General features: G+C 39.9%; 5 protein-coding genes and 3 long non-coding RNA genes across 11 annotated transcripts; 5 read left to right on the forward strand and 3 right to left on the reverse strand.

The window, feature by feature from the left end:
* The first annotated feature begins 40,712 nt into the window (after positions 1–40,712).
* On the forward strand, positions 40,713–124,801 carry NAA35 (N-alpha-acetyltransferase 35, NatC auxiliary subunit). 3 transcript variants are annotated; one of them, XM_017679248.3, is made up of 23 exons: positions 40,714–40,863; positions 41,730–41,858; positions 52,446–52,479; positions 55,761–55,875; positions 56,527–56,601; positions 58,444–58,611; positions 71,691–71,757; positions 71,835–71,878; positions 73,614–73,664; positions 74,294–74,377; positions 75,238–75,352; positions 102,902–103,080; positions 108,360–108,419; positions 109,937–110,043; positions 113,297–113,363; positions 114,668–114,766; positions 115,372–115,550; positions 118,296–118,432; positions 119,313–119,380; positions 120,231–120,371; positions 120,755–120,877; positions 123,551–123,631; positions 124,410–124,801. In XM_017679248.3, exons 1-23 carry the CDS (start codon positions 40,740–40,742, stop codon positions 124,467–124,469), a joined length of 2,307 nt encoding a protein of 768 aa, XP_017534737.2. In that variant the 5' UTR covers positions 40,714–40,739; the 3' UTR covers positions 124,470–124,801. The 3 variants fall into 3 exon arrangements, 2 of the variants coding, with proteins under 2 accessions (XP_017534737.2, XP_073084834.1); XM_073228733.1 differs by having other exon boundaries at positions 40,747–40,994; XR_012127774.1 differs by lacking the exons at positions 123,551–123,631; positions 124,410–124,801 and having other exon boundaries at positions 40,713–40,863; positions 120,231–120,483.
* Positions 124,802–130,494: 5,693 nt separating this feature from the next.
* On the reverse strand, positions 130,495–218,550 carry GOLM1 (golgi membrane protein 1). 2 transcript variants are annotated; one of them, XR_005062726.2, is made up of 11 exons: positions 218,402–218,550; positions 184,493–184,642; positions 182,700–182,879; positions 155,180–155,234; positions 151,986–152,088; positions 144,263–144,389; positions 140,017–140,176; positions 139,077–139,343; positions 137,627–137,740; positions 132,559–132,675; positions 130,495–132,239 (listed from the first exon to the last, which is right to left on the reverse strand). XR_005062726.2 is itself a non-coding variant. In XM_037023539.2 (10 exons), the coding sequence occupies exons 2-10, from the start codon at positions 184,619–184,621 to the stop codon at positions 132,163–132,165; spliced, it is 1,212 nt and encodes a 403-aa protein (XP_036879434.1). In that variant the 5' UTR covers positions 184,622–184,642; positions 218,402–218,550; the 3' UTR covers positions 130,495–132,162. The 2 variants fall into 2 exon arrangements, 1 of the variants encoding a protein (XP_036879434.1); XM_037023539.2 differs by lacking the exon at positions 132,559–132,675.
* LOC140847717 (uncharacterized) lies at positions 201,354–209,381 on the forward strand. Its single transcript, XM_073228732.1, has 2 exons — positions 201,354–201,746; positions 206,819–209,381. The coding sequence occupies exon 2, from the start codon at positions 206,880–206,882 to the stop codon at positions 207,915–207,917; it is 1,038 nt and encodes a 345-aa protein (XP_073084833.1). The 5' UTR covers positions 201,354–201,746; positions 206,819–206,879; the 3' UTR covers positions 207,918–209,381.
* A 30,028-nt stretch (positions 218,551–248,578) lies between the features above and the next one.
* C2H9orf153 (chromosome 2 C9orf153 homolog) lies at positions 248,579–296,456 on the reverse strand (the record flags this gene model as incomplete). The annotated part of the gene is made up of 4 exons (XM_073219922.1): positions 248,579–251,036; positions 253,702–254,197; positions 281,028–281,104; positions 296,156–296,456. Coding segments are annotated over 4 exons (1,095 nt in total), but the record flags the coding sequence as incomplete, so codon positions are not given.
* A 5,553-nt stretch (positions 296,457–302,009) lies between these two features.
* On the forward strand, positions 302,010–313,759 carry LOC140845066 (uncharacterized). The gene is made up of 4 exons (XR_012123703.1): positions 302,010–302,137; positions 303,905–304,040; positions 307,603–307,804; positions 313,736–313,759. It is a non-coding gene; the product is annotated as an uncharacterized lncRNA (long non-coding RNA).
* A 419-nt stretch (positions 313,760–314,178) lies between these two features.
* LOC140845532 (syncytin-1-like) lies at positions 314,179–324,552 on the forward strand. The gene is made up of 2 exons (XM_073219926.1): positions 314,179–315,616; positions 324,485–324,552. Exons 1-2 carry the CDS (start codon positions 314,179–314,181, stop codon positions 324,550–324,552), a joined length of 1,506 nt encoding a protein of 501 aa, XP_073076027.1.
* A 75,978-nt stretch (positions 324,553–400,530) lies between these two features.
* Positions 400,531–404,733, forward strand: LOC118967763 (uncharacterized). The gene is made up of 3 exons (XR_005054995.2): positions 400,531–400,631; positions 401,227–401,295; positions 402,599–404,733. It is a non-coding gene; the product is annotated as an uncharacterized lncRNA (long non-coding RNA).
* Positions 404,734–510,207: 105,474 nt separating this feature from the next.
* Positions 510,208–511,388, reverse strand: LOC140847719 (uncharacterized). The gene is made up of 3 exons (XR_012127776.1): positions 511,291–511,388; positions 510,655–510,793; positions 510,208–510,335 (listed from the first exon to the last, which is right to left on the reverse strand). It is a non-coding gene; the product is annotated as an uncharacterized lncRNA (long non-coding RNA).
* Between the last annotated feature and the right edge of the window lie 65,328 nt (positions 511,389–576,716).

Genomic DNA, 576,716 nt, shown 5'->3' on the forward strand with positions numbered 1-576,716 from the left:
AGGAATCCCGTATTCTACAGGCCAGAATTCTGTTCTCCACTCTCCGGGGAAAATCTCTGTATTGGCCATTTTCAGTATTTCAAACATGCCCAGGTAGTAACTTTTTCTACGTATTGCCTATGGACTTTAGAATTACTACTAACTCTTGTCCACTTCCTACCACCTCATTTACTTACAATTCACTGATTCCATCTCATCTGGCATGTCCCTTGGTTCCACTTTTGTGCCATAGGATTGGTACTGCCAGAATCCAAGCCAAGGTGCCTCTTCACTGCAAACGTGTTTGTTGAGGGGAGTGTGGGAGGCAGAGGGCTGGAGAATGAAAAACAACCATTTCTTCATTCAAGTAATGTGCCCAAGGACTCCCAGATAATTAGTGTCAGACTCAAAACCAGGGCCCTTGACACTATTTACCCCGACGTTACCCTTCCTCCCAGACTCGGCTGAGTAGCTGAACTATGGGCACATCACAAGAACTGGGTCCAGCTTTGAAACACAGTCAAGGACAGAGTGCTTTGCGTTTTCTTTCTTACTCCCACCAGTTGCAAACTTCAAAACGAGCCTAATTTGAAAATCTTGGCCCTAAAGTTTTCTTCCCATCAGCCACACCCACCCATCCAGCCTTTCAAAGGTAGTATGAGGATAGGGCTGGCGACAAAGGGAGGGTGATAATTTGTCTTTTCTCTCCTTTCCTAGGGTCTTGCAGTTAAGATATCTTTTTGGAGGGCCCTGAACGTGGTCGAGGAGGAAATGGACCCTTGCTCATACAAGCAGCGAAGTAGTATTAAATCTCTGAATAAGATTTCTTCAAAGGAGGCATAGCTGTATTGCTCAGTGAAATGCTGGGGTGCCATGTTAGCCCTACTCTAATATAATTTTCACTAAACTGGCTCACCTCCCACCAAGTCTGTTTTTGAGAGGCTTCTCTCTATGAGCAGCCCTCTCAGCTTTCCCCACAAAGAGTCATGGTAAGAGTGGAGGTCCAGCTGACTCATCCTTCCAAGAGAGTTTTATCATGGTGGTAGCTGCTTCTGTAGATTTCTCCTACAAATAATATACAGATAAGTCATTAATGAAACAATCTCTCTGGGCCCCAAAAAATCTAATAGGAATCCCTCTTTCCATGGATTTTTTAAAAAACACCCTTTATCTAGTCCAATAAATCCTTTGATTCCATCTGGATTTACAGAAGGAAAAAGTGACAGAGATGAGGCTTGGGCAGTCATGCTAATGCCACTGAACATGACAGTTGGTATCTAAGCTTTTGCAATTATATAATCATAATGTGTTTCTTCTGACCTTTGTTCATCTTCCCAGTGAATGGAAATAGTGTGTCTCAGTATTTATATGCCTTCTGCCAAATTGAAAACAGATTCTTTAAACGTCAGATATTGATTTAAGAATCTTCTAAACTCTGTATATTTTTTAGGAGGAGACCTGGCATATGTAAAAATAACTGCATGAGAAATCAGAATGCCTGGTTTAAAATTCCTGCTCTCACTTTGGGGCCTGTTACTTAATCCCTATAAAATGGAGATAATAACACCTAATTCACAAATCTGTAAATCTTAAAAAATGAGTGTATGTAAAGTCTCTGGCCTTCAACAAGTTTAGTTTTTTGGAACTTTTTCAATCCTAAACTCAAATGTATATTTGCTTTGATGAAGCTATTGCCAAAACTGCACTGTCCAAAATTCTAAATTATGAGAAGTATTTCCCCAGGAGTCATCTTTAGGTGATAGCTAGATGAATTAATGAAGAAATTACCTGGCCAATCCCTCATAACCTTTATATTGACTCCACATGCCTTCAACCAACCATCCCATTTCTTTGCTCCCTTTATAGAAAAATTCCTCAAAGTACTGTCTCTACTCATTACCACCTATTCTTTCTTGACATCTTTCATCAGTTTGGGGACATTCTGGGCCATGGTCTACTTAAACGTTCCTTTCCCTGCTTCTCTCTCTCTCCTCCATCTGGACCATGTGTAAGGGATTCTGATATGACAGTATTTCTCTGTACTGAGTTTTCCTGAGCTGTAGACTGGAATGGAAAACACTCTCAAACTTGCAGGGCTTCTGAAAGCAAACTGTTGGGTCCCACACCCCATTCTGATCCAGGAGATCTGGAGGAGCCCAAGAATTTGCATTTCTAACAAGTTTCCAGGTAAAGCCAATGATCCTGGTCCAAGGACCACATTCTGAGAGCCACTGGAGTAAAGACTTCAGGATCTTATAACTCTCACATAAGTTAAATTCTCCAACCTAGCTTATTTCATCTTCTGACTTTATTGTTATATTTTGAAATGATTCAAATCTGGGCAGGAAAGACAGATGCCACCACTTACTGAACCCCTCAAAAGCCCAACAGCTGACATTTATTATTTATCATGTACCATTCATATCCTAAGTGCTTTATACATTTTACCTCATTAAATCCACATCATCCACATCAAAGCCCTAATGTCATCTCACTTTTCAATAGAGAAATTAAGACATCAAAACATTAAGTAATTTGCCTAGGTCACTCAATTCTAGAGATAGGAGAACCAAAGAAGTAAGATTTCAAAAACCAAAACCAAAGAAGTACAATTTCAGAGCTGTGGTTTTAACTACTAGATTAGTTTGCCTCTGTATTGAAATACAAAGGTCATCTGAATTTAGATCTATGTTAAGTAGAGCCACCCATCTTCCAGTGCAATTCTTCAAGACCTGTGTCAGGAGGGTGGCCATCACTGTCAATCACAGAAGCAGTTACAGATAATGTTAGTGACAATCTAAACTCCACTCAAGATACTATAGTGTTGAGCAAACAAATTCAGAACAAATATTGGAAAAGCAATTTGTATTTTTAGATTTCTAAAATGTTAAAGTTCTCATTCTATAAAAATTTATTGAACAATTTTACTTACTAGATAATTGAGGGATTTTAGGGTACTTACTATATAGCATACTTTTCTCTTTCCAGAGTCTGAGTCAATTGAGAAACAGATAGGCAGTGGATTAGTTTGCAAAGGCTGCTGTAATTATAACTAACAGAAAGAAGCAGGGAAACTTGACTTCAATAGAGGCAGACTTACAGATGGGCAGGATGTTAGAATTAGCAGATTAGCAGACAAGGACTTTAAAATAATGCTAGTGTATATGTTAAAGGATTGGGTAGAAAAGATGGACATCATACAGGTAGGGAATTTCATCTCAGAAACTGAAACTATAGAAAAGATGCAATTAGAAATGCTAGGACTAAAAAATACAATACTAGAGTGAAGATTTTCATTAGTTGGGCTTAATAGTAGACTTGACAGGAAGAGGAAAGATCAGTTAATATGAATACAAATAATCTAAACTGAAATGTAATGAGAAAAGTAAGTAGGAAAACTGAACAAAGCCTCTGTGACCTGTGGGCCATAAATCATCTAACATATGTGTACCTAGAGTCCAAGGGGAAGAGAAAAAGAATGGGGCAGAATATACTTAAAGAGATAATGGCCAAGAATTTTCCAAATTAGTTGAGGAAAAAACAAGAGCAATTCACAGATCCAGAATCTTAAACAGAGGGAGGGATAATGGCAAGAATTTTGGCTGACTCCTCGTCAGAAGGAATAGAAGCAAAAGACAATGGAACAGTATCTTCAAAATACCAAAACTAAAAAAAAAAATCTGTGAACCTAAGATTATCAGTGAAAATGTCCCTTAAACCTTAAAGTAGATACCTGTACAAACAAAACGTTAAAGAATTTACCCCCAACCGGTACTATAAGAAAGACTAGAGGAAGTTCTTTAGGTTTGCAGAGAAAAGATACCAAGTGGAAGCTCAAATCTGCAGGAAGGAATGAAGACTATAAATATGTACATAAACATTTAAAAAATCTTTAATACTTAAAAAATACTTATTGCATCACACATTTGTTAATTCCTAGAAAGAATTTTTTTAAGCAAAAATAGTAACACTGTATCAATATATTGTGGGGCTTATAACATACAATCTACTGTAGGGTTTATTATATGTGACAGTACAAGATAAGGAGTGAGAGGAAGGTAAATTGAATTATTCAATTATAAGTTTCTTACATTGTTTATGAAGTAGTTTGATATTATTGAAGGCGAACATATAATCTCTTAAACAATTATGGAAATAACTCAGAGAATTATATAACGAAAGTGTAAATAAAAAGGTATACTAAACAATAACAACAGCGAAACCAGACTTGACTAACCCAAAAGGAGGAAGGAAAAACAAACAAAGGAGCAAACAACACATGGGACAAACAGAAAACAAATAGCAATGGTAGACTTAAATGCAACCACAATAATTCATTAGAAAGCTAAATGATCCAATTAAAACATAAAGATGAATACACTAGATTTTCAAAAATGCACCAAAACTATTAGTAGACTATATTTTCATAGACACACCAACCCCACTCTGAGGTACTTACTTAAGAGAAATGAATGTGCATTTCCACAAACATATACAGTAATATTTGTAGCAAACTTATTCATAACAACCCAAAACTGGGAACAGAGCTGGATGATACATAATGTAGTCACCCATATAAGGGAGAAATCTAACAAGAGATTTTTTTTGGTCTTACAGCTTCATCATAATAGGCAGAGATATAAATACTCTGTCTTAAGCCTGGAAATGACCATTTCTTAGAGAAACTGGATACTATGTCACTACAGTCAATACTGGAACCCTCAGGGGAAATGGATATTAAGAAGTTTGAAAATGTTTGGTGAGAAAAAAATAAATGCACTTCAAATAAGACCTAGGAATTAGGACTGCTATTATTGCAGATGTTTAACTTTGCAAGAAGCAAAGGGTCTCAAACACCTTTTAGAAAGGGAAAAGAATCCATTGGCAGATTATATCCATGGATTTTTTTTTAATTATTGCAACCAACAATGACTCACTAAAATGAGTCAACATCTCAATATACTTGCCTCATATTTTAGAAAAGGAATTTTCCTTCTAATTTAGTGAGTTTGCATTGCTGAAAGAATTCAAACTCAAGAGTAGGAGGATTTTACAAAAAATCAAAGCAAATGATCATATCTTTGGAAAAGATGCCTTTGATCATGGGTGGTGGTGGTGATGGTGGACAATTGCTGTGGTATATCAGAGATCTTCTACTTGGAGTTAGTCGGACCAAATTTCCATTAGAATAATAATAATTAATTGAGGCATTCTGGGGAAAGGACAGAGGACTAATTTTTTAGTCTCCCTAAATCCTCCCCTTAAAACAGGCAGAATAACTTGTATAGCAAAACAAAAACATCTATAACAACAAAACTAGGTGACAAGATATCCAGAATATGGTTGGGTGGATAATTCTGTCCATAGGCAAATCAACTACATGGTATCCATGTCTGTGTAGGATGCAGCAGAGTAAGGCAACCAGGTTTCTGATGGCTCTGAGAACAGAAAAAATCCCCCAAATCACCATCAGGGATGCACTGGAAAGTAAAATGGGATGATCTGAGAAAGTCATCAGAAATTGGGTAGGATTCTTCAAGATTCAAATTGGATAAATATAAAGGGACTGTTTCATAATAAGGTCACCATTGCTGAACAGGCTGGGCCCTTCAATTCTTAAAATTAATAAAATAAAGCTCCTTTCAAAGACAAATACCAGCACTGAAAAGAATCAACTGAGAACAGAATCCAAGTGGAAAGGAGAGGGTGGGGCATGTGATAGGCTGAATAATGTTCCCCAAAGATATTCAGGTCCTGATGCCTGGAAAGGAGTCTGTAAATGTTTCATAAGCCAAAGGAAACTTTGTGGGTGTGAGAGATTATCCTGGTTTATCCAGTGGTCCCTGAATGCAATCTTGAGTGTCTTTATAAGAGGGAACAGAGGGAGATTGGACCATGTGAGAAGAAGTTCTCGTGACGAAAGCAGAGTCAGAGAGGAGATGCTCTGCCTCTGGCTTTGAAGATGAAGGTGTTATGAGTCAAGGAAGGCAAGGAATACAGCTCTAGATGCTAGAAAAGGCAAGGAAACAAATTCTCTGGAGCCCCCACAGAGCACATGACCCTGCTAGCACCATGCTTTCTAGCCCAATAAGACTCATTTTAGACTTCGGGTCTCCAAACTATAAAATAATACATTTCTATTATTTTAAGCCACTGAATTTTTGTTACTTTATTATAGCAGTAATGGGAAACTAGTGCAGGGAAAATGTAAGAAGATCCAAACAAAATTTGGGGAAGGAAGCAGAAAGGGCACATCTCAGAAGTTGAGGTCATGTTTGTGATCACTTCCTGACAAGACTGGAAGAGGAACTCTAGAACTCAGGAGCTAGAAAATCTGCCCTGATTCATCCCTCCCTCTTGTGATTACAGGATATGTTATTTCAGTTAAAAAAATATGAACAATAGACCCATCAATAGATGAGTGGATCAACAAAATGTATTCAGTCAGATACTATTGAGGCATAAGAATGGAGTACTGCTACATGCTACACTATGGATGACCCTAAAAACATTAAGTGAAGGAAGCCAGGCACAGAAAACCACATATTATATGATTCCATGTATCTGAACTATCCATAATAGAGAAATCCATAAAAATAGAAAGCCTACAGAGGATTAAAGATGGTGCCGTGAGAGGTGAGACAGAGGCTTCCTCCTAAAACTGCATATAATATGAAAATATAATTAATACAACTAACACTGAGAGAGCAACAGGAGAGAGGATGGTGCCAGACTGCATATACCTGGAGAAAAGAGCAGACCCCAGGGAACAGAGCAACATACCAAAACTGTGGCCCAGTGGGACCCAAACCCTTCCCCCACCCCAGCTCACCAGCAGGAGGAAGAGAAATGGAGCGGGGGAGGGAGTGGAGGCCTGGGACCACTGAATACCTAACTCCAGAGATCTGCTCTGGGAGCACAAACCTACCTTTCATGGTACTTTCATGATACTCTCATGATTATGGGGTTGGAAAGCTAAGACAGGCAGAATTCCTGGAGAGATTGAGATTCCAGGAACTGTAGAAAGCAGGAATCCAGATCCAACTACTCTGGGACAAAAGCTTAAATGTCTGTGCTCGGCCCACTGGCTCAGGCAGTGGAGACAGGCATAGCAGCCAGGAAGCAGGAAACAGCTCTTTCCTTCCCCCAGGCACCAATACCACTCCCCTGTGACCCCCGACATTGCTTCAGGGACTGAGCAGCTCCAGAGAGTAGAGCTTCTGGACACTAGAGGGTGCCATATACAAATATGAAATGCCAAAGGAACCTGGTACAGAGTAAAATTAATATAACCCCTGAGAAATATGATACGGACGTCATGACTCTTCCTGAAAGGGAGTTCAAAATAAAATCATTAACATGCTAATGGAGGTACGGAAAGATATTCAAGAACTCAGGAATGAATTCCAGTGGGAGATCAAATCATTGAAGAGCACAATGGAGGGTATTAAAAGCAGATTGGATATGGTGGAGGAGACGATAAATGAAATAGAAACCAGAGAAGAGGAATACAAAGAAGCTGAGGGACAGAGAGAAAAAAGGATCTCTAAGAATGAAAGAATATTGAGAGAACTGTGTGACCAATCCAAGTAGAACAAGAAGAAGAGAGAGAGAAAGGGATAGAAAGTGTCTTTGAGGAGGTAATTGCTGAAAACTTCCCCAGTCTGGGGAAGGAGACAGTCTCTCAGGCTATGGAGATCCACATATCTCCCAACACAAAGGAAGGAAGGAAGACAACACCAAGATATACAGTAATTAAAATGGCAAAGATCAAGGACAAGGACAGACCATTAAAAGCAGCCAGAGAGAGAAATAAGATCACATAAAAAGGAAAGCCCATCAGTCTAATATCAGACTTCTCAGCAGAAACCTTACATGCCAGAAGGGAAAGGCATGATGTATTTAATACAATGAAACAGAAGGGCCTGGAACCAAGATTACTTTATCCAGCAAGATTATCATTTAAATTTGAAGGAGGGATTAAAGAATTTCCAGATAAGCAAAAGTTGAGAGAATTTACCTCCCACAAACCATCTCTACAGTCTATTTTGGAGGGACTGCTATAGATGGAAGTGTTCCTAAGGTTTAATAGCAGTCACCAGAGGAAATAAAAACACCGTAAAGAGAGTAGAACAGCTAATTACTAAGCAAATGCAAAATTAAATTAACTACCCCCAAAGTCAGTCAAGAGATAGACAGAGTACAGAATATGATGCCTAATATAAAAAGAATGGAGGAGGAGAAAAAGAAAAGAAACTTTAGATTGTGCCTGTAATAGCATATTAAGTGAGTAAAGTTAGACTCTTAGATAGTAAGGAAGTTAACCTTGAACCTTTGGTAACCAAGAATCTAAAGTCTGCGATGGCAATAAGTACAAACCTATCGATAATCACCCTAAATGTAAATGGACTGAATGCACCAACAGAGTCACTGAATGGATAAAAAAACAAGACCCATCTATATGCTGCCTACAAGAGACTCACTATAAACTGAAAGACATACACAGACTAAAAGTGAAGGGATGAAAAAAGATATTTCGTGCAACTAATAGAGAGAAAAAAGCAGGAGTTGCAGTACTTGTATCAGACAAAATAGACTTCAAAACAAAGAAAGTTACAAGAGACAAAGAAGGACATTACATAATGAAAAAGTGGTCAATCCAACAAGAAGATATAACCATTATAAATATCTGTGCTCCCAACACAGGAGCACTTACATTTGTGAAACAAATACTAACTGAATTAAAAGGGGAAATACAAGGCAATGCATTCATTATAGGAGACTTAATACCCTACTCACTCCGAAGGACAGATCAACCACATGAAAAATAAGTAAGGAGACAGAGGCACTGAACAACACATTAGAACAGATGGACCTAACAGACATCTACAGAACTCTACACCCAAAAGCAGCAGAATACACGTTATTCTCAAGGGCACATGGAACATTTTCAAGAATAGATCATATAGTAGGCCACAAAAATAGCCTCAGTAAATTCAAAAATATTGAAATTGTATGAACCAGTTTCTCAGACTACAAAGGTATAAAACTAAAAATAAGTTACGCAAAGAAAATGAAAAATCCCACAAACACATGGAGGCTTCACAACATGCTCCTAAATAACCAATGGATCAGTGACCAAATAAAAACAGAGATCAAGCAATATATGGAGACAAATGACAACAATAATTCAACACTGCAAAATCTGTGGGACACAGCCAGGGCCATGTTAAGAGGACAGTATATTGCAACACAGGCCTACCTCAGGAAAGAACAATCCCATATAAGCAGCCTAAATTCAGAATTAATGAAACTACAAAAAGAAGAACAAATTAGGCCCAAAGTCAGTAGAAGGAGGGACATAATAAAGATTAGAGCAGAAATAAATAAAACTGAGAAGAATAAAACAATAGAAAGAATCAATGAAGCAAGAACTGGAACTTTGAGAAAATAAACAAAATAGATAAACCCCTAGCCATACTAATCAAGAAAAAAAGAGAGTACATACACATAAACAGAATCAGAAATGAAAAGGAAAAATGACTACAGACACCACAAAAATACAAAGAATTATTAGAAAATACTATGAAAAATTATACGCTAAAAAACTGGATAAGCTAGAAGAAATGGACAACTTTCTAGAAACATACAACCTTCCAAGGCTGACCAAGGAAGTAGCAGAAAATCTGAACAGACCAATTACCAGCAATGAAACTGAACTGGTAATCAAAAACTTACCTAAGAAAAAACTCCTGGACCAGATGGCTTCACTGCTGAATTTTATCAAACATTTAGTGAAGACCTAATACCCATCCTCCTTAAAGTTTTCAAAGAGTAGAAGAAGTGGGAATACTTCCAAACTCATTATATGAAGCCAGCATCACTCTAATATCGAAACCAAGCAAAGACACCACAAAAAAAGAAAATTACAGAACAATATCCCTGATGAACATAGATGCACAAATACTCAACAAAATATTAGCAAACCGAACTCAAAAATACACCAAAAAGATAATCCATCATGATCAAGTAGGATTTATTCCAGGGATGCAAGTATGGTACAACATTCAAAAATCCATCAACATCATCCACCACATCAACAAAAAGAAGGACAAAAACCACAGGATCATCTCCATAGAGATGATCCTGAAAAAGCATTTGACAAAATTCAACATCCATTCATGCTAAAAACTCTCAACAAAATGGGTATAGAGGGCAAGTACCTCAACATAATAAAAGCCATATATGACAAACCCACAGCCAACATTATACCTAACAGTGAGAAGCTGAAAGCTTTTCCTTTAAGATCAGGAACAAGATAAGGATGCCCACTCTCCCCACTTTTACTCAACATAGTACTGGAGGTCCAAGCCACTGTAATCAGACAACACAAAGAAATATAAGGCATCCAGATTGGCAAGGAAGAAGTTAAACTGTCCCTGTTTGCAGATGACATGATACTGTACATAAAAAACCCTAAAGAATCCACTCCAAAACTAATAGATCTAATATCTGAATTCAGCAAAGTTGCAGGATACAAAATTAATAACAGAAATCTGTTGCATTCCTATACACTAACAATGAACTAGCAGAGAGAGAAATCAGGAAAACAATTCCATCAAAAAGAATAAAATACCTAGGAATAAAACTAACCAAGGAGTGGCTTCACTGGAAATGGATGGTAATTATACATTTGCTTTGTTTATGTCACCGTATTCCTATTATGTTAATATGTGAGTGCAAGTTAGTTAGTAGTTTAAAACCTATACATGCTTAAGGTACTCTACAAGAAGATATGTCAAAAAAATAATCAATCCTTCCATGTTTTCTTCCATATGCTACCTCTATAGCTTTTCTTCTTCCTTCCTAATTACAACCCTTAAATAGAATTCGGGCCTCATATCGAATTTACCAAGTATCATAATTCCTCCAGGTGGTAAAGATACCTCGAGACAAGTGCTGGGCATAGAAGCCACAGGGCATAAATCTGCAAAGAAGTAAAAAGCTAACCTTTGCAAACAATATGGCTTCTCTCTCACTTACCAACTTTACATATCCCTGTATGGCCCCGGAAGATGACTGGTTAGCCAGAGATGGGTAAGATTCCTCAAGGGAGGAACAACCTAAGACAGGCACAGTCACAGGGGGACCATCAGGTGAGAAATTGGGGATCAACAGAGGTGAGGCTCAGAACCTCACCCCCCCTGTTTTGAGAGAAATCTTCTGCATCCGTGGATGTTTTGCTGCCCTTGTCTACCTTGGATTAATACTTAGTCCATAGGCACACACCTGATCATCTACATTTGCCCTCTTACAGCACTAAACTATGTTTTCTACCTTTATCTTGCATCTACCTACCACTTCAGCAGTTTATTAAAATAAAAATAATAATAATAATAAAGGGAGAAATGTGGGATCCACATATAAATCAAGTATAAAAATCAAACGAATATTCATATTTGACCTGATTGTTTATAGGTCATAATGCGTGATCAAAACCGAAAGTTTCTGTGATGAATGCCCTTGTACTATTCACCATGTAAGAATTTATTCACTATGTAAGAATTCGTTCACCATGTAAGAACTTGTTCGTTATGCTTCAGAAGATTGGAGACTGATGAGAATTAGGCTTGAGATGGATTAATGATTGTGCATTGAGCATTGACCCCCCTATACAGAATTTTATTGTTGTTAACAACCATTTGATCAATAAATATGAGAGATGCCTTCTCAAAAAAAAAAAAAAACTAACCAAGGAGGTGAAAGACCTATACCCTGAAAACTACAAGACACTCTTAAGAGAAATTAAAGAATATACCAATAAATGGAAAGACATCCCGTGCTCATGGATAGGAAGAATTAATATTGTCAAAATGGCCATCCTGCCTAAAGCAATCTATAGATTCAATGCAATTCCTATCAAAATACCAACAGCATTCTTCAATGAACTAGAGAAAATCATTCTAAAATTCATAAGGACCCACAAAAGACATCAAATAGCCAAAGAAATTCTGAGAAGGAAGAATAAAGCTGGGGGTATTACATTCCCCAACTTCAAGCTGTACTACAAAACCACAGTAATCAAGACAATTTGGTACTGGCACAAGAACAGACCCACAGACCAATGGAACAGACTAGAGAGCCCAGATATAAACCCAACCATATATGGTCAATTAGTATAAGATAAAGGAGCCATGGACATACAATGGAGAAATGACAGCCTCTTCAACAGCTGGTGTTGGCAAAACTGGACAGCTCCATGCAAGAGAATGAAACTGGATTCTTGTTTAACCCCATACACAAAAGTAAACTCGAAATGGATCAAAGACTTGAATGTAAGTCATGAAACCATAAAACTCTTAGAAGACAACGTAGGCAAACATCTCCTGAATATAAACATGAGCAACTTCTTCCTGAATGCATCTCCTCAAGCAAGGGAAACAAAACCAATGAACTCATGGGACTACATCAAACTAAAAGTTTCTGTACAGCAAAGGACATCATCGACAGAACAAAAAGGCATCCTACAGTATGGGAGAATATATTTATAAATGATATATCTGACAAGGGGTTACATCCAAAATATATTAAGAACTTACACACCTCAACACTCAAAAAGCAAATAACCCTATTAAAAAATGGGCAGAGGCTATGAAGAGACAGTTCTCCAAAGAAGAAATTCATATGGCCAACAGACACATGAAAAATGCTCCTCATCACTAATCATCAGGGAAATGCAAATTAAAAGCACAATGAGATATCACCTCACACCAGTAAGGATGGCCAGCATCGAAAAGACTAAGAACAACAATTGCTGGCAAAGATGCGGAGAAAGGGGAACCTTCCTACACTGCTGGTGGCAATGTAAGCTAGTTCAATCATTGTGGAAAGCAGTATGGAGGTTCCTCAAAAAACTAAAAATAGAAATACCATTTGACCCGGGAATACCCACTCCTTGGAATTTACCCAAAGAATACAACTTCTCAGATTCAAAAAGACATATGCACCCCTATGTTTATTGCAGCACTTTTTACAATAACTAAGGTATGGAAGCAACCTAAGTGTCCATCAGTACATGAATGGATAAAGAAGATGTGATACATATACACAATGAAATACTATTCGGCCATGAGAAAGAAACAAATCCTACCATTTGCAACAACATGGATGGAGCTGGAGGACATTATGCTCAGTGAAATAAGCCAAGCGGAGAAAGACAAATGCCAAATAATTTCCCTCATTTGTGGAGTATAACAAAGAAGCAAAACTGAAGGAACAAAATGGCAGCAGACTCAGAGACTCCAAGAAGGGACTAGTGGTTACCAAAGGGGAGGGGTGTGGGAGGGTGCATGGGGAGGGAGGGAGAAGGGGATTGAGGGGTATTATGTTTAGTACACATGGCGTGGGGCATCACAGGAAGAACAGTGTAGCACAGAGAAGGCATATAGTGGATCTGTGGCATCTTGCTGCACTGATGGACAGTGACTGCATTGGGGTATGGATTGGGACTTGATAATATGGGTAAATGTAGTAACCACATTGTTTTTCCATGTGAAACCTTCATAAGAGTGTATATCAATCATACCTTAATAAAAATTTTTTAAAAAATAGAAAGCCAATTTGTGTTTTCTGGGGACTAAGGAGAAGGGGAATGGGAGTAACTGCTTAATGGACACAGAATTTCCTCTTGGGGTAATGAAAATACTTTGGAACAGATAGAGGGGGTGGTTAAACAACATTGGCAATGTACTAAATACCACTGAATTGTTCACTTTAAGATGGTTTATTTTATGTTATGTTAATTTCACGTTCATTAAAACAAAAAAGGATCACTGACAAACTCTGATGAACATACAACTTGGAGAGTATCATTCCAGGGACCCTTTCCTGAGAAACCTTGGAGTAGAGGAGCTTCAGACAAGTAAGGAGAAGAGCAACATGCTGACATAACACACCTGTGATGAGTTTTAAGTATGCAGTATCTGAAGGACTAAAGCACAGCAATTCTTATAAGGGAATTAGTATAATATGTAGTAGCGATGTGCTCTGAAAATACAGAGGCACAACTATAAAAGTGAATGGAGAATGCAGAACCAATATGAAAAGTAAACCCAAGCACTGATTACATTATTGTTTTTTTAAGTCATAGTATAAAAGTTTACTATTTGGAGAAATACATGGGAAGTTGTCAGTGTCTAGTTAGATCTGACGTGGACTCCAGAAATCAGGCCTTCTCTAAGGTTTTTTAGGTGTTCTAGTGCGATCCTAAGAGTTCCAGTTTAAACCAAACTTAAGTGACGTGGAATCAGTAAGTTGCCTGATTCAACACTCCTTCCACTATACTTATCTATCTACTCCCTGTGATTTCTGGTTATCGCAAACAATACTGCAATGAACATCCTTGCACATGTGCCCTTTGTGACTTGTGAGTACATTTCTCTGGGTGCACTCGCTGTGGGGTTTTTCTGTCACAGGTGTACAGTACACAGATCCAATTCACCAAGTACTCTTGGATTACTCTCCAGAATGGTTTCAACTGAATGACTCTCCCAACAAAGTGTAAGGGTTTCATTTTCTTACATTCTCACCAATGTTTGTTGCATCTTATATTCTAAGTTTTTCCAAGCTGACAGGTGTAAAGTAGTATAAACCATATGAAGAAGCTGGACTTGATTCAGGAATGTAAATCAGAAAATACCTTCCTACCCTTCTCTTTGTTTTTTTTTTTCCAGCTCTATTGAGGTATAATTGACAAATAAACATTATATATATTTAAGGCCATCAAAAGAAAATTCAGAGAGCTTTATTTGATGGCACTATTTTATTGAACAAGAAACTGTTGGAGAACAAGGAGATTTCCAAACCAAAGATGGGTAAGGAGTTCAGCTCTTAGTAGTTACAACTCAGTTTATAAAGCATGAACAAGTACATTGCTTTCTATTGATTGATATTTGTTACAAGAAACTTACATTCCTTTTCATTGCATAACCCGTAGCTAGAAAGCTGTAAAGTCACACTCACATGAAGAAAGCTTAAATTTTGCTTAAGGTCAGAGTTAGCATTTCAGGGAAATCAGGACAATTTTACATTTGGAGTGACATGACTATTAGTGTTTGCCTCTGGGTTTTTATTTAAAGGGCTTAGCTTACAACTTGATGTTTTCATATGTATACATTGTGAAATGATCACCACAATGAAGCTAATGAACATATCCATCACATCACAGAGATACTATTTTCTTTTTTTCTTTCCTTCCCTCCCTCCCTCCTTCCTTTCTTTTCTCTTCTTTTTCTTTCTTTCTCTTTTTCATGATGAGAGCACTTAAAATATACCCTCTTCATAAATTGCAAGTATACAATACAGTATTATCAACTATAATCACCATGTACATTAAGTCCTCAAACATATTCATCTGTAACTGTTAGTTTGTACCCTATGACCAACATCTCCCCATTTCCCCCACCCTCCAACCTATTCTACTTTCTGTTTCCATGAATTCAGTTTTTTTAGGTTCCACATGTAAGTGAGAACATACAGTGTTCGTTTTTCTCTGTCTGGCTTACTGCACTCAACATAATGCCTTCAAGGTCCATCCATGTTGTTGTACGATTTCCTCTATATCTATCTTCAATATCCTGATTTCATTTTCTTTGGCCAAATGCCTGAAAGTATTATTGCTGGATTGCATATAGTTCTACTTTTAATTTTTTGAGGAAGTACCATATCATTTTTCTGTAAGAGCTGTACCAATTTACATTTGTGTCAACAGTGTACAAGGATCCCCTCTTCTCTATATCCTTATCAACACTTGTTATCTGTGATATATAGTGTGATGTAATATCTCATTGTGGTTTTGAATTGCATGATTAGTGATGGTGAGCACCTTTACATATACCTGTTGGCCATCTGTCTTTTTGGACAAATGTCTATTTGGGTCCTCTGCCCATTTTTTAATGTGAATTATTTATTTGAATGGTTGGTTTTTGCTTTTGAGTAGCATGAGTTCCTTATATTTTCTTACATACTAACCCCTTATCAGATATATGACTTGCAAATATTTTCTACTACTCTGAGGTTGCTTTTTCACTGTATTTATTGTTTCATTTGCTGTGTAGATGCTTTTTGGTTTGATGCAGTATTACTTGTTTGCTTTTGTTGCCTTTGTTTTTTATGTTATTTCCAAGAAAATCATTACCCAGACCAATGTTAAGTAGCCTTTTCTTTGTTTTCTTCTAGGAGTTTTACAGTTTCAGGTATTACATTTAAGAGTTTAATATATTTTGACTTGATTTTTCTATATGTGTGAGATAAGGGTCCAATTTCATTCTTCTGCCATTGGGTATCCAGTTTTCTCAATACCATTTACTGAAGAGATTATCCTTCCCTTGTTCTCTGTTCTTGACAGGCTTAAAGAAGATCAGCTGACCATAAATGTGAGGTTTTATTTGTGGGCTCTCTATTCTGTTCCATTGGTCTATATGTCTATTTTTATGCCAGTATTCTTTGATTGCTGTAGCTTTGTAATATATTTTTAAATCAGGAAATGTGACACCTCCAGCCTTGTTCTTCTTGATTAAGATTGCTTTGACTATTCAAGGTCTTTTATGGTTCATATGAATTGTAGTATTGCTTTTTCTATTTCTGTAAAGAATGCCATTGGGATTTTCATAGGGATTGCATTGATTTATAGATGGCATTTGGTAGTATGGACATTTTAACAATGTTAATTCTTCCAATCCATGAACATAGAATGTCTTTCCATTTACCTGCATCTTCTCTAATTTCCTTCATTAACGTATTATAATCTTCAGTGCACAAATCTTTCATCTCTTTGGGTCAGTTTATTACTAAGTATTTTATTCTTTTTGCTGCTGTTGTTTTCTTTATTTCCTTTTCAGATAGTTTGTTGTTTGTGTTTAGAAAAACTGCTGGTTTTTGTAGGTTGCTTTTGTATACTTCATTTTACTTAATTCATTTATTAGTTCTAACAGTTTTTGTTGATTATTTAAGGTTTTCTACATATACAATCATGTCATTTAAACAGAAATAATTTTACTTTCTCCTTTCCAATTTGGATGTCTTTTATTTGTTTTTCTTTTCTAATTGTTCTGGCTAGGACTTCCAAAACTATGTTGAAAGTAAGTGGAAAGAGTGGGTCTTTTTGCCTTGTACCAGACCTTAGAGGAAAATATTTTAGTGTTCCTCCTTGGTTATGAGATTATGCTGTGGGCTTTTCATATATGCCCTTTATTGTACCAAGGTAAGTTCCTTCTCTACTTATTTTTTAAGTGATTTTTCACCATGAATGGGTGTTGGATTTTTTCAAATGCTCTTTCTGCATCTATTGAGATAAACATGCAATTGTTATTTTTCATTCTGTTCATCTGGTATATCACATTTATTAATTAGTATATGTTGAACCATCCTTGCATCCCAGGGACAAATCCCACTTGGTTATGGTGTACAATCCTTTTAATGTATTACTGAATTCAGTTTGCTAGTATTTTACTCAGGATTTTTGCATTCTATGTTCCAGATAATGGTCTGTATTCTTGTGGTGTTTTCATCTGGCTTTGTACAGGGAGCTTCTGGCCCTATTAATTTGAAGTGTTCTCTCCTTTGTTTTTTTGAAAGAGATTAAGGAAGATTGGTATTACTTTTATTTGAATGTTTGGTAGAATTCACCCATAGAGCAATTGATCCTGGGATTTTCTTTTTTGGGAGATTTTGGTTGCGGATTCAGTATCTTTATTTACTTTTGATCTGTGCAGGCTTTCTGTTTCTTCTTGATTCTGGTTTGGAAGGTTGTGTGTTTCTAAGGTTTTATCCATTTCAAATTTATCCATTTCAAAGTTATCAAATTTTTTGGCCTATAATTGTTCATAATAGTCCTTTATGATCCTTTTCATTTATTGGGAATCAGTTATAAAGTCTCCTCTTTACCTTCTGGTTCTTTCTATGAGTCCTTTCTCTTTTTTTTCTTAGTCTAGATAAGGGTTTGTTGATTTAGTTCAACTTTTCAAAAAATTGACCCTTACTTTTGTTTATTTTTCTCTATTGTTTTCAATTCTCTTATTTATTTCTGATCTAATCACTATTATTTACTTCCTTCTGCTAACTTTGGACTTAGTTTGTTCTTCTTTTAGTTCCTAACTTAAAGTAGGTTGTTTATCAGAGATCTTTCTTCTTCTTCTTTTTTATTATTTTTTTTACTGTACCCATTTATTGCTATAAACTTTCTTCTAAGTAATGCTTTTCCTGCATCCTACAAGTTTTGGAGGTTGTGTTTTCATTTTCATTTGTGTCTAGATATTTTTTAAATTCCTTTTTTATTTCCTCTTTGGCACACTGGTTGTTCAATAGTATTTTGTTTAGTTTCCATGTACTACTGGTTTCTAGTTTCATTCCACTGTAGTTGGAAAATATGGTTGGTATGATTTTGATCTTCTTAAGTTTCTTAAGGATTATTTTGTTACCTAACATGTGATCTATCTTGCTGAATATTCTGTGTGTACTTGAGAAAAATGTGTGTTCTGCAATTGGACAGAGAGTTTTCTTTATGTCTGGTAGGTCTATTTTATCTAGTGTTTTCCAAGTCAGGTGTTTCTTTATTGAGTTTCTGTCTGGATGTTCCATCCATTATTAAAAGTGCGATGTTGATGTCCCCTACTGTTATTGTATTGTGGTAAATTTTTCCCTTCAGTTCTGTCAATACTTGCATTATATATATTTATGTGCTTTGATGTTGGGTGTGTATTTGTAATTGTTATAGCTTCCTATTGAATTGACCCTTTTATCATTATATAATAGCCTCCTTTGTCTTTAGAGACAGTTTGAACTTACAGTTTATTTTCAGATTTATGCTTTCATATTGCTGCTTAATGTATTTTCTTTTCACATGAAAGATTCCCTTAAGCATTTTTTGTATAGCAGGTCTACGGGTGAGCCTCCTTGAATTTTGTCTGGGAAAGACTTGTTTCTCCTTCATTTTTAAAATATTGTTTTCCCTGGCATAGTATTTTTGGCTGACTGTTTTCTTTCTTTTAGTACTTTGAATTTATCATCCCAGTCTCCTCTGGCCTGCAAGATTTCTGCTGAGAAAACCACTGATAGTCTTCTATAGGAATCCCTTACATGTGACAAGTCATTTTTCTCCTGCTGTTTTCAAAATTCTCTTTTTGCCTTTGACTTTTGACCATTTAATTATAATGTATCTCCATGCAGATATGTATATTCAGTCTATTTGGGGGTTTGGGGGAATTCTTGGATGCAGATATCTGTTTCCTTCCCCAGTTAAGGGAAGTTTTCAATCAATATTTCTTTAAATATACTCTCAGGCCTCTCTCCCCAATCTTCTTCTTCCAGGAATCCCATAATGCCTATTCTGATTTATTTGATAATATATCATAAATCCTTTAGGCTTTCTTTACAGACTGGTAGGCAGTAGGGAAAGATCTTCAGCTGTGGGTGGACACAAGGGTGCCAGCTGCTTGGGTTGTATGGTGGTGAGGGGTCTGGTTCCACATGTGGGGATATATGTTGATGTCCATTTTGGGGATACACTCTGAGTTCCAGTGGGTTCATGGTGCCACTGGAACTGTGGGTGGGTGTGTATGTGGTGGTGATGATGTTGTGGGAGAGGGGTCACACTGGAGCTACTTTTGTGTATCGGGATGGGCTCCTGGAGGTGCCAGCAGCTGAGATCTTCATTGGCTAGGATTGTTTGTGTCCTCAGCATTGAAGACTGGGAATCCAAGGAAGCAGAGAGGGCTACTGGGATCCCTTGCTCTCCTTTTTCCCCTCAGAGGAATTTACAGTGCATGAGATTCCTCTTTATGTTGAGCTGTGCTGGCCTTGGGTGAAGAGTGGTACAAGTAAAATGATTCCTACCTTTTCTGTGTGGCTATCCTTAGTTTTTGTGTTCCACAGCATTGCTACAACTTCTTAATTGTAATCTGGAGCTTTTCATCCATGAGTAGTTGTTGAATTATTTTTGTTTTTTGTGGGGTGGGAGTTGTAGGGGTTGGAACAAGGGGTGGGACATCCTAGTACACCATTTTGCTGACATCACTCTTTCTTGACTATCACTTTCCCTTTAAATTTATCCAGTAGTAAGGTACTTCCCCGGCCTCTACTGGAAAAATGTAGGTATTCCCATGACATTTCTCTTACTTTTAGGATATAAAAAGATAAAATATATAAATAAAAATGTAAAATAGAAAGGTGAAGATCAGCTTTCTGTATTAGCCTGTTTTCTCTTTGAATGAACTCAGACCTGATAAACCAGCTCTTTGTTAAGCTACTGAAAGGATTCATGGCATAAGCCTCTAGGCCATGCAAATCTGTATCTTCTGAGCAGTCTGCTTAGGGGTCCTTTGCCTTGACAAAGTAGAAGTGCAAGCCCATTCCAAATCAGCTTACCTCTCTGTCCTGCTCGAGGGTTTCAGCTCTGGGCAAGTTCACTCTGGATTTGGTGAGACTGAAAATGACAATGGAATATTGTGGGCACAAGGTCTTACACCAAGCTTTATTATCACAGTGACAGGTTTAGTACTAGGATCATCTCTGTATCTGGAAAATCCACAATTCCCCTCAGCCTCAGCCTCAGCCTCTACCTCTGCTCCCAGTGAGAGCACTGGGTGGAGCTCTTTAGATAGCAACACAGCTCATAAAAATTCATTGCCAACACATGTGTGAGCATGTGCCTATGTAGTAGACCAATTACATCATTGCGTGTGTGCAGTGGGCAAGTAGATTAGGGTCAGGTGACCATCCTGGCCATTGGAACTTCCATTTTCCTACAGTACATTCCTCCAGGATTCTTGCCACACAATCTACATGCCTTCAGTTTTCTATGATGGCCCCAGTGTGAGAAAGCTGGAGCATTGTAACCAGATTCCACAACAGCAACAGAGGCTACAACAAGATAAGATAACAAAAATTATGATAATAATAGCCATCCTCCAGCCTGAGGAGATTGATTGCCACCAAGTGGTCATTCCAGCTGTATTCAAACCAGTTCTACTCAGATGAGTTCACGACTCACGCTTTCCACAGGAGACCAGTAGTGGAACTTGCAAGGAGCTCCATGAACACTCAGCAAGCAGACATGTTGGCAGTTTTTGTTAGGGTGTGTTCCCAATGCATCAAGACATAAGAGGAGATTAACCTTAAGGGTGATAAGACATATGTTTTAATGACACTAATAGGCAAATCTTGTCCATCAGGTAGGATGCATGCAAGAGAGTGATCCTATTATAGGACCATGGTAGGAAGGAAGTCCTTTCTGGGTCTAGTGTACCATAGCTTTACCACTCTCCCCATGGGGATTACTTCGGGGTCTGTGTATAGTGCTTATAGTGCTACTGGAGGTGCATGCACTGGCTATAAAGATAAAACAAAACCCCCTGGTAAGATACTCCTACATTCTGGCCATTTAGGATATACTACTATGATCAATGGGGGCCACTCTGCTGTTATTCCAGGAATACACAGGATCCCAGCCTCTAGGCATTTTCCTCAAGGTGCCAGGAGAACCAGCTATTGCTAGTCCATGTGTCAAAAAGTCCAAGGCCATGTCCACTGAACAGAGTCTCCAGGTTTATTGTCATTGGTGCTGGCAGCAAGACTATCCTAGTGGCCAAATCCTGGCTTCAATAATTCCTCTTTACTTTGTACTTACTCTTGTATAGGGGAGGCAGGAATGTGTGTTAGAATGTCCACGGGGCTCATTGCCCCTTTTGGAGCTTCTCATTCAAACACCATAGCACTGACCATAAGCAGACTGACCATCCCATACACTATTGGTGTCTGACTTCAACCCAGATTTCAAAAAACCATTGTACTTCTCTATCAGGCCTGCCCCAGTAGGGTTAATGGTACATAAAACTTCGACCTTATCCCTAATTGCTGCACCCATTCTTGTAGTGCATGTCCAGTAAAACTGGTACCTTGATCACACTCAATTACCTGCAGTTGACCATAGGCCTCAAAGAGACACTCTAGGCCTCTTTTGGTAATTTTCTAGTCCATGCAATGCATAGGAAATGCAACTAGAAGCCCAGTAGCTCTGTCCACACAGGTCATGGCATATTGATACTCAACTGATATGAGCAGAGGCCCAATAGAGTCTATCTGCCACCTGATGAGGGGTATTGGTCCCTTAGCTGTTACCCCAAGTTGCTCTGGGACTCAGTGTAAGTCCCTTTTAGAGCAAGCAATGCACTCCTGCTGGGATCTGCTGACTTCTTCAAAGGGCAAAGGCTGGTCCCATCAATGGGCCACAGCCCACATTGTCTTTTGCACCACAAGCAACAAACATTAATGTAACCATTGGGCTACATCAGAGATGGGCTTTCCTTCTAGCCAACATACCTGGGACAGTTCATTTGCTTCATTGTGTCCTGGGGATGCCAGTGGCAAATGGCCTATCATATGATATACTGTAACTGTTTTAGTCTGACCACAGGATCATAAGTCTTGCCACAACTTTTGCCACCAAACAGGTCGGTGGCCACCCATCCAGTTGACATGGTACCATGCAGGTAGTCATAGGGTCAAGCCCTGATAGACAGCCCACCTGTCAGTGCAGACAACTACAGGGGAGGGGTCCTGGCTGATCACAAGCCACACTGCGTGCTATTCTGCCCATTGACTACCCTTCCCTTCACCATCTTCCATCCATATTGTCTCAGTCTTAGGATGGAAAGCTATGTCCTTCCATTTTGGGGGCTGCCCATGGCTTCAACAGTCTGTGTACCATGCATCTTCAGGTATAGGGACTCTTCCCTCCTGATAAGGACTCTCTGCTACTAATGGTTCTTAAATAAATTCTTCCTGCTTCTCACTAGCATATGTCACAGGCCCCAATAAGCATTGGAGTTCTTCACTCAAAGAGCTACCTGAGAGGGTGCTACACTGCTGTAGTTATGCACTGCACTTGGCCAGTGTAGATGCTTCTGCCACACCACTCCATGGATTTTGGATCCAGTCTTGTACCCACCCCAAGATGGGATAGGTGGTTATTATCTTTACTGGGGCCATTCCAGTGATGGATTCTGTAACCAGCAATGCGTGATACATGGTGGCCAATTGTTTTTCTATCAAGGTATACTGTACCTCTGCCCCCTGTCCAGAGCTGTGACCAGAATCCAATAGGCTGGTAGGTTCATTCAAGCTGCTGCCAGAGACCCAGCCATAACTGTCTTCAGTCATGTGACCATCCACCTCACAGGGCCTTGATGGGTCTATCACACTCAGGGTCTGCACGGCCTTAACTGCCTGTTTTGCTGTAGTAAAGGCAGATGTACATGTCTCATCCCAGTCCCACCTGATGCCCTTTTGTACCAACAAGTATAAGAACTTCAGAATTTGTGCCAAGTGTGAGATAAACACTCTCCAGTAGCCTAGAAGAACCAAAAAATCCTTTAGCAATGCTACATTTGTAGGGATAGGAAAAGCCTGGACTTTTATCTATGACTGCTTCTGGTGTAACTTTAGTCTTGCCTGACCAGATGACCCCCAAGAATTTCACTGACAAACCAGGTCCCTGAAACTTGGTGCTGTTCACAGCCCATTCTTTCTCTTGTAGATGTTGCAGCAGTCTAGGTACTGCCCCTTCTAGATCTGAGAAAGAATCACATGTGAGCATGGCATCATCAATATAATGGTACAGCCACACCATTGGTGGCTTCTCCCATGCTGCTAAGTCCTGGGCTACAAGTCCATGACAGATGGTGAGGCTGTGGAGGTATCCCTGTAGAAGGACAGTGAAAGTCCATTGCTGTCCTTATGATGTGAAGGCAAACTGTTCCTGACTTTCCTGCTCAACGTCAATGGAAAAGAAGGCATTAGCAAGATCCACCACATAACGGTATGTTCCTGGTTCATGGCTGAGGATATCCATCAGGTCTGCAATAGAGGGGATGGTAGCATGCATGGGGGTATGACTTTGTTCAGTTCTCTGTAATCCATGGTCATACACCAGGAGCCATCCAGCTTTTTACTGGTCACACTGGGGAATTGAAAGGACTATGGGTGGGCTTTATAATGCCTACGTTTTCCAGTTCCTGGAGGGTTTCTCCAATTTCTTTATGCCCTCCAGGCAATTTGTATTGTTTGGTATTAGTCACCCAACCAGGCACAGGCAAAGCTATGGGCAGATGCTTAGCACGTCCCCTCAGAACTGCCTTCACCACACGTATTCTCAGTCTGAACTCACCTGCAGTAGTCTGCAACCATAGACTCTGCAGGATATTGACCCCCAAAATATATTCAGGGATAGGGGAGATATAAACATTATACTCCTTTGGGGGTAGACATCCTGTTCCCACAAGGATTTGGGCTTGTTTCACTCTGATAGCCTTATCCCCATATCCATCTATAATAGTAGGGGTCCCGGGAAATAGCTCAGAGTTGCCATAAATCAGTGAACATTCAGCCCCTGTGTCCACCAGAGCCAGGACATGTTGTATGTTCACTGGGGACAATGGATAGATATTTCAACATGTGGCTTCCGGTCCCCCCCGGCCCCTCAGGGCAGGTACCTCAACCTTCCCCTCAGTCAAACTGTGTTCCCCAATCATTTTCTTGTGTGGGTTCAAGTGAGGTTGGCTTACTTTCCAGCAGGAAGTCTTGCAAACACACAGGCCAGATTTGTGGCTCTCTCTCTTGCCTCTGTCTTTCTGTTCTTAATGGCTGGAATGGCTGCTCTGGTTTCACTTGTTGCCACAGCTCCAGTAAGGTTCTAGTTGACTTCCCAACTAATTTCCTTCTGTCTGCTCCTGCCCTTATTAAATTCAACCCACATCTAGTTCCTTATAATCTTCACAGGGCCTTTTAAATACTTTTTCTGAGTAGCAGAGCTTATTTCTTTCTGTGCTCTCATTGCTTCAGCCTCTCCTAAGTCTGCTACTGTATGGGTAACCTCACTTATGGTCTTGAATGTGAGGGGCAAGAATGGCCACTAGAGACCCAAAGAGGGATGTGGAAGCTGTTTGAAGCACAACATTTCTCATCCCTACAGTAAAATGCTCCCTGTCTGCACCATAATTCTCCTGACTATAGATGGCATTTTTTATGCATAGCTCCCTTAACACCTGTTGGAGCTCAGCATACATCTGCCATATAGCAGGGGAGGATGGTAAGTCACCCTGATAGGGCCACACAGCACAAAGTGCAGCCATAGGCCAACTGAGGAGGTAGTGATTTCCTGGAGTCTGATGTGCATTTAGTAATTACTGCTTCAAAGCAGGATGAATTGTCAGGGAAGCCAGCTTTCCCATCTCTGTTCCAGACAGAACAATCCCATCCACCCCTAAGTCCCACAGATGCAAAAGCTGAGCCGATATTGACTCCAAGGGCTTCTGCCTAAGCCGGGAGTCCCAATCCACCAGCTCAGCCTGAGTATAGGGGTGAAGCACAGAGTGCTCCACCACCTGGGGATGGGATTGCACCTCTGCTGGAGGAATCCTCAGTTGCTGGGTTTTTATTTTCTTTACAACCACCAGGCATGCTTTCAGCAGAGGAGGAGTCAGTGCCTCCAGCACCACCTCTTCCTCCTTCCCCAGCTCCTCCATTTCCAGGGCTGATGGCACCTTTCTCTTCACTTCCCCAAGTGCCTCCTCTGCTACATCCTTTACCTTTTCTACCGTGCCTCACAGCAATGCTACCTCAGTCTTCAATAGCTCTCTTACTTTCACCTCAATGCCTTGCAGCTGGTGTTCTTGTGTCACCTCTTCCTGTGCTTCCCTCAGGGGTATGTCCTTTTCCTCCATGGCCTTTGCCTCCTTAAGAGCACCTGGCAGTGCTGCTGTCTCATTCTGTAAGGAATCTTTTACCTCCTTCACAGGACTTAATATTGATGCAGTTTCATGACCAACAAACTTTTTACCTCCTCAAAAATTTACCTGCTGGGCTACTGCTTCCACACCTATGGGCAATGAGCTATTACTGACTGAGTTACTAAAAAGAGCTCTGCCCAGTGCTCTGGGTGGAGGCAGAGATGAAAGAGGATTACAGATCTGGTGACTGTTGGGTGCAGATGTAATTCCAGTGCTCAATCTATAGCTGGGAGAACAAGCTTGGTAATAAACCCTTTCACCCCAGGAATGTTCTATTGTCATTCATCAGTCTCAATGAATCCATGATGAACTTGCCCAGGACTGAAACCCATTGGCAAGAAAGTATTTTATCCAAATACCAATTGGATATCTTTTCTAAATACTTGAGTATCTTATTGTCTTGCCAATGGGTTTCAGCCCCAAGCAAGTTCACTATGGATTCAATGAGACCAAAGAAATGACAGTGGAATGTTCTTGGGGTGAAAGGGTTTATATCCAACTTTATTCCCACAGTGGCTGGTCAATCACTAGAATCCTGTCCACTCACAGTGAGTCTGCATGCTGCAAGCTGGTCTCTGCGTCTGGGCCTCTCTGTCCCTGAAGCCATCTCAGTCTCTGTCCTCCATGCTGCCAGCACTCTAGTTTCATCTCTGCTCTCCTGAAGCCTTGCAGCCATGCCACCGTGTCACCCACAACACTGGGCAGAGCTCTTTATATAGAGTCAATAACAACATATTGCCCACACATGTGTAGTGAGCTAGCCATCCAGGTCCAGGTGAGAATCTTGGCTATAGGAACCTTCACTTTATCCACATTTATCCAAATACCAATCTCAAACACTGAACATTTGTATATTATGGACTATCAAAATGATGGTCATGAAGATTATGCAGCCACATGGGCACTTAAGTTTATACATAGAAAAATGTAGGCTCTGGTATGTTTAGTTCCCCTCATGTGAATGTTTGTGCACATATACACACTCAACAAAGGAAAATGACAGCAAAAATTCTGGCAGAGAGAAAAGATAAGTGGAAACAAACAAAAAAAACCCCAAGATGCTAACAATAATTGTGTTCAGGTGGTATTAGTTTTTCCTGCTTTTTTCTGAATTACCTCTAGTTATTAAATTATTCTGATGTTCTATTTTTTTAAAAACCTATCTTCCTAAGTTGTAATTTCCGTGAGATCAAGGATCATGCTCATCTTGTATACTGAGATTACTTGTATTACCACTTCATAGAAGAATACTGGTACAAAAAGGCATTTAATATTTGTTGAGTCATATAAGTAATCAATAAAAATTTCAGAACTGAAAAATGGAGTTTGAAATGCAGCAATGGAATTGATAGTAAAAGAGGTACTTTTTATTCTTTATACTTCTCCTTTTATGGAATAGAGAGAGGTGAGCATGATGTGAAGATTGAAGAATCAGATGGCTTTTAGAGGTCTATGCTGTAGAGAAAGATTCCACAACATGATTGCAGTCTGCCATTAGGTGAACAAAAAGGATGTGCAGAAATGAAAGTTCTACACAAAAATCCTAAGAAATAGGCTTTTCATATCTTGTACAGTCTACTGTAGTTGGCAGAGAGGATAAGAAAATCAGAGTAGTGTTACAAATACCTTGCAAAGATCCATTAAGTTGTCTTTTTAACTGTAATGTATGTGTGTGTAGAAGGATATGTCTCATAGCTTAGATTCTTGTAGAACCTAGAAGTTATGTTTCTTCAATTCTTAGTATAATTGCAGATATTCCAACATTTGTGTGCTGAAATTATTTTATACTGTTAACTCTAAGTTTCACATACTGGTATATCTGCAATCCTAGTTCTTGGATGTCCCTAAAGAGAAAAAGGCTAGACCAATACTGGGAAAGTTCCTAATTATAGTTTGTAACAGACGGTCTTTTTTTCCCCTACACACTCGCCAGTGTATTTTATCTGGATTATTTTCCAATTACTTTGATAACAATTTTATATGAAAGAATTGCTAGATTTCATTTTATATTCTTCAGTGATTGCATTCCAATTTTGAATTAATTACAGTGTAGCACTGGGGGGTAAAGGTGTTCCTGGCACAGGGCAAGTACCCTATGAAACCAGTGAGACTGAAATAAGTCAAGGGAAAGGGTAGGTTGGGAGAAACCATTTTTTATTGCTCACAGCTTGCTTGAATTCACGGTCTAGGCCTGACCTGTCCCTCTCCTCCAGCCATGGTGACAACTCTGCATCCACAGCATGCTCTCTACTTTGTGCTTGCCCCTTCTGGGAGGAACTCCATTGTTGAGTCCTTGGTGACCGGCAAATGCCAGATCAATTATATACTAGGTACAGAGCTGAGGAGAGAATAGCCATTTTCCTCTCCACCCTTTGCCCCAGATCCACAGGAGGCTCTGCAGTGGTAAATCCCTATTGGTATATAAATGAACTGAGTACTTGTAAAGTACAGAAGCTAAAGCAAGAGTGCCTTAATAGTTTTTATAAGCTCAAGTCACTGGATTGTGAAGAGATGGGAATAGAAAAATAAAGATCCTTTTCCTTAAAGATGTTTAAAAATGGGATAAGCAACCATGAGTCTGAGTGTGACAAAAGCAAAATACTGGAACTTCACTTCTAGTACTAAATATAAAATAGCCTTCTAGACAGTGTGGTCAAGTGGTACTGAATAATCAAAATATCAGAAAATTGGGACAAAGAATTACAGTATGTAATTTTACAATTGACTAAATTATCTGATTCTTGTAACCCTGTAAAGTGATATAAATTCATTGTTTTATGAATGGAGACACTGGAACTTAGCGTGTTTGGGAGACTTGCTCAAGATCCCTTAGCCAGACTTCCTGTTCAATATGGAGGATTGTACAGGGGTATTAAGCTCCACAAAATGGAAGTGAAAAGGCACAAGCTCACAAGTACAAAAAGAATGTGTGAAGGAAAAAACAGTATCTCTGTAGGTATGAAGCAGATGAATGGGGTCACTGACTGGGCAGACCTAAGTAAGTTGGACCATGAGCCAAGAAACCACCCATGTTGTACTGCAGAAGCACCCAGAAGACCCAGGAACTGATGGAACCAGCTACCTGCAGAGGTAGGGGTCAGGGTGAGCCTAAAACTGGTTATGTGTTTCAGAAGCACTAGGACTGACATCTCCTCCCCTATTTCATATGGTTGTGACTGACTCTCCTCAATCCCTGTAGAAGATTAGAAATCAGGGGAAGGGAAGGGACACTGGAACAGAGCAGACGGCATACCTTATGAGAAAAGGAGATTAAGTGAAAGTATTACAATGTATGTTGAGATAATCTTTCCTCCCCACCACCTTCTATCCTTCTTCCTTAACTGCAAATGGTTGTTCAACTAGCAGATTTTGGGAACAAAGTTGCTAAATCACACAGCTCTGGGAAGCCTTTCATACACACAGTTTATATGAAAGACACCACTGGATACATGAAGGTCCTGGATCAGAAATATCTTTTCTGAGAAATCAGATAGCCCAAGTCACAACACCTAAAGACAGTGAGGTCAGAGATTGACCAACTGAATGGCCCAGCTAGGTCTCCTACTCATAAAGGCAACATTTGGTGAGTCCCTACTGTAGCTCAGACCCTTAGATCTACTCTTTGAAATCCTATGCTTCAATATGAACTTTTAGCCAAAAATCACCAGATGAAAAAAGTCTTTATGTGAAACATAGAGACTGAAGTAATTAGTAAAAATTGGAGGAAATTAAGTATGCAGGCAAAAATAGTTTTTTCATATCAGCTAACATTAATGCTAACCCGTATGTGGAAAACAGTATTCTATTATGGTAAATCCTCAGGGAACAAAAAGACTTCTTGGAAATTAATGGAAATAGGAAAAAACCTATAGGAGGAAACTATCATCTTAAATGTGCTCATTACTAAATATAAACAACAAACGTTAAAGGAACTAACTACTCATCTTATGAAATTAGACAAGGATTACCACAAGGGCCTGAGGAGGCATTAACAAGGATAAAATAAGAAACTAATTAGGAAACATACAAAAAGGACAAAAAAGCTGCTTTTTGAAAAACACAAATGGAGAAAGTTATGTTAGATACACTTCTTACAAATCTGATGAGAAAAAAAATTGACAAGTTCTGCAATCACAAAGGAGAAATAACCACAAATAGAAGCAAGATTTGAAAAAATTCTAAGTGGAAAAAAAATTCTTGTATTTGACTGTTCCAAAATAATTTTATTAATGTGAAAGATATTCATAATCCATTTTGAATTTAAAAAATAAAATATAAAACTATGTACACTGAGAACTCTTTTAATAAAATAAAATGGAAAAACAAGTGAACAGTGTTAACAAAGGTCATCTCTCAGCCTGGAATTATTGGTGATTTTTATATTTTGGCTTACTTGCATGGGTCATTTTTTATATTGGTTTTATAAAAGAAATATACCTAATGGTTACTTCAGTTGGGAGAACAATCTTATATTTTCCAATTTACTTTGTACTTTCCAACTACCATGTTTTATTTTGTAGCAACATACTTGTCGCACTGTTTCCAGGTACTCATATTGATGGGATTATAGTAATACATCAAAGATCATTTTCTCAGTGAGAAAAAGCCATTAGGGACAGACATTTGGCTATTAATTTCTATCTTAAAGAAGACATTCTGAAGAATATATATACCAGAGAGAATAATATAATGAATTCTTATATGCATCACCATCTTCCACAATTACAACATATCTTAATCTATTTACCTGCAACCCCACTGGATGAATTTGAAGCACATACCAGGCATCGTATGTTTTCACTTATACATATTTCAGTATGGCTTTCTTAAAACAATTATTGTTTTTAAAAAAGATTACTACAATACCACTATAATACCTAAAAGAAAATTTAATTTCTTAAAATCAAATGTTCAAATTTGCTCAAGTTTCAAATTGTTTATAGTGTATTTCAGTGAGGATCTAAAGTTTATCTAATTCATAAGGTTTTTTTTCAGTATTTTTTGCAACTTCTTTTCTAATTCATTGATTTCATATTTTACCTGCAATTGATTGCTATGTCTGCTATGTTCACATCCTTATTGATAGTGTAAGATAAATTCTAACCAAAATAAGCAGGGGACGAGAGGCAACAAAGGGCCAGGCAGTTTATTTGAGTGCAATCCTGGGCGATGTTCACCCGTCTGGCTAGTCACAGGCTGGGGAAGTCACGCCCAGCAGGGTAGGAGGGGAGTTTTTAAGTGAACAGGAAAGGGAGGGGGAAGTGGGCCATGCTAGTGGTATGTGGGGAAATTTTTATTGGCTCAGGGTTGGGTGACAGCCAGCCAGGGATCCCCTCCTTCCGGATGGAGGGGGTCTGCATCTGGGGTTTGTCGGCACGTCATGGGACTGAAATCCAGGAAGAGCTGTTCATTTCTTCCCCATACGGCACAGAGCTACTTGGTGCTGTCTCTGCTCTGCCTGCATTGTCCTCGCCCTCCTCCCTCCGGTACCTCCAGCCTTACATTCCAGCCTTTTGGTCATAATGGGTGACGACTCGATCTGGCTACTTCCGGCTGACAAGGGGCGTCATGGGGGTTTTAAGGTTGGTTGACAGCTGGAGGAGGCTCAGACGGGAGGGGCGGGTACTTGTGCAGCAACAGTTGATTGACCTTTATGTCTGACATTTTTGCTATGCGCTGTTGAAGGATCCTGATGGGAGAAGGTGAGGCTACCTCACTATGTAGTAGTAGGAGTAGGATGAGGAGCCCACCGCAGTTGGATCCGTAGAGGTCTAACTTGTTCTGTTTGCCAAACATCATCAGGGGGAGGGGCTCTCTTTAGTCGGGAAATATGCTACTACACAGGGTGTCCCAATAGTTTGGCAGCAGTGGGGGTTGTGAGGATTACAGTATGGTCCTGTCCAGTGAGGCTGGAGTGATTGAGGCTGGAGTTCTTTTAGAAGTACCTCGTCCCCTGGCTGAAGGATTGCTGCATCCTCTGGGTTGTTGGATGACGTAGGTTGGGGTAGGAGCTGGTCTGTGTGTTCCCTGAGAAGATGTCTCAACAGTGAAAAGTAAGGAAGGTAGAAGGCCAAAGGAGGAGAGGTAGTGGGCAGGCCTGTGTTCAGTAAGAAGGGCCTGCCATACATTAGCTTAAATGCGCTTAGTTCAGCCGGTCCCTGGGGGGCAGCATACAGCCAAGCGAGAGCCATGGGGAGAAGATCAGGCCACGAGAGCTTTACCTCCAGAGACAGCTTAGTTAGTTGGTCTTTTAGGAGACCATTAACCCTTTTGACCTTACCCGACGATTGGGGGTGATGGGGTATATGGAGGTTCCAGGTGATATTAAGAGCCTCGGCTGTTAGCTGAGTGACCCAGGAGATGAAGGCAGGTCTGTTATAGGATTGGAGTGAAGTGGGGAGCCCGAAACGAGGAATGATGTGTTTTACCAGCACCTGCACCACTACTGATGCAGTCTCTCAGGAGGTGGGGAAGGCCTTGATCCAGCCTGAAAAGGTATCAACCAGAACCAGTAAATACCAGAGCTTTTATGCCTAGGCATATGGGTGATATCGACCTGCCAGTCTTGTCTGGGGAATCGTTCCCTTCATCTGGTGGAGGGCCATCCGGGTCCTCAGAGCACCTTGAGATGAGACGCGATGACAAGTAGTGCAGGTCTGGTGCACCTGATCTATTGCCTTGTGGAGACCATAAGGGAGAGAAACTGGTGCATGGCCTCCGGCCCAATGTGTAGAAACTGATGAATTTCGGATATGATATCCCTGCCTTGGGCTCAGGGGAGGGCAATTCGTTCCCCGAGGTATATCCATCCCTGATCTCCCAACGCCCCCCCCTTGATGTAGAAGCAGTTGCCGTTCATCATGGGGGTATTGGGGCAATAGAGAGGGGGGAAGAAACAGCACAGAGAGTTGGCTAGACCTGGATGTTAACTGTCGGGCCATGGCATCTGCCAATGCATTACCCTTAGTTACTGGATTGTTTCCAGTCTGATGTCCTTTACAATGCACGATGGCCACCTCCTTGGAGTCCTGTAGGACCTGTAGCAGGTGGCCGATAGCCCTGCCATTGATAATCGTGGTTCCCTTAGTGGTAAGGAAGCCCCTGTCCTTCCAAATTGCAACATGAGTGTGTGTAATTAGGAAGGCATATTTAGAATCAGTATAAATTATGGCTCTCTTCCTGTCTGCCAGCTGTAATGCCCGGGTAAGAGCCACTAATTCAGCTTTCTGGGAGGTGGTCTCAGAAGGGAGTAGGTTTGTTTCTATCACCTGCAGCAGAGTCACCACTGCATAGGCCGCTTTTCACACCCCGTCACTCCCCTTCACTGAGCTTCCGCCCACGAAAAAAGTCAAGTCAAGGTCTTCAAGGGGCACGTCTTGTAGGCCCTCTCTAGGTTTTCTAAGAGCCTCTACAATCTCCACATAGGAATGAGTGAGCTGATCTGCCTGATCACTGATGGGAAGCAAGGAGACTAGGTTAAGGGGTGGAGAAACTTGTAGGGTTACCTTTGGATGTTCAATGAACAGAAGATGAAATTCTTGTACTCTTGAAGGACTCAAGGAGGCCAGGGATTTATGACTCAAAAGCTCTTGTAACCAGTGTGGGGAATACACAGTAATGGGCTGTTGGAGAGTTAATTTCAGGGCTTCTTGGGCCAGACTTCCCGCAGCTGCCAGGGCTCAGAGGCAAGGCTGCCACCCCCTGGCGGTGGTATCTAACTGTTTGGAGAGAAAGGCAAAGGGACAGCACCCTGACCCCACTGGCTGTACCAGCACTCCAGTTGCCACCCCTGCCCTCTTTGCTGTATATAGGATAAAGGGCTTAGTTAAGTCAGCAAGCATCAATGGGGGTGTTGAGAGCAATGCATCCCACAACTGAATGAAAGCAGAAGTCACCTCGGTGGGTGAAGTTAGCAGCCCAGTAAGAGTCTCTGTAGCAGCCACATAGAGTGGTCTGGCCAGAAGGGCAAAGTTAGGCACCCAGTGTCTGAAAAACCCCACTAATCCTAGAAAGGATAGTGTCTCGACTCCTGAAGTAGGTGGCAAGAGAGCTTTAATCGCAGCCGCTCGGTCCACCGTTAGGGCTCTAGTGATGGGAGTTAGAACCAGCCTGAGGTATGTAACCTGAGATAGAGACAGCTGTGTTTTGGCAGGGGATACCCTGTATCCCATGTCTGCCAGGAAATTAAGAAGGGATGTGGTGTCTAGAACTGAGGCCTCCTTTGAGGGTCTGCAAAGTAAAAGATCATCTACATATTGGAGGAGAGTACTTTTACCCATTGAGTGTCGCAAGAGGTCTTCCACCAGGGCCTGCCCAAAAAGATGGGGGCCATCTCTAAAACCTTGAGGTAGAACTATCCAGGTTAATTGTCTAGACTGACAGGTGTCAGGGTCTTCCCACATGAAGGCAAATAGCAGCTGCAAGTCTGAGTGGAGAGGTATAGTGAAAAAGGCATCTTTAAGGTCTAGTACAGTAAAATGAGAGGTACCAGAAGGGACCTGAGACAGAAGAGTGTATGGGTTAGGCACTACTGAGTGTAAGGGAATAACAGCCTCGTTAATTATTCGGAGGTCTTGAACGAGGTGATACACTCCAGAGGCTTTTTTACCGGCAAGATGGGAGTATCGCATGGAGAGTTAGTTGGTACCAAAAGCCCCTGCTAGAGCAGACGATTAACAATAGGCTGTAGTCCCCTTCAGTGAGCTTGCAGTATAGGAAATTGAGGCCAAGAAGGGAAGCAGGATGGGTCCTTAAGGCATATTAAAACTGGGGTGTGGTGGGTTGCCGCCACAGGGGTGGAGATGTTCCACACTACTGGATTGACAGTGGTCCAGGAAGTTGGGAGACTCGGGTCTCCATCGTCTAACTCCCCTTCATTGACTAAAGCAATGAGGGAGTCTCTGGCGTCCTGTAAGCGTTCAAAAGGTGGGAGGAAAATAGAGGCTCCTAACTTACAGAGCAAATCCCATCCTAACAGAGGGGGTAGGACAGGAAGGCATGACCAGAAAGTAATGGGTAAATGGGATGCCTTGGAAGGTACAGGCCATCAGGCCTGTCTATAAAGGCCTGGAGAGGGTTCCCATGAGCCCAACTATGGAGACCTTGGCAGGGTATAAAAGCCTTTTAAAGGAGGGGATAGGTAGCCCCCGTGTCCACCAAGAAGGAGATGGGCTTACCCGCTACCCACAGCTTGGCCCTGGGCTCGGCGAGGGTGATTGGGGTGTCTGAGTCCAGGTGTCTTCAACCTTTGAGGATACCCAGCAGGTCTGAAGGGTAGTCTTGCGAGGGCATCCGCCCCCTGTGGGGCTCTGCCGCCAGAGGAGGACTACCCCCTAGTGGACAGTCTACTTTCCAATGACCTCGCTTACCATAGCTGGGGCATGGTTTCGTCAGTTTGTGCAGGTTGGGGCACTTCCGTGCCCAGTGCCCTTCTTTGCTGCACCGAAAGCAAGGGCCCGGAGGATCGAGTTGATCTTCAGGGACACCCACCAATAATCTCTATGAGCCAGTCGCAGAGCAGCTGTTATGGCGCGAGTCTGTTCCACCATTCGGGCAGCTGACTGCCTCTCGCTCTCGTCCTCTCAGGCATGAAAAACCTTAAATGCCATATCTACCAGGTCTCCTAGAGGGGTCTGGGAACCATACTCAGCCTTTTTAAGCTTGTGCCTGATGTTGGGAGCCGACTGAGTTATAAAATGCATGGCCAGGAGAGAGGAACCCAATGCAGAGGCTGGGTCAGTCTTAGTAAAAGCCCCTAGGGTTTCCTTGAGGCGATTGAGGAATTCTGATGGATTTTCATCAGGCCTCTGGGTAATTTCCTTAAGTTTATTGTAATTGATGGCCTTTTGGATGGTTGAGTTCATACCCACCAACAAGTAGTGAACCATGAGATCCCGGCATGCCTCACCCTCGGGAGAATTATAATCCCACAGGGGTTCCTGTAGAGGAACAGCCTCCTGTCCATAAATTCCTGTTCATCTGTGCTATGGGCCTCATTGGCACAGTGCTGCTGCCATGACACGGTCATATTCCTCCGGGGTTAGAGTGGATTGGAGGACTACATGTACACCATGTCAGGTGAGCTTGTAAGCTCAAGTGAGATATTTAAACTGTTTAGCAAACATTACAGGGTTGGAGTAAAAGGACCCCAATTGCTGTTCCACTTGGGACAAGCCTGCTAGGGAAAAGGGAACATGAACCTGCACCACCCCTTCAGCCCCTGCCACCTCCCTCAGAGGAGCCATCACATAAGCCTGAGACCGCTGTGACTTAGAATGGGTTACGGGAGGGCTAGACCATTTGGGTGCCAGCCATGGTGAGTAGGATGGCAGTGAGTTTGAAGGAGGGGACGGAGGAGGCGATGCTGGCAATGGGGGATACAACCTGGGAACTGATGTGGAACTTGAAGGCAGGGGACCAGGATATGGGGGACTTTTATCCACTTTTTCTGAAGTGAAGTCGGCACCTGTGGAGCAAGATGGCGGCACGACTGGAAGAGAAGGGGAACAAGATAGCAGAGAGACCAGAACAGAAGGGGAACAAGATGGCGGAGAGACCAGAAGAGAAGGGTAACAAGATGGCACAGAGACTGGAAGAGAAGGGGAACAAGATGGTGGAGAGACCGGAAGAGAAGGGGAACAAGATGGTGGAGAGAGAGAGAAAGAGGAGGAGGGGTGAGGACATGAACAATGAGGAAGGGAGCTGGCCCTGGCGGTGGGCCTGGAGGAGCGGGAAGGGGGGTAGCTGAGATCTTCCTCCAAGTCCATCAGAGAAGAGCCTCCCAGTAATAGGAATGGTGGAGATCGGCAGTCCTTGGTGGAGGCCTGGGCCAACAGAACTTGGGAAGGAGAACACTTAACCCACAGATCTGGGTGGGCGTGCAAAGTCCAAAAGGCCTGCACATGTGGGATTTCACTCCACTTTCCACTCCAGTGGCAATAATTAGTCAAGTCGGTGAGGAGGCTAAAATCAAAAGTCCCCTCAAGGGGCCAAGACTGGTTGTCCAAGGGATACTGAGGCCAGGCCTGAGAGCAAAGGAAGACCAGCTTCCATTTGCGAACTTTCTGGGACAAATATAGAGCAGCCAGATTAGAAATGAGACACCGCAACGGGGTCTGGGCCTCCGCTTTTGAGGGCTGGTTCCCCATGTCTGTGTCACCCCCTCCTAACTAATCCCACTGAGAGGAGCACCCAGTGTCCCAAGAGCACCAAGTCAGGGGAGACGGCCTGGGAGCCTGGGTGAGGGACGTCTCCCACACTGCAGGGCCAGGGGCAGGCCGGATGCCCGCAGAGGGTGGGCCGGATTGCCAAGGGACTGGATGCCTCAACCTGGACGTAGCTATGATTTCGAATGGACCAGGTGCAATGGAGTTAGGAAGGGAAACAGACCGGGGGAATCTGAGGGACTCCCCAGAAAATAGTCCATGCAGCGGAGAGCAGGCTGAGGTCCCAGGTTGGGGAAGGAGGAGGCAGGGCCGCCGGTAGCTGGTCGGGGTCCCGCGCTCATGCTCGTTTCTGGGTTTCAGCACCAAATATAAGATAAATTCTAACCGAAATAAGCAGGCGACGAGAGGCAACAAAGGGCCAGGCAGTGCAATCCCAGGCGATGTTCGCCGGTCTGGCTAGTCACAGTCTGGGGAAGTCGCACCCAGCATGGCAGGCAGGGAGTTTTTAAGTGAACAGGGAAGGGAGGGGGAAGTGGGCCACGCTAGGGGTATGTGGGGAAATTTCTATTGGCTCAGGGTCAGGTGGTGGTCAGCCAGAGGTCTCCTTCCGGATGGAAGGGGTCTGCATCCAGGGTTTGTCGGCACGTCATGGGACTGGAATCCAGGTAGAGCTGTTCATTCCTTCCCCATATGGCACAGAGCTATTTGGTGCTGTCTCTGCTCTGCCTGCACTGTCCTTGCCCTCCTCCCTCCAGTACCTCCAGCCTTACAGATAGAAGTTTAAGATTTTAATATCTCTGCATTAGACAACTCATTAATGGAAGGTAAGAAATCTACAAATATAAGCTTTTTTTTAGCAAAAAATTCACTTGATAAGTCCCAGGAAATTGCTGAAAGGGCATTTGTTCAAAAAAAGGAATTTTGAAAAGACTTTTTTACAAAGAAAACAATATTTATAACATTATAAACATTACATTATGTATGTGTGTTGATATTAAAGGGATAATTGGGTGTTAACATCTCTGTCTGATTTAGTGAACTATCTCCTGGTTTTGATCCTGCTTTAGTCTTTATTCCCAGAGTCCTTCACTTCGACTAGTAGCTCTGCTTTTATCAAACCCATGTTGCATTGCTTCCTGGTGTCAGTACAATGGAAGGGCATCAAGCTAAATTTCCTCTCAACACAAGTGCTTAGGATTTTAAGAGTCATGGTTCATAGTCATAGGGATTAGTTTCCGGCTACTCTGTATCTATAGGTATGTATAGGTAGACCAACTATTTGTCAGTCAGTTCCTTTGCATCCATTTATTATGTAGTCTAATTTTTAAATGTCCATCGTTTTTCAACACTGTGAAGCATATAGGATGTTATCATAAGTCAAATCTCTCTTTCTCAGGGAAAATGGTTTCTAAAGAAGAGAGGTATTTAGAACTTGTGAAAATAAACTTGAGTTTCAAATAAATTATAATTTTAGTGAAGAAATTAAGAAAATCCCATTTCACTTGGCTTTCTGGTTCTAGTGATTCTTTTAAGATCTGAAGCACTTATTTCCAAAAATTCTAAAGTGTTGTGTTTTGGTTTTTTTCTGTATCAGTTTTAGTCACAATCTATAATACTGACTAATGCAGATGCAATCAATTCTTCCTTTTCTAGGTTTTTTATGATCTCTGCAAAAGATCATCAAATGGCTTTGGAGAAACGCTATAAATGGTAGTTCTTTTCTACATTCTTACCCTCAGTGTATTTAGTGAGTACCTATTATATGCCAACCACTGCCCTAAATGCTTGGGATACAGCTTTGATCAAAATAGGCAAAGCTTCTGTCCTTGGAAAACCTTATTATGTAAGAGCCATAAAGACATATTTTTCATTTTAAAAAAGATCAACTTTATAAATGTTTGATTCACAAATGCTCACATTGTGTTTATCTCAATGAATTATTCCAAATGTATTAACCCATATAACCACCACAGTAATACAGAACATCTCATCACTTCAAAACACCTAGCACTATTGTAGTTAATCCTGTCTTGACACCCCCCAGGCAGTCACTGCTCTTTTTGTCGCTATAGATTAGATTTGTGTTTTTAAAAAGTTTGATATAAATGGAATCATACTTTTTTGCTCATATTCTGATTTCCTTTCCTCAACGTATTTTTTGAGATTAATGTTTTTATATGTTAAGTAGTTCATCTCTGTTTATAATTACTATTCATCAGTGCATGGATATGCCGCATGTTTATCCATTCACCAACTGATGAATATTTGGGTTGTTTCCAGGTAATTGTTAAAAATAAAGTATTAAAATTTAAGTTATTTTGTATAGACACAAATTTTCATTCCCAAGTAAATACCTAGGAGTGGGATTGTTGGATCACATAATTAACTGTACGATAACAGTAAAAGACAAACTGTTTATCAAAGTGTACCATTTTGCATTCCCATCAGCAACATGCAAAGTCCAGTTACTCTGCTTCCTTTTCGACATTTGGTATCATCTTTTAAATTTTGGCCATTTTAATGGGTATGTGTCTTCCCAGTGGGTTTCAGCCAAGTTCACTATGGATTCAGTGAGACCCAGGAACGACACTGGAACGTTCTTGGGATAAAAAGGGTTTAAGCTCTTCCGGTGATAGGTGGAGTACTACAATTACATCTGCATCAAACAGTCTGAGGTCTGTAATCCTCCTTCCTCTCTACCTCTGCCCAGAGCACTGGGAAGAGCTCTTTATGTAGTGATTAAGTGTGGGTAAAATTGCAGGATTTCCAGAATCTCTTGCCTAGCTTTAGTGCATCTCATATCAACAGGCCTTCCTAAGCGGTGGAGATAAGTAGTTGGTCTCCATATGAATGGGTAATTACCTAGGCGACTGAGTGCTTAATCTGAACCTGAGAGGTTGTGCATGGGAGTGGGGGGGAGGGATTTGCTAGCTTCTGCTGGAGCAGGAGAAGGCCCCAGGACCTGTTCGTAAGCAATAGACGGGTCTTAAACTTCATTTCTCCCTTTGACTGAATTCGGTTTCATATAGGTATTTTGCCCCAGTATTTTCTCTCCCCAGAGTTACACTCAGTCAGGTACAGCTTATTATTGCCTTGCCTACCGGTGTGGAAGCAGTAGCCCAGCAGTAGGCCAGTTACATTATTGAATAGTTTAGGTCCAGGTGAGGATCCTGGAACTTCCATTCTCCCCACAGCATGGAATGGTGAAATTACATTTCTTACCCTTTCCTGTCCACTTATGAAACCCTACTTTAAAACTGATCAAAATGAATTTTAAGAAAAATCTAAAATATGGGCCAAAAAGAAAGTGGCTGGCTTGACTCTGAAGATATATTGTTTCTATTTTTCCTCAAGAAATCCCCAGGCTCTGTAGGAAACAAAATCAGTCAGGCAGCACTAGCTCCATGGAGCTCCGAACTCCACTGTTCCAGCCGCTACAGGTTCTGTGCGACTTCCACCGCTTCCTTCCGCCTGCCCTTCACCTTTCTAAGAACTTCCCAGAGAGCCCCGCGGGGCGAGGGGGTCTTTGAGACTCGGCTCCGCCCCCTTCCGGACCCGCCCCCTACCTCGGCCTAGGCCTGAGGCTGGAGAAAGGAGATAGCTTCCGGTCTCGCGATTTTCTCTAATCTCGCGATAAGACAAGACCGCCTCTGTCGGCCACAGTGGCAGCTGCGAGTGAGGGGGTGTGGCCGGGGAGCGCGAAGTCCCCAGGAGTGAGGGAGAGGAGGCGGGGTCGCGCGCACTCGGCGTACGCATGCGCGCACACGGCCGGCCCGACTGGGCTGAGAGGGGAGGGGGCGGCGGCAGAGCAGCCGCGGCGTCGTTATTTCCGCGGTCCGGGCGGTGCGTAGCGGCCCGGGTGGCCAAGGGAGAAGTAGGTAGGGACCGCCTGTGCTTACCATTCAAACTCCTTCCCTCCCGTGTCCTAGCGCTGTAGCCCCTTGCGCGTGCGGCGGACTCTGGGGACGCCAGGTCACCCTACGGCCCCAGCCCTCCCGCAGTGCTTCAGGTAGGAGCTGCGTGCTCCCCGTGCGCGCGGAGGCCCTGGCCTTCCCCGGTGTTACCGGGGCGACGACCAGGCAGCGGGCTTATCTGCCCTCCCGCGCGACGACAGCCCTGTCCTTGCTTCCGCGTCCCGTGGGGCCGGGGCTGGGCCGGGCTGACCAAGGTGGGGTGTGCACGGGGCGGGTCCCCGCCTCAGGTGCGTCCCCGCTCTGGGCCGGAGGTGCCAACCGACTGGGCGCTCCCCACGCCGTGCCCCTCGGTCAGACTGTTCCGGGGTCCTGCCCGGCCGGGAGAGAGATTGGCCTGGCTTGCTCCAGGCAGGTGTGAGACCACCTTGCCTTGAGTAGTTGCCGCTTGGGACCCTGGGCTGCGAGGGGGTACCCTGAAGAGCCTTGGTCATTTGTGGCTACTGTTGAAAATTGGAAGCTCTAGAGTTGGTTTTGTTTGGGCCAGTGGTGGGATGGTTGTCGATTTTTCTTCTTAAGTAGTGGGGGAAAGCAAACTCTTTATGAGCCCTGGTACGTGCTGGACTATTAGTAAATGAGCAGCAGTAGTGTTGATGAATGTGAGATTTAGTTGCATTAAGGCATTTTTTTCAGTACCATTCTCAAACCCAGATGAGGTTTGCTTAAACAGTTTAGTGAAACTTTCATCTAGTACTTAAACAAACGCATATGGTTTGCAGTACTCACGCCCGGAAAACTACAATCTCTCTTTTACATCAGTGTTAATTTTATAGGCATAATGGTTATGAAAGCTTCCATAGAGGAGGAGGATTCAGGATGGGAGCTCAGTATACCAGAAAAGATGGAAAAAAGCAATACAAGCTGGGTGGACATAACTCAAGATTTTGAAGAAGCTTGTCGAGGTGAGTGAACTTTTGGGTTAGTTCAAAGTCTGGGGAAGGGTGAAGTAAAATCTGGATTGTGATTTCTCAAGTAGCTCAGTAAATGAAATCAACAGGTAAATGTGGTTTATCAAGTTTTTTAAACTACACTTATTCTCTACTCTAATTTTAACTAATTGAAAGCCAATAAGTATTTGTTATTGCATTAAATACAGATACTGCATTAAATACAGATTCAGTTTTTCCAACTTTGATAGTTTAAAGTGCACATAGCAATAATTTCAAGCTGTGGAAACATAGTTTCTGTTGATTTAAAGATGGTAGTATTATTGTATATCTGAGTTTGGAAAATGGTCAGATCACATCACTCCCTGATAAGAGAGAGCCTCCAGTGGATTAACTCTTCCATGGAAAATAAAATCCAGACTTTTTCCTCATGGGCTTTATGTTCTGGTGCCTGCCTACCACTCAGACTTCATTTTTGTACCACTGCCCCACTAGGTTCATTATGTTAGTCACAAGGTCCTTTTTATCTCATTCAACACATCAAAATGGTTCTCCCTTGGGCCTTTGCATATTTTCTTTTCTCCAGAATTGCATTTCCCCCTTGGGTCTTCATGGAGCTGGCTCCTTCCTGACCACTTAAATGTTCCTCCCCAGTGAGGACTTCTCAAAACAATCAGCCTAAGCAGATTCGACCCCCTCTTCTCTTCTATCCAGCTCCACCTCAGTTGAGTTACCCTGTTTTATTTTCATCATAGCACTTACCTACTGTCAAAAACCATCATTTTCAGTTATTTCTTGTTTATTGTTGGCCCCATCCTCTAGAATATAAGCTTTATGAGTACAGAGATCTTGTCGGTAACTAGCACACAGACCATTGCCTGACACATAGAAAGTTCAATCAATGTTTGGATATAAATGGAAAAATGAGCATTTAAAGGGAGAAATGAAGTTAAGTGAAGGAACAGAGTGATTGATAGCTTACACTTAGAGAGGATGGATGGGATCAAGAACATGGTAGAGAAATTGACTTTGGGGAAAAGAGTAGAGATATACTGACACAGGAGGAACTGAGGTTAGGGCGGTGAAGATACACATATATTTCTAAGTAGCTGGAGAGGAATGGTGGAGAGAGTAATACCTTGAGGGTTTCTGTTTTCTTAGCAAGAAGGTTATGCTTTGACAGTTAGATGGAGTGTGTTTGGAATAGTGCTCTGAAGGAGAGGAGTAAGGACTTGGAGCAGCTGCAAGTGGAAAGGGAGCCAGTTGAGTATAAGCAAAATGATAAATCATGTGCTTACCCTTTGACCGCTTTGAAATGCATGTCCAGCTAAAGTATGCCTAAGTGAGATAGTGGAAAGAACATTAGACTGGGAGTTGGGTGACTGCCCGTATATGTGTATCTAAGGGAGAGAAAGAGCATGAGTTTCTGTGCCCAGATATCTTAGATTATTAAGGGGATCATACCTATTATTTGCACTGATTTTAAGTCATCTATATTAGAGGGCTGTTATTGTGAACCTAGAAGGGGAAGGTTTTAGGAAGTATATATGGATTGAGTTGGGCCTTAGAAGGAGTGTTTGAGTTTCTCTAAGGGAATGTGAAGGAATTACTCTAGATCGAGATGAACCATTAGAGCCAGAGTTCAGTGAGAGTTGTATGTTTGAGGAATAATTCTGTTTCTTTGTTAAAGGAGCCTTGAGTAGGAGATGTGGTTTTAATCTCTCCTTTAGTGTGGATTCAGAGGGGGTTGGCATGTCATTTTGTTGCCAACATCAAGCCATCCTGTGAACTCTTCCATAATTAGCTCTTATACTGTCTCAAGTGGCACAAATGTGAGGTGTACTTCTTGAATAAAAATTTGACGTAGAATTAATCATGCTTTACATATAGTTTAAGGACTAACAGCTGTTGACAGCTCTTGAGCCTATGGTATTAATAATTTGTTCTCCCTTTTTGAAATAATCAGATTCATAGTCTCAGTTATAGACATCTTTTCTAACAGCTTTCTTTTTTTTAGCTGTTAAAAATTTATTTTGAGTTACATAGAAGTAAACTATACAAATTTAATATACAGCTTGATGTATTTTGACATGTGTATACAGTGTTGTAACCAATGCCCAGATCAGGATATCAAGCACTCACTCATTACTTTTCCCCCTTCACCTATTCCATCCATTCCCCCAACCACCTTCAGCACCTTTCTGAAGACTAAATTTACAACAGATATCATTACATCCTCTTCTTTAGCTGATACAGTGGTTTCTCCTCATTAGTAACAGTGTGATGGCATGTCCTAGACTTTGGTGATGTTTTTTTTTTTTTGGTACCATAAAACACTACATACTGATTACAACTCATTTTAAAATTGAGTTGTCTTTTTATTGAGTTTTAAGAGATATGTATGTTCTAGATACACATCTTTTATCAGATAAATGATTTGCAAAAATTTCCCATTCTCTGGTTGTCTTTTCACTTTTAAAGGATGGTTTGAAGCACAAAAGTTTTTGATTTTGAAAAAGTCCACATAATTTTTTCTTTTTTTACTTGTGCTTTTGGTTTGAAGTATATAGCATACAGAAAAGTACACACATCATAAATGTACAACTTGACAAATTTTTTCAAACTGAGCACTGTGACCAGCGCTGAGATCAAGAAATAAAACATTGCTAGCACCTCAGAAGTCTTACTTATGACCCTCGCCAATCATTTTTGCCCTCTAAGAGTAACCATTGTCCTGATTTTTAACACCATGATTGGTTTTGCCTGTTTTTTTTAATAAAGGTATCATTGATAGACACTCTTACGAAAGTTTCACATGAGAAACAATATAGTTACTACATTCACCCATATTATCAAGTCCCCCCCCCACATACCCCATTGAAGTCACTGTCCATCTGTGGTAAGATGCCACAGAGTCACTACTTGTCTTCTCTGCTACACTGTCTTCCCCATGACCTCCCCCACACCATGTGTACTTGATTAGTGTTTTTAAGGCACATTTCTACTTAATTATTTTAGTGGTTCTTCAAAGTACTCTAGATCAGATTCTAACTTTTTATCACCATTTTCTACTAGGCAGATGGCACACATAACTGTCATTGATGCTCTTTTCTTTCTTTTTCAAATAATGTGAATATATGGTGTCATCAGTTATTTTGCCTTATGCATAACACATCATCTCAATAACACCTCTGAGCTTTACTTCTCTAGGAAACTACCTAATTCAAGCCATCTCATTTTGCTACCTATAGAAAGTCTTTGACCTTCATTATTCATTTCATTGTCTTACATGGGTGCTTTCTGAATTACAACTTAGAACTTTAAAACATAAATGATGATAAAATACACACTGCTCCTTCTTCTGCCTACCAGATTCTATTGCATATGCCCTCTGGATAGCCAACAACCTCTCTTAGGATGACACTGTCATCAGGTATAACCCAGAGGTAATCCGAGGTCGGCTATCATTATTTTCTTTTTAAATTAATCTAGGAGTATATGGGCCCATTTTGTCACCCCATTTTCTTCTCTCCCTAAGGGCTCAGCTCATTCTTCTATAGTCTTTCCCACAAGTACCATGGTATAAGGTCCCTTCCCTATCCAGTTTTTTGGCTCTTTCCCAGTTCTTTTGGAACACTACTTTTATTGCTTTCTCTTCCTTCATTCAAGAGCTAAAATGCTTAAGTTTTTTGTTTTTCTCTCTTTCTGTACTAGCTTCTCTCACCCAGAATACTTGTAGATGCTCAATATGTATTTGTTTTAAGAATGACTGAATATTGTAAGGTAATGTTTCTTCAAACCATAGAATATCTGGGTCTTGGACTTCAGAAGTTTGAGGACTACTGCATTACATTAAATGCTGTCATCTCGGGTAGTTGCCTGGAATCATAATAATGAATACAAGCTTGGGCACTGAAATTGTAGCAATACTTGATCATAATGTCATTATCCAGTTTGCATGGAATATGTTTCTGTAATCTTTTGATCAAACTTTTTTATCAAACCGATAATGTAGCATTTAACAATTATCTTAGAAAAAGTATAGACACATGGTAAAACTTTCATGGACTCCTTCTAAACCCCATCCCCAATTTAAGAATCATTGTTCTAGGAATTTGCTGTTTGTTAGCACTTTATTCCAAGAGCGAAAAGATAGATATACAGAAATATCCTGGTGAAAGATCTTGGCAACCTGTAAAATATTTTTTTTAATGACTTTGGTTTTGGAAATAAAAATTATTTTCCTTGTTCCATACTAATCAAGAATATCTTCAGTGATAAGGTGAGGGGTTGCATTGGTAGTGGTAGATCACTGGTTCTCTACAAGTGGTGATTTTGCCCTTAAAGGACATTTGCCAATGTTTTGAAACATTTTTGGTTGTCACATTGGGGAAGGGAAGGGGTTTTGCTACCGGCATCTGGTGAGTACGCAGCAAGAATGCTGCTAACAATGTGATACATAGGGTAGCCTCCCCCACCCAAAATTATTCTGCCCAAAATGTCAGTAGTGCTGCTTAATTCACTGTAGATCACTTTCAAGAATGTTCAGCTATCATTTAACTTCTCTGACTCAGGATTCTTTAGGATAGGGACATAGAGACACTGGATGTCTTAACACCTCTTAAGAACTAGTGTTAATGTACAGCTATATTAAGTGGAGGAAAGGGGATGGAACCTCTGATGTACTTTCAGGACTTTTCTGTGTTGTTGAATGCACCATATCAGGTTTTCTCCTTAGTCATGTTTTGTGTATCTTGCTTTATGTTAGGAGTTATGGTCAATAGCAAAGGTGTCCTCAGAAGTCACCACTTTCCCCCTTTTAGCTGGTTACTCCAGGAGTCAAGACTCTAGTTAGCATGCTTTTATTACTATGTCTTGATTCTTCTTACTCCGAATTTAAGTGTTTATCTGTGGACTTCCACCCATATAGTTATAGTTGCACTATAGATATACAAATATCCATACCTGAGCCAAAGAGTAAAACTATTGATACTTTTCTCTTCCTGCACTGTTCTTTTGTTATACACACAAAAAATTACCCAAAATGTATGTACTTATATTGATTATCATAGTCCTTAGATTTTTTTTTTAGCAGTTATCTAAATCTCCTTAAAATATTCAGACTTACCAGACATCCTATTGTTTTCATCTCCCTAAATAAATTTCTTCTCAGCCTCTTGCTTCAGTCTGTACTAATGATCTTTTATACATAGTGTGATCCTGAGATCTTCCTTCATCATCAGCCTGGGGTTTCTTACTTGTCCCCCTTATATTCCCCCTTAAATTGTTTTGATTGGCTATCTTTATTATCTTCCTCAGTAATGCATGGGAGATACAATCTTCGGAGGCTCTAGATGTCTGAAAATGTCTTTATTCTGCCCTCCCACTTTACTGATAATATTGGGTGCCTTTGAGAATTTTGAGGGCATTTATCCATTGATTGTTTTTTTTTGCTCTGATGTTGCTATTAGAAAGTCTGATGACTTTCTCATACCTGAGCTTTCCTAAGTAACCTTTTAGGATCTGTTACCTGACTCCATGTCCAGAGTTTTTGTAGTAGTTTGCCTTGATGATTCCGTGGCCCTTTCATTTTCTCCCATCCTTCAGCTCTGGGAAACTTTCTTGAGTTACTCTGTTTTCTCTTTATTTTTTTTCTGTATTCTCCTCATGGAGTGTCTGTTTTTGGATATTGAACTTCTTAGTTTGATCCTCTGCTTTTTTCTTATTCTTTCTTGCCTATGTTCATGTTTTTGTGTTTTTGTCTTTTTCCTCAGTGCTGTAGACTGAATGTTTGTGTTCCCCCAAATCATATATGGAAACTTAATGCCTACTGTGATTGTATTGAGAGGTGGGGCCTTTGGGTGGTGCTTGGGTCTTGAGAGTGGAGCCCACATGAATGGCATTAGTGCCCTTATTAAAGAGACCCCACAGAGCTCCCTAGTTCCTTTTGCTATTTGAGGTTACAGCAAAAAAGATGGCTGTTTAGGAAGTGGGCGCTCACCAGACACAGAATCTGCCAGTGCCTTCATCTTGGACTTTACAGCCTTCAGAACTGTGAGAAATAAGTTTGTTGTGTATAGGCCACCCAGTTTATGGCATTTTTTGTTAGAGAAGCACAAGTGGATGGAGATGCTCAACTTTGTCTTCCAAACCTAGTAAATTTTATTTTCTGCTGTAATGTTTTTAATTTCTAAGATTAATTTTCTCTGTATGTTCCTCTTTTTTTTTTGAAGCTAAGTGTCCTGTTTTTGTTTTGGGATTGCACTATTTTATCACTTTAAGGATAATAACAGTTCTTTTGAATTCTTATTTCCCAACATAGTATATCTTTTTTCCAGGGTGCCCTTTTTAATTTGTTTCCTTTGGTTTCTATTTTTCATATGTAAAAGAATCCTTTGTTGCCTGTCTAAGTAAGGGTGGGGGACCAAAAAGCCAATTGGAAACTCTGAATTTTTTAGTGGAACTTGCTGACTGAATGTCAGGTGATACAACTTGGCTTTTGTGTTGGAAAACCTTTTATGTCAATTATTTAGCTCTTTCTTCTTGGAAAGACTATATTCTGTAGAGAAAATTTGTCTAATTTCCTGCTTTGAGGTTGAAACTCTGACTTTACTGCCTGTGATTTTTAACAGTAAAGTGGGGTAAGAGGTCTGGGGTTTTCACGTATCTACTTAATGCCCTCTCTTCACAGTGCTGTACCCTGGCCTTCAGATAACTTTATGTCCTTGGAGACTTTTTGGTCTACTCTGTTCAAAGAAAGTCTTCAGTGTTATTCAGAATGTGGTGGGGGGGGGGGCGCAGTTAATTCTGCTTTGTAAATTAGAGCAAGGCCCTGGGGCTGCCTCCATATTTTGGTCTCCTTTTATTCTTACTTTTAGAGGCAAATGGTAAATCAAGTTGGTTTTTGGCTTTTTCCACTGCTGGATTAGAACTGTTTTCTTAAGTTTGCTAAGAAACTACTTATTTTTCTGTTTCCAAGTTTCTCCAATTTTGTTCTATTTTTTTCTGCACCTGTTTTTCTTCTTTGATGTATACCTTTCTTTAAAAAAAATTCCTCTGTTGTATTAACAAGATCTCATGAGGGAATTAAATTAAAGGTAGTTTGTTGCATGTGTTCAGTTGGTCATCTTTACCCGGGGTTAAACTTTAATTGATTTGTTTAAATATCACTACTACAATGATATTGGATTTCTGTTATATCATTTATTCTATAGGGCATTCATAGGGACCCTAACTGGGAACATAACCATCATTTTTAATGTTATGTGTAAAAATATATTCAAAGATCTATAACAGCAGTTTACCCGTGATCTCATTATAAGATGGTAAATATATTTGCATTGTCCCATAATTGCATGTTTTCCTCTGTCCTGTTACTTTTCTTCAGGTGAACAATTATGTATATACTATGTGCTCAGCACTGCTGTTTCCCAAACTCCAGCTGTAAGTTTTGATTCATCATTCATTTATAAGGCAAAAGGAAGGAGATCCTCAAGATGTCATGAAATTCTATAACCCACAAAATTAAAGTTAACTTTTCTGTCACAACACATCTAATCATAGCCTTATATGAGAGTGAGGATAAAATTAAAAAGCAGTTTATTGTCAAGATTGTCAAAAAAATTTTCAAATCATCAACTTTTCCTCATATTTTTTCCCCTCTTTTCTGAATGGTTTCAGCTATATTCTCTTATACCTACTTAAGTCTTTAACTTAAAAGTAAAAGTTTACTTTTTTTATCATTATGCTAACTTAGCTTAGTGGTTTGGTGTGTTTCCTGATCCCTGGGATCCCAGGACCATTTCACAGGATATGCAAGGTCAAAACTATTTTCATGGTAATACTAAGACATTGACTTGCCTTTTTGACTCCCATTCTCTTATTAGTATACAGTGGAATTTTCCAGAAACTATGATGTATGATGATGTCATTTCTGACTGCTAATGATAAATGTAAAACATTACCATTCACACTAATTTTTTGAGAACTACTGTGCAGTTGGATAAGACCCAGATTATGTCTATAGTGCTATTACAGATCATGACTCCGTCCAGTTATTGATCATGCAGTGAGAGTGCTTGTACTCTGCTTAATGAGTGAATTTTAAAATTTGCTGCCTATAGTTTACTAATGAGCATCTGATTACTAGAGTTCTGAAGGATTTATGAGAGTCATCTAGTTTCACTCTTCATTTTACAGATGAAGAAACCAAGACCTATAGGGATTGACTTGCATCTAGGTCTATGGAATGTTTTATTTTTAAACTTGGTGAAGTTATTTGGTACCCAGATCTACCTTAAGCATATGATAAATTATTACAGCATTTCTCAAATTTTTGAGCTTAAGACACCATTATACTCTTAAAAATTACTGTTTTTGTGTATTACATATATACATTGATGTTTACAATATTAAAATTTAAACTCAGAAATATGAAAGGTACTTAAGAACAATTATAAACCCAGCATGTGTTAACAGAACAATTTTAAATGAAGAATAAATATATTTTTCAAAACAAAATAACAGAGTTGTACACTTCTGAAAATCTCTTTAATTAAAGTCAGCATACTAGAGGGCACCTGAATTCCAACTGTAATTCTGTATTCAATCTGTTGCCACATGTCATTTTAGCTGAAGTATTTGAAGTAAATATAGCCTCACCAATATGTAATTGGAAACTGAGGAACCTTTATAGATAATTGTGGATATTCTTCTTTGATACTATACCAAAACTTGACAAGTGGTAGTTTCTTAAAGATTAGGTGCAGTGTGGAATCTGAAATCATATCAGTGGATTTTCCGCACTCTATTATGTTAACTCCACTGCTCTGTCTTGAACTTGAATGGATCTTCTTTCCATTCAAAATATTTGAAGAAGATTGAATATTCAAAATATTTGCAGAAAATCCATTTGCAGAACATTGCTTCAGTGAGTTAAGCAGATCTTCCAAGAGTTGACATACTTCATTATATGACATTAAAAAGCACATTTGTTAATACCACCACCAATATCATCAGAAAAGTCTTTTGTAAGTATTGGGAAACTGTCAAGTTCACAGTGGTGATATGTGTTCCAAAATTTTAATTTTTGCGTGAATGGTCAACTTTATTGGCAACAAGCAAACATTGTCAATTTTTTATAAAGTGACAAACTAATTTTAAAGAGAAAGCTGTATTTTCGGGTCTGAATAACTAGTTTGTCAGTTCTTTCAAGTAAAAATTGTGTGCCATGATAATTGTGCAAGTGCTTTTCCTTGAAACAGCTTCTTTGGTATGCAGTAGAAACATTTATGTACACTTCCCATTTTGTTAAGTAGAATATTGAAGGACATGGTCTCAAAGATTGAGATTAAATGAGGTTGATCAGAGCTGGCACTTGGATGAAGTGAGTGAGGCACCAGGGTGCCCAGTTTAAGAAGGGAATGCCTGAAATTGAATGCCTCCTTACATTTTGCTCTGGAGTTGACTCTTTAGCTATACCCTGGTCATGGCCCTGAGATGAATAATTTTTACTGCTTCATCAAGGACAAGTGAAATTTTTTTAGAAATTGTCTTTTTTAACCACAAGTGCATGGAGGTAAAAAATTCACTCTTTAGCTTTAGGGCTACTGTATTGATTTGTGTTAAAGTTACAGCAGTTTTGGCCACCATTACATTTGCATCATCAGTGCAAATAACACAATGAAAAATACAAAGAGCATTTGAATAATATTCCAAACCTAATTATAACATCACAGACTCTTGGATTCCCAGGCCATCTTTAAGTACAGCTGTGTGTTCTGTTATGTTTCCTGCTGTGTTTTGCTATATGCTTTTCATTGATTTATTTGTTTTGGTACATGGGACTGCTAAATATGAATGTTAATTTGTAATTGCCTGGCAAGATGGGAAAAGTTCTGAAAAATACTTCTTTATACCTTTCACAGGATTTGCCCATCAATATGTAAGCAACTTAAAATGTTAACAGCAACAGTTCTTGCCTTACTTGTGCATTGAAATTGCCTGGATTGCTTTAAAACCACTAGGGCTCACCGCTAGAATTTAATTAGTTTGGGGTGCTGCTTGGACACAGATTTTTCAAAAGCTCCCCAGTTGATGATAATATGCACCCAGTGTTGAACACTGCTGCTTTATAGAGGATGAACACTGTTCTGATTAGTTGTTTACTCAAGTGTTTTCTATATTATTCAAAGTTACAATTAAAAAATAGTGTTGACACTGTTTTGGGACAGAAAGAGATTCAATAATGATACCGACTGGTTTAAAAACTTGAGAAGTAGCAATCAGTTCTATGAAAAAGTTTACTTAGGGAGAAATTTACTAGTGTTTTTTTTTAATGAGGTTGGTAATTCTGATTGGATTATTATGGCCTGTGGTGGGTCTCTTAATTCTCACAAGTTCAAATATAGTAAGTGTTTTATTCACTGTGTAAGGGCATTATATTAGTAATTGAGTAAAAATAATACAACCGTTTCTTAGAAAATGAAATTTAGAGTAATGCAAGCACATTTTTCAGATGCTAATATTTTGTTTCATTTTCTTCTTAGCATAATATATAAATATAAATACATTCAAAGCATTTTTCTCTTTTGTTTCTTTTAGAATTAAAGTTGGGAGAACTACTTCATGATAAGCTGTAAGTATTTGTGGCCTTTGAAATAGTACAGTGTAATATTTCCATCTATTTTTTCTTATATACAGTGGTATTCCCTGAGGCCTGAGTAATTTTACATTTCAAAGCTGTAAAAATAAAACTAATTATAAATCTATTCTTAACCGTGGTGAGCTATTTGGGGCAGCTGACCCTAGTTGTGGTATGAGATGGTTATTCCTAGTGAAACTGACTTATGTGTCCTTCCTTGTGGGTAGATGTACAGGATATGAAATTTCTTGAAGAAAAGGTATTAGTTTTATGTTATATGTGATAGGCTGACCTGAGATAGTTGACTCAATATCCGGAGGAAAGGAGATTGAGAATCCTGGGAACAGTAAAATAAAGAGAAATGCTTGCTTATATTTATACTCACTACTATGTAGATAGCCTCAGTCCTCATACTAGTACAGAAATGCTCAATTTTCAAGGTTAGGTATATGAAATTTTATATTATTAAGTAGACAAGAGTGGACATTTGGGAAGGAGGGGTAGACCCTGTAATTTAGTTCTCCTCAAACTTTAGTGTGCATCAGAGTTACCAGAAGGGCTTTTTAAAACACACATTGCTAGACCCTAGCCCCCCAGAGTTCCTTATTTAGTAGACCTGGTGTGGGAATGCAGAAGTGACAGTTCTAAGTTCTCAGGTGAACTTGATGCTGCTGATCAAGGGACCACACTTTGAGAACCCCTCTAGGTCATCATGTGGATGCTGCAGGCAGTTACAGGAAGGATGTAATGAAACCAAACAACAAGCTAATGTAAGAAGGAATGTAGCTCCTGGTTGTGGAGTAAATTTAGAGGGGACAGCTGAGGGACACAGCCTTCTTCATTTCCCCAAGGTTTTAGGCTCAGCCCAGGGAACATGATTGCCAGCAGCCTGCCCTGGTCATCTTTTAAAGTTGTGTCCTTCTAGACCTTATCTGTTAGCTGTTTCTTCTTTCTGCCTAGTATGTGCAGTCTTCTAACCTATGTAATTTTATTTATTATCTATTTCCTCCCACTAGAATGTAAGTTCCATGAGGCAAGCAACTTTGTTTGTATTCTGGGTCCCTAGAACATTGTCTAGCACATAATAGGTGCTCAGTAAGTGCTGAATGAATGAAGTAGCTAACTTAATGCTACTATAGTTTCTATAGCAGTTTTACTAATTAGGTAGATAACCTCACTGGTTTAGGATTTTAATTGTGCCATTAAAAACTTTCTTAGTTCACATGTAAGAAACAGATAATTTGTTTTTAACAAATTCAAACCTCAGAGGTAAAGCAAAAACTTCCCACAACACTATTACCCCCCACACAGGCCCTTCTCTTTGCCCAGACATAATCAGATTGTTGTTTGTCATTCTGGACCTTTTAAAAAAAATATTTACATACATGAATAAAATCTATAAAAGTAGTTAAATTATAAATGGGGATATACAGTATATATTATTTTGAAAATTCCTTGCCCATTCAGTATATTTTAGAGATCCTTCCAGGTTAGTATATAATAGCTCTACTGAGTACATTTTAACTGTTGGTATGCATTTTATAAAATGGCTGTACCATAATTTATTCTGTGGTATCACATTGATGAACATTTTAATTGCAAAATATTTTGGTAACATGGGAAAATGGAAGACACTTTGTGTATACACATGTGCAAATAAGTTTCAGTATAGGAGCCTAGAATTCAAATGACTGTATTTTAATGGATTCAGCCAAATTTCTCTCAAAGCCTATCTATCAATTTACATTCCCACCAACAGTACAAGTATATTTTTAAAAGTTTTCTTATGGCCAAAAATCCTCTTGTTTAGTTTTGTGTTATCTGACTACATTTGAATTTGAGGAACTTTTCCCTTTTTTACTAGTAGTTTGTATATTCTGTGAATTCTTTGTACATTTCTTTGCCTATTTTTTTTTGTATTATTTACTGCTTCTTATTTATTTGTATGAGTTATATATTCTGGATATTCACTTTTTGGAAATTATATTAAAAATATTTTATATATTTTATATATATAAATAATATATAAAAAAATATGAGTTTTAACTGACTATAGTTTATTATCATTACATATAAATTTAAGATATTTACACAGCTGGATTTATCAACTTTTGCCTTTATAGCAGTTTTGAAGAGTTTTTAGTTTGTTTTAGGTTTAGAACTTACATCTGCTTGGGGTTTATTTTTTAAAACTGTGTGAATCAAAAGTTTCACTTTTTCCACATGATTAGCCACTGTCTAAACGGTATTTATTGACTAATGTACTGTTTTCCCAAATAATTTAAAATTCTACCTTTATCATACATAATTCCTACAGAAATAAGGGTTTGGACTGTTTTCTTTTGATTTCTTTACTCTAGATTGCTTTTAATAATAGCTTTGTAGTCCCTTTGATATTTGGTGAATCCCTATTTATTGAAAAAATTCTCTTCTGTTTTTGCATATCTTCTGTTTTGGCTTTGAGAGCTCTGAAAAATACCATTTGGCTTTTGATCAGCATTACATCAAATTTGTAGATGAGAGTTGTTTTCAATAATACCGTATGCTTATATCATCAGAGTATTTTGAATTGAAACATTCAAATATGTAGTCAGTAACTTGATAGTCTGTCAAACTTTTCCTTTAGGCTTTCTTCCTCTCTGATTTCTTGATGTATATCTCAGTTAATGATATACTTACTAACCAGTCCACAGTGCATCACAACTGTCTGCTTTTATGGCTAATGAACCACAAATACCAGACACAAATACCAAGGTTTCTGAGTTATTTTTCATATATTTCATATTTCATTATTTTCATAATTGCCAAAACATTGGGCATTATAGACTATAATGTGTCACATTACAGGACTTTCAAGACATAAAAGGAAAAAATTCTGAAAGTTACATTTGATAATGCTTATTCCAAACATGTCTTCCTAAATATTAGAGAAAATTATTTAAAGAAGGCAAAATGAAATCCATTATAAACCAGTTCATTTTTTTTCTAAAAATGTCTAACTTGTAACCTTTTTGAAGGAGGCAGGGAAAAACATCTTTTGCTTTAATATTTTCCCCACAGTGCATGTAAAATAATCTTTAGTAACAAGTACAAGGAAGAATTTTTATGTTAATGTGAGATAATTTAATTGAAATAGAAGAAGTTAGCAAGTTGGGAAGACTGAATACATCGAAAACTAGTTATTTGAAGGACTATAATAATTTTTTACCACTTGGGAATCTGGGTAAGCTTACTGGTTCAAAAACAATTTGTGGGGTCAATTTTTTTATTTCCAGATTTGGTCTTTTTGAAGCCATGTCTGCCATTGAAATGATGGATCCCAAGATGGATGCTGGCATGATTGGAAACCAAGTTAATCGAAAAGTTCTTAATTTTGAACAAGCTATCAAGGTAGTCACTATTGTGCTCTTTTATGTTTTCTTTTATTGTTTGTTATTTCATATGTTAAGACATTCTGGTTAGTAATAAAAATCACATGGTAAACTTATAACTTAAGGTGTAATTTTCTTAAGAGCATCTCAGGTATATAAATAAAAGTTATAACCTTTAGTTCTTCATGGGAATTGTTTAAGGTCTTCATTAAAAGCTTGCTCTAAACTTGTGTGTGTTTATTAATTTTTTAAAACAGTTGAGTATATATTCAAATTAAGGGTAATTGGTTTAGTGATTACATTTTATATATTAACAGACAAATTGATTTAGAAATTCATAGTTGCTACAGTTTAAAAATGTTTTGTTTTTGTTTAAGTAGTTTAAATTCAGTAAAATTATTCATATTTATTAATGCTTTAATTTAAATTGTGCTTTCAAAATACTTGTTGCTTTAACTTTCCTTGTTTCAAATTAGAGGCACTTTGATTTTTCTTATTATATATTATTTTTAAGAATACTGAGTTAATTTGCATTTTAGTTTTATCAGATAAGTTTCCTAGAATTGTTCTTCGTAAATATTTAGTTTTTGAAAGCCAAAATGCTACTATACACAGTAACCATAAATTTTAAAAAGTCTTCTGTATAAGTCATATTTTCTCTCCTTTTTAGGATGGCACCATTAAAATTAAAGACCTCACCTTGCCTGAATTGATAGGAATAATGGATACATGTTTTTGTTGTTTGGTAAGAGTTAAAATAATACAATTAGTTTATTTTAAAACTATGGCTTTCCTAAGTACATACATTTAAAAGTATATACACCAATCTTGAGTATGAAATGTATGTGTTGCTTGGCATAGTAAGATACACATAAGATTAGCAGGCCAAATTATACAATAGGATACAGAATTTTATCTTCCTATGTGGGTGATCTTAGGTTCTCATTTTCTAGGTGAAGGACTATTATCTTTTGTGAAGATAATAATATAGCCATTACCAAAAGTACCTTTTTTTCTCAAGGTACCCAGGGAAACAAATTTATAATTGGAAGTTTCCATAAATAAGCATGTAATTGACACAAAGAGAATTTTAGATTGTTTGGGAGAGATTTTTTTTTTTTCCTAATGGTAGTAAACTGGCTATCTTTGTGAAGAATATCTTTTAGTGATTTATATGTGCTGAATAGGTTGTCTTCCCTGGACAGTGTCATTTAATTATGAGAAAATTCTCATTTGTGCTGCCTCTTTTTTCCTATGCTGTCCTGTCCTTTCCTGTCCGGCCCTTCCCTTCCCATCCCCTCTCCTTCCTATCCCTTTCCTTTCCTTCCTACTCTCTGACCATCTCTTTCTTTTTAAACTTATGTTAAGTCATTTTCCTTAGATATATGTAAAGTTTATTCATTCATCTAAAAAATATTCAGTGATTGCCTATAGTGTGTGAAGTACCTATTAGGTGTTTTATGTATATATTTTTCACTTAAGTCTTACATCAGCTTTGTAAGATATCTGGTATCATCTCATTTGCCTAGGATTACATTGCTAGGAAGGGGCATAACCAGAATTCTAATCCTGATTCTTCTTCTTCCAAAGTTGTCTCTTTCCCACTAAGATGTCTTTATTACCCTGTAGCAGTTTATAGTCCTAGTGGAAAAAAATAAACAGAGGCAAAAGGTATGGTTTTTGCCAAAGCTGAGGAACCATTGTATGAGACTCTTGAGACTGAACCTGTGAGTTTGACCTTTAGTAGGCAGATGGTTTTTAGGCTGAAAAGTTTCCTTTTGCACACTGGTAATACAAAATACACACTTTAATTATCATTTTCATGTGCATGTCTCATTTTGTAATGTAGTTGCCTGTGTCCTATTGGGCCAGTGTAAAATATAACTATAAACTTGAACAAATTATTTATACTCTCTGACTTTCTTTATAGGAAAAGAATATCACTTTCCTCAAAGTGTTAGGAAAAACAAGAGAAGATATATGAAACTACCTGGCATAGTACTTGGACATAGTAGTTACTAATTTTTGGCTGTCATTGTTATTCTCAGCTTTTAGCACATGGTACCTGGCCCTTTAGCCATTCAGTAAAATAGTGTTGTATGATTATTTTTGTGCGTTAGAAAGATCACTGTTTGGGCATATAGAATTAGGGATGGGAGGCAGGAAAAACCATTGCATAGCTCCTTGCAGTAATCTGGGTGAGATACCATGCTGACTGTTAATAGTAGTGAGTGTGAAGAGTTAAATGAGTGGTTAGAGACCTCATTAGTTCTAAACTTGTGAGTTTCCTTAGTTTATGGATTTTTTTTTTGGCTGCACTATGGACTTGATTGCTTTTGGATGCTATGTAGGGAGGCATTCTGATTTTATTAGTTTCCAGATACATTGCAAACTGAAATATAGAATGCCTCCCATAGATAGTTAATCATATTATGTTACATGATTCTTGAAAGACTTGAGTCATTGAAAGTGAATTCTAACTCTTGTCTTTTCGGACTTTCCCTTTATCATCTTATAAATCTTGGATCAGTTTAGACTTTGCAGACACTTGTGTGTCATCTTAAACTCATACATTCTTTTGTTATAGATTACATGGTTAGAAGGCCATTCCTTGGCACAGACAGTGTTTACATGCCTTTACATTCATAATCCAGACTTCATAGAAGATCCTGCCATGAAAGCTTTTGCTCTCGGAATCTTGAAAGTTTGTGACATTGCAAGGGAAAAAGTAAATAAAGCTGCTGTGTTTGAGGAGGTAAGATTTTGCAATCTAAGAATTCCTGAGGCTCATTGACTGCCTTACTCACTATGATGTATTTAAATGATTGTATAATACATAATCTTGTCAACATGTATAGGAGAAGTCAGGTTTTCACTGTAAGGCTCAATATATTTTTATGGGTTTGTAAATTTGTACTTTTTCAAAGAACAATTTGTTAATACCTGTCATAATTTAAAATGTGCATGAGTTATCTTAGCAGTTTCACTTTTAGAAGTTTATCCTACAGATAGGTTTGTGCTTGTACACAAAGACCTATCTATGAACAAGGATATTAACTGTGGTATTATTTGTAGCAAATAAAATCTGGAAACTACCTTAATGTCTATCAATAGGAGACTCATTAAATGAAGGTATATTCATACAGTTGAGTTTTGTGCATGCTTTACAAAAAAGAACATAGGTGTACGTGTACAAATAATATTAGATCTCCAAAATAAAGTAAGACAAGTCAGGTATAGAAATGCATGTGTCGCTTGCTACCATTTCTGTTTTCTTTTTTTAAAAAAGGGAGATAGATAGTTAAATCTTCATACACAAGATAACTGGGGTATTGAATGTCAGGGTATATATCTGTTTGTACTATTGGAATGTTTATTATGTGCCTGTATTAGCTTTTATCTAGATAAACTGAAATAAATTTTTTTATAATAGAAATCATTATAATTGAAATCTGTGGAAGAAGGACTTACTAACAAATGAGAGAAAAATCCTAAAGGAAAGGATGAATAGGAAAAGCTGATAGAAAAAATTTTTAGAAAAATATAGATAACAAAGGTAATCAGTTTTTTGTAGCTCATTCAAATAAAGCATAACACTAAAGCCTAAGTACTGCACAGTAAAATAAACTGCTTTTTCATGGAGAAGGTTATAAATGGCCATAATATTAAAAAATTTAGCTTCAGTATAATCCAAGAAGTAAAATTAAAATAGTAATTGGTTCACTTTTCTTCTACCGAATTTTTAAAATTAGGATACTCAGTATTGGTAAGGATTAATAAGTTGGTACTTTGGTTTTTATCAGTAAGAGTGTGCATTAGCATAGCTGTTTTGGGAAACAGTATAGCAATACATATATCTGTGTATATATTTATACAACCACATATATACAGATACAGATATAGATACCTGCATATATCAAGAGTCCAGTATCACATTAGTTGGTTCGCTTCTAGAAGTCAGCCTTAAAAAAAAATGATTAAAAATGTGAACACTTAATGCCCAAATACATTAATCAGAGTTCTTAGTAGAGAAAGTTGGTATCAACCAAAATGCCATCATTAGGGTTGGTTGAAATAAATTATGAATAATTTATTACATATGAATATGTAGTGACAACAATGTTTCATATAAGGGGAAAAGGCCTAGTTTAAAAGGTTAAAAAAGCAGCATGCCGTGTAATCAGTTACATAAAAATAAATAAAACTGGAAAGATATATGAATAAAACTTAGCTTCTCTGCTAGAAAGATTGTATTTTTCCTGTTTCCCTAAACTTGCAGATCATCCTCATAAATTTATTTCAGTTTTATTGAAAAAAAAAATTGATTGCCTAGTGAAAGCCCTTAAGAGACCTGGTAGTGAATTGATACAAGTGACCTATAGTAAACAAATCATTTCTTTCTTTGAAATGGATGCTTCTGAAGTTTCTAAGTGCTGGTATATTTTCTCAGGTAGGTTTCTGGTATGTCTTTACTCCTGAATTGGAGACATTTTCAGCTTAATGTCTTGCTTACATGTGCAAAATAGGAACCACAATTCCCCCATAAAACCACTTTTCCTCTCATGTTCCTATTTTGCAAAATGACTTCTATTGTTATCTTTGATTACTTTGTTTTTAAATGCTCCCTACATACAGTTTCTTTGTTGTTTATCTTTCAAATGTCTTGAGTTTAGGCACTGTTTTTCTTCTCTCATTGTTACTTTTTTAGTTCACATCTGTGTCAGCTTTAGACTTAACACTCTTATGAGAGTTTCTGAATTCTGCTTTCTGTCCTAGTCTTTCCCTCCATCCATTTTCCACTTGACCACTTGTTATCTTTTCAGAAGAGGAAGTCTGGTCATGTTCAGTTTGTTATTTGAAAATTTTCCGTGGGATGTGTGTTTTAATAAGTACCAATACTTACATGTAGTATACAAAAGCACCTGTAAGATATGAAATGAGAAATTGTTTTCTGCTCTTTCCTAATCCATTCCATAATAATATTAAATTTATTTAGTTTTTCATACTGTTTCTTTCCATATTTCTGGACAATGTGCTTATGTCCTAATTTCTGGATTTAACAATTTCTGTCTGTGGTATATCAGCAAAGTTTTAGCATGTTTGGTATTCATGCAGTCCCATCCCCCTCCCCAAATATTAATTCAGTTGGTTAAATTTTTATTCATTCTTGACATTATTGTCAATTTCTTACACAAATTTTTGTTTTTCTTGGAAGTATTAATGCCTCTTTTTTTTTTTGGTTTGCTGTTTTCTGTGTACTCCTCTTTAATTCTTCCCCTCCCGTTATTATGAAACACATCAGTAATCTATCAGTTATTCTCCTCTTGAACATCTTTGTTCTCTAATAATAATTGGAGCTTCAGGCTGGATCATCTGCCTTCAAAGACCACCACAACTGTTATCCCAGCTTTATCTTCACCATTCTCCTGGAAATTCCATTTTTCTATTTTTTGTTAGATGCTTAGTTACCTGGATCTCACACCTTTATCTTTCTTAGTTTATTACTTTGTGTGGTGCAGCATCTCTAGTTTCATGGAGAAATAGGGAAACTTTTTGAGATCTCGCATATCTGAAAATATCTTCCCTATTCTCACAATTGATTGATAGTTTGAGTGTAATATATTTCTAGGTTGGAAAATAATACTCCTCTGAATTTTGTATGTATTGCTCCACTGCTGACTTATTCCAGTGTTGTCATCCTGACACCTTATATGTGACCCATGTTTTCTCTTTAGAAGCTTTTAGAATTTCTCTTTTTAATGACCATACCTGAGACTTGGTCACTGAAACCACTTAATGATCTCAGTGTGAAGCATTCGATTTTCAGACCACCTTCTCTGTTTCTGTATTACTTGTATTCTGACCTCCACAGTTCACTTCTACTTGAACTTGAGTTCATTCATCATGTCACCTTTTAACTGTTACCATCCTCTTGATCCTCTTTTCTAAATGTAAATACAATCTTCTTGCAATACAGTCACTCCTTTCCTTGTACTTTCAGCTTCCTTTCCTCTCTTGCCTTATTGTACCTCTATTCTGGTTAAATCCAACCCTTTGCCTACTCTGCTATTAAACCTGCACATGTCAGTGTGACTGGAAAAAGATACATTCACACTGACCGTTCCTACCTCCAAATAATCACTACTAACTTCAAGTGGGCCCTGAGTGCTCCCTAGTAATCATTACACTTCCCTAGTTCGTGCACTCCCACTCTGCTTAGACTTACAAACTTTTCTATCCTCACTTGAAGCAAACCTACTTTCCTGTTGCACTAAATAAGTAGAAATAACCTCCCACCTACCTGGGTATGTAGGTGTCCTGTGTTCTGCAGACCTTCAGCACGTAGATGGGCCTTCTTTCCTCCTGTCTAAGGCTGATCCCTTCTGCTGTGCATTGGTTCCCATACCCTGTCTTATATTCAAAGATACTGCTCTAGAGATTCTTCCCACTCTATCCCCTGCATAATGAATTTGCCCCTCTGTTGGATCATTCCCATCAGCATGCAAACATGCCTTATCTTCTTCTACCTTAAAAAGACCACTTGGCATAACATTGTCCTTCAGCTACTGCCCCACATTCTCAATTCTTCTTTTCAGCTGGACTCCTTAAGAGGAATCCATACCCACTGTATCTGGATCTCTCCACTTTTCCCTGATGAAATCTACTGTCAGACTTTGAACCCATGTTTTACAAAACTTCTTCATCATGGCCATCAAAGACCTCAGTGTTGCTACACCCAGTGGTTAATGTTTGGTCTTAAGCTTGATCTGTCAGATTTTGACACAGTCAGTCACTCCATCCTTGAAACAGTATTTTCTTGGCTTTTCAGGTGCCCTTCTTCCCTATCTCACTGTTTGGTTTTACTTTTCATCTCATTATCTAACTCATCACTATCTAATAGAAATCTAATACAAGCCATATATATATAACTTAAAATGTTTTAGCAGCCATGGGTGAAATTAATTTTAATAATTTTATTTAGCACAATTTAAAATGATATTTCAATATATAATTAGTTTAAAAATATTAATGAGATATTTTGCATTTCTTTTTTGTACTAAGTATTCTAAACTAGTGTGTATTTTACACTTATAGCATATCTCAGTTTGAAACAGTCACATGTCAAGTGCTCTGTAGTTACATAGCTGAGTGGGAACTACAATGGACAACACAGCTGTAAACATTCGTGTGGCTCAGGCTTAGTCTTTACACCTCTTCTCTCTATATACTCACTCTCTTTGTGATATGATGCAGTTTCATTGTCTCTGGTAAGGAATTTTGTCTCTGGTAATGAAGCCCAAATTCATATTCTCAACCTAGACTTGTTCTCTAAATTTCATACTCATATATGTTACTGCTTTTTCTACATTTTCCCCTTGAAGAATGTAACATTTCCAAAATAGAGCTGTTGCTTTTTCCCTTGCCTCCAGCATAATCCTTCTGTAGTCTTCTCAGTCCCAGCAAATGGGACTCCAGTCTACTAGTTGTGTAGAACGAAAACCCTGGAGTTATCCATGATTTTTCTTTTTCTCTCATACGCCACATCTAACCATCAGGAAGTCCTACAAACCAAATTTTGGTAAACTGCAACCTACAGGCCAACCCTGTTTTTTATGGTTCTTGAGCTAAGAATACTTTTTGCATTTTAAGTGGTTAATTTAAATAGTTATATATAAGTATCTACATAATATTCTCCATTTTGCCACTTGGCTTGAAAACATGAAATAGTATTATTTGGCCCTATAAAAAATTTTGCCTGTCCTTGATGTACATTGTCTATTTGTGTAATTAGCATGTGCCAGGCATTGTGGCAGGTGCTGGGTATCACACACCTTTGGTGACATACTTTGCTGTGCAGGGTGAGGGTGGAAGGGAGGTAAGAGCTCCTGATTTAGATATCTAGCTTTTTACACCCCCACCCTCAGCTCTCAAAGGTAGCTGATGCCTCTAATTCCTGAATGTTTTCTTCATCCTTGTGTTTCATTGGCATCAGTTTAGCTTTTTTCACTCACATAAGTCAGTTATCTTTGTCCATTTATTCTACATCTTTCAAAATTTGCCTTATTTATCTTGTCCATTGTCTTCCATTTTCTTTGTCCTTAGAATTTCAGACTTTTAATTCTGTTAGTCTGATCTCAAGAGGTGTAGTAGAAATGCTGTATTTAACCAGAAGTCCATCCTACTGCCTACATGATAAAATTTGGAACCCTTGAGCTGGCCCAATTTTATTACTCACATTTTTTTGTTTTTATTGGGTTACATTTGACATACAATATTGTATAAGTTTAGTGTATACAACATTGATTTGATTAATTTATATTGCATTATGATTGCCAAAGAAGCATTAGCTATCACCTCTTTTGCATCACATAGCTATCATTTCTTTTAGTGTTTGGAACAATTAAAATCTAGTCACAGCAAATTTAATGTTTATAATACAGTTATGTTGTCTGTAATCACTGTATATGTATTAGATCTCCGGGATTTTATTTATCAGTTAGTTGCAAGTATGTATCCCACTAACATCTCTCCATTCCCCACTCCTCAAGCCCCTAGTAACCACCATTTTACTCTCTGCTTTTATGATTTTGGTTTTTTAGGATTCCACATAAAAGTGATATCATACAGTATTTGTCTTTTTCTGTGTGACTTAATCTCATTTAGCATGTCCACAAGGTCATCTGTGTTGTTGCAAATAACAGAATTTCCTATTTTCTCCATGGTTAAATAGTATTCCATCGTATAAATATGCCACATCCTCTTTATCCATTCATCCATTGACACTTAGGTTGCTTCCCTATCTTGGCTACTGTGAATAATGCTGTGTTGTTGCAAATAGCAGAATTTCCTGTTTTTTCCATGGTTAAATAGTATTCCATCATATAAATATGCCACATCCTCTTTATCCATTCATCCATTGACACTTAGGTTGCTTCCCTATGTTGGCTACTGTGAATAATGCTGTGTTGTTGCAAATAGCAGAATTTCCTGTTTTTTCCATGGTTAAATAGTATTCCATCATATAAATATGCCACATCTTCTTTATCCATTCATCCATTGACACTTAGGTTGCTTCCCTGTCTTAGTTACTGTGAATAATGCTGCAGTAAACATGGGAGTATGTATGTGTCTTTTGTACTTCCTTACATTTCCTTTGGATAAATGCCCCGGAAATGGGATTGCTGGATCATATGGTAGTTCTATTTTTAACTCTTCTCTGTACTATTCTCCATATTGGCTGAACCAGTTTACAATCCCACCAACAGTGAGTTCTCTACCTTTTTAGTCTCTACTTTAACCTGAATCACACTGCTGACTTGCCTAGATGGACATCAGTTTTCTTCTCTGCCCTTCCTTAGCATTCTCTGCATGGAACAGCCCTCCTTGGCTCTGTTGGGCCTGGTATAATTTTTAATAGTATCCCCTTTTACTCTCAATGGTATATCAGTTTGAGTAATAATGGTATGGTCCACCTCTTCTATGTTTTTCCTTGAACTTGGATGTGATGTTTGGATGTATTGCTTTATTTTAAACATTAAGTGACAAACATGAAAATCTAAAGGTAATTTAAGAGCTTAGAATGGTGAAGCTGAAAGAAAGATTATTTCTAATATTCTAATGTTAATGCTATTCAGCATGATGTAAGCCTGAATCATGTAAGTGACCTTAGTTGTATTTTTCTCTTACTTGCAACCAAACATATTTCAAATTCAGTAGAAACAAATGAAACTGTGAAAGTTCTGTTTTGCCTGGTGCAAGAGTAAAACACTTATCCATTTGATGTGTATCTTTACAAGTATTTCTATCATATATATATATATATATATATATATGTTATTTTATATCATATGTATACACACACACATGTGTATTTTATTTTACCATTATGGAATTATGTTCTGTTTGCAACTTGGTTTTTTTCCACAGACAATAGAAAATAGATTTCTGTACATATCAACACATGTTTGTAGAGCTCTGTCTCATTATTCTTATTGGCTGCATAACATCATGTTAAGAACACAGGTTTTGAATAATTATTTCTGGGAAGAATCATCAGAGGATGCTAAAACTAGTAGACAAAAGTATAATGAGACATATAATTTGTACCTAGCCTCAGAGTATCTCCCCACAAGATAGATATTAATTACAGAGGGACAAGCCAGCATGATATGCCTGCAGGTACAGTGCTCTAAGAAGGACACAGTATTGCTTCTGTGGCATACCTATCAAATAGGACCTAAGTTGAATTTACTTGGAAAAACATAAGACAAACGCATATTGAGAGACATACACAAAATAACTTTGTCTGGTATTATTCTAAAATGTCAGAGCATGAAAGACAAGGACAGAGGAAATGCTCTAGATTAAAGAGACATGAATTTCCTGATTTGATAATTTGTTTGTTTTTAGGAAATCACACTGAACTATTTAGAGGTAAAGGGGCATCACAGTCTTACAACCTAGTCTCAGATGTTTCAGGAAAAACAGAGAATTATAAGGCAAATATGGTAAAATGTTACCATTTGGGGAATGTAGGTGAAGGGAATGTGGGATTTCTCTTCACTATGTTTGTAATCTGAAATTTTTTCAAAATTAAAGTTTAAGAAGTACAGCCCCTGGGGAGGTTTAGTTTATGTTCTGCAGTCACATACTAGCTTTGGAGTTTTGGGGAATATAACATTGCTATGCTTCAGTTTCATCATTTATAAAGTATAGTTTATGATAGTACCCATCTCAGACCATTACTGTGAGGTTTGATGAAGTTAATACAAGTAAAATGTTTAGAATAGTGCCTGGCACATACTAAGCAGTTAATAACATTAGCTATTAGTAGTACTAGTATTCCATGGTATCTACAATAAATTATAAGCCATTTGCTAATGGACATTTAAATATTTTCAAGTCTTAACCTGAATAATCTTCATGTTTTACCCTAATTTGTACCTTTACTATGTTACTCAGTACTGGTCTGTAGTAGGTACTCAGATTGTGATTAAATGAATCATATCATTCAGAGGCCCCTAAAATTTTTTGCAAAGTAGTTTATCTGTGAAATGAATTTTTAAAGCAATAATAAATTGCAACTAATATATTGAAATTAAGTTTTAGAGGGGTTGAAGATTTTTTTTTTACTTTATTAGAATGTTACATTATTAGTACAACCAAGGTTACCTCTTCAGTGTAATCACATTCAATACTGGTATTTGGTATTATATTACAGTTGTAAATATTTTTCTATATTTAAAATATTTCTAAATATTCTGTATTTTTTTGCAGGGCTGCATTGTCTTAAATGCTATGTTTTTTAGAACCTTGAATATCTCTGATAACTTTCTGCAGTTGTATCTCATATATATTGGCAGTATAGAGAAGACATTAAGTACAGTAGAGAACATGGGCTTTAGCGGTCTAGAGGTCTTCCCTCACTGGATAATAGGCTCTATAAAGGCAGTGATTGTATTTCACATTTTACCCCTAGTTAACTAGCCCATACCAGCCACTGTAGAGTGCTTGGAAAATAGTTTAGGAATGAGTGAATAAATGAAGAAAAAAATTTCCCTACTAATCTAGTCCCCTCCAAAACCTTGATTTCAAGCATACTACCCTTTGATCACTACCACTTACTTTTTGCTTACTTATTGCTCTGTTCCCCTACTCCTACTGCCTTTAGCTCCAGAGACCTCTGACTCAACAGATGCTGCTGCTTTAGTTTTCTCTGTTACTTTCTCTGTGTTCTCATTTCCATGGTCCAGTGCAAAAATCATTCTTTTTCAAACACCCTTAACTCCCTTGCCCCTCTCATCTCATCATGATGTGTCACTTATCTGGCAAAACCCCATCCATCTGCCCACTTGCTCCTTGCACCCAGATGGCAGAAGGCTGTGGAGAAAAGCCACATCTTCATGTCTCTTTTCACTTTAATTTAGGACTGCAAATCTCAGATGGGGACATTGAGACAAGAGACAGCCCTCTCTGGGCAGTACTAACACTTCTGTGGTGGACTTGCTTTTCCAGTCTCTAAGGTGACTCTTCCGCCTTTTCTATTTCTCAAACTTCCAGTGCCAGCCCTCCTCACTATCAGCTTGCTTGGTCCCTTAATGAAATGCTAGATGTAATTAGAAGTACCCCATCTTCTCACTCTCACAAGTGCTAACCTTTGCTGATACCCACATATGCTTCCTTCTCTCTTGTTAAAATGAAAGTAGCCCTGTGACATTCTAAGCTTAGCCCCACCACCTGTGTTCTAGATCTTAGCTTCTCTTGCCTACTGCAATTATTAAGCCTTTCTTTGTATTGCATTATTATTGTCTCCTTCACAACTAGATTATTACTACTGGCATATAAACATGCTTTAATAATGCTCAATTTGAAACAAAACACAGTTCCCTTGATCCCATGGCTCCATATATCTACACTCATTTATCCACTACCCTATACAGAAAACTCCAGTGAGCTATTGTTATTTGCTTGTGTTGTTTTCTCTTTCAGTCCCTTCTCACCACTTCAGTTGGACATTCTTCTCTACCACTGCACAGAAACTGGTCTTAACAAGGTCCTTAATGATACCCATCTTGCTAAATCCATGTTCCCACCTACCCTCTCCAGTCTGTCAACATCATTTGACCCAGTTGACCACTCTTTGAAATACTTTCTTCTTGTCTTCCTGATTCATCAGTCTCTTGGATTTCTTTCTTCCTTACTGGTTAGTCCATTTCCTTGGCTTGCTGCTCCAGTGTGGAAGTACTCCTGGGCTCCTTCTTGATACCTTCTCCTTTGGCTGATTTCCAAAAAGTTTTGTAGCTTTTAATACCAACTATACACTGATGAAACCAAATCTTATTATCTCCAGTCCTGTTTCTTGACTTCCAGATTCAAGTAAGTACCTTCCTGAAATTTTCACTTGGATGACCAAAGAAATCACCAACTTAACAAAACCAAAATTCTACTCCATTTGTTCATTTACCAGTTGTTTGTAGACAAAACCTAAAAATGATCCTGATTCTACAAGGATTGACCTCCTACCCCATATTCACATCATCAGCATATTATGTTGGCTTTACCTTTTAAAGATATGCTGATTTCTACAACTTCTTATTACTTCCATTTATAATCTCAATCCAAATCACCATCAGCTCCTGCTTGGAATATTAGACAGTGTCCAGTACCTGGTCTCCTTGGTTTCACTTTGATTTTTGTCCTCCTCAAGTCCACAAAGTTTCAAGAGTGATTTTTTTAATGACAGCATTTAATTCCTCTGTTTCAGTCCTCCAGTGACTTAGATTAAGTTCTTGTTACTGAGGTCAGTACTTACTACAGAAATCTGTGCTGTTCTCCCAGATACTTTTCCTGAGACTCCTCTTGGCAAACAGTTCATAGATAGCGCTTACAGGTGTGTTTTTGTTTTGTTTTCACAGTGTTGGCCTACTTAGTTTTTATAAATTTGTAATATTTCAAAACCGGAGGATTTTTACATTATATTAGGTTTTTGTTCTGAAAAATTAGGAGATCTTAACACACTGGCCTTGCATTCACTTGTGGCCACAGTAGGTTGAGTAGTGAGTGATTTCCTTTAGATGAAGTGTATGTTCTCCAGTTTGCCACAGTCTCCACTATTTAGGATATCTTGTAGCCAGCTTGATGGACTTAGAAAGGTTGCTAACCAAATGACCCCTGTAAGTGGTGAATAAAACAAAGCCCTACTCTCACTGATGATGCATTCCTTGGGACAAACAGTCAGTGCATAAGTCAACAAATACTTAATATGTCAGATGGTGATAAGTTCTATGAAGAAAAGTAAAGCAGGGAAAGGGCATATAAAGTGGTGGAGGGTGCTGTTTGGGGTGAATGCACAGGGGAAACCTCTGTATGAGGAACTGGCATTGGAATAGGGGGTGGAATATTGTAAGGGAAGGAGCTTTGTAAGTATTACAAACAAAATCATTTTGGGGAGGTGGTTAGCAAGTACAAAGACCTGAGAAGAGAATGTGTTTGGTGTGTTTGAAGGACAAGGCCTCTGTGACTACAGTGCAGAGAGCACAGAGGAGTGGTAGGGAGGAGATGAGGCTGGAGAGGGAAACCAGGGCCACATACTGGTGGACCTTAGAGGCCATGTGGATTCTCATGTGAGGAAGGAAACAGTTGGAAAGTTTTGAGTAGGAAGTGATATAAAATGACTTAGTTTAAAACAATCCTTTGGCTTCTGGTGTCAAATAAATTGTAGCAGGGACAAGTGTGGATGGTGGGGTGCCTGTCTGAAGGTGGGAGTAGAAGTGAGGGGTGGTGGTGAATTGAACTAGACACAGCTGTGAAAGGAATGAGCCATGGTTAGATTAGAAATTGAAGCTAGAGTTTACTGGGTTTTCTGAGATATTTACTGTGGGATGTGGGAAGACCAAGGGATTCAAGTGCAGGTTTTCAGCCTGAGTAGCTTGATAGGTGGAGGTGTCATTTAGCTTCATGGTAATCAGTAGGTGAGTTCCTTTTTAGACATGTAAAATTTGAGAATCCTATTTGATGTCCAGGTAGTGATGAACTTTACCTGGAGGATAAGCTCACAGCTCTGCAACGCAACTTGAGATTTTTTAAAGACCAAATCCTGTGAGTCCTGTAATACCACTAACAGTTCTTTGAGACCAAGGACATTGCTTTTTCTCTTTCTTCTTTCTGTTTGTAAGATATAGTACCTGTTAAAAGTTGCATGCTCACTGATGTTTTTGTTAAGAATGCAGAAATTTTGCTATAGTTCTGACTACTGCTGTAAATGCCTGTTACTCCATTACATTAAGCTTCCATATACATTTTAAGAGAATTGTAACATAGCAGAAACACTCCTTTAATAGAGATTTTGATGTTTTAATTGAATCAGCCTGATGATATTAAATTTATAGTCTTAAACATCAGTTCAGCAAATTACAGTTGACCCTTGACCATTGTGGAGGTTAGGGGCACCAACCCTCCATGCAGTTGAAAATCTATGTATAACTTGACTCCCCAAAAACTTTACTAATAGACTACTGTTGATCAGAACCTTACTAATAACATAAATAATCTATTCACATATTTTATATGTTATATATGTATTACATACAATAGTCTTACGATAAAAAGTAAGCTAGCAAAATGAAAATTTTTTTCAAATTATTGCAAATCTTCAAAAAGTTTTCCAGTATATTTATTGAAAAAAATCTGCATGCAGGTGGACCTGTGCAGTTCAAACCTGTGTTGTTCAAGAGTCAGCTGTATTTGAATAGTTAATATGTCAGCAGAGTTTTAAATGATTTTGGGGATGAGAATCCATGTATGAATCATTTTTTCTTTACAATGGGGCTGACGTGGGAATGTGGTTTTGCTGTTATTGAATAATTTTATTTGAGAATGTTTAACCTTGGCAGCCTAACTTTGTACTACTTTGTAGTGTGTAAATAGATATTTCATAATTTTTGAAGAGTTTTATTTGAATCTGGTAACTTTATAAAACAGTAGTTATTATGTATTAACTGATTACCTGTGAATGTAGGAATATTTTATAAGTGGGAATTATTACTTTGTGATGTAATCATAAGCATTTGCCTTATTTTGCAGATTGAATGTACTAAGTGCAAGTATATTTAAATTGCCTAAGGACAAGCAATTGAAATTAAGGATAGAGACAGCATTAGAATATGGTGTTTTAAGGGCACACCTATAGAGAAAGCTTGAATATAGGATAGCAATATTTAGACAAGTAGGATGACATTTCATTACTGCTTTATTAGCAAATGGTGATTTTGTAAGAGAAATAAAATGAAAGGTTTTGCTACTATTCAAGGTCCTAATTATTCCTTTTCTGTATAGGAAGATTTTCAATCAATGACTTACGGATTTAAAATGGCTAATAGTGTAACAGATCTTCGAGTTACAGGTAAAACCCTTTATAAGATAATTCAAGTTTTATGTTTGGATTTGTTTCCTTTGTAAACACATTCCCTCTCTTTCTAGGCATGCTAAAAGATGTGGAGGATGATATGCAAAGAAGAGTAAAGGTATATATATTTTTTCTTGTTTCTTTGATAGAGGATTTTTGTATCTTAAACATCAAGTTAACTTTTCACTAATTACAAATGGGTAGTTAGGTAGGGCCATGAACTTCTTTATTTTTGCTCTGCTTTTATTTTGTAATGGATTTGAAGACTGTGGAGGACTTTCTTTTGAATTAATGTCACTGAATATTTAACACTTTCAATTTTTTAGTTTTTTGTCAGTGTTTTAGAAATACAATATACTATTTGAAGAATAGCATAGTATTCTAGACTTTTAAGTTCCTCAAAAGTAAAGACTAGCTTCTTCACCTTTGCATCTTTAATACCTAGTACAGTATCCACAGCAGTAGAAGAGCTCAGTAAATGGTGAGATCCCCAGTCTGGTTAAAGACTTCTATGAATGACATCCTTCAGCCAGATGACCCTGATGGTTTGGTTTTCAGATTAAAGAAGGAAAAAAGTTGTATTTGGTATAACACAGCATGGTTGTCAAAGCAATTTTATATTATTGTTTTTTTTGATATTTATAATGATTCAGTGAATTAGATAATAAAATGCAAACAGTGCCCTACTTTTAGATGAGGAAAATATAGCTCAAAGGAGTTAGGTAACCTGAGTCTGTCTTAAGGGCATGCCGTGAACAGGTGGAAGCTCAGGGCTAGAACCCAGATCTTCTTGTAGTACTGCCCTGGAATTGTCAAAACAGTTAATTATGTGTTACTCATTTAACAAGATGTTTTGTATTTTAGTGTAGAAAAATCAGTATTTACCATGTAATTTTTATGACATAATTTTGTAAGGCTATTATTTTTTATTTTTTATTTTTTTCTTCTGGACTTGGAACATTTTTTTTTTTTTGGTCTCAGTCTACAATTACATGAGAAACATTATGTTTACTAGGCTCCCCCCTTCACCAAGTCCCCCCCAACAAACCCCATTACAGTCACTGTCCATCAGCATAGTAAGATACTGTTGAGTCACTGCTTGTCTTCTCTGTGTTGCACAGCCCTCCCCGTGCCTCCCCCCACATTATACATGCTAATCGTAATGCCCCCTTTCTTTTTCCCCCCTTACCACTCCCTTCCCACCCATCCTCCCCAGTCCCTTTCCCTTTGATAACTGTTAGTTCATTCTATGGTTCTGTGATTCTGCTGCTGTTTTGTTACTTCAAAGTTTTTTCTTTGTTCTTATACTCCACATATGAGTGAAATCATTTGGTACTTGTCTTTATCTGCCTGGCTCATTACACTGAGCATAATACCCTCTAGCTCCATTGATGTTGTTGCAAATGGTAGGATTTGTTTTCTTCTTATGGCTGAATAATATTCCATTGTGTATATGTACCACATCTTCTTTATCCATTCGTCTACTGACGGACCCTTAAGGCTATTATTTTTTAACAGGTTAGTTTTGACAGCATCAAGATTTCAATTAATAAATCCTTTTAAAGGAAAGAAATACTGTGTGCCATGTGTTTTTGCTTATGTTATTTCATTGTTTTGCTTTTTAATACTTTATTCTTTTATGTAATCTTTATAGTTTATATCAAAATGAACTTTATGTAGTATTAATAGGAAAATAAATACTAGATACAGCTTTTTTTTTCCAAATATTTTTCTTAAGAATAGATTCTTACATATATATTCAATAAACTTATTTAGTGCTTGCCTTGTACATTTCTAAACTAATGCTTTTAGAAGTTTGTGCTTGTTTTAATTCACCTTTTTTAAAATTGTAGAGTACTCGAAGTCGACAAGGAGAAGAAAGAGATCCAGAAGTTGAACTAGAAGTAATTGAACTTATTTTCTGGTAGATAATATCAGGAAGTCTACCTCTTAATGTTGTAGTTTTATGAACTGCGTTATAATTTGTGGAAGCTCTTTTTAAGGTATTTCTTTAAAAATTGGACACTGCAAGGGATTTTATTTCCCTTGTATTTATTTTGATGGAATGATAATACAGCTATTTCAAATACATAATTTCAAAGCTCCTCAGTATTCCTGTGAGGTAGGAAGACAGAATGACTTTTTATAGATGATACATCAAAACTTTGCAAGAACTTGCCTAGTATCAAAGTTGCTGAAGTTTTGTTGAGATCCTAAAGTTTGTGACTGCTTAGAGCGCCTGTTTGCAGTCCTTTTTAAAACGCTAATTAAGTCAGTTTTTTAGTGTAATGTTTGATTTAAGGGAAAACCAGTCCTGTTGATATAGAAGCTTTATATTTCTTTTTCAGTAGAATAGGCTTTATGTTTTTTTTCTGCAGCTCATTTTCAGACATTTAAAAGACTGTAAGTAAAGTTGTTTGTAACGTAGTAAGTTACTAACATTGAGATTTAGGACTTAAAATACTGTATTTTAAAGTGAAATTCCTTTGACAGATTTTACATCTTTTAACTTCTAGTCTTTCTTAATTTTTAGCACCAACAATGTTTAGCAGTATTCAGCAGAGTGAAATTTACTCGAGTGTTACTGACAGTGCTAATAGCCTTTACTAAGAAAGAGGTAAGGGCATTTACCAATCTATTTTAGTGTTTTGGCAGATGGGGGTGGAGTGGGGTGGAATGCAATGCTTTATTGAAGTAGTTCAGACTTTCCATTTAAATGCCCTGTTTGCACATACACAACACTCAGTATTTGGTGTATTTATATCAGAGTAACTCTGTTGATTTTAAATAGTTAGTGAATTTTACATTCCGCTCCATAACAAAGCTATGTCTGTAATTGATAGAAAAATAATATCATATATTTCTTTTTAGTGGATAAAGTAGAAGCTGATATTGCTTGTGAGTAATTCTATTTTGTGAGTTGAAAAGGAGAAAGTAAAAATGAGAATTATAGGCAGAGATCTTCTTTCAGTTAAAATAGTTAACTGTTGGATTTGTGTAGAACCTAAAGTAAGCCCTAGATGGTGAACACTTTTCCTTTTGTGTATTTACATGAACTCAAGTCAATTACAAAGTAATTTGTGAGTAGATAGTAAGTGCTGAGTAGAGACACAACCTTTCCCATTGATCTGATTTCCATAATTGTAATTTTTTCACTTTTTTTTCACCTTGGTGAGTGACATAGTAGAAATGCTGAAAGTTTTTAGTTGACTGCAGCTCTGGTTTTTTTTTTTAAATATAAGATTAACAGAAGAAACAAATGTCTTATAATGACGCCTACAACATACAGATATGGGTAAAAAAATAAATTTCTATCCTAACAGGATCCGGGTATCCTGTATTAAATGAATAGTTTGTGAAAACTGTTGTCATTACAGCAAGCATTAAATTTCATTATTGTTTATAGGATTTTCCTATTTAATGTATATCTTTCAGTGAAAGAATATGTAAGAATGTTTTTGGTGATTTATTTGCTAGACCAGTGCTGTTGCAGAAGCTCAAAAATTGATGGTTCAAGCAGCAGATCTTCTTTCTGCCATTCATAATTCATTACATCATGGCATCCAGGCCCAGAATGATACTACAAAAGGAGGTAATTGTTTGTTTTGTTACTGTTCTTTGTTTACTTTCCCATCCAAAATATTTAGTGTTTGGTTTGTTCTAAAATTGCATTTAAGTCAGTCTACCTGGACCTTGGAATATTTTACTCTATAGCCGTCGAGTGTTTATGCCCCCTACTTTTAACATTTATTCTGGATCAAAACACTGCTATGGAACTTCACCATGTCCTGTATCTTACTGTTTGGGCTCTGAATATTTATGCTATCTGTTTATCATGCTGCCATGTTGTCAACAGTACATTTCTTTTTGTAATCAAAACACCCTTTACTGCTTTGAGAGTCATCACCCCCATTACACAGTCTTCCCTGACTCTGCTAGGCAGGCCTCTGTATTCCCTTTGCAGCCTCACTGGACAGGTACACATAATCTGAATTAATGTTTTTTTAGTATATCAGATCATAGTTGTTTATCTTTCCATGAGATACAGAGTACTTTTAGGCCAGGAACTTTCTTATTTGTTTATATCTGCAGTGCTTGGCACATTTTTAACAGATTTTTTTAGTGAAATTGGCCTTAAAATGAAAGAAATATTGTACCTTTGTTTTAAAATTGCAACTAAGTTAACATTTTAGATAATGTGTAACAGTTTTGATTATTCTTAAAATTCATTAAAATGGGATGAGGTTCATATTCTTTAAATTAGTTTTTCCCGGTTGTTGGTCCCATTATCAGGAAGGCCAGCTTTTACTGTTTCATACTGCTTCCTTTTTCCAACTCATCCTCCCATTTTCAGGACAACAGTTTTGGTGTTCCCTTCCCATGAATTTTTTTTCTTATTCAAAGGTTAGGTAGTAGAGCAGTCCAAAAGATAATTTGGTTTAGGAAATCAGTATTACCATGATCATGATGTTTTTAATAATTATACTTTATTAATTCATTAACATTTTCTCATTTTCCCTAGTAGGGAGAATATGTATTTGAGATGAAAGGGTAGCATTCTGTAACAATGGGACATTTTAAAAAAAGAGTTTGTTGGGCATTAATGAGCTATGTTTATTGAGAGCATAACGTATGTACTTTGAAATCTCTTGTAAGAATGCTTTTATAAAAACCTCTGTATAATGCATTACTTCAAAGTAGTTTTTGTTTTTGGGTTATATATCAACAAAGTGTTAATGATGCAAACCAGTAATCTTCCAGATGACTAGATTCTGATGCTCCTTTTTGCTATATCTGACAACTGTGGGGCTGTCCTAGTCTATAACTCCAAAGGTGGTAATTGTCACAGGATCATGCCCATGTGGTTTGTGGCTTCCCTATATTTCAGACCATTTTCCCCGAATTTTTTCTTCTGCCTATATTATATTCTCCACTATTTCTGTGCTCATTAGTAAGCTTCGGGAAGATGGAGTGTATAAAGTTGGCTTGAATCAACTTTTTAAAGAATATAATCTTCTGATTAAGCAGGTGAAATTTTAAATTTCATGAATACTCTGCTTAGTTCTTCATTTAATACCTTTAAGCTGGCCCAGTCTAATTTCAAAATTACCCCTTAAGCATAAAGCTGAACAATTCTATAATAGAAAAATGAATGCCATTTCAATAATGTCTGTTCTAAAAATGATGATAAGTCAATAATACAGATTAGTTTTGGTCTCAGATTACTCATTCTGCTTTCTTAATATTATTATAACTCCAGCTAGTGACAAAAATGGCACATAAACCTTTAAACTGCTGAGCATTCATTTTAGCTTCCCACTGAAAAGGTATATAACCAGTAGGACTTGGAAATCGTGGTGTAGAGAGAGAAAGGAGGAAGAATCTAATTTGATCAGAAAGATTACTTGCTGTGGGTCTTCTTGACAATTGTCTTGAAGATGCAGAAAGAAGAAGAGGTTTGGGAATAGGAGGTGATTAAGGAGGGCAGCTCAGATACCTGAATGGGATTTTTGATGTGACATGGAGCAGTCTACCAGTAAAGTAAATATTTGGCTCTGGAAAATGGATGGAAAAGCAAGTTTTGAAGTTAGTTTCATATTAAGCACTATTTGAAATTGAAGGCGTGGCTGTCACTCCATCACTTGAAGCTTGCCAGGTTCAGGACCTTGGGTTAGATCTTTATTGAAGAAACAAGGGAAGAAGAGGATCTAGTGAAGTGATTGTTGCTCTTTGTCTTTACTTACCTGTCTTACTGCTCTTGAATTCTATACATCTTTTTATATCTATGGAATTCTAACCCATCCTTCAGAAGGATAATTATATCATGTCCTCCATTGATACTTTCCTGGTTCCACTTGTCAGAATTTCTCTTTCCCATGTTCTTCCCTAGTTAACTATAGATAGATTTGATTTACTCTTTAGAATGCAAATGGAAATGAAAAATTTATTTAATATTGTGTTGCCTAAAATTGGTGTATACCTTTTTTTTGCTATCATTAATCTACAATTACATGAAGAACACTATATTTACCAGGCCCCCTCCTCACAAAGTCCCCCCCCACACACCCCACTACAGTCACTGTCCATCAGCATAGCAAGATGCTGTATAATCACCACCTGTCTTCTCTGTGTTGTACAGCCCTCCCTGTACCCCCCCACAACACTATACTTGCTAATTGTAATGCCCCCTTTCTTTTTCCCCGCCCTTATCCCTCCCTTCCCACCCATCATCCCCAGTCCCTTTCCCTTTGGTAACTGTTAGTCCATTCTTGGGTTCTGTGATTCTGCTGCTGTTTTGTTCCTTCAGTTTTTCTTTGTTCTTATACTCCACATATGAGTGAAATCATTTGGTACTTGTCTTTCGCCGCCTGACTTATTTCACTGAGCATAATACCCTCTAGCTCCATCCATGTTGTTGCAAATGGTAGGATTTGTTTTCTTCTTATGGCTGGATAATATTCCATTGTATATATGTTCCATATCTTCTTTATCCATTCATCTACTGATGGACACTTAGGTTGCTTCCATTTCTTGGCTATTGTAAATAGTGCTGCGATAAACATAAGGGTGCATCTGTCTTTTTCAAACTGGGCTGCTGCATTCTTAGGGTAAATTCCTAGAAGTGGAATTCCTGGGTCAAATGGTATTTCAATTTTGAGCATTTTGAGGAACCTCCATATTGCTTTCCACAATGTTTGAGTGGTGGGTACTTTTGAGAAGTATTTTCAACTCTGACACTCAGTTTCAAGAGGACTTGTTTTCCTTTCATAATATATCCAAAGATGTCTGATTTAAATTCACAGATTGAACACATGCATTTACCTTCTGAAACCCCAATGAAACAATGAAGAAACATTCTTCTTTTAAATAGACATAATTGATAAATAAGAGTAAAGACAGGGAGAGAAGACAATAGCAACAAAATATTAGAAGCTGGAAAACAGAAAGACGTTGACCTAGCTGTCCCCAAATAATTTAATTCTTAGTCACTGATAGCGAAGGTCAAGAGACAACCCAATTTGTACTACGAATCTTATGAAGAGCCTATCTTTAGTATAGCAGATATCTCTAAAAATGACGAATGAGAATTAATGCTGATAACATGAGAACTGTTTGAAGCACAGATTTCCTCCTCATTTTCTCCTGGGTGATGTTACTGAGCCTCAGAAGGATAAAAGTTTATTCTCTGGAATAAGAAACAGTTTCTGGGCTGAAGGGACACCAAGCACAGTTGAATGGTGCACATTATGGGGGATTTATATGAAAATTAAGTAGTGATTATTGTGACTTATTTCCTTCCCTAAGCTCTAGCCTTCCTCCATCCTGCTTTTTAAAACAGTGCAGCCTGGCTCTTGTACTCCACTTAAGGATTTGGGCAATTCTTTTCAAGGAAAATTGATAAGCCCAAATAGTGGGGAAAAAAACCAAGAAATTCTAAATATATTGATATCAGTAGTTCCCTGATAAAATGGCTTGGTGGAAAAGCTTAACTGGTATTCATAGAACTGTTAATGGGGTTTTTATCCCCAGCTTTTGTTTTACATGTATACTGATTTTGTCATTTTCTTTAAAGGTATTTTGTTTCTTCATTTTGTACTTTTTTCATGCTGGAGATGGAAAATAAAAATAGGTGCTATTAAAAGGAAGAAAATACGTTCTTTGAGATTCAAAATATAAGAGTAGAAATGGTAGCAATAAGTAGGAAGGAAATGTGGAACACAAAGTTAAGGAGATTTTTAAAAATAGAGTAAAAAAATGAAAAGATGGAAAATGAAAACATAGTATTATAAGGTGAATCCAAAAGATCAAAAAAGGTATATAAATAGTAAATAAATGAGATAAATAAAGAAAAAACTAATAAAAGTTCCAGAAAAAGAAATCAGAAAATAGAAGCAAAAAAAAAATTTGAGTAAATTTTTCCTGGAATCAAATGATACAAATACCCAGATTTAAAGAGCCAATAAAGAGCATCCCAGCACTACCAAGATGAAAATAGACTTCTGTCAAGCCATATTATCATGAAATTTCAGAAGAGGGGGGAAAAATAGAAGACCTTTAGAAATTTGAAAGAGACAAAAACAAATTATATAAACAGAATCAAGACAGAGTGTCATGAGACTTAAATCAGTGGATTAAAGAACAAAGTTGAAGGAGTTAAGAACAAAGTTGAAGGAGTTATACTGATTTCAAAACTTACTACAAAGCTACTGTCTAATCAAGGCAGTGTGGTCCTGGCATACAGATAGACATATATTATTGGAATAGAGCTGAGAATCCAAAAATGAACACTCACATTTATGGTCATTTGATATTTGACAGGAGCCAAGATAATTCAGAGGGGAAAGAAAAGTCTTTTTAACAAATGACAAATTAAAAGAAAAAGATATAATTTACTACCCACTAGATGGCTATAATCAAAAAGACATAATAAATGTTAGTGAAGACACAAACTTGAAACTTCATACAATGCCGCTGGGAATGTAAAATAATGCAACTGCTTTGGAAAACAATCTTGTAGTGTCTAATATATTAAATGTAGAGTAATAATACACACCAATTCCAACCCTAGATATATGGAACCCTAGGTATATATTCCAACCCAAGAGAAATGGAAACATATGTTCACACAAAAAGTTATACATTATTGCTCATAGCATTATTCATGTCAGCCAAGAGGTGGAAACAACCCAAATGTCCATCAGCAGATGAATGATAAGTAACGTTGTGTATCCGTGCAGTGTATTTCACACAAAAGTTAAAATTTAACACAACAGTTGAAAGAAATGAAGTACTGATACTTGCTACAACATGGATGGACCTTAAAAACATTATGCTCAGTAGACAAAGCCAGTCACAAAAGCCCATGTGTGATTGTCATTTGTATAAAATGTGTGGAATTGGCAAATCCATAGAGACAGATTGGTTGCCTGCTTAGGACTGAGGAAGGATGAGAAGAAGGACAGTGACTGCGAATGGATACAGAGTTTATTCTTGGTATGAAGAAAATGTTCTATATTTGATTGTGGTGGTGGTTTCTACAACTCTGTGACTGTACTTAAAAAACAAATTGTATACTTTTAATGGATGAGTTATAATTTAATTATATCTCAGTAGAATTGCAATTAAAAGAAAATCAGTGGAGCAATGTTTTCATAATTTGGGGGATAGTGGATGGTTTCTAATCTTGAATCCTAGTCTCAAACTGTTATTTAATTGTAAGGAAAGATACTCCAATTATTTAAAGTCTCAAAAAATTAATATCCCAAAAGGTTTTCATGAAACTACTGTTATATGTGTTCCACTAGAACAAGGGAGTAAATCCAAAAAGCAAAGCATGGAGTTTAGGGAATATGAAAATCTATCATAAGAAAATTATGGAAATCCTCAGGGTGATGGTACAGTGAGATCACCACATACTAGCTGAGCACTGTACATGCAGGACAAGTCAAGATTAAAGGATGTCATAGGTTTTAGGGGAGTGTCTCAAAGTTGATACAGGACTTGTCACCAGTAACTCTATGATAGGTGTAGTATTGTATAGGAAGGAATTTAGAGAATTGCCAAAAGATTCGGTGTTGAATTATTAAATATATAGAAACAAAGCAAAAAGTGCGACAATGATTAACTTCAGAATAAATATAAAAATTAAAGAATTCCTATGTTTGTAGAAGTTATCCAAATGTGAGTATTACTTACCCATAGTGGTACAAATGCTGAATATTAATCATAACCAAAATTATGAACTATGTTGGAGATGAAAGGACAGAAGTGTATATGTGCACATAATTTATATATGCTTATGGTGCTACTTGATATTTTCTCAGTTTTACACATAACTGTAACTTCTTCCTTTTGAAGATGAAGGAGTGAGTCAGAGATAATGTATAAAACTGAAAAAATCTGAAGTAGCACTATAAGCTTGATATTTGGCAATGTGGAGGTAAATACCAAAAGAAACAGCTGAGAAAAAGGAAGAGAATTCCTCTGGGAAGAGAGAAATAATGGAACTGGGGGAGAAGATGGGCAGAGAATTGTAAATTTTAATAAAAACCTTGTTCTGCTGTTTGATTCTTAAGTGGCATGCATTTATGACTGAGTGAAAGAAAGTTAATTAAAAATTAGTGCTAATTAAAAATAGATTAAATTGTAATTTAGAATATAATAATGTATCATCTGGTAATATGGCACCTTTAACCTCCTAAATGCTGAATTTGGTGCTGAAGCAGAAACTGTGCTGCCTCAACCCAGTTGACTTCATTTGCCAGCTTGGTATTGTACAAAAGGGGAGAGCTGACTTCATTTTGAAATTAGAACCCATTGGAGAGGCCTTTGTCATGATGTGCTAGTGCCAGGAACTTACTGTGTTTACTCTTTTTTGTTTTTTTAATTGAAATGTAATTGACATATAACACTGTATTAGTTCCAGTTGTATAACATAATGATTCAGTATTTGTATTGCTATTTTAATTTAATAATCCATACACATGTGGTATATGTGTGTAATCCAGAGGATTTCTGGTTTTTAGATAGTTCAGTATAAAAATGTCTCTCCTGCTCCTTTATACAACCAACTGAAAACTATAAGGAATATGAGAAACAGAATCCTCCCACTTCTTCAAAAATAGGAAACTCTTATAACCCAAATCAGGATAGGGCTGCCAAACATACTAACAGTACAACCGAGATAAAGGAGCACACCGAGAATGGATTTCAAGATTTTCTTGATGTAAAAAATATGAGTAAACCAGAAAAGCACATTTCTCCAAAGTAGTTGACATAACCTGAAGGACAGGTTATTTAATTCCTTAACAATTAAATAACAACCAGGGTGTCTTTTGGAATAACAACTAACAGTGGGGTACAAGCTGGCGATTAGAACCTATTTGATTAATATTCCTGGAGATGCAAAGGAGGTGGGGCTTTACAAGAAACTATGCAAATGTGCTATCTTTTTTACTCTTTTAAGATAGAGGACATGCTTTAGATATTAGCAGGCTAGTAGTCTAGCAACTGGTGATCTTTGTCAGTAAAGGAGGTACGGAGGTAACTTCTTTGGTGTGCTCACACGTGCACATCATAGTGGGGCCTAACTGCAAGTCAGTGAGGCTTCCTGTTAGTCTAAAGTACTGTACTAACACCTCACCCAAACAACTGGCTCATTGATATAAAAATTAAAAAAGAAACTATGGTATTCATACACAAAAATTTCAGGAAATTAATGAGCAAAAATAAGGAAAAAGCCAGGTGAATGAAGAGAAAAATCCTGAAAGTAGAGACCTCACTGAAAATAGCAAAAAGTGTGCTAATAAGCATTGCCGAAAAGCTATAAAGGACAACAGATCAGCACTGAGGAAAAACTAAACAAAATGGAAGGGAACAAAAATATTCGAAGTATTAGGAAAATCATAGCCAAAGAAAATTCCATATAGTTGACCCTCGAGCAGTAAATGGGTTAGGGATGCTGAACCCCCATGTAGTCTTAAATCCACAAATAACTTCAAAACATAATTACTTATAGCCTACTGTTGATTGGAAGCCTTATACCAATAGCAGTCAGTTAACACATATTTTGTTATACACTGTATTCTTAGAATAAAGTAAGCTAGAGAAAAGAAAGTATTTTTGCAAATAGTCTCAAATGTCCTAATAATTTTCCAGTATATTGAAAAAAAATCTCTGTATTAAGTGAAACTGTGCAGTTCAAACCCATTTTGTTCTAGGGTCAACTGTGTACTCATAATTGGTGTCCCTTTAGAGGATAGACAAATAATGGAGCAAGAAAAAAAGTTAAAACTTTTATAGAAAGAAGAAAATATAATTAAATCTACAAGTTTAATTGAAAGGCTATAATATGTCCTAGGGAATATAATTTAAAAATTACTAATTGTTAGATATATCCTGATAAATTACTTTAGATATAAAGCCACAGTTATATGTACAGCCTGATTTCAGAGTTCTTCACATCAACATCAACATTCAATACATAAAGTGAGGAACAATATCTCAAAGTTTTTGGGTAAAAAACTGTGGTCCCAAAATTTTATGTCTATCCCAACTACCCATTAAGTGACACACACAGACAAATATTTTTAAACTTGCAAGAACTCTAGAAATATTTTTCTTCTTTTTCCTGAGGTAAAAAGATTGGAATCAAGAATAAAATTCAGCTTGCTTTGACATAAATGAAAAGCTATGGCAGAAAGGATAGACAGTGAGCATTAAATCTATTTCATTGTAGAACTATGGTGAAAACAGCTGTAGAAGTTAATTTTACTAAATGTAAGTCATGAACCTTGACAAGATAAAAGTAATTGTTTAACAAAAGTCAAAGGGATAACGGGGGAAGAAGGCTAGTTTTGTTTTCTTTCATATTGCAAGAGTCCAAACAGTAGTTAATATTGATAAATCTATTATGGTGTATAAATATATTTGAACAAATGTATCTGGTGATGAGGGAGATAACAATTCAAATTTGGTGGGAAAAGGAGGTGAAAATCATTGATTTTTTATGGGCAAGGAGATTAATAGATACCTATCTGAAGATATAGAACCTTAGAGGTATTTAATAAGCTTATAGTTGTAAAATTAACTACAAAAACTTCTTAATTATCAGGAAGTATACTAAAGTAAACCCTAGTGAATGATAGCAGTCAAAAGCATTACAGAGAGAAGTGTGTATTTTCTGAGAGAAGTGGGGACAAAAGTAAGATCTGGTTCTTGCTCTTCATTCCTTCTTTTCTTAAAAAAATTCAGTCCTAAAGCCATGAAGTGGGCCTGATCCAAGTGAGCATCTGTACTAGACTATATGTTAGAACCTGAACCAGGATTAGGATGCTGTCTGTGTAGGTGATGGGGTGGCTTGGTGCAGTGTGTTGCAATCATGTGGTAGGGAGGATGTCATAGGAGGACATTCCTTAGGTCCATTAAGCCTATGTGGGGTAAGGACATGTCTTTACATAGTAGTGGAGTGAGGAAGACATCTGCAAAGAGATGGTCCTGGGACAAGATTTTGAATGTAAGTGGCTTGAGGAGGGCATCGTCATGAAGGTAGTCTGGCTAGATTCACTACTTCCCTAGTAAGGTGAGAGGGTGTTTGCACAGGACAGCTGAGCCTGTGGTGCCTGTGCCTAAGCAGGATCAGGAGGGTGACCACATGGGAGCACATGTTTCGAGAGCCTTGAGTAGGGTGAGGAGGGAATGTCTGTAGGAGTGCAGTCTAGTGCAGGCTTTTAGAGCCTAGAAGCAGGCATGTGATAGCCTGTGCAGGTTGAGGAGGGCATATGTGAGTATGGCCTGGCATGGGGTATTAAAACCTGATGCAGGTTCATAAAGACAGCTGTGTGCAGCACTGTTGGAGACTTTGCAGGGGAAAATGGCATCTCTGTATGGAGGTGGCCTGGTATGGGGTTTCAGAATCAAAGAATGTTGAAGAAGATGTGCCTGTGGAAACTTTCCCAAGTGTAGGATATCAGATCGTAAGTGGGGCAAAGAGGGCATCTGTACAAGAGCACAGTCCAACATAGACCGTCAGAGCCTAAGAAGCAAGAGGAGGGTATCTGAGTGGAAAGGAGGTTCCATGAGGGGAGTTGCAACCTAAGCAGGTTGAGGAAGAGTGTCTGTACAGAAAGGTGGCCGGGCATGGAGTGTAGGAGCCCAAACGGAGTAGGGATTGTGGTGGCTTGGTTTAACTAAGGTGAGAACACATCTGTGTAGGTGAGGTGGATGTCAGTGATAGGAGATTGTAATGGGCTGAATAATAGCCCCAAATATATCAAGATTCTAATTCTCAGGACCTTACATGTGATTAAGTAAGAATCTTTTAATGAGATAATCTTGGATTATTTAGTTGAGCCCTAAATACCATCTTAGGTATCCTTCCTAAAAGAGAGGCAGAGGGAGATTGGACATACACAAGTGGAGAAGGTGATGTGAAGACAGAGGTAGAGATTGGTACAATGCTGCTATTGGCCAAGGAATTCCAACAGCCACAGAAGCTGGAAGAGGTAAGGAACAGACTTTCCCTTAGAGCCTTTTGATGAATGTCACCCTACCAACGTCTGTGTTTCTGCCCATGAAAACAGTGTTGAACTTATGGCCTTCAGAACTGTGAGAGAATAAATGTCTGTTGTCTTAAAACACCCAATTTGTGATAATTTGTTACAGCATCCTTAGAAACTAATACAAATATAATTACATATATAAACATATTGAGAATTATGCTGTGCCATATTTCTCAGAGTTGGGGAGTTGAGTTATGCTCATGTTTAGAAAGGGAGAAAACTAGATTGAAGTTCATGGTGTTGGATTGAAATTAAAGATATGGGTATAAATTCATAGTTTCTAGTATGTATAGATTGATATAGAAATAAGACGTAAGTATGTATATCAATATGTGTGTGAACATACATACCTATATATGTATGTCCATATACATACACATTTTCTAGCTTTTTTATCATGTAGAGAAATTGGGAGCAGTAATAACCTAATAGTAGTGAGCATACCTAACATTCAAGTCCGGCTTCCTAAGACTGTTGTCCACTAAAAACAAATGGGAGTAGGAGTCAACCAAGATGGTGACATAGGAGGCTCCTGAGCTCCCTTCCTTCCATGCACACACTAAATGTAGAGCTACACATGGAGCACTTCTTTCTAAAAGAGACCCAGGAACTAACTGAGCAACTCCTATACATGAAAGAAATGAGAAAGTACTTACATCAAAATGAGTAGGAAAGACTGAGATGCTTTCGCCATAAGCTTCACCCCCAACATGGCACCATACAATAGGGAGGGAACCCCCAACTCTCAGCTACTGAGGGATAGAGGATTAGCACCCCAGGTTTTAAGACTCCCTCTGGAAGGACAGCCTCTCAAAACACAAAACACAAAACACCTAGTTCAGAAAGCCAGTAGAGCTTGTGTCCATGAGACCCACAGGATTAGCCAACAAAGAAATACTTAATGGGTGTGCCAGCACTCACTGTGGCTTTTTGCACATGGGTCAACGCAGAGGAAGTAGGCAAAATCACCCATTTCCCAGTCTTTCCCTGAAAGAGGTTTGTTTGGATACTTCAAAAGCTGCTGCCTGAGGGCCAAGCTTCTAATTTCACAGGCACTAGGAACTGGTTGTGATTTTCTTTAGGGAAGCCAGAAGATACCTTGCCCACCTCCCCCAGCCCACTCCAAGTCACTATAGTATCTCCTTGGAAGCAACTTGTACACATTTACTCCCCAGCTTTTATGGCTGCCACCTGAGAGATGAGAACACAGATCATCTGGCTTGCTAGAGGGGCTTCCATTCATGAGTTCTGAAGGACTGTAGCAAACAAGTGATTCTTAACTGGCTATATCCCCCAAAGTTTCACCACAGAGGGAATAGGAAAATTGCCTTTCTCTCAATCTTTCCCTGAAGTAGTTTATCTGTACACTTTAAAAGCTGCTGCCTGAGTGCCAGGCTTCTAATTTAGCAAGTCATCTAGGGCCTGGCTGAGGTCTTCTAGAGACTGGAGAAACCAGCAGGCACCTTCTTCTAGCCCACTCCAATAATTAAACTCAGTTATCAGTATCTCCCAGGAAGGAACTTATACACATGGTACCTGAGTTTTTGCAGCTGCCAACTGAAGGACAAGCTCCTGGATCACCTGACTCTTCTAGCCAAAGGGGCTTGTATTCATGAGTCCTACAGGACTGTATTAAACAAATTTGTGCAGGAGCTGGCACCCAGGCTTAGCACTGAGGGATTAGGCAAAAATCCTATTTCCCAGTTTTTCTCTGGAAGGAGCTTTAATTACGTACCTTCCATCTGATGCCTGAAGGTCCAGCTTCTGATCAGCCTGTAGCAAAGTGCTGACTGTGACTCTCTGGGACACTGGTGGTTCTTGGCACACCTTCAACTACTGGGAACCATTAGGAATGAAGAAAGAGGCTTGGAGAATCATTAAAGTGAGAAAAAATTAGGAACTTGAGTGGGTTGACTGACAAGATTCATTTATATGAGATGAGACCTCTCTGTGAAGACCAGGAGACTGGCATTTTATCTAATGTGCAGAAAGCAAACAGAGTCAAGGAAAATAAAGAAACAGGAATATGTTCTAAATGAAATAAATACCTAGAAATAGATCTTAATGGAACAGAAATAAGTGATTTTCCTAATAGGAAGTTCAAAATAACATGAATATGAACAAAGTGAGAATTTCAACAAGGATGTAGAAAATATAAAAAGTATCAATTAGAAATTCACAGAGCTGAAAAATACAGTAACTGAATTGGAAAAATCAATAGAGGAGTTCAACAGCAGACTAGATCAAGTGGAAGAAAGGATCAGCAAACTCAAAAAGGGCAGTAGAATTCATCCAAATAAAGCAAGAAGAAGAAATTAAAGATGACTTATGGGATTTATGAGATACCATCATAAAAGACTATATATGCATTATTATAGGGGTCCCAGAAGGAAAAGAAGAGAAAGTGGCAGAAAGCTTATTCAAGGAAATGGTGACTGAAAATGTCCCTAATCTGGGGAAAGAAATAGGCATCTAGATTCAGGATGCCTCTAAATTATGAAACAAGAAGAATCCTAAGAGGCCCACAGCAATACACAATATAATTGTCAAAAGTTCAAAGGCAAGTGGAATCTCAAAGCAGCAAAAGACAAGCAACTTTTTATGTAAAAGGGAACTCCCAATAAAACTATCAGTAGATTTTTCAGCAGGAACCTTGCAGAAGAGCCGGGAAAAGGATCATTTTTAAAAGTGCTGAAAGAAAAACCTGCTAATCAAGAATATTCTACCCAGCAAAGTTACTCATAATGGAAGGAGGGATAATAAGTTTTCCAGATAAACAAAAGCTGAAGGAGTTAATCACCACTAGACCCACATCACAAGAAATGTTAAAGGGAGTTCTTCAAGCTGAAATGGAAGGAAGCTAATTAGTAACAGGAAAACATACAGAAGTATAACACTCACTGATAAAGGTAAATACACTGTCAAATTCATAATATGGTAGTAAATAAGTCACTTTATAACCCTAGTATGGTGATTAAAAGACAAAAGTTTTAATAGTAATTATAACTACAATAATGGATACACAGCATGAAAAGATGCAAATTGTGACATCAAAAACAAAATGTTGGGTAGGGGTGGCTTTTGTATTTATAATAGCTTAAAATAGACCTATAAATATAAAGTGTTTTGTATAAGCCTCATAGTAACTACAAAGCAAAAACCTACAGTAAATTACAAAATGTAAAGGGAAGGGAATTTAAAGCATGCCACTATAGAAAATCACCAAAGAAAACAAGAGACCAAGAGGAGATAAAAGGAAAACAGGGAATTACAAAATAACCAGAAAACAACAAAATGACAATGGTTAAATCTGTACCTAACAATAATTACAATAAATGTAAATGGACTAAGTTCTCCAATCAAAAGACAGATTGTAGTTAAAAGTTTGGCAAGTTTAGTTTATCATTCCAAAAAAACCAGCTCCTAGCTTTCATTGATTTTTTTTTTCCTTTCTTTTTTTGGTCTCTGTTTCATTTATTTCCACTCTGATCTTTATTATTTCCTTCTTTCTTCTGACTTTGAGCTTAATTTCTTCTTTTTCTAGTTTCTTGAGGTGTAAAGTTTGACATCTCTCTAATTTCTTAATATATGCATCACTGTAAACTTCCAGCTCAGTAATGCTTTTGCAGCATCCCATAGGTTTTGATATGTTGTATTTTCATTACCATCTTTTTGGAGCTATTTTTTATTCTCTTACCCATTGGTTGAGAAATGTGTTCTGTAGTTTTGTGTTTCTAAATATTCCAGCTTTTCTCTTTTGTTGATTTCTAGTTTTTACCATTGTGGTTGGAAAGGATAGTTGATATGTCTTCAGTCTTTTTAAATTTGCCAAGATTTGTTTTGTGTCTTATGTGATCTATCATGGAGAATGTTCCGTGTGTGCTTGAGAAGAATGTGGATTCTTCTTCTATTAAGTGCAATGTTCTATATATGTTTTATTAGGTCCATTTGATCTAAAGTATAGTTCAAGTACACTGTTTCGTTATTGATTTTTCTGTCTGGATTATCCAACCTTTGTTGAAAGTGAGTTTTGAAGTCTTCTGCTATTATTGTGTTGCTGTCTATTTCCCTGTGTGGATTTGTTACTATATTTGCTTTATATATTTTAGGTGCCCCTATGTTGGGTGCATAAATATTTACAATTATTATATCCTCCTGATGAATTGATTCCTTTATATAAATCATTATATAACAACCTTCTTTGTTTCCTGTTACAGTCTTTGGCTTAAAGTCTGTTTGTCTGATATAAATATAGCTACCCTTCTTTCTTTTGGTTTCCTTTTGTGTACTTTTTCCGTTAATTTTTCCAGCATAATTTACAATAGGTAATGTATGGAAACAACCTGTATCTACAGATGAGTGATAAAGAAAATACGGTATATATCTACAGTGGAATATTATTCAGCCCCAGAGGAAAGTGGGGGGGGAATTAGTTATGTGAGGTGATGGATGTATTAATTAATTTGGTGGGGGAAACTTTTCAGAATGTATATACATATAACAAATCATGTTGTACATTTGAAATATCTTACAATTTTATCATAAATTATACCTTAGTAAAGCTGGAAACAAGATACAAAAATGAAAGGAACTAGCATATCTTGGAGACCTGGGTGATTCCAGGACTAGGATAGGGAAAAATGAGCCTGGAACTTACTATGGAAGAAGTGAGTAAATGTTCAAAGGTTGATGGGGACATGCCGGTTGGACACAGTAGCAGCTTGAAGTGGAATTCACACATGCAAAGTTTGGGACAACTTGAGCATTGAAGTAAATATTTCTAATAGATTTTTATGTATGGAATAAAAGAAGGAGCTGTGTTTCCATAGTAATACAGGTAAATAAGTTAATAAATGGACAGTTTGATGATAATGAGCATATTTAGGTATCCTCTTCTCCTCCTCCAAATATAAATTAACCACAAAGGTAAAAGGAGTAACTCTACTGAAGAAACCTGTCAGACACTAACTTGATCAAGTGATCAAAGTTAACATTACCAGTAATGAATCAAATCACCATTTCTTTAATAGAGTGCAGTAAAGGAATTATGTCACTTCTATTACAGTTGGAAGATTTATAATCTGAATCTAATCACAAGGACACAAACCCATGTTTGGTTTGGGCATTACCCAAAACTACTGGTGTGCTAGATTGCACAGTTGTCAAGGTCATGGAAGCCCAGAGAAGACTAAAGCTTCTAGCTGCAGTTCTCTCTACCTGCAGCTTCCTTAAAGTGAGACTGTCCTTGGTCTGAGCCAGCAGCCACTGCCCCCCTCACTCCAGACTGAAGACTTGTGTGTCTGCTCCTGAATTTATGGAAGGCCACTTTTCAACTTAACAGAAATTTTCTTAAGTTTAGAAGAATTGGAATTACTTTCTAGCTATTGTCTTTTGGCTTAAATTTTGTCTTTGAATTTGAATATTTGCTCCTACAAAAAAGGAGCAGGAGTGCCAGGCTCCTGGTCTTACCAGCTTCAGAGACTAAAATTGAAGGACACTAAAAGTCAATGAAATTAGTACAATTTGTGATTCTGACGTAGATGTGAAGAAAGAACATTATTGGAACAGTTTGCAAAACTTGAATGAGGTCTGAGGATTAGATAATAGTGGTTGGTCATTGTTATTTTTTCAATTTTGATTGTATTGTGAATATATGAGAACATGTCTTTATAGGTATAATACTTATCAATGTAAGGGTAATTCAGTATTGACTGTACTTGAAACTTCACTGTAAGTTTGATACTGCTTCAAAAGATGAAAAGTTCACCTTAAAAAAACAACACGAAAAAGGAGATGAGTGTGCAGAGTATGTTAATGTCTTTTCTTAAGAAAGGAATATATGTAAATGGATAAATAATGGTATATCCATACAATGAAATACTTTTCAATAATAGAAAAGAATGAAGTACTGATGCACTCAACATAATGGATAAATCTTGGAAACATGCAGAAAGAAGCCAGATATAAAAGAGCGCATGTTTGTATGATTCTTTAAGTAGGAAAGACTAGAGAGAAAGCAGTCTATGGTTTCTGAGCATGGGAGTGATTGGTTGGGAAAGAGCACAGGGAACCTTTTGTGGAGATGGAAATGTTGTATTGTGTTGATTGTGGTGGCAGCTACATGGCTGTATATATTTTTCAAAACAACTGTAAGCTTAATATTTGTATTGTGTTATATTTAAATTATACCTCAATAAAATTGAAAAAAAAATAGGGTATGTGTAAAAACCCATACACAGAAGAAACATGGTTGTGGTTAGTTCTTTAGAGATGACCTGGGAGTCACAAGATGAACTGGGCAGAGACTTGAATTTCGTTGTGTGCCAGTTTGTTTCATTTGAAACTTTTTTATTATTTATGTGTATACCTATTAAAAAATATACACCAAAAACTTCACAATATGTAAATGTGCACGTAGTAGTATACCAGAAGTTACTCTGACCAATGATTATGATAGAATATTCATTGAGGCCAGGCCTTTGAGTTTAACAATTTTGGTTTAATACCTTTTGTAAGTTTTTGTTTATTGTGGTGAAATAAAGATAACATAAACTTTGCCATTTTAACCATTTTTCAGTGGCGTCAAGTAAGTTCACATCATCATGCAGCTAACACTGCTACCTTCTCCAGAACTTTTCATCTTCCCAAACTGAAAGTCCATACCAATTTAACAATAATTCTGCATTTCTCCACATCCCCAGTCTCTGGCAACTACTGTTCAGTTTTCTGTTTCTAAGAATTGGACTATTCTACGTACCTCATGTAAGTGGGCTCTACAATATCTGTTCATTTATGTTTGCCTTATTTCATATAGCATAATGTTGCATATTTTATAAAAATATATTAGTAGTCAATAAGTGCAGAATCACAACAGATCCTCAACAGCTTCTGCATTGTTTTCCGTAATTCTTTCCAACATCAGAGCATCCAAAACTAATTATTTCAGTAAATCTGACTATAAATTACCTTTGCAACTTAGGAGAGGTGTATTGTCTAAAAATGATAGAATGTTTCTATGTCTCTTTTTTTTTATTTTTTTTATTTTGGTATCATTAATCTACAGTTACATGAAGGACATTATGTTTACTAGGCTCCCCCCTTCACCAAGTCCCCCCCACATCCCCGTTCACAGTCACTGTCCATCAAAATAGTAAGATACTGTAAAATTACTACTTGTCACCAAGTTCACAGTCACTGTCCTTCAACATAGTAAGATGCTGTAAAATCACTACTTGTCTTCTCTGTGTTGTACAGCCCTCCCTGTGCCCCCCTCAACACTATACATGCTAATTGTAATGCCCCCTTTCTTTTCTTCCCGCCCTTATCCCTCACTTCCCACCCGCCCTCCCCAGTCCCTTTCCCTTTGGTAACTGTAGTCCATTCTTGGGTTCTGTGCTTCTGCTGCTGTTTTGTTCCTTCAGTTTTCTTTTGTTCTTATACTCCACATATGAATGAAATCATTTGGTACTTGTCTTTCTCTGCCTGGCTTATTTCACTGAGCATAATACCCTCTAGCTCCATCCATGTTGTTGCAAATGGTAGGATTTGGTTTTTTCTTATGGCTGAGTAATATTCCATTGTGTATATGTACCACATCTTCTTTATCCATTCATCTACTGATGGACATTTAGGTTGCTTCCATATCTTGGCTATTGTAAATAGTGCAGTGATAAACATACGGGTGCATCTGTCTTTTTCAAACTGGAGTGCTGCATTCTTAGGGTAAATTCCTAGAAGTGGAATTCGTGGGTCAAATGGTATTTCTTTTTGAGTATTTTGAGGAACCTCCATACTGCTTTCCACAATGGTTGAACTAATTTACATTCTCACCAGCAGTGTAGGAGGGTTCCCCTTTCTCCACAACCTCACCAACATTTGTTGTTGTTTGTGTTTTGGATGATAGCCATCCTTACTGGTGTGAGATGATATTGTGGTTTTAATTTGCATTTCTGTGATGACAAGTGATATGGAGCATCTTTTCATATGTCTGTTGGCCATCTGAATTTCTTCTTTAGAGAACTGTCTGTTCAGCTCCTCTGCCCATTTTTTAATTGGATTATTTGCTTTTTGTTTGTTGAGGTGTGTGAGCTCTTTATATATTTTGGATGTCAACCCTTTATCGGATCTGTCATTTTCGAATGTATTCTCCTATACTGTAGGATACCTTTTTGTTCTATTGATGGTGTCCTTTGCTGTACAGAAGCTTTTCAGCTTGATATAGTCCCATTTGTTCATTTTTGCTTTTGTTTCCCTTGCCTGGGGAGATATGTTCAAGAAGAGGTCACTCATGTTTATGTCTAAGAGATTTTTGCCTATGTTTTTTTCTAAGAGTTTTATGGTTTCATGACTTACATTCAAGTCTTTGATCCATTTCGAATTTACTTTTGTGTATGGGGTTAGACAGTGATCCAGTTTCATTCTCTTACATGTAGCTGTCCAGTTTTGCCAGCACCATCTGTTGAAGAGACTGTCATTTCCCTATTGTATGTCCATGGCCACTTTATCGAATATTAGTTGACCATATATGTTTGGGTTAATGTTGGGAGTCTCTATTCTGTTCCATTGGTCTGTGGCCCTGTGCTTGTGCCAGTACCAAACTGTCTTGATTACTGTGGCTTTGTAGTAGAGCTTGAAGTTGTGGAGTGAGACCCCCTCCCCCCCCACTTTATTCTTCCTTCTCAGGATTGCTTTAGCTATTCGGGGTCTTTGGTGTTTCCATATGAATTTTTGAACTATTCGTTCCAGTTCATTGAAGAAAGCTGTTGGTAATTTGATAGGGATTGCATTGAATCTGTATATTGCTTTGGGCAGGATGGCCATTTTGATGATATTAATTCTTCCTAGCCAAGAGCATGGGATGAGTTTCCATTTGTTAGTGACCTCTTTAATTTCTCTTAAGAGTGTCTTAGAGTTTTCAGGGTATAGGTCTTTCACTTCCTTGGTTAGGTTTATTCCTAGGTATTTTATTCTTTTTGATGCTATTGTGAATGGAATTGTCTTACTGATTTCTCTTTCTATTAGTTTGTTAGTGTATAGGAAAGCCACAGATTTCTGTGTGTTGATTTTGTATCCTGTAACTTTGCTGAATTCCGATATCAGTTCTAGTAGTTTTGTAGTGGAGTCTTTAGGGTTTTTTATGTACAATATTATGTCATCTGCAAATAGTGACAGTTTCACGTCTTCTTTACCAATCTGGATTCCTTGTATTTCTTTGTTTTGTCTAATTGCCTTGGCTAGGACCTCCAGTACTATGTTGAATAACAGTGGGGAGAGTGGGCATCCCTGTCTTGTTCCTAATCTCAGAGGAAAAGCTTTCAGCTTCTCTCTTTTCAGTATGGTGTTGGCTGTGGGTTTATCGTATATGGCCTTTATTATGTTGAGGTACTTGCCCTCTATACCCATTTTGCTGAGAGTTTTTATCATGAATGGATGTTGAATTTTGTCAAATGCTTTTTCAGCATCTATGGAGATGATCATGTGGTTTTTGTCTCTCTTTTTGTTGATGTGGTGGATGATGTTGATGGATTTTCGAATGTTCTACCATCCTTGCATCCCTGGGATCATTCTCACTTGGTCATGGTGTATGATACTTTTGATATATTTTTGAATTCAGTTTGCTAATATTTTATTGAGTATTTTTGCATCTACGTTCATCAGGGATATTGGTCTGTAATTTTCTTTTTTGGTGGGGTCTTTCCCTGGTTTTGATATTAGGGTGATGTTGGCTTCATAGAATGAGTTTGGGAGTATTCCCTCCTCTTCTATTTTTTGGAAAACTTTAAGGAGAATAGGTATTGTATCTTCTCTGTATGTCTGATAAAATTCCGAAGTAAATCCATCTGGCCCAGGGGTTTTTTTCTTGGGTAGCTTTTGGATTACCTCCATGTGTTTGTGAGCCTTTTTGCTTTCTTTGTACCGTTTATTTATAGTTTTATGCATTTGTGGTCTGAAAAGTTGGTTGGTAGGATTTCAGTCTTTTGGAATTTACTGAGGCTCTTTTTGTGGCTTAGTATGTGGTCTATTCTGGAGAATGTTCCATGTGCACTTGAGAAGAATGTGTATCCTGTTGCTTTTGGATGTAGAGTTCTGTAGATGTCTATTAGGTCCATCTGTTCTAGTGTGTTGTTCAGTGCCTCTGTGTCCTTACTTATTTTCTATCTGGTGGATCTGTCCTTTGGAGTGAGTGGTGTGTTGAAGTCTCCCGAAATGAATGCATTGCAGTCTATTTCCTCCTTTAATTCTGTTAGTATTTGTTTCAGGTATGTTGGTGCTCCTGTATTGGGTGCATATATATTTATAATGGTTATATCCTCTTGTTGGACTGAGCCCTTTGTCATTATGTAATGTCCTTCTTTATCTTTTGTTACTTTCTTTATTTTGAAGTCTATTTTATCTGATACCAGTATTGCAACACCTGCTTTTTTCTCTCTGTTGTTTGCACGAAATATCTTTTTCCATTCCTTGAGTTTAAGTCTGTGCATGTCTTTGGGTTTGAGGTGAGTCTCTTGTAAGCAGCATATGGATGGGTCTTGCTTTTTTATCCATTCTATTACTGTGTCTTTTGATTGGTGCATTCAGTCCATTTACATTTAGGGTGATTATTGAAAGGTATGTACTTATTGCCATTGCAGGCTTTAAGTTTGTGGTTACCAAAGGTTCAAGATTAGCTTCTTTACTGTCTTACTGTCTAACCTAACTCGCTTATTGAGCTATTATAAACATGGTCTGATGATTCTTTATTTCTCTCCCTTCTTACTCCTCCTCCTCCATTCTTCATATGTTGGGTGTTTTGTTCTGTGCTCTTTTTAGGAGTGCTCCCATCTAGAGCAGTCCCTGTAATATGCCCTGTAGAGGTGGTTTGTGGGAGGCAAATTCCCTCAACTTTTGCTTGTCTGGGAATTGTTAAATCCCTCCTTCATATTTAAATGATATTCGTGCCTCATACAGTAGTCTTGGGTCGAGGCCCTTCTGTTTCATTGCATTAAGTATATCATGCCATTCTCTTCTGGCCTATAGGGTTTCTGTTGAGAAGTCTGATAGCCTGATGGGTTTTCCTTTGTAGGTAACCTTTTTTTTCTCTCTGGCTGCCTTTAATACTTTGTCCTTGTCTTTGATCTTTGCCATTTTAATTATTATGTGTCTTGGTGTTGCCCTCCTTGGATCCCTTGTCATGGGAGTTCTGTGTACCTCTGTGGTCTGAGAGGCCATTTCCTCCCCTGGTTTGGGGAAGTTTTCAGCAATTATTTCTTCAAAGACACTTTCTACCCCTTTTTCTCTCTCTTCTTCTTCTGGTACCCCTATAATGTGGATATTGTTACATTTCAATTGGTCACTCAGTTCTCTTAAAATTCTTTCATTCCTGGAGATCCTTTTATCTCTCTCTGCTTCAGCTTCTCTGCGTTCCTGTTCTCTGTTTTCTAGTCCATTAATGGTCTCTTGCATCTCGTCCATTCTGTTTTGAAGTCCTTCCAGAGCTTGTTTTATTTCTGTATTCTACCTCCTTAGTTCTTGCATATTTCTCTGCAAGTCCATCAGCATGGTTATGACTTTTGTTTTGAATTCTTTTTCAGGAAGACTGGTTAAATCTGTCTCCCCAGGTTCCTTCTCAGGGGAAGATGTAGCAGATGTCGAAGCTATCTGGGTTAGTCTTGTCTGGATCAAATTGTTTTGCCTTTTCATGTTAATAGGTGCAATGGTAAGCTATTTACTTTCTGTCAGCTGGGAGGGCCAAGGGTTTCCACTAGCTCCTGGCCTCTTTTTACTGGGACAACTGCGACCCCTCGTGGCTTGTGTTGGGCAATTGCATGTAGTCTGGGTCTCCGTATCTTGCCCAGCCGGTATGGAGGAAGCTCCCTTGCGGTGGTTGTGGCCAGCCTCAGGCTTCTGCTCTGCTATGGCGGGGCCCCCGGGGGGTAATGGGGGGGGGCTGTTTGGCTGTTTACCTACATGAGGGGTCACAGAGCTGTTGCCCAGGGGGTTAGTGCGCCTGGGGTTCCCTGGAATTTCCAGCTGCTGGACTTTGACCCGATTAGCCTCCGTCTAGCTGTGTCGTCCCTGTCCCTTTAAGACTTTCAAAAAGCACTCGCTTTTCTTTGTCACAGGGGCGCCAGCTTCGGGACCCGCTCAAAGGTCTTGCTGTCCTGTTTCCCTAGTTTTCCAGCACCCCACGCATGCACTGTGTCTGCGCTCTGGTGCGGATGGCTAGGGCTGGGTGTTTTAGCAGTCCTGGGCTCCCTCTCCCTCCCGCTCCAACTCCTCTCCTCCGCTGGGAGCTGGGGTGAGGGGCGCTTGGGTCCCGTCGAGCCGGGGCTTGTATCTTACCCCTTTCACCAGGCGCTGGGTTCTCACAGGTCTGGATGTAGTCTGGCTGTTGTCCTGTGTCTTCTGGTCTCTTAGGATTAGTTGTATTTGTTGTATTTTCAAAAATATATATGTTTTTGGGAGGGGATTCCCACTCTCCTACTCACGCCGCCATCTTGGCTCCGCCTCTCTGTTTCTATGTCTCTTGACTAATTTCCAGATCTTTAATTTTGGCATCTAATTAATAGAATAACTTAGTTTGAGGAGTTAAGTCAAAGTACATTGTTACTATGAATCTTTTATCTAAGGATCTTGTGCTGTTTGTAATACTTTTCTGCTATTAATGAAGACTGGTTATCTAACAAGAATTTTTAGTAACTAAAACACTCTAAACCAGTGTGGTACAATGTTCTGAAAATAGTAATTAAACTATTATTTTATTTTTAAAAGAGTGCTAGCATACTGGTTTAGAGTATGCTAGTGTGAGGAGAAAATCTCACTTGAAATTCTTGTACTGAGAAACATTGTATTTAGGAAGTATTTTAACTGGAAAACCAAGATAATTTTTGAACACCCACAGAGTTGTAAAATGATGAGAGTCAAGAAGTTTTCTTGTCTGATCTGTGTCCAGTTCAATTCAAGAAAATTTTATTGAGCAGAGAACATGCTGCATAGAAAGTGGTATGAATTATCTTGTTTCCTGAGCTCATTTAGTAAGAGCTGTTCATGTTATTTTTATATAAGACAGTCTGAGATAAATTGTACAGTAGGGATTTATGATATATAATGGGAAAATATTAAAACAGTTTATTCTGGGAGGAGTTTGGGTGGTAACGCTTTTAGCATTTCTTAGGTTATGTTATCATCAAACCAAATGCAAACTCATGCGTGGATTTTAGCCCCTCTCCTGCTCAACTCTATTCTGTACCTTGAATAACTACTTCAGTTTCTTAAAATAGCTCAGTTCTTACACTCTTTTCTATTTAGGCAAGTTTTCATGTCTTGCATAGGGTGGTTACAGAGTCCTTATGCATGAGATTCAACAGCAGCTGAAACTTCAAAATAGTTCCTGGGAACCACTTTACCCACTAACCATTAACAAGGTCCAGAAAAATGTAGAGGGGAAATTTAAATGTATGTGGAGAATGGAGAAAAAGCATGCAGATAACTTATAATTTTGTGCATAAGGACTTGGTTCCCACTCAATTTATATGCATCTGTTTTTACTGAGTCTGGAGAAACTGAGTCGGAAAATTGCAGCTCCCTGTGGAAAAAAGAAAAGGAGCCATATTCTCTGTCCTCTCGGCCTTTAATATGTTTTGAATACTTTGTTCTAACCTTTTGTCCTTTGAATGATTTATCATATAGGTCTTTCTTAGCCTTCACTTCTAGGAAGTCATCTTGTTTAATTTTTCCATGGATTAGATGCTTCTGTTACATCCTGGGCTTATCCATGCTGAATTAAAGTTGCTTATATTTGTTTAGACCAGAGTTTCTCACCTGGAGCCTCCCAGGGACATTTGGCAATGTCTGGGTTCATTTTTGCTTTAATAATTATGGGGATGCTACCAGCATTAGTGGGAAGAAGTCAGGGATGCTGCTAAACACCCTGTAGTCTACAGGACAGCTGAATTCATTTCAGAAGTTAATACTGTTTTATATTGCATTTTTTAGTTTGTGTAAAAATAAATGTTCTACCAAGTATCTTGTATTTGATACCTGTTTCCCCATTAGTGTTTACTACTCCTCATGGTGATACTGATTTTCATGAGTGGCTATTATCTATTTATCTTCTGTGTGTGGTTTGAAGCCTTAAAATAGGTATTTTAATTAATATACCTATATTATTAACATACTGATATTCCTGGGTAATCATTTTAGATGCATATTAGAATACTTTGAGGGAAAATAAAAGTCTAACATACAGTTTAAGTGTCTGGATTCTGTGCATTTATCATTGAAGCCCAAAGCTTGAAGTACAAAATTTTTTTTCTATAGGGTTAGCAGGAATTTGTAAAGCACCTTCCAGGAACCAACCAGATTTCTTTTCCTTATATAAAAGAGGCTTCCTACAGCCTGGTCATCACTACTTTTACCCTGGTTCTAAGTGAAGTGTTACAAATCAGAAATTCAAACTATTTTATTTTAGTGGTAGCAGTCCTTTTGTTTTGAGCATGCATATCTGTCATTCAGAAAACATGTATGCAATGCCTGTTATGAGCCAGGTATTTTGGTGCTTGGGACACAGACAGTTCCTGCTTTCAGAAGAACTCAGGGACAGGGAGAAGTGATCTAATCCCACCTAGACAGTGTGGGGGAGGACCAGGGAAGAGAGGGAATTCAAGCTATTGCAAGTCTCCCAGGCTAAGAAGGGGTAGATTTGACAGGTAGAATAGTTTAAGTAAAGAGGCATAATAAAACATATTTGTAAGCCACCATGCTTGCTTATAATTTATGGTGTGTAGGGAATAGGGAATATTAAAAGATGATTTTCACAAAAAAAACCATGACTCATGCAGATTAAAAAAATGAATGTGTTAAGGATTTTGTTAAACTTACTCAATGACATAGCCAGACACGAAAAGTTTTAAAACACACATTTATATGGAGCAATGGAATGCTGAAATAAATTATAAGTGGAGGCAAAACCTTTCTGTAGAGTGGGAAGTCCGTTGAATTCTCTACCAGACAAGATGGAATTTGCAAATGTCCATCAATTACCTACAACTGATGGATATTAATTAGCTCCCACAGAATCAATCTAACAATGCATAGTGGTCCATTGAAGTACAAATTTTTTTTTCTATAGTGTTAGAAACCTGTAAAGCACCTTCCAGTAATCAACCACAGACTTTTTACTGTATATAAAAGAGACTCAACTAAATTTTTGGATTAGGAGAGTGAAACTGTTGCCAACTCAGTATGACTTTGCTCCTTGATGAGTTGAAGGCAAAAACCTTCACCAGAAGTAATCACAGAAAGTAAATTTTTTTTGCAGCAAATAAGGAGACTATGGAGGATCACTTCCAAAGCTGTGGCTCCATAAAGGGAAGATTTTGTCATCATATGTAGAGGTGGTTGTAAGTTCACACATGGGCAGTTTGAAAACATCTCTACATACATCGCTGTGCCTAGATTTGTGTTGCAGCTCCCCCTTTAGTGCAGATTTTACTATGATAATGAGGCAACTCTTGGACACTTCCTGGTGTAGGTGTCACTTCTGTGGCTTGGTCCAGATTGGTTCAGAACAGTAAGCAATTGCATCTCTTCCTGGAATTTAACTGGAAAACAACTTTGGAGGTGGTTTGGAAACCTTAGGATCTTAAAATAGAAATGGGTCAAAACAGACTTTTGAGCTGCTCAGGGCATTACCAGTAACAGAATCAGGTTGTAATTTAGTTAAGACAGTTGAGATGGCAGTGTATTTTAATTCGCAGTGTAGGATTAATTCGTGAGGGGACAGGCAATGCAGGGAAGCTAGTTTGACTGTTTCACTGGCAGTAAGTGTGAAGTGGGAGATTAGATAATCAATAGACACAAAGTGGAATACCTAGACATGGACTGATGAAATAAAGCATATGAGGTAAGAGGTAAGGACAGTGGGTCATTTTACTGAGAAAGTCAATGTAAGAGGAGAAGCAATGTTTGGGGCAAGATAAAGGGTAGCTCTTGGACATGTGCCTTTTGAGATACTGTGGGATGCCAAGATGGAAATGTCCATTCTGTAGTTAGAAATCATAGGTTTGGAACTCAGGAGAAAGATTGTAGGCTAATTATTTTAGTCTTGAAATCATTGGTTAAATTAAAATTTATATAAAAATAACTTCAGACAGAGAAGACTTAAGTATGGAAAGGAGGAAGAAGGCCAGGTTCTCTGGGGAACATCTTTATTTGCATGATCCTCAGCTACAATTATGATGTATGTCTCAGTAGCATTATTAAAATTTGGTTAGGTATTTGTTTGCTTTTAATTCTTAATGATGCCTGTTTAATTTTATCTTTCATTGACATCTAAAACTATTTTTCTTTATTCTTAATTTGTATTCCCCCAGAAGACCTTTTGAGTGCCAAATTCTTAATCATTTTTTCTTTCAGAGATATACATCCTCCTTTTAGATTTCAAGTTGAGAATGGCTTAATGTGGAGCTTTGAGCTAGTGTGAAGAGTGAGATCACCAGCAGAGAATGGGAAAGAGGGACTCACCCTTAGGGCTCTTGTAATATGTTATTTTTTTACAGCATTGTGATCTTCTGCAATTACATCTGAATACCAAATGCATCCCAGACTCATGGGGGTCGGGTGTGGGTAGGGACTGTTCCCCACTGTTTTGCATTATTAGGGAGCTAAGTTTGAGTTGATTCTATTGCTCAGTAATGGAAGGAAGACAAGCCTACATTTGTGTTCCCATGTTACCATTTTATGTTTCTTCACAATCTCATGGTTAGTGTGGGATTGCCTTTTTTTTTTTTTTTTTGAGGGATTATATTGACCCTGTTTTATCCTATTCTTGGCTTGGAGGCCACTTTGAGGTACAAACCCCTCCTTCACTACTACCACCCCATGTAAGTGGGAAGCACAATCTTAGGTTATTAACTCTGCTTATCTCATTTTAAAAAATGCATATATATAGGTATATTCATTATAAATTATAAAATCCATTTAGAGAGCACTGTGATTTGGATTTGGAGATGTTTTTCAAAATGACCTCTTTTGATACTTAGCAGTATTTGAGGTTTACAATTCAGAGAAATATTGAAAATATTTCTTCTTTTTCTTTTTAGATCATCCAGTTATGATGGGTTTTGAGCCCCTTGTTAACCAGAGGCTACTTCCACCCACCTTCCCTCGATATGCAAAAATAATTAAAAGGGAAGAAATGGTCAACTATTTTACAAGGTTAATAGAAAGAATAAAAACTGTCTGTGAGGTGGTCAATTTAACAAATTTACATTGCATCCTGGTAAGTAAAAATCTCTGTTCTGGAATATAACTTTGAGTTTAACACAGAATAGTTTATTACTTTTTAGAGACTCACTGTCTGAAGGGTAAATAAGCTTACCTATTTTCTGTGATAGCTAGAGGATTAAGTGGTGTGTGGGGGTTAGTGTGTATGCTTTTTTCCCCCTATTTAATCCTCATAAGGATTTCATACTATCTATTTGAAACATTAGAAACTAAAGTTTAGGTAACTCACTCAAGTTTTAAGAATAGGGTTTTGAACCCTGGATTGTCTTCAAAACCTTTTATATAAATGTATATGTATGTGTATCTGTGTGTTATACACAGATATACACCCAATATGTTTTTCATACAAATATTGGATCATAGCATTTGGTAGCCTGCTTTCTTTAAATTACTGATCTCTGTATCATGAGCAATGAATTTTCATCTTTCTGTATTCGAACGGCTTCATGGTATCCCATTATAAGCATGTATCACAGTTTTTTTCAGTCCATTCATATTTAATTACAGGTAAGTCATTTCCTGTGTTTTACTGCTTCAAGCAATACTAAGATAAACATCTTTGTAGGTGAATCTTTATAGCGTGCTTTCTTCCCCCTTAAGATAAATTCCTAAACAATGAAGTTGCTGGATAAAAAAGTATGTACACTTCTAAGCTAGCATATTTTGACTAATCTTTTTTATGAGTTAAAACATAGAAAAGCAACACTTATATGAAGTTAGTAGGAAGGTATAAAATATGCAGAATAATACTGTTGGACCTAAGTATGCTAATTTAATTTTCATGACTGCATAAATAAGCATTTGACTGTTGTACCTGCTTGCCGAGTATGTTATTCCTAGCCCCATGTCATTTTTCTCTCTGAAGTCTTCCTTGTTGGTTCCAGGTTGCTTCTGTACCTGGGTTCCTTGAGGTGACAGGTTACCTAGTTTATATTCCCAGAATTGAGCAGCAGCCTGTGAGACACAGAGTTGTGCTTTTGTTTGTGCCCTTTCCTGTAATAACTTTATTTTTCCTTCCACTAATTCGTCATTAAAACCATCATAAGTGTTCATTCCTTAATGAAACTTCTACTGATTATGCTGTTACTTCCTTTTGTGTTTGCTTTCTTTTTAGTCGTTTTTCTCTACTCTGTCATAAGAATAATAGGATCTTAAAGGTCAGAAAGATCACAGACATACCCAGTTCATTGTACAGCTAAACGAACTAAAGTTTGAAACCAAATTAGATGATTGGTTAGTGGCATATCTAGAATTAGAATGAAAATTTTCTTACTGTGCTGAATCTACTTTTTCTGATTCTTAGTAGTTACATAGGTATATATTTGTGTTTACCAGATTAATTGGAGGATTTTAGAAAGGATATCAATGTGGTTTACAATAAGAATGTAAATGCAACAGTTGGAATTTGATATTTTGGCAGAAGATTATGGATTGCCTAGTTGGGCAGTGGAAGCATGTGACACACCATAATAGAGAGGACCTGGGGAGCCAGGCCTGGACTGCTGGCCCTGGATATGAAGAAGTCTTAATAAGAGGAGAGTCTAGACCTCTGGGGTTCTTGGGACAGAGGAGAGTCGAGGTAGTGGGGAGTGTGGCAGAGGCACACTGTTGAGGAAAGGATTAAAATTAGGAAGGGTAAAGACCAAACAGTCTTGTGGATCTGTGGAAGAAATCTATTATTAGGATAGAGTGCCAGCTTATAAAGAGTGCTGGTATAGCAAAAAGATAAAGGTAAGTATCCCAGTGGAAAATTGGGGAAAGACATGCGCACATACGCCTGAAAGAAGTAAACATGAAAAATTTGCCTTACTTCACTAATAATTGAAGAAATGTAGTTTATAACAGCGAGACTGAAAAGCATAGTAATATTTAATGTGATAAAGGGGCATTGTAACTGTCATGTACTCCTGCGGCTCTCTCTCAAGAAAGACTTAAAAATGTGTATGCTCTGACCTAGGAAGTCCCCTTCTAGAAATTTAGCATAGATAATAATCTGAGATATGTGCAGAGTTGCACAGAAAAGTTATTTGGTCATCACCACTTTTAATTTTGAAAAACTAGAGACAGTTTAAATGCCTGCTGGTAATACTGCCCATTCAATAATACGTGTAGAGTATATGTCGTACTGCTTCTGCTTGTCGTCGTGTGCCAGCGTCAGCACAGTGCTAATCACAAAGAAAGCGTTTGGCAGTGCTGGCTGGCTGGATGAATGTATATGAGCCCACTTGTACAGCTCATCTGTACTCCATTTCTTATTGCTAGTACACATCCCTAACAGGATAGATACATTCAATAAAGTCCATTTTTCACCTTATCTAAACTAGGTATCTTGCCGATTATTCAATGGCTGTCAGAAGTGTCATCTTTTGGATTTCTAATTTATGAATTTCCTTCACTAGTTTCTATAACCTCCCCCTTGCCGTTATGTTTTTTTTCCTAGCATGCAAAATATAAGAATTTTTGAATGCATAAATATGCAAAGCATAAACTATCATCCAGCATTCCATCTATCTAGAAATAGTCATAATTAATATTTTGGTATTTGTTATTTCAATCTTTTTAAAACTAAATTTGCCTCTCTCTCTGACAATCATTTCTGTGTGTGACAGTATATATATAAATGGATATTTTGAAATACTATCTTGACATTCATACATTTCCCTATGTCAGTATTTTTCTATAACATACAAGAGCATATCATCCATGTTGTCATGGAGCTTATGGTACAGTGTGAAACAGAAATCAGTATCTATTTAATAATTTTATAATTATAAAAATGATTATAGAATTGCAAACCAGGGTAAGCCATATGAAGAAAAGGAGCTAGAACACGTAGCAAGTGTGTTAACAATTTGCAAAGGTGTGGATGCATTGTAGAGACAAGATTGGAAGGTACCAGAGTAAACACAGGGAGATAAATTAGGAAACCATTACTACAGTCCAAGAGTTGGTAATTTGAGCTAGAAGGATGATAGGGAGATGATGTGAGGTTGTCAGAGTTAGAGCTATGTATGAACTAAGGATGATAGAATATTGGTGATGCATTAGATATAGGGCATTAGAGAGTTCTTGGGGAGGTCTCTGGATTTCTGACTTGGAAATCTAGATCACCATGTTGCTGTTCATTGAAATAGGAGAACTTGAGAGTTAGGTGAAGCTGATGTTTAGATGCTCTTGAAAAATTTAAGTAGAAATATTGAATAGGTATTGACTATGTGGATAGAGTTTAGAGGTCTGTGTTAGTTAATTTTGTAAGTGTAAGTACTAATTGAAACATGAGTATGGGTAAAATTATGAGGGAAAAATTATATAGATTGGGAAAAGAAGACAGTCTAGAACTAAAGTTTGAATCTACAGAAAGAGAAAGAAGCTCATGAAAATCAATTAAAAAGTTTTTCAAGAAGGAAGTCCTGTCAAATGCTGCAGAGAGCTCAAATGAAAGAAATGAATAAGGTGCAAAACAAATATCCACTGAATTTAGTGACAGAGGACAGTGGTGACAAGAGCAATGAGCCAGGTTAGCATGTATTGGAAGATAAGCGGAACTTTAATAAGTAGAGACCCTTTCAGAAAGTTGGGCTGAGAAGGAAGCAGCTGAGAGATGCAGGATCGTGTGACAGTCTTTTTTTCTTTTGAAAGGTGGGAGGAACTTGACTGTTTAAATGTAAATGGAAAGGATCTGGTAGAGAGAAGAGACTAAGATGGGTAATGGATAGGGAGTCATGTTCCTCAGAAGACTGGAAGGAATGGAGTCCTCCCTGAAAGTGGAGGGCTTCACTGTGAATGTGGCCAGAGCAAGGATCTGGGTGCAGATGTGGGTGCAGTTAAAGGTTTAGAGGCTCATGTTGAGGGATTTCCTTTTGGATAGGTGACATAATTTTCTTTTGAATGTTGACTGGGAAGACATCTCTCTGGTGGAGAATATGTGCTTTGAGGAGTAAGCTTGGTATAAAAGTTAATTATGAAAAAAGAGAGTGAACTGACTGGAGAAACTTGATAGATTTTGGCAGAGCATCCATTTAAATTGAGGATCATTGGGGTAACAAATATATTTTTACCCCAAGAAATATAGGAGAAAGAAAAGGAGACAAGGGCTTTCCATACTTAAGATTTGGGATGAAGAAGAGCAATAAAGGAGCTACCATCAGTGGAAAAAGATGGTAAACTGCAAAACCCAAGTTTTGTCTCCTTTAAAAGAGGAGGGAATTTAAAAGATTGCTGCTTGGCTGTTCAAATGATACAGAAAAGTCAAGGGTCCTGGGATAATAACCTGAAGATAAAACAATTCAAGGAGAAAAAGAAAACCTTTTTTTAAAATAGGGAGACTTGAGTGAGCCCTTGAAAAACATCTTCCCCCTCCTTTTCCCTCTCTACCAGCCCCTACTGCTTCCTTCTACTCCCACTCTCCTTCCTCTACCCTCCCCTCTCCCACTTTTCCCCTGTCTCATTTTAGGGATAAAATAACCAAGAACTTTCCAAGTCCAATAATAATAATTGCCTTTCTTGGATGGACTTGGGTGGCAGATAGGTTCATCTTTAATACCAGCTCCGAGTCATTGAGGGGATCCTTAGGCTTCAGTGGCAGACTCAGTGCGAAAAAGTGCCACCTGTAATTGTCTAGGGGTGCTCTGCATAGAGTCATCTGGGCAGCAACTCTGTTTCCAAGGGAGGAGTTGTAGGTTCCCTGTCTTTTGTTCTCTCATTGCCAGCCTTCAGCAATACTATAGCTGTCCTCAAGCCCAGATACCTGTCCTAACCCAAATCCAAATATTAAAATACATACATTTTTACTTAACTATGAAATTTGGAAAATGCAGAAACATATAAAGATGATAAATTACTCTATCCTGCAATTACGGAAGTTAACATTTCAGTTAACTGTTTTTAAACCTTGTGTAAAGCCATGTATAGTTTCCCCAGAGTCCGGAAGAGTCAGTAATAGGAATCCAGTTGGCCTGGTCACTTGATATTATTTCTGTCAAAGAGAAGTAAACTTCTGCCATTAGTAGTAAATTATTTTGATATTATTTTCATGGTGTACAAATTTATATTGGTATCACAGAATACTGTTATTGGTCAGTTCATTAAAAAGGTTCTAAAATTATCCATTGTCCCATTAATATAATTAGAAATTCCAGTAGAAGTGATCTTAACTATTTGTTCTATTTTAATTCTGGTAATATATCATTGCCAGGTCTAGTACAAATTATGCTTTGTATGCAAAGTTTTCGGCTTTTATTTAATCTATTAATGAGATTACTTTTTCTCTATTAGGATTTTTTCTGTGAATTTAGTGAACAATCACCTTGTGTTCTGTCAAGATCTCTATTACAAGTAAGTTATACTTAACATCAAAATACTTCTTTAAACATTAAATTATATGTGTGTTGATATTGTTTTATTGATGGGAAAAGAGTAGATGCTTTTGAAGGATATTCCACACTTAATGCTAAATTGTTTTGATGGAAGTATTGACTTAGAGTCTTAGACATTTATCAAAATCATATCCTGGGCCATGAAACAAATAATTTAAAAACAATTGAAATTGTACAAAGTATGCTGTCTTTTTCAGAATTAAACTGGTAGTCAGTAACAGAAAGATACCTGGAAAAGTCTGGAAATATTTGGAAATGAACACCCTTCTAAAAAACCCATGGGTCAAAAAGGAAGTTTCAAGGGAAATCAGAAAATATTTTGAACTGAATGAAAATTAAAATGTAACATACTAGAATCTGGGGGATACAATTGAAGCAGTGCTTAGAGGGAAATGTTATGTTAGTATGAGAAAAAGAAGAAAGGTCTGAAATGAATAAGCTTCTACTTAAAAAAACAAAGAAAAAGAAAAAAAGGAGCAAATTAAACTCAATGCAAGCGGAAGGAAGGAAATAACAAGGTAAAAGAATACCTGGAGGGTATTATGCTAAATGAAATAAGCCAGGTGGGAAAAGACCAATACCATATGATTTCATTTATTTGTGTAATCTAAAAATAAAACAAAATGAACAAAATAGCAGTAGATTCAGACATTGAGAAGTGACTGGTGGTTACCATGGGGGAGGGTTTGGGGTGGATGGGTAAGGAAGGTGAGGGAGATAAAGAGGCACAGAAATTCTCAATCGTAATATGTTGGTCACAGTGATGGTAGTACAGCATGGATAATATAGCCAGTGGTTCTGTAACATCCTTGTTTATGGACAGTAACTGCACTAGTGGGGGATGAAGATTTAAAATCATGAGTAACTGTTGAACCACTGTGTTGTATACTTGAAACTAATGTAATATTGTTTATCAACTATACTTCAATAAAAAGATGATAATGTCAGAAAAATGCACTGAGATCATTAAAGGGAGGAAATGAAATGCAAATTGTTACTGATTTATTATTTTAAATGTAATAATTGTTACTTTAAATATATTTTTCCATTTTCTGAAAGTTTGTGTTCCAAAACATTCATTAGAGATAAAGGTTATCAACTAGTTTACTATTTATAGCCATTTAATATTTCATAATTATTTAATATTTCATATATTTTATGAAGCCCTTCCTTACATATTAGCTTATTTAACATATTCACACTAGTCATTTTGACTTAGTATTACTACTCTTGACTTTTTTTTCTGTACATTTTTTAATTCTCCTGCATTAGAATACATCTTAAATAGAGATTAATAAGTAGTACCTGTTGTGGGGCTGGGGGGTTGTACAAATTTTCTACCAGTTTTTTATATTTTAAACTCTTCTCTGTTCTGTGGTGTTTATACAAAGTACACTCAAGTCACAGTAATGACAAATATATGTACAATATGTCAAGATTGAGACAGCATTACTAATACCTAACATTTGTTTCAAGACCACTTTCCTGGTAGATAACAAAAAGGTCTTTGGAACCCACCTCATGCAAGACATGGTGAAAGATGCACTTCGGTCTTTTGTTAGCCCTCCGGTGCTCTCCCCAAAGTAAGTGTCATAAGCCGTTTTGTGGCATGTGTGTTTTTCTTAAAAGCCCAAATTCTCTGTGCTCCTTTTTAGCCAATGCATAAAACTGATTGGAATGAAGTCTTCATATAAAAAAACACAAAAAACTCAATCATGTTAAAATTAATTGACTTCTGCCACATATTGTTTAGATTTAAACTGAGATTTTTAGGAGGTTAACCTTAGTTCCAGTAGGAGAAGAAAAACTAATAAGGAGTTATCAGAAATTCAGCATGTTGTATTGACTCTTACTGTGTACAAATGCACTATGGGAGGTAAGCATGTTGGGAAATTATTATAAAAAATAAGGTCTCTTCTCAATGATCCAAATCAAGTAGAAATCAAAAATACAGATAATTGATCCTTAAATTATGTTTGGGTAGAGTCACTGCCCTGAAAACATGCTGTCGTTAAGAGGTTGGAAAGGATTTCATGTGGAAAGAGTTCATTGTTTGACTTGGCATTTTGGAAAATAAAGAGAGTCTTTCTGATGGGAAGGGAAGGAAGGAGTTGTTATTTCTCAGCAAAGAAACAAGAATGTATGAAGACACTATGTATGATATTAAATATTTTAAGAAGAGGTGGTGGTTCAGCATTCAACATGTTGAATATATCATGCCACATCTCACTTAAAACTCTGGTATCTTCCTCTTTTAGGTTGGGTTTCCAAGAAGCAGACCCTGAGACATACAATTCTTCATTATGTTTAGTTTTCTATTTCCCTGTTACCACCCCCCTTCCACCCCTCCTGAAACCTCCATTAGAATATAAGCTCCACAGGCCAGGGCAGGTAGTTTTGGCTATTTGTTCACTGGTGTGTCATAGGTGCTAGAACAGTGTCTGGCATGAAGTAAGCACACAGTAAATCTTTGCTGAATGAATGAACAGAGACTAATGGGTGCTTGATAGTTAAGGTACTTTGGGATGAAACTCAAGAAGAGTCTTGAATGCTTTGGTAAAGTTTGGTCTTTATTTATAGTCAGCCAGGAGAACTCAAGTTTTTAGGAGGGAAAAGAATTAGCATAGTACAGTACGTATTTTTTAATAGGAAAAATCTGGTAGTGATAGGGGAGGCAAAGTGTTCAGTTTTTAACTAGGCTAATTCAGTAGTACAGGGTAGGGGTCATGAAGGATTAAATTCTAGGAATATAAAGGCAAGGACAGATTGAAGAAACACTGCAGAGGAAAAGTTAGTAGACACGACAACTGATCCAATAGCAGCAGAAGGAAAGGTGTCACATTTTCATGTTTTTGTGCTTTTTGTTGTGCTTTTGTAGTTTTAAATGGCCTGCAAGTGTAATGATTTTCTGTTCAGCATTTCTTAGCACAAGAAGGTTGGTGTGCCTTTCAGAGAGAATATGTGTGTTAGGTAAGCTTTGCACAGGCATGAGTTTGATGCTAATTAATCAACAATAACATTATATAAGGTATCTTTAAGCAGAAATACATATTATAAAACAAAGTTATGTGTTGATTAGTTGTTGAAAATGTTGTGACCAGAAGCTGGTAGGGACCTAATCCTGAATTTTATCTAGCAGCAGCGTTTCTGTAATTCAGTTTCCAACTTTATAGAACATACTTACCACAATACCAAGAATTGACTGAGTATATAGCAAGTTTCTTTGCATGGTAGTCCGTAGATGTTGTTCCAGCGATTTCAAAATCCCAGTGTTACAGATAAGAAATCTGATCGTGATCTGATTCTTTTTTTCCTTTGTAAGTGATACAACACTTCCTTCTGAGAGATTGTAGAGTTCACCTTTACAGGCATACCTCAGGGATACTGTGGGTTTGGTTCCATACCGCCACAATGATGTAAATATTGCAGTAAAGTGAGTCAAATGAATTTTTGTTTCCCAGTGCATATAAAATTTACACCATACTGTAGTTTACTAAGTGTGCAGTAGCATTATGTCTGAAAAAACAATGCACATAATTTAATTAAAACATACTGCTAAAAATGGGACTATCGAGTTTTAAATGAGTTGCCATCACTGATCACCATAATAAGTGTGAATAATGAAAAGTTTGAAATATTTTGAGAATTACCAAAATGAAACACAGAAACATGAAGTGAGCAGATGCTGTTGGAAAAATGTCACCGATAGACTTTCTTACCACAGAGTTGCCACAAACCCTCAATTTGTAAAAAATGCAGTATCTGTGAAGTGCAGCCAAGTGAAGCATAATGAAATGAGGTATGCCTATATATTAGGAGTTCATGAGTTTTAACAGAATGTTCATGTGTGCTTTTACTAGTCTTATCAAGAACTCAGTCACTAAAGCCTCAAGGCTGCCAACTAGATCTTTTTTTCCTTATTATTATTGGAATCATTGCCTCACCTTCAATCATTGCCTCTTTTTGGAGCTCATCACGTACTGAGTCTTCTAGATATCTTCTCCATATTCCTTATAACAATTATCTTTGTTATTTGTCCTCTGTTTTGAGAAAGTTCTTTTTTTGCTCTTCAAGGCTACTGGTGAGCATCCTACTTCTACTTAATTTTTTAATTTGAAAATCATAGTTTTCAGATCCAGAGAAGTCTTTTTTCTAAGTACGTTAGTCTCCTAAAGTAATTTTCTCACTTTGGAGTTAGAGATGATGCAGAACTTCCAGCACTTCTGAGTGTCTGCCACCACCTCTTCCAGGTGTTCTGCCTCTCCTCCTGGCTGTTGTCCCTTCCATGGCCATTGCTCTAGGTACCTCTGAGGCTCTGGTCAGAGCGTTCAGTTATGGCAGACACTTAGGCAAAGCAAGTTTTCCATTGCTTTCAGTGCACCAGCAGGAAGTCTTTGCTTCTAATGTGACGATTTTGGCCAGTGGTTGGAAATGTGAATACATCTTGAAAAACTTAGGCTTCTGTAGTATTTTCTTTTTAATTAGTGTAATGAATATAGTACATGAGGGTATCTGTTGACATTGTAGTAGGGTCATGAAAAATTGGAACTTTGGCATTTTCCTTCTCTCCTTGTTAATTTGATCTTACTGACTCCAACTCTAATTGTCCAAATAGAGAACTAAAGGAATTGGAAATACTGTACATTTATTGTGTGAATAGCACAGTAATAATGAAATATTTATTAATCTAATGCTAGGAGTCTTCCACTTAGTAAGGTATTTGGCTCCTTTTCCTCTTTTTTTTCTTCCCTGTCTGTTGGCAGCACTGACAGTAATCATTGTTTCTTTTTGTAGGCCAAATATTTTGCTTTTAATGACATGCCTATTATCTTACAGGTGCTGCCTATACAATAATCACCAGGCTAAGGACTGTATTGACTCCTTTGTTACTCACTGTGTTCGGGTAAGAAGTACAATTTGGATCATAATTTTTCTTATGGATCCCTTGAAAGTCATGAGGTGTAATTCCTTCAGTAGCATTCATTTGTGCAATTTTTTTCATCTAACGTTTCTGCTTCATTTCACTGAATAAGTAGGAAATTTCTGTCTCCTTTTACACTTGATGGATAACTTCATAGCCTATAGTTTTCCTGGCAGTTGTAGATACTGAGGCACCTATTAATGCCCTCTTATTACAACCCTCGAGGACCACAGAAACAGGATAATTATGACCCCATCTGAGAAAACAGTAGTATTCACATTTTTTTGCAGATGGTCTCAAAAACTTCATTTGCTTTGACCTTAAAAACAAGGAATATTTGTGACATCCCATGCACTTATCTTTGTACTACCTAATGAGCAGGAGTGTAGTAAAATCAAAATTATTTAGATGAGATCACAAGCTTTTTTCAAATTTCAAGTAGTTAGGAAAAAATACAAACCTTGTAGTAGATTAATTATAAATCATTCCTATTTAATTATGTAAACATCTAAGGAACTCAACCAGACCACTCTTTTGGGCCTAATTCCAACTACTAAATATAGGAAGGCAGCATGGCGTGTGGAATGGAGAATCAGTAAAAGGCCAGATTTCATTTCTATCACTAAGATTCACGGACAAATCAGTTTACTTTTCTATAAGCTTTCCAATCTTTAAAAAGTGAGATATTGGTACCACCTCTGTACTTCTTATAAGGCTAGGTATTGGTCAAATGAGATTATCTAAAAAAGCATATAAATTTAAAACAATATTATTCTTTAAAAAATCTTAGAATTCATACTTCTTAAAGTAGAGCATCCTACCATTCATGTCTGTTGTCTAATTAGTGAAGTGTTTTAGTATTTTACATGATACAGATAGAAATGGAATAGAAGAACCTTTTAAGTCAGGGCTTACAGGTACTAGCCATTAATCAAGCCTGTACTTAGTAGGCATTCTGCTTCATTTAAAGCAGCACAAAAATATCAGCCTGGAACATGGGCTTTTGGCTGAAAATAAACAGAAAAAAACTGTCTTCTTGAAATTGTGGGAAGATACCTAAAGATTGAAGGTAGATATTTTTGCCATATGAAAACCAGCTTCATAAATAGCTACTTTCTTCTAGCTACTGATAAATTCTGGTGTTGAGAATCCTTGAAAAGAATCAGCTATGTAAAAAATGAACATAGTCATTTTTTCCCCCTTAAACTAGATTTTGAAAACTTAGAATATTCTTTAGTATCAGGGAATTTCATATTGACAGGTAACAAATTGTCTGTGTATTTCAGCCATTCTGTAGTCTTATTCAGATCCACGGACATAATAGGGCTCGACAGAGAGATAAGCTCGGTCATATTCTTGAGGAATTTGCTACCTTGCAGGATGAGGTAAGACCCAAAAAGTTGCCCTCCTTTCTAAAATTAAGCAGTTAATATACTTTGACCAGATTTTTAAAAATTCTTTAGGATAATATCTTGATTTTAATTTTTCAATATGGTGAATTTACTTTTCACTTAGAATGTAGCAGTTTCATATACCAAAGAGTTTATAAAAAGAGAAACATAATCCAAACTGAGAAACATCTAAAATTACTTCTTTGATAATCAAGGAAAATTATAAAATATGTGTGGAACTGTAATTTTATAGAAAGTTTACATTATAATAAAAATGTATTAATTTTAAAGTAAATTTGTAAGCAGCAGCAATATTAGTTGATATTAGTTGATAATATGACTAAAGACTCAGCATCATATATTTCTATTCTGTCTTATAAAGTGGGTGTGTTTATAGCTTAAGGAGTTTTTAGGTAAATGTTATCCATTGTGAAATGAGAAGTTTAAATGTAAAACTTACACAAAAATGCATTTGAAAGTATGAGCTTTTTTGGTGGTGAAATTTACATTTTCCGCTCATATATTCTGTTTGTTTGTTTTTTTTAATTCTCTCATTCTCTTAAAAAGAAAGTCAATGTTATGACATTTTATTCTGATAGGCAGAGAAAGTTGATGCAGCCCTTCACACTATGCTGTTGAAACAGGAACCCCAAAGGCAACATTTGGCCTGTTTAGGTACCTGGGTTCTTTACCATAATCTTCGAATTATGATACAGTATCTTCTAAGTGGCTTTGAATTGGAACTCTACAGCATGCACGAATACTACTACATATATTGGTAAGAGAACAGTTGAAGTTAAAATTGGTGGTGGGTAGGGTAGATAAGATCTGAGAGAGCATCTGTAAAGCAATAAAATTTCAGGACACTTTTTCACTTAATGTATTTTAACTTTAGTTGTGGACAATTGAAAAGTACCTATTGAAAATTAGAGCTAGATCATCTTGAGCTAGAACATCTGTAACTGCATCTGTAACACCTTAGAGATTTATTTTTTCCAGCCATTAAAAACTTACTTAGAAATTAATAAGTGGCTGCAAACTAAATGGATTAATTAAAGAGCTTTTATCTGTTTCTAGGGAGAAAAATTAACACATATTTTGCCCCTACTTTAATGATACTAGGTACTTAGCTGTGGAATGTACCTAACTGAAATAAAGTTCAAAATTTGAACCAGATCTTCCTTCTGAGAAGAAATCATGGCTGAGATTACCACTGGGAGCGTAACTTGCTAATTTGTCCTAGGAGCTTTGAAGGAGGTGCTAAGAGATGATCCTCAGCAGAGGTTTTTCACTTTTTACTTGGAGATGAGATAAGAAAGCTAGTACGGGGATACTTGAGAATATTTTAGGCATGGAAAAGCTATCATAAAAAGTAAATAAAGGAAATTGAGAGCTAATAATTCAGATACCTTGGATCTTTTTCTTAGTCCGGTGGTAATTTTCAAAAAATTAAGTGGCAAATTATGGTGATAATTTTGAAATAATTACCTATTGTTACTCATCACAAGCAACTAAGTTTAATTAGGTCTTACTATATGAAGTTCATCTTTTTAAGTCATACTTAAATTATTTAACTTAGTAATAAGATACTCTATATTCCTTAGAGTCACTGCTGTGAAGGAAGGAAAGTCAGTCCCTTCCCAGCTGTAGATGTAGTTTGTGTCCTCATGCCTGCTAGGGCTCTTATGAATAAGTCTTGACTATGAAGCTTGAACATCGACTATGATAATATGAGAAGAATGTTATTTGGTATACTCTCCAACATTTATATAGAAAACAAGTAACTTTTACCAACAGGTGTTGATATAGCTACTTGGGATACATTTTGTTACTAACTCCTAGTAGAGGCTCCTATTCAAACCAACTTCCTATAAGGGAACATGCTCAAGTTCTTTTGTTTGTGGTTTGAGACAGATGATTGGAAGCTTTTGTCCTCTTGGTTTGTCAAAATACAATTTTTGTATGTTTTTTCGCACAAACAATGGGCTCTAAATTCAGTAAGTGAATGATATTCATGTAAACAATCCATTAGAAATTTATCTGCACACTTGAGCAGATTCCCTTCTTGTTAACAAAAGAAATTTGAGTTGTGCCTATAGCACAAAACAGTGATTTTTGAACTTTATAGCATGTGTCATTATCACTCAGAAAGCACAGTATTGTACAACCTGTTGGCCTTGGTCCCTGGAGTGCCTGGTTTACTAGGTGTGCAATAAGACCTAATTGTGTGCATTTCTAATTTGTTCCCTGGTAAACTGCTGCTGTCCAGAGATCACAATTTGAGAACCACTGGTATAGAATATCAGTACTCTAACTCTCCTTAGAAATAATTGTGCATTCATTTTTATAAAACACTTACTAAAAGTTCATTGGGATACCTGATATTAGAGAGGAAAGGCCTGAATCATGTCACCTGTATCCTCTTCACTCAACTGTCCTTGGGTTGGATAGTCAGAATTAGAAGGCAGCATTAGTTCCCTATAGAAATCCTCAAATTGAGTTAAAATATAAACCCTCAGGGTGTGATGGGGGAAAAATCATTTGCCTATAAGAGGATACTATAATAAATGCTTTTCTTGAATTCATTGCCAGGAATTGGTTTCTTACCTTATGAAATTATACTTTTTTAAGTAAAATAAAAATACATTTCCTTGGGTTTGTGTTAGCTGCCAGGAAGCAGAGTGCTCAGTTTAGCTTTAAAATACAGTACCAAATTCATTTCAGGGGTATCTTTTAACTGGTTTTGTTTTGCTTTAAGATGTTCTTTTTTGTGTTTTAATATTGTAACCTGAACCTGCCTTACAACATTTTGGGAATAGACATTGTACACTCAACCCTGATCATAATAAAATTTCTTACAAATCTTTTATTTTAGCTTATGGTTAGTAGTATTCCTTTATTTTTTATGGATTACATTATAAAGTAAATATATTCATATCCTAGATCTGAGTTGCTTTTCTGGCTTAGAAGAATCTAATATTGGTTAGTTTGAACTTGTGAAAAATTAGTGTCAGGTGGAATCATCTGTTTCACATTTCACTTGTTGAATAAACTCAGGTAATTTATAAGCCTGAATGTTCATTTTTTAGAATGGTTTTATATGAGGCATGCAATTTTTAATTTTTTTCTTATATTTGCTTTTCTAATTAACAGAAAAATAAACTATTTACTAAATACGTTCAGGTGAAATGTGTTTAATAATAAAACCAATTTAATGGGCATTCATTTGATTTTTATATATATATATAATCATCAAGAAATCTTGCAAAATTATAAAACACATTGTGATAGGAAATGTGTCAACATTGCAAGGCAACAAGTATGGCTATAAGAAAGGGAAAGTTTGTCATTTATAATGCTCTTTTCTTGTAAGATCTATCATTATCTAATTGGATAATCTGTGTTTTTTCTAAAGACTTTTAGAGGAGTATTAAAAATATCTCTTTATTAATACCAATACATGTCTTGATAAAGCTATCTCATTTAGACATCTACTATTAACTAACATTTTGTATTATTTAAGGTATCTCTCTGAATTCCTTTATGCATGGTTGATGTCCACATTGAGTCGTGCTGATGGCTCTCAAATGGCAGAGGAAAGGATAATGGAAGAGCAGCAGAAAGGCCGTAGCAGTAAAAAAACAAAGAAAAAGAAGAAAGGTATTGTCAATTATTTTCAAGTTTAAGAAATAAGTAACATTGGAGTGCCCTTTTTAATTTCTACAAATAAACAGAGAGCTACCAGTGCCTTGGCATGGGTGAATTACCCTTACATTTTATTTCTCACCCATCTGCTCATCAGAAAGGCTGAGGTAGAAACCGAGTCACAGTATTAGTGATACAAGCCTCTTTGGTTCCTTCCCTTGCTTTTCTTTTACTTCCTTGCTAGTCCACATGTCGGAGGCCCTAAGGGCAGGAAGTAGCCACATGAGCATGCAAGCAGGATAGGTTAAGGAGCAAGGCGGCAGGAGACCTTGGTCTTCTGGCCAGAGGCTGACAGCCCAAGAGGGAAGTAGATGTGAAGTTGCTCTGTCACAGTCCCCAAAGAAAGATGATCAAAGCACCTTGGTGGCCTCCCAGTGACCACAGGGAAAAGGGATGTCACAAAGGAACTGCCTAGTTATTGATCACTTGTGGAAGGATACAGCTATTTCTATAATCATTACAAAATATTTCCAAAGCATAAAATAATAAAAATTTAATATAAAAAATACAGAGTATTTTCTTAGGATTTCCATAGTTGGATGTTATTCATTGACTGTGTTTATGGGTTTTCTTTTTAAGCAGTTAAATGTTATGGTGAATTCAGAAGCTAAATTTACTTCGTGCTAGAATTTTAGGCTATTAACCAGGGAACATGGTTATTGTTTAGCTTTTTGATTATATTTTTTGTTGATTTGGGCCATAAAAAATAGCCTGTAGGAACATACGTTTGAAATTTTATTTAGTAAACAAGGTTGTAGATTTTTTAAATTAGATTTTCTCTTGAAATAACAGAAGGAGTGGGAAAGAGTATGGGTGATTTTTTTTCTAATTACAGTTCGCCCATTGAGTCGAGAGATCACAATGAGCCAGGCATACCAGAATATGTGTGCTGGAATGTTTAAAGTAAGTCGTTGAAAATGAAGTTCTTTTTGCTTTTTAACTGCATTGTTATTACATAGTTTAATTAAAAGGGTTCCTTCGCTGTGATTCTTTCCAGGTTCTAAGTTCACGTGTTCTTAATAATCATCTGCTTGAAAATTGCCTTTTTTTCCAAGCCTAGTTTTCATCAGTTTGTTGAACAAATATTTGTACCCTTGCCGTGTGTCAGATGCCTTTCAGGATACCAAGTCTAATCAGGAGTGATCTTTGTCTCAAGTGCCTAGTTAATGACAGGCCAGGTGACATATGTGACACAGGTAATAAGAAAAGGAAGACTGTACTTCTGATTCATCAGGGAAGATTTCCTTGGAAAGATGGAGTTTGGATTTTTTAGGAGTGTATTAGGAGGGGGCGAGCTCCACAGTGAATGACTTAAGCAAGAGCCGGCATTTTCAGAAGATAGTGAGTTCTAACTCTTAAGTTGCACTTGGCAATTAAAGAAATGATTTGAGGTAACATATTAAAGTATATGTAAAATAGAAGTTGGACTTATGTTTGAAGACCAGCACCTATGCTTTTCTTATAAAAATTATGTTACTTGTTTCTTCAGCTTTTCCTTGAAGGTTTCAAAGCTACTGTAAAAGCAGAGGCATGAAAAAACAGTAATATGCTAAACACTGGAACTTGAAATTTTTTGTCTAAAAGATGGTACATGACATAAAAATGGATACTAATGCCTTTTTCTGATTCTGATTCTTAAAGTTGTTTTAGCTATGTGTAAATAGCTGTTTTCTTGTTTTCTATTCAGTGTTAATAAGGATGTCCACTTTTTCATGCTGACAATCTTTTTTTCCTCATTCTCTTTTCTCTTGAGACCATGGTAGCGTTTGACATGGACGGCAAAGTGCGAAAGCCCAAGTTTGAGCTGGATAGTGAGCAGGTGCGGTACGAGCACAGGTTTGCTCCGTTCAGCAGTGTGATGACGCCGCCGCCGGTGCACTACCTGCAGTTCAAGGTGACCCACCCACGGGCACGCGCTCGGCCCTAGACCTGCTCGGAGACGGGCTCGTGGGACCCAGTCCTGTCGAAATAGCCCAACGAAACGAATGCTGTACCAGTGGGGCAAGGTGATAAAATAGCAGTTTTAAGTAGTGTGAAAGTCATTGGGTTTTTTGGATGCACTGATCACATATGCAGTTATTTTAAGTATGAGAATAATATGAGGTAGTTAGTATATGGAGACGGAATTGAATATCACATAGGAAAAAAAGAACATATGCTGAATGCTTGCTTCAGTGTGTATGAAATGGATAGTCAGTGTAGAATTCTTTAATTAAAAATGACTTTCAGAGTTTTACAGTAAGCATGCTTTGAGTAATAGTATTTCCCCCTTTTTAGGAAATGTCCGACCTCAGTAAATACAGTCCTCCTCCTCAGTCTCCAGAGCTATACGTGGCAGCGAGCAAGCACTTCCAGCAGGCTAAGGTGATCTTGGAGAACATCCCGAACCCAGACCCCGAGGTGAGACAGCCGCAGTGATTCCAGGGGAAAACCCTGGGAGGAAGTATCGTCCTGCTGTGTAACCATTCACTTAGAAAAGTGAGCTTTCTGGTACTAATAAATGAAGCCTGTCATGCTTTTGCCAAGAATTTCCAGTGGTTTTGCTAACCTAACCTTGTCAGACTTAAACTTACCTGATTTACAAGGTGATGTAAATATCTTTGTGTAAATTTAGAAGTCAGTGCAAAGAGAAATTAAGACTTAGAAAGAGTAGAAAATAAAGTCCAGACTGAGCCACACTTCAGTAATGTTAACATCTAAAATATTTTATTTTAATCTATAATTTACAGTGTTAAAATATATAAATCTTAAATCTGAAAGATGATCTGGTCAGTTTCCACAGGAAATAAAAATGGCCTTATTCTACTTGATCATTTGAAATAAAGGCTATTTACTGTGTTTTAAAACTTTATTTTGAGATATTCTCCTGAGCTTAGAACTTGCAAAATATTAAGTTTCAGGCTTTTGTGATTTTCATAATCTGCTATATACCTAATTATGTTGAAATGCATCTGTTCTATAAATGAGTTACCCATGTAACACACAGACCATCTGGGGGAGTTTGTCGTGGTACAACCTCTACAGAAGGGGAGTTGAGCAATGTCTGCCAAGAAGCAAATGCATAGGCATAGCAGTTCCCCTGCTTGTGATTTATCTTACTCCTGTGCACATGTGGGAAGTGAAGGGAGCAAGTGATGAACACACACACTAGAGTAGTTACGCAGCAGAATTTCTAATGGCAAAGAAATGAAGGGATTTTGGTGTCTATGAAGATACTGTTAAAGTGTGATACATGCTTCAGTGGAATGCTGTGCAGCCTTGAAAAGGACAGGGAAGACCTTTAGAGACTGTATTGGAATGTTCTTCAGAAGATAACAAGCTTACAAAGCAAGGCACTGAGCACTGTGTATAGTATGCTGCCATTTCAGTCTATAAATGTCTGTGGGAGTATTATCTGAGCAGACCATATCTCTGGAAACATAAAAACTGTCTGCTTCTTGGGAGAGGAGCTGAGTATGTTGGGGAAGAGAGATACAGGAGAGAGCTTTATTTTTCATCATATATAACTATATAATAAGAGGAAATATAAAAATTAGAGGAAGGTACCTATAATGGATGGTGTATCTCTTTTAGTGGATCTAATTCATTTATTCAACAGACAGTTGTTGAGTGCCTCCTATGTCCCCACCCCTGTTGTAGGTTCCAGTGGTGCAAAAGCCAGACTGGAATCCCTGCCCTCCTGGGGGTAGAGGAGGGTGGTGGGTTGTAGACAGTGAATAAATGATTAAGTAAAATGTATAGTGGAAGGTTATAAATACTAGAAAAAAATCAAGCTGTGAGTAGGGATAGTGACTGCCCTAGGAGGTAGGGAAAAGGAGGAGATTTAGGCATTTTTAAATTAAGGTAGCCTTTGAGCAAATCCTGGAAGAAGGGGAAAAAGCAAGTCATGTGGCCATCGGGGGATAGAACCTTCTAGGCAAAGGGATCGACATGTAAAGGTGCTGAGGCAACGAGTGCATGTGGAGTATTTGAAGAACAGCTAAGGACTGGGGGTGGCTTGAGCAGAGGAGTGACCAGATCTGATTTCTGTTCTGAAGGCTCACTGGCCACTGCACTTAAAATAGGTCGGTAGGGCCAATACGTGGAGGCAGGGCAGGGAAGCCAGTTTGCAGGCCCTGGAAGTGGTCCAATGCAAGATGATGGGTGAAGGCAGAGGTAATTGGAAGCAGTTGTATTTTCCTTGTAGTTTAAGGTCAAGCCAACAGGATTGATTGATGGATTGGATATGGGGTGAGAAAAAGAAGGGGTCAAGGATGGCATGAGGGTTTGGGGCCAGAGCACCTGGCTGGGTTGTGCCACACATGTGGAGCAGGAGCAGGTGCAAGACAGGTCTGGGGAGGAAGGGCAGGCACTGAGGACTGGATGTGCCTGCTGGATGCGCAAATGGAATGGTTACCTGGGCAGGTGGACATGTGATCTGGAGCTGAGGAGAGGCTGTTCCTGAACCATAAGACATGGGTGTTGCTGGAGAGGTCAGCAAGGAGGCGGCTGTGGGACCTTGGTCTTCACTGTGCACCTTGCTCCTCGAGAGCAGTGCAGGATTCCTTGCATTGTTATTCATGGGTTCGTCTGAGGCCTCTTAGACAAGTGGTGGTCAGAAACAGTAACCCTTAAAGGACACGTTCTACCTGCAAGGCATGGTTCTCAGCTCATAATACATATTAACTCATTTAATCCTCACAACCAATCTTTGCAGAATAAGTAAGTTAGTAACACCCCATATCTGTAAGAAGATGAACAAACTGAGGAGCAGAGAGATGAGAGAGCCTGCCATAAGTTTCATAGCTAAACTGGAATTTGAATACAGACAGTTGGTTTCAGAATCCATGTTGCAAACACCCCACTTTGCAAGCCTCATGTCCTTATATTTTAATGAAAATAAGATGCAGTACTTTCCAAGTTTTCAGAGTTGACTGAAATCGAGTTCTGTGTTACAGAAAGAAGTATATTTGCTCATGTTTTTCAACTGTAACAAAATAACACATTGTGCCAAGTTCCTATTAATATCTGTAATATAAGGACATTTTGACTACGGATGTTATGTTTGATAGCTTAATGTTGCTTACTGTTTAGGTCAGTAGAATTTTAAAGGTTGCCAAACCCAACTTTGTGGTTATGAAGTTATTGGCAGGAGGACACAAAAAGGAATCCAAGGTAAGTACACTGTTGTGATAAATGGTCTATAATTACTGTAAAGCTTTTTTTTTTCAATAAAATGCATAAATATTACCAAAAAAAGTTAAAACACTCATCAGATTGTCCTAGAAGAGGTTCAGTGGCAAAAAATAAATTAAGTGGAGCTTGCCATTTTACTTTGAAACAGACTTTCTTGATTTAAAATTCCTAAAGTCTGTCCTTCATTCCCTTCTCCCCATCCCCTGTGCAAATTACTGAGTGACTTGAGGTGAAAAGAAAATGTGTCAAAACAAAGTCAAAAGCCCTCTGCCTTCAGAAAAGCCAGTGCTTCAGTAATTACATCATTAGGTATCAGTTAATTACCAGGTATTAGAGGAAATGTATCAACATTGAACACAGAAGCTCTGTGTTGTTACTTGCATTTATTGGCTGTGACTCCTGCCTTGCTTTACTGCTGACTCTCATTTCATGGCCTAGTACTGCCATGTGGCCCTGGGACTGGAAAATTTGGCCCATGATCTTTTCCTGTAACTTAAGTCCATTTTCCTTTATTAACTATTCTCTGAAGATAGGTAACAGCCAGTAAGCATGTTTTCATTGAACCTAGAGATGAGTTAGTAATAGCTAATAAAATTTTTTTTCTTCACGTTAGTTCCTGACTTTTTGTAATTATAAACCAATTTTTTATTTAGTGTTGCCTTTTCTCAAGAAAACATGAGAAACTCAAATAAAAAGTATTTGTGTACTGTCTGAATGTTTGTACGTACATTGATTGACTTTCTGCTCTTCTATATAGGTTCCTCCTGAATTTGATTTCTCTGCTCACAAATATTTTCCTGTGGTGAAACTTGTTTGAGAGACTGAAAAGTGGACCATAAAGGGGCAGAATCTGCTGTCAGATTCTACTCTCAGGATCCATCCATCAGTCCTACCACATAACGTGAAGTGAATGGATTTCTTGGATAACAACCCATTATAAGGAATACTTTTAATTTGACAGCCTTATCTGACGTGAATGAAAACTGCTGTTTTAAAGTGGTTTATTATGTTCCATGGATGAAACTGGTCTTATTGAATGCATTGATGAATGTTATATGGTTTTATTACAGATTTAATCATAAATCATTTTTTATGAATGAGTGAAAATAGTGTTTGTAAAGGTTAATAAATTTCTTGACAAAAAATGTACTACTGGAGATAAAAACAATAGCACTTTATTGTTAAGAACTGAAGGTGTTCATGCTTAAACATTTGAGTAGTTCAAGCACAATTTATCCAAAAGAAGTTTCAAATCAAGGGATTTGCTAAACACTTGTGGTGTTCTGGCAAAATACTTTAAAAGGGATTTCTGGGGGGATCTCTAAGCTATACAGGGAGACTAAATTACATGGGGATTGTGCTATTATATGTCATGACATCTTAAATTATAAACCTATAGGAATATAGATATTTTTAGAAACATCTTTTAACTGTTACCTTTTGGTACTTTTAAAAGACGTTTGCTAGTAACATTCAAAAGGTGGAATATATAGATTGTTTAAGGCTAGGTTTAAATGTATCATATTCCTTTTTGTTTACTACTTCATACTCAGTTTAACCCATGAAACATTTGCTAATTGGGGGCCTTCTCAGCATCCTCTTTGAAAACTGACTTAAATCCACCTGGACCTACAGATAATGCCAGAGGCACCCCCACCTTCCTTTCCTGCTCATTCCTCTTCCTGTCTCTGCTCTGCTGTTCTTACAGCCACCATGGCAGCTGGTCAAGCCTATGGTTGCCTTCCCTTTTGTTCTCCGTGGGGTGAGCCACAGTGCTTAAATTGACTTTTGTGGCTTGGCCTAACATTAGCAACAATTTTATATTTGTTCTGTGCTATAAAGTGTTCTCAGTGTCAAATGTTTTAACTCTGATTTGACATCTTTTTTGCAAATGTGATACCAAAACTGTAGTTATGGAAATATTTTGAAGTACCTAACTGGACTGAATCTTGCTCATGATAGTAGAGCTGATTAGAGAGTAAGAACTTTACTGATTCCTCTCTTTTCAGGTAATGAAGTAGACTGGCTCCTTTTTCCAAGAGTCATAACATTGTATCCAGGAAGAGCCACTTGGCATCCTGGAATAGCAGAACCTGGAAGTCTTTTTTTTTTTTTAATAATTTTTTTAAAAGCCTGTACAATAGAAACTTGAGCTGTGTGGAGATAAAGAATGTACCTGTTATCTATTCAGTTAATTTGTTAAGAAGGAAAACTACTATTTCTGGCTGATAATTTATGAACGCTTCAGAAGCAAAGAAATGGTAGGAAACAGACAATAGAAGATTGAATCAAAGAAAAAGCAGGTAACACAGCAGCAACATTTGGCAAACAGCTGAGCATCTGAGGCAAGTTAAAAGAATGTGGACCAGTGCTGAGAGGACCCGCTGGCTGCTGGCCATGCTGGCTGCCAGCAGGGTGCTCTCCGTCTTGGCAGCCTGTGTCTGAAGAGGCCAGTAGTGTAAATGACGGTTACTGAGCCATGGTTCTGCCTGAATGCAGAGAGCACTTCAGCTCTTAAGAGTATGGGTCTTCCTAAGAGCAAAGAGTGTACCTAAGTTAGTGACCCATTATCAACTAAATACAAAAAGCAAATGGTTTGTTATATTGAATCATGTAGCTCTAGTTTGTGTTTTCCTGCAGGTTTCTAATCAGAAAAGTGTAAAGTTGCCTTTTGGAACCTTAAAAATATCTATTCAAGGTACTAAGAAACAATGAGAGAAAACAATCCCTTCCCTCATGAGCTTATAACTGAAGAATGCAGAGAACCAGAGCAGGTATTGATAATGAGGAAAATGCTGGCTGATGGTGTACAGCCACCTGACATAAAGATTTATGTAGCAAGCTGCCATCTCTCTGAGCCCTACAGATTAAGAAAGGTTTGGTAAAGGGTCCTCCTAGACAGGGAAACCCATACACGGGCCTGGAGGTGAGAGGCAGCTGGGTGACTAAAGCGTGGAGCAGGAAGAGGCACTGAAGAGATGGGATTGAGAGAGAAAGGGAGGCCAGTCCTCCAGAGCCCAGGAAGCAGGGGTGATGGTTCTGGACTTTGGCATGATGTTGGAAACCACTGAAGGGCTTGATGCAGCGAAACGACAGGCTTTGATCGTATCTGCTTGCTCAAGAACACTGGTTCAAAAGGGGGCAAGACTGGATGCAGGGAAGCTCATGAGGTAAGAGAAAAAGATGGTCTCAAGGTCGTGGCGGAGGGAACTGAGGACAGATAAATTAAAAGATTTAGGAGTTATGAAACTGGTAAATAAATGGTTGAGTTTATGTGGGAGTCAAGGGAGGCTCAGGTTTTATGGCCTTGGCAACTAGGTGGCTGTGTGCCATTTGCTTATATAGGCACAGTAGACGGGTGAGATTGTTTTAGACGTTCAGGTGCTTCCAGAACCTGGTGAGGATGGCTCAGTTTGGGCTGGAGCTGAAGGGGCGCTCTTGTGTGGAGATGAACCGAGGTCTGAGTGGCTGTAGAGAGGAGAATCAGCCCTGTCAGGGTTACAGTTGCTCAGGGAGCTGGCAGAGTGAGGGCCCAAGGGACAGACTTGGGGTGGCCAGGTCCTGAGTGGGCCAGTGGGCGGGGAGACAGTGGATAGGAGGCGGTGGCAGGGAAGAAGGGAACCTGAAAGGCATGCCAGGCCACCCTCTGGTGGATTTCTGTGTGTTTCACAGTTTTGTTTTCCCAAGACTGGACTTTTCTGGCTAAGACCTCATCGTAATTATTGGTGAAAGTTTAGTAGTCCTTCTGGTTGTGCGTCTGGGCACTGGAAAAAGTCTGCAAAGAAGACTTAGCAAGAAAATGAACCAACTGCAGGGCCACACACAGCAAGAAGGCCAGTATTAAAGGACTGAAATGGGTCCCTTGGACTGGGCAAACGGGCGGCTGGCAGCGAGCACAAGAGCTCTCTGTTGCGGCAGAGTGAAGGGAGGTGGGCAAACTGATGGGAGTCAGCAGGGCTCTGCAGGAACGCCTGCCCCACCTTCCCCACCTCCATCCAGAGCTGATAGGATCATGAACGCGCCCCTGCTCTCTGGCTCACGGCTCAGTGTTGGCCTGCCTGACTCCGGCCCCCACCTCTGGGCTTCTCAAACTGAAGCTGCAGCTGTCCCTGTGCCTGCCTGCCCCCCACCCAACTCCTCTGGTACTGTTCTTTATCCTTCACATTTTCACTGACCTGTGCTATCTTCGGGGGAGGCTCCTCCATTTCCTGGGCTAGGGCAAGCCCCTTAAAATAAATTTAAATGTTTGCTTTCATCTTCCCAACTATACTATAAACTTGAGGAAAGGGGTTCATCTTTCCAAAACTTGCTCACACAATTAATGAGATGTGGATTTTGTTTAATTCTTATGGCAATGAGCTATCCTAGGAAAACTGAATGGAGGAGACAGAACAAGGCCACTAGGGCAGCAGGCAGGCTGCCTAAGGGAAAGATGTGTGGTGGTGAGAACACAGGATGGCCGAAGGGCAGAGGAGTTTGGAGGTGGTGAGTTAGGAGTCTGGGGGCCTTGCCCATTTGCTTCAGCTGATGAAATTGATTTTGACAATTACTGCAAATCAATCTAAGCACATCAAATATCAAATACCTTCAAATCTAAGGAGAATAGGGAACCAGACCTGGTGCTTTTGCAGTAAGAATCCGTAAAAAAGAACTTGAGATGACGGAATGTTTTTGTGATCCTACACAGCTGCCAAAGGTGTTAAAATTTGCTTTTGCAGAGATGAACTGATGCGCCTTGAGGTAGTAAATTGTACACTATGCGTTCACTTGCACTGAACTCCTGGACTAACACTGCCTTCCACCCTGTTCCAGCTTTTGGAGGATGGTGAAAGTTCCTATGCAGTAACTTGAGTTTCCAAACTACCACAAAGATAAAGGTGCAATTCCAGTTTAAAATTGTAAGCCAAGCTTTAAGGAAAGTGTGCTTTGGAATCACAGCTATTCTAGAACTTAGCAAGTGACATACTTGAATGAGCTTATCTCAAAAGAGCAGTGCAAGGAGATGTTATGCCCGGTCCTTTGCAGGAAAAAAAACTGGCAGTTGGAGGCGGCTGCTGGTGAGTCACAGAAGTACTCTGTTAAATGGTGGAGTTATTTATTAAATGATGCTGCAGCTCTTTGGGAGGGCGAGTGAGAACATTTTGGTGAGCCTCTGTGTTTTGGATAAAGGCAGATGTTATCACTCTACAGGCCCCAGGGTGGTCATTTCACAGCAACTTCGACAGATAAATCGGTAAAAGCAAGCAAACTGCAGAAACTTAGATAAAGCCTGGCTTGCTTCTTAAGGCTAAGTGGGTTTTCATCCTGATTCCTATGTAGTTAACATTGATTCTTCAAAAAGGCATTTGTTCATCGAAATCTGTTTATAAAGGTTCTAAAAGGCAACCTTCAGTTATATGGAAAATCAGGCCATCTGGGACCCAAGTCTGGTCACTCATGATCATATACTGGAACTTAATAGTCAAATACTTCTCCAAGCACCCATCACAGTATTGGACTCTGTAGGGGTGTAAATGGTCTGTGTCACTCCACTCAGGACTTTTATTTACTATAGATGGTGTGATTTTATTCTAAATAGTAAAGATACAGCATTTGTCTCAACTGGTTAGGCCTTAGTTTATTAAAAAAAAAAAAAAAAGATATTTACATATAGTTTAAAGGTAAGAGTATTTCATGTCACTTAGCTTTCCCAGAAATGTGTTTCGCAGGCACACTGACAGGGATAAAGGCATTTTTGTTTTTGTTTCTAAAGTGCATGGGAAGATAACTACCTCGAGTATCTCCAGACTATATATGTTATCAGAATTTGATATTAAGCCACTGTCCCTTAAAAATTGGTTTACTTTAGTGTTATCCTCTGAGCTGAGAAACAGCACAGAAACATACACAATAAAGCTATTTCCCAACTTTCTGACACTAGTGAACATTTTCAAATTCTAAGCTAACCATATGAAATTGTTAGTACAACCTAGTTAACAGAACCTTATTTTAAATGTATATATTCTTCCTAAAATTCAAGTTTTAAAAGTTGTTCGGTGTCCTATAAAAACTGTCACCCATGATTTGTAATTAATAATCTCTTAGTCTCAAACATAGCGGGAGTAAACCAATCCCCTGGGTTAAAGGATGCTGAATTCACTGTTCTCTTCCACTACTTCAGGCTCTCCTTGGATAACCAGGCTGTACCAAGGAAAACAAACATCATGTTCATGATCAGACTAGTTATTTAACGACAGCATACTGACCTAACAGTTAGTGGTTTATTCTCAGATGCCATCACACAGAAGTATGTTAGGTGTAGGCAGTGATTGTATGACTCATGAAATGCGATAGCCAGGGCTGCTCAGTCTCCATCCGCAGTCCTGTCTGCAGGGACAAAGATCAAGTGACCCACCACTCCTGCCTGTGCACCATCTGAGTCAGGGAGGTGTGAAAGAGTGTATACCTGTTGAAAATTGGAATAGCTGCTGATTTAATTTTGCATGAACCCAAAAGATCAAGATTAGTTGTTTGATACCTACCTGAGGCATAGCGCACAGGCTTAAGCAGCTGTGCCATCTGTAAATCATTGTTTTGGAATAGATGCCTGTGATCCCAAGGAAAGCCAGCCAGCCGGCTGTGACAAAGCATGACTTCCTGGAGAAAGAGCTGTGAGCACATACACCTGCGTGAATGGCCTTTTGGGGTGTCTACGTGAAGATAAAATCATGGTTTTTCAGTTATCCTGACAACCCATCTCACTACATAAAAGGTGGTGTAAGGCAACCCACCCTCCTTAATCCACAGTGTAAAAGCTGATTCTTGGGGGATCCCATTGAGGATGATGGGAAAACAGAAAGCAGTTTTAAAAATTGAACCCACAAAAAGGATTTTATTTCCACAATTGTATGCACATTGATCATGAGATGAATAAAGGCTTTGCTCATTAATGGAAAAATTATAGAGAAAATCAACCCTAAGAATTAAGACAAAGGGAGGCTAGACAAGGACTTCAATGTCATAAAGCTACTTTTTTATACCTTTTTAGGTTGCCTTTTCTGGGTGAAAAGTTTAGTGATTTGGTAAAAGGATATCCTACATGAAGAACTTTTCAAGTTGATTGTAATCTGAGTGGGAACCAGGTCCTGCCTTCCGGGGCTGCCAGGGGCACAGTGAGTCCATGCCAGGTGTGAGGCCAGGGCTCCAGGCCGCCTGCCCTCTCTTTGGCCTGGGCCTCGTGTCCTCTCTGAAAGCACAGGGTTCTACCTGGTGACCTGCACTCCTGCACCTCCCATCCTGTGACGTAAGATGTATTTTAATATGCCTCACCACCCGCTTGCCCTTTATAGAGCCTCACCGCAAGTCCCTGTGACTGCCAGTCATTCAAAAGTGGCAAGAGCCTATTTACCTGAAATAGTAACCAACTCAAATCAAAGCTAATTGTCTCTATTATCAGTGGAATTATGGTTAGTCATTTTCAGATAAACATTTAACTTCTGATTTTTAAATCAGTTTTGATAATTGTTTACTACAAGTTAAATGTGAAGACTATGATAAAACCAAGGACTGCACTTCTCTTGCCTTTCTAAACTTAACCGATTTGTAACACTGTATATACATCCTTAACATCAGCTGTCTCCCCTTTTCCTCTAGTGGTGAAGCAATGGTCTGTCCACAGTAAACCCGCCCCCCCAGTGCTGTGCGGCCCTAGGTGCCAGGGTTTACCTCTGCTTTTGCCCCTTTTTATACCAAAGGTCTAACCCACTGGAGGCTTCTCTTAGTAATGTGGACTTATTACAGATCTTGTTTTGCCCATATATATTCAGCCTTACATATATTCATATATAAGTAAGCATAGATCACAAGCGTTCAAATTACAAGTCACTTAAAAGCATTTTTGTACATTAATGATGGGTTGTTATGTAAGCAATCTTTTAAAAAATTCTCGCACAAAACACCTTTATAGACTTGTGTAAAACTGTTGCTAGTGATGTCCGTGTGTAGAGCCAGTGCTCTGGGCCACTGATGGTCAGAACCAGAAGTGAACACATGAGAGCCATTTAAAACCAGTTATCATTCCATGCTGACGGGGAACAGAAGAAAGGGGCTGGAACCGCTCACTGAGCACAGCATGGGAAGGGAGCCGAGAGAGCGGAGTTCTGAAGGACACGGGGCCCCTTCATGTCATGACAGAAGAACTCTTCCTATAGGCCGTTTTTTAAACAAGGTATAATCCAGAATAAGCATCGCTGCTGTCGTCGTACTTGAACTTGTGTCCTGTTTCTGTGTTGATAGTCTCATGAAATACCTACTAGCCAACACATTTTGACATCTTGATACAAACACTTCAAAAGTGTCCCCAAAAACCGTTGCAAAAGCAATCTCATTTTCCTACCTAGAGTACATACTAAAACCACAAAAATCACCTTTAGTTGTGTTTTACTTAGTGCAGTTCACAGTATTGTCCCTCTTGAATATTTTGTAGTGATTTCTGTTCCACCCGGACATGAAGTATGTGATTCCAGTTTGATTCAGAGTGTGTGATTCCTCTTTTCATTCTGATCAAGTAAATTTATTGTGTCTATTTTCTGATTTTCAGCATTAAGAACTAAAAAGGAAAAACAATAACATAATATTCTAGTATTAAACATTCTGAGAAACCAGCTCAGCAGGTCCCATTTGACTTAAGTATCTAGAAACTGCCATAAGTGGACTGTATCTCCCACAGCAATCCTATAATGTGAAACTGCCTCCCTAATCATGGACAAGGTGGCAAAAGACACCATATGTATGGCCAACAAGGTGCCACAGGACGAAGCTGAAACTTAAAACTCCGTAACTGCTTAAAATAGCGAATAATGCCCCGTGTCCTATAAACTGACAATATGAAATTCACTCAAAAATTCTGATAAGATCACAGCCCTCACATGCTGCATGAACCCTCTGTTGGCGCAGCTCCCGCCGGAAGCACTGCCTCCTCAGAGCCACTCGCAGCTCTGGTCAGCTGCTGTTACTCCATGAAGTCCATGTGGCTTCCACCATCCCTACTTGATCCATGGACACACAAAGGACATAAAAAGACAAACCACATATGAAACCTAACAGTATCCAGATTCAAACTATTGCACATGATGATATGGTTAATATTTTTATTGATTAAATGACTCCCTTAAATTAATAGTGTCTTTGGAAGTTCTCTAATGAAGTTTGAGCTAATGCCTTTTTCCTCTCATTGCCCTGAAACAAGCAGGTTCTTAAACTGTTTCAATGATACACTCTTAAAATGACATTCATGACATTTTTTCAACTTAAATTTCTCTTTAAGGGCTGACAGAACTTCTTTTGCTTTGCCTGCCTTTGAGTGTTGTACAAAGTCAAGTCCTTAGAAGGATGCAGGGGTAGGGAATGGATGATCCCAAGGCTTCCCTGCAAAGTTGAACAGTGAGTAGGACGCTAGGCTCACTTAAAAGGATGGTGAAAGAGACACAACAGTAAACATACCAGGAAACATGTTATTCAAAAACAGGTACACAAATGAGTGGAGTCAACAATAAAAGAAAAACAGACCCTGTATTTGCTTAAAATTTTGACTGCTAATGTCTTGATCTTTGACAGTAAAAAAAAATTACCTAGTTTATGGAAATAATCTAAAAATCAAGTTAGGACTTCCATTTTTAGAAACCTCAAACAACTCTGCCAACTTTAATAACTGACATGCTAGATAAAATACAAGATTTTTACAGAATGCACTGTTGAATCAAACCCAAATTCAGGGACTTTCTACCAAATAACTGGCCAGAAAACTTTAAAAAGTCAATGTTGTAAGTGATAAACAAATGGTTCCAGGTCAAAGGACTCTAAAGAGATATGACTCTAAAGATAAATGCACTGTCTGACCCTGGATTTCCTCAACCAGAAAAGGGATATTAATTGGACAATTCACTAAATTTGAATAATGTCCATAAATAAGAGCATCTGTATCAATATTTGTTCATTTTGATCATCATACTACGGTTATATAAGATGTTAGGTATGTGGGTAAACTAGGTGAAGGATATATGGAAATTATTCTGAATGCTGTTTTTAAAATCTAAATTATTTCAAAATTAAAAGTTAAAAAGTTTTTAAATTAAACATTGAAGTGCATTGCTTGTAACAGTAAAAATGAAGGAATCTGCAAGGCCACAAATGAGGTCAAAGTAGCAACTTGTGTAGGTAGTAAGCCACAGAGCCACTTATGCCCTGAGGATTTCTGCTGAGGCCTGAGGGCTTTGGGCTTCTCCCTTCACAGCCTCAAAAGGTGCAAAGGGACAAGAGCCAAAGAAGAGGGCCCCACACAAGGTGAGGAATCAAGAAGGGGACTTCTCTATGAAGCTGAAACTCCACAGGTTCATATCCTTGGTTTAAGATAATGGGAAATAAACCTGGATGAAAATGGACAGCAAGAAAGCCCAGTGTGTGATGGACAGTGACTGCAATGGGGTATGGGGGGGGTGGGACTCGATAATAAGGGTGAATGTAGTAACCACATTGTTTTTCTTGTGAAACCTTTATAAGAGTGTATATCAACGATACCTTAATAAAATATGTCTATATAAAAGAAAGCAAGCCCAGTGTGTAGACAGAACAAGGTGAGTCTTAATCACATGACTGTGCAGGTATATAATTTGAACTCAAATTTCCTGTGTGGTCCAAGAAAAATATCTGAAGAAGAGAAGAGGTTGTGAGCTTGTAGCACCCTCCTGGAGACTGGCAGAAGCAAAGAACCCTCTAGAGCAATTCAACTGTAACTCTGTCCTCAGACCTCCCACAGAGTTCCAAGCAAAGGAGTAGCCCAAGGTTAAAAAGCACAAAACACACGAGGAAACAAAGTATGAGAATCTGCAGAAACAAAGAAAAGCACATGTTCTCTGATACTGAAATTGGAAGACATGTAATACAAAACAACTGTGTGATGTGTTTAAAGATAAAAAGTGTTTGAAAACATGAGCAAGGAATAAGGCCTATAAAGAATGGCCACGTAGAAAGTTTAAAATGAAACATTAATTTATGCTGTGTTTTTAATCTTAATGAACAGGTAAGACATAGCTTAAAGATAAGTTTGTGAACTGGAAGATACGTCTGAGGAAATTATTCTGAATACAGACCAGAGAGAAAAGGAAAATATGAAAAAGATCGTAAGAAACAAGTTGAATGAGATCTAACACACTTCTGAGTTCAAGAAGGAATCAAAATTGGAAGAAGTATCAAAGAGACCCGGGCTGAGAATTTCCAGAGGGACTAACCTTGCCAGATATCAAAACATAAGCTGTTACAACATTTGGTTCAGTGTGAATCAACAGAGAAACCAATGAAGCAGAAGCACCAAGTCCAAAAATAAGACCCAAGTATTTAGTAAGGTTAGTACTTCAAATCACTGGCTTTGGGGTGGTGTTGGGCCAACTATACAGCCCTTTGGCCAGAAAATTGGCCCCATACCTCACACCATACTCCTGAATATATCTGAAATGAATCAGACCTAATGTAAACATGAAAGCAGAGGATGATTCTGGTAAGATGGTGGCATGGTTTTTGAGTCTCTGAGTCCCTAAGAGCAACTAAATTTAAAAACTAAAAAACCATGGACATTTACAAAACTAGATGGCAGAGTTGTACAGACCCCAAAGCATGAGCGGTCAAGATAAACCACAGATAGCTGGCTGCCCCTTTGCAAGCAGCATCTGCAAAGGAAGCAGTGGGGCAATGGCGCATCTGATAGACCTGAGACCAGCAGGACCTCAAAGCACTACCACAGTACTCCAGAAAGTACCTGGGCCAATGGGCAGACTGCAGCTGGAGGCAGGAATTTCTGCGGGTCCCACAGCAGGTGACCACAAAGTGGCCACGGTAAAGGTTGAGGAGCTGGTGGGCGCTGAGCCCCGTGAACTTCTGAGACCGACCTGCCAGGCTCATTCAGGTGGAGTCCCATGGAGGAAAAAGGAAACTCAGGGACTGGAGTGTGGAGGGAAGCAGTGGCTGAGCAGGTCAGGGACAAGAGGCAAAGCAGCACAAAGGGTCAGGGAAAAAGGGGAACCCCCACTGGCCAAAGATGGGACAACCTGAACCTCAAAAAGGGTAATAAATACAACTGACATCCATTAGTATGTTTAAATCCGTAAGTTCATGTTTTTAAAATCATCATCTTCAGAGGATGACAGGGAAATAATTCATTATTGTTAAAACTGATGAATAAAGAGAAAGAATCAAGCATTATACTGCCTATGTTATGTGAACAAATACACTGAATATTTTTACAATCATTCTAACAGATGAAAGAAATGGCTGGATCAGAATGCCACCAATGAATTAGGCATTGGGCATCAAGTGCTGCTTATGTTGTAACAAGAGAGACATCTCCTGATAACAGAACACACCACACCATTTATCATCTTACCAAGGGTGTTAGCCTGAACCTGAGTCTTAACAAGCCTCTGGATATCAGGGGTTGATTTGTGGGAAACAGAAAGAAAAGAACACACCAGGCCGCACCACTGAATGTACCATGAGCATTATCCAGACAGTGGCAAACTCCAGGTCAAACAGCTTTGGGTGTTCAACATATTGCAAAGAAAACAAAGGAACCAAAAGGGTACCCGTAGACTGAGAGGGACCTGAAGACACACTGAACTTAAGAAAATGGGCAAGACTACACTGTGGTGTCCAGGATGCCCATCTGAGTGATAAGCCACAAAGAAATGCAAAAAAAATGCTTATTAGAAACATCAGGATAAGGGTTACGACCAGGAGAGGGACAATGTGGGACAGCGGCCTGGGGAAGGGCCGCTGGAGGGCAGCCTAAGCTCTAGTTCTTGACTAGGGGACAAGGTGTTTGCCTTCTCAAGACGCATTTATTTTGTGTGTTTTTGTGAATCTGTGTTTAACTTTATGATAGAACTAAAAGAAAAACTTGAAAGAATATTGAACCAGAACAAGTGCAAATTCCTTCCATCTCTAGGTGGGAAATCTTCCTAACCAGGATTCAATATCCTGAATAAAAGAAATGACAAAATTTTTTGAAACTTTGACATGGCAAAACACACATGCAAAAATACAAGACAAACTAGGAAGAAGTACTGGCAACTAACACCACAAATAAAGGGCAATGTCCCTAACATCTAAAGAGCTCTTATGAAATGAGAAAGAAAACACCAAGGACCTAACAGAAAAGCAAATTTAAAAAATGGGAGCCAGAGTCCATGGTGATGCTAAAACAAATAATGTGTGTGATGTGGGTGGGGACCGTAAAGAATGGCACCTATTAAATGTGGGTAACAGGATTAGAAAAGGCATCATTCATTATGCAAGTGTTTTCAATAGATGGTAAAGTCACTCCATTTCAAAGCACGCTGCTCCAGATGACTTCCTAGTTACAGAGAAAATGGACTTCAGCAGGGGGGCCACCTGGTGAGCACCACCTCAGCCCCACCATCCCCGGCTACTCCTTTGTACCCCCTGGTGTGAGTGGACACTGCCTGCAGCTACAAGCACCCACCTGAATCCAATTACAGGGAAACAGAGCCATCCAGAATCCAACACATCCCACTGGCCTGGACTCTTCAAAAATCCAAAATAATAATACAAAGTGCTACTATACAAAGCTGCCCAGAAGCCCTGTGCAAGTATCAGGGCTTTCTGACTGGTGTTACAGGCTGATCCAAGGGCAATATAGCCATTTTGTTGGGAAATCCCTAAATGTCACTGAAGATAAATCTTCCAGCCGCACCTGATGGCTTGAGCCGCATGGATGCATTGACTCTCTGACAGGCCTTCTCATGTAGGGCTTCTCGCCCCTTCACCCTGCCCCCCACGGCCCTTGCATTCAAAGGCTTATGAAGAAAAGAGTCTCTTTCCAACAAAAATCTCTTTCAAAACACTACCGGTATTCACTGCACAGTGAGTTGGAAAGTGAAGGATCACAAAGGGGATTGAAAGCCGACCCCCTAACCCAGTCATTACCTGGCAAGGTTCTGTCATCCGCTGTGAGAGCCACCTGCTTGTCTGTCTCAGATTCGGCCTCATTTTCATCCATGTTGTAGTCACCATCTTCCCCTAGTTTTTGCTGATTTCTCCCTGTAAAATTCACACACACACACATAAAACATGATTTCCAACATTTGTCCCCTGAGGCCAGGTCCTGGGCTTGTCCTCATCGTGGTTTAAGTACCAGATCTATTTGCTCCCTGGCAGGAACTGGCAGGGACTGGTGTGTTAAGGTTAAAGGCAGGTGCCACTGTTTTTGGAAAGAACAGGTTTCTAGTTAATGATGGCATCTCCTCAGCATGGCTCACGGCCCCAAGAAAGGAAATGGAGTGGCTACTGTGAGCCAAAGGATGCGCTTTCCTGTCATACCTACAGAACCAGGTCACTCACCACCTAGCTCTTCCCTAGAGGGAACAGCAACCACCGAAGATGATCAGGACAAAGTGCATTCAAAACATTCACAGGGTTCACTGTAAACATTTTATATATATATATATGTGGTAGGTCAACAAAATCTTTTTTTAAAAAGCATGCCTGGGAGAGCCAGTCTACTATTTCCGTGCACCCCCAGCCCAGGCCATGCACCCTGCGCTCTCTCAGGCGGTCATGGGCACCCAGCCCGAGGTGTGCTTGCTGGGCCTCAGGCTCTTCAGCTGCTGCACTCTGGGATCAGCTGCGGTCTGAAGCAGAGTGCTGCTGCATCAGCCACCCAAGTTTCCCTTTTTTACTCCCTTTTATTTAACTGAGAATTTGTGGGAACGCACTCTGCAAAAAGACAAACGAGTAAAAGTTAGATTGAAATGGGGTCAGGGTTAACTTCTGCGAATATGCATAGTCCCCAACTTCTGTTACTGGGCTGTCCCAGAGCACAGGTGTCTTCATAAGTGCTCCTACTTTGGCTGGGACAGAAATTTTCCACATCTCCAAAGGACCAAAATACATCCCAGAGTACTCCATTGAGCTCAGTTGCCCACACGTTCCTGTATCTTTTGAAAATAGAAAAAGTCAGCCGCACCAGAAAGGCAGGGTTCAGGTGTCACTTTGCGGCAGGGCTCACTAGGCATCAGATGCTGCCTTCCATCGGCTCCCTCCCACCTCCTCTCACCAGTCGGCAGCCACCACGGGCCATGCAGCCGGGGGAGATGGAGGCCAGGAGCAGGGGCATGGGCTTACTTTTCATGGATGCTAAGCACCCACCGCCAGGCAGGGCACCTGACCGGCCCACCGACCCACTGTGGGTGGTATTTCTGAGCCGCCGAGTGCTGGGATAGGCACTGCCCGGCCCTGCCCTCCTGCCTCCTCCATGAACAGAATGAGCCGCCGGCTCATGAACTGCCCTGTGCCAAACTTCAGGGGACCCTTCCCACATAAGACAAACCATGGAGAGGAGTTGATTCGAGGGCAGTCCATGGGGCCGCGCACCCACCTTCCTCGTCAGCACCCTGCCCCTCCTCCTGCCCGTCGGGGATGACGAGTTGTTCCCGCTCCAGCTCCTCCAGCTCCTGATTTTCCTGGATCGCCAACAGGGCGGCCGGCACCTGGGGGGTCTGGCCACCCTGGGCTTCCCCCACGCCTCTTCTGCCCACTAGGCTGTCATCTTCCCCAGCCTGCCGCTGGCCGGGCTCCCGCGGCAGCCCCAGGCGGTCCCTCCGCAGCTCCTCCTCGCTGATGACCTGAATCTCGTTGGTTTCCTCTGGGCACAGAATACAGTTAGCTGCGACCTCACCATCACCTCACAGAAACAAAACCAAAAACCCTGTACTGCCCAATGCCCGAGCCCTCCTGAGGACTGACGGGGTGGGCTGTGAGCTCAGCAGTGGGCTCCAGGCCTCTATGTCTGCAGTTCACCTTCAGAACCACGAGGAAGAGAAAAGTAGTTCAGAAAAAATCTGGACTAAGTTAATTGAATTGCGGCGACAACGTCCAGGTGGAGGAGCTGTGTTGCTGGGGTCCCTGACCCGCACGGGCCGAGGCAAGCACGCAGGGGCGGGGAACGCCGCTGCGCCTGACGGCCACCCACCCCCTGGGACGCGGTGGCCCTGTGGCTCCCAGGGGCAGCTGCCCAGGACTTGGGCCCCTCCCCTAAATCCCACCGTCCCACCCTCGGCCCGAATAAGGGTGCAGCCGGGCCTTCTTTACACGGCTGCCGATGAGCAAGGCGCTCGTTTCTACGAGTATGCAATGCCAGTGAGACGGGAAAGGCCCCACAGCCCTGACCACAGGCGCCCGGCCAGAGCTCCTGCCGGCCAGCAGCAGCCGGCCCTTTCCGCCGAGGGCGTGCGCGGAGTAAGGCCGGGAAGAGCCGCTGCGTTTATGTGAACAGAGCTCTGAAGAGGGCTTCGCCTTACCTGCCAAGCTTCGCTTACCTTTCTCACCTCGCCTCTTCAAATCCAAAGCTGCCTGGGAGCTGGGGGCTGGGGTCTGGGGCTCACTGTTGCTGGGCACGCCTCCTTTTGCAGGTGGCACATCTGCCTGAGGCTGGCCAATTTCCTGCAGCCTGGGCTGAGGCTCACCGAGGGCTCGTAGCTGCAACGGGAGCACAGGACGGCCAGGGCAGGGGCTCCGTGACCGTGAACCTGGCAACACCCCAGGCCATGCAACGGGCCACCATGTCCTTCTGACAAAGGAGAACACCAAGGGCCTGAGGAAGGCCCTCATTTACCCTGGCTGCAAACCAGAAGACCGAGAGCTGAGTCAAGATCTCCCGGAAAGTCCTTGCAATATTTAACAAGCAGGCAGAAGATTAACACAGAAAAGGAAGATTTGGACAAAAGCATAAACCAACCAGACCAAACAGAGGTCTACACAGCACTGACCCAACGGGAGCAAAAGACAGTCTTGTCAAGTGCTTGTGGACAAGACAGACAGATGCCAGGCCACAAGACAAGCCTCAACAAATTTACAATGATGGAAATCACACAAAGTACATCCTCGAGTCACAGTGGAATGAAATTACAAGTAACCGAAAGAAATTACATAAATTCACAAAAATGCAGAAATTAGGCAATATACTCCTGAGTAACAAATGGGTCAAAAAACCAAAAGGCAAATCGGAAAGTCCCTTGAGAAAAATTAACACAAAAATACAACATACCACACTTACGGAAGGCAGCTAAAGCAGTGCTAGAGGGAAATTTACAAGCCTATATACTCAGAAAAAGAGAGAGATCTGAAACCAGTAACCTAATCTTTCACCTTAAGATAGTGGAAGAAGAGCACACTGAATCTAATACAAGGCCACAATAAGAATTAGAGCAAGAATTAATGAAACAGAACAGAAAAACAATAGAGAAAAATCAGCAAAACCAAAATTAGTTATTTGAAAAGATCAACAAAACTGACAAGCCTTTAGCTAGGTTAACCAAGAAAAAAGAGAAGACTCAAATAACTAAAATAAAAAATGAAAGGGGACACCACCACTGATCTTACACAAATAAAACTATTACAAGGGAATACCATGAACAACTATGTACCAACAAGTTTGATGACTTAGATGAAATTAGACAAGTTTCCAGAGACATGAACTACCAAAATTGACTCAGGAGGAATAGAAATTCTGAGCAGACCTATAACAGGAGACTGAATTAGTAATCTAAAAAACTTCTCCAAAGAATCCCAGATGGCTTCACTAGTGAATTCTACCAAACATTTAAGGAAGAATCAATCCAAATCTTCACAAACTTTTCAAAAATACAAGAGGAAGGAACACTCCCCAATTCATTCTATAAGCCCAATTCTATCTACCCTGATACCAAGACCGGCAAACAATTACAAAAATAAAACTACAGACAAATATCTCTTGTGACTATAGATTCCAAAATCCTCCACAGAATACTAGAAAATCAAATATAGCAACATATGAGAGTATTATATACCATAAGTGGGATTTTCTAAAGAATGTAAAATTAAATACCCAAAAATCAATATAATACCAGATCAATATCATAAAGGAAAAATATTAATATATGATCACCTCAATAGATGCAGAAACAGAATTTGACAAAATCCAGCTCTTCTTAATAAAAACACTCAACAAATTTAAAATAGAAAGGAATTTCCTCAACTTGATAAAGTCCTTCTATGAGAAATACACAGGTGACATCAGACTTAATGGTGAAGGTGTGAATGCTCTGTTTCTATGATCAAGAACAATTGGACAAGAATGTCCACTCTCACCACTTCTATTTAACATTGTCTTGGAGGTTCTAGCCAGGGCAATAAGGCAATAAGAAGTAAAAGACATCTATATTGGAAAATAAAATGTAAAACTACCTCTATTTTTAGATGATATAACTGTATATAAAAAAATCTGAAAGAATGACAAAAAATACTATTAGAACTAATAAACAAGTTCAGCAAGGTTAAAATATATGAGGTCTACATCAAAAAGTGAATTGTATTTCAAAACACTAGCAATGAACAATTCAGAAATAAAATTAAGAAAATAATTCCATGTATAACAGTGTTAAAGAAACAAATTAAATTGATCAAAAGAAGTGCAAGACTTCTGAAAACTACAAAACATTGTTAGAAGAGATTTTTGCAAGATTTAAACAGATGAAAAGACATCCCACATTCACAGAATGGGAAGACTTAATGTTAAGGTGGCAGTGGGTCCAAACTGATCTACAGATTCAGTAATCTCTGTAAAATCCTCTGTAATCTCTGTCAAAATCCCACCTGGCTTTGTTTAAGAAATTGACAAGCAGATCCTAAAATTCATATGGAAAGTAAACCGGCACAAACCAAAATAATCTTGAAAAAGAGCAAAGTTGGAGGACTCACACTATGATTTCAAAGCTTACTACAAAGCTACAGTAATCAAGACTGTGCAGTATCGATATAAGGATAGACAAACAGAATGGAATATAATTATGAGTCCAGAAATAAACCCTCATATTTACAGTAAACTGACTTTTTACAAGGGTGCCAAGACAATTCAGTGGAGGAAAGAATAGTCTCTTCAACAAATGGTGCTGAGACAACTGGATTTCCACATGGAAAAGAATGAAGTTGAACTTTACATCACACCATATACAAAAATTAAATTAACTCAAAATGGATCATAGGACTAAATGTAAGAGCTAAGCACTATAAAACTCTTAGAAGAAAATATATGAGTAAATCTTCATGACTTTGGGTTAGAAAAAGCATTTTAAAACATGACATGAAAAGAACAAGCAACAAAAGAAAAAACAGATACACTGGACATAATCAAAATTAAAAACTTGTGGTTCAAGGAACACCATAAAGAAAGTGAAAAAATAACTCACAGACTAGGAAAAAGTATTTGCAACTAATTTATCTAATATCTTTATATATATATGAATATATTAAGAACTCTTATAACTCAGTAATAACTCAATTAAAAAATGGGCAAAGGATCCAAACAGACATTTCTCCAAAGAAGATACATAAATGGCCAATAAAGCACATAAAAAGATGCTCAACATCATTAGCCATTAGGAAAATGCAAATCAAAACCACAGTGAGATACCACTCCACACCCACTAGGCCATCTGTAATGAAAGAGATAATAACAAGTGTTGGCAAGGATGTGGAGAAACTGGAACCCTCAGAAACTGCTGGTGGTAATGTAAAAGTGTGATCACTTTTTTAAAAACAGCTGGAAGTTTCTCAATACGTATGTTAATAGAGTTACCATATGACCCAGCAATTCCACTCCTAGGTATATACCTAAGAGAAATGAAAACATGTGTCCACACAAAAATGGGTATGTGAATGTTCATAGCAGCATTATTCAAAAACAGCCCAAAACTGGAAATAACCCAAATGCCTTTCAACTGACAAAAGAATAAACTAAATATAGTATGACTGCAAATTGGAATATTATTTGGCCATAAAAAGGAATGAAGTATTCATACACATATCAACATGGGTGATCCTCGGAAGCATTAAGCTAAGTGAATGGATTGGGATGCAAAGGCCACATATTGCATGATTCCACTGATGTGAAATGTCCAGATAAGGCAAATCTACAGAGGCAGGATGTACATTAGTGGTTATCTAGGGTTCTGGGGATTAAGGGTAAATGGAGAATGAGCTGACAGTTGTGGGTTTCTTTCAGGGTAATGAAAATTGATTGTGATAATGGTTACACAACTTTATGAATAAAAACCAATGAATTATAAATATTATATGAGTGTATTGTATGGGATGTGAATTCTATCTCCATAAAGCTGCTTTATTTATAACAAAGATTCCACAGCAGGCTTTGGGCAGTGGTTTGCGGGACTGTGCTTCACACAGGAGGCAGCCTGACATGAGGTGCTGTGATCTTGGCCACAGTTTTTAGGCACCTACATGAGCTTTGGAGCCCTCAGATCAGGCAACTGGCAACTCTCCTCCAGGGTGGCCATGAGCTTGAACTGAAGGAATCCCAGTAAAGGCCTGAGCACCAAGACTGGCACGGGAGGCTGGCGCGCGCACGCAGATCCCCAGCATCCTGGGCCAAGCTGTTGTCTCAGGGAGCCAAACCCACACGGGAGACCGGACGTTAGAGCAAATCACACAGCAGATGAGGGAATGAGATGTGTGAAGAGAGGGAGGAGCACCTTCCGGAAATCCTTGGCAGAAAAGATCCAGAATTACCTGCTGGCTTTGGTCCTTCTCACTCAGGTCTCTGGAAGCCACAGCTTCGTTGCCCTTCTTAGTGACCTCTTCTATCTGCTCCTCACACTGCTCCTTCAGCTCCTTCATCTGATTGATACACTGGCTCCTTGGGTGAAAGAGAGCCGAAGGACACGACAAGTATTTACAGGGATGTTCACACCACGCCCTGCTGTGACCGCAAGCCCACTCAGTACGAGACACAGCTGGTCTTTGTCCTGCTTCTGAAGAGGCCATGTCAGGCAGGCTAACACGGGTGTGTCCGTTATTAAATGACAAGAAAATTGTAATTTGTCACATGATAAACAGGTGAACTTTCCTGGTAAGAAAAAACAATTTTTAAAATACAATCTGTGGTATAATAAAAAATATATTTGGTCTTTGTCCCCAGTTATTAGCACAGAACTCCTTAAACTCTTGGAATTTCCTGACAGGAGTGTCTTCTGTTATTCATAATGAGTCCCTGTGGACCACACCTGAGTTCATGCTAATGAGCTGACTCAGTGGGAGGAGCTCTCGTAGCTCTAGGATGGGGGCTGGTAGCCAGAGGACCCCAACCGCCTGAGCAAAGGGTTGGATCTTCCAGCCTCACTCCACCCTCCAGGGACTGGGGCAAATGGAGACTGAGTTCAGTCATGCAGCCAATGTTTTCATCAATCATGCCTATGTAATAAAAGCTCAGATAAAAACTCTGGAGATGAGGCTTGGTGAGGTTCCTGGCTGGTGAACATACTGATGTACTAGAAAGAGGACCACCCAACTCTGCTGGGACAGGCGCTGCTGTCTGCCCCCACCCCTGCCTTAAAACTATACCTAACGGGTCTCTGCTAGTTAGCTGTTCCTGAGTTGTATTCTCTATAATAAAATTGGGATTTTAAGTATAGCACTCTCCTGAGTTCTGTGAGTCATCCCAGAGACTTATCAAACCTAAGGGGGATAGAAGCCCTGAATTTGTAGCCAACCAGGCAGAAGTACAGATGGCTTGGGGACCCCCAAAACTTGTGGCCCTCATCTGAAGTGGAGGCAGCCTTGTGGGACTGTGCCCCTTCCCCTGTGGGGTTTGTGCTAACTCTGGGTAGTTTCAAACTCAAACTGGATTTCCATTTCCAGGAAGATGGAACAGATGTACTCTTCCCTATTCCTCCCACGAGGCACAATGAAAAACTCTAGACACTACGTACAAAGCAGACATAAGACTCTGAAAGGCAGAGAGAAAGCAGACCAGCTAGGGGACTCAAATCTAAAGAACAACACAGTGGTGTCACTGCAGAACAAGGGGGAGGCCCGCATTTCCACCCCACCTGACGGCAGTCTCCCCCTCAGCCCACGGGGTGGTGTCAGAGGGTGTCAGCAAGGAAGCAGGGCTTTTACACTGACCTCAGTTTCAACTGAAAATCACTCAGATCAAGAACCAAGAAGATCTCTGAATAAAAAGTCACCTGAATGAAACGAGATCATCAACAGAAACCAACATGACAGATCTAAGTTAAAATGGCTGGAGAAATAATTTAAAGCAGCTACTAGTAAAATGTTTCCATTAAAACATTCTTGAAACAAAAAAAAAAGCAGTCTCAAAAAACAGGAAATTTTAGCCAAGGAATAGAAGACATAAAGAAAACCCAAGAGGAAATTTCAGAATTGAAAAATGTATTGACCAAATTTAAAAACTTAAGGAATAAGCTAAATAGCAGAATGGAGGAAAGACTCAGTGAACTGGAAGATAGAACAATAGATATTATTCAATCTAAACAACAGAGAGAAAACAGACTGGAAGAGAAAAGAACAAGGCTTTATGGACCTGCGTGACTATTACAAAGATCTAACATCTAATCTGAGAAGGAGAAAAAAAAGATTTCCTAAAAGGCCCACAAAACTAATAGTTTTTACACGCCCTCTGAAGATATTCCTCTCACTCACTCACCTCTGTGACCATAGGACACCGTCTGCCCTGCCCAGTTCTCTTTCTTTTCTAGAACAAGTCCTAAACTCCCTTCTCTACTTTTTATTCTTTAAGACTCAATTCTAAATGACCTTTTTTTGGGTAATACATAAGCATTCATGAAGATGATCTAGTTTGATTAAGGCACACAATCTAAAGGCACTTTCAGAAAGTGGATCAGTTAGCACTAGGTTTGGCTGGGTGAAACAGAAAGGCCAATTAAATGATAGTGGTCTGTTTTCTCCTCACATAAAAGAAGTCTGGATGTATGCAGTCTAGGGCCAGTATGGCAGCTACAAGTCATCAAAAGTCCAGATTTCTTTCTGTTTCAATATCTTAGCCCTGGTTTCTATCCTCATGATTACCTCATGATCCAAGATGCTGCTAGTGGCCCAACCATCTTGTGTGAATCCCAGAAAGCAGGAAGGAAGGAAGAGGAAGGGTCAAGGAAAGGGATGTACAGTGGACTGTCCTCATTTTCAGAAGATTTCCTATAGTGCCATCCTACAGTTTTCTTTCCCCACTGGCCAGAACTTAGTCCCTTAGCTATACTTAACTACAAGGAAGGACTAGAAATGTAATAATTATGCTGAGGGAAAAGGAGAGAATTGGTTTGGATAAGCAATGATCAGTCTTGCCACAGACAGTTTCAAATATGTTTTGAGCTACAAAACATTGATAAAATAATTAAATAGTGTCTCAAATTGAGAACATTTCCAATTATATAGTATTACATTAATTTAAATGGCTTAGAATTGGAGACATTGGTATGAACTCATGCTTAATATGGATACATACAGAAATTTTTGTCAATGTCTGTGTGCAACACAGGTTACACATAAGTGTCTTTGCTCTGTCAGCTGAGAGCCAATTAGCAATGTCACCCCAGTAGCAACAAGCATACCTAACACCCAGATCTTGGTTTCTAATACCACCCTCCAAAAAAAAAGAGCAAGAAATGGAGGAATAGTTGATTGGGTGGTTCTAGACTGGCACAGGAAATATATGCAATGAGCCTGGAGCATCTTTTGGAGCCAGACTATAAGAAAGTGCTCAAAGAAGAAAAAGGGTAAATACAGAATGCTGAGGATATGGCAACTGGATAATGGGATCATCTGCATAAGTTCCCAATGGCCAAAGCTGGACAATTTGAGGAAAAAGGTCAATGAAATAGTATCAGATTACAACCAAAGTATAAGATAAATATCCCTGAGGCCATATGGATATAAATAAATAATCAGACAGACAAGAAGAGCTAAATCTGTGTGGAAAGATTCCAAGAAGTTCATAGAGATACTCTGCCCTTAGGAAAATGGGGCATAACTCCCCCGTCTGTAAGTGTAGGCTATGCACAGTGACTCTCTTTGAAAAGTTATAGTAGAGAGGAAGAAGTAACTGAGTGTCTTTACCCTGCAGGAACCTGACCAACACAACCTTGGCCAGCTGATCAAGGTCAGCATCAGCCCCAGCGAGTCCCATGGAGCGTGAGTGCCCCTGATTTGCAGTGATGTGAATGGCCCACTCCCTCTGTGGCTTTCCACCCAAGAATGTGCAGTGTCAGTTTAGCCATGAGAAAACCATCAGATAAATCTCAATTGAAGGACATTCTATAAACTACCTGACTAGTACAAATTAAAACTATCAAGATTATAAAAAATCAAGTCTGAGAAACTGTCTCAGCCAAGAGGAGCCTGAGAACACATGATGAATGAATGTGAGGTTGCGCCTCGGAACAGGAAACACAATGGGGATGAACAGAGGAGACAGGAATAGAGTATGAGTTTCAGTTAACAGTAATGCATCCATATTGGCTGATTAACGGTGACAAGTGTACCATACTAATATGAAGAGTTAACAACAGGGAAATGGGTTGTGGGGAACACACAACTCTCTATACTATCTCTGTGATAATTCTGTAAACCTTAATCTGGTCAAAATTTTTTAATTTATTCTTGAAAAAAAAAGGATTGAACTGGAAGACACCCATCTGGTGTCAGAATTGTTGGGACATACAATCTAATTCAGCCTGAGCTCCCAGTTAGCTAAGATATTTTAAGGCATTGCTTCAGCTTTCTGCCTGCAATTTATTTAGGAGCATCTCAAGTGTCAGACTGTGAAGCAATTGAGAAAACTCCCCATTTGTACAAAGGAGGGAGCAAGGTGGTAATATGAATGACTCTGACCAGGGTCACAGAGAGAAAGTGACAGGACTGAAATCAGAAGGTCCCCGGACTACGCAGGCTCTCTCTAACCCTCTTCTGAGTTGTAGGCATTTCATGGCCAAATCTCAGTGCACTCAACCTGTAACCCTTGTAATATGCCCTTTGGTTCAAAGGACTTGCTGGGTCTCAACGAACTACGCACACAGAAGGGTATCAGGTGTGATAGAAATAACAGAAGATATTCTGATTTTGGACACTCACAGATCAAGAAAACATTTGATGAAATTCCCACACACATGCAAGTCATTGTGCTAGACTAGTGCCCAACAGCTTAAACACACAAACAAAAAAGACATCTATATCTTCAAACAACTAAACATGTCCAATTCATTTTCTCAGAGCCTCAAGATTAGCAAATGTGCAGGTGCACGTCCATTCTGAACCTTTAAACTTGCAAAAGGTAAATGCTGTTTTCACCTGCTCTCAGCCTTGCCAAAATCAAGTACAAAGAGCCTCTGTCTCTTGGCCTTGCAGACGAAGGTCAGCCTCCCCCATTCCAGCTTGACAACAATAAGGAAACAACCTCAAAATAAAGCTCAAATTCCAAGACACAGATTATGGGCGCTAAATGTTTAAAGCTCAAATTCCAAGATACAGATCATGTGGGCTAAATGTTCTTTCTTATATGTACCAGATAAATGTTCAAGCATTAAATAGAGCTAAAATGTAGAGACATACAGGACTTGGCCCCAGTGATTACTCTAACTGGTGCAATTGATGGTCAGAATACTAAGGACAGAATGTGCTCAATGCAGGAATCTATCGAGGTGGGTGACTGATCACCCCAGGGCGCTGATCGTCAGAGTATTACTGATGACATTCTAGTAACAGCATTTGCAAACTCTACTTCCTCGTGGCATGGAGATGAGATTGCAAGCAGATCATACGATACACTGACTGTAAGTGCTTTGGGGAGAGACCGCAAGGCTGTGTTGGGATCGAGTGCAGTGACCACTTAGTAATGTCTGCCACAGGTGCAGGAGTAGGAAGTGGGCAGGCGTGCTGGCTCTCATACTGAAGAAAAAGCACTAACTTGTGCAGCCTGAAACCCTGCCTGTTTTTCAAGCTTTTTCACTCTTGCCACTACCTCTATAAAATGACTAGACAAGAGATGGTGTTTTAATGGAGGGCAGGCAGTTATGCATTAGGGATCCCACACATTAAATGTACAATTTTGGGTATATAACCATTTATAAATTTGCTAACAAGATGCCTACATCTTGCATCAGATTCTCAGAAAGGGTCTATAATCCACAGAAAGTTAATGACAACAAATTCAACGAACTTCCAGCTTTCAACGTCCCATGACATCATCCCAGGAAGTACCCTGTATCTGGCACCAGGCTTTGGGCACAGCTACTGAAATAGATGCAGCCAGGCCTAGTCTGCAGTCTAGCCATTCACTGTGCAAGAGCCAAAGAGCATGGCCGAGCTCAGCACATCCCTCACCCTGCCCGTAGGCTCCTCCGAGGGGAGCAGAACTGCCTCCTATCGGGGCCCTGGCTCATTCCCAGCTCAGCCAAAATCTGGGACAACATTTAGCAAGTGCACCCACTAATTAATGACTTGCTGTACTCCGATCAATGGGAGGGAAATATGTGCCTTAAGGTGTCTTTCAAGAATGAATAATAAGACTGAGGCACTTCATTTTTGTCTGAATGCTTTTCACTGATTATCAGCCTAGCTCCATTCTCAACTTAACACTCTTGGTGTTTGGGGCCAGAAACAAGTTGTTGTGGGGACCGCTCTGTGGGACTGGGGACACTTAGCAGCAACCCTGCTCTCTACCCACAGGAGGGAGCACCCTTCTGGTGCTCTCCGGTGGCACCCTTCTCCACAAACGTCTCTGGTTGTTGCCAAAGATATCCTGGGGGCAAAATTGTCCCCTACTGCAAACCAGTGGCCTCACAGAATAAGGTTCATATGCGTATTCACTAATTATGTTTCCTTTGCATTAAGTGTTGGCCCACAGCCTTTGCACGTTCACGTAATTGGAGCTCCCTGATTTTAATGTGATCAGGAAGATACTGTGGGGAGTGAGAGTACAATCTTTGAAAAGGATGTCAGAACCCTTATGAGGGCAATGATGTGAGAAAGCTATTCTCCCACTTTGTACAGATGGTTAAACTAGTTTAGGAAGGCAATTTGGCAATTTATACCAAGTGCCACACTAACCCCACAGTTGTGTGTTTTTTAGAAGGAAATGATCTAAAAAAAATTATTTTAAAATTATATTCATTATGTCAGGCTAGCTATAACAACAAATACTTCTTTGAGAAATAGCCAACAAACAGAAATGATGAATTAAATTTGGTACCTCCACATCTGGGAATATTAACCAGCCGTCTTTAACAACAAAACATTTGGGAGAAATATTTACACACACATAATGGAGGCAAGTGAAAAAGTAATTTAAAATATTTAATGACTGCAATTATGTACAAAATTCTTATGAACTTGGGCACAGACTACAGAGAAGCCAGTCAAAGGGAAAGGGGGCTGGGGTCACAGGGCGCTGCCTGTGTCTGAGTCCTAAGCTTCCTTTTTGGAGTTGTACTGTTTTCATGAGGGGAAAAAAAGAGGGTGGGTGAGAGAAGGACACTGACTACAACTTCCTTCTCTACCCTCTAAATTGGTTTGCACTATCTTTCTAAATGGGTTTGGCTAACTTTTTTTCAAGTTTGCTGTTCTGTTTTGATCATAGCAGTACTCTGAGAAGTAAAAGGATAGATTTAGATACAAATAAAATTATCAGATTAAAACAGGCTGAGTAACTATAAGCTGGTGATCTAATGGGCAGCGTGTGACTACACTAACACAGCATTGTATGCTTGAAATGTGCTAACAGAGTGGATTGTGTTACACACACAGGAGAGGTAACTGTGAGATTGCACAGGGGTTAACTAGCTTAGCTGGGGGCATCAATCCACAGTGCATAGGTATATCAAAACATGTTTTACTACTGAAATATACATAATGATTATTTGTCAATTATACCTCGAGAAAGCTGAAAAAATAAAAGCGCTCCATTCTCACTGCAGAAATTTGGAAAGACACTTAACAGTCTCAAGAAACAAAATGGCCACAATACTGACACCCAGTGACAAATCAGGTTGATATTCTCTCAACTGCCTTTCAATCTAGGAGCTGGACTTTGCTGACATCTGAGCACCTCTGGAACACATCTTTAAACAAGGCTTTAGACAACTGACTAAATTAGTACACCTGCACTTTTAAAACTCAAAAAAAAAAAACCTTCAAACTATAAAGCATGTTGAGTAAGTCATTTCCTGCATAGGAGAACTGCCCTTTTTACTTCGTATTATGAGCTTACCTGCTAAGACTTTTCCACAGCTTTCCAAAAGCACTGCTGACACTCAAAAAAATGTAATGCACTTTCCTCTTTCCTAAAGGACCTGCCTCCCTGCCAGGGCTGCACCTTCCCGCAGCGCCCTGTGCTCTGCCCAGGGAGGGCCAGCAGAGATCATGCCAGGTCCTGTCATCAGCCAGCATGTGTGCGCCCCGGATGCTGAGCCACACTTACAGGTCATAGGAGAACTTCCTCTCCAGGTTGGTCTGGTTCTTCTGGAACTGGAGGACATCCCGCTGCAGCTTTCCGTAGTTCTTCTGCAGGGCCTTGAACTGGTCTGAGCCAAGACGAGGAGCACAGGTCACCAGCATGGCCGTCATGACGAGGACAGACATGTCAAAACCCAGGCATCAGAACAGTGGCCAGGGGCACCCGAGAGAATGTGGGGGTGGCGGTGGGCGCTGAGGAAGGCCTGAGATCACGGCCCCTCCCTAGGACCACTGCAGCCCAGCGTGAAGGATCACCAACTGTGCCAGAACCTGCTCCTTCATTCTTTCCCAAACATCTCCCTCAAATCTTTTTTACCTCCAACCATTAAAATGCATCAGGACCCTCTACTCACCAGTTTCTTTCTTAGACACCACAAACCCTGAGCTGTCCCCCAGGTCATGCACACCCGGCGCCCCCTACCCCCGGCAGACTCATCCTTTGGTCAGTGACATGCTGATCCCGATGTCTAGTCAGATTAGCAGTCACTCCTGCCAAACCTCCCTTGTCTTGGCTACCAGGCTGACCACCAGTATCCTCACCTGGTCATTTGTTCCCAGCCAAGCCATTCTGAGGCCCCATGTTCATTAATCCTCTGACCCCTCGATCTGGGGAAGAGCAGCTTTCTTTGAGGAAATTCATCAGCCCTGGCCCTGCTGCCCTGATGATTTGTCTCCTACCAGCTCTGCAGGAAAAGCAGCAGCTGACAACAGGCGAGGCTAGGGTGACAGGGAGGTGACACCAGCAGGGTGGGCAGATGGCAGCAACCAGGCTCAGAATATGGCCCTGTGGCTCCAGCCCTTGCCTCATAATGCTAGGTCTACAGGCTCTCTGGGGGGAAATAAAATTAAATAGAAGTGAAGGGGTCAAGATCTGTGGATACACAGCAACAAGGACCCACCTCAAAGGCAGGTACTGACAAGGTGGAGAAGGCAAACTGCAGGATGGAGAAGGGGCTGGATGCCTGAGGCCGAGTGGGGACAGCGGCTGGAACACCTCCTGGAGAGCGGGCAGGGCTGCATCTGGACTGTGCTGGTCTAAGGGGCTGGATGCCTGAGGCCGAGTGGAGACAGCGGCCGGGACACCTGGAGAGAGGGCAGGGCTGCATCTGGACTGTGCTGGTCTAGGGACCTGCATTTGTCCACACCATAGACATGCATGCTCCAGAGGGTACGCCTTACTGACTGTAAACTACACTTCAATGAACCCAGCTTAAAAGAGGCACATTCCACACTCAGACCAAGTACGGGGCAATGGAGAAGTGCTCAGCACTAAGGGGAGATCTGACATCAGCAACACGGATGGCTCTCTAAAAGGGGCCAGATGAACAAGGGCACAGACAGTCTGATTCCAAGCACATAAAGCTGTGAAAAATGCAAACTGAGCTACACAATCAGAAGGCAGATGGGACGCTCCTCAGGAAGGATGACCAAGGGGCACTGAGAAGCTTCTGGCAGTGGTGGGTACATTCATTACATTGATTTTAGCAGTGGTTCCCTGAGGGTACACATATGCCAAAATTCCTCAAATTGTGCACTTTAAATATCTGTAGTTCATAGTATGTGAATCATGCCTGATTAAATACTTGAAGAAAAGGCTGCAGCTGTGCACTCTTCCTGAGGGCTAGCCAGGAACCGCAGCAGATCACAAGCTCTGAGAAGCCCCTGGAATCCAGTAACCCACTTGCCTTTGTGTAACCCTGTACCTCCCCTATTAGCATTCTTAGTACCTGATCTGGGATGAGAATTCTGGACCATCACTGTCCAACAGAACTAATGCAAGCCACACAGGTAATGTAAAATCGCCTAATAATCACTTTTTTAAGAAATAAGTAAAACCAGGTAGAATTTCAATAGTGTATTTTACTTAAAACAGGAGAAACACAATATCATGCCAACACATAATGAATGTGAAAAATATCAATAAGATAACTGTTTCTTTTCTTCACGCTAAATCTTTGAAATCCGATGTGTACAGTTATAGTACATCGCAATACAAACATTAAATTTGCATTGGGAATTCTTGACCTGAATTTAGATTTCTTAAAATTTACAGTTAAAAACTAAACTGATGTATCTCCAAGTTGTCCCAAAGATACTTAAGTTTCCCAACAGTCAAGTAGCAGTTTTAAATTATTGAACATTAAAATAAGTAAAAATCCAGTTCTTCTGTCCCATTAGCTACATCAAGTGTTCACTGGCCACAGGGAGCTTGTGGCCACCATTCTGGACGGTGAGGCCCTGGACTGGCCTCCCAGTCTTAGAGGCAGAGGCGGGCTCAGGGGGCTTCGGAGAGTTTCCTGACTAGTGGCCAAAGTGAGAGCAGGGTCAGGCACAGGACCCCATGCTCTTCCCACCAGGCTGAAGGCCACAGCGGACCTGCTGACCCCTCCACCCTGCAGCCACTAAATGAAAAGGCTTCAGTGGGGGCCAAAGAAAACCAACCCCTGACCACCAAACTAGAGTAGCAGAGAAATGGAATTAAATTGGGTTGGATAATTATTATAAGTTTCATGAAGAGCATCTGAATTCTAGGTAGCCAAATTAAAAGAGATCCTATATCTACCACACACAAAAAAAATTACCTACATACATACAGTTGACCCTTAAATGACATAGGGGTTAGGGGTCTGACCCTCCACATGGTCAAAAATCCACATATAACTTTGACTCCCCCAAAACTTAACTACTAATAGATTTCTGTTGACCCAGAAGTCTTACTATTAACATGAAGTCAATTAACACATATTTTGTATGTTATAATGTATTATATATTGTACTTGAACAATAAAGCTAGAGAAGTTTTTTTCCAAATTGTCACAAATCTCCAATTTTCTAATCTTTTAATCAAAAAGATTCACACATAAGTGGACCCGTGCACTTCAAAACCATGTTGTTCAAAGTTACCTGTGTGTGTATATGTATTTCTTAATGTAGCAAAAAATGAGAGTCTGAATCTTCTGTATGTACCAGCCTGCAGGGTACTCACTAACATATTTAAAAGGAAATGCTCTTTAAGGAGCACAGTCAGGCAAAAAGAATACACTAAGGAGCATTCTTGTGGTTCACGATGCCACCCTTACTAGGGTCCAGGAGATCCTACAGAAGGCGGCCCTTCCCAAGAGAACCCCAGTCTGGCCCAGAGGAGCGAGTGGAACTCACCTTGCAGTGTGCGGATGAGCCTCTCGCCTGTGGTGATATTATGCACTAAAGCCGCCTGCAAGGAGGAAACACACAAAATGAAATGCCTGCAATCTGACCCTGCAAGAGGCAGGAGCGGGGCTGGATAAAAGGAGGTGGGAGCCCTCCCCCAGCCTCCAGCAGCGCCGGGAGAGGGTACGGCACACCCTGGCCGGGCAACCCCAGGGCTGCAGCCTACAGCGGAAGGCATGTATTGAGAGACTTGCTTTCCAAACGGCAGCCCAGGACACTGGGCAGCGGGAACGGATCCTCTGGCACCCCCCCACGAAAGGCCGAGCCACACTAGGCCTGGCCAGCCAGTCCCTTCTTCCGCGTGGGGGCTGGCTGGCCGTGGTTGAGGGGAGCAGGTACAGGCACGTCCTTGGCCAGACGTCACACCAAGTCCCAGCGGGCGCAGAGCAAGGAGATGGGGGCCACCCCACAGCGAAGCCTCTAGGTCGGTTTCACTTGCAGCTTCTTCCTTCCATCCCCAGAGCCTCTAAGCCAGGGGGTAAGAGGCTCACACTTCCACAAAGCTTGGAATGCCGACAACAGGGGGTGAGGAAGCAAAGCTGATGCAGCGCAACAGCGAAGGAGAAAAAGTAAAAAAAAAGGCAGCAAGCATGGAGCTCAGCATAACAAGCAACTTGTCCACATCTACTCACACTCTTCATATCAGTTGCAAGAGGTGGGCAGGGTATTATTCCATTTTAGAGGACACGAAACTGAGGCACGGATCGTGTAAGGGACTCAAGGTCATGTGGCTTTCTTGGCAAACAGGCAAAGCCAAACCCCCAGGAGCAAGCTCTTCCTCACCACCTGCGACACTGGGATCTGAATCCCTGGCAGGACACCATCCTGTGGACTGTACCCAGTGCTAAAGGCAAACAACACCTGAGAAAAGGGGACTAGAGTATTAAATGTCAGCTCATCCCACAGGTAAGTGTTGCTTTGTGACACATACACAGTCAAGTAGTGAACCATCATGTGGCAGTTTCTTGCTGTGTCATAATAACAAAGTTTGCAAAATACTGCACAGTGGACATGCTACCCACAACTTGGGAGACATATTTTGGTCCACTTTCTGGTCAACAGTGGGTGATGGCAGACATGTTGCATCTGGCTTCTGTGCCCCTGAGTTTCCTCCTGGTTCTCTCTGTTCAGGCCTCTCTCTCTGGCCTGGATGGAACATTCTGGAGTAAGGCACTTGTGAGTACAGCAGTGCACACCCAGAAATGAAATCTGGCCCAATGAATCTGGTGTTTATTTTGGGAGATCTGAGGATGCAGGACGTTTTCTGGCACAACAGGAAAGAAGTCACGGTGATAATATCTGTACAATTAATCTCTCAGGGAGAGATTATCAAGGAGAGCATTTATAGGTATTCCCACGGGCAGGGGGAAGAAGAGGACCCGCAGTGACAGGGGGGCTCACACAGCATGGAATCTGACTTGCACAGCTCACAGCTCATGCTACTCTCACAAAAGGCCTGCACACGTTCAGTTACAAAGACAAAAGGTTTCCATGTGATCCCGCAGTCCCACCTCTGGGTAGGTGCCCAGAAGAACTCACAGCAAGTTCCTGCAGAGATCTGCAACTCCGTGTTCACAGCAGCACTATTCACAAAAGCCAAAAGCTGGAAGCAACCCATCCTCCTCAAGGGATGAATGGATAACGAAAATGTGGCCTGTGCAGTCAATGGAGTAACAGGCAGCCCTTAAAAGGAGGGAATGTTACTGCTACACCACGGACGAACCTTGAGGACATAAAGCTAAGTGAAATGGCCAGTCACAGAAGGTCCAACACTATACCACTCCACTCACATGATGCATCAAAAGCAGTAAAAAATCATAGATGGAGTAGAAAGGGGGCTGCCATGGGCTAGGGGAGGGCAAGGGGCATCAGTGTTTAGGGGACACAGAGTCTCAGTGTTGCAAGATGAAAAGTTCAAGAGATCTGTGGACAACAGTGTGAAAATATTTAACACTACTGAACCATACACTTAAACGTTCACCTCATCTAGGTATCAAAATCACCTTTGCTCTGAACATCAGTGCTGAAATAATACAGAAGACAAGGAACTCTTAAATGGTTACACACTAATCACCCTGAAAGCTGCTGCCTCCTGGGTAAGTCATTTCTATAAAAATTATCTCAATTTGACTTGTCCCTTCTTGATTCATTCCCATTAGCCACACCCAAAAAAATCCATATTAGAGTTTGCAACTAACCAAGGGTTTTGGAATTGCTGCAATCTGAAATGCCTGAAGATATTTCTGTCTCCCATAGGACATTATTCTTCCAAAGAAAATATGTTTTAGTTATCTTCCCCAGGCCTATTGATTTATTCATGGAAAAATAGTCTGCACTTACTACAGAAGGATCGTAAAATGCAGTCAAAAGAACCCCAGGGGGAATTCAAGATGACAGCGTGAGAGGTGAGACAGAGAACTCCCCAAACCACATATAGTAAGAAAATATACTTAATACAACTAACCCTAAAACAGCAACAGGACAAAAGGCTGCACCAGACTGCATACAGACCTCAGGAACAGAGCAGACCTCATGAAGCAGGGTAACATAAGAAAGCCTTGATCTGGTGGGACCCAAGCCCTTCCCACACCCCAGCTCACTGGCAGGAGGAAGAGAAATGGAGCTGGGAGGGGGTGCTGAACTTCCAGCCCTGGAGGTCTGCTTTGCAGCGCAAACCTGCATTGTGTGGTGCTCTGGAGATTGGTGGGGTTGGGGAGCTGGGATGGGCGGAGTGCTTGAGAGACTGAGATAAAGGAAAGGCAGGTGGTCTGAGAGGCTTCCTAGCAGTGAGAGGGCTGAAGGGGTGAGATTTGCACGGAACTTGCTACGTGGAAGAAAGGATAGGTGGACAAGGTTGTCTGGGCATGCTCTGCCCAACAGGTTGGGAACTTTGAGAAGCTTCAGGTGCTCCATCCCCCTGGCTGGCTACTCAGCTCTGAAGCCCCCCACTGTGACATGCAGCCTGCTGCGCCTTCCTCCTGGCCTAACGGCACCGGTTCACAAACCTGCAGTCACTGTGCTGGTGTCAGGCCAGCCAGAGGGAGGCCCCACCTACAACAGCTAGAGACACAAAGCACGGAGGCTTACACCTGTGTGCTTGGCCCACTGGCCCTGACACTGGAGACAGGCACCGCAGATGGGAATCAGGAAACAGATCTTTCCTCCCCCCAGGCACCAGCTCTGCTCCCCTACGACCCCGAACCTCATTCTAGGGGCTGAGTAGCTCCAGAGACTAGAGCTTCTGGGCACTAGAGGGTACCACATAGAAATATGAAACATCAAAAGAACCTGGTTCAAACCAAAATCTCACAAACCCCAGAAAAAGGGCCAAATGAAACTGAACTCACCAATCTTCCTGAAAGAGTTCAAAATCAAAATCATAAACATGCTCATAGAGGTACAAAAAAATATTCAAGAACTCAGGGACAAATTTAAGACAGAGATTCAATCAAAAAGAAATTACGTATCTGAAATGAAACATGCAATGGGGGGATTTAAAAGCAGATTAGACGTAGTAGAAGAGACGGTAAATGGGATAGGAATTAGAGAAATGGAAGTTGACACTCAGAGAGAAAAAAGAATCTCTGAGACTATCATTCTCTTGAGTATCATGTAGTTTTCAGGGTATAGGTCTTTCACTTCCTTGGTTAGGTTTATTCCTAGGTATTTTGTTTTCTGATGCAATTGTGAATGGAATTGTTTTCCTGATTCCTCTCTGTGCTACTTCATTGTTAGTGTATAAGAATGCCACAGATGTCTGTGTATTAATTTTGTATCCTGCAACTTTGCTGAATTCAGATATTAGATCTAATAGTTTTGGAGTGGATTCTTTAGGGTTTTTTACGTACAATATCATGTCATCTGCAAAAAGGGACAGTTTAACTTCTTCCTTGCCAATCTGGATGCCTTTTATTTCTTGTGTTTTCTGATTGCACTGGTTAGGACCTCCAGTACTATGTTGAATAGAAGTGAGGAGAGTGGGCACCCTTGTCTTGTTTCCAAATTTAAAGGAAAAGCTTTCAGTTTCTCGCTGTTCAGTATGATGTTGGCTGTGGGTTTGTCATATATGGCCTTTATTATGTTGAGGTACTTTCCCTCTATGCCAATTTTGTTGAGAGTTTTTATCATGAATGGATGTTGAATTTTGTCAAATGCTTTTTCAGCATTTATGGAGATGACTATGTGGTTTTTGTCCTTCTTTTTGTTGATGTGGTGGATTATGTTGATGGATTTTTGAATGTTGTACCATCCGTATCCCTGGCATAAATCCAACTTGATCATGATGGATGATCTTTTTGATGTATTTTTGAATTCGGTTTGCTAATATTTTGTTGAGTATTTTTACATCTATGTTCATCAGGGATGTTGGTCTGTAATTTTCTTTTTTTGTGGTGTCTTTGCCTGGTTTTGGTATTAGAGTGATGCTGGGCTCATAGAATGAGTTTAGAAGTATTCCCTCTTCTTCTACTCTTTGGAAAACTTTAAGGAGGATGGGTATTAGGTCTTCACTAAATGTTTGATAAAATTCTGTGGTGAAGCCATCTGGTCCATGTGTTTTGTTCTTAGATAGTGTTTTGATTACCAGTTCGATTTCGTTGCTGGTAATTGGTCTGTTCCGATTTTCTGTTTCTTCCTTGGTCAGCCTTGGGAGGTTGTATTTTTCTAGAAAGTTGTCCATTTACTCTAGGTTATCCAGTTTGTTAGCATATAATTTTTCATAGTATTTCCTAATAATTCTTTGTATTTCTGTGATGTCTGTAGTGATTTATCCTTTCTCATTTGTGATTCTCTTTATGTGTGTAGACTCTCTTTTTTTCTTTCTAAGACTGGCAAGGAGTTTATCTATTTTGTTTATTTTCTCAAAGAAATTATAACCACAATGAGATATCACCTCACACCAGTAAGGATGACCAGCATTGAAACGACTAAGAACAACAAATGCTGGTGAGGATGCGGAGAAAGGGGAACCCTCCTACACTGCTTGTGGGAATGTAAGCTAGTTCAACCATTGTGGAAAGCAATATGGAGGTTCCTCAAAGAACTAAAAACAGAAATACCATTTGATCCCGGAATCCCACGCCTTGGAATTTACCCAAAGAATACAACTTCTCAGATTCAAAAAGACATATGCACCCCTATGTTTATCGCAGCACTTTTTACAAGAGCCAAGATATGAAAGCAACTGAAATGTCCATCAGCAGATAAATGGATAAAGATGTGGTACACATATACAAGGGAATACTATTTGGCTATAAGAAAGAAACAAATCCTACCATTTGCAACAACCTGGATGGAGCTGGAGGACATTATGTTCAGTGAAATTAGCCAAGTGGAGAAAGACAAATGCCAAATGATTTCCATCATTGTGGAGTATAACAATGAAGCAAAACTGAAGGAACAAAATAGCAGCAGACTCAGAGACTCTAAGAATGAACTAGTGGTTACCAAAGGGGAGGGGTGTGGGAGGGTGGCTGGGGAGGGAGGGAGAAGGGGATTGGGGAGTATTATGTTAAGTACACATGGTGTGGGGGATCACGGGGAGAACAGTGTAGCACAGAGAAGGCACATAGTGGATCTGTGGCATCTTGCTGCACTGATGGTCAGTGACTGCATTGGGGTATGGGTGGGGACTTGATAATATGGGTAAATGTAGTAACCACATTGTTTTTTCATGTGAAACCTTCATAACAGTGTATAGCAATCATACCTTAATAAAAAATTTTATAAATAAATAAATAGATAGATAACAAACAAATAAACAAAAAAACAAATAAATAAGAAAGATATTGTAGAACCATTGGGTATATTCTCCATGCTGTACTACTATCCCCATGACCAACTTAGATTACGATTGTGAATTTTTGTGCCCTTTATCCCCCTCAAGCCTTCCCATCCACCCACCCCAGGCCCTCCCCTATGGTAACCACCAGTCACTTATCAGTGTCTATCAGTCTGCTGCCATTTTATTTGAAATTAAGCAGTTTTTTAAATCACAGCATAAACAGCTCCCTCAATGACTATCAGTTATGAAAAGAGGTTTTGAGGTTTTGACTAATAGGGTGGAAGAGCGGAGCAAGGAAAAGCACTGATGCAAAGAGGGCTTTCTTGAAAAAGAAGAGACTTGGAAGTGGGTAGAGAGGAGACAGAACACAGAATCTGTGGATCCTGGTTTAGGGCCTGCTACTTATTTCCTCTTTGTCTTTGGACATATCACTTAACTTCTCCTGGCCTCAGTTTCCCCAGCTGGAACCTAGGAGGGCTGGCCTGCAATGTTTTAAGGGGCATACCATGGGCATTCAGGTGGGACAATAAATAAATAAATAAATTTCCCATGTGAAAGGTGCCCTCCTGCAGCAGAGTTAAAGGGACATCCTTGTAACCAGAAATGGAAACTCAGGGCTAAGAAGGCTCCATAAACAAACCTTGTCACATTCACTAATAGACCACTCTGGCCCAAATCCTCTTTTGAATTCTTTACTAACTGAAGCTCCCAAAGATAAATTCTCTTTGTCCTGTCAATTGGTCAGTTCCTCACAGATTTGTATTTGTCTAAAAAGCATAAAAACTGCCTTTCTTGAATAAGTACATACCTATTGATAATCACCCTAAATGTAAAGGGACTGAATGCACCAATCAAAAGACACAGAGTTAAAAAAAAAAAAGACATAGAGTCACTGAGTGGATAAAAAAACAAGACCCATCTATATGCTGCCTACAAGAGACTCACTATAAAACCAAAGACATACACAGACTAAAAGTGAAGGGATGGAAAAAGATATTTCATGCAACTAATAGAGAGAAAAAAGCAGGAGTTGCAGTACTTGTATCAGACAAAATAGACTTCAAAACAAAGAGTCACAAGAGACAAAGAAAGACATTACATAATGAAAAAGTGGTCGATCCAACAAAAAGACATAACCATTACAAGTATCTGTACTCCCAACACAGGAGCACCTATATATGTGAAACAAATACTAACTGAATTAAAAGGGGAAATACAAGGCAATGCATTCATTATAGGAGACTTAACACTCCACTCACTCCAAAGGACAGATCAACCACACAGAAAATAAGTAAGGAGACAGAGGCACTGAACAACACATTAGAACAGATGGACCTAACAGACATCTACAGAACTCTGCACCCAAAAGCAGCAAAATACATGTTATTTTCAAGTGCACATGCAACATTTTCAAGAATAGATCATATACTAGGCCACAAAAAAAGCCTCAATAAATTCAAAAAGATTGAAATTGTACCAACCAGCTCCTCAGACCACAAAGGTATGAAACTAGAAATAAATTACAGAAAGAAAATGAAAAATCCCACAAACACATGGAGGCTTAACAACATGCTACTAAATAACCAGTGGATCAATGACCAAATAAAAACAGAGATCAAGCAATATATGGAGACAAATGACAACACTAATTCAACACCGCAAAATCTGTGGGACGCAGCCAGGGCGATGCTAAGAGGACAGTATATTGCAATGCAGGCCTACCTTAGGAAAGAAGAACAATCCCATAATATCAGTCTAAACTCAGAATTAATGAAACTAGAAAAAGAAGAACAAATGATGCCCAAAGTCAGTAGAAGGAGGGACATAATAAAGATTAGAGCAGAAATACATAAAATCGAGAAGAATAAAACAATAGAAAGAATCAATGAAAGCAAGAGCTGGTTCTATGAGAGAATAAAAAAAATAGATAAACCCCTAGCCAGACTTATCAAGAAAAAAAGAGAGTCCACACACATAAACAGAATCAGAAATGAAAAGGAAAAATAACTACAGACACCACAGAAATACAAAGAATTATTAGAGAATGCTATGAAAAATTATTTGCTAAAAAACTGGATAACCTAGAAGAAATGGACAACTTTCTAGAAACATACAACCTTCCAAGGCTGACCAAGGAAGTAGCAGAAAATCTGAACAGACCAATTACCAGCAACGAAACTGAACTTGTAATCAAAAACTTACCTAAGAACAAAACTCCTGGACCAGATGGCTTCACTGCTGAATGTTATCAAACATTTAGTGAAGATTTAATAACCATTTTCCTTAAAGTTTTCAAAAAAAATAGAAGAGAAAGGAATACCTCCAAACTCATTCTATGAGGCCAGCATCACTCTAATACCAAAACCAGGCAAAGACACCACAAAAAAAGAAAATTACAGACCAACATCCCTGATGAACATAGATGTAAAAATACTCAACAAAATATTAGCAAACCGAATTCAAAAATACATCAAAAAGATCATCCATCATGATCAAGTTGGATTTATGCCAGGGATACGGATGGTACAACATTCAAAAATCCATCAACATAATCCACCACATCAACAAAAAGAAGGACAAAAACCACATAGTCATCTCCATAAATGCTGAAAAAGCATTTGACAAAATTCAACATCCATTCATGATAAAAACTCTCAACAAAATCGGTATAGAGGGCAAGTACCTCAACATAATAAAAGCCATATATGTCAAACCCACAGCCAACATCATACTGAACAGCGAGAAGCTGAAAGCTTTTCTTTTAAATTCGGGAACAAGACAAGGGTGCCCACTCTCCTCACTTCTATTCAACATAGTACTGGAGGTCCTAACCAGTGCAATCAGAAAATACAAGAAATAAAAGGCATCCAGATTGGAAAGGAAGAAGTTAAACTGTCCCTTTTTGCAGATGACATGATATTGTACATAAAAAACCCTAAAGAATCCACTCCAAAACTATTAGATCTAATATCTGAATGCAGCAAAGTTGCAGGATACAAAATTAATACACAGACATCTGTGGCATTCTTATACACTAACAATGAAGTAGCACAGAAAGGAATCAGGAAAACAATTCCACTCACAATTGCATCAAAAAGAATAAAATACCTAGGAATAAACCTAACCAAGGAAGTGAAAGGCCTATACTCTGAAAACTACAAGACACTCATGAGAGAAATTAAAGAAGATACCAATAAATGGTAACACATCCGAGGCTCATGGATAGAAAGAATATTGTCAAAATGGCCATCCTGCCTAAAGCAATCTATAGATTCAAGGCAATTCCTATCAAAATACCAACACCATTCTTCATTGAACTAGAGAAAAATCATCCTAAAATTCATATGGAATGACAAAAGACCTCGAATAGCCAAAACAATCCTGAAAAGGAAGAATAAAGCAGGGGGAATTATGCTCCCCAACTTCAAGGTCTACTACAAAGCCACAGTAATCAAGACAATTTGGTACTGGCACAAGAATAGACCCATAGACCAATGGAACAGACTAGAGAGCCCTGATATATACCCAACCATATATGGTAAATTAATATATGATAAAGGAGTCATGGACATACAATGGGGAAATGACAGCTTCTTTAACAGGTGGTGTTGTCAAAACAGGACAGCTACATGCAAGAGAATAAAACTGGATACTTGTTTAACCCCATACACAAAAGTAAATTCAAATGGATTAAAGACTTGAATGTAAGTCATGAAACCATAAAAGTCTTAGAAGACAACATGGGTAAAAATCTCCTGAATACAAGCATGAGCAACTTCTTCCTGAACCCATCTCCTCGAGAAAGGGAAACAAAAGCAAAAATGAACTCATGGGACTACATCAAATTAAAAAGTTTTTGTATGGCAAAGGACATCATCAACAAAACAAAAAGGCATCCTACAGTATGAGAGAATATATTTGTAAATGACATATCCAACAAGGGGTTGACATCCAAAATATATAAAGAACTTTCACACCTCAACACCCAAAAAACAAATAATCCGATTAACAAATGGGCAGAGGATATGAAGAGACGGTTCTCCAAAGAAGAAATTTAGATCACCAACAGACACATGAAAAGACGCTCCACATCACTAATCATCAGAGAAATGGAAATTAAAACCACAATGAGATATCACCTCACGCCAGTAAGGATGGCCAGCATCGAAATGACTGAGAACAACAAATATTGGCGAGGATGTGGAGAAAGGGGAACCCTCCTACACTGCTGGTGGGAATGTAAGCTAGTTCAACCATTGTGGAAAGTAATATGGAGGTTCCTCAAAAAACTAAAAATAGGTGGAGCCAAAATGGCGGCATGAGTAGAGCAGCAGAAATCTCCTCCAAAAACCACATATATCTATGAAAATATAACAAAGACAACTCTTCCTAAAATAGAGACCAGAGGACACAGGACAACATCCAGACCACATCCACACCTGCGAGAACCCAGCACCTCGCGAAGGGGGTAAGATACAAGCGCCAGCCTGGCGGGACCCAAGCGCCCCTCCGCCCAGCTCCTGACGGGAGGAAAGGAGTCAGCAGGGAGGGAGAAGGAGCCCAGGACTGCTGAACACCCAGCCCCAGCCATCTGGACCAGAGCGCAGACACAGTGCATGCGTGGGGCCCTTGATACTAGGGAAACAGGATGGCAGGACTGGTGAGTGGGTGCCTGAGGCCGACACCGGAGAACAAAGAAACAGGAGCAGCCATTTTTTTTTTTTTTTTTTGGCGAGTGCTTTTTGGAAGTCTTAAAGGGACAGGGACCCCAATACTAGGGGAACAGGGAAGCAAGACCGGTGAGCGGGTGCCTGAGACCGGCGCCTGAGAAAAAAGAAAACTGTGAGTTTTTCTTTTCTTTTCTTTACTTTTCTTTTTTTTTTAATAATTTATTTAATTCTTTTTGTTGTTGCTGCTGTTGTTTTGGTTTGGAGAGTGCTTTTTTGGAAGTCTTCAAGGGGCAGGGCAGGACACTTAGTCCAGAGGCAGGGAATCTAGGGATCTCTGGGCACTCTAACCACCTGGACAGCAGGGAGCACAAAGGCCCCTTACGGAGATAAATAGCCTCCCGGCCGCTCCCCCTCAATGGGACTCCACCATTTTGAAGCAGCAGCCCGAGCGAGGCCACGCCCACAGCAACAGCGGAGATAAACTCCATGGCAGCCGGGCAGGAAGCAGAAGCCCTCTCTGTGCACAGCTGCCCAGCACAAGCCACTAGAGGTTACTATTCCCCAGGAGAGGAAGGCCACAAACCAACAAGAAGGAAAGCTCTTCCAGCTTTCACTCGTACCAGCTCTGCAAACTATCTCTATCACCATGAAAAGGCAAAACTACAGGCAGACAAAGATCACAGAGACAACACCTGAGAAGGAGACAGACCTAATCAGTCTTCGTGAAAAAGAATTCAAAATAACAACCATGAACATGCTGACAGAGATGCAGAGAAAAATGCAAGAGCAATGGGATGAAGTCCGGAGGGAGATCACAGATCTCAGGAAGGAGATCACAGAAGTGAAACAAACCCTGGAAGGATTTATGAGCAGAATGGATAAGATGCAAGAGGCCATTGAAGGAATGGAAACCAGAGCACAGGAACGTATAGAAGCTGACATAGAGAGAGATAAAAGGATCTCCAGGAACAAAACAATACTAAGAACTATGTGACCAATCCAAAAGGAACAATATCCATATTATAGGGGTACCAGTAGAAGAAGAGAGAGGAAAAGCGATAGAAAGTGTTTTTGAAGAAATAATTGCTGAAAACTTCCCCAAACTGGGGGAGGAAATAATAGAACAGACCATGAAAATACACAGAACCTCCAACAGAAAGGATCCAAGGAGGACAACACCAAGACACATAATAATTAAAATGGCAAGGATCAAGGACAAGGAAAGAGTTTTAAAGGCAGCTAGAGAGAAAAAGGTCACCTATAAAGGAAAACCCATCAGGCTAACATCAGACTTCTTGAAAGAAACCGTACAGGCCAGAAGAGAATGGCATGATATATTTAATGCAATGAAACAGAAGGGCCTTGAACCAAGGATACTGTATCCAGGACGACTACCATTTAAATTTGATGGCGGGATTAAACAATTCCCAGACAAGCAAAAGCTGAGGGAAATTGCTTCCCACAAACCACCTCTACAGGGCATCCTACAGGGACTGCTCTAGATGGGAGCACTCCTAAAAAGAGCACAGAACAAAAAACCCAACATATGAAGAATGGAGGAGGAGGAATAAGAAGGGAGAGAAGAAAAGAATCTCCCGACAGTGTATATAACAGCTCAATAAGCAAGCTAAGTTAGGCAGTAAGATACTAAAGAGGCTAACCTTGAACCTTTGGTAACCACGAATTTAAAGCTTGCAATGGCAATAAATACATATCTCTCAATAGTCACCCTAAATGTAAATGGACTTAATGCACCAATCAAAAGACACAGAGTAATAGAATGGATAAAAAAGCAAGACCCATCTATATGCTGCTTACAAGAAACTCACCTCAAACCCAAAGACATGCACAGACTAAAAGTCAAGGGATGGAAAAACATATTTCAGGCAAACAACAGTGAGAAGAAAGCAGGGGTTGCAGTGCAGTACTAATATCAGACAAAATAGACTTCAAAACAAAGAAAGTAACAAGAGATAAAGAAGGACACTACATAATGATAAAGGGCTCAGTCCAACAAGAGGATATAACCATTCTAAATATATATACACCCAACACAGAAGCAGCAGCATATGTGAAGCAAATACTAACAGAACTAAAGAGGGAAATAGACTGCAATGCATTCATTTTAGGAGACTTCAACACACCACTCACCCCAAAGGATAGATCCACCGGGCTGAAAATAAGTAAGGACACACAGGCACTGAACAACACACTAGAACAGATGGACCTAATAGACATCCATAGAACTCTACCTCCAAAAGCAACAGGATATACATTCTTCTCAAGTGCACATGGAACATTCTCCAGAATAGACCACATACTAGCTCACAAAAAGAGCCTCAGTAAATTCCAAAATACTGAAATTCTACCAACCAATTTTTCAGACCACAAAGGTATAAAATAGAAATAAATTCTACAAGGAAAATAAAAAGGCTCACAAACACATGGAGGCTTAACAACATGCTTCTAAATAATCAATGGATCAATGAACAAATCAAAATAGAGATCAAGGAATATACAGAAACAAATGACAACAACAACACAAAGCCCCAACTTCTGTGGGACACAGCGAAAGCAATCTTAAGAGGAAAGTATATAGCGATCCAGGCACACTTGAAGAAGGAAGAACAATCCCAAATGAATAGTCTAACATCACAATTATCGAAACTGGAAAAAGAAGAACAAATGAGGCCTAAAATCAGCAGAAGGAGGGACATAATAAAGATCAGAGAAGAAATAAACAAAATTGAGAAGAAGAAAACAATAGCAAAAATCAACGAAACCAAGAGCTGGTTCTCTGAGAAAATGAACAAAATAGATAAGCCTCTAGCCAAACTTATTAAGAGAAGAAGAGAATCAACACAAATCAACAGAATCAGAAAAGAGAATGGAAAAATCATGACAGACCCCACAGAAATACAAAGAATTATTAAAGACTACTATGAAAACCTATATGCCAACAAGCTGGAAAACCTAGAAGAAATGGACAACTTCCTAGAAAAATACAACCTTCCAATACTGACCAAGGAAGAAACACAAAAGTTAAACAAACCAATTACGAGCAAAGAAATTGAAACGGTAATCAAAAAACTACCCAAGAACAAAACCCCGGGGCCAGACGGATTTACCTTGGAATTTTATCAGACATACAGAGAAAATATAATACCAATTCTCCTTAAAGTTTTCCAAAAAATACAAAAGGAGGGAATACTCCCAAACTCATTCTATGAAGCAAACATCACCCTAATACCAAAACCAGGCAAAGACCCCACCAAAAAAGAAAATTACAGACCAATATTCCTGATGAATGTAGATGCAAAAATACTCAATAAAATAATAGCAAACAGAATTCAACAGCATATCAAAAGGATCATACACCATGACCAAGTGGGGTTCATCCCAGGGATGCAATGATGGTACAACATTCGAAAATCCATCAACATCATCCACCACATCAACAAAAAGAAAGACAAAACCACATGATCATCTCCATAGATGCTGAAAAAGCATTTGACAAAATGCAACATCCATTCATGATAAAAAGTCTCAGCAAAATGGGAATAGAGGACAAGTACCTCAACATAATAAAGGCCATATATGATAAACCCACAGCCAACATTATACGGAACAGCGAGAAGCTGAAAGCATTTCCTCTGAGATTGGGAACTAGACAGGGATGCCCGCTCTCCCCATTGTTATTTAACATAGTACTAGAGGTCCTAGCCACAGCAATCAGACAAAACAAAGAAATACAAGGAATCCAGATTGGTAAAGAAGAAGTTAAACTGTCACTATTTGCAGATGATATGATATTGTACATAAAAAAACCCTAAAGACTCCACTCCAAAACTACTAGAACTGCTATCGGAATACAGCAAAGTTGCAGGATACAAAATTAACACACAGAAATCTGTGGCTTTCCTATACACTAACAATGAACCAATAGAAAGAGAAATCAGGAAAAGAATTCCATTCACAATTGCATCAAAAAGAATAAAATACCTAGGAATAAACCTAACCAAAGAAATGAAAGACCTATACCCTGAAAACTACAAGTCACTCTTAAGAGAAATTAAAGGGAACATGAACAAATGGAAACTCATCCCATGCTCATGGCTAGGAAGAATTAATATCATCAAAATGGCCATCCTGCCCAAAGCAATATACAGATTTGATGCAATCCCTATCAAATTACCAGCAACATTCCTCAATGAACTGGAACAAATAATTCAAAAATTCATATGGAAACACCAAAGACCCCGAATAGGCAAAGCAATCCTGAGAAAGAAGAATAAAGTAGGGGGGATCTCACTCCCCAACTTCAAGCTCTACTACAAAGCCACAGTAATCAAGACAATTTGGTACTGGCACAAGAACAGAGCCACAGACCAGTGGAACAGATTAGAGACTCCAGACATTAACCCAAACATATATGGTCAATTAATATTTGATAAAAGACCCATGGACATACAATGGGGAAATGACAGTCTCTTCAACAGATGGTGCTGGCAAAACTGGACAGCTACATGTACGAGAATGAAACTGGACCATTGTCTAACCCCATACACAAAAGTAAAATCAAAATGGATCAAAGACCTGAATGTAAGTCATGAAACCATAAAACTGAGAAAAAAACAGAGGCAACAACCTTTTAGACATAAACGTAAGTGACCTCTTCTTGAACATATCTCCCTGGACAAGGAAAACAACAGCAAAAATGAACAAGTGGGACTATATTAAGCTGAAAAGCTTCTGTACAGCAAAAGATACCATCAATAGAACAAAAAGGAACCCTACAGTATGGGAGAATATATTTGTAAATGACAGATCCGATAAAGGCTTGATGTCCAAAATATATAAAGAGCTCACACGCCTCAACAAAAAAAACCCAAATAATCCAATTAAAAAATGGGCAGAGGAACTGAACAGGCAGTTCTCCAAAAAAAGAAATACAGATGGCCAACAGACACATGAAAAGATGCTCCACATCGCTAATTATCAGAGAAATGCAAATTAAAACAATGAGATATCACCTCACACCAGTAAGGATGGCTGCCACCCAAAAGACAAACAACAACAAATGTTGGCGAGGCTGTGGAGAAAGGGGAACCCTCCTACACTGCTGGTGGGAATGGAAATTGTTCAACCATTGTGGAAAGCAGTATGGAGGTTCATTAAAATGCTCAAAACAGACCTATCATTTGACCCAGGAATTCCACTCCTAGGAATTTCCCCTAAGAACGCAGCAATCAAGTTTGAGAAAGACAGATTCACCTCAATGTTTATCGCAGCACTATTTGCAATAGCCAAGAATTGGAAGCAACCTAAATGTCCATCAGTAGATGAACGGATAAAGAAGATGTGGTACATATACACAATGGAATACTACTCAGCCATAAGAAGAGGGCAAATCCTACCATTTGCAGCAACATGGATGGAGCTGGAGGGTATTATGCTCAGTGAAATAAGCCAAGCAGAGAAAGAGAAATACCAAATGATTTCACTCATCTGTGGAGTATAAGATCAAAGGAAAAACTGAAGGAACAAAACAGCAGCAGAATTATAGAACCCAAAAATGGACTAACAGGTACCAAAGGGAAAGGGACAGGGGAGGATGGGTGGGTAGGGAGGTATAAGGTGGGGGAAGAAGACAGGTGGTATTAAGATTAGCACGCATAGGGGGGAGGGAGAAAGGGGAGGGCTGTACAACACAGAGAAGACAAGTAGTGATTCTACAACATTTTGCTATGCTGATGGACAGTGACTGTAAAGGGGTTTGTGGAGGGGGGACCTGGTATAGGGGAGAGCCTAGTAAACATAATATTCTTCATGTAAGTGTAGATTAAAGATTTAAAAAAAAAAGACAGAAAGAAAAGGGGGATTACTCATTGATAGGATAAAACTAACTGTAAATCAACAATTAATGCATGCTTTAAATATCCTTAATTTTGATCACTTAAAGGGTGTCAGATGATCATCTATGGAGGTATACTTTTCTGATAATATTCCTTTCTCTTAAAAAAAAAAAAAAGCAGTTCCTGTGTGGTGACCTCCAATGAGTTCTACACAATGGGATAAAGGGCATATCAAAGTGTGGGCAAAGGGTCTGTTTGTGTTTATACAGAGGATCAAAGCCTAATTTGGCTACCCAGAAAATGAACTAAGATACGATATGAAGAAGAACTTCCAACATCAGCACTCTCTGGAAGAGTCATACCAGAAGATGATCATCAAAAAACCTCAACAAAGATCCAGGCAATGCTGCAGTTGTAGCTGCATCCATCCCACCGGTTCCTGGACTTGCCATAAGAATGAAGAAGGAGATATCTAAGTTGGCCTGTGCATACAGTAAACAACAAATTTGACTGGATCTATACTGTTGGAACTCAACCAAGAATTAGGAGAAGTGCAAGGTGTAGCGCTCCAAAATCTTATGACTATAGATTATCTACTGTTAAAAGAACATATGGGATGTGAACAGTTCCCAGGAATGGGTTGTTTGAATTTGTCTGATTTCTCTCAGACTGTTCAAGTACAGTTGGACAATATCCATTATATCATAGACAAATTTTCACAAATGCCTAGGGTGCCTAACTGGTTTTCTTGGCTTCACTGGAGATGGATGGTAATTATAGATTTGCTTTGTTTATGTCACCGTATTCCTATTATGTTAATATGTGTGTGCAAATTAGTTAGTAGTTTAAAACCTATACATGCTTAAGGTACTCTATAAGAAGATATGTCAAAGAAATAATCAATCCTCCCATGTTTTCCTCCATCTTCTACCTCTATAGCTTTTCTTCTTCCTTCCTAATTACAACCCTTAAATAGAATTCGTGCCTCATATCGAATTTACCGAGTATCATAATTCCTCCAAGTGGTAAAGATACCTCAAGACAAATGCTGGGCATAGAAGCCACAGGGCATAAATCTGCAAAGAAGTAAAAAGCTAACCTTTTCAAACAATATAGCTTCTCTCTCACTTACCAACTTTACATCTCCCTGTATGGCCCCGGAAGATGACTGGTTAGCCAGAGACGGGTAAGATTCCTCACGGGAGGAACAACCTAAGACAGGCACAGTCGCAGGGAGGCCATCTGGTGAGAAACTGGGCATCAACAGTGGTGATGCTTAGAACCTCACCCCCCCCTGTTTTGAGAGAAATCTTCTGCATCCATGGATGTTTATTGCCCTTGTCTAGCTTGGATTACCACATAGTCTACAGGCACATACCTGATCATCTACAATTGCTCTCTTAGAACACTAAACTATGTTTTCTACCTTTATCTTGCATCTACCTTCCACTTCAGCATTTTATTAAAAATAAAAATAATAATAATAATAAAGGGAGAAATGTGGGATCCACATATAAATCAAGTATAAAAATCAAACAAATATTCATATTTGACCTGGTTGTTTGCATGATCATAATGTGTGATCAAAACTGAAAGTTTCTGTGATGACTATCCTTGTACTGTTCATCATGTAAGAACTTATTCACTATGTATGAATTTGTTCACCATGTAAGAACTTGTTCGTTATGCTTCAGAAGATTGGAGACTGACAAGAATTAGGCTTGAGATGGATTAATGATTGTGCATTGAGCATTGACTCCCCTATACAGAATTTTATTGTTGTTAACAACCATTTGATCAATAAATATGAGAGACTCCCTCTCATGAAAAAAAAAAGAAAAAAAAATACTAAAAATAGAAATACCATTTGATCCCAGAATCCCACTTCTTGGAATATAACCAAAGAATACAACTTCTCAGATTCAAAAAGACATATGCACCCCTATGTTCATCGCAGCACTTTTTACAAGAGCCAAGATATGGAAGCAACCTAAGTGTCCATCAGTAGATGAATGGATAAAGAAAATGTGGTACATATATACAATGGAATACTATTCAGCCATAAGAAAGAAACAAATCCTACCATTTGCAACAACATGGATGGACCTAGAGGACATTATGCTCAGTGAAATAAGCCAGGCGGAGAAAGACAAATACCAAATGATTTCCCTCATTCATGGACTATAACAATGAAGTAAAACTGAAGGAACAAAATGGCAGCAGACTCAGAGTCCAAGAATGAACTAGTGGTTACCAAAGGGGAGGGGTGTGGGAGGGTGGGTGGGGAGGGAGGCAGAAGGGGACTGAGGGGTATTATGTTTAGTACACATGGTGTGGGGGATCACGGGGAGAACAGTGTAGCACAGAGAAAGGACATAGTAGATCTGTAGCATCTTGCTGCACTGATGGTCAGTGACTATATTGGGGTATGGGTGGGGACTTGATAATATGGGTGAATGTACTAACCACATTGTTTTTTCATGTGAAACTTTCATAAGAATGTGTATCAATCATACCTTAATAAAAATTTTTTTTTTAAACTGCCTTTCTTGCCCATTGCTTTAGGTCTCAAATTTATTACTGGGTCTAAATGTGCATGTAATTATTAAACTTTGACTTTTTCCTCCTATTACTCTGTCTCGTGTTAACTTGGTTCTCAGACCAGCTAGAAGCACCCTCGTCCCTGCAATGTATGTCACCAAGATTAAAAGAAGCCCCCTACCCCACGTGTCCCCACAGCCCTGGAGTGGAAGCTGCAGTTCTCACCAGTCAAACCCTTCTTCTTGTCCAAAGAAATGTACCTACAGCCGCGTCTCTGTAAAAGGAGCCAAGGAGAGGTCCAGCCCTGGCTCGGCCTGCCCAGCCCCAACCTGTCTAGCCAACCCAAACCCGCTGGTCTGATAGCCACCAGCACTCCTTCCAGCCCTAAAATGCCCGTGACCCAGAGCTGGGGCAGAAGAGGACCCCGACAGGCCCCTGAGCAGGCCATGGGCACCTAGCTGACATAAAGGGCACAGACACTCAGCCACGACCCACAGGGCACATGGGGAAAGCAGGGCCACTGAGAATCATGGCTGTCCTGGGGCCAAGGAGCCACAGGAGCATTCCAGAACTCAGCAAACCCACAGAGCACGTGCATTACATGTCCGGATGGAGGGTGGAGCGGGGCAGACAGAGGAGACGGCCCCTGACTCTGAGGACCTGCCACAGCTGCCTCGCAAACCCACCACACACCTCCGGTGACCCGGGCAGAGAGGACTCTGGAGGACCACACGGGACAGCAGGGGGGCCTCCAGAAGGGCTCTGGTGCATTCCAGCCGTGACTCTAAGGTCACAGGCCCTGGGTCTTTTCATCAACCTGCCTGCTGCCTGCAGGTCCATTCCCCCGGGGGCAGCTCACCCTCACCCATGCCACCCTTCAGCCCCCCTGGCGTCCATTCCCAACACTTCCCTGGAAAGATGGGAGCTGGGAAGCACTGCCCAATTAGAAGGGCACACCACACAGGGGCTGGACAGGAATGGGAGCCTGGAAATCTTCATCCCTGTTTTCAGAAGAAAAATGCTCATGCCGCACATACAGCACCAGCGATCTGGAACATTCTCTGGATGTTCTTTAGCCAGGAAATGCCCCCACTGACAGGGCAGGGCTGCACAGCCCAACCTCGCCTAACCCCACCACACCCATGGCAGGAGAGGCCCTGGGCTGAAGGCCACCTTCTGGGGGCCTTAGTTCTCTTGTTCCCAAATGGGAATCGTAACAACTTCTCTGCCCTCACCCACAGGAAAGGCCACAGTTGGCAAGTCTGGACTTTCTGCAAACAGGTGTACACAGACACTTGGGGTTCTCAAGACAAGATGAAACTGAACTACGTGTTTGGGTACAGGGCTGCAGCCAGTGCCCCGACAGATCCCTCTCCTTGTTCTTAAACATGAATACTCACAGACCCCCACTTGTCAAAGCCAAAGAGAAAACAAATGAAAAGACAGCCAGGTCAAATTCTCTTTCTATATTTCACATCAAACACTTGTCTCAAGGTGCTGGGTTAACAGGAGCAGAGGTGAACAGAGGGCAGGAATTCTGAGGGAGTGAGAGAACAGGACGAAAGCCAGGCCCAGGAGCCCAGCCTAGGTGTCCCTCAGACCTCCCACAGCACGGAGGTGTGAAGACGCGCTTCCTGGGAAGGAAGAAGCCAAGCCCAAGAGCAGTGCCTCTGGAGGGCTTGCCTCCATCCCTGCACACACACGAGAGCACTGCGCGGCAGGCAGAGGCCCCGCGTCCGCTCAGGCCGTCACTGCAAGTGGCCTTTAACACCTCAGCATGGAGTTAACCCAAGGGTACCGCGGAAGCAGCTTGGTCTTGAATCTAGTAAGCTGTCCCGAGTTTCCTCCTGAGGTCCAGAGGACCCACGGCAGACCCTAGGCTGTGAGGGTGGGAGGGGAGGACAGGCAGGGACAGGAAGGGATGAAGGACTACAGCTGCCCTGCAAAGACAGTGCAGAACAGGGCATCTGCGTGAATGCCACACATTTTGCTGTTTCTCCTAACACTTTTCTTACTGAGGTAGGTAAATCACTAGAGTTCATTTACAAAGCTGTCTTTGAAGGCTACACCGGCAAACTGGAGAATTTACAATATGAAAAGCCTGGAGCCCCCTGGGATGCTTTTTTCAGGGCCCAGAATTCCTACATGCTCACCTCCCCTGCCTTTCCAGCGTGTGCTCTGGAATGCTGGTGACGGATGCTGAGAGGCCTGTCCACTCTTCCTCTCAAATCTGCTCACTTTGCAGGATTCATTCTGCTTTCTGCTGAGAACCCTCGATTCAGCACATCATCCTTTCTGCTTCATATTCTTCAAGAGCTGCCTGAGGGGCCTGCCTCCTCCCTGCCCAAGCACACTCCCCAAGGGCCGGGGCCTGCCTGTTAACCCCCAGATGCGATCTGAGAGCCTTGGTCCACCCACAGCTTAAACCCTTGGAAGGCTCACATCCTTGAGTGCAAGTCCAAACTCTGGTGGCTTAAAAGACCTTTGCAGAAGGGCCCAGCTTCTCCTGTACTCTATATGCCCAACACCTCTCTCTCTCACTCCCAGCACCAGGTGCTGTTCCTGCCGACACCCTCAAAGGGACCCATTCACCTGGCACTCCCTGGTAAGGCAGCTGAGGACGGCTCTCCTGACTCACACAGCACCTAAGACACCCTGCCCTGCCCTCCAGGTGCAGGACACAGATCAACTGCTCTGTGTCTGAAACACCATTTTTACCATGCCTTCCTGAACAGCAAAGGCTGGAGCACTGAGGCACATTTTCCAGACTCATTCCCAGTGTGATTTAGGTTCCAATCCAATGCGTTCACCTAGCACTGGAATGCTGAGCAGGGCTGGGGGTGGAGGTGTCCTGGGCTCTGAGCTAAGGCTGCAGTGGCAGCCTCCTGGTCCAGCCTCTATGTCAGGCCCAGGGAAGAGCCCTCAGGGCTGGTCCTGCCATAGAGCTATCCTGGAGACATCCGGGCTGGGAGTGCTCCTCTGGACCCTTCCACCTTCCTATAGGCACCAACTTCCCTGTACTAAATCCTTTCTGCTTATATAACAGCCAGAGTGGTTTCTCTGTCTGTGATTGGCCAGGAGAGACCCATTCACTCATCTTTCTCAATGGGACATGCAGGGACAACAGACACAGCCCAGACCACCAACAGGCACAAGCCTAGCCCCACGTAGAATAAATACTGAATGGCTGGACAAAACTGGACATGGAAAATTAATGGAAATAAAAACAGAAAAGCTGTTCTAGAACCCTTGATTCTTCACAGTCACAGGAATAAAAGGTTATAAAAAAAAATCATAGAAACTATGTTTATCTGTACAAGTCCACCCTGGTCGCTCAAGAAAACTACCTCTTCAGAAGAAAAATCATCATGTTTCAGGTGCACACAAAAAACTGGCCCAAGGAGAAGAAGCTGGGACACTTTGAGAACTGTCTTGTGCGAGAACTCAGGGTGGTGCAGCCAAAGTGACAGAAGGACCCAGCAGTCCAGGTGGCCACTCTGCAGGTCATGGGAGCCAGCACATGACCTCTAGCCTGCACCTTGTAAAAAACTGCCATGGCCCGAACCATTTTAAAATAGACTTGGTGAGGCCACTGGGGAAACTGTCTTACTGACCTTTGTTTTAACTGGGCCAAAACCCTTGGATTCTGCAAAACAGCAACTGTTTAAAACAAATGTTTGAGAAGTCAGCAGAGCACATATGCTGATCACAAGACCGCTGGATATAAACTTCCTGAAGATAGAATCAGTGGTCAATGTATAACCTGGGGCAGCTTGTTAAAATGCCCATAGAAAACTTTTCTCTTAACTCATCTAATTCCCCTCCCCCCAACTCCAGCTCCTCTTTCTCATAAAAACCCCTTGATTTCACATAAAAGGTGGAACACTTCCTGGTTACTCTGGAAGGTGTGCTCCCCCAATTGCCACTCTGAGACCCCAAATAAAAGGCCTTTGTTCTTTTCCAGTTTCACATCCTTTCCTCAGTGACTACGTCCACCTTCCCATCGGGCACTGTGGGAGACCAGATGTGTCCCCTGTGTGAATGCACTTTGAAAATGCCAATGTAGGACAAATGACCAGACCTTTTCACGTTTGTCGTTTCCTTTTTGAGGGGCTGAATCTTAAAGAAGTTCATAGAAACACATGCTGCTGTGACTGAGGGAGCGGCCCCACCCAGGTCCGAGCACGGCACGAGGACCCCGGAGCCAAACCATCTCGGCTCTCCGGGCTTAGACCGCCCGACAGCCATGGACACTGGCACTAATCGGTCACTTACAACAGGAAAGCCCTCCCCATTGCAGGATGTTTTCAGGCCGTGAGCCTCAGGAAGAATGCTTTGCAGAGCCTCTCCGCACCCCAAGTCACTGTGAGCAAGAGGAGAAACATGGACACTCCCTGAGGCCACCTCAGCGTGGGCACTGGTCACACAGGTGTGTGACAAAGGCAGGGTTGAGGCAAGCTGAAAGGCAAGCCAGCGGGCGCCTCCGCAGCTGCCGCCTCCTATTTAAGTTTTTCTTTTCTGAACACAGAACAGTTAACATGCAGCCAGTGGTCCCCTCTTCATTCTTCCACTTGGCGATCTTTATTTACTAGGTCAGTTGCCTCCCTTCAGGAAGGGTACAGAAAGTATTTCCATTTCAAATGAACTGTTGCTCAAATGACTTTCTTTGCACTACTGCAAGGTTAATTCACATATTTTAAGAAGTGGAAAGTCTCAATGTTGAAGTATCAGCCTAGCAAGAATGTCACAAACACAACTATGGAAAATGAAATCATTTCTGACTCTAACTTGGCAAGCAAAAATGAACACAATAGCAGGAGGCTCCACACTCCCTGGGTGAAGTGCCACTAAGTGCTTCTGGGTCTCAGATTCTTCCCCCCAAGCATTTCAGATCTGAGGTAATCTGCCCCTCACATGCTTTTAGGGCTACTTTGTGGCTATGGAGCAGCAACTAACTGGGAGGGTACCCAAAATCTTGGTAAGTCTTTCAATGGCATACCTACATTTATAAAAGTTTGAATATAACAATAATTTATAAAAGCTTAGGTGTAATCTGTATTTTTTTAAAAGGGGCTAGGGAATTCTCAGGAGTTAATCTCTGAGTGATAGAATAACAGATAATTTTAATTTTGTTTTCTTTTTTCAATACTGTCTACAATAACAATATTTTGACAATTAAGAAACGGCAAATTTTTTGAAAGTTCCTGAAGGCTGACTTACACAATCACTTTTTGTTTCCAAACAAAACTGAACACCCCTTCTTATACACGGCTCAGGAAGTGATGATCCAAGTACTCCCAGCAAGTTAAATAAATACACAGAAACTTGCATAACTGCATTTACGTAGTCAAACCATCTTACCCACACCTATTTCCTCAACAGACGGGGAGGCAAAAAAGGAGGGAAAAGAAAATAATGGTTCCTCGCAAGAACCAGCTGAAGTCTCACCCAAAGCACTTACCATCACACAATCAGTCTGTAGGATTTGGTTCAAATTATCAGGACAGAGAATCAGACTGACCAGTCAGGGCCCCGGCCAATGGCTGCACTCTCTCTATGCTGGGTTCCTCCCTTCATCCAAGGGGCTCTGGCTCGTGAAAATGGAACATTGCCACCTAACCTTCCATGTGGGCTTGAGCAATGGGCAGAGAGCCAGTCTCCAGAGAAGGGAGGGCTTCACTGGATAGCGGACTTGCCATTGTACAATGTACTGCCCAACTGGCAGGTGGGATTTGCACATCCCCCCACCTTCCTATCTCTAACCCTTTGCTTTATGTCACACTACATGCCTGATATGCAGTCCTTCCTCCACAAACTTCTCTAAACCCCATTTTAACCTCCAAGACTCAAATCCAATTTTTTTAGGGAAACATTCTGACTACTTTAGCCAACTCAGATCTCTTCTTTCATGGAACTCTGATTGTCGTTAATAATTGTTTATTTGCTAATCATTTGAAGGAATCTCATCGTCATCCAAAAGAGAAGGCAAGCTGCTAAGGACACAGGGCCCCAGGCACATGCTAGCCATCAAGGAAATTCTAGACTACTGATCAAGATTCCTATTCATTCACCAAAAATTTGAACTGCTACTGAGCACCCATCTCCCCCCTACAAGACACATCATCAGGCATACAACTTAGAGTTGAACAAATCAGAAGAGGTAAGACACACAGAAATGGAGGGCCAACTGACTTGCAGGCCAGAAAGGTATGAAAAGTGAAAGATAATAGTAGGGCCACTACTGGTGACCAATGTGGCAACAGTTAATAAAAATGAAAATATGTACAACTTCTGAGCCAGCAATTCAGCTTCTAGGTTTGTCCCGTATTTTTCAAACTCTTTTGCCTATGACCTACAATGACAAATGTTACCCTGTAATTCACTACAAACACACACACACACATATTTTTTAAGTAAACTGACACAATGGTTAGGTAAAACAAAATATACTAAACATTAAATTTCATTAATGTGGGTCATAACCTAAGAAATCATTACTCACAGATCACTAAGGAGTGAGTCCCCAGCTATCTGTGGAAAAACACCCTAAGCTTGGAGAAACTCACAGGTGCCTAGGGAGCCCCGTAAAGCATGCTCACTGTAACCTTCCCTGCAACAGTGAGATGCGGAAAACAGTTGGAAGGCCCCCGTCAGCAGGGAAGGGGTGGACTGTGGTATTTTTATAAAGATAAAGGACAGGGCAGTTAGAATGAAAGGACTAGATCCACAAAATCCACAAAAACCTCAAATGCAAAGCTCACTACAAAAAGTTACCAAATGATAGTGCGACCATATACATTAAAAACTCCAAAAACTAAATAAAGACGTGTATTGCTTTTTAACACATGTAGTAAAAGTTCAGAAATATGAACTATAAGCACTGAAATTCCTAATAGTGGCTCTTTGGACAGGAGGGAAGGAACTAGAGGACCACAGATTTATTTATAATGTTTTTGTTTTACATAATTACCGGGTGAGGTGCTCACCAGTATTAGCTTTTTAGTCCTCTGACCTTCCTGTGAATCTAGCTACCTCATAATACATTACTCTAGGCTTCATTACTTCCCCACAGCGTGGCTGTCGAGAAGCTCGCGTGACTCTGCACACTTGCCTGCCTTTTCTGGTGACACCTGAAGGGGTTACTGTGCAAGACAGCGTCAGTGAGGACCCCGAGACACACCTGTATGCCAAGTCCAGGGGAGCTGGCAATCTCGGGAAAAAAACCGGTGAGCACTATGTTTCTGACCCAGCTCACTGCCTAAAAACTGTCAAGGATTCCAGTAAACACAGGTAAAAATGAAACAAGAAGTATTTTAGGAAAAAAGTAATCATGTCAATTACTTTGTAATAGCACTTCCAAATTTTCTTAAGGACTTACATCTCTTAAGTACAATGCCCTCTATTTTTAAAATCATTTCATTCCAGCCAGACTCCCCAGTTCCCGTCACACTCCTTCCTAACCAGGCAGGGGGCCACAGTGCCAGAGACTTTCTTTGCATGTTCTACAAATCCCAGGTGGAATTTCTGCAAATTCTATTCCTTAAGAAGAAACTACTTCCTCTTGAAAACATGCAGTAAAGAGTTCTGTGTACACACTGTAAGAAATGTCTAGGTGCTAGTCTGGTCAATTAAAGGGGATTCCAGGAGCACAAATAAAATATCACACACATAGGAGAAAAGAAAAACAAAGGAAAATCAGAAGCATTTTACCCTATCAGCAACAGTTTCTGGAACAATTTCCAGAGAAGAAATACACATTTGTGAATATGGAAAAAGTCTGCAAATGGAAAAAAGGTATTATTTCTCACATTTTAAACCAGTTATGTAATGAAAATCTTAGGCCTACCTAGAAATGGTTCATTTGCAGGTGAACTGCTAGCTACGAATTCATACTAAAACCAAGTCCACCTTCAAGATAATGGATTTTAAGATACTTCCTTCCAAGAAATCAAGCATTTCACAGAGAGAGGTGCATGCTTTAGTAAGAGCTAAACCTGTCAGGATAATAAATGATTATCTTTTATGACTCTGATGCACTTCAGAAGACATCCATAACTCACACCATTACATATTTAATAAACAAGAAAGCACAGCCATGCAACCCTAAGACAAACAGAAAAAGCAACACATAAAGCTTAGATATGTTAATTAGCAGGAAGCCCCCTTTTAATCTGTGTGGGATATGATTTTTTTTTAAATTTAAAAACCAACACTCTTGAGACCCCTACTCTGTTAGTATTTAGTTAGAAGTCTGCACGTCTTCCCATTGTGTGTGATACTGGAGGCACCAATGCTGCTCCTCCTTGAGATGCAAGCACCCAGCATAGGCTGGCACCCAGTAGGTATTTAATACATGCATGTAGGAAACAAAAAAAAAAGTCCACAAGAGGCGGCATCTGATGCAGGGACAGTTCTTTTGCATTTTTCCCATTTATCACCACTGAAGAAGGCTTTACACCAAGCCCACCTAGGAAACAATGGGCAGATGCCCAATCAAGAGGTTAATTGCACATACTTTCGTAAATCCACACACAAATGCTCATCCTCCCATTGAGAAGAATTCAGCAGCATATAAATTGGTATTAGGAACAGAACTAAGCAAGAAACAAAGCAGGCCTTGCCTTTTCATCCTGGTACAACTTGTTGACGCTCTCCATCTGGGAGTCATGGCTGGACTGAATCCTGTCAAGCTGCTCTCGCTGCTTTTCCAGCTCGCCCTGGAACTCGTTCTTCTTCAGCTCCACGGCACCTCTCTCCGCGGCCGCCCTGCGGACCCTGCCTTCCAGCTCCATGATCCTCGTCTACAAGGATACCACCGCGTAAGGGCCAATGTCAAGCCATCCCTGGAGACCAGACCACCTGAGCCCCCTCAGCAAAGACAACACCAGGGCCCAAAGCCAGCAGCAAGCCTCACACACAGCAAGCTCCCGAGGGTCCCAATCCCCTAGGTTCTCAGGCTTCGAAGTCAGTTGTGTAGATGCTACAACAGGTTTTCCTAGAAAAAACATACTGTATGTGGAAGAATTCAGTTCCCCGAGCTTCTCTGGCTCCACTGCATGGCTCCATGGAAATACCCCGACACCGCCACAGGGATCTCATGAGGTTCAAATGAGCTAAGTACATAAACTGCCTCATGCTTTACCTGGCATGAGGTGGTGTTCAAATAATTAGTTCCCTTTCCCCACTAATGGAGCACTTAACTCTTCATGAGACAAAATTCCTAAAAATACATGCAGTTCTTCAACTCCAGACACCAAGACCACACCTGCCGAGAGAACAGGTGCCGTTCAGACAAAAGCATTATGCCCAGGGTAGGCGGGCCCAAGAGGAGGACAAGACACTCCAGTGGGGAGGTGTTCTGGGCTAAGAGCCCCGGTCGGCCGTCAGAAAGATGGGGCTGCAAAACCCCTCCCAGCACATCACCCTCTGGGCCTCAGCACACCCACCTGTGAAATGGGGAAAATAAAGTCCCAAACATCTGGAGTTTGCGCACAAAGGAAGATAATGTATGTGATGTACCGTTAAGGAAAAATGATTCTGACACTTGTTAGAATGGTAAGGAAAACTTTCTTCAAGACTTCTGCAGTAGGGGTCATGTCTGTTGTAGCAGGGGACAGGAATTCTGTCACTCTGAATACAGCCAAGACAGCTGAGGATTCACAGCAATGAGCAGGAGGGGCTCGGTGGGTAGAAAAGGATGAAAAGTATCATTAGGGGTAAGGACTTCTTGCTCAACTGTCCTGACAGATGTTGCTAAAGGCAGGCCAAAGGCGTAGACATCAGGGACAAGGGATGAGGGGCTTGTACACAGGTAGTAGGGGTGGGGGATGACTTAGCCCAATTCTTTAAGTGGGCTGGGCTGGCTGAAGTCAGGATGGGGGACCCAGATGGAGGCCTCAGAGAGAGGAGGGTCAGAGGGGTCTGACTAAAGTTTGGAGAAGGACAGTTTCTGTCACTGTTCAGCACTGCCTGATGCACCATGAGCAACAGTAAATGCAAAAGCAAAAAATAATGTCATTAAATGATGATAAAAATCGGTACCCATAAAAACACACTTCCCATACCACTCTGACATCGAGTGTGGACAGGAGGACCGGAATGGCTTGTGGTCACCATAATGAAGCAAGCTGTCTTCCAAGAACCACCTCGAACAGCTCCACTCAAACTTATCTCACAGCAAAAGCAAAAAGGGATGTTCTGGCAGCAATCCTAAGTCACAGGGGGTCCTGTTCTACCCAATAGCAGAACAGGGAGGATTAAAGCCCAGGGCCAGGTGTGGGGTACACAGTGTCCAAACCCACATGACACTGAGCACAATGCCTTTGGTGGCAAAAAACAGCAAACCCCTCACCCCCATCACCCAGCAACATTAAATGCCTTATGACACTCATACAAACAAACAAACAAGCCAAACCTGGAGATCCACGCTCCGGGAGCTCGCGATCCAATAGTTGAAGCCCAGGACAATGACGCAGGCCACCAAGGCAGCCAGCAGCAGGGGCGGCGACTTCATGCTCCGGCGCCCATTTCCCACGCCCATCATCTCAGAGGCCAGGCTGACAATCTGCCAAATAAAAACAAGAAAGCAAGCCTCAACACCAGTGTTAGCATACCCGATGCAGGCTGCAGTCCTCGTCACAGCCAACAGGAAGACATTCTGCCCTGATGCATGGATGGCACTTTCTCCCTGAAACAAGACACTGACCAGTAAGGGGGCCTGGGCGGACCACACCCGGGGCCCGCAGTGGTGTGTGTATGGCACAGCAGAGCCAGCATCCCCGCACAAGTCCGCAAGAGCGGGCACTGTCCTGCAAACCTGGCACTGCCTCAAGACGTCAGGCAAGTAACCATTCCCCTTTCGCTGCAGTTTCCTCATCTGTGAAACGGGGATATTAGAGGACCTACCTGCCCAGTACCATTTGAGAATGAGTCATCTTTGTAAACAGCAATAGCAGCTCTTAGGTACTTCCACATCACATTAGAAAGAATCCATTTCTCATTTCCCAATGACCATTTTTTGGTTTGATTCCTAACATGGGAGCGTTTTTACACTTTGACGGAATTACTGATGACAATTAAAACAAAGCAGGAAAGCATCTTGGAGGAGCAGGGACTCCCCAGTGTAAGTAAGGCCCGGTGTACTTACTGCTGGGACAGGGCCCTGCCAGAGAGGGACCTTCGCCCCGGCTTCTACTGAGCCCGCTGCTCTCCTTCCAGAGTCAATTTGGGCAGCAGAGCATGGCGAGGAAGAAGCTGAGCTGCAGAGAGCACCCAGCTTCCTCAAACAAGCACAAAAACAGCTAACAAGAAGGGGTGCATGGGGTTCGCCCCACTAGGTCAGTGGGATGCTGGCACTGGTCTCCAAGGACAAGGCAAGCTGAGCTTTCCAAATGGCTTTTCCTGAGCCAAACACAGCAGTCCTTGTCAGAGGGAGGGTGGCATTGCCCACAAATGGCGTCTCTCAGAACACAGCCACTTTCGTGCCAGGTGTGGCCAGCAATGCAGGAGCAGGGTGAGGAGGCGAGGCAGGCAGGGAGGGGAGGGACAGCCGCCTGGGACCCACTGTGAGGTACAGCTCTGGTGAGAGAACACAGGGCAGCTGAGAGCCGGCTCACCACAGGCTACTTCCATCTAAGGGGGTCACTGAGACACGTCTGCTTTCCAAAGTCACGTACTAGTGTGGGAGCCTAGATGGGGAGAAATGAGCAAACAAGCATTATCACCCCAAATAAAGCACCACCTGAATTCCTATGCAGAGAACTGATGGCAGGGTCCAGCCGCTGAGGGTGCCTCCCTCCCCAGCTTCTGATCGCTCAGGATGAAAGAGGGAAAAAAGTTCTAACTTTAATAACTAGTTAGTAATTGCAAGCAGGGTACATACTAAAGGAGAGTAACACTCAGAAATCCTAAAGTTCTAGAAAATTCAATAGATCTCCTGAAAATGTCTCTCCAAGTCCTCATCATCCGATTCTGACCACAGCACAGTCTATTTTCCTAATTTTGAAGCTTTTACAACAACATATAAAAGTACAAATACAACTGGGGAGAAAAACCACACACAGTTACTGTGACATTAGATGTTTTCCTCTTCCCGCTCCCGCGGCCGGGTCCTTCACTCCAGTGCCCTCCACCCTTACAGGGCCCAGGAACGCCGGGGGCACGGCCCCTTCATCCTGTTCTAGTTCACGGAGTTTGGGGCAGGGCCCAGGGGATGATTTTTTTTTTATTTCCCCAGATGATTCCAGAGGGCAGTCGCTCTTCTAGATGTTCCTTGACAAACACACAAGCATCAATAAATATCTTTTCATCCAAACAAGGTCACTTGCACTGTTCTATAAATGCCGTGAATCACTTAGTAATACATCTTGTCACTCTTTTCCTGATAGCACATTACAGTTGCTCCTGTACCAGGATTTACTTCATTTCCTACAGAGGACTGTTTGGGTTCTTCTAGGCTTATTTCCAATACTGCTGCCACAAACAACTCTTACACATCCACGTCCATTTGCAAACACTTACCCAGGTGCACAATCCTCTATCCACAATTCTGAATCCCAAAATGCTCTAAAAACCCAAAAGGATTTTTAAACACTCTTCCAACAAAACCTGACCTGAACACATGTCCAGGTCTGATTAAACTCACCTGAAGCTGCTTATGGTCTTTATCCTTCTTCCTTATGTGACTATCCCTACCCTTTGCTTTGGAAAGATTACTGTTGGATTATGCAGCACTGCCGCAGATTTCCCTGGGGGGCTCTCACACATAATAAATACATCTTACTATCTTCTGAATTCTGAATAATTTCTGAATTCCAAACACATCTGGTCTCCAGAGTTTGGGGGAAAGGGGGGGGTGAACCAGCAGAAAGCTTACTGTGAGACACTGATCAAGTGCTTCAGATACAGGAGCCCACTGAATCCTCCCATCAGCTCTGAGGAGGCATTAATCACCCCCATTTTGCAAGTGATGAAAAAAAATCAGAGCCAGCTGTAGGTAAATTTCTGTAAGTGGAACTGCTAGGTCAAAATATATATATGCATTTAAAATTGAAAAAGCTTATCTCTTCCAAAATATTCAGCAAATTATACAGGGAAATAGTGCCTTTAGAGTGGAGAATTTGGAAAATGGAAGTTCCTATGGCTAAGATCCTTACCTGAACCTAAACTACTTGATGTAACTGGCGTACTGCTGGGCTACTGCTTCCACAACCTAGGCAATAAGCCATTATTAACTGAGTCACTATGTAAAGAGCTCTACCCAGTGCTCTGGGTGGAGGCAAAGACAAAGGAGGATTCCAGACTGCAGACTGTTGGGTGCAGACATGATTCTAGTGCTCGACCTTTGCCAGGAGAACAAAGCCGGGTAATAAACCCTTTTATCCCAAAATGTTCCATTGTCATTCATTGGTCTCACCAAATCCATAGTGAGCTTGCCTTGTGCTGAAACCCTCAGGCAGGACAAGAATGCTGGCAGATACCACCTTAGCCACGGGATCAAAGTTAAGATCACCAGTAATGAAGTATCATACCATCTGGGAAAAAATTCAAAGGAAATAAAATTGAGGGATATTCTATAATACATTCTTCAAAATGTGTCAACTCATGAAAAATAAGGACAACTCTGGGTGTGGGTAAAATTGCAGTATTTCCAGAATCTCTTGCCTGTCTTTAGAGCATCTCCATACCAACAGGTGTTTCCAAGGGGTGGAGAGAAGTAGTCCATCTCCATATCAACAGGTAGTTACAAGGGCAAGGGAGGGCTAATCTGGACCAGAGAGGTGGAGCTCTCATCTTCTGCAGCCAGGTCAAGAGAGACGTGGGACAACTGCTTGTAAGAAATAAATGGGTTTCTCCCACTTTATTTCTCCCTTTGACTGATTTCAGTTTCAAAGGTATTTTGCCCCAAGATTTTCCCCTGGAGTTACATCTGGCAGTAGTTGGGAGAGAACTCTGAACCCGATGTTTGTCTACATGGGTGCGACCCTTGGGCAGGCTTCCCAGAACCCACCCTGTAGATGGTGGCAGGTCCCAATGGCTGCAGCAGAGGGTGCAGCTTCACTCAGGAGCCCCCATCTGTGGGACTTCCAACTGGGGAACTCTTAGCGGGGAACTGGTCTACAGTAAAGCATTGCCTAGAGGGGTGAGGCCTTCCCCAGAACTGAGGAAGGGTGGAGACACCAGAAGACGCGGAATTAGCCCTCCATGAGATAGAAGACTGCTTATAGACCCTGAGCGGTCGTGTAGCAGCTGGGATTGAAGGGTCTCTCTTCCTTGAGATAGTGGAAAGGGTTATCGAGGACAGAGAGAGACATACTTCAGCATTGTTTGGAGGAGCTGGGTGATGACTTAACGGCATGCCCTTAAGAAAGAGAAACAGTTATTGAGCAGATGGGTCATGCTCCTGGAAGATACGTTAGCTGCGAGGGAGAAGGCAGCAGAAGAAGCCACACTGCAGGAGGCCATGGGAGAGAGAGAGAAAAGAGCAGTGCCTTCAGCCCTGGAGATGGCAGACGTGATGCTGGGAGAGGATGAGGGGAAATGGCCGAGGGCAACTCTGCTGCCAGGGCCACCGCCTGAAGCACTAGCCTCTCCTGTATTAAAGGCCTGCCCAGTTGTAATTAAGAAAACAAAAATGCAGCAACCATGGGCTCCTCAGGGGGAGGAGCCGTCCCCTCCCCAGGTTGTGGAGTGCTCCATGCTCCACCCCAAAGCCCAGGATGAGCTGGTGGACATGAGCAACCAGTACCAGCAGAAGCTGTCAGAACCTCTGCCTATATGGCTTCTGGGTCTCTGGGATATGGAGGTGGAAACATTGCTATGTCAGGTTCTGAAATGGGTAGACTGGCTTCCCTGACAACTCACCCTTTTCTCCGGCATTGGTTGCAAAGTTCCTGTCAAACCTCAGGGAATAATCGGGTGCTTCTGGATTGACTGACAGCAGCCATCAGAGCAGTTTGGCCTAATCAGGATGATTTATCATACTTACCCATTAGCTGGAAAACGTATGCAGACCTCCAGCAGCTGTTATGGGAGCTGGACATGAAAAGTATCATCTATAAAATGGACCCCCAGAGCCCCAATGAGGAGTTGTTCACCATAGGAATGAGAAATCTGGTGCTCCATACATCTCCCCCATCTTTCTTTGGGCCCCTTGTGACTATTCTTGCCCTCAACATAGGGCAGCCCATAAGTGAGGCTACTTGTACTTTAGCAAATCTGGGGGAGGTTGAAACAATAAAAGCATAGAAGGAAGTACAGGCCACGACTGAAAGGAGAGGTACAAAGGGTCCCATGAAGGTCTCAAAGACCCAGAAGTGGGCTGATTGGATAGAGGCTGGGGTAGTGAAAGAAAAACTTAATGGGCAGTGAAAGACCTATACCCTGAAAACTATAAGACACTCTTAAGAGAAATTAAAGAGGACACTAACAAATGGAAACTCATCCCATGCTCTTGGCCAAGAAGAATTAACATAGTCAAAATGGCCATCCTGCCCAAAGCAATATACAAATTTGATGCAATCCCTATCAAATTACCAACAGCATTCTTCAACGAACTGGAACAAATACTTCAAAAATGCATATGGAAACACCAAAGACCCCGAATAGCCAAAGCAATCCTGAGAAGGAAGAATAAAGTGGGGGGGATCTTGCTCCCCAACTTCAAGCTCTACTACAAAGCCACAGTAATCAAGACAATTTGGTACTGGCACAAGAACAGAACCACAGACCAGTGGAACAGAATAGAGACTCCAAACATTAACCCAAACATAAAAGGCCAATTAATATATGATAAAGAAGCCATGGACATACAATGGGGAAATGACAGTCTCTTCAACAGATGGTGCTGGCAAAACTGGACAGCTAAATGTAAGAGAATGAAACTGGATCACTGTCTAACCCCATACACAAAAGTAAATTCAAAATGGATCAAAGACCTGAATGTAAGTCATGAAACCATAAAACTCTTAGAAAAAAACATAGGCAAAAATCTCTTGGACATAAACATGAGCAACTTCTTCATGAACATATCTCCCCGGGCAAGGGAAACAAAAGCAAAAATGAACAAGTGGGACTATATCAAGCTGAAAAGCTTCTGTACAGCAAAGGACGCCATCAATAAAACAAAAAGGTACCCTACAGTATGGGAGAATATATTCATAAATGACAGATCCGATAAAGGGTTGACACCCAAAATATATAAAGAGCTCATGCACTTCAACAAACATAAAGCAAATAATCCAATTAAAAAATGGGCAGAGGAACTGAACAGATACTTCTCCAAAGAAGAAATTCAGATGGCCAACAGACACATGAAAAGATGCTCCACATCGCTAATCATCAGAGAAATGCAAATTAAAACCACAATGAGATATCACTTCACACCAGTAAGGATGGCCACCATTCATCCAAAAGACAAACAACAACAAATGTTGGCGAGGTTGTGGAGAAAGGGGAACCCTCCTACACTGCTGGTGGGAATGTAAATTAGTTCAACCATTGTGGAAAGCAGTATGAAGGTTCCTCAAAAAGCTCAAAATAGAAATACCATTTGACCCAAGAATTCCACTTCTAGGAATTTACCCTAAGAACGGAGCAGCCCAGTTTGAAAAAGACAGGTGCAGCCCTATGTTTATCGCAGCACTATTTACAATAGCCAAGAAATGGAAGCAACCTAAGTGTCCATTAGTAGATGAATGGATAAAGAAGATGTGGTACATATACACAGTGGAATATTGTTCAGCCGAAAGAATAAAACAAATTCTACCATTTGCAACAACATGGATGGAGCTAGAGGGTATTATGCTCAGTGAAATAAGCCAGGCAGAGAAAGACAAGTACCAAATGATTTCACTCATATGTGGAGTATAAGAACAAAGAAAAACTAAAGGAACAAAACAGCAGCAGAATCACAGAACCCAAGAATGGACTAACAGTTACCAAAGGGAAAGGGACTGGGAAGGGAGGGATAAGAGCAGGGAAAAAGAAAGGGGGCATTACGATTAGCATGTATAATGTTGGGGGGGCATGGGCAGGGCTGTGCAACACAGAGAAGACAAGTGGTGATTCTACAGCATCTTACTACACTGATGGACAGTGACTGTTATGGGGTTTATGAGGGGGGCTTGGTGAAGGGCGGAGCCTAGTAAACATAATGTTCTTTATGTAATTGTAGATTGATGATAACAAAATAAAATAATAAAATAAAATAAAAAACTTGATGGGCAGCCCAATAGGATCTTGTTAGCACTGTGGCACCAATTAAAGCCAGAGCAACAGTTCCTGACGCTGAGGTCCAGGGCAGAGAAGCCAGAGGCAAAGCCCCATGTCTGGCCTGTGTCCCTGCAAGACTTCCTGGGGGACAGTACTCAGGCTCCACCTGGGCCCTCACCCCCACAGGAGGATGATTGGGTGTCACAGTTCGACTGAGGGAAGGGTCAAGGCCCCCACCTTGGGGGGACATGGTGGGGACCAGAGACTACATGTGGAATTAGCAATTCATTGGTCCCCTATGAATATACATGTTCTGGTGCTGGTGGACACAGGAGCTGAATATTCTCTGATTTATGGCAACCCTGAGTTTTACTGGGACCCCTGCTGTAACAGATGGCTTTGGGGGTAAGGCAATTAGAGTGAAGAAAGCCCAAATCCCATTAGATTTACCCACAAAGGAGTATACTGTGTACATTATTTCCATCCCAGGATATATTTTGGGGGTAGATATCCTGCAGGACCTGTGGTTACAGACAACTGCAGGTGAGTTCATTCTGAGAGTACCTGTGGTAAAGGTAGCTCTAAGGGGACATTCCTAGCACCCACCTGTAGCTCTGCCTCTACCTCATACTAAGCAGTGTAAATTGGCTGGGAGGCACCAGGAAATTGGAGAAGGTGGGCATCATAAAGCTCACTCGGCCTTTTAATTCCCCAGTGTGGCTAGTGAAAAACCCTGACAGTTCTTGACATAAGACTGTGGACTACAGGGAACTGATTAACATCACACCCCCTTTGGATGCTGCTGTCCTTTCTATAGCAGCCCTTATGGACACAGTCATGAACTAGGGATGTATCATTATGTTGTGGACCTTGCTAATGCTTTCTGTATTGACATAGCACAGGAAAGTCAGGAACAGTTTGCCTTCACACAGGAAGGCCAGCAGTGGACATTCACTGTCCTTACACAGGGATATATCCACAGTCCCACCATCTGTCATGGACTTGTAGCCCAGGACTTGGCCACATGGAAGAAACCACAAACAGTGCAGCTGTATCACTACATTGATATTATGCTCACATGTGATCCTCTTGCAGATGTAGAAGGGGCAGTTCCTAGACTGCTGCAACATCTAGGAGAAAGGGTGGGCTGTGAACAGCACCAAGGTTCAGGGACATGATTTGTCTGTAAAATTCTTGGGGGTTGCCTGGTCAGGTAAAACTGAAGTTATTCCTGAAGCAGTCATAGACAAGGTCCAGGCTTTCACTAACCCTACCACTGTGGCAGTCTTACAAGAGTTTTTGGGTCTTTTGGGCTACTGGACAGTGTTTATCCCACAGTTGACACAAATTCTAAAGCCCTTATACCAGTTGGTATGAGAGGGCATCAGGTAGGACTGGGATGAAATATGTGCAGCTGCTTTTATTGCTTATAAGCATGCATTCAACACAGGCCTTAGTGTAATGGACTCAACAAGGCCCTGTGAGCTAGATGTTCATGTATGGGAAGATGGTTATGGATGGGGTCTTCGGCAGTGGCTTGGACACACCAACCTATCGAATTCCAGTCACAACTATGTAAAGTAGTAGAGGTCTGGTACATATTGATAGATAAGCAAATTGCTGTGTACCATGCCTTGCTGGCTACAGAACCCATCACAGGATCAGCTCTGACCAAGATAATAACTACCTCTCACATTGCAGGGTGGGTGCGAGACGGGACCCAAAGGCCATGGAGTGGCAAGACACAGATGCCTACACTAGCCAAATGCAGTGCATATCTACAGCAGCATAGCACCCGCTCTACTAGCCCCTTAAGTGGAGAACTCCAATGCTTATTGGGGCCAATGACGTATACCAGTGGAAAGCTGGAAGAACTTGCTTTTGAGCCATTGGTAGCCGAGAGTCCTTATCAGGAGGGAAAAGCCCCTATACCTGAATATCCTTGGTATACAGATGGCTCCAATCATGGGTAGCCCCCAAAGTGGACGACTGTGGCTTTCCATCCTAGGATGGAGAGGGGAAGAGCAGTCAATAGGCTGAGCTGCAGGCAGTATGGTTCATGATCACCCAGGAGCCCTCCCCTATAGTTGTCTGCACTGAGAGTTGGGCCGTGTATGGGTTTGACCCTGTGGCTACCAACATGGTACTATGCCAACTGGGTGGTTGGTCACCTGCCCCTTTGGGGGCAAGAGTTGTGGCAAGACCTATGGGCCTCTGGTCAGACTAAAACAGTTATTGTGTATCACGTGACTGGCCATTTTCCTTTGGCATCCCTAGGAAATGATGAAGCAGACACACTGGCCCAGGTGCATTGGCTAGAAGGAAAGCCTGCCTCCAATGTAGCACAATGGTTATATCAGCATTTGCTGCACACATGGGGCAAAAGACACTGTGGGCTGTAGCCCGTCGATGGGGCTTGCCATTGACCTTTGAAGAAGTCAGCAGAGCCCAAAGGAGTGCCTTGTGTGCTCTAAGAGGGACTTACACAAAGTTCCACAGCAACATGGGACAACAGTAAAGGGGCCAATACCCTTTGTCAGGTGGCAGATAGACTATATTGGGCCTCTGCCCATATCAGAAGGATACTGGTATGCCATGACTTGTGTGGGCACAGTTACTGGCCTGTTGGTTGCTTTTCCTGCATGTCATGCAGATCAGCAAACCACCAAAAGGGGCCTAGAGCATTTCTTTGTAGCCTATGGCTGGCCAAACATAATTGAGAGTGATCAAGGTACCCACTTTACTGGACATGCATTACAAGAATGGGTGCAGCAATTAGGAATAAAGTGGAAGTTTCATGTACCATATAACCCTACTGGGGCAGGCATGATAGAGAAGTACAATGGTTTGTTAAAATCTGGCGTGAAGTCAAACATCAACAGTCTATGGGGCTGGTCAGTTTGCTTATGGACAGTGATATAGTGTTTGAATAAGAAGCCCCAAAAAGGAGCCTTAAGCCCTGTGGATATGCTAACACACATTGCTGCCTCTCCTATACAACTGTATGTGCAAACCAAAGAGGAGGTCTTGAAGCCAGGATATGACCAGCAGAGCAACATCCTGCTGCCAGCCCCAACTGCATTAAACCCTGGAGACACTATTGAATGGGCGCCCTGGGCATGTCAACACATGGACCCATGATAGATGGCCCTTGTGGAACCTTGCAAAAAAGGCCTGGAAGCTGGCCTCATGTGTATTCCTGGAGTAACAGCAGAGTGGCCCCCAAAGATCATGGTAGTGTACCCAAAACGTCCAGGAAGTAAGAGTATCTTACGGGAAAGTTTTGTTCTATCTTTATGGCCAGTGCATGTACTTCCCATAGCCCTATATATTGACCCATTTGTAAACCCCATAGGGAGGAGGGTGAAAGTCTGGTATACTAGACCAGGACGAGATCCCATTCCTGCCACTGTCATATCACAGGACCTCTCTTGCATGCATCCTACCTGATGGACAAGATTTGCCTATGCCTGTGTCATTAAAACATGTATCTTATCACCCTGAAGGTTATTTTCTTCTACAGTCCCTGTGGCCTGGACCCGCCCCCCTGGCGGCAGCTGCCACCTGATGAGTGCACTGAACTCCCTACCTTTTCAGCTACTGCCTGCCTGTGGAATGGGTGAGCTACGGACTTAATCTGCATGGCACTTTGAACTTATCTGAATCCCCTGGCTTGAGGAATACCATGATTTTATTGTTGTTGCTGTTGTATGTTATTAGTCTGGTTACAATGCTCAAGTTTTCTCACCCAGGAGCCTTTGCGGAAGATGGGGAATGAGCAGACTGCAAGGCAAGATTTCTGGAGAGGTGGGCTGTGGGTAAAATTGCAGTATTTCCAGAATCTCTCTCCTGGTTTTAGTGTATCTCTATATCAATAGATTTTTCCAAGGGGTGGAGAGAAATAGTACATTTCAATATCAATAGGTAATTACAAGGACAAGTGAGGGTTTATCTGGACTGGAGAGGTTGTGTGGGGTCTCTGCTTCTGCACCCAGATTGAGAGAGATGTGGGACAACTGCTTATAAGAAATAAATGGGTTTCTCCCAAATCAGTTTGACTTATTTTGGTTTCAAAGGTATTTTGCCCCAGGATTTTACCCTGGAGTTACACTAGGGAACTGTGGCAGACTTTTATCAACTACAGGGATGTCTTGCCAATGGGTTTCAGCACAGGCTAAGTTCACTATGGATTCAGTGAGACCAAAGAATGACAATGGAACATTTTGGGGTAAAAGGGTTTATTACCCGGCTTTGTTCTCCCAGTGAATAGGCTGAGCACTAGAATTACCTCTGCATCCAACATTCTGCAGGTCTGGAATCCTCCTTTATCTCTACCTCCACCCAGAGCACTGGGTGAGAACTCTTTACACAGTGACTCAGTCAGTAATAGCTTATTGCCTAGAGTGTGGAAGGAGTAGCCTAGTAGCAGGATAGTTAAATCATCAAGTAGTTTAGGTTCAGGTGAGGATCCTGGCCATAGGAACTTCAATTTTCCCCATCAAGGACTGTGGCAACTAAAATGAAAGGCCAAATCCTGGACTGACTCCCAGAACAGAAAAAGGTCACTAGGGGAAAACTGGTGAAATCCGAGTGAGCTCACTACTTGGTTAATAAATAGTGCCATGATTAATTTCTTATTTTTCATAAATTCTTTGAGTATATGAGATGGTAACATAAGGGGAAGATAGGTGAAAGATATTTAGGAACCATCTGTACCATTTTTGAGCTCTTTCATAAATCTAAATTACCTAAAAATTTTTGATACCTTTTACCATATTGGCTTCCAAAGTAGTTCCAATAATTTACCCTCCCACCAGCAGTATAAGAATTGTTTTCTCACTTAATAACATGTAAGGTAAACTTTTTAATATTCATCACTCTCATTAGTAATGATGTTTTAAAATACATTTCTTTAGTTTTGATGAGCATCTTTTCATTATTGGCCATTTGCAAGTTCATTTGGTGAAATACCTTTACACAGTCTCTGCTCATTTTTAAACTGAGGAATTGACCTTATTTATTTGTAAGAGCTCTTTTAATGTAATCTTTGATCTTTCATGGGGATTTTTTTTCTCAATTTTTCATTTGTTCTTTGTCTCTATGAAATATTTAACCCATATTTGTGGTTGTTGGTGATGTTTCTAAAATAACCCAATCTTTCCTTTTATTGCTTCTGGATTTTGTTTATATTTAAACATTCCCTAAGTTTAGAAATACACTTACCCATATCTCTTCTCAACATATCTGTAACATATTTATATTTAAATCTTTTATCCAGTTGGAATTCCCTTTTTATGTAAGGAGTAAGGAAATACAAAGAATACAGTTTTTCTTCTTTGTAATGGCTAGCCAGTTCTTTCTTCATCTTTTATCAAAAAATCTGTTTTTGCCACATGCTTTGAAAGGCTATCTTTGTCATGTATTTAATTCCCTGACAATATACTTCTAGGTGATAACCTTGCATGACTGTTATTCCAGCAGATAAAAGTCAGCAGGTGAATGTACTGTAAGCTTGAAAACAGCTCAATTCTCACTTTAAGTATACAGATGACCGTTAAATTATCTCCTTCTTTTAGTCAGAAAATAAAAAATTATTGAACAACTGTTATGAGACATGTACTGTGCTAAGCCAGGCAGCTCAGTGTAGGATTAAGAGACAAAAATCTGGAACCTGCTAGCCAGGGCAGGATCCTGGTTCCACCTCTTGGAGCCATAGGACCCATCTGTGCCATAATAACCCTCACAGCGTTACTACAAGGATTCAGTGAGTTACGATATGACAAGTACTTAGAACCACATCTGGCACATAGTAATTGCTCAATAAATGTGGATTATTATTATTATTAGAAATGGAAAGATGAATAACAAAGCATTTCTGGATCTAGCCTTCTTCCCATTTTATAAGGAAAAAGTGATTTTCCTTCCACAATCATTCCACGTAATACGAATTGTTTGGAAGAAAGACAGATACAAGCAGGAAGAAAAGAGGGTGAGGCCCACCAAGAACTCAGGGAGTTATCAGATTAAGCCGCAGAGTCAGAAAGAGCTCATGTCCTTTGCAATGTGAGATCATTCTACATGCTGAATCTGGGCTGACATTGAGACATGCTCTAGCTAATGCAGGTGAGATAGTGCAGAGTCATGGGACAAGCATCATGATTAATTTTCCTAAAAAACGCTGAGATTATGGTCCAGTCAAGAATCACTCAGACAACCCCAGACAGAGGGCCTGGGGAGATAGATATAACCAATCTCCCTGAAAAAGAACTCAAAGGTCATAACCATGCTGATGGACCTGCAGAGAAATATGCAAGAGCTACGGGATGAAGAAGTCAGGAGGGAGAATACAGAAATGAAACAAACTCTGGAAGGACTTAAGAGCAGACTGGATGAGGTGCAAGAGACTGTTAATGGAATAGAAATCAGAGAACAGGAATACAGAGAAGCTGAGGCAGAGAGACATAAAAGGATCTCCAGGAATGAAAGAGTATTAAGAGAACTGTGTGACCAATCCAAATGGAATAATATTCGCATTATAGGGGTATCAGAAGAAGAGAGAGAAAAGGGATAGAAAGTGTCTTTGAAGAAATAATTGCTGAAAATTTCTCCAAGCTGGGGGAGGAAATAGTCTCTTAGACCACAGATCTCCTAACACAAGGGACCAAAGGAGGACAACCCAAGACATATAATAATTAAAATGGCAAAGATGAAAGACAAGGACAGAGTATTAAAGGCAGCCAGAGAGAGAAAAAGATCACCTACAAAGGAAAATCCATCAGGCTATCATCAGACTTCTCAACAGAAACCTTACAGGCCAGAAGAGAATGGCATGATATATTTAATGCAATGAAACAGAAGGGCCTTGATCCAAGAATACTGTATCCAGCACGGTTATCATTTAAATTTGAAGGAGGGATTAAACAATTCCCAGATAAGCAAAAGTTGAGGGAATTTGCCTGCCACAAACCACCTCTACAGGATATTTTAAAGGGACTGCTCTAGATGGAAGCACTCCTAAGGGTAAATAGATGTGAACAGAGAAAATAAAATCACACCAATAAAAGCAGACCAACCAAATACTAACTAAAGGCAAAAATAAAATCAACTATTCACAAAAGCACTCAAAGGAAACACAAAGAGTACAGAATAAAACACCTAACATATAAAGAATGGGGAAGAATAAGAAGGGATAGAAATAAAGAATCATCAGACTGTATTTATAATAGCTTAATAAGTGAGTTAAGTTAGATGGTTAGATAGTAAAGAAGCTACCCTTGAACCTTTGGTAACCATGAATCTAAAGCCTGCAATGGCAATAAGTACATATCCTTCGATAATCACCCTAAATGTAAATGGACTGAATGCACCAATCAAAAGACACATAAAAAAGCAAGACCCATCTATATGCTGCTTACAAGAGACCCACCTCAAACCCAAAGACATACACAGACTAAAAGTGAAGGGATGGAAAAGGAAAAAGATATTTCATGCAAACAATAGGGAGAAAAAAGCAGATGTTGCAGTACTTGTATCACACAAAACAGACTTCAAATCAAAGAAAGTAACAAGAGATAAAGAAGCACATTACATAATGATAAAGGGGACGGTCCAACAAGAGGATATAACCATTATAAATATACATGAACCCAACACAGGAGCACCAGCATATGTGAAACAAATACTAACAGAATTAAAGGAGAAAATAGAAGGCAATGCATTCATTCTAGGAGACTTTTAACACACCACTCACTCCAAAGGATAGATCCACCAAACAGAAAATAAGTAAGGACACAGAGGCACTGAACAACACACCAGAATAGATTAACCTAACAGACATCGACAGAACTCTACACTCAAAAGCAGCAGGATACACATTCTTCTCAAGTGCACATGGAACATTTTCCAGAATAGACCACATACTACGACACAAAAAGAGCCTCAGTAAGCTAAAAAAAATTTAAATTCTACCAACCAACTTCTCAGATCACTAAGGTATAAAACTAGAAATAAACTGTAAAAGAAAACAAAAAGGCTCACAAACACATGGAGGCTTAACAACATGCTCCTAAATAATCAATGGATCAATAACCAAATTAAAACAGACATCAGGTAATATATGGAGACAAATGACAACAACAGCACAATGCCCCAACGTCTGTGGGACACAGCGAAGGCAGCTCTAAGAGGAAAGTATATAGCAATCCAAGCCTATTTAAAGAAGGAAGAACAATCCCAAATGAATAGTCTAAAGTCACAATTATTGAAACTGGAAAAAGAAGAACAAATGAGGCTCAAAGTCAGCAGAAGGAGGGACATAATAAGGATCAGAGAAGAAATAAATAAAATTGAGAAGAATAAAACAGTAGAAAAAAATCAATGAAACCAAGAGCTGGTTCTTTGAGGAAATAAACAAAATAGATAAACCCCTAGGCAGACTTAGTAAGAGAAAAAGAGAATCTACACACACAACCAGAATCAGAAATAAGAAAGGAAAAATCATGACAGACCCTACAGAAATACAAAGAATTATTAGAGAATACTATGAAAATCTATATGCTAACAAACTGGACAACCAAGATGAAATGAATAACTTCCTAGAAAAATACAATCTTCCAAGACTGACCCAGGAAGAAACAAAATCTAAACAGACGAATTACCAACAATGAAATTGAATTGATAATCAAAAAAAAATACCCAAGAACAAAACTCCCAGGCCAGATGGAGTCACCGCTGAATTTTATCAGACATATAGAGAAGACATAATACCCATTCTCCTTAAACTTTTCCAAAAAACAGAAGAGGAGGGAATACTTCCAAACTCATTCTATGAAGCCAGCATCATTCTAATATCAAAACAAGGCAAAGAACCCACCTAAAAAGAAAATTACAGACCAATATCCCTGATGAACATAGATGCAAAAATACTCAACAAAATATTAGCAAACCAAATTCAAAAATACATCAAGAGGATCATACACCATGACCAAGTGGGATTCATCCTAGGGATGCAAGAACAGTACAACATTCAAAAATCCATCAACATCATCAGCCACATAAACAAAAAGAAGGACAAAAACCACATGATCATTTCCATAGATACTGAAAAAGCATTTGACAAAATTCAACATCCATTCATGATAAAAACTCTCAACAAAATGGGTATAGAGGGCAAGAACATCAACATAATAAAGGCCATATATAAAAAACCCACAGCCAACATCATACCTAACAGAGAGAAGCTGAGCTTTCCACCTAAGATCGAGTACAAGACAGGAATGTCCACTCTCCCCACTGTTATTCAACATAGTACTGGAGATCCTAGCCAAGGCAATCAGACAAAACAAAGAAATTCAAGGTGTCCAGATCGGGAAAGAAGTCAAACTGTCACTATTTGCAGATGACATGATATTGTACATAAAAAACCCTAAAGACTCCACTCCAAAACTACTAGAACTAATATCGGAATTTAGCAAAGTTGCAAGATACAAAATTAACACACAGAAATCTGTTGCTTTCCTATACACAAACGATTAACTAGCAGAAAGAGAAATCAGGAAAACAATTCCATTCACAATTGCATCAAAAAGAATAAAATACCTAGGAATAAACCTAACCAAGGAAGTGAAGGACCTATACCCTGAAAACTACAAGACACTCTTAAGATAAATTAAAGAGGACACTAACAAATGGAAACTCATCCCATGCTCTTGGCTAGGAAGAATTAATATCATCAAATGGCCATCCTGCCCAAAGCAATATATAGATTCAATGCAATCCCTATCAAATTACCAACAGCATTCTTCAACGAACTGGAACAAATAGTTTAAAAATTCATATGGAACCACAAAAGACCCCAATAGCCAAAGCAATCCTGAGAAGGAAGAATAAAACAGGGGGGATCTCCCTTCTGAACTTCAAGCTCTACTACAAAGCCACAGTAATCAAGACAATTTGGTACTGGCACAAGAACAGAGCCACAGACCAATAGAACAGAACAGAGTCCAGATATTAACCCAAATATGTTGGCAGCCGCGCTCAGAAAATAGCGCCCAATGCAGGGCAGCCGGAAGGCCCCGAACTTCCTAATGACAAATCATCCCACACCACTAAACTACATGCTAATTGCGCCTTGGCATAAGGACCAATGAGACCCACCAAATAGTTATGCTAATAAGGCATATGGAGCCGCACCAACCAGGTCAGAGCATGAGAACTATATAAGCAAGCCTCTCCTTCCCCTCTGGGTCCTGCCCAACTCATTTGTTTCACAAAGAGCTGAAGAATAAAGCTTTCTGCAGAAGAATCCTGCTGTTGTTGCATGCTGTTCTTGCCGGTGAGGACAGGGCACGCGACAAGTGGTGCCGAAACCCGGGAACCAGAACATCACCAGCACAGGGAGGACCCTTCAGACATCTGGAGAGGATTCAGAACTGCAGGTCAGAAGAAAGCCCGGAGGGGTAAGTTCCGAGAGGCCCCTGCTTTTTAGGATGATGGTTGATGGTTCTCTGTAAATAAGGAGGCACCATGGGGAATGCACCGTCATTAGTCACGGCGCTGCAGACAGCTCTCAAAGAGGGAAACTTGAAGGTCTCCAGCAAAGTCTTAGGATCTTTTGTGAAGGAGATAGACCGTGTGGCCCCCTGGTTCATTTGTTCAGGGTCCCTCTCAATCCCGAGCTGGGACAAACTGGGGAAAGATCTTGATAGAGAGGAGGAGGAGGGTAGCCTGAGGGGAGGCACCAGGCCCCTCTGGAAACTGATTAGAGCTTGTCTGCAAGATGAGAGATGTGAAAAGGTAATAAAAGAAGGTCAGAGAGCATTGACAGATATCCAAGAGAGCATGTCAGAAACGGAACGGGAAACAGAGAGCGCGCGCGGCCGAAAAAAGGCCACAAAAACGAAGGTAAAGAAACCTCAGAGTGAGGGAGAAAGCCCGCCTAGGGCAAAAGCGAAAGAGCCCCGAGAAGCGAGTGACGATCGCCTCGGAGAAAATAGTAAATACCCCTAGAAAGAGTTGAGGGACCTCCAACTCTCCAATAGGGAATCTGAGGAGGAATTAACGTCCGCAGAGGAAGGGGAAGAGAATAAAACCGCAGAGTGCAGAAGTAAGGGAACCAGCAAAGTTGAAAAGCAGACCAAGGAAAAAATGAAAGCAGGGTGTCCCCCGACGCCCGTTGCCCCGCCACCTTACGTGAGTGGCGCACTCTCCTTTTGCCACCCAAATACTCTTCAGGCAATTAGACAAATGTTTCCTGTATTTGAGGATAATGGCGTACGCTCTCACCAGCCCCTGAGCCATAAACAAGTTAAGGAGTTAGCAGAATCCGTTCGGGCTTATGGAGTCAGTGCTAACTATACCATAGCACAAGTTGAGAGATTAACAGAGACAGCCATGACACCCGCAGACTGGCAATATGTAACTAAGGCATGCCTTTCTAGTATGGGGCAATACATAAAATGGAAGGCATTGTGGCATGATGTCAGCATGACCCAGGCACGCGCAAACGCGGCCGAAGGACAGCCTGCGTAGTCATATGATATGCTGACGGGCCAAGGACAGTGGGTAGCTGACCAGACCGCCTTCCCCTTACAAGTATACGCACAAATAAACACGTGCGCCGCCAAGGCATGGAAAGCCCTCACCAACAAAGGAGAAGTATCAGGCAATTTAACAAAAATTATTCAGGGGCTGAGCGAGCCATTTTCTGACTTTGTCGCTCGTATGATGGAGGCCGCAGGCAGAATATTTAGAGATCAGGAACAAGCAATGCCCCTAGTGGAGCAATTAGTATTTGAACAATGTACCAAGGAATGCAGACAGGCGATAACACCCTAGAAACAAAAAGGGATACATGCCTGGTTGAAAGCCTGTAGAGAAATAGGAGGGCCACTCACCAATGCGGGCCTAGCCGCGGCCATATTACAGAGCCACAAACAAGCCAAGATCACTAACAGAAGTATCAAATGCTTTCAATGCGGGAAATTAGGACATATAAAGAGAGAGTGTAGGAGCCCAGCTTCAGAACAAACAACCCAAAAGACCCCTGAGTTGTGCCCTAAGTGTAAGAAAGGCAGGCATTAGGCTAATGAGTGCCGGTCTATTAAAGATATAGAAGGGAAACCCTTAGAGTTGCCAAAAAACGCCCAGAAGGGCCCCCGTCACCAGGGCCCGCAAATATATGGGGCAACCAGCACGCAAGTGTCATTCGGGAACAACCAGGCCCCCCAAGGAGAGCCACTTCAAGTTCCGCGGGATTGGACATCCGTGCCACCACCAGAATAGTGTTGACTCCACAGATGGGAGTTCAGCCTATCCCTTCAAACTTTAAAGGCCCCCTACCACCAAATACCATTGGGTTACTCCTAGGGCGCTCTTCTGCTGCATTGAAAGGCCTGGTAGTTCATCCCAGAGTTATAGATCAAGATTATGAAGGACAGGTAAAAATCATGTGTTTGGCTCCCAGAGGAATCTATCCTATATCCCCGAGAGACCGCATAGCCCAGCTCTTAGTTTTACCTAGTCTCCACGCCAATTATCCTGCTACCAACACGGAGAGGGGAGAAAGGGGCTTCGGCTCCTCTGACTGAGATTCAGCCTTCATAGTATTAGATTTAGCAGACAGACCAAAATTAACTCTTCAAATAGAGAGAAAGAGCTTTGAGGGAATCCTAGACACTGGAGCAGATAAAAGTATTATCTCTGCAACCTAGTGGCCCTCCAAGTGGCCTGTGACCCAATCCTCACATTCATTACAAGGTTTAGGATATGAGTCAAGCCCTTCAATTAGTGCCAAACCATTGAAATGGCGAGCCCCTGAAGGACAAGAGGGTACAGTCACCCCTTATGTACTCCCTCTACCGGTCAATTTATGGGGGAGGGATGTCATAAGAGACTTAAGCCTCAAACTCATTAATGAATACTCCACCCCCGCCCAAGGCATGATGATGGACATGAGATACATCCCTAGCAAGGGGCTGGGGAAACACCAACAGGGACACATAGAGCCCATCCTGCCCAAAGTAAAGAATGACCGTCACAGCCTAGGTTTTTCATAGGGGCCATTGAAGATGCCATGCCCATACCTTAGCTCACAGAAGAGGCCGTATGGGTTCCTCAGTGGCCCCTATCCTCTGAAAAATTAGAAGCAGCTCATTGCTTAGTGCAAGAGCAGCTCCAAGTGGGACACCTAGAACCCTCTGTGTCCCCATGGAACACACCCATATTTGTAATCAGGAAAAAGTCAGGATCATAGAGGTTGCTTCATGATCTGAGAGCAGTAAATGCTCAAATGAGAATGCTTAGACCCGTACAACGGGGACTGCCACTCCTCTCTGCCTTACCCAAAGAATAGAAAGTGCTCATAATAGATATTAAAAATTGTTTCTTTTCTATACCTCTAAGCTCCAAAGACAGGGAAAGATTTGCTTTTACTTTGCCAGGTATTAACCATGAACAACCCGATGCCAGATTTCAGTGGAAGGTCCTCCCTCAAAGAATGGCAAATAGCCCCACCATATGTCAACTGTACGTTCAGCGAGCGCTAGACCCAATTCGTAAGACCTATCCCACGCTAAAGATCATCCATTACATGGATGACATCCTTCTTTGCTCCCCACAACCAGCGGAAATAGAAGAAGCATATATAGATCTCACTAGATCCCTAGAAAATTGGAGACTGAATATAGCAAGCGAGAAAGTCCAAAAATCTAGTGTTAGCAAATTCCTAAGAGCAACCATTTACACAGATGTAATTTGCCCCCAAAAGCTTGAAATAAGACATAATCAATTGCGAAATTTGAATGACTTCCAAAAACTCCTAGAGGATATTAATTGGTTGCGCCCATACTTAAAGATACCCACCACTGAATTGACTCCACTATTTAAAACCCTAGAAAAAGACCCACAACTAACGTCACCGCGCTCCCTCACACCTGAAGCATTACAAGCCATTCGCAAAGTAGAACAGGCTTTGATGACAGCACAATTAAATAGAGTGCAATCGAATGAACCCTTTGAGTTGTGTGTGCTTCCCACCCCGGAGCTGCCAACAGCAGTCTTATGGCAGCACAGCCCACTGATCTGGATCCATCCCCAAGCCTCTCAGGCTAGGACAATAGAGTACTATCCAGCAGCCGTGGCCAAACTTGCTTTGAGAAGAGTAAAAACCTCCATGACACATTTCGGAGAGGCTCCAGCTAAAATTATAACCCCTTACAGCGTAGAACAGATACAAGTATTATGTGCTATGAATGATGATTGGGCCATACTTGCTTACAGTTTCTCAGGAACCTTTAATAATCATTTCCCTAAACATCCCCTCATCAACTTCGCCAAAAATCATCTCCTAGTATTTCCTCGGGTCACTAGCCTAACCCCGCTGCCTCATGGAAAAACAGTTTACACGAACAGGTCTAAGACAGGCACAGGTGCCTATGTCCATGATGGCAAAGTTGTGACAAAAGGCTACACGCCTGACACTCCACAAATAGTGGAATGTCGCATAGTCTTAGAAGTCCTACAAATCTTTCCTGAACCTTTAAATATTGTGTCTGACTCCTGTTATGTAGTTAATGCAGTCAAATCTCTAGAAGTGGCCGGGCTAATTAAAGCGTCCAGCCCAGTAGCCACTTTGTTCAAACAGATACAATCAGCACTACTTCATAGGCAATCTCCTTTGCATATAACTCATATCAGAGCACATTCAGGCCTTCCCGGGCCTATGACCCAAAGCAACCATCTGGCAGACCTCGCAACCAGAAGCATAGCCTTTCCCCTGCTAGACCCTGTCACCACAGCTTCAAAATTCCACACACAGTTTCATGTCACTGCCGAAACGCTGCGCAGGCAGTTTAGCATAACCAGGGCCGAAGCTAAGAACATTGTCCTTAGCTGCCAACACTGCTGCAGCTTCCTTCCCGCACCTCATGTGGGGATCAACCCCAGAGGTATTAGGCCTTTACAAGTTTGGCAAATGAATGTGATGCATATTTCGTCTTTTAAGAAACTGAAATATGTACATGTATCCGTAGATACTTGTTCAGGAGTCATCTTTGCCTCCCCATTGTCAGGAGAGAAAGCTTCCCATGTCATCCAGCACTGCCTTGAAGCTTAGAGCGCATGGAAGTTACCGCAGATTCTGAAAACAGACAATAGCCCAGCCTATACCTCTACAAAATTTGCTCAATTTTGTCATCACATAGAGATAAAACATATCACTGGCCTTCCCTACAACCCACAAGGTCAAGAAATTGTAGAACGCGCGAACCGCACGCTCAAATCCTATTTACTTAAACAAAAAGGGGGAATTGAAGATATACCCCCCACACCAAAAACTGCCATAGCCCTAGCACTTTTCACTATAAATTTTTTGAATCTGGATGCTCAAGGCCATACAGCAGCGGATCGCCATAATCAGTGGCCAAAAGACCCACAAGAACTAGTAAAATGGAAGGACGTGTTATCTAACCAATGGAAGGGCCCGGATCCAATCATAATCAGATCCAGGGGAGCTGTGTGTGTTTTCCCCCAGGGTGAAGAAAATCCCTTCTGGATCCCGGAGCGCCTAACGAGGAAAGTCCTAAACAAAGGAGATGACTTCGCTGTACCTCCTGACCCTGCTCCTGACACTGGAGACCCCGACTCAGGGAGTATTGAGATGGGGAATCCTGTCTGCCTTTCCTAAGCCTATGCCTGTCCATTTCAATGCAGCCGTTTTTCCCCGCTTTTTCACCACCAATGCTAGTATGAACTTGCCCTACTTAGTTAAAGACACCCTAGTAGCTCCCCTGGGAGAAAACCGATCCTTCATAACTAATGGGTCATTATGCTTCACCACTCAGAATCTAGCTGGCTGTATCTCCCTGAAACGGAGGAAATACGGATGGTTCAGTGACATAATTCTAGAGGCCAGTAGCCTCCCCATTATGTCAGCTAAATTTGAAGGGCCTAATAAGGAAGGGAGCCCGTCCTATAAGAACATGACTATCCACCAGATAGTTCTCTGGATCAATGGCACATTTGTACACTCTCCCAGGAACAATTCCACCGACAGGCCTCGTCAACCCAAATATGCCTCCCATTGTGTGGGCGACTATGAGGGAGAGCTGTGGCCCTGGACTGACTGTCAGTCAACTGTAGTAACGTGGGCAACTGAGAGGCAGGAGTTTACCATCTCCCCAGATATGGAGGGACGGCCAGCCAATGAGGCTTGGTGGCCAGTAAAGGTGCTCGAAGGCGAGTTTCGTCAGCAGCTGAGCATGAACCCCTTCCATAAATGGATGCTGTGTGGAGTCAATGGCTCGTGTACCGACCTCTCCCCCTTTTCCGCCCTCCAGGGTGGGGGAATCGGTGTAAAAAATATCACTTTTTGGTGCGAGAATAACCACATGCGCGCACACTGGAACATGATCATGACCCATAACAACGAGAACTACACGTGTTCAGCAAAATCAGGTCCAGAGTCACCTAATTCCCTTTTTCCACCTTCTCCAGTATGTGTATACCCCCCATTTCTGTTTATCTTATCCAATAGTAGCTTTGACTCCTGCTCCAATGAAACCTGCTTTCTGTCTCAGTGTTGGGATGCGCGTAACTTTACCAATGCTTTGGTAGTCCGCATCCCCCGTTGAGTCCCTGTTCCCGTAGACGCCCCTAACACCATGACTCTGTTTTGAGAAAGGCGCGATTTCGGTGTTACAGCCGCCATAGTGCTCCTGATCTCCGCGACCGCGGTCGCAGCCACCGCCGCTGGTATAGCTTTAGACACCTCCATCAAATCGGCTACAGAGCTCAATAACCTTGCAGCCTCAGTAGCTTCTGCCCTGGACCAACAGTCCACACTTGATGGCAAACTGAAAGGAGGAATAATGATCCTCAATCAACGCATAGATCTCGTGGAGGAACAAATGGAGGTGCTCTGGCAAATGGCCCAATTGGGATGTGAGCGGAAATATCGTGCCCTCTGCATCACTAGCATTCAATATAAAAATTTTACACGGGCAGCTAATCTGTCACGAGACCTGTCCCAGTATCTTTCAGGAAACTGGTCCCAAGACTTCGATGAGACACTAAAAGAGCTGCGGCGAGAAATTATCCACATCAACTCCACCCGTCTAGATATCTCCGTAGCGGAAGGACTCTCTTCCTAGTTCCTCAGAGCTCTCTCCCACGTCAAGGAGTGGGCGGGCATGGCTGGGATGGGCGTGTTCCTGCTTGGAGGTCTCATGCTCTTACTCTGGTTGTTATGCAGACTCCACAACCAACATAAGCAGGACAAGGTGATCCTTGCTCAAGCCCTAATGGCGATAGACATTGGCGCCTCTCCCCAAGTGTGGCTCAACATGCTTAAGAAGGAAGCTCAGCTTTAGCTTGAGGTAGCTCTTGCACCCTGAGCCCATGTGGCACTGCACCAGGCCCGAGTACCTCAATGCTTAATCACAGCTTTCTCTAAGAAGCTCATGGTGCAAGAGGGTTGAGAAAAAAGGTCCAAACCCTTTGTACCAAGCAGTCCCAACGCCAGCCAGAGGATGCGAGGCAAAGCACTGCAAGAGGTCTTGGACCCCTCTGAGAGGCATGCCTGACTGCATAGGGGTAGATGCCCAGAACCCCTCTCCAAAAAGGGGGCATCAGGAAGTATGATGGAAGTCAGGCCTCTGTCTCCGCCTCTGCTGGCAAGTTCCGCCTTGAGCTTCTGTTAGACAAAAAAGGGGGAGATGTTGGCAGCCGCGCTCAGAAAATAGCGCCCAATGCAGGGCAGCCGGAAGGCCCCGAACTTCCTAATGACAAATCATCCCACACCACTAAACTACATGCTAATTGCACCTTGGCATAAGGACCAATGAGACCCACCAAATAGTTATGCTAATAAGGCATATGGAGCCGCACCAACCAGGTCAGAGCATGAGAACTATATAAGCAAGCCTCTCCTTCCCCTCTGGGTCCTGCCCAACTCATTTGTTTCACAAAGAGCTGAAGAATAAAGCTTTCTGCAGAAGAATCCTGCTGTTGCTGCATGCTGTTCTTGCCGGCGAGGACAGGGCACGCGACACAAATATATATGGTCAATTAATATATGATAAAGGAGCCATGAATACACAATGGGGAAATGACAGCTTCTTCAACAGGCGGTGTTGGCAAAACTGGACAGCTAAATGTAAGAGAATGAAACTGGATCACTGCCTAACCCCATACACAAAAGTAAATTCAAAATGGATCAAAGACCTGAATGTAAGTCACGAAACCACAAAACTCTTAGAAAAAAACATAGGAAAAAATCTCTTGGACAAAAACATAGGCAAAAATCTCTTGGACAAAAACATGAGCAACTTCTTCATGAACGTATCTCCCTGGGCAAGGGAAACAAAAGCAAAAATGAACAAGTGAGACTATATCAAGCTGAAAAGCTTCTGTTCAGCAAAGGATACCATCAATAGAACAAAAAGACATCCTACAGTATGGGAGAATATATTCATAAATGACATATTCAATAAAGGATTGACATCCAAAATCTATAAAGAGCTCACACACCTCAACAAACAAAAAGCAAATAATCCAATTAAAAAATGGGCAGAGGAGCTGAACAGACACTTCTCCAAAGAAGAAATTCAGATGGCTAATAGACACATGAAAAGATGCTCGTCATCCCTAATCATCAGAGAAATGGAAATTAAAACCACAATAAGCTATCACCTCACACCAGTAAGGATGGCCACCATCCAAAAGACAAACAACAACAAATGTTGGCGAGGATGTGGAGAAAGGGGAATCCTCCTACACTGCTAGTGGGAATGTAAATTAGTTCAATTGTGGAAAGCAGTATGGAGGTTCCTCAAAAAACTAAAAATAGAAATACCATTTCACCCAGGAATTCCACTCTTAGGAATTTACCCTAAGAATGCAGTAGCCCAGTTTGAAAAAGACATATGCACCCCTATGTTTATCGCAGCACTATTTACAATAGCCAAAAAATGGAAGCAATCTAAGTGTCCATCAGTAGATGAATGGATAAAGAAGATGTGGTACATATACACAATGGAATATTACTCAGCCGAAAGAATAAAACAAATCCTACCATTTGAAACAACATGGATGGAGCTAGAGGGTATTATGCTCAGTGAAATGAGCCAGGCAGAGAAAGACAAGTACCAAATGATTTCACTCACATGTGGAGTATAAGAACAAAGGAAAAACCGAAGGAACAAAACAGCAGCAGACTCACAGAACCCAAGAATGGACTAACAGTTACCAAAGGGAAAGGGACTGGGGAGGATGGGTGGGAGGAAAAAAAGGGCATTACTATTAGCACGTATAGTGTGGTGGGGGCACAGGGAGGGCTGTATAACACAGAGAAGACAAGTAGTGATTCTATAGTGTCTTACTATGCTGATGGACAGTGACTGCAATAGGGTATATGGGGGGGGCACTTGGTGATGGGGGGAGTCTAGTAAACATAATGTTGCTCATGTAATTGTAGATTAATGTTACCAAACAAAAAAAGAGTAAAGCTGAAGCACAATTATATTGTGTGAGGACCTCAAGTAATCAGAGTCAAGATATAAAACTCATGCCTTTTAAATCAGTGGCCCATTTTCAAACCATAATGGCTTCTAGACATTGTCTAGAATAAGAATGGATCCATTATTTTATTTAACCCTGTTAAGGAAGTAATGAAATAGTAAGATTAAATTAACAAAAGGAGAAAGCCTTGATGGCGTTAGGAAATAGATCAAACCCAGCTGCATGATGGAAGTGCTATATTGGAAACAAATGGGAGTAAAGGGACTCAGTGATGCCAGAAAAAGTGGAAGAGGTAGGACCAAATAAACAAGAACACTATGTTTATTGTGGCCACTCAGGACATCGTGTAGAATCTTGCCACTAATGTCTCTACATTTCAGGATCTGGATCCACTTCAGATGATTTTTTTTTAAGAATACCTCTTGAAATTGACTGACAAACACCTTATTAACTTTAGAGACTTAGATTTTCCAGATAGAAGAACCTCCATATTCTACCACTGGGCTGGACAGTCTCCTTTTTACAACTCTTGTACTGTTGTTATATCAAGTTCAGAATTTGTTACAGATATTTTGTGTTTATCAAAATACTTTTATTGAATAGTGATAGTTGAGTTTCATGACCTTCCACTTTGTACATCCACCTCCATGTTATCTGGTCATTTGAGACACTTGAACACTGAATAAAGTTCTCAATTTAACAACTGGAAAAAAAAAATTCTAGTGCAGTGGATGTCCACAGATGATGAGCCACAAATTTGGTGATGCTCAGCCAGTCTTTCTGGAAATATCCATTGAGCAGACTTGGAATATGTAAGTAAAATATTATTATTTGCTTTTATTTGAAACTTAACCTCATTCCAAAAGGGATTCTGGTAGCATATAATAAAAGAAATAAAAATAAAAATAAATACATGGGGTATCTACAGTAAGAATTTTTCTAACCAATTTTTTTCTAACCCAAGTAAAGAAGTTGGACAGAGAGGAAAATGAGATGGGAAAAATAGGCTGAAGCTAAGGTTAATGCCTGAAATTCATAACATAAGGTTACATATTCCCTTCAGAGGTGACTTTCAAATTTGACTCAACTTCCAGCAGCCCAGTCAAAGATAGAATGCAATCAGTTGTACAAGCCCACGGTTACTAAGGAAAAAAATTTCCCCCAGGTCCACAGAAAGGCACTGTCATATTGAAAAAAAAAAAATCCTTCAAAAACATCTCCATAAAATCTCTAATAAGTACACCTATAATAAATACAGGAAAGAATTAAATAGGGCTACCTCTAACTATAGTCTTTAACATAGATAGAGGAAATGCCAAAGCGAATTTCCATAAACATCATGCTATAAATGCCCATAATGATGGGGCACAGGTACACAGCTCTTCAGTCTGGTTTAACCCAAAAGTAAAATTTAGAGACAAAACGATTTGCAAATAACAAGATTCAAATGAAAGATTAGTACATTCTAACATTATTAAAGGACAAGTTTGATGAGTAAAAGCAAAATGAATCAGTAAATATTTTGAGAAAAAAATGCTGAGATGAGCAAATAAGAACAAGAGAGACTTACCTTAAGGCTAAGATTCCACTTTTGAAAGAGAATTGGAAAGTTAGATTCAGCCAACTACTTACCTTAAGATAGTCTTAACTGGTATGTTCCCAAGACTCAGGAATAGTCACTGTCTTAGAAAGGAACAAATGCTTTGTCCCACAGAATTACCTAAAGGAGTACCTATAGATAATGACATATCGTCTCTCACTGGAGATAAATGACATGAGACCACCTGACAAGCCTATGTCCCCTGGCCCTTTACCTTTATCCCATTCCTTAAAGCCTTAAAAGACAGAATCCTTAGCCCTTAACGTGCCCCCTCCTCTCTGAGGTTGCCCACACTCCCCTTTCTTGGAGTGTGTACTTTCAGAAGACGTTTTACTGCTCAACTTACTACACTTTCTCTCTGTGCTCTTCCAGTGGTGTCTGTCACTTTGCTATTCCATTCCATTTTCCAGACTTTAAGCACAAGACTTCACTCTCTCTGTCCTACTCCAGATAAGCAAGTCAACTTGCCTTGATCTACCATGACTCTAACCCATTCCCCCCTTAGAATGTATTCAAATAAAACTTTCATTCTGCTTCACCACCGTATCTCTGCCCTTCAATTCTTGCAGGAAGGACAAGAACCGAGAACAAACTCATCACCCCAACAGAACCAGCAATCAGTGGCCCTCCGATTGACTCTGCTGGTAACTGAGGCAGCAGCAACTGCCACCACCTGGGCTGATTCACGGATGCCGTTGCAGCAGTGCACGTCCCACACTTGGACCAGATTATGAAAAAGAAAGGTTCAAGGAAGCCAAAGGACGGGCTCAGAAGCCTCTGGCTGGCCGGAAGGGTGTGCAGCTGCCCAGGTCAGAAGGTAATCTCCTGACTTCCAGGAATGTAGAATCACTGCTGCTGAACAGAAAGGGATAGACACAGGTGAGAAATGACAGGAAGTGATGAAGTCTGAGGGCAGTAAGTCAGAGCCAGGGTTTACACTCATCAGAGATACATCAACCGCTCTCCTTCACTCCAGTTTAGTAGTTCTGTGGACTAAGTGGGTGGAAGATGTACTGCATCAGGTATATTAATATTTATTATTGTTTAGGCTTCAGAATGTGTTTGTCTCATATTTGATTGTAGGCATATGACCTACTGAAAAATGATTGCCCTAAATCAGCTAAGCTCTGTGAAACCCCAGGCTTCCCTGGAGTGTATCTCTGCATTAAGAGTCCTGGTATACTGCAAACGTCACAAAAAATTGCAGATTATTTCCTATCAACTTAATTAATTAAAAAAATTCAACCTACTGGTCAAAACTGCCTATAAAAATTTTTTTTAATGTGAAAATGGGCAACCTGCCAAATGCACAGGCTCCTTCAACTTCCAAAGTTTCTCTTTTTCATTTCCTTATTTTTCCATCAGAGTTTTCAATCATACAAGCAAGTACTGTATAAGCGAGCAACCAAATGAGATTAGCTCATTTGACAGCTTCTCCAGTCCAGGAGCCGCACCTTGATTCCTTTTCAGAGGAGGCGGCATCATTCGGCTCCCAGGGCGGGAGGTGCTCAGGAGGAAGTTCAGAAGTCCCTGCAAAGATCAAACACACCTGAGAAGGCCCCAGCAGCTCAGTCACCAACCTTTTTTTGAGGTTTAAAAGATATTCCACTCTGTCTTAAGCCAGGGTCACCAATACACCACAGGCCATGGTCAGCCTGTTTTGTAAATAAAGTTTTACTGAACACAGGCACTGCCCATTCCTTTATAATTACTGCCCATGGCTACTTTCTGGTTACAGGACAGAGCTGGAGGGTTGAGACAGAGATCTACTCACAAGGCTATTATGAGAATTAAACTAGTTAAAGTACTTGTTATTCAGCCCCTAAGGAAAATTTGTCAACTCCTGTTGTAAGCCATTAGGGTTAAATGATCAAGGCCAGTGGATTCTCTTTAAACTGCTTTAAAAACGTAGCAGGAAGTGCACAGAATCACCTCCTCTCTCTTCCCCAACCCCCATTATAAACATCATACTTTCCCCAATTCTGGAAGGGGGCAGTTATAAAGAAAAATCCTTAACAGCATGATGACCGTAGTTAATAATACTGTACTTCATATTTGAAAGTTGCTAAGAGAGTAGATCTTAGAATTCTCATTATGATAAAAAAAAAGAACCCGGTTGAGTCTTTCCCTTACCTGATCGTAGACTGCAGCCCCAGCCTTCTAACCTGATGGCCCTTTATCTGGGATGGAATCCCTTTTGCCAGCAAAAGCCTGAGGGATTGGAGGTTCAAATCTAAATTCCCCACTGTAACAATGTGAGGGGACAGATGTCAGGAAGACTCCTTGTGGTCATTCTGCATTATATACAGATAGTGAATCATTATGTGGTACACCTGAAAGTAACTGTCAATTTTACCACAAAAAAAAATTTTAATAAAGAACTTTTAAAATTAATGTACACATTTAATGTTATGTAGTGGAAATACCAAAACATGAGATGCTAAGTGAAAATGAAGAACCAAATTTCGTTGTGTTTTTTCCAGCACTTGGAATTTCTGAAGAAAGGCTGCTTCCCACAGGGACAATTTGGCAGGAGCTCCCAAATTTTCCTCTGGTTCAAGAGTTGGCAAACAGCAGTGCACAGACTAAATCCAGCCAGACACCTGTTTCTGTACACTGCCTGAAAGCTCAGTGTTTAAATTTTTAATGGTTGAAAAAAAACCAAACGACTAATATTTCATGACACATGAAAAGCACATAGAATCCAAACTTTTGTGTCCATACATAACGTTTTATTGGGACACAACCATGTCCACTGAGCATCTGTGACACAGCTATCTACCAGCAGGGAGCAGGCATCCCAGAGGGTATGGAAGATGCTCCAGGGGGCTGGGGAAGAAAACCCTGTAAGTTGCATCCAAAAAATAGGAAAGCAACTGTTTTAATGATATAAATTATTACATATATTAACTTAAATATGTATTATGTGTATGCGAATCACACTAATTATATTATACTAGCACAAAATACTAATTGTGTAACAGCAGTAGAAACTGACTCTGCATCCTAAGTCCCTCTGTTGAGGACCACATTTCACCACCCCTCTGGGGAGCCTGAAGCACGCTTTGGCCTTCAGCATGAGCAGAATGAGGTAGAAGGACAAATTTAACTAACCTAAATCTTATAGAGGATATGAAACTTTAAAAGATCTAGAAAAAGCACAAATTAAGGTTATAGTAATAAATGCACAAGTGAACAGAAGCCCGTGGTTGAGAAGGCACACGCTTCTTATCCTGAGTCAGCTTTGCTCATATAAGGCATGTCATGAACTAAAATCTATGATGATGAAATCAGATCTAACAAGAAACAGGCCAAAAAAGACTCAACATTTAAGGAGTATTTGAAATGGGGTTTTTACCTCCACTGTGATTAAGAATGAACCCAGCCCTAAGTGTATATTGGGCCTTGAGACATGAGACAATAATAGCAGCACATGTATATAATTATAAATAGGTGATTTATAAGGGAATGCTAACAATGTTTGAAAATCGAGATATAACTGACATATAACACTATTAGGTTTTAGATACGGTAAAATGTTTTTTTACTAATGAGAATGATCAAAAAAGTTCAAGAACCACAACAAACTAAAAGGTCTACCACTATAATTGTAGTATATGGTACTTTTACATATATTTCCTTCCTGTCAGGCACATTTTTAATCTTCAAAATCTTAACTAGGGTAAGTTCTATAAATATAGCCCTGAAGGGTTTTAAAGAAAAATAAGATCAAAATATACATATCTGAGAAGCCATGCATCTTTCTTTTTTGGAAAGTGTAGGAAATTTCGGTATGAAGCCAAGTGGACTCTGGGAATTTAGTAGACACACCTTAACCTTCAAGCCAAGTCTCTCTTTTAATGCAATTTCATCAATAACTTGAAAAGTTAAGAAAGGAAAATGATCACAGTCTGAGAACATTTTCAGGGGCAAATGAATTACTCATGCTTTTCTAAGATGAAAGCAAAGCATATCAAGACCATTCCTTCTAATTTTGCAAAGATTCTGATAAAATATTCAAGTTTTTCTTCCCCCTAAAAGAAGTGGTTTTTTTTTTTTCCTTATCCCAAGTATGGAGGCTATTTCTCACATTAGGTCACTAAAAAAGAAAGATATCTTTTCCTAAGGCAACTTATTTTTTAAAAAAGAAAAAAAAATAGTAACAGTAATACAACTGAATTAAAGCCTAGGGCACTGGTCCCCTCATTCCTTGTCCCTGCCTCCCTAGCTCCCCGCCAGGCTGAGTATTTTAGGGACCATACTACCCTCTAGCTCGCTTTCCTTAATAAGCACTGGTCTGGGACCCTGCTTCCGGCTCAGCAAGGCCTGCTTGAGGTAATACCCCATCCTTCCACCTCTTTCCAGAGAGGCAGCTTTTTCAGGATTGGTCCTTCTACCCATTGTGCTTCTGATGCAGAAAGCCTGCCTGCACGTTCACAGCATTTTCAATAAGGCCAGCAGTTGCCTCCCTGCTCAGAGAAGGTGGCCTCAGAAACGGACTGAAGGAAGCCGTTCAACATCAGGCCCAACATCATCAACTCTCCTCAACGCTGTTTCTGTGCCACCCTTCAAAAACCATCATAAATGCAAAATCTTTATATCCCTCATCAGTAACTGAATGGCAGATGGCATCCTTTGCTCCCAGTGACAATGTCCTTGCAATGTGATGCTGCATAGCACCCTTTCCTCTTATCCTTGACCATTCATATTTGAGAAAATCAGATGAAAACAATGTGATATCCTCACCCTAGGGAAATAATACATGTCTTGAAGAGCTAACCTGTTTTCTTTAAACTTCCTAACAATTCAATGTCTTTTTGACCACTGACGTCTTGAAAATTGAGCTCTGGCCTAACAGCAAGTCTTAGCAAGTTCCTGGTTTCCATTTACAAATAAAACAAAATTCTTCTTTCCAATTGCATTAGTTTAACTTAATCTTCTATAACACAAGTAGAAGTGAGGATGCCCTAGAGGATCCCCCAAGAACCATCAAGAGATTCCACTGCTTCCCAGGCTGAAAAATTCAGAAATATAGTAAAAGTGCCTAAACATGAGTCAATCTGATGGCCAGAAGCCAAACACAAAATTCACTCTAGAGCTGGGTCAGTACTGTTGGACACTGTAACAGTGTGCCCCTAGGCATAATTTTTGCATAATTTTGGGCTGTAAGGCCTTGGAGACCCCAAACCAGTTAAATGAAATCTCAAAATGCAAACACTACACGAGACTGGTTATGCAGATTTGAAAACGGGACATCTGGAAATGACGAGCATCACCATGAGACTCTGATTGTTAAATTCTTCCAAAAAGAATATTCATCAAAATTAAGTTTCTCCTGTCTTATTTTACCAAAAAAAAAAATCCTAAAAATATTAAATAGGGTGTGAAATGTAAAGAGTATGCATTTTTACTAAAGCAGAGCAAAAGTTCTACGGGTCCCCCACACTGCCAACAGTGGGGAATACACGGATAGGGGAGCGGACCTGAAGCATCCCCGACACGGGCTCCAGGTGAGCCCCGGCGGCACGCGGCCAAGATCCGGTCACCTGCCGGGCCGCGCCCGCTGCCAACGTGGGCGCCCGAGGCGGAGCGGAGGCCGAGGTGAGCGGCGCGCTGCGAGCCTCGCTGCCCTCAGGCCCATCCCGCCCGCAAGACGGTCACTCGTGCCACTTCGGCGGTGCACGCTTTTGACTTCGAATGCCGAGGCGCGTGACAAGGCTAAGAACACAAAGAGAAGCCCGCTTCGCCCCAGACGGGCCTCCCAGGGGCAGGGAATCCTCGCGGCGGCCCCGGGGCGCAGGCTCGAGCGCGGGGAGGCGCAGAGCCGGTCCCTAGCCGACGCCGGGAAAGAACGCGGCCGGGCGCCAGCCGGGAGGGGCGTGGCCCCCGCAGGCCGGTGCGGGGTCCCTGGGCGCGGGCCCCAGGCCGGGGAGAACGACCACGGGCAGGGCGGCCGGACGGCCGGCGCGCACGCGGGGGCACGCGCGCTGCACTCACCTCCAGCCGCGGCTCGGGCGGCCGCTCGGCGCTGCTGGCCGGTCTCCCCGGTGCCCCCCGCCGCTCTCCCGCTTCCGCTGCCGCGGCACCGCCGCGTCCCCAGCCTCCGCAGCGCGAAGCCCCGCCCCCGGGCGGTCCGGCGGCGCGGGAAGAGGCGGCGCCGAGTGCGCGAGGAGGCCCCCAGGGGCCGAGCCCGGACGCTGGTCCCACGGTGCGCGCGCCCGGCCGCCTGCTCCTCGGCGGAAACCGCCGCCGCCGCGTCCCCTCCCGGCCGCCAGGCCTCTGGCGCTCCTTCGGGACGCAGCTCTGACAGGAGAGGCGCGCGATGCTTCCCGAGGGGGCGCGTGGGTGGGAGCCTGCGGCAGAGCAAAGGGGACGCGACGGACCACCCAGCCCCACCCCCACCCCCACCCCCGACCCGGTCCGGAGGGAATTTTCCGAGACGCAACCCAGCCGCACTCAGCGCCACGCACCTTGCGCTGGCGCGATCCTCCTGATGCGCTCCCGGGCGGGAATGCCCAGAATAGAGGAATTAAAGTATTTAGGGGGTCGGTGCTCACAGATGAGGTATTTTTCCTCCACCAACGCTTTCCAGTTGGTCATAATCTAAAAACGGCAGCTAAATCTCAAGCCTTTATGTTTGGGGCTGTGACCCTCTGAGTCTTTGCAACAGATAAGATGATTCCTGGGCACTTTGCAAACAGGACCTTCTGGGACTAAGGACGAAGCCTAGATCTGTGTCTTAAACAGCACCCGGTGGTCCCTGAGCACGTGGAAGTTTGGGAAGCGCCCTTAGGCCATATGTCCCAGAGGATGCCACCAAACTAATGACCTACAGGGTGACCATACTAGAAAATTCTAAAGCAATGTTTCTTAACCCTGACAGCCCAATATTCTTCTTACTATTGATTGCTGCCCTGTTCCACCAAGCCCTCCAAAGCCAAGGGAGTGTTGAACATCAGCTCTGGCTTTCCTGACTTGACTTGCATCACTTACCTCTTACAGTCTAGTGACCTTAGGTGGCCACCATCAGGATCTTCACACGGGTACAACAGATTCACTTTATTGCTCCTCTAACTCTCCTAGTTCTGTTTTGCCATCTTAGACAGTGGACAGTCACTTCCATCTCATTTGCCCTTAAGTAGGTTTCCGTTAATGTCTCTCATTCATCAGTAACTAATTAAGCCAGTGATTCTGTTTGTTTTTTTTCCCCTGTTTTACTGAGAGATGGTTGACATAACATCACTATAAATTTTAAGGCATACAGCATGATGATTTAATTTACATACATTGTGAAATGATTACCAGATAGGTTCAGGTAACATCCATCTTCTCACATAGATACAATAAAAAAAGCAAAAAGTAAAAAAATTTTTCCCCTTGTGGTGAGACCACCTAGGATCCACTCTCTTAACTTTCCTATATATTGTATAGCAGTTTTAGCTAGTTATCTGTACATTCCCATTACTTATTTCTTTATGGAATAGGTCCATATGTATAGGTGCTAGGACACCTAGTTAAATTAATTACATCTTTGATGAGGGGCAATCAGTCCTTTTCAAGTTTCATGAGATTCTTTATGACAAAGCTTAGAATTTTTAAGATGCAACATATATAACTGGATTTATATTCCTTATAAATGTAAATATATAAATAAGCTCCTCTCAAACACAACATAGTAGAATTTGTGGTAGGCCACAAAAAGGAAAATTGGTAGCACCAAATGCCTATATTAAAAAAGAAGACAGGCTTCAAATCAGGTTCCAATTTAAACCGAAAGAAGTGGAAAAAAAGAAATATCAAAGTAGAAATCAATGACACAGAAAACAAAAACAATGGACAACATCAATTAAACCAAAATCTGGTTCCTGGAGATCAATAAAATTGATAAACTTCTAGCCAGACTCATCCAGAAAAAAAGAGAAGACATAAATTACCAATATCAAGAGTGAGAGGGGTGAGAGCTCTAGATGTTAAAAAGAAATAAGGTAATATTATAAACAACTTAGTGCTAATAAATTCAACAACTTAGATGAAATGGATAAATTCCTTGACAGACATAAACTATATTAGCTCACTAAAGAAAAACATACATAACCCATAACCAGAAAAGCCCTGTATTTATTATTATAGAAATTGAATTTGTAATTAGAAACCATCCCATAAAGAAATCTCCAAGTTGCTATATCCCCTCAAAATCCATACGTTGAAACCTCACCCCCAAGGCAATGGTATTGGTGGTAGGACCAGTGGGAAGAGATAACATGGTAAGAGTGGATGGAGCCCTTGTGGATGGGGGTTTGTGCCCCTATAAAAGTAGCCTGAGAAAGCTGCCTTGCCTCTTCCACCATCAGTCTGCAGTCTGGAAGAGGGCTCTCACCAGCCCTGACCATGGGGGCACCGTGATCTTGGACTTCCAGGCTCCAGAACTGTAAGAAATACATTTCTGCTAATTATAAGCCAGCCACTCTATGTTATTTTTGTTAGGGCAGCCTGGATGGACTAAGACGTAAGCCCCAAATGGCCTTACTCATGAATTTTGAAAAGCATTTAAGGAAAAATAGTAATGATTCTACACAAACTCTTCCCAAAATTTTGAAGATTAAGAGGAATACTTCCTGACTCATTCCAAAGGCCAGCATCGCTCTGACACTGACACCAGCCGAAGGTATCATGACAAAAGAAGAGCAGTATCCTCCATGAACATAGATGCCAAAGTCCTAATAAAATTTTAGCCAATTGAATCCAACAGTATATTAACAAGATAATACAACATGACCAAGTGGGGTTTGTCCCAGGAATGCAGAACTGGTTTAACACTTGAAAATCAGTTATTGTCATTCACTGTATTAACTAAAAATGCATACCAAATAAACAAGTAGGTGGAGGAAAAGCATTTGACAAAATCCAACATTCAGTCCTGATAAAGTCTCAGCAAGCTTAACAATAAAAGGGAATGTAGTCTGATAAGGGGCATTTACAGAAAGCCTGTGTCTAACATCATACTTCACTACATCCCCCTAAGAGCAGGAATAAGGCGGGATGTTTGCTCTCACAGCTTTTATTGTAACATTGGGTACAATTGAGAAGGAAAATAAAAGGCATCCAGACTGGAAAAGAACGAGGGAAACTACCTTTGTTTTGCATGCCTGAGCCTCTCTCAGCCCATTTCATCAGGAAGTCTGGTAGAATCTGCAAAAAACAACCTAACAACAGTGGCAGCAAACTGCTAGAGCCAGGAGTTTGGCAGTTGCTTAAACAGTTAAACAGGCATTCACCATATGACCCAGCCATTCCTCTCCTACATATTTAACCAAAAGAAAAGGAACTATTCACCTAAAGACTTGTACACAAATGTTCATAGCAGCCCAAAACAGGAAACTACCTCTATCAATGGGTATGTAGATTAAAAAATGATATATTTATAGAATAGAATATAACTCAGACGTAAAAAGGAATGAACTAGTGACACACCCAACAACATGGATAAATCTCAAAATAATTGTTCTGAGTGAAGAAGCCAGACAAAAAAGGAAGAAATATTGTATGATTCCACACATACAAAATTTAGAAAATGTAAATGAAAGTACATGGGCAGAAAGCACCTCAGAGCTTGCCTGGGGATGGGGAATGGGGGCAGGTGCAGGAGGGAGAGGTTAGTAGGAGACCCAAGGAAACTTCTTGGGGGTTGGATGTGGTCACTATCTCGACTGGGATGAGAGTTTCACAGGTGGTCTACTGGAGAAGAGACCTCAGTGTAACATGAGCTCAACTCTGCAGAAACAAAAAAGGCAAGAGGCCTTTTAAACCCTAGGGTGAGCTAGAGGGAAAGTTCTGAAGGGCAGGAAGTGTGCCAGGCTGACTGGTGCTTATCCAAATGAGGCTCCTACTCTCCCACAGAGATGGGGAGATGGGGAGCCACATCCTTCCATTTCAAAGGAAGGCTTCCAGGTCCTTGAAAAAGACATTCTGGTTTGTAGAAGGTACATGTACAACTCAAAGGGACAGAAATAAAGGATTTACAATTCTAAGTTTTCTAACATAAATGCACTGAGAAAAGGCAGATCTGCAGCTTATCAAGTCTTGGCTGGAACAAAGAGTAAAGTATTTTGGCAGCCCACCTGAGCTTTCCCAGGCAGGAACTTGAGAGCGGCTGGGCCATCCCAGGGACACAGTCTTAGGCTACTAGATGCCCACCAGAGTTCGGTCAGTATCTTGCATGGGGATGATTGGATGGAATCTTTTGTGCTGAGTTTTTGCAATTCTCAATACATGTGTTGAAGATCAAATTACACGCTCCAATTATACACATATGATATATTGCCTGCCACCTATACTTTGAGAAAGCTTTTTAAAAAGAAAAGAAAGGAAAACAAAAAAAGTCTTGTTGACTGACATCTCAAGATGACTGAGATGCAGGAGGGAACCAGAAATTCAGCCTCTTGTAGAAGAGTTTGGTGACTCTGGGATCAGATGTGATCAAGGCATAGGGTTGAGTGACACCTTTCTCAGACACGACCTTTCCCAATGTTCTCAAAAATAATTTACTGTCCTTGGAAACTCCAAGAGCCCCAGGATCCAGGCCTTGGTGTAAATTGATCTGATGGACAATTTGATTTCTCTCCTTTTTTGCTTATGAAAATGGGAGATATGCAGTTGTGGGGAAAATGGAACTTTATGAGCAGGAGTCCCACCTAGCCTTAGTAGCACCCATCATATATATAGTGAGAGCATGTTTGCACATTTATGGGATGTTTACTGGTGACAAAGCCACTGGTCAGTCATGGGAGTACCTGCCCAGGGGAGAGGTAGAGAGGAAACACCCATTCTCTCCTCTGCCTCTATTCCTGGTATGTAATTGGTCAGGCACCCACCAGTCACCAGGGACCGGCCCACAGAGTTGCTCCCGGAATGCGGGAGCAGGGGCCCAGCCGTCACTATGAGAGCAGAGAGAGAGCTAGGGGTCCTGATGCCCCTGGAGAATTAAGCCCTAGTGTGGGAGCAGGGAGCTTGGAGGACAAGGGGCGAGGAGAGACGGAGGCCTACTGCCTAGAGGATTAAGCCTGTGCGGGGCAGCAGAGCCTGTAGCCGGCCCGGGGAACACATTCGAGCCAGCCTCGTTCACCAAGCTGTCTGTGACCACCGTGAGAATAAATGTGGTAACCCCCTTCTCCCCCAGCTTTTTGCCCTTGCCTTTCTTTCCTCATTAAATTCATAGCAAACTTTCTGGGGACAGGGAACCCCCTCCTCCTGGAACTACAGCAGTACTTCTTGGTAATTTGTTCCTGGAAAGTTAGCAGAAACTACTCTAAGGAGTGGCATAAATGCTTTTTGAATTTCATTTTTTTGAAGTGGTTTGTGCATTAAATATATGGTGAAAACTGCCCTCTCCTGGTCTTCAGCCAAACAGCTCCCAGCCTGCAAGAAGATAGTCATTGTCATTTGTTAATTGTAGATCCTTCTGGAGTGTTTTTGTGCATGCACACTCTACTCTTTACTGTCCATTTTTTTTGTCTACCATTACACCAATACTGTGGCATTTTGAATAACACACCTTTATAACAATTCTTGAAATCATGTAGTGTTGGCTCTCCAGCTTTATTCTTCCCCAGATTGATTTGGCTCTTCTGGCTGCTTTGCATTTCTATTTGGATTCTAGAATCATTTTGTCCATTTCTACAAAAAAGCCTGCTGACATTTGGGTTGGAATTGCAGTCAATACACACACATACTCAACATTGCTTCCCTTTACCCCAAAAGGAAAATGTTGTATGTAGGTGTCTTAGAAATTATTTAGAGTTAAATTCAAAAGATGTCAAAAGATAATACATTCATACTGTAACAAATTCAAAATATAGTGAAAAGTAGGTCCCACCCTTCCCCACCCCAACTACTGCTTGAAGTTTCTGCGCTTAAAGGGAAATCTCTGTTACTAGTTTCTTGGGAATGCTTCTGAGTTTGTTTTTTGTGTATTCACAGCCTCTTCCTCTCCTTGCCATTCCCCAGCTCCACAAATAGGAACATATCATACACACTTTTCTGCTCCTTAGTTTTTTGTTTGTTTGTTTGTTTTTAAATTTTTGTTGGTGATTTTACGTATGAACTTTCAGGAGAACAAGAGAAAGGTTGGGTCAGTAACAGCTATAAGTCCAACTGGGGGGTAGGGGGGTTAAAAAAAATCAACCAGAAGACATTTATTAAGTGAGCTAGGTATCAGGCATTGGATTTTTACATAATTGTCTCATTCTGAGTAAGTTCTCTTTCAATACTTCGGCATCACCCCCAGCCAGTGAGCCTCCTTCAGGTGCTTTCTCACACCTTGGTTCTAGCACTGGCATGTGTTGTCATCACTCTTGGTCCGTACCCATGTGCCGCACTAGACTGGGCATGCATAAGGGTCCAAGCTGTAAATTTCATCTTTGACCCTAGGTGCTCAAGGTCATACCTGGCCCTCTGCTGATCTTTATTGTTCATTGTTGAAGCTAACAAGTCTTATTTATAAGTAAATACCATTATCTTCTTTTGCTCTATATAAGACTGTGTAATTTGACGGCAGGTCCATGTTAGTAAGTGGCAGAGTTCGGGACTTAAAGCCAGGTCTGTGCTTCATGCTTCGGCACACATGTGCTCAGGAAGGCTCTAGGAGGCAACTGTGTTGGGAGGCCCAAGGAGCATCCTTACAGATCTTACCTGGGAGACATGACTTTGGAGGTATTTCTGTGTTTACCCAGAATGAATCACTGTAGTTTAAGAGAGACTGCCAGAAGGAGAAAGTTTGTTGATTGGAAAAACAATCTTGAAAATAAACTGTCCTATTGTATTTGGCTACAAATGAGTTTTTCATGTTACCTGATGTTCTTCCTTCTCTAAGCAAGATGCTAAAAATTCCTTACATTTAAAGTGCTAAGGGAAAGTCCCCATTGTATTTTCCCTTTTTTCCAAGGATTCTACCTTCATTGATGAGAGACTTGAATGTGGAGTTTATATGTGAAGTTGGAGCTTAGTAAATGAGGAGATTGTATATCAGACCCCCTGGCTAAACTGATCACTACTAAGAAAGGGCCTTCTTGCAAGAGTCTAGGCCCTAAACTAAGGTAATGGTGGAAGAGCAGATGCATTCAAATGAGAGTATATGTCTAAATCCACGGGACCTGGTGACAGGATGTGTGGTAGAGGGAGATGGAGGGGTTGAGGATGGATTCCAGGCTTCTGGCCTGGTAGTCTAAGTGAGTGGTGGCCCCATTCAATATGACAGGACATGGGGGAAGGTTCTGCTCCTTACTTTTAAAGTCAGTGTCCAGTGGAGTTGGGGCTTGTTCCCTTTCAGCACATATAGTAATGGCTGTGGAGTTCCTACTTCGGTGCTTTAAAACCATGCCTGTAAGTGATCTGTGCTGCAGTTACTCAGCTCTGAAGATTGAGATTATACAGTTCTATCCCTGGCAGCCCTGGAATCTGCTAGGTGCCACCTTTCCATTCTACCTCACCTTACTGTTGACTTGTGGGTCCAAGAGACTGTGAATTTCTTGAGAGTAGGGACTCCAGTCTCCAGAGCTGTATCCCCTCCCACAAAGTAACCTTCTGCTCTGCAAAGAGCTGATAACAAGGAGAGAGCACAGCACAAGTTCGCATCTCAACAGCTTCGACTCTGTAGGGGAAGCAGAGGGACTCAGCAAGAATGAGCAGCCTGTCAATTAGAGAGAAGATCCTGCGTTAGGGACAAATGCATGTTTGAAAGGCTGCCTGTGTTTGCATTCATTTACAGAGAGTCTTCTGGAATTTTCCCCATAACTCCCTTTAGAAAAGGTTTTGAAAGTTGAAGAAAAATCAGGGTGTGCAGTCACCAACAGGGCAAAAAGCCAGTTGTGGTTATTTATTTTTAACAATCAAGCCATGGTTGGCCTGGGGATGGGAAAGGGGAAAACAGGCTTATGTCAAGCATTTTCAATAGCATAGCACAATTGTTGTCTACAAAGAAGGCTGGGGCACCCCTCCTCCAAGCCCCTCTTTGGCAGAATGTACCTTTGTAAGGAGCCAGCTGGGCCCTGGATACGCGCAGTGTCTCTCCGAGCACAGCAAAGGAAAAACTGTCCACTTGTGAGGAGCACTGGCTGTTTCTATAGCAACCACTGTCTACTTGACTCTGTGGAAATACTGGAGTGGCCCTTGCATCTCCTGGCCTGGCTGCCACCATGTCTGTGACTTTTAATTGGAGCTCTTGAGTGACTGCAGGCGTGTGAAATAGGTGTGACCTGGCTCAGCACTCCCACTAGAATTGACACTGTGGGTGAGGCAGGGTGGTTTTCCAAGTCTCTTCTGAGATGATTTTGAAATCATGCTGTGTGTCCTGAAGATCTAGCCTGAAGGAAAGTGCTGTGCTCAGTTTGTGACTTACCTTCTTGGTGGTAAATTATATGTTGTCTAGTTTGTATGTTTATTTTCCTATTACCAATTAAGTAGCTGCCACAAGAACATGGGCCATTTACTCAATATTTGGGGTCTTATTTTACTTAAAGCCTCTAGGCACATGTCCACTTTAGAGTTAAGAACCCCAAGAATTAGGATTACAGTTTTTGTCTCTCAAACAAACCGACATATTTGGATATTGATAATCAGTATGTACGTAAAATTTGCCAACACATCTTTCAATAATCATCACATCATGTGCAATATTTATAAATTCATAAACATAAATGCACATGGCAGCAATTGATTAACAATGTCCTATAAACAGTAAATGGACCATAAACACAAAATAAATAATTTAATTTCGTGAACAGCATGTGCACCTGCTGAACTTTTTGTGACCTTCAGTGGCTCAGCCAGATGCTCAAAGAGGCAGCTTAGCAGTAGAAGATTTTGCTCTGGCTGAGGACTCCAGCCACTGAAGAATTTCAGCTCAGGCCTAGTGGATCCACCTCTTCTTTGATGTTGTAAAAATCCAGAAGCTTCCTCTTCCTTGGTCATGCTAGACACTTGGCTTGCTAGAGCTACAGGCAAGGAGACCTGAGGCAATCTCCCTGGAAATAAAACCACAACTTGCTGATGATAAGTATGAAGGGGAGTGTGATGTTGGCAGTGGTGTAGGCATCACGAGATGGTCAGAGCTTGAAGAAGTTCAAGGCAAGAGGGGACAAGCCACAGTGGATTTAGGGGACATGTATGCACTCACTCAGTGCCATGGAGTGCATTGTGTTCCCCCAACTTCATATGTTGAAGCCGTAACTTCCAATGTGACTGCATTTGGAGATGGGGCTTTTAGGAAGTAATTAAAGTTAACTGAGGTCGTAAGGGTGGGGCCATGATCAGACAGGATTAGTGTCCTCCTGTGAAGAGGCACCAGAGAGCTCTCTCCTGGCTCTTTCCCTCCCGCCCTCTGCAGTACGAGGACACAGCAGGAAAGCAACTGCCTGCACACCAAGAAGAGAGCTCTCACCAGGAACCAAATCAGCAGGTGCCTCAACCTTGGACTTCCTGGCCTCCAGCACCGTGAGAAATAAATGTCTGTTGTTTAAACCACCCAGTTGGTGTTATTTTGTGTGGCAAGTGGAGCTCACTAAGACACCCAGGATCTCTTATTTAACTATTCACTCATTTGTTTATTCACTCAAGAAATTTAACAACCCTTTATTGAGTGCTTTTTGTATGAAGTAGAGCCTGGGATAGATCAGTGACACAAAAGGTACAGATTCCTGCCTCTGTAAGCTTACATGTGGCAAAGAAGAGACAGTAAACAATAGATAGTAAAAGTTAAAAAAAACCATAAAGCACTGTACTTCTTGTTACGCACTGTAATGGTACATAAATGTCTTTCGTGTCCATCTGTCATCTGGGCCAAGACCCTAGAGGTGTACTAGGCTATTAAGATGGGGAAACGAGGCCCAGGCTCCAGCTCCCAGAGCTAGTAATAAGTACAGCAGCCGCTAATACACACTGAGCTCTTACTGTGTGCTAGGAGCTGTTGTAAGTGTGTCCTATACGTGTGAACTCATTCAATCCTGGCAACCACCACAGATGCCGCTTTCTACACCTGAGGCATATGGAGGTGAAGTAATCTGCTCAAGGGCAGAGTGTGGTAAGTGCTGAACCAGGACTGGAACTAGTGGGTGTAGACCTTCCTCCCTGCTAAGGTCATCACCCTTGCATTATATGCCTTCCTGGTAGATCAGAAGCTCCTTGCAAGCAGGCCTAGGATTGTCTGGTTCCCTGCCTTCTAGAGCACAAGGGCAGGAGTCCACAACTTCTACAATCAGAAGCAAATACATACAATGTCATCACTAACATTGTCAATTAAAAAAAGGAAAATATGGTCTACATTCCCAGATTTTATGGACACCCTGTAGGTACTGAACGAATGTATATTGCATGAATGAATGAATGAAGTCTTTTAATCTTAACGCAACACCCACGCTCTCTAGATAGTGAAAAAAATCTATGCCCTGGTCCTCTTTCTAGGAATGCAGATTTTTGAAGAATGAGAGGAGGTAATATAACTAGCTTTGTGGGCTATCGGACAAACAAAAGCCATCCTTCCCTTTAATATTTAAATATAACAGTGCAGACCTCAGCCTGCATGTCTGCAGAAATCCCAGATCCCTCCAGGGATCACTGCTGAGGATCCTGGGTGAGTGTGAATTTTTATAAATCCCTGGTTGGTGCTTCTTGCCACATGTTGCTGTGGACTTGCCCTCAGGTGTAGATATCCCAGCAGTTAACTTCGCTGTAATTTAGTTCCTGCTTAAGCTTAATCTATAGCCAGAATCAGTCTAAGAGAAAAGAACAATAGGTGCTGCATCTTGGAATCTGGTGTGAGTCATGAGTGGTGTGACAAGGACTGCAAACAGTTCTAGTGATCCTTTCTGAGGCAAACCCAGGTAAGGAACACACCTTGAGACTCACGCGGCCTGGCCGGATGATTTGAGGAGACATAAGAGAAACTTTAAGAGGATTAGTTTGTAATTGTTTAGCTTGATGATAAAACGTATCCTATAATCCTGTCTTTTTGCTTGCAGGTAACTTAATGAAAGTGCAGGGGAGCCCTGACTTGGTGCTTAGTCTCCAAGGAAGTCTAAGGCCTCTGCATAAAACGTCATTCTGACTCGGTTTCTCATTTTCACGGTCCTCAACTGCAACACTCCGGGTTTCCCCCACTTCCAGCCATCTCTGGACCACTTCGATGTCTGCATGGCTGGAGCAGAGATTTTTGACTGTGTGCCTGTATTGTTTCTTATTGCTGGTATAACCAATAAGCCCAGATTGTGGCTTAAACAACTCAGATGTGTATTATCTTCTGGTTCTACAGGTCAGACGTATGACGGAAGTTTCACTGGGCTAAAACCAGCTCGGCCTTGTTTTTGGAGGCTCCAGACAAGAATCTGCTGCTCTGCCTTTGGCGGCTGAGAGGCCGCCCACATGCACTGGCTCCTGGCCCCTCCGTCTTGACAGATCCCTCCCACTTGCTTCTGTGGTCACATCAGCACTGTCCCCTTTGCCATGTAAGGTAATGTTCCCAGGTTTGGGGTTAGGACATGAACGCATGTTGGGGTGTGAGGGGGCGTTACTCTGTCTACCACATGCCAATGCTACTCTTCCCTCCTTCTGTAATAGGACTTCTGACTTCTAACTGATTTCATGGGCACCCAAAATAAAAGTACCCAGCCTCCTGTAGAGTTCCCTGTAGTGTGCTCATGTGAGCTCCTTCTGGTCATGTAGACATGAGCAAGGTGTCGCTGGGCACCCCTTGGTGTGGAGGAGGGCCTTTCTTCATGTCCTTCCCCCTTCCTGGGAGTCCGCATGTGCACACAGTCGCTGCCCCTCAGGTGATCACCTTGGACCACAGGTGGATGCCACGTGTTGGTGGAGCAACAGAATGAAGGGACCCTGACCATCGCCGTGCCCCCTGCCGGCCTTGAGCTGCTTATCTTTGGACGTATTTATTTGCGAGATAAAATGTTCTATCTTGTTTAAACTTTCTCATTTTCAGCTTTCTATCACTCGCAAGTGAACTTAATCCTTATGTAGGTTGTGGCTTTGCTTCATCCTAAAGTATGGACACAGCCTTATTTCTCTTTTTTCCACAAGGCACTGAGAATACAAGATTGTCAGTCATAACAGCTCCAGTCACAAACTAAAAATACAGAAAAGTAAAACTTCCCACCGGATATCTGATGTCTCAGCCCTGGGAAGCCACGGAGCGTGTCTCTCCAGGGGCCATCCATCCCCACCCCTTCCCTGCTGCAGCGCTGGGCCAGCCCCTCTGCTTCTTCCAAGGGAGCCCTCGGTTCTCCTCCTGCCAGGACCACCTGCCAAATTACTTAGCATCCCCATAACCTCTGCAGAGCCATACTTGCCCAGAACCAGGACTGCCTTTAAAAACAGTGTCAGTTACATTGAATGGTGAATAAATTAAAATATGCTGACATCGATATTAATTAGAAATGACACCAGTTCAAGCTCAGTTGGGAGATGCTCCGAATAAAGGCTTAACCATCTAGGAAGGAAAGGCAAGCCCATTTCTAAGAACAGCCATCTCATGAAGGCTGCTATATTTATTAGGACTCAGAGGCTTACGGCTGGGAACAAAGGAATGACGAAATATGCTGCAAAAGTCAGTGAGCTTCCTGGGGTTCATTTTAGCTCAATGGAAGTTCATTAAGCCACACATAGCGCTCCTGCTGGGAAGTAAGAGGTGCTGGGTTGGTAGTGTAGGCAGATGCATGTATGAGTGCCACAGTACAGTGGCTGAGTGTGTGCACTCGTACATGTGTGTGCCAGGTGAGAAAGTGGTTCAGAGGAGGGAGAAGCAGTGTGCATGGGTAGGTGTGAGGGGAAGAGTGCACAGGGGCTATCATGCTGCATAACAAACCACCCCAAACTTTATGGCTCATGATAACAAATATCTGTTTTTTCCACTCATGGTCCACAAGTCAGTAGGAGGGAGAGGGTCAGGTATGATCCACGGGTTTCTCATCCACTTTGGATCAGTGGCTACTCCAGGACACGTTCTCACAGTGAATGGCAGGAAGGCACAGAGACAAGTGGAAACATGCCACACTTCTAGGCCTTGGCTTGGAACTGTCACAGTACTACTTCCACCACATGTCATCGGCCAGATCAACTCAACATTTCCAAGCCCAACTTCCCTGGAGAGGAGAAATGGACATGCCCTAGTGGGAGGTGGGGAGCAGTCACAAGGCTGAGGGAGGGCAGAGTTTCAGCTCAGGGGAAGGGACAGAGAATGGGAACAGTAACCCACCCCATCCAGGGAGGTGGTGACTAGCAGGGTTTTGAAGGCTAAATAGGAGATAGCTGGGCAGTGGGATGTGAAAATCCCATTATAATGACTAGAGCTATTGTACATTCCTGTACATATCAATTATTTAATTTGGGGATCCAAGTGTGAAAGACAGGAAACTGGATTCCCTGTTCTCTTCTAGTTGAGACCTTATTTCTGAGCCCTTGTCTGCACAATCCTCAAAGGAGTTCCTTGTATGAGTTCCACTGGGCAATCTTTTGCTTTTCGTTCAACCTGAATATTGCAAAGATGAATTGAAGATGCTACTTGTGACCATCAGGTGGAAGATGTCGCTCATCTGGATTCCCAGGGCAGCCCAGGACCCTCCCCAGTGGGTCAGATGGTTGCCAGTCTCTGGCTTTGCAGGAGAATATTGGTGTCTGCAGGTCGTTCATTCTTTTTTCCAGTTGTATTGAAAGATGTTGACATAAAACATTGTATAGGTTTCAGGGGTAGGGCTCAACGATTTCATATTTGTGCATGTTGGGAAACAACTGCCACCGGAAGTCTGCCACCTCACACAGTTACAATTTTTTCCTTGTGATGAGAACTTTTAAGATCTACTCTTAGCAACTTTCAAATATACGATATGGTATTATTAATTATTGTCACCATGAGGTGCAATACATCCCCTGGACTTATTTATTTTATAGCTGGAAATTTGTACCTTTTGCTCTCCTTCACCCATTTCACCCCCACCCCACCCCTGCCTCTGCCCACAAATCTGTGCTCTGTATCTGTGAGCTTGTTCTGTTTTGTTTTTAGAGTCCACATATGAGTGAGATCATACAGTATTTGTCTTTCTTGGCCCGACTAATTTCACATACCCTGCCTCTGGGTCCTCTTCTCCACAGTGTCCACTCAGCAACTGCACCCCATCTCTTCGTCCCTTCAGCATGCCAGTGTCACGCCTGCCCTGGGCCTTGGCACTGGCTGTCCCCTCAGCCCCGAATGTTCTGTGAGTTTTTGCATATTCAGATCCTTCTTGTCATTCAGAGCTCAGTTTAAATGTTTCTTCACTTGCACCAGACTATGGAGAACACATTCCATATTCTCATCATTCATTCTTTACATATAACATATATATTTATTGTAATTCTGAGCAAAATTCCCATAGAATTTTTCAGAGAGCTTCAAAAACAGATTTGAAATTGTATGTGGAATAGAAAGAATGCTATTGGAAGAGCTAACACAATTTTGAAAAACAATAGTAACCTAAAGTCTGTGTACAAGGACATGTATCTGGAGCATTGGAACCATCTAAAGTGGGATTTGCACTGGTTAAATAAATTATGAAATATCAACATGATGAAGCATCATGCAGTCTTAAGAAAAAAGAAATAGCTATTTGCTTATCTGGAAGTGTCTCTAGATGCTAAATGAATGAAATACATGAATTATTAATTTGTGGCAGAATAAACTTTTAAATCATCAAATGACATGTTCAGGTCCCCTTTCTTACCATGCTGCTGAGAACAAAGACAGAGTTTTAAGGCTTGGTTCAAGATCTCTGCTCCCAATGGAGGTGTGAAGAGACAGACCACATCCTCATACCAAGAACAGGAGGAGGGCACTGAATGATTCTGAACATGTGGGAGAGTTGAACATGAGTAGATTTGCATTTGGCAAAGATTACACACTGGCTGACATGTGGACAGTAGATTAGAGAGGATTATAGAAGGACTGGAAATGAAGCAAGGAGATCAACTGCAGTAATCCAGAAGAGAGATAATGGAGGTGGTGATAAAGATGGAGAGAAATAGATGGATTTGAAAAATATGTATGGGGTTAAGTGGACAGAACCTGTTGAAAGGTACAGTTGGGGGCGAGGAGAGTCATAGTGACTTCCGGCATTGTCCAGCATGCTTCTTGCCCTCAGGGAATTTACAGTGATTAAAACAACACAATAATGGCTGAAATTAGGCTTTGGGGGGACTTTTTAAAGTGGGTGAGGCCAGCCCCCAGCACCCTCTGTGCTCTCATCTTCATCTTTGATTCTGCATCCGACCTAGTTTAGGGCCTGGCACATGGTCTTCAATACAGGTTTGTGGGAGGAGGCAGAGTGTAGGTTGCCATGGCACCCACTGAGTAATTAAAGCCTTGTAGCCAATTTGTTATATGGAGTGGATTCAATGTCAGAGAAGCCAGATACATTACTTCTTTGAAAGGGAATCAATAAAAGCATAAGCAATTATCAGAATATGACATGTGGTATAATATTGATGAAGTGATAAATTTCATTTTTTCAGTCTAAAGAGCATAGCAAACATCAGTATAAGGACTAAAGTTTATTGCTTTGGAATGGCTAATATCAACAAGACAAGAAATTATAAGTCTTGACAAGGACGTGGAGAAAAGGGAACCCTCATGCACTGTTGGGAATATAAACTGTGCAGCCACTATGGAAAACTGCATGAAGGTTTCTCAAATAACTGAAAATATAAATACAATATGACCCAGTAATTCCAATCCTGGAAATTCACCTGAAGAAAACAAAATCACCAATTTGAAAAGATATAACCCCCCTCCCATGTTTATTGCAATGTTATTAACAATAGCTAAGCTATGGAAGCAACATAAGTGCCCATCCATAGATGAGTAGATGAGTGGATAAAGAAAATATGGTGCCTTACACAATGAAATATAGTCAGCTGTGAAAAAGAATGAAATCTTGCTTTTGTGATATCATGGATGGTATTAGGCTAAGTGAAATAAGTCAGACAGAGAAAGACAAGTACCATATGACTTCACTTGTATGTGGAATCTAAAAACAAACAGAAACAGACTCACAATCACAGAGAACAGACTGATGGTCGCCAGAGCAGGGGAGGGGTAGGGGGGTGGCTAAAATAGGTGAAGGGGATTAAAAGGTACAAAATTCCAATTACAAAATAAGTTAGTCACAGAGATGAAAGTACACCATAGGAAATATAGTCAGTAATACTGTAATATCCTTGTATATTAACAGATGGTAAATATCCTTATCACGATGAGCATTTCATAATGTATGTAATGGTCAAATCACTATGCTGTATACCTGAAACCAATATAACATTGTGTACCAGCTACATTTAAATTTTTAAAAAGTTCACTGCTCTGTCCCCTTATACCTGTTGCGCCTCTGCTAGGAACACCTTCCTCCCTGGGGCTCCAAATGCTTGGAAAACTCCCATTTGCTTTTTTGGCTTTTGACTAAAACATACTCCACCTCTGGGAACCTTCTCATATTCCGTCCACACCAAGAGGACGTCTACACTGGCCCAGCTTCACTTGCTGCGTTCCCACTGGACTGCGCCTGTTTGTGCCCAGCTGTTCCCCACTGGGGCAGGGAAGCTGCTGTATTCATTCTGTCCCCAGAATCCATCGGGATGCCTCTCATGGTGGGTATTTTGGCCTAAAATCCTTTTGGCATCAAAGTGATTAGAGGGACGAAAGAGAAAAAGGAAGGAAAGAAGGTGGAAAAGCAGGCGCAGGAATGTTCAGTTGGTTCTTGTTAAATAGGTGACTGAAAACATTGAAAGACAAAATTTTACCAAGGGACATGAAGTACCTTTTGTTCAACTGAAGTTAGAGGCAACAGGGCTCGGGGGAAGAAGTACTGAACCTTGGACGCAGAAGTGCTGGTTTTGACACCTGACTTTCCTCTCTGCTCACCTTACCACATTTTGGTGTACCGCCTGCTCACAGAGGAGGGCTCAGGCCACGTCTGTCAGGTCCCTTCTAGTTGTAAAGTCAGGAGAGAAGGTTGGATGTCAGGAGGTCTGAGTTCTCATCCTATTCATCCGCCAAATGTTATGGCCAGGTCCTGCGCTAGGCGCGGCAGGAAAATGATGCCCTAGAGACTATTTTGTCCTTATGCTCAAGCCCAGGAGAGCAGACAGGTAGCGAAGAGATAAGGCCTCCTTGGGGACATGTCCAGGGGACCCCCAAGCCCTGTGCCTTGCACAGATCAGGTGTTCATGAAAGAGTTGTTAGTAAATGAAAAAGTGAACTGTTAGGATGGACAATTCATGGCCAGGGTATTCTGGAGCAGGGAGATGGGGTTCAGGACACAGTCACCCCAGGACTGAGGTGGAGGAGAGATGAGAAAGGCTTTCTGGAAAGGATCTAATAGGATCAGCCAAGTGTCTGCACGGTGAAGCGTCCAGGCAGAGGAAACAGTTCAGGTGGAAAGGCCGCTGGTAGAGGCCTCCAGCCGTCCAGGGCACTGAGAGTGGTATCCATGAGCAGGTGGGGAGCGAGAGCAGACGCGGGGCCTGTGCAGACTCTCCCTGGGGTAGCGGACTGAGCCCTGTTTTAGTTAGGAGAGGCTTGGTTAGCTTCCAAGCAGTGGGAGATCATCCTGTTGTCTTTGGATCACCAATTACCGGTGGTGACCAGATGGTCTATTCTTCTAAATTTGTTGCAGTCTGTTTGATGGCCCAGGATGTGGCCCATCGGGTGAATGTTACATGGGCCCTTGGAAGAAATAGGTACCTTGTTGGGCGCAGTGTTTTATCTATTGTCAGTTAGATTCGGTTGCTCGTGGTATTGCTTTGATATCAATTTCCCCAGCTGGAGAAGCAAGGAAAAAGCCTCGGTAAGGTTTTGCCAATTTAAACTCCCACCAAAAGATCTTGAGAGCAACTCTTTCTCCACGTCCTGACGATCACTGAGAACTCTCAATCTTTTTTATAATCTTATCTTTTAAAACCGCATCTTACAGATGAAAAGGAATTCAATCTAATTTGCATATTTTTTGTATTTGTTTTTCTGTGAATTACCTATTCAAAGTCTTAGCCAATTTTTCTACCTGATGGTTTGTGTCACTCTTCCTGATTTATAGGGTCATTTAGATTAAACCTCTGAATGTTATATTTGTGGCAAAGCTTTTCTTCGTGTTCCCTCTTTGTGTTTTAATTTTGCTTTTAGCTTCTGTTAAATTAAAATGATATTTTAAAATAGAGGGTTTCTGGTCACATTTTCATCAACTGATCAAAACAAAACTTTGTTTTATGTTTTTTTTTGTTGAAAGACTCCTTATTTAGTATGTACTGTTGATTCATCAACTTTGACTTAATGGCCAAAGCACCCCCTCATGCCTGAACTAAGTTTATCTAACGCATGTACTTTGTCCATAAGGCACATCGCGCCTCCTTGCCCTTAGGAAAGTAGACAGAACTTCCGCACTAAGACTGAGGCCATTTTAAATAGCAGAATCACCAACAAATAGAGGGGAAACAACAGCCAACAAAAATGGGGGGAAAGTGGCACTAAACAGACTTCAAAAAGGACACTTATTTACAGCATGAGCGCTGGAACAGGAAGAGAGCGTGGCTCTATCTGAACTCATCTGACACGCGGGTCAGGTGACTCACATTTTTCTCACTTGGCTGCTTTTCTCATCTGTCATGTCCCAGATTCTAACACCTGCCATAGAGAGGATTCCTAAAAAACACAGCCGTTGCTGTCTCACGTACCATCTTGTTTTAATCCTCTGCTTAGTCATCATTTAGATGATTGTATAATCATACAACTCTTTGATTATCAAAGTTTTACATGATATTTTTTTCTTGTACACAATTCAGTATCTATTGGTCTGTCTTCCCTGCTGTGAATCTTGTAATTCTATTTGTCATCTTATCTCCAGTATCTAGAACACTTCTTCACACATAATGAGTACCCAATGACTCTTTGTGGAAAGAATGAGTGAATAAAATAATCCTAGGTGCTTAACTGAATGCATGAGAACCTACCTATGGAGCTACACCTTTTCCTTTCACTACACACACAGCTTCTCATAACCATTTTCCCAGAAATTTGCCAGAGAAGAAAGAATTTCCACAGTTATTGGAATGGCCCCAGAGGCTTCCAGATGTGGCTACCAACCCCGTAGTGGTAGATACAATGACTATATGACAAATTATTTTGGAAAGTAAAAGTTTTTAAACCAATCCCTCAATAATCTATATGCTTCCCTATTGAAAATGAAGCCCATGAACCCTATCCTATTCAGGGTAGTGAACAGATGGGCTTTCTTTGTTCTGGGCCTTAAAGATAAAATCACCTCTCTTCCAGGCTCTGGGAATTACATATTCAGTTAGTTGTATTGTCATGGCCACCACTTGAACTTTTCCCACTTGTGATAAATTGCCTCCAAATTTAATGTATCATGAAATTGAGAACATGTGCCAGTTTTGTTTCTAATTTCTCTCTAATTTGTATCTTGTTTTTTAGGATGCTAATAAAATCAACCTAAATTATATTTTAAAAAATTAGGTTAGGCCCTGCGGAAACACATGGAGTTTCATTAAGGGTATGTGACATAATCAGGATTCTGATGTAATAAAAATATAACAATCACTGGGAAAATCAATGCTTGAGTGATACAATCATATGATGAAAATAAGCCCAATGGTTCTATATGCATGTGGCTTCCTATTAAGAAGTGGTTTTTAAGGGGAAATGGGTCAATTAACAAGGAACTGCTGGGATCTCTTACCAGATCCAAAACACAACTAATAATTGCATTACTGTCATGTCTGAAAATAGAAAAACACATTGTGATCTTGAAAAAGGGAATTATTTATCATGTCATTAGAGGCATGGGGTGATAATAAACCGGTCCTTTGGGTGACACTGATTAAAGTACTTGAGATATACATGGACAGAAGGCAGAAAGGATGACAACAAAGGCTGTTGTGCTGAACCGAGCCTCAGGCTTTCAAAACAGAACAACAAACCTTGTACTTTGGGGTTTAGACTTCTGATGCGATGGTTTTTATTTAGATGCCCCACCACCACCCCAAATAATACCCAGGGACTTATTCAGCCCCATGTAATAGCCTTTCTCTGATGCATCTTACAGTCTCTAAGCCATGGTGAGTGAAAGGAAAGGATTTCTGTCTTGGTTTTGGGAACGGGCAGGTCAGAGAGGAGCCGTTTTCTGTCTAAGGTAATGGACTTTCTTTGTTGAGATAGGAGGAATCTGAGGTAAGTGACAGAAGGGGAAGAGATTTGAGCTTTGACGGGGGATACTCAGTAACCTCTGGAAGCTAAAAGGTTAAGTAGAGAGGCAGTGTCAAGATGAGACTGTTCTCACAAGGGACTGCAGAGTAGAAGATGGTCCACGTATTGTATTAAGGTGGATTCGGAATGATCATGATTAAACTGTTTGAGGTCCTGAGCTAGGACCTGTCTAAAAATATGGGAACTATCTCGGAAGCTTTGTGGCAAAACTGTCCATGTGAGTTGTTCAGAATGTTTTGTGTATGGGTCCGTCCAGGTGAAGATGAAAAAATCTTGGGAGGAGGGGTCTAGAGGGATAGAAAAATGCGTCCTTGAGATTTAGGACTGAGAAGTGGGATGCTGAGGCAGGGATCTGTGATAAAAGGGTGTATGGATTTGGAACTAAGGGATGGACAGGGACAACAGCCATGTTGATGAGGCGAAGGTCTTGGACGAGGCGGAAAGATCATTGGTTTTTTAAACAGCTAATATGGGGGTATTAAATGGGGACTGAGTGGGTCTGAGGTAATTTTTGTTTAAGAGATCTTGAATGATGGGTTGGAGGCTTATGAGGGCTGAAGTGGTTAGGGCATATTGGGCCTGACAGATATACTGAGAGGGGTCACGTAATTTCATAGAGGCAGGAGGACATAGAGCCACGGAGGGGCTTGTAATGTCCCAAACTTTGGGATTTACAGGGTGTATGAGGGCGGAACCGGAGCTTTCATTGGGTAGAGGGGGGTCGTTGGCTATGAGGGCCATCAGAAAGGGAGTACTGGGGGCTGTGGGAGTGGACATAGTTATGGAAACGTGGAGGAGAGAAAGGATGTCCCGTCCTAGTAAAGGGATGGGATACTGGGGCATAACCAGGAAGGAGTGGGAGAAAGGTATGGGATTGTCTTGGATTGTGAATAAAAGGGGGGTGGGGTTTAATGGGAAAATCTGTTTACTTCCTACCCCGACTACAGGAGTAATAGCAGGCGTGGTAGGGCCCCGGTATTCTCGCAAGACTGAGAAGGTGGCTCCTGTGTCTAGGAGGAAAGAGATGGGGCGACCGTCTACTATTAAAGTAACACTGGGCTCATGTTTGGTGATGGAAATGGTCGGGTGAGAAGCCCCCGGGCCCCGTCAGTCTTCTTCTGCCAGCCCCACTACGGAGGGCTTAGGATGGGGGTTGTTCGTCCAGCCTCCCCTTCGGGTGGCTGGGCAATCAGACCCCCAGTGGCCCTTTTTGTGGCATCTGGGGCATGGGGTGGTAGGAGATACGGGGGAGGGGCATGCCCTTGACGAATGTCGTTCTTGTCTGCACTTGAAACAAGCTCCTGGGGGGCGCTTGTTTGTAGAAGGGCGCCCAGGTTGTGGTTTTATCAGCTGGGCTAACATTTGGAAATTGGCCTGATCAGCCTTTTGTTTACGGCGTTCTCTCTCCTCCTCTCGGTTATGGAAGACTTTAAAGGCCACTGTTAAGATCTCAGTCTGTGGGGTAGCGGGGCCCTATTCTAACTTTTTGAGTTTAGCTTTAATGTCGGGGTAGCTTTGAGCTAGGAAGTATGTCATAAGGACATGTCTTCTGTCAGGCGTTTCTGGGTCTAGGCTGGTATACTGTAATAGGGCTTGAGTGAGTCTGTCTAAGCTATGTCCCAGAGGGGGGGGGGCGATAATTTTGGGAGACCTTCAGGACTGAGTCTGAGGGGGACTGAAGGGTTCTGGCTCAGTCTGTGGGGGAGTGATGCGGTCCAGCCACGCCTAGTCGAGTAGGTCCTGAAGTGCGGAAGGGGGGCAAAGAAAATAAATAAATAAAGAAAGAAAGAAAGAAAGAAAGAACTGGGAGGGCTGACGCTCCCACCTGTCGCCAGCCAGCAGCCCAGCTGCTTACCTCTGCTGCTCCAGTTGGGCTTAAACTCACAACTCTGAGGTTAAGAGTCCCATGCTCTGCTAACTGAGCTACAGCAGGGCTCCTGTTAGTTACTTATGGAATGCATAAACAGAATGTTCTTTGTTTTCCATTCTTGCTACATCGGAGAGTAGGGGAAGGGCATAGCTAGAAGCAGGGGCGGTGTTTCTACACATCTTCAAGGTCTCCCTATTTTCAGAGTGAGGAGTCTTGGCTCGTCTTCGAGGACAGATATGTTTTTGTGGACAGATATCTTCCAAGGACTGCACCGGTTGTTCTCAAGCTTGTGCTTTTTCATGCTGTGTTCGGGGAAGGTGCTTTCTTATTCTGCTTACAAATATGTGAGAAGACAAAAGCGGTCTCTAACAGGGGAGAAACAGGTGATGAGGGCAAAGACGGAGGAGGCCCCCGGGACTTAGTTAAAGGGGGGCTGAAAGGCTCAGGCTTAATCCGCAGGGGGCGAAGGCAGAGGAGGTGAGATGGAGGAGATGGTGGGGGAGGAAGGGAGAAAGGCTGTTGTAGGAGAAGAAGGGGAAGGGAGTGAACGAGAGGCTTCTGCAGGGGCAGCGGCTTGCATGCTAGGAGAACTTGGGTGGGGCGGGGGGAGGAGGAGGCGGAAAGCTTCGATATAGGGAATCTCCTTCCATTTTTTCAGGCGCTGGCAGTAATTAAAGAGATTGCGAGTGATGTTAGGATTAATAGTTTCCTCTGCAGGCTATTGGTTGTTATTGTCTAGGGGGTATGTCGGCCAATCTTGGGAGCAGTATTTACGGAGAAGTTTTGGTTTTATAACAGGCGTCAGGGAGAGGGTGGCTAGATACTTGAGCAGGCATTCAAGAAGTGAACTTTCAGGGAGGGATGAGGAGGCTCCCATGGTTAAAGGACAGAGAAGGAGACAAACAGGGGAAGAGAAACGGAAATCCTTGGACCGGAGGCAGACGGCAAGGAGACAAAGGGCGTCCCCGATGATCCTTGTTGGTCTGCGGAAACTCGTATATGAGTCGGAATTTCTTAGTAAGTGTGGGTCGTCACCGAGACTTCCCTAAGAAGGCAGAGTGCCGGGAATCACGAGGTACCTAGCGCTAGGAATTTTCGGCAGACGGAACGGATTTCAGCAGACAGAATGGAAGGACAAAGGGGGAAAAGGGAGTGTTCTCATTCACAAAGGAGTCACCTCATTTATGGCTGTTGGACGAGGGGCCTGAGGGCCTGTCGCAGCTGTGAAGGCCTGAGGCGGGGGTTTATGGCTGTTGGAGGTGGGGGGGCCTGAGGGTCTGCTGCAGCTGTGAAGGCCGGAGGCGGGGAGAGTTCCCTCCTCGTCCCCGAGTGTCAGAGCCTTGCTGAACGATCACGGTCAATGGCACTGCGATAGCTCGGGGAAGAGTGGCCCACTCCGGGGGAAAACTTACCTAAAGGCCAGGGAGGAGTGGTGAGTGTGATGAGCCAGCGCCGGAAAAAGAGGACGAGGGCAAGCTGTTGCTGGTGTCAGGGGGAAGACGGGGCCCAGTTGGGGTGTCCCGTCTCCCGGGTTTCGGCACCAATGAAAGGAAAGGATTTCTCTCGACCCCCCACGGTACCCTTCATATCTCTCGAAAGTATGTTCCTTCTCATTCCCAGATCTCTCAAGTTGCATCAGATATCAGACATTCCGAAAAAGTCATTATCCAAACTCTTGACGGCGCCTCTTCATTTTATTCCTCCTACTCTTGGTTACAGCTCATTCAAGACACCACCATCTTTCTCAACCACACCCTTAACACTGCCAATTGTTTCTTGTGCGCATCACTACAGCACCCACTGCTGGCCGCCGTGCCCCTTATTATTTCAACTACTCCTTCCATGCAGAAGGACAACCCCTCTGCCCCCTGGCAGACATACTTTATGAGAACCACTGTGTAAGCCCGACTCCACCCTCCTCCAGCGCACTTCACTGCCTCCCAACTCCAGCACACCCTACATTCTCGTCACCCTAATCCCACAGCTTACACTTTACAGCAGAATTCCTTGAGCTCCAACTTCCCTTGCCCTCACGCACAAAAAGGGCTGCTTTCCTTCCCATCATGGTCGGTATCTCTTTGACCATCTCAGCCACTGAGGCAAGATTTTCTAGGGGAGCCTTGAGTCACTCTCTATGGGCAATTAAAGATCTCAACGCCAAACTTGAGGGAGCCCTGACATCCACTGCCGATTCCCTAGCCTCTCTCCAAAGACAGGTCACTTTGCTAGCTAAAGCCACCCTTCAAAACTGGCGAGCCTTAGATCTGCTTACAGCCGAGAAGGGCGGCACCTGCATCTTCCTTCAAGAGGAGTGCTGCTATTACATCAACGAATCCGGCATTGTAGAAACTGACATCACCAAACTCACTGACCTTGCCTCCAGTCTCCACTCTGCTTCCAATCCCAACCCATTCTCTTCAATGCTAACAAACCCCCTCCTTACCTAGCTCTGGCCCATTGCAGGCCCCATAATAATCATTCTTCTCGCCTTCTCTTCTTACCGTGTATAATAAAGTTCATCAAATCCCAAGTCGGAAAAATCTCTAATCAAGCTTTCAACCAGCTTTTACTCAGGAACTACCAGCTTCTGGCCACAGAAGATCCCTCACCCTCACGTAACCTCCTCACCACACGCTGAGATGGACCCCTCTCTCCGCTGGAAACTGTTCCTGGAAACAATGGCCATGGATGCCTGGCTCCTGACACCCATATCCTCTTAGAATCATTGGAATCAACAGGTCCTCCACCTATGGTTACAGGGAACCTTCATTGATTTCCAACCTGAAGAAGTTCACATCTACTCGTCCTTACTGTGGGGAGTCCTATCAACCCTTTCCTCCCAATCCTCAAGCTCTCACTCCCTTCTCTGCCCCCGTTCAGCAGGAAACAGTCAGAGAGAAAGCAACGTCCACAACCCCATAGAGGAGAAAGGGGGGAATGAAGGGCCCCCACCAGTAAGATGGCGAACTTCCAGCTTCTCTTCGGGGTCCTCAGTTCCTGCCGGCGCCACCTCAAGCCCAATCACCTCTCGTCCCCCTCCCAATCCCAGCACCTAGCCAATAGCCACCAGCTCCGTAGAAGTGACACCTCAATCACCCCATGCCCCTTCCTATATAAACCAGCACCTTTCCCTAATAAAGCAGAATTCTCTGGTGAATTGCTGCTCTGTGTCGCTCCTTTCCTTTCAGTGAGGATGATGATTGTTTGTTTAGCATTTCACCATTTATAAAGCATAACCTCAATTTCTTATCTCCCTTAAGATAGTGGATTAAGACCGCTTTGTTGTTTATCCAAACAAAGACGCTAGGAGTTGAACATAATACTTTATTCACTTATGTTGTCCCACTCACTGTACCTAAGAGAGGGCCACCATCACCAAGTGGCTCTTCCTAGAGATTTTTGGCCTCAGCTAGGCAGAGAAGCATCTGACAGATGCTCTCATCTTACAAAGGAAGAAATCTACATTACTAAACATTCTATTAAAGTAAAAAAGGTTCTATGTTAAAAAAAAAAAAGACTCTATGGTTGAAAGCACCAGAAGTGCAAATATAACTTAACACAGTTTTCTGGAAGGCAAGTTGGCAACTTGCATGGATGTCTTTTAGAATGCAGGTACTCCGACAATAGCTCCTCAGTGTGAGAATACACAGGTGAGCACAGGAGATTGGCTCATGCATGTACACACATTAGATTGAAACTTACACAGTTATAAAAAGATGTGGAAGATGGCTATGTACTGATACATAGTGATTTCTGAGATACACTGTTAATTGAAAAAAGCAAACTGCAAAAGCACATAAGCCACACCGTGTATAAGGAGAAAAATAGGAAAAGATATAAATATGCTTATCTTTAAAAAGGAAACATGGAAGATCAACCAGGAAGCAAGGAGGTTGATTACCTACAAGCGGTAAGGAGGCACGTGGTTGAACCAAAAGATGGTGGCATGGCCAGATGACAGTGGCAGATGGGCACTGGACATGAGATGAGGTCACAAGGTGTGAAGGGATCAGAAAATTAGAGCTTTGTGGATGTTTACTTATACCCTTCAGTGCTGACACTTCCAGCTACCATTTCTAACAGAATTACAATTTTGTTTGGGGTTGCACTGTATCCACTTAAACACCCTCAATTCCCCAGAATCCCTTGCAGCTAGGGGCAGACCATTCTGGTTAATAGTGTGTATCTAGAATTCTGGTGGGAAGAGCTTCTCATCCAGTAAAAAAGGAAATGTCTACAAAATGGTTTTTCATTCTTTCCCATTCTTCCTGATTGGAATATGAATGCAATGCCCATGAATTCATATTCCATCCCATTTCAGCCATCTTGAAACCATTTGAATGAAAACCACAAAAAGAGACTGAGATAAGAGAAAGACAGGAGTCTGGGAGACTGATGACATCATGGACCCACCACATCACACAGTTCTGCCAACCTCTGCACATCCTGTTGGACGCAATGAATAAATTTCTTTTAGGTGCTGCACTAAGTAATTCTCTTACTTGTAACCAAACACAATCCTAATAAGGCAGGTGATAGAGGGACACAGGCACATAGAGGTCAGTGACCTTGTAAGTTTCAAGAAGTTTCAAGACCCTTGTAAGTTTCAAAAAAGCTCCAATCCAACTGGGCTGGGCCATTCAAAAGTACACTTAGTTAGATAGACCTCAGCTCTGATTGGTTATACCCTATGCAAATGAAGCATTATACTTTCAACCAGTCAAGAGTGGGTTGTGATGTCACTGGTTCAGTTCTCTATTAGGTCCTTGGGGTGGGGCTTCCTCTTCTCAGGAGGCAACATAAATCCCACAGCCCTGACAGCATCTTCTCTTGGAGCCCTGCCTGAGTAGCAGGAACTTTCTCCTTTCACTTACTAAAAGAGTTTTGCTGGTTGCTCAGTACTCTTGATTGCTGGCTTCATTCTTCATTGCCTCTGAGACACAATTCTGGGAAAAACAGCATCTCAGCTGGTAACACTAAATCATTCAACATAAAATAGGAATAAACAATAGTCCAGGGAACTGGGAAAGGTATAGGTAAAAATAACCCCAACAATACTGGTAACCCCAAAAGAGTCAAAACTCATCTTGCATGGTTACTATGTGTAGAGAAAATGGAAATTATGTGGCCAGAATTCTCAGCTGATCTAATTGCACCCATTGTATATGTGCAATAAGTAATAGATATCCTTCTACTCAGGCACATGCTTGTTTACCCACTGGCAATAAGCCATTACTGCTGGTATTGATTTAAGAATAGTTCCACTGGGAGCTAGGAGCAGAGGGAAGCAGGAGAGCAGAACCCAGAGAAGAGAGCAGAGACCAAGAAGCCTGGAGCAGAAGCAGCACCTGAGCAGAGGCTGAGCTGGGGGCAGAGCTGTGGCAGATGGGATTCCAGTGCTGGACCTACTCCTGGGAGAATAAAGCTTGCTATGAGCCCCTTTTACCTATTCAGTCTCACCTAATCCATAGTGAATTTCCCCTGAGCTAGGAACCCTCTCCATCTGGAGCTATGCTGTGTCATCCTGAAATTTGATCACCAACTTCAAATCTCAAAGTCAAAACCAGAAGAAAATTTCCCAATACAACTACTAGTACTTCTATTACTAGTAGTAAAAGAGTGAAGATGCACACTAACATAATGCTGTTTCACATTTCTTACATGTTTACCGTGTGCCAGGCACTGTTATAAGGACTTGACATATTTTGAATCATTCAACTGCAGAACAGTGCTCACAATGGTCTGTATTTCACAGATGAAGATGTGGAGATACAGAGAGCTAATGCTTGCCTAAGGTGAAAAAGCCAGGACTCCAACCCAGGTTATCTGACCACAAGGGCCTGCAGAAGGAACCAAATTTTATGAAATTCCTCAAGAGTCTGCTCAAATTCCTTGCCTACTTTTAAAACCTGGGTTGCTGATCTTCTTCATCATGGCTACTTGCTTTCCAAAGTTGGAGCGACAGCAGTGGTAGTTAAATATCCAGAAGGAACAAAATGGAAGGAAACAGTGGAGTGGCATCTTCAAAGGGCAGGAAGAAAAGAACTTCTAGCCTGGAAGTTTGTGTCCGGGGAAAATATCCTTCAAACACAAAATTGAAGTACAGGCATGTTTCGATAAAAATATTAGAAAATTAATTGCCAGGATACCCATTTTAAAGGATAAATTAAGGACTGTCCTGCAAGCATAAGTAAAATTAAGCCAGATAGAAACTTCCAGATGTGGAAGAAATGAAGAGCAATAGAAAAGGTGAATATAGGCAAATCTAAATGAATATTAATTGTATAAGACTTTATAAAATTATGTCTTGTGGGGCTACACACGCACACACACACACACACACACACGCATACACAAGTTCACATACATGCGTGTACATGTGTGCTCACTAAGCTCAGACCTGGGCAGGAGGCCCCCTTCTCTGTCTCTGAGCCCTTCAGTCTAGCTTCTTTCACCTATGTAAGAAGTAAGATGTGAGGCTCCGTTTTGTGTTCCCTGTTTCTAACGTGTTCCTGGTTCCTGGTTCCTGACTGAACAGGAGAAGTGTATCCAGTATTGTCCTTATAGGGAGAAGACAACGAGAGCCTGGATCTGGTCCCTTGGACCCCTTGCTGTAGTCTGTGATGTGTAGCTTTCTGTTAATGCTTTCAGTGTCCTGCATCCTTGACCTGCAGGCTTGAAAGCAATCTCATTTGGGTTCAGTGAGCTTCTCTAGCAATCAAACCCTGTTTAGCTGCCACTGGCATTGCAATAACATTATTTTAATAACCAAAACTGAAAATGACCCAAATGTTCATTAGCAGCGGAATGGATAAATACATCAGGCTGTTTTCATATAATTGAATCCTCAACAGCAATGAAAATAATTCATGCTCCACACAGAACACAGATGAATCTCACAGACAAAATGTTAAGTTTACATTTGTAAAAAAGAGTACAAAAATAGACAAAACTCACCCATGATAAGTACTTTCCACCTTTGGAGGGGAGGGATGCCATAATGTTTAGAAGGCATGAGAGGGGTTTGCTGGCAGTGTTCTACTCCATGACCCGGGTGGTGGTTCCATGGTTATGTTCAGTTTGTTATAATTCACCAAGCTTGTGATTTTCTGGATGATATATATTTTTAAAAGTGAATTATATTAAAACCAGAAACAAACACTAGATGAGCCCACAATGCTATTTTAAAAAAAGACAAAGAGGGAAACACTTCCTTGGTGACCTTTGTAACTAGGCCATCAACTCCTTGATCTGAAAATTGGCAACTAAAGAGGGAAACTTAAAAAATTAACCACGTTTTCTGTACAGACTATATTTTGGTATAATCCAATAGCCCTACTTGAGGAGGGAAAGGGTTTTATAAATAAAGTATTCCCAATTAATAAAGATAGAATTAACAACAGCATTAGGAAATCATCAATGAGCAAACCTTGATAAAAATGATTAATACAGCAAAGATCATTGTATTAGTTCTCTGTTGCTGCTTAACACATCACCCCAAAATGTAGCATCTTAAAACAACAAACATGTATTACCTCTCCATTTCTGTGGGTCACGCGTCTGGGCCTGACCTACCTGAGTGCGCCTGGCTCAGAAGCTCCCACTAGGTTGTAGCCCCGGGGGACATCTGGAGCTACAGTCATCTCACAACTTGACGAGTAGGATCTGCTTCCAGGCCCACTCATGTGGCTGTTGGCAGATCTCAGATCCTTGCTGGCTACTGGCGAGCCATGTGAGTTACTACCACGTGGACGCCTCCATAAGGCATCTCACAAGATGGCAGCTGGCTTCCCTACGAGCTAGCAAGTGAGTAAGAGCTAGAGAGGAGTCCAAGACAGAATTCACAGGTTTTCTGTAACTTAATCTTGAAGTGACCTCCCATTAGCCTCCCATCATGCCATCATCAAGCAAGTAGGAAAAGACAGTTTTGAGACAGCAGGGGGATTATGAATATAGGTAAACAGATGGTAGCAAGGAATTATAGTTAAATTTTCTTGGTATACTAATGACATCATGGTTCTGAAAGAAAATGTCCATGTTTTTCTGAGATGCACACCAAAACATGTAAGGATAATTTGAGGCATGAAGCCCAAGATTTGCTTTAAAGTCTTGGGCTTCAGCAGACACAGCAAACACAAACAAAAGGAATAGATGAAATAAGTGTAGTAAAATCTGAGTAAATGTTGAATCTAGATGGTGGGTATATGCAGGTTCATTATACATTTTTATTATTTCTATGAATGTTTAAGCATTTCCACAATAAAAATGGGAAAAAAGAGCCAGGACTAAATGTAATTTTACAACTGAGTTCTAGCTAGATTTTAAATAATGCATATTTCTAATATTATTTAAATAGAGCTGGCCTCATAAAAAGATGGAAATGCCCAATCTCTTTTACAAAGGTAGCATAACTTTATTTTCACTATATCTTAAAAAAATTTATTTTTTTTCTTAAAATATCATTGATAAACAATCTTATATTCATTCCAAATACACAACACAGTGGTTCAACAGGTACGCCTATTATTAAATCCTCACCCTGACTAGTGCAGTTGCTATCTGTCAGCACTGGAAGATGTTACAGAGTCACTGCCTGTATTCTCCATGCTGTACTGCCATCCCCGTGACCAACTTATATTAAGAAGGGTAGCACAACTTTTAAAACTTTTTTTGAATCACAGCATAGATGAATAAAAGTTTACAGTTGTAAGTCACTGAAGGAATTTGTGCTTTCTCAACACACTTGGGTGCCCTGGTTCAGATAAAAATCCAGCATATCACAAACATCCAGAAATCTCCATTTCTAGATGGTATCTGCCCATTTCTAGATGGTATCTGCTAAAGATATCCACTATGCTGACACCAAAATCTGTTTCTTATTTAAAAACAGTGCAAAAATTATAAAATAATTTGACTATATAGGGGCAAATTTTCTGAATATTAGGAAATAAAATCCAGAAACATATATGTAGGATCTCCATAATCATACACAGTATTATTCATAATTCAATTGCTCACCATTATTTCTTGCACTCCCTCTGGGTTCTTGCTAAACTACATACTTTGCTAGCAGTAGAGCATACTTTTTCAGTAAGGGACCTTGGGTGTAAACACTTTAGGCTCTTGTATGTTTTTTAATGTATTTATTTTAACCCTACTCTTTAAAGAGAGTCTGGCTTGGTGGTGAATTCCAGATTGACAGTTGTTTTCCCTCAGCATTTTGAGTCCACGACACACACCACTGCCTTCTGACATCTATTGTTAATGAAAGTTCTACTTGTTGATTTGTCATTTCTTTGTATGTAATCCATTTTCTCTATTCTGTACATATATTTTCTATAATTATATATTTCTTTGCTTAATGTTTTTACAGTTATGTTACAGCGTTTCTAGGTAAAGATTTATTTTTATTTTCTTGCTAATCATTCAGTGAGGTGAAGTTTTCCATTTTGAGGTTTCATGTTTCTTTGTTTCTGAAAAATTACCAGTCATTTTATTTTCAAACATCATCTTTTTCCCATTTTATTTTCTTTCAGCAATTGCCACTGGATATGTTTCTGAACTCATTCTACCCTTCCATTACTCTTAACTTCTTTCAAACTCTGTTGCCCTATTGCGCTATTGTCTAGAAGATTCTCTCTCAGTGCTATCTTCCAACTCACTAATCTTCTCTTAGGATATATCCAGTATACCACTGAGATGGTTTACTGAGGTTTATTAATACCGTTTTGCTTTCAATTACCATATTTTTCAAGATTTCCAATTTGTTCTTTTTCAAATCTTCCTGTTCTTATTTCATAGATGCTACTTCCTTCCTCATTTTTTGAGCAGCGAACATACTTTTAAGTTATCAGACTGATCTCTATATCCTCAGGTGTTAATTCTTCCATTTGCTGTATTTACCAACTATTTTTATAATTGACTCCATATATGTTTAGATTTTTCTAAAGAGCTGTTCTTGTTTGGAAGTTCTTCATACACACGCTTTCTCTTCATAAGATCCATATTTGCCTCAGCCTTGGTCCAGGTGGATTCCATAGTTCCAAAGCAGGTCTTACATTGGCAGGTCATTTGGATCTTTTACTCCTTATTCATGGCTTAATTTGGACCTCCCATGCATAATGTATAGCCTCAGTTCCTATGTTCCAAGGTGCCTATGATTCTTCACTTTCCATGTATAAATTCAGTGCTCTCAAAAGTAAAATCTGCATGCAAGATATTGTAATGAACTACATATTTTATTTAAGAAGTTACTTTTTTTGGATAGTCAACCTGAGGGTAAATTATCAAAGACCTATGAACTAGAGGGGGAGAAATAACACCGGGCATCTCCTGGCTCTCTACAAATCTCTTCTCACTATTGTATTTTATGTTTATGAATGAATCTGCAGTATAGTGCTTCCACTTCACAATCCCTTTATAGTATCTCCATTCCAGATCCTTTAGATCCATGAATTGTTTTCCTGAAAAGAATCATATTTTGAAAGAATCACTTGATAGTGTTATTTAACCTTCAGTAATTCAGAGATGCTCCATGGACACACCACACTGTGTAGCCATCCCCTTCTGTAGAAAGCTGTTTCTGAAGCTTTATAAACTAAGGGGGGAACCCAAGGTGTTCATCTGATTAAAGGCCTCCTCCAAATAGGAAAGTGCATGGGTCTGGCTAATGGGGCTGGAGCAGGTCCTGCAGGTCCATAGAGCAAATAAGCACAAGCTCTGGCCTACTTGTGATGGGCAGCTTTACCACTCTTGTGTGGTGATATGTGAGCAGATGACTTATGGCCCCGATTCTGCCCCTGCATCAATCAGGCCTCCATCTTGTACTGGGAAGGGCCTGGGTTTCCCTGAGTCTGCCTGGCAAGAAGTCTTTCTGCATGTTCTGTATGTGCCTCAAGTAGGAGTTTGGGGCCTGGGACTGTTCCTCTAGTTCATATCATCCCTAGTGGAACAGATACTGATGGTGGCCATGGTGTTCCACAGTCCCTCCCAAGGGCCAGGTGCCAAGTTTCAGGGAACTTCAGAAGATCTTGGCAGGCCTGGCATTGCAAAAACTGGTGACAGAAGGAAGGAAAGAGACTTTTGGCTTATTTTGATACCAAAAAGCTTTACGTGTTGATTTGTGGTAGACTCTATAGGCTGGCTCACTTCATGCCTGTTAAAAATCTTTGTTGCCTTCCTTTACTGCAGAAACCAGAAAGAGCTAAGATCTGTATTCCCCAGCCTTTCACCAAGGGGTGGCTATTAGACTCAGGTCTGGCCCGTGAGCTGTGGGGAGAAGTCCTCTGAGGATGGTGATCTGAGGAAAGCACCTGAGGAGGCTTTGCTCCCCTATTAAAAGGGTTCAGAAGTAGCCAAAAGGGTCCTTTGTCCTAGTGCCCTCTTCTGCCTAGAATGTGGCCACAGTGCCTGGAGGTAAAGGACATGTCTTTTGGCCATGAAGACAAAAGTCACATTAAAAAAGTGGTGGAGCCTCAGTCCTTGGTAACATCAGAAAGCATTGCTCTAGCCCTGGTCTAACGGCCCCAGACTTCTAAGGATACAGGAAAAATAACTCTAGCTGGTCAAAAATAACTCTGCCATTCTTGGTCAAACATTCCTAGCCTACATGGTCACACAGAATGTGGCCTTAGTAAGAGTAGCTCTCCTATGATAGGAGCAAAACAAGATGACAGCACCCACTCTCTTTTCCTCCTCCAGTGCTTGGTGTTAGTAAGGATATGTTCGATAATATTCTTTGGTATACCAGGAGTTCTAAAGTTCATCTGCACTGAGAATACTTTAGGGGCTGGCTGGCTGATAAATGGTAGTACTACTAGGCAATGTAGGACAGCAAAAGATGAATTGTTGCAATACCAGTGAAACCAAAGGAATTACTAGATATTTTTCCTATGGATCCCTACCTGGCTTCATGCACATTCTTGGAATATAAAAGATATGCACCAGAAATTCTACCTACAGGATCTGAGGAATGAGGTCATGGAAACAGAGAAAAAAACTCCCCCACAGAGTCTCGAGGCCACATAAGAGGCCCCCGGAGGTTAGGTGGGCAGCAGACAAGCCGTGCACTGGGTGGAAGGGGCAACTTGGCTTCTTTGGGTGGCAAAACCATCAATGCTCAAGCCTACAATAATTCCTCAATGGGCTTTTCTTCTCCTCCTCCTTCTTTCCCTTTTTAAGAATTAAGGATTCAGTCTTCAGCATCATAAAGCTATTTATAATAGTAATTAAAGTAGTGATAACATTTGTACCCTTATAAAAGTACCACAGAATTCAAATCACAACTCAGATCTTCAAGGATTCAGCATCTATCTTACAGAATAAGGGTTTGGTCAGTTTTAAGATGAAATGCTTCTGGATCTGCTGTCCCATTACTGATTCCCATGCTTTCTCCTCTCTGGCCTCAGACTTAAGCTCTGCACTATTGTGGATTATCTAGACCATTCCTACAATTGCCTTAATTCGTACTTCTTCTACCTGGGCTCCAAAACACACAAAGTATGACTCTATCAAAGGAATCTGAAACCTGCATTAGACTTTGTCAAAACATCAATGTAGGGAATTATAACAAAGACTTATCCAGGATTCTGGACCAAAGATGATCAGAGTAATCAATCCCTCCCTTTAAATCTTTTCCTTCTGTCTTTCCCACTATTTTTAATATAAAAGTGGAGGTGTCAAAATATTTGCTGTGCAAATGGTTTTATCTTGACTCTAGAACATATTTAGAGGGGCTCAAATATTTTACATTATTGATTTAATCTATTTTTTATAGCTACACAGAATGGTAAAATATGACCTCCCTCATTACATTAGGAAAATGGAGACTATATGAATAAGATACTCATTTCTCCTTAAAATCACTAATATATGTTTTATAATTAGTACAGAAGTAAAGGAGATGAAGTTCAAGAGTTAGTGCTTGGATCTGGGATTTCACCCTGGAATGTTTGATTTTCTGCTATCTCACATTGCTACTCTAGGCAGCAAGAACATCAGCCACGAACTACGGATGAGCAAGATTTCCATGGGTCAGTCTTTGACTATTTGGGCTCTAGAAATCTAGGTTAATTTTGTAGTAAGATTTCCACCCATTTTCTCCTTCATGGCCTCATTTGTTTCAATTACCTCGATCAGCTAATAAGTATTGAGGAACTTCATCCTTAAAGACAAACTTTTCCTGCGGGACACTGGAAATGCCCTCTCTTTGTAATGTTTTGGTGCCCTGAATCTTCTGTGTGGGGACTGGTGGCAAGGAGCTGGAGTGATCGATGAGAATCTCAAGAGGTGAGGTGTGGTTGGGTGCAGGGATCCCACACTGAGCGAGTCTCTGCTGGGATTTCCAGAGTCTTGCCCCCAGAGACAGCGTGCTGGCCAGTAAGCTGCAGGGCAGGAGCTCCGCCAGAGATTCTGGATTTTCCTCCTCCTCCCTAACCTCCTTGCACATGAAAACAGGCTGGGGGTCTTCCGCTCTCAGGTCAGCTCCCTCGGGGAATGGCACGCCACTGAGGTTGGGACTAAGTATCTTCTGTGCTTCACTAGGTGAGATACTGAGAGTTTTTAGGAGATTTGATTTCTTGTTCTCGTTATTAAAATTGTCCACGAATGCACATAATTCTGGCAGCTGTGGAGAAAAAAGCAGGAAGTCAAGAGATGGGTGACAATGTAATCATCCGGCAGACCCACAAGCCCCAGCACAAACAGGATAACCATTAACCGTGAAAAGAGAAGCATCTTCTTTTTTTTTTAATTTTATTAAGGTATGATTGATATACACTCTTTTGAAGGTTTCACATGAAAAACAAAGTGGTTACTACATTCACCCATATTGTCAAGTCCCCACCCATACCCCAATGCAGTCACTGTCCATCAGTGCAGGTTGCCAGAGATCAACTATGTTCCTTCTCTGTGATACACTGTTCTCCCCATGATCCCCCACACCATGTGTACTAAACATAATATCCCTCAGTCCCCTTCTCCCACCCTCCCCACCCGCCCTCCGACACCCCTCCCCCTTGGTAACCACTAGTTGATTCTTGGAATCTCTGAGTCTGCTGCCATTTTGTTCCTTCAGTTTTGGAGAAGCATCTTCTTTTAGTTGGGAAGACCTCTTTGCCTAAATAAACCAACTCAGTAGTGGCAATTCAGGGCAGGATCAAATCTCAGATTCATTCCCCAAAAGGGGTATAATTTAGACACATCACTTAAACCCTCTGTTATAAAATGAGTGCATTAGACATGGACTCTTAAGTCTGTAAGATCTTTCCAGTTCTAAAATTCTGTGAGTTACCTTGGGGAGAGAGACAGCGATGGGGGTTTTCAAACTTTGTTTTGAGTAAGGCTGTATTTCTCTTAAGGAACAAAGGGAGCCAGATAATCTAGATATCAAAGCTTCATCGTAGTGTCTGAAGGGTTCAGAATGTTCAGAAATGTAGTGCAAAAGGGCTGGAATGTTTTAGCAAAGCAAATGGTTACATCATGGGGTGTTTAGGACTAGTTGGCAGAAAAGACATTAAATGCTTCCCCACAATACCTGTCTGTATTTAAAATCCTACGTGGAAGGAATAACATTTTACTTTCTAGAGCATCCTGCCTACTGATTCCATTCTTCCTGAGAGGCTTCATAGGCCATTTAGCTGGAAGGCCAACGTGAGCGCCCAATATGGGTCATTTAGCCCAATGCCGTTTCCCTCCCATCCTCATCAGTTCTATTCCAAGAGCAACAAATATGAAGTGGCCTAAGGTTGGCAAGCGGCTCTTCCAAACTCATGACCATTATCATAAAAACAGCTCAGCTCTCCTTCCTGTCCACTGAGGTGTTGCATTTTGCAGTGACAAAAAGCTCAAGTCACTGAAGGGAAATTTCGGTTTCCTAGGCCCCCAGGTATGTCACTAGGTATTCAGTAGTTCAAGTTTTTACAACTTTTAAATACAAAGCTTCCTGTGCACAAAATGACAGCATTGTAAGCATATCCGGCACCCCTGGGGGACTCTGCAGTCTCGGCCTCTGCAGCTGGGTCGGGGTCCCTGAGGAGCACTGTGCTGGGGCTTTGCTCCCTGACCCCTGAGGAATGCAGTGTAAGGGGAGAGGAAAAGAACGATTAAACAATCGTATGAAATATGAAGGGGGAGGGCAATGTTTTTACATCTTCAGGATTTGTAAGTGGGACCCTTTTAAAATTTTTTATCATTTAAATTTTCCTTTTGTTTTCTCCTTACTGTAGGTCTGTCAGATTAATCATATTTCAACCAAATATTTTCTCTGAAACACTTCAAGTTCTTATGTTATTCTGGCATTTAATACTAGTTCAAATAATCCTTTATGGATTACTTAATTTTTTTGTCTTAGACACATTTTGATCAACTTTTAGTTTAACTGAAGAAAAACTCACCTACATCCTTACCGGGAAAACATACTTTTTATTCATAAGAAAAAGTTAATAAGAACAATAACTAACACTTGAAATAATTTGCTGTGGACCAAATAGACTAATAGGCATTTCACAGATACGATTTTGTTTAATCCCTTTGTGAGGGATTAAAAATGGCCATGGGATCTTTCCAACTGGTCTCGTCCATAAGGGACAGTTAAATCCACTCCCATGTATGATCCTGGATGGTCTTATGCCGGCTTTGAGTGACAGCATGACGTATGAAGTGACATTGCGTGACTGTCAGAGCCTAAGTCTTAAGAAGCTCTGTGGCCTCACTTCACATTCTTGGAAGCCAGAGTCATGGTGTCAAATGGCCCAGCCACCCTTCTGGAGAGACCACATGGAGTCGACAGCTGGCGCCAACCAGTAGATGTGAAAAATGTAGTCATCTTGAATCACTGCCCCATGATGACTACAGCTACGTACATGACCCTAGTTGATCCTGAAAGGGGAAGAACCACCACCCAGCTGAGCCAGCAGGCTCCAACCTTATGGGAAATAATGAATTACAGTTGTTTCAAGACACTGTTCCTAGTGGATTGCTATATACTGATGAATAGCAAATAAATTTCACAATGCTTAACATTCTTGGTTTAATTTATTCCACTGAAACCTCTGTTTGTAGGTAGGGGAATGTATGCGGGAAAACATCTCCGGGGTACCACTGCACCCTGACTGGTAGCTGCGGGGACGGGATGAGTGTCAGAGATGAACCGAAGCGCTCACTTGGTGTTTGGGATGAGGCAAAACACTTAGGTTCCTCCTCCTTCCCCAGCAAAACAGGAAAACCCAGGGCTTATGTATTCAAATATATATTTATTCTGAGATACTTATCATATATCTAGCTACCAGTCATTTGGAGAGAGATCTCCAAATACATTACCACTACTGTATCTACTGTTTCAATATGTAGGACAAAAAAGGCAATATAATGCAGCAGGCACACCCCGTTTCCTACATTTGGACAGTGGCTTCGCAGACATGTCTATCCCTGGAGCACTTAAAACAAAATGACTGTACTTTCCCTTTCCCTAACCTGCTTCCTCTAAGACCTCCCAGTGCCTCCTGGCCAGCCACTCCTGTACCTGCCGAGGTGTCCTTCATCCCGAGGCGCTGCCTTCTCCCATTCCCAAGAGACAATTCATTTTTCTCCCTTCTCCTTCCCTTAGGAGAGGGCTAGATTTAACCTCCCACTACATGTACATACTGATCTTCAATCATTGGTGCCACCTCAGATAAATGATTTCCAACTTTAGTGGCCAGCCCTGCAATTCTATATCCATAGATTCAAAGCAATACCTAAGACATGTGTGCTCACTGTACCACAGTGAGATTGACAACAGGGAGTGTGGCACAAGGAAACGTAGTTTCTTGCTGATCGTCATTACTGGATTACTATTAAGGACGCTTCCCTCTTGTTGAAGGGTCAGGATACAGAATGCTAAAATAGATAATCAGGCAAAAAGATGCTTTTATCTACTTTCATGCTTACTTGACTCACATACTCTTTACCTTAGACCTTTCTTTTGAGCCAAGCCAATGCCTAAACCTTGGTTAGCCCTGTAATCCAGCCTCTCATGAGAGTGTGCCTGGAGAAGTCATGAAAATAGAGCCAAGAAGCCTGTTTATAGCTTCTTGCAACTTGAGGGAGCCTCTGCATGGGCTCTTGAGCACTTCTAGTCATCCTTTGTTATTTCCAGGAATTCCTACAATAAATTCTAGTTTTCCTAAGAAGAGCAAGGGTATCTCACAGGAAACCAGTGGGTTACCCTCTTCTCCATTTGCACTCACACCCAACCTTTCATCGCCCTCCACCCCAGAGGGAGGGCTCTCTCTGCTCATCTATAGTAACTCTCTGACACAGGGTGGTCTATTTGACTCTCCTCCTAACTCCTGTGGAATATTTCCCCTTCATCAGGGAAACAACTTCTCTGTCTCCATTATTCTTTTATCTTAAATCTCATCTTCCTCACTGGCTCCCTTTTGTCTTTGCAGGCATAAAATACCTTCCATTTGGGGGAAAAATCCAACTTCTCTTACTCTGATGCTAGCACAAACTCTTGAACCTTCATCTCTCCTCTATTTCTGTGCTTATTATTTTTTATATTCTCCTGATCTGATCTTCAGTATAATATTTCAGTTGGGTGGAGACATGAAGTTGCTTATAAGGGGAAATCACAAAGGCATATACTCTCTGAACCTAGAATTTCCACATCTAAATATTATGTATTTTTATATTTGTACACTTGACAATGAGATGTGAGGTTATTCACTGCAGCATTGTATGCAGCAACATTGTTTGCAGCTTGGAAACAAACTGAGCTTCCTAAGAGAATGGGACCCAAGATAATCTCTATGTCTATTGACAGTGTGAAGGATCAGTTATGGTTTTTCATACAACAAAACAATCTTCAGCAAAGGTTTCTGTACTCTATGTCTCACATATGAGCAAACCTAATCTATAAGGTTAGGGGTCAGCAGAGGTTTCATCTTGGGAGGGGGTCAGTGCTGGTATGGAGCATGAAAATTCCATAGTTCTGGTAATGTATGTTTATTTGATCTCAATGTCAGTTGTATTTGACTTACAGAAATTTATTGAGCTATATCTCCAAAAGTTATGCACATTTCTGCATCTATAGTACACATCAATGAAAACTTTACCTAAGGGGGAGAAAAGCACTTTCTAGAGAAAAGGGAAGAAAGCCAAGAAAAATCCATTCATGCTGTTTTTGGGCCTGGATATAACTGTCAATAGTGAATGATTAATGATAACAGAAAGGATCCAGCAGTGATAAGCTGATACCACAAAGCAGGAGAAAAATGTTGGAAGAGAAGAGAAGCATAAAGCAAGCACAATCTAGGTTAAGGGAATTCTACAATAAAACACAAGGAACCATGGTTGAGAATCATTAACTGTAACTGGTTCACTGGAATTCATTATATCCTTTCTTTCCTTTTTAAAACATTTGCAATTTTTCCAGAATAAATAATTTTTTAAAATGCATAGTTTGTGGATGGAGATTACCAAGGAAACAACAATTCTATAATACAAATGATCTGAAGGAAAAATAAAACATGGGTTCTGTGCAAAAGAAGTCAAAGAAGGAAAACAATATGCTGAAAAAAGGACAAAGAGGTTAAGACTCTAAGAAGATGATAATTATAGAAAATAATAAAGACCCAGCATACATATATCTGGTCTTACTAAGGAAGATAAAGGAACAAAATGTGAAAATGTATAATAGTTTTTGGCTTTACTAAATTAAAGGACCATAATAATTCATTGTGACTCTAAAAATAATAATAGAAAACGATGAAGGTGGAGCCATATGTTATCAAGAAAAATAATAATCATTGCAAACATTAATAGTATTTACTATGGGCCAGACACTGCTCTGAGTTCTTTTATAGATTAACTAATTTGATCCTCATTAAAATCCTATGAGTAGATGCTTATTAGCTCCATTTTACAAATAAGGAACCTGGTTAGGTTAAGAATACAGATTAGGACTACAGAATGGCAAGGATGAAAACATTAAAATTATTTCATGTTGGCGAGCTGATGGGAAGTGGCAAGCTTACATAGAACATTTGGTGGAGTGCCCATTGGTACACCCTCTTGGCAATTTGGCAATAACTTTTATGATTTAAGTGTTCTTTTTTGTGACTCTACATGTGTTTCTTAAAGCAGTTTCCTGTATGAATTATTGACCGTGTGTAAGTTAGGAATCAGTTTCCTCATGCAGCATTGTTTATTGCAACAAGAAATGAAGAGAATTAACATAATGTGCAGAAGAAAAGCAGGGGTAAGACAAGAGGAGGCAGAGAAGGTTCTGATGTCATTCAACTTCCTGGTGCCCATCATTGCTGAGACAGGCACCATAGTGCACCACTGGGCCCCTGCACTGTGGTAAGGTTTGCCAAAAAATTCCCTTTCTTCCTTATGATCATTTATATTTGGGCCCCACCCCCAGCCCAATTATGACAAATATACTTCATGTGAAAAAGATTTCCAAATCACGAAAAAGATGGACAGTTCATATTAGAAAAAAAATAATAGAAGAACTGTCAAAAGACTTGAGGAAATTCGCACAATTAAAGATGAACAAAGTCAATAAACATATAAAGATATGTTCAATTCCCTGGAAGTTAGATACATGTAAACTGAGATTTTAATATCACTAGATTGGTAAATGGGAAAATAGTGAAAATGTCCATTCATGGGGGGGTGTGGAGAAATTGGGACTCTCATTCAATGTTAGCAGAAGTAAAAATTAGCTCAAACTTTAGAGAAAAACTGGGCAATGTTAGAATATGTGGGCTGTTGAAACCAATAGTAGTCTTCTATCGATATGTGTTAAAGAACAACCAGAAAATGGTGCAAAGGTTCCTCATTTTATGTGTTCATGATATTAAAAAGCTGAAATAGGGGACGAAGTAAATTTAAAAATTATTTAAATTACCATGCCATGTAACCATTAAAAATAAAAAGGTAACTTAAAAAAATATTTTCCTCATTAAATGAAAACATGTAGTAGTAGATCCATATGAAGAATTTGATCTCATTTCTTTTCAAAATACAGCGATAGTAAAGGCGTATATATTCATTGTAAAATCTCAGAGGGAATCATTCTCCAGTGGTAGTCCACAAGTGTTTGATTTAGAGTGAAACTTTTACTGCTGTTGTATTTAAATTTTTTTCTTTCATGAAGTATTACAATAAAAATAGAAAGCACTCCTAGTTGGATGTCAGGGAGTGATATAAGAAAGATGTGTCTAGAAATATGTTTCCATGGATGTTCAATAGAGTATTATGTATAATAGAAAAAAATGGGAAACAACCTAAATGTCCAAAGATGAACAAATTAGGGGAAATCATTAAGTGGTACAGAAATATTAAATAACTGAAAAATTTTTTAATGGTTTTGATACTAAAGAAAAACAGACACTAAAAGAGTATTTATATATGATCCTGTTTTATCCAAAAATCCTATGTGTTTCACTTTAAAATGTTCACAATAGTTCTATTTAGGGTAGGGCAGATGGTGAATCATTTGTCTTCTCCTTATGATTCGTTGTGCTTTTATACACTTAACAATGAGCATTTATTACCTTTACAATTTAAAAACCCCACGTTTAAATCCAGCAGGAGGAAAAGAGAAAGAAGAACGAAGGAGGGCGGCTGTCTGTAGAAATCGCACCCGGTCGGAGACCAGCCACTGTGTCTCCCCCTGACCACGGGGTCAGATGAGGGAGGCCCGGGGAGGTAGCTCGTTGTACTGCCTGAGGTCCAGGTGACAGGACCGGTTCTAATTCAACAGAGACAAAGGATTTGTGCTGACCTGGTGCTGGAGGTGGGAGTGAATGCCAGTGGGCATCAGGTTTCTTTCCAGGACAATAGAAAAGTTCTAACACTATGGGGATGGGTGAACAACTCGGTAAATTAACGACATCACTGACATGTGTACTAAAAGGAATGAATTTTATTTAAGTCAATTATATAACCATGAAGTTGTTTTAAAAAAGGAGACAAGTCAAATGACAGAAAAACAAAACAAAACTGGTCAGCTATCTTGTGATCTGCCTGAAGAACACTATTAACACACGGGCAGGGGCCCGCTGGGCACCCGTGAGAGGGGCGGGTCTACACGTGGGCAGCCTCCAGCCCTGCTCTGCTCGGCCCTCCTGAGCAGATGTGTCAGATGATGGAGCGACCGGGCTGAACAAACCTGGGCCCCTGACCATACGTAATGGCTCTGAATACTAGCCACACTGGATGTGCTGCAGAACTTGAATTTTAAGTTCCAAGAACTTGAATTTATTATCGCATTTAATCCTCTCATCAACTAAATCTCTGACGCGGATGCAATTATAATCTCCATTTTACAGATAAGGAAGTGGGTGCGGAGAGGGTGAGCACCTTGCTGTATGTAACAGCTGAGAAGTAATGAATCTAGGATGAAACAGGGAGTCCTTCTACAGAATCCACATCTTTATATATTATGCTATTGTGCATAAATGTGATTATGTCACATCATATTTTTCAGTGTCATTTTATTTGATTTTCCTCTGTGTCCCTTCCAGATCAGAGAGCATCATTGCTTTTTCCTCTGAAGCCCCCAAGTGCGTGTGGCCACCTGGAGAGGTTACGGGGTTCTGTGCTGTGGGAACGCTGGTCCAAGCGAGAAGAGGGCTCCTTGGGAAGGTGAGAGCTCACAAGGGCCTGAGGGTTTGCCTGGACTAGATTAGCTTTGGCCTGATTTCTTACCAAAATACCTAGTGGACTTTCCTGGAGATTTCCCTGAATTCCTTAGCCTTGAAATCGGTCTGTGTACAGGACCCCCTGCCTGGTGTAGCGGCTGGCACACAGTGGGTTCTCAGTTATCACAGGCCTTCTGCCTGGGTTGTTAGAAGGTGGACTGCATATAACGAGTTTTACTGATTAGGGAATACAAAATGTGATTCATTACTATTAATTAGAACATAATCAGAGTTGGAAACATGGATCAATTTGGCACCTCAGAGAAAAATGTCTGTGGCACTGGCCAAGAGCACACTGACAGGATGGCTTTGTGTGTCCACACATGGAGGAGGAAGGTGTGAAGATGCCTCCAGGGGTGGGTGGTGGAAGGCAGCTCCCCAGCCCTCTGGTGTGGATGTGCCAGGACAGCACATGTGACATGAGCAGACATTAGATGCTGAGACCCAAGGGCTTTCTGATGTGGGGAGTATATGACTATGTGCACCCAACTATTACACGTGACCAGTCTTACTAAAAGGTTTGTAGGAAAAATGAACTTTGTGGTGATGTATAAAACTCTCAATCCCCCCTTTGAAATAATTGCTTAAAAGGCAGTTTTTGAAAACCTGAGTTTTCTTATGAATGCAACTATCCTATTATTTTGCTAATTTAATAAAGAGTTCTTTTCTATATGATGAATAGGCTTTGTTATTTTCAGATCAGTTTTTGGTTTACAGAAAAATTGGGAAGTACAGACTATTCACACCTGGCCCTTCTCACCATCATAAACAGTTTCCTGTTCTTAACATCTTACAAGGGTGACACATTTGTTACAACTGATGAACAAACACTGCTACATAGTCCATAATTTACGTTAGGGGTCACTCTGTGTGTACATTCTCTAGGTGTGGACAAATTCATAATGGTATGTATGCATCATTATGCATCACACACAACAGTGTCAGTGCCCTAAAAGCCCGTTCACTAACTTATTTTCCAGAAGCCACGCTGACTACCGATCCTGAAAGAGAGCTCTGATTAAGAGTCACTCTTGCTTAAAGCCTTCAGTGGCTTGCCCCTGGCCCCAGAGCACAAGCTCCCCAGCCCAGGGCTCAGGGCTTCCCAGTCCAGCCACAAACCAGAAGGCACCATATCCATCACTGCTTCCCTTCCAGGCAGTTCTGCTCCGCTGACGTGTTTGTGACGTTCCCCACACACACCCCACTTTCCCACTCCATGATATTCTCCCCAGGCCCAGGCCCCTTGCTCTCACAGCTGCAATCCATGTCAAAGTCCATGACATTCTCTGTCCCATGACACTCTCTGCGCCCTCGTGGTGGCCCCCTCTTCTCTGAGTCTCCTTGACAATGTCCGTGTCTCCTCAATGGCGTCGATTATTTCCCACCTTGTCTGGTTTTCCCCAGCTGAGCATGGTTGATAAGAGAACACGCTCTGGAATCAAGGCCTTTCGTGTTAGCCTTTGATCTCAGAATCTGTCTACGAGATCTGCCTGCCTATGTGGTGGCTGTGCAAAAGTATACACACATGCAAAATGGGGACGATAACTAAATACAGCCTGAAGACCTCGAGTCATGTGAGGATTCCATGAGCTGATTCTTGCAGCATGTGCACAGCCGGGCAGGATCCTGGGAAGTACTCATAAGTGTCAGCTCTTTAATTAGCATCACCACTGCTAAGCTCTTCCTACCACCTTCTGGAGGGTTAGCTCATGGGGGGACAGGGCCTGTCACACCCATCTTTGTGTCCTCGACACAAGGCATGCAGAACCTACATTGAAGCAAGGGCTCAACAAACATAATGATTAAATAGCTGGAGCCCGGTGGTCCCACACAAAAAGCAAGTCTAAAACAAACAGAGACAGACCTCTGAGCCATGGTGAGCCGTCCCTCAGCACAGTCTCCCAACAGGCCAGCCTCCATCCTCCACAAGCCCATTAGGAAGAACGTGTGGTTAGGAGCTGTGATGCCAGCAGTTCAGTTTGTTCTGTCACAGGGACTCAGGAGAGGGACAGTGGGGCAGCTCAGGTGTCTCAGGAAAGGAAAACAGAGGAAGCCAGTGTTTTCAGAAGTGGGGATAGATCAGCAGTACCTGGTGTAGGCGCCAGGCAAGGCCTCTGCTTGTTTCTGTCTGCTTGGTGGAGGTGGCCACTGTTGACCTATAGGATGGAATCCCAAGGACCCAGGCTCCCACAGATGGAAACCAGAGAAGGGGGATGCTATCCATTCACACCCTAAAGGAGGATGGACAGATCCCCTTGATTCCTGTGAGTGCCCACCTATATCTGTGCCTGCCACCACTTCTAATACCTGCTTTGATACCAAAGAAAAGCCACACAGCTGCAGTGGTGCTGACTTGCCCGCCTCTCCTCCGGGGCACTGGCCATGGACTAAACGGGGGTCAAGGCCAGTCTGGAAGCTGCCAGGGTCAGAGCCGTGGCCTGTGTGCTGTCCGCAATACCATGGCGTGCTTCTGAACACGCTACCAGCACATATGGGAGGAAAAGACAAGATGCTGGGTGGGGTGCCGCAGGGTGGGGGTGCAGATTGGAGGCAGTGCCCCCCCACTCCCGCGGCTGTGCCAGGGACAGTGGCCTGTGCTGCTGCTCCGGTCTCCGTGGACAGTCCCTAGGGAATGGCGCCTGCTCGGTGTGCTGGTTGGAGGGACAGTGGCCTTCGTTGTGGCCTTGAGGATGATAGGCCTCCCAGGGCAGGGGGAGGATGGAACACCTGGAAGTGTCGGATGCAGGCCAGTTTGATCAGCTCATTTATTTCCACCATTCAGTTTGCGGACAGCAGGCAAAGGAAGCTCTCTACCCTTTTTTGATTTCCTGTTCAGATTCTCATCTCTACCAACGCTGTACACTCTCAAGACGGCATGTGGGGAGACTGAGGAGAAAGGACACCAGACATGCTGACAGCAGAGTCAGATCAGGGCCGAGCGTCGGGGGAGGAACCTGCCCTGGGAGGAAGGCTCGGAAACCTGGGCCGAGGAACGCCGTCGGGGGAGAATGCCCCAAGGGAGAGGGAGGTAGCCGGCTCTCGGGACCGCTGGGGCCAGCTTCCAGGGCCCTGCTGGAAGGAGGTGAGTCTCACAATCCTGTTTGTAGGAACGAGCCCAGCCATCATCTCATCCCTTAGCCCCGGTGTTTCCTGCTTCTCCTCTCCCACTTCACCCCACCTCTCATTGCCAAGAATGGATGGGCTGAATTTTCACTCTTCTGTTCTCTCATGGGTCCCGAGTACATTAGTCTCCGCACTTACCACATGCTTTACAATCATCTGTTCGGGGGGCCCCCTTTCTCATCAGTCTGTGTGCCAGGGGGCAGGGCTGGATCTCATTCGTCAGGCAGCCCCATGGCCGAGCCTGGCCCCTGGCATATGCTAAAAGCTTAGTGAGTGTTAAGTAAATGTGGACGCGCCCATTGTGACATATGGACAGTCTCAGATAAAGAGCTATGTGACACTGAGGGTTAGGGGATTATCCCCCTGTAAGAGGGTAAGGTGGGAGGTGGAAGATGGGAAGACTTAAAAAAAAAACATTAAATAGCTGAATTGTGAATACATTTCTAACCAGTTAAGTTTTCCTTCTTTAGATATGGGCAAGGGGTAAAGAAGAATTTGAGGCAGGTCAGTAGACAGCAGACAGGTCCGTGCTCCCTACACCCACCCAGATGATCAGGTTGGAAGTGGATCGGGGCCGCACGGCCAAGCTAACTCTCTGCCTGAGCCAAGCAGCTGAGCTCTGGGCTCTGTCCCCACCCTTCAACGGCTCCGCTGCCCTGGGAGATCTTCACTGCAATCATCGGGAACTCTGCCCAAACAGCCATGTCCCCAGAATGGAATCTGTGCATTAGTCGGTGTTCTCCAGACAACAGAACCGGAAGGCTACACACACACGGAGATTTATGCAGAACTGGCTCACACGATTATAGACGCTGAGAGGTCACATTATCTGCTGTCTGCAAGCTGGAGCCCCAGGAAAGCCGTTGTGGTGATTCAGTCTGAGACACAAGGACTGAGAACTAGAGTTGCTGATGGTGTAAACGGGGATATATTGTTCCTTCCTCTGTCTTTTGTTCTATTCAGGCTTTCAGTGGGTTGGAGGATGTCCGCCCACATTGGGGTGGACCATCTACTTTCCTGAGTCCACCAATTCAAGTACTAAATCCCATCCTGAAACACCCTCCCAGACACAACCAGAGATGATCTTTAATCTGGCACCCCTTGCCCAGTTGACACACAGAACTAATAATCATAATTGAGTAATTAAGTAGTCAGGCCAATTGAGAGTTGTCAACTTTTATAAACTATGGGGAAATACATGTAATAAAATTTACCACTGAGACCATTTTTAAAGCATAGTGGGATTAAGCATATTCATTTTCTGTAACCATCACAACTACCCATGTCCAGAATCTTTTCACCTTCCCAAACTGAAACTGTTCCCATCAAAACACTAACTCTCCACTCCTCCCTCCACTGGTCACCATTCCACTGCCTGTCTCTGTGTGTGACTACCCTACGTGTCACATTAGAGTGGCATCATACTTGTCCTTCTGTGACTCGTTTATTTCACTTACCAGAGCATCTTCAAGGTTCATCCATGTTGTGGCATGTAAGAATTTCCAGTTTTATTTTATATTTTTAAAGGTCAAGTACTTTATGTGAGAAGTCATCCCAGAAAATACCAGTAAGGGAACAGGAAAGTAAGACAGGAAGGGAAGGGGGCCAATAAAGGGTGTTTGATCAAGTAAGTCATCACTGTAGGTAACTAGAGGTCAAGTCCACTGGGGAGCTCTGTGAGCCAACATATGACATAAATGTGGAACCTTGTTACCTAAGGAGAACTGGAGTATTTATCCATCAATTCCTATCTACCATTGGTTGAGGGCTGCTTCAGAGAGGAATTGATTCTTCAGTACTTTTGGGTTGCCATGCACCTGGGCAGAGAGAGCTCTGGTGGCCAGAGAAAATCTTTAGCCAAGTAGATGCAAATGCTAGCAGTATGAAGTCAACTGGGATGCAGACATGGCAAGTCACAGGTTGTGTGGGTGGACCACTGACAGGGTCTACTATAGAATGGATGTGACTTTATTAAATCACTTCTCATTTAAGTTGCTTACATTTTCTAGCTTATACAAACAAACCTTCAACAAGTATTCCATCCATGCTCCTTATGCACATGTGCAAATATTTCTTTAGGATAGATGCCTACAAGAGGGACCACCCATTACACAATGTTTCTCTGTAATCTTAATCTCCCAGGCTGGGGAATGTCTACTGTGTACTCTGTGAACTCCAGGCTGCCAGAATACAGACATCTTCTCTTCCTTAGTCCCTTAATCTTGCCTTCTCAGGAATTCTTCCAAAATTGAAGACCTGAGAACATCTAATGACTTTCCTACTGTACTGAATGGGGTTTTCACAGCCTCATCTTCTCTCCATAGTCTATCCCTATAACTTTACCCTTGTCTTCTGCCTTAAAACCTGCTGCTGCTGGTTTATTCAGATTGTTAGTAATACTGTAGTAATAAAAAATCAGACTCTGGAGCAATGGGTTTCTTCTATTTGGTCAGATATGGTGCCTTTATTTACCTGCATAGGTAGGCTGTTATTTCCAAATAAAGAGCACCTGTACACAGCTTCAGACTCCATCTGTGTAATACAGTAGCTAGTAGGATACAATTATGAATTTATAGAATTTTCAATTAAATTAATTCTAATTTTTATTTCTACTTTTTAAGTCAACTTTATTAAATTGTAGTTTACATGCAATATGTTTTAAGTTCAATGAGTTTTGACAAACATATACACTCAGGTATCACTACCCCAATCAAAATAGAGATGATTTTTCTATCTTGTCACTTTATGGCCAATCCTTCCCACTCTTTAACCAAGGAATCATTCACTTGCTTTCCATCAGTATAGTTTTGCCTGTTCTAGAATTTCATAAAAATGGAATTGTACAGTATGTACTCTCATGAGATTTCTGTCACTCAAAATGTTTATGAGATTCACCCATGTTGTTGCTTGTATTGGTAAACCTTTTTCTATTAATGAATAAATTCCATTGTACAGATGGATCACAATTTATGGATTCATCAACTGATCGACATTAGAGTTCTCTCCACCTTTGAGCAATTATAAACAAAGTTGTTAAAAATATACATGTATGTTTTTTTGTGGACATGTTTTCATTTCTCAAGTAAAGACCTGAAATGTGCATTCAAATCTTTGTTCATTTAAAAAGTGGAGCGTAGGTATACTTTACATATTCTGTATGTAAGTCCTTTGTTGGATATATGTATTGTGAATATTTTCTCCCATTCTATGGCTTGCTTTCTCAAATCTTCTTTACAGTGTAATGGAGTAGAAGTTTTAATTTTTGATAAACTGCTATTTTACTTTTTCTTTTATGGCTAGTGTTGTAAAAAGAGATCTTTGCCTACGATAAAGCCATAGGATTTTTTCGTATATATTATGATTGCTGTATCACAATGTAAGTATGTTTACTTTTATTACCCAACCAAATTATTTAACAAAGTGATGATGACTGCTTTCTCACCCAAAATGTGTGAGACTTCCAGTTGCTTAACCTCACCAGCTCTTGGGATCTCTTAATTATTAATGATGGTAAACATATTTTCATATTCTCACTGGTCACTTGTATAGCTTTTGTGAAATGTGCAAATCTTCTCCCCATTTAAAAAATTGAGCATAGGTATACTGTGCATATTCTGTAGGTAAGTCCTTTGTTGGATGTATGTATTGTGAATATTTTCTCCCAGTCTATGGCTTGCTTTTTCAAATCTTAACAGTCTATTGAAGAGTAGTACTTGAAATTTTGGATAAACTGCAATTTAACTATGTTTTTCTTTTATGGCTAGTGTCAGAAAAAGAGATTTTTGAGTACCAAAAGGCCATAAGACTTTTTCTTATATTTTACTTTTAAACGTAAGTTTATGACTTATTTAGAGTTTATTTGTGTGTATTGTAGTATGTCAATGGTTTTTTTTTTTATCTATCTCCTTCCCAGTTTGGATATCCAGTTGTTCTAGCATTATTTATTGAAAATATTATCTTTTTCTGTTGAATTTTCTTAGCACCTTTGTTGAAAAATCATTTGATCAAATATGGATATGCCTACTTCTGGAAACTCTATTCTGTTCCATTGAACTATGTGCCCTTATGCCAATGCCACATTATCTTGATTAATATAGCTTTGTTGCATGTCTTGAAATAGGTAAATTTATTCCAACTTTGTCTTTTTACCAAAACTGTTTTCCTTCATCTAGCTCACTTGCACTCCTTTATAGATTTTGGATCAGTATGTCAAATTCTAAAATAAATAAATAAAAGCTTCTGGGATTTTGGTTTGTACTTCACTGAGTTCATACATCAATTTGAAAAAAACTGACATCAATACTGAGTCTTCTAATTCATGAATACTGTATATCTTTTTAGTTAGGTTTTCGTTGAGCAATGTTTTGTACTTTTCAGAGTACCACAGATCTTAAACATATTAAGCTTATCTACAAGTATTTCAAGATTTGTAGTTATTATAAATGGTACTGGTATTTAGAAATCAATTGGCTTGTTTATAGTGACTTTGTATCCTGTGGCCTTGCTAAAGTCAATACTAGTAGGTTTATTCCTAGATTTTTGAGGACTCTCTAATTTTATTACTCTATAAATAAAAGTTTTATCCCTTTCTAGTATTTAGGGCTTTTCTTTTTCTTGCCTTATTGCACTGGTTAGGACTTCCAATGAACAGTAAGTAGAAAAGATGAGAGAAAAGCCCGTCACCTTGTTCCCAACCTCAGGGAACAGTGTTCTCTCATTCAGTCTTTCAGCATTATGTATGATGTTATTGGTAGGTTTTTCAGATGCTCTTTGTCAAGTTCAAGAAGTTTCCCTCTGGTTTTAACCTGCAGGTATTTTTAGTTTCAAGTGTTTATATTTCACCATGCTAAAAGATGGTGGGACTCTAGGCCTTCGTTCTGTTTTCTCTAGTAGTGTGAGGTAGAGAGCATGGTTTTGGGGTCAAATAGATTTGAACTCTGCCACTTTCCAACTGTGTGACCTTATTCAAATGCTGTCTTCCACTTCAAATTTCCTCATTTGTAAAATAAGGATAACTGAAGTTTATTGTGAATATATGATACACTTCATGTATCTGCCACATAGTACTCAAAATATCACTACCCTCTCTCCATCCTTTACCTTCTCTTGGTTTTTTACTTTATAATGACATTTATAATGTCTGCCCAAATTTCACAGCAGCTTTTTAAAATGGGTATTGGTCATAGAAAGGTCAGGATCTCTTCACTGGGTGAGAATTCCATATGTTGCAGTAACATGTAACATCCAATCAGGTGCTTTCCTCAGCTGACTGTGGGTGGATTCCATAATTATTCCCAGGCTAAGATTTCCTGGGATTAACATGTTGTCCCAACCACGACAAAACAAATGCAATGTTTCAAATGATACCTAAGTATATCATGTTCACTGCTTTTAATAGTATATCCACAAGGAATGATTCACAAGTCTTGGCTCTAATTTAGATGTACAGAGAAACTTTGTTAGTCCACATACATGTGTTCTTAGACCTGGAATTCTCCAACTCTGAGTACAGCAGGAGCGGCATTGTTGCCTGGGGGAAGGAAAGAGCTGTTTCCTGCATCCCGGCTGTAGTGCCTGTCTCCACTGTCAGAACCAGTGGGACAAGCACACGGGATTTAAGCTTCTGCATTTTGTGTCTGTAGCTGCATAGGCAGGACCTCCATCTGACTGGCCTGACACTAGGGTAGGGACTGCCGGTTTGTGAGCCGGTGCAGCAGGCCAGGAGGAAGGCACAGCAGGCTGCATATGACAGTTGGGGTCCTCGTAGCCGAGTAGCCAGCCAGTGGAATGGAGCATGTGAAGCTCCTGAAATTTCCCAACTTGCTGGGCAGAGCATGCCCACACAACATTGTCCACTTATCCCTTCTCCCCCACAGCAAGTTCTGGGCAAACACCACCCCTTCACCAACCCTCTTGCTGCTAGGAAGCCTTTCAGACCACCTGCCTTTCCCTTGTACCACAGCAGCGAGATGTGGAACCCTGTCCTCCACAAATGGCTGGAATCTCAATCTCTCCAATCATTCTGCCTGTCTTAGCTTTCCAACCTCACTAATCTCCAGAGCACCATGCAATGTAGGTTTGTGCTCACAAAGCAGATCTCCAGGGTGGGGACTCAGCATAGCAAGCACTGTAGGAATAGCTTTACTCCCCTCCTCTTCTGGAGGGAATTTTGCAGTATTTGAGGTGGCAATGACAAAAACAGGCAGCAGATGCCACATTGGAACTTGAGTTTGTAGTGCATTCCAGGAGGCTGCAAACAAGTGTCCAGCCTGTTTCAAGTTGGGTACCAGGTCACAAATCTGCAGCTTCACCTACTGCACTAATACCTTATGTGCACACGTGATCTCCCCATTCTGCTGCTCTTCCCTGACTGGGAGGAAGATCCTCTGTCTGCTAAGGCCTGAGAACCACGTCTGGACATGCTCAAGATACCTGCCCCTGGACTTCCTGCAGGAATGGTCAGAAATCAGAGTGCAGAAGACTGTCATCAACCCCCTTACAGGGCTGTTTTCGAACACATTTGGGCTAACAGTTCTGCGTCTGGAGCCTAGGCTTTTGATGGAGTCATACAAAAAGGTGTGTGGAATTGGGATGAGATAATTTTCCACAATGCAGTTTTCCAGTCAGTGGTCCTGAGAAGAGCAGGCAAACCCTACATCAAAGCCGTGAGGGAGAATCTTGTTCACAACTGGTGGAAGAAGGAAGAGGGAAGCTTGCCTTTCGTGTCTCAGTACCATACTTTGCTTCATAATCCCTCTGAATATGAAGTCACTTGGTGCAAACCATCTAAGGTTTCCCATGATAAAAACCAAAGTCCTGGGAGATGTCCGCAAGTTGTTCTTGTTTCAAACCCCAGCAGGAGCTCTGTTAAATAAAGCTCACTGTGATTTGCATGCAAAGCTGTAAATATATGCAGATGTATCAGAACATAAACGAATTTTCACCAGTAGAGAAAACTGAAAGCACTGAAAAAAATAAGAATAGATTGCATTTCCCTTTGGCCAAATAGTACATGTCTGAGAAAATCTGCACCATCAGATAACACTGGTTCCCGGTGGACAGAGATCTGGGCTGCTGGGAATGAGGCGGGTGGAGGACTCACCACTGTACTTCCCATGTTTGCAATGGACTGTGAATCATGCAAAGGTCTTACTTGTGTGAGACAGTGCATTAAAATAATTAAAAAGGTAAAAACCTATTTAGCAGGAGCGTGATGTTTCAAGATACGCAAATGAGGAATTTCAGGTCTTGGATGTGGAGGCTGCAGGGTCTTTCTTTGACAGGCTAAGGTTTTCCAGCAACAGAGCCCCCGCTGTGGTTGGCAGGGCCTACACAGACAGCCCTGGGGACGTGCGGGCTGCTTCCAAAAGCCCGATGCACACAGTGCACCAAACAGGCCATGGCTGTAGACATCCCCGTATCAAATGGAGGGCTGCCCATGGCCATGAGTACCTGGGTGCTTATCAGAGCACACATTCCCACAGGAACAGAAAGCCTAGCCTCTGTGGAAGTCAGTCACAAGCAGTAGGAAGCAGTGGGGCCTCCGCTGCAAAATAGGTCTATGGACACAGAATGAAAGTAGTGGGAACATCAGCTAGGACCTTGGAGCTGTAAGCCTGAAAAACGATTTGTAAGCAGCCAAGAGAGGCACCCAAAAAGGGTGTGGCCCTGTATGCTACCTGCCAAAGTGCCCATTGAATGCCTCCCCCTTCCTCACTGCAGAATGTTCTGACCCCCTACATTCTAGGCCTGTTTAGATTCAAACTTGTCCTCCCTGAGTGGGATCCTGAGCAGTTGGTGGAGGAGGCTGCTCTCTTGGACTGGACTGGGTTCTCCATGTCTAATGGACAAGCAGCTGTTGTTGGCTCTCAGCCCGTGGGGATGACTTCAGGAAGTAAGGCTTGAAGGCTGGGTGGAACTGTTTCAGGTGCCCCCACCTACCAGTCCCTGGGATTCAAATGTGACTCCTATCCGGGCACAGTGGTAAGACCTTCAAGTGGGGAGAGAGCTCTTGCTTGCTCAGAGGGTATCTTACCTTGGAGGTAGGGGGTACTCTGGAAACCTGAGGAAGCCTGGGAAGGTGGCTTCTGGATGTGAGTCACGTGACACAAGGGAAGTGCCTGAGTTGGGAGAAGGGACTGCCACCAACAGGTTGCTGCTTTCTAGAGACAAGCCATGGGCACTGAGTTTGGGGAGGCTGTGACGGCGGCACAGGAGAATCCCAGGAATGCCCAGTCCTGAGTCTTTCTCCTGTGCACAGCACTGGCCCTACGATGTCTCAAGGGATCTGAAGTCGACTTTACCAGACCCCACAGTCCACTAGTAGAGGTAGAGAGACTTGGAGTCAGAAAATTGTCCAGGAGCCCTATCTATGGCCAAGTCTGCAGGAACATGGTTCTCTTCAAGAGGAACGTCACAACGTCCCAACTGCTGGAGCCCAGACCTCCTGCCGCCCCTCCAGCCAGAGCTCCTCTCCTCTGGGCAGTGGGCTGTTGTTGGGCTCAACAGGGACAGGGCAGCCGGGTGACGTCAGCAGGATAGGGCTTGGGTTCCTGAGTCATCCTGAATCCTTCTCCCTGTGAGGAGACTCAGTTCTGCGGAGCCACTTCCTCCTGTCCATTATCTCACAAACTTGAGCTTTGCGTTCACCTCTGAGATGAGGTGTTTGCTTGTGTGTGAGTCACTCACCAAGGATGACAGTGGATGTGGAGTGTGGTTGGTTGTCCTGTGGAACATCTAGATGGTGATTCCTTTCCAAACTGGAGGGATCTTCCCCTGACTGCCCACTGCTCTCCATTCCTAGCCCTTTCCCAGTCTTGGTGCCACAGTGGTGGCAAGTGACAGAATTCAGGGCATACGAGACCTCCTCCACTGACCCTCTCTTGGGAACAGAGCTCCTGACTGGTGGCAGGGACACTGGCTCATGTTGAGGGTGTGCTGTAGGTGGTTCTGGATGAGTTATGTTGGAGTCCTGGGGCCTTTCCTGTACAGAGGGACATTTCAAGTGCATTGGTGTGCTGTGTCAGACAAGAGAGGGATTTGTGGGCACAGGTACTGCAAAGCACAGGGGCGTGGGCCTGGTGTTTTAGACACTGCCAGTTCTCAAGGCCCCAGGTCCCGGACCATACCTGGGATGAGCACCCTGCGGCTTACGGTCTGTGGTTGGCTTCATGCACACAGGTGTCTGCAAGTCTTGTGTGGAGACATCAATGAGGGCAGGGCTGGGTGGCACAAACACAGCATCTGCTGGGAGGTCTCTTCTTGGAAGAACGGTCTGGGGGCCTGAGTGGGGCAGACGTTTCCACGGGAACAGCCTCAGCTGGTTGGGGCCTGACTGTGCCTTGCAGACAGCTGTACCCTGATCGGTTCCACTAGCAAACTGGCCCCTGAGTACTGGGCACCCTTCCCAGGGCAGATACTCTCAGCACCTCTCCTGTCTTGACAGCGTTTTCAGTGCTGGGCCCGCAAGGGACTGTGAATCTTGGCACCTTCATTCACCGTGCTGCCCTCAGCCCCTTCCATCCCTGGCCCCCCACAGTGTGTCCCCTGGCAGCAGCACCCACTGAACCTTCTGGGACCAGTGTTGCCTCCAGGAAGCACCCTGGTGCTGCCGGCTTCCCCCAGCATGTCTTTGGTGGCACGACAGTAGGTTGTGGCCCAGGCTGGCCCTGGGCCTGCAACATCTCTGTCCATGTCAGGCCAAACAAAAGCCCGTGCAGGCTCCCCAGGGTCAGACCTGTCTCCATGGAAGCACACCCGGGGCCCTCTGAAGGTGTGCTATGTGTCCTGTGCCCCAGTTCTTGGTGACCTCTGCAGTGAAGTCCATCCTGCTCGCCCCTCCTGCTGGGAACACCCAGTCTACGATGGAGGCTGGTCCCTGCACCGTCCCACTCAAGCTGCAGTGCCAGCTGAACAGTGGCCCCTCTGCCCAACTGCCAGCAATGCCCAGGCCTTGTCCACCTGGGGCTGCCAAGAGCAGCAGCCCGGCCTGCTCGCAGCCCACAGCCGTGCCCGGGAATGCCTGCACCGGCACCAGTGTCCATGAGAAGTTCCATCGCTGGCAGCATTACAAGCCCCTGGCCTGCAGGCACCTGTCCCAGAGCCCCAATGCGGAGGCACTGTCCTGTCTCATGTGAGTGCCATCCTACGGGGTGCCATGGTGTCCACCCTGGAGCAAAGGCAGAGTTGTCCTTGCTGTGACTGGACTAGTTGTCGGGAGGTGGTCACTCCTGGTGGTGACATCATTTAGGCTGCATCTGTGGGTGGCCCCTGTGAGCCAGCCAGCCTCTGGCTGCAATGCTCACCACAGGCTCGCTGCGGGCTCACAGTGAGGCCCCTGGCTGGCCCAGGGTTGGAGGCTGCGTTCCCTGGGCTCTGTCTCCTTTTAACAGAGCTGAGGGGCTGATGCCTGGGCATTCCATCAAGGAGGCAGGGGATCCCTAGACCCAGGAGATAGGTCTCTGCCCACCTGCCCTCCTGGGTGCAGGGTACAGGCCAGGAGAGGCAGGGGGACTGGTGCAGGGGTACTGCTCGCTCAGAGTCCAGAGTGGGGTACCCCCAACCCTAACTGGGACCCTCCTGACTGGCCACTCCACGGCATTTAGAGCCCTGCAGAGCACTGGCCTTGGGCTGTGCAGGCAGTGTGTGTCCAACGGCATGGCCTGTGCTCGCCGATTTGACACCTGTCGTTGTTAACCGGAAAGGGCCAATTTGAGGAGGCGCCCCGCTCTCCAGGCGATAGAGGGCAGCTGTGGTGCGAGGGCACAGGTGGCCACAGTCCATGGCAGAGGCTTTTGGAGTCAGGTGGCTACCACAGTGGCTGGGAAGGCTGGCCTCTGCCACCCAGACCCTGCTGGTCCCCTCCAGGGCTTAGTCCTCTGTGTTGGTGATGAGGATTCTACGGTGTGGGGTGGGACGGGCCGGTTCAGGACTGTAGATGGTGACTGAGCCCCGTGGGCGAATTACAGCCCAGTCCTTCGGACCTTGGCCCACGTGAATCCCACCATGATGCTGGAGGACAGCCTATGGCAGGGCGTGCAGGAGTGGCAGCATCATAGCCAGTCTGAACGCCAGATATACTATGAGATGGTGGGAAAGTTAGTCAGGGTCCCGGATCAAGGGCTGGATGAACACCTGCACCCCTCTGGAAGCGTGCCCCCCACCTTGGGAGGCTGACCTTTTCTGTCTAGACATGAAAGTCTCAGGACATTGGGGGGGTTCAGACTGGCACTGGGGCTGTGCATGGATTCGGGCACCCCCAGGCAACCTGCCTCCTCACCATGGCCAGAGCCATGACACCCCATGCCCTTGCCATCTGACCCCTCCACTGGCTGCTTCCCTTCCTGGGCCCAGGAGGCCTCTTCCTCAAGGGGCCTTGCCTCCCTTGCCCCAGGTTCATGGAGTTCGAGGCCGAGGAGGCGAGGCAGATGCGGTGGATGCAGGCAGCATAGGGCCTGCCTCCTCCAGTGCCCCTCAGGCCTGGTCCTGAGGCACCCTCAGCCCCAGAGCAGGGCCAGAAGCGAGGTATGCCACCACATTCCCCAGGAGCCAAAGGCCAGAGGCAGTGGGAGCCTTGGAAGGCCACGGTCCCTAACATGGCCCTCCTCATCCTGGGGGCATTGGGCAATGACCTTGATGCCACCAGCAGCCTGGGGTCTACCCTGGTCCTGACGGGAATGGGCCAGGTTCAGGACATGGCCACACCCCTGTGCCCTGATCAGAGACCCACAGGGTGTGCTGAAAGGGGCCGACGGCTGGGAGAAGGGCGGGCCTCCCTCCCCAGCATGAAGCCCTTGGAGGCGCTGTGCCCCTCCCGCACCTTGGTACCTATGGACCAGCTGGCCCTGATCCCCCACGGGAATGGCCCCGAGGCTCGGTCCTCCCTGAGCATGCTTGGTGCTGGGGAGGTGCCGCCAGGCCACCCACACTCCTTCCCTGCACCCACCTCAGCTCGTATCCCCGAGAAGGCCAGCGCCGGGGCCCAGCCCACCACCACCCAGGCACACCGATGCCATCAGAGCACGCATGCCGATGGAGAACATTCCTGAGGCCATGACAGAGAATCTCGGCATCATGGAGGGGCTGCTGGGGCCCGGCAGCCCAGCTGAGGTGGCGCCCGGTGGAGAATGGGGAGAGGAGAGCGACTACCCAGACCCAGGTCTCCTGACCTTCCTGGATGAACTGTGCCCAGGACAAGTACTTCCTTGCCAAGGTGCGCTAGCCCTGGCCTGGGTGCCACAAGATTTTGGGGAGCAGCACTCCCACCACCCAGGTCTGGGTGCTGCCCACGCAGCTGGGTTTAAGTTCGTTTATTTCTGAGCTCTTGTGTGTGTGTAATGGTAGATGTGCATGTGCAGATGTGTAAATGTGTCTGCGTGTTGTACAGAGATAACCCAGGTGAGCCAGGGGTGTACGGGTTATTGGTGTACTTGCCTCTGTGTGCATGTGCATGGGTACCTGTATGTATACTTGTGTGGGTGTGCATGTTTGTGTGTGTGTCTCGTGTGGGGTGTGTGACATGCACATATATACGTGTGTATATGCTGTGCGTCTGCATGTGTGCCTGTGGTTGGGGACCGTGACCATATCTATCCCACACCCCCTTGTAGTGGAGCATGGGGCTGGTCTCTGCTTTTCCCTTGTCCTCCGGGTCCAACTGGTGCCCAGGAGATCCCCTCCAAGGGTGCTCACAGCCTCTTCCTTCTGTGCCAGGTGTACCTGGCACATATGTGTATATGCTGTGCAGTGTTGCACCCATGCTTCCTGGCAGAGTTGCTCTCCCCGGATCCTGAGCTGGACTTCGAGGAAGGACTGTCCATCTTACAGGTGAGCTGGGAAAGGGAAGGGGACAGGTGAGCCCAGAGAGAGGGCAACCCAGGTGAGCCAGGGCAGGGGACCCCAGGACAGGATTCCTTCTTGACTGTCCCCCTGCATTGCATGGCAGGAGTGGCTGGGAGGGTCTCTCTGAGGGTGGGGGCTGGGCAGGAGGATGGCAGGGAGAGGATGGGGAGCCAGGGAGGAGAGGGAGGATGCAGGCTGGGGCACCAAGCAGGAGGTCGAGGTTGGCAGGAGAGCCACAGCGGCTGCCATTGGCATGGCACCTCCTTCCCCTCAGGCCGCCTCACGGTCCCCTCTCTCCTCACAGCTGGAGCACAAGCGACTCCTGGAACTGAGGCAGGACGAGGGTGTGCAGGCCCCCCGGAGTCACGGCACACCCCGACTGGATTCAAGGCCTTCTGAGTCTGAGGCTGGCCAGGGTACCCAGAGCCACAGCCACGGCCCCCAGCTAGGGGCCAGCGACCAAGCCTGTCCACCAGAGGCTGGTTGTGGCAGCACCAGACACACAGCCTAGCAGATGCCGGTGTGTCCAGGCCCAAAGCCCTTGCTGCCTCTCCAGGATGCCAGGAGTCCCCTCCACTGAAGGCTGGCTGGTTGCCCCCTGCCCCCCAGGCTCGGGGGTGCACTTCCCCTAGCCTGGCATCCAGGCTTACCAGTGCTCCGGGAGAGACCTGTGCTGGTCAGGAGGCACTGGGGCCCACGGACAGGCCCAGTGAAGATGAGGAGCTCCCCAGCCTGGCCTACCTCCTGGCCTCTATGAAAATCCTGCCACCCTGGGGACTGCGCCAGAGGCCTACTCCGGGCTCAGACCTCCTCTGCCCTGGAGTATCCCAGGCCAGAGGCCAGGCCTCAGCCCCACTGGCCCTCCAGCTGCCAAGGTCAGCAGTCAGCCCGTGTGTGCAGGCACAGCCCCTGCTGAGAAGACACCCCTGCCAGGGGCCAGCCTCGGGCTCACTGGGGGGCCAGCCTTGAGTCTGGGCCACCCCACACAGCCCCAGAAGAGAAAGGGGGACCCTTTTGTCCCAGGGAAGTGTAAGAAGCAGCACTGCAGCCAATAGGGAGGAGCCGGCCCTCCAGGGCAGCTTCGGGGTCCTCCATATCCCAGTACTGATCCTGGCTGCCAGGGGAAAAGGGGGTGGGGTGGGAGAGGCAGGAAGGCGGGGTCCCTGGTGGTGGGTGGTTGGGGGGTGGGATAAGAGGGTGGTGGGAGAGGTGTGTGGTGGTGGTGGGGGTTTCAGCCCATTTGGGCATTGTATGTAAATGCAAATAAAGCCTGTTTTATTGGGAAATGCTCTGGACTTCTCCGTGCGAAGGGGCGATGAAAGCAAGAAGGTCCTGGGCTTCGGGATCCAAGGTGACGTCCCCGTTCCCCCTCCAGATTCACGTGCATTCTCCAGATGGCTCCCGACAGCCCACTGCCCCCATAAGCCCCCAGTCCCTCCCCTGGGCGGCCAGCCTTGGCTCTGGGGCTGGGTTGCCCCTCACAGGCCCACAAGAGAAAGAGGGACCCTTTTATCCCTGGGAAGTTTAAGAAGCGGCACTGCAGCCAGTAGGGAGGAGCCAGCCCTCCAGGGCAGCTTCAGGGTCCCCCACATCCCAGTACTGATCCTGGCTGCTGGGGGACAGGCAGGGTACGGTGGGAGACGTGGGAGGGTGGGGCCCCTGGGTGAGATAAGAGGGTGGTGGGAGAGGTGTGGGGTGGTGAAGGGGTTCAGCCCATTAGGGCGTTGTATGTAAATGTAAATAAAGCCTGTTTGGTTAGGAAATGCTCTGGGCTTCTCCGTGGGGCACCTAAAGCAAGAAGGTCCTGGGCTTCGGGATCCAAGGTGCTGTCCCCGTTCCCCCTCCGGATTCATGTGCATTCTTCAGATGGCTCCCGACAGCCCTCCTGCCCCCATAAACCCCCAGCCCCACCCCTGATCCTCTCGAGGCTGCTTTTGGGAGTCCGCAGGACACAGCTTCATCACAGGACCCCAAACGTCTAAGGATGGCAGCTGCTTGGCCCTGTGCCCTCTGCAGCATCAGCTGACTTCCTGCACAGAGCCTGCAGACAGCCCTTGTCTAGATGTGGGCCCTCCCTTCTCGGTGAAACGGGCTACTAGGGCGCTGGGGGAAGTACTTTCCATTGGAATCTTTCTGAAGGAGCTTGTAAATTTAAGGAGGGTACAGTAAAAGCAAACTTTTTCCTGCTAAAGCTAAAGAAACAGTAAAAAAAACAATCTTTAAGATCAATGATAGCCATGTCCCAGTCTTTTACAATCATAGCTGGAGAAGAGAGGCCTTGTTGTAAAGGTCCCATAGGTTTAAGGACTGCATTAACTTTTTCTTAATTGATGTAAGAGTTTCCATTTTCCTGACTTCTTTACAACTAATACAGGGGAATTCCATAGGCCTGTGGAAAATCTATTTATTTAGCTCAAGCTGTTCTTGAACTAATGTGTGTAAGGCTGCCAGTTTTTCTCTGAGAGGCCACTGATCCACTCAAACAGGTACAGGGATAATGTTTCCCTGCCTGTGAGCCTTTCTGAAATTTCTTAATACATTAGCCCCATCAGCTTGTCTGAGGGTGGCAGCTTGTCTGAGGTGCCCCCTTGTGGGGGCAACCTGTAACAATTTTTAATATATTTGTGAAGTTCCACAAAACCTTTTTTAAAAATTTTCACCCCTGATGTTTTTAGGAGGGCATGGATAAATTTAAAGTAATCCTCCAGATTATCTGCTTTAGTTTCATGTTGGCCCAATATAGTGTCCCTGATGTCTTGATCCTGGTCCTTACACACGCTATCCTGGGAGTCTTACCGTATCGACGATCTTCAGGAGCTTTCCCGCTCTGAGGTCCCTGTTTGGGCACCACTTGGCTCCCCACTGCCTCTGACCTGCAAATTAGGAGGGAATGCGACAGAATGCTTAGTATCTGAAAGGCCAGCCAGGGGACTCAAGGCATCACAGCACAAGAGAGGTGCTGAAAAGGCACCCCTCGTATTTATTGAGCAAATGAAACCAAACATCCAAAGAATTCTGAGTAGCGGATTCAACACATGATCCACACACAATCATTATCTGACCTGAGTCCAGCCCTAGGGTGTGACGCTCCTCAAGGACACGGAAACCATGTGAGGGCGGTCACGAGTTGTAAGAACTGTTTTTGGCTTTACTCATTCTGTCATTGATCATGCATCAGGAGTTGTCAGAGAAACAATCAGGTCATATGTATTTGTACGTTTGATTTCCATATTACTTGATTTATGTATTAATCTCATTAATCCCACACCAGTCTTAGCCACTCCTCCTAGCATATATACAGTTATAGACAGCATCAACTTTCACTTCCAAGACTGAAGTATCTGACCAACATGGTGACCAAGTCCATGCTTTGCTCAGGAGACATCCGATTATTCAGTTGAAGCAGAGGAGAGCTTCCAATAACACCAGCACAGGATTTAAAAAATGGTAGAAAGTTGACAAGAAGCCAAAACATGTATATTTTAAAACTTTGCTCAAAAAACAAACAAACAAAAAAAAGTAAATAATAACAAGACTACACAAGATCTCAAACAATTTTGCATGGTTGAATTCTAACAGTCTTTGAAATAATGGATGACTTCCTTGTACAGCAAAGAAAAAGATGGAAAGCTTTTTACCTCATTCTGTGAAGATAAATAATTTTTATACCAAACCAGAAAAGGGTAACACAAAAAAACAAAATTGGAAGATCAATCTCATCTATGATTATACCAAAACATATCAATTGAATCCAGCCATGTATGTTAAAAACCATGAAACCACTAATCACAATGACCAGGTAGGATTTAGTCCTGTCATACAAGGTCACTACAGGATCAGTAAGTCTTTAATACAATTTAGTATAATAAAGGCTAAATGAGATTAACTCTAATACATACCAATTACCCTGACATATATTTAAAGAGCAGCTGACAAACTTTAACTCTTTTACCTAATTAAAAAAAAAAAAAACTCCTATCAAGTTGAAATAGAAGAATATTCCCTGACCTTGATAATTACAGGCAAAACATTAAAAGCATCCGCTAGAGTCAAACAAAGATAAGGGTGAACATGCTCACTTTAACAACTGAATATTGTACTGAGGCCCTTAGCCTATGTGAAAAATACATGGAAAACATATAAGATTAAAACACAGGGAAAAAATTGCATTGTTTATAGATAATGAACTTTTCACTTGGAAAACACAAAAAAAACGAGAACTCACTATACTAATACAAGTAGTTAGTAAGAAGGCATGATAAAGTGAGTACATAAAATTTTCCTACAGACCTACAATAACCAGACTTTAAGAGAAATGGGAGAAAAGATTCCAAAGGAATAAATTCTATAAAATAGCTAAGAATAAATCTGCAGGGATAAAAAAGATACAGGATAAAGGCCAATGTGAAGGTAACCTTCTTGAAGGACACTAAAAAGTGAATGGCCTCTGCACCTAGCTAGTAAGCCACACATATTATGGATCAAGAGATTTGATATCATAAAAATGTCAATTCTTTCCAAACAAGATATAAGAATATTCTAATCACAGTCCCATGAGAGCATTTTCCCCCTGCTTTGAAAGTGAACAATTCTAAATTCAGAAGAATTTATGATACTTACCAAAGAAAGTATGTATGAGATTTACCAAAGAAAACCTTCAAGGAAAAAAGAAATATGGGGGAAACTAAGCACCTTCTAGCTTATTGCAAGTTTTCAATTTAAAGCTACTGACTTGAATTAGGGTGGGACATTAGGACACAATCCCATAATAAATATATTTGACAAAAGATTAATACAAAAATGGCTTTTAAACTTAAGTAGTTATTAAAGAAAAGATGAAAGAAGTGAGAAGGCAATTTACAGGAAGGAAAGGGTCTTATTTAAAAAAGATAAAGCATCTCACAAATACCTGGGGAAATCAAAATTAAAATGCAAAGATACCGTTTTCTTTTTAGCCTTGGCATACTTAAAAAGAGCAACATTAAATGCTGGCAGGAATATAAGGAAAAAGGTTTATTACAATCTTTGTACAACATAATCTGGCACAAGATTATATACATTTTATTAAAAGGTAAAATGAATGCATGATACTTAGAACTGCAATGCCATGTTTAGGAAACTACCCTATAAATAATACCCATTTTATGAAAGACTTGGTACAAAGATATTCACTGCTTTCTTGTAACAAAAACAGCCAAAAAAAGAACACCCTACATGTTAATTAATAAAGAAATAATTTAAAATTTTGGATAAAATTATGTATGAACTAATCTGCTGTAATATATTAAAGATATTAATAATAAAGTAGATTGATATGTACTGAGATACAAATGCTACACATAAGCCTGTAATTCTCAGGAAAACAGTATGGTCCTACTTTAAATTAAAAAAAATTCAGAATCACAGGAAGATGGTGGCATGAGTAGTTCAGTGGAGATCTTCTCCCAAAAACATATATATTCATGAAAATACAATACAACTATTCCTAAAAGAGACACCAATGGATACAGTACAACAGCCAGGATACATCTAAATCTGTGAGAACTCAACATCACACGAAGGGAGTAAGATACAAGCCGCGGCCAGGCGGGACCCAAACACTCCCCCACCCCAGTACGTGGCGGGAAGAAAGGAGTCAGAATGGGGAGGGAGTGAAAGCCCAGGACTGCTAAACAACCAGCTCTAGAAATCTGCACCCGGAACACAGACACAAGGTGACAGGGTGCTGGATATCAGAGAAACAGAAAAGCAAAACCTGCAGGCAGGTCCCAGCAACTGAAGCCCGAGACAAAAGAAAAGCGAGTGCGTTTTGCAAGTCTTAAAGAGACAGGGGCCCCACAGCTGGAAGCATCCCGTACGTTCCAGTGGCGGCAGCACCAGAGGGGCATCAGAGAGGCCCGTGCGCACTTGCAGCGGTGCCAGAGGGAGCAGCGGTGCTCCCAGCAGCCGATTGGAATCCCAGCCCGACACATGGCCGCCCAGGCTAGACCCAAAGGCCTCTGCTGGCACACAGCTTCCCGGTAGGGACGCCACTATCGCGGAGGAGTGCATCTGGGGTGCCTGCAACTCCCCGAAGGGCTCCGCACAGCTCTTACGGAGACCCTACCCATAGCACCTTAGGGGATTAACCCGGTGGCTGCTCCAGGAGTGTGGGTAACCAACACAGGCAACGGAGAAAGGCAAGGCATCCAGCAAGGAAGGAAGGACTTTCTTCTCCCAGCTGACACACCCACAACCTACCTACAGCCACTGCTATCACCATGAAAAGGAAAAAAAATTTAGTCTAGTCCAAAATAGTTCAGACAACACCTGAGGATATGCAGACAGACCTAACCAGTCTCCCTGAAAAAGAATTCAAAATAAAATTCATAAACATGCTGACAGAGCTGCAGAGAAATATACAAGAGCTAAGGGATGACGTAAGGAGGGAGATTACAGAAATGAAACAACCTCTGGAAGGATTTATAAGCAGAACGGATAAGATGCAAGAGGCCATTGATGGGATAGAAACCAGAGAACAGGAATGCATAGAAGCTGACGCAGAGAGAGATAAAAGGATCTCCAGGAATGAAACAATATTAAGAGAACTGTGCGACCGATCTAAAAGGAACAATATCCACATTATAGCGGTACCAGAAGAAGAAGAGAGAGAAAAAGGGATAGAAAGTGTCCTTGAAGAAATAATTGCTGAGAAATTCCCCAAACTGGGGAAGGAAATAGTTGCTCAGACTACGGAGGCACACAGAACTCCCAACAGAAGGGACCCAAAGAGGACAACACCAAGATACATAATAATTAAAATGGCAAAGATCAAGGACAAGGACAAAGTATTCAAGGCAGCCAGAGAGAGAAAAAAGGTCACATACAAAGGAAAACCCATCAGGCTATCATCAGACTTCTCAACAGAAACCTTACAGGCCAGAAGAGAATGGCACGATATATTTAATGCAATGAAACAGAAGGGCCTTGAACTAAGGATACAGTATCCAGCACGATCATCATTTAAATATGAAGGAGGGATTAAACAATTCCCAGACAAGCAAAAGTTGACGGAATTTGCCTCCCACAAACCACCTCTACAGGGTATTTTAGAGGGACTGCTCTAGATGGGAGCACTCCTAAAAAGAGCACAGAACAAAACACCCAACATATGAAGAATGGAGGAGGAGGAATAAGAAGGGAGAAAAATAATCATCAGACTGTGCTTATAATAGCTCAATAATCGAGTTAAAGTTAGAGAGTCAGGTAGTAAAGAAGCTAACCTTGAACCTTTGGTAATCACGAATCTAAAGCCTGCAATGGCAATAAGTACATATCTTTCAATAATCACCCTAAATGTAAATGGACTGAATGCACCAATCAAAAGACACAGAGTGATACAATGGATAAAAAAGCTGATACAATGGATAAAAAAGCAAGACCCATCTATATGTTGCTTACAAGAGACTCACCTCAAACCCAAAGACATGCACAGATTAAAAGTCAAGGGATGGAAAAAGATATTTCACATAAATAACAGGGAGAAAAAAGCAGGTGTTGTAATACCAGTACCAGACAAAATATACTTCAAAACAAAAAGAGTAACAAGAGATAAAGAAGGACATTACATAATGATAAAGGGCTCAGTCCAAGAAGAGGATATAACCATTATAAACATATATGCACCCAATACAGGAGCACCAATATATGTGAAAGAAATACTAACAAAACTAAAGGAGGAAATTGAATGCAATGCATTCATTTTGGGACACTTCAACACACCACTCACTCCAAAGGACAGATCCACCAGACAGAAAATAAGTAAGGACACAGAGGCACTGAACAACACACTAGAACAGATGGACCTAATAGACATCTATACAACTCTACATCCAAAAGCAACAGGATACACATTCTTCTCAACTAAGTTAAACACTACAATCAGAATTAGCATCTCTTGCCAGAATCCCGGTGTCAGGATCCACATCCTGTGAATGGCTAAGTGTCAATGGTTACAGCTAAAGTTTCAGACCAAACTACAAGCACATCCAGGCTTTTCGAAAGGATGGACCAAATGATCAAAGGATGTGAGGAGTTTGTGTAAGAAGAAATAAACTGTTAGAAATTGGGTTTTTTTTTTGGGAAAAGTTTCAATCAATAAGCAAAGAACACTAAATTAGACACAAAGGGGTCATTTCTTACCTGTTCAGTTAGATAAAATAATAAAATTGAATAATGCTGAGAATGTGGTGAAACTTAATAGGTTTATACATCATTTTGATTGCAATTTATATATTGTCACAATATGTTGACTGGGCAACCTGACAGCAGGAAATGAAGACCATGAAATGGTGAAAAAAAAAAAAAAAAAAAAGACAAGGTCCCTGCCAGAAGAGTTTATAATATAATGCAAGGAACATATCATGTAAACAGCTCAGATACAAAGAACACACATTATTTGGGGAACAATCATAGAAGGATAGCTTAAAATACTTCTTAAATAAGGAGACAGAGTCACAAAAGTTATTTTTGTAGTTAAAATTTTCAGGGCAATTTGTTGGGCAAGGTAAAAAAAATGGAAAGTGGTAAATAATAAAGTTGATAGGATAACAATTTAAATTTTATTTTCAACTTCTCCATAGCTTTTGAATCATGTCCACAGAAATCTAAATGCTTTAATATATTTTGTTCAGAAGTGCTATAGTAACATTCAACCTCCCCTCTCCATAACATATATAAAGGTTGATTTGACTGACTTAAAGATACCATTTACTTATGTTATATAATCATAGAATTCTACAAATTGAGAGCTTTTAATTATGAGCCCTGTAACTAGCCAACCTTAATAAAGTAAGATACATAAAGGTTGCACCAGATCTTCAAGTTCACCCAGATAGGTACTGGTAAAATTAAACTGGAAATCAAGTTACTGGATTTCTAATTTAGTATTTTTTAAAAAGAATGAACTTTTTTTTTCTGTATTTAATAACCTGGAACAAACACTAAAGTAGCAGACCAAATGGTGGATCATGCCTTCAGTTATACTACCTTAAAATTCACAAAATGTCAGGCAAGAAATTATCTCCTCTGAGATTCAATTTGCTCATCTGTAAAATGGAAATGCCAACAACTTAAATATTTTATGTCTCCAATTAAACGAGAAGAAATAGTAGATGTGAAAATGGGAATAAGAACTTTACATAGTGAAACCCTACAGTGTTGACACTAAACAAAAGGCAGTTGAACCTGTCTCTGAAATGAAGGAAACTTTCTAATTGGTAAGCATAGAGAGGAATACCATGAGTAAAGAGAGCCAGCAGTTACAAGGATGTGTATAAAAAGGTATTCTGCCCAACTGAGCATTCATTAATTAAGCATTCATTCAGGAGTGTTTTGTTTTGAATATTTATTACCTCTGTAATTTATTTTTAAATTTATATAACTTAATTTTAACAGTGAATTTTTTAACAAACAGCTTACAAAAGTTTTTGACAAACTGACAACTGACTTGTGAGCCAGCTTTAGCATACCACTCACTCACTACCTTTGCCTGAACTCCAAGTGTGGGTACCAAATGCTAACTCAAAGTCTCCTTCTGGTTTCAAAATCCTACCACTTTCTTCTTGGAGTGTTGAATAACAACATGCTGACAGTACACGCCAGTCAATGTAGCTAAGCCAGCCCTACCATCAGCAAATTGATGTGATGGTCTCGTGGAGATGGTCATGAAGCAGAGAGACATGTGATTAAAGATACTATAAATTCTTTTAAGTGCTACAGAAAGAAGAGGATAGCATGGGATGGAACATGGTAGAGGGCACAGTTAGAGAATAACAAATTTAGCATTCAGGGAAGGGCATGTAAGCAGAGACTGAACAATGAGTAGGAATTAAGGAAGTCAAGAAAAAGAGAAGAGAGTCCCTCTGGTGAGATTTAAGAACACCTAGAGGAGGAAAGGTATGTGGCATGTCCGAAGAACAGAAGAAAGGCCAATGTGGAGAGCACAAAGGGGGAAGAATAACCCAGATGAGTTTTGAGAGGGGAAGTAGCATATGTCCCTTATCATGTAGAGTCTTTCAGACCATGTTAAGCAAGATGAGTTTTTTTCTCTGCACAATGAAAAGCTATCAAAGACTTTATAAAAGAGAAATCTCATAATTTAATATATAATTTATAATAATCACAGTAGTGGTTCTAAGGACAGAGGATATAAAAGACAAAGAGTTGAAATTGGAAACATTGAATTAGGGGTTACTGTGTGGCCCATGTGGGAGGTGCTAACTTGGGTTTCCATATTAGCAGTGGATGCAGTTGAGAGAAGAAAATGAATCCTAGATACGGTTTGGAAGGAGATAAACAGACATAGTGACATATTATATATATATATGTGTGTGTATATATATATTTACATTTACTTTTATGACTTATGGTATGTGATTTTAGTTAGAAACAAAAAGATATTTTAATTACACATTATCTTCAAAAGACAGATACTTACTTTTTAGGAACTGATAAATCCAATGATTGAGCCTGTGAATTAAAAAAAAAAAGGTTGCTATTTTCTGAGTTTCCATGCTGGGGCATACGATTGCATTTATTTATAATCCATTTGGACCATACAAAAATTCTTGCTATGGATCTTTAAATGGAAGAGGTAATCTAAATAATTCAGAAGAGAGGATATGATATTAACACTATCTATAAAGTTTAATTTCAGGATTTCATCACTTTCTGTACAATGGGAAGTAGAAAATTCCGTTGACTTTTATCATTCTAGAGCTCATGGGTGGTTGTTCTATTTTGAACAGCACTGTCTAAATATACTACAAGAGCTGTTTCAAGGAAATGGATGTGATGATGAGTGACAGAGAAACTTTTTGAGGAGTCTTGGTAAACGCCCTCACTGGATATAATGCCCGAAGAAATGATGCATGGAGGGAAAAAAATAACTGCAGTTATTTTTAACCACAATTATGACTAATAAAATAGGTACAGGGTAGCTATAAACAATAAAAAGACAGCATTAATCTAACCACAATTGTAAAAGTCCTTTCAAGATAGAGGAAATAATTTGGATTTATCAGTTACTAAAAAAGGAAGTATCTATGTCTTTTCAAGATACTGTGTAAAGAATCTATCTTTTCGATTCTAACTAAACTCACATACCATAAGTCATAAAAGTAAATGTAAAAATTTCCATACATAAACCTTAGGAAATTGTCCAAGATGACATTTTAAGATTACCCCTTATTAAGATATAGCCCTTCTTTAGGAAAAATTTAAACCATGAGAGATGTGTGTTATTGTAATGTCTACATGTAGAGAGGTCAACATTCACTTTCAAAGTACAAACAAAACACAGCTCCCATTTAAAAACTTCAAACTTCTTCAATTTTAAGTATAATGATTTAAACCATTTTGCACATTATTTTTATCTATCAATAGTAATTAACACAGTATTAATCTGGCTAATGTAAACCAAGCTTATTAAGGGCTAATTAAAGGCAGTCTTATGCACACTGAATAAGGTAATGTCTCTTCCTAGAGCTGGAGTATGTATTTGGTTTTATAAAATGAGACAACACTTTCCAATTAAAAGTTTATGGGCTGGTTATTGATACCTAAAAAACGTGCCAATGAAATAACCAACTTCTTTCCTTTTCCTACGTGTATGTGCTTTTTAAAAATGTAGCAGTGCAATCTAAATCTGGTAGCATATTGCCTGAGCATGACACCAGGCTCAGACCTGCAGCAAATTATCAATAAAACTCCCTTTGCATAAATATTCTATCAGGATCAACTAGTGAAGATTCTGAATAATGTTGAAGGCATGTAGAGGAGGAAATAATCTATATGGTTTCAAATGCTGTTGAGACATCATGGATACTAGAAACTCCCAACTTTTTAGAAAAGATTTGGTTGTGTGTATGTTTTTGTATACACTTCATTATTTTATTTTTATTTTCTATCTAATAAACTTGAGAAGTGCTTACAATGTGTCAGGTTGTTCTGAGAACTAATTTAACCCTAATAATCCCCAAAAAGCCCTATGCAATATTTATAATTATAACACCTGTGATACAGAGGAACAAACTGAGACACAGGACAAGGTTCTTGAAAATGTCCTAAGTAGAGAGTAAAAGAGCAGAGCCACGCTTCACACCCAAGCAGTTAGGGGCACCAGATTTTGTGCTCTCAACACTGAACCACAAAACTGTAGCCTTTCAGTTTTCACTTAGATGTTCTCATTCTCCCTCCCTCCTGCTGTTTCTCCTCTCCCACCACCAAACCCTGCCAAAGACTCCTTAGAGAGACAGCAGTAAATACTCAGGAGTAATGGAAAAATCAGAGGGAGTTTGAGGATTGATAGAAAAGGACATGTGCATATCACTAGAAAGCTGGAGGCATGAAGATTAGGTATATGCAAATATTAGAATATGGGGTCAAATTTGACTATTCTGAAAGACTATTTGTGGATATAAGAAAATGAAAATGATGTCCAGCTACATTATGTTCAGGGTTTTTGTTTTGTTTTGATCTAAATCAAGGAAGAATAAACCACTGAGTTCTGAGTAGTGTACATGTAGGCTAAAATACACATATATATGAATATATATGTACATACATGATTAAAGAGTATGGTACTTAAGTGATTCTAATAGTTTTAGAGTTCAAATCTGGAAAAAAACTGATGTGAAATTGATACTGAGGGGTAACATTTTTATACAAATCTCAGATGCAACTTGTGGAAAGTAATGGATTGTTCTGACAAATTAGACAATATTGTCTACTGGATGATTTCCCTACCTGTTTTTAACAATTTGTTTCTTTGTATTCATTGTTTTTGACACTTTTATTTCTTAACATTAATGGTTTATATCCAACTAATCAGAATTCCTGGTTATTGACTAAATGCGATACTGCCTGCATTGCGTGAGTTTATGATATAGAAATTTGAAACCACAAATCACTCTATATTCCTGGAGGAATAAATAGATGTTATACAATTATGCTGCTACAATATTCATCTCAGACAGAATGCTTACAAACACATGACTCATTCTGAGTAATCATGTTTTGAAATATCACATTATTTTGCTCTATCACATCTGAGAAAATCCACTCTGAAGAGTAAAATAGTTACAAACTTTCCAATGACTCTATCACAGTTTCAAAGAAACATCACACTACAAAATTAGTATATTAGAAAGTAGAGCTCTAAATAAACCTGTATATTCATCTGTGTAAGTTTATCTCCTATCAATCACAGGAAGTAGGTATGACACTGTAAAGAGAAGATATTACCAACAACAATTTCAATCACAGGGCTATACAGTCAAAAGCAATCAATAACAAAACGAACAGGAACTGACAAGTAATCAACAGAACAATTTTTCCTTAAATACTTAGCAGTAGCTTTTTAAAGTAATTGCTTGTGGTCAGTGTTCCTCATATTTTGGTCTGCCTGCTTGTTAAAATAGAATGGATTTCATATCCATTAATTTTTTGGCTGTCTAAGGATGTTTTTCACACCAACAATCAACTGTAAGGAGGGTTATGACATTAACATATCTAAAAAGTCATCAATCAACAAAGTTTTGAGGGTTAATAGAACTTAAAAAAAGATGAGGGGGGAGAAAATATTTTTTTTCAAAAAATACATAAAAGATATATCTTAAAAAAAATTACTATGTGTGGGATTCACTATCAATATGGATTAAGCCGATTATGGGACACATCTTTCTTAGTTGATGGGAGAACTCAGAAACTGCTGAGTTACACTTTGTGGTAAACATATTGGAACGGTGCCAACGTCGTTATAAACAGTTCTGAACTTACTTTTCCAGGGAACTCTATTAAAAATCAATTAGAAATGAAAGACTTTCGATGCTGGTGTTTTAAAATGTCAAGCTTGTATTACTTTTTTCCTTGTTGTTCATCAATGGCAGTATTTCAAAACCTGCATTTTAAATTGATTATAGTCTACAATTAAGCTGTTAACGGGATAGAATGTGCAAGTGTTCTAAAATTCACACCACAGAAGAACATTTTTTATAAATGAAAATAAGCCCAATTAGGTAAAAAATGGGAAAGGCAAAGGGACAAAGTATAAACTTAGAAGAAAGTATAAACGGCTCCTCAGATTTTATTTTAAAAGTATACTCAAGTATACTTATTGCTTTTGAGAAATATTTTTTTGACATTATACGTAAGAAGGTTAAAATAATAAATGTTTTATTTATGATTCCTTAAACAGGATTTTTAGAAAGCATTCTATGGACAATGAATGGCAAAGGTTCAGTTATGAGTCTAAATTTACAAAAGAGACGTCTGTTCAAGAATTTACTATAATCCAGATTAAAATATTTTTAAAAAATATAACATGAATGTAGATTAATACCTTATATGTTTGAATATGTGTACATACATAACTGTTTTCTTATTAAAAGGGGATATTGTCAAAGCTTCTAAAGGTAGTACTTTTTTTCATGAGGTACAAGTAATTGTGTTATATATAATGATACCATATTACATTTTTTCCTAAAAATAAGGTCAATATCTGTAAATATCAAGAAGTGTGCTTCTTTACACCACAAATGAACCCGAATCTACTACAGAGAGCGAAGGATTAAAATTCCTATGTATGTGTAATGAACACATCAATATTAATTGGTTTATCCTTTCAAGTTGTATTTATCTCTTAATTTCCATCAGTTTCAAAGGTCATGCCATTCCATTTATAAATCCAACATAACAGAGATTAGTAAAAGCAAAAAGCAACAACTAAATGAGTACATCATCATGCAATCACATACCTCACAATTCATTTATCCAATTAATAAAAAATGCCATCAAATGCTTCACAGTGAGTTTTTTCAAAGCATCAACATGGTTCACGTCAAGATAACTTAGTCATCAACATTTAGGTTCAACAGTAGAGAAAATGTAGAGAAAGACAGCCAAAGAAGTATTTCTACATTTTGTCCCACAAAGTAAAGTAGTTAAGAAAATTAACTATTTAGTAAATCCAGTTTGCACTTGTAATAAGTTAATGAGGGATTCTTCGCAGCTGAAGTATAGGGATACAAGTATGAGAGTGTATGTGTGAAATGTCCAGCTATTTAATTCCTACGGTCATATTATTATTGAGAAGAGGTACCTAAAGGAATGAAAACAGTGTCATCATTTACTAATAGAAATAAGATATTTTACATTCTTGATGTTCATTTTGATATATTCATTTTTAAAGTATTCTAGAATATGACCTTTTCTCTGATGTAGGCACAGGTTTGGACAGTGGTTGGTATATGGCAGAAAAATAGGAAACTAAAAGCATGCTTGTATGCATTAAAACTCGCAGCTCTACAAGCTGACATTTAGGTTGCTAAAGGAAATCATTTTAAAATTATTTGACTACTTGATAAAGATTAATGTTTTTTTAACCTTGATATTTTTACATAAAAAAAATGTAGTTGGGTTATTCAAATGTAAGGAATGAGAAAGGAAAAACAAAAATACAAGCAAAAGCAAGATAATCCAGGAAGACAGTTCAGAAGACCTTGTAACACAATTTCAGCATTTAGATTATAGAGAAATAAAGAAAAAAGCCATTCCCAAAAAGTAGACTAAAACCCATAGAATTCATAGATCATTTATAAATGATATAGATATTTTTCTAAGACAAATATGAATGAAGTTCAAACAAAGTGAAATTGGTTTCAGAAATCTTTTTTTCCCCCTCATTTCTACTATGTGGATCTGTGTATCAGGAAACAGTAGGGGGTCACAGAATCCTAAGGCAGAATCAAGAAGGTTTACAAGGCCATTGAGTTTTGAAATATCCCTGAATTGTTTAAATGGCACAGTGCCTGCATATAAACTATAAATCATCATATTATATTTAACAAAGTCATATCACCTTTACGGTCATTTATTAATTATGCATTATTATGTAATTGTGTGTAGTCTGTTTTGGACATAAGCTATCCTTTTAAGATAGGTATACTTTATGGAAAAACGTTGAAGTATGAATATAATTATTAAATATTTTATGAAGATGAAGTCCCCTTTCCCTGAATACCCTGACATGTAATATCTTGTATAAAACATGCTTTCCCCAAAACCCCAAGCTATGCAGTTGTACTCCAGACAGAAAACCCATTTTTTGAATTTTCATTTAAAAAAATGAACTTTTCTGAGAAATCCTAAAATGTAATTTTGTATGAACTCAGTTAATGAAAAAATTTAAATATGTACCATAAAGACGTAAATAGCACTGATAAAAGATTATTACTCTCAGACTACAAATGACCCCAAGGAAGTAAGTACCCTTCTTGGCTGAACAATTTATCAACAGCTTGAACTGACAGGAATGGTGATTCAATCCTGTGGCCCCACATATCAGATGTAGGCCACATTCTTCATTCTGCAGAACCAGAAAGGGAAAATGTCCCTGTCGCATTTGCCCTTTCATAGAGTTGGAAATATTAGAAAGGACATAAACAGACTAATTAAATCACAGCAGTATGGCTGGGATGAAAGCTGGTACAGATGTGACTGAGAAGATCCGTGTTAGGCTGGAGAAAGGAAAACAAGGACATGCAAACAGAACAGAGAGATGCCATAGGGGGAGAACAGACCAGACCCCAAAGTCCATGCCGTATATGGAAAGGGGACAGCTCTCCCTGAATTCCATCCTGATGTGCCAACTAAGACCCGGATGTCAGCCTCCTCCCTCTTGGAAAGAAAAAAGTTTCTAGTTGACTATTATGTCACCTTTAGCCAGTCATACCTCCCAACACCCCTTAGGATAGCTTGCCCACTCCTCCCCCTCCTAATCCCTTATAAGCGCCCCACCTCCCTAACCGGGTGTGACTTCTCTGGCCTCTGGCAATAAGGCCACAGAACCTCACCCAGAGGTATTTAAATAAATTACCTGGCCCTTTGTTGCCTCTCTTTGCCTGCTTATTGCGGCTAGAACTTATTTTACAATCCGTATCTGTGAACAGAACGTACTTCACTTCCAATCCATTCACTATTAGGTGCTTTCAAGCTTGCTGTGCAGACATTAAATAATAACATATCATTTCCAAGACTAAAACGATGTAAAGTAGTAAAAAAGGCTTTCTAAACAAGAAATCTTTTGTGTAAGAGAGAAAAAAAAATCATGTACCACTCAGTTCTGCTTTTGAGATAAATATGTAATAATGCCATTACCTTTCATCAGAAGGATCCTTGAAAATCTACACTCTTTGCTTATCAGGATTCCTTTAGCTTTTCCCAACGCGGCAAATGAAACGGAATGATCTTTCCCAAAGGGCAAGCACCCTCCTTCCCAGTTTTTTCTCCTGTATTGTGTTGCTATTTCATCGGTCTCCTCCCAATGTAGGTTGCTCAAAGGCAAGATCAGTATCACCCACACTAGCATCTTCAGGGCTCAGGGTGGAAACTTAAAAGACAAATAAAGGTTCAAAACTTTTTAACAAGTGGAATATTCTCCCAAAATTAACTTTCTAATATAAAAATGGACAAGGGAAAAAACTGTGCCCGCTCAACAAGTGGGATAAGCTCGAACAGCTTTCAATGTACGGTTGTACGGATTGATAAAGTCCATTCTCTCTGCAGGTTCTAAAATTCCCTCCCTGATACGAGTTGACAGAAAACAATTACAAAGCAAGAACAGAACCAGGAAGCAAACATCACACACGCGGCTGACTGACTTGCCCGTGCGGAGATGAGGGCGTAAAGTGCATTTCTCTGCCCGGCGCAGAGTGAGGCCGCCCGGACAGGCAGGTGGGCTGCTCCGTGGCACACCTTTAGTCACCGGAAGCGCTACGCAGGCGCGAGGCTGGGGCGGGGGAGGGGAGCGGCGTTCACCGGAGCGCCCGGCGGACACTAACGGCACCCTTCCTAGGACCGGCGGCAGCCAGCGCCGCGCGCCTCACCTCGGTTCTCCTCCTCCAGGTACCGCACCCGCAGCTCGCCTTCCGTCTTCACCTCAGGGCTGTAGCTCCTCCGCGGAGACGCCCCCCACCGGGCGCGGGCACCCAGCGCCGGGCCCACACGGCGCGCGGACTGGTCCAGGAGGCAGGCAGCCTCCACCCGGGGGCCGTACACAGCGAGCGGCCACCAAGCGGGCCCCGTACGCCGGCGAGTGGGCGAAACTCCCACGCGCAGGTGGCGCCGCCGCCACGGCCGCCGCCATGCTGTCGGCTCACGGCGCGGCCTGCGGCTGTTGCTCCGCCCTCAACACGAGCGCGCCGCCACCCGCAAGCCCCGCCTCGCCCCCCCCCCCCCCCCCCCCCCCCCCCCCGGCCTCGCTTCCCTCCAGGTCCCGCCCCCTAGCCGCCGCCCCGCCCCGCTCCCGCGTCCCGCCCTGTCCAGGCTCTGTGGCTTGAGATCCAGTTCCCAGGCCCCGGGGCTCTTACTTGGCACGGGATCTATTCGCTGCCCCGCAAAGGCAGGAGAAAGCAGTCCTCCAAGGCTGTGGAATGGCTTAGGTTCTGCAAGAATCCCCAGAGGGAGGCGCCTCCCTTTACTCACAGCTGTGCCTGGGGTCCAGTGTTAGCCGCAAAGCTGAATGAGAATGTGAGGTATCAGGATGGACTGACAGTAGCACCTCTGCGTGGGATCCTGCTTTCCTCTCGTACAGAGGTGCCACGGGTTATCCGCTAAAGTGCCTACGACCGTAAGCGGTGCTTACTGCACGGAGTTCAACAAGAGGGCAACAGCCAGTAAAGGGTCCTCAGCCCTCCAGCTCAAGCAGGTGGGATGGCCCTTCCCAGCCTAGTGTCCCACAACGGCGCCACCGTCCTGCCAAAGGGGCTCCTGGGCTTTCAAACCATATGCCGAGGTGTGCTCCTCCCTCATCCAGAAACGAGGAGTATCAGCTTAAGGTGCTCATCAGAACATCTTGTCTGGAATTTTCTCCTACCTAGCTTTTATCAAATTTCAACCAAGAAAAGTGTGTCTAGCAATATTGTTTGGAAATATACTGCTACGAGCACACTCCCACCACTACATAAATTTCTGCTATTGTACACTGACTACATTTTTCAGTCCTAAGTCCATTTTATAAGGTTGATAAGTATGTAAAGCATTTGGCCCCAGGAAATGGGAAGAGACTTGATCATATTAACTATTGTATAAACTTCCTTCTTAGTCTGTTCCAAACATTAAGATTTGTTATTTAATGGTCAGAAAACTTGGAAGGTGGTATTACTGCCCCCATTTTGCAGATGAGGACAGTGAGATTAAGTTACTTGCCAAACTGCAGCAGTTAAGTCCTAAGCAGGAATTTAAACCCTGATATATCTGACTGCAATTCCCATGTTCTTTATCGTTGTTTTACATAGACTTTCAATCAATCTAAGATCCAATAAATTTAATTCCCTTTGGTTCCTTTCTACTTTTCAGTAAAAGATGTGAGCCATGAACAAAGAGTGTAAGCCAGAAACAATGAGAATCAATTTGGGAAAGGAAGTTAAAACGGCTGTTGTTGGGGGTACTCTATTACTACCACTGTGTACAGAATTTGGGACTCTGGCCTCTGGCCAGCTCTCGGGCTACAAGAAAGCCTCTGATGTGGCCCAATGGCTACACCAGCATTTGTTGTAAGCGGGGCAAAAGACTGTGGGCTGTAGCTCGTCAGTGGGGCTTGCCATTGACATTTGAAGAAGTCAGCAGAGCCCAGAAGGAGTGCCTTGTGTGCTCTAAGAGGGACTTACACCGAGTCCCACAGCAACATGGGACAATAGTAAGGGGGCCAATACCCCTTCTCAGGTGGCAAATAGACTATATTGAGCCTCTGCCCATATCAGAAGGATATCAGTATCCCATGACTTGTGTGGACATGGCTACTGGACTATCGGTTGCTTTTCCTACATGTTGTGCAGATCAGCAAACCACCAAGAGAGGCCGGCCTGGAGCTTCTCTTTGCAGCCTATGGCCGGACGGAGGTGATTGAGAGCAATCAAGGCACCCACTTTATTGGACATGCGTTACAAGAATGGGTGCAAGCAATTAGGAATAAAGTGGAAATTTCATGTACCATATCATCCTATCAGGGCAGGTATGATAGAGAGTACAACAGTTTGTTGAAATCTGGCCTAAAGTGAGACAGCAACAGACTACAGGATTGGTCAGTTCGCCTATGGACAGTGCTGCGGTGTTTGAATGAGAAGCCATGTAAAGGAGCTTTGAGCCCTGTGCATATGCTCACACACCTTGCTGCCTCTCCTATACAATTGTATGTCCAAACCAAAGAAGTTATTGAAGCCAAGATATGGCCAGCAGAGCAACATCCTGCTGCCAGCCACTACTGCATTAAGCTCTGGAGACACTGTTGAATGGACTTGGCCCTGGACATTTCAACTCATGGAGCAGCAATGACTGGCCCTTCTGGCACCTTGGGGGAAAGGCCTGGAAGCTGGCCTCCTGCGTATTCCTGGAATAAGAGTTGAATGCCCCTCAAAGGTCACAGTAGTGTACCCAAAACATCCAGGAGGTAAGAGCATCTTGTGGGGAAGTTTTATCTTTATGGCCAGTGCATGTATCTCCCATAGCTCTATATATCGACCCATATGTAACTCCTACAGGGAGGGGGGTGAAAGTGTGGTATACTAGACCAGGATGAGATCCCGTTCCTGCCACTGTTTTATCACAGGACTACTCTCTTGCATGTATCCTACCTGATGGACAAGATTTGCCTATGCTGGTGTCATTAAAACATGTATCTTATCACCCTTAATATTTTGTTCTCCCACAGTCCTTGTGACCTGAAAACGCCCCTGGCTAAAGCTGCCGCATGGTGATTGCTCTGAACCCTCAGCTACTGCCTCCCTATGGAATGGATGAGCTATGGATTTAATCTGCATAAGACTTTGAACCTAGCTGAATTCTCCAGCCTGAGGATGGTCAAGATTGTATTGCTGTCACTATTGTTATATCATTAGTCTGGTCACAGTGCTCCAGTTTTCTTGCCCAGGGACTATTGCAGAAAAAGGGGAACAAGTAGATTATAAGGTGAGATTTCTGGAGGGGTGGCCTGTGGGTAAAACTGTAATATTTCCAGAATATCTCTCCTGGCTTTGGTGCATTTGCGTATCCTCAGGGTTGGAGAGAAGTTCATCTCCATGTCAAGGGGTAATTACCTGGGCAACCAAGGGCATGTCTGAACCTGAGAAGTTAAGGGGAGGGGCTTGCTTGCTTGCTTGCTTCTTCCAAAGCAGGGGAGAGAGACTGCACTGGACTGCAGTTTGTAAGCAGTAAACAGGTTTTAAACTTAATTTCTCCCTTTGACTGATTTCAGTTTTCAGAGGTGTTTTGCCCGGGGATTTCCTCTCCCCGGAATTACACCTAGTTACAGAAGTCCTTTTCTGTCGGCACCAACCACACAACTATCACAAACTGTTAGTATAGAAAGTGCTCTGAAGAATGAAGATCTTCTCTGCCACCAGTACCACACACTGGGAAACTGTCTCTTCTGCATCACTTCCTGTCCTGGGAGATGTACATACAGCTTCATTCACAGGCAGTCAGTAAAGGGTGGGAGACTTGCCCACATGTTCCCGGCCAGCAGCAATGAGCTCCCAGTGTTTGGACAGTATCCATATATATCCAGGAGAGAATTCTCCTTTCCGGGCAGCGGGCCTTCCTAGGTTCAGGCTGAGGGGAGCGGAGGGCGCGGGCTGTGCTTTGGGCACCCACGCCACCCAGTCATGGAGCCCACGGAGCCCTGCTGCCCTGCCATCTGCAAGTGACCTACCCCGGCTCCTTCAGAAAGTCTAATGGTCTCCAATACACCTTTGGAATTCAGTGTGGTTGTTTTACATGTAACATTTTTTGAAAGTCACTATTTTCATTGAACAGTGGGATGGACGCAACATGGCTATGATACTTGTCTTTTGAAAGCAGTAAAAATGTCTAATTATTATGTGAGGAAGAAGTAAACAAACAGCAATCTTTAAAAAATTAAGCTATCTCCACTCTGTAGGTAGGTGAATGAAGGAACATTGACTAATGCCTCTACTATTGGGTAGAAAATACAGACACCCTAGAAAATTAATCTTTTTTGATTATACTACCAGCCCCTGTATGTATCTGTATCTCTTCACTGAGCAAGAACTCGGATCAGAAAAAATTGGCCATATTTGATAAGGTTCAGAAACATAAAAGCTTTGGGGAGAAAGATGTGATTCTCAGTGTCTAGAGGGGCAAACCCATACCTAGGGGTGATCTCTAGAGATAGAGCCCCCTGGGTGTTCCTGCACAAGTCAGTGTCCACCAGGATTCCTTCCTTTGATCAGAAGATGTGAGTCACTGTAAGAAACAAACAAAATAGAACCAAGCCAGAGGAGGCAGGGATGGAAAGGGTAAGACCTGTAAGTCTGGGGACAGGAAATCCTGGGGCAAAGTACCTCTAAAACCCAAAATCAGTCACAGGGAGGTATAAAGTTTAAAACCCATTTATTGCTTGCAAACTGCAGTCCAGCACATCTCTCCCCCCTACTCCAGAAGAAGCAAGCAAGCCCCTCCCCTTAATCTCTCAGGTTCAGACATGCCCTCAGTTGTTCAGGTTATTACCCATTGACAAGGAGATGAATTTCTCTCCAACCCTGAGGATATGCAAATGCATCAAAGCCAAGCGAGATATTCTGGAAATGTTACAATTTTACCCACAGACCCAGTCCTAGAAGTACAGTTTGTGCCCAGTGGACTGTACCCAATGCTAAAGGCAAACAACTCCTGTGAAAAGGGGACTAGAGTATTAAATATCAGATCATCACACAGGCTAAGTGTTGCTTTGTGACACATACACAGCCAAGTAGTGAACCATCACATGGCAGTTTCTTGCTGTGTCATAATAACAAAGTTTGCAAAATACTGCACAGTGGACATGCAGCCCACAACTTGGGAGACATATTTTGGTCCACTTTCTGGTCAACAGTGGGTGATGGCAGACATGTTGCATCTGGCTTCTGTACCCCTGAGTTTCCTCCTGGTTCTCTCTGTCCAGGCCTATCTCTCTGGTCTGGATGGAACATTCTGGAGTAAGGCACTTGTGAGTACAGCAGTGCACACCTAGAAATGAAATCTGGCCCAATGAATCTGGTGTTTATTTTGGGAGATCTGAGGATGCAGGACGTTTTCTGGCACAACACGAAAGAAGTCACGGTGATTATATCTGTATAATTAATCTCTCAGGGAGAGATTATCAAGGAGAGTATTTATAGGTATTCCCACGGACAGGGGGGAGAAGAGGACCCACAGTGACAGGGGGGCTCACACAGCAGGGAATCTGACTTGCACAGCTCACAGCTCATGCTACTCTCACAAAAGGCCTGCACACATTCAATCACAAAGACAAAAGGTTTCCATGTGAACCAGCAGTCCCACCTCTGGGTAGGTGCCCAGAAGAACTCACAGCAGGAAGCTGGAAGCAACCCATCCTCCTCAAGGGATGAATGGATAAAGAAAATGGGGCCTGTGCAGTCAATGGAGTATCAGGCAGCCCTTTAAGGGAGGGAATGTTACTGCTACACCACGGACAAACCTTGAGGACATAAAGCTAAGTGAAATGGCCAGTCACAGAAGGACCGACACTATACCACTCCACTCACATGATGCATCAAAAGCAGTCAAAAATCATAGATGGAGTAGAAAGGGGGCTGCTATGAGCTAGGGGAGGGCAAGAGACATCAGTGTTTAGGGGACACAGAGCCTCAGTGTTGCAAGATGAAAAGTTCAAGAGATCTGTGGACAACCGTGTGAAAATGTTTAACAATACTGAACCATACACTTAAACGTCCACCTCATCTAGGTATCAAAACCACCTTTGCTCTAAACATCAGTGCTGAAATAATACAGAAGACAAGGAACTCTTAAATGGTTACATACTGATCACCCTGAAAGCTGCTGCCTCCTGGGTAAGTCATTTCTATAAAAATCATGGCAATTTGACTTGTCCCTTCTTGACTCATTCCCCTTAGCCACACCCCCAAAAAATCCATAATAGGGTTTGCATCTAAGCAAGGTTTTGGAATTGCTGCGATCTGAGATACCTGTAGATATTTCTGTCTCCCATAGGACATTATTCTTCCAAAGAAAATATGTTTTAGTTATCTTCCCCAGGCCTACTGATGTATGCATGTAAAAATAGTCTCCACTTACTACAGAAGGATCATAAAATGCAGTGAAAAGAACTCCAGGGGGAATACCTCAGTGAGCAGTTAGGAGGTGCTCCATAAACCTCAGTCTGTCTCATCTGTAATTTCATCCTAATAGCTTGTGGAAACACACTTTAACGCACTAATCCCCCAGGTAAACCTGATTCTAGCTCCATTTGCTATAATCTTTCTGAATGTAAAAATTACAATTAGAATGTTCTACTTGTAGGTCATTTCCTGAATAAGTGATCCTTTTTGTGAGCTGGCAGAGAGAAAGTTGAGCAGAGGATAGCAGTTGTGATTTTGTATGAGAAGGATTCTCAGTCAATGAGCCGCACCCTTTCTCACTCCCACTAATTTCCTCAGCAATGCTCTGGGCCAGTAACTTCCTATTTAAATTTTCGAGTTTGGGTTTAGACTCTAAATTCAGTAACAACAGAGAAACTTCTGATCAACTGCTTGCCAGACTCCCCTATGGTACATGGTATAGTAATTTGTCACGAAACCATTGTCACTTTTTTCCACTTAATTTATTAAAGCGACCAATATATAGTGAGGTACTTGACATGGTGTGGACACCAGAGTGATGATGATGAGTTAGATGGACACAGGCCTTGTGCTCCTTCTTGCACAGGCTAAGGTTAGCCAACCTGTCCCACAGGCAGAGAAGTAAGTGGGTTTCCTTCTCTGCTCCATTCCCAAGAGGTCTTTTATTTAGACCAAAATGCGACTTGTTTAAGATTCCTGGAATTGTTTAGAAATATGAACTAAGGGTTATTGCCATTTTTCCCAGACAGTTTTTTTCTTTAACTGAGGAATAGGATCTGCTTCCTTTATGTGTATGTTTTTAAGCATAAAAAGAACACATACTTACTTAAAATGTGTTAGTCTCCCCTAAAATCAGAAGCTTCCCCTCCTTGCTAAAGGAGAAGCCATTAACTACTAGTATTTGGTGTTTGCACTTTGAGACTTTTATCCAAGAAGATTTAAATACATATCTGTTCATACCCACCCCCACACCCCATGTACACACAGAGATTGGGTGGTTTTGTTTTTACGAAGATAACATTATATTTATATAAGTTTTCATAACTTGATTTTCACATAGCAGAGTATCATGGACATGTTATTTTAGTATATTAACCTACTTACATTTTTAGTGGGCTACACCATAGCCACAGAGTAAATAAATCATAACTGTTGATTTTTAACCATTCTTATATTGATAAAACATTAGATTATTTCCAATTTATCGCTATTGGAGACCATGATTTAGGAAATGTTCCTGGACATACATATTTTCACACTTGTGTGTGCTTTACCTGTAGAATAAAATCTTGGAAGTGGGATTGCTAGGTCATAGGGGTTGTGCATTTTAAACTTGGATAATGTGAAGTTACTTTCAAGAAAGATGACACCCAGTTCAGGTGTTCCCATCGGCAGCACATGAGAACACGCACTTGCGCCCTCTCTAACACTGTGTATTAAGTTTGCCAATCAGACAGGTAAAAAAGGATGTTATTTTAGTTTGCAGACTTCTGGTTTCGACTCTGACATGTAAAAAGCTTGGAACTCACCATTCTCATCTTTACAACAAGAAAAATCTGGATAAACTAAAAATCAATGGCTTTTCTTAGATCCATCAGAGAATTGAAAGTTCAAGGTAAGCCGTACCCTGAACTCTGCAGAGACAGCTGCATCCAGAGAGATACAACAGAAGCCACTGGAGTGGGGAGGGTGGGACCATTGAACTTCACTAGTAATCATGATGAATGGCTGGAAGCTGAGCAAGGACTCATGTGAGAGTGAGAAACATTTAGGGCCCCAATCATAGAGGAGCCCCTATAATTTTGAGATAGTTTCCCCACCAGGTTCTTATGGTGAGGATCTGAGAAAAAATCCCCTGGTCCAGCCCTAACGGCCCCCAGCCCTAACGATCCCCAGCCCTAACGATCCACAGCCCTAACGATCCCCAGCCCTAACGGCCCCCAGCCCTAAAGGCCCCCAGCCCTAATGATCCCCAGCCCTAACGGCCCCCAGCCCTAACGTCCCCAGCCCTGACGGCCCCCAGCCCTAACGATCCTCAGCCCTAACGATCCCCAGCCCTAACGGCCCCCAGCTCTAACGATCCCCAGCCCTAACGGCCCCCAGCTCTAACGATCCCCAGCTCTAACGATCCCCAGCCCTAACGATCACCAGCCCTAACGGCCCCCAGCCCTAACGATCCCCAGCCCTAACAGCCCCCAGCCCTAATGACCCCCAGCCCTAACGGCCCCCAGCTCTAACGGCTGCCCCGCGCCAGCCTGAGCTCCGACTTTTCTATGGCAACGCGACGCGAGTCCCACCGCTGTCAAAGCTGGAGTCGGCGGGAGCGCCAGCGCGCCTGAAGGGCAACGCAGCGAGGCCAAGCTAGGGCCCCGCAGCCGCCCCGCAGGCCCGCCGCCGCGCTCATGGTGCATTCCTGCTCCCGCTGTATCTCGGCCTTACTTTTTGTAAACACACCTCTTACTCAGTTAGGCTGAGAGTGTGATCACAAGGGGCATTGTTTAAAAACAAGAAAGCCCCAAATGAAGTCATCTGCCACCCACGTCACAACAGCAAAGCAAGACAATTACAGTTTCAACCTCCTTCACGGATTCACCTTTTAACAATCTGAAATTTCCTGACCAGTGCTAATGAGGCGATCTGCATGATAAAAACCTGCCATTCCTTTTCCACCAAAAAGATGTCCTCGCCTGAAACAAACCACTCCTTTCTTTTGTTAATAACTTCACATCCCATCGCCCCTCCTCCAAAAACCTTCCATTTTGTACAACTCCTCAGAGGCCCCCTCTACTTGCAAGATGGGATGGTGCTCAGTTCATGAATCACTTAATAGAGCAACTAGATCTTCAGGTTTACTTGGTTGAATTTTTTTTTAGTCTTATGTAATTTGTATTCTCTTTTGCAATTATCGTAGTCTTCCACGCTTTGTTGAGAGGTTGATTTTGATCATGGAATCTCAGATACATCTACAGCACGTTTGTTTGCTTTTTAACCACAGGAGCAGGTGCATGATTCAATTTTTATGAAAACAAACCATGTGTGAATACACCTAAGCTTTCAAAAAATCCAGGTTCTAAGAATTAAGAAGATAATTATCTTTCCATTACTTGTTTGGAATCATGTCATTTTTAAATAACATACCATCAATTCAAAAATACACTTCTAAAAAGGGATGCAACTTACGATATCCTTTCAAATTCATAAAAATATGGTAGTTTTCCTCAAATTTAGTACATAAAAGGTACATTATTTCCTACTCTCCACTTTTACTTACCTTTATTTTGAATATTAAAAAGAAATATAACACATCTCTCATCACATCACTGAGAAAACCTAATTCCTCTTATTCTCCTTGACAAAAGAGTAATTTTGGACAGATAGCTTGCTAGGCTGGCTGCCAGCTATCAGCATTAATTCCTTGGAAGTTCGAAGTATATACCATACTTGCATCTAATGACTGTGTCTTTCATTATTTTTCTTCCTTTTTTTTTTCACTGAGTGAGTGTGTGATACCTAATTTTCCTGTATAGTTATATGTCTCAAGAAGGTTTTAATTCTTTTTGTACTGCATTGATATTTTAGTTAACTTTATAATTGTAAAATGATTTATACTCTGTTTTGTAACATCCTGACGAAATGATGAAATGTCAGATTATCCTTTAAAGAAAAATTGATTTGATTGACATCTGGGTTTTCAGCAGCAACACTGGAGATAAGAATACAAGGCAATAACATTTTTAAAAATTGAAAGAAACATGTTTTAACCCTTTACTTTCAGCCAAGGTCTTTTAAACATGAGGGCACAGAAAAACATGTTATCAGAAAATAAGACCTCCAAAGTACTCCAAAGTAGTATCTCACAGAGATCTGTTTGAAAATTTTCTCGGAGAAAATATTCTAGTAGGAAAAAATATAAACCTAGGAATATGCTATTAGGTTTGTGGAAATAAGGATTGATGTTAGTGATGTTTATTGTATAATAAAAAAAATACATGAAAATGTAGCATATCCAAAATAACCCAGAAGTACAGCCTCAGGAAATATCCCCTTGAAATAAGAGCCATGATGATGGAAAAAGCAAAATCAGAAGAAGTGAGAGGAGGTAAGAATACTTGCTTGGTGTGCTGAGATGATGCTACAATTGACACACGTAAGAAACTGAGGAGGAAATTCACATAATAATGATATAAAATCACTACAATACTAAAATTTTCCAAATTCAAACAAGCAGAAAAAGACTTGATCTTGGAAATGGAAGATGCAAAAGGTGCAGATAAAAAGAATAAAGTATGGAAAATAAAGCATCAAGTAAGGTGATAGAAATAAATCATAATAGAAGAAAAGTCAAGGGAAAGATAGCTGGGCAAGATTTTTAAGTGGTATAAAACAAATCAGATAAAATACATTGAAAATAGAGTTATGGAAAAAATAAAGAGGTCAAATATGCATACAAAAAAGACCTAAGTCCAGGGCAGCCAAGATGGCAGCATGAGTAGAGCAGTGGAAATCTCCTCCCAAAACCATACATATTTTTGAAAATTCAACAAGTACAACTATCCCTTAAAGAGAGACCAGAAGATACAGGACAACAGCCAGGCTACATCTACACCTGCGAGAACCCAGCACCTAGTGAAGGGGGAGAGGAAGGCCACAAACCAGCGAGAAGGGACATTCTTCAAGCCAACACATGCACCAGCTTCCCGCAACTACCTGTATCACCATGAAAAGGCAGAAGAATTTGATACAGACCAGACTAACCCAGACATCCTCCCCTGAGAAGTAATCTGGGGAGATAGACCTAATCAATCTCCCTGAAAAAGAATTCAAAATAAAGGTCATAACCATGTTGATGGATCTTCAGTGAAATATGCAAGAGCTAAGGGATGAAGTCTGGAGGGAGACTACAGACATAGAACTGCTGGAGACCAAAAGGCCCCCACCCACAAAATGGCGAACTCCCTGCTTCTCTTCCGGGTCCTCTGCCCCCGCCGGCGCCAACCAAGGCCCAATCACCCCTCTACCCGTTCCCGCCGGCACCACCTAAGGTCCAATTATCTCCTGACCCACCCCTTACTTGCTAACCTGTATAAATTGAGCCTGCAAACAAACTGTGCCAGCTTGATCAGACACCCTGTCTTGCTGGTCGTTCTTTGTGTCCCTTGCTTGTTTCATTTCTGCAGGCGTCTCTGGCTACACCCTACGTTTGTCCTGCAGGCCAGGACAACTGGCACCCAACGTGGGACACCGGGACTCCTGCTGAAACGTCTGCTCATAAGCCCTGGCCAGGCATTCATTTGAGTCATCACACGGGTACTCATCTGATGTCGACTCTGCATTGAGGATCACTGTGGCTCACCCGTCCGAAATACAGATCCTGGAGAGGTGAGTAGACGCATCGCCCAAGCAAGCATCTTAAATGCCTCTTGTGAGTTCTCACTGATCCCCTCTCTCTAGTTTGCTGCCATGATTTATTCCTTGTTTTGTCCCCTGGTTGTTCCTTTCTGAAAACCTTGTGCTTACTTCGGGCTAACAGTCGTTAGCCTGCACAAGGGACTCTGACTACAGAGTCCCTGCCCTAGAGGGTCCAAGCAAGCAGATTATACTTGCCGGCCATCCTACGTAAGCAAGGGCTCGCCTGAGCTGATGAGAATACCTCCAGTAGTTCAATACATTGGCGTGGTCGTGGCTGATTTAGTAAAATTCCTACTTACATAAAGCAGAAATCCCAGCCATCCTAATGGGAAACTCACTGAACTCCCACGAGGTATTTCTTAGTGGACTCAAGGAGTCCCTCAGGACACGAAGTGTAAGGGTTAAAAGAAAAGATCTTAAGATAATTTTTTTCCTTTATTCATGAAATTTGCCCCTGGTTTCCCCTTGAAGGCACTATCGATCATAAACTTTGGAAGAGAGTTGGTGACGCCCTCCAAGACTTTTATCAGACCTTTGGCCCTGAAAAGGTTCCTGTTTCAGCATTTTCTTACTGGAACCTTATTCACGACATCCTTGAGGTTCATTCTCAAGATCCTGACATTAAAGATATCATTAAAACAGGAGAAATAGCCCTTAAGGAAAACTCTCGACCACCCTCTGCCTGTCCTTCAGTAGCCGTAGATATCCCTGAAGAGCCTACTGCTTCTATTAAAGAATCCCCAACTTCAACCTAATATAAAATGTCCAGACACTCACGATAACCCTGATCCTCCTAAAATCCCAAATATCTATCCTATGCTCACATCTTTAAGACACCAAACAGATCATTTAAACCTAAGAAATGAAGAGCCCATAGAAGAGCAAGCCGTCCATTACCATGAACATGAAGACCCCTGGCGCCTTACAGCACCAGCCCTTCTAGTGCCACTAATAGAAGCTTCAGACCCCCTCCATATAAACCTATTTCCCCTCAATGTGTTCCTATATTTCAAATCCCTGATCTAGAGACATCTCACAACTTCCCCCTTTCATCTGACCCCATCCGACAAGCAAAAATTTCTCTAACCAAAGAAGTCTCTTCACTTAAAGAAATTTTGCAACAAAAACGTGAACATGTTCAGCTCATTAAAGAGATTAAAGCCCTTGATGCCAAGCTAACATCATTAAACCCCATGCAGACTCCCTCACTCCCTAAAAAACCCATACAGAAAGTGAAACCTAAAAGCCCAATCCTAGCCTTTCCAGTCACTTGCGGTCACCCACTCACCCGTGGTCGCCACCCAGAAACACCCCCGGAAGTCAGAGAAGAGAGCGAGGACAAGAACGCCCCAGACTCCCAAGACCCAGATACTCCAGACCAAGAACAGAATTCCGAGGGAGAGCCCTCAGACAATGAAGAGTCTGGTAATCATATAGAAAACCCAGCTAATGCCCAAAAATATCGCCGCCTTAACCTTAAACACCTAAAAGACTTAAAAACAGCTGTTACCAATTATGGCCCCACAGCTCCTTTTACATTAGCCTTAATTGAAAGCCTGAGTGATCGATGGCTAACTCCTAATGACTGGCTTTCCCTAGCTCGAGCCGCCTTGTCAGGAGGAGAGTATGTTTTGTGGCGTACTGACTTTGTAGAAAATTGCTGTGAGACTGCGCAGCACAATAGTGAAAGTAAAACTTCACGCTCATGGACAAGAGATAAACGGCTCGGGTGAAGCCCCTATGAAACAAATGAAGCCCAAGCAGCCTTCCCCCCAGGCCTTTTAGCTCAAGTCCAAAACGCAGCCCTTAAGGCCTGGCAGCGCCTTCCTCCTAAAGGCTCCGCTACTACCTCCCTAGCAAAAATCCGCCAAGGTCCTGACAAGCCTTACAGCGACTTCATTAGTCGCCTAACAGACGCTGCTGAGTGACTAGTCGGGGGAGGAGAAACAGAAAGTGCCTTTGTTAAACTCCTAGCTTATGAAAATCCTAACCCAACCTGTCAAGAAACCATAAGACCTCACCGTTCTGGCAGTCTCTCTGATTATATTAAACTTTGCTCAGGCATAGGAACCTCTCACGCAATTGGATTAGCCATAGGAATGGCACTTAAAGACATTAAAATAGATAACAATAAACAAAAAACTTGCTTTAATTGCAAGCAACCAGGACACTTCACCCGCCAGTGTCCGACAGGGACCCAGCCTCACCTGACCCGCGCTTCCCCCAAAACTGTTTGCCCTCGATGCCGGCGTGGTTTACATTGGGCTAAGGAATGCCGTTCTAAGACAACTATTGAAGGCACACCCCTCCCACTGCTCCAGGGAAACTCCCAGAGGGGCCAGCCCCTGGCCCCATCACCGAGCATAAACCAAGGGGCTATCAGGTTCGTTCCCCAAGCTCAACAGCAGCGAATCTTCCCTACGCAGACATCAGTTCTCCCTCCTGTGCCACCCAAAGAAGCACAAGATTGGACCTCTGTTCCACCACCAACACAATATTAATACCCGACCAAGGTACCCAGCTGCTCCCTACAGAAACCTATGGGCCCTTACCCTCCAGCACCTTTGGTCTAACTCTAGGACGAAAAAGCCCTGCATTAGTTGGCCTCCATACTATACCAGGAGTTGTTGATAATGATTATACAGGACAAATTACCCTCCTAGCCTCTGCTCCAACCGGCCCGATATCCATATCTAAAGGAGAGCGAATAGCCCAACTCCTGCTACTCCTGTTAGAGTCAACATATAAAAGTTGTAATACAAATTCCAGATCAAATGCTGCCTTTAGCTCTTCTGATGCCTATTGGGTACAACAAATCACCACCGAAAAGCCGTCGTTAACCCTACAATTAGATGGTAAATCCTTTGAAGGATTAGTTGATACAGGAGCAGATGCTACAGTGATATCAGCCCAACAGTGGCCTCCTAGTTGGCCCTGTAGTACGTCTGTAACCCATCTAAAAGACATTGGTCAATCCACTAACCCCAAACAAAGTTCTAAGATTTTAATCTGGAAAGATAAAGAAGGGAATTCAGGACAAGTCCAACCTTATATAGTAGCTGGGTTACCCATTAACTTATGGGGACATGACATTTTATCTCAATTGAAACTTGTCATGGCTAGCCCGAATGATATAATCATGCAACAAATGCTTAATCAAGGCTATCTGCCCAGCCAGGGCCTAGGAAAAAGTAGCCAAGGTATAAAAGAACCCCTTACTGTCATACCCAAGAATGACCATTTAGGAATAGGGAATAAAAATTTTCTGTGATGGCCATTGACTTTCCTGTACCCCACGCAGACAAAATAAAATGGAAATCAGACTCTCCTGTCTGGGTAGATCAATGGCCTTTAAATCAAGAAAAACTTACAGCAGCCACCAAGTTAGTACAGGAACAATTAGCTGCTGGACACTTAGAACCCACCACCTCTCCTTGGAACACTCCTATATTTGTAATTAAAAAAAAAATCAGGAACATGGAGACTCCTCCAAGACCTCAGAGAAATCAACAAAACCATGTTCTCAATGGGGGCCCTTCAACCCGGTCTCCCCTCTCCAATAGTCATCCCAGCTAATTATTTCAAGATCATTATTGATCTTAAGGATTGTTTCTTTACCATTCCACTCCATCCCCAAGATAGAGAACGCTTTGAGTTTAGTAATCCCGTCACCAATTTTAAGGGGCCAATGCATCGCTACCAGTGGAAAGTACTCCCTCAAGGTATGGCAAACAGCCCCACACTGTGTCAAAAATTTGTAGCCCAAGCCATAGATCCCCTCAGACCCCGGTGGCCTTCCATCTATATCATTCATTATATGGATGATATCCTCCTGGCTGGAGCATCCAACTCTGAAGTCTTAAAATGTAGCCAAGAATTGACCACCCATCTCACCTTTTTTGGTCTCCAAATTGCTCCAAACAAAATTCAATTAACAGATCCCTATTACTACCTTGGCTTTGAATTAACTTCAAACAAAATCACTACCCAGAAGATCCAATTAAAAACATCACACTTACAAACACTGAATGATTTCCAAAAGTTCTTAGGAGACATTAATTGGCTCAGACCCTATCTTAAATTAACCACTGGAGAGTTAAAACCTCTTTTTGATATACTACAAGGAGACCCCAATCCCTTATCCCCTCGGAAACTGTCCACTGAGGCAAAAGAAACTTTAAACATTGTTGAAACAGCTATAAAACAACAACAAATTATGTTCCTATCCTATGACAGGCCCTTCGCTCTCATCATCTGTAATACGCCACATACCCCTACTGGAGTTTTATGGCAAAATAATCCTTTGTTATGGATCCATTTGCCCTCCTCCCCACCTAAAGTTCTTATCACATACCCCTCACTAGTTGCAAAGATCATAAAAATAGGCAGAGAAAAAAGCCACCAGCATTTTGGCAGAGACCCTGATCAGCTCATCATTCCTTATACAAAAGAACAAACAGATTGGCTGTCCCAGAATGTAGATGACTGGATTATATCCCTTGCTTCTTTCCAAGGTAAAACCGATAATCACTATCCCTCACATAAACTCCTTCAATTCTCATGACTACATCCCTTTATTTTCCCAAAAATAACCTCATCCACTCCTTTAGAAAATGCCTCTCTAGTTTTTTCTGATGGCTCCTCCTCTGGTATTGCTGCCTATGTTATAAACTCACAGAGTTACAGTATTCAATCACCCTTTAAATAAGCCCAACTTGTAGAATTATTTGCTATCTTACAAGTTTTTAAAATGTTGAGCCAAATCCCTTTTAATCTGTATACCGACAGTGCCTACATAGCATATTCAGTTCCTATTCTAGAAACAGTCCCTTATATTAAACCTTCTACCAATGCTGTTTCCCTCTTCCAACAACTCCAAACCTTTATATTACTCATACAAGCCCCTTTCTATATTGGACATCTGTGAGCCCACACTAACCTTCCTAGTTCCCTCTCCCAAGGCAATGCCCTCACAGACAAAAATACCCACTTCACATATTCCATTTCAACCAATGCAGTCACCAAAGCTAGTCAATACCATGCTCTTCACCATGTGAATGCGCACACTCTTCGACTTTTATTTAAACTCACCAGAGAACAAGCTAGGCAAATTGTTAAAGACTGCCCGGGGTGTGTAACCTTACTGCCATTCCCTCATTTAGGAGTTAATCCGAGAGGTCTACTCCCTAATGAAATCTGGCAAATGGATGTCACCCATATCCCTGAGTTTGGAACTCTAAAATATACTCACGTGACTACTGATACCTACAGTGGTTTTATATTTGCCACCCTCTACAGTGGCGAAGCCACCAAAAATGTCATAGCCCATGTTCTCCAATGCATTACTGTTATTGGTAAACCCCAAACTATTAAAACAGATAATGGGCCTGGATACACTTCACAAGCATTTCAAAATTTCTGCCATCAATTCCAAATCACGCATATCACAGGTATTCCTTACAACCCCCAAGGACAACGAATAATCGAACGAACCCATCAGACACTAAAGAATACAATTAATAAGCTTAAAACCAACACTGTTTACCCTATAAAAAACTCTCCAAAAAACCTCCTTAATCATGCACTATTCACGCTCAACTTTTTACAATTAGACAACCACAACAAGTCTGCCGCTGACAGGTTGTGGCACCAAGAAACAAAAAACCAATTTGCAGAAGTCTTATGGAAAGATCCTCTAACCTTTAAATGCATGGTCCCGACCCAGTTCTCATCTGGGGTAGAGGCCACGCCTGTGTATATGATACACAGGGAAATGGGCCTCGATGGTTACCTGAGCGCCTTGTCAAACCCATTAATACCCCTTTAAAACATATTAATAATAACCCAATACATTCCAGGGAGGAGAATCCTCCCTGAGAACAGTTTTTCCTTGCCTTTCAGGAAGAAGTTAAATATTCATCATCATTGGACAAGGTAAACCCACCTAACCTTTGTTAGCACAGTTGTAGACCCACTACCAGTGATCTCGCCTATTTTCATTGAACCCTAAAAAGTCATCATGTCTACTATCCATTCCCTTATCGCTACTGTAATAGTCACTGTTGTCCTAGGAGGATTTGCCCCTGTAAATAAGGAAGAAATCCTCACTAAATTGTATGGAAGCCCTTGTTATTGTAAGGGAGGAATAACGGACGTAGAACCCAGTCTGAGAGGACATACACAAATAACATCTCAAGGGACAAAATACTTTGCTGAACGTCAATTTACTACCAGAGGACAAGACAAATTAGCATACCTCACAGCAGATAGCTTTGTGTCCGGAGTAGGTTGGCAGCCCCAGTCTTGGAAATGTGTAAGAAAGCCCAAAATTATACCTACAGTTAATGGCAAACCAGGGCCTTGTCCCAACCCCTGCCAAAAAGCCACTGAATTACACTCTACCTGTTACCGCACTGTCCAACACTGCACCGGTGCCGATGGCAAAAAAATATCTAACAGCTATCTTACAAAATGGTTATACTGGTTCCTTTGGAGGCGAGTATGATTATAGCAACCCCCGAGGACATTCTAAATATGCACAGGCCTCCTGCCATGTCCAACTTGGCAAGGCGATTTGCTGGCCACCGCAAGCCCCGATCCACACTGATGGCGGTGGACCAACAGACAAAGTGAGAGAAGCCCAAGTTCAAAAGAAAATTGAAGAAATTATTAAAGAAATATACCCTCCCCTAGAGTATCACCCTCTAGCCTTGCCCAAGTCTCGTGGCATAGATCTTGACACCCAGACTGCTGATATCCTAAAAGCCACCCATAGCACACTAAACGCTACTAACCCCAGCCTTGCTGAAAATTGCTGGCTATGCATGACCCTTGGTACGCCTAAGCCCCTCGCAATTCCCACTAACGCTACCAATACACTGCTAGAACAGAATTGTACCCTTAACTCACCCTTTAGAGTACAGCCTGTAGGATTTAACACATCCCTATGCATACACAAGCAGCCCCAGAATAATAGTGATGATGTAAACATAGGATTTGCCTCTTTCACAGATTGCTCCCAAGTTTTTAATTATACCTCATCTCTTTGCCCCGCTATTGGACAAGACTTTGTCTGTGGAGGAAACCTGGCCTTCACTGCCCTACCCACAAATTGGACTGGGTTATGTGTGCAAGCCAGTATTCTCCCAGATATTAATATTATCCCAGGAGAAGAACCTATCCCCATACCCAGCTTTGAGTATATAGCAGGGCATCCATGCTCTAAAAGAGCCATTCAGCTTATCCCACTCCTAGTAGGCCTCGGGATTACTACCGCAGTGGCCACAGGAACAGCAGGAGCAGGAATAGCTGTACATTCCTATCATAAATTGTCCCATCAACTAATCAACGATGTCCAAGCCCTCTCAGGAACAATCAATGATCTCCAAGACCAAATAGACTCTCTAGCAGAAGTAGTCTTGCAAAACCGTAGAGGCTTAGACCTCCTCACAGTAGAACAGGGAGGTATCTGTTTAGCTTTACAGGAAAAGTGCTGTTTCTATGCTAACAAGTCAGGCGTCGTCCGAGACAAGATAAAGACTCTTCAAGACGATCTCGAAAGAAGGAAAAAAGAGCTCCGTGACAACCCTCTCTGGACAGGACTAAATGGACTCCTCCCCTACCTTCTTCCCATCTTAGGCCCACTCCTAGGATTAATACTAATACTTTCCTTTGGCCCCTGGGCCTTTAAAAGACTCACAATGCTAATCAAACAGCAAATCGACTCTCTCATTGCAAAGCCTATCCAAGTTCATTATCATCGCCTTGCATTAGCTGATAAAGGTAGATACTTATATAGAGCCTTGCGCCAGGAGAGACCCAGCAGTAACTTGGGAATAAAAAAGAGCCATGTCAGGCGGAGCCAGGATGGCGGCGTGAGTAGAGCAGTGGAAATGTCCTCCCAAAAACACATAGAGCTATGAAAATATAACAAAGAAAAATCTTCCTAAAATAGAGACCACAGGACACAGGACAACATCCAGACCACATCCACACCTGCAAGAACCCAGCGCCTTGCGAAGGGGGTAAGATACAAGCCCTGGCCCGGCGGGACCCAAGTGCCCCTCCCCCCAGCTCCCGGCGGGTGGAGAGAAACTGGAGCGGTTTTTTTTTTTTTTTTTTGGCGAGCGCTTTTTGGAAGCCTTAGCGGGACGGGCCCCCGTTGCTGGGGAGGCAGGGTGGCGGGACCGGTGAGCAGGTGCCTGGGACCGGCGCCGAAGGACAAAGAATATCCCGCGTTTCTCCCTGCGGGACCGGTGGGCGGGTGCCTGAGACAGGTGCCTGAGGACGGAGGAGGTTGCGTGTTTTTCCCCTTTTTTTTTTTCTCTTTTTGGCGAGCGCTTTTTGGAAGCCTTGAAGGGACGGGGACCCCAGTGCTAGGGAGGCAGGGTGGCGGGACTGGTGAGCGGGTGCCTGGGACTGGCGCCTGAGGACAAAGAATATCCCACGTTTTTCCCTGCAGGACCAGTGGGCGGGTGCCTGAGACCGGCACTTGAGGACAGAGGAAATCGCGCGTTTTTCCCCTTTTTTTTTTCTCTTTTCTGTGAGTGCTTTTTGGAAGCCTAAAAGGGACAGGGACCCCAGTGCTAGGGAGGCAGGGCGGCGGGACTGGTGAACGGGTGCCTGGGACTGGCACCTGAGGACAAAGAATATCCCGCGTTTTTCCCTGTGGGACCGGTGGGTGGGTGCCTGAGACCGGCACCTGAGGACGGAAGAAATCGCGCATTTTTCCCCTTTTTTTCTCTCTTTTTGGCGAGTGCTTTTTGGAAGCCTTGAAGGGACAGGGACCCCGGTGCTAGGGAGGCAGGGCGACGGGACTGGTGAGCGGGTGCCTGGGACCAGTGCCTGAGGACAAAGAATATCGAGCGTTCCTTCCCTGCGGGACCGGTGGGTGGGTGCTTTTTGGAAGCCTTGAAAGGACAGGGACCCTGGTGCTAGGGAGACAGGGCAGCAGGACCAGTGAGCGGGTGCCTGAGACCGGCACCTGAAGACAAAAAAAAAAAAAAAAATCGCTTGTTTATTCCTTTTTTTTTTTCTTTCTTTCTTTCTGTTCCCTCTCTCATTGTTGCTGTTGTTGTTTTGGTTTGGAGAGTGCTTTTTGGAAGTCTTAAAGGGGTAGGACAGGTCACTTAGACCAGAGGCAGGGAATCTGGGGATCTCTGGGCACTCTAACCCCCTGGGCAGCAGGGAGCACAGAGGCCCCTTACGGAGATAAATAGCCTCCTGGCCGCTCCCCCTCCAACGGGGCTCCACCATTTTGGAGGAACAGCCCCAGCCAGGCCAAGCCCACAGCAACAGCGGAGATAAACCCCAAAGCAACTGGGCAGGAAGCAGAAGCCCTGTCTGCGCACAGCTGCCCAGTACAAGCAACTAGAGGTCGCTATTCTCCCAGGAAAAGGCTACAAACCAACAAGAAGGGAAGCTCTTCCAGCGGTCACTTGTACCAGCTCTGCAAACTATATCTATCACCATGAAAAGGCAAAACTACAGGCAGACAAAGATCACAGAGACAACACCTGAGAAGGAGACAGACCTAACTAGTCCTCCTGAGAAAGAATTCAAAATAAAAATCATGAACATGCTGACAGAGATGCAGAGAAAAATGCAAGAGCAATGGGATGAGATGCAGAGAAAAATGCAAGAGCAGTGGGATGAGATGCAGAGAAAAATGCAAGAGCAGTGGGATGAAGTCCGGAAGGAGATCACAGATGTCAGGAAAGAGATCACAGAAGTGAAACAATCCCTGGAAGGATTTACAAGCAGAATGGATAAGATGCAAGAGGCCATTGAAGGAATAGAAGCCAGAGAACAGGAATGTATAGAAGCTGACATAGAGAGAGATAAAAAGATCTCCAGGAATGAAACAAAACTAAGAGAAATATGTGACCAATACAAAAGGAATAACATTCGTATTATAGGGATACCAGAAGAGGAAGAAAGAGGAAAAGGGATAGAAAGTGTCTTTGAAGAAATAATTGCTGAAAACTTCCCCAAACTGGGGGAGGAAATAATCGAACAGACCATGGAATTACACAGAACCCCCAACAGAAAGGATCCAAGGAGGACAACACCAAGACACATAGTAATTAAAATGGCAAGGATCAAGGACAAGGAAAGAGTTTTAAAGGCAGCTAGAGAGAAAAAGACACCTATAAAGGAAAACCCATCAGGCTAACATCAGACTTCTCGACAGAAACCCTACAGGCCAGAAGAGAATGGCATGATATATTTAATTCAATGAAACAGAAGGGCCTTGAACCAAGGATACTGTATCCAGCACGACTATCATTTAAATATGATGGTGGGATCAAACAATTCCCAGACAAGCAAAAGCTGAGGGAATTTGCTTCCCACAAACCACCTCTACAGGGCATCCTACAGGGACTGCTCTAGATGGGAGCACCCCTAAAAAGAGCACAGAACAAAACACACAACATATGAAGAATGGAGGAGGAGGAATAAGAAGGGAGAGAAGAAAAGAATCTCCAGACAGTGTATATAACAGCTCAATAAGCGAGCTAAGTTAGGCAGTAAGATACTAAAGAAGCTAACCTTGAACCTTTGGTAACCACGAATCTAAAGCCTGAAGTGGCAATAAGTACATATCTCTCAATAGTCACCCTAAATGTAAATGGACTTAATGCACCAATCAAAAGACATAGAGTAATAGAATGGATAAAAAAGCAAGACCCATCTATATGCTGCTTACAAGAAACTCACCTTAAACCTAAAGATAAGCATAGACTAAAAGGCAAGGGATGGAAAAACATATTTCAGGCAAACAACAGTGAGAAGAAAGCTGGGGTTGCAGTACTAATATCAGACAAAATAGACTTCAAAACAAAGAAAGTAACAAGAGATAAAGAAGGCCACTACATAATGATAAAGGGCTCAGTCCAACAAGAGGATATAACCATTCTAAATATATATGCACCCAACACAGGAGCACCAACATATGTGAAACAAATACTAACAGAACTAAAGAGGGAAATAGACTGCAATGCATTCATTGTAGGAGACTTCAACACACCACTCACCCCAAAGGATAGATCCACCGGGCAGAAAATAAGTAAAGACACACAGGCACTGAACAACACACTAGAACAGATGGACCTAATAGACATCTATAGAACTCTACATCCAAAAGCAACAGGATATACATTCTTCTCAAGTGCACATAGAACATTCTCCAGAATAGACCACATAGTAGCTCACAAAAAGAGCCTCAGTAAATTCCAAAATATTGAAATTCTACCAACCACTTTTTCAGACCACAAAGGTATGAAAGTAGAAATAAATTCTACAAAGAAAACAAAAAGGCTCACAAACACATGGAGGCTTAACAACATGCTACTAAATAATCAATGGATCAATGAACAAATCAAAATAGAGATCAAGGAATATATAGAAACAAATGACAACAACAACACTAAGCCCCAACTTCTGTGGGATGCAGCGAAAGCAGTCTTAAGAGGAAAGTATATAGCAATCCAGGCACACTTGAAGAAGGAAGAACAATCCCAAATGAATAGTCTAACATCACAATTATTAAAACTGGAAAAAGAAGAACAAATGAGGCCTAAAGTCAGCAGAAGGAGGGACATAATAAAGATCAGAGAAGAAATAAACAAAATTGAGAAGAATAAAACAATAGCAAAAATCAACGAAACCAAGAGCTGGTTCTTTGAGAAAATAAACAAAATAGATAAGCCTCTAGCCCAACTTATTAAGAGGAAAAGAGAGTCAACACAAATCAACATAATCAGAAATGAGAATGGAAAAATCACGACAGACTCCACAGAAATACAAAGAATTATTAAAGACTACTATGCCAACAAGCTGGAAAACCTAGAAGAAATGGACAACTTCCTAGAAAAATACAACCTCCCAAGACTGACCAAGGAAGAAACACAAAAGTTAAACAAACCAATTACAAGCAAAGAAATTGAAACAGTAATAAAAAAACTACCCAAGAACAAATCCCCGGGGCCGGATGGATTTACCTCGGAATTTTATCAGACACACAGAGAAGACATAATACCCATTCTCCTTAAAGTGTTCCAAAAAATAGAAGAAGAGGGGATACTCCCAAACTCATTCTATGAAGCCAACATCACCCTAATACCAAAACCAGGATAAGACCCTACCAAAAAAGAAAATTACAGACCAATATCCCTGATGAATGTAGAAGCAAAAATACTCAATAAAATATTAGCAAACAGAATTCAGCAGTATATCAAAAGGATCATACACCATGACCAAGTGGGGTTCATCCCAGGGATGCAAGGATGGTACAACATTCGAAAATCCATCAACATCATCCACCACATCAACAAAAAGAAAGACAAAAACCACATGATCATCTCCATAGATGCTGAAAAAGCATTTGACAAAATTCAACATCCATTCATGATAAAAACTCTCAGCAAAATGGGAATAGAGGGCAAGTACCTCAACATAATAAAGGCCATATATGATAAACCCACAGGCAGCATTATACTGAACAGCGAGAAGCTGAAAGCATTTCCACTGAGATCGGGAACCAGACAGGGATGCCCACTCTCCCCACTGTTATTTAACATAGTACTGGAGGTCCTAGCCACGGCAATCAGACAAAACAAAGAAATACAAGGAATCCAGATTGGTAAAGAAGAAGTTAAACTGTCACTATTTGCAGATGATATGATACTGTACATAAAAAACCCTAAAGACTCCACTCCAAAACTACTAGAACTGATATCGGAATACAGCAAAGTTGCAGGATACAAAATTAACACACAGAAATCTGTAGCTTTCCTATACACTAACAACGAATCAATAGAAAGAGAAATCAGGAAAACAATTCCATTCACCATTGCATCAAAAAGAATAAAATACCTAGGAATAAACCTAACCAAAGAAGTGAAAGACTTATACTCTGAAAACTACAAGTCACTCTTAAGAGAAATTAAAGGGGACACTAATAAATGGAAACTCATCCCATGCTCATGGCTAGGAAGAATTAATATCGTCAAAATGGCCATCCTGCCCAAAGCAATATACAGATTTGATGCAATCCCTCTCAAATTACCAGCAACATTCTTCAATGAATTGGAACAAATAATTCAAAAATTCATATGGAAACACCAAAGACCCCGAATAGCCAAAGCAATCCTGAAAAAGAAGAATAAAGTAGGGGGGATCTCACTCCCCAACTTCAAGCTCTACTACAAAGCCATAGTAATCAAGACAATTTGGTACTGGCACAAGAACAGAGCCACAGACCAGTGGAACAGATTAGAGACCCCAGAAATTAACCCTAATATATATGGTCAATTAATATTTGATAAAGGAGCCATGGACATACAATGGCAAAATGACAGTCTCTTCAACAGATGGTGCTGGCAAAACTGGACAGCTACATGTAGGAGAATGAAACTGGACCATTGTCTAACCCCATACACAAAGGTAAACTCAAAATGGATCAAAGACCTGAATGTAAGTCATGAAACCATTAAACTCTTGGAAAAAAACATAGGCAAAAACCTCTTGGACATAAACATGAGTGATCTCTTCTTGAACATATCTCCCCGGGCAAGGAAAACAACAGCAAAAATGAGCAAGTGGGACTACATTAAGCTGAAAAGCTTCTGTACAGCGAAAGACACCATCAATAGAACAAAAAGAACCCTACAGTATGGGAGAATATATTTGAAAATGACTGATCCGATAAAGGCTTGATGTCCAGAATATATAAAGAGCTCACACGCCTCAACAAACAAAAAACAAATAACCCAATTAAAAAATGGGCAGAGGAACTGAACAGACAGTTCTCCAAAAAAGAAATACAGATGGCCAAGAGACACATGAAAAGATGCTCCACATCGCTAATTATCAGAGAAATGCAAATTAAAACTACAATGAGGTATCACCTCACACCAGTAAGGATAGCTGCCATCCAAAAGACAAACAACAACAAATGTTGGCGAGTCTGTGGAGAAAGGGGAACCCTCCTACACTGCTGGTGGGAATGTAAATTAGTTCAACCATTGTGGAAAGCAGTATGGAGGTGCATCAAAATGCTCAAAACAGACCTACCATTTGACCCAGGAATTCCACTCTTAGGAATTTACCATAAGAATGCATCAATCAAGTTTGAGAAAGACAGATGCACTCCTATGTTTATCGCAGCACTATTTACAATAGCCAAGAATTGGAAGCAACCTAAATGTCCATCAGTAGATGAATGGATAAAGAAGATGTGGTACATATACACAATGGAATACTACTCAGTCATAAGAAGTGGAAAAATTCAACCATTTGCAGCAACATGAATGGAGCTGGAGAGTATTATGCTCAGTGAAATAAGCCAAGCGGAGAAAGAGAAATACCAAATGATTTCACTCATCTGAGGAGTATAGGATCAAAGGAAAAACTGAAGGAACAAAACAGCAGCAGAATTACAGAACCCAAAAATGGACTAACAGAAGATCAAGGCCTAGCTTGGATACCCAGAAAATGAAATAAGATATGATATGAGGAGGAGCTTCCGGCATCACCACTCTCTGGAGGACTTGTGCTGGGGGATGATCATCAAAAAGCCTCCACAGGGATCCGGATGATGCTGCGGTTGTGGCTGCATCCAGCCCACCGTCTCCTGGACTTGCCATAAGAATGAGGAGGGAGATGTCTAGGCTGGCATGTGCATACAGTGAGACAACGTATTTGACCGGATCTGTACTGTTGGAACTCAACCAGGAGTTGGGAGGAGTGCAAGTTGTAGCACTCCGAAATCTCATGACTATAGACTATCTATGGTTAAAAGAACATATGGGATGTGAACAGATCCCAGAAATGGGCTGCTTTAATTTGTCTGATGGTTCAAGTACAGTTGGACTATATCCATCATATCATAGATAAATTTTCACAAATGCCTAGGGTGCCTAAATGGTTTTCTTGGCTTCACTAGAGATGGATGGTAATTATAGATTTGCTTTGTTCATGTCACCGTATTCCTATTATGTTAATATGTGTGTGCAAATTAGTTAGTAGTTTAAAACCTGTACGTACTTAAGGTAGTATACAAGAAGATATGTCAAAGAAATAATCAATCCTCCCAAGTTTCCTTCATATGCTACATCTATAGCTTTTCTTCTTCCTTCCTAATTACAACCCTTAAATTGAATTCGTGCCTCATATCGAATTTACCGAGTATCATAATTCCTCCAGGTGGTAAAGTACCTCAAGACAAGTGCTGGGCATAGAAGCCACAGGGCATAAATCTGCAAAGAAGTAAAAAGCTAACTTTTGCAAACAATATGGCTTCTCTCTCACTTACCAACTTTACATTTCCCTGTATGGCCCCGGAAGATGACTGGTTAGCCAGAGACGGGTAAGATTCCTCAAGGGAGGAACAACCTAAGACAGGCACAGTTCCAGGGGGGCCATCAGGTGAGAATTTGAGGATCAACAGAGGTGAGGCTCAGAACCTCACCCCCCCTGCTTTGAGAGAAATCTCTGCATCCGTGGATGTTTTGCTGCCCTTGTCTAGCCTGGATTAATACTTGGTCCATAGGCACACACCTGATCATCTGATCATCTACATTTGCCTTCTTACAGCACTAAACTATGTTTTCTACCTTTATCTTGCATCTACCTACCACTTCAGCATTTTATTAAAAATAAAAATAATAATAATAATAGGAGAAATGTGGGATCAACATATAAATAAAGTACAAAAATCAAACGAATATTCATATTTGACCTGATTGTTTATAGGTCATATTGCATGATCAAAACCGAAAGTTTCTGTGATGACTGCCCTTGTACTGTTCACCATGTAAGAATTTATTCACTATGTAAGAATTCGTTCACCATGTAAGAACTTGTTCGTTATGCTTCAGAAGATTGGAGACTGACGAGAATTAGGCTTGAGATGGATTAATGATTGTACATTGAGCGTTGACCCCCTATACTGAATTTTATTGTTGTTAACATCCATTTGATCAATAAATATGAGAGATGCCCTCTAAAAAAAAAAAAAAAAAAGAGCCATGTCAAGGTTTTCTCATCCTGTCCCTTGACAATGGTCCTGGGCAATTAGACAGGTAGTCAATGACGGGTAATTAAGAGGATATACCTGTAAAGATACAGGACAGATATAAGACCTCTGGTTAAAAGGGGCCAATCTAATACTGGGGCAAGCTCCTATATAGGCCGATCCAGTATTAGGGCAAGCTCCCCTGACTCTACCAGGTCGACTCCGAAAGGAGGCAAGCTCCTGGAAACAGAGGCCAGGTATAAGACCTCTAAACCTAAGACAGGCACCATCTACCCAGTAGATAAGCGGCTCAAAACACCCTAAGTGCTGCTCCAACCCCTCCTAAAGAACAGAAAGGGAGGAGATGCCGGAGACCAAAAGGCCCCCACCCACAAAATGGAGAACTCCCTGCTTCTCTTCCGGGTCCTCTGCCCCCGCTGGCACCAACCAAGGCCCAATCACCCCTCTACACGTTCCCGCCGGCGCCACCTAAGGTCCAATTATCTCCTGACCCACCCCTTACTTGCTAACCTGTATAAATTGAGCTTGCAAACAATAAACTGTGCCAGCTTGATCAGACACCCTGTCTTGCTGGTCGTTCTTTGTGTCTCTTGCTTGTTTCATTTTTGCAGGCGTCTCTGGCTACACCCTATGTTCGTCCCACGGGCCGGGACATAGAACAGTCTCTAGAAGGACTTAAGAGCAGATGGGATGAGGTGCAAGAGGCCGTTAATGGAACAGAAATTAGAGAACAGGAAGGCAGAGAAGCTGATGCAGAGAGAGAGAAAAGGATCTCCAGGAATGAAAGAATATTAAGAGAACTGTGTGACCAATCGAAATGGAACAATATTCGCATTATAGGGGTACCAGAAGAAGAAGACAGAGAAAAAGGGATAGAAAGTGTCTTTGAAGAAATTGCTGTAAACTTCCCCAAACTGGGGGAGGAAATAGTTGCTCAGACCACGGAAGCACACAGAACTTCCAACAGAAGGGACCCCAAGAGGACAACTCCAAGACACATAATAATTAAAATGGCAAAGATCAAGGACAAGTACAGAGTTTTAAAGGCAGCTAGAGAGAGAAGAAAGGTCACCTACGAAGGAAAACCCATCAGGCTATCATCAGACTTCTCAACAGACACCTTACAGGCCCGAAGAGAATGGCATGATATATTTAATGCAATTAAACAGAAGGGCCTTGAACCAAGAATACTGTATCCAGCATGATTATCATTTAAATATGAAGGAGGGATTAAACAATTTCCAGACAAGCAAAAGTTGAGGGAATTTGCCTCCCACAAACCACCTCTACAGGGTATTTTGGAGGGACTGCTCTTAATGGGACCACTCCTAAGGCTAAATAGATGTCACCAGAGAAAATAAAATCACAGGAAAGAAAGCAGACCAACCAAATACTAACTAAAGGAAAAAAATAAATCAACTACCCATAAAAGCAGTTAAAGGAAACACAGAAGAGCACAGAATAAAACACCCAACATATAAAGAATGGAGTAGGAGGAATAAGAAAGGAGAGAAATAAAGAATCAGCAGTCTCTATAGTAGCTCAATAAGTGAGTTAAGTTAGGCAATAAGATACTAGAGAAGTTAACCTTGAACCTTTGGTAACCACAAATCTAAAGCCTGCAATGGCAATAAGTATATATCTTTCAATAATCACCCTAAATGTAAATGGACTGAATGCACCAATTAAAAGGCACAGAGTAACAGAATGGATAAGAAAGCAAGACCCATCTAAATGCAGCTTACAAGAGATCCACCTCAAACCCAAAGATGTCCACAGACTAAAAGTCAAGGGATGGAAAAAGATATTTCATGCAAAGAACAGGGAGAAAAAAGCAGGTGTTGCAGTACTAGTATCAGACTAAATAGACTTCAAAACAAAAAAGTCACAAGAGATAAAGAAGGACATTACATAATGATAAAGGGCTCAGTCCAACAAGAGGATAGAACCATTATAAATATATGTGCAACCAGCACAGGAGCACCAGCATATGTGAAACAAATACTAACAGAGCTAAAGGAGGAAATAGAGTGGAATGCATTCAGTTTAGGAGACTTCAACACACCACTCACTCCAAAGGATAGATCCTCCAGGCAGAAAATAAGTAAGGACACAGAGGCACTGAACAACACACTAGAACAGATGGACCTAATAGACATCTATAGAACTCTACCTCCAAAAGCAAAGGAAAACACATTCTTCTCAAGTGCACATGGAACATTCTCCAGAATAGCCCACATACTAGGCCACAAAAAGAGCCTCAGTAAATTCAAAAAGATTGAAATTCTACCCAACAACTTCTCAGATCACAGAGGAATAAAACTAGAACTAAAATGTACAAAGAAAGCAAAAAGACCCAGAAACACATAGAGGCTTAACAACATATTCCTAAATAATCAATGGAGCAATGACCAAATTAAAATAGAGATCAAGCAATATATGGCAACAAATGACAAGAACAACACAAAGCCCCAACTTCTGTGGGACGCAGCAGAAAGGCAGTCTTAAGAGGAATGTATATAGCAATCCAGGCATATTTAAAGAAGGAAGAACAATCCCAAATGAATAGTCTAATGTCACAATTATCAAAATTGGAAAAAGAAAAACAAATGAGGCCTAAGGTCAGCAGATGGAGGCACATAATAAAGATCAGAGAAGAAATAAAGAAAGTTGGGAAGAATAAAACAATAGAAAAAAATGAGACCAAGAGCTGGTTCTTCGAGAAAATAAACAAAATAGATAAGCCTCTAGCCAGACTTATCAAGAGAAAAAGAGAATCAACACATGTCAACAGAATCAGAAACGAGAAAGGAAAAATCATGATGGGCCCCACAGAAATACAAAGAATTATTAGAGAATACTATGAAAACCTGTATGCTTACAAGCTGGAAAACCTAGAAGAAACAGACAACTTCTTAGAAAAATACAACCTTCCAAGACTGACCAAGGAAGAAACACAAAATCTAAACAAACCAATTACCAGCAAATAAATTAAAGCAGTAATCAAAAAACTACCGAGGACAAAACTCCCAGGCCAGATGGATTTACCTAGGAATTTTGTCAGATGTACAGAGAAGACATCATACCCATTGTCCTCAAAGTTTTCCAAAAAATAGAAGAGGGGGGAATACTCCCAAATTCATTCTATGTAGCCAACATTGCCCTAATACCAAAACCAGGCAAAGACCCCCACCAAAAAAGAAAATTACAGACCAATATCCCTGATGAATGTACATGCAAAAATACTCGACAAAATATTAGCAAACTGAATTCGAAAATACATCAAGAGGATCATACACCGTGATCAAGTGGGATTCATCCCAGGGATGCAAGGATGGTACAACATTCGAAAATCCATCAACATCAACCACCACATAAACAAAAAGACAAAAACCACATAATCATCTCCATAGATACTGAAAAAGCATTCAACAAAATTCAACATCCATTCATGATAAAAACTCTCAGCAAAATGGGTATACAGGGCAAGTACCTCAACATAATAAAAACCATATATGATAAGCCCACAGCCAACAAGGTACTTAACAGCGAGAAGATGAAAGCTTTTCCTCTGAGACTGGGAGCAAGACAGGGATGCCCACTCTCCCCACTGCTATTCAACATACTACTGGAGGTCCTAGCCATTGCAATTAGACAAAACAAAGAAAATTCAAGGAATCCAAATTGGTGAAGAAGAAGTCAAACTGTCACTATTTGCAGATGACATGATATTGTACATAAAAAACCCTAAAGACTCCACTCCAAAACTACTAGAACTGATATCAGAATACAGCAAAGTTGCAGGATATAAAATTAACACACAGAAATCTGTGGCTTTCCTATACACTAACAATGAACTAATAGAAAGAGAAATCAGGAAAAGAAGTCCATTCACAATTGCATCAAAAAGAATAAAATACCTGGGAATAAGCCTAACCAAGGAAGTGAAAGACCTATACCCTGAAAACAATAAGACACTCTTAAGAGAAATTAAAGAGGACACTAGCAAATGGAAACTCATCCCCTGCTCTTGGATAGAAAGAATTAATATCATCAAAATGGCCATCCTGCCCAAAGCAATATACAGATTTGATGCAATCCCTATCAAATCACCAGCAACATTCTTCAACGAACTGGAACAAGTAATTTAAAAATTCATATGGAAACACCAAAGACCCCGAATAGCCAAAGCAATCCTGAGAAGGAAGAATAAAGTGCGGGGATCTCGCTCCCCAACTTTAAGCTCTACTACAAAGCCATAGTAATCAAGACAATTTGGTACTGGCACAAAAACAGAGCCACAGACAAGTGGAACAGAATAGAGACTCCAGACATTAACCCAAGCATATATGGTCAGTTAATATACAATAAGGGAGCAATGGACATACAATGGGGAAATGATAGTCTCTTCAACAGATGGTGCTGGCAAAACTGGACAGCTACATGTAAGAGAATGAAACTGGATCACCGTCTAACCCTATTCACAAAAGTAAATTCAAAATGAATCAAAGACCTGAATGTAAGTCATGAAACCATAAAACTCTTAGAAAAAAACATAGCCAAGAATCTCTTGGATATTAACATGAGCAATTTCTTCATGAACATATCTCCCCAGGCAAGGGAAACAAAAGCAAAAATGAACAAGTGGGACTATATCAAGCTGAAAAGCTTCTGTACAGCAAAGGACACCATCAATAGAACAAAAGGGTACCCTACAGTATGGGAGAATATATTTGTAAATGACAGATCCGATAAAGGATTGATATCCAGAATATATAAAGAGTTCATGCACCTCAACACACAAAAAGCAAATAATCCAATTAAAAAATGGGCAGAGGAGCTGAACAGACAGTTCTCTAAAGAAGAAATTCAGATGGCCAACACGCACATGAAAACATGCTCCACATTGCTAGTCATCAGAGAAATGCAAATTAAAACCACAATGAATTATCTCCTCACACCAGTAAGGATAGCTGCCATCCAAAAGACAAACAACAACACATGTTGGTGAGGTTGTAGAGAAAGGGGAACCCTCCTACACTGCTGGTGGGAATGTAAATTAGTCCAACCATTGTGGAAAGCAGTATGGAAGTTCCTCAAAATGCTCAAAATAGACTTACCATTTGACCCAGGAATTCCACTCCTAGGAATTTACCCTATGAACGCAGCAATCAAGTTTGAGAAAGACAGATGCACCCCTATGTTTATCGCAGCGCTATTTACAATAGCCAAGAATTGGAAGCAACCTAAATGTCCATCAGTAGATGAATGGATAAAGAAGATGTGGTACATATACACAATGGAATACTACTCAGCCATAAGAAGAAGAAAAATCCAACCATTTGCAGCAACATGGTTGGAGCTGGAGAGTATTATGCTCAGTGAAATAAGCCAAGCGGAGAAAGAGAAATACCAAATGATTTCACTCATCTGTGGAGTATAAGAACAAAGAAAAAACTGAAGGAACAAAACAGCAGCGGAATTACAGAACCCAAAAATGGACTAACAGGTACCAAAGGGAAAGGAAATGGGGAGGATGGGTGGGCAGGGAGGGATGGGGGTGGGGGAAAGGGGGTAATAAGATTAGCATGTATGGGGGGAGGGAGAAAGGGGAGGGAGGGCTGTACAACACAGAGAGGACAAGTACTGATTCTGCATTTTGCTATGCTGATGGACAGTGACCATAATGTGATTTTTAGGGGGGACTTGATATAGGGGAGAGCATAGTAAACATAGTATTCTTCATGTAAGTGTAGATTAAAGATTAAAAAAAAAGAAAGAAAGAAAAGGGGGATTACTCCTTGATAGGATAAAACAATTGGTAAATCAAAGATTAACACATGCTTTAAATATCCTTAATGGTGATCACTTGAAGGGTGTCAGATGATCAGCTATGGAGGTACTCTTTTCTGATAATATCCTTTCTCTTAATAAAAAAAAAAATCAGTTCCTGTGTGCTGACCTCCAATAAGTTCTGCACAGTGGTATAGAGGGCATGTCAAAGTGTGGGCAAAGGGTCTGTTTGTTTCTATGCAGAAGATCAAGGCCTAGCTTGGCTACCCAGAAAATGAACTAAGATAGGATATGAGGAGGAGCTTCCAATATCAGCACTCTCTGGAGGACTCGTGCTGGGGGATGATCATCAAAAAGCCTCCACAGGGATCCGGGCGATGCTGCGGTTGTGGCTGCGTCCACCCCACCGTTTCCTGGACTTGTCATTGGAATGAGAAGGGAGATGTCTAGGCTGGCATGTGCATATAGTGAGACAACGAATTTGACTGGATCTGTACTGTTGGAACTCAATCAAGAGTTGGGAGGGGTGCAAGTTGTAGCACTCCAAAATTTTACGACTATAGACTATATACGGTTAAATATGGGAGAAGTTAGCATTTCAAGGAAATGGACCACTTCATAGCAGTTTAATGTACTATTTTAACATGTGTCTTAAATGGAGTGCATTATTAAAATAATTGTTTACTTTTGCTTTAAAATGCAAATTGTTTATCGGGAGTTCAATAATTAAATGCCCAAGTGGGAAATAATAGTGCTGTTTAATTTAATTGTTCTATTATTTGCATGGCTTTTTCATAATTCTGGTAATTAGTGAAATCTAAATTGACCTAAAAACCAAGAATAAAAGAAATATCATGAATAAATGTTGTCTAGTATTTGTATCCTATTTACTTTGAAAAATTCAATCATTACAATAAGAAAACAGCAATATGTAGTTCCCATAATTACCTCTTGTAATAATTAGAGGAAGGGGTGGGAGTCAGCGATGAAACACGTGGCTGTCCAAGTTAAACCAGAAATTCTTGATTACTAACATTAATTGAAAAAAAGACAGTCCAGAAAAAAAAGAAACCTGTGTGAAACATTAAACAAAGTTACCTCATGTTTATGTTTTTCTCCTTTAATAATTAATGGAATGTAAATAGTCAGGGTAGGCTACAGTTCTGCATTGTAACTAACCACCATTATAAATGGCAATCAGATGTTTACATAATACCCAGAACCCTTCTGTATGGAAGGAAGTTACAAATCTGCCCCTTTTCCCTGTTCAAAGTAAAAAATAATGGTGCCTGATCCCCAGAGCATTAGCTGCAAGAACTGTTTGCATATTCAGTTACTGTTTCTGCTGCGTCAGTCATCTGTTGAAGTTCACTCTGATGTGGCCCTGATCAATTCTGCCAGCTGTGCTTAAGAGATGTTTACTATAATAACATCACACTGCATTCTTATTTGGCATCAACAGCTATGACAGCACCTAAATGCACTGAGAAGCCAAGATTTTTATCATGTACACAGATCAAATTGAAAATGTTTACAGAGGACAGTGATGCTCTATTTCTGTCCATTCTAGTGAACAGCAAGAATGCAATAATGGCTTTGCCAAAACCATTACTGTTCTGCCTTTCCTAATATGTGAGGGCTTGTTGATCTAAATCCTCAATAGGATATAAAAATTATTTTATGATTGTACCTTCTAATCTTGACCGAATAGTAACTATTGAAACATGTTGATTCACTTGAGAGAAATAAACCTTACCTCTCACATCTCTTGATTGTAAGGTGTAGTATGTGTAAATTAGCTAAAAAAAAAAATCTGTCCTCAAAAATATACAGCAGCCAAAAGAGAACATGTGAAAGTGAGTAGGCAAACACTAACATAATCTTATAATAGCAGATCATAGGTCAACAAAATATTAAATCGTATGATTTGTCATCTGTTGTAATGGTACACTTCATCTTATATTAGGCAATAAGGTAAACTAAGCCAAATGTCAATAAGATGAAAAAATCAGTATTTCTATGCAAAGCTCACACAGTCATTCCAATCAACATTTGTTACTGTTTTGCTACTTGTATTTAAAGACTTAAGTGAATCTACAATTATGTAGTATCAAATGTATAGTGCTATTTATTATGATAATTAAAATCTTAATCTTGTTTCTGCGATTCCTACAGCATCACCTTTATAATAAATATGGTCTAAATAAAAATGCTGGCTGGGGAAAGGAACAAAGAAGTCACTGAAATACCCTCTTTTTAGAGGTTTTAATCTTCCTAAAGCAATAACAAATAAGTGGGCATTTTAAAGAAGAGAATAGAAAACATGGATAGCTCTTAGTATAAATTCATGTCACAGCTCGTAAAGGTTCTGAAGGCTCCTTCTGAGCTACTATAGTGCATGCTGTGAATGTGTATTAACAATAGTGCACAATCATATGTTAAATACATAATGAATTCACTTATTTAGTTCTATTCAACTGCTAATTTAAAATGCACTTTTTCCAAACTACAAGAGTCTTGGTTTCCAGTAGCCATAATTTTTACACTAGTGTCTATCAAAACAGTCACCTACTTTAACATTATCTAACTTTTTAAATATTTAAATTCCCACAAACTAGGAAAAGTCTTTTTCTTTTCTTGCTCACTCAGCTACAGCTGAAATTTTAGTCACTGAGGACTTCAGAAACTTATCTTTCTAAAGATGATTGACACTTTATACATTTTATATTAATACTCATTAGTAGGTAATAGTTATTTCCCCAGACAAAATCTTTCATTTATGCTTTTTTTGAAAACATGATATTCTATTAAAATCATCAGGTTGTCAGCAAAAATCCAAAACAAAAGTAATTCATTCAAAGTGCTTAATCTAGTCATTGATTGACAGTATCTCTTTACATTTTTGAAAGCTCTTTTAACATTAACTGATATTTTAGTGTGGGAAGAAACTAAAAGCTTTCTACATATAAAAGTTAATCTTTTACCTCCTCACTACCATAAGATAAAAGCGTAAGGGGCTTGAAGCCACACCGTTACACTAGTCCCTTAGGAATGAGCCCAGGGCATCAACACAGGGACAGGAAGCCAGTGTAAACAGTGACTAGAAAAGAGTCATGTTATACCAGAGAGACAAGCTGGAGAACAGTTACACCTGACCTATTAATACCACTATACATGCGATAATAACAAGACCTACTTGTTGCCTTAGATGGAGTTGGCTCAGCTGGAAAAATGAGCAAACCACTGCAAATATTGTAGTGACTGTCCTGTGAATGGATTGTCACACCAAGTGACAGAACTCTCTGTTTCACTTTCCAATAACTCCAAGGCACTCACTTGGGATGTGACAGCATGATGAATACCACAACAGACAGCTCCAATATGGTACCATTTTACCAGATCAATATCTCGCTGCAATATAAGAAAAAAGGAGCTGATATTACTCTGCAGAGTGTATTACGGATGAGGTACATTTCTTCTTACTGCACTCATGCTGAACCAAAGCAATAATTCATAGATCCCTTAAAAGGTTCACGCACCATCATATGCAAAAAAAGGCTAATTTTTATTTCAACATCTGCTGGAAGATGTAATAGCTTAAAGCAAAAGTATGCAAGTTCTTTAAATGTCTCTCTTTATCATTTTATCTAGAATAGAAATAACAAAGTGTATCCAAAATCTGAAACAACACATTCATTGATTGCTGACATTGTTCTAGTATCAGTATAAAGAAAATTGTACTCAATATTTTATTACAGGCTACTTTACTCCCTCTGCAACTAGAAGAGAGCTTTAGAACGTTCTATATTTGGAGTGTGTGAAATATAATAAATTCTCAATTATCTGCAACGGTTTATTATTTTTTGGATTATTCTACATTTCCTTTTTAAAACCAGAGACACTATGATCAGCTACCCACACTTAGCAAGACCCACAGAATAGCAAGCTGCCAAGAGTTACCTGCTAAATGAGAAATATTAGTTGCTATGTGTATAAATCATACAAAAGTAGTACAAGTAATTCTAATGCCATAGTCAAAATGTAAATGAATAAATGCTTTTATTATCTCAAAATACTCTAATTCATCCAGACCACAGGGTGTAAGGAAAAGTCAGAATAACGTACATGCTAAATCAGAACCACCTAATTCTGACTTGATTTGACTCATGATTATCTTCTTTAATCCCCTTGATACCTAGTCTACTAGAGTGTTTTTCTTTAACTTCATTTTCTCTTTTTTTTCACACATCCTTCTTCAGCAAAATAAATATTTACTTCCTGAAACAAAGTTCAAAACTGTTCTATTAATGTTTTATAGGGGAATTTTACAGCCAGCTCACCTGATGACTGCTTCCTTTCTGATCATGCCCATTTCCCTTCTGGCACCACCCACAGACCCTGACATGGAGATCCTCAATTAGTCATCTCTGAAAAATCTGAGAATGGCTTCCCAGCTCCTGACGAGCTACAAGTAATAATTTGTCCCCCTTGTCCCCTTTATTGCCACTCACTGAAGTATCTACACTGTGCTCAGAGAAGACTTTGTGACATGTAGGAGTTAATACTTCATAAGGGCATGATTATTCCCAACATTTTCTAATGTTTCCAAACTGAACCATGAAGTGGGTCAGCACTGAGAGTTTCGTTTTACAGATAAGGAAAATGAGGTTTAGGAAGGTTAAATGGCTTAGCCCATTGACCCAACAGCTGTCAGAATTTAGTAACCATTCTCTGGGTCAGTGCTTTCCAGCCCAGATTGTGTAATACCCCTGGGTGTCTCATATTTGCTAAAGTATTTCATGAAATTCTCAAAAAATATTCAATTAAAGACAAATATAGGCCGAATTATATCTTTCAGGCATGACCAGGAAAAATATCACAAATATACATGGTACCTCAGCACTTAGCAAAACATGGAAAAGTCAACTGTGTCTGGTAAGCCACTGCATGGCAGATCTCACAAATAAGATCAAAACAAAGGGGTGGCATAATAAGATAAGCATCTTACTAATTAATCATTAAATATCATTTTATCCTTTGTTTACATCACATTTAATATGATTCTATTTTTATCCAGTATAAGGGCAAAAAAGACAAGGAAATAATCATAAAATACTCTCTTAATCTTCTCTTTGGAAATTAGCAAGGAAAATGGTGAACCTTGTCTATGAATTTTATTTTATCATCTTCAAGAGGTGTTGCCTAAAAACACATGACTTGGCTAATATTGAAAAAGTATGTTCAACAGAGCTACCAGTAATATCTCCCCAGTTCATATAGCTTATTTCTTTAAAGGAGATATTAATCAAGGATGGCATAACAAGAAACTTCTGTTTATTTTATGCATATTGATTTGTATACCACACATGAGTTGAGGAAATAGGAATATTTTAAACATGAAAGCCATTATATACTTAGATGCTTAAACATGCTCATCAGAATAGCAATGTTAATGAAAAGGCATGAAAATAGCTATTTCACAGGAACTGCATTCTTCAAGTTTAAATTGCTACATCAATGGATCAGAACAAATGGGTGTCAATTTTATTATGCTGACCAAAGCCAGCTAGCACTTAAGCTTAATTCTCTTCTTTTGCAGTGGAGGAAACTGAGGTCCAGAAGTGTGTGAATCACTTGCCTAGGGTCCTAGGGTCAGTGGCAGAGTTTGGAAGGTCTCTAATTCACATTCAAATTGTCCCATTTAACAAATGGCACACCTTAAGTTCAAAGTTGTTCTAGGGTTACTAAATAGTAGAACCTGGGCTAGAATACATGCATGCTAACTTTCAATTAGGTAGATGAAGAAGAAATAATGTAGTCATCTACCCCACACATATGTCTGTGAAAACATGAGCTATTGCACTAACTGACATCTAACCATTGAGATAAACATCTATCCAGTCATCAGATTCAACTGAGTCTGTCACTTGCTACCCTCCTCCTTTCACAGAAATTCCAACATTATTTATTTTAATCATAGTATTAGAAACTAGTATATGCAAGCCTTTACTTTTTAAATTATTGTTTTATGGAAAGATAATAGAATATTCCCTGCAGATCATTAATTTGTTAGTTGAGTCAGTATTAAACAAAAAAAGTACAAAAATGCTAAATACTAAAAAGTGTTAACTAGTTCAATTAAAAAAACTAAAGTATCTAACTAAGATATTTAATAGTGTACTTGGACCCTACTTACTAGGGATTCCATTTAATTTCCTAATATATCAGAGTTCAGAGAGTTGACTATCCATCTTTATCATTTGTTATCATTTTAAAACTTATGTTTGAACTTCCTCAGAATACTGAGAGGACTTAGGTTATGGTTTAGGGTTTAGGTTTGGTCTTCAAAGTAACAGAAAAAAAATATTTTAAAAGATACTATGTTAAATGATAACTATGTCCTAGACACTGTATTATGAATCAAACAAAAAAGACCAAGACAGAAAAAGATCCCTTTAACTGGATGAACTCACAGTCTAAAGAGGAAGACTGATATGAAAAGAGATAATTACAATACCAAGCAGTAAGCTTTAGGGAAGAAACAGAAGTGAAGAACTTCAGAAAATAGTTCTTCATTTAATAGGGAGACCTGAAATCCATGATTGATTTTCTAAAATAAATAAGTATAACTTGCAGAGCATATTTAGAAAATCTGCTTTAAACTCAGAAGGACCGAATACCTGATAATCATAGAAATGTCACATTACTGGGATATATGCTTGCATAGTTGCTTTTCATTTGTGAGAATGACATAATGAATTTGAAAGATCAGAAGAAATAATGGCTCACATAACATATTTGCAACAAAAAACTCATATACTGCCACTGTCTGATTACTTGTTAAGTAAAATTCAATGCATAAGACATGAGATGTATTAAAACGTCCAGTAAAAAAATATCATACGTTGGAAGATTTTTGAAAGTGCTCATTATTGACATAAACCAAAAAATAGTTTATTTAGCTTGAATAATTAATATTATGCCTCAGTAACTCATAATAAACATGCATTCAGTTAAATGTTAAAATATCACTTCAATCAATACATAGTAATTCAAGACTCAGGATCAAAAGAAATAATTAAGAAAAATTATTTTAATGCCCTAAATGTCATAAGCACAAGAGCACCCGAGCTAAAAGGATATTATTTGATTTTCATAAGCATTTTCTTTGGGGTTTTAGTAAAATAACATGGACTAGTGGCCAAGTTTTGGCTCTGTCTAGGCTAAGCAAACTGCTTACTCATTTTAGGAATCATTTTTCCTAATCCCTGAAATGGGTATAATAATAAGAATTTCACAAGTCTAATGTTGAGAAGTCAAAATGATCTTTCAGAGTGCTTTGGAAGTACCAAGACAGCTGCGATCATCACAACAGAATTTCTCTATCATTATGCTCTCTCGGGTTAAATCAAAACAGATTTAGGAATATGCAATTACAAGCTTTAAAGATTGAATTTATAAAATACACAGAAGCATAAGTATAAACTAATCTATATTTTCTGTAGCTAATAGAAATGTAAGTATAAGCATAAGTATTACCATATCATTACAAGGATATCTACAAATATTGTATACAGAAGAACCAATATGACAACCCCAAATACTTTTAAGACAACCTCTAAAGATACAATCACCTTAGAGCAATACAGAGACCCAGGTCTGTGAGCAGTTACTGTCCCTTCTTGCTGAATGCTCAAAGTTTGTGAAACACAGGTTAACATAGTAGGTAACAATTGTTCATAGAAATTGCCAGGTTTTCTTTAGAGACTGATAAATGTTCCATGTGTGCCAGGTGTGATAGGCATATTTAAAATAGATTAACAGAAGCAGAAATACACCTTCATAGAAAGGACTGGCAAATTCAAGCTATTGACACTATAGCTTGAGATCAGTGCAATACATCTCTGTAGGTGCCTAAAGAAACCTAGGGAGTAAGAATTGAGAAACAAAGCACAACCTGCTCCTCTATGTAACTCAGTGTCATATATATACAAAGGCTGTCGACACAATCAAGAAAGTCTAAGTTCAAGTGGTGACAAACCACTGAGAAATGTGGTGCAACACACAAAAGTCCATTTAGATTCTGAAATTTTTTTGTAGAAAAATAACCCCGTGTGTCTAGATAATTATTTAAGAAATAGCCTGAAATACTCTGAAATGCAACATTTAATCAAAATACAGTATCCTCTCTTCCTGAGCATGATAAATCTGAACAGGAATACATGTATTTGAATTCTTAATGGGCCTGCTGAAGTGAATAACAAATAAATGGAAACAAGTAAGTATAAATATCTGGAGTATTAAAAGATGACTGAAGGGTACATAATTTCTCCTGGTAATTCTGGCCCATGTTGAAGTTTAAATTAGAACACAGTTAATGCCCGCTTTGAAGAAAGTTATTATGTACCTTCCATGCTTGCAAACCCACACACTCTAGCCGCCTAGCATTTTGTTGTTACTAGCCTTTGTCTTCTTTTTTTTTTTCCTCCTGTGGTCCTGTTTAATTTCTCACCTTGCTCTGCCCTTGTCAAGTAGTTCAAGCACAAATCAGGGAGCGCGGGGAGTGTTTACTCATTTCCCAAGTCCATTACCTTACACATTAATCACTGGTCTTGAACTTTTGGACAATGCTGAATCTGCTACGTCTTTTTTTTTCTTCCCTTTCTGGCTGCTTTACTCATGAGTCTTGACAGTTCACGGGTTTCAAGCTGCACTTAAACTTAATGGCCTTTTCATCTTATTAACTATTTTTGATGCTGGGGTTCTTGTTCACGATGCAGAAGAATGAGCTTCACAAACACTCAAGGTAGGAGAGCAAGGTACAGGTTTTTATTTAGAGATAAAGTGAGAGGACAGAGCTCCCGGCTCACACCAGGAGGGCACAAGAGAGTCTAGGGGTTTTATGCGCAGTTGAGGATTTTCAGGAATGGGGGTAAAGAGCTAGGGGTGCAGACTTGTCGAGTGGTCCCAGAATGTTCTGTTTGCTGAGTAATAGAAGAAATTTCCTGCTCTGATTCTTTCTCAAGATAGCAGTTTCTCTCCGGGCGCACGTCAATCAAGACCAAATCAAGACCGCCTACCCTGCCCTCAAGGTGGGCTAGGTTGTTGCCTGTTTGCTGAAGTGTGTTAAGAATCTTACTTCTTAACTTCTTGTGCTGTTTATAGTTGGGCTTGTTTACCAAATTAATCTTTTCCCTAGGTTGCAGATTACTTGGTTAGGATCAGAGAAGGAAATACAGCACATAGGTTCGGTTAAAATAAGATGGGTCTTTTAGCAGGCTAAGGTAAATGTTACAGTGTCATGATCTAAATTGATACAGTGAAGTCACAGGTTATGCTGAGACACTTCTCTTTATCTACAGAACACTCAAACATTCCAGGCCAAGTTGCTGCTGGCCTTTTGAGCTTTCACTGATCTCAATGAAGATGTCTAAATTCCTAGTCTGGTATCTTTACCCTAGAGAATTAGTGTGACTCTGACTTTGCTAATGCTTATCAGAGTTTCAATAGGGACTTTTTTGCACATTGCTACATTGTTCTGATGGTAATTATCTTGTTCTGCTTTTTCTTAGGAGGCCCTCACCCTACTCTGCCTAATCCCACGCTCCCTGTCTCATTTCTGTCCCTTTAAAAAGTAAGGATATGCCATTTAAAGTCCAGAGAAATCATAATGAACTTAACTAGGAAGCTGAAACCCTTATTTTTCAACTAGTGCTTTTTCTTCATGGGAAGACAGACTAAAGGAGCTAAATTTTTTTTTTAAAATAAAAAAATGAACTTTTATTCTATTTATTCCCCATCACTTTCTAGTCTGAGAAATGCAACTGGTATCATCAGTAAAGGAATCATGTCAGGAAAGGCCTGACATTCTGCATCTAGTACCAGAAGTCTTCCTGCGCTCTGCTCATATAATGAAATCTTCTCACAGAACTGTGATGTAGTTACTCTATAAGATGTGTATCCCTATTTCATAAAATTCAGGATATGATTCAAGGTAACCAGAGTAGTTCAGATTGGGACAATCTTAGTGTTATAAAGATTATGATGACTGATTAGGAATTATGATTTTTACTGATGTAACCTTTCAAATATCCTTCAATGTCTTATAGATTAAATTTAGTATGCTATGCTCTATATGAAAGAATGAAAATAAAAGATACATCCAATTTTCTGATTTTGTTATAAAAGGAATAAACCAATAGGTAAAAAGCTAGTGTTGCGATGAGGGAAAATCATAACAAACACTGACATCAGAATATCTGATGTGAGCACAAATAAGCCACCCTAGAAAGACGCTTGCCTCATTAGAGCATGCAGAGCCTCTGCCCTACCCTGTGCCGTACAGCAGTGCTTCCCAGACTCTTTTGTGTATATAGATCTGGTTAAAATTCAATAATAGACGTGGGGTGGGCCTGAGATTCTGCATTTCTAATAAAATCTTACATGACAGTTTCCAAATCTCAGCATTATTAAAATTTTGGACCATTGAATTTTTTTTTTTTTAGAAAAAGTAGCTAGCGTTATTTTATTTTATTTTATTTTTTTTGAGAAGGCATCTCTCATTTATTGATCAAATGGTTGTTAACAACAATAAAATTCTGTATAGGGGACTCAATGCACATTCATTAATCAACCCCAAGCCTAGTTCTCAACAGTCTCCAATCTTCTAAAGCATAACGAACAAGTTCTTACATGGTGAACAAGTTCTTACATAGTAAGTAAGTTCTTACATGGTGAACAGTGCAAGGGCAGTCATCACAGAAACTTTCGGTTTTGATCACGCATTATGAACTATAAACAATCAGGTCAAATATGAATATTCATTTGATTTTTATACTTGATTTATATGTGGATCCCACATTTCTCCCTTTATTATTATTATTATTTTTATTTTTAATAAAATGCTGAAGTGGTAGGTAGATGCAAGATAAAGGTAGAAAAAATAGTTTAGTGTTGTAAGAGAGCAATTGTAGATGATCAGGTGTGTGCCTGTAGACTATGTGGTAATCCAAGCTAGACAAGGGCAATAAACATCCACGGATGCAGAAGATTTCTCTCAAAACAGGGGGGGTGAGGTTCTAATCCTCGCCACTGTTGATCCCCAATTTCTCACCTGATGGCCCCCCTGCAACTGTGCCTGTCTTAGGTTGTTCCTCCCATGAGGAATCTTAACCGACTCTGGCTAACCAATCATCTTCCGGGGCCATACAGGGAAATGTAAAGTTGGTAAGTGAGAGAGAAGCCATATTGTTTGAAAAGGTTAGCTTTTTACTTCTTTGCGGATTTATGCCCTGTGGCTTCTATGCCCAGCATTTGTCTTGAGGTATCTTTACCACTTGGAGGAATTATGATACTCGGTAAATTCGATATGAGGCACGAATTCTATTTAGGGGTTGTAATTAGGAAGGAAGAAGAAAAGCTATAGAGGTAGCAGATGGAGGAAAACATGGGAGGATTGATTATTTCTTTGACATATCTTCTTGTAGAGTAACTTAAGCATGTATAGGTTTTAAACTACTAACTAAATTGTGCACACACATAAACATGAAAGAATGAAAATAAAAGATACATCCAATTTTCTGATTTTGTTATAAAAGGAATAAACCAATAGGTAAAAAGCTAGTGTTGCGATGAGGGAAAATCATAACAAACACTGACATCAGAATATCTGATGTGAGCACAAATAAGCCACCCTAGAAAGATGCTTGCCTCATTAGAGTTACATCACCAAAGCAGTTACATCACCAAAGCAGATCTGTAATTACCAGCCATCTCCAGTGAAGCCAAGAAAACCAGTTAGGCACCCTAGGCATTTCTGAAAATTTGTCTATGATATAATGGATATTGTCCAACTGTACTTGAACAGTCTGAGAGAAATCAGACAAATTCAAACAACCCATTCCTGGGAACTGTTCACATCCCATATGTTCTTTTAACAGTAGATATTCTGTAGTCATAAGATTTTGGAGCACTACAACTTGCACTTCTCCTAATTCTTGGTTGAGTTCCAACAGTATAGATCCAGTCAAATTTGTTGTTTTACTGTATGCACAGGCCAACTTAGATATCTCCTTCTTCATTCCAATGGCAAGTCCAGGAACCGGTGGGATGGATGCAGCTACAACTGCAGCATCGCCTGGATCTTTGTTGAGGTTTTTTGATGATCATCTTCTGGTATGAGTCTTCCAGAGAGTGCTGATGTTGGAAGTTCTTCTTCATTTTGTATCTTAGTTCATTTTCTGGGTAGCCAAATTAGGCTTTGATCCTCTGTATAAACACAAACAGACCCTTTGCCCACACTTTGATATGCCCTTTATACCATTGTGTAGAACTCATTGGAGGTCACCACACAGGAACTGCTTTTTTTTTTTTTAAGAGAAAGGAATATTATCAGAAAAGTATACCTCCATAGATGATCATCTGACACCCTTTAAGTGATCAAAATTAAGGATATTTAAAGCATGCATTAATTGTTGATTTACAGTTAGTTTTATCCTTTCAATGAGTAATCCCCCTTTTCTTTCTGTCTTTTTTAAAAAAATCTTTAATCTACACTTACATGAAGAATATTATGTTTACTAGGCTCTCCCCTATACCAGGTCCCCCCCCACAAATCCCTTTACAGTCACTGTCCATCAGCATAGCAAAATGTTGTAGAATCACTACTTATCTTCTCTGTGTCGTACAGCCCTCCCTTTTCTCCCACCCCCCCATTATGCATGCTAATCATAATACCCCCTTTCTTCTTCCCCCCTTTATCCCTCCCTACACACCCATCCTCCCCTGTCCCTTTCCCTTTGGTACCTGTCAGTCCATTCTTGGGTTCTGTGATTCTGCTCCTGTTTTGTTCCTTCAGTTTTTCCTTTGTTCTTATACTCCACAGATGAGTGAAATCATTTGGTATTTCTCTTTCTCCGCTAGGCTTATTTCACTGAGCAAAATACCCTCTAGCTCCATCCATGTTGTTGCAAATGGTAGAATTTGTTTTCTTCTTATGGCTGAGTAATATTCCATTGTGTATATGTACCACATCTTCTTTATCCATTCATCTACTGATGGACACTTAGGTTGCTTCCAATTCTTGGCTATTGCAAATAGTGCTGCGATAAACATTGGGGTGCATCTGTCTTTCTCAAACTTGATTGTTGCATTCTTAGGGTAAATTCCTAGGAGTGGAATTCCTGGGTCAAATGGTAAGTCTGTTTTGAGCACTTTGATGAACCTCCATACTGCTTTCCACAATAGTTGAACTAATTTACATTCCCACCAGCAGTGTAGGAGGGTTCCCCTTTCTCCACAGCCTTGCCAACATTTGTTGTTGTTTGTCTTTTGGATGGCAGTCATCCTTACTTGTGTGAGGTGATACCTCATTGTAGTTTTAATTTGCATTTCTCTGGTAATTAGTGATGTGGAGCATCTTTTCATGCGTCTGTTGGCCATCTGTTTTTCTTTTTTGGAGAACTGTTCAGTTCTTCTGCACATTTTTTAATTGGATTATTTGTTTTTTCTTTGTTGAGGTGTGTGAGCTCTTTATATATTTTGTACATCAAGCCTTTATCGGATCTGTCATTTACAAATATATTCTCCCATAGTGTAGGATACCTTTTTGTTCTATTGATGGTGTCTTTTGCTGTACAGAAGCTTTTCAGTTTAATATAGTCCCACTTGTTCATTTTTGCTGTTGTTTTCCTTGCCCGGGGAGATATGTTCAAGAAGGGAGCTAAATATTTTAAATATTGGTTTGTGAAAGAGTGTCTTTGTTTGTTGGGATTGAGCTGGTTCTCTTCTTTTCCCTCCCTCCCTTTTATTAAGTGTCATTTTCAAAACAAAAACATTAGTGAGAAATTCTGGTTAACTTTGGAAAGCAAGTATTTAAAATTTTTTAAACGAACTTTTTACTTCTAAAATCTCCCCAGGTCTTGTATAACATAAAGGACTGTTCTGGGAATCCAAAGTTAAGCTTCAATAATGATTGTTAAACCAAGAGAAATTGATGTAAAAAAGCAGGACAGCTGGAGGCTCTTGAACTATAGTTGTCAAAAGATTTGTTTGTGAAACATGCATTTTATTGCCTTGTGTACATGTTATAATGAGGCATGGACAACTGTAACATTACACTTAATGATTGCATTTCTTGTTTCAGCCCGTTTCCTTGTCCTCTTGCAATTAACATTTTCCCAGATCACCATGGCCTGCAACAGGACCTTCCGTTCTCCCCGTTGCTGTTTTTGTGTGGAATAGACTTTCCTCCCAAGCAGGAGGAGGCCCACAATTAGCAATATTCCTATGACACCTACACCTGACCAGGCTTTGGTGGCGTTTAACACAGCTTCAGCTATTTGAGCTATGGAGAGCATCTCTACCTTCTTGGAGCTAACATTCAAAATTTCTAACCATAGCTGAGTGGTGAGCTCGTTAAGCTCACTGGACCAATTTGTGGTTAACATCTTGCCTAACTATCTGGACAAGTTGGCAGCTTTAGAATAATTATGAAAAGGAATACCAGTAATACACCCCCGTATAAGAATGGACGCAGCCCACAGACAAAACCTCCCCAAGAGGTCCAATTGTTCTTGAAGAAGGTTCATGCGTTGGTTGACCAAGGCCATCCCATTCTTAAAATGGCCGTTGATGACGTTCTGCATTGTCTTTGCCGAGGCAGTGGCCTGGGACAGACCATTCAGCGTCTCTGCCATAGGAATGGTGATAGCGTGGTGGTGGCTGCAGCTGCAGCTCGGCTCCGCCATCGCCTGCTGTAGGATCCACGGCAGGAGCAGAAGCAGTGCGATCATCTTGTACCTCCGCTCTGGGGTTTTCCATTCTGCATATCAGACGTTCAGGCACCCAAACAGGGTTCTGTTGGTCCTGTGGAAAAAAACATAAATTGAGCCTCGGGTCCAGATTATCACTGGGTCCAGGACTTTCCATGTTCCTTCCAACACATCCTTCCACAAAACTTTAGGCATGTGTTTTGGATTGGATTGTTGGCCATGCCGCTCTGCTGCACTGCAGCCATTTTTGTCCAGTGTTAAAAAGTTTAAAATGAATAATATGATGTTTAATTTGTCTCTGGGGGATCTAAAGTCTTCTCCTATTCCCCATTTTTGTTTATATAAGGCATTCTTGAGGGTGAGGTGGGTGCGTTCCACCATACCCTGACCCTGAGGGTTGTAGGGAATGCTGGTAGTATGTTTGATGTCTAGAGTTTTGACAAAGGTAAGGAATGGTTTGGATGAATACACTGGCCCATTGTCCGTTTTCAGATGCTTGGGCTTTCCCCAGGCCGAAAATGCTTGCAAACAATGGGAATTGACATCCCAAGATTTCTCCCCCGTGTGGCAAGATGCAAAGATAACACCTGAGCAGGTGTCCACAGACACATGAACATATTTCATCCTGCCAAATTCGGGGATGTGAGTGACATTCATTTGCCAAATGTGGTTGGGAAGCAATCCTTTTAGGTTAACCCCTATGGGGGTAGGGGGAAGAAGCGATACACACCACTTGCAGCTGACCACTATGGCTCTTGCCTGTTCTCTAGTGATCTGGAACTTCAGGCGGAGGGTGGTGGCATTAGTGTGAAATTTCTTGTGAAACAGATTGGCCTGTTCTGCAGGGTCTGTTACCACAAACATAGTAGATTCCCTAGTCAGGGAATCTGCGCGATGGTTTCCCTCGGCGAGGGGCCCTGGAAGGGAGGTATGAGCTCTTATATGTCCAATGAAAAAGGGGTCTGAACGGTCCCAAATTATCTGCTGTAGGCATCTAAGAATATTTAAGAGGAATGAGGAGGGGTTAATGTGACCTGCGCACTCTATTGCAGAGATGGCATTCACTACATACTGGCTGTCTGATAGAAGGTTAAAGGGTTCCTTTGGAAAGAGCTCAAATGCTCACATCACTGCCAATAGTTCTGTCTTTTGGGCCGAGGTAGTCGCAAACTTGAAGGTCCACGAGCCATCATCAGTGACTATGGCCCCAATGCCTGTTTTAGAACCATCAGTGAACAGTACTCTTACTTTAGGTATGGGTTTATGTCTGGTGTTTCTCGGGAAAACAACTGGGTTAGACAAGCAAAATTGTAGCCACGGATGCTTTGGGTAATGATTGTCAAAGGAGGCTTGAGAGACGGTGTGTACAATGGCCCATGTGTCACAACAAGAGGCAAGGCACTCTAACTGTGTCACTGAGTATGGAATTATGATAATAGAGGGCGCTATTCCAAAGGTTTTGACTGCCACCTTGATTCCCTTGAGGATTAAATCCGCTATAGACTGTGGGTACCAAATCAACATCTTTCCTGGTGAATGAGCTAAATACACCCACAGAAGGGGTCCCTCTTGCCAGAGCACGCCTGTGGGGCTATGATTTCTGGGAAGTGTAATAAAGGAAAGAGGTTTCTGATAATTTATTCTATCCACTTGAGCAAGTTCTAAACGGTATTGGACGACTTCCAATGCCCTTCTTGCCTGATCAGTGAGTGAGCGGGGTGATGTTAGATCTGGGTCACCTCTCAGTATAGCATAGAGAGGTCGGAGCTCTTCATCAGTAAGCTTTAGGTAGGGTCGCACCCAATTTATATCACCAAGCAGTTTCTGGAAATCATTAAGATTTTTTAGGTGATCTGTCCTTACAACTATTTTCAAGGGTCTGGCCAGGGTGCTTTCTAATCTCATTCCTAAATAACTCTTGGCACTAGTCTTCTGGATTTTTTCTGGGGCTATAGCCAGGCCCCATTTTTGGAAGTGCGACTGCAAGAAACAGAGACCTTGCTCTAGCTCCCTGCTGCTCTCATGACACAAAAGGATGTCATCCATATAATGATAGATGATCATGTTAGGAAACTTTCCTCTGACAACTGACAAAGCCTTACTCACATATAGTTGACACATAGTGGGGCTATTGGCCATTCCCTTTGGTAATACTCTCCACTCATAGCACTCATCTGGGCGGTCATGGTTAATGGCAGGTATGGTAAAGGCAAATTTGGCACAATCTTCAGGGTGAAGGGGCATAGAAAAGAAACAGTCTTTGATATCCACAACTATCGTTTCCCAATCCTTAGGCAGGGCCATGGGCAGTGGCAAACCCAGTTGTATTGAGCCCATAAGCACCATCTGCTTATTTACAGCTCTAAGGTCATGTAAAAGCCTCCACTTCCCTGTTTTCTTTCTTATCACAAAAATAGGTGTGTTCCAGGGGGAGGTAGAGGCCTGAATATGCTTGGCAGCAAGCTGCTCCTATACTAAAGTGTGGGCTGCTTCCTTCTTCTCTTTAGTAAGGGGCCACTGAGGAACCCACACAGGATTCTCAGATCACCACTGAATCTTTATTTGCTGTTCTCCTTCAGTGGCCCCAAGGAAAAACCCAGCCCGGGCCCTCCAAATCAACTGGGCGTAATGTTAGACAAAGGCATGGGCTTTTCTCGACCCAAGTTCTTCCCAAGTCCACCTGTCCCGGGGTAGCCCTGTCTTTTCATAATGCAGTTAGACTGTTCGCTGTAGAAAGTTTCCATGGTCAATTCGAGCTTCATTTGGGTTAGTACATCTCTTCCCCAGAGGGACACAGGTATGTTTAGCACGAAGGGTTGAATTATCCCCTCGTGCCCTTCTTGGTCCATCCAAGACAGTGAAGCAGCACTACATAGGGGCGCTTGGGCTATCCCGAGTCCTCTTAAGGTTTGTGCAGCTCGATTTAAAGGCCATTCCTTCGGCCATTCATCTTCCTTTATGATACTATGGTCTGCTCCTGTGTCCAGCAATCCTGAGAAATGCCTACCTCTGATCTCTAAGGTGTGCATGGGCCTGGTTCCCAAATCCAATGTAAGACAAGACAGCAGAGCCCCAGAAGACCCAAACCCTTGCTGTCCTCGAACAGCATTTTTATGAGCATACAAATCATGTTTGCTAGGAAGCATAAGAATTTGAGCAATGCGATCTCCTGGGCTAATAGCCATGATTCCTCGTGGGGAGGAGACCATAATTTTAACTATTCCTTCATAGTCTGGATCTATAACTCCTGGGTGTACTATTAACCCTGCTTTAGTAGTGGAGCTCCGGCCCAATAAGAGACCCACTACTCCTTTTGCCAAAGGTCCCTTAAAATCTGACTCTACAACTTGAACTCCCATCTCGGGGGTCAATACGAGTCTGGTGGCGGCACAGATGTCCACTCCTGCGCTTCCTGCTGTTGCTCTCCGTGATCCCTCAGTGCTGGGTGAACTCCCTGATCTGTCAAAGGGTGGTGAGTTCTGGATATCTGTTGAACCACCCTATACATTTGCAGGCCCTGAGGTGGAGGGGCCCTCCTCCCATTTTTTGGCTCTTGAGGGGGCAGCAGTCAGCCTTCCACATCCACCACTGACCTACACTCACTGGCCCAGTGATTTCCTTTTCTACATCTCGGGCATAATCTTGGTTTGGGCCTGCTAGCAGGTTCGTTGGCTTCCTTCAACTTGGGACAATCTCTTTTCAAATGACCCATTTGTTTGCAGTAGAAACAGGCCCCAGGAGGAGTTGACCTGCCACGAGCATCTCTCAATCCCTGAGTTATGGCTGCGGCCATAACCTGTCCTTGCACCACGCTGTCATTAATGTCCCTACAAACCTTAATATAAGTACTCAGATCTTTGTTCTTCCAGGGTCTTATGGCCTCCCTACACCATTTGTTGGCCTGCTCATAGGCCAGCTGCTTCACAAGGGGCATAGCAGTATCAACATCACCAAATATGTGACCGGCTGTTTGCATCAGTCTGGCTAGAAAGTCTGCATATGGCTCATTAGATCCTTGCAACACCTTTGACAGCTGACCCTGTAGGTCACCTGTGCCTTGCAGTGTCTTCCAGGCCCTCACTGCTGCCGCGGCTATTTGCATATATACCGCTGGGGGGAATCCTACCTGATTCTGTTGACCCAAATATGGACCCGTGCCCATCAACATGTCTAAATTCCATTGATGATTACCTGCTGCGGCATTACGCCGAGCCGTGTCCTGTGAAAATTCTTGCCAGGCTGTCTTAAATGTCAGGTACTGACCTCCAGAGAGGGCTGCTCTTGCTACATTGGCCCAATCATCTGGCGTCAGATTAAGAGAAGCTACTGACTCCACTAAAGAAACAGTGAAAGCTGCCTGGGGGCCATACGTTGTGGATGCTTCCTCAGACTTTTAATGACCTTGAAATCTAGGGCTTGATGATACCTCTGTTGTGTATTAGGGTCTTCAAGTACAGGGAAAGCGGCACTTCCTTGTTCTCTCAGCCACTCCCTCCACCCCCCTCTTTCTAGTCCTTGATTGCAATCACATGTACGATGACAGGGCTGTACGTGATACGGGGGCGGTTCTGCAAATGAAGCCAGAGGAAGAGGGGGGGCTGATGGCACCATTTTCAAGGACGGTTTCAGGGTTGTTGAGAGGGGGGTGTCCTCTGACTCCTCTCTCTCTTTCTGTTGCCTCAGCTGCATTAGGGAGGGATAACTGCCGGGATAGGGCGTTCCTTCCTCTGGGCGATTCTAAGTCTCCTTATATGCTTTTCTAATTCCTCCCCCGATAGCTCCCCTTCCTCATCTGTAGATCCTCCTCACTTGGACCCCCTCTCTGAGGTCCTAGCGGAGGATCTTTCCTCCCGGACATCTTTCAGGACTTCCTCCCCCTCTCTTATAGCCTCTCTGCAGCTTGGCTTATCCTCCTTAAGGCACCCCCTGACTAGACTCCATATAGGAATCGTCCCTACCGGGAGCGGTTCTGCTTGATCTGCTTTGCGCAGATCGTTCCCTAGTCTTTCCCACAAGGGGGCAGTGATCCTTCCCTCATCCAAAAACCACTGCGCATACTTCTCAACAGTATGTAAGAAAGCCCTTGCAGTTTTAGCCTTTAATGGAGTTCCATTAGCCCTTAGGAGTTCCCAGAGTGGTTCCTCCGCCCGCATCCTAGACACCTCTGAACCCATAGTGCGGAGGAAAGGAGGTTGACTCTATTCTAAGTTGAGGTTACGTGCGCCCACGCTTGTACCCCTGAATTGAGTCTCCTTACAGCCTGAGAGTCCTCGCTAACTGGTTTTCGTCGCTTCCCGCGAACTTTAGTCTATGTCGCTTTACCTGCGAACTTTCCACAGCGCTCTTATTCTTTCGTGAGGAAACGCAGAAACATATACAGACTAAGACAGAACAAGACAAGGAACACAAAGGCTAAACACACACACCACAATTGCTTGCATTCGCACGACCTGATGTTGCTTTCACTTTGTCCCTGACCATACTCACCACTCTCCAAAATGTCAGTCACTCATGTAACTCTTCCAAAGGGTGTCCACTTGGATCACCGCAGGGTGAGAAGTTCCACTCCATCCTCGGACACCAGGTTTTCATCCCAGGTTTCGGCACCAGCTATCGCGTCCCGCCACCTAGGGCGACGGCAGGAGAATGATCACTGAAGGCCTGGTTCGTTAGGAATCTTTATTATGGGCATCCGAGCATCCATCTAGCAAAAGGCAAAAGCAAAAAACAACAACCACTTCCTCCAGGGCAGCAGCTTATATAGCATATCCCAACCAATCAGCTGACTGATCACGCGCCAGGTTCAGTCTTATTGAAAACATGTGAAAAGCATGCTATGAGCACGAGCACGGAAATGGGGACAAGCCAATCATGGAGACTTCCTTATGCGCTGAGCTGTAGGGCCAGGAAGGGTGGTGTCTAGGAAGCAGGCACCATCTTTAGGGCGTTGTCCAGCTAGAGTGGGGCTCAGCCTCGGCCGTAGGCTGGGCCCCCACAAGCAATGTCAATAGTTTAGAAAGAGTTTACTTAGAGAACAAATGGCTCTTATGAGGCACTAGTGAGAAGAAATGGGGAAAAAATGAGTCCTCACAATGTAAGCCTTTTCTTAAGGAGACTTGTTATCAAGCAGTTTGGGACAGTCGCTCAAATCTGCATTAAAATGCATTTCATTCCATTGACTCATTTGCATTAATTTCTCCCATTATATCTGAAAATGGATGAATGTCTACCCAACACAATGCCACAGCCTATCACAGGCTACCACGGAGGCCCCAGGTGCCAATTTACTTACTCCTCTTGGTTCTTTTCATTCTGTTTGCTAATTCTGACAACTGGGTTCTCCTCTCAGTCCAAGGGACTTTTCAGTTGGATTTGCTCGTGGTGACAAAATTGTTGCTTTGCTGAGAGGAGGGGGCTGTTTGAGTGTCTATCACGCTGCCATGGGAAAGCGAGAGGCGAATGATTCTCAGTGGCTTCTGATTTCCAGTATTTGTTCAGCATTAGGCCCGCTTATCTCCAGAAGAAAAAGCAACAGGTAGAAAGTGACAGGTAGAAACACACTCACTTGCTCATTCTCACTGGGCTCTGTATTCAAACAAGGGGGACCTATCACAGTGAAAGCTCCAGATCGGCCTCACTTATTTAATTATCACAGTTAATCCTTATAGCTCTATAAAGTAAATACTACATTACAATTTCAAATAAACAGTCACCCAATCTAATGAAGCAAAAACTCAAAGTGGCAGCGTCACAGAACTCGTTACCATTATAAAAGGAAAAGACATAGTCTGCTAATAATGAAAAAGTGGATACTGACATATTTATGAACTCACGGGGGTGTAGTTGTGAGGGGGTTTGTTTTGTTTCTTCCTTAGTGCCACTGACCAATTTATCTTTCCAAATACAATTCAAGTATCAGGACTCTACTTGTTTTTTCTTTACCTTTATTTCTCCTACTTTTTCTCCCCAGCTCGTGATCAGACTCATCATCACACACTGTCATCAGTGCACAATACCACTTGGCACATTCAACCATAACTTTTCTTTTTCATAAATATCTGGCTAACTGGATATGGCATTTCAAATCCAGGAAACTCGCAGAATATAAACTGATCATTTTCACAGTCCATTCTCTACATGAACTTTATCTTCAACCCTTCGTCTCGTATGTCCTTTTATTATTTGTCTTCTACTCTTATACTCTGGGGACAAGAACATCTAAAATTCACTCTCATTTCACCAAATCTTCATAATTTTAAGAAAGCTTGAATTTAATAAAGATAAATAGATTAAGTCTTTAATCAAATGTTGCACTACCTCTATGCCACTCTCTCATTGTAATCCTAATCTTCACTCCCTTGGGGAATCGTTTTTCTTAAATTATTATTTTATCCTTTTCATTAAATATTCTGAAGATAGTCATTATATTTTTACGCTTTTATAGTTTATAGGACAGAAAAAGGTACAACGTGTCCAATAGGACAATTTTGTCTGGACTTGTTAACACTTACTCAAAGGGGTCCTAGGTTGTGCAATAAGGCACGTATTTTCTCTAGTTGGAGGGAGACTACAAACCCCTCTCTTTTTCTCTCAATTTAACAGTGCCATATTGAATTATCCTATAATTACTGTTTTTTAAGATGTTAGATGAATTGTTTTGCCTTAGTGGGAAATATTTACATGATTTTTTCTTCCCTTGGAGATGTCTTAAATACTTATACTCTTTTTAAAATATCGCTTAAATATAATAAATAACCAGAGTTGGGAAGGAGTTTATTAAAATGCAGATTCTGATTTCAGGAGTCAGTCTTGGGAATCTGCATTTTTAGTAAAGTCACAGATGATGCTGACGCTGCTGATCCCCAGGTCATACACTAAGAAGACTGGACCTGAACTAATGTGTTGTATTTATAATTTTTATAGTAAAGTCAAGAGAAAGGGATCCTTAGAATTTTTTTTTTTTGGTATAGAATCATTATCAAAATATTTATTTAGCAAATTAGCTCTTTTTAACATATTAAATAACAGGTCTAGAGATTGGTCTATTAACTACCATAATTTTGAGGTGGTGAAGGAGTGTAAACAGTATTACGGATATTGCTGCCATAGGTAATACAAAAAGATCAATGATTTCTACTGGTGGTGAAGTGACAGGTACTGCTTATATTACAGTGATTTGTTGCTTACATGCATAATAGAAGAAAATGCAAATTTAAGTTAGAGGTTTGTGAAAACAAGGATGTCATTTTTTTTTCCGTCCAAGTTTGTGACTGCCTCCCTTCTCCCAGCTCTACCTGGGGCCTCCCTGGGCTCTGTGGACTCTGCTAAGATCCTCTAGCTTTCCTGGTCTGGCTTCTTGTCTCCTGCTTGTTCTTTCAGCATGTGTATCATGCTCCTTCCTTGCAGACACTTATTGTAGATGTACTAAAAGTCAGGAAGTTTCTTATCTTGATTATCACATAGCCCTGGAAAACTTCTTTGAGCTAGGTGTTATTCTATTTTGCAGACAAAGTAATTGAGACTCCCAGAGGTTAAGTGATTTACCCAAAGCCACACAGCCAGTAACTGGTCAGAGTCCTGTACCACCGACTCTTTCCCTCCCAGCTGAGGTCTGGGGCCCAGAGTCTCCAACAGCAGAAGGAAAGGAAAGTATATGAGGGAAGGGTGATCGGGGAGAACTCATGTTTATGGAGAGCACACACACTGTGAACTAGAAATTGTGCTCTGTGCTTTTCATTATCTCCTTTAATCCTCACAACCACCCTGTGCGGTATTACTGTCCCCATTAAAGAAATTAAATAACAAAATGCATACATATTCCTCATAAAGCAAATCAGAAATTACAGATAAAGTAAAAGAAAAAATAAGAATCACCCATAATCTCGCCACAGAAAAGTATCTATTAATACTTTGCTATGGTGTCTTCCAGATACACACATAACTCCACCACTTTATGGACAGGAAAACTGAACACAAAGAGGTTAAGTAGCTTGACCATCAGATATACAAGGAATAGTTCATCACCTGAGGTGTGACCTTAGGCTTTAGGGCATAGTTAAGATTACTGGAGATGCAAGAGCCGACTCCTGGCACCTGGCAGGCCATAACTGGAAGTCCCTTGTGCGTGGCTCTCAAAACAGTGCCTTTAACCTCGGCAGCCCTGCTCCAGGAGCCCAGTCTGCTCAGAGAGGGTCTGGAAAGCAACGCCCCGTCACTGTGGGGGGCCCCGCAGCTCCGGGACCTCAGTCAATGCAAACAGAGAACCCGGGCGCAACCCGCAGTTGGGCACTTGGTTCCGCTGGCTGCGCTGGGCGGCGCGCGCTGTGCGCTGGGAGGCCCTGGACTCTGGACGCGGTGGAGAGCAGCAGTTCCGCTCCCCCGGCCCTACTGTCCCGGCTGTGCCGCCCGACCTCCTCCCACGTCCCCCACCCCATCCCCGAACGGGCTCCGGTGCCGCTGGGAAGCAGAGGCAGGATGCGCAGAGGCATGACGTCCGTGTGCCAGTTCCCCTCACGGCTCTCCATTGATGCTCAGGACGTTTTCCCTTCTCTTCCAGAAGCGACCTTACCAGGGCAGAACATCAAATCTTTCACACCGCCATCTTTTTCGATCCTTAGAATATTATTTTAAAAAAATGTAATATTTTCAACAGTTTGGTGACTTAATAAAAATACTGAAAACATGGATGATTTAATACGTATTATGCATGTTAATAAAGAATCTAAAATATGAATTTAAGTCAGAATGTTACAACTATTATAATGATATTGATAATTGAGTAGCTGCTAAGTGAACTTAACTCATTGTATCTTCACCATAACTTTAAAGGCCTTTAGTGTTATGTTAATTATATGAATTATACAGACCAGAAAACAGACTTAGTGAACTAAAATGACCGGTCCAAGGTAGTGGCTGGTACTTCTGTCAAGTATTGTCTACAAAGGCACTGTCAGTTCAGTACAATTCAGACCAACTTTACTCCCTCCCTGTCATTTGGGTCACTCTATGCAACACCTTCATCCACCAAACACATTTATTGAGTGCCTACTGCGGCTTATACCCTCTTTGGGCCCTTTGCATTCGTAAAGTTCCTGCTTTCCTGGATTTACACTATAAATGAACAACTAAACAAACTAGTGAGCAAGGAAATGTCAGATATGAGTAAAGGCTGCGAGAAAATGATGTAAGATAAATGATACGATAGAAATTGATTTTGAATTGTACATCTTAGGAATGGGTGTATTTTCAAAATTTACATTTAAAATATGGTATTATCACTGAACCACATTAACCACATAATTTTTGTCAATCATTACAGTTCACATAAAACTGCAAGCAAGCACAAATGGCTTATCAATGGTAGATAAAACTGTGCTCACAACACAGACATGGGACAAGTTTAAAGACTGCCCTCTTGGGGGTCATCTCTCATAGATGTGAATTTGACCGATATCTTTACACCCTCTGAGCCCAATGTCATAATCTTTACCATAAACATTGATACTTACACAGCACCTTTACTTGGTTGACAATTTTGCTTGAAGCATTTTACATATACTAACTCAGCACTACTTCATGAGTATGATATTACTTTACCCGTTTTTCAGATTATAAAACTGAGGCACAGAACATTTAACTAATACATCACAACTTATGTGGTTGGTAAGTATCAAAGTTGAGTTTGAAATCCAGGCCATTGGGTTCCAGTGTCTATGCTCTTGACAGTTTGCCTTGCTGCCTCTCACTCTTCACAAAATATGTTAGAGGTTCTCTTTAAGGTGGCAATTTGTTCACAAATGCTAACACCCTATGGTACTTATTTACAATATAAGGTCAGGCTGTGGGGGTTGTTTCAGCCTGTTAGGTTGTTTCTTTGTTTCTATTTGGCTGGCATACTTCAATGCTTAATATTATCCAGACCCCTGATCAAAGTTAATAATACTAATTGGAGAGTCTACTTTCCTTCTTTTATATACCTTTGTGCAAGCAATTACATGTACAAAATTGTAAATCTCGTAATTGATAAAATTAAAAGTGATAGGATTATCACCTATAATGATATATGGTTGGTAGAAAATACTAGTCAAAGTAGTTAATATGTTTCCTGGATTCAATGCAATTGTTGGATTTTAAATACAAATTAATATTTAAAGAACATTTAGGATCAGAAATGCCCTCCTTTGCATTATTACAATGTATTTTATTCATTCATGCATTCATTTAGCAAACATTTATTGAACAGTTACTTTGTGTACAAAGGCCTTAGGCACCAGGATATAAAGATGAATCACTGTGAAGCAAATATCAATATTTAGGACACTCAAATATAGATGACTTAAATAAGAATATCATCACCACTATAAATAATATTAATGATTAGTTTCCTTTATATGCACTTAATTTTTGGCTAATTTTATTCTCCACAATATTCAAAGTCTCCATCATTATATTTATACAAACCAAAAAGCTACCACATACACACATACCCTACTTAAAAAGTTACAATGCACTTAATTGCACTTAAGTACAATGCACTTAAGTATCAAAGTTGAGTTTGAAATCCAGGCCATTGGGTTCCAGTGTCTATGCAACAACTGCAAATATTATAACTTAAATTTTTTAAATGTCCAATAAAAGCACACAAAAAGGATAATATAACAGCCCACACATTTCCAAACTAAAAATAAGAAATGAAGATAGTGATTAGGTCTCAAATGTTGTTGTCCTTGATATGCAGTTCTGCAAGGTACCAAGGTACCAGTTTGATCCATTTCACTCCATACATCTAACAATTTCCTGATCTACTGTGCTTACAGTAGGTGCTCAATAAGTGTATGCCCAATACACAAAAGCTTATTTTATTTCTTTACTTTTTAAGATTTGAAGATATACAAGTGATGTACTAAATATTTGAATATTCCACCTCCATTAGGAGAATTCTCTGTAGATATTTTCTTAGGCATCTTGACAACTGTTTACATCTTGAAATATATTGTCTTTTGAATTTAAAAACACCACTATAATTGGTTATCTTCTACATCTTTAACCATGCCTCCATTTTTTCACTGAATCCTCTCCTGTTTTCCTTAAGAGGAAGTATATTTAGGGTTTCATTCTTAGCTCTTCTCTCTCTCTCAGAATCACCATATCCAGGAGTTCCCATTCACTTCTATTTACAAATTTTGAGTGAGGTAATAAGTGGTCTCCCACTGATATCGGTATAGTTAGCTAACTCTGTATACTATCACTTGGCTATTCCACAGTTATCACAAATATAACATATCCATGAATTTGTCACCTTTTTGTCCCAATTTTGTCCCTCCTTTTATATTCCCTTTGTTCTTTACTGTCCATCAAGTCATACAAATCAGGCATTTAGAAGACATTAACTTTTGATTTCACCTGTCCTTTCCACCAACAAACATCTAATCCATGATCAAATTCTACTAGTTATACCCTCTAAGGCACTGTCACACATCCATTTCTTCTTCCTCATTCTTGTGGTCATTGTCTCAATAAAGGTCCTATTAATTTTCTGCAGGGATTGCTACAATAATCTTCTAACTAGCCTCTTTGCTTCCACTTGTATTACACTTTCCAATTTGTTCCCTAGTTGGCTACTAGGGTTTTACTTACACCATGAAAATTTGGCTATGTAAATGTGCTGTCTTAAAAATCTTCCTCCTAAGTACAATTTCTTCATTATTTTCAGAACATAATCCAAACTCAACAGAGTAAATAAGTATGTCCCCTGCCTTTACGATCTGTCCCCTGCCTATCACTCCATCCCATCTTTAAACACTAATAATAATAGTCATTGAATGTGCCTGGCACTGTTGAAATGCTTTCATAAGCTACCTTATTTACTCTTTTTCTCAACCTAGGGAGTGGGATTTAAGACCCCCAGTTTTACAAGCAATGTTTCCAGAAATAAGCAATTTATCTAAAATCATGGGATTATACTGATAGAACCAGAGCCTAAAATAGGTTCTGACTAACTCCAAAGCCCTTAGTCATCACCACTATCCTACTATCTCCCCCAAACTCCCCTCACCTCTTCCTAACCACCCTCTCCTACTTTTCTTTTTTTCTGCTTTCAGCTCTAGTATAGCAGTTTTCAAGCCCAGAAGCACATTAAAGTCTATAATCACCTGGAGAGACTAAAAAACCCCCAATGGTCTGGCTTCACTCACCCCATGAGATTTCTATTTAGTTGGTGTGAGGTGGGGTCTGAGTGTCAGTATTTTTAAAAAGGAGCCTAGGTTTTTCTAAGGGGCAGCCAGGTTTGAGAACTAATGCATAGCAAAACTAAATTATATATAGCTGCACCAAATATCTTGTAACTTCTCTTATCCCTGATTCCAGTGATTGAAATTATTTCTCCCTGTGTAATCACAGAGGCTGTTTAAGCTTCCTGCTGGTAGAAGTCATGGATTACTTAAATTTACAACTGACATGTGACTGGTGGGCAATAGGCCATCAACAATGACTTGTAAAATAAATACATAAGTCTTGTTGATTGCTTTTACCAATACTTCACAGAATTATTAATATAGGAATTGAAATGTAGTATTTTGAAGTTCCTCAAATTTCTCAAGAGCCTGGGAAAGGATAAAAGCCCTGAAGAAAATAATTTTAATACATGAAATTGTTTACATATAAAGTGTTAGCTTCCTCCTGAGAAAAGAAAAAAGAAGCTCTGACTTGGAGAAGAGCCAAAAAAGTATTTTTTCAAAGTTTTGTAGTGATTAGCATCTTGCAGTATGTATGTGAAAAATTATATGCTAGATCTATAGATTAATTTAATAAAGTCAACAGAGGAATCTTCTGGTTAACACCCACCTCCCTTCAGATAGCGCAGATCTTAAACACTACATCTTAATGCAACTGCCATTTGTTCCCCAGTGCCTCTACATTTTCCTAATGATTAATTACTTAATCATTAGGGAAGTTAAACTATCATACTGCTCCACAATTAAAATATCATATTATTTAACATTGTTTATCAGTAAACTAATATTATCTACATAATGACTTAAGGTTCTACTACTGTTTAAGTTACTCATATAATTTTGAAGAAAAAAAAGAAATTTTAGAGGCTTCTTTCCATAAGGTTTTATTAAAACTTTAATAAGAATCCAAAAATCCAGTGTCTCTGCTATTATGTGAAAAAATCCCAAGTTATAGTATTTTGAGGGGTGATTCAGTGGGGGGATAAAATACATATGAATATAGAGAGAATCTGAATGCCCACATAATAAAAATCAATCATGGTGAATTGTTTTGGGGAGAATCATACACTTGACCCACACTGAAGACTGAAATATTAATCCATTTCTATAACAGAGATCAAGCTTCATAGTCACTTTTTACCCTCCTCATAATAGAAGCAACAGTTGTAAACCATAATGTTATAGTTCAAACAATGCCCCCCCTAAGACTTCAAATTGATTATAGCATTCATCTCCAATACCAAAGATCTAGTGTAGGAAAAAAGCTCTTTTTAGCAGAAAGCATGTTTGTTATTTATGGCTCAGATGCAAAGAATGAGTTTGGTGAATTTATGAAATGTTTTAGCTTGTTCTTCTCTCTCTAATCCATAAACCATTTTCTCAGCCACCCAAGTGAATTCTATGGAACAGAATGATGATATAATACTTCCTAGCCCTTTAACACTTTTTCTTCTGTGTAAGTTTCAGTGAGATGAGAGGAATATGATTTCTTAAAATGGATATTTTAAGAACAGATAGGCAGTATTTTCCAATAACATATAATTTGGTCTCCCAGGCAAAATATAGCATTTTTAATGATGGTTTAGTTTCTATGTGTTTAATTCTTGAAATTCCTATTATTACTGTTAATATTATTATGGGCTATCATAGACTTTTGGAATAAGTATATTTTCATTAAAATCATTTCAATAAATAAGCCCCAGTATTGTCTCTAAAACCCTAATGACTCAATGATACTGGACCTCTTCTATTTTAGTAATTCTCAACCATTTAGATATATCTGCATCATCACTTTCCATGAAATAAGATGTGCCAAAATGAAAACAAAGATACCTTATAGATTATCTACTGCCTATCATCTCTTTTTCGAAGGTGATTAAGGCCACAAAAGGGAAGTCTATTCCTTTAAAGACCAGGCCTGGGAGAAGCTCCATGCAGGTAGGAAAGCACAGGAGGTACAGGGATATAAGGAAAATCCATTCTTTATACCTACATGTTGCTTAAGATTAAAACATATTCAGTAAGTGTGATTGGAAAAAAATCTAAAATGTATAGTATTTGCCTTCTAGGAATTAAAATGCTGATGGGCTTACGCACTTTTAAAAGTGTGTTACAGGACAACATGGATGGAGCTAGAGGGTATTATGCTCAGTGAAATAAGCCAGGCAGAGAAAGACAAGTACCAAATGATTTCACTCATCTGTGGAGTATAAGAACAAAGCAAAAACTGAAGGAACAAAACAGCAGCAGAATCACAGAACCCAAGAATGGACTAACAGTTACCAAAGGGAAAGGGACTGGGGAGGATGGATGGGAAGGGAGGGATAAGGGGGAAAATGGGGCATTATGATTAGCACACATAATGTAGGCAGGGGACACGGGAAAGGCAGTATATACAGAGAAGACTAGTAATGATTCTATAGCATCTTACTATGCTGATGGACAGTGACTGACTGTAATGGGGTATGTGGGGGGACTTGATAATACGGGGAGTCTAGTAACCATATGTTGTTCAAGTAATTGTACATTAATGATATAAAAAATAATAATCATGAAAAAAAAAGTGTGTTACAGAAACAGTGTATGGTCCTGAGCACAGTGAGTGAGCTATGCAGATGTCATTTGTTTTAATTTCCTAACTCAAAAAAGACAGGTAATTTTAGAACAAAATAAGGCAGCTGGAATAAAATATGGAATAATCTTTAAGCCAAAAACCTTTCAGGCATTGTTTGATAGATGTTGATAGATGTTATACTACTTCTGTTGTTTGCCAGATTCCATTTAAATTGCTGAAACAGCTCAAGGAAAATGTAGAGACTCTCTGGACAGTTTTTTAACATCATAATCAATGGAATTAAAAACAACCCACCACTGAGTTACTTGCCACCATGCATTTTGATTGCATATTTGTGGAGTGTTGCACATTTTTTTTCTTAGTTTTGATACTCTAATTCCTTTGCTACAGTTTTCATCTGAATTAGGCTGCTTTAGCTTAACATAGAAATAAAAGTTAATTAGTTTCTATAGTGACCTGTGCATTAAACATCACAGTTCTTTCAGATTTGTAAATACATTCCAATTTAGTATTTAGAATGCAATGTATATAAGCATTCAGTACAAATAGTGTGGAGTCTTGTTTGCAGTTAAGATAGAATAGGGACTTGAGCCAGATAACGTAATTAATTTGTGTGCAGTGTTAGTGAAAGATGTCCTAAATTTGACATCTATATGTCACATGCTCATCTTATTTAAAGGCACAACTTTAGAAAGAAACATCTTTCTAAACTTTTTTCTAAGCTGCTTTAAAGATTTGATACAAACAAATTATTTTACTCTTCTAGGTTCATTTTAGGTTTAAAGTGCTAGATCCTTCCCATTTAGCCCATAGAGTGTGGTACTTTCTTTCTCTCTGAAACAAAAATTCTCAAACTTTCGTGTGCAGTAGAAACGCCTGTAGAAAATATGACTTTCTTGGTTTTACCTCTGGAGTATGAAATTCAGTATATCTAGGATGAGAACAGTGAATCTACAAGCACTCTACTTGATTATAATGTTTGCTTTGTTAGAGTCACTTTTCTGAAAAACAAGAGTGTAAATTAGATAGTCTTTCACTAAATGTAGTAAAAAAGATTTTTAAGTTATCAAGTTATCATCATACCATGATTTTAGTACTCTTGTGAAAAAGCATTCCTTATACTGAGGGTATAAAAGTCACATTTCTCACAGTATTACTCTAATTTTAACATCTTTGGATCAATAAATGATAATCTTCAAAAAGCAACCTTCCAGAAAGACCAAATATATCTGTTATTGATTGAAATTAATAATATGTTACATGATCCTATGCATAAAAACCTTTCACAGAAAGCAGATGATGTGCATGAAAAAAAGAGGCTAAATTTTACTATCTACTATTTTCTACAGACAATATTCTTTCTCTGTCATGGGAAAGGCAAGCTGTAATATATTATGCTTTGGGATTCTAATCAGAAACCTACAAATAATGTATAACTTACAAATGCCCTTCGGTGCATTAGAATACTTTTAGTACAGCTTTAAAATTTTAAATCAATTCTGCCATTCACTCCATATTATTTATCTTCAATTTCTCCATATTTTAAATGTCACTGTATCATACTAAGTAATAAAAAGTTTAAAAGCTTGGTGAAGGGGGGAGCCTAGTAAACATAATGTTCCTCCTGTAATTGTAGATCAATGATACCAAAATAAAAAAAAAACGTTTAAAAGATTATAACCTGAAGTTGGCAGATACTCACTTTCATTACTAGGCCTGAAATCCTTGCCTTCTGACATTTTCACTACCGAAGAGACTCCTACTTCTGGCTTTTGTTGGTTTCATTTTTGAATGCAATGAAATCTTCCCATTCATTGAACAACCTAAAGTATCATAACAGCCAGTGAATACCATTTAGAACATTTGGTTGTCAATAAGACTCTTTTGCCATCTATTTTTAAAGCTATATTGTGTTAGTCTAAATCATCCTTTAATTCTATCATTTATATGTCCCGTAATCCATAACATTTCATTTTCTTCAATCTGAAGCTCAAGAAGGAAAGAAGGTAGAAACTCAAAGATTGACTTTTATATGTGCTATTGGTACAAATTATAACTAAGTTTAATTAGCTTTGTTATGAGAAAATGATCTACACCAAAATATTCTGGGGAGGTAAATACAATTTTTGGCCTCAAAATGTCCCCATAAAGTAAGTGTTGTTTTCATTTTTTCCTCCTTGTAATGGGAATATGTATCTTTATAACTAAAGCTAGTAAAATCCATGTAAATATTAGTAATTTAGGGCTGAGAAACAAAATTGTAGACAGAATAGCCAGGTGCCTCTGTCCAAAATAATACAGATCTTTCCTTGACTACATGGGTTTTGCTATAACACTACTCTCATCAGATTGGAATTTGTGTTAACACCCCTGTACCAGGATTTACTAATAGGATGGCTAGCAATTAATATACTGAAATGAAATCAGCACAAACTATTAGATCTGTTTAAACAAGTTAAAAATAAACCTTGATTAAATGTTCTTTTATAAAAAGCTGCTCATTAGGGCTACATGGCCTTCAGAAAAATTGGTGTTTCATTAACATCAAAGATTGTATTGCCTTTAAGCTCCCTAGCCTGAAAAGTTATATATAAAATAAAAAAGTTTAAAAAATATTTTAGATAATAAGATTTTAGGAAAGATCTTACTTATGGTTCTTGGTTTAGTCAGTAGAAAAAAATACACTCTTAAGACTGAGAAGTATTAATAATGAAATTACAAAGACCACCACCACCAAGAGCAAAAATAAGCAAAACAAAGAATAAAAAAACTTTTCCAGAATGATCAAATGATGTTTTTTCTAAGTTGAGATACAACCCTGCCATGAAATAGTTGAATTAAAAGGTCATTTGGGTATTTAAATGTAAACAAGAATCCACTTCTGCAATAAATCAGTACCTTTTGAACTGCAACAGTACTTAACAGAACTCCAGAGAACGGAAGTTAAGTATACCATTTTAAAAAGTAAAAATAACTTTAGCCCTTATAGCAATGATCAGCAAAATAGTATGAACTGATTTTGTGGAAGTTATTCTATAATAACCTAAAACAATTAAGATGTAATGTTGGTCAATGTTAAGTATGTGGTCTACAAATTCATAGAAATGATTTGGGTTAAACTTTTGTAATTTTCCAACTGCCTATCTTCACACCATTAAGCACACGGATGTACACACATACACACACATGCACACAAACACAATATATCCCACTAGGAAAAGGCAAATATTAGTTACATAAAGATAAATGTCATTGAATAAAGGTAGACATCATACCTATGATTGAGGATGGCAAAGGATGAAAAAAAATGCCAGAATTGGAAGACCAACTAAATTATCAAACACACTGACATTCTCAAAAACATAGTAACTAAAGTTAACAGCAAACTAATCCATTTAAAGATGAAAATTTACTACAGTTTTCAAGAGTTTTTTCCTACAAAGATTTCATTTTTCTGAACAGTATGTGTATTTTTCTGACTAAACTGTGCAGTCATTCCTATTGTGATTTAATCTCTTCATGTAGATTGATATGCTCTGTAGTATACTTGCCTCTTGCCTACTTGGTAATATAAATATGTTCTGGATTTTTAAGGGAATATACCTTCTAGTTAGGGTAATTAATATCTCTTAATTAAACATACTAAAGCACAGACAATGAATTCTTTATAAATCTGTAAGCATGCCTAAAAGCAACAAAATTACACTTTTGTTAAAGCATTTGTGTGTATTTTGCACAATTTTTAAAAGTTTAACCTCTGTAGATCAATGTGCTTCCTTAAAAGACTTTAATAAATTAAAGTGCAGAGAGCTTTTTTTCACCAGGCAGAAAAAGCTGATGAGACAGGTTTAGTTTAATCTCAGGCAATAGAAGTCATTAACCATTCTCTGAGGGATTAAAATATAGCTTGCCCTTTCCTTCTCTCCCTTATCATTAGCATCACTTTAATCTCCTAGCGTTTCACACTGCTATTTTAATCATTACTTACTGCCTTTTGACAAGTGCAGAACGTGGTTTTCCTCATTGAGGCAATATCCTGGGTTTAGCTGACAAACATAGGACATAATGTAAAACTATCAAAGTGACATTCTTAAACACACCTTCATCATAAAAATCTCTAAAGTTACAATATTCCTTTGTCGGGTATTTCCATGAAAATTATCATTTGAAAGTTTATGTCTTAAAGAAAAAAAAGTTTCTTCTAAATACAACAAAAACTAGTTTGAAAAAAATATTAAACTGAGAAAATGAGACACAGAAATATGACATAAATGTTATTCTTTCACTCTAATATAGTCAGGAACTTCTAAGTATTTACAAAAGCAATCTGTCCTTTCAACTTTAGAAACAAAATATAAAATAATGAAATGGCTACTTTATTACCATTTGATGCTTTATAATTGCATTCAATAATATATATATGTATACATCCTAGGTTGAATGAAAACAAGAAAATGCTATAACGATTATACCTAATTCTGTTATTTTATATAACACCTACCATATATCTGATCAATAAATATTAAGGAATTCCTGAGAGAAAATTTAGGTGGAAATAACAAGCTACATCCATATTAATATGTAACCTCTGAAAAATCTAAACCTTTGCTACATTTCTAAATCATTATTTAAGATAAAAACCATATGATGTTAATATTCTTTTATCTAATGATACTTAGTTTGATTTGAAGAGCCTCGTTAATCTCATCTGTCTAAACCTGAACTGGGTAATATATATGGAATAAGTATCTTGGGATTCAGAAATTTAAGTTGTATGTTGTCTTTAGATAAAAGTATTCTAAGTATAAAGATACATTATAGCATTTTTATAATATTCTACTTAATTAAAAAATAAAGCAATGAAATATTTGATAATTATAAAATCTGACTTTAAAACCACAACACCATTATTTTGGTAATGATCCTCACACTTGGCCCCCAGCCCCTTAATCTAGTCCATCTGTAATGATCTCATAGTACTTTCAACCATTATTTAACTGTTAGAAGAAAAAATATGTCACACTATATGTTTCAACAATAAAATCCCTTCTTAAGCTTCACAAAGCAGAACAATTCATTATTTGATCCCTTTCCAGGTTCAAAGTCTGTCTTACTACAGTACTTCAAAGAAATATGTAATCAAAGACAAACATCTGTGAAAACAATCTTTATTTATTTATCTATCTATTTATTTATTATTTTGGTATCATTAATCTACAATTACATGAAGGACATTATGTTTACTAGGCTTCACGAAAACAATCTTTTATTACTTTATTACTTTTATTACTTTATTATCATTGAGAATCTATCTTTGGATAAACCAATGGAAATGGCATACAAGTACTCTCCATTAAGTTGTTTTGAATTTGCTCACAGTGCATTTATCTTTAAGGCTTTAATTTTATTTCCTATATATAGAGTAATCGCACAGCCCAAACGCTCTATTGTCTGTTCAAAAGACAACCCAAAAGGGCAATGGAAACAACAGCAAAGAGTGGCCTGCTCTAATACGTCAAATGAATGCTTTTAATAAACAAATTTTCAAATTGGTGCTCAGTGAGGTGATGCTCTGGGTTAACATTACCCTGAAGTGAAATCATGTTTTCTGATGTTCTTACTAATCAGTGAGAACTGCCTCTAAACTGGTATACATGACTACAATGTATACATCAAATGTACCACTTCCACTCTATTCTGAAAACACACAAAATCAATTACCTCCTATGGTCACAGCTACATTGTCAAAATTATTCCCATATTTTATGCATCACACAATAATCTTGTTATGTCTCTACTTTTCAGAAGGGAGGGTTTCTACGATCAATATGCAAATAGATGGAAAATGTAACACTAAGTGTTCTCTGGATGGGAATGTCCCCCTTCATCTGCAGCGTCTAAGACACTGTGCAGGTGCCGGAGTGGAAGTGATGATGTGCAAGCATCCACCACAATAAAAAACATGGGGAAGCAGAACGAACAAACATTTCTTCAGCACAGATTATAGGACAGAAACATTATACATGATTCCATTTAGTTCTGATGAGGAAAATATTTACAACCACATTTTATAACTGTGGAAAGTTAAGTTTAAAAACTTAGTAACTTTTGACTCATTCCTGGGTCAGTCTAACTCCAAAGTCAATGTGCTCTTGCATTAGACCCAATGCCTTCCATTCTAGAACAAATTTTCAAGGTACGTGTCCTCAAACGCTCTTGAAAGACACTACACTCTAACAAATACAACTTTTCTTCAGAAGATCCTAAGGCAAAGGCATGCTTTCAGGGTCAAATAGGTCATTATAATTTTCTAAAAATTCATCAACACAGGCCACAGTTAGAAAGACCACTGTCACTAGGTCTCTACAAACATACTGACAGGCCAAGAACAATATGGAATATATGCCATCATTCTCACCAAAAGATATGGCTGAAAGATGCAAATGTGCTACCTCAAATTGACAGACTGAAGAAAATGGACAGATTAAAAATTATCATGGGACAATGGCCATATAGCCAAAATAGATAATTAAGCCTATGACATGAATTTTGAAAAGTGTATGTCCACTTCACGTTCTGCTGTCTCAGTGTAATCATGACAAGTTTTAATATATTCCTGCATTAGCTTAGAAGTTTCTCTCTGTAACTATACATACATACACATGCATATTCATACAAAGACACACTTATATCAACTATGTTGAATTAAGTTCTTGTCTATTTATATGTAACATGGTCTTAGTTGAAAATGTGAAGCCTGAACTAAATATAGTTGTTGCAGACTTCCCTCTGAATTAAAAGGTTATCTGAAGACCACTTAGAGAAAAGAAAAAAAATAAAGCAACAAATAGGTAGTATATGTAAAGAATTTAATTAAAATCTTTTTGTGGCAGGTAAACTTAAGTCATGTTAGCATAAACATTGTATTCTCTATTTTAAATAACAATATAAAAATACAATAATCTTAGTGACTTTTTGGTCAGCCAAGTATAGGGATAATGAAGGAAATGAACTGCTTATTTGAAATCTTGAACCCTCAATTTGTAGTACAACTCAGCTCAGTTTTATTGGTTACTAAATAAATAGTATCAGAATTGGAAGTGCATTTAATGCATGACTCAATTTCCATAAAAGTTAATTTCCTGACTTTTCAGTTTTATTTCATCACAATCAGGGTTGGCAACACCATCATGAGATCACTTCTTACTGCTATTTTTTAGGATGTGTTTGAGATAAACTTTTGATTTTCAAGATTTAGAATGTTTCAGATTACAGAAGTGAGAGTGACAGTCACTGATTTCCCCATACAAGCCCAATTTATTAATATGGGAAACAACTTATGGAAAATTAAAAAGATATTGTGGTATTATAACTTTAGATGTTACCTCAATGCAGTATTTTGTTACCGTATTAATTAATAAAAGTTAGATTGGTAAATGTTATACCAGTGTTTCTAGCTCAGGTGATGCTATAAGAAGCAATAAAGAAAGAAGGGGTATCAGTCTTTGGATTCCTAGAGTCCAGGATCATTTGCCTTCATTAAAAATGTATAATTCATAAAATTATGTGAAACTATTAACTTTTTTAAGAGCACCTTCTTACGTATCACTTCATTGTGTTATTGAAAGCAAGTGTTTAAATTTTGTTTGAATCATACTTGCCCCGATTGAAAAACGTATCTCTTCCACCCACCAAGTAAACTCTGTTATTGCTTTACTTGTGCCTCATCGGCAAACCTTTTTTAGCCCCTAGGGTTCACCTCCACTAGACTCACTTCACATCCGACTTGATCTGTGCCACTTGTTCTTCCTTCCTTTCTCCCCACTCCCGCCCCGTCTTAGACATCTTAGAAGCCTCTTGGCCTACAATGCAAACATCTGACAAGCATCGATGCATTATTTCCTATCTTAATGATCAACCAAAATTTTAGTATCTTTTCTCTCAGCCTCCCAGAATCCCTGTTACCAAATGTACTTTACTGTCTTGCTCTCTTGGTTTATCACAATCCCCACCTTGTTGTTTCAGGGGCATTTCTAATAATGGAGGAGAGGAAGGCTCAGAAAGCACCTCCATCTTCTAGGCGACAGCGCAGCGCGGTTACGAGAGCTTCAGTCAGACAAGCGAGGCTCACAGCCTGTCTCCATCAGGTTGTTTTATGACTTGAATAATGAGTCTCAGTTTCCTCATGAGTGAAATGGGAATAACGATGTCTATATCATAAGGTTATTATGACGCTTAAATGGGCAAAATTTTCAAGATTTTCACAGTACATTGTAGGTGCTAATCAAACTTACTATCATTTCTCCTCTCCTAGGAAACTGTGTATGAGTAATAAAGGAAGTATTCTCAATTGTAATATCCTACTTAAAATCTATGTGAATCTGTATGGCATCTTTAAAAGTCCACAATTTTAAAAATAAAGATTAATCCAAACTTGTAGATTTGGTCTATGTGTTTCCCTAAATTCCCCTTTTTTCCACTAGACAACCTATAGAAGATTTGCTGACCTCTGCCATTCATTTAGAATTTCAGATTTGTGTGTAACAGTCCCACAATATTAAACATTGCTTTTTGGTATTTATGAATTATTAGAATTGTTAAGTATAAAATAAAACTGTTAGAAATGAATTGAACCTTATAAATAAGTTAATACTCTCAGTTGACAATGAGGATCCTTCATTCCAATGGATCACTCAGCTAATAATGGTCAATATTAGATTTTTGATAACTGATGCACTTTTTTTCTAATTTTTTGATGCTTTGATCTGTATATAACTCAAAGGCAATTAACATTTTAAAGACATATACTTATATTCCTCTTTGATCATACTGCAAACATTATAGGAATGAACTCATTTATGTTTTCAAATTGCCCCTCAGTGACCAATGGAGCACTCGATAGCTCTTTAATTAATATTATATGAGTTATAGCTCTATATGTTAACTAAATGCCTCCAATTTTAAGAAAATTTTAAGTTGAAAAATAACTTACTGTCTTTAAAATAAAAGTTTATTCATGATTAAAATTTCTTCTCACCTGAAATTTTTCCTCTACTAAGTTATGTAGATATCCTTTTTCTTAAGATACTGGTGAGATCCTTCTGAAATTGTATTTATTTGTCAAGTCCATTTTAGGAATATTTCCAATAAATATAACTTGGAAACAGAATAAGTTTTCTCCATACATCCCTAGGAATGTTATCCCAGGAGGAATACTGGTTTAATATGCCACTTATTTATTAGTTAATTACTAAAAGGAAGGCAGATACTATAAAGTTGGAGTTTTATGTGATACTTTAATTTCAGCACTTCAAACAGATTTAGAAAAAGGAGTTGTTCCTATCTATTTGGATGCCATTTGACAAAACTGAGGTTGATGCCTTTTCTTCTGTCATAATTAACCCAAACTTGCTAAGAATATACTGAATATATATTCAGTACGAATATACTGAAAATATAAGAATTTAACATATAAAACAATGGGCAAAATAATTGAATACAGAAAACAAGCATGAATTACAGAAAATGTTTTGAGAGTTAGATTTTGGACTTTAGAAAAAAATTGACTTCACTCATTCATATATATTTGAAAAAGAACAACTATAGTATTTTAACACCACAATTTAGAAAATAAGATGCAGAGAATGACAAGGTTTGGGTAAGGTAGGTTAGTTTTTCCGGGCCTCAGACTCTGCCTGTAATCAAGAATCCTTGCAGATTGTTGTGCATACAACCTAGACCATATTGGGAGCTTAACTGATGAAAACAATTAAAAAAAAAAAGACTGTTCAATGGAACCACGAAGTTACTTGTTTCCCATCCACCTCTTCTTCTTTCCACCTCTATTCCCAGATAACTCATGACATCTTCAAAACTCAGCAAAATATTTTTCCTGTCTCTCTTTTGCCCATCTTGGCCACCTTCTCAACTGCATCCACCTATTTTGTTTCCACTTGTGCAAATCTCAATTTTTGAACTCACGCACTGAATTATACAGGCTAAGTTCCCTCCCCTACTAAATGGTGAGTTTCCTGAGAACAAAAATATTTGTTCCACCTCTGGAAACCTTTTCTTACTTCAGTACCTGGTACAGACTGAGAGCTTTGCAAATGTTCTATAAATAAGCTATGAACGAATGAATGAAGATATTAAGGCCCAAATCGGATGGTATATGTCAAAAAAACAAAAACAAAAAACCCTGTAAACCATAAAACATTACATAGTCCATTCTGAACCCAGCCTAAGGAAGAGAGGTCAGGGAAACATGCATGGAGGGTGTGACAGCTAAACTGGACCTGAATAGAAATTAGGCTAGAAAGGGAAAAAGAGGGAGACTTCCAGATAAGAGGAACAGCGTATACAAAGACAGACCTAAAATTCAGGAAGAGCTTAGAAATAGAAGAAAGAAAAGTTCTGTGAGGTTGCACAGAATTTCTTCTTTGTGCTATACTAGTTTATATTATATTAACATTGTTTTATGTATGATCAGTCAAAAAATAACTTTCAACAAGTGTTCACACTTGACAGTATTTGTTTTGCAGAAGAATCTAAAGCACTTAAAATTTTTTTTACATTAAACATTATCACTCATAAAAACCTATCTAAAAAATATGGTGGTTATTGTAAATAATAGGGTTGAAAAAGCACATATAATTGAAAATTTATTACAAGTAGAGATAATATAATTCTCAATGTTAAAATATGGCTATATCTCCAAAATTCACTTATTTCTCTTACAGGACAAAATATTTCTGTTTCATTCTCCTCTTACTAGTACTCTTCCTTCTGTAAAAAAAAAAACACCTTGTTATATAACAAGTCAAATGCCTTTACTTTTTTATTTTGCTTTCATGGTCCACTCAGTGAGAAGTAAAACATGTTTTTAAAATATTGCTTAAAGTAATCAATTTAGACTAAACTTTGATTTGGTAGTGTGCTTATTATTAACACTGCACAGTTAAGCACAGTGGTTAAGGAAAAAAAATAAATAAAATTCCAGTTCATATAACCAATGAACATACTTCCAGAGTTCTATTTTAATTATTATTTTCTAGGATATGATAAGTTCGAAACTCTGGCTATATCTTCCTTTTTGTTCATCAGGTTTTAATAAATGCCTCAAGAAACAGGCAGGGAACAGTCTCAGCCCTGATGGGGACGGCAGTGAACCCACACACAGGTCCCACAGAAATGCGGAGACCACTGCTCACCTCAACACAAGCGCTGCCATGCCAGCATAGAGATCAGACCTCTAGATTTCTTAGATGTATGGCTCATCATTTTTATTTGAAATCTCCATTCTAAATTTGACACCTAATTCATATGGTGGAAAAATCTATCCAGACTAAACAAATTATGTATATGAGATACCAGTTGGAAATCTTAGTTTACTGTAGTATTTCCTTATTTTTTTTCTGTTCTCTGACATAGACCATACAGAATGCTTATGAACCTTTGCATATGTTTTCAAGAATGTAGAGTTGGATCAGATCACACCATCTTCAGAAAACTTCGTGGTGCCATACTGCTTACCACAGTAAGTACTGATTTCTCAACTAGACGTTCATTGCTCAATAAAATGTGTCTCCAAAATCTAAGCTATCACCTCATCCTCAGATTCTTAAGTTTCAGTCAAAATGGCTACACTCCACTTGCGCATTTTTCTCAAAACCCATTCTTATTTTATTCTTCAAACCCCAACTTAATCTTTATTTCATCAGGAAAAAAAATGTGTTCATTTCCTTATTCTTCTAATTGCCTTGGTGCCTAATCACTTACATGATTAGTAAAACTTGTATCCAATATTGCTTTGTATTAAAGTTATTAAAATAATTAAAAATCTCCCATAAAAATCGCTAAGTCAGGAACTGTCTTAGTCATCTATATACATCCTTTCCCCAATAATGTGGCAGGCACTAAACCAATGTATGTTAACTGAATTGAATTTCTTGGTTTCCCTTTTATACCAAACAATCTTAGAAAAATCACAGAATGAGATGTTTCTCTATGTTAGTTATTAGTACATGTTGTAAATGTAATAATGTAAAAATATGTATTTTAAGTTCATACTATTTCAGGCTAATAAGCAAAGGGGAGGAGGGTGCAGATTTGTTAACCAAAGTCAAAATTATTTTATCCACTAAATTCCAAGTAAGAGGAAGACTACCAAAATTAAACAAAACAAAACTTCTGCCAAGTCCTTCAAACCATTATCACTGAAAAAATCAAAAAGAGACTGGGGTTGATATAGAAAGGTAAGGACAATGATAACAAAGGTGTGGCTTCAGAAGACCAATCAGTGGCTGCACACACATGCACATGCTCACATGCACTTGCACAGAAAGTAGTTCTATCACCAGAAAGATTAAGACATATAAGCAATTCTTGGATATAAAAGTCAAACATAACTACACCTGAATTTAATTCTTAGTTATGCCTTCACGAAAAATAAAATGCAATATAAAATAATACAAACTAACTAATCGCTATCAATTTGCATTCTCAATCTGAATTTATTCTTTAAAATTAAGTCACAAAATGGGGTTTTAAATTTTCCTACAGACAAGAAAGAGATTCAGTTTAATTGGTATGGAATAAAAACAAGATTAAGACCTATGCTTATATTTTCCTATCAAAAGATAGAAGTCCCAAACATGTGAAATAAGAGGATTTACACAGTATTTTTAACAGGACTGAATGGATTCAAAAAACATCTACTGAGCTATATGGCTCTGACTTTGTGCATGTAACCAGGATAAAAAGATGATAACAGTACCTGCCCTCCCAGTGCACACACAGCCTTTGGTCAAAAAGGCACAGGAGAATGAATGGTTACACTAAATTATAAGAGGAGTAATTGAAATTTAAATACTTTTCTGTGGTATTCTTAATGCTATATCAGAGTGACTGCTCAGGGATAATTTCAGAGAGAAAATGTTACTAGAGCTGGCATTTGAAGAATTAATGGAAGAAAATGTAAAGGAATGACACAAAATATAATTTAGGTCATATTTAAGGATGATTTTTTTTCCTTTAAGAGGCATGAAAATGGAAACAGGATAATATTAACTCTACTATAATTACTAACAGAAAGTTGATACTAATCTGGGATGCAGTACAGATTCCCCAAGAGAAAGTAATAGAATCCAAAGTTAAAATAGGTATTAGAATGAAAGTAAGAACTTAAGGACAACAGTATAGTGAGTTTGAATTTTTTTTGACAGTAACATATACTTTAATACAATATCTGGACTAGTAATAGAGCTTGAAAACTGCAGTATCAGCAGGGAAGGCAGGCACTTCTTAGCCTGCCAGTGTGAGAGAGAGAAAATGCTATTAAGGCTCCCAGGAGGGAGAGAGAACTAAACAAAACCTGCGTCTTCACACAAGTGCCTTTCTCTTCAATGCAAACTACAAGGCCTCAGATCTTGTTGGTGAGATGCTAGCATTTAGGACAACACACTTCCAAATTTTCTCACAGCAGATCAAAGTAAATAATGCAAGGGAAGCAAACAAAAGGGAAAACAGCAGTGCACTTACATTAAAAAGAGATTACAGGGGACTTACAAGTGATTGAAGGAATAGATGACATTTTAAAAAACATAAAACCAAGATCTTTAAGTACAGCAAATCAAGTCTAGTTGTGCTACTTTTAGCTAGAGTGGCAAACAACAACTGACTTATCAGTGTGAAATTTCTCTAAAAGTAATTTAATTTTATGATAGCATTTTCTACAGCTAAAGTTACCCATATTCCAGTTTTTCCCTTCCTAGTTCTTAGGATTTTCAAAGCCTAGACTCATGACAATTGATGAAGGGAGCCATTAAATTCATGAGCCTTCTCAAACCAGCGCCACAGAATACGCAGGGCACTCTGCGGCTTGGAGCTGTGGCATGTGGCCTGGTTCCACTTCCCTCTTCCTCCCGAGGACAACCATCAGTCATAAAAGCAGCTCTCCTCCTCCATGTCAAACCAACAGCTGAAAACTCTAGTGCAATGTTAAATTTAGCACAAACCCCTTACCAGGCACTGAACTTAGCCTTGTGGGTCTGTTCTATAGTCTTAAATGAGTAGCCCAGGATCATAGTTTATCCTTTATTTTTGTGTAAAATTCTCATTGACTCTGGTGGAACTCTATTAAGGAAACAAGGATCAAAAATCACCCTTTAATGCCAAATTTACTACAGTTGAACAAAAAAGAACAGAAATCTGGGAGGCCCATGTCAATAAACAAAAGATAAAGGTTGAAAGACTTAATAGCTGAAAGGAGTTTCAAATACAGATTTTTCTGAACAATTTTCTTGAAATGCCATGAGACAGTGGAGCCTAGAATTGAGTGATACTTAACCTAATATTTACAGAGGTGTATAGTGTATACATAATATATAATACACACATATATATTATATAGTATAGTATATACAAGCACATATATAATATATTTAAGATATGAAGTATATGTAGTAACTGGGGATTGCACTTTGGAAGAAGGTTGCATGTTAGGCCACCAAAACTTTCCAAAACAATTCACTGATATAATAAATGCCAGAAGCAAGGATAGATGCCAGGACATAGAAACCACAGATGTGAGATCAAGTCCATGCTTTACCCTTTTAACTTTTGTTGAATCAACTTGATAATCAATCTATAAAATAAGGAGGTTGAAGGAGGGACATTATAATATTCTTCCCAATTCACATACTCTGTTAGTCTAAACAGACTGTAAGTCTACCTGACTCCTAAAACCAGCTGCTGGGCCACATCTGTGGCATATATATACACACACACACACACATATATATATATATATACACATTTATACCCACTCATATGACTTGAGTCAAATAATTTAGCATCAAAGCAATTATTTCCAAATTTAAAAATCACATGTGTAAAGAAGTATCTTTGTACTCTCTGCTATAGCATACTATACTAAGCACACACACACACACACATATACACACAACCATTTCCTATTCTGCCTCTTTATTTGCTTGTAAAAGGTAAGATACAGTTTAATTTTAATTTTAGGCAAGCTACTTTCAAGATATCAAGGACATTTGGACATTTCAGCTAATATGTCATAACAGAAATAATAAACCTTAGTTGAATTTTTTTCACATGTTACAGTTGGAGAAAGTGCATAAGGACATGCTTTTATAAGAGCTGAAATAGAACTAGTGTTTCCAAACTCCTATAAACATCCATTCTTAAACATTACTAAAATTGATTTTAAATGTTTATATCTCAGATTTATTTTCATTCAACTAAAACTCATTTAGGGATATTTATCCTCCAGAAATCAAATCCATGTTGACAAATATGATATTAAGTTCCATTTTAATTATACCAATGAAAGAAAAGAAATACTAGGTATCCCCTATTAAAATCCTTTCTTCAGAAAAACAGAGTTGAACACAATCAGGCTATATTCAGTGCATAAGACTCCATTCTTCCACATGAATGAAGTTAAGCAAAGCTAAATTCTCAGTGCTTCATATACATGTGCATCTGTAAAATTATTTAACCTTGTTTACGTCTTGAAGTATATGATGTTATTCCATTTTGAGCACAATGCATTTAATTTAGGAAGAACCTAGAAGTTACAAAATGAAAACTGGCAAGTGCAAAGGCAGTATTAAACTGTCAATCATTGCTGATATTGCAGAGGTTCATTATTTAAGTGAATATTAAGATTAGACACCCTACGTTATGCATATCAATTTAAATATAAGAAACAAATTTAATCCTAAATTGGAAAAGTGCATAAAGATTTGCTTGAACTGATACAATCTGATTTATTCCATGTAGAGCATTATTCCTGTCAATTGCATGTGTGCACAACTAAACATATATGCACATATCAAAGTTTTACATGTAAAAATTTAGATGTTCATGTTGTCTTTTTCTATTCCATGTTTCCATAACTCTGAGAGTGTATTATCAAAATTAACATTATGTTGAGGGGAGGAGAGCAGCTGTTGCAGACTAATACACAAGGGCATTTTAACCCATTAGTGGAGTTCTCTCTGACATCCAAAAACATGTATATGTGAGTGATTGTTGTGCAAAAGCCTGTGAAGCAAGTCAATTGCATTTCCTTGCAGCAAATTGCAACTGAATCAGAATACTGGGCAGACATAAACAAGGCAATCAAATTCTGGCTTTTTATTGAGCTTCTATTTGACTTTGTGTTCACTTTAAACAACAAAGAAAATTGTGTATCTCAGGGTCGGTGACATTGCAGGCCATGAGAGATTTAATGTCACTGCCGGCATACAAATTTGTTAGTCTATAAAATTTGACATTCTCTTATTTATTCACGGAAAGGACAAATGAGATATTTTTTCATACTTACCAGAAATATCTGGGAGTGTTTATATGCTGCTCCATCTGGAGGATGCAAATGGTCAGAACTGCTTTACAATTCAGTAGGCAAAAGCGTGCTGAAGGATAACAAATGACTTCATGGTGAAACTGCTATTGAAATTCTTTCAGTATGTGACACTAAAAACAACTGAACAAACAGAGATAAGGGACAAATAGGACTCGAAACAGACTCTTTTTTTTCTTCCAGTGCAAAAGAAAAACAAATGAATGCTCTATTCGAACCTATATATACCTTTCAGTGATTTTACGGTATGGATTTGCATAATGTGCAAAGGTTTTTAACTGAACAAACAGAGATAAGGGACAAATAGGATTTGATTTTACACAAATTACAATTTTGAAACTTGAAGCAAAAAGAGGAATCCATGTAACTCTTTTGATGTCTTGATTTACAGGTTTACTGTTTGACATTTGGCATAGTGCATTCAGATGCTGTATATAAGGAAGACCTTTTTCCTTATTATGTGGTATGTAAAGTTAAAAGCAAAAGCTTAGCCTTAAATACTCTGAGAATAATAGGATTATAGTGAAAGCTACCAAGAAGTGTAATTGAAAACGTATTTCATTCAGTTCAGTCTCTTTTACCTGGAAGAAGTTCTACAAGTATTGGCTTTGCAAGTCAAACTAGTATTAGTAACTTTCAGGTGATCTGTGAAGTCAAAATCTAAGAAACAAAAAAAGCATTACTTTGCAATGATTATTTTTATTTCTTGCTTTGAAGGGAAGATGAAAGGCTATTTAGTTAGGTATTCTTGTTTTATTCTCTGGCTGGATCAAAGCAACTATCTCTAAATTTACAAAACAGTTCATGGAGCCCTTGGTAACTGAAGTATAGGCTAAATGATGCATATCAACAACATATGAACATAGAATCATCAAACGAAACTGTTATTATTAGGTCTTCAAATGACCGATTATTTTGCCTAAAAATAAGTCAGAAACCAAATAGCACACTGAAATTCTGACATGACAATGAGTTATAGATCTTCCCTACATAGCATATGTATGTGTTAATATCTAATGGGACAAAATTAGCTCAAGCATATTATAGTGATGGTCCTTTAGTCTGATCTGGATTATTCTTCAAGGCTGACTTTCAATGTTTAAACATAAAAGGATGCAGCTGTCCTTCATATAACCATTTGCTATTTTGGACATCTTAACAATGCTTTACAATGAATGCATGTTACCTCCCTAAGCTGATAATGAACCATTATTTTCTTGATAATTTATTATACAGTAAAAGTGTAGAACTACTTGCAAAAGTAATAGCTCTCCAAGTAAAATCAAATTTAAATACTGTATAAATATTCTGATGATTAATAAAGCTTCATCAAAACTAGTACTGCCCAGAGGAGCTGAACAGTTATCCAAAAAAGAAATACAGATGGCCAACAGACACATGAAAAGATGCTCCACATCGCTAATTATCAGAGAAATGCAAATTAAAACTACAATGAGGTATCACCTCACACCAACAAGGATGGCTGCCATCCAAAAGACAAAGAACAACAAATGTTGGCGAGGCTGTGGAGAAAGGGGAACCCTCCTACACTGCTGGTGGGAATGTAAGCTAGTTCAACCATTGTGGAAAGCAGTATGGAGGTTCATCAAAATGCTCAAAACAGACCTACCATTTGACCCAGGAATTCCACTCCTAGGAATTTACCCTAAGAACGCAGCAATCAAGTTTGAGAAAGACAGATGCACCCCAATGTTTATCGCAGCACTATTTGCAATAGCCAAGAATTAGAAGCAACCTAAATGTCCATCGGTAGATGAATGGATAAAGAAGATGTGGTACATATACACAATGAAATACTACTCAGCCATAAGAAGAAGGCAAATCCTACCATTTGCAGCAACATGGATGGAGCTGGAGGATATTATGCTCAGCGAAATAAGCCAAGCGGAGAAAGAGAAATACCAAATGATTTCACTCATCTGTGGAGTATAAGAACAAAGGAAAAACTGAAGGAACAAAACAGCAGCGGAATCACATAACCCAAGAATGGACTAACAGGTACCAAAGGGAAAGGGACTGGGAAGGATGGGTGGGTAGGGAGGGATAAGGGGGGGAAAAAGAAGGGGGGTATTAAGATTAGCATGCATAATGGGGAGAGTGGGAGAAAGGGGAGGGCTGTACAACACAGAGAAGACAAGTAGTGATTCTACAACATTTTGCTATGCTGATGGACAGTGACTGTAAAAGGGTTTATAGGGGGGACCTGGTATAGGGGAGAGCCTAGTAAACATAATATTCTTCATGTAAGTGTAGATTAATGATAACAAAGAAAAAAAATAACTAGTACTGCCCAACCAAAATTTAAGTATATAAAAGTATAGAAAAAATGGACTATAGAAAAGCAGGTAGTTCCTGTACAGATTGCTCATTACACATTTTCAACAACCAAGTCTAGGTCAGGACTGTAAAATCTGGCTCTAGTTACCATACCCTCTTCAAAATCCACAACTAAAGGTAAACTCACCCTCTCCTCCATCCAGTAATACTCTTCAACTCTATCACCACTTGGCCCATGAAGATTTCTTATTGGTCTCAGGTAACTCATTGGTCTGTCTTTGTAACTCCTTTTGTGTTCTTTCCTTTAGTGTTCTTTTCTTTTGATAATCTTTTCCTTTTTAGCTTCTTATCCTGAAATCTAGCTTCTTTACCAGGTTACATTATTGAAATGACCTAAATATTTCTTCACATGTCATATACAACCTAGCACAATGCAATTTTCTGTGAATTCTGTGCCCAGTCAATTTCCCTGAATAAGTGATAGATTATACTCAGCTCTGGTTTCCAAAATTTGATGTAGACAGAAGTAATTAAGTACAAAGAAAAATGAAGATTATGGTGATTTAAAAGAAACACGGCTTCTAAAATAATTGATAAAGATATACACACATATATACATGACATATTCACAGACATCACACATACCTGCAATCTAGGTGCTAGGAAAATAACCAATAGAGATGATTATTAATCCATCTTTACATTATTCTGAAGATGCTGACTAATTATTGTTTCCTTAAAGGTGAAGGATTTAGTTTTGATTTTGAAAACGTTTAGTTTTAATATTAGAGAATAAACCCTGAAGATATTTTATATCCATGTTAAAGAAGATTGTAGAACCCACTTTATAATTATTTTTTTAATTGATATGTTAGATGTTAGAGAATTCAATCTAGTCAGATGTTTATATATTTCAACCCACAGTCATTTTATGCTCAAGATTAAATGGAAATATACGAGCATGCCACCACAAAGAGGCATGTACTCTTAGTGGGGTTGGCCATCATTCTACGAGTCCTCATATTATTTTTGAAATATTCAATTCTTAGATCTCAGTGTTGACATGCCACAGTCAATTGGGAGGAAATATTAATGTCAGGTAACTAAAACTAGGAGCACTTGCATTAATTGTGCCTGACTCTCCATTAAAAGGAGAACAGAATGACGGAAAGAGGCAAACAGAACAAAAATGGAATAACCTGAAAGCTCTAAAACATAATATTCCTAAGAATGTTATTCTGAAGGCTCTTCCTGGAACATCGTTTAGCCTTTGTGGGAGTCATCTTCAATTAAAGAAACAGGAAATGTATTAAGAAAACCACATTTTTGCAGTTTAACTGAAATGGTGAGGGTCATATGAAAGCACTGGTAAACTTGTTCCATAAGTAGTTACATACTGAACCTATGGTTAAGTAGAAAATAGAAAAAAGAGTAAAACATAGCTAACAGTTTTGCTTAAATGTTTACAATTGTCAGTTATCTTTTAAGTTGAATTTTTTAGGAAGGATGACATTAGAATGCCTATTAATTGAATAACTGAGCTTCCATTACTTTCATTCAAAATCTGCCTAACTAAATCTTTAAGATTCAAGAAAAGCAGTGATAGAAGACTCTCCAACGCCATTCAGTGTCTCAGCACACTTCCCATCTCAGCCTCCCTCGCTCTAGCCTCCTCACTCATCCTGATCCCTCGCTCTTGACTAAATGGCTCAACCCCATGAAATCTCTTTTTCAGTGAGAAACCTGAAACTCACAAAGTTAATGTAACTTGATCAAGGTCACACCAAGTGTGCAGGGAGAAGGAATACGCAGGGGTGGAGCTGGAATCCAGATCATCCTTCTGGTCTTCATTTCCATTAATAACAAGTTTTAAAAACATTTTTGAGACCTTTTTATGAGGCAGGCATTTTGCTAAGGTGTTTTATATAAGCTGAGTCTTTGCCATAATTTGTGAGATAGGCCGAATTATTATCCTTTTTTTTAACAGATAAGGAAACAGAAAAACAGTGACAGAAAAAGCAGACAAACAGCAAATGAAACTGAGAAAGAGTAACCAGACAGGTTGGAGGAAAGCCTGGAGGGGGTGGTGTTTCGGAAATCAAAAGTGTCAGGAAGGGATAAATGGGAATTTATGTCCAGTGCTTCTCAGAGTTCAAGTCAGGTAAAGCATAGAAATGTTCTTTCATTGGCAACATGGAGTTTGTTGGTGATATTAACAAGAATAGTTTGTGGTGGGAATGATAAAACTAGGCTGGAATGGATTGAGGAGTCCACGGGGTGAGAGAGTGGAAACATTTCAAGGCAAATATTTCAAGAGATGTTTCAATGTAGGAGCATCGGGAAATGGGAAGCAGACAGCAGAAAATGAAGCAAAGATGGTATGGGTGTATGCATTTGTGTATGTGTGTGTGTGTGTGTGTGTGTGTGTGTGTGTTTTGGAGTAAATAACTAGATTTGGTGTTTATACTGATGGCCATGGCCTAATAGAGATAGATGCCTTAGATGAGGATAGGCAACAGTACTAAGTATAATCTGTACCATATAAATTGATTACATAGGCAGGACTAAGAATATTTAATTTTTTCCGTTTGATAATTGCTGCTCCCTAGATGGTGCAGACATTTGGGGAGGGTGACATCTCACAGCAGGTATGTGATGGTCTCTAAGTGTCTAAATTTTCCTGCCGCTCCAAATGATATTGATCTGAGAAGACATTGCCATAGGAGAAAGCAGATGTACAAGTCAGGCTTCAGTGCCTGAAAGGAAATTACTCTAAGTATACCAAGCGGAAAGGGATTTAATATAGGGAACTGTATGCTTATAAAAACCATTGAGGGGGAAAGGGGTGCTGTAGGAACAGAAGTCAGGAGTCTGCCAGACTGTTAGCTTAAAAGTCACATCACCATTGCTGTGTTCCAGAGTCAGGAAATCACTGCTGCCATCCAACCAGGAAAGTGGGTGCATGTCAGTAGAAGGTCTGGCCACTGCCTTGACTCTCATCTTTCAGGTGCACTTACTCACCCTCACGGCCATGAAAAATTGCTACCTTCCTCATCTCCCAAATATCACGTGAGTGCTTCCAATGAGGAGAACCTAATTCACATCTACAACCTCAGCAGTAGGAGAGTTTGGTAAATGTTTTCATTTTCCAACCTATCCTGCAAATATAAGGATGAAGGTGGAGAAGTTCAGATTCCAGAACACTAGATCAATATAACAAGCATCGCTTAAGTGATACAACGTCTAAAAAATTGGAGATGCTAAAAGCTTTCTGAAGATCTAGATTCTAATCACTGAACTAGTTGATTTATGACTGATATGTTCTATTTTTTTTGGTATCATTAAAATACAGTTACATGAGCAACATTGTGGTTACTAGACTCCTCCTATCATCAAGTCCCCACCACATACCCAATTACAGTCACTGTCCATCAGTGTAGTAAGATGCTATAGAATCACTACTTGCCTTCTCTGTGCTATTCTGCCTTCCCCATGCGCCCCCCCCACCACACACATTATGTGTGCTAATCGTAATGCCCCCTTTTTCCCCTTTTCCATCCCTTCACACCCACCCTCCCCAGTCCCTTTCCCTTTGGTAACTGTTAGTCCAACTGAATCTGCTTCTGTTTTGTTCATTCAGTTTTTGCTTTGTTCTTATACTCCACAGATGAGTAAAATCATCTGATACTTGTCTTTCTCCACCTGGCTTATTTCACTGAGCATAATACCCTCTAGCTCCATCCATGATGTTGCAAATGGTAGGATTCATTTTCTTCTTCTTCTTCTGGCTGAATAATATTCCACTGTGTATATGTACCACATCTTCTTTATCCATTCATCTACTGATGGTGATATGTTCTATTTAACCTAAATTAGGAATATTATTGGCCAATGTACTTCTTTCTCTGGAGAGTATACTCTGGATTTTTAAGTAAAATAAGAAACATAAAAATACACTTTTGTTATAAAAGCAATTTCTATGACAGAGGGATACAAAGCAAATGTAAAATCTTACTTCCCACTCATCTCTCCAGAAATAATCATTGTTAAATTCTCCTATACATCCTTCCCTATGTATACATACACATATACTTTGATTTTGCTTATTTTTTTGTCATTGTTGTTAAAGAAAAAGGGCAATTCTGGATTCATTCTAAGAAATTCTTCTTTGCAGTTAACACAATATCCTGGCTATCTTTTCATGTTAGTACATACAGATCTACCAAAACCCTTTTAATGGTTTTAATTTCATACATTTTAATAGATATTGTTTCCTACTTTTTGCTAATAGTCTCAGAAACTTGGAAAGTTTCACACATTCCTTACACATCCAAAATATAGCTCAAGTTCCCCCACTTCTCTCTATCCCCATTTCCACCACCGTAGTCCAAACTCACCCCCTCTCTTATCTGGACTTGAGGTCTAGCCTGTCTCACTCCCACAGTGGCTGATTGCCAATCCGTACCCCCATCAGAAGACAGGAATATCTGATTTTTGGCAGTCCCACTTAAAGTATTTTGTGACCTCTAGTACTTATCACAGTCTACCAGGCCTGCAAGATCTGCACTGCTCTTCAGTCTCAACCATTCCAATCCTTCCCCTTGTTCCCTGTTCTCTGGTGAAAAGACAGGACCTTTTGCTCTTCTTCCAATGAGCTGAAATCCTTTCCCCTTCCCGGCCTACCCACATGTTTCTGCCTGAAGAATGCCTTTCCCACCTCTCTTCCCTGAACTTCCCCGGCTACACTGCACCCAAAGTCTGGTCTCATCTAAAATCTTACTCCTTCAGAGAAGTCTTCCGGGACACGTCTTGTCCATGTGTGTTACAAATCCCTGTAACATTTCTCCTAAAACCCATCATAGTACTTATCACATTTGGGTAATTATTTGTTTTTTATTATTTTTTCCCATTTGTTCTTACCCAGTAGACATGTCTGTTGGCCTGTTTTATTCACTACTTTATCTTCCACACTTAGCAAGAGTTCTGGTACATAATATACACTTACATTTACTGAATAAATAGATTCCTAATTCTTTCTTCCCTCTTAGTGTGCCATGTTTCCTAGCTAGACTCTGCAAATAAGAGAGAGAGAATGAGAGAGGCCTGAACACTGGTCCAAACAATTAAAATGCTGGAGAATTTTTAAGGCAGTGAAACAATTCTATATGATACTATAATAATAGACACATGACATTGTACATTTCTGAAAACCCGTAGAACTGTACAACACCAAGAGTGAACCCTAATGTAAACTATTGACTGTACTTAATAATGATGTATTAATATCCATTCATCAGTTGTAACAAATGTGCCACAGGAATGCAAGATGCTAATAATAGAAGGAGCAGGGGCATATGGGAGCTCCTTGTACTTTATGTCCAGTTTTTCTATACACCTAAAACTACTCTAAAAAATAATGCCTAATAATTTTTTAAATTCTAGAGAAGAGAAATTGGTCCTAAAAACAGTTGTTTATAACTCAGATGTGGGGGAAAATTCCTCCTCTCCTTCCCTTGCCAGTACTCACCACAACTCTCATCTTGTTTCTCGTTTTTTTTCCCTATTGACTTACTCCTGGGTGAATTTTAGGAGTCTAAATTCATGCACAGGAAAATTCTTGTAAAATGGATTGTGTTCCACGAATTACTGAAGTTCAGTTGTAAGGAACTCTGAACGTAGCCATTTTTTCCACCTAGGCAGTCATGTGAAGCCAGGTTGCCAAGCTCAGCTGGTTTATTCCCAGAAGGAGCTGGAGGGGAAGCTGAGGGGGCGGGAAAGGGAGGGGCAAGAGTGCTACTGAGATTCCTGAATACCTGCGGTGTGTCGGACACACACACCCGTGTATTTTAAATCTACTCAGCAGTATTTGGAGACCATTATTATTATTGGTATTTTGTAGTTGGGGAAACAGATTTAGAGAGGTTGAAAACTTCTCCAGAGTTACATAACTTGGAAATGGCAGAGTAGTTTTTCAGAGAAGGGAGTGGACGTACTTAGACTGAGATAGAAAATAAAGGCAAACTACATTTACATGCCCAGGATATCAGAAAATAAAATGTTAATCTTTTCAGTATTGCTTCTATTCATACTATATGTTTTTAACTACCCAGAGAACAGGTTTTCTAATTAATTGATATGATACATTTAAAGATAGAAATTTAAAAAATCATAGATAAATTTCTCTCAGCTGATATCTCTTTACCCTTTACTCTCTTCTTCTGATAGTTGATAAAAAATTACTTCTGATCATACAAAGAGTAATTTTCCCTGTGCATAAATGTACAGTGTATAGTATCTCTTCCATAGCCTAAATATTCTTCCCAGCATATAAAAAGCCTAGTCAGGATCATTGTGATGTTTATTCTATGAGAAGATAAATCAGAGATGATTAATATGTCAATCTGTGAAAAATCATCAAAAATCATCATTTCATTGGGATCACTTTGGAGGGGCCATGTAATGATTATGTAGTGTAAGTTATACTTTTGAACTCTTGTGATATCCTTTCCTGTTTGAGTTTCCTTGTACTGACCCCCATACAATCCTTCCAGAGGCATCCATAACATAGAATTGGGGGTGGAGAGGAGAGCAGGCTTAAAATTGTTACAGCCAGAATGCAAAACTAGAGTTACTACTCAATTTCTCATTCATAATAGGATTTTGTGGCAACACAAAAATTTTGAAAAACACATTTTGTTTGGAGGAAATGGATTTTCTAAATTCTTTAATGCTTGTGAATACATTAGGATGATACCAAAGGGACCATATCATAGAGTTTCTTCAAAGGGCCAAGAGGGACACCTTTTCTTCCCATAATCCAAATGCAGAGACTTGCTGCCCTCCAGGGAATGTGGTTATGATCTAGGACAGTGACTTTCACATATTTTGACCAAAACCCTCAAGAAGAAATGTACTTTATCTCATGGCTCAGTATACAAAAAGAGATATAAAATGAATGTATTACCATAGCTAAATAAATGTTTTTAAATGGAAATTAAAATTTCATGAAATAAATAAAAGTTAATGATTCTGATATTTTGTAATCTATTCTATTTTTTTTAAAAATAGACTTGATGCTACAGTTTGCTAAGATGTTTCAACCTAAAATTTGAAAAACACTGATAGGGTGGAAGAAAACTGAAAATTACCCTCTTGCAAGGGAATTTAAAAAACATTAGATGATAATGTCTTTTCCTCTGTCCCCTCTAGGGTCAACAGTCTACAGAAAGGGAGTCTTTAAAACATCCAGAAAAACATGAAGGGAATTCCAATAGCAGAGGGAGTTCTGTGTTTTGTTGTTGCTTGTTTTTCCCTTGTGATGTTCCTAATTAAAGGACTCTTGCCTGGCTGTCCAGATCACCCTGGTGGTATGGACGTCATAGCAAGTCCAGTGCCACCGCATGGTGAGGGACAGGGAAGGCTGTGTTTAGCTCTTCAGAGCTGCCCTGGGATGTAGCATAAATGGGGCCTGAGCATTTTTATGTACACCCATCTGTATACATACTATCAGACATAAACTAATGGCAGTAGGGAAAACATCTGTTGGCTTCTAATACAGGACAGCAGAGAGAATGTCAAAGGTGCTCTCATATGGCAGTTTGAGCCCAGCAGCCGCAGTGGCCACTGAGATAAGGTGTGGGCGGCCAAGGCCCTCACTAAATTGGGGGTGGGGGACAGGCATTGAACTGTACCAGCAGACATTAACATAGCAACAAGGGACAGAATTCATAATACTCCAGGGGTCACACCAACTTTGTGTACTAATAGAAGTGCTCAAAGTAGGCAGACCAGTTCTCCTGCATATGCACCTTCCAAAGCTTCCATGGGCACATCCCTTTAGGGCAAACTAACCTGAAATCCAGAATGCTTGATGCAAGAAACTTGGGGTAATGTAGTTTTTAATTTTCCATTACAGGAAGTGAGTAAAATGAAAGTCCTGGGCATCCAGAATGTACAGAATTCAAGAATGCAGAACTCAAGAAATTAACTGTACTCAGAAGTATAAGAAATTAAACGTCTGTCAAAGGAGAGGGTATTGAGTCAGAAGTACTGCAAAGTAGGTATTGGTATCCCCAAAATAGAGATGAGAAAACTGAGGTTAGATAATTTAAAGTAGATTTCCTATAGTCATTCAAGTAGTGAATAAACTTTCTATGTAAATAATAAAAACAAACAAAGCAACAGCAACTAGAATAAAAGAGAAGGTATTGAATCAATCATAACATCTAATGAAATACATCACAGCTATTGAAAAACAGTGGTGATTCATGGGTGCGAGAATCATTAATTCATTCATCCAAAAATATTTTACTGAGTTCTATTCTATAAGATTCATTATTAAATGGAAAAGGCTTGGGATAGGGTATATTTTATAACCTCATATGCAGTGTAAAAATCAGAATACATGTATGTATATGTGAGGCTAAGTTTTCCATTGATTATCTCATTTAATCATCCAGACCAACCTTAATCATTATCCCCACTTTACAAACGAGGTGGCTGAGGCATAAAGATATTATGTAATTAGTCCAATGTTAATTAATTTGTCCCATGGGAAATAAAGCCAGGATTTAAACACAGACACTATGACCACAGATTGGGAAAGTATAATAATTTAGTCTAAAGCCATAGATATCCTGTATTGTCTTGAGTTATCAAAAAATATTCTACAGACATTAATTTGGATTTTCAATGTTCTGGTATACTTCTGTAGATAACCTTTTGAAATTTTGCTTTGTTCTCTTTGTTAATAAGGACATATTTTGCAGTATTTTCTAATTAGCAGTTTCAAAGAAAGTATGAGATTCGGGATAGAAGAAATGAATTGTCAATTTGCAGGTAACTTTACTCACATCCCCCTTATAAAATCATTTTCTCAAAACATGGTGCTGATGTCATCTATAATAAATATCCATTTCAGTGATAAAGAGTTAGATAAACAACTTTCAAATAACAAAGCCACTTTTTACATAGCAACCATGTGCTTTTCTTAACAACTTTATCGTGGTGTAATTGATATTTTTAAACTTTATTTAAACTGTGCTTCTGAAAAAGATATACCAAATTTTGTTTCAAATCAGTTTTGGTTTCTTTTTTAAAAAACTAATAATTAAGTATCGTGATACTTATAGCACTTTGGAATCAAAAGTTTTTGTGTATTTTTTTCAAATGTAATTGCATATGTTCCTAGGATTTATCTATTACTTGTTAACAATTATTATCAGAGCAACTACTTTTCCTCAGACATCTTTAAAAATGTTGAGAAAAAGAAACATATATTTCTAATCATATATGGTAATGTCTTTGACTTCTTGTCCCTTTATGTACACTCTTTTTCCAGAAGCTGATTTATTTTTTATGACATATACTAGTCTGATGCCTTGATTTCTTCTCCATCTGTGTATTTCTAACCTGTTTTTCACAAAACTACATCCCTGTATGTGCAGCTAAAATATAGGATCCAGAGAACAGATAACAACTTCAGTATCATTTTTTGATGCCTCCCCAATGTCATTAGTGTCTAGTGCACAGTAAGAGTCCAGTAAATATTTGTTGAATAAATGAATGTAGCCTCTGAGTAAAAATTGCTACTTCATTAATTTAAAAATGGTCTTCAGTGCCTGCTTTTCCATGGGTTTTATGTTAGACTCTAAAAACACAGATACGGGAACAAGTGGCCTTTTCAAGAGGAACACAAAGTCAACTGAAGGTACTAAATATGCTAACAAATAAATAAATCTAACATACTATTTTATATGCTAGGTAAGTGATTTGGATTGAACACAATTTAAACAATTCATTGTATCAAATATAACTTAATAAAAAATGTGCATCAAAGATTTTCTTAGAATCTTACAGGAAGGAGATTTGAGATTTCTCCTTACTATTTGTCTCATAGGAACTATATACACAGATATGAAAGATTAGGACAAATTCAGTTATCAGAGGCTCACTGGAAGTAGATGGAGGGGAAATCAGTCTCCCCAAGGAGATGGCGGAGGGAGAGGTGGCAGTGTGTTGGACTGAATAGGGACGGTTGGTGCCCAGCCTGGCAGAGGGAAGGTGTGCTAGCAGAGGCTGTAGGCCTTTGATCCAGATGGAGGCAGCAAACAGTTAAGGGGAACTGGATCAAGGAAATGTGCAGAACCAGGTAATAGGACCAGAGGAAAGGAAGAAGAGGGCCATTTTTCCTTGGGATGGTTCTAATTTCTTCTGGTCTCTATTTCTACATATCTGTTCTCTCCTTTTTTGAACCTAAATCAATCTCTATTTTTCCCTCCTGCAATTCTTAGTCTCTTCTCAAATATCAACAATGTTCAAACTTAAGTATGCTTACTTTGGTTTGAAAAAATATAGAGCTTTTTTCTCTGGCATTTCTGTCATTTAAATGAGTGAAATGTACCATATATTTCTTTTATAATAAAAAACTTTCTGTCATTTAAATGAGTGAAATGTACCATATATTTCTTTTACAATCAAAAACTTTCATTTTGTTTTTACTTTGATGTGGCTCTTAAATACTTTTTCTTAAATGTGTATTTATGTAGCTCTTGACAAGAAAAAAAGTTTTTTGCTCCTGGATATCCATGAACCTAAATTATGTGATATCCAGTCAACTATGCTGTAACTTTCATTTTAAATATGAATATTTTAGCTCTTAAAATGTTTCTTCCTGGTAAGCTTTCCACAGAACCTGATTATTCTCTACCCACCTCTTCTTGTTCTCTTAACCTACACCACCTTAATCCTTACCTTGGATTATTGCTCAATAATTATTTTGTGGGAGGCTGAAAAGATTGCGCGGGGTCCCTCCGCCTGCAAGTCCGGCGCTGATGCTAACCTGGGTGCAGGTAAGGGAAGTGGTGAACTGATCTGCTGTTGGTGACTCAGGAGTTTAGTTAGCTGAAGGTGTCACGTGCCTGAAACTGATTTAAAGGTAAGTGTTGGAAAAAAGGTACTTCTGATTAGAAGTACATGAAATACACCCCATCCTTTTCAGCAAACACAAAAGATGAACAGTGTCCCAGCATTATCGAAGAATGATTTAACTTCTAGATGGATGATTCTCAAACACGTAACCAGGCACCACTTTGTGCCTCGAATGGGCTGGAGTTACTACAGTTGCTTTCAGGTTTCTCCTTATTTTCCAACATTTTAATTTATGAGAAACTTGGAGTCCATGTAGTTTTCAGTTTCTGTTACACAAAATGCGATGCATATGTAGTGACATGAGAAATGATGTAGTGTTCCAAAAATAGGAAATCCAGAAAATGAAGGCATCGTGGTAGAAACATCGCAGCTACATATACCTAAATTGAAAGAATTCTCAATTAGAACAAAATCATAGTTCTGTCTCCTAAAACTAGGTTACTTCTTAAATACAAGAGCTATGTTAATGATTATAACAAGCAATCTAATAGGATAACATCACTGGAGTTTAGGAAAATGAACATAAATCTTATTACAAAGGGATAGAAATCTTTTGTGTCCACATTACTGGGTGAGAGATATCCTTAAGCAATGGTTTGGTGGAGAGACTTTAAGAAATGCAATAGCAAGAAAGCAGGTAGAAGATAAACAGGAAATCTACAGAAAAATGGATTAAAGAGACATTTCAATAGGGCTGAAATATTAAGATGGTGGGCAAAAGTAAAAGATGAGATTTTATAACAAAGTTCACAGTCTTAAATAAAAAGGAATTTACATAAATAGCTTTAGGATATCAGTAAATGATTAAAAGAACAACAAATATCAATCACTTTTATCCTCCATCTCTGCTACATTTCTAGACTTGGATAAACAGATGCTCTGCAAGCAAACTTAGTATTATCTACTTAAAAGACTAACTTAACATTAGTAGAACCCAGACCCTATAATTAACATTCATAAACCATTAGCATAACTAGTTCTAATTGTTTTATATCTATGAAACTGTCTCTACCTTTCTGGTGCTGTAAATTTTTATCTGGGACATAATTACCTGACTCGCCAAAATTCTATCTCATACTTAATTATATGTATGTATAATTTTTGAACTATGTCATGGGATACAACAAGCAATGCCATATTTGCAGTGGACATTAATTCACAGTGAATATCTATAACTAAAATGAAAAATTACTTAGCTTCATAAAAGTGCAAAACAGAAAAAAGCTCATAAAATTAAGTGGCAACTAGAATATAAAGACAGATAGAACAAAGCAGGAACTTCACCTTAGAAGCCCAAGGTTGTTTTTTCCTTCTGTTTAAATCTGTCTGTGTTTAAAGTTTTTAGAATTGTAAGTAGAAAAGGAATGAATGCAGATAGTTTTCCATTTTTATCTGTAATATTTTTAAACATCTGTCTACAATATTTAAAAGAATTTAAAAGAAACTGGATCAGCTGGAGAGCTAAACTTTTCTCTGGAAACACTACAAAGTAACTGAACAAGTATAGAAAGTAAAAACAGTGATATGTACAACTATAAAAACTTAGAGGTGTGTCATGGCAAGTACAAACTGATTATAGACTTTAGTCTTTATTGTGGCATTTAGGGAACAAAGATTTAGAAATACATGTTAAGTGAATGCTCACATGCTGTTCTACTCCCGTAATCCTGTTTTTGTTAGTTTCATGGAAGATTTGAGTATATTCTTAAGATTATTTTACAGCTCATTGACAATTTTGAAACAACCTTCTGGGAACTCAGCCTGCTTAGAATGAATGTAAAGCAGCAAAAAAGGAGCGCACAGGATGGGAATTTTGTTCCCTGATTTCTTGCCTTCAGAACAGCCGCAAGCCGTACAGAAAACCCCGGGCTGGTCACACCCGCCGAGTCAGTTTCTTCACCAGGTGAATGCGGATAATGATATCTATCTATCTGGTAAAAATGTTAGGAAAACGAATTAATTTTTAGAAAGGGCTTTGAGATTCTTGGATAAAAGGTACTCAGTAAGTGCAAAGTATTATTATGATTATTTTAATAGTTATGATCACTGAGTTATTAAATGTATAATTACTGCCCTGCAAGTTCTAGTCTGGGTGGGCACTATGGATGACATATCAAATGGATTAAAATAAATAACCTTAATGATTGCTTTAATTTGGTTTTCAGTAAAATGGAGGTGGGCAGAACAGATATCGTCTGTATGTCTATTCCTCGAGATTTCAAGTAAGCTTTTGTTTCTAAATTGTAATGGTAAAGTCCTATTTAATAAATGAAAGGTACTGGTTAGTGCCTTTTACCTTGAAGAGCCATGGAGACATTTAGTGCTGCGGCCCCGTCCTACTGGAGCAGTGTGAGTGCGCCGACTGTCCCAGGAGAAACTTACCTTGTTGCTTGAGGGACAGCATGGAAGGAGGAGAGTTTTAGGGCTTAGTGACCTGTATTCTCAGTAAGTCTTCCCCACGGCAACCAGCTTTTAACCAAGACTCTGTTTGACCTGATGGAAAGAAATTAAGATTCAATGGAGAAACATGCTGGGATTCCATAGGTTACGGGACGAAGCTGAAAGGCCGTTATCTACGGTAGAGATAAAGTGGCACAGACTAATCAAGATGAGTTAAAAACATGTATTTTTTTAGATTTTTAAAAAATCGCATAATGAGGAGGGAACATAAAGAAATACAAAGAAACTAGTGTCAACATAAAATATTTCAAATTAAGAAGACTGTCAATGGCTAAATGAGTATTCTAATTTTAAATCATTCAGGCTTCTCAAACCCTCCATTTATCATAAGTATTCCTTTTTCATGAATTCATATTACATAGTTCTATATACAGAAGGAAGAATGGGTATATGCATGAAAAATATTTATAAATCAGAATCTGATTTTTTTCCTTGGGTTTTGCAAATCTGAGTCTAATTAGAAATAGCTGTTTAATCATCTCTCATTTGTGTGCTATAAACCAAATGTTTAAAAATAGGCATTTTTAGAAAGGACAAGAATAATAATATTAAGTCTCAACTAATTAACTTATTTGGACTAGTGGAAAATAATCATTGCCAGCAGGAAAGTTTAGTCTAATTGTGGAAAACTGAGATCATTTGTCACAGATAAGGTGCCTATAATAAAAGAAATACAAAAGAACATCTCAATAGTTTGTGTAAATCTAAAAAAGAGAAAATGAGCTCAATTTCCATTGCATCAGGAGAGTTCGTGCTGTGAACTTTGCCAGTGAAGTTCATTACATTATTTTTTGAGAAAGTGATCAAGATCATGAATTTTCTTCATATTTATGCTCTTAAACATGGCCAGTTTAAAAAATATTTTGAAGAAGTTGAAGCAGAAAATGGATCTAGTTTGCTTTAATGAAAGCAGATGGCTAGGTCATGGAACTTCTTTAAAGATATATACCCAGCTGCTCTTTTTTTTACATAAATGCTAACAATTTTCTTTAAAAATGGAAACAAAAATAAAAATAAAACTTCCTTCCTACAGTTGTTAAGAGGGTGAAATGACATGGTATACTTAAAACATTTAGCATGGTGTCTATGTATAATAAGAATAAAATAAATGTAAAGTATCATCATATGAAAATTGGGTATGATGTACAAGGGGTATGAGGATCGAGGGCTTCTGCTCAATTTAAGAGGCACATTCCAGTGGTCCAAGCTGTATAAAGTTAGAATGTGCTGCTTCGGATGCAGTAAAATCTCCATCCCAGAATTCCCAAGCTAGGATGGAGAGTTACCTGGCAGTGTTTTAACCTAGAATTCACTTTTAATGGGTAAACAGATGGTTGTATGTACCCAGGTTGACGTTAATATTTTCCTCTATCTGGTGATTCATTAATGCCAAAGAATTGCATTATATTTTAAAATCTATACATTGATATTCTAGCATTTTAAAAGTTAAGTGGTTTCAAAGTCATGTCAATTGAACAGTGACATTATTTGTATACATTTTTAAAAAGCACATTCTAGAATATTATTCAGCCATAAGAAGAAAACAAATCCTACCATTTGCAACAATATGGATGGAGCCAGAGGGTATTATGCTCAGTGAAATAAGCCAGGAGGAGAAAGACAAGTACCAAACGATTCCACTCATTTATGGAGTATAACAACAAAGCAGAAACTGAAAGAACAAGACAGCAGCAGACTCACAGAACCCATGAATGGACTAGCGGTTACCAAAGGTAAGGAAAGGTGGGTGGGGAGGGAGGGAGAAGGGGATTAAGGGGCATTATGATTAGCACACATAAGGTAGGGGTGTGACAGGGAAGGCAGTACAGCACAGAGAGGACAAGTAATGACTCGGTAGCATCTTACTATGCTGAAGGACCGTGACTGCAATGGTGTGTATGTGTGTGGGGGGTACTTGATAATATGGGTGAATGTAATAGCCACAATGTTGCTCATGTGAAACCTTCATAAGATTGTATATCAATGATACCTCAATAAAAAAAATTTTTAAAGCACATTTTAAAAAAGAGAGCAAGAGAGAATCATGTCCTGACCCATGTACATGTGGCTTCTCCTGGCCTCTCCTGAATTCCCTGCCTAGCTTTTATTCATCCTGCTGGCCACCCAACATAGACTCTCACTATTGGGGGGAAAAATGGAAGCATTTACAATAGAATATATGCATCAAGCTTTGTGCTGTTAATGGTTATTGTGGTAAAATGTACATACCATAAAATTTACCATTTAACTGTTTTTCAGTGTATACTTCAGTGGCATTTAATTCATTCACAATATTGTGCAACAATTTCCACTATCCATATAGAGAACTTTTCATCATCCTAAACAGAAACACTGTACCCATTACACAGTAAGCCCCGATCTCCCTTCCCTGTAGCTTCCCTGTACCAGTCGCTGGTAACTTCTACTCTCCTTTCTGTCCCTATGAATTTACCTACTCTGGTTCCTCATACAGGTGGAATCAATGCAATACTTGTCTTCTCTGCTGCTTTTTCATATCAAGATTTTTGTTTAAATAAAAGGACTGCCCAAATATTTCTGGCCATGTGGATAAAGCCTGAGCACAGCTTAGCTTTACCCTCTCTTCTGTTCCTTATCTTCCATAAAATTGCTAACAGACACCTTCAGTGTGGAATCAAAACAGAATTGTGTCCTAACTGAATACACCTTAAAATAAACAAGGAAAGCTTGGACTTCTAAATGCAGTATTAGTGATGTGATCAGAGTATGTTAATGAACTGATACTAGGCTTCAAATGATGAATCCTATACAGGTAAATTTGCCTAGACAGTTTTCAACATGCTGTTATGTTGCTCCTTTAATGTATATTTTTGCAAAGTTAATAAGCTATTTAAATCATTATCCACATTTGACCAAAAAAATCATAGAGCCTATTTACAAATAAATTCCCTATCATTTGACTAGCTTTTGAAGAGGATGCATACATACCTTTGCTCTAATCCTCACTGTTAGTCATGGGCAAATTTTTCTCATGATGTGTATATACCCTCTGCTGTTTGATTTCACTCTATTCAGCTCTTTTTTGAATGTTGCTGTGTTGGGACTTTGTGTTGTGGACCAAGAAAGCACAGACAAGAGAGTGGGTTTGGGAGCCTCATTAGTTGGAACTCTGGTGGTCGGTAAGCTCCATGTATGCCATATTTAAGTGTGACTCTTTCTTTCTGCTCTGCTTTCTGGGATATCTGCTTCATCTTAAGTCTCCCTTTCAACAGGATGGCAGAATGTCTGCCAGGAGCCATCAGGACCACGTGCCCCACCATCACTTCCAGGGAATGTGGGAGTCTGTGCTGTCTCAGTATTGCAGATGAGAATGCCAAGATTCTTTGTACCGGGCAAGTCCATGATACCATCCCTGGACACGACAGTGACCAGGGGACCGAAAGAATGGGCTACAGGCTTAAGGCAACTGAACACTTGTGGGGAGCAGTCAGCTTCCCCCAAAGTACTTGGGCAACTATAGGTAATTTGGGAAAATGAAAAGGGAGAAAGCATGCAGATCCCCCAGTCTGCATGGTGGGGTGACTCATTCTTACATCCTGTGAATAACATGCAGAAATATTTTTAAATTATAAAAAAATCACATTGGAAAGCATGAGATAATTACTGTCTCTGGTGGAATATTTCAAGTAGATATCTATTATTTTACTACGTAGAAAATCTGACCACACAACTTTTTAGCTGCCTAATTTAGAAGTCTTGGAAAATAGTGATAATATTTGGAAAAAGGATGGCATACAGAACATACAAAATGACTCACATCTATTTTCTTGTCATAGGATAAGCAAATAAGATGGCTGAGAAAACAGAGTTTGTATCTATGCAGACATATCCCATCTATTCAATCAGTGTTTTCAATCTTTAGTTCTAGCATAGGAACACTTTCTTCTAATAAAGTAGAATAAGGAAAAATAACATGCAAATCAAATAAATTTACTCTGGTTCAGTTAAGGTAGAAATCCTGAATAATTTCCTATAAATTATATCACTCTGCTCATTTTTGCAATTTAGATAGGAAGAACACTAGATAGAAGTCAGGACACATTTAAACACCTGGATTCCCTTTTTGAATTTATCAGTATGTGACCCTGGAAAAGTCGTGTAAGCTAAACCTTCCTTTCCCAATTTCAAAGAACCAAGCCCTTACACTGATTTCAAAATTCATCTGTTTTGTTAAAATGTTAAACCTCAGGTATTACATATGAATGTCTATATCCAGCTTCTGTCTCAGGCATTATAGAGGACCAAGTATCCAGGCCAACACTTTGAAAAAAACAAAAAATTCTGGACAAAATGATTTTTAAGTCTTCTTAAACATGCCCAGTAGCTGGTGAGAAAGTAAGATGTGCTGAGACCAATAATTCAAGGACAAGGGGAGGTTTGGGACAGCCGAAGAGCCCTGAAATCTGCTTTCGTCTGAGGGCATTTAAATACTCAAATGAAATATTTGGCTTCAAATCTGGGGACTCTGCTGCCCCCTTCCTCTTTCCCTTCCCTTCCCTTTCTAGCGGAACATGGCCAAGGCTATGAGAACAGTGGAGAAGCCGAGGAAGTGGTGGTATGTTTGGAACTCAGAGAAGGGTCAGAGGCTGGTGAGGCTGAGGGCCCAGGATGCAGTGTGACCCGGAAGGTGGTGCTCTGAGCAGCAGTGGCCAGACCACAGTCCATTTACTTGCATTGCACATTGCACACATTTTTGTATTTACGTTTGTCATCTTCTTCTGTTCTCTTATTTCACTGTCTCTTGAATTTTGTATTTTCTTCCCTTGACATTTAATATCCATTCCTGACCTACCTGAATCAACCAGCACTTTGATGGCTACCAAATAATGCTCACCTATTTCCATTATTCCTTCCACATTTGCAAGGTGCTGTTTCATTGCAAAAGAGCTTTTTCTTCTTCCCAAATTATTTATTATTAATCTGTTTAAATCATTGCCATCCATTTACTATTCTTTATTTTATGTTAAAATTGGTCCAGATGTGGTCAGCTGGGCCTGTTCCAGCTGACTCCTGTCATTTTGATATGCCTCAAATTATTGAAAGCAAGAGTTGACAGAATTGTAAGAACTCTAAGAACTAAACGAATCCATGTACTGGGAGACTTTAACAGTTCTTTCAATGACTGTAAGTCATGTAGTCAAAAAATCAGTAAGATTATGAAAGTTTGAGCCACAAAATTAACAAGGTTACCTTAAAGAAGCACATAGAATATGGAAACTAATGACACCATAATTATAGAGTATACGTTCTTTTTAAGCACACAGAAAATATTTAGGAATATTGGTAAAGTTGGGCTACACAAACCATTTCTCCAAGGATTCCTCAGCCTTGGCACTATTGACAGTTTGGTGCAGATATTTCTTTGTTGGGAGGGAGTGTCCCATGCATTTAGGGTATTTAGCAGCATTCCTGGCCTCCACCAACTAGATGCCAGTACACACCCTTTGCTCACTTCTCCCCACCCTCCATCTCTGCTGCTAAATTCCTCAATTTCCACTATATTAAAGACTTATATGTATAAGAGGAGAAAAACAAAATTTTAGAAAAAAACTGAATAATTTTGTGTTCTTAGGGTAGGGAACATTTCTTATGCAAGACAAAAAAGAGAAATTTATAAAGAAAAAATAGGAATTTGACTACATTAAAATTAACAATGTCTATTCACCAAAAGTATCACAAAGAAAGAGAAAATGTAAACCATAGACTTGGAGAATATGTTTCCAACACATAAAACTGCCAAAGGATTAGAATTCAGAATATGTAAATAAATTCTATACACCAAAAAGTACAATTTTTAATAGGCAAAAGAACAGACACTTGGCAGAAGAAGAAAATCCAAATAGCCAGAAAGCATATGAAATCTTTTCAATCTTGTATTAGGGAAATGTAAATTAAAACTTCAGTTGGTTCCCATTTTCATATCCACCTGACTGGCAAAATTTCAAGTGTTAGAATATCAGGTGTTAGGAAGGCTGTAGAACAGCTTTTGAAATGTGAATTGATATAATAGTTTGGAAAACAATTTGACCTTATCTAATAAATTTGAAGATGTGTACATCCAATTATCATCAAAGTCCACTCCTAGGTATATATACTTCGGTATCTTAGTCTGCCCAGGCTGCCGTAACAAAATATCTGTCTTAAACAACAGAAATTTGTTTCTCACATTTCTGTAAGTTGGGAGGTCCAAGATCAAGGTGCCAGCTGATCGAGCTTGTGGTGAGAGTCCTCTTCCTGGCTTACAGACGGCCACTTTCTCACTGTGTCCTCACGTGGCCTTTTCTCAGGGCATGCTAGTGGAAGAGAGTGAGATCTCTCTCTTTTCTTCTTATAGCACCCCCAGTCCTATCAGATAGGACCCCACCATTATGACTTCTTTTAGCCTAATTACCTTTTTTTTTAAATTTTGGTATCATTAATCTACAATTACATGAAGAACATTATGTTTACTATAGCCTAATTACCTTTGACTCTATCTCCAAGTCACATCAGGGGTTAAGACTTCAACATATAAATCTGGGAGGGACACAATTCAATCCATAGCACTCAGAGAACATTTTGCCTATGTCTACCAGTTAGCATGTACCAGAATATTAACAGCCAACACAACTGTCTGGTGGAACCCAGCCTGACTATGGAGGTAATCTGCTAATCACCAGACATAGTATGAAGTCATTGTAAACCATACAACCCAGCTGAGCTGACCCAGACCAGAAGCACCTTCCCAGCCCCCCCCACAAAAGCACAGAGTAAATTAGTGATTTTTTTTTGAACCACAAAGTTATAGTATATTGTTATACAGAAAAAGCTAACTGACATAGTAGATAAGATATTCCAAATGTCTATGAATTTATACATACTTCAAAGTATCCAAATTAGATGCAATGAACAAGGGCTTATTATATGCAGCTGTGTCTTTTTTCAAGGATTACATAGGACAGAATCCTCCATTCCCCAGCTGGTGAGATGAAAAAATGAAACATAAATTCCTTCAAAATGTGATGTGCTCAAAGTGAAAATTGCAGTTCAAGGCAATAATTTTAATAAATTTCATTTGATAACAGATGAGTAGCTAAATAGTAGATAAAATAAATGATAAGAGGAAAAGCATTTAGGCTTAAATTATCAGGAAGGTTATTTGAGAAGAGGTAGAATATAATTATTTAGATAATTTACTCTTTAAAATGTCATTGATTCAAAATTTGGTCATTCAGATGGAGTTGAATCTGAGTCCTAAAGAAAGCAAAGTTCAACTTGAAGATTGTTATATTTTAAGCATCATGCTAAGTGATAATTAAAAGATGATTGGGATCTGTTCCCTGTCATTAATGAAGACAGATGCCATCAATAAAACACAGCCAATAATAACATAGAGATAAGCACAGGATAGCGTGAGAGCATAGGCATGAGATAATTTGTTCTCTTGTAGGTTTGGTGAATCTTTCTTGGACACATGTCCTGAATGGTGAATCTTTCTTGGACAAATGTCCTTAACTAAGCAGGTAAATGTTGGAAGAGGTGATCATAAGCAAAAACCCAGGCATATAACATAACATGGTATATTCATATTACTACTAGTAGGTAATTTATAACCCAATGGCTATTGCATACCTTCTATATTCCATTCACTATACTAGACAGAGAATACAATAAGGAATAAAATAGGAATGATATAAAGGAACTTAATGTCAGTAAAGGTAGTTATGTAATAAAAAAGTGAACAGTATGTGGTGGGGACTTGATAATGGGGGGAATTTAGTAACCACAATGTTGCTCATGTAATTGTATATTAATGATATCAAAAAAAAGGGAGATAGCTTAAGGGATGGGAAATCATCAAGTTGATCAATATATGAATTATAAGAGAAAATGGAGATAAAGGGGAAGAAAGCATAAAAAAAAGTGAACAACCCAATGTAAAATTGCAAGTTACAAATTATACTATAAAGAAAAAGAACAGAATGCTGTTCAATGTCTAATGAAGAGCAATGGAAGTGTTTTCACCACAGGAGTAGCATGATTTAATTTACAAATTTGGCACATTAGACTTTCTAAAATAAAAATTATCCCCGGGAGGGGTATGAAACAGGAGAGATAGGGGCCTTCTAAGTCATACTCAGTACCACCCTTGGGTTTTGTTCTGAAGGTGAGGAGATGCCCTTGAGGAGTGTGGAGAATGTGGACTACATGACTAGATTTATACTGAAGACAGTACATTCAAGTCCCACTGCGGATCTGGAAATGATGTGAATGGATGAAGGGCAACGGGTAAGGCTGAGAAAGGGAGTCAGTGAGGAGGCTCTCTCAATAGTCCAAACAAGAAATGGTGGAGGCTTGACGATCTTAAATTTCCTATTGAAATAGAACAAAACGATTGTCCTTAAAGAATATAGATCTAGGAAATGAATTGGGGAATTTGAGGAAGCATTTGAGGAAGTTTTAGAATTATTACTGAAGGGAAGGAGAGATGGAATTGATTAAGGACATGGAAAAAATTGTTGAATGGCCCACCACTGAGGAATGGTACAGGAGATCATGTATTTTTATGGTTTGCAACAGGCATCTATGATTTGTCTGTCTAGCACTACCCAACCTTGGCATCTGCAAGTCTCCCCCTTTGAAAAAATGCCCCAATGTTAAAATATCCCTCAAGTGTGGGCTACAGCGACCTTAAATTACTTTGCCTCATTGGCTGAAGTGATCTGTGAGTGGGTATCTGTCTCAACCTGATCCAGTCCTGAAGTCTCAGTGATCAGTGATAACTAACATATTCAGAACCAGGCACTATTCAAAGACTTCCATATTAACGTATTTAATCACCATCACAATGCAATGAAGTAAATTATTATCTCTGTTTTTTCAGATAAGGAAATTGAGGCACAGGGATGCCAACTTGTGCCAGGCTGCACACAGACCAGGTTTTGAATCCCAGGTGACTTGCTTTACAACCCACATTTTCTTAACCAGTACCTAATACTGCCCTGGACGAGTTTCTTCACCCAGAAATGTGTGTCTGTTCCAAAGTGAACAATCAGAGATTTTTCTTGGATTTCTCACCTGAGATATCAAGGAAACAAATCTCTTTGAATTAATTATTTGTTTTCTTCATGTAAATTCCCCAAAGTGGAATTACTGGCTCATACAGTACTATTTTTCATTTTTTGGAAAAATTTCATACTGATTTCCATTGTGGCTGCTTCAATTTGCAATCCCACCAGCAATGTATAAGGGTGTCTTTTTCTCCACATCCTCACTAACACTTGTTATTTCTTGTTTTGTTGATACTAACAAATTAGTTAATACTGACAAATCACACTCTGATTGGTGTGAGGTAGTATCTCACTATAGTTTTGATTTGCATTTACCAAATTAGAGATGTTGCACATCTTTTCCTGTGTCTGTTGGCCATCTGAAGGTCTTCTTTGGGAAAATGTCTATTCAGATCCTCTGCCCATTTTTTAATCAGGTTATTTGTTTTTTTTGGTGTTGAGTTGTATGAGTTTGTTACATATTTTGGATAGTAGCCCCTTATCAGATATATTGTTTGTGAATATATTCTCCCATACAGGAGGTTGCCTTTTCATTTTGTTGATGGTTTACTTTGCTGTATAGAAGACTTTTAGTTTGATAGGCACCCCAATATTCCCTGCAGCATTACTTACAACAGTCAATATGTGGGAGCAACCAAAGTGTCCATCAATAGATGAATGGATAAAGATGAATGGTTAAAGAAATAAAATATTATTCAGCCATAAAAAGGAAGTCTTGCCATCTGTGAAACATAGCTGGACCTAGAGTATATTATGCTAAGTAAAATAAGCCAGGCAGAGAAAGATGAGTATCATATGGTTTCACTTACATGTGGAACCTGAGAAACAAAAAAATGAACAAATGAACAAAACAAAAATAAATTCATAAACACAGAGAATGTACAGTTGGTTACCACAGAGGGGTGAAATAGGTTAAGGGTATAAAGAGGTACCAACTTTAAATTATGAAATAATTTAGTCTCAGGGATGGAAGTATAACATAGGGAATATAGCTCATACTATTGCGATGTCTTTGTATGGTGTCAGTAACTACATTTATCATGGTGAGCAATTAATAATGCATATGATTGATGACTCACTAATTGTTCATCTGAAACCAATATGATATTGTATATAAACTACATTTCAATAAAAAATGATTACAAACAAAGAAGAAATCTAATCTCATTTTATCTCTGATGATAGAATTAGAAGAATCAGGCCTGGCTACTGCGAGGCACCATGAATCCAGCTGTATGGAAGAAGTCTGACTGAGAAACTGAGGAAGACCTTCTGAAAATGTGTCTTCAGAGACAGAGATGTTATGGGATGTTTGGATCTCTGGTTGCAGTCATCTCTGAGACTAACTGGAGCCCTGACGTCCAATTAATGTGATGATGTGAGCTCTCACAGCTCCCTTTCTAGATAAACTAGCTTAAATTTAAAGCTTATAACTAAGAGTCATGAGTAAATAAGGATACCAATCTGCATAGCAATGGGAGAGTCTTTAGCAATGCTCAGTCATCCGGAGAGATGGCAGCTGGCTGTGCTAGTCCTGGCTGGGGATTCACCAGGCAGCTGTGTCAGAAAGACAGGGACACAAATAAGTTGAGCATGTGAGTCAGTCAGGTGGGAAAACCAGTGAGAGCGGAAGAGTATATAAAAGTATATAAAAGAAAGCAAGTCCTTGGGTAGAGTGGGCAAGTAATTTAACCCACTCAAGCCTCAGTTTCCTCATTTTTGTTTTAGGATAGTAATTGTCTGTCATTCCCGCATGTTTTGAGGATTAAATGAGATAATCTATATAAAGTATTTAACCTAGTGCCTACATATAGTAATTGCTCTACAAATGTCCCTGTAGTTGGAGTATGTACCTGGTGCTATAAGAACATAGACTCACAGAGAAGGGAAGTTTGAGCTGATATTGGAGGATAAATGCAGTCAGACAGCTGCAAGGAGGCAGATACACCCTTCTTTAATGCACCCAGGCCCACGTGTTCATCCCCTAACTTGCAATACAGGTGATACTGGACTCCTACACACATCCATAGAAGCTAAAGTCATAGTCCAAAAAATGTAAATAGATGGTTTCAGTGATAAATTCTAAGTAATATGCAAAGTCTGTAAAGACCAAAAATGTAATCCAAAACAGTTAAGCATTTAAATTTCAGGTTTTTCTTAGTAACCAAATGCTTCTATTATTAAAACATTAATATACATATAATTGCATCATCACTGATGACATCTCTCCCTCCTTAACAAATGTGATTTCAGCTTGTACTTTTGCAATGAATGATGAAGAAACTTCCAGGTGGAGAGGTGTAATTTGTGAGATTTTCCATACTCTATTCACATTGACTTTAACTTCCATTTTAAATTACAGACAGAATTCCCAAAATTTCAAATAGCCCCAAGAGATCTGATGAAACAGCTAATCTCTTTCTCTGAGCAAGCTAACAAAAGCAATTTCTTACTGAGCTATATGCTACCCAGTGGGACTGATAATGAATCTGCATTATGGTAACGTTGATAGCAAAGGAAGATTAGAAGACCTTTTGGGGAGTTCTATTTATTAGGTGGTGAATGTGTCTCTCTGCATGTGGATCCTTCGGTTTAGATCTGTTTTTCACTCAACTATGCCAGACCTTCTGTCTTTCTGCTTTTAGCAACTCCTCTGAATTTATAATATCCATGCTATTACATACTACAGTGTCAGTAAATACCAAACCAACATGCTGAACAGCTTTCTCAATGTTCAATTTCCCTCACTGGAAAAGACACTAGATTTACATAGCCGATTCTGGGCTTTATACTAATTTCCCTCTAGGATTCATAAAGAGTTCAAACTTGTGCTAACACAGAGGACAGTGCTTGTTTATCTGTTTGTTTACATATTGGAAAGGGGGAAAAAACCTTGTTTGTTTTTTTTATGTTGTCACACAAATATGAAGAAGCAGCATTTGCTGGGAGTCTCCTACAGGGAGCACCTTCACCTTATTGGAAACCCAACTGAAAAACTCAGTGGTTACCAGAGAAATAACTCAATTTGACAATCAGAAGCACTCGCTTGCTTTTACTAACCAGTTCTCTTCTCTATGGTATCTTTGTCACCTGATCTTTAGGGGAAAGGAAGCGGCATCCTCTGTATAATCATTCACAGATACAGGCCAGTAACACTACCTTATTATTATGTTCAGCTTGCTTGTGGGTGAGCTGGAGACAGCTGTTCATATTACCCAAGAGGTAACAGATCAATGAAAGGAAGGAAGGACAAGTTTTGAGCTGCCTTTTTGCAACAATGTACTTTATAGAAGCCAGGATATTTTTAAAGCATTGTATCAGGAAACAATGACTGGTAATGAAGTAAAATTTTCACAAAACAAACCTTTGTTGTGTTGTTGTGATTAGTAAGTAGTTTTAAACTAAAATTTCTTGAATGGAAACAAAAAGAAAATATTTTTTGGATACCAAAAAATTATATAAATTATAGATAGGATAGATATTTTAGTGATCATATAATTAAAACAGGTTATGAACCTGCAAAAATATACTTTCATGGAAAATAATCTTTTAAAAAATGTTCAGCCTAAATGCGGTACACATTTACAATATTTCAAATACAGTGTAATACAGCATTACTTTAACAGTGATTTTGACTATCTTACGTTTCATGATAGGTACTAATATTAACATACATAAACCCAATATGTATAAGTATCACTTCCCATATTTCTTTGACAATTCCTATTGGAAAGCTTCTTTTGTATATTTAACAGGTAGTAGTCAGATTTATTAGAATATTTTGGTTAAGAAACCAAAAAACTGATGTTGATTATTCCTAAATACTAAGGTTCAAAGCCACACTGGAGACATGGGTTTATCTTCATGTAAAATGCTGTTTATTTTAATTGATGAGTATGCCATCTAAAACTTATTATCTTTTCAATGAAGCTTTTCAGTTATAGATTATTAATTCTGTATTTTCATATTCTGTGCTTACAAGTAATTAAACTTCCAATTGCTACTATTGGCACATAGCACTGGGGAGCATTTTTGCTTTCCTTTAAGTTCAACTTGAAATAGACTACAAATAAGTGTAAATGCATTTTAGCTATTAAAATTAGTTTGATCTTAAGTCTTTTTTAATACTTTATTCAGTCAAGGTCTAAAGTTTCCTATTAGGACCAATATGTTAGACTATTGGAAATTATAATTCTTCTTTTGTAATAACCATCATTAATTTGTTATTAAAATTACTTAATATAAAAATATGACAAAGAACCACCTGGAAACATATACTTAAATTTATGGACTTGCTGTTAACTGTGTTTTAAAATCAGCCAAATTAGTTTCTGGGGAAAAAGACCCATTTTCTTGTTCAGCTGAGTTGGATGCGTTGTCCTAAAAAATGCCTAGAGTAAGGTCCCCATCCACCTGCCCAGGCGTTCTCCCCTCATTGTTGATATTTCTCTGTGTTCAGTGGTTTCTCCCACTTTGTTGCATTCCACAGCTCAAGGCGCTTCTTTGAAGATACAAAGCCATTCAAGCCTTCCCTACTTTGCAGCTTCCTTCTAAAGGGAGAGTAAATGAAAAAGCCATACAGTTCAGACAACTTAAACGGGGCAGCAGGAGGGCACGCTGTTACTCTGTTGGGAATAGCTGTGAATGATTCCCAAGTCATCTCTTGGAAAAGAAGTAGAGAATGACCTTTCTTGAAATCAGGATGAAAAAGGGTAACAGAAAGAGGCTGGATAGTCCCCTCTGGAAAAGCAAACTAAGGCTCATAGAAGACCACAGGAAAGCACTGCATTTAGACAATCAACTGCTGGTTTAACTCCTGATTTTGCAAAGGGCGTCAATAGGTGACTTTTGCTAGTAGGTGCTGCCTTTTTCTTACTAAAGAAAATCAGGGATAATCACAAAGTCAAGGAAACCCATGGGGTTTTGCAGTTTGACTGACCTTCTAACATCACATATAAGTTAAGTTTTCTTGTCCCTAAAATGAGTATTTCTCCAAATCTTTGCCTGGATTCTCTCACCTCATCATGCTACATTGCAGCACCTGAGCTGGTACATCTGCACAGACAGTGAGAACCCTTGGGTAGCTGTACTAAAGCATATAGAAATGGTCTATACACTGGTAAAAACACAGAGAACCATGAGTAGATCTAACTCTGCCAGTCTATTATTTTTTCAGTTGCCTTTTACATGAAATAAAATGAAAAAACATATTCTCCTCTGCTTACCTCAAAAAGGTTTCCCTCAGAATAGTTGCGAGGGGGGGAAATCAAGGAGGACTTGAGTCTAATACTTGGCTTAAGTCTCAACTACCTGTGAGCATAAAGGGAAGTTCTCATATTTTGTTAATTGTCAGTTTCCTCTTTTACAAGCTCCAGGATACTATATAGGGATGAAATAATGGACTGGGAGTGAGTGGTTGCCAGCAGTTCCAGGCTGGGGGTGTCTCTGAGATTGCCTCTGAGCTCCGAAGGAAGGCTCTCACAACCATTTGTCACTGGGTATGGAAACAGCAGGATGAGATCTGTAATCCTAGGATTAGATGATTTTCCAGGCTTGTCTGAGACAAAGTTCAATGATGTTAGGGTAATAGGACTCAACTGAAATAGGTATCTGAAAGTTTGATTGGGACGAATATCTTTTCCTTCTTTACATCCTCATCAACAAGCATATAATCAGCTCACAAAAATAAGTGTGTTTTGTGTAACAGAATTTTATGTAATTAAAGTGAAGGTGGTGGTAAAGTAAAAACCTTACAAATTGTTGCATACACTCTTGGCTTACTCACGTTTAGGAGGCAAATGCGCACACAAACCAGCTTTCCTATCGTCTACAGCAGCACGTCAGGGCACACTCTCACATGTTTAGTCTTGGTGAAGACTCGCCAGTGGTTCCTCGCATGACTAAGAAGAGGTCATCTGTATGGGTCTCAGATACAGGCCTTTGTTATAGGCCTAAGATTCTCTTTTCCAAGCTTTTGGAAACCAAATTAATGTCTTTGGATTTTTGCCTCAAGAACTTCCCTAAGTTGGCTGTGTATTAGAACAGAATTGGACATGCCTAAAATTGTGCTGGTCTCCATTATCCTGGTCTGAATCAAATAATATACTATTTGAAGAACGATCAGGTAACAGAATTTGGGGACAGGAAAATGGGCAGTTTTAATTATCCAGCTGACATTATACTAGTGCTAAGCATTATACTAGCTATCAGAAAGGAATAGAAATGTCTTGAGACCACTTGAAGAGAAACGTATCAACAAGTATAAAAGCATAAGCTAATTGCCTTACCCATCAGAAATCCTGGTGAAAGTTATAAAACACATGGATAAAACTACAAAGATTCCTAGATATGCTGAATCTCAAGACAGTCAGCAAATTATAAATTCTGACTTTTATAGGAAATACTCATTTGCTTTAGTTTCTTCTCTAAATACACAAGTGAAGAAATATTGGGGATGAGAATGAATTGAGCTCTGATTCAGAAATTAAAATGACTTTGCAATATATGGAGAAAGCATGTGCCTGAGGATGGCAGTGGTGCAATTTCTACCCCAATGCTGGTATACTCAAAGCCTGTTCCTCGATTATGTTAAACAAGAATGTGAAGAATTCTTAGGAAGTGGCTTCTTGTATACCACCCTGCCAGTATCCCACAGTCCTCTCCTGAAAGCTGGAGAAGTGAGGGTTTGATCTGGGAAAATCTAAATAAAAAATTAACAACTGGCATAGATATTAGTAGAGGGTTACATTACTATCTGTACTGGTACTTTCTAAAACAGTTCAGTTTGAAGTTTAAAATGAGCCAAGTACATTCTCAGAGCTGTTCTGTTCATCCTTTTTCCATTGCTTTGTTAAAAAAAATTCACCTATGTTTCAGGATTTAACCTTTGCTAAAGCATAGGGCTGAGACAATCACAGCAAAACACCTCCCCCTCAAAACTAGTACTTCAGAGCCCTGCTAAATCCAAAGAAGAATCCTTTCTCTCCTCCCCAGTCCCACAGTCCCTCAGGATTTTAAATGGTAATGACCAGTTCATTTGAGAAAATGGCATTTTAGTGCTTCCCTTCAGAAGCTGTTAAGGCATATAAGGGGTCTTCTTCTCAGTGATGTGCACCTGTTTTTGTTTTCTAGCATTACTGGAACTGACCTGGCATGGATCACTGGGTGAGCAGGCAATCTTAAACACTTTTCATATAAATTACTGGTTCCTTTCCAAGCAATTGCTCACAGGGTAATATACCATTTTACAATGCTGATAGCAATGTTCTGGGCTCCACCCCCCCCCCCCCAGGAAATGAGCAGACAAAAAGAAGAATGGAGATGTGAACCTCAGAAATGTACAATCTGCTTCAAACTCAAGTATATACATAGCAGGTGCTCTGGGATCCTTCAAGTCTATTTCTTTTTTTTACTTCTTTCAAGCCTACTTTTCTTACTACTAAAAGCCATCTGCAAAAACACAAATATCAAAACAACATCCTCTACATATGTGGAACACTACAAAAAGCAAAGCAGTAATAAATGTAGATGTTTACTACAATATATTTTTCAAAATTTTATGGAAAGGAAAGGAATGCTTACATTATACTAGTGCTAAACATTATACTAGCTATCAGAAAGGGCATCTTTTCCTTCTTTACATCCTCATCAACAAGCGTATAATCAGCTCCACATTTTAAGATCCACATTTATTACACAGAAATGACACATCTTGCTCCCATGCCATGCAATGAGGCTTACCATTAATTGAGCACTTCAAGATTCACTGGATGCTAATGATGGCCACATTTTCCAAATCAGTCTTTTTTCCCATGAACTCTGACAAGGTGTGTTTTTACTGACAGTTGACTCGGATCAGAACTTGCAGTATTGTATTTCAGGTTGCGGCTCTGTAAAATCCGTACCTTTCTTTGAAGTTAAACAGTGTCGATCTGTTTCCATGTCTGAATAACTCTTAGGAGAGCCTGCCTCACCCAAGTCAACTCATTGAAACACACTATTTCCCCATAATTGATGTTCCAAATGAATGTCCTTTCATAATAAAATGTGCTGGAAAACAAAACAACCTTGCATCCGGCACAAGTTGCATCATAATTAAATTTTATTTTATCCCATCGACGCATGCTAAATGTTGAGCAAAATATCATTTTAAGTAATTTGTTTGTATTCTTATCTGTAGGAGTTGGAAATTAACAGCGTTGCTAGTTTGCATTTACTATTAAGCCTGGAGAGCCGAGATTGCTTTGCAAACATTACAGTTATTATGTCTGCAGTTGGTACTCTTTGTATAAACTATTGATCAGCCAGCTTATTTTTCTTTCTGCTTAATGAATATTATAGCATAGCTGTTTACAACACTATAGTTAAGGTTGTATCAGCACTTCCATTATAATAAACCCTCTGTTACAGGGGGTTTATAACTTTGTTCTGAAGGGCAATAAATAAATAAACAGTTTATTCTTTTCTAACAATCCTAGAAATTTCTGACTTCAAACAGAAAAATGTTTATAGGCTATTTGAGTGTGGTTTCTTTTATTTAATAAAGCCAAGAGAAAGAAAAAGAGTGTAAGTTAAAAGAAGACAAAAAAGCAGTCAATCAACAGAAACCTTCATGATCAAGTTTAATACATTTCTACTAACATTACAAAATATTATACAATAATTAGTTTTAATATTAAACATGCATTTATACTACATAAGACTTCTTCCAACCCCCAATTCCCAACTATGTACCCTTTAAGCAATTCTTAAGTCTTAATGATCTTCTGTTAAGAGAAAACTGAGTTTGGGTTATTTAAAGAGAAAGAAGTATGACAATTAGAAAATGCCGTATATGAAAAGGTGCAATTAAGGTAGAATATTTATTAGAAAACTAGGGATTTAAATATCTGCCTGACTTTTTGACCTTACTTCAAACCAGCCTGCTATTCTTCTCATAATGTCCTGATTTAAGAGATGAAGGAAAATAATCGCTATTTATATTATTCTTGTTGTTACTCGTTTTACAGTCCAACTCTGAAATGATCTCAGAATCAAAAACAAAAATGTGTTTGTTTTTTCCATCAAATATTTGGGTATAACACCAATCCATAAATTCATTAGGGCACTTATTGGAAGTAAGTAGACATAGGTAAGTATAACTCAATTATCAAGGAGAGCTTATCATAGACATGATATAGTTTGGAGTAAGAAAAACAATTCTATGATGACTTTTTCTTTGTAACTATTCTTCTCTGCTACTACCCTCTCTCCCCTGACATGGGTTTAAAGATTTCTTAAAATATGATCCATAGCCAGCAAATTACTTTCAGCCACATATTTCATCCATTCTGAATCAAGAGAAAAGGGGGTAAAGGATAGAAGGTTAGGGAGGGAGGAACAGTGGTGACAAAATTGTGCCATTTGGCTCTGAGATTTGTGTAAACATGAATGTGAGTATATACTTACTATATGTATTCAGTGAGCATATACACAGTCCATGCATTTTCATGCTGTAAAACAAGTCCGTTATTTATAACCATTTTAACCACTTCTTTGTTAAGAATGGAAGTTTGCAACATAAAGTTTGAGTGCTGCAAGTTATAGTGTGTTCAACCTTCAGCTCCCCACCTTCTGACCTGTGGGTAGTTTATCGGCATGCTCTCTGTGTCTGATTAGAGAATGTATCAGTGAGATATGAGTCTTATTCCTTGTTCTTGAGGAAAGGCAAAGGATTGGGAAAGAAAGGGAGACTGTGGATGAGAGAGTCACTAAAAGTCAGAAGATGGAATCCTAAGTGGGAAGGGCAGAGACAGGAAGTGTACAAGCAGAGAAATCTCTGCTTAAGGTAGTGGAGGAATATCTGCTGAGCTGATTGGTGAGGCCCTGTGTCTGAGTTAAAAAGCCTTGAGAAAGTTACTTGGCATAATTTCTCCATCTTCAATGATTTCCTACTGAAGTGCAAACATCAACCTTGGACTGTCTCCTGAGGAATGCTTAACAAAGTCACTGAACCACTGGTACCCTGATATCTTTCTAGATTTGCCAAACTTGGATAGCTCTTTAGTAAGCCTCTGCCTGAAGTTTATCTCCGTCTTTTTTTTTTCTCTCCTATTGGGAAACAGGTCCATTAGTAAATATGCAGATGTAAAAATGATCTTCCTCTTACTTCTCCATTGTGATATATCTTAGAATGTTCAGAAGTGCACTCTATTGTTAAAGCTATTTGTGCCGGGTGTGCTAATGCACTCTTTGATTGAGTGAATTAGCAGTCATAACAATCTGGCAGTCTGGCCACAATAGTGTGCTCAAATTGGTTTGTGTTATTGCTGGACTAGAAAATCTAGTGTTAGTTGTTTTTTACGCTGGGGCATTGCTTGTACCAAACTCCACTTTCTATTTAATTTTCCAATACATTTTGAAAGATTGAACTGCTTGTGATCAACATTTGATCCACTTGCATTATTTTAAAAAAAAATTCTGAAAGTAATTTTAGATTCCAAAAAACCTTGCTTTCAATTAGAGTGTGCTTGGAATGGTAAATCTCCCTTTGAATCTATTAAGCATGTTATCTCCTTGTCCTGTCACTGAAAGGAATTCAGCATATAGCTACACATCTATATTTTTCTGTGCATGTTTCTAATAAAACTTGGGAAAAAATTAAAAGAATCAAATTGTAATGAACCTTTTCTTGTTGCCTTTCTGCCTATGCCCACATTGTTTCTGTTTCACTTGGTGATGCTATGAAAAGAGGATACTCAAAGCTTTCAGGAAATTTTGAGAAATTCAAGAAAAACATTAAATATCTATTGTCTTTACATTACCCAATCATTTTAGTTTTTTATTCTATGAAATATTCATTTTCATTCTTTTTCTTTCAAATAACTGTATCAGTTGTTACATTAAAACTCTGAAGATTTAAAGACATGACTTATCCTGGCTTTGTCAATATTTATATCTTTCTTACAATCTGTGAAATCATTTAGTGAGTTTCCCCACTTGGGAAATCAGTGAATAAAATAGGTCAATGGATAAGGATGGAATGGATGTAATACAGTGCTTATGCCACTCTGGGTTATAAAAAGGGTCAAAACCAAATCCCCGTAGAGTTCATGATTTTATACTCATAAAATAAATGATACTTACCCAATTCCAACTATAAGATCTCCTTTCTATAGATCTATTCTTCTTTTTTAAACCACAGGTTTTGCAAGTACATTTTTATGTTTCCCTGTTTCAAAAGAAACATTTCCTTGTCACTGCCCCTTTTAAACAAATAGGATGCCCTCATCATTGAGCTAAAGTGCCTCTTGTTATCCAGGTATTCACCGCAACTTTAGCTGCTACAGCTACCCTGTAATTCCTACTGTCTCCTGCAACCTTACAGCTCTTCTCCAAACTGCATTTCATACTGCACCGAACTCTGTATCCTGCACCGCTGTTTGTTAAGTAATAGATGGTGAGACCTGAGACCATTCTCTCCATTAGTTCCCATTCACAGGGATATAGTCGTGGGCACTGGAGGAGGTGGGAGGGGAGGGGAGGAGCCAGGAGGGGGGAAGAAAATACCTTCCCTGAACTGTACAAGCTCAGTTTCAAACGATATTCTAGGAAAGAAATTAAAGACTTCTTAATTAGTGCAGCAATTAAGCTTCCTTGGTAGCATTTTAATCAGCGCAGGCGCTATCAAAGAACAAACAGAACGATTTGCCGGTCTTTGAATTTTAAACAGGTTTATTGATTTCAGCACAATACATCTTCACAAAACATAGGGTGAATTTCCTAATATCAGTTACAGTACTTTGAGTTTTGCTTATGCATATTTAGCGCAGGTTGGAGAAGATGTGATGGAGGGAGAGGACCTGAAACAACCAGAGATGTAAAACAAACAAACAAGACAAATGCTTTTAAAGCTAAAGATGCGGTGTAAAGAGTGAGAATCTGAAATATCAGCGGAGTTGATTTATTTACTGCAGTTAAATACTATTTGCCTTAATCATTAGTAACATTTCTCAAAAAAGAAAGAAATCCTAAAATTTTGGAGGCTTTTTTCCCCTACGTATTTTAATTTACAGTGTACGATTTATCTAGTCCTATTGTTTGATCAAAAGGGTTAGTGGTAGTTCCTAGAAAGGGTTTAGAGACCCGAGTTGGGCATTTAGGTGGGGGCGAACGTCCCCAGCTCTGCTACTGAATGAAGCACGTGCTGGGAGGTGCAGGTTTCTCTGCAGAAAATTTGGAGTTTGTTTCGAAGCTGGGTGGGATTATGGCTTGATCAGCTATTATTACTTCCTGCCTGTGGCTTCTGAATGTGGCAGGTATTGGGGGAGTGCCACTTAAAGGAAATGTGAGAAATGAGAATGGTGCAGGCAGATTTTTGGCACTTAATTCCAATTTTTTCCACTTATAGGTCTAGACTTTAAACTGAAGAAAATGTAGTTTTGCATTTTAAACTATAACAGTGTTTATTAAACTGGTGCTTGCAATTCCAAAATAAAATTAGCATTTCAGGTCTTAGTATCTATCTTCTTCCTTGTCTCCACTCACCTACATAGTAATTTGGCGTTTTAAAAAAGTTAGTATTTTCCAAAACATGAGTAAACACTTGAAATGTTTTGATGTATGTGATATAAATTGAATCCATATTTTTAACTGAGGAGAGATATGAGGAGTGAAAAGTTAATATATGTTATTTCTAAATATGTTAAATTGGCTAATAAGGCCAAACAACTGGGTAAACTAGCTATCTTTGTAGACATTTATCTCCTTTTTGGTAATAATCACTTTTCTGAATCCTTAGAACTCTGGTATAATTGCTGTGCCCCAAAAAGTTTAGCATAAATTTAGCCAAATTAGTCAGTAGTGTCTGTCATATTTCTTTGTAGGCATTTCCTGCAACTCTTGACACAAAAAACTTAAAAAAGTTTAAAGAATTAAAATGATACAGAAATGTGATAATTTCAACACCAAAAAAGACAGGAATTTCATTATGATATTTCCCAACACTGTGAACCTGATACTAAGTTTATTTTTAAAATCTGTCAAATGCTCAAGCATTGTTTCTGTCTTGTGAAGTAATGAACATGCATAGATAGGTTTAAAGTCTAATTATTTAAGGTTCCTAGAGATATAAACAGAGAACAGGCCTGACATAAGCTCAAACCATATGTTGGACAAAAATCCTTGAACAAATACCCCCATGCAACAAGTTCAAAAAGGGAAGAAAAGGAGATAGGAAAGCAAGCAGTCTAAAATCAGCCTTATGTGTTTTAAACAAAACTACTTTTTCTGCCTTTACAACTCAACCAGTGAGCTTTGTTCTGTTTTTTTCATTATTTACAAAACACATTTTCACTGATAAACTGCAAAAGGCTATGCCCAAATACACTGATAGTTTTCAAATAGGAAAAGAAAATCGTGTTATTCATATAACACGTGAGCAACTAGTCTTGAGTCTAAAGGGCATGAGGATAGTTGGTTTTTGTGCAAGACAGGTGAATTAATAATAGAGTTTAAGGTAAGAAAAATCAGTGTTTTCTCGTTTTCCTCTTTCTATATCTTCAAGGATGCCTGATCTCTTCAAAGTCTCTAGGTATAATAGGCATTTCTGACATGCCTTTGGGGAGAAAGTGAAGTTGTTCCGAACGATCCCCAACACGGCAAACATTTCTTTTCATAACCTTTTAGAAAATAAGGAATTGAATACAAAGCATTCCGTTATTCTTAGGTGACTTCAGGCTGACTCCCCCCACCCCGTAATTTGAAAACTGTCCTGGAATTTTCACTATCTTTACACAAATAATTTAATAGATGAATAAAAAACAATCAGGTGCATGAAGCATAAGGTTTGCTTACATGTGAATTTCCCTCAAAACAATTTAATAATCCTTAAGTGAGGGGATGAGTTTCATTTACCTCTCAGGGCAAAACCAAGCGGAGATACATTCTAAATCCTTGAAGAAGAGCTGAGAGCGCCTTGGCTGCTCTCTAAGTTGGCGGACAGTTGCTTAGAAGGTTTTGGAAAACATTACGGGTGGTCGCGGACGAAACGGAATATTACACATGCAACGTAATCGTGGTGGAGCAACGATGCCCGCCCTCTCCCTCTCCGATCGGCGCTTCTGCGCCCCCGGCTGGTCTTCCCGTCCCTCCAATCCCTCCCAGCGCCCCCTGCCGCCCCTCTCCGCGCACTCGCTGTGCCCCTGCGTCCTGCGCCCTTCGCGTCTCTGCTCCCAGTTCCTGGTTGGATAATTTGGGTTAATACTAGTTGAGTGAGGTTTTTGCGGCTTCAAAGGGTATTTCAAGTTCCCGGAGCTCCTCCCCTCCGCACCGTGTGACAACTCGTCCAACCGGCAGCCTGCGCTGTGCAGCTCCTTTTCTCCCTGTCATTCCCCTCAGTCTGATCCATGCGCTTGCCGGGGAGAGCCCGCGGCTTCCCTCCCCGCTCTCCGCCGCGATCGAGGGGGCCCGCCCGCCGGCAGCCGCCCCGCTCGGCCCGGGAGGACTCGCGCCCGCCCGCGGGACTCTGTGCGCTCCGCCCCGCGCCCGCTTGCGCCACGGGTGCCATCTGAGCGGGGTCGCCCCCGGTTCTCCCGCTTCTCCCCTTCCCTCCCGGGTCGTGCGGCCACTTCCCGTCGCCTCTCTTCGCGCCCCCTTATACGTGGCCATGGCGGTGCCGGCGGCTCTGATCCCTCCGGCCCCGCTGGTGCCCCCGCAGCCCCCGGTCTGCACGTCCTTGTCCTCCTCCGGCGCCGCCACCGCCACCGCCACCTCCTCGGCGACCTCGTCTCCGGCTCCGTCCGTCGCGCCTCCGGCGTCCTCGGGGCCAACTCTGTTCCGGCCGGAGCCCGTTGCTCCGGCGGCCTCAGTCCCCTCCGGCGGCAGCGACTCGGGCAATGTGGCGGCGGAGGCAGCTCCAGCCTGGCGGCCGCGAACGACACCCTCAGCGACGGCAGCAAGCAGCTCGGGCAGCAGGACGGCAGCACCGGCAGCAGCGGCGGCGGCGGCCCCTCCCTGGGAAGCCCGTGTACTCGACGCCGTCCCCCGTGGAAAACACGCCAGAACGAGTGCACAGTAGTGGACCTGAGGGTCGCCAAGGTGGCCTCCTTCACGGTGGGGGGCTGCGAGCTCATCTGCCAGCCCCAGGCCTTCCACCTGTTCCTCAAGCACTTGGTGGGGGGCTTGCACACAGTCTACACAGGCTGCAACGGCTGGAGATCACTCCGGTGTTGTGCAACGTGGAGCAGGTCCGCATCCTGCGGGGCTGGGCGCCATCCAGCCCGGGGTGAATCGCTGCGAGCTCATCTCCCGGCGGGACTTCGAGACCGTCTGCAACGACTACACCAACGCCAGGTACCGAGTGGGGCGGCCCCGCGCCCACGGCCTCGCCCTCCCCTCGCTCCGCTTCGGGCGCCGTTCTTCCCCCTCCCCGACCGTCTCCTCATCCCTCCCCTAGTCCTCCTCCCCGACGGTCCCCCGACCAGCCCGTCTCCGCCCACGCCGGCCGGCTGAGAGCGGCGCCCTCAGCCCTCGGGGCGCAGGGGCGGGCAAGAGGAGACCGTTCCAGGGTCCACAGCCTTCCTCCTGGCCGCGGCCGCCCGGTGTGCGCTCTCTCGTCTCGAGCCCCCCCTCCCGGCTGGTCGGCGGCGCCGAGGCGAGAGCGGGGAAGGGGCGTGACCCCGCCGTTCAGGGCTCGGTGTCGGGAAGCCGCGGGAGTGGGCCGCCGGCAGGTCGAGCGGGAGCCCCGGGACAATCCCGGGGGACCCGCGGCGAGTCAGCCCCGAGGCAAGTAGGGAAGCCCGCCGAGGGGAGGGGTCTGCGAGGTCGCGCACGCGTGCGTGTGTCCGCAAGTGCGCGGGAGTGTGCCAAGGAGATAGAGGGGTACGTTTGCCCCGGGCCGACGCGACGACACCAGCAGATTTCCTCCTGTAGGAAGAGAGGTGACCAGGTGCCTGACATTCTTGGAAGCTGAACTGGAGAGATGGGAAGGAAGACTGTTTTTTCCCCCTTCCCTCTTTCCTTTTTTTAAAGGGTAGTAGCTCACGCTGAGCAGGTGCAAGCTTTGCAATTGGGACGCTATGCTGCCCTGAACATCCAGTGCCGTAGCTTCCCCCGTGGGACCAAGTGCGCGGACCCGACCAGTGTTATGCTAATGAACGCTCACAGGGGGAGGAGCTATCGAGAGGGGGCAGGAGTGGGGGAACTTGTCAGTTTCGGGGTAGAAATGCTCAATCCACCCGTTTTCGCAGTTCCTCCTTGTCCCACTGTTCGCTGCAGTGGGAAAAGTTCAGAGATGCCGGGAGAAAGCGAGTGGGGAAAGTTGGAGACCAGAAACCGGAGCGTGGAAACTGCGCGCAAAATTTGTGCGGAGATTTCGGAACCCTCCAAATAAGTTGGAAGACCCGGAAAAGAAACGAGTTTTACTCTTTTAGGGTTGTGCCCTTAGTAGAGCTAGGGAAGCTGAGACGGGAAGGAAAGAGGGATAGGATGACATCGGAAGGAAATCGGGGTGAGTAAGCCCCTGGCCGTTTCTTCCTCGGAAGAAGGCTTCTTTCTGGCTAGTGCACGGGAAGGCTTTAGGACGAAAAAGACTTGAACTCTAACCCCAGCAACTGTTCTATCCTGACCTAGCCAGAAACTCTTTTTCTGTGTTTATTGGCCATTCTTGGCCTGGGGGTATGGGTGTGTTGTCTGGGTTTTGAACCTTCATTTTACTATTTTGGGAGTAATGCTGAGAGCGCTCGCATGTGTGTACGTGCTCGCGTGCCTGAAAGTATGGACAGGTGGCAGTAAAAGATTGAGGGGGAATCTTGGTAAGTAAATGTCGTTTACGGAGATAATTGGAGTCCTTGGAAGTCCAGAAGATGAAGTTTTTGCCAAAAATCTATTGTTATGATTTTAGAATCCGGGCAGAAAATTGTTATGGAGCTGTTATGAAGAATTCTAGTTGAAATTTGAAGTCAGTTCAGATATGATTTTGTAAATTGACTACCTCACCAGTAAATTGGTGAAATGCCACCTTGAACTCTTAGCTGACCTTTTAGTAGGAAAGCTGCTACAAGCCACAAAGGTAGACTCCATCCATGGAAGGCAGCAGATTCAGTTTGCAGGATGAGCTTATGGTCTGACCCTACAAATTTAATCCAGCGTTAGAAGGTAGAACAGGTGTTAAGGATTGCGCTTTAAAATCCATGTTAACAATTAGAAACAGCAACTGAATATCATGACACTGTTTAAAAAGTAAGAGATTGATCTAATGTCAATCAGTCTCAACATAAACAAACTAAAATGGCTTCAGAATTACTTTTTAACTCAACATTCTCACACAGATGGCTTATAAACAACAATGCGCCTTTTTGGTGTCATGATTTTGTAAGGATTTGAAGCAGAATTTGGTTTTTCCACATCTTCATTTCATTGATAATTCTGTGTATCTAATCTTAGATATCCAATCTAATACTTAGAGTCTCTATCTATAAATGTCTACATAAAGAGTCCTCACTAACTTGGTGAGTTTTTCTATGTACAGCATGCCTTGTTCAATAAGAGATTATAATTATAATCAAAACAACCTAGAGGACTCTTATAATGATATATTTTATGGAATAATGGTTTGTTCTCACTGAAGTCTTTTGCCAAGATTCTTCCTCTAATTTAGTTCCTAAATACTGCACAAAACTTAGATATTAAGCAATGAAATTACACACACAAACTTCCAAATATCGACTCCCTATTAACAAAAACACCACTCAGAATGAGTATACCTGTTTGTATTTAGTTTTTGAGTTTATGTTTCTGTTGTATCTGCTTCCTATTAATTAAATGCAGTATCCCCATGTTTTTTTAAGTTTAAGCTCTTCTAGCCTTTTGTAGGTCGGCACTTCTTAGATATCTTATACTGACACGTCTGCGTCTTGCCTGCCATCCTCCCTTTCCTCTGCTAAGGTCACTATTGATTTGACTGGACAGGAAATAAAAGTAGTGTTTACTTTTCTTCATTTATGTGCTCAGTTCATTTTAGGGTTGACCAATGTTGACCATCTACACTTTATACCTACTTGGGAGAGAGTAGTGATTACTGGGAACAGTAATTACCCAAATTTCCAGCTCAGCTATTTGTTATACTCACCACTTAACTTCAACAGAATGCTTAAAAATATATTTTAGAAGTGCTTCCTTACAACTGAGTAAACAATACCTTCCCTGAATGTGTATAAATATAGGATATTTTTACCCCTGAAGTTGGTGAAATCCAATAGCTATTTCATAGTAGGTCTACACAAAAGTATTCAAGAAAAGGGTTTTTCTATATTATTGTATTTGTAAAGTTACACAATGCACAGAGATTTCATTTAAAATAAATTCCAAATGAGGGAATATATTTAGTAAATATTAACTTAAACTTGGCACTAGAGAAAGGTGCATATTCATTTTGTCCTTGATCTCTCCTTATTTCACATGATGGCTCTCCCTTTATTTCACAAACTAGCTAAAAATAATGTGTGTATATGTGTGTGTGTGCATGAATGAAAAAACTACCTCTGATCTATTTATTCAGTGCATATTTGTTATGAACTTGATATGTGACAGGCATTCTTCTGGGTGCTTTGAATATACCACTTAATATAAGGTAAAAAAGTGCTTGCTTTCTTGGTGTTTATATTCTAGTGGTTAAGGTTGGGGGCAGAGAGATCCAACAAATTATAAGTGTAATAAAGAAGCACCTTATATAATTTTAAGGATATACTTAGAATTTGTCGAAGCCTACCAGACAGAGCTTTATTTCTGAAGAGAAATTATGTAGTATCAATGATTTTCTACAATGGCACATAATTTTTTTATGGTCAAAGAAATAAAATGCATAATTTGGAATACTTTGGATATGTTTACTATAGGTCAATACCTGACTAAGACAGTGTAAGACCATTACCAATACTCCAACCTGAGTTTTCGAGGATTCTGTCCTTAGTTGGAGATTCATAGCAATGTTTTAATTCTCAAGTTGGTAAATTTAGTTCTGTGTTAAGAGATATAAATGTCCTAAATGCAATAGTGAATTTCCAGGTGTAGATGTTTTTAATTGATAGCAGAACACTTCTAGTAGAATATTAGAAAGTTGGTCTAATATGCTTTAATATAAACTTCTTTTGTGTGATATTTCCTTCACTAAAATATTGACTTGCATCACATCTTCCATCATTTCGAGGCTAGCATAGGTAAGGCAACCATAAAGTTGATTGGACGAACTGGAAAACTCTTAAAAATAAACAGAGGCAGTATTAATAGTTATGTTGGGACAACAGGTGAAGACTGGGACCATCCCAGAAAAATAGGACATGCAGTGCTGGGGCTATATAGGGAAGCTTCTTTCACCAATATACAGAGGTTCTAGCCAGCAGCGTAGGGATGAGAAACTGTTAAAAAGTATGAGATAATTGTTACCTCAGGGATAATTTGAGTAGACAAAACAAAATGACCTTCCTGGGAGGCAGGCCAGGAGAGAGCAGACTTCTTGCGCTTGTTTTTTATTTTTGCTTGAATAAGGGCTATATAGTTTCTCATAAATGCCAGTAGTTCCAAAATTGATTGAAAGCTCATTTTAGTTCAGACTTCTTCTTAAGACATCTTTTTTTTTTTGGTTCATTTCTTGAAGTCTTTTTGCACTGTTTATTGTGTTTCTGTACGTCTCAGTAAACAGCACCTTCATTTGCCTTTGCAGGCTCTAGGTATCTCATTCATGAGGAGTACAAGCTGGTTTATTTTCGAATAGACTAGTAGTTACCATTTTCAAATAGCTGCCTTTGGTTTGTTTTGGTCGTACTGTGACCATTTGAGCCAACATTCCCCAAGTTTTAGCTGCAGTCTTCACCTGCCAATGTGTTAGGAGAAGAATGATTTTTGGTAGTGAGCTGGGGAGTAACAGCAAAGATTTTGGCAGGCCTGCTTGGTCTGTCTTCTTGTGCTTCATTTGACCAGCAAATTCCTGGGCAGAGTCTCAACATTAAGTTCTTGCACTGTGCATAGACAACCACTGAGAGAAAGAAGAGGTGGGAAAAGAAGAGGAGGACAAAATGCAGAGGTAAAACCACACAGTGCCAGGATTTGCAGAACACTAACAAATATTTCTCTTACCTATTTAGTTTTCAAAATCTATGCTGCTTCTCTGATTCTCAAATTTTAAAAAGTTTTAATTATTTCTATAATCTCAAAAGAGTATTCTTCCCAGGATCATATTAGAGTCACAAGTTTTGAAAACCTAAACGCATTTTAAAAGCTTCAGAAAAATCTTATGTCACTGAAATGCTAAGATGGCTACAACCTGTAAAGGAAGAGAATGGGTCAAACACAGGCTAGAGGGAGGTGTAGTGAGGTAACAGAGGCATAAAAAAGTGTGTGGAATTATTTGCCTAATTCTTCAAGTTCTGACTTCATTCTGAGGACTACTTTCTGTTATGTAGGTAGTGATTCCAGAAACGATGTCCCATTATAGTATTCTTAGAGATGCTCTTGGGCACAATAGCTCTAGACAGTGAAGACTAGGTGGATATTCAGGGTCTTTGAGGCTGGTTTACTTCACTGGCTTGTTATATGAGAACCTTGTATCATCCATTTTGCCTCTAATCACAATTTCCATTTCTGGTGTGTGATTCACTCATAACCCTAGTTTTATATCATAAACCTTGCTGTTTCAGGACTCATTCTCTTTCCAGTGCTCAGTTTAAACAGCCTCATTATGAAAAATATAGTACGTAAGAACATGGCACAATGTGTATTACTTCAGAATAGGATGAAGAGATTATTGAGAAATGCACTGGCTGCTGAACTAACTTCATCCTAAGGGGCATTTCACTATTTTAATTGATTTTTTTGGTCCATTTTATTAAAAGAGTCCTTAGAGAAGCTAAATTGGTAGATTACTGCCAGAAACAAAAGAATCTTAAACTTCTTTGTTATGACTACCAATTTTTCCATACTTTCATCAAGTTAAACATTTTCTCATTGGTTCAAATAGGTTATAATGATGAATGAAATGATGGGGACTAGTTATTTCTAACTCTAGCTAGGAGCTAGGGTTGACTTGATTTTTAAATATCATGTGCTAATTGGGGAAATTAACCTAAGTTTTACTTATCTATGGCAACTTTTAGACAAGAATAGGATTATAATTATTGTATCAAATAAAATTGCTATTAAAATATTTTCCTACTTTAGCTTCTGAAAGCTATCCCTAGCCAAAATTGCATAATATGTCAAAGGTCTTCAAATGGAGTCTCCCATTGCACTTACCTACAAAAGTTTAGGTGACTAAATGGTTTTATAATCTCAAAAGCTCAAAGTCTTATAAAGCCAAATCCCAGAGCTGCTGTGGGCTTTAAATTTGTCTAATGTTAAAAAGGCATCATGATACTACATGATACACTTGCAAATCATAGTTTATCTACATTGCTGTTTTCCACTACACTTATACTTCAAGTGACGGTGTGTACAATGAGGTTTATGGACACTTTTAAATAATACTGTTTACATTTATTTTCTTCCCATATGTAGAAGGTAAACAAGTCTTTCTCAGCTAAACATAGGGAGACAAAGTAAAATGTGTGAAACTTCAAGGTTTTCATGTGCCTCTCAAAATAATACAGCTCTCTGGCTGAGTGAAAGTGGGCCACGACCCTTGCTGCAGGCACCGCTCAGCTGGTCCTCCCCAGGCTTGCTGGCCCAGGTGCCGCAGATGAATCCAGTGCTCTGGGATCCTTTCACATCAGGGTTGGCTCTTCCCTACAAAATAGTTTTCTTTCCTGGTAGCTTTCAAGACTTTTTACTCAAGTGGATCTAAGGAAGGAACCGTCTGAAGGGAAACAACTTCTCTGTTAATATCTTTCTGAAGCCATATGGGCTTCATATTCTCAAAAGAAAACAAGGAATTCTTTTTAAAATTGTCTTCTCTCAGAAAAAATTTTAAAAAATGCAGAAACATTTATTTCTCCCCTTTTTAGAATCAGTAGTAGATATATAAGTATAAAAACAAAGTAATCCAATGTTAACTTTCCTGTTTAACTTACTCAAATACAATTAAAGTGAAAATATATAAAACAGGAGAACAAACTGATTCAACTCAAACTAATAGGGTGGACACCATGCCTTTTTTAAACATTTTTATAATTTCAATTAGTGGAAGGTGTCTTATTTTGAGAAACTAATCAAGATCTATCCTTTGAACAAGTTCCTCTTCTGTCATAACATTAAAAAATTAGCTAGTTCCAAATCTGGCTAGCATGTACTTGATTTTTAAATATCTGTTTGCTTTTTGACAAAGTTGAACATTTGTTTTACTCATCTACAGCAGCTTTCTGAGAATAGACATTGCAAGCCATTTTATCGAACATTACTGTTAAAACATTTTCTTAGTTTTAACTTTTCCCACTACTTCCCTCTCACACTAAAGAAAAATAGCAAAGCACACTGTGTTTTATGTCTATGTAATCCCCAGGGATTTCAGCTAATGGTTAGTTTTGACAATATCTAACACGTTAGAGTCAAATTATTTTACTGTTGTGGAGAACAATAGTCCCATTTTAAAAATAAATAGTTGCCTTATTGTTTGTATTCAATAGAATGTTATACATATAGAAGAAATAAATAATCTCTCCTTTTGTCAGTAAGAGATCCACTTCATTTATCCCTATTTAGTTGTCTTCTTTTTGTTGGGATTTAAACTAATGAGAAAATCTCAGAAAGATTCTTTACTGTCTAAACACCAAGCCCACAAATGCTTCTGAATAGAAATAACACAAGAAATGTGTTCAAAGACAATACATAGCCTGAGAAATTCTTGTGTGCTGACAGCTCTCCAACAGGGTTGTCACAGCAAGAAGACATCAGTTGAAGAAACAGACAGTGACCTCAAAAATGTCTGGTCAGCAGTGTGGACAGGGTTTCACAAGATTATAAATCACCCCAGGATCACTCTGTTCCCACCATTAAGAGAGCATGGTCTTTTTATTGTAATCTAATAAGAGATGGGAGCAAAGGACAGCTCCAGTGTGTGTTTGCAAAAAAAAATTCTTGATTACGGTTTCAAAACTATACAGTTTCTTTGCTATTGAAGTGCAGATTATAGGCTTGAGGCCTTGTTAGGATTGGATTACCTTTTATAGCTGTATGTTATCCTCCAGTTCATGAATCAGAAAGTACTTAAATTAAACTGAACATCTGGGAGTAATCCCAGTATGTAGCATGGTGGTAGAAAATTAATCATGATTCTGGTGATAGATTATTAAGCCTTTCATTTGGAGGGGGTCTTTCACAGGATCAGGAAAGTAACTCTCTGGTGGCATATATAGAGAGAGATATATACTAATATGGCAAGGATTGGCTTCAAGGGGGAATGGTTTAATGAAGGAAAATATGCATTTATATAAAAATATGTGTAGGAGATATATATCAAGTCTGGAATAAATTACCAGCATATTTTAGTTTCTTGTATTCTTTACAATTTTTTTTATAATACTAACTTGTATTTCTTAGTTTCTGTTTGTTTTTATATAATATAATTTAAGTGAAACTAAGTAGGTACTAAGTATTTTGTGACTTATTTTGACATGAGAAAAGCCAACAATTTCATCTTGAAAAAAATAGGAATCATATAATTGTTCTAATTAATTAAGGGCAGTTGTGAAAATGTTAGCCAAAATTTTAAAGTAAAACTAGCTTTGATGAAAATGAGATGTGCTTCTTCATTTGCCACAGCAGCACTTCATGTGGTGGTGAAAGAAGGTTTTAACTTTCACTCAGTCGTTTTATCATTTGTACTTAAGCTTCTTTTTCAACACTATTTGATCTATATACATTTCTGGGACCATAATCAGGCATCCAACCATTTAAGTGGATTTTATTCCCTAATTTACCACCTTTGCTTTGTCACTTTGCTCCTCTGGAACCACGCCGACATCTAGAGAGAAGTCCTGTCAGTCTTGGGCTCTTGACTCAATTTTGACTGTGAAGAAGCCATCACTTAGAGTGGAGAAAAACAGAGTGAGGTGTTATTGCTGAGGATTTATTTTATGTTATGGTTTCAAAACCCAAAGGTAAATAAGATGGAGTTCGCGGCTCTTTATTTTTTATTAGGCATAAGATGGCCTTTGCAGGGTGTTTTACGTGTCTGTTTCTTTGTCCCTTTAGGAGTCACAGACCCTGTGGTTTTGCTCTCATTTACTTCCTTGAGCAAAGGTGGATGTGAAAGGGAACACCGACTCTCGAAGGATATGAGACGGGTCGGTTTAACATAGTGGGTCTGTAATTCATCTCCGTTTATTTTCCGGTTCTCAGTTCCCCTTTGTTTCTTCCTCATTTATGTGTGCTTAAGTAGGTGAGTAGGCAGATTCCGACTGTGTCTCTTTTCCTTATAATTTTTCCAGTGCTGCTAAAAGTGCCGCTCCATGAACTGGAAAATGGAAATGATCGGTGTTGAAGCAGGTTCCATTTCTTTTTGAATACAGAAAACGCAGCTTGCATGACTCACACAGCTTCCCTTGGCTTTAGGAACAAAAGCTCTGAAAGTCGCTGCAAAATAAAGCTGAAAATGGCCAGGACAATAGTAACTAAGTTCTTATTCTAACTTACAGTAACTTAATTCTGTCTTCTATTGACTGCCTTAAGAACTTTACATATAGAAATAAGACGTATTTGATCTCATTTTCTCAGTTTTCTCAGACCTCTTCTGAATCTCTCAGTGTTGTAGAGGAGTTTCTTATTCTTGCTTTCTTTCCAGTATTTACAATAGTAAAAGTGTAAATGAATATATCCACTTGAAATGTATGGTCATTTTAGGAGAGTAAGGGATTCTGATTTCCTACTTCTGTTTGAAGTAGAAGACATATCATCGATCATTTACAGCAGAAGTCCTCCTCTATTCCTACAGTCTCCCTAGATAAAGCTTACAAATTAATTGACAGCAACCGTCATCTATTGCTGAAATTTCTCATACAACTCAGACTTGCACATAGCCATCTGTTTTACAAATGTATTTTTTTCTTGGTAATCTTTATTACTAGATGGTTTCAAATAGAAAGTACGTTAGGGCAAATGCCAACATGTATTTTTGATAGTGGCACTGAATAGACTGGTTAAAGTAGAAAAACAAACGTACTTACTTTGATTTATTACTTGTGACATTAGCATGTACCATACTGCTCTCTAGGAAACAAAATGGTTGCACCTGAGGACAGTGATATAAACACAACTTTAATTATTTGAAACAAACCGTTAGGCTTTGATGAAAGAACTATTACCATGGTGATCCTGTACGGGGAGAGAGCGCTGGGATATAATGGATAAGCAGTCTGCAATTACTTGTTTGGAATGTGAAGAAGTCGGAGCTTAGTTTTTACAAGGAAATAGATATATGAAGTGAATTGAATTTTATGTCAATTCATATGACAGAATCTTCAGAGTTAGCACCTACTTAGTTGCAGCAACTTTCTTATCTGTAAAATAAAATTAATTGAAATTAGATATACTTATCCTAATTGTGTTTTCAGATTAAGTCTAAAATTATTCTATTACATCTTTCAAAAGGGATTTCCTAAACAGAATTTTATTAATTTGCATCTAGAGACTTAAAGATTTTTTTACTCATAATTTTAAGTTCACACACATACCCATACACAAACTCTAGCCTAACTGTGAATTAAATACCTGCTTATCCTATGTGATTTGTATATGGAGATTTTACTTGATTAAAACATGTATATAAGATATACCCACAACTACCCAACTACTAAAATTCCCCACCATAAAGAAATGTTATTAAGGAGGCATAAGTCAAGTTGAAATACTTAAGTTCTTGAGCAGGTTAACTCATTTAACTTTCTTACAATTGTTCAATAGCGTGGATTGAATGTCAGGTTAGATCATTTTATTCAGCATTGAAAACAAAACACCTGGTCCTCAGGGATCCGGATTTAAGTAGAGTTATGTGGGAAGGGTGTGGAGAATGAAAGAGGCATGATGGGATAGTGGAGACTCACACATCTGCAGTAGCTTTAATGAGTGGAGGCTAAGGAGCCCCTGAGTCAAGCCATGAAAACTGCAGGTCTTGGATATTGGAGAACCCAGAACAGATGTGAGAGGGAGCCAACCAGCTGCTTAAGGATGAGCTCCTGCAAGGGAAGGACTGTCCGACTGAACAGGAAAGGTAAGATCACAGGAGGCCACACAATGAAGAAAAACCTATTCTCTCCCCCAGTTCTGTGTGAGCCTTCTCTGCCTCATAACCTCATCACCTACCTCTCTGAACAGTGAAGAATATTTTCACTTGGTCGTTTCATTAAAATAATTTGCAGAGGCACAGCATGCTTATGCTACTATTTTATGGTCGAATGTGTTTTGATGCTATAAACAATGGTTTGCAGTTTAAAAAGTATAAAACGTTAAAAAGATGTTTAAAAGCATGGTGTTTATTAGTCCACATTCATTTGGAGGTAGATGGCCCAGGTGCAAGTAGCTTTATTCACCAAGGAGGAAACAGGTTTCACAGAGGTTAAAGAACTTGCTTAAGGTCAAGGACAGTTGGCTGCACAGAGAGAAGCAGAACTCACATCTTATCTCTTGTTCCAGTGCCTTCCATTACCCTGTAACATAGCTGTCCACTTTTGAAAGATTGTGGTTTCCCAATTCATGGGTTCAAGTCACCATGAGAAGAGTTTAGCACAGAAAACAATGCAAAAAAGTTTTGCCTATGTAATTTTTATTTTCAGTGTATATCTATCTTCTTCATGTATAAATTTTCCTTATATAGGAGATGAAGAATGGCTTTTGCTTTGTGGCATTAAAGAAAACCAATATGTGGTAGAGCTATAGACACAGCATTTGAATTTGCAAATCTATGTTGCAGAACCTCATTTTTACTCAGTTAATCAAAAGCTATCATAAGGATTATAAATTTACAAATAAACTAGGTGACTCAAATGATTTTATGAGGCTAACAGCACTGTTCTTTGTTACTGTCCACTACACAGTGCAATTGCCCTAAAACTCAGTTGTGTGTTTTCAAAAAAAAGAGTAGAGGCAATTGCCTTCATGAAGGATCTGCTATTTAATCTGTGCCTTAAAATCAAGGAAGTTGGAAATTCTAATCAGCCATGTATTTATGACTTTTACCCTCTCCTTTTCCCACTGCTTCAACTGGCATGCGCAGTCTGAAGTCTTATTGTCAGTGACACAAATTAAATTGTTAATTTTAAAAGGGCACTGTACCATTGAAGGTGAATCCAGTGTTTTTTTTGTTTTTTATTTTTTTTGAACATTCTAAAGCCTTTATTTAGCATCAGGTACACTGTTTCATTATAACACTTGTTAACTTCACAGCAATTAAAATAATTTACTGGCAGCTACCTAAGACTCCTTGGAGTAGCATCTCAGTCTGGGTTCAGGTAGATAAATATAAAATTAATGTGCCCCAATTAATGGGGCAAAGCTACTGTACAGTAGCTCTCCATATATATTTTAAGTACACAGGTACCTTGCAAACTTGCAGTGCACAAGATGATCTCTTACATAGTTTGGTATTTATAATACATGAGTACAACTCAACCGCTCTGCTGGCATTTGCCACTAGAAGCATTTCAAAGGTTTGTCATGTCATGATGTTGATTAAAATCTGCATTTCTAGGACATTTTTGTGAATTGCTAGATTATATATGTATATTTTCAATTCAAACACCTTTTAGTACTAATGACATCACAAAATTTTTTAAGTAAATTCAGAGCATTAATGTAAGCAAAATATAGGTTGGTTTAGAATTTTCAAATGAAATATTCAGGCATTTGATTCTTTTTGGAAGTGCAGTAAAATTAAGATTAGTATGACAAAACCATCTTTTAATACAGTTTTTACAAAATGACAACCTCTACATTTGAGCACATAAACTTTATATAGGAGAACTATATAAACATTTCAAGGTTACATCTAAAACATTCAAGCATGACAGCATAAAAGTATTCAAAATAACTCAATTTGGGATTACTATATAATTCCATAAAGCTAAAGTTACACTTAGGCATAAACCCTCGGTAAGTATGACAACAGCAGCTGTAAAAAGCATGTTCCCCAGCAGTTTCTCCTACCTCTATGAAACAGTATCCAAACAAGTATGTTGGGATGGCAAAATCACCCATTTTTTCTAAGACTTTCATCACTAATACCACCTTAACCCTATTTTTGTTGGATGAAATGCAAGTTATCTCATGAGCAGGTTTTTTTTTTCTTTTTTTAAAAGATGAGTAGAAACCAAGGAGAGGAATTTAAAAACATAAGTTTAAGACTTATTTGTAGATTAGCCAAATGCCCTGATTCATCTGCATTTTTTAAAAATAAATGTCAGGCAAATTGAAGTAGTTTCTGTCCCAGTGGCTGCCAGAGTAAAGCCAATCCTGTGCTCCGTTGTAAGGATTAGGACCTTGATTGAACCACCTTGTCTGCCAGTCCTCCTTGGACTTGGACCTGTTTTTGTGGACTGCTCTTTGTTTTTCCTCAAGTCGTTTTTTTCCTTCACTAGCTTGATCTGTTTCTCCATTTTCCATGGCTCTGATGTCAGGCCGTAACCTGCAGTGTGTCTTAGGAATCACACTCTCATATCCTTGTCCATTTCATTCAGAACCATTGCAAAGCTAGTAAAATTATACATCTGGGCAGAATTGGGAGGCCGTGTGAATCCGGTGTTTTTATACACTGAATAAGGATCATTCTATCAGTGACGTTATTTTTCCACGGTACATTGACAATCCTTTGATGGAGTCGTCACTCCTTTGTACTCAGCTTCAGTCATTAGCCCGGCTGGCCCTTCTGCAATTATGGAATTGTTTCCTGATTGAATGAATATTTTCTCAAGTTGGGAGTTTAGACACAACCTAAGGATGCCTTACCAATTATGTAGCACGCTTATTTTGTTTTTAGGTGGCTTGGCATTGAAGGCTACATTCTCTAAACTAGTGAAGCCGATGTTGTAATGATTAGTTTTAGGTGTGTTAAAACAGGGTCCCTGTAAACCAGTAGGCTCCAGATCCAACCTTGCCTACATTCCTGAGACTATAACATAACCTCCTGAGATATGCTAAGTGAAAGAAGCCAGTCACAAAAGGCCAAATGCTATGTAATTCCATTTATAGAAATTGACCAGAATAGGCAAAATTACAGAGACCTGAAGTAGATTAATGGTTGCCTTCCTCTGCAGGATAGGGAGAGTGACTGCTAATGGGTGTGGGGTTTCTTTTAGAAGGGATAATATATTCTAAATTAGATTGTGGTAATGCTACACAACTCTGTAAATACACTAACATTATTGAATTGCGTATGTTGAATTGGCTGAATGTATATGATATGTGAATTATTTCTTCATAAATCTCTGAAAAAACAGTGATATATTGAGTAGCTTGGATAAGGAGGATTACTTAAACTGAAAAATTATCAACTGTGCAATTGTTTCTGTAAGATAAATTCTAGCCGGAATAAGCAGGCAAAGAGAGGCAACAAAGGGCCAGGTAATTTATTTAAATACCCCCCGGTGAGGTTCTATGGCCTTCTTGCCAGAGGCCAGAGAAGTCACGCCTGGTTAGGGAGGTGGGGCGCTTATAAGGGATTAGGAGGGGGAGGCGTGGGCAAGCTATCCTAGGGGGTGTTGAGAGGTATGATTGGCTAAAGGTGACATAATAGTCAACTAGAAACTTTTTTCCTTCCAAGAGGGAGGAGGCTGACATCCGGGTCTTAGTTGGCACATCAGGATGGAATTCAGGGAGAGCTGTCCCCTTTCCATATACGGCAAGGACTTTGGGGTCTGGTCTGTTCTCCCCCTATGGCATCTCTCTGTTCTGTTTGCATGTCCTTGTTTTTCCTTTCTCCAGCCTAACAGTTTCTTCTTTATAATGTTCTTAAATAACATTGGGACTAATTTAATGAATAAAAGAAAAATCTAAATGTGAAAATAATTAGTAGTGTATTTAAGGGTATTTTTTTCATTGTTTCATTTTAAATATTTCTTAACCTTTAATCTGTCAATTTGGGTAAGATAGGAAAATTAATAAATTAATAGCTCTTTCATCTCCCAAGCCAATCAGTGATGCATTTCCTATTTCTTCCTCCTGTGAGAGTATCCTTAATTTAAGAGTTGATTAGTTGGAATGTTCTTTGAATTTAATAGTGTTTTCCTTCAATTATTAAAATAAATTTTAAGCAACAGTATTACAAATCCTATGTTTACAAATGTGTAAAATAGTGCTAACTTCAGCTTCAAATTGCTCAAGGAAATGGATATTTTTGGACAGAGCTTCTGCTTTTATTGACCTTATGATAGGAAAAAACATGCATGTTAGGGCAAATTCCCCCATTGTTTAAACTACTCCCTGGGAGTAAGTAAGAAATTATATTAACTCTTTTGATGAAGTAGTAATTGAAATAATACCCTAGTGTCTTAGAAAGAGTTATCTTCTAAAGTTGCTGAAAGAAACCAAGTGGAGAATTGTGGTTTAGCTGACAGAGAAACTCTAGTTGCAGACCTAGAAAAGTCTCAGTAAAAATCAAGTATGCCATGGCATAGCTTGCCCAGTTAGCTCTTTTCTGCCCTCTCTTCCCCTTTCTCTCTGCCCCATTACCGCCTCATTCACTTATTTCCTGTTCACTATGAACATCTTCACTGAGCCCTTGCCATATGAAGGGCAAACAGTATTCTTACTATGGCAAGAGTTTTACTTCTAATTACTTAGCATATTTCAGACTTTTATGTAACATTCAGCTATTGATTGTTCAGAGTATTAGGAAAACATCTCTTCCTAATTTCAGCATGTCAATCTGTTATAAGGAAATGGATTATATTACTTTATTCCTTCATCTTCAGAGTAATTATTTGATCTTAGATATAACTTTCTTGGTCCCAGCTGACTCATCTTAATCATAATACTAGTATAATAGTATACAATGTTCGTGGCTATTATCAGATAAGCCTTTAGAATGTTTAATGATTTGATGTATGGAGCTTAAATCTTGGCTCATTGTAGACAGTAAATGACTGTCTACTTTCACAAAGAAGTGTTAAAGTCTCAGACCAACTTTTAGAAACTTACATTCTTTATTATTTTTAAAATTTAGAATAAAGTAATTTTATGACTTTTCTTAAATGGCATTTAGCAACTGGTTGAAGGAATTTTAAGCTATTTCATATAGAGAGAAATTAGTCCTATTTCTCCTTGACAGCTGATACAACAATGGAATTTACATAGCAAATTTTAAATTTTATAGTTTTTGTTATAATTCCTGGTAAATTAGTAGCCTGCTATTTTGAGTTGAGAAAATATATTTTGATAATTGTGTATCATGTTTTACAGATAGCATAACCTTTAAAACTATTGTCATTTAGCCACCATTTGTTGACTGATTTGAAACATTTTCATATGATTTGCAGTGATTATGTAATAACTGTGTTGGCATAGCAAGTATTTAATTTTTTCAAGTTTATGATAACTTGGTCTGAATGCTTTTAGAAACAAGAAACAAATAAGGTTCATCTATAATCACCTTTCACTCTAAATTGAATGCTACCTTTTGCTATCTGTGACATAATATGTTAAATGACTCTTCCATATTTTAGATATAGAATTAACATTCAGGAGTGTTTCATTATATTGTGATTTTGATTATAATATCAGAAATAAAAGAAAATGTATTTCTCAGTGCATCAGTGAAAAAGTTCATAAGTTAATCACATGTCTTTATGAGGCCTTTCATTTCATAGCTCCATAGCTCTCTAAAGTTCCATTGTTATTTTTTTAGTATCATTATATGCATGCAACTATAAACAGGAGGCTCAGCTAAGAGATGTCTTTGTCTTAAGTAGAAAACTCTAATTGCTGAATTTTTTTAAAATGGAAACATGGGATTGTATAATTTTTCTGTCATCTCTATAGCTTTGAAAAAATGGCATTTTAAGGCAGTCAATGCTATTGTTTATTATGCTTGTTTATGGAATAGGAACAAATAATAATTTCTTGAATATTCTATTTTTCTTATTTATAATCACATTTAATTATATATAGCTTTGCAGAAAATTATGAGTCAAGACATTCCACTACCTTGGTGGAGGTATTATGTTATTGTTCAGGGTATAGTTCCCCAAAGATACATTTTTCGTGGATTTTTTTATACCTGTAAACTATAACTGCAAATATATAAAAATAAATTTGTCTTTGTTCTTTAGGCATAATATTTTCAAATTACGGCTTGACTTCTTTTCCATTTTATAGAACTATCAAATTATTAACAATGTAAACAGAAGGTATATTTTATTTTGTTTCTTTTTTTCCTTTAATTTTCTCTCCCTCCTTTTGAAGTCACATAAGGCCCTAGTAGACTATTAGTCACTAAATTCCAGCATGGAGACTTTGAAAAAATATTCATCCTAACCTTCCTCTTAAATTGTGGTGTCTAAAGTGACAGGTTAATTTCAAATTCAGTTTTGATTGAGTACATGCCACTTTTTTACATGCTTTACCTAACTAAAATAGAGCTGTCTTTAGAAATCCTTGTATTAGGAAAATGAACCCTAATCAAGGGAAATTTTCTTCAGTAAATGCCTTTCCACATTCATTGTGATTGTGGAAACATACAGTATCTTAGATATAGTAAGATACACAAGTGTGATGAGAGCACCTTGTCAAGTGCAAATAAGTGTACTTTCTTGCTTTAAGGAAACCCATTAAAAAGGAGTTAAATGGAATAAAGACACACTTGATTTTACTTTTCCAAAGGTAGATGTAACAATATTAATCCATGTAACATTCTAAAGATGCAATTTTGATCTTTTCTGGGTGGCTCTGTTCACTAAAATACGGTGGAGATCCCATTTCTTTTCCATTTATAGTATTAGTTTTTAATTTAATATAGAATATTTTAGTAAATGAAGCTGAAAGAATGCTAAGCATATTTAGGCTTAGATAACATTGAAACATATGTGTGAATGTGTGTGTGTGTGTGTGTAATTTTGCTGGTTTATATTTTAAGAGGGAGAAAAGTAAGTAGATGATATTCCATTTATTTCATACTTACTGAAAGGGATTTATTAAGCAGTACAGTGTTAAAGAGGCTGCAAATATCTTAAGCACTTCAAACCACAGGGTGATGGCTGGAGAGAAGAGCAAAAAGTGTGTATTATTGTAAAAAAATAGATTCATACTCTTATCATTCTAAGTGTATAAATCTAAAAAAAAGAAAAGGATAAGCATCCTCACCTTACAGGAACATTTCTAGTAGAAATTAAAGATTGAATATTGTGCAGAAAACAGAATGCAGTATAATTTAGAAAAAAATTAAAAATTAACAGGCTGTTTGATATTTAAAATCTTGACTAACCAAGTGCAGAAGGGAGTTCAGAGTCATCTACTCAGCTTCCCTCAATTGGCAGGGGCACCTGAGGCAGATAGAGGGGCTTTGTAACCCAAAAAAGAGAGGAAAACTGTGTATAATACTGAGCTCATGGATGGAAGTAGAAAATAGCAGTGGAAGAAGACACTGTAATAAATATAACATTTCATAATCATTGTCATGTTCTATTCCTTAATAGAAGCATTTCCTGAGAAAGAGGGGCAGAAACCAAAGAGACACTTCATTTCACAATACATTTTGAGAATTTAAAAACTGGTAGCAATGACAAACTGCCAGATTGTCAGCAGAAGAAAAGCATGAGTGGCGATGAAGTACACGTAAGATTTGAAGCCGCCGGATTGCCACAGTGAGGAATGCCACTACCTTCAAAAGGAGCTTTGCAGAAAGTGGTACCAGCTTCTGGAGCTGGATGGAAAGTTCACAGAAAAGCAGTATTTAATCCTACATTTTGATTTTCTAGTCATCTCCGACCATTTCCTTTTTTCCTGTCTCACAGAAGTCTTGAGATTATGCAATATGAGGTTGTTCAACTTTCAGAGAAAAGAAAATTACATAAGTCCCAGGTATAATGGTTATCATACCTTGTAAATTACATCATATCTCAGCCTCTCATAGGCTTCAAATGTAATCTTATTCCAGATTCAAATCTGAGGGGGGGGAAAAAAGATTTCTCTAAGGTATTTTTCTTTTCCTTTCTTTTGTCTCAAGTTTTTGTTGGTTGTTTTGTTAGGTGGGTTTTACTTTCTTGGGTGGTGGTTTAGGTGCATGAAATCCTTTCTGTTTCATTGTGTGACATAAAAACTTAAAAATGTAATTCAAGTCTTAATATTAAGATAGGATTTTGATGGTTAGTGGTGGACAATTTACTGGATTGAATTTTTAATATTAGTTTTGAAAAAATATGTTTCAAAATACACTAATTACATATAATAAACTTAATAGAAGCTTATATATATTATGTATAATATAATACACTTCCTTATGTGGGGAAAGCTGCTTGTTACTATAGTAAAAATAAAAGATATTACTATAGTATGTAAATACAGTAAATCACTATTCAACTCTAGTAAAATAGAAAAGAAAGATTAACACTAAGTCAGTTAAAAGGAACTAAACACCACATAAAATGATTATTCTATTGAAACCCATGTTCATAAGTTGGAGAAGAAGGTGAACTCTCTTGAATGGTATGTCATTCCAGGTAGTTTGATTAGCAGCCTGTAGGACACATCTTCTATTCTGTTTACCTATGAACTTTTCCAGGTTGGTCCTGGCTTTCTCAGGCTGTGTGTTCATGCACAGGCAGATTTGTCCCCTTTGAAATACAGCTATTGACTATCAGGATCTTATGGACTGTGTTATGGTATAGAACTCTGGTATTAGATTGGCAAGGTTCATGCTTTGAGTTTTTGTTCCTTTCAGACATGATTGGTGGTGTGATGAGATCATCCGCAGGGAAACATGGAAAACCTTTCTCCTTTCCATTTTGTCTCTCTTTTGGTTGTTCCACTTAAATGGAGTTGCCCTGCCCACCTTGTCGAAGAATTTTTAGAGGGCAATTGATAATCCTAACCTTTCTTCATAGAAATCATACTAGGAAAATGATCTGTTAGAAAAGAACATTTGTAATGTAACATGCTCTTTCTGCATTAGAGTGTGGATTTATAACTTACTCTACTTGTGATTTTAATTGATTTGCATTTTCAAAAAGATGTATTATTTTAACTTGATGTATACTGAGCTCTGTTTTTACTCATGGTTTAATGCATTAGTCCAAAGTAAAATCAACAAGAAAATATTGCATGAAACTTAAAAATTAAACCTTCAAACCTCTATTGAATCTCTTAGCATTTAGAACAGAATGCAAGCACCCTACCATGGCCAGAGAGTCCTGCCCAAGGCTTCAGCTAGCTGCTGTGGAATTCAGCTAGATCTTTGGGAGTTAGAATAAGATGTCTTATGAGCAAGTGCATCCCCTTGGTTGCAGGAGGGTGGTGTGTAGAAAAGCATGCCTCTCCTTAGCTGGGTACTATGGTAAGGGCATAGCAACAGAGGCTGGGGATTCCTTGAGATTCTTGGCAGGTCCATATACGTCACAGACAGGGCTGTAAATCCACTGCTCTTCTTGGTGTGTTTCTTCCACAGAAGTTCTGCCCCCTGATATCTCCTTGTGATTAACTTCAGTCTTATCCGTTAGGTGTCAGTTAAATGAAACAGACTATTTTAATCCATCCTATCTAATGTTGCCCATATCTTCTCACTGCAACACTTTCTATTGTGTTATTGTTGTTTTAGCCCTTGTCAATGTCTGAAATTATCTTGTTTTCTCATTCATATGTAAATTCTTCTAAAACAGGGACTTGTATTTTCACTAGGGATACTTAGGGCTGAGAACATCACCTGGCACTTTGTAAGGAATCCATTGTTTGTTAAATGAATGATGAATCAGAACCTTTCCACTCACCAGTTTGCTCTTATTCCATCAGTAGTGGAGAATGGAGTTGGGACATGCTTATTATGTCTGCTGGTGGAAGGAGAGAAAGGTATAAAGAAATGATCAGTTATTAATGTTTCTTGACCTTTACTGGATAAGTACTTATGATACCTATGACCACGAAAAAGGTTTATAGCTAGAGCTGCCAATGCCAAGCCAGGGCCATGTAAAATAAAAGGAGACAGGTGTGATGTTAAGGTCTGTGCAGGATATTTTCCATGTGCCCCTCCAGATCCCCACTACATCCTTTGCCACTTGACCCTGTGCTTTAGGTGCTGGATTTTCGTCTACTGTCTTACTGATCTCTCTTGCCTTGTGGTTTCTGGAGTGTTCAGCTAATGGAAAGTGCCTGCTGGATGGAAGTCAGGAGGAGAGAGCAGTGTTAGGGCCTTTATTTCCCTTCCTTCCTTCCTGATGCCTTAATAAAGGGTGGCTTCTTGACTCCTCCAAAATCCGCAGTTCTTGCAGGGTGACGATCTCCTATAGCTTCAGCTACTCTCCAGTTGCAGTAGGTTTTCCACCTCCTTGCCCTGTTAGGTCTCCCAGCCCCAGGGTACCACCACACTCCCTTACTGGTTTACTTTACCTCTGCTGATGCTTTTGAAAATAACTCCTTACATCATGTAACTCTCCTCAGTTACAACACTTGCATGGACCACATTCTCTGTTGAGACCCTTCTGGGGGTTTCACAATTGGACAAGATGTATTTAGGAAACTAGAATAAGAACTAAAATGAAAATATGCTTTCAGAGCTTAGTATAGGTTAAAAAAGGCTGTCATGTGAGTCAAAAGTAGGTTTCATTTATTGTTTAAACCACAAAGGAGAATTGACTTTCAACAATAAATTTGGTTAACTTTGAATTTTTTCTGATGAAAAGGTAAAAATATTACATTGGAAAATTTATTGGTTAATATTAGTTGGCATTGATGCCTAATCTGGAGGGAGGGTGGGCTGTGGCTGTGCAAGAGTAGAGAGGCAGGAGGACCAAATAGAAGTGGTGTTCCTGGAAGAGGCAAGAAATGTTAGAAGTTGGTGAGGGTCACTGCCCAGGAGGTGGTGATAATCAACACCACGCAGTGACTTCCCACTACCACCAGAATAAACCCCAACTCCTTTTGGGACTTTCAGACACTGCATTCAGACACACTTGCCCCTTATCTCCTTCTCCAACCGTATACACAGTCTAGCCACATCCACAGTAACCTTCTCTCTGATCTTGCATTCACCAGGCTCAATCCTCCGTCAGTGTCTTTTTTTCATTATTTAAGTCTCTACCTGAATAGTCTCCACTCCGCAGTGGCTTTCACAGACAACCCCAGCTACAGCACATGCACACCCAGTTCCCCCCTGTCAGGTCACCCTATTTTACCTTCATTAGAGCATGTGTTAATTTCATTGACTTGTTTCCTATCTCTAAATATTCCATTTCTTTGAGAGGAGCACTATTTCTTTCTATTTCTTTGGTTAATCTGACTAGTGCTCTCCAATAGAAATATAATGTGAACCACAAGTGTAATTTAAATAGTCTTATAGCCATATTAAGAAAATTAAAAGAAACAGGTGAAATTAATTTTAATAATCTATCTCATTTTTTCAATATATCCAAAATATTGTTATATCTACATATAGTCAACATACAAAAATTATGAATGAAATATTTCACATGCTTTTTTTAAATGTAGGCTTCAAACTCTGGTGTGTATTTTACACTTGTGGCATATGTCAAAGGAAGCTTTTCCAAAGTAAGCTCTTGTAGTATTCATATTGTTATTACATTATTAACTTATTATAGATATTTAGGTATTTTTCTAGATATATTTTCTTCCTTGATTTGTTAGCTATTTTCTAAATTTTGTTAATTTTGAGGCAATCTTTTTTGGTTAATATGAGCTTATTTTAAAACCTGATAAACATTAAAATTTTGTGTTGACATAGCCTATAATTTATAGTTATGCATGTTCAGTATTCAGTATTATGCCTGTGCTGTGAAATTTTGCTTCTATTGAGTTTTATTCACTTGGGAATATGTCAAACGATTTCCTTAAAAGGACTTGAAAAACCACTCAGATCAGTGTTGTGAAAGGCAGTTAGGTTTTTTTATCACTTTATTCTTTAATACCTTTTCTAGTTATTTTAAACTCTGCTATGCCTAGTTGTCTTACTTTTTATAAATGGCTATAAATGCTATTACCACCTTGTTTGAAAATGTGTTATTTTACCACTGTCTATATGTGAGAAAAAGAGCTTCACCAGTTCACCAAGTTAAGAAACAGTGTTATTTTAGGCAATGGTAATACTAAATAACATTGTGCATTGAAGCCAGGCTCTTGCTCCGCTATTTCCAGTTTTTTTTTTTTAGAGTTACACAAATACTTTCAAACCTACACCTAGGAAACAGCTGTGGTGGTTTTTACCTGGACTCTCTTGCTCCAAGGAGTGTTTGTACATCAGCATAAAGGTTGCACATGTTATACAAAGAGTAATTAAAGAAGCTTTGATCCCCAAATGTCAACTAGGTTGCTAGGTGTCATAACAAAATGTCAAGCATCTGGTATACAGTTAATTTGTAGTCATTAACTCCTTATTGTTGATGTGACAGTTTGCTGGCAAAGCAAGCTTGACAGTTGCATTTTGTTCTTGATTGACACCTACAGACCTCCCCACCCGTTTAGTTTACATTCCTGTTGACGTTTCCTCAGGTTGCATTTTTCCTGCTTAATTTCCCCCAACTTATTAGTTGAAGTGCTGGTAAACTTGAAAAAACATATGGTATATTAGTACAGAATTTCACATTTCTCCTCTAAAATGTTCTACGTGTGTAATAATATTGGAAGTAAAGAAATGCTTCATGATCTTTACTCAGAATCCAAAGATTTGTTCAAATAATGTGACAAGCCATGCATTGCATTGATATGTAACTCACAAATAACATACTTATTATATGACAATTGCTCTGGCAGTTAATCTAGTCAGCATTAATTTCTTGCCAAGTTCCATTAATATTTCCACCTTTCAAAGGCTCAAAAAAACAGATAACTGAAGACTTCATCATATTCTTAATTGCATTGATTTAACCCAAAGAGTCTATTACAATCTAATTTCAGTCCTTTAATATTTTTAAATTTTACTTGTATTGAATTATATGCAATTTGATGCCAGGTTTTTACCACTGTTTTAAGAGAATCCCATTTAAAAATGTTTTGTAAGATACTTCATTCCTTACTATTATATATTCTGCCATTATAACAAGCCTGCCTTCAGAGATGCAGGATATATTGCTTTAGTGAATTATGTAAAACAAGAATCAAATACAACTTTTATAATGTAATATATTGTATGTGAATTGATGTGAACAACTTATGTTTATCTAATTCCCACAGTTTGGCTTGGTTATATAGCTAAGCTAAGCAAATGTGTAATTTCTAAATGTGTACCAAGTCATGGCAACAATCAGAAAGTTTGATTCACTAAAGGTTATGTTTTTTACTGCCTATTTGGAGAAAGTAGACTTTCTAGACAAACAATGAAGCTGATTGATGAAAGTTTTTAGATTTATAATCCATTTGTCTAGCTGATTTTCTGCTAGCAGATAAGGTCACAGTTAATTCATTTGTTGACAAGATCATAATGCATTTATTTTACCCCTTGCATTAATTTTATCCTTTGCCTTTAAATAATTATTACAAGACTATAACATCACAGTACATATAGTCCCAAGCTGAGGGCTTGAAGTCTCAATACAAGTTTTCATTTTGCCTCCAACTTTCCATATTACTTTGGATAGATATCTTTGTCTACTAAGGCTCCATGTTTCTTGATCTGTAAAATGAAATCACTCAGCAAGATCATCTCCTATGTGTCTTCTAACCTGAAAAGTTATAAATTTTCATTATTTTACATTATGATTAGGAAAGAGCTATCCTTTTAAATATCAATATGATGCACCTCACAGAACTTGTGCTTTCAGTGTTGTACATTTTAGCTTACGTGAATCTTCCGCCACATCTAACAGGTGACTTGGACAAGAACTAGTCAAATGAAATCATACTGTGGTTTGGCTCTTATGCCTCTTCCATGGTATGGTTGCTTTCCTTTCCCAGTTATACTGACTTTGAGTGGAAGAGGAGTGAACTTTCCTTCAGAAGGAAGAAAGGAAACCTCATTAATGGAAAGAAGAGAAGATTCTGTGAGGGAGATCAGAACATGGGTCTGGATTTCAGGAGAGTTATGGGACTTAATTTGAGTGTGAGCTTTTAGGTCCAGCACACTTGGCTTGATTGCTAGTTTGATAGCATGATGGGACCTTAGGTAAGTAACTCAACACAGAGGGTCCTCTTTCTTTATCCTAAGTGCAAATTAATATCTCCCTCGCATGATGTTGTAATATTAAATTTGGGGTAAAATGTCTCATCCTTGGCAGGTGCTGCATAAGGGTAATCATAATTACTAACTTAGTACACTTAGATTACTTTCTCAAGCTCAATTCAGTCTCTTCTTCTCTATGAAAGGAAAATAACAAAACCCATTGCTTAGTACTGGCATGCGTGTGCTAAGTGCAGTGCCTAGAACTTAGTAGGTACTCAGTAATTGCTTTTTTAAAGTGTAAACTTTGTTATTTTGGTTTGAAATTTCTGAACTTGCATAAGGAACTAGACATATCAGACGTCTTAGTAGAAGCCAAGGGCAAAGCCTGTAGGGAGAAATTTGACTTGGGCAGCAATGGTGTGGAGGAGTAGTGATGATTTTTCACACCTAAGAAGTGAGCCTGAGACGGAGCAAGCAATGTGGGACTGCCTGGTGGTGCTGTTACATAGCATGATAAGCACCAAGGCATAGTTTTATTGGTAATAACCTGGTGGCAGTTTAGGTGATGTAGATCTCAGAGTCATAAACATGGTTGTGATCTATGCTGATCTATTCTCTAAGAGAGGCAAGTGGAGACCAAGGATCCTGAATGGTTCAACTTATATCCTTAAGAGTGGAAAAATTTTTTTGTTACAATGCAGGTAAACTTAGAGCTCTATGCCTAATATTTAAATACACACACACACACACACACACAGAGTTTAATCAATAAATCATAAATCCAGAGTAAAAATAAAATGTGGGAGGCCATTACGATCCTTGAAATGAGTACTGAGAGCACAGTTTTAAACAGTTGTAGACCAATTTAATTTGTAAGTCAGTTTTTGAAATATTTCAAACACATGAAAAAAATGTGTAAGTAAGTTTGTAGAAAATGAGGGGAGGCAGAGAGAAAAGCTGCTCAGTGCATTCTGCTTTAACTTATTAATAGTTAAGATCAATTTATAATAAAAGAATCCATCATTAAATACATTTTAACAGCTTAATAGAGATTCCCAGTTTCCAAAAAATATTTTTAACAAATATTAACTTATTTGATCTCCACATGAAGATATTATTAACCCTATTGCATAGAAATAGGAACCCAGGTTCAGGGGATGCTTCAGTTGCCTGTATGTTACTTGCTCTCTGCAACAAGACAGCAGGTAAAGTAGAAAAGGGAGCACAAGAGGGATATAGCTGGCTTGATAAGCCTGAAATCTAAGTACCATCAATGATTTTTCTAAGAGTTTCCCTGTGGTTTCTTGGTGTTATGTTATATACTCTCAAAGATGTCAGAGGTTCAAAAATTAAATGGTAAACTAGTGGAAATCATGCAGCTGTCTGAGAGAGCTTCATTTTCTGTTGGTCTGTATGTTGTGATGGAAAAACCAGATGGGCCATATGTATTTAGAAATGGTGCAAATTTCAAGAAATATTTTATTTCATAGGAATTTGTTCTTAATATTCAATCTGTAATATATAATAGACATATGAATCTTTTCCTTTATAGGCTTCTTTGGTATAGTATCAATTATGTATTTTATAATTTTAAACAACTATTACCATAGTAATAGCTACTGTAGTGTTACTGTAGTATTTTGCCCTGTGATAATTCTGCTTAAATCTTGTTGGAGAGCTTGAGTACCAGTCTTGAGGAAAATGCTTTATGTGTAATATGTAATAGAGTATCAAATAAATTCACAATCTAAATTTTGATATATAGTAGGGCAAAATAAAATGAATAAGAAACTTCTTGGCAAATATAACTAGATGACTTATATAAAGATCTAGATGGATTAGTGCATATAAATCTCTGCAGATATTCTTAAAGATAGATATAGATGTAAACATAGCTGTAGATATAGATATATCCCTAACCTTATAGATAGGAATAAGTGATGAGTTGGCATGGGAAAGAGGTGCCTATTTTTCCTATTGCATTCAAGCCAATATTCATAAAATAGTCACAGGATATTATTTTACTGAGTTAAAAAAACTCGATGCAGTAGAATGGTTCTCCATACTGATTTTCCTATTGAGCTGAAACATTGGTAATCTATACTAATGAGTACAAGATCCATTGGCAGATTATAGTATTTTGTGAATTAGCAACTAAGCAAAACACACAAATTAAAGAATCAAGGGCATCATAAAATGTACTGCATTGTAAAACCTACTTGTTCATTTATTTTGACAAGTATAGTTTAATTTAAATTATTTATGATACTTTGTACTCCGCAAGTAACTGGAGTACAGTGAATTTTGTTAAAAATAATAAAGTTGAAGCTGTATGAGCTTTTAGTTATGATTGTGCTAAAGGATTAGAGCAATCAATTATCTTTGCTGTACCATTTCTTCAGGCAAATTCACATTATTTTCCTGCTCAAAATTTAAAAATTCACCTGAGTCTGCTGTGTATCTTGTCAATGGTTTTATACCTTATGCCTTAATGAATACTTTGGGAATCAAGTTCTTTCATAAACTATACATATTTTTTTTTTGGGAGGGCATCTCTCATATTTATTGATCAAATGGTTGTTAACAACAATAAAATTCTGTATAGGGGAGTCAATGCTCAATGCACAATCATTAATCCACCCCAGCCTAATTCTCGTCAGTCTCCAATCTTCTGAAGCATAACGAACAAGGTCTTACATGGTGAACAAAGTCTTACATAGTGAATAAGTTCTTACATGGTGAACAGTGCAAGGGCAGTCATCACAAAAACTTTCGGTTTTGATCACTCATTATGAACTATAAACAATCAGGTCAAATATGAATATTCATTTGATTTTTATGCTTGATTTATGTGTGAATCCCACATTTCTCCCTTTATTATTATTATTATTATTATTTTAAATAAAATGCTGAAGTGGTAGGTAGATGCAAAATAAAGGTAGAAAAAATAGTTTAGTGTTGTAAGAGAGCAAATGTAGATGATCTAGGTGTGTGCCTGTAGACTATGTGTTAATCCAAGCTAGACAAGGGCAATAAAACATGCATGGATGCAGAAGATTTCTCTCAAAACAGGGGGGGTGAGGTTCTAAGCCTCACCTCTTTTGATCCCCAATTTCTCATCTGATGGCCCCCTTGCGACTGTGCCTGTCTTAGGTTGTCCCTCCCTTGAGGAATCTTACCCGTCTCTGGCTAACTAGTCATCTTCCGGGGCCATACAGGGAAATGTAAAGTTGGTAAGTGACAGAGAAGCCATATTGTTTGAAAAGGTTAGCTTTTTACTTCTTTGCAGATTTATGCCCTGTGGCTTCTATGCCCAGCATTTGTCTTGAGGCATCTTTACCACTTGGAGGAATTATGATACTCAGTGAATTTGATATGAGGCACGAATTCTATTTAAGGGTTGTAATTAGGAAGGAAGAAGAAAAGCTATAGAGGTAGCAGACGGAAGAAAACATGGGAAAATTGATTATTTCTTTGATATATCTTCTTGTAGAGTAACTTAAGCATGTATAGGTTTTAAACTACTAACTAAATTGCGCACACACATTAACATAATAGGAATACAGTTACATCACCAAAGCAGATCTATAATTCCCAGCCATCTCCAGTGAAGCCAAGAAAACCAGTTAGGCACCCTAGGCATTTGTGAAAATTTGTCTATGATATAAAGGATATTGTCCAACTGTACTTGAACAGTCTGAGAGAAATAAGACAAATTAAAAACAACCCATTCCTGGGAACTGTTCACATCCCATATGTTCTTTTAACAGTAGATAGTCTGTGGTTGTAAGATTTTGGAGCGCTACAACTTGCACTTCTCCTAAATCTTGGTTGAGTTCCAACAGTATAGATCCAGTCAAATTTGTGTTTTACTGTATGCACAGGCCAGCTTAGATATCTCCTTCTTCATTCCAATGGCAAGTCCAAGAACTGGTGGGATGAATGCAGCTACAACTGCAGCATCACCTGGATCTTTGTTGAGGTTTTTTGATGATCATCTTCTGGTATGAGTCTTCCAGAGAGTGCTGATGTTGGAAGTTCTTCTTCATATCGTATCTTAGTTCATTTTCTGGGTAGCCAAATTAGGCTTTGATCGTCTGTATAAACACAAACAGACCCTTTGCCCACACTTTGATATGCCCTTTATACCATTGTGTAGAACTCATTGGAGGTCACCACACAGGAATTCCTTTTTTTTTTTTTAAGAGAAAGGAATATTATCAGCAAACTGTACCTCCATAGCCAATCATTTGACACCTTTTAAGTGATCAAAATTAAGGATATTTAAAGCATGCATTAATCATTGATTTACAGTTAGTTTTATCCTATCAGGGAGTAATCCCCCTTCTCTTTCTTTCTTTTTTTTTTTTTTTGTCTTTAATCTACACTTACATGAAGAATATTATGTTTACTAGGCTCTCCCCTGTACCAGGTCCCCCCTATAAACCCCTTTACAGTCACTGTCCATCAGCATAGCAAAATGTTGTAGAATCACTACTTGTCTTCTCTGTGTTGTACAGCCCTCCCCTTTCTCCCCCACCCCATGTATGCTAATCAAACTACACATATTTTTTAAAAATCTCTGCAAATCAAGGGATTTGTTGTAGGTGCTCACTATTCTCCTAATTGCATATTCCTGTTAAACTTTATATTGGCAGTTACATATGATAAAAACATTCCCTTGAATGGATTCCCCTTTTATTGTAAAGTGTAGTGTAATAGAAAGAACTGATTTGACATTAGATAAACCTGAATTCCAGTCTCTTCCATGTCATTTATCTTTCTCTCATCTGTAAATGGATTAATCCTTTCTAATTGATAATGTACTGTGAATGTTAAATAACATAACCAAAGAGTTTAGTAAAGTCTCTGGCATTTAATAAGCTCTTGGTAAGTATTGGTTGTTACTTTATTAACTGTTGTTAACTTCAGCAAAATTGCAGAATTGGTGAAGTTGGTCTTCAAGTTTGGCTTCACCTTTCAGAACTTCTTTGTGCTATTTTTCTCAATGATAGTGACTGTGTTCTCTTCTTATACCTGTACCCCAACACACACACACACACACACACACACACACACACACACACACACACACAATTCTCTGCCATGGTGCCCTTGAATACTAGAAAACTACCTAATTCTTACTACTCCCTCCTTACTTGTTTCTCTGAGGATTCTGAACTTAAGAGGTTGAGAATTCAGGAAGTGAGTGAGTAAACCTATGTCTTTTTCCTGTTTAATTTCTTTTAATGTTGGGATCTTCATGTTAGTTAATATTTAATTATAATATCACCATATACATCCTTTCTGCTCTATACTTATTTGTTCCATTGGTTTAGATATTGAGGAACTATATCATTTGAGCATATGTATTTTATTATAAAGTTGTTATTGAATAAGACTATGTCCCATGTAGAAGGCAATACATCTTTGTTTGGAAGGAATATGAAATTGGTGTTACTATATTTTGCAGTAATAGCTTTTATTTTCCTCATAATATTTTCCTTATATATATTGGGTAGACTTTTTTCTTGAATTCTACCTAATTAGTGGCACCTTTCCCATTTAATTTTAATAGTGTACATGTTAAATATTAAGATCATAATACATTTTTCAGGGTAAAGTACTTTTTTGCCTTTTCACTTATTTTCTGTTTTAGTTACACTAAGAATAGCTCATCAGATAAGAGATTCTGATAGTCATAAAGTTTTTACTAAGAACACAAATGACAAAACTTTATAGAAGTGTAACAATCATCTATTTTATTCCTCCCTTATGAAAACATTTAAAGCATATAATAATCTATGCATTAGAGTGTCCTTCGGAATTACAAGTATGTTAAGAAATCTAATTTGTATGCATTGGCATTCACTCCTGTGTTTGTGCTGGCTTTAAGTGGCAGCACAGCTTTAATTGTGAGGTTTTAAGTTCTGCAATTAAAATTTACCCTTTTTACTAAGAGGGTTGAGTGATAGTTTTTGATTTACTTTAGACAGTTTAGACAAATTATACTTAAAAGAACATAAAGCTATGCAGGGCATTTCCTGATTCAGAGAAGGTCAAAGGGTCTTAGTCACATTTTTTGAAAGTTTTACCTTGAATCACTAATGATTCTTCCTACTGTATTGACTAAACCTTGCTTAGGACATACAAGCAGGATGTCAAACTGCTCCAAAACACTGACTCCTTCAAAATCACTGACCAAATGACCTTGACAGAATACGGAACATGATATTTTATATCTTATGATGCTATATTAAAATCACCTCTATGAAGGATAAAGAAACAGATTATATTAGTGCCTCCAAAGATGCTTATATTTCTCTTTTGATTACTTTGTGTTTGTAAAAATAATGAAAATTCTTTGCAAATGACTAGAAAATTTGCTGAGAGCTTTAACCATAGCAAAAGTATAGTAGAAATTCTGCAGACAGATGTTTAATTTGATAAAGAGAGATCATAAAATGGATAATTTTAATCAATAATGAGAGTTGAGGTCACAGAAACAGGGTTATGGAATAACAGAAAATCTCTTGAAGATTTTTTAGAAGAAGCACATTAACATGGGATTACAAATGTGAAATAGAATTTAAATTAATTCCTGAAAAATCTGGAGGTATTGGTGTAAAGTAGTGAGGAAAGAATTTCAAAGATGTAAAAATGTAAGAGAAAACAATTTGAGGTCTGCTTGGCATAGGTTATTATGGTGGACACATTGGTCCAAGTTTGGAGGTAATACCAGAGGTACAGTAATGGTTGGATCCTAAAAGGATATATGTCAGGATATCAAGCAAGGGAGATGTATTATCTGAGCAATGTTTTTAGACTAAATAAATCACTCTGCCAGCATTATTTGATGGGAATAATTTTAGCATCAGGAAAATATTCAAGAGACAATAGTGAACCTCAGTGTTAGAAATTATAAAGACCTTTTAGGCTTAATTTTTTTCAGGCAGTGTCAATGAAGACATAGAAAATATAACAGATCCAAGAAATAGCTGAGATTTGAACTGAGAGATATTGCCAAATTATTTGGATGGGAATAAAAATTGGAATGTGAATTGATTTCTTTAAAAATATTTTTATCTGTTAATTTTTAGGAAATTAATCACCAAATGTTGACATTAGCATCTATGTAATATAGTGAGTAACCAAAGAGTATCTGATTCATATTTCACAAATATTTATAAACAAAAAGAATAGCTTAAAATAAAAACAAATTAGATTTTGGCTTTAAGACAGAATAAATATTTACTTTGACCAATCTTGAAGCCACATGCTTCTGTTTTCTTCTTGAGTTTGTAAAGCTTTATGAAGTCGAACGAGAGTTAATGGCAAATAACAGCTGCTATTTTTACATATTCAGTGATTTTTTTTTTCAGTTTGTGATGAATACTGGCAGGGAATTATAAGATGATGGGGTGTTGAAAGGGCAAATGAACATGCAAACATGAGGTTCCACTATTTATTTTAATCTCACTGAAGCTACAGCTCTGGACTATAAATATAATAGCAAATACCTTTATGGCATGTCCTTATGTTTTTTTTTAAATTGGATATAAACCTACCATTTTAGTAGACAGTTGTTGTTAGCATAAATATTGTGTGTGGTGATATGAGGGAACTGATTTAACTTGTTCCTTCTGTTCTGCGCAAGCAGGACTGCCTTAGGCAAAACTGTGAAGTGACAGAAGTTCCTTTGTTGTGCTTTTCTACGACTCATTTCTGGAATTCAGCTCTGCCTTGCAGTTGCCACACCACCGCCTTCTACCTCCCTTGTGTCCTGGGCACCCGCGATGGTGTTGTCATCTTTCCTGCACTACAGTGTAAACTCACCTGTACTTTATGATGTTTAGATTCAGAATCAGTGGATGAAAGAAATTGACCGGCTGTGGTATGTTAGTGAAAAAGTCGTCACATTTTGGAAGGGTACCCCATCTTTTTGTTTCTAATTCAAATAAACCACTCTCTCTGTGGAGATTATTCTTAGTAGATGGGGATGGGGTATCTTCAAAGGTTAGGAAAGGAAATGTTTGGAGGCAAGTAGACCAAGAGAAGTTAATAATATTGTGAGATAAGTGGTGATCTTTGAGAAAACTGATCAGGAAATTTTTCATAATATGTTATACTGCCTAGATTTAAATAATTTTATTTTGATTAGAATGACATTAACAGGTGTTGAAATATAACAGATAATGCCTAAGTTTTTGTACTTAAGTCTCTGTACTTAGGATAATTATCAATGGTTGACTGCTTATAAGGCAAAAACATTAAAAAAAATAGAATGAAATTTCCTAGTTAAAAATAATGGAAAAAATTAAACTGTCAGACTATATTCTCTCACTCTCTAAGTGAATTTTGTGACAAGTAAGTTCCATTATCCCAGCATGTAACATCAATGCCACAGATCAGTACAATGATTCTAGAATGTCTCATGAAAACTACTGAGTCTCAGCAAAGTACTCTGGACCTTTATGGCTAAACACCTGGTCAATTTTAAGTAATCTAGGATGACATTTCTTGGAATAGCCTCAAATTCCTAATAAATGAAAGAATTGAAAAATATATCTTTTCAAAATTGTCAATCATCCTTTGATGAAAAATCCCACAAAGAAAAGAACATAAAAATCACAAGGCATTCAAATGGATTTTATTACATTTTTTTCTGAGCAAATACAAGAACTGTGTGCTTTGTATCACTGTAAAATAAAACAAAAATCTACCACTGAAAGTTACTAAGATATCCAATTAAAAAAATAAGCATTTTTCAGAAGACTCTAACAGTGAACTGGGATATTCAGTACGTTGCAATTCTGTATTTCTAACATTTACAAGGAGACAGACAAAACAGATATAAAATGTTATGTGTTTTCCTCCAAACCACAGCTGGTGGGTTTAATTTTATTCCCACCAGCCGTGACAGCAGCCTTTTTAAATATTGAAAGTGTGAATGAAAGCTGCTGCAACACAGTTACCATATAAATGTCCTTAACCACTATCAATTATATATGAAGTATCAAAAAATTATGCTGGCATGGTAGGGATGGTGTTTAATATGGTGGAGATGGCAAACATTGGATGCTCTGAACTTAGCAAAACCTCCCAGAGAAGGTAGTTGTGTACCTCAGCCTGTTCTCCAAACCATCAAAAATGTGGCCCTCAAGATCCCTCCTCAATTCCTATTCTTATGGCACGTTGATGATAAATATGTACAAATTCAAATTGAACCTTTATTGAATCTCTACAGTGATGCTGTCTGATAGAACTTTCTGTGATGATGAAAATATTCTATGCCTGCACTCTTTAGTAGCCACTGGTCATATATGGCTATTGAGTGCTTGAAATGTGACAAGTGCAATTGAGGAACTGAATTCTTAAGTTTATTCCATTTTAATTAAATTTACCTGTACTAGTAGCTACTGTATGGTGCAGTGAAGCTCCATACATGGAAGGTACATTACTGTGCTCCAGAGAAGGTAAACCAACCGACCAACAATCAAAAAAGACTTCCCAGGTAGTAGGGAAGGTAAGATATAAATACGTATGTAAATAATTAGATATAACACAAGTCAGAATGCTATAACTATTTAGATAAATTAGGAAAACCAAAACAAGATATTGGAGCAAAAACTGGGGAGAACTAGTTTGTGATGGAGGAGAAGTTTTTATGAAATTAGTGGAAATTGAGATAAGCTTCAGATAATACCTTATCAGTTGGAGCTAGTTTACAATGGCTCATTCCCAGGTAGAGGGAACTTTATGAGCAAAGACAGAGCATTGAAGACTAGAGGGCATATCATGTAGTTAGTGTGTGATAAGATTTAAATGGAGTGTCAAGAAAGAGAAGCCTTCAGTATTGGCTACAGCCCAAACATGATAGGCAAGAACCTAAACAGGATAGGTAAATAAGTCTTATTTTGTTGATAGAAGGACATCTTCAGAGAGGTAGGAAGGCCACATAGGAGAAGGTTAAGAAATTGCCCACATGAGAGATATGAAGCCAGAATTAGCTTGGTGGCAGAGTTTAAATGAAGGTAAGAAGGGTGGTCCAAGAGAGTGGCACGGAAGATCCTGAACTCATAGACTCCAATAAAAAATATGAATGTAAAGCTACAAGTGGAACAACTGTTTATGAAAGAGACCTGAAAACTAGCTAAACATCTCTTCCATAAGAAAGGATAAGAGGACCACATCAAGATGTTAGGAGAGGCAGAGATGCAATCTTGTTAAAACCCTCACACATGGCAAAGAAACTCACAGTCTAGAGGGACCTCACAAAGCAGGAGCTTCTTTTCTCTCTGAGGAGCAAGGGGTTTGTGCCCAATCAGGCACCCCAACCCTTGGTATGTGTACCAGAGAGATGAGCCCCTAAAACATCTAGTTTTGAAAAACAACAGGCAAAAAAAAAAAAAAGAAAAAGAAACAACATGGCTTACGTCCAGGAGACACAAAGGGCTGCACAGAACTGAGATAACACTCTTGAAGGGCTGTGGATAAAGTGAAGGTTGCTATGGCCAGGATTCTCACTGGGCCCTGGTTGGCTAGCTCACTACACACGTGTGGGCAATAGGTTGCTATTGACTCTATAGAAAGAGCTCTGCCCAGTACTCTGGGCAACATGTGGCATGGCTGCAGGAAAGCAGAGACTGGAGTGGTGGCAGTGCCAAGAACAGAAGAACAGAGACTGAGATGGCTGCAGGGGTAGAGAGACCCAGAGGCAGAGACTGGCTTGCTGCATGCAGACTTGCTCTGAGTGGATGGGATTCTAGTGACTGACCTGCCACTGTGGGAATAAAATTGGGTATACACTGTTTCACTCCAAGAATGTTCCATTGTCATTTCTTGGTTTCACTGAATCCATAGTGAACTTGCCTGGGGCTGAAACCCATTGGTAAGACGAAGGCTCACACACAGATTCACTCACCCTGGAGCCCAGCACAAAAGCAGCAGTTTGAAAGGTGCCTAGAGTGTTTGTGAAGGAGATAGACTAGCCTTTCTTAAGAGTCTGTTGGAGGGGTGGGGGCATGTTAGGACTCCTTCTCACAGAAGGAGGTGCTGGCGGTTGTGACTTTTCTCTCCTTCGGTGTTGTTAGCATAGGCTGGTGTGCAGTCTCTTTAATCTCTGCTGCCCTGCCAAAGCCAGCAGGTACATGCAGTTCCTGCACCTCCCAGCTGCCTCTCTCAAGCTAGTGGGTATATGTAGACTACACAGGGGGCTCTCCTTGATTGCCTGGCTCTGGTGGCCAAGGGGACTTGCATTCCTGAGTTCCACAGACTATAACAATCAGAGACATTGTCTAGGCAGGCTACCACCTCTAAGGCATGGCTTAGACAGCAGAGTGAAACAGACCCCAAGTCTTGGTATGAAAAAGGTCTACTTACTTGTCTTGGAGTTTCAGCTTGAGGGGCAGTATCTTGCCAATGGGTTTCAGCCCCGGCAAGTTCACTATGGATTCAATGTGACCAAAGAAATAACAGTAGAACGTTCTCGGGGTGAAAGGGTTATACCTAACTTTATTTACACGGTGGCAAGTCAATCACTAGAATCCCATCCACTCATAGCGAGTCTGCATGCAGCAAGCCAGTCTCTGCCTCTGGACTTCTCTAGCCCTGCAGCTATCTCAGTCTCTGTCCTCAGCGTTGGCACCACTCCAGTCTCGTCTCTTCTCTCCTGCAGCCTAGCAGCCATGCCACCACGTCATGCAGAGCACTGGGCATAGCTCTTTATATAGTCAATAACGATGTATTGCCCTCACGTGTGTGGTGAGCTAGCCGAGACCAGGGCCAGGTGAGAATGCTGGCCACAGGAGCCTTCCCTTTAAATGCAGGCAGGCTTCAGGTTTGCCACACATCCAGATGCTATGGAGGTGCTCTCAGGGAATAGAGGCTAGGAGATGCCATCTTTGTGCTCCTCCTAGGCCTCACAAGAGCTTTCTGGTTTCTCTGAGAAAAGTCCTTATATAGTCCTCTGGAGCCCCGGTGTTTGGAGTTGACATCCAGGGGACACTCCCACATTGCCTGATCTACAGGCCAGCAGGGTCTTCAACTTTGGTGCCACAAGACTGTACATATTTGCATAGTTCAAAGGCTGTGGCCTGAGGGTTTGACTCCCAGTCAGCCTGAAACTAGGAGCTGACTGAGATTCCTCCCTTTGCGACACTCACACCTTCAACAACTGGGACCTGCCAAGAATAACTCAAGCTGCTTAGATAATCACAGAGGTTTGAGAGACAGCTGTGAGCCAGAGCAAGGTTGAATGACAATATTATCTCCTACAGGATGTTAAAGCACTACCAGCAATCTTACAAATATTCAACATATCAGAAGTCATGCAAATGTTCAACTCAAAGTTTCGACTTGTTCAAAAATGCTTTCTGATATTAAGCTGGTATTTTGTCCCCCATGAAAACTACTCATTGGTGTGCCTCAATTTAAGGGAAGTATCAGAAGTTTATGTAAGATTTACCCTTAAACATGGTCATATGCTTTGAAATTTTACTCCAACAGTATCACAGAGCTTTTGGATATAATTGGAAAACTTTATTTTGCATATACTCTGGTTGAATGTTAAAGGCAGAAGGTCTTTGTTTTTGCCAACTGTTTGCTTTAATGTACAATTAAATCACAATTAATATTGTTTCTCTGAATATTTTTCTAAATCTTTGCTTCATGTATTCCTTGGCTTATAAATAAATGAGTGTGTGAGTTTTAAATATAATCAAACTCTCAGTATACCAATGATGATTGTAGCAGTTTTAAATTTTGAATGTGTGTGTTCATACTCCAAAAACAATAATATAGTTTTACTTCTGATTAATTTGTTGTCATTATTCACAAAAACTCCCAACTCTTCAATTATTACATCTTTTTTATTTTGATTAAACAAGTCTCCTCACTAAAATTTTATGTATTTATTAGTTTGTATTGGTATAAGTAATGAAATCTTTTTCTTCTCTGGGAGATTTGCACATACATGTTGTTTTTGCTAGCTTTAATCTTAAAGCTGAACACTTTTCTATCTTTCCATCAATAATTTAATTCCACCAGTACAGATTATTTATACCTTATTAGCATATAAATTAATGATTCAAACAATTATTTAACATATAATAGATTTGAAAAAGGCATTAAATGAATTCAGAAATCAAGTTGGCCACTGCTTGTAACTCAGATGCTAAGATCTTTATTTCTCAAAGTTATTTTTCTTCTCATGTGCATAGGCAAAATTTAAATCTATCCTGGAATATAAGAAAAATAAAGGATAGTGAATATTTGCTAAAAAAGCAGACAATCTGAAAGGATTAAAATGCTTTAATCAGACAGAAAAAAAAGGCGTTGGCCACTTGATTAGGGCTGATTTCCATCATCTGCGTATACTTACTGAGGATCTAGCCCTGACTGAACACTAATTTGTGCAATTCCTAGAAACTGAAATCTCTCAGCAGGCAAATTAACAAAAACAGGGATTCAGCAATAATGGAGCTCTGCAGCTTTTGTTTCCGTCTGACAGGTGGACAGGGTGTGCTCAAATTGAATTCAGCTTTACATTGTGCCATGTAAATTTTTATCTGCTCCACAGATTTTGTTTATAGATTTCAGGATTCCAAACCTTTGCAAGTTTGTTTTTTTTTTAGTACTGGGCAAGATAAACAACATTGTAATTCTGTGTGACTGGGAGGTGTTCATTATAACTCCTTGCCCTGAAGGGTAGCACATTAAGAAAAGGAATTATGCTTTTTAAAGTCTTGGGCAAATGGGAAACAATTCAGACTTTGCGTATGTTCAGATATTGGCACCTCATAAATAAAAGTATGCAGGAATGCTTTATATTTCATATCTAAAGAAAGTAATTTGCTTTGTTTCAATTAAAGCATTTCAAACTTTGTTATCAGTCTATCACTTGGAACTGCAAACACTTGTATTCTAGAGATGAACTTTTTGTAAATGAGTCATGATATTTTTTAATTACTTTTTGTTTCTGCTTGATTGACAGTCTTCAGATAAACCTGACTTATATGAACTGTGCTTTTGAGGAGAGGTATAAAATACTAAATCATTTAGGCATGTCCTAAACATTCCTGGGACTAACTCTGAAGATGCATTTGTTACAAAATTGCTTGTCAATCTATAAGCATTTCCTCATAAAGATATGGCTTAGTAGATACTAAATTCTGACATTTCTGGTGGCAAACAGAGATGCTGAAAGCTTGAATATACCATCATAAGATTTGATTTGCACCCTATTTATGTGAAGATTGAAGACTTTGAGGGAAGGAGAGTTGCATGGGAAAAAAAGGATGGGATTCTCCAAAGTCTAAAAAATGTTCTGTGTGCTTTTCCTTGTTACATGTGTATAATGTACACTGGAAAACTTCTTAAAATATATCTACCTTAAAATACATAGTTTTTATTCATTCTATTCAGTTTTATTCCATCATTTACTTCCTCTTAAGACTTACTTGTAAATGGGTAGTAGCAATGTGCAATGTCTTCTTGGATATGGCATGGTATATGTTCACTTATTATTGCAGAGATCTTTTCAAGGGAATTATCAGTAATAATTAAAACAATGAAAGAACATCTGAGAATTTCAAATTAGCCATTAAACTCTATGACAATATTATGTAGATTTTTAGATAGAGCAGTGTCTTCCTAGAGCACATGCTTACATTTTGTCAGAATGGAACATCTGAATATTTTTCAAAGGCCTCAGTTAAATGAGGATTCCAAATCCGGAAGAAGTAAGTGTTGGTGTTTCAGAGAGCATCATAGTTTTATGAATTTTAGAAAACTCTCTTGATAATTCTTCTTGTTGTGCCTGCTTTGTGCCTACTTTCTTTATAGAGAATTAAGAGAAAAGGTGTCTATTATAAAAGAGCAAATGCTATTTTTACTAAATAGATAACTGAAAAATTTCCAAGGGACTCCATTCTAAAATTTTTTGCTTTCAATGTTTTTTAAATAGGGCTTTACTGAGCCCAATAGAGAAAGGTGATACATGACATACTTCCTCTTGTATTTCCCCTTGTACTTTTCACATTGTGCTTATTTCATTCTTTCTAGCACTCAGGTTATGTCAAAGTAAATTTCTCAGAATTCTTTTCCCCTTTGCTTCCTTTCTTCCATTAGAAGCACCTGTGCTTTTATTTTCTTTCTCAGATACCATTCATAGAAAGGATTGCACTCATATACAATTATAGCATTGAGGAGCCGAATGGAACCTTAGAAACAACTCGCTCATTTTACAGGTGAATAAACTGAGACTCAGAGAGTGAAAGCAACCCACTTAAGGCTACCATGTGAATTACTGGAAAGACCAGAATTAAGACGCAATTCTCATGAATTCCTGATCAGTGAAATTTCTGTACAACACCAAAAAGTTCATAATTCTGACCTTCCACCCTTGAAAACTATTAGAGCAGTATTTGCCCTCAATATAAAAAGAAAAATATCCACAAACAGAACACTAATAAGAAAGAATAAGACTATTATGTACATAAAAAACACATATACAATGAAAATTATTTCCCATTGGCAAATGCAGAAATAATGATTCCTCACTGCCAGTACTTGTAATGTCTGCTGCATTTATAACTCTCACCCTATTTTCCTTCTTGGCCCTTCCAACTTATTTTCTGCACCTAGAATATAAGCCTAGCTGTGCAAACTCATAAGCTTCAAATGTTGGCAGTTTTCAAAAACCGCATGGCCAGAGTTGAGCCACTTTTGCTTAATTGAGAATTCCATCACAGAGGTGCCAGTCAGGGTGCCAAACAAACCTCGTGTTCTGTTCTTGCCAACACGGTGGCTGAAAGCCAGTATGTGATATCTGTCTTCAGTTTATAGTCTGGTACAATAATGTCATTGCCCCATGTGGCAAATGGTGTAAGCTATTGTAAAACTGTCTATGTGATTAACACATTGCTGCAGTGTGCAGCACCAGCCAGTTACTTTTTAAATTTAATTATAGCAAGAAAAAGAATAGCATAACAGAAATTCTTGTCATAGGGAATATGTAAAATGTAAGTTGAAGAGACATGAAAATTTCATGCATTGGCAACCTGATTTGTTTTTATTTTCAACTTGTTATAAAGACTGCATCTATTCAATGCCATAAAATAAGACATAGCAGCATTCAGGAATTACTTAATTGTGCATCAAAATAATTATATACAGTATGCTCTTGTGATTCCCTCTGCTGTATATGAATGTAACAATAAGCACTTCAGGATCTGTATCAGTTTTTCCTTTTAGACAGTGTAAATAAAGCTGAATCTTCAACTTTCAAATTAAAACTGATAACATTGGGCATTCAAGGCTTTTATAAAGAAAGGGAGAAATTTTAGCTTGCCTCAAAACAGGTTGTGTCTCTGGAATGCTTCTGGGACTAAAGAGATCAATTAAGTGTGTATAAACAAACAGTTGGAAAAAAGTTACTAAAACATCAGAGGAGAGAGCTCTCTATTGGGCTCCAGGGGCCTGGAGGAGCCAGGTTTCATTAACTGGATCTGAAGTCCTATGCCCTTCTATAAACAGGCATTAATTAAAGAATGTAAAAAAAAAAGTTCCAGACCTTGCAATATGTTAATGATCGTATGATTCAGGGCCCGGGAAGGAGAAGAGCAGCAGAGGTCATCAAATAAGCATGAAACATTTAATATGAGTGCTTGGCAGGGATTTCTGCAAATTAGTTGGCTATTTGCTGGTCCAAAGCAAATTAAGGTGATTTTGCTTCACTTGCTAATTTGTTATGTGCATGCTTGGCAAAATGTTTTTCACAAATGGATGAAGGTTATTGTTCATGGCATAATGAGAAATATTAACATAGTTAAATAAACCCCAAAATTCTGACACACAACACAAGCAAGCAGTTTTTATATAACACAGACACTGAAATTGTATTAGGTCCTGAACATGATTTTAGATGAAACTATGGGAAATACCCAATCATAGTGTTTAGCATTATGAAAGCACCTTAAGAACTTTTTCATACGTTTGCAGAAGTGCTTTTGAATAAAAGTTATAGGCAATGAGTGTATATATAGCAACTTCCTTTTAAAGCTTTCATAGTTCATTTGCTTGATAATGGAGAGGGAAGAAATAAAACAGATAAATATCTAACTCCAGAGTAAGATATACTAAATTTAAGGGTGATTTTCAGAGGGGTGACATTTTTTAAATTTTGGGTCTGGTGACACAGCCTGTTGTCTGTCTGTCTTCTTTTTTTTAAATTAATTAATTAGTTAATTTTGTTATTAATCTACAGTTACATGAAGAGTATTATGTTTACTAGGGTCCCCCCTTCACCAAATCCCCCCCCACAAACCCCATTACAGTACTGTCCATCAGTGTAGTAAGATGCTGTAGAATCACTACTTGTCTTCTCTGTGTTGCACATCTCTCCCTATGATCCCCCCACATTATACATGCTAATCGTAATGTCCCGTTTCTTTTTCCCCACCCGTATACCTCCCTTCCCTCCCTTTCTCCCCAGTCCCTTTCCCTTTGGTAACTGTTAGTCCATTCTTAGGTTCTATGATTCTGCTGCTGTTTTGTTCCTTCAGTTTTTCTTCCTATAGTCTTTGGGTTTGAGGTCTCTTGTAAGCAGCATAGAGATGGGTCTTGCTTTTTTATCCATTCTATTATTCTGTGTCTTTTGATTGGTGCATTCAGTCCATTTACATTTAGGGTGATTATTGAAAGATATGTACTTATTGCCATTGCAGGCTTTAGATTCGTGGTTGCCAAAGGTTCAAGGTTAGCTTCTTTAGTGTCTTACTGTCTAACTTAACTCACTTATTGAGCTATTTTAAACACTGTCTGGTCATTCTTTATTTTTCTCCCTTCTTGTTCCTTCCCCTCTGTTCTTTATATGTTGCTTGTTTTATTCTGTGTTCTTTTGTGCTTCCTTTAACTGCTTTTGTGTGTAGTTGATTTTATTTTTTGCCTATAGTTACTATTTGGTTGGTCTGCTTTCTTTGCTGTGATTTTATTTTCTCTGGTGACATCTATTCAGTCTTAGAAGTGCTCCCATCTAGAGCAGTCCCTCTAAAATACCCTGCAGAGGTGGTTTGTGGGAGGCAAATTCCCTCAACTTTTGCTTGTCTGGGAATTGTTTAATCTCTCCTTCATATTTAAATGATAATCGTGCTGGATACAGTATTCTTGGTTCAAGGCCCTTCTGTTTTATTGCATTAAATTTATCATGCCATTCTCTTCAGGCCTGTAAGGTTTCTGTTGAGAAGTCTGATGATAGCCTGATGGGTTTTCCTTTGTAGGTGACCTTTTTCCTCTCTCTGGCTGCCTTTAAAACTCTGTCCTTGTCCTTGATCTTTGCCATTTTAATTATTATGTGTCTTGGTGTTGTCCTCTGTGGGTCCCTTTTATTGGGAGTTCTGTGTGCTTCCGTGGTCTGAGCAACTATTTCCTCCCCCAGTTTGGGGAAGTTTTCAGCAATTATTTCTTCAAAGACACTTTCTATCCCTTTTTCTCTCTCTTCTTCCTCTGGTACCCCTATAATGTGAATATTGTTCCATTTGGATTGGTCCATTTGGATTGGTTCTCTTAATATTCTTTCATTCCTGGAGATCCTTTTGTCTCTCTCTGTGTCAGCTTCTCTGCATTCCTGTTCTATGATTTCTATTCCATTAACGGCCTCTTGCACCTCATCCCATCGGCTCTTAAGTCCTTCCAGAGATTGTTTTATGTTTGTAATCTCCCTCCGACTTCATCCCTTAGCTCTTGCATATTTCTCTGAAGATCCGTCACCATGGTTATGACCTTTATTTTGAATTCTTTTTCAGGGAGATTGATTAGGTCTATCTCCCCAGATTCCTTCTGGGGAGGATGGATGGGTTAGTCTGGTCTGTATCAAATTCTTCTGCCTTTTCATGGCGATAGAGGTAGTTGCGGGAAGCTGGTGCGTGTGTCGGCTGGGAGCACGTCCCTTCTCACTGGTTTGTGGCCTTCCTCTCCCCCTTCGTGAGGTGCTGTGTCCTCGCAGGTGTAGGTGTAGCCTGGCTGTTGTCCCGTATCTTCTGGTCTCTCTTTTAGGGATAGTTGTATTTGTTGAATTTTCAAAAATATATATGGTTTTGGGAGGAGATTTCCACTGCTCTACTCACGCTGCCATCTTGTCTCCCCTGGACTTAGGTCTTTTTTGTATGCATATTTGACCTCTTTATTTTTTTCCATAACTCTATTTTCAATGTATTTTATCTGATTTGTTTTATACCACTTAAAAATCTTGCCCAGCTATCTTTCCCTTGACTTAACTTCTTCTATTATGATTTATTTCTATCACCTTATTTGATGCTTTATTTTCCATACTTTATTCTTTTTATCTGCACCTTTCACATCTTCCATTTCCAAGATCAAGTCTTTTTCTGCTTGTTTGAATTTGGACATTTTTAGTATTGTAATGGTTTTATATCATTATTATGTGAATTTCCTCCTCAGTTTCTTATGTGTGTCAATTGTAGCATCATCCCAGCACACCAAGCAAGTGTTCTCACCTCCTCTCACCTTCTCTGATTTTGCTTTTTCCATCATCATGGCTCTTATTTCAAGGGGATATTTCCTGAGGCTGTACTTCTGGGTTATTTTGGATATGCTACATTTTCGTGTATTTTTTAAAATTATACAATAAACATCACTAACATCAATCCTTATTTCCACAAACCTAATAGCATATTCATAGGTTTATATTTTTCCCTACTGGAATATTTTCTCTAAGAAAATTTTCAAACAGATCTCTGTAAGATACTACTTTGGAGGTCTTATTTTCTGATAACATGTTTTTCTGTGTCCTCATGTTTAAAAGACCTTGGCTGAATGTAAAGGCTTGAAACTTGTTTTCTTTCAATTTTTAAAAATGTTATTGCCTTGTATTCTTATCTCCAGTGTTGCTGCTGAAAACCCAGATGTCAATCAAATCAATTTTTCTTTAAAGGATGATCTGACATTTCATCATTTCGTCAGGATGTTACAAAACAGAGTAAAAATAATTTTACAATTATAAAGTTAACTAAAATCTCAGTGCAGTACAAAAGGAATTAAAACCTTCTTGAGACATATAAGTATACAGGAAAATTAGGTATCACACACTCACTCAGTGAAAAAAAGAAAGAAAAAGCAATGAAAGGGACAATCATTAGATCCAAGTATGGTTTATACTTGGAACTTCCAAGGAATTAATGCTGACAGCTGGCAGCCAGCCTAGCAAGCTATCTGTCCAAAATTACTCTTTTGTCAAGGAGAATAAGAGGAATTAGGTTTTCTCAGTGATGTGATGAGAGATGTGTTATATTTCTTTTTAATAATTCAAAATAAAGGTAAGTAAAACTGGAGAGTAGGAAATAATGCACCTTTTATGTACTAAATTTGAGGAAAACTACCATATTTTTATGAATTTGAAAGAATATCTATTGTAAGTTGCATCCCTTTTTAGAAGTGTATTTTTGAATTGATGGTATGTTATTTAAAAATGACATGATTCCAAACAATTAATGGAAAGAAGATAATTATCTTCTTAATTCTTAGAACCTGGATTTTTTGAAAACGTAGGTGTATTCACACATGGTTTGTTTTCATAAAAATTGAATCATGCACCTGCTCCTGTGGTTAAAAAGCAAACAAACATGCTGTAGATGTATCTGAGATTCCATGATCAAAATCAACTTCTCAACAAAGCATGGAAGACTACGATAATTGCAAAAGAGAATACAAATTACATAAGACTAAAAAAAATTTCAACCAAGTAAACCTGAAGATCTAGTTGCTTTATTAAGTGATTCGTGAACTGGGCACCATCCCATCTTGCAAGTAGAGGGGGCCTCTGAGGAGGTGTACAAAATGGAAGGCTTTTATAGGAGGGGCGATGGGATGTGAAGTTATTAACAAAAGAAAGGAGGGGTTTGTTTCAGGCGAGGACATCTTTTTAGTGGAAAAGGGATGGCAGGTTTTTATCATGCAGATCGCCTCATTAGCTCTGGTCAGGAAATTTCAGATTGTTAAAAGGTGAATCCGTGCAAGAGGTTGAAACTGTAATTGTCTTGCTTTGCTGTTGTGACGTGGGTGGCAGATGACTTCATTTGGGGCTTTCTTGTTTTTAAAGAATGCCCCTTGTGATCACACTCTCAGTGTAACTGAGTAAGAGGTGTGTTTACAACAAGTAAGGCCGAGATACAGCGGGAGCAGGAATGCACCATGAGCGCGGCGGCGGGCCTGCGGGGCGGCTGCGGGGCCCTAGCTTGGCCTCGCTGCGTTGCCCTTCGGCGCCCTCGCGCTCCCGCCGACTCCAGCTTTGACAGCGGTTGGACTCGCGTCGCGTTGCGGTAGAAAAATCGGAGCTCAGGCTGGCGCGGGGCAGCCGTTAGAGCTGGGGGCCGTTAGGGCTGGGGATCGTTAGGGCTGGGGGCCGTTAGGGCTGGGGGCCGTTAGAGCTGGGGGCCATTAGGGCTGGGGATCGTTAGAGCTGGGGGCCGTTAAGGCTGGGGATCGTTAGAGCTGGGGGCCGTTAGGGCTGGGGATCGTTAGAGCTGGGGATCGTTAGGGCTGGGGGCCTTTAGGGCTGGGGGCCGTTAGGGCTGGGGATCGTTAGGGCTGGGGATCGTTAGGGCTGGGGGCCGTTAGGGCTGGGGGCCGTTAGGGCTGGACCAGGGGATTTTTTCTCAGATCCTCACCATAAGAACCTGGTGGGGAAACTATCTCAAAATTATAGGGGCTCCTCTATGATTGGGGCCCTAAATGTTTCTCACTCTCATATGGGTTCTTGCTCAGCTCCCAGCCATTCATCATGATTACTAGTGAAGTTCAATGGTCCCACCCTCCCCACTCCAGTGGCTTCTGTTGTATCTCTCTGGATGTAGCTGTCTCTGCAGAGTTCAGGGTACGGCTTACTTTGAACTTTCAATTCTCTGATGGATCTAAGAAAAGCCATTGATTTTTAGTTTATCTAGATTTCTCTTGTTGTAAAGATGGGAATGGTGAGTTCCAAGCTTTTTACATGTCAGAGTGGAAACCAGAAGTCTGCAAACTGAAATAACATCCCTTTTTTTGCCTGTCAGATTGGCAAACTTAATACTCAGTGTTAGAGAGGGCGCAAGTGCGTGTTCCCATGTGCTGCCGATGGGAACCTGAACTGGGTGTCATCTTTCTTGAAGGCAACTTCACATTATCCAAGTTTAAAATGCACACCCCCTTTGACCTAGCGATCCCACTTCCAAGATTTTATTCTACAGGTAAAGCACACACAAGTGTGAAAATATGTATGTCCAGGAACATTTCCTAAATCATGGGCTCCAATAGCAATAAATGGGAAATAATCTAATGTTTTATCAATAGAAGAATGGTTAAAAATCAACAGTTATGACTTATTTATTCTGTGGCTATGGTGTAGCCCACTAAAAATGTAAGTAGGTTAATATACTAAAATAACATGTCCATGATACTCTGCTATGTGAAAATCAAGTTATGAGAACCTACATAAATATGATGTTATCTCTGCAAAAACAAAACCACCAAAACTCTATTTGTACATGGGGTGTGGGGGTGTGTATGAGCAGATATGTATTTAAATCTTCATGGATAAAAGTCTGAAAGTACAAACACCAAATTCTAGCAGTTAATGGCTTCTCCTTTAGCAAGGAGGGGAAGCTTCTGATTTTAGGGGAGATTAACACATTTTAAAGTAAGTATGTGTTGTTTTTATGATTAAAAATATACACATAAAGGAAGCAGATCTTATTCCTCAGTTAAAGAAAAAAACTGTCTGGGAAAAGATGGCAATAACCCTTAGTTCATATTTCTAAACAATTCCAGGAATCTTAAACAAGTTGCATTTTGGTCTAAATAAAAGACCTCTTGGGAATGGAGCAGAGAAGGAAACTCACTTCTCTGCCTGTGGGACAGGTTGGCTAACCTTAGCCTGTGCAAGAAGGAGCTCAGGGACTGTGTCCACCTAACTCATCGTATTCACTCTGGTGTCCACACCATGTCAAGTACCTCAGTATATATTGGTTGCTTTAATAAATTAAGTGGAAAAAAGTGACAGTGGATTCGTGACAAATTACTATACCATGTACCATAGGGGAGTCTGGCAAGCAGTTGATCAGAAGTTTCTCTGTTGTTACTGAATTTAGAGTCTAAACTCAAATTCGAAATTTAAATAGGAAGTTACTGGCCCAGAGCATTGCTGAGGAAATTAGTGGGAGTGAGAAAGGGTGCGGCTCATTGACTGAGAATCCTCCTCATACAGAATTCACAACTGCTATCCTCTGCTCAACTTTCTGCCAGCTCACAAAAAGGATCACTTACTCAGGAAATGACCCACAAGTATAACATTTTAATTGTAATTTTTACATTTTCAGAAATATTATAGCAAATGGGGCTAGAATCAGGTTTACCTGCGGGATTAGTGGGTTAAAGTGTGTTTCCAGAAGCTATTAGGATGAAATTAAAGAGGAGACAGACCAAGGTTTATCGAGCACCTCCTAACTGCTCACTGAGGTATTCCCCGTGGAGTTCTTTTCACTGCATTTTATGATCCTTCTGTAGTATGTGGAGACTATTTTTACATGCATGAATCAGTAGGCCTGGGGAAGATAACTAAAACATATTTTGTCTGGAAGAATAATGTCCTATGGGATACAGAAATATTTTCAGGCATTTGAGATCGCAGCAATTCCAAAACCTTAGTTAGTTGCAAACTCTAATACGAATTTTTTTCGGGTGTGGGTATGGGGAATGAGTCATGAAGGGACAAGTACAATTGCCATCATTTTTACAGAAATGACTTACTCAGGAGGCAGCAGCTTTCAGGGTGATTAGTGTGTAACCATTTAAGTGTTCCTTGTCCTCTGTATTATTTCAGCACTGATGTTTAGAGCAAAGGTGGTTTTGATACCTAGATGAGGTGGACGTTTAAGTGTATGGTTCAGCAGTGTTAAACATTTTCACACTGTTGTCCACAGATCTCTTGAACTTTTCATCTTGCAACACTGAGACTCTGTGTCCCCTAAATACTGATGCCCCTTGCCCTCCCCTAGCCCATGGCAGCCCCCTTTCTACTCCATCTATGATTTTTGACTGCTTTTGATGCATCATGTGAGTGGAGTGGTATAGTGTTGGTCCTTCTGTGACTGGCCATTTCACTTAGCTTTATGTCCTCAAGGTTCGTCCATGGTGTAGCAGTAACATTCCCTCCTTTAAAGGGCTGCCCGATACTCCATTGACTGCACAAGCCACAATTTCTTTATCCATTCATCCCTTGAGGAGGATGGGTTGCTTCCAGCTTTTGGCTTTTGTGAATAGTGTTGCTGTGAACACAGAGGTGCAGATCTCTGCAGGAACCTGCTGTGAGTTCTTCTGGGCACCTACCCAGAGGTGGGACTGCGGGATCACATGGAAACCTTTTGTCTTTGTAATTGAATGTGTGCAGGCCTTTTGTGAGAGTAGCAGGAGCTGTGAGCTGTGCAAGTCAGATTCCCTGCTGTGTGAGCCCCCCTGTCACTGTGGGTCCTCTTCTCCCCCCTGCCCGTGGGAATACCTATAAATACTCTCCTTGATAATCTCTCCCTGAGAGATTAATTTTACAGATATTATCACTGTGACTTCTTTACTGTTGTGCCAGAAAACGTCCTGCATCCTCAGATCTCCCAAAATAAACACCGGATTCATTGGGCCAGGTTTCATTTCTGGGTGTGCACTGCTGTACTCACAAGTGCCTTACTTCAGAATATTCCATCCAGGCCAGAGAGAGAGGCCTGGACAGAGAGAACCAGGAGGAAACTCAGGGGCACAGAAGCCAGATGCAACATGTCTGCCATCACCCACTGTTGACCAGAAAGTGGACCAAAATATGTCTCCCAAGTTGTGGGCTGCATGTCCACTGTGCAGTATTTTGCAAACTTTGTTATTATGACACAGCAAGAAACTGCCATGTGATGGTTCACTACTTGGCTGTGTATGTGTCACAAAGCAACACTTACCTGTGTGATGAGCTGACATTTAATACTCTAGTCCCCTTTTCTCAGGAGTTGTTTGCCTTTAGCATTGGGTACAGTCCACTGGGCACAAACTACTTCTAGGACTGGGTCTGTGGGTAAAATTGTAACATTTCCAGAATATCTCGCTTGGCTTTGTTGCATTTGCATATCCTCAGGGTTGGAGAGAAATTCATCTCCTTGTCAATGGGTAATAACCTGGGCAACTGAGGGCATGTCTGAACCTGAGAGGTTAAGGGGAGGGGCTTGTTTGCTTCTTCTGGAGTAGGGGAGAGAGATGTGCTGGACTGCAGTTTGCAAGCAATAAATGGGTTTTAAACTTTATTCCTCCGTTTGACTGATTTTGGTTTTTAGAGATATTTTGCCCCAGGGTTTCCTGTCCCCAGACTTACAGGTCTTACCCTTTCCATCCCTGCCTCCTCTGGCTTGGTTCCATTTTGTTTGTTTCTTACAGTGACTCACATCTTCTGATCAAAGGAAGGAATCCTGGTGGACACTGACTTGTGCAGGAACACCCAGGGGGCTCTATCTCTAGAGATCACCTCTGGGTATGGGTTTGCCCCTCTAGACACTGAGAATCACATCTTTCTCCCCAAAGCTTTTTTGTTTCTGAACCTTATCAAATATGGTCCATTTTTTTCTGATCCGAGTTGTTGCTCAGTGAAGAAATACAGATACATACAGGGGCCGGTAGTATAATCAAAAAAGATTAATTTTCTAGGGTGTCTGTATTTTCTACCCTCTAGTAGAGGCATTAGTCAATGTTCCTTCATTCACCTACCTACAGAGTGGAGATAGCCTAATTTTTTAAAGATTGTGGTTTGTTTACTTCTTCCTCACATAATAATTAGACATTTTTACTGCTTTCAAAAGACGAGTATCATAGCCATGTTGCGTCCATCCCTCTGTTCAATGAAAATAGTGACTTTCAAAAAATGTTACATGTAAAACAACCACACTGAATTCCAAAGGTGTATTGGAGACCATTAGACTTTCTGAAGGAGCCGGGGTAGGCCACTTGCAGATAACAGGGCAGCAGGGCTCCGTGGGCTCTATGACTGGGTGGCGTGGGTGCCCAAAGCGCAGCCCGCGCCCTCCGCTCCCCTCAGCCTGAACCTAGGAAGGCCCGCTGCCCGGGAAGGAGAATTCTCTCCTGGATATATATGGATACTGTCCAAACACTAGGAGCTCATTGCTGCTGGTCGGGAACATGTGGGCAAGTCTCCCACCCTTTACTGACTGTCTGTGAATGAAGCTGTATGTACATCTCCCAGGACAGGAAGTGATGCAGAAGAGACAGTTTCCCAGTGTGTGGTACTGGTGGCAGAGAAGATCTTCATTCTTCAGAGCACTTTCTATACTAACAGTTTGTGATAGTTGTGTGGTTGGTGCCGACAGAAAAGGACTTCTGTAACTAGGTGTAATTCCGGGGAGAGGAAATCCCCGGGGAAAATACCCCTGAAACTGAAATCAGTCAAAGGGAGAAATTAAGTTTAAAACCCGTTTATTGCTTACAAACTGCAGTCCAGTGCTGTCTCTCTCCCCTGCTCTGGAAGAAGCAAGCAAGCAAGCAAGCCCCTCCCCTTAACTTCTCAGGTTCAGACATGCCCTTGGTTGCCCAGGTAATTACCCCTTGACATGGAGATGAACTTCTCTCCAACCCTGAGGATACGCAAATGCACCAAAGCCAGGAGAGATATTCTGGAAATATTACAATTTTACCCACAGGCCACCCCTCCAGAAATCTCACCTTATAATCTACTTGTTCCCCTTTTTCTGGAATAGTCCCTGGGCAAGAAAACTGGAGCACTGTGACCAGACTAATGATATAACAATAGTGACAGCAATACAATCTTGACCATCCTCAAGCTGGAGAATTCAACTAGGTTCAAAGTCTTATGCAGATTAAGTCCATAGCTCATCCATTCCATAGGGAGGCAGTATCCAAGGGTTCAGAGCAATCATCATGTGGCAGCTGCAGCCGGGGGCGTATTCAGGTCACGAGGACTGTGGGAGAAAAAAACATTAAGGGTGATAAGATACATGTTTTAATGACACCAGCATAGGCAAATCTTGTCCATCAGGTAGGATACATGCAAGAGAGTAGTCCTGTGATAAAACAGTGGCAGGAACGGGATCTCATCCTGGTCTAGTATACCACACTTTCACCCCCCTCCCTGTAGGAGTTTATATGGGTCGATATATAGAGCTATGGGAGGTACATGCACTGGCCATAAAGATAAAACTTCCCCACAAGATGCTCTTACCTCCTGGATGTTTTGGGTACACTACTGTGACCTTTGGGGGCCATTCAACTGTTATTCCAGGAATACACAAGAGGCTAGCTTCCAGGTCTTTCCCCCAAGGTGCCAGAAGGGCCAGTCATTGCTGCTCCATGAGTTGAAATGTCCAGGGCCAGGTCCATTCAACAGTGTCTCCAGAGCTTAATGCAGTAGTGGCTGGCAGCAGGATGTTGCTCTGCTGGCCATATCTTGGCTTAATAACTTCTTTGGTTTGGACATACAATTGTATAGTAGAGGTACCAAGGTATGTGAGCATATCCATGGGGCTCAAAGCTCCTTTACGTGGCTTCTCATTCAAACACCGCAGCACTGTCCATAGGCAAACTGACCAATCCTGTAGTCTGTTGCTGTCTCACTTTAGGCCAGATTTCAACAAACTGTTGTACCTCTCTATCATACCTGCCCTGATAGGATGATATGGTATATGAAATTTCCACTTTATTCCTAATTGCTTGCACCCATTCTTGTAACGCATGTCCAGTAAAGTGGGTGCCTTGATTGCTCTCAATCACCTCCGTCCGGCCATAGGCTGCAAAGAGAAGCTCCAGGCCGGCCTCTCTTGGTGGTTTGCTGATCTGCACAACGTGCAGGAAAAGCAACCAATAGTCCAGTAGCCATGTCCACGCAAGTCACGGGATACTGATATCCTTCTGATAATGGGCAGAGGCTCAATATAGTCTATTTGCCACCTGACAAGAGGTATTGGCCCCCTTACTATTGTCCCATGTTGCTGTGGGACTCGGTGTAAGTCCCTCTTAGAGCACACAAAGCACTCCTTCTGGGCTCTGCTGACTTCTTCAAATGTCAATGGCAAGCCCCACTGACGAGCTACAGCCCACAGTCTTTTGCCCCGCCTACAACAAATGCTGGTGTAGCCACTGGGCCACATCAGAGGCTTTCTTGTAGCCCGAGAGCTGGCCAGAGGCCAGAGTCCCAAATTCTGTACACAGTGGTAGTAATAGAGTACCCCCAACAACAGCCGTTTTAACTTCCTTTCCCAAATTGATTCTCATTGTTTCTGGCTTACACTCTTTGTTCATGGCTCACATCTTTTACTGAAAAGTAGAAAGGAACCAAAGGGAATTAAATTTATTGGACCTTAGATTGATTGAAAGTCTATGTAAAACAACAATAAAGAACATGGGAATTGCAGTCAGATATATCAGGGTTTAAATTCCTGCTTAGGACTTAACTGCTGCAGTTTGGCAAGTAACTTAATCTCACTGTCCTCATCTGCAAAATGGGGGCAATAATACCATCTTCCAAGTTTTCTGACCATTAAATAACAAATCTTAATGTTTGGAACAGACTAAGAAGGAAGTTTATACAATAGTTAATATGATCAAGTCTCTTCCCATTTCCTGGGGCCAAGTGCTTTACATACTTATCAACCTTATAAAATGGACTTAGGACTGAAAAATGTAGTCAGTGTACAATAGCAGAAATTTATGTAGTGGTGGGAGTGTGCTCGTAGCAGTATATTTCCAAACAATATTGCTAGACACACTTTTCTTGGTTGAAATTTGATAAAAGCTAGGTAGGAGAAAATTCCAGACAACATGCTCTGATGAGCACCTTAAGCTGATACTCCTCGTTTCTGGATGAGGGAGGAGCACACCTCGGCATATGGTTTGAAAGCCCAGGAGCCCCTTTGGCAGGACGCTGGTGCCGTTGTGGGACACTTGGCTCGGAAGGGCCATCCCACCTGCTTGAGCTGGAGGGCTGAGGACCCTTTACTGGCTGTTGTCCTCTTGTTGAACTCCGTGCAGTAAGCACCGCTTATGTTCGTAGGCACTTTAGCGGATAACCCGTGGCGCCTCTGTACAAGAGGAAAGCGGGATCCCACGCAGAGGTGCTACTGTCAGTCCATCCTGATACCTCACATTCTCATTCAGCTTTGCAGCTAACACTGGACCCCAGGCACAGCCGTAAGTAAAGGGAGGTGCCTCCCTCTGGGGATTCTTGCAGAACCTAAGCCTTTCCACAGCCTTGGAGGACTGCTTTCTCCTGCCTTTGCGGGGCAGCGAATAGATCCCGTGCCAGGTAAGGGCCCCGGGGCCTGGGAACTGGAGCTCAGGGCACAGAGCCTGGACAGGGCGAGAAGAGGGAGCGGGCCTGGGGCTAGGGGGCGGGACCTGGAGGGAAGCGAGGCGGGGGGGGCGGGGGGGGGCGGTGAGGCGGGGCTTGCGGGGGGCGGCCCGCTCGTGTTGAGGGCGGAGCAACAGCCGCAGGCCGCGCGGTGAGCAGACAGCATGGCGGCGGCGCTACCTGCACGTGGGAGTTTCGCCCACTCGCCGGCGTACTGCGCCCGCTTGGTGGCCGCTCGCTGTGTGCGGCCCCGGGTGGAGGCTGCCTGCCTCCTGGACCAGTCTGCGCCCCATGTGGGCCCGGGGCTGGGTGCCCGCTCCCGGGGGTTCGGCTCCGCGGAGGAGCTACAGCCCTGAGGTGAAGACGGAAGGGGTGCGGTACCTAGAGGAGGAAAACCAAGGTGAGGGGCGCGACGCTGGCGGCCGCGGGTCCTAGGAAGGGGTCGCGTGTCCGCGGTGCCGTTAGTGTCCGCCGTGCTGCCCGTAGAACGCCGCTCCCCTCCCCCGCCCCAGCCTCGCGCCTGTGTAGCGCTTCCGGTGACTAAAGGTGTGCCACGGAGCAGCCCGCCTGCCTGTCCGGGCGGCCTCACTCTGCGCCGGGCACAGAAATGCACTTTACGCCCTCATCTCCACACGGGCAAGTCAGTCAACCGCGTGTGTGATGTTTGCTTCCTGGTTTTGTTCTTGCTTTGTAATTGTTTTCTGTCAACTCGTATCAGGGAGGGAATTTTAGAAGCTGCAGAGAGAATGCGCTTTATCAATCCGTACAACCGTACATTGAAAGCTGTTCAGCTAGAACAGCTTTTCCCCCTTGTTGAGCGGGCACAGTTTTTTCCCTTGTCCATTTTTATATTAGAAAGTTAGTTTTGGGAGAATATTCCACTTAAGTTAAAAAGTTTTGAACCTTTATTTGTCTTTAAGTTTCTACCCTGAGCCCTGAAGATGCTAGTGTGGGTGATACTGATCTTGCCTTTGAGCAACCTACATTGGGAGGAGACCAATGAAATAGCAACACAATACAGGAGAAAAAACTGGGAAGGAAGGTGCTTGCCCTTTGGGAAAGATCATTACGTTTCATTTGCCGCGTTGGGAAAAGCTAAAGGGATCCTGATAAGCAAAGAGTGTTCATTTTCAAGGATCCTTCTGATGAAAGGTAATGGCATTATTACATATTTATCTCAAAAGCAGAACTGAGTGGTACATGATTTTTTTTTTCTCTCTTACACAAAAGATTTCTTGGTTAGAAAGCCTTTTTTACTACTTTACATCATTTTAGTCTTGTAAATGATATGTTATTATTTAATGTCTTGCACAGCAAGCTTGAAAGCACCTGATAGTGAATGGATTGGAAGTGAAGTACCTTCTGCTCACAGATACGGATTGTAAGATAAATTCTAGCCGAAATAAGCAGGCAAAGAGAGGCAATAAAGGGCCAGGTAATTTATTTAAATACCCCTGGGTGAGGTTCTGTGGCCTTATTGCCAGAGGCCAGAGAAGACACACCCGGGTAGGGAAGTGGGGCGCTTATAAGGGATTAGGAGGGAGAGGAGTGGGCAAGCTATCCTAAGGGGTGTTGGGAGGTATGATTGGCTAAAGGTGACATAAGAGTCAACTAGAAACTTTTTTCTTTCCAAGAGGGAGGAGGCTGACATCCGGGTCTTAGTTGGCACATCAGGATGGAATTCAGGGAGAGCTGTCCCCTTTCCATATAGGGCACGGACTTTGGGGTCTGTTCTGTTCTCCCCCTATGGAATCTCTCTGTTCTGTTTGCATGTCCTTGTTTTTTTTCTCCAGCCTAACACGGATCTTCTCAGTCACAGCAGTCATCCCAGCCATACTGCTGTGATTTAATTAGTCTGTTTATGTCCTTTCTAATATTTCCAACTCTATGAAAGGGCAAATGCGACAGGGACATTTTCCCTCTCTGGTTCTGCAGACTGAAGAATGTGGCCTACATCTGATATGTTTGGCCACAGGATTGAATCACCATTCCTGTCAGTTCAAGCTGTTGATAAATTGTTCAGCCAAGAAGGGTACTTACTTCCTTGGGGTCATTTGTAGTCTGAGAGTAATAATCTTTTATCAGTGCTATTTACGTCTTTATGGTACATATTTAAATTTTTTCATTAACTGAGTTCATACAAAATTACATTTTAGGATTTCTCAGAAAAGTTCATTTTTTTAAATGAAAATTCAAAAAATGGGTTTTCTGTCTGGAGTACAACTGCATAGCTTGGGGTTTTGGGGAAAGCATGTTTTATACAAGATATTACATGTCAGGGTATCCAGGGAAAGGGGACTTCATCTTCATAAAATATTTAATAATTATATTCATACTTCAACGTTTTTCCATAAAGTATACCTATCTTAAAAGGATAGCTTATGTCCAAAACAGACTACACACAATTACATAATAATGCATAATTAATAAATGACCGTAAAGGTGATATGACTTTGTTAAATATAATATGATGATTTATAGTTTATATGCAGGCACTATGCCGTTTAAACAATTCAGGGGTATTTCAAAACCCAGTGGCCTTGTAAACCTTGATTCTGCCTTAGGATTCTGTGACCCCCTACTGTTTCCTGATACACAGATCCACATAGTAGAAATGAGGGGGAAAAAAAAGATTTCTGAAACCAATATCACTTTGTTTTAACTTCATTCATATTTGTCTTAGAAAAATATCTATATCATTTATAAATGATCTATGAATTCTATGGGTTTTAGTCTACTTTTTGGGAATGGCTTTTTTCTTTATTTCTCTATCATCTAAATGCTGAAATTGTGTTACAAGGTCTTCTGAACTGTCTTCTTCCTGGATTATCTTGCTTTTGCTTGTATTTTTGTTTTTCCTTTCTCATTCCTTACATTTGAATAACCCAGCTACATTTTTTCAGAGTGGGACTTGTTTAAAAAAAAAATGGGTATAATGACAATGTAAGCCAATATTAGTTTTATGTAAAAATATCAAGGTTAAAAAAACATTAATCTTTATCAAGTGGTCAAATAATTTTAAAATGATTTCCTTTAGCAACCTAAATGTCAGCTTGTAGAGCTGCGAGTTTTAATGCATACAAGCATGCTTTTAGTTTCCTATTTTTCTGCCATATACCAACCACTGTCCAAACCTGTGCCTACATCAGAGAAAAGGTCATATTCTAGAATACTTTAAAAATGAATATATCAAAATGAACATCAAGAATGTAAAATATCTTATTTCTATTAGTAAATGATGACACTGTTTTCAATCCTTTAGGTACCTCTTCTCAATAATAATATGACCGTAGGAATTAAATAGCTAGACATTTCACACATACACTCTCATACTTGTATCCCTGTATTTCAGCTGCGAAGAATCCCTCATTAACTTATTACAAGTGCAAACTGGATTTACTAAATAGTTAATTTTCTTAACTACTTTACTTTGTGGGACAAAATGTAGAAATACTTCTTTGGCTGTCTTTCTCTACATTTTCTCTACTGTTGAACCTAAATGTTGATGACTAAGTTATCTTGACGTGAACCATGTTGATGCTTTGAAAAAACTCACTGTGAAGCATTTGATGGCATTTTTTATTAATTGGATAAATGAATTGTGAGGTATGTGATTGCATGATGATGTACTCATTTAGTTGTTGCTTTTTGCTTTTACTAATCTCTGTTATGTTGGATTTATAAATGGAATGGCGTGACCTTTGAAACTGTGATGGAAATGAAGAGATAAATACAACTTGAAAGGACAAACCAATTAATATCGATGTGTTCATTACACATACATGGGAATTTTAATCCTTCACTCTCTGTAGTAGATTCGGGTTCATTTGTGGCGTAAAGAAGCACACTTTTTGATATTTACAGATATTGACCTTATTTTTAGGAAAAAATGTAATATGGTATCATTATATATAACACAATTACTTGTACCTCATGAAAAAAAGTACTACCTTTAGAAGCTTTGACAATATCCCCTTTTAATAAGAAAACACTTATGTATGTACCCATATTCAAACATATAAGGTATTCATCTACATTCATGTTATATTTTTTTAAAATATTTTAATCTGGATTATAGTAAATTCTTGAACAGACGTCTCTTTTGTAAATTTAGACTCATAACTGAACCTTTGCCATTCATTGTCCATAGAATGCTTTCTAAAAATCCTGTTTAAGGAATCATAAATAAAACATTTATTATTTTAACCTTCTTACATATAATGTCAAAAAAATATTTCTCAAAAGCAATAAGTATACTTGAGTATACTTTTAAAATAAAATCTGAGGAGCCATTTATACTTTCTTCTAAGTTTATACTTTGTCCCTTTGCCTTTCCCATTTTTTACCTAATTGGGCTTATTTTCATTTAAAAAAAAGTTCTTCTGTGGTGTGAATTTTAGAACACTTACACATTCTATCCCTTTAACAGCTTAATTATAGACTATAATCAATTTAAAATGTAGGTTTTGAAATACTGCCATTGATGAACAACAAGGAAAAAAATAATACAAGCTTGACATTTTAAAACACCAGCATCGAAAGACTTTCATTTGTAATTGATTTTTAAAAGAGTCCTCTGGAAAAGTAAGTTCAAAAATGTTTATAACGACTTTGGCACCGTTCCAATATGTTTACCACAAAGTGTAACTCAGCAGTTTCTGAGTTCTATCAACTATGAAAGATGTGTCCCATAATTGGCTTAATCCATATTGATAGTGAATACCACACATGGAAATTATTTTTTTTAAGATTTATATCTTTTATGTATTTTTTGGAAAAAAATATTTTCTTCCCCCTCATCTTTTTTTTAAGATCTATTAACCCTCAAAGCTTTGTTGAATGATGACTTTTTTAGATATGTTAATGTCATAACCCTCCTTACAGTTGATTGTTGGTGTGAAAAACATCCTTAGACAGCCAAAAAATTAATGGATATGAAATCCATTCCATTTTAACAAGCAGGCAGACCAAAATATGAGGAACACTGACCACAAGCAATTACTTTAAGTAGCTACTGCTAAGTAATCTAAGGAAAAATTGTTCTGCTGACTACTTGTCAGTTCCTGTTTGTTTTGTTATTGATTGCTTTTTTTTTTTTTTTTGAGAGGGCATCTCATATTTATTGATCAAATGGTTGTTAACAACAATAAAATTCTGTATAGGGGGGTCAATGCTCAATGCACAATCATTAATCCATCTCAAGCCTAATTCTCGTCAGTCTCCAATCTTCTGAAGCATAACGAACAAGTTCTTACATGGTGAACGAATTCTTACATAGTGAATAAATTCTTACATGGTGAACAGTACAAGGACATTCATCACAGAAACTTTCGGTTTGATCACGCATTATGAACTATAAACAATCAGGTCAAATATGAATATTCGTTTGATTTTTATACTTGATTTATATGTGGATCCCACATTTCTCTCTCCCTTTATTATTATTATTATTTTTATTTTTAATAAAATGCTGAAGTGGTAGGTAGATGCAAGATAAAGTTAGAAAACATAGTTTAGTGTTGTAAGAGAGCAATTGTAGATGATCAGGTGTGTGCCTGTAGACTATGTGCTAATCCGAGCTAGACAAGGGCAATAAAACATCCACGGATGCAGAAGCTTTCTCTCAAAACGGGGGGGGTGGGGTGGGGGGGTGAGGTTCTAAGCTTCACCACTGTTGTTCCCCGATTTCTCACCTGATGGCCCCCCCTGCGACTGTGCCTGTCTTAGGTTGTTCCTCCCTTGAGGAATCTTATCCGTCTCTGGCTAACCAGTCATCTTCTGGGGCCATACAGGGAAATGTAAAGTTGGTGAGAGAGAAGCCATATTGTTTGAAAAGGTTAGCTTTTTACTTCTTTGCAGATTTATGCCCTGTGGCTTCTATGCCCAGCACTTGTCTCGAGGTATCTTTACCACCTGGAGGAATTATGATACTCGGTAAATTCGATATGAGGCACGAATTCTATTTAAGGGTTGTAATTAGGAAGGAAGAAGAAAAGCTATAGAGGTAGCTGATTGCTTTTGAATGTATAGCCCTGTGATTGAAAATGTTGTTGGTAATATCTTCTCTTTACAGTGTCATACCTACTTCCTGTGATTGATAGGAGATAAATTTACACATATGAATATACAAGTTTATTTAGAGCTCTGCTTTCTAATATACTAATTTTGTAGTGTGATGTTTCTTTGAAACTGTGATAGTCATTGGAAAGTTTGTAACTTTTACTCTTCAGAGTGGGTTTTCTCAGATGTGATAGAGCAAAATAATGTGATATTTCAAAGCATGATTACTCAGAATGAGTCATGTATTTGTAAGCATTCTGTCTGAGATGAATATTGTAGCAGCATAATTCTATAACATCTATTTATTCCTCCAGGAATATAGAGTGATTTGTGGTTTCAAATTTCTATATCATAAACTCACGCAATGCAGGCAGTATCGCATTTAGTCAACAACCAGGAATTCTGATTAGTTGGATATAAACCATTAATGTTAAGAAATAAAAGTGTCAAAAACAATGAATACAAAGAAACAAATTGATGAAAACAGGTAGGGAAATCATCCAGTAGACAATATTGTCTAATTTCTCAGAACAATCCATTACTTTCCACAAGTTGCATCTGACATTTGTATAAAAATGTTACCCCCCAGTATCAATTTCACATCAGTTTTTTTCCAGATTTGAACTCTAAAACTATTAGAATCACTTAAGTACCATACTCTTTAATCATGTATGTACATATATATTCATATATATATGTATTTTAGCCTACATGTACACTACTCAGAACTCAATGGTTTATTCTTCCTTGATTTAGATCAAAACAAAACAAAAACCCTGAACATAATGTAGCTGGACATCATTTTCATTTTCTTATATCCACAAATAGTCTTTCAGAATAGTCAAATTTGACACTATATTCTAAGATTTGCGTATACCTAATCTTCATGCCTCCAGCTTTCTAGTGACATGCACATGTCCTTTTTTATCAATCCTCAAACTCCCTCTGATTTTTCCATAACTCCTGAGTATTTACTGCTGTCTCTCTAAGGAGTCTTTGGCAGGGTTTGGTGGTGGGAGAGGAGAAACAGAGCAGGAGGGAGGGAGAATGAGAACATCTAAGTGAAAACTGAAAGGCTGCAGTTTTGTGGTTCATTGTTGAGAGCACAAAATCTGGTGCCCCTAACTGCTTGGGTGTGAAGCGTGACTCTGCTGTTTTACTCTCTACTTAGGACATTTTCAAGAACCTTGTCCTGTGTCTCAGTTTGTTCCTCTGTATCACAGGTGTTATAATTATAAATATTGCATAGGGCTTTTTGGGGATTATTAGGGTTAAATTAGCTCTCAGAACACAGCCTGATACATTGTAAGCACTATTCTCAAGTTTATTAGATAGAAAATAAAAATAAAATAATGAAGTGTATACAAAAACATACACGCAACCAAATCTTTTCTAAAAAGTTGGGAGTTTCTAGTATCCATGATGTCTCAATAGCATTTGAAACCATATAGATTATTTCCTCCTCTACATGCCTTCAACATTATTCGGAATCTTCACTAGTTGATCCTGATAGAATATTTATGCAAAGGGAGTTTTATTGATAATTTGCTGCAGGTCTGAGCCTGGTGTCATGTTCAGGAAATATGCTACCAGATTTAAATTGCACTGCTACATTTTTAAAAAGCACATACACATAGGAAAAGGAAAGAAGTTGGTTATTTCATTGGCACGCTTTTTAGGTATCAATAACCAGCCCATAAACTTTTAATTGGAAAGTTTGTCTCATTTCATGTTATTAGACCAAATACATACTCCAGCTCTAGGAAGAGACATTACCTTATTCAGTGTGCATAAGACTGCCTTTAGCCCTTAATAAGCTTGGTTTACATTAGCCAGATTAATACTGTGTTAATTACTATTGATAGATAAAAATAATGTGCAAAATGGTTTAAATTATTATACTTAAAATTTAAGAAGTTTGAAGTTTTTAAATGGGAGCTGTGTTTTGTTTGTACTTTGAAAGTGAATGTTGACCTCTGTACATGTAGACATTACAATAGCACACATCTCTCATGGTTTAAATTTTTCCTAAAGAAGGGCTATATCTTAATAAGGGATAATCTTAAAATGTCATCTTGGACAATTTCCTAAGGTTTATATATGGAAATTTTTACATTTACTTTTATGACTTATGGTATGTAAGTTTAGTTAGAAATGAAAAGAGAGCTTCATTACACAGTATCTTGAAAAGACATAGATACTTCCTTTTTTAGTAACTGATAAATCCAAATTATTTCCTCTGTCTTGAAAGGACTTTTACAATTGTGGTTATATTAATGCTGTCTTTTTATTGTTTATAGCTACCCTGTACCTGTTTTCTTAGTCATAATTGTGGTTAAAAATAACTGCAGTTATTTTTTTTCCCTCCATGCATCAGTTCTTCGGGCATTATATCCAGTGAGGGCATTTACCAAGACTCCTCAAAAAGTTTCTCTGTCACTCATCATCACATCCGTTTCCTTGAAACAGCTCTTGTAGTATATTTAGACAGTGCTGTTCAAAATAGGACAACTACCCATGAGCTCTAGAATGATAAAAGTCAATGGAATTTTCTACTTCCCATTGTATAGAAAGTGATGAAATCCTGAAATTAAACTTTATAGATAGTGTTAATATCATATCCTCTCTTCTTAATTATTTAGATTACCTCTTCCATTTAAAGATCCATAGGAAGAATTTTTATATGGTCCCAGGCAAAATGGATTATAAATAAATGCAGTCTTATGCCCCAGCATGGAAACTCAGAAAAAAAGCAACCTTTTTTTTTTTTAATTCACAGGCTCAATCATTGGATTTATCAGTTCCTAAAAAGTAAGTATCTGTCTTTTGAAGATAATGTGTAATTAAAATATCTTTTTGTTTCTAACTAAAATCACATACCATAAGTCATAAAAGTAAATGTAAATATATATATATATATACACATATATATATATAATATGTCACTGTGTCTGTTTATCTCCTTCCAAACTGTATCTAGGATTCATTTTCTTCTCTCAACTGTATCCACCGCTAATATGGAAACCCAAGTTAGCACCTCCCACATGGGCCACACAGTAACCCCTAATTCAATGTTTCCAATTTCAACTCTTTGTCTTTTATATCCTCTGTCCTTAGAACCACTACTGTGATTATTATAAATTATATATTAAATTATGAGATTTCTCTTTTATAAAGTCTTTGATAGCTTTTCATTGTGCAGAGAAAAAAACTCATCTTGCTTAACATGGTCTGAAAGACTATATGATAAGGAACGTATGCTACTTCCCCTCTCAAAACTCGTCTGGGTTATTCTTCCCCCTTTGTGCTCTCGACATTGGCCTTTCTTCTGTTCTTCGGACATGCCACATACCTTTCCTCCTCTAGGTGTTCTTAAATCTCACCAGAGGAACTCTCTTCTCTTTTTCTTGACTTCCTTAATTCCTACTCATTGTTCAGTCTCTGCTTACATGCCCTTCCCTGAATGCTAAGTTTGTTATTCTCTAACTGTGCCCTCTACCATGTTCCATCCCATGCTATCCTCTTCTTTCTGTAGCACTTTAAAGAATTTATAGTACCTTTAATCGCATGTCTCTCTGCTTCATGACCATCTCCATGAGACCATCACATCAACTTGCTGATGGTAGGGCTGGCTTAGCTACATTGACTGGCGTGTACTGTCAGCATGTTGTTATTCAACACTCCAAGAAGAAAGTGGTAGGATTTTGAAACCAGAAGGAGACTTTGAGTTAGCATTTGGTACCCACACTTGGAGTTCAGGCAAAGGTAGTGAGTGAGTGGTGTGCTAAAGCTGGCTCACAAGTCAGTTGTCAGTTTGTCAAAAACTTTTGTAAGCTGATTGTTAAAAAATTCACTGTTAAAAATTAAGTTATATAAATTTAAAAATAAATTACAGAGGTAATAAATATTCAAAACAAAACACTCCTGAATGAATGCTTAATGAATGAATGCTCAGTTGGGCAGAATACCTTTTTATACACATCCTTGTAACTGCTGGCTCTCTTTACTCATGGTATTCCTCTCTGTGCTTACCAATTAGAAAGTTTCCTTCATTTCAGAGACAGGTTCAACTGCCTTTTGTTCAGTGTCAACAGTGTAGGGTTTCACTATGTAAAGTTCTTATTCCCATTTTCACATCTACTATTTCTTCTCGTTTAATTGGAGACATAAAATATTAAAATTGTTGGCATTTCCATTTTACAGATGAGCAAATTGAATCTCAGAGCAGATAATTTCTTGCCTGACATTTTGTGAATTTTAAGGTAGTATAACTGAAGGCATGATCCACCATTTGGTCTGCTACTTTAGTGTTTGTTCCAGGTTATTAAATACAGAAAAAAAAAGTTCATTCTTTTTAAAAAATACTAAATTAGAAATCCAGTAACTTGATTTCCAATTTAATTTTACCAGTACCTATCTGGGTGAACTTGAAGATCTGGTGCAACCTTTATGTATCTTACTTTATTAAGGTTGGCTAGTTACAGGGCTCATAATTAAAAGCTCTCAATTTGTAGAATTCTATGATTATATAACATAAGTAAATGGTATCTTTAAGTCAGTCAAATCAACCTTTATATATGTTATGGAGAGGGGAGGTTGAATGTTACTATAGCACTTCTGAACAAAATATATTAAAGCATTTAGATTTCTGTGGACATGATTCAAAAGCTATGGAGAAGTTGAAAATAAAATTTAAATTTTTTTTTTTTTTTTTTTTTTTTTTTTTTTTTGAGAGGGCATCTCTCATATTTATTGATCAAATGGTTGTTAACAACAATAAAATTCAGTATAGGGGGGTCAATGCTCAATGTACAATCATTAATCCATCTCAAGCCTAATTCTCGTCAGTCTCCAATCTTCTGAAGCATAACGAACAAGTTCTTACATGGTGAACGAATTCTTACAGAGTGAATAAATTCTTACATGGTGAACAGTACAAGGGCAGTCATCACAGAAACTTTCGGTTTTGATCATGCAATATGACCTATAAACCATCAGGTCAAATATGAATATTCATTTGATTTTTGTACTTGATTTATATGTTCATCCCACATTTCTCCTATTATTATTATTATTTTTATTTTTAATAAAATGCTGAAGTGGTAGGTAGATGCAAGATAAAGGTAGAAAACATAGTTTAGTGCTGTAAGAAGGCAAATGTAGATGATCAGATGATCAGGTGTGTGCCTATGGACTAAGTATTAATCCAGGCTAGACAAGGGCAGCAAGACATCCACGGATGCAGAAGATTTCTCTCAAAGCAGGGGGGGTGAGGTTCTGAGCCTCACCTCTGTTGATCCCCAAATTCTCACCTGATGGCCCCCCTGCGACTGTGCCTGTCTTAGGTTGTTCCTCCCTTGAGGAATCTTACCCGTCTCTGGCTAACCAGTCATCTTCCGGGGCCATACAGGGAAATGTAAAGTTGGTAAGTGAGAGAGAAGCCATATTGTTTGCAAAGGTTAGCTTTTTACTTCTTTGCAGATTTATGCCCTGTGGCTTCTATGCCCAGCACTTGTCTCGAGGTATCTTTACCACCTGGAGGAATTATGATACTCGGTAAATTCGATATGAGGCACGAATTCTATTTAAAGTTTGTAATTAGGAAGGAAGAAGAAAAGCTATAGATGTAGCATATGAAGGAAACTTGGGAGGATTGATTATTTCTTTGACATATCTTCTTGTATAGTACCTTAAGTATGTATAGGTTTTAAACTACTAACTAATTTGCACACACATATTAACATAATAGGAATACGGTGACATAAACAAAGCAAATCTATAATTACCAGCCATCTCCAGTGAAGCCAAGAAAACCATTTAGGCACCCTAGGCATTTGTGAAAATTTATCTATGATATGATGGATATTTTCCAACTGTACTTGAACCATCAGACAAATTAAAGCAGCCCATTTCTGGGATCTGTTCACATCCCATATGTTCTTTTAACCATAGATAGTCTATAGTCATGAGATTTTGGGGTGCTACAACTTGCACCCCTCCCAACTCCTGGTTGAGTTCCAACAGTACAGATCCAGTGAAATTCGTTGTCTCACTGTATGCACATGCCAGCCTAGACATCTCCCTCCTCCTTCTTATGGCAAGTCCAGGAGACGGTGGGCTGGATGCAGCCACAACCGCAGCATCGTCCGGATCCCTGTGGAGGCTTTTTGATGATCATCCCCCGGCACGAGTCCTCCAGAGTGTGCTGATGCCGGAAGCTCCTCCTCATATCGTATCTTAGTTCATTTTCTGGGTATCCAAGCTAGGCCTTGATCTTCTGCGTAGAAACAAACAGACCCTTTGCCCACACTTTGACATGCCCTCTATACCACTGTGCAGAACTCATTGGAGGTCAGCACACAGTAACTGCTTTTTTTTTTTTTTTTTTTAATTAAGAGAAAGGAATATTATCAGAAAAGAGTACCTCCATAGCTGATCATCTGACACCCTTTAAGTGATCAACATTAAGGATATTTAAAGCATGCGTTGATCTTTGATTTACCAATAGTTTTATAATGTTAAGGAGTAATCCCCCTTTTCTTTCTTTCTTTCTTTTTTTTTTTTTTTAAATTTTTAATCTACACTTACCTGAAGAATACTATGTTTACTATGCTCTCCCCTATATCAGGTCCCCCCTAACAACCACATTACGGTTACTGTCCATCAGCTTAGCAAAATGTTGTAGAGTCACTACTTGTCCTCTCTGTGTTGTGCAGCCCACCCTCCCCTTTCTCCCTCCCCCCCATGCATGCTAATCTTAATACCCCCCTTCTTCTTCCCCCCCCTTATCCCTCCCTGCCCACCCATCCTCCCCAGTTCCTTTCCCTTTGGTACCTGTTAGTCCATTTTTGGGTTCTGTAATTCTGCTGCTGTTTTGTTCCTTCAGTTTTTCCTTTGTTCCTATACTCCTCAGATGAGTGAAATCATTTGGTATTTCTCTTTCTCCGCTTGGCTTATTTCACTGAGCATAATACTCTCCAGCTCCATCCATGTTGCTGCAAATGGTTGGATTTTTCCACTTCTTATGGCTGAGTAGTATTCCATTGTGTATATGTACCACATCTTCTTTATCCATTCATCTACAGATGGACATTTAGGTTGCTTCCAATTCTTGGCTATTGTAAATAGTGCTGCGATAAACATAGGGGTGCATCTGTCTTTCTCAAACTTGATTGCTGCGTTCTTAGGGTAAATTCCTAGGAGTGGAATTCCTGGGTCAAATGGTAGGTCTGTTTTGAGCATTTTGATGCACCTCCATACTGCTTTCCACAATGGTTGAACTAATTTACATTCCCACCAGCAGTGTAGGAGGGTTCCCCTTTCTCCACAGCCTCGCCAACATTTGTTGTTGTTTGTCTTTTGGATGGCAGCTATCCTTACTGGTGTGAGGTGATACCTCATTGTAGTTTTAATTTGCATTTCTCTGATAATTAGCGATGTGGAGCATCTTTTCATGTGTCTCTTGGCCATCTGTATTTCTTTTTTGGAGAACTGTCTGTTCAGTTCCTCTGCCCATTTTTTAATTGGGTTATTTGTTTTTTGTTTGTTGAGGCGTGTGAGCTCTTTATATATTCTGGACGTCAAGCCTCTATCAGATCTGTCATTTTCAAATATATTCTCCCATACTGTAGGGTTCCTTTTTGTTCTATTGATGGTGTCTTTCGCTGTACAGAAGCTTTTCAGCTTAATGTAGTCCCACTTGCTCATTTTTGCTGTTGTTTTCCTTGCCCGGGGAGATATGTTCAAGAAGAGATCACTCATGTTTATGTCTAAGAGGTTTTTGCCTATGTTTTTTTCCAAGAGTTTAATGGTTTCGTGACTTACATTCAGGTCTTTGATCCATTTTGAGTTTACCTTTGTATATGGGGTTAGACAATGGTCCAGTTTCATTCTCCTACATGTAGCTGTCCAGTTTTGCCAGCACCATCTGTTGAAGAGACTGTCATTTTGCCATTGTATGTCCATGGCTCCTTTATCAAATATTAATTGACCATATATGTTTGGGTTAATTTCTGGGGTCTCTAATCTGTTCCACTGGTCTGTGGCTCTGTTCTTGTGCCAGTACCAAATTGTCTTGATTACTATGGCTTTGTAGTAGAGCTTGAAGTTGGGGAGTGAGATCCCCCCTACTTTATTCTTCTTTTTCAGGATTGCTTTGGCTATTCGGGGTCTTTGGTGTTTCCATATGAATTTTTGAATTATTTGTTCCAATTCATTGAAGAATGTTGCTGGTAATTTGAGAGGGATTGCATCAAATTTGTATATTGCTTTCGGCAGGATGGCCATTTTGACGATATTAATTCTTCCTAGCCATGAGCATGGGATGAGTTTCCATTTATTAGTGTCCCCTTTAATTTCTCTTAAGAGTGACTTGTAGTTTTCAGAGTATAAGTCTTTCACTTCCTTGGTTAGGTTTATTCCTAGGTATTTTATTCTTTTTGATGCAATGGTGAATGGAATTGTTTTCCTGATTTCTCTTTCTATTGATTCGTTGTTAGTGTATAGGAAAGCTACAGATTTCTGTGTGTTGATTTTGTATCCTGCAACTTTGCTGTATTCCGATATCAGTTCTAGTAGTTTTGGAGTGGAGTCTTTAGGGTTTTTTATGTACAGTATCATATCATCTGCAAATAGTGACAGTTTAACTTCTTCTTTACCAATCTGGATCCCTTGTATTTCTTTGTTTTGTCTGATTGCCGTGGCTAGGACCTCCAGTACTATGTTAAATAACAGTGGGGAGAGTGGGCATCCCTGTCTGGTTCCCGATCTCAGTGGAAATGCTTTCAGCTTCTCGCTGTTCAGTATAATGCTGGCTGTGGGTTTATCATATATGGCCTTTATTATGTTGAGGTACTTGCCCTCTATTCCCATTTTGCTGAGAGTTTTTATCATGAATGGATGTTGAATTTTGTCAAATGCTTTTTCAGCATCTATGGAGATGATCATGTGGTTTTTGTCTTTCTTTTTGTTGATGTGGTGGATGATGTTGATGGATTTTCGAATGTTGTACCATCCTTGCATCCCTGGGATGAACCCCACTTGGTCATGGTGTATGATCCTTTTGATATACTGTTGAATTCTGTTTGCTAATATTTTATTGAGTATTTTTGCATCTACGTTCATCAGGGATATTGGTCTGTAATTTTCTTTTTTGGTGGGGTCTTTGCCTGGTTTTGGTATTAGGGTGATGTTGGCTTCATAGAATGAGTTTGGGAGTATTCCCTCTTCTTCTATTTTGTGGAACACTTTAAGGAGAATGGGTATTATGTCTTCTCTGTGTGTCTGATAAAATTCCGAGGTAAATCCGTCCGGCCCCGGGGTTTTGTTCTTGGGTAGTTTTTTGATTACTGTTTCAATTTCTTTGCTTGTAATTGGTTTGTTTAACTTTTGTGTTTCTTCCTTGGTCAGTCTTGGGAGGTTGTATTTTTCTAGGAAGTTGTCCATTTCTTCTAGGTTTTCCAGCTTGTTGGCATATAGGTTTTCATAGTAGTCTTTAATAATTCTTTGTATTTCTGTGGAGTCTGTCGTGATTTTTCCATTCTCATTTCTGATTATGTTGATTTGTGTTGACTCTCTTTTTCTCTTAATAAGTTGGGCTAGAGGCTTATCTATTTTGTTTATTTTCTCAAAGAACCAGCTCTTGGTTTCGTTGATTTTTGCTATTGTTTTATTCTTCTCAATTTTGTTTATTTCTTCTCTGATCTTTATTATGTCCCTCCTTCTGCTGACTTTAGGCCTCATTTGTTCTTCTTTTTCCAGTTTTAATAATTGTGATGTTAGACTATTCATTTGGGATTGTTCTTCCTTCTTCAAGTGTGCCTGGATTGCTATATACTTTCCTCTTAAGACTGCTTTCGCTGCATCCCACAGAAGTTGGGGCTTAGTGTTGTTGTTGTCATTTGTTTCTATATATTCCTTGATCTCTATTTTGATTTGTTCCTTGATCCATTGATTATTTAGTAGCATGTTGTTAAGCCTCCATGTGTTTGTGAGCCTTTTTGTTTTCTTTGTAGAATTTATTTCTACTTTCATACCTTTGTGGTCTGAAAAATTGGTTGGTAGAATTTCAATATTGTGGAATTTACTGAGGCTCTTTTTGTGAGCTAGTATGTGGTCTATTCTGGAGAATGTTCCATGTGCACTTGAGAAGAATGTATATCCTGTTGCTTTTGGATGTAAAGTTCTATAGATGTCTATTAGGTCCATCTGTTCTAGTGTGTTGTTCAGTGCCTGTGTGTCTTTACTTATTTTCTGCCTGGTGGATCTATCCTTTGGGGTGAGTGGTGTGTTGAAGTCTCCTAAAATGAATGCATTGCAGTCTATTTCCCTCTTTAGTTCTGTTAGTATTTGCTTCACATATGCTGGTGCTCCTGTATTGGGTGCATATATATTTAGAATGGTTATATCCTCTTGTTGGACTAAGCCCTTTATCATTATGTAGTGGCCTTCTTTATCTCTTGTTACTTTCTTTGTTTTGAAGTCTATTTTGTCTGATATTAGTACTGCAACCCCTGCTTTCTTCTCACTGTTGTTTGCCTGAAATATGTTTTTCCATCCCTTGACTTTTAGTCTATGCTTATCTTTGGGTTTAAGGTGAGTTTCTTGTAAGCAGCATATAGATGGGTCTTGCTTTTTTATCCATTCTATTACTCTATGTCTTTTGATTGGTGCATTAAGTCCATTTACATTTAGGGTGACTATTGAAAGATATGTACTTATTGCCATTGCAGGCTTTAGATTCGTGGTTACCAAAGTTTCAAGGTTAGCTTCTTTAGTATCTTACTGCCTAACTTAGCTCGCTTATTGAGCTGTTATATACACTGTCTGGAGAGTCTTTTCTTCTCTCCCTTCTTATTCCTCCTCCTCCATTCTTCATATGTTGTGTGTTTTGTTCTGTGCTCTTTTTAGGGGTGCTCCCATCTAGAGCAGTCCCTGTAGGATGCCCTGTAGAGGTGGTTTGTGGGAAGCAAATTCCCTCAGCTTTTGCTTGTCTGGGAATTGTTTGATCCCACCATCATATTTAAATGATAGTCGTGCTGGATACAGTATCCTTGGTTCAAGGCCCTTCTGTTTCATTGCATTAAGTATATCATGCCATTCTCTTCTGGCCTGTAGGGTTTCTGTTGAGAAGTCTGATGTTAGCCTGATTGGTTTTCCTTTATAGGTGACCTTTTTCTCTCTAGCTGCCTTTAAAACTCTTTCCTTGTCCTTGATCCTTGCCATTTTAATTATTATGTGTCTTGGTGTTGTCCTCCTTGGATCCTTTCTGTTGGGGGTTCTGTATAATTCCATGGTCTGTTCGATTATTTCCTCCCCCAGTTTGGGGAAGTTTTCAGCAATTATTTCTTCAAAGACACTTTCTATCCCTTTTCCTCTTTCTTCCTCTTCTGGTATCCCTATAATACGAATGTTTTTCCTTTTGTATTGGTCACATATTTCTCTTAGTGTTGTTTCATTCCTGGAGATCCTTTTATCTCTCTCTATGTCAGCTTCTATACGTTCCTGTTCTCTGGCTTCTATTCCTTCAATGGCCTCTTGCATCTTATCCATTCTGCTTATAAATCCTTCCAGGGATTGTTTCACTTCTGTGATCTCTTTCCTGACATCTGTGATCTCCTTCCGGACTTCATCCCACTGCTCTTGCATTTTTCTCTGCATCTCATCCCACTGCTCTTGCATTTTTCTCTGCATCTCATCCCATTGCTCTTGCATTTTTTTCTGCATCTCTGTCAGCATGTTCATGATTTTTATTTTGAATTCTTTTTCAGGAGGACTAGTTAGGTCTGTCTCCTTCTCAGGTGTTGTCTCTGTGATCTTTGTCTGCCTGTAGTTTTGCCTTTTCATGGTGATAGAGATAGTCTGCAGAGCTGGTACAAGTGACCGCTGGAAGAGCTTCCCTTCTTGTTGGTTTGTAGCCTTTTCCTGGGAGAATAGCGACCTCTAGTGGCTTGTGCTGGGCAGCTGTGCGCAGACAGGGCTTCTGCTTCCTGCCCAGTTGCTTTGGGGTTTATCTCCACTGTTGCTGTGGGCTTGGCCTGGCTGGGGCTGTTCCTCCAAAATGGTGGAGCCCCGTTGGAGGGGGAGCAGCCAGGAGACTATTTATCTCCGTAAGGGGCCTCTGTGCTCCCTGCTGCCCAGGGGGTTAGAGTGCCCAGAGATCCCCAGATTCCCTGCTTCTGGTCTAAGTGACCTGTCCTGCCCCTTTAAGATTTCCAAAAAGCACTCTCCAAACCAAAACAACAACAGCAACAATGAGAGAGGGAACAGAAAGGAAAAAAAAAAGAAAAAACACGCGATTTTTTTTTTTTTTTTTCCTCAGGTGCCGGTCCCAGGCACCCGCGCACTGGTCCTGCTGCCCTGTCTCCCTAGCACCAGGGTCCCTGTCCTTTCAAGGCTTCCAAAAAGCACCCACCCACCGGTCCCGCAGGGAAGGAACGCTCAATATTCTTGGTCCTCAGGCACTGGTCCCACGCACCCGCTCACCAGTCCCGCCGCCCTGCCTCCCTAGCACCGGGGTCCCTGTCCCTTCAAGGCTTCCAAAAAGCACTTGGCAAAAAGAGAGAAAAAAAAGGGGAAAAACGCGCGATTTCTTCCGTCCTCAGGTGCTGGTCTCAGGCACCCACCCACCGGTCCCACAGGGAAAAATGCGTGATATTCTTTGTCCTCAGGTGCCGGTCCCAGGCACCCGCTCACCAGTCCCACCGCCCTGCCTCCCTAGCACCGGGGTCCCTGTCCCTTTTAGGCTTCCAAAAAGCACTCGCAGAAAAGAGAAAAAAAAAAAAAGGGGAAAAACGCGCGATTTCCTCTGTCCTCAAGTGCCGGTCTCAGGCACCCGCCCACCGGTCCCGCAGGGAAAAACGGGGGATATTCTTTGTCCTCAGGCGCCGGTCCCAGCCACCCGCTCACCAGTCCCGCCACCGTGCCTCCCTAGCACTGGGGTCCCCGTCCCTTCAAGGCTTCCAAAAAGCGCTTGCCAAAAAGAGAAAAAAAAAAAAGGGGAAAAACGCGCGACCTCCTCCGTCCTCAGGCACCGGTCTCAGGCACCCGCCCCCAGGTCTCGCAGGGAGAAACGCGGGATATTCTTTGTCCTCCGGCGCCGTTCCCAGGCACCTCCTCACCGGTCCCGCCACCCTGCCTCCCCAGCAACGGGGGCCCGTCCCTCTAAGGCTTCCAAAAAGCGCTCGCCAAAAAAAAAACTGCTCCGGTTTCTCTCCACCCGCCGGGAGCCGGGGGGAGGGGCGCTCGGGTCCCGCCGGGCTGGGGCTTGTATCTTACCCCCTTCACAAGGCGCTGGGTTCTTGCAGGTGTGGATGTGGTCTGGATGTTGTCCTGTGTCCTGTGGTCTCTATTTTAGGAAGATTTTTCTTTGTTATATTTTCATAGCTCTATGTGTTTTTGGGAGGAGATTTCCACTGCTCTACTCACGCCGCCATCTTGGCTCCCGCCTCTAAAATTTAAATTTTTATCCTATCAACTTTATTATTTACCACTTTCCATTTTTTTTACCTTGCCCGACAAATTGCCCTGAAAATTTTAACTAGAAAAATAACTTTTGTGACTCTGTCTCCTTATTTAAGAAGTATTTTAAGCTATCCTCCTATGATTGTTCCCCAAATAATGTGTGTGCTCTGTATCTGAGCTGTTTACATGATATGTTCCTTGCATTATATTATAAACTCTTCTGGCAGGGACCTTGTCTTTTTTTTTTTTTTTTCCACCATTTCATGGGCTTTCTATCCTGCTGTCAGGTTTCCCAGTCAGCATATTGTGACAATATATAAATTGCAATCAAAATGATGTATAAACCTATTAAGTTTCACCACATTCTCAGCATTGTTCAATTTTATTATTTTATCTAACTGAACAGGTAAGAAATGACCCCTTTGTGTCTAATTTAGTGTTCTTTGCTTATTGATTGAAACTTTTTCCAAAAAAAAACCCCAATTCCTAACAGTTGATTTCTTCTTACGCAAACTGCTGACGTCCTTTGATCATTTGGTCCATCCTTTCGAAAAGCCTGGATGTGCTTGTGGTTTGGTCTGAAACTTTAGCTGTAACCATTGGCACTTAGCCATTCACAGGATGTGGATCCTGACACCGGGATTCTGGCAAGAGATGCTAATTCTGACTGTAGTGTTTAGCTCAGTTGAGTTAAAAGAATTGCAGCTCGGGGATGTTAAACAATCAGCATTTCATCCTGTCACCCTTAAACATGCGCTTAGGCAGAAAGGATGGTGCAATGAGAGAGGGTGCTCCAGTGCTGGAGGGATCTGCTTCCGCTTGCATGTGACTGGGGGTGCACCTCTGTTCAAAAACCTGCATCAGTCCTGCTGAGTTGCTCACGTTTTCTGGCTCAATCCTCAGATCCCCATCTGATGAAGGGAAGTCTTAGAAATAAACAAGAATGTTTTCTGGATGATGCTTTGTTCAGTCCTTTGCTCTAAATTAGCCTTTTCCATACACCTGGAGCTAACAGAGGCACTTTGTCATTATAACTAACACCATAATGGGGACCTTGTCTTTTTATATGCCCTATAAAATACTATTCATACCTAGGGAATTTTATGAATAATAAAAAAAGACCAAAAAAGGCTTTCATCAGCAGTGTTTTATTTTGCATGTGAAGTTAAGGATGAATTCATGCTATTGTCCATATTTCTGGAGAAACAGCTTCTTATAAAAGTTGACTATGAAGAAAGCATGTAATATTAAATCTGAAAATTTACATTGCTGTTACAGGAAAAATAAATGAAGCAATACAATTTGCTTTTTCCTGTCCATTATAAAAATATTGCCAAGACTGGCATGTGGTTCATAAAATCAAACATTTTCTAACAGAGCTGTGCATGAGGAAATGAAATACTGCAGGTATAAGAAACCACCTCTTGCCAGAACAGGAGTTTCAAAAAAGATAAACAGCAGAATTTTATATGGGTCCCTGCTGAAGGTCTATTCTACTATTAATACTAAAACCGTAGCACTTGTTCTTCAAGCAGGTGTTTTCCATGTTAATTGAAGGCTGAACTAGCTCTTGGATGGTTCACTAATAAACATATTTTCTCTGTTCAGTACACAAGACTATATTGAATACAACTGTCAAAGATAATTTTGCAACCAATTCAGTTTTAAACACCAAAATTATAACAAACCACATACTCCTGTTTACTCGAAATGCTCTCTTTTCTCTCCTTTATCTTATTTGCAAAACTCTCATGAACTTGACAGTGTTCTCTTAATGAAGAGAAAGTCTGAAATATGCCATAAATCATACTGAGCTACCAGAGAAATTCAAATTGCTGTAAGCACAGGTGCCGAGGGACCACTTATGCACTGCTTGAGCCATAATGCAACATTCACAACAAGATCATTGCATCATAATCTCATTCTGACTGATTTGCCTTGTGTGTAGAGGGCTCAAATGTCAGAGAGAGGAGAGCTATTGTCAGGTTAGATTTCTCTCCTATTTTACATTAAACAGACCATCAGCAAAACATATTCACCCTTATCAAGTATTTCAGAAATTAAAAACTCCAAAGTTTCCTAGGTAAAGGACATTTCTTGGTATCTTTCATGTAGGTAGGCTTAGCACCAGGATTTCTAGGGGGCTTTTAATATCTTTTTGCTTCTTGTTTACTTTTACTAAGTATTATTAAGTAAGTAAACTATTCATAGCGTAACCACCAAGCTTGATGAAGGTGTCTGTTGAACAAACAAAACCTAAGAATATTTCCAGTCAATGTAAAATACCCATATTTGAAAAAGTTATTGAGAAATTGCAGTTATATCTGAACTTTATGGCTTTGTGTTCTGGTAATATGTCAGATTGTCCCCAGGGCATGTGTATGCATAGATGGATATGTATAAGTATATTTCTGTGACTTACATGGATGGTCTGTTTTTTAAGATTCATGTCTGGCAACTGTAAGATGCTTTTTAGTTTGTTCTCCTACACAATAGCACACAGTTACTAAAAAAGAAAAAGAAAAAGAATTTTTACACATCTTTAATTTCTAAATGAAGGGATATAAGCATGGCCTTGAATGAAATAGTTGGTGGTACATGACCATCATCACTCTCATATTTAGGAGAGGAGAATTCTTACAGTCAAATACAACTTAGAATATACTTTTTATAAGCTCTTATAAAGTATACAAATGTCCCTGCTTCCTTTTCTACTTTCATTTAATATCAGAGCAGACAGGTATTATCTATGAATTCTACTTAGTGGTTAAAAAAGTTTACTAAGTCCTAACTGTAAGCCTGTTCAAATTCCATCTTTTCAACTTGGAAATTCTAGGTAAACAATCATGTCAACTGCAAATAAGACTGCTTCTTTCTTTTCTATAAGGGTAGTTTAGGTTCTTGTTATTTTTATTTTATATTTTTGTTTACTATCTGAATAAATTGCATGGACTTTGAAAACAAAGTTCAATGTTGATTTCCTGCATTCAGATTTATGAAAACTCTCGTATTTCTCCTTTGTGTGTGATACCCTTTGAGGGTGTCTGGAAGCATATTTATCATCAAGATAAAAATGCTTCCTATTTCTACTAAATACTGAGAATGTTTTTCAATAATATAATTTAATAATACAAATTTTGTGTTTACATAAATCCAGATTTATGAATTAGTGTTTTTAGTAGTATAAACTTTTGCATTATCAAAATGAAAAGTCAATTTCTGAAGACTACAGCTGACTAGCCAGCTGTGTTTACAAGAACAAATGTTATAATTACATAAGTCTATTTCAGCCTTTGATCTAGAGGAAGATGGTTATTTATAGTACACACACAGCACATGGTAAACGTCAATATAAATCTATATAATGGGATACATATGTATATATGTATGTACATGTGTATGTATGTATATAAGTGCCTAAATTAAAATACATTGTTGTGATGACCTGCTACTGTGATAAGACAGGAAAAGAAAGATCTGTCTTCTCTTCTAGGGATTTGGATGATGTGGACTTTCTTCTGTTTTTATTCTTGGGTCTCCATAGGTCCCATCCAAGGATTGGGCACATAATAACCCACTTCATAGGATATACTCTCATATGTATTAGAGGTTTAGAATAAACATTATTACAATATTGATGTTGCTTACCATCTCTAACAAAATGTTATTTGCTTTAAAGAGAGGGTTATTACTTTTTTCTCAGGGCTTAAAATAAAGCAACAGAAAACAAAGAACCTGTATGTCTTTTGTTCAGATTTGCATGTGGGTTAGAGCTCCTTTCTTATCTTTCCTCAATTATGCAATGTTAGGGCAGATACAGTTTTATCCCCAAAGAAGGCCCATATGTTTCATGGCATGTGCTCAGTAAATTTATCTGAAGCTTGCAAAGCCTCTTGTTCTTCCAGTGGCACAGATCACTAAATAATTATTAGTACAGAAAAAATAATAGAATGAATTTTGCATACTCAAGCCCATGTGTTTTCCTTTTGAAGTACCACTATACTTTAGTCCTATTGATTCTAAAGTAATTTAATTTTAATTTAAATGAAGTGAACAGATATACCATATTCCTCATTTAGTATAGTGCTCTGTGAGGTATTTTTTAAAATGAATATTTTAATTTGTATTTGAGGGCTTGAAAAAAGTTTATTCTTTTTTTCAATTTATTTTTTATTTTTTATTAAGATATCTGATATACAATCTTATGCTCAGGTTTCACAGGAGCAACATTGTGATTACTATATTCCCTCCTGTTATCAAGTCCCCACTACGTACCCCATTACAGTCACTGTCCATCACTGTAGTAAGATGTTACAGAGTCACTACTTGTCTTCTATGTGTTATACTTCCTTCCCTGTGCACCCCCATATTGTGTGTGCTAAACATAATGTCCCTTAATCCCCTTATCCCTCTCTTGCCACCCACCCTCCCCAGTCCCTTTCCTTTTGGTAACTGTTAGCCCATTCTTGGGTTCTGTGAGTCTGCTGCTGTTTTGTTCCTTCAGTTTTTGCTTTGTTATACTCCACAGATGAGTGAAATCATTTGATACTTGTCTTTCTCCGCCTGGCTTATTTCACTGAGCATAATATCCTCTAGCTCCATCCATGTTGTTGCAAATGGTAGGATTTGTTTTCTTATGGCTGAATAATATTCCATTGTGTATATGTACCACATCTTCTTTATCCTTTCATCTACTGATGGACAGTTAGGTTGCTTCCATTTCTTGGCTATTGTAAATAGTGCTGCGCTAAACATAGGAGTGCATGTCTTTTTCAAACTGGGCTGCTGCATTCTTAGGGTAAGTTCCTAAGAGTGGAATTCCTAGGTCAAATGGTATTTCTATTTTTAGTTTTTTGAGGAACCTCCATACTGCTTTCCACAATGGTTGAACCAGTTTACATTTCCCACCAGCAGTGTAGGAGGGTTCCCCTTTCTCCACATCCTCGCCAACATTTGTTGTTGTTTGTCTTTTGGATATTGGCCATCCTTACTGGTGTGAGGTGATATCATTGTGGTTTTAATTTGCATTTCCCTGATGATTAGCAATGTGGAGCATCTTTTCATGTGTCTGTTGGCCATCTGAATTTCTTCTTTGGAGAAGTGTCTGTTCAGATCCTGTGCCCATTTTTTTATTGGATTATTTGTTTTTTGTTTGTTAAGGTGTGTGAGCTCTTTATATATTTTGGATGTCAACCCCTTATCGGATCTGTCATTTATGAATATATTCTCCCACGCTGTAGGATGTCTTTTTGTTCTACTGATGGTATCCTTTGTTGTACAGAAGATTTTTAGTTTGATACAGTCCCCATTTGTTCATTTTTGCTTTTGTTTCCCTTGCCCGGGGCTATTAATAGCTTTTTAGTGGGTTTCTTACTATTTTCTATGTACAAGATCGTGACATCTGCAAACAGAGATAACTTTACTTATTTTCCAGTCTGGATGCCTTTTCTTTCTCTTGCCTAATCTCCTTGTTTGGAGCCTCCATTACAGTGTTGAATTAAGGTGTCAAGAGCAGACATTCTTGTCCTGTTGCTGAATTTTAGGGGGAAAGCTTTCAGTGCTTCACCATGAAATATGGTGGGTTTTTGGAGATGCCCTTTATCAGATTGAGGAGGCTTCCATCTCTTTGGAGTTTACCATGTTGAGTTTTCCTGCATCTGTTGAGATGATCGTATGATTTTTCTTGTTTAGCTTGTTATTGTGATATATTATCTTAATTGATTTTCAAATATTGAACCAGTCTTGCATACCTGGAATAAACCCCACTTCGTTGTGATGTATAATTCTTTTTATACATTGCTGGATTTGACTTCTACTCTCCATTGAGGAGCTTTGCATCTGTGTTCATGGGAGATAGTAGTCTTTAGTTTTCCATTCTTGTGATCTGTTTGTTTGGCGTTGGTGTGAGGACAATGCTGGCTTCATAAAATGAGCTAGGAAGTGCTGCTCCTGCTTGTATTTTCTGGAAGAAATTGCAGAAACATTGTATCATTTTTTTCTTTTAACGTTTTGATAAAATTCATCTGTGAAGCCATCTGCATCTGATGCTTTCTGTTTTGGAAGCTTAATTATTGAATCAATTTCCTTATTATATATAGGCCTATTTGCTTACCAGTTTCTCAAGTGAGTTCCGGTAGATTGTGTCTTTCAAGGAATTGGTCCATTTCATATGTTACCAAGTTGGTAGGCATAGTTTTTTTTAATGGTATTTCTTTGTTATGCTGTGATATCAGTGTGATTCAGTCGTAATGACCTTTCTTTCATTTCTGATAACAGTAATTTGTATTCTTTTTTTCATGGTTAGCCAGGCAGGAAGCTTATCAATTTCCTAATCTTCTTAAAGAACCAGTTTTTGATTTGGTTATTTTCTTTACTGATCTCCTGCTTTGAATTTCATTGATTTCTGCTGGTTTTTACTTTTTTTCCAACTTATTTTAAATTTAATTTGCTCTTTTTTTTCCTAGTTCCTTGAGGTGGAAGCTTAGATCATCAATTATAGATTATCAATGTACAATTATTAATATGTGCATTCAATGCTGTAAATTTTCCTCTAAAGCACTGCTTTTGCTGCCTCCCACAAATTTTGTTGTGTATTCATTTTCATTTAGTTTGAAATACTTTACATTTCTCTTGAGGGTTCTTCTACCTATGCATTATTTAGAAGTTTGCTTAATTATTCATTCTCCAAGTATTTTGGGGTTTTCCAGCTGTCTTTCTATAAATTCTTGTTTATTTTCCCTTGTGGTGTAAGAGCATACATCAGTGTTTTCTTTGTTTTTTTTTTTTTTAATTTCTTTAGGGGTGTTTTTGGCCTAGAACATGGTCTATGTTGGTGACTATTCCTGGTAAGCTTGGGAAGAATCTTTGTTCTGCTCTTGCTGGTTGAAGTAGTCCATAGTCAGTTAGGTCTAGTAATAACTTAGATCTAATTCACTGATGGTGGAGTTCAGTTCAGCTGTACCCTTAGTTGATTTTCTGCCTGCTGGATCTGTCAGTTACTAATAGAGGTGAGTTGAAATCTGCAACTCTGAGAATGGATTTGTCTGTCTCTCCTTGCAGTTCTCTCAGTTTTTAACTCATGTAATTTGATATTCTGTTGTTAGGCCCAAGCAAGGTATGGTTTTATTATGTCTTGCTGGCCTCTAGCATTATGTTTTATGCCCCTTTTGATCCCTGAGACTCCTCTTTATTCTCAAATCTGCTTTCTCTGAAATCAATAATAGCTACTCCAGAGGTTTTCTTGTATAATGTTAGCATGGTTTATCTTTCTCCATTCCTTTACTTTTAATCTTTCTGTATTTAAAGGGGACTGTCATACACAGCATATAGCTAGGTCTTGTTTCTTTATCCACTCTTATAGTCTCTGTTTTCTAATTAGTATATTTGATCATTCATACTTAAAGTGATTATTATGTACTGTATTTGTAACTTTTTTCTATTCCTTGCCTTGTTCTTTATTTTTGTCTTACTCGTTTTCTGCCTTTTTTCTTCCCTTTCTTAGAAGATTGTCTTTATACTTCTTAAAAATTTCAGTTTTTACTAGTTGCCCTAGTATTTGCAGTATGTATTTACAACTAATCCAAGTCCACTTTCAAATAATATAAACCACTTCTGGTAGTAAATGAGTACTCCCATTTCTTCCTTCCCAGCCTTGTAACATCCTTGTTTATTTCCCTTTTCCATAAGCTACAAGCAACCAATACATTGTGACTGAACAAACTTATCACTGAGATAGATTAAGAAGTAAAAAAAATCTTGAAATTCTTTTAGTAGGTCTCTTGTTAGCAGTGGTTGGACATTATAATTCTGAATATAATTTGTTTTTATTGTAGGATAGAACAAATGAAAAAATACATTGTTATTGTGGGAACCAGACTTTTCCTTATGATAGGAGAAGGAAAGTACAAATAGGGGATGGGAGAAGGTAAGGAAGAATCCTAGCTGCTCACTGAAGCTGTCTAAAGTGATGATATCACAGTGGCAGGGAGCATATCTGATGCTGAGAGCTTGGTTTCTAAGTAAGATTCCTCCACTGAAAGAAGCCAGGGCTCTTGGGAGGAAAAAAGCAGAGAAAGTGAAAGGTGAGCCTGGAATAGGTCAAACTGCAAGGAAGTGCTCAAACCCTGAAAGGAACATGTCAGAAAGACACAGGCTTACAAGGGGTGCCCACTGGCTGGATAGGATAACTGGAACATTAAAAATTATTATGATGATGATGGATTATAGCACTTTGAATAAATAATTCATGAATCCATAGTGATATTCAAAATAGTGGAGGAGGGGAGAACAAGTTTTTATAGAAGAATGGTAGGAACCGTAGAAAATCACCATTTTGGAACCACTAGTGTAATATCACGGCAGTGTGTTATTGTTTACCAAATGGGTATCCATCCATCCAGGTGTCCCAACACCATTTATTCATCTTTTCCTTACGGATTTGAAATGCTACTTTTATCATAAAGGAAATTTCCATCTGGACTTTAGTGATCTCTGTAGATGTTGCACCTTTGTGTTACTTTGTTATTGGAGCTCTGTGTTGTGTTTTAACAGGTGGTAGGGCTAGGTACTCCTCTTACCGTTCCTGTGCTCTTTTTTTCTTTGCTCTTCCTGATGGTCATTTGTCCACATACATTTTGGAATTTTGTGTCTAGTTTCAGAAAAGGCCTGTTGATATTTTTTTGGGAGGATTGTGTTGGATTTATAAATTAGGCAAATATTTGAGATACTGTTTTTTCTTACCTAAAAACATGGTATGCATTTCCATTTGTTCAATTCCACTTTTTTTGCTCTTTTTAGGAGTGTCTTAAAAGTGCCCAGTAGTAAGGTTTGCACATTTATATTAAGTGTACCCCAAGGCATCTGATTGCTTGCTTTCTCGTTGTTCATAGTAGGCCTTTGAACTTAGGAGTCAAATTCATGGAGGACATCTGGACTTGAGTTAAAAATTTGGATATTATACAGGTAGAATTTAAACTTGTGAGTAAATGAAATAAGGAAAATAAAACCAGTCATTCCACAAGATGGTTAAAACAGGGAGGAGGGAAAGAAGAAAAAGAACTGATGGGATAAATATCCCAAAATACAATGGTAGAAATAAATACCAAACTGTTGGCTAAGCGTACAGGCATACCTTGTTTGACTGTGCTTTGTAGGCACCACATGTGTTTGTGGCAACCCTGCATGGAGCCTGTCCATTGGCACCATTTTTCCAACAGCATTTGCTCACTTCATGTCTCTTTGGGTGCCTCTCACAATAATTTGAAGCTTTTCATTATTACTGTATTTGTTACAGTGATCTATGATCACTGATTATGACTCACTGAAAGCTCAGTTGATGATCTGCATTTTTTTAGCAATAAAGTATTTTTAAATTAAGGTATGTACATGTTTAGACAAAACTTCTGTGCACTCAATAGACTACAGTATTGTATAAACGTAACTGTAGGAATTGGGAACCAAAAGATTCAATTGAATCGCTTTTTTGCGATACTTGCTTAATTGTGGTCTGGAACTGAACCCGTAATATCTCCTAGGTTTCCCTGCATTAAATTCTTTAATTGGAAGATAAATAATAGCTAGTCTAAAGAAGTTACAACTAAACTTAGAAGAAACACCTAAAATACAAGGACATAGGTTGAAAGTCAAAGGGTAGAAGAACACACCAGTTTAATGCTAACTGAAAGAAAGCTGGTATACTATATTGGTATCAACTGACTGATTTTCAAACAAATTTTTATTAGAGAAAGTAATTATGAGAGATGAAGAGGGTCACTGTATAATGATAAAAGTTTCAATTCCCCAGGTCAGTATAATAATTCTCAAATTGTGTGCTACTTGAAAGAGCCTGAAAATACATAGTGTAGGCATTGACAATGGTATGAGGAAAAATGGGCAAATCCACCATTATAATGGGAATTTTTACCATCTTTCTTAGTAGTTAGTAGATAAAACAGGAAAAAAGTAAGTCTATAGCAGATTTGAATATAGTAGGTTGGTTAACACGTTAAACTTCTATATCATCAGCGTCCCCTGGATCCAGATTTAGTTTGTGAGTTTCTTTTTTGAATAGGTCCTATATGAGTTGGTGTTTCATGACTTTCATTCTTTCTTAAAGGTTTTCTGAAGAACAGAAAGCATACTTTAAAAAAGATTAAAACTCATTTTCTCTTTTGCACTTACTATGTGGATCCCTGGGACTTATGAGTCTGAGATGTATTATGGGTTCATATTTCATATCACTGTATGGGTTCTTAAATCACGGTATCTTTATATTGGTGATTTCATCATGCTAGGAATGATTTTATTATTACTCATAAATTACGCTAAGAAAGACTAAAATAAGAAAATGGGAAAATGATGAAATTGCCTAGAAAGGTGATGCAGCAGACAGATCATAACTTTTTTTATTGCATTGCCCTAAAAGGTGTATCACCTTTTAACAAAATATAGGTAGAGTTCAGAGGCACCATCTTTGTAGTCTTTCTTTTTGGCTTTCATTGAATACAGTTGAGAATTGAGAATTTTTTATTTTCTACCTATAATCGCTTTTGCTTATGTGGAAATTGTTTAATCCCTCCTTCAAATTTAAATGATAATCTTGCTGGATAAAGTATTCTTGGTTCGAGGCTCTTCTGCTTCATTGCATTAAATACGTCATGCCACTCCCTTCTGGCCTGTAAGGTTTCTGCTGAGAAGTCTGATGATAGCCTGATGGGTTCTTCTTTGTATGTGATCTTACTTCTCTCTCTGACTGCTTTAAATAGTCTGTCCTTATCCTTGATCTTTGCCATTTTAATTACTATGTGTCTTGCTGTTGTCTTCCTTGGGTCCCTTGTGTTGGGGGATCTGTGCACCTCCTTGGCCTGAGAGACTATCTCCTTCCCCAGATTGGAGAAGTTTTCATCAATTACTTCCTCAAAGACACTTTCTCATTTTCTCTCTCTTCTTCTGGTATCCCTGTAATATGAATATTGTTCCATTTGAATTGGTCACACGATTCTCTCAGCATTTTTTCACTCTTAGAGATCCTTTTTTCTCTCTGTGCTTCAGTCTCTTTGTATTCCTCTTCCCTAATTTCTATGTCATTTATTGTCTCCTCCACCGTATTTAATCTGCTTTTAATACCCTCCATTGTGTTCTTCAACAATTGGATCTCTGTCCTAACCTCGTTCCTGAGCTCTTGAATATTTTTCTGTACCTCCATGAGCATGTTAATGATTTTTATTTTGAAATCTCTTTCAGGAAGATTCATGAGATCTATTTCATTTGAATCTTTCTCAGGTGTATTCAGAATTTTGCTTTGAACGAGGTTCCTTTGACATTTCCTATTTGTTGATGTGTGTTGACTCTCTTTTCCTCTTAAGTCTGGCTAGAGGATTATCTATTTTGTTTATTTTCTGGAAGAAACAGCTCTTGGTTTCATTGATTTTTTCTATTGTTTTATTCTTCTCAATTTTATTTATTTCTTCTCTGATCTTTATTATGTCCCTCCTTCTGCTGACCTTAGGCCTCATTTGTTCTTCTTTTTCCAATTTCGATAATTGTGACATTAGACCATTCATTTGCGATTGTTCTTCCTTCTTTAAATATGCCTGGATTGCTATATACTTTCCTCTTAAGACTGCTTTTGCTGTATCCCACAGTAGTTGGGGCTTTGTGTTGTTATTGTCATTTGTTCCCGTATATTGCTGGATCTCCACTTTAATTTGGTCATTGATCCATTGATTATTTAGGAGCATGTTGTTAAGCCTCCATGTGTTTGTGAGCCTTTTTGCTTTTTTTGTACAATTCAGTTTTATTTATGCCTTTGTGGTCTGAAAAGTTGGTGGGTAGGATTTCAATCTTTTGGAATTTACTGAGGCTCTTTTTGTGGCCTAGTATGTGGTCTATTCTGGAGAATGTTCCATGTGCACTTGAGAAGAATGTGTATCCTGTTGCTTTTGGATGTAGAGTTCTATAGATGTCTATTAGGTCCATCTGTTCTAGTGTGTTGTTCAGTGCCTCTGTGTCCTTACTTATTTTCTGTCTGGTGGATCTGACCTTTTGGAGTGAGTGGTGTGTTGAAGTCTGCCAAAATGAATGCATTGCATTCTATTTCCTCCTTTAGTTCTGTTAGTATTTCTTTCACATATGTTGGTGCTCCTGTATTGGGTGCATATATGTTTATAATGGTTATATCCTCTTCTTGGACTGAGCCCTTTATCATTATGTATTGTCCTTCTTTATCTCTTGTTACTCTCTTTGTTTTGAAGTCTATTTTGTCTGGTACTGGTATTGCAACACCAGCTTTTTTCTCCCTGTTGTTTGTGTGAAATATCTTTTTCCATCCCTTGACTTTTAATCTGTGCATGTCTTTGGGTTTGAGGTGAGTCTCTTGTAAGCAACATATAGATGAGTCTTGCCTTTTTATCCATTGTATCACTCTGTGTCTTTTGATTGGTGCATTCAGTCCATTTACATTTAGGGTGATTATTGAAAGATATGTACTTATTGCCATTGCAGGCTTTAGATTCATGGTTACCAAAGGTTCAAGGTTAGCTTCTTTACTACCTGACTCTCTAACTTTAACTCAGTTATTGAGCTATTATAAGCACAGTCTGATGATTATTTTTCTCCCTTCTTATTCCTCCTCCTCCATTCTTCATATGTTGGGTGTTTTGTTCTGTGCTCTTTTTAGGAGTGCTCCCAGCTAGAGCAGTCCCTCTAAAATACCCTGTAGAGGTGGTTTGTGGGAGGCAAATTCCCTCAACTTTTGCTTGTCTGGGAATTGTTTAATCCCTCCTTCATATTTAAATGATGATCGTGCTGGACACTGTATCCTTGGTTCAAGGCCCTTCTGTTTCATTGCATTAAATATATCATACCATTCTCTTCTGGCCTGTAAGGTTTCTGTTGAGAAGTCTGATGATAGCCTGATGGGTTTTCCTTTGTGACCTTTTTTCTCTCTCTGGCTGCCTTTAATACTCTGTCCTTGTCCTTGATCTTTGCCATTTTAATTATTATGTGTCTTGGAGTTGTTCTCTTTGGGTCCCTTCTGTTGGGAATTCTGTGTGCCTCCATAGTCTGAGCAACTATTTCCTCCCCCAGTTTGGGGAAGTTCTCAGCAATTATTCAAGAACACTTTCTATCCCTTTTTATCTCTCTTCTTCTTCTGGTACCCCTATAATGTGGATATTACTCCTTTTGGATTGGTCACACAGATCTCTTAATATTGTTTCATTCCTGGAGATCCTTTTATCTCTCTCTGCGACAGCTTCTGTGCATTCCTGTTCTCTGGTTTCTATTGCATCAATGGCCTCTTGCATCTTATCTGTTCTGCTTATAAATCCTTCCAGAGGTTGTTTCATTTCTGTAATCTCCCTCCTTACGTTATCCCTTAGCTCTTGTATATTTCTCTGCAGCTCGGTCAGCATGTTTATTTTTATTTTTATTTCTTTTTCAGGGAGACTGGTTAGGTCTGTCTGCAGATCCTCTCTCAGGTGTTGTCTGAACTATTTTGGACTAGACTAAATTTTTTTGCCTTTTCATGGTGATAGCAGTGGCTGTAGGCAGGTTGCGGGTGTGTCAGCTGGGAGAAGAAAGTCCTTTCCTGCTTGCTGGATGCCTTGCCCTTCTCCGCTGCCTGTCGGTTACCCACACTCCTGGGGCAGCCCCCGGGTTAATCCCCTAAGGTGCTATGGGTAGGGTCTCTGTAAGAGCTGTGCGGAGCCCTGTGGGGAGTTGCAGGCTCCCCAGGTGCATTCCTCCATGATAACGGCGTCCCTACTGGGAAGCTGTGTGCCAGCAGTGGCCTTTGGGTCTGGCCCGGGTGGCCATGCGTTGGGCTGGGATTCCGGTCAGCTGCTGGGAGCACGGCTGCTCCCTCTGGCACCGCTACAGGTGCGCGCGGGCCTCTCTCATGCCCCTCTGGTGCTGCTGCCACTGGAACATGTGGGATGCTCCCAGGCCGCTCGGTTGCTGCCGTGGCGGGCTTGCGTGGACCTCTCCCGGGCTCCTCTGGCACCACTGCTGCCGACACGTGTGGGCCGGTCCCGGGTTGCTCGGTCGCCACTGCCGCGGGCTTGCATGAGCCGGTCCCAGTCCCTTCCGGTGCCACCACCCTCTGCGCATGCTGCCACTTTCCCACTACTGGGCCGCTGTGTCAGGGTCCACGCCAGTTGGGGGAACGACTGGCAGGCTGCTTAGTGCCGTAAGGGGCTTCAGAGCTGCACTGCCACCCAGGGTGTTAGGGCACCTAACTAACGTTCCCTGGGATTCCCAGCTGCTGGCCAAGTGTGCCAGGACGACGTCGCCCAGGTGGGGTCCCTGTTTCTTTAAGACTTGCAAAAAGCACTCGCTTTTCTTTTGTCTCGGGCTTCGGTTGCTGGGACCTGCCTGCGGGTGTTGCTTTTCCGTTTCTCTAATATCCAGCACCCTGTCACCTTGTATCTGTGCTATGGGTGCAGATTTCTAGAGCTGGTTGTTTAGCAGTCCTGGGCTTTCACTCCCTCCCCGTTCTGACTCCTTTCGCCCGCGGCTTGTGTCTTAACCTCTTCGTGTGATGTTGAGTTCTCGCAGATGTAGATGTATCCTGGCTGTTGTACTGTATCCACTGGTGTCTCTTTTAGGAATAGTTGTATTTTCATAAATATATATGTTTTTGGGAGGAGATCTCCACTGAACTACTCACGCCACCATCTTCTCGTGATTCTGGATTTTTTAAAATTTAAAGTAGGACCATACTGTTTCCTTAGAATTACAGGCTTGTGTGTAGCATTTGTATCTCAGTACATATCAATCTACTTTATTATTAATATTCTTTAATATATTATAGCAGATTAGTTCATACATAATTTTATCCAAAATTTTAAATTATTTCTTTATTAATTAACATGTAGGGTGTTCTTTTTTTGGCTGTTTCTGTTACAAGAAAGCAGTGAATATCTTTGTACCAAGTCTTTCAAAAAATGGGTATTATTTATAGGGTAGTTTCCTAAACATGGCATTGCAGTTCTAAGTATCATGCGTTCATTTTACCTTTTAATAAAATGTATATAATCTTGTGCCAGATTATATTCTACAAAGATTGTAATAAACCTTTTTCCTTATATTCCTGCCATCATTTAATGTTGCTCTTTTTAAGTATGCCAAGGCTAAAAAGAAAAAGGTATCTTTGCATTTTAATTTTGATTTCCCCAGATGTTTGTGAGATGCTTTATCTTTTTTAAATAAAACTTACCCTTTCCTTTCTGTAAATTGCCTTCTCACTTCCTTCATCTTCTTTTCTTTAATAACTACTTAAGTTTAAAAGCCATTTTTGTATTATTCTTTTGTCAAATGTATTTATTATGGGATTGTGTCCTAATGTCCCACCCTAATTCAAGTCAGTAGCTTTAAATTGAAAACTTACAATAAGCTAGAAGGTACTTAGTTTCCCCCATATTTCTTTTTTCCTTGAAGGTTTTCTTTGGTAAATCTCATACATACTTTCTTTGGTAAGTATCATAAATTCTTCTGAATTTAGAATTGTTCACTTTCAAAGCAGGGGGAAATGCCCTCATGGGACTGTAATTAGAATGTTCTTAAATCTTGTTTGGAAAGAATTGACATTTTTATGATATCAAATCTCTTGATCCATAATATGTGTGGCTTACTAGGTAGGTACAGGGGCCATTCACTTTTTAGTGTCCTTCAAGAAGGTTACCTTCACATTGGCCTTCATCCTGTATCTTTTTTATCCCTGCAGATTTATTCTTAGCTATTTTATAGAATTTATTCCTTTGGAATCTTTTCTCCCATTTCTCTTAAAGTTGGTTATTGTAAGTAGGTCTGTAGGAAAATATTATGTAGTTACTTTATCATGCCAACTTACTAATTACTTGTATTAGTATAGTGACTTCTCGTTTTTTTGTGTTTTCCAAGTGAAAAGTTAATTATCTATAAACAATGCAATTTTTTCCCTGTGTTTTAATCTTACATGTTTTCCATGTATTTTTCACATAGGCTAAGGGCCTCAATACAATATTCAGTTGTTAAAGTGAGCATGTTCACCCTTATCTTTGTTTGACTCTAGCAGATGCTTTTAATGTTTTGCCTGTAATTATCAAGGTCAGGGAATATTCTTCTATTTCAACTTGTTAGGAGTTTTTTATTTTAATTAGGTATAAGAGTTAAAGTTTGTCAGCTGCTCTTTAAATATATGTCAAAGTAATAATTGGTATGTATTAGAGTTAATCTCATTTAGCCTTTATTATACTAAATTGTATTAAAGACTTAATGATGCTGTAGTGACCTTGTCTGACTGGACTAAATCCTACCTGGTCATTGTGATTAGTGGTTTTATGGTTTTTAACATACATGGCTGGATTCAATTGATATGTTTTGGTATGATCAAAGATGAGATTGATCTTCTAATTTTGTTTTTTTGTGTTACCCTTTTCTGGTTTGGTATAAAAATTATTTTCATAGAATGAGGTAAAAAGCTTTCCATCTTTTTCTTTGCTGTACAAGGAAGTCATCCATTATTTCAAAGATTGTTAGAATTCAACAGTGCAAAATTGTTTGAGATCTTGTGTAGTCTTGTTATTATTTACTTGTTTTTTTTGTTTGTTTTTTGAGCTAAGTTTTAAAATATACATGTTTTGGTTTCTTATCAACTTTCTACCGTTTTTTAAATCCTGTGCTGCTGTTTTTGGAAGCTCTCATTTGCTTCAACTGAATAATCAGATGTCTCCTGAGCAAAGCATGGACTTGGTCACCATGTTGGTCAGATACTTCAGTCTTGGAAGTGAAAGTTGATGCTGTCTATAACTGTATATATGCTAGGAGGAGTGGCTAAGACTGGTGTGGGATTAATGGGATTAATACATAAATCAAGTAATATGGAAGTCAAATGTACAAATACATATGACCTGATTGTTTCTCTGACAACTCCTGATGCATGATGCATGATCAATGACAGAATGAGTAAAGCCAAAACAGTTCTTACAACTCGTGACCGCCCTCACATGTTTTCCGTGTCCTTGAGGAGCGTCACGCCCTAGGGCTGGACTCGAGGTCAGATAATGATTGTGTGTGGATCATGTGTTGAACCCGCTACTCAGAATTCTTTGGATGTTTGGTTTCATTTGCTCAATAAATATGAGGGGTGCCTTTTCGGCACCTCTCTTGTGCTGTGACGCCTTGAGTCCCGTGGCTGGCCTTTCAGATACTAAGCATTCTGTTGCATTCCCTCCTAATTTGCAGGTCAGAGGCAGAGGGGGAGCCAAGTGGTGCCCAAACAGGGACCTCAGAGCGGGAAAGCTCCTGAAGATCATCGATACGGTAAGACTCCCGGGATAGCGTATGTAAGGACAGGATCAAGACATCAGGGACACTATATTGGGCCAGCATGAAACTAAAGCAGATAATCTGGAGGATTGCTTTAAATTTATCCATGCTCTCCTAAAAACATCAGGGGTGAAAATTTTTAAAAAAGGTTTTGTGGAACTTCACAAATATATTAAAAGTTGTTACATGTTGCAAGGGGGCACCTCAGACAAGCTGCCACCCTCAGACAAGCTGATGGGGCTAATGTATTAAGAAATTTCAAAAAGGCTCACAGGCAGGGAAACATTATCACTGTACCTGTTTGAGTGGATCAGTGGCCTCTCAAAGAAAAACTGGCAGCGTTACACACAGTAGTTCAAGAACAGCTTGAGCTAAATAAATAGATTTTCCACAAGCCTGTGGAATTCCCCTGTATTAGTTATAAAGAAGTCAGGAAAATGGAAACTCTTACATGAATTAAGAAAAAGTTAATGCAGTCCTTAAACCTATGGGACCTTTACAACAAGGCCTCTCTTTCCCAGCTATGATTGTAAAAGACTGGGACATGGCTATCATTGATCTTAAAGATTGTTTTTTTACTGTTTCTTTAGCTTTAGCAGGAAAAAGTTTGCTTTTACTGTACCTTCCTTAAATTTACAAGCTCCTTCAGAAAGATTCCAATGGAAAGAACTTCCCCCAGCGCCCTACTAGCCCAATTCACCGAGAAGGGAGGGCTCCCATCTAGACAAGGGCTGTCTGCAGTCTCTGTGCAGGAAGTCAGCTGATGCTGCAGAGGGCACAGGGCCAAGCAGCTGCCATCCTTAGACGTTTGGGGTCCTGTGATGAAGCTGTGTCCTGCGGACTCCCAAAAGCGACCTCGAGAGGATCAGGGGTGGGGCTGGGGGTTTATGTGGGCGGGGGGCTGTCGGGAGCCATCTGAAGAATGCACATGAATCCGGAGGGGAAACGGGGACAGCACCTTGGATCCTGAAGCCCAGGACCTTCTTGCTTTAGGTTCCCCTTCCCACGGAGAAGCCCAGAGCATTTCCTAACCAAGCAGGCTTTATTTACATTTACATACAACGCCCTAATGGCCTGAACCCCCTCACCACCCCACACCTCTCCCACCACCCTCTTATCCCACCCCAGGGGCCCCGCCCTCCCACATCTTCCACCCCACCCTCCCTGTTCCCCGGCAGCTAGGATCAGTACTGGGATGTGGAGGACCCTGAAGCTGCCCTGGAGCGCTGGCTCCTCCCTACTGGCTGCAGTGCCGCTTCTTACACTTCCCAGGGACAAAAGGGTCCCTCTTTCTCTTGTGGGCCTGTGAGGGGCAACCCAGCCCCAGAGCCAAGGCTGGCCCCCCAGGGGAGGGGCTGGGGGCTTATGGGGGCGGTGGGCTGTCGGGAGCCATCTGGAGAACGCACGTGAATCTGGAGGGGAAACGGGGGACATCACCTTGGATCCCGAAGCCCGGGACCTTCTTGCTTATCGTAGTCCTTTCCCACGGAGAAGCCCAGAACATTTCCTAACAAAACAAGCTTTATTTGCATTTATATACAACGCCCAAATGGGTTGAAACCCCCACCACCACCACACACCTCTCCCACCACCCTCTTTTCCCACCCCCCAACCACGCACCATCAGGGACCCCGCCTTCCTGCCTCTCCCACCCCACCCCCCTGTCCCCCGGCAGGCAGGATCAGTACTGGGTTATGGAGGACCCCGAAGCTGCCCTGGAGGGCCGGCTCCTCCCTATTGGCTGCAGTGCTGCTTCTTACACTTCCCTGGGACAAAAGGGTCCCCCTTTCTCTTCTGGGGCTGTGTGGGGCGGCCCAGACCCAAGGCTGGCACCCCAGCGAGCCTGAGGCTGGCCCCTGGCAGGGGTGTCTTCTCAGCAGGGGCTGTGCCTGCACACAAGGGCTGACTGCTGACCTTGGCAGCTGGAGGGCCAGTGGGGCTGAGGCCTGGCCTCTGGGGAGACTGGGCCTGGGATACTCCAGGGCAGAGGAGGTCTGAGCCCGGAGTAGGCCTCTGGTGCAGTCCCCAGGGTAGCAGGATTTTTGTAGAGGCCAGGAGGTAGGCCAGGCTGGGGAGCTCCTCGTCTTCACTGGGCCTGTCCGTGGGCCCCAGTGCCTCCTGACCAGCACAGTTCCCTCCTGGAGCACTGGTAAGCCTGGGTGCCAGGCTAGGGGAAGTGCACCCCCGAGCCTGGGGGGCCAGGTACAGCCAGCCAGCCTTCAGTGGAGGGGACTCCTGGCATCCTGGAGAGGCAGCAAGGGCTTTGGGCCTGGACACACTGGTATCTGCTAGGCTGTGCATCTGGTGCTGCCGCAACCAGCCTCTGGTGGACAGGCTTGGTCACTGGCCCCTAGCTGGGGGCCATGGCTGTGGTTCTGGGTACCCTGGCTGGCCTCAGACTCAGAAAGCCTTGAATCCAGTCGGGGTGTGCCGTGACTCCGGGGGGCCTGCACACCCTCCTCCTGCCTCAGTTCCAGGAGTCGCTTGTGCTCCAGCTGTGAGGAGAGAGGGGACCGTGAGGCGGCCTGAGGGGAAGGAGGTGCCATGCCAACGGCAGCCGCTGTGGCTCTCCTGCCAACCTCATCCTCCTGCTTGGTGCCCCAGCCTGCATCCTCCCTCTCCTCCCCGGCTCCCCATCCTCTCCCTGCCATCCTCCTGCCCAGCCCCCACCCTCAGAGAGACCCTCCCAGCCACTCCTGCCATGCAATGCAGGGGGACAGTCAAGAAGGAATCCTGTCCTGGGGTCCCGTGCCCTGGCTCACCTGGGTTGCCCTCTCTCCGGGCTCACCTATCCCCTTCCATTTCCCAGCTCACCTGTAAGATGGACAGTCCTTCCTCCTCCTCCAGCTCCTCAGCGAGGGCCAAGAGGTCCAGCTCAGGATCCGGGGAGAGCAACTCTGCCAGGAAGCGTGGGTGCAGCACTGCACACCATATACACATGTGCCAGGTACACCTGGCACAGAAGGAAGAGGCTGTGAGCACCCTTGGAGGGGATCTCCCGGGCACCAGTTGGACCCGGAGGGCAAGGGAAAAGCAGAGACCAGCCCCATGCTCCACTGCAAGGGGGTGTTGGGTAGATATGGTCACGGTCCCAACCACAGGCACACATGCAGACGCACAGCATATACACACGTATATATGTGCATGCCACACACCCCACACGAGACACATACCCAAACATGCACACCCACACAAGTATACATACAGGTACCCATCCACACACACGCACACAGAGGCAAGTACTCCAATAACCCACACACCCCTGGTTCACCTGGGTTATCTCTGTACAACACGCACACATTTACACACCTGCATATGCACATCCACCATCACACAACAGAACTCAGAAATAAACAAACTTAATCCCAGCTGCGTGGGAAGCACCCATACCTGGGTGGTGGGAGTGCTACTCCCCAAAATCTTGTGGCACCCAGGCCAGGGCCAGCGCACCTTGGCAAGGAAGTACTTGTCCTGGGCACAGAGTTCATCCAGGAAGGTCAGGAGACCCAGGTCTGGGTAGTCGCCCTCCTCTCCCGGTGGTGGCCCCGAGCTCTCCTCTCCCCGTTCTCCACCGGGCACCCCCTCAGCTGGGCCACTGGGCCCCAGCAGCCCCTCCGTGATGCCGAGGTTCTCGGTCACGGCCTCGGGAGTGTTCTCCATCGGCGCCTCGGCATGCAGGCTCTGATGGCATCGGTGTGCCTGGGTGGTGGTGGGCTGGGCCCCGGTGCTGGCCTTCTCGGGGATACGAGCTGAGGAGGGTGCAGGGAAGGAGTGTGGGTGGCCCGGCGGCACCTCCCCAGCACCGAGCGTGCTCAGGGAGGGCCAAGCTCAGGGACATTCCCATGGGGGATCAGGGCCAGCTGGTCCACAGGTACCAAGGTGCAGGAGGGGCACAGGGCCTCTGAGGGCTTCATGCTGGGGAGGGAGGCCCGCCCTTCTCCCAGCCCTTGGCCCCTTCCAGCACACCCTGTGGGTCTCTGATCAGGGCACAGGGGTGTGGCCATGTCCTGAACCTGGCCCATTCCCGTCAGGACCAGGGTAGACCCCAGGCTGCTGGTGGCATCAAGGTCATTGCCCAATGCCCCCAGGATGATGAGGGCCATGTTAGGGACTGTGGCCTTCCAAGGCTCCCACTGCCTCTGGCCTTTGGCTCCTGGGGAACGTGGTGGCATACCTTGCTTCTGGCCCCGCTCTGGGGCTGAGGGCGCCTCAGGATCAGGCCTGAAGGGCACTGGAGGAGGCAGGCCCTGTGCTGCCTGCATCCACCGCATCTGCCTCACCTCCTCAGCTCCGAACTCCATGAACCTAGGGCGAGGGAGGCAAGGCCCCTTGAGGAAGAGGCCTCCTGGGCCCAGGAAGGGAAGCAGCCAGTGGAGGGGTCAGATGGCAAGCTCATGGGGTGTCATGGCCCTGGCCATGGGGAGGCAGGCTGCCTGGGGGTGCCCGACCCCATGCATAGCCCCAGTGCCAGTCTGAACCCCCCCAATGTCCTGAGACTTTCATGTCTAGACAGAAAAGGTCAGCGTCCAGCCAGGTGGGACTCTGTGGCAGGGGGATAGAGTAGCCAGCCTCCCAAGGTGGGGGGCACGCTTCCATAGGGGTGCAGGTCTTTATCCAGTCCTTGGCCCGGGACCCTGACTCACTTTCCCACCATCTCATAGTATATCCGGCGTTCAGACTGGCTATGTTGCTGCCACTCCTGCACGCCCCCCCATAGGCAGTCCTCCAGCATCATGGTGGGATTCACGCGGGCCAGGGTCCGAAGGACTGGGCTGTAATTCGTCCACAGGGGTTAGTCACCATCTACGGCCCTGAACTGGTCCTACCCACCCCACACCGTAGAACCCTCATCCCCAACACAGAGGACTAAGCCCAGGAGGGGACCAGCAGGGTCTGGGCGGCAGAGGCCTGCCTTCCCGGCCACTGTGGTCGCCACCTGACTCCAAAAGCCTCTGCCATGGACTGCGGCCACCTGTGCCCTTGCACCACAGCTGCCCTCTGTGGCCTGGAGAGCGGGGCACCTCCTCAAATTGGCCCTTTCCGGTTAACAACGACAGGTGTCAAATTGGCGAGCACAGGCCATGCCGACGGACTCACACTGCCTGCACAGCCCAAGGCGAGTGCTCTGCAGGGCTCTGAATGCAGTGGAGTGGCCCGTCAGGAGGGACCCAGTCAGGGTTGGGGGTACCCCCCTCTGGGCTCTGAGCGAGCAGTCCCCCTGCACCAGTCCCCCCGCCTCTCCTGGCCTGTACCCTGCACCCAGGAGGGCAGGTGGGCAGAGAGCTGTCTCCTGGGTCCAGGGATCCCCTGCCTCCTTGATGGGATGCCTAGGCATCAGCCCCTCAGCTGTGTTGAAAGGAGACAGAGCCCAGGGAATGTGACCTCCAACCCTGGGCCAGCCAGGGGCCTCACTGTGAGCCCGCAGCGAGCCTGTGGTGAGCATTGCGGCCAGAGGCTGGCTGGCTCACAGGGGCCACCCACAGATGCAGCCTAAATGATGTCACCACCAGGAGTGACCACCTCCCGACAAATAGTCCAGTCACAGCGAAGACAACTCTGCCTTTGCTCCAGGGTGGACACCATGGCAGCCCGTAGGATGGCACTCACATGAGACAGGACAGTACCTCTGCATTGGGACACTGGGACAGGTGCCTGCAGGCCAGGGGCTTGTAATGCTGCCAGCGATGGAACTTTTTGTGGACTCTGGTGCCGGTGCAGGCATTCCCGGGCGAGGCTGTGGGCTGCGAGCAGGCCGGGCCGCTGCTCCTGGCAGCCCCAGGTGGACAAGGCCTGGGCATTGCTGGCAGTTGGGCAGAGGGCCACTGTTCAGCTGGCACTACAGCTTGAGTGGGACGGTGCAGGGACCAGCCTCCATTGTAGACTGGGTACTCCCAGCAGGAGGGGCGAGCAGGATGGGCTTCACTGCAGAGGTCACCAAGAACTGGGGCACAGGACACGTAGCACACCTTCAGAGGGCCCCAGGTGTGCTTCCATGGAGACGGGTCTGACCCTGGGGAGCCTGCACGCGCTTTTGTTCAGCCTGACATGGACAGAGATGTTGCAGGCCCAGGGCCAGCCTGGGCCACGGCCTACTGTCATGCCACCAAAGACATGCTGGGGAAAGCCGGCAGCACCAGGGTGCTTCCTGGAGGCAACACTGGTCCCAGAAGGTTCAGTGGGTGCTGCTGCCAAGGGGGCACAGTGTGGGGGGCCAGGGATGGAAGGGGCTGAGGGCAGCACAGTGAATGAAGGTGCCAAGATTCACAGTCCCTTGCGGGCCCAGCACTGAAAACGCTGTCAAGACAGAAGAGGTGTTGAGAGTATCTGCCCCGGGAAGGGTGCCCAGTACTCAGGGGCCAGTTTGCTAGTGGAACCGGTGAGGGCACCGCTGTCTGCAAGGCACAGTCAGTCCCCAGCCAGCTGAGGCTGTTCTCGTGGAAACGTCTGCCCCACTCAGGCCCCCAGACCACTCTTCCAAGAAGAGACCTCCCAGCAGATGCTGTGTTTGTGCCACCCAGCCCTGCCCTCATTGATGTCTCCACACAAGACTTGCAGACACCTGTGTGCATGAAGCCAACTACAGACCGTAAGCCGCAGGGCGCTCATCCCAGGTATGGTCCGGGACCTGGGGCCTTGAGAACTGGCAGTGTCTAAAACACCAGGCCCACGCCCCTGTGCTTTGCAGTACCTGTGCCCACATAAATCCCTCTCTTTCTTGTCTGACACAGCACACCACTGCACTTGAAATGTCCCTCTGTAAAGGAAAGGCCCCAGGACTCTGACATAACTCATCCAGAACCACCTACAGGACACCCTCAACATGAGCCAGTGTCCCTGCCATCAGTCAGGAGCTCTGTTCCCAAGAGAGGGTCAGTGGAGGTCTCGTATGCCCTGAATTATGTCACTTGCCACCACTGTGGCCACCGAGCCTGGGAAAGGGCTGGGTATGGAGAGCAGTGGGCAGTCCGGAGGATCCCTCCGGTTTGGAAAGGAATCGCCATCTAGATGTTCCACAGGACAACCAACCACACTCCACGTCCACTATCATCCTTGGTGAGTGACTCACACAGAAGCAAACGCCTCATCTCAGAGGTGAACACAAAGCTCAAGTTTGTGAGATAATGGACAGGAGGAAGTGGCTCCGCAGAACTGAGTCTCCTCACAGGGAGAAGGATTCAGGATGACTCAGGAACCCAATCCCTATCCTGCTGACGTCACCCGGCTGCCCTGTCCCCGTTGAGCCCAACAACAGCCCACTGCCCAGAGGAGAGGAGCTCTGGCTGGAGGGAGGGCAGGAGGCCTGGGCTCCAGCAGTTGGGACATTGTGACCTTGCTCTTGAAGAGAACCATGTTCCTGCAGACTTGGCCATAGATAGGGCCCCTGCACAATTTTCTGACTCCCAAGTCTCTCTGCCTCTACTAGTGGACTGCGGGGTCTGGTAAAGTCCACTTCAGATCCCTTGAGACATCGTAGGGTCAGCGCTGTGCGCAGGAGAAGGACTCAGGACTGGGCATTCCTGGGATTCTCCTGTGCCGCCGTCACAGCCTCCCCAAACTCAGTGCCCACGGCTTGTCTCTAGAAAGCAGCAACCTGTTGGCGGCAGTCCCTTCTCCCAACTCAGGCACTTCCCTTGTGTCACGTGACTCACATCCAGAAGCCACTTCCCCAGGCTTCCTCAGGTTTCCAGAAGCCCCCCCCACCTCCAAGGTGAGATACCCTCTGAGCAAGAGCTCTCTCCTCCCTTGAAGGTCTTACCACTGCCCGGATAGGAGTCACATTTGAATTCCAGGGACTGGTAGGTGGGGGCAACTGAAACAATCCCACCCAGCCTTCAGGCCTTACCTCCTGAAGTCATCCCCACGGGCTGAGAGCCAACTACAGCTGCTCGTCCATTAGACATGGAGAACCCAGTCCAGTCCAAGAGAGCAGCCTCCTCCACCAACTGCTCAGGATCCCACTCAGGGAGGGCAAGTTTGAATCTAAACAGGCCTAGAAAGTAGGGGGTCAGAACATTCTGCAGTGAGGAAGGGGGAGGCATTCAATGGGCACTTTGGCAGGTAGCATACAGGGTCACACCCTTTTTGGGTGCCTCTCTTGGCTGCTGACAAATCATTTTTCGGGCTTACAGCGCCAAGGTCCTAGCTGATGTTCCCGCTACTTTCATTCTGTGTCCATAGACCTATTTTGTTGCAGGGGCCCCACTGCTTCCTACTGCTTGTGTCTGACATCCACAGAGGCTAGGCTTTCTGTTCCTGTGGGAATGTGTGCTCTGATAAGCACCCAGGTACTCATGGCCATGGGCAGCCCTCCATTTGATATGGGGGTGTCTGCAGCCGTGGCCTGTTCGTACACTGTGCCCATCGGGCTTTTGGAAGCAGCCCGTGGGTCCCCAGGGCTGTCTCTGTAGGCCCTGCCAACCACAGCGGGGGCTCTGTTGCTGGAAAATCTTTGCCTGTCAAAGAAAGACCCTGCAGCCTCCACATCCAAGACCCGAAATTCCTCATTTGCGTATCTTGAAACATCACGCCCCTGCTAAATAGGTTTTTACCTTTTTAATTATTTTAATGCACTGTCTCACACAAGTAAGACCTTTGCATGATTCACAGTCCATTGCAAACATGGGAAATACAGTGGCGAGTCCTCCTCCTGCCTCTTTCCCAGTAGCCCAGATCTCTGTCCACCGGGAACCAGTGTTATCTGATGGTGCAGATTTTCTCAGACATGTACTATTTGGCTAAAGGGAAATGCTATCTATTCTTATTTTTTCAATGCCTTCAGTTTTCTCTTCTGATGAAAATTTGTTTATGTTCTGGTACATCTGCAGATATTTACAGCCTTGCATACAAATCACAGTGAGCTTTATTTAACAGAACTCCTGCTGGGGTTTGAAACAGGAACAACTTGCGGACATCTCCCAGGACTTCGGTTTTTATCATGGGAAACCTTAGATGGTTTGCACCAAGTGACTTCATATTCAGAGGGATTATGAAGCAAAGTATGGTAATGAGACACAAAAGGCAAGCTTCCCTCTTCCTTCCACCAGTTGTGCACAAGATTCTCCCTCACGGCTTTGATGTAGGATTTGCCTGCTCAGGACCACTGACTGGAAAACTGCATTGTGGAAAATTATCTCATCCCAATTCCACACCCCTTTTTGTATGACTCCATCAAAAAGCATAGGCTCCAGACACAGAACTGTTAGCCCAAATGTGTTTGAAAACAGCCCTGAAAGGGGGGGAGATGACAGTCTTCTGCACTCTGATTTCTGACCATTCCTGCAGGAAGTTCAGGGGCAGGTGTCTTGAGCGTGTCCAGACGTGGTTCTCAGGCCTTAGCAGACGGAGGATCTTCCTCGCAGTCAGGGAAGAGCAGCAGATTGGGGAGATCACGTGTGCACATAAGGTATTAGTGCAGTAGGTGAAGCTGCAGATTTGTGACCTGGTACCCATCTTGAAACAGGCTGGACACTTGTTTGGAGCCTCCTGGAATGCACTACAAACTCAAGTTCCAACGTGGCATCTGCTGCCTGTTTTTGTCATTGCCACCTCAAATACTGCAAAATTCCCTCCAGAAGAGGAGGGGAGTAAAGCTATTCCTACAGTGCTTGCTATGCTGAGCCCCCACCCTGGAGATCTGCTTTGTAAGCACAAACCTACGTTGCATGGTGCTCTGTAGATTAGTGGGGTTGGAAAGCTAAGACAGGCAGAATGCTTGGAGCGACTGAGATTCCAGCCATTTGTGGAGGACAGGGTTCCACATCTGGCTGCTCTGGGACAAGGGAAAGGCAGGTGGTCTGAAAGGCTTCCTAGCAGCAAGAGGGTTGCTGAAGGGGTGGTGTTTGCCCAGAACTTGCTGTGGGGAAGAAGGGATAAGTAGACAAGGTTGTCTGGGCATGCTCTGCCCAGCAAGTTGGGAAATTTCAGGAGCTTCACGTGCTCCATTCCACTGGCTGGTTACTCGGCTACAAGGCCCCCAACTGTCATATGCAGCCTGCTGTGCCTTCCTCCTGGCCTGCTGCACCGGCTCACAAACCGGCAGTCCCTACCCTGGTATCAGGCCAGCCAGATGGAGGTCCTGCCAATGGCAGCTACAAACACAAAATGCAGGAGCTTATATCCCGTTTGCTTGTCCCACTGGTTCTGACAGTGGAGACAGGCACTACAGCCAGGATGCAGGAAACAGCTCTTTCCTTCCCCCAGGCAACAATGCCACTCCTGCTGTACTCAGAGTTGGAGAATTCCAGGTCTAAGAACACATGTATGTGGACTAACAATAAAGTTTCTCTGTACATCTAAATTAGAGCCAAGACTTGTGAATCATTCCTTGTGGATATACTATTAAAAGCAGTGAACATGATATACTTAGGTATCATTTGAAACATTGCATTTGTTTTGTTGTGGTTGGGACAACATGTTAATCCCAGGAAATCTTAGCCTGGGAATAATTATGGAATCTACCCACAGTCAGCTGAGGAAAGCACCTGATTGGATGTCACATGTTACTGCAATATATGGAATTCTCACCCACTGAAGAGATCCTGACCTTCCTATGACCAATACCCATTTTAAAAAGCTGCTGTGAAATTTGGGCAGACATTATAAATGTCATTATAAAGTCAAAAACCAAGAGAAGGTAAAGGATGGAGAGAGGGTAGTGATATTTTGAGTACTATGTGGCAGATACATGAAGTGTATCATATATTCACAATAAACTTTAAAAATCAGTTATCCTTATTTTACAAATGAGGAAATTTGAAGTGGAAGACAGAGAATTTGAATAAGGTCACACAGTTGGAGAGTGGCAGAGTTCAAATCTATTTGACCCCAAAAAAATGCACTCTACCTCACACTACTAGAGAAAACAGAATGAAGGCCTAGAGTCCCAACATCTTTTAGCATGGTGAAATATAAACACTTGAAACTAAAAGTACTTGCAGGTTAAAACCAGAGGGAAACTTTTTGAACTCAGCAAAGGGCATCTATGAAAAACCTACCAATAACATCATACATAATGCTGAAAGACTGAATGAGAGAACACTGTTCCCTGAGGTTGGGAACAAGGTGATGGGGTTTGCTCTCATCTTTTCTACTCACTGTTCATTGGAAGTCCTAACCAGTGCAATAAGGCAAGAAAAAGAATTAAACGCCCTAAGTACTAGAAAGGAAGAGATAAAACGTTTTTGTTTTTAAAGTAATAAAATTAGAGAATCCTCAAAAATCTAGAAAAAATCTACTAGAACTGAATTTAGCAAGGCCACAGGATATGAAGTCACTATAAACAAGCCAATTGATTTCTAAATACCAGTACCATTTATAATAACATTACAAATCTTGAAATACTTGTAGATAAGCTTAATATGTTCAAGATCTGTGGTACTCTGAAAAGTACAAAACATTGCTCAACGAAAACCTAACTGAAAAGGTATACTGTATTCATGAATTAGAAGACTCAGTATTGATAAGATGTCAGTTTTTTTCAAATTGATGTATGAACTCAGTGAAGTACAAACCAAAATCCCAGAAGCCTTTATTTATTTATTTTAGAATTTGACATACTGATCCAAAATCTATAAAAAAGTGCATGTGAGCTAGCTGAAGGAAAACAGTTTTGGTAAAAAAGAACAAAGTTGGAATAAATTTACCTGATTTCAAGACATACAACAAAGCTATATTAATCAAGATAATGTGGCATTGGCATAAGGGCACGTAGTTCAATGGTACAGAATAGAGTTTCCAGAAGTAGGTATATCATTATTTGATCAAATGATTTTTCAACAAAGGTGCTAAGAAAATTCAACAGAAAAAGATAATATTTTCAATAAAAAGTGCTAGAACAACTGGATATCCAAACTGGGAAGGGGATAGATAAAAAAACCATTGACATACTACAATACACACAAATAAACTCTAAATTAAAGTCATAAATTTAAGTTTAAAAGTAAAATATAAGAAAAAGCCTTATAGCCTTATGGCACTCAAAAATCTCTTTTTATGACACTAGCCATTAAAGAAAAGAATAGTTAAATTGCAGTTTATCAAAAATTTGAAATACTACTCTTCAATAGACTTAAGATTTGAAAAAGCAAGCCATAGACTGGGAGAAAATATTCACAATACATACATCCAACAAAGGACTTACCTACAGAATATGTACAGTATACCTATGCTCAATTTTTTAAATGGGGAGATTTGCACATTTCACAAAAGCTATACAAGTGACCAGTGAGAATATGAAAATATGTTTTCCGTCATTAGTAATTAAGAGATCCCAAGTGCTGATGAGGTTGAGCAAGTGGAACTCTCACACATTTTGGGTGAGAAAGCAGTCACTGTCACTTTGTTAAATAATTTGGGTAATAAAAAGTAAACATATTTACATTGTGATACAGCAATCATAATATATACGAGAAAATCCTATGGCCTTATTGTAGGCAAAGATCTCTTTTTACAACACTAGCCATAAAAGAAAAAAGTAAACAGTTCATCAAAAATTTAAAATTCTGCTCCTTTACACCATAAAGAAGATTTGAAAAAGCAAGCCATAGAATGGGAGAAAATATTCGCAATATGTATATCCAACAAAGGACTTACATACGGAATATGTAAAGTATACCTATGCTCCATTTTTTAAATGAACAAAGATTTGAATGCACATTTCAGGTCTTTACTCGAGAAATGAAAACGTCCACAAAAAAACATACATGTATATTTTTAACAACTTTGTTTATAATTGCTCAAAGGTGAAGAGAACTCTAATGTCGATCAGTTGATGAATGGATAAACAAATTGTGATCCATCTGTACAATGGAATTTATTCATTAATAGAAAAGGTTTACCAATACAAGCAACAACATGGGTGAATCTCAAACATTTTGAGTGACAGAAATCTCATGAGAGTTCATACTGTATAATTCCATTTTTATGAAATTCTAGAACAGGCAAAACTGATCTAAACTGATGGAAAGCAAGTGAATGATTCCTTGGTTAAAGAGTGGGAAGGATTGGCCAGAAAGTGACAAGATAGAAAAATCGTCTCTGTTTTGATTGGGGTAGTGATACCTGAGTGTATACTTTTGTCAAAACTCATTGAACTTAAAACACGTATTGCATGTAAACTACAATTTAATAAAGTTGACTTAAAAAGTAGAAATAAAAATTAGAATTAATTTAATTGAAAATTCTATAAATTCATAATTGTATCCTACTAGCTACTGTATTACACAGATGGAGTCTGAAGCTGTGTACAGGTGCTCTTTATTTGGAAATAACAGCCTACCTATGCAGGTAAATAAAGGCACCATATCTGACCAAATAGAAGAAACCCATTGCTCCAGAATCTGATTTTTTATTACTACAGTACTACTAACAATCTGAATAAACCACAGCAGCAGGTTTTAAGGCAGAAGACAAGGGTAAAGTTATAGGGATAGACTATGGAGAGAAGACGAGGCTGTGGAAACCCCATTCAGTACAGTAGGAAAGTCATTAGATGTTCTCATGTCTTCAATTTTGGAAGACTTCCTGAAAAGGCAATATTAAGGGACTAAGGAAGAGAAGATGTCTGTATTCTGGCAGCCTGAAGTTCAGAGTGGATCACAGTAGACATTCCCCAGGCTGGGAGATTAAAATTAGAAACATTGTGTAATGGGTGGTCCCTCTTGTAGGCATCTATCCTAAAGAAATATTTGCACATGCGCATAAGGAGCATGGATGGAATACTTGTTGAAGGTTTGTTTGTATAAGCTAGAAAATGTAAGCAACTTAAATGAGAAGTGATTTCTCTGGCCACCAGAGCTCTCTCTGCCCAGGTGCATGGCAACCCAAAAGTACTAAAGAATCAATTCCTCTCTGAAGCAGTCCTCAACCAATGGTAGATAGGAATTGATGGATAAACACTCCAGTTCTCCTTAGGTAACCAGGTTCCACATTTGTGTCATATGTTGGCTCACAGAGCTCCCCAGTCGACTTGACCTCTGGTTACCTACAGTGATGACTTACTTGATCAAACACCCTTTATTGGTCCCCTTCCCTTCTGTCTTACTTCCCTGTTTCCCTACTGGTATTTTCTGGGATGACTTCTCACATAAAGTACTTGACCTTTAAAAATATAAAACTGGAAATTCTTACATGCCACAACATGGATGAACCTTGAAGATGCTGTGGTAAGTGAAATAAATGAGTCACAGAAGGACAAGTATTGTATGATGCCACTCTAATGTGACACATAGGGTAGTCACACTCACAGAGACAGGCAGTGGAATGGTGGCCAGTGGAGGTAGGAGTGGAGAGTTAATGTTTTGATGGGGACAGTTTCAGTTTGGGAAGGTGAAAAGATTCTGGACATGGGTAGTTGTGATGGTTACAGAAAATGAATATTCTTAATCCTTCTATGCTTTAAAAATGGTCTCAGTGGTAAATTTTATTATATCTATTTCCCCACAGTTTATAAAAGTTGATAACTCTCAATTGGCCTGACTACTCAATTACTCAATTGTGATGATTAATTGTGTGCGTCAGCTGGGCAAGGGGAGCCAGATTAAACATCTTTGGTTGTGTCTGGGAGGGTGTTTCAGGATGGGATTCAGCACTTAAATTGGTGGATTCAGGAAAGTAGATGGTCCACCCCAATGTGGGCAGACATCCTCCAACCCACTGAAAGCCTGAACAGAACAAAAGACAGAGGAAGGAACAATTCATCCCCCTGTTTACACCATCAGCAACTCTAGTTCTCAGTCCTTGTGACTTAGACTGAATCACCACAACGGCTTTCCTGGGGCTCCAGCTTGCAGACAGCAGATAATGTGACCTCTCAGCGTCCATAATCGTGTGAGCCAGTTCTGCATAAATCTCCATGTGTGTGTAGCCTTCTGGTTCTGTTGTCTGGAGAACACCGACTAATACACAGATTCCATTCTGGGGATATGGCTGTTTGGGAAGAGTTCCCAATGATTGTGGTGAAGATCTCCCAGGGCAGCTGAGACGTTGAAGGGTGGGGACAGAGCCTGATGCTCAGAGCTCAGCTGCTTGGCTCAGGCAGAGAGTTAGCTTGGCCGGGCGGCCCCGATCCACTTCCAGCCTTATCATCTGGGTGGGTGTAGGGAGCACGGACCTGTCTGCTGTCTACTGACCTGCCTCAAATTCTTCTTTACCCCTTGCCCATATCTATAGAAGGAAAACTTGACTGATTAGAAATGTATTCACAATTCAGCTATTTAATGTTTTTTTTTAAGTCTTCCCATCTTCCACCTCCCACCTTACCCTCTTACAGGGGGATAATCCCCTAACCCTCAGTGTCACATAGCTCGTTATCTGAGACTATCCATATGTCACAATGGGCAGGTCCTTATTTACTTAACACTCACTAAGCTTTTAGCATATGCCAGCGGCCAAGCTCCGCTATGGGGCTGCCGGAGGAATGAGACCCAGCCCTGCCCCCAGGCACACAGACTGATGAGAAAGGGGGCTACCCAAACAGATGGTTGTAAAGCAAGTCGTAAGTGTGGTGACTAATGTACTCGGGATGCGTAAGAGAGGGACGCAAAGGGAAAGAGACTGGTGAGGAGGGGTCGCTCTTGCTTTTTTTATCCATTCTATTACTCAGTGCCTTTTAATTGGTGCATTCAGTCCATTTACATTTAGGGTGATTATTGAAAGATATGTACTTATTGCCATTGCAGGCTTTAGATTCGTGGTTACCAAAGGTTCAAGTTTAGCTTCTTTACTACCTGACTCTCTAACTTAACTCGCTTATTGAGCTTATAAACACAGTCTGATGATTATTTCTCTCCCTTCTTATTCCTCCTCCATTCTTCATATGTTGGGTGTTTTGTTCTGTACTCTTTTTAGGAGTGCTCCCATCTAGAGCAGTCCCTCTAAGATACCCTGTAGATGTGGTTTGTGGGAAGCAAATTCCCTCAACTTTTGCTTGTCTGGGAATCGTTTAATCCCTCATATTTAAATGATAATCGTGCTGGATACTGTATCCTTGGTTCAAGGCCCTTCTGTTTCATTGCATTAAATATATCATGCCGTTCTCTTCAGGTCTGTAAGGTTTCTGTTGAGAAGTCTGATGATAGCCTGATGGGTTTTCCTTTGTAGGTGACCTTTTTTTCTCTCTGGCTTCCTTTAATACACTGTCCTTGTCCTTGATCTTTGCCATTTTAATTATTATGTGTCTTAGTGTTATCCTCTTTGGGTCCCTTCTGTTGGGAGTTCTGTGTGCTTCTGTAGTCTGAGCAGCTATTTCCTCCCCCAGTTTTGGGAATTTCTCTGCAATTATTTCTTCAAAGACACTTTCTATCCCTTTTTCTCTCTCTTCTTCTTCTGGTACCCCTATAATGCAGATATTGTTCCTTTTGGATTGGTCACACAGTTCTCTTAATATTGTTTCATTCCTGGAGATCCTTTTATCTCTCTCTATGTCAGCTTCTATGCAGTCCTGTTCTCTGGTTTCTATTCCATCAATGGTCTCTTGCATCTTATCCATTCTGCTTATAAATCCTTCCAGAGATTGTTTCATTTCTGTAATCTCCCTCCAGACATCCCTTAGCTCTTGTATATTTCTCTGCAGCTCTGTCAGCATGTTTATGGTTTTTATTTTGAATTCTTTTTCAGGGAGACTTGTTAGCTCTGTCTCTGCAGATCTAAATTTTTCTGCATTTTCATGTTGATAGCAGTGGCTATAGGCAGGTTGCGGGTGTGTCAGCTGGGAGAAGAAAGTCCTTTCCTGCTTGCTGGATGCCTTGCCCTTCTCCGCTGCCTGTGTCAGTTACTCGCCCTCCTGGAGCATCCACCGGCTTAATCCCCTAAGCTGCTGTGGGCAGGTTCTCCGTCAGAGCAGTGCAGAGCCCTGCAGGGAGTGGCAGGCATGCCAGGTGCACTCCTTTGTGATAGCAGTGCCCCTGCCAGGCAGCTGTGTACCAGCAGCGGCCTTTGGGTCTGGCCCAGGCAGCAGTGCTTCGGGCTGGGATTCAGGTTGGCTGCTGGGAGCATGGCTGCTCTCTCTGGCACCGCTGCAGGTGTGCACAGGCCTCTCCTGTGCCCCTCTGGTGCTGCTGCCACTGGCATGCGCAGGCCACTCCTGGGCCACTCGCTGCCACCGCCGGCTTGTGTGGACCTCTCTTTGGCCCCTCTGGCGCCACTGCTGCTGGTACACGCGGGCTGCTCCCATGCTGCTCAGTTGCTGCGTTGGGCTCTCACAAGTTGTTCCTGCTTCCCTCTTGCGCCACCGGTGCATGCGGGCCTCTCCTGGTCCCCTCTGGCGCCACTGTCCCACTACTGGGCCAGTGTGTCAGGGTCCATGGCAGTTTCGGGAATGACTGTTAGGCTTCATAGTGCCATGAGGGGCTTCAGAGCTGCACTGCCACCCAGGGGGTTAGGGTGCCTAAAGTTCCCTGGGATTCCCAGCTGCTGGCTAAGTGTGCTGGGAAGACTTCGGCCAGCTGTGGGGTCCCTTTCTCTTTAAGACTTGCAGGAAGCACTCACTTTTCTTTTGTCTCAGGGGCACCGCTTGCAGAGTCCTGCCCACAGGTTTTGTTTTTCCATTTCTCTAATATCCAGCACCCCGTGCACCTTGTGTCTCCGCTCCAGGTGCAGATTTCTAGAGCTGGTTGTCTAGCAGTCCTGGGCTTTCACTCCCTCCCTGTTCTGAGTCCTTTCTTCCTGCTGGGTTCTGGGGTGGGGGGGCGTTCAGGTCCCGCCTGGCTGCGGCTTGTATCTTACCCCCTTTGTGTGATGTTGAGTTCTCGCAGATATAGATGTATCCTGGCTGTTGTACTGCATCCACTCGTGTCTCTTTTAGGAATAGTTGTATTTATTGTATTTTCATAAATATATATGTTTTTGGTAGGAGATTTCCACTGAACTACTCACGCCGCCATCTTGGCTCTGCCCCCATTTTTTTCAGTTTTATTGGGTGTTTACTTATGGACATGAATCATGGGCTTTTAATTTAAAAACTAGGAGCATTAAAATATGATTTTAAAATTTAACAGTCATTCAAGGAACAATTGCTGACTCTGACTTGACAAATTAAAGGAGCTTAAGTTTGGCATTATTTAGATTTTTGGAAACTTTTAATGCACTATGTCCAACCTCATCTGAATATTATACTTTAAGAGAATATATTTTAATTATGAAAGAAAACATGCTACCATATTGCTTTTTTTGGTGGTGGGGAGAAAAGAGCTGAGTTACTTTTGAAAGAATTCATGATAATAATACATCCATACTTACAGGTTTCCTTTCTTAACTTGCCATGATCAGAGAGACATGATATTTTTAGATGTTTACAAATAGCAGGAATCACTAGCATGGACAACCAAAACTTATACCTGTAATATGGAAGAATGAATGAATGAATGTATGTCAGTGCCCTTGATAAAGTGAGTCTATTTAGCTAAAGGAACAAATCTGAATAGGACAAGTAATACTCACATGCTTTATTCCACAATATATGTGCACATTTCTGTTGGACATGGGCTAGCCCAAGTTTGTCTTTTGCAAGAACTGTACAATTTCCATTTAGCCACCTGCATAATGATAATTACTTCACATTCCTGTAAAGATTTAAAATATATGTTATATAACTTTTCAAAATCATTGGTTCTTAAGGAATAATCTGTAAGAATATGTACAGTCATTCACCTACTTGATTATGCAGAAAGACTCCATTTCACATTATATGACCTTATTTTGCAATTCAATAACTAAAGAAAATATGAATTTCCAATACAATATAAAAAGATTGTCAACAATCTGTAAAGTAAGAACTGTTCTTGAATAGAAAGAAGATTTCCATGTTTTCTCTCAATATAAACACAGAAGAATATTATTTGACCTAGATCAGTTCCTTTTATATAAATTAGATTGAAAAATTGCATCAGCTTTATTTAGAAATACCCACGAGAGAAACACTCTGATTATTGAGGTCATTGGTGTAACTACAGTAGTGACTTAAAAAGCAATCTTACAGTTAGGAAGTTTATTATGGAAAGTAGTTAAACTTAGCCAAATTTAGGAGAAATCATAGATAAAGGCTAAAAAACTTTTGTGTTTCTAAAATCAAAATCTTAAAGATAAAAAACAAAATATATTTTCATTGCAAAGGCTCATTCATCAGTAAGAATATTAAAGTTATTTTCCTTTCCCATAAAGAGGGGAATTCATTTTTCAGTGCTTGAGAAAGTATATGCTTACTCCACCTTTGCTTAGAAAATATAGAACAGAGTTAATTCATATACAAGTGGTAGCATACACTCACACACACATACACACCTATATATATATATATATATATATATATATATATATATATATGTATGTATGTATGTATATACTGTCCCCTAAGCCTCCTTATTATTTTCAGCTTTAATTTAGAGCAGTTGTTCCCAGACAATTGGATTTCAGTAAAGAAACATCCCTCCTCAAAAAAACACTTATATCTATATAAAATCTATGGGCTAACATAGGGTTGCCATATTTAATTTTGCCAATTAAAACCAGTAAAAGCAAAACAAAACAGTAAAAGTAAATATTCTATTATACTAGCCAGACAGAGAAAGACAAATAACATATGATTTCACTTACATGTGGAATCTAAATATAAAACAAAACAAAATGAACCAAACAGCAATAGACTCAGAAACACTGAGAAGTGATGGGTGGTTACCATGGGGGAGGTGCTGGAGTGGGAGGGTGAAATGGGTATAGGGGGTAAAGAGGCACAAAATCTCAACCATAATATAAATGAGTCATGGGGATGAAAACTGAGCATAGAGAAATGTCTACTTTTCCATTTCTGCTGCACTACCATCATCTCCTGCCTGGTTTACTGCAATGCTGTCCTAAATGGTCTCCAGGATTCTATCACATAGCAGCATCTTGGCCAAAGTCCGTCATTCTCAGTGTAGCCAGAGAGATCTGTTTAACACCTGAGTCAGTCTCTTCCATGCTTCAAACCCCCAATGGCCCCTCCTCATACCTGACCTTTCCATCCGGCTGCAGCATCAGCGGCAGCATGGCCCTTTCCTACCTCTTCTAATGCTCATTCTCTGAATTCATCCACACTGTCTCCCTTTCCATTTTTCTAATATACCACATTTATTCCTATTTTAGGGCCTTTACGTTATCTCTTCCCCTGCCTTTTCCCAGGTCTGTGGGAAACAAAATACTATTAACCAAATGTTGCAAGAGAAGAATTATGTCATAAGAAAAAATCAATGGAAGAAGTGGTTTGAGGGCTGCTTATTTCAATGTCCATTAGGGGCACACCTTGGAATTTACAATCTAGTGGAGAAAGAAAGGCAAGAAAGATCATAAATGAGTAAAATACATAGCATATAAAATGGTAGCAGTCGAGACCCAGACCAGTGGAACAGAATAGAGACTCCAGACATTAACTCAAACATATATGGTTAATTAATATATGATAAAGGAGCCATGGACATGCAATGGGGAAATGACAGTCTCTTCAACAGATGGTGGTGGCAAAACTGGACAGCTACATGTAAGAGAATGAAACTGGATCACTGTCTAACCCCATACACAAAAGTAAATTCGAAATAGATCAAAGACCTGAATGTAAGTCATGAAACCATAAAACTCTTGGAAAAAAACATATGCAAAAATCTCATGGACACAAACATGAGTGACTTCTTCATGAAAATATCTCCTGAGCAAGGGAAACAAAAGCAAAAATGAACTAGTGGGACTATATCAAGCTAAAAAGCTTCTGTACAGCAAAGGACACCATCAACAGAACAAAAAGGTATCCTACAGAATGGGAGAATATATTCATAAATGACAGATCTGATAAAGGATTGACATCCAAAATATATAAAGAGCTCACACACCTCAACAAAGAAAAAGCAAATAATCCACTTAAAAAATGGGCAGAGGAGATGTATAGACAGTTCTCTAAAGAAGAAATCCAGATGGCCAACAGGCACATGAAAAGATGCTCCACATCGCTGATCATCAGAGAAATGCAAATTAAAACCACAAAGAGATATCACCTCACACCAGTAAGGATCGCCATCATCAAAAAGATAAACAACAAGTGTTGGCGAGGTTGTGGAGAAAAGGGAACCCTCCTACACTGCTGGTGGGAATGTAAATTAGTTCAACCATTGTGGAAAGCAGTTTGGAGGTTCCTCAGAATGCTTAAAATAGAAATACCATTTGACCCAGGAATTCCACTTCTAGGAATTTACCCTAAGAATGCAGCACTCCAGTTTGAAAAAGACAGATGCTCCCCTATGTTTATCACTGCACTATTTACAATAGCCAAGAAATGGAAGCAACCTAAATGTCCATCAGTAGATGAATGGATAAAGAAGAGGTGGTACATATACACAATGGAATATTACTCAGCCATAAGAAAAAACAGATCCTACCATTCGCAACATGGATGGAGCTAGAGGGTATTATGCTCAGTGAAATAAGCCAGGCAGAGAAAGACAAGTACCAAATGATTTCACTCATATGCGGAGTATAAGAACAGGGAAAAAACTGAAGGAACGAAACAGCAGCAGAATCACAGGACCCAAGAATGGGCTAACAGTTACCAAAGGGAAAGGGACTGGGAAGGATGGATGGGAAGGGAGGGATAAGGGCGGGGAAAAAGAAAGAGGGCATTACAATTAGCATGTATAGTGCATGGGGGGTATGGGGAGGGCTGTGCAACACAGAACGCAGGTAGTGTTCTTACTTACAGTGTCTTACTATGCAGATGGACAGTGACTGTGAAGGGGTATGTGGGGGGGACTTGGTGAAGGGGGGAGCCTAATAAACATAATGTTCTTCATGTAATTGTGGATTACTGATACCAAAATAAAAAAAAACAGTAGCATTCTTGCAGAGAAAAATGAATGAAGGCAAGGAGACAGAATGAGAGCGTAGGTTCACCTTTAAATACTGACAAAGTAATTGCTCAATAAATGTTAATATCATTTTAGTTTTCTGTTACTGTTACTGAATGAAGAATGGGAAGATGTCACAGACTTGTTCTTTCTCATCTCTGGAGTAATAACATCACTTTCCTAAGTATTAGCATAGGGGAATGAAAAGACACATACTGTACTGGGGGAACCTTTCTCTGCACACACCCCACACAGACACACACACATTTTGTCAACAATGTCAAGAAGTTGCCCAAAGCAATGAGCCTTTCATGTCGCTGTTATCCATCCCAGCCACACTCCTATTCTTATGCTTCATTGCTTGCTCACTAATAATTGCCATCATTTAACAGTATTTAAAAGTAAAAAAAAAAAAAGTTTGAAATATAGGAAAAAAATAAAAAAAACAAATTGGGGTTAACCAAGGAATTTGCTTTTTGATGCATAACTATTCATTACCAAAAAGCATATCTCTGTTGTGAACCAGTTTATGTAATATAGAATAAGTATTAACATGAGATAAATAATTTTATAGGAAGATTGAACAGAGAATTTCATTTAAGGTGTTTTCTCACCTAGTATGACAAAAAGTTTCAGTGTGAAAATTATGTTTGCCCATGACTTTTTAAGAACACATCTGGTGTATGAAAGACCTATACTCTGAAAACTATGGGACACTCTTAAAAGAAATTAAAGAGGACACTAATAAATGGAAATTCATCCCAGGCTCTTGGCTAGGAAGAATTAATATTGTCAAAATGGCCATCCTGCCTAAAGCAATCTACAGATTTGATGTAATCCCTGTCAAATTACCAGCAACATTCTTCAATGAATTGAAACAAATAACTCAAAAATTCATATGGAAACACCAAAGACCCCGAATAGCCAAAGCAATCCTGAGAAGGAAGAATACAGCAGGGGGAATTATGCTCCCTGACTTCAAGCTCTACTACAAACCCACAGTAATCAAGACAATTTGATACTGGCACAAGAACAGACCCATAGACCAGTGGAACAGACTAGAGAGTCCAGATATAAACCTAAGCATATATGGTCAATTAATATATGATAAAGGAGCCATGGATATACAATGGGGAAATGACAGCCTCTTCAACAGCTGGTGTTGGCAAAACTGGACAGCTGCATATAAGAGAATGAAACTAGATTATGTCTAACCCCGTACACAAAAGTAAGATCAAAATGGATCAAAGATCTGAATGTAAGTCATGAAACCATAAAACTCTTAGAAAAATTATAGGCAAAAATCTCTTGGACATAAACATGACCAACTTCTTCATGAACATATCTTCCTGGGCAAGGGAAACAAAAGCAAAAATGAAGAAGTGGGACTATATCAAACTAAAAATCTTCTGTACAGCAAAGGATACCATCAGTAGAACAAAAAGACATCCTACAGTATGAGAGAATATATTCATAAATGACAGATCCAATAAAGGGTTGACATCCAAAATATATAAAGAGCTCACACACCTCAACAAACAAAAAACAAATAATCCAATTAAAAAATGGGCAGAGGAGATGAATAGACAGTTCTCTAAAGAAGAAATTCAGATGGCCAACAGACACATGAAAAGATGCTCCACATTGCTAATCATAAGGGAAATGCAAATTAAAACCACAATGAGATATCACCTCACACCAGTTAGGAAGGCCAACATCCAAAAGACAAACAACAACAAATGTTGGTGAGGATGTGAAGAAGAGGGAACCCTCCTACATTGCTGGTGGGAATGTAAACTAGTTCAACCATGTGGAAAGCAGTATGGAGGTTCCTCAAAATACTCAAAATAGAAATACCATTTGACCCAGGAATTCCACTACTAGGAATTTACCCTAAGAATCCAGGAGACATATGCACCCCTATGTTTATCGCTGCACTATTTACAATAGCCAAGAAATGGAAGCAACCTAAGTGTTCATCAGTAGATGAATGGATAAAGAAGAGGTGGTACATATACACAATGGAATATTATTCAGCCGAAAGGAGAAAACAAATCCTACCATTTGCAACAACATGGATGGAGCTAGAGGGTATTACGCCCTGTGAAATAAGCTAGGTGGAAAAAGACAAGTATCAAATGATTTCACTCATCTGTGGACTATAAAAACAAGAAAAAACTGAAGGAACAAAACAACAGCAGACTCACAGAACCCAAGAATGGACTAACAGTTACCAAAGGGAAAGGGACTGGGGAGGGTGGGTGGGAAGGGAGAGATAAGGGGGAAAGGGGACATTACGATTAATACACATAATGTAGCGGGTTGGAGGGGACATGGGGAAGGTAGTATAACAGAGAAGACAAGTAGTGATTCTATAGCATCTTACTACACTGATGGACAGTGACTGTAATGGGGTATGTGGGGGGACTTGATAATAGGGGCAGTCTAGTAACCATAATGTTGTTCAAGTAATTGTACATTAACAGTATCAAAAGGTGGTATTAGTGAGACAAAAAAAAATTACAGACTAATATCCAGGATGAAAGCAAATACAAAAATGCTCAATAAAATATTATCAAACTGAAAAAAAAGAACACATCTGGTGCATAAACTAAAAATCTTACATATACTTTAAAGAATATTTCATAGGATTGCTGCTGACTGTTGAATCCCCTTGTGTCTACAACATGAACTCAGTTCACATGCAATTGGATTTGTGTTTGATAGTACACAATATACATCAGTTGTCACTTTTTTCATGTCTCTAAAGTAGCACAAATTTGCAGTTATTAAATCAGACTTAAATTTTCCAAAATAAGGTTTCTTCCCCTTTTGCCCTCCCCACATCCTGACTCAAACCCGCAAACACAGTTTCAATAATTTTCTCATTTCCACTTGACACATGTCCTGATAGCCACTCAGTTCATTAAATAAACAACACTATTTCACCATGCATTTCCAGTGTTTTGTGCCTGCCACATTCTTTTAAACTTTATTTCTAAACCTTAAAATTATTCAATGGCCATGAAACCTGCTTTTGTCTTTTTAAAGAGTTTTCCTAGAATTAATTTTAAAATTCTATTATGATATGCTCATTTAAAAGTATGAATAAAAATGTGAGATTTTCTGTGTTTTATGCATTCATTTTCTTTTGGATAGTAAAACTCCACTTTCCTATTCTTATTACTTTAACACTAATTTTAAAATGTGTGGCTTTTAAAAAAATATCCCTGGAAAGGAATTTAAAGCAATAGTATTCATGAGAATTATAGAAAACCCCATTCACTTATTGGACATACTTCCCAGTCTGTATACCATTTGATATTTTCCTTCATATTATGCATTTGCTGCCTGTCCTCTTTTTCTGCAAATTTACATTCAAAGAAACTTTGAACTACTTAAATAGCTTCATTTTTTGTTTTTGTTTTTTTCTTCAGATGTCTGCTTTCACTACCTGTCTCCCCAGCTTCCCTTTTTGATGCCACATTTTAAATTTTGAGTGTGCTTGCTTCCCAATAGTAAGGAAGAGGGATGGATGTCTCAGATTATGGTTTGCCTTGAGAGAATATTCCTGAATCATTGCACACTGGATTTAATATGAAATATTGTATTTGGAGTCATCTGATTTGCAAAAATAACAAGACTAAATGCTTCAGTTTTTAATGGTAATTAGTTTTCAACCCGGTCTGGATAACTATGTATTTACTACCTTGTAAAGAACTGTAACAACAAGCCCTTAAGCATTATTTGAAAATTAATAAAGTAGGAGGAAACCCTTTACTTTCCCATAACAACATGAACTGAGTTACATTATTTTATTGTGAAATTTCAGTTTTCAATTATAGGATTGCTAAATTAAGAGGCCTGAAAAACATAAAAAACAATTGTTAGTTTCCTAACACTGCAGACAACTAATGCAATGAGTCCAGTTTACTATACAGAAACAGGTTTTTTAAAAAATTCTTTCCTTGAATTGCCTAAGAATAAGCTCTGTTCACAAATAAGCCTTCACAAGTAAGTCATATTAACAGAATGCACTATGTATTTTAGTGAGATTTTCTAAATTAGGTAAAAATAAACGAATTCTACTCTTAGACTCTTTCCAAATTTGTAACTTACTTTCTAAGACAAACTTGCAAGTAGAAAAATTTAATTGTTAAAAATCTGCAAACATGCCAGAGATTCAGTAGTCTGGATTTGAGCTAAATAACAATTGCCATTGGTAATTATGCTCAATTTAAAAGATATACAAGATAGAATTGTGTTTAAATTGGGTTAATTACTTAGAAGAGATTGTGGAAGACAAAAATTACTTAACCTAATTCTCACCATCCCAGGGTGAGAGTAGGGAGCCCTTGTTAATATGCTTTGGCAGAGAGGAGCAACGCTGTCCTTCCCTGCCAGACCCAGTACTGGGGCTCTGGGTTATCCAGAGTGGAAACTGCCCTAGAAGTCTGGTGTCCCGCTGAGTGGTGTGTGTGTGTGTGTGTGTGTGTGTGTGTGTGTGTGTGTGTGTGTGTGTGTGTGTGTGTGTGTGTGTGTGTGTGTGTGTGTGTGTGTGTGTGTGTGTGTGTGTGTGTGTGTGTGTGTGTGTGTGTGTGTGTGTGTGTGTGTGTGTGTGTGTGTGTGTGTGTGTGTGTGTGTGTGTGTGTTCAAGCCTTAATAAAGCAAGGATTAATTTCTACAGAGACTACTTGGGAAGAGTGAAGTGCAGAAGAACTTATTTTTTCTTCCATTCCTGCCCTTCCACCCTAACTTTAAGTCCACATATTAATTTTGTTGGCCTTTATGGCATAATGGTGACAAGCAAGGGTTTGCTACAGCCAACCAGGATTCAGATTCTGGCTTCAATTTAGAGCTGTGGGATACTGATCAAGTCCCTCAGTTTATCTTTGACTTTGTTTCCTCATCTATAAAATGAAGATAATCTCCCAAGATTGTTGCAAGAATTAAACGAGTTGTTAGGCATGAGTTTCTTAGAACAGGGCCTAACATACACAAATCAGGATAGCAGGGTGTATGCAAATGACAATACTTTAAAAGACAAAAATCTCATTCTACCAGATTCTGTTTGTACTCTTTAAAATACTTTTTAAATATTTAGTTGTCTAAGCCCTTAGGTCATTTAGTCGTGATAAAATGGAGAAGGGTATAAGTTAAAAAAAATTAATTCAGGAAAAAGGAAAAGAGATGGAGGATATGAATTGTTGAGTAGAGAGTGTCTATGCCACTAACCTTCATACTTTCAGTTTTCAAAGCACTGTCCCTGACTGACTGCTCTTAGTTGCTAAAGGTCAATTGGGGGATGAGATAACTCAGGTACATATTGCTATTTTGGTAGGGGTAGTTGCTAAGGAAGGGGAAAGAGATTGACCAATCAATCTATCAATGAATTCAAAACATATTACTAAGAATGATTTAAGAGTCAGTTTGATCTTCAGTGAAGGATACACAGTGAAAGGATAAATTCACAATTTCAGCATAAGCAAAAGTCCTGTGTACTGCTGTATAACCCCAGTCATCCTCCATACCATCAATATAGCAGGTGCTTAGTTAGTGTCTGTTAAGTGTCCATTAATGAGTGATTGAATGAATGAGTATGCCCACGACAATCAGAACAGAGAAGAGAGGTAAGAAAAACTGACAGTTGGAAGACTAAACTGATCCCCAAGGTGTATTTTGTCTGGTCTTCCTAGTCTGTTAAATAGAATAAAAAACACTAAAAATTTAGGGAAATTCACATTTACAAAAAATACACATTTCTGGTTTCTCTTAAAAAATTAGCAGCTCTGATACCAGTAAGCTCTTGTTCCTGCCTGGCTATGACTATCTGGAGCTGGACAGTGACTGCTCCCTTAAAATGGGCAGAATGCAGCAAACACGACCTCGGACTGCTTAACTAACATCACCTGCCCTGTCCCTCTTAGACTGGGAGTTTGTAAACCTAAATCTAGAATGGCAGGGCTTTTTGCCACACTTTAGTTTCCCTTTTGAAATGTTTCTCATAGCTTACAAGTGGATGGACACCCAAACCCACCCAGGGTCTTGACTCTCTTTAAAGAAAGGATGAGGACCCCCAAGTTAGTAGCAAGCAGTATCTCTCATCCTAGGCTCTGCCGGCATTTTGGGGTCACAAGTATTGGTTGTCGGGGTCACCCTGCACACTGCAGGATGAACAGCTGCATCCCTGGCCTCCACCCTCTAGATATTCTCCCAGCCAGGTGGCAACTAAATATGTCTCCCGGTATTGCCAAATGTAACCCGGAGATGGCGGGAGAGGCAAAATCACCCCTAACCAAAAACCACTAAGTTAGATACCATACGAAAGGAGGGAAGACGTACAAACGCAAAGGTGGTACTGTATTTATACTAGAGAGATACCAGTTAGCCTGCAAATTGAGAATTGGCTAAAACCTTGGCATTATACCCAGGTTCCAGATTTCTCTGCTGGCAACAGACAATGATTTAACTATATGTATTCAAGCTTAAGCTATTCAGGCTTGAGTGGGGTGATAACACTCTGGTTTTCTAAAACCATTGATTTTTAGTGGAGCCTGTAAGGACAAGAAGCATAGTTAACAAAGTGATGTTTTAAAATGCAACATTCTGTACATAGTAATATCTGGATAGCATTCATATGCTAGCACTTCATCCTGTTTCCTACTCACATGTTCTGATGAATTATTATTAAAGTATGACTAAATTCATTACACAGGATCACCATTATTTATGCAACTGAGGTTTACCACTAACATTCCAATATGGATTTGTTTTTTGACTAAGGGACTTCAATAAAACTTCTAAGAAAAGAAATATATGCCTAGAACTAAGTAATTCATGTGGGGCACACCAAAATGGAGGAGTAGTACAAAGTGATTAAACCTTTAAATCTTAAGGGAATCTTTAATAATAGCAAATTTGATAAAACATTATTTATAATATTTACATATGCAGTTAAATTTTATGTACATGTGTTGGTTAGAAGATCTCAAAACATTCAAGCAGATTAAGCTGCCAGACCAAAGCAAATTTCTCCCACAGGCTATCTGCCTCATGTATTTCATTTAAACACAAATTAGGTAATACTAGGTAACAATAAAAGTACAACATCGTAAAGTTATATATTTAAATTTTATTTTCATAGAATCAAAAAAATAAAACTATACTATAAACCTCCTGATAATTTAATCTATCTTTATTTTCTTACACCTTCTTTCCCCCCCTTCTTTCTGTTCTCTGACTCCTCTCCTATGTCAGTTTAAATGACTCAAGTGAGGTGTTCAAATACAGTACAATTCTTCCCTTGGGAAGCTATTCCTTTGACTAATATTAAGTGGGTTACTATTGGTATATTAATTAGCTGCTACACTCAGCATGGACTACGTATGTGCAATGTACCCTTCATCCCTGAAATGACTTGAGAGAAACAGCCCAAGATCGTATTTAGTTCTTTTTACATACTACATTCTGATGATTACATTAAAATGTGTGCTTTTCTTTTCCAGCTGCATTTGGCTTAACGCTGAAAGTTGGCCATACCTTTATACTATTCTGATAGATAGTTTTTCAAGTAAAATCATTAAAAAACAACTTCTCTGTAAATATATATTTTAACAATGGGACCAGTTTTCTCTTTGGAGGGCTAGTCACACACCAATGAAGGGAAATGTTGTCACTGGTCTTTTATAATTAAGAGTTGGAAAATAGAGTAATCATGTCAACATAGGAGCTAGAGAAGAACAAAAAATTTGGTCAGAAATTGTAAAAAGGCTGTTCTTAAAAGTAATTGTTTCTTCCACTCAAGCATATGAATAGGCAGATCTCAAGACTAGGGATAGTCTTCACTTTGAGGGACAGCAAGAAGAGATGTTAAATATTGGAAGCTGATGTGAACTCTGTTAACCTCAATACATCCACACACCTTCACATAATTCAAGTCAACTCTTCCAGCAGTTTCCATGCAAATCAGAGGCCACCTAATGCTGCTTTGGGAACAAACTTTCTTTGAGGTCTTCTCTCAGGAGCTCATATATGAAGTGGAAATGAAGTCCAATTCTTGGTGAGCCCTGCTATGACAATGAATTACAGAACCCAAATGGCCTTGAGATTTTTGCCTACAAATATGAATCAGCATATAAAATGTATGTTCATAAATATTTTTTGTATTTAGTTCATTTACTGATACAAGGACATTCTGATGTATTAAAATATGTCTTATTTTAAAAACAAAGTACTGAAGAGGGAGTTCATTGTCTTTGACTAATAAAAATTACTGTAGAAAAGCAACAGCAACAAGGTATATCTTTAAAAGATCTGGTTATCAAATCTCAATGCTATTTCAAGTTTTTTATGGAGTTTACATTCCTTAGATGTTTAAAAATTTTCAGCCAATTTCTGCCCTAAACTAGAGAAAGCTGAGCCATTTGATAAAAGTGTATCTGCTTGAGCCATTCCTGAATGTTAGGGGCAGGTATGCGGGATACTGGATCTGAGAACAGAGACCACTGAGAAATGGAGCTGCTGAAGATGAGAGACGGACCAGCAGACTACACACTGGGTAGCAGGGATCTCCATCTGAACTCTAGAGAGAAGATGATAAAAAACTCACCTGCACATTAGAGCTTAGAGCACAATGGCTGTTTTAAAATTTGCCTCAGTAACTATTTTAAATAACTGAAGACAGACCTTGACCAGTCTAATCAGTCCCACATCTCAGCTACCACTTTAAATTTAACCTTGAGCTAAATTTAAGTGCCTTTATATATTGGGAAACAACACTACAAATACAATTTCTATAAAAAAAGTCGGAGATTTGCCAGGCCACTTCATTGCAAACCAGGCGTTGAAAGGAAAATGGCGTGTGAGCAAACGAACTCACAAATAATTGTCCTGGACATTTTTATGCTGCCACCAGACCTTTTTCTAAGGCTTTATAAACTGATCTTAATTTTGTTATACTGACCCCTAAAGGCACTTCCTATTATAAAATAGTCTATTAAGAATTGGTGTATATTTTGGAAAGCAATAATATTAAGTTCATTATGGCTTTTTGCAGTCCAGGCACTAATTTAGCTTGTGTAATCCTCTTAAGAGTTTAATGGGTAAAAGCTATTTTAAGAATGTTTGTAAGCAAACTATACAGACATGTTTAGAAAGGTACTTCTCTTTTAGACCCTTTAAATATATATATAAGATGCTTGTTTAATTGATTCATGTTATAAAATGTAACACATCCAGTCAGAAAGCCTTAATAAGATAGACTTCTGTATAAAGCAGTATTATTGTCCCAGAATCTTGACTTGAAAAGCCTAGCATGAACCTATCTGTTATTACTATGTAACAATATTTTAATATTATTAAAGCAAGATATTTTTATTGTGGAAAAATAAGTAAAAACACATAAACAACAAAAATAGGTTAAAATCTCATTATTCGCAAAATGGAATCCCACCATAAACATGTTTTTGAACACACACTTTTCTTAATATCACAATGTACTTGTCAACAAGTATAACTAAAAACCTTTTAAAAGCTGGCTAGAGGTGCATTGTATTGATAAGTCATAATTTATTTGAACTCATCTGCTATTGTTGAGCACATCTGTAATGTCCTTTTAGCTTTCTTTTGCTACTACAATATTTCATGGAGCATTCTTGAATTCTTTCATGGAGAGGAAACTTCACATAGTGGGTTGTTAAGAGTGTGGGCTCTGGTAACAGACAGACTGCAAGGCACAAACTCCAAGCACCCTACCCTCCAGCTCTCTGTATGTGGCAAGCTGGACATTTTTTATCTTAAAAATAATAATAATAACCTTTTAAAGTCTCAGTTTTCTCATCTGTAAGTGAAATAAAAATGCTGTATGGGTTCTGTTAGCACTGACCAAAGTAGTTTACATAAAAATTTACCTTAATGCTTAAGGCACGTTTTACTCATTCAAATGATGTCAGCTATTACTATTAGTAGTACTACTACTATTTTTGAAGCTCATCTTCAAAATTCTTATGTCAAATTCTTGGTCTAAGTATTTCTGAACCAAATAATATGCATATTTTTAAGTTCTTCCACATATTGTCAAAATTTTTCATAAAGCACTTAGAAATGCACTTTTTATCAGTACGGTAAAAAAGTTACACTACATACAATGTGTTATATATATTTAAGTTCTGCTGATTTGAAAGTAGAAATTTGTATCTCATTTTGAGAAATTTGTATTTGGTACTAAAGAATTGTACGGCTTTTATTTTGTTCTGGGAATTATCAGTTTAAATCCTAAGCTTATATTTGATTAGGTCATCATTTTTCTTACTGACTTGCTACACATTAAAGAATTGTAAGTAATATATATTTACATATTTATATGTTTATATGCTTATATATAAGCTCTGTGAAGTTAGGTATTGTCTCTTTTGTGCTTTGCTGTATCCCCGGTACCAAAGCGGTGCCTGACCCATACCAGGTATTATTGAAAAACAAAAACTTTCATTGGATGAATTAACAAATATGAAAACAGAAAATTCTATAAACAGACTAATTATTAAAACTTTTGGAGATGATTATGATACTTTAATACTCAGATTTTATAACTTTCATTTCCATAGCCCACATTCCTGTTCAAGTTTCATTCATTTTCAATCAGTGTACTGTAAGTTTTTAGGTATTTCTGTGGTTCCTTTGCATTGTTTATTGGGATGAGTAGAATGTTTTTGGATGGTAGGTTTACTATAGACAGCCAACCAATGTGGTAAAGGGAATTAACTATATTTTTACCAAAAAAAAAAGCAAAAATAAAGAGACATACACTTGTTATTTATTTAAAACCCACCAAATGCAGAAAGAAAATTCTATTTGTGAAAGGGTTTTACCTAATGAACCAAAGATTAGTATTTCCTTTCCTTCTTTAAGTGACTAAAATCCTAAGTAGGGATAACAAAATATCTACATTTATTCAAATGAAAGATTTATAGAAAAATTCAGCCAGTATAGCGTATGCATACATGTTGAAAAGTATGCAGTATTATGTGGAGTCCAGCCTGGAAGATAGGAAGTATTAGCCAACTTCTTAACAAGAAGAAGTTATTATAGGGAATAGGTTACCCAGGCAGAGGACTAGCTGAGAAGCTGAACAGAGACAATTCAGGCATTATTAACCACAGAAAGCTGGAGGAACCGGAGGCCCGGACCATCCAGTGGGAACTGAAACCACAGAGGGAGAATCGACCCTATGAATCTGAGTCCATAGCAGAGAAGGCCCTGGTGCTGCCAGGGATGCTACAGCAGGGAAGGAAGATGGGGAGAAGGGCCTCATTTCACCTTCTAACCTTGCACTAGTTTCTCCCCTTGGCTTAACTTACCCAGAACTCAGAGGGGAAAGGCGCCCGGCAAACATTTCCTAAGATACAGAGCAAACGAGAAGGTAAGAGGGAAGGTATCTGAGAGCAAACTGACAATTAATGGACAATCCTTAATTGTCAGAGGAGAAGAATTCAAAGGAAATCTGGAAAAGAGGCCTTCTTGGGGCATTAGCAGAAAAGAAATCCTTGTCCAGTGTAAAGGTGGGAGCAAACCTATGAAGGAGAGATAAAGAGGTACGGAGGTGGGGACAAGCGAGTCAGATGTAGGTTAGCTTCGTATGAGTAGAAATGTCACATAATGGAGAATGGAAGAGAGGTTTCATGGAAGCAGTAGAAGAGTGGATAAAGATGATGCATAATTATTGTCTTGTCAATTTGTTCTGATATTTACTTCCTGGTACCAAATAGCTACTAGTTCAGAAAACAAAGTGAAAAATATTGTCCAGATGATTCATTCTCCTACTCTAAGTAACCTAAAATTAATATCCTGTAGATCTATCAATTCCTCAGCACTATCAATATATTATCCTAATCTGATAAACGTGAGTATCCAAATGCAGAATATTTTCATTTTTAAAACAGAAGGTAGACCTCTGCATTAAAGAAAACTTCTGCATTAAGTGTGACACCCCAAGGTGCCATGTGATACTGTTGATGCATCCGCCACCTGAAGTCTCATCTTTGTTGGGTCTTAAAACCAGTGAACACATAATCTGAATATTAAAAACATTTCCTCACTAGTTTTAGGACTGGAAATAGCTGACTTTCCTGGGCCTGGTGTACCTGGGTTTGAAGCTGGGCTCTCATGTGATTGGAGAACGGTTGTCAAACCTTTCTGACCATAACTATCAGCATCTCATATGCTAGGCTTGCACTGATTCTTGGTTTTAATTCCACTTTTTCACTGGAGTGCTAACTGGAATACATGACTAGTTTTGAAATGCAAGACCCTCTTCTTCTGGCATCATGTCCCATTACTTAACCACCCAAAGCTTTTTCCCTAGTCATGCTGTGCTCACTGATGCCTCTGTGCCTTTACCTCCTTGTTCCACTCACTCCACTCTTTTCTTTTCTGGCCAGTGTCTACTAGTCATTCTTGGTTCAGATCACATGCTGTTTTATCTCCTGAATGCATGATTTAATTTCATTTCTCTGTGCCACAATAGTAACCTCTAATAGCATCTGTCACTTCTGTTACTCACTTCCTACAGTATTATAATGGCTTCATTGCCTGTTCCAATCCCCAAGGGCTGGGATTACACTTTATTTTCTTTATGTCTTATAGTTCTCGGCTAAATTATCAATAAGTGTCTGCTGGATTGAACTGAGTCTGGCCTTAAATTCTAGATCTACCAGTTAAAGTGTAGGAATATTTATTCAACTATGTCAGGCATCAAGTTATAACACCGTCTCAAGACTTCCTGCTCCTACAGTCAGAATTAGGTTATAGAGACCTACCTGGATGGCCCTTGAATTTCCACCTGCTCTCAGGCTTTGAAAAAATTCTTTATAGTTTTCCTGGAGATATAGATAGGCAATAAGTAATGGGGACTGCATAAACTTAAGTTAATTAGTGTAACTTTGGCACATATTAGATCTAGTTTACTCTAAGTCTTGCTACTACTCTACACAAAAAGAGTTTTGTTAGTGTACTTTACAACGAAGGCTGTATTTTCATTATAATAAGCCAAATTACTCAAATATTACATGAAAAAAGTGACTTAATTATCTTAAATCCATAGATCTTCAGAGTTTAAGGAATGTTGAAGAAGATAGACTAAATCAACATGATGTCTGTTTCTGAAACTTAATTGCAATAATGAAGTGGCCATTTTGTGGATGTTGGACCTCTGGTTACAATGGTTGCTCATCTTTATTAAATTCTGACTATGCCCAGACCTGTTCTAAGAGCTTTCTTTTTATGACTTCATATAACCTTCTAGCAGTTCTGTAAGGTAAAGACCACTATTATCTCTACCTTATAGAAATGGAGCCCTTGAGAGGTTAGGTAAACTCCTCAAAGACATAGAGCTAAGTAAGTGCTGAACCTATGATTCATACAAACAGCCTGGTTCTGAGACCAGAGGTCCTAGTAACTAGCTATGTGTCTCCGATGTATTTCATTAATACGGTATACTCTCAGGGACTTTTATGATAGAAACTCACTAATTCAGCATATATTTATTGTGTGCTATCTATGTATCTATATACCTATAGTAGATTCTCAGACTACACTCTAAAATGAGATATAGTCTCTTCTCTTAGTGGACTTACAATGTGATGAGGAAAAGGGGCAAGTGAATTAATGTCTGATATGTGGTAATAAATAATTAGTGAGTGAATTAACAACTGCCAAGATAGTAGTATACAAAAGGTGATGTGAAGCAAAGGAAGGAAATCTCAGCAAGGCTTAAGGTAGTCAATAGACAGGAAGGACTTCCCAGAAATTAGCTGGATAACCTAATAAGGGAAGGTATATATTCTATGAAGACGTAATAATAGGTGAGAAGGTGCAGAGATATGACAACATATGAGGAAGTAGTGAAGACAAATGGAGCAATGGTTTTAGATGAGGCCAGAAACAAGTCTGGGGCCTCAGTGTGAAAGACTTTGGTTGTGAAGCTATGAACTGTGAACTGTAGCATGACAATCTAGAGAAACACTTAAGGTTTGAAAGTCAGCTAGTGACATGATCAAAATGGCATTTTAGAAAGGTCACTCTGATAACAGTGAGGAGGGCAGATTAAAGGTCTACACTGTATAATAGAAGATGCTACTGCCACAAATTAAAAGAAAGACAGGAGTGACTGGGGAAAAGGAGAGAACAAGGAGGGGCATGGATATTAGACAAGTCTACACAATTAGATTCTGAGCTTGTATTAAACATTAGCATTTATACAACATCGCAACTATTTTATTGTCTAATATTTTAGACAATAATGAGTGACTAGAAAAGGAGAGCACAAGGATGGACAGGGAGATATTAGACAAGTCTACTCAGTTAACCTCTCTGAGCTTATGTAATACATAAACATTTTCACAACATCACAATTACATTATTGTCTTTCTATGCATCTTTCTACTGTCATACTCCATGACGAGTTCTTAATAAATGGCTTTGAGCAAATGAAAGCATACCTTGTGACAAAATGGATATGGGGGAAAAAAGAGGAAAATACAAATGCCAGCATGGTGCCATGCTCTGAGATGGGCAGCAAAGGAGGGGAGGGTCTGGTGGAAGGATGAACGGTTGAGTTTTGGCAGTAGCATGAGGTTCAGACATTTGGTGTAAGGCATTTTGACCTGGAAGAGTGGCATTCTGATTCTAATATTTCTTGCCTGGAAATTGAGAATCATTAATGCGTGTGGGGTAGTTGGATTTCTGAGTTTGATTAAGGTCCTTTGAAAGAGTATATAATATATTAAATTTGGGTGGGGAAACAAGAGTACAGGAAGATTATAGACTAGAAAAAACAGAGAGAAAGGAGGGATTCTTGGAGAAAAGGATCACAGAAATTCAGAGGGGAGAGGATTTCAGGAGGGAATGAGTGATCAACAGTAACAATTACCAGAGAGAGAGGAAGTGAGATAAGCACAGCAAATGCGACACTGGAGCTGGTAATATTGACAGCAATGTATATTTTAGTGAAAGCAAGATCAGTGAAGTGGTGAAACCAGAAGCCACATTAAAAGTAGGATGACGACTGAATGGGATTATGTAAGAAACTGGAAACAGCAAATAAAGTCCCTTTTTCATGAAGTTTCAAGACTTTTACTCACAAAGGGAACCAATAAATGGTAGCTAGAGGAAAAAAGATGTGCTCAAGGGTGACATTGTTTAAAGATGGGAAGGGCTTCAACATCTTTAGAAGCTGAATTTTTCCAGGATAAGTTGAACAAAACCAAAGAGAATGAAAAACAAAAGAATAAAAGCAACTAGCTAGCTGAAAAGATGGGCCACCAAGTCTTCACTACATAGGGAAGAAGGTAACATTCAGACAGGAGATAGAAATTGTCCAGAAGGAAGTATAAGAGAAAGGTTATAAAAAGTAAGAGAAAAGGATGGGAGATTTGAATTGGACAAATGAAATAAGATGTTTACTTTTAAATTCCAACTGCAAATCTGGGTAAGGCAATAAAAAGGGAGGATGTTTTAACCAAACTTATATTTTGGTATGTGTCAAGCTCAATGGTAGGTGTGAGAGACAGCCAGAGCATTATCTTGGGGATATATTTCTGAAATTCAGTAGAGGAGGAGGCTGGACATACAAAGAACAAGGAACTGGAAATTATATGGTAAAACCACTCTGGTCAACTGTGAGAAAAGAATTCTCAGGAAGTGTGGAGGAGGCTCTAAAAAGGCAATGACAAAGCGAGGCAGAGGGCCACACAGTAGATCCACATGACAAGTTTCAAAGAAGTGCTTATTGGAGAATTGAAGAGTAATTGTTCGGAAGGCCCCTGGAGACGTAAACCCAGGAACTGGTCCTGCAGTACAAGAATGTGGGAAAATGGGCTGCTGACCCAGGATAGTGAAACAGGGGAAGAATTTGATTCATGGGTATATCAGATATTTGATAAGACAAATAGGCAAATGGGGCAATGAGTGGTGAGGATGATGCTATGGGGGAGTTTGTTAATAATGGGTCAAGGTTTCTAGAGAACAAAGTAGAAAATGTTGACAAAAGCTCTTGCAGTGAGCAATTAGGAAAGTGACAGGCTCCCCAAACTGTGGAGATGAGAGGATGATAGGGCATATCTAAAACAAGTGGCTGCGGGGAGGTCCACATTTGGGGCTGAGGCAGAGCTTGACAAGAGATGAGGTGTATGGTGATACATTGAACTCAAGGGTTCGAGTAGAAGTCTCATAAAAAGATATTTCTAGCCAAAGACTCTGAATGTAACCAAGGCAAGGTGTAGTATGCTCTTTGTGTTCCCAAAATAATCTGATTATTTTTTCCTGTGGCAGTCCATCTATCCTTGGACAACTCCAATTGCTAGAAAGAACTTTCTCATTGATATAAGACACCTGTTCTTATATGTTTCATTCACCCATCAAGTTCCATTCTGTTGGGGTCATATATGACACAACATTCTCTCTTCATCCTTGAGGACAGGTATCATGTGCCTTCAGTCCTTTTATCTTCAGACTAAACGTGACTAACACTTCACTGTTGCTCTTTATGGTCCATTTCAATGTCCTACTAATTTTTCAAATGGTTCAACTCACTAACTCACTTTAGTTGACAATACATTCTTAATAAGGTAGTTAGAAATTAACCTAGTACCTAAAGTATGTTCTAGCAAGCACCATGTATAATGAAATCATGAAGGAATGAAATCAACATTTACTAAACACCCATTATGTGCTGGGCCCAAAGTCAGTTACCATACATAATGTCACTCAAGTTTCAGTGGTTAAAACACAGGCTCTGGTATCTGAGACCAGGGACTGGAATTCATGTTCTGTCAAATATTAGTTGTGACATTGGAAAAAATTTATTTGCCATTCTGGAACTCTATTTTCCTGTGTAAAATGAGGATAATAATGCCATTTATTTAGCAGGGTTACTATGAAGTTTAAGTGAAATAAGATAAATAAAGTACTTACTGCCTGGCACATGGTAAACACACAATAGGTGATAGTTGATCATTATCTCCATTTTACAGAAGAGAAATCTAGCTGTGAGTTAAAGTCAGACAAGATTCAAGCCCAGATCATGAAATTCCAAAGCCCATGATATCATTTTGTCCTAAACCTCTCTTTATTAGTACTTGTCTTTCTAATATCTGCCCCCAAGATGATCAGCTGTTGATTAACATTGAGAGCACTGTTACTGCTGTTAAGCATGACTTCCTTATCCTGCACTTGCAAGAATTTGTTTTTGAATCAAATGGAGGCCATTGTATTATCTAGGTTTAATGATAAGAACAACAGAAAAAGTGATGACTATGGAAAATAAAATAAAGAATACAAGAAAAGTTATAAAGAGAATATTAGCAACAATAGAAATAAATTGGAGCTGTACAGAGTGAAAAAACAAGATGAATATGGGCTGATAGTTTATTTAAATTATATTAATACCATTGACCAGAAAAAAAGGAGAAATTTAGAAAAAAGTTTGCTTAGGGGACAAAATTGACTTTTGAGAAACTTGTTGAAAGGATACTTATGTTGACTCTTCTGTACATTTGATCCTTTAAAAAAAATCATCCTTTTTTTCCTAGATAAGATCCTAAATGATGAAGTTCATAGCTGAATCTCTTAAGAACTAAAATGTACTTTAGAGACCAGAGAATTTTCTAACTCGTTAGAAAACAAAGCAGAATTGTAATAACATGAAACTGAACCCAGAGGGAGAAATGATATCTGGAAATTATTCCGGTGTAATTGTCCTGTCATTTTGCATGAATTTGAGGAAAAGTACTGTGTGTGTATCCCAAGAGCTGATAGTAGACAATGAAAAAAATGCTTAGTGTTCTGCAGTGTGGGTTAATGTGGACTTTTTTAAAAATAAAATCTGAAAGAGAATTTTATTTCATGGGTGTCTCAGGAAGAACCTGGGAGAACAATTATCATTGTTCTATCAGGAATGATAAGCCAGTAACATAAAAAGTAATGGTAGACTGTTTCATTAACCACTGTTAGTTCATTAGAAACGTAATTCCTTTACAATGGAACTTGTTCAAAATACTCAAGGCTGTCTTTGTTATCACTGCTCTCAGTGTCTGTCATTCATTGTCAAGAATTGTCAATCACAGTCAAATGAGGGTTTTTTCTGAGCTAACAGGTAAAAAAATTTTGACCTCATATTTTTCATTGTTAACCTAAAAATCACATGCAAAAGACTATAGCAACTCAGACTCTATTGTTTGTCACTGGAAACTTCAAGTAATATTCAAATTAATTTTGGGTACATAGCACTAGATTGGTTTACTGGTTTATATGCTAAGAAATCAGAATCACATATACTGAAGATATTAGAGAAGTGAGAGAGAGATGAGACTTAGACTCCATCTATTCTCTCTTCTACTGTCACAAGTGACTGAGGACAATTCCTTTTCCTTTTCCTAAAACTCCATGGTCATTTCTGTAAAACAGGTACATAATATCTTATCTGCCTGGTGAATGGACTAAGCAAACCATCTCCTGAGTTTTCCTCCCATTCTGAGATGTATTAAAGTAAATCTTGTCTGTAGTTAAAGCACACAAAAATAAACTAACACCAAAACAAAATAAGCAAAAGAGACTCAAACTCTTTCTCGAGGCACATTTCCTTTGTGAAATAAATCTCTGTCTTCTGTGTTTGGTCTTAGTATATTTTTAATCTCCTACTCCAAGTCCTTCTGTTTTTAGGAGAGCTAAATGATAAAGGTCAGAGACAGTTCCAGAATTTCGGGTTGAGGTCAACTAGGTTAACTATGCCGATTGTGAATACTGCAGGAGTACTTTCATTTGGTGATTTCCCAAAATCGGGCTGCAGACTGCATGAAGACCCAGGGTTACTAAATTATGAGGAATATGACAGAAAATATGCCTCTACTTTTTTCTGTGTGCTACCACATAGTCCTGGATTGTAACTCATAGCCATGTTTCATAAATACTGTGTATGGTCTCCTGCAATATGTACCCCTGGAAAAATGAGATTCACTTGTTAAATTTTAAATAGATAAATTAAAACCTACCTGTTGCTTTATATCCTTCCAACTTTTGAAACTATCACTTTATTTTCAAGTTCTCATTTCTTCATTCTTCAAAATCCTCCTCTTCTGTATTTCTTTACATTCTTTCAATTTCTATTTAATTTCATTCACTTGACTGAAGTTTCTACCAATTCAGTTCAAATTCTGAATTAGGAAAACAGCTATTTTTTCTGCATTTAGGCAAATCCAAGGGTAACCTATGCAGTTTCCTTGGGAGATTCATAAGTGGTTCAAGCTTTAAAAAATTTTCTTTTTAAGTATCATTGATATAGTCTTATGTTGGTTTCAAATACACAACATCATGGTTCAACATTTACCCATATTATCAAGTCCTCACCCCCTCTGGTGTGGTCACTGTCCATCAATGTAGCAAGATGCTACCGAATCATTCATTGTATTCTCCATGCTGTACCACCGTCTCCATGTTGTGATTGTGAATTTTTGTGCCCCTTAATCCACTTCCTCCTCACCCCCACCCTCCCCAACTCCTCCCCCTTGGTAATTACTAGCCCCTTCTCGGTGTCTATGAGTCTATTTCAAGCTTTAAAATTTTTAAACATTTTTTTTTATTTAAGTGACTGCCATATGTCAAATAGTTATGTCCCTAAGGTTCCCATCATCAATGGAGCCATCTTTTTCTCTAAGAGCCCTGTATGTGTTTCACTAAATATTTGTTGCCTCTTCCTTTTTACAAAAAAAAGGATGACCTAGCTCTGACAAACAAATAGAAATAAATAAGCAAGTTTGTAGAAACATTATACAAAATGGAGGTCATCTTTTTCTCTTCTTCCCAAGCTCTCTAAGACATTCAGAAGTACAGGTCACTCTACACCTCACTGGACAAATGCCCTATATTATCCCACTGAGAGTTTGACTTCCTGGGGCAAAAGTCAAAGAGGCAAGAATTAGGGCAGATAAGAGGTTATATGAGGACAATAACTTACTTTATGAACTAGAGTTAAAAATTTCAAAAATTCATTTGCAAGATTGAAATAGATATATGTATGTGTGTGTGTGTGTGTGTGTGTGTAATAATACTCGTAAATTTGTAGGAAAATATAACATCAAAACAGTACAGTATTTTATTGTATTCACCTTATTCCTATTAATGCATGAACCACACAAAAGTTAAATAAAGTTGCATTACCTTGTTGCTTTCTAGAAAGTCATTATGTTAAACATGACACATAAATCTAATTTGAGGCCATAATTTTTTATTATTATAAATAATGCTAATACAGATAATTTTATCTTAAAAATCACACAGGCCAGTCAACATTAAATAAGATTTGTGCATTTCACATAGGTTATTTGTGACAAAAGAGATATAATTTACACACCCAATTGTACTTTCAGAAACAATGTACCCAGATATTGATTCTCTGGAGACTTCATGCATCACTTTTACCATTCTGACTCATAAAGCCAATGCAAAACTAATGAAAGTGAGAAAAAAATGTGATAAAATATATGGCATTCTTGTTTGTTTAGTTTTATTCTTTGCCTTAATACCCTGTCATCGTTTGTATTTTTTAAACATAATATATGCATCCCAAAACACTTCAGAGTTTTGAATCATGTGATCCTCCCACATATCCCTTGACAAGGAAGGTGAGGCAGACTGAAATTGTTTAATCATAAAAGATGATTAATACCTATATATTTTCTGTAAGACACATAAAGTATATCAGGCATGTCAGTTAGTGTTCATTTCAGATTCCAGGAACCAGTATTTCAACAGAAAAGATATAATATGAAACATCATTAACCAGAAAACAAAGGACTGAAGAGGCAAAGAGAGCACATGCAGGGAGTTATCACATCAGAATAACCACAGGCAGCAGCTGCCTGTGTTGATGGAGGAATGAAAGAAAAAGGTCGATATTACTGAAAGCTAAGTCTGGGTGAAGGGACCCCTGAACGCCATCACTCAGTTCTTTGGGGAGGATGTGCTTCTTAGATGGCATGGGAGTCTCTGAGCTAGAGATAGGACTGTATGGGGCTGGCACCCCATCTTAGGATGGGTGTACCAGCCAACCGATATCACCGTCTCCAGAGCGCTTGATGAGGTTCTTTCTGGGAGTATTGGAACAGCTGCAAACTGGAATCCATTACAGCTACTGGAACAGTCTGTTGTAGAGTGAAGAGCTTTGTAGGGTGCCACGGAAATGAGTGGAAAGCAAACAGGAGAGAATGATTCCCACTTTCTCTATGCTGTAGGTTCTCTCTAGCACCCACGATTAATAGCCTAACAGAGAACCCAGCGGTAAGAGAAATAACTGTTTGTAGAGTTCTATCCCCCCAAAGTTATAGAACAGGGGTGGGTGATAAGCTTGAAAGACAACAGCTAACGAACCAGCACTCAAGACATCTGATATCTCCGGGCATGTCCCATGAGAATACCCAACCAAACCTGAATGAGGTGAGATGGTGATTTATTGCAAATTCTTTGTCTCCCATTTGACTGTAAACCATGTTCAGATACCCATGTATGTGTCCAAGCAGAGCCTGGGGGCATGAGCAACCACCGTTAGAGAGCCCTGGGCTCCCGAAGACAGACAGTAAAGAATTATTTTAAATGGTGTATTAACACTGCTTTTCTTCCAGTTTGAGTTTTCCAGGTCAAGCTCCTTTTTAAGAGAATAAAGTGAGAGAAGTAGACAAACATCAATGTTTAAGTGAGACAATAGAAATTATGTTTAATTTTGTCAGTCGCAGAGATTGGGAACAGTTAAGAAATCATGAAATGTAGACTTCTTTCATAAAATCCCTAAAACTCCATGGATTTTACAGTCTATTATCATCATTATTATTATTGTATTATTATAAACAGAAGACACACAATCTTGAAACAGAACTTTCATCTTGTTCCAATTCAATTAATGGATAAGTTAGGAATGGAGGAAGTCTCCTATCATTTACAAAATATATTTCCAAAGAGTTACAGTCAAGTCAGAGATACAAAAGTCAAACAATCCATGATGTTTATAAGTTCAGGTTTCTTTCCCATAGGTATAAAAATATTATAAAAATCTCTAATTATACTTTACCTTTTAGAAAACTCTACAATTTATTTTAGATTTTAAAATTCTGTTTTCTAATCTCTTTCATCATAGCACACATATTCAACCACTTTAAGTTCCAGGGCATCCAAGTGAGGTCAAAGATCTATTGTTTCTCTGGGCATTTTTTTCTTTTTTAAAAATTTAATATTTAAAATTTCAGTACACAGACATTTCAATTTGTACACAATTCTTAATGTACATACCAAATATCTAGAAAATAATGTAATTGTGATTTTTTTCTCAACAGTTATTTCAGTAACTTTCCAGCTTAAACTTTGGAGGCAAGTTTTCCTTAATAGGATATCAAGTACTGTATCTTCAAATATTGATATGCTGTTACATCAGTTTCACTAATTCACAACTTCTTATCATATACACGACATATGCAGATTTTCAATCTTTCACAGCACATTAACAAAGTTACTAGGAAAACTGGACTACCAAGACCAAAGATGTTACAGAGTGCACATAATTCTGACAGGAGAGCCAAGATCAAGGGGTGGTTTTCTTTAGGAAACCTAGCAGAAACAATACAGGAGTAGAAGTAATTTAAAATGTTCAAAATATATTAAATGCACAACTGACTCCAAATTGCCATTTAGTTTATGTTTATATTACAGGATATAAAAAGTACCCCCATTATGGAATGTTAAGCTGACACCCAAGACAATCAAAGCCTCCCATATTCAATACCCCACTATTTTCTGTTTGCACCAAAAATTAAACAACCAATAAATGATTTCACCTCTTAAAAAAAAGCATTTATACTTAAAAAATGGGGTGAGGTCGTATCCCCTCCTTAAAAATGTTTCTAGCGCTACTAAAAAACCTGCTATTCACAAAATAGTTGATAAAAATATTCCTCTGGATTGTACAAGGGAGACAGGGACCACTTATAAGACATGGTATAGGACAGTAATCCGACTTGGCTTCTTTCTCTCCTGCTTCATCAGAGGCTGCACTCATTTTTAGTTCCTCTGTTTTCAGCTGGTAAATCTTCTTTACCTTCCTGGTTAGCCACCTCGGCCTGCTTTCCCTTTGCTCCGCTTTTCCCTTTTGTTTGCACTTTTCTTGTCTGAAGATTTATCCTTTCCTCCCGCCGTTTTTGGCTTTGTTTCCCCTTTTGCAGGAGCAGGTTTAGCTGACAAGCTGGCCGACCTCCTCTTGGGCTCCTCCTTCGCCGCGCGCTCGGCGGACTCACCTTCCCCCGGGCACCGTGGCGGCGCGGCGGGCGCCTGCCAGGAGCCTGCGCGAAGCTGGGCCGCCTGGCCGCGCTCCTCCCGCCGCCCGAGCTGCGGCGACCCGCCGCGGGGGCGGTCGGACGACCGGATGGAACCGGATTGGGAGCCCGCCCCCCTCCGCCCCACCTTTTCTAGGCATTTTAATGTCTAACTGAAATTATCTATGAATTATGAAACTTACAATTCCCTTCAATACCCTTTTTTTTTTCCACTTTGGCTTTTCAAGAAAAATAAAGGAGAAGGGCAAAAATGGATAAACAATATCTCAAAATATTTCACTAATAGAAACTTTTTTAAAAGGAGATGTGTCCAGAAGTCTAACTTGTGAAACTGCTACGGTGGGGAGGCAGGTAAGGTGAACAGGAAAGGCTAGGTTTAGAATTTGCATACTCAAGCCCCTACTCCTAGGCTCTTCCCTGGAGGGGTTCCCTGGGACAGACACACTTTGAAAACTAAAACAATAAAATACTCTCATCTTTGCACAAACCCTGCTAAACACAGATGGAAATGCTACCAAAACACAAATGGTAGTTGTTAAATATTTTCATTACATTACTTTAAACTTTGAGTATATTTCGAAGTATGAATTAAGGATAGCAAAACAGTTGGTGGAAGTCCATGTTAAGGTAAATATGTAGGTTATTTCAAAGTCAATTACATGAAAGTTGATGACCTGTAATTATACCTGTAAATGTTAGAAGACTACTAATATGTGGTTCCCTAATATAGGGAAGCTCACAGTTTTGTGGGGAAGACTGACATATGAGCAATTTATGAGCACATAAGAGCAAGGTGTTATTTTTGTTAAAGGGTCAGTGAGAAGTCCAAGGGTATTTTCAGAAGCGATATTTATAGAAGAACAGAGGATGTATTCAGGTTTTCCAGATTGATGGCAACTGGGAACAATTCAAAATAGGAGGGGTAGTGTGAGCCAAGTATGTGAACGTGAAGTGCATATTTAGGCTCTGCTGTGGTCTGGATGATTAGTGCAATCTACATGAGGGAGGCTGACCTGGAGGTAGGCTGACCAAGGTGGTACAGCGTCGGTCCTCCAGCAGGTATGTGAACCCTAAGACAGGGAGTGACAGAAATGTATCTGGGTTTCTTTGTTACCATTGGAAGCTGGGGTTTTTATGCTGCTATAACAAAACCTAAAACTGGCTTTGCCACCAGGCAGTAGGTGAAAGATGGAAGACCTTTGAGAAGAGCATTTTTATTGAAGGATTTTTGTTAGAAAAGCCTGATTGCTCCTGAGGAGGCTCGCTGTAAGGGTTTAAAAAGTGACAAAAATGTTATGGGTACCTGTAAACAAGGGGGTTCTTATTATTGACTAACAGAAAATTTAGCTACTGTGATAACATGGAAAATAGAAAACATGCTTGATAAATTAGATGATCTATCCAAGGAGGTTTCCAGACAAAATACTGAAGGTCTACTTGCTGCCTATAAAACTAGAGATAAGAAATGCAGGTGACAAAGGAATTGTTCAGTTTTCAAACAAAATTTAGAAAATATGTGAAGTAGCCCAGACTTACTGAGTTAAAAAATAAGACTGTTTTTCATACCCAACCATAACATGACTCTCAATAAGGAGTTTCAGAACAAAGATCAAATCATGGGTGACACTGTAACCTCATTTGTTAACACCTCAGAAAGGATTATGGAAATGCATCAGAGAAATTTTCAGTCTGACAAATGGTCCTCTAAGGATCTTTAAGGATCTTATTGTACTCTTCAAATAATACTTGAGTATCCAAGAATCTTACAGGAAGCCTAAGACATAGAAGGGCTTATCTTGATGAGATTTGTGTTGGAGCCTTTTGTCTAATGGACTAAAGTCCAGTAGCGATCATAGGAAGCCCACAAAGTTAAAAGAAAACTTCACTAGTACTAATACTGATGGCTTCAACTAAAAAAGATGGAAAATGAAAAGAGGTCTTTGGATCCCCACATTACTATGGGCAAGAAGGAGGCTGAGGAAACTTATCACAAGACTATTGCATCAAGCCATCACAATCCCAAGATCATGAAAGCCAGACTTTAAACCAGCATTATATTTTGGAATAAATCATGGGCTTGGTAACTTGCAGAATTGTAAATGTTATGATTTTTAGGGTTACAGCATAATTTGTATATCAAACTGTGGCATTTATGAACCCCTCACAGAATCACTAGAGCTTTTCCAATTTTCAGAACAAACCTTTGTGAGTTCAGATTTTCTAAAAAAATTACTGCAGTGAGAAAAATGAGCAAACAAGATTATTTGGAAACAATAACAGAAGAATTATATAATGAAAATTATATCAATCAAATATGTTTAGGAAGATAGTTCTTTAAAAATTATGAATTATAACCAGCATTAGGAAATTAATAGGAGGTTGGAAAACAATTAGGAAATTATTTCTGAAACAAAGGATTGCTTTTAGTTTTTGTTGGCAAAAGATATCAAAGGATAAAAGCAATTGTTCAAAAGTTGTTCAAATCTAGAGTTACCAACCTGATGGAGCAATTAGATTAGCAAATATTATATTGATATATTAAATATTATACCTCATAATTTAATATCCATTGTATATTAATGGAGAATTCCTTTTTGTAAACTGCATATTACAGTTTTTATAATACTGAAATTAAGAGTTTATCTTCAAAAGCATTGTGAATACTATGATTAAATTCTAAAATATAGGATGATTAAACGGAGAAAACAATCTATTATTGTGATCTGAACTTTGCTGCTATGAGGCCAGTTAAAACCTTTTTATTTATTCATACTTAAGACATGACCTCAGGGAAAGAATGCAGACTATGCTAACCTTCAAAACTACTGTTTTTTTTTTTAAGGACTCACACATAATTTCAGTTGGCATTCCAAATGGTTAATTTTCATACCTTCCGATGAGATAAAAGTTTTGAGCACATAGCACACACACAGATACTCTTTCAGTTGAATTGAAATCTCAAGTAAAATTGATGTAGAAAGACTCCAAATGTTGGGATAGAATTTGGAACTCACATTACCTCTTTGTTACATGCTGCATTTTTAATAGCAGTTTAGATTTGGTTTCTCAATGGCTTTACATTTGGTTTCTCAGATACAGAACTTTAGGGTTCAAAATTCTTTTATATACATAAAATCACTTCAATTCCATAAGATGCCTCCATCCTAATGCAGTGTAACATTTTTCTAGGCCAATTTATTTCCTGAAAGAGAAAAAGTAATTCCCTGTGGAACAAAAGGTTTTTAAGATCCAATGAAATCAGTAGAAAATTTCAGTGAAGTGTCTTAGAAGAGCCAGAGATAGTGAATTTTCCACACACAAAAATAGAGTGAAACTAGAGAACTTACTGATGATCAAAATGTTTTGCTTTCCTTCTGAAAAAGCATAGCTATGAGAAATCAAACGCAAAATAGAAAACCAGACCTGAAATTAGTATTACATATAATTTATAAGAAACTATTTAAAGAAGCACTTTATAAGTTCAAACTATTTCAAACTTTTCTTTCAATTTCTAGCATTTCAGAATGACTACTGCTCGAAGTCCAATTTGTGATCACCTACTTCCTTTACCTTCTTTGGTTACCAACCCTTTGCCTCTTTCTGAAAAATAAGAACATCATCCCTGTCACCACCATCAACACTGTCAAAAACAAGTGTGGGCACCCACCCATAGACACTCACGAACATGCACAGGACACATACAATACCACACACACACTCATCCATAAATGCACAGATTCTCCAACTCGTTATAACCTATTTTCTTATGATCAGTTAGTAATTATACTTCATATGCCATATTACTTTTCTCAATTCCAAAGAAAGCTGGTAGAATGTTTTTTGTAAGCATGACATTCTGATGTAAGTATTCATATAACATAGAGAGAATTTTCTTTAGCCAGGTCAAATACCCTGAGGTGTGCATATTGTTGGCATGTACGATAGACTGAAGGTTTGTGTCCCTTTAAAATTCATGTGTTAAACTATAAACGCTGATGTGATGGTATTTGGAAGTGGGGCCTTCAGGAAGTGAGTAGGTAATGAGGGCAGAGCTCTTAAGAATGGGATTATAACCCTCCAAAAGAGAGCAGAGATCACCCTGGCCATTTCTGCTATGTGAAGGCCCGGTAGGAAGGTGCCATCTATCAACCAGGAAGCCTTCTCTTACCAGACACCAAATCTACTGGAACCTTAATCTTGGACTTCCCAGATCCCAGAACTGTGAGAAAGAACTGCTGTGTTTAAGCCATCCAGTCTGTAGTATTTTTATGATAGCGGAGCTCATGGACTAAGACAGTGTGGTTGATAAGCAGCAAGCAGCCCAGTGTGTCCAAAGGGTAGTAAGCAAGAGAATTATATTACTAGAAAGGTGAGTCAGAAAGGTAACTGCAGCATGAGGAGGGCAATTCATATAAGCTTGTTTAGAATTTGGCTTTTACGCTGAATGGGATAGAAAGCCATTGAAGGGTTTAAGCTGCAGGATGACAAAGCTGTTACATTTTGAAAGTGTCACTGTAGATGCTGTGTTGAGAATACGTTATAGAGGAGTCAAGCAAGGGTAAAGGCAAAAAGACCAGATGGAATAACATGGGGAGATATAATGGTGGTTTAGAGAAACAAGGCAGGATCTGTTGTTGGTATTAAGAAGTCTGATTCCTTTACTGTTCCACTGGATTTTAGACCAGCATGTTGGGAAAACATCTGGTCTATGCTTAATGGATTGATGCCAATGTTCTGCTTTTGTGAACATATTTGCATGTGTAAAATTCTATGTTTAGGACTCTTTTAAATACATGGAAGCCCATTACCTATTACAGTAATTTTTTTTCATTGAATGCTCGGTTAATACTGCTTTTTGGCATATCACTATCATTTCCTTCTAGTGTGATTCCCCATTTCCCTTCTCTGTGGAACCTGTCTTATTCCACCCTACTGTAATCATTCCCTCCATATTTATGTATCCAATTTGTGCCATGTTATTTTGAGCTTGTTGCTTTGCTTCTGTAGTGATAATCAATTCATCTGTTTTTCCAGTTTGGTTCCCCATACAGTGCATGCAATCAGAAAAGATTTCTACACACAGTAATCCCTTCGCCCTCTAGGATAATTAGGATGCCATCAAGGGTAAAAACAGATATAATCCTAATTTTCAACTTTTCAGAGACAACTAAAATGATGTTATTTTCTAATCCTTTGTAACAGACTTAATCAATGACACAGTAGTCTTTATGCAAAGTGGTTCTCAGAAACTCATGCTAGATGGGCAGAGAAAGAAAATGTTCTGAGCCATGAGCTTAAGAAATAAAGGGATGTGTACATTTATTTTTTCATATGTGAAAAGCCAGAATCAGGGACAGAAAAAGGGAAAGTTGCAGAGCAGTAAATCTCGCAAAGATTATCCTTCTGTCCAGCAAAAACATCTCCCCTCTCATCAGACAATAAACATAAAGACGGTTCACTTTCTGTTTATTTCATGGTTTCAAAATTCTGACATGGAAGTTACAAGGGCAAGTTAACTTATTAATATGCTTTAAGCCCTTTGAAGAGAAGATATTTTTATTAGATGTATGTTCAAGGCATTCTTTCCGTCTTTGCAGTTTTCTCTCTCATAAAAGATACTCTCTTTCAAATAGACCTAAACTATCGAATGCGTTTTCACTTACGATTACTTCATCTCCTCGTATACGCTAGGGTTCATCTGAACTAATAACCTCTTTGTTAAAACTTTATCTCCTCCCCAAAAACAAAAAGGCCAAGAAATTTTAATAAGCCAAATGCACAGGTTATAATACATACACTGATCTCATTATCAATTCTTATTGTCTTGAACTATTCCCCTTTTTCCCTTCATCATATCTCAGTGTGTACTGGATATGATCACCTTCTCCAAAATTATGTCTATTTGTGTTGCAGCCAAAGACTAAACTGTGGACAATTAGCTGGTCCACTCCTCTAACACTTGAAATAAATCTTTATTTCAGATACTGGAAAGACAGCAACACCCCTTGTCCTCAGCATGTGATTCCTTCAATAGTATCCCAGTGGCCCGAAAGACTCAATGAGCTCCTTTAAGCCAAATTTATTCCCAGAATATGACCTAGGTGTTAGGGAAGATAGAAGATATTATCTGATGTTCAGATTGCTCAGGTGTGCCCTAGAGAATCAAAACATTAAGAAGCATATGGTACAAATATTGTCCTGGTGAAGGCACATTGTTCCACTTTGGAATTTAAAACAAGCAAAGCAGCAGTTGTTACTAACTCAGACCCTTACTTCTATATCAGAAGACTTTGTTAAGTTTCAGGAAGCAGTATGGTAGATTATGTCTTCCACAGGTTTTCAGGGTCAGCAATTCTATTTCTTAATAACCACCCATAAAGACAATTAAAAAAATCTTTTAGATAAAAAAATCTCAGCTTAAGAGTGGCAATGACAGTGTTCAGTAACAAAGACTTGGAGCTGCTGGCTGATGCTGAAGTTAAATGTATATGACAGAACTACCAACACTGATGGATGGCCCCAGCCCTGCTGTGCTGACAAAAGACTGGGATGTTTGCAATGGTTGGTTATCAGTGAAAATGGGCATTGCCCGATTTGGCATTTGAACACCTCACTTGCATAACCTGAAGTGATGGTCAGCACTGAACCCTGAAGACACAATGCTAGCAGGGTTAATATTTGGTAGAATCTGTCTGGTGACATATTATTTACTGAATCCCAGAAATAGATCTTTTGATAAAAATCTCAATTGGGAACATGAGCAATTTCATAGATTCTTATTAATTTCTAGTATTTTTTATGAGACCATATGTCTCAAAATGTTTTTCTATCATTTGCTTTTTTGCCAAACCACTGTAAATTCATATTTTGAAATCCATTTGCTTTCATAGGCATTATTTTTGTCTGCCTATAAATATAAAAATAATTTTGCATGACAGTTTCATCTGGTGTATTTTTATGTGGGTATATGTATTTAACCTAGTTTTAAAAAATGTAAACTGTAAGTATAGCTTTAGGTAAAAAAACAACAGCAAGGATCCTTATAGAGTATAGAAAACCAAACAACAAGGCAAGAGAACAAAAAAAGTATTTAAAAAATTATGCTGACAGTATTATAATTAAAAGCAAATGTAACTCTGGGATTTCAAGTGGCCCAAGAAAAAAGAAAAATACTACAGAAAACGAGCATATCAGTTCACTAGAAGAAACCAGTCTTTTCTTTTTCCACAGTCATGCAGGTAAAATTTTGAAGGTTATTTTCTCTTAAAATAAGAACCATTAAATGAAATATTACCCAAATGTCAAAATGGAAGTTTTGAGGTGACTTATTTCTTTTATATGACCTTAGTAGGAGACAATAACAATGATAATCTAGAATTCTGGGAAGGAACAGAGAAAAATGGTTTAGCTGTGTAGCATTTTGGTAACCTAACTTAAAATGAATATCAAATTTCACTATAATTCTCACAGAAAAAAGAAATCAAAGGCCTACTGAAAAATCATTCACAGTTATATTGCAAATATAGGCAATCTTTGTTTTCAAATCATTTTTTTAGTAGAATCAGTAGTTTTTCAGGAGACAGTTATTGAATAAATATTAAATAACATAACAAAATTAAATAAATAATACATGTAAAAATATATTAAATGCAGTCCCTATTGATGCATAGAAGAAAGATTTGTATGCTTTCAAAACTCTCATTAATGTCCATAGTAGAGCAACTTGCAGAGTGGTGGAAGCGAGAAACCCTGAGCCAGTTGCTACTGTGTCAATGACTTGCAGTAAATCAGAATGACATTTTTTCAGGAGCATTATTTCTGAGGTTTATGCAGAGATAACTTCTCAATCAAAAATGGTGTGGATACTCAGGGTTGCCTTCATTTTTATAATACATAATGAGGAAATCAAGTGAACAAATAAGAGGAAGTTGAGTAAACCACTTGAAATATCTTTGAATAAATGTGGACATTGAACAATATAAAATTTCCATTTTTTTGCAGAGCAAAAGAAATTGAATTTTAACAATTTCACATGGTTGGTTCTATGATATATTTTACTTCCTCAACCATATATGTTGTGAAAAATAGAAATAAAAAGTTAGGATTTCTCCTACACAGTATATACTCCTAAAAATATTATGTACATGTATAATAAAAGTGAGTTATAATTTTATTGAGAAACTGATTTTTTGAAACAATGTTACAACAAAGATTTTTCTTTTGTCCACATTATTTGATATTGCACCGTATCCCTGTTGGGTCGGTGCTTTTGCATCACTTGATGATATCCTTTGGTTATGATATGTGAAATACACAATTTTTACAACAATAATCCAGAAGAAAAGTATTAAAAATAGAAGGCAAAAAAAGACTGATTGGTTACACTTACAAAGACTTCAGTAACAGAGATTAAAAAAATCAAATCAAATATTGTGTTAAAAATATATTTTTGCCATAAAACTAAACTCTATTTTTGGGCCCAGTTTTTAAAAGTAAGCTAATATTGTATGAATTTCATGCCATAAAACATTTTCCAAATTGGTGGTCTGAACAAGACATGTGTTATAAGAAATTGTTCATGCCTAAGTGTGAGAAAATGCAGGTTGAAGAAAGGTAGTCAGATTGCTTTACTGAAGTATTTCTTCATGTCTTTCATATGATAATGAACTTGCATAACTATTCTGGAAAAGTCATACTATGCAGGATTTCCCACACATATTTTTGATTAAGGAATACTTTCTTAATTACATACATGTGTTTCTTGGGTTATAGTTCAGGAACCTCTGTCTTAGGGAGTCAACCATAGAAACCCAAATTCTCAGTGAAAAATTGTATCATTGAAATAATGATATAATGCTAACTTTTCACTAAGGTCATTAATCTTTACCTAGCATTACATAACGGAATAAAACGTTCTTTTCAAAGTTTGTGTACTGGTCAAAGAAAAACATCTGAGTAATCCTCAGTATTCAATTGAGAAGCAGAAGTTAAACCAGTTTAAAGTATTTGACAGAATATCCTTTGGCTATGATATGTGAAATACACAATTTTTACAATAATCCAACTTTCTGATAAATCTACTATGTTGAGAAATAAATTCTTAAAAACTAGTTCTTTTCATTTCTCCATGGAATAATAATAAAATAACCCAAAATATCAAAACTTTATTAATATGCTATAATTGGTTCCATAATCTGACTTGATAGCATGAGTGACCTTGGAACATCCATGAAGCGGAAGAACTAGCCAAGTGGGCCCTACTACCTGCAGACTGTGAATAATGAATCCTCACTGACAGTGGGGGAAAGTTTGATCTGCAGGGATGGATAGTGAGTACAAGCCTCAAATCCATTGTTATCTCCTTCCGTCTACTTGTAATGAAAATGATATTGCTCTTCTTCTCTAAGATAGAATCTCTGCCCATTCTCTTGAATTTTCAAGGGACTTTTATTACATCACTTATGCCTTCTTCTAAAAAAGTTCAAGGCTCAATAAGGATCACTACATAAGAACCCACAATTTATGTCACGGATGATCTCCCCCATAGTAATTCTACTTTATGATGAAGATATGGATTTTATTTATGCAAATTTTTAATTATTGGCAAACACAAAAAAGTAACTTTTTCATTCCATACAACCTGGTTCCTGTACCCAAATCAAGTATTTCATCTGGTATCAATATTAGAGGAAAAAGTCTTTGTGTTTGACTTACTGAGAACGAACAAATCAGGAAAAAAGTAAAATAGGTAGGTAGGTAGGTAGGTAGGTAGGTAGGTAGGTAGGTAATCAGTCTACAAATTCACACACTATTAGATTCTTAAATCCAGGTTGCCTCCAGTCCCTACAATGAGTGTAATTTTCCTTTACAAAACTTACTTGTTCCTTAGGCAAACATAGGGATGCATCAAAATCCTATCCATACTAAGATTCTTTTGAACTTTATTCTCAAGAGATATTTTGAAGTAAAAAGCAGTGAAGAATCACCAGTCTTTTAGAAAGAAAAGATAATTTTATTTTATTATTTGTCTTTTTTTGGTCGGTTCAAAACATTGGGTGACAAAAATCTGGAGGAATTCTAATATCCAGTCAGATGTCCTTAACTCATTTCTTCCCACCCTCAGGTGGCAAAAGATTCCTAGGTCACCTGTCAAAAGTGCCCAGTTCCGTCCCAGTGGTTCAAGCAATTTCTCCAGGCTCCACCTGCTAATGAACATCCCCTCGTGACTCTTGTCAGGAATTCCCAGTTTCCATCCGGGATACTGGGTAAGATGATGCCTCACAGCAGAGCCTTTAGCATCCTGTCTGCTTGTTTTTCAGTCCTGACTGGCCCATGAACCTGTTTTCTCTTGTCCCTCAGTGGCTCGGCCACAGGATTTGATCCCAGCGCCAGGCCAGGGTTTTCAAACTCCAATCTGCCTCTAAACATGTACTTTTGGGCAGGCATAAAGGATAATAGGTATGTTTTCATGGTTTTTTGTAATTGAATTTATCTTACTGCAATATTAGGAATATATGTTGAAAATTTGTAGATAAAACAAGAAAATTAAAAAAAATGAATTTACTTTATGATTCCTCTTTAAAAATAATGACCAATAAAATTTAGGTAGAAGTAACTTCAGTCGTAGCTATAAGCTTTAAAAATAACGAGGTCTTCTATTCCCTTGGACAAATATATTATTGAGATACCAACTATATCTTCACACAGTGTTTTCCATTTAAAAGAGCTATTAATAAAGTAAATGAATGAAGCACTGGCTCCTTGTTCCACAAACATTCATTTAAAATAATGATCCCAACTTCTATTTGATATAAACATTCTTTAAAATAAAGTAAAAAGCAGTGAAGAATCACCAGTCTTTTAGAAAGAAAAGATAGTTTTATTTTATTATTTGTCTTTTCTTGATTAAGAAAGATTAAGAAAGAAAAGGCTTCCTGTTTTCCCTTAATCCTACTGCAAGATGACTAAAGAAGGTTGAAGTTCTGCATTTTATAGTCCAGAACTGTGTTACAAGATGCTGGAAGTGTGGCCTCAAGTTTAATTTTGTATCTCACTTATATAACCAGCACTCAATGATATTGATGTAGATGCTACCGCTTCCTTATTGAACATTTCAACTCTAGCAATCTTGGTGAAATGCATTTCAAATTTCATAGGAAAACAAGGCCTGCTGTATATAAATGTGTTTCATCTAATAAACTAGAAAATATTTATTTATAAGGAGTGAAGTTTTGCATTCTGTCATGACATAAAAAATTGATCACAAAATTGTTGTATTATTTAATTTGAAACATGCAAGTGTTAAACTACAAGGGAAAATGTTTTATAATACTCATTCTAAAGAATTTTTCCAGAACTCCAAAAATCCTGGATAAATTTTTAGATAAGAATCTGTAAGGAAGAAGAAAATACAAAAATCAGTCTTTTCATTGCTTTACTGTTACAGAAATTTCTAATAAAAATATATAAACTCCAGCTTCTCCATCTGCATCCTAGAGGCCTGAAGGAAACCTTGTGCCTCTTTGGTGATGTCCCTGACTCAGTGTGGAACGTCCTCTCTTTCTCGACCCACCAAATTACTACGTTGCTTTTGAGGCTCTTTTCAAAAGCACTTTTCCATGGAGCTTTCCCCACAGTACAGGTCAGAATCAATTACTTCTTCCTATGGGCTCTCCAAGCACTTTGAACCTCTAAATGGCAGTTACTTTATTCTGTCTTGCACTATTTACATGTGTAAATATGTCTGCCTCATAAGACTTCAGGCTCCTTGTCAGTCTCATAAGACTTCAGGCTCCTTGAAGACATCTTCATCCATCTTTTTTTTCCCCTCATCTCACTGGCTTCATTCCATCCCTGTGTACATATTCATAATTTGGAAAACGATTACCAGCTACAGAATGGGTGCCCAAAAACTTTGGTTTAAAACAACTGAATTGAAATTACTGTATTATAGTCTCCTCCAATGTTTGACTACAATGATGGCTTTCCAAGTTGATCATTTCCCACTTGACAAGAAATCAGTGATATTAAAACTGTCTGTGTGGTATTTTCCAATTTTCCTTGGACTCCTAAATGCACCCTTTAATATCTCATACCTGTAGCATGTCTAAAAATGTAACTTAGACGACCATCTTTTTCTGTGCTTTACTAAGATTAACCTTTTGAGTTATATAAATAAAAAATTCAAGAGAAGAGAAAAGCTGAAATGGATGTCATCTTTGTCCCTTTACTTTGTGAAGCTCTTGACTTGAATTCTGTATTACTGTGATGTTTGAAACTCTCAGCTGTAATACTACAGTGCTTCTCTCCTGGAGGTAAAAACAAACATTTTTCACTCTCAGACATCCTTTAATTTGGTAACAGGCATTTTATAGTTAGAAAAATATAGATATAGAGTTTCTAAAATTCCCCAAGGGGTGTGAATAGTATCAGTATTGGAAATGGACTTGAATTTTCACTTCTAATCAGTGTTCTGATCACTAGACATTGTTACTATACAAATGATGATGCAAGCAGACACATAAAATACCTAAATGAAACCTCACAAAGTTTCTAGCTTAAGTTGTTATGTTTTCACTGGTAACTAGTTTTACATTAAGATGAAATAAATTTCTCCTTTTATGTATTTTAATGTTATATTCATTGATCCCTTCACAGTTTGTACTTCATTTCTAATCATCTGATTTTCTATAATAACCAAGTAAGTTGGATATCTATTCTCAAATTACAGACAGAAGAAACCAAGGCTCAGAAGTTTAATGTCAAAAAAAGAATCTTTTTTCTTCCCTATTCCAGGATCTTTCATTTCTTTCAAACTTAGAAACAGGAAAAGAAATGTCAGAGACATGAGTGGGTGAAACTTAAAAGCATTTTAGAATCATTTGCCTTCAAATTGTCTGATTGCTATTTGATTAAATATAGATTACTTTGGCATGTGCTGATATTCATTTTTAAATATTATTTCATATTTACAAGGAACTCCATGACACAAAACACACAATTCACTATAATGCTTAGATTTTTAATACCTTTGTCCTGTATTATGTGTTTATATAGAATTTTCATATCCATAACATTTCTGACTATGTACTGAACTGAGTTTCAGTAAAAGAACAACAGATTTTAAACATCAGCAATAACTTTATTCTACTTTATTTTGAGTACTCCTAAAAAAATTAATGTTCACACTTTGATGCATAATTCAAATATTATTGTGACATTGCACCAGAAGCTATCAATTTTATATTGTGAAATATAAATAGATATAACCAGAGTGGAAATTGTATTAGATACAAAGAGCACAAAGCAATATTGTAACTGTTCAAGTTAGATCTAGACTTAAACTTCCAAAATATTGGTTGTTGGGATCTGTGGCAATGAAGAAATAATAAAACTAAGCAATGATAAACCAGTGGAAAAAAATAGAATAAATATAAGCTACTATTTAAATATTTAATTTTATCATTCAAATTTAGAAAGGAATAGAAATTTAGAGAAAATACAAATGTACGGTATAAATTTAAAAACGTATATAGGCATGTGGCTACATAAAGTCTAAATGTGCCACCTTCTTCATATTCAAATTATATTGGCATCTAAACAATCAAAATTATATGAATAAGGAATGAAGCAGGGTCTCAGTTTACCCTAAAGAAGTAACTTTACTCATATTTATGGATTGCAGAGCAACTTTGCAAACATTATATGATCTTCTGGAATGCTGGTATAGGTTTACTAATAAAGTCAAATTTATGAATTCTTTATCAAACTGAAATATGAGCAGGTGCTCCAAGACCCTGTGTAAATTATTAGAGTGAATTCCCTCTCGGCATATACAAGACAGATGTGCTTTTGTGCTGTTTCATTTTAGATCAAAAGGGAAGAGAAAAATCTAGAGAGACTTTTTTTTTAAGTTGTGCTCATCTGCTTTCCAGCTTTGGTTACCCTTAAATGTCTTTTCCCACTTCCATTGGACAACCAAACTATCTATACTATAAAATCAGTGGCCAGAATATAAATGCCATGAAAAAATTACCAAAGAATAAGAAGCGTAAGTGGTGTGCCGCTTTGTCACCATTGATTTTAAGAAAAAAAATAAAATGTGTTTCTGTGGGGTTGAATTAAATTTTGGGTTGGTTTTTATAGTAAAATGAAGGCTTATCAAACCAGATTCAACCTGATTTAATTATAACAAAAATGTTAAGAGTTCACACCTGAAGCATTAGGGTCTTAATATTATGGAAATGATTTAAAAAGAATAATCATTATACAAATTCAGTCCATGATGCGTATAAACTGTGTGTCAGCATCTTCCTTAGGAAAAAAATCACATTATTTTTATTACTAATAATACATTTCAATCACATACCTACAATATGCAAAGTACCATGATATATACCAGGTAAGACGCAAAGAGGGTTCAGGTGTGAACCTTTTCTTACAAGAGCTTACAATGAACAGAATTATACCTTAGTTGTAATAAATTCCACAATCCAAAGCAAAAATAAATCTTACAAATCCAAGTAGATAAGATAAAAACCTCTATGTTCACAACAGATTTTTATTAGTGATCTACATAAAGACACAAAACTCTGTGAACTAACATAAAACAATGCCTATAAATAAAGTTTGTTTAAAAAGATTTTGTTAAAAAAAGACCCTACTGTATTTTGAAAATGGATAAGTTGCATTATGAATAAAATATCAAAAAAAGACCTAGAGTGTCCCATGACTATGTGTCCAAAGTTGAGATGTCTCTTTTGAAATCCTTTCCACATTGAGGATTTAAATGGAATTTGAAAAGAAAGAAATATATAATACTTTAAATAAAAAATATTGTGCATCCTAACCAAATTTTGTATCCTGACAAGCCTCAATTGTAACATAAAATTCCATGAAAGTCATGTTAACAAGTTATTCAAGCAAGCAATAAAGGCAAGTATCTCCTAATCTACAAACTGAAGTTTGAATATTCTATCATCTTCTTCTGTAACTTTAACTAAATTCTAGTTAATTTTTATAGAGAAAGCTATGTAAGTTGGATAACTAAGTGTATTTGAAAGATATATTAGATTTTTTTTAGAAAATACAAATGTTATATATAGCTATACATGTATTCACATAGATTAAATACATAGTATATTATCAATACATTTCTGTTGAATTGAAATACTTCAGGAAGTTTATGTCATTTACATCATTTTGGAAATTCTTATCATAATGCCCATTTAAAGAGTCAAAAATCTTATTTACCTGGACATTGGGAAATTTAATATGACTGTGGGAAGTTCCGTGTTTTCCAAAGAAAAGTAAAACATCATATTTAACAGAATTATAGAATCCATGTAAAAAAATTGCTCCTAAGTCATTACAGTCTCTCCTGAAGTCTCAATGACCACTTCCCATTTTCTCTTACATCTTTGAGAAATAACTAATATTAGCAACTGAGTTTTTTTTAATTGCTGAATCCAAGTTAGTCTCAGCCTGGGTTTCAATTTCTCAAAAATGGGCAGATTTAATATTGCCACCTTGATATTGCTTAATTTCAGATAAGAATGATAGTTGGTAAGTCTGTGAATTGAGGACAAACCCTGAGTTTGTTTACAAGAATTCCAAATGTTTACTTTCATTCTAAGTTGTACTACATCTTGCTAGGTTCATAGTAATTAACTTAAACAATTGCCTCTTTATCTCCAACTTAAACAGTTATTAAGTCAGTGTCCTGGTGTGTTTTCTCTTTCCGTATTTTTTTTTTTTTTGAGAGGGCATCTCTCATATTTATTGATCAAATGGTTGTTAACAACAATAAAATTCAGTATAGGGGGGTCAATGCTCAATGTACAATCATTAATCCATCTCAAGCCTAATTCTCGTCAGTCTCCAATCTTCTGAAGCATAACGAACAAGTTCTTACATGGTGAACGAATTCTTACAGAGTGAATAAATTCTTACATGGTGAACAGTACAAGGGCATTCATCACAGAAACTTTCGGTTTTGATCATGCAATATGACCTATAAACCATCAGGTCAAATATGAATATTCATTTGATTTTTGTACTTGATTTATATGTTGATCCCACATTTCTCCTATTATTATTATTATTTTTATTTTTAATAAAATGCTGAAGTGGTAGGTAGATGCAAGATAAAGGTAGAAAACATAGTTTAGTGCTGTAAGAAGGCAAATGTAGATGATCAGATGATCAGGTGTGTGCCTATGGACTAAGTATTAATCCAGGCTAGACAAGGGCAGCAAGACATCCACGGATGCAGAAGATTTCTGTCAAAGCAGGGGGGGTGAGGTTCTGAGCCTCACCTCTGTTGATCCCCAAATTCTCACCTGATGGCCCCCCTGCGACTGTGCCTGTCTTAGGTTGTTCCTCCCTTGAGGAATCTTACCCGTCTCTGGCTAACCAGTCATCTTCCGGGGCCATACAGGGAAATGTAAAGTTGGTAAGTGAGAGAGAAGCCACATTGTTTGCAAAGGTTAGCTTTTTACTTCTTTGCAGATTTATGCCCTGTGGCTTCTATGCCCAGCACTTGTCTCGAGGTATCTTTACCACCTGGAGGAATTATGATACTCGGTAAATTCTATATGAGGCACGAATTCTATTTAAGGTTTGTAATTAGGAAGGAAGAAGAAAAGCTATAGATGTAGCATATGAAGGAAACTTGGGAGGATTGATTATTTCTTTGACATATCTTCTTGTATAGTACCTTAAGTATGTATAGGTTTTAAACTACTAACTAATTTGCACACACATATTAACATAATAGGAATACGGTGACATAAACAAAGCAAATCTATAATTACCAGCCATCTCCAGTGAAGCCAAGAAAACCATTTAGGCACCCTAGGCATTTGTGAAAATTTATCTATGATATGATGGATATTTTCCAACTGTACTTGAACCATCAGACAAATTAAAGCAGCCCATTTCTGGGATCTGTTCACATCCCATATGTTCTTTTAACCATAGATAGTCTATAGTCATGAGATTTTGGGGTGCTACAACTTGCACCCCTCCCAACTCCTGGTTGAGTTCCAACAGTACAGATCCAGTCAAATTCGTTGTCTCACTGTATGCACATGCCAGCCTAGACATCTCCCTCCTCCTTCTTATGGCAAGTCCAGGAGACGGTGGGCTGGATGCAGCCACAACCGCAGCATCGTCCGGATCCCTGTGGAGGCTTTTTGATGATCATCCCCCGGCACGAGTCCTCCAGAGAGTCCTGATGCCGGAAGCTCCTCCTCATATCGTATCTTAGTTCATTTTCTGGGTATCCAAGCTAGGCCTTGATCTTCTGCGTAGAAACAAACAGACCCTTTGCCCACACTTTGACATGCCCTCTATACCACTGTGCAGAACTCATTGGAGGTCAGCACACAGTAACTGCTTTTTTTTTTTTTTTTAATTAAGAGAAAGGAATATTATCAGAAAAGAGTACCTCCATAGCTGATCATCTGACACCCTTTAAGTGATCAACATTAAGGATATTTAAAGCATGCGTTGATCTTTGATTTACCAATAGTTTTATCCTGTTAAGGAGTAATCCCCCTTTTCTTTCTTTCTTTCTTTTTTTTTTTAAATTTTTAATCTACACTTACCTGAAGAATACTATGTTTACTATGCTCTCCCCTATCTCAGGTCCCCCCTAACAACCACATTACGGTTACTGTCCATCAGCTTAGCAAAATGTGGTAGAGTCACTACTTGTCCTCTCTGTGTTGTGCAGCCCACCCTCCCCTTTCTCCCTCCCCCCCATGCATGCTAATCTTAATACCCCCCTTCTTCTTCCCCCCCCTTATCTCTACCTGCCCACCCATCCTCCCCAGTTCCTTTCCCTTTGGTACCTGTTAGTCCATTTTTGGGTTCTGTAATTCTGCTGCTGTTTTGTTCCTTCAGTTTTTCCTTTGTTCCTATACTCCTCAGATGAGTGAAATCATTTGGTATTTCTCTTTCTCCGCTTGGCTTATTTCACTGAGCATAATACTCTCCAGCTCCATCCATGTTGCTGCAAATGGTTGGATTTTTCCATTTCTTATGGCTGAGTAGTATTCCATTGTGTATATGTACCACATCTTCTTTATCCATTCATCTACAGATGGACATTTAGGTTGCTTCCAATTCTTGGCTATTGTAAATAGTGCTGCGATAAACATAGGAGTGCATCTGTCTTTCTCAAACTTGATTGCTGCGTTCTTAGGGTAAATTCCTAGGAGTGGAATTCCTGGGTCAAATGGTAGGTCTGTTTTGAGCATTTTGATGCACCTCCATACTGCGTTCCACAATGGTTGAACTAATTTACATTCCCACCAGCAGTGTAGGAGGGTTCCCCTTTCTCCACAGCCTCGCCAACATTTGTTGTTGTTTGTCTTTTGGATGGCAGCTATCCTTACTGGTGTGAGGTGATACCTCATTGTAGTTTTAATTTGCATTTCTCTGATAATTAGCGATGTGGAGCATCTTTTCATGTGTCTCTTGGCCATCTGTATTTCTTTTTTGGAGAACTGTCTGTTCAGTTCCTCTGCCCATTTTTTAATTGGGTTATTTGTTTTTTGTTTGTTGAGGCGTGTGAGTTCTTTATATATTCTGGACGTCAAGCCTTTATCAGATCTGTCATTTTCAAATATATTCTCCCATACTGTAGGGTTCCTTTTTGTTCTATTGATGGTGTCTTTCGCTGTACAGAAGCTTTTCAGCTTAATGTAGTCCCACTTGCTCATTTTTGCTGTTGTTTTCCTTGCCCGGGGAGATATGTTCAAGAAGAGATCACTCATGTTTATGTCTAAGAGGTTTTTGCCTATGTTTTTTTCCAAGAGTTTAATGGTTTCGTGACTTACATTCAGGTCTTTGATCCATTTTGAGTTTACCTTTGTATATAGGGTTAGACAATGGTCCAGTTTCATTCTCCTACATGTAGCTGTCCAGTTTTGCCAGCACCATCTGTTGAAGAGACTGTCATTTTGCCATTGTATGTCCATGGCTCCTTTATCAAATATTAATTGACCATATATGTTTGGGTTAATTTCTGGGGTCTCTAATCTGTTCCACTGGTCTGTGGCTCTGTTCTTGTGCCAGTACCAAATTGTCTTGATTACTATGGCTTTGTAGTAGAGCTTGAAGTTGGGGAGTGAGATCCCCCCTACTTTATTCTTCTTTTTCAGGATTGCTTTGGCTATTCGGGGTCTTTGGTGTTTCCATATGAATTTTTGAATTATTTGTTCCAATTCATTGAAGAATGTTGCTGGTAATTTGAGAGGGATTGCATCAAATTTGTATATTGCTTTCGGCAGGATGGCCATTTTTACGATATTAATTCTTCCTAGCCATGAGCATGGGATGAGTTTCCATTTATTAGTGTCCCCTTTAATTTCTCTTAAGAGTGACTTGTAGTTTTCAGAGTATAAGTCTTTCACTTCCTTGGTTAGGTTTATTCCTAGGTATTTTATTCTTTTTGATGCAATGGTGAATGGAATTGTTTTCCTGATTTCTCTTTCTATTGATTCGTTGTTAGTGTATAGGAAAGCTACAGATTTCTGTGTGTTGATTTTGTATCCTGCAACTTTGCTGTATTCCGATATCAGTTCTAGTAGTTTTGGAGTGGAGTCTTTAGGGTTTTTTATGTACAGTATCATATCATCTGCAAATAGTGACAGTTTAACTTCTTCTTTACCAATCTGGATTCCTTGTATTTCTTTGTTTTGTCTGATTGCCGTGGCTAGGGCCTCCAGTACTATGTTAAATAACAGTGGGGAGAGTGGGCATCCCTGTTTGGTTCCCGATCTCAGTGGAAATGCTTTCAGCTTCTCGCTGTTCAGTATAATGCTGGCTGTGGGTTTATCATATATGGCCTTTATTATGTTGAGGTACTTGCCCTCTATTCCCATTTTGCTGAGAGTTTTTATCATGAATGGATGTTGAATTTTGTCAAATGCTTTTTCAGCATCTATGGAGATGATCATGTGGTTTTTGTCTTTCTTTTTGTTGATGTGGTGGATGATGTTGATGGATTTTCGAATGTTGTACCATCCTTGCATCCCTGGGATGAACCCCACTTGGTCATGGTGTATGATCCTTTTGATATACTGTTGAATTCTGTTTGCTAATATTTTATTGAGTATTTTTGCATCTACATTCATCAGGGATATTGGTCTGTAATTTTCTTTTTTGGTGGGGTCTTTTCCTGGTTTTGGTATTAGGGTGATGTTGGCTTCATAGAATGAGTTTGGGAGTATTCCCTCTTCTTTTATTTTGTGGAACACTTTAAGGAGAATGGGTATTATGTCTTCTCTGTGTGTCTGATAAAATTCCGAGGTAAATCCGTCCGGCCCCGGGGTTTTGTTCTTGGGTAGTTTTTTGATTACTGTTTCAATTTCTTTGCTCGTAATTGGTTTGTTTAACTTTTGTGTTTCTTCCTTGGTCAGTCTTGGGAGGTTGTATTTTTCTAGGAAGTTGTCCATTTCTTCTAGGTTTTCCAGCTTGTTGGCATATAGGTTTTCATAGTAGTCTTTAATAATTCTTTGTATTTCTGTGGAGTCTGTCGTGATTTTTCCATTCTCATTTCTGATTATGTTGATTTGTGTTGACTCTCTTTTTCTCTTAATAAGTTGGGCTAGAGGCTTATCTATTTTGTTCATTTTCTCAAAGAACCAGCTCTTGGTTTCGTTGATTTTTGCTATTGTTTTATTCTTCTCAATTTTGTTTATTTCTTCTCTGATCTTTATTATGTCCCTCCTTCTGCTGACTTTAGGCCTCATTTGTTCTTCTTTTTCCAGTTTTAATAATTGTGATGTTAGACTATTCATTTGGGATTGTTCTTCCTTCTTCAAGTGTGCCTGGATTGCTATATACTTTCCTCTTAAGACTGCTTTCGCTGCATCCCACAGAAGTTGGGGCTTAGTGTTGTTGTTGTCATTTGTTTCTATATATTCCTTGATCTCTATTTTGATTTGTTCATTGATCCATTGATTATTTAGTAGCATGTTGTTAAGCCTCCATGTGTTTGTGAGCCTTTTTGTTTTCTTTGTAGAATTTATTTCTACTTTCATACCTTTGTGGTCTGAAAAATTGGTTGGTAGAATTTCAATATTGTGGAATTTACTGAGGCTCTTTTTGTGAGCTAGTATGTGGTCTATTCTGGAGAATGTTCCATGTGCACTTGAGAAGAATGTATATCCTGTTGCTTTTGGATGTAAAGTTCTATAGATGTCTATTAGGTCCATCTGTTCTAGTGTGTTGTTCAGTGCCTGTGTGTCTTTACTTATTTTCTGCCCGGTGGATCTATCCTTTGGGGTGAGTGGTGTGTTGAAGTCTCCTACAATGAATGCATTGCAGTCTATTTCCCTCTTTAGTTCTGTTAGTATTTGCTTCACATATGCTGGTGCTCCTGTATTGGGTGCATATATATTTAGAATGGTTATATCCTCTTGTTGGACTAAGCCCTTTATCATTATGTAGTGGCCTTCTTTATCTCTTGTTACTTTCTTTGTTTTGAAGTCTATTTTGTCTGATATTAGTACTGCAACCCCTGCTTTCTTCTCACTGTTGTTTGCCTGAAATATGTTTTTCCATCCCTTGACTTTTAGTCTATGCTTATCTTTGGGTTTAAGGTGAGTTTCTTGTAAGCAGCATATAGATGGGTCTTGCTTTTTTATCCATTCTATTACTCTATGTCTTTTGATTGGTGCATTAAGTCCATTTACATTTAGGGTGACTATTGAAAGATATGTACTTATTGCCATTGCAGGCTTTAGATTCGTGGTTACCAAAGGTTCAAGGTTAGCTTCTTTAGTATCTTACTGCCTAACTTAGCTCGCTTATTGAGCTGTTATATACACTGTCTGGAGAGTCTTTTCTTCTCTCCCTTCTTATTCCTCCTCCTCCATTCTTCATATGTTGTGTGTTTTGTTCTGTGCTCTTTTTAGGGGTGCTCCCATCTAGAGCAGTCCCTGTAGGATGCCCTGTAGAGGTGGTTTGTGGGAAGCAAATTCCCTCAGCTTTTGCTTGTCTGGGAATTGTTTGATCCCACCATCATATTTAAATGATAGTCGTGCTGGATACAGTATCCTTGGTTCAAGGCCCTTCTGTTTCATTGCATTAAGTATATCATGCCATTCTCTTCTGGCCTGTAGGGTTTCTGTTGAGAAGTCTGATGTTAGCCTGATTGGTTTTCCTTTATAGGTGACCTTTTTCTCTCTAGCTGCCTTTAAAACTCTTTCCTTGTCCTTGATCCTTGCCATTTTAATTATTATGTGTCTTGGTGTTGTCCTCCTTGGATCCTTTCTGTTGGGGGTTCTGTATAATTCCATGGTCTGTTCGATTATTTCCTCCCCCAGTTTGGGGAAGTTTTCAGCAATTATTTCTTCAAAGACACTTTCTATCCCTTTTCCTCTTTCTTCCTCTTCTGGTATCCCTATAATACGAATGTTTTTCCTTTTGTATTGGTCACATATTTCTCTTAGTGTTGTTTCATTCCTGGAGATCCTTTTATCTCTCTCTATGTCAGCTTCTATACGTTCCTGTTCTCTGGCTTCTATTCCTTCAATGGCCTCTTGCATCTTATCCATTCTGCTTATAAATCCTTCCAGGGATTGTTTCACTTCTGTGATCTCTTTCCTGACATCTGTGATCTCCTTCCGGACTTCATCCCACTGCTCTTGCATTTTTCTCTGCATCTCATCCCATTGCTCTTGCATTTTTTTCTGCATCTCTGTCAGCATGTTCATGATTTTTATTTTGAATTCTTTTTCAGGAGGACTAGTTAGGTCTGTCTCCTTCTCAGGTGTTGTCTCTGTGATCTTTGTCTACCTGTAGTTTTGCCTTTTCATGGTGATAGAGATAGTTTGCAGAGCTGGTACAAGTGACCGCTGGAAGAGCTTCCCTTCTTGTTGGTTTGTAGCCTTTTCCTGGGAGAATAGCAACCTCTAGTGGCTTGTGCTGGGCAGCTGTGCGCAGACAGGGCTTCTGCTTCCTGCCCAGTTGCTTTGGGGTTTATCTCCGCTGTTGCTGTGGGCTTGGCCTGGCTGGGGCTGTTCCTCCAAAATGGTGGAGCCCCGTTGGAGGGGGAGCAGCCAGGAGACTATTTATCTCCGTAAGGGGCCTCTGTGCTCCCTGCTGCCCAGGGGGTTAGAGTGCCCAGAGATCCCCAGATTCCCTGCTTCTGGTCTAAGTGACCTGTCCTGCCCCTTTAAGATTTCCAAAAAGCACTCCCCTTCACAAGGCGCTGGGTTCTTGCAGGTGTGGATGTGGTCTGGATGTTGTCCTGTGTCCTGTGGTCTCTATTTTAGGAAGATTTTTCTTTGTTATATTTTCATAGCTCTATGTGTTTTTGGGAGGAGATTTCCACTGCTCTACTCACGCCGCCATCTTGGCTCCGCCCCCCCCCCCCATATTTTTTTAAATAAGCAGAATGTGACTTACTTTCTGTATATCTTTTATTTCTGTTGGATAGCTTAGTAAGACATATATCTAGAATTCATTTTAGTAAAGGATTCTACTACTTCAAGTAAAAGAATTTGAAAAGTTGTGAACCCATAAATGGATAGTTTTTGAAGATCAAATAAGCCAGGGTCAATTTAGTGAATATTGAATAAGATGCCCAGGTTTGCATTTTAAAATGAATATGTGACTGTCTTTTGTCTCTATTTCT

This window comes from Manis javanica, chromosome 2 (assembly GCF_040802235.1).
Source record: "Manis javanica isolate MJ-LG chromosome 2, MJ_LKY, whole genome shotgun sequence".
Taxonomy (NCBI): domain Eukaryota; kingdom Metazoa; phylum Chordata; class Mammalia; order Pholidota; family Manidae; genus Manis; species Manis javanica.

Coding starts and splice junctions, on each gene's coding strand:
- NAA35 (XM_017679248.3), top strand. CDS start 40,740: ATGCGCGCACACGGCCGGCCCGACTGGGCTGAGAGGGGAGGGGGCGGC. Junction 71,758..71,834: donor AACAGATCTTCGAGTTACAG/GTAAAACCCTTT, acceptor CTCTCTTTCTAG/GCATGCTAAAAGATGTGGAG. Junction 75,353..102,901: donor GAATGATACTACAAAAGGAG/GTAATTGTTTGT, acceptor TTTTCTTTTTAG/ATCATCCAGTTATGATGGGT.
- GOLM1 (XM_037023539.2), bottom strand. CDS start 184,621: ATGATGGGCGTGGGAAATGGGCGCCGGAGCATGAAGTCGCCGCCCCTG. Junction 155,235..182,699: donor AGTTGTACCAGGATGAAAAG/GCAAGGCCTGCT, acceptor TCCTCCTTGCAG/GCGGCTTTAGTGCATAATAT. Junction 137,741..139,076: donor GCAGGGTGCTGACGAGGAAG/GTGGGTGCGCGG, acceptor TGAATTTTACAG/GGAGAAATCAGCAAAAACTA.
- LOC140847717 (XM_073228732.1), top strand. CDS start 206,880: ATGACTTCGCTGTACCTCCTGACCCTGCTCCTGACACTGGAGACCCCG.
- LOC140845532 (XM_073219926.1), top strand. CDS start 314,179: ATGGCAAACCAGGGCCTTGTCCCAACCCCTGCCAAAAAGCCACTGAAT. Junction 315,617..324,484: donor CCTTGCATTAGCTGATAAAG/GTAGATACTTAT, acceptor TCATTTTTGCAG/GCGTCTCTGGCTACACCCTA.